At 41.6% G+C, this 576716-nt stretch overlaps 1 protein-coding gene across 3 annotated transcripts; it reads left to right on the top strand.

The window, feature by feature from the left end:
- Nucleotides 1-107609: 107609 nt before the first annotated feature.
- Nucleotides 107610-516018, top strand: ARID1B (AT-rich interaction domain 1B). 3 transcript variants are annotated; one of them, XM_065889252.1, is made up of 22 exons: nucleotides 107610-109391; nucleotides 157437-157631; nucleotides 170059-170069; nucleotides 204115-204138; nucleotides 215219-215222; nucleotides 235610-235738; nucleotides 261252-261362; nucleotides 394806-395049; nucleotides 424562-424651; nucleotides 444290-444469; nucleotides 458618-458945; nucleotides 476115-476260; nucleotides 483053-483162; nucleotides 489542-489751; nucleotides 492921-493125; nucleotides 498401-498539; nucleotides 498798-498970; nucleotides 504690-504840; nucleotides 507529-507625; nucleotides 509026-509809; nucleotides 511655-511785; nucleotides 514282-516018. In XM_065889252.1, the coding sequence occupies exons 1-22, from the start codon at nucleotides 107610-107612 to the stop codon at nucleotides 516016-516018; spliced, it is 6981 nt and encodes a 2326-aa protein (XP_065745324.1). The 3 variants fall into 3 exon arrangements, with proteins under 3 accessions (XP_065745324.1, XP_065745323.1, XP_065745325.1); XM_065889251.1 differs by lacking the exons at nucleotides 170059-170069; nucleotides 204115-204138; nucleotides 215219-215222 and adding an exon at nucleotides 483875-484033; XM_065889253.1 differs by lacking the exons at nucleotides 170059-170069; nucleotides 204115-204138; nucleotides 215219-215222.
- Nucleotides 516019-576716: the final 60698 nt, after the last annotated feature.

The following is a 576716-nucleotide window of genomic DNA, read 5'->3' as shown; positions in this document are numbered from 1 at the left end:
TGCAAATAAAGAGTATAATGGAGTTGGTTGCTTTAAGACTGCTGGAGAACTTAGCAAAAGAAAATGGTAAATTTGGGGACTCTAATTCCAAGTTTTAGGCCTGTGGAAGGGACGACAAAGCTTCTAGGACTGCCCAAAAGGAGCTCTTGTCTCCTGTAGCCAAGATTTCTGCAAAAAACAAACAAAAAAACCCCGAAGTCCAGTCCTAAGAATTGCTGAATGATAAAGAAAACGGAATCCACAAAACTTGCAGGATCTCTTACGTGAAAATCATAAAATCTCTTAATTTTAATTACGTTAAATTTAAAGTTAATTATGTTAAATTTAAATTATGTGTGTGTTACCACAATAAAAATTTTTTGTAAAAAGAACTACTTAATCAAATGGGTCCCTCTTCAAACTGTGATTCTCAAACTTTTTGAATTGGAGGAACCTTTTTAACTTTATGAATTTCACCCCTCATTTTCCTGCCAACACACACATAGAAACACATGATGGTGATTGTACTTTTAGTGTCTTTTGAAGGGGAAAATAAATAGGAAAGGTAATATAAAAAAGAAAAGAAAATACTATCAGGGCATTTATTGGGACCCTGAAAAGTTGAGCCAGTTTCTGCCAAACCTTATTTGTCAGTCGAAGCAGCCCTTCCTTCTTGGAGTTTTCTCTTTCTGAGCTCTTGCTGTGCCTGAGGAGCCTGCGATGGTCTCCACTGAGGCAGTGGCCTCACAGCAGATTGCCCATTCTCCCCAGGACCTACCCATATGCCTTTCATTGCTCCTTGACCAGACTCAAGTCCTGACCAGCCTCCACAGCTATCAGCATTCCTGGGAAATGTGTTTAGGAATGAATCCTACAGGTACTGGATCAGGGTAGAAGGAAACCACTGGATTGGGCCAAATCTGTTAATATGTGTGCACTGAGCAGAGATTCTGGATTCAGTGTATTAATTCAAGCAGCTGGAAATGGCTCTAAAAGTTTGTGTCATTGGTTTCCTGAAACGTAGAAACAAATGCCTGAATGGAGTTGAAATGCCTGAACTAGTAAACTTTAAAAGAAGACATCAGGAGACTACAGGGGATCAGAATTGTAGAGGAGATGTATTTCGTAAGACCTGTTCTCCCACTCCCTAACTGTGCTTGCTGGGAAGGTTCTGGGCCCACCCTTCACCAAGGCTGTGAGAAATGAATTTCTGAGGAACGCCCAGGCAGCCTGGAAGAGCTCTGTGGTGGTCCTCTGCAGGCCAGGAATGACAATGGGAACTGCTGCCATCAAACTACCGAATTCAATGGGGTTAAGGGGTCCCAGGTGACAAAAGGGCCTTAATCACAGAGACAAGATTGGACAGGTTGCCATAATGGGCAAGAGAGCCAAAGCAGTAATCAGAATAGTTGAATCATCAAAATCTTTGGTGTTGACTAACTGATCTTGGTATCCCTGGAACTGAAGTAGATGTATGACCTACTGGATCTCATGACAATTCTGACTTGTATCATCATTTGAGCAGGTTCACCAGCCCAGAGCCCCTTGAATGAGGGTCAGCTGGTTTCCCCTTGAGAAATATCCCAGCTACAGTAGCTCATTATTAACTGATACATCTCCCAAAAGTCTGCCGTGACTCCTAATTGTCAAAATTCTTGACTATGGACTACGGCCCTTAACACCATGGACCACCTATCCTTGACACTTCCAATTCTTGATATCCCTGGCACCATACGTTTCTGCTCCTTAACTCTAACCCAGGTTGTCCTTTCTAGTCTCTAAATATGAGCATCCCTATGTTTCTATCCTGGTCCCTCTTTTCATTTTCCTAAAACACTTACTTCATTAGTTCCAAATATTTGTATCTTCTCTACATAGAGACTCCAAACTTGCCTTTCTGGTCCCAATTTTTTCTTCTGTGCATCACCCCTGCTTTTCAGTTAGCTAAACACCAAACATCTGGATATACCATTGCCACTTCAAAATCATTCCGTATCTGCTATGGACTGAATGTTTTTGTCCCCCCAAAGTTCATGTGTTGAAGTCCTGACCCCCAATGTGGTGATTTTAGGAGGTAGGGCCTCGGGAGGTAATTAGCTCATTTGGGCAGAACCTTCATGAATGGGATTAGTGCCCTTATAACAAGGGCCCCAAAGAGCTCTGCTGCCTTCTTTCCACCATGTGAGGCTACAACAAGGAGCTGGCATTCAGCAGCGGGGAAGGGGGCTTTCACCAGATCCTGACCATGCTGGCACCCTAATCTTGGACTTCCAGATTCCAGAACTGTGAGAATTAAATCTCTGTTGTTTATAAACCACCTAGTCCATGGTATTTTGTTATAGCAGCCCAAAGTGACCAAGGCAATATCATTTTTCCTCCTGTTGCCCTATCAGTAATACCATGATCTTCCCAGTCAGTCAGACTTGGAACATTCCTTCTTCTTCCCTTCGCACATCTAATCAGTGACAAAATACTAGAAGTCTTACTTCAGTCTCAACTTTCTATTACTAGAAACACAACCCAAGCTCAAATCCATGTTATCACTGGAGAAAATATAACAGCCTTCCACTTGCGTTCTCTCTCCCAACCATCCAGCCTACTCTTCTTAATGTATGTGCTGTTTCAGTGTGTGCAGTTTCACTGTTCGAACACCCCCCCATGATTCCTACTTGCCTACAAAATAAAGTGCAAGCTTCAGAATTTAATATTTTTGCCTTTTATTAACAGGCCCTCAGCCTACATTTTTCACATCATGACATTTGCAGGGCTTCTACATAACCAATATTCCAACCAAACACTACCACTCCCTGAATAGGACCTGCACGTTCCCACCTCTACATCTTCATTCACAGCGTTCCCTCTGTCTGCCATGCCTGCCTCATCTCCACCTGTTCACTTATTCCACAGATACTACTGAACATCTCTCACGTGTAAGACCTTGTGCATATCAGGGCATTACACTTCCCTTGTGTTGCTTAGAATCTAGCCTGTTGAAATCCTATGAATCCTACAAGCCTAGTCCATATTGCCACCACCTCCGTCAACTCCTCCTTGGTCTCCTAGCCAGAGGTGACCACCTGACCATTGCACTGTTCACCTCATGCATGGTATTTATCAACGCCAGATGCTAACTATTCATTCCTTATGGCCTTTGTAATTGCTGTTCTTCCTTCCCCTTGTGCTCTTCCCAGACTCCTTATAGTCATATCCTGTACTTCCTTCAGTCTCTGCTTAAATTTCACACCCTCAGAAAGTGTTCTCTAGCCACCCTACCTAAAATATCCTCCCTACTTCAGTTTTCTTTCTTGAAATTATCAGTACTTTAAGAGAGAAAGAGCATGTGTGTGTGTGTGTGTGTGTAATTTGTGTATTGTACATGTATGTCTCCCCCAGTGAGCTGTACGTTCTATAAAAACAGGGATATTGTATCCTACAATTGTCCTTTCAAAACAGCGATTACCTTTCCCTAATCATCCCTCTTAACTTCACAAAGAACACACAACTACAGAATTGTAGTTTATATGTTCTTTGGGCTGGATCAAATTCTTAGATGAGACTTCCTTTTCCCAATAATTATATCCACAATCAGAAAGTGAGACATTCATGAACTTATTCTCTCCTGTCCAGCTCATTACTTTTGTTTTTTTTCCTGGTTATATCTAAAACAACCACTGCCTTCTCCCTAAGCTTAGCAGAGTATAAAGTAAGAACTTGATAAATGTCTCTTGCATGAATCCCCCTCCCCAAGAAACAACCTCTTGTATATCTTCTCCACTGCTCAGTATCCTCCGGGTGGTCTGAAATATTGATGGGGCTAACCACTGACCACAGTTCTCTCTTGGGCAGCTGCCTTCAACGGGGTCTCCCACAGTCCCTACCCACAGCACAGCCAAGGGACCCGGGAGCTGCAAAAGCAGAGAACCCTAGAAGCAGGAACAAAGATGCTCAGCGCCACATCTGCCTAGCTTCAAGTCAGAGCCATCCCTTGGTGTCTCATTAGCTCTGGAAGGAAAAAACATTGGAAAGGGGCCTCTGCCACCTCCTTGGGTTCTCTAGGACCTTTATCCTTTAATTTTGTGTGCCACTTGGAGTCAGTATTTTTTTAACCATCACTGACTGGGTTAGGGGGCTCTGTTGGAGCTTCAATTGTTCTAGGGAGCAGTGATAGCTCGTTCTTCCATGATGCATCTGTCAGAGAACAGTGGATTGGTAGCAAAGGTGTTTTGTCCATTCCTTTTCCCTGGTATGATTGTGAGCACCAGCAGAAAAAGGAAGCCTTGACTTTTTTAATGCAATGGTATGGCCCCTACTGAAAGACCAAACTCAGAAAAGCCCCTCATGCGGAGGAAGAAGCACCCCCAGCCTGACACTATTGGGACACCCGGAGCAGAGCATGTCACGACAATGGGCTCTGCCACTCAGGCTTTCCACGAAACAGCAAAGCCAGGACAGTTCCTTTCCGTGACCCTGCAACGTCAATCATTTTCAACCCCTTTATTCGTGGTTCATCAGAAAGCCCTTTGTTACGTATTTGTGGTCTCCATGGAGTGTGGGTTTCCATGGTACACACCCCTGTAGCCTTCATCACCAGTCTTCATCAGCCAGATAAGTTCCCTCCACTTCTCTAAGATTTGGGTCATATCTATGACTTAATTACCTAACCTCAATTCATTTAATTCACCACAGAATCAGGCCAACTGAAAACTGTCAACCCAGAGAAATTTTCTGCAGCTCCTCTGATGAATTTCTAAAGGGAATAACAGCCTGTCACTTTTAGACAAGTTGCCTGATTTCTTTGGGCCTGTATTCCCTCATGAATAAAATGAGGCAGGTGACTCTGATGCTGGCTGCATATTAGAATCATCTGGGGAACTTGCAAACCAACCATGGGGCCTAGGCCTCTCCTTCCCAGACCAATTAAGTTAGAATCTGCAGGGAGGGATGGAGGCCTAAGCCCCAGTATTTTTTAAAAGCTCCCCAGGGGAGCTTTTAACATGCAGTCAACATTGGGGAACATGCAGTCAACATTGGGGAACAACCACCAGATTGGATGATCCCTCGGAACGCTTCAGCGCCAACCTCACTTCACTCTGCAAGGCCCCATGATGTGCCATGAGCAGCTGTTTGGGTGACTGGGTATGAGAACCACATCTAACACTGGCTCGCTCTGGAGTGAAAGGAAACCACAAGATTACTTACCCATACAGTGATGTCTGATAGTCCAAAGTAAAATGCTCAGTTATGATCAAAACGGCCACAGAGGCTTAACGTGTCCGTGGGGAAGAAGGGCCCTAAGTCTTTAGGATTTTCCCTGGACCTTCATCTCGCCAAGCAATGCCCAGAAGAGACAGTCATGTACCCACCATGTAAGGCAGCCCTGCCTCTCATAGGTCACCTCACACCCTCACTGCAAAGCCACCCTAAGTCCCGCCTCTCCTTATGTGCTCCCTCGCTGGTCTGTCTTATTCACTCATCCAACAAATATCTACTTTGTCCCAACTCACAAATCAGGCACTGTTCTGGGCCCTAGGGATATATTCGTAAAGAGAGTAGACAAGAAATAAAGGAGGGCTGGGTGAGGGTGAGGAGATGTGCCAGGGAAAGCAGGAGGGAGTTAGGGTGAAATAAAAGGTGGTCAGGCTAGGCGTCATTGACAAGGTGAAATCTGCGCAAAAATGTGAAAGATGTAAACTACCCAATCAAAAAATGGGCAGAAGACCTAAATAGACATTTCTCCAAAGAAGATATAGAGACGGCCAATAGGCACATGAAAAGATGCTCAATATTGCTAATTATTAGAGAAATGCAAATCAAACTACAATGAGGTATCACCGCACACCAGTTAGAATGACCATCATTAAAAAGTCTACAAATAACAGATGCTGAGAGGGTGTGGAGAAAAGAGAACCCTTCTACACTGTATGTGGAAATGTAAACTGGTGCAGCCACTATGGAAAACAGTATGGATTTTCCTTAAACACTAAAAATAGAGTTGCTATATGATCCAGCAATCCCACTCCTGGGCATGTATCCAGAGAAAATTCTAATTCAAAAAGAAACATGCACCCCAGTGTTCATAGCAACACTATTTACAATAGCCAAAACGTGGAAGCAATCTCAATGTCCATCAACAGATAAATGGATAAAGATATCATATATATATACACAATGGAATAATAGCCATAAAAAAATAATGCCATTTTCAGCAACATGGATGGACCTAGAGATTATCATATTAATAAGTCAGAGAAAGATAAATCTAATATGATATCACTTATATGTGGAATTTTTTTAATGATACAAATGAACTTATTTACAGAACAGAAATAGAGTCACACACATAGAAAACAAACTTATGGTTACCAAAGGGGACAGTGGGGCATGGTGGGGGGAGAGATAAATTAGTAGTTTGGGATTAACATAGACACAGTACTATATATAAAATAGATAAACAACAAGGACCTACTGTGTAGCACAGGGAACTCTATTCAATATCTGTAATAACCTATGATGGAGAAGAATCTGAAAAGGAATATATATATATAAACTGAATCACTTTGCTATACACCTGAAACTAGCACAACATTGTAAATTAATTATACTTCAATTTTTTAATTGGTTATAAATAAAACTAAAAAAAAAAACCCTCAAAAGATGTCACCTTTCCTCTTGACTCTGTTCTACAGCTCTGTTCCACACAGAATTATATATGGCATCATAATGTGGTTATTCCATATGTTAGTCGTTTCCTCCACTAAATTTTCTGAATTTTCCTTCTCAGGACAGACCATGTAGTAGGCACTGTGGAAAAAAGCAGAGATAAGGTAAAAGGAGTGTCTTCTCTTATTATCTGTAATACAGTCCACTTCTCTCTCATGCACACACCCTAAAGTTTCTCAGTTCCACTTTTAGGTCAAATGGGCTTAAGTGTATAAAATCATAGTATTTTAGAATAGAAAGAGCCCTTACAAATCATCCAATCCAAATCTCCTATTTTACAGGCAATAAGTCTGTGGCCTCAAAGTCAGGGGTTCTCCCAAGTGAGCGAGTGGCAAACATTCCCCCAAAGGTCACACTGCAGCTGAATGAGCTGTCACTGCCACTTAGGAGCACCAGGCAGGCCACCTGTGCCCCTTCAGTGACTACTTAACCTACAGGGCCACTTGGATCCAGGGGCAACACAAATGGTCTCCCATACTCCCCTGTGCTCTCCACAGCATCACAGCTCCCTCCAATTCCCTTTGATTCCAGAAATTTGTCCAAATCAATTTATAGAGCAGAGTTTTTCAATGTGCTGTGTAATGAACCTCCCTGCCCCTTGGCTTCTCTCTCAAAGAAGACGTGGAGTACCAATCACCTTAAATGAGCAGTGAATTTATGATAAAACTGAAACCTTTCATAGTCTTTCCAACCTTCGTTAACCCATGCTCTCTCTGATAAGCACAAAGTCACATACTCCTTCAGTGGTCATTAAAGTTGCAAAATAAACCATGGCTAAACACAAAACAGTAATTTTGTAAATGAGTTTTATATCTTGAAAGATGCTTTAACTTAAAAATCATGTAAATATTAATATGACACTGAATCTGCTTGCCTACTTGTTCCCTAGCTTGTGTAGGAGGAAAGTCAGATTTTTTTTTCATTTTCCAAATATAAAATACCATAGTATTGAGAGTGCTTTTCCAAAACTACATAGAGTCTTACTACTCTGTGTTAACAGGAGACGGCAAAGCTGTACTTTAAACTATGATGACCTAAGAGTTAAATGATGCCAGAAAACATATCAGTTTTTGGAATGAGCACACAGCTTGGAACCAGGCACCATGTTTTTTAATTCAGATAATAGGGTTGCTTGGCAGGAACAGCTTTGCCAAATCTACCTGATTTGACTCTACAATCACAAGCTCTGAAACCTCAACCTAATTCCCAAAATTAGCGAGATCTTAAGATCTGTCCTCAGCATCATCTGTGACCTGAGTGGAATAAAGATGAATGGAAACTGAGGACCATGTGTGTAGCATCAAAAAAGAAAAGGTTTATGTGCCTGTACTCTGCCAGAGGCTTATAATAGAACCTCAGATAATAGCCAAGCAGGGAAATAGGCAGAGGCCTGCAGTTTCATCCCCTGGAGGAAGAAATCATAATATTATCAAGTAGTGAGAAAAATAAAAAATTGAAAATGTTAACCAACAAGAATGTTGGGCTGAACAGCAGACTATTACACTTGGTTGTCCTTTGTATTCAAAGATAATATGCCTGACAGTGATTGTTCTCTGAGTCTTAGAATGTGGCTAAATACCAATGGGAAACTCAAGAGTCTTTTCCATGCTCCATAAATTTTTCCATGATTTGCTGCTGCCTTGTCACTGTTTGTTGCTTTGCCACTGTTTGTCCAAGGGGAAGGAGCTCTTGCCTTCCTGTCCACAGTAGGATGAGGGGCTCATGGCTGTGGTTTAATAGAAGTTGATGCTACAAAGACTAGCTTGGGGAGCAACTCTTGCTGTAGGAGGAACATAACTCCCCACCCCGTCCCCATAACCCAGGAAACAATGGACTATGATAATGATGGTAAAACGGACTGAGTAGAAAGCATGGGCCAAGCATCGAGTCCCACAGCCCTGCCCAAATGAAATGCCTGTGCTTCAGAGAAGAGAGTCACCTCTAGCACAGCTGCCATTTTCAACCACCTATACTAGATTTACATACCTTACCTGATTTAATTCTCACAACAACCATGTCACATGAGGATTATAATCTTCATTTACAAAGGAGACTGAGGTCCAGAACAATTAAGGTATTTGTCAAAGATCAAAAGTTAGGAAGAATTCCAGTTTCCAGTCCAGCATATAAGTAACTTAAAGTCACCACTCTGTTCTGACAATTAAAAAGCTAAAATGAAAAATCAACACCTCTTCTAAGAAATGAGGTTACACAGCAAACTGTTGCCCCCCAAATTGGTGAGACAGACAAGCAAATACCAAGACTCACAACTTACAGCAGCAAACACCCGTGAGCAAAAACCTCCATGAAAACCAGAGCCAGGACAGGAAAATCTGAGCTGTAATTGAGGAAGTGCTGGAAGCTCAGTGTGGACAAATCTCAAAGTTAAAAACTCCAGTAGGACCCAGTCATAAGGGTGAACATTTCTGAATTTTACTTCCAGGAGCTGAACTAGATCCTCGTGATGAATATCAAAGACAAATCCCCTTGTGCTTCCAGCAGCAAGAAGAGAAAGAACCATTTTGAAATACGCCAGAGCATTCTATTCTTAACAAGACCTGCTCTCAGGAGACTCTACTTTACCAGCACCTAAACCACTTGGGGGAAGGGAAATAGCCAACTCCAGCCTCCTATAGACATCCTGTCCCACTTAAGGGGGAATAAAAAAACCTGAGGTGTACTGGAGAAGTTCATGGGCCAGGGACAAAGATTCACCAAAAAACTGAGACCTAATCATAAGACTATAGAATTCTTCTGTCCCCCCCACATTACTAAGTGCCTATTTACCACAGTCCTTTATCCCAGTACATCATGTCCACCTTTCAACAAAAAACTACAGGGCACACTGAAAGGCAAAAGCACAGACTGAAGAGATTGAACAAGCATCAGACCCAGAGTCTGATAAGAATGTTGGAATTATCAGACCAGGAGTTTTTTACAACTGTGATTAATATGCTAAGGGATTAAACATAAAATGTAGACAACATGAAAGGACAGATAGGTAATGTAAGCAGAGAAATGGAAATTCTAAGAAAGAATCAAAAAGAAATGCTAGAGATCAAAACCACTGTAACAGAAATGAAGAATGCCATTGATGGGCTCATTACTGGACTGCATACAGCTGAGCTTGAGGGTATGACAAGAGAAACTGAAAAGCAAAGAGAAAGAAATGAATAAAAACAGAACGGAATATCGAAAAACCATGGGACAACTACAAAAGGTGTAATATATGCATAATGGGAACATCAGAAGGAGAAAGAGAAAGAAACAGAAGCAATATTTGAAGCAATAATGACTGAAAATTTCCCCAAACTAATGTCAGACACCAAAACACAGATCCAAGAATCTCAACGACCCCTAGCAGAAAAAATGGAAACACAAACCCCAAAACAAAAAACCTACACCTAGGGCTTCCCTGGTGGCGCAGTGGTTGAGAGTCCGCCTGCCGATGCAGGAGACACGGGTTTGTGACCCGGTCCGGGAAGATCCCACGTGCCGCAGAGCAGCTGGGCCCGTGAGCCATGGCCGCTGAGCCTGTGCGTCCGGAGCCTGTGCTCTGCAACGGGAGAGGCCACAACAGTGAGAGGCCCGCGTATCGCCAAAAAAAAAAAAAAAAAAAAAACCTTACTCCTAGGTATATCATATTCAAAGTTGGGAAAAATCAAAGAAAAAGAAAAACTTTGAATGAAGCCCAAGGAAGAAAACACCAGAGGAGTAAAGATAAGAATTACATCTGACTTCTCAGAAACGAGGCACGCAAGAAGGAAGTGAAGTGAAATATTTAAAGTGTTAAGAAAAAATCCTACCGCCTAGATTCTATTATCTGTGAATTTTTTCTTTAAAAGTGAAGGAGAAATACTTTCTCAAATAAGAATTGAGGAAATTTGTTGTCAGTAGACCCACCTTGCAAGAAATGTTTTTGAAAGTTTGTCAAAGAGAAGGAAAATGATGTAGGTCAGAAATTCAGATCTATATAAAGAAAGGAAGAGCACTGGAGAATGAATGAGTAAAGGTAAAACAAAAACTTTTTATTATTCGTAATTAATCTGACAAATAACAGTTTGTTCAAAATAATGAACAGTGTGCTAGATTACGTGTGCTTATGAATAAATGAAATGAGTGACAGCAATGATATAAGAGATGGGAGGGAGGATTTAGGAATATTTTGTTATTATGAGGTACTTGGACTACTCATGAAACAGTATAGTGTTATTTGAAAGTGACTTGGATTAGTGGTAACTGTATGTAACAAGCTTTAGAGAAACCACTAAAAAAATTTTTTTATAAAAGAAGTATAATTGCTATGCTTAGAAAGAAGCAAAAATGGGACCATATAAAATGCTCAATTAAAACCACAGAAGACAAAAATTGTGGAAGTCAAATAAAGAAACAAAAGAACAAGGGGAAAAAATAGATGATAGTAACAAATATGGTAGATAAAAAACCAACTATATCAATAATCACTTTAAATGTCAATGGTATGTATACCAATTAAAAGACAGAGATTGTCAGAATGGATCAAAAAACAAGACCCAAATATATCTTGTGTACAAAAAACCCACTTTAAATATAAAGACACATGTAGTATAAAAGTAAATGAATGGGGGCTTCCCTGGTGGCGCAGTGGTTGAGAGTCCGCCTGCCAATGCAGGGGACATGGGTTCGTGCCCCGGTCTGGGAAGATCCCACATGCCGCGGTGCAGCTGGGCCCGTGGGCCATGGCAGCTGAGCCTGCACGTCCGGAGCCTGTGCTCTGTAACAGCAGAGGCGACAGCAGTGAGAGGCCCGTGTACCGCAAAAAAAAAAAAAAAAAAAAAAAAGTAAATGAATGGGGAAAGGTATACCATGCCAACACCAATAAAAAGAAAATAGAAGCTATATTAATTTCAAACAGAGCAGACTTCAGAGCAAGGAAAGTTATCAGGGATAAAGAAGAGCATCACATGCAAATCAAAACTACAATGAGGTATCACCTCACACCAGTCAGAATGGCCATCATCAAAAAGTCTACAAATAATAAATGCTGGAGAGGGTGTGGAGAAAAGGGAACCGTCCTACACTGTTGGTGGGAATGTAAATTGGTGCAGCCACTATGGAAAACAGTATGGAGATTCCTTAAACACTAAAAATAGAGTTGCCATATATGATCCATCAATCCCACTTCTGGGGATATATCCAGAGAAAACACTAATTCGAAAAGAAACATGCACCCCAAAGTTTATAGCAACACTATTTACAATAGCCAAGACATAGAAACAGCCTAAATGTCCATCAACAGATGAATAGATAAAGATGTGATGTATATATATACAATGGAATATTACTCGGCCATAAAAAATAATGAAACATTCACATTTGCAACAACATGGATGAACCTAGAGATGATCATACTAAGTGAAGTAAGTCAGGCAAAGAAAAACAAATATTATATCACTTACATGTGGAATCTAAAAAAAAAAGTCAACGTATTTTCAAAACAGAAACAGACTCACAGATGTAGAAAACCAACTTATAGTTACCAAGGGGAACGGGGAGAAGGAGGGATAAATTAGAAGTATGGGAGTAATAGATACACACCACTATATATAACATAGGATTTACTGTAGAGCACATGGAACTATATTCAAAATCTTGTAATAACCTATAATGGAAAGGAATCTGAAGATGTACACATGAAACTAACACAATATTATAAATCAACTATAGTTAAATAAAGAAATAAAAAGAGCATTACATGATGATAAAGGAGTCAATTTTCCAAGAAGACATAACAATCCTTAATGTGTATGTATCTAACAACAGAGCATCAAAATACGTGAGGCAGGACTTCCTTGGTGGTGCAGTGGTTAAGAACCTGCCTGCCAATACAGGGGACACAGGTTCCAGCCCTGGTCTGGGAAGATCCCACATGCTACGGAGCAACTAAGCCCATGCACCACAACTACTGAGCCTGTGCTCTAGAGCCCACGAGCCACAAATACTGAGCCTGCGTGCCACACTACTGAAGCCTGCGACCCTAGAGCCCATGCTCCACAACAAGAGAAGCCACCACAATGAGAAGCCCACGCACCGTAATGAAGAGTAGCCCCCGCTCACCACAACTAGAGAAAGCCCACGCACGGCAACAAAGACCCAACGCAGCCAAAAATAAATTAAAAATAAAAATAACTTAAAAAAATATATATGTGAGGCAAAAACTGATAGAATTGCAAAGAGAAATAGATGAATTCACTCTTATATCTGGAGACATTACCACCTCTTTATCAGAAATACACCTATCCAGCAGGCAGAAAATAAGGACATAGTTGAACTCCACAGCACCTTCAATCAACTGGGTGTAATTGACACTATCTTAATCATTCAACAGCAGATTGCATGTTCTGCTCAAGCTTACGTGTAACATTTACCAGACAGACCACATACTGGGCCATAAAACACACCCTAGCAAATTTAGAAGAAGGAAAACCATACAGTGTATGCTCTAAGACCACATGCAATTAAACTAGAAGTCAGTTGTTTAAAAGATAGGTGGAAAAATCCAAAATGCATGAAGATTAAGCAACATGACGAAACAACACATGCATCAAAAAAGAAATGTCAAGAGAAATTTTAAAATATTCTGAACTAAGTGAAAATGAAAATATAACATCAAAATGTGTGGGATGCAGTGAAAGCAGAGCTTAGAGGGAAACTTATAGCACTGATTGAACTCATTAGACACTAAGATCTAAAATCAACAATCCAAGACTTCCCTGGTGGTGCAGTGGTTAAGAATCTACCTGCCAATGCAGGGGACACGGGTTTGTGCCCCGGTCCGGGAAGATCCCACATGCTGCGGAGCGGCTGGGCCCATGAGCCATGGCCGCTGAGCCTGCGCGTCCGGAGCCTGTGCTCCGCAACGGGAGAGGCCACAACAGTGAGAGGCCCGCGTACTGCCAAAAAAAAAAAAAAAAAAGCACAACCAAGTGGAATTAATCCGAAGTATGCAGTCAATTGAAAATCAATTAATATAATTCACATCAACTGGCTAAAAAAGAAAAACCACATGATCATATTAATAAATGTAGGAAAAGCACTTGACAAAATCCAACACCTATTTATGAAAAAAACTCTCCATAAGCCAAGAATAGAGGGGAACTTCCTCACCTTGATAAAAATACCTACCAAAAAAAAATATACAGCTAACATCATACTTAATGGTGAGAAAGTCAAAGATTTCCAACAAATACCAAAATAAGGTTAGGATGTCCCCTCTCACCACTGCTTATCAACATCATACTGGAAATACTAGCTAATGCAATGAGGCAAGGAAAGAAATAAAAGGTATACAAACAGAGAATGAAGAATTAAAGCCGACCTTGTTCACAGATGACATGATCATCTATGTAGAAAATCCTAAAGAATCAACAAAAAAATTCCTTGGACTAATAAGCGATTATAGCAGTGTTGCAAAATATAAGGTCAATACACAAAAACCAATCACTTTCGTATATACCAATAATGAACAAGTGAAATTTAAAATTAAAAACATAATACCACTTATATTAGCACCCCTCAAAACTGAAATACTTAGGTATAAGTCTAACAAAATATGTATAAGATTTATATGAGGAAAACTGCAAAAACTGATGAATTAAAGAGGAGCTAAATAAATGGAGAGATATTCATGTTCGTGAGGAAGACCATATTGTCAAGACAGTTCTTCCCAACTTGATCTATAGATTCAAGGCAATCTAGAATCTGGCAGTTTATCTTGTGACAAATTCATTCTAAAATTTATATATAGAGGTAAAAGATCCAAAATAGCCAACACAATATTGAAAGAGAAGAACAAAGTTAAAGGACTGACACTATCTGACTTCAAGACTTACAGTAGTCAAGACTGTGATACTGGCCAAAAAGGAGACAAATAGATTGATGGAACAGAAGGGAGAGTGCAGAAATTAGCCCACATAAATATAGTCAACTAATCTTTGACAAAAAAGCAAAGACAATGCAACAGAGCAAAGATAGTTATTTCAACAAATGGTGCTGGAAAAACTGGGTATCCACCTGCAAAAAAAAAAACGAATCTAGACACAAACTTTACACCCTTCACAAAAGTTAACTCAAAGTGGAGCACAGATCTAAATGTAAAATGAAAAATTATAAAACTATCAGAAGCCAACAGAAGAGAAGACCTTGGGCATGGCAATAATTTTTTGGATGTAACACCGAAGGCAGGATCCAGGAAAGAAATAATTAATAAGCTGAACTTCGTTAAATTAAAAATTTCCACTCTGTAACAGACAATGTCAAGAGAATGAAAAGACAGGCCAAAGTCTGGGAGAAAATGTTTGCAAAAGACACATATGATAGAAGGACTGATTCAAAATAAAGAACTCTTGAAATTCAACAAGAAGAAAATGAACAATCCAATTTAAAAATGGGCAAAAGACCTGAACAGATACCTCACCAAATAAGATATACAGATGCCAAGGAAGGATATGAAAGATGGTCCGCATCATGTGTCATCAGGAAAATGTAAATTAAAACAAAAATGAGATACCACTACACACCTATTAGAATGGCTAAAATCCAAAACACTGACAACACCAAATTCTGGCAAGAATGTAGAGCCCATGTTGGTGGGAATGCAAGATGGTACATTCACTTTGGAAGACAGTTTGTCAGTTTCTAACAAAGCTAAACATAGTCTTACCCTGTCTTCTAATAATAATCTAATAATCATGCTCCTTGCTGTTTACCCAAATGAACTGAACACTTATATTCTCACAAAAACCTACATACAGATAGTTATAGCAGCTTTATACACATTGCCAAAACTTGGAAATAACCAAAATATCCTTTAGTAAGTGAATGGATAAATAAACTGGTACATCTGACAATGGAATATTATTCAGCACTAAAAAGAAATAAGCCATCTAGCTATGAAAAGAAATGCACATTAATAAATTAAGAAACAATCTGAAGAATTTATATAACTGTGTGATTCCAACTATATAACATTCTGGAAAAACAAAACTGTGGAGAGAGTAAAAAGATTAGTGGTTGCCAGAGGAGTGGTAATGGGGAGGAAAGGTTGAACAGGTAGTATGGAACACAAAAGATTTTTAGGGCAGCGAAACTATATCATACTGGTGGATATGTATCATTATTCATTAGTCAAAACCCATAGAATGTAAAATACCAAGAGTGAACCCTAACGTAAACTATGGACTTGGAGTGATAATGGTGTGTCAATATAGGTTCATTGATTGGGTCAAATGTACCACTGTGGTGTGAAGTTTGGATAGTAGGGGAAGCTGTGGATAGTGGGGACAAGGATATATGGGAAATCTCTGTACTTTCCACTCAGTTGTCTTGAAAACCTAAAATAAAGTTTATTAATTTATTTTTTAAAAAAACATTTTTATTGGAGTATAATTGCTTTACAATGCTACGTTAGTTTCTGCTTGTAACAAAGTGAATCAGCTATACATATACATATATCCCCATATCTCCTCCCTCTTGCGTCTCCCTCCCACCCTCCCTATCCCACCCCCCCATCCCACCCCTCTAGGTGGTCACAAAGCACCTAGCTGATCTCCCCGTGCTATGCGGCTGCTTCCCACTAGCTATCTATTTTACATTTGGTAGTATATATTAGTCCATGCCACTCTCTCACTTCATCCCAGCTTACCCTTCCCCCTCCCCATGTCCTCATGTCCATTCTCTACATCTGCATCTTTATTCCTGTCCTGCCCCTAGGTTCTTCATAACCTTTTTAAAGATTCCATATATGTGTGTTAGCATACAGTATTCGTTTTTCTCTTTCTGACTTACTTCACTCTGTATGGCAGATTCTAGGTCCATCCACCTCACTACCAATAACTCAATTTCGTTTCTTTTTGTGGCTGAGTAATATTCCATTGTATATATGTGCCACATCTTCTTTATCCATTCATCTGTCGATGGACACTTAGATTGTTTCCATGTCCTGGCTATTGTAAATAGTGCTGCAGTGAACATTGTGGTACATGACACTTTTTGAATTATGGTTTTCTTAGGGTATATGCCCAGTAGTGGGATTGCTGGGTTCTATTTCTAGTTTTTGAGGAACCTCCGTACTGTTCTCCATAGTGGCTGTATCAATTTACATTCCCACCAACAGTGCAAGAGGGTTCCCTTTTCGCCACACCCTCTCCAGCATTTATTGTTTGTAGAGTTTTTGATGATGGCTGTTCTGACTGGTGTGCGGTAATACCTCATTGTAGTTTTGATTTGCATTTCTCTAATGATTAGTGATGTTGAGCATTCTTTCATGTGTTTGTTGGCAATCTGTATATCTTCTTTGGAGAAATGTCTATTTAGGTCTTCTGCACATTTTTGGGTTGGGTTGTTTGTTTTTTTGATATTGAGCTGCATGAGCTGCTTGTAAATTTTGGAGATTAATCCTCTGTCAGTTGCTTCATTTGCAAATATTTTCTCCCATTTTGAGGGTTGTCTTTTTGTCTTGTTTATGGTTTCCTTTGCTGTGCAAAAGCTTGTAAGTTTCATTACGTCCCGTTTTTTAATTTTTGTTTTTATTTCCATTTCTCTAGGAGGTGGGTCAAAAAGGATCTTGCTGTGATTTATGTCATAGAATGTTCTGCCTATGTTTTCCTCTAAGAGTTATATAGTGTCTGGCCTTACATTTAGGTCTTTAATCCATTTTGAGTTTATTTTTATGTATGGTGTTAAGGAGTGTTCTGATTTCATTGTTTTACATGTAGCTGTCTAGTTTTTCCAGCACCACTTATTGAAGAGGCTGTCTTTTCTCCATTGTATATTCTTGCCTCTTTTATCAAAAATAAGGTGACCATATGTGCGTGGGTTTATCTCTGGGCTTTCTATCCTGTTCATTGATCTATATTTCTGTTTTTGTGCCAGTACCATACTGTCTTGATGACTGTAGCTTTGTAGTACAGTCTGAAGTCAAGGAGCCTGATTCCTCCAGCTCCGTTTTTCTTTCTCAAGATTGCTTTGGCTATTCGGGGTCTTTTGTGTTTCCATACAAATTGTGCAATTTTTTGTTCTAGTTCTGTGAAAAATTTATTAATTTAAAAAATTAATAAGTGCTGGAGCTAGAATTTGATCTCAAGTAAATTTAACTGTAAATGCTTTGCTTAATTTGGCGATGTAACAGGTCTCTAAGATTAAAGTAGCAGTTCCCAAGCAGCTGAATTGGGCCCTGTAACACTCTGTATTTCTTCGGCCCTTTCTTCTTAAGTTTTCCTAGTTTTAACTTTAAACAGCCATGGGAATTTTACTGTCACCCAAGACATACAGTGAGTAGTATACTACTACTACAAGGAAATCCTTTAGTCACACCAATCAGTACTAAATTCTAATTTATCAGTTATATACTGCTATCCAACAAACCAACCCAAAGCCTAGTGGTTCAAAACAACAATTTATTATTCTACATGATTCTGTGGGTTGGCCAGGCAGATCTTCTCCTGCTCTCCTTTATGCCAACTCATACAACCATATTAGTTGATGGACCAGCTGTACTCAGCCAAGATGTCTGAGATAGCTGAGCCTCTCTCATAGTCATTTATGCTGGGCTTATTCATAGCATGGTAGTCTCAGGATTACAAGAGAGCAAAAGTGGAGACTACAAAGCCTCTAGAAGCCTAGGCTCAGAAGGCACTCAGTGTAAATTCTGCCTTATTCTATTGGTCAAATCAAGTCATAAGGCAAGCCCATAGTCAAAGGATGGAGAAATATACTCCACATCTTGATTGAAGGAGTAGCAAAAGGACACAAATACAGGGAAGTGTAGTTCAGTAGGGGCTGTTATTATAACAGTCTACCACATAATATATATTTTTATATATGGAAATATGTGAATATATGCACAAAATGATTTTTTTACATCTGAATTTGAAATCATGATATCTGCATTACTAGTTTATGTGTATAAATGTAGTTGAGTCATAATACTTTATGATAGTCAGCTAGTGAATGGCCTGTAGTATATTTGGCAGAAGTAATGAATTCTTAGTGATTTGAGATTTGCCTAGAGCTCCTGGCTATAAAATGTTTCCTGTGAAGTAAAATGATATTGCTGAGGAATTTCTGTGGAAATTATAGGGTTTATGGACTAGCAAAGTGAGAATTAATGAGGTTCCTCTGTCTTTACTGCAGCTTAAGAACTGGAATTCCTATAAAGAAATTAGTTCTAAGAGTAAAGGCCTTTTTTAAATCATCCTGGCCAAGGTGACATCATATTGAAAGCAAAAAGCTGTAAACGCTTAAATTTTGCTATTATAGAGATTATTTTTATTGCAATATATAATTTTTATCAATTAAATTTTCATATGGATAACTTGGCAATAAAATTATTTATAATCTAAGAGTATGTCTCTAATCTTACTGTGTAATATATTTTTTACAAAGGTTTGAGTTGATGTAAGCTATAGTTTCCTATCTTTATTTCTCAGAGTCAATTTTACTATTTAAATTGACATTTTTATACATTAGAATATAAAGTGTTATTTCTTAGATATTTGTGGGTGAAATAAAATGTTATTTTTACTCTATTCAGAAATGTGTAAAATAAGTGATTATAAAAATACATCGTACTATCAATCATCTTCTTTCATATATTAAGGGAGTTAATAACAAAGTTGTTCTGAGGAATAGTGAATAAGATTGTTTTAGCCGGAGTATACTTAATTTTACATACAGAAGCAAGATCCAATCAAATTAGATGAGATACGATCTCATGACTTAATTTATAGTACTATCCTAATTGTTCAATAGTCTTTATCAGGCTAAAAGATTCGACCCCATGGATGATGACATGAGATACAATGATATAGTCAGTTTCAGAATAAATTACACATACACAGAAAATTAAAAATCTGTGTGCAGAACACTTAAATGTATTAAAAATTTCAGTAATTCATCTTGTAAAATCTTTCTCTATCATCATTTCAAGTCTGACAGCCATTCTGCCAAAAAGCTTAAAATGTAAAGTGATTATATGGGGTACCTAGAGTAGTCAAATTCACAGAGACGAAATAGTTTCCAGAGGAGGGAGGAAAGGGAGAAAAGGGAGTTACTGGAGATGGATGGTGTGATCATTGCCCAGCCATGTGAATGTACTTAATGCCACTGAACTGTACACTTAAAAATGGTTAAAATGGTAAATTTTATGTTATACAGATATTTCACCATAATAAAAAGAAAATGTAAAATGAAGTTAAAATACTATAACTACAAAATAAGTACAAACACCTCAGAATATCTGTAGGTACAAAAGTAAGCAACTAGAATTACAGAATATAATCAACATCAACAAGATATTAAGGTAAAATAATCATAAAAGAAAAAGATCACTTTTCAAAAATGGCAGCTACTACCACTATGTCAGATGAAACTCTTTAAAAGGGTCAGTCACATTCAAGAGAAGCCTTTGCTGAAAGATGTAAGGAAACTGAGTTCACCTAGTCTGAAAAACAGCTCTCGTAGCTTGAAAGGTGAGTACGTGATAACATTCTACATTTATCACTATTTAAATTTTTTTAGTGTCAGGACTAGCTTAAACATTTCTGTGTCTAGGTATCTTTACAGAGCTCAGCGCAAAATTAGTAACCTCCACACAACATTTCAAAGACTTACAATTCCAATCTCCCTTCTTTTTTTAAATTCATTTTATTGAAGTATAGTTGATTTACAATGTTATGTTCATTTCTGCTGTACAGCAAAGTGTCCAATCTCCCTTCTTACTACATTTTCACATGCCCTGGCCTTCACCTGGCTGATCCCCAGACATTTTTCTAGGTCAGACTCTCTGAGGCTTCCCCCTTCCTTCTCCATTCCCTGACTACTGTTCTTGGAGTTTTCATAATCACTCCAGTCTCCCCATCAACATTTATCTGATTACCTGCAGGTCTTTCCAACAAACCTGGAAGCTGTTGGAAGGCTCACCTCTGTATCCCCAGGCCCTAAACAGTGTGTGGCCCACAGTAGGCAGATGATACTTGTTTATTGAATGAATAAATGAGGAAGGAAGAATTGAAGAAGAAAGGAAGGATTGAAGGAAGAATTAAATGGATGGTACACCCTTTTCAAGCTTATGAAAAGGGCCCCATTTCAAGAACCAGCCTTAGCCCCAAGAACACTCATCTTGGGACCCAGCCATCTGATGAGAATGAAGCACAAAAAGCTACCATGGAGATGATGCAAACCAAGCCAGAGATAGCAGCAAGGGATGGGATGCAACTTTGGCCAGCACCTTATGAGATGATATTACACTTTCCAACTTTGCATTTCAGAAAGCAGTTTCCATTCCAGCAGGTTGTTGTTAACTCTTGCATTCAGAATAAAACATCTGAAGGAACTGTGAAGAGCTGTGAAGAGTAGTGGCTGACCTGTTTGCTCCTGAAAAATGTTTTTCACCAGACTCATTATGTGTATGTATACATACGTATATCAACCAGGTCAAAAAAAATTTTTTTTAATTTTTAATCTATTTAAACATTTTATAGTAAGTTAAGAAAAAACACAGAAACATTATAAGTACAAATTAAGTTGTACTTTACTGATTTGTAAGCCTGAATTGACTTCTTGCCCACACCTCTCCTTCCCTCATACCCTTCTTGGGTGGAATTAACTGCAATGGAAGAGAAGCGTCTGGTGACCACTGCAGCCCTGGGAAATGAAGCCCATGGTAGGTGCGGCAAGTTTCAGAGAAAAGGGGGCCATGCCCAAGCTCTGTTCCTTCCACACGAAAGCCATTGCTTATTCAACCAACAGCCAAGGGCACTGACTGTATCACACATGGGAGGGTGTATATTCCCAAGTGAACATTCAGTATTATAAATACTAAAATAAAATAGGACCCCAGATCTGCTCATTTTGGTGCCTCCTAAATTGGAAAATATTTGTCCTCCTGAACTCTTAGCATTTTGAAAATCCCAGGAAAGATAGAACTGCACCAGAAAGAAGCTGAAAGAAAAAAAAAAAAAATCCCTACGAGCAAAGGCCAGCTCAGCTCAAACCCTAGATAGCTTCCCCCCTCCTAAGTGCATGTTATAGAAAATAAACAATATTTTCATTTAACAACAGATGGTTCAACACTCATTGCTATGCCAGGACCTAGCACTGCATAAGTGGCTTCTCCTTCTTGGAAACAGCATCTTCTCTTCCCAATTGGACTCTAAGCCCCCAGAAAGGGCTTACAAAATTCTGTGTCTTTATGTTGCCAGTACCCAGCTTAATAGCCTTGAGGAATAAGGGCTAACATGATATTGTGGGTGGTGAAAAATAACCCAGGGACAGAAGGAAGGGGGCAAGGAAGAGACTGTCAAGCTGCTAGCTTCTTTCATTTATGTTTATTATAACAACAGGCTGATTTAGTACCTACCATAAAATTAAGATATTAATAAAAACTATCATTTGCTCATTTTATACACTTATTTATTATCTCTCATGGTTCTGTGGGTTGACTGGGCTCAGCTGGGTACTCTTTGCTTCAGGTCTTTCATCCAATTACAGTGAGAAAGCAGCTGGGGCTGAAGTAGTCAGAAGGTTCAACAGGACTGGACTTCCAAGATGGCTAATTCACTTGGCGGGCAGTTGAGGTTATCTGTTGTCTGGGAGCTCATTGCTGGGAGCAATTCCATGTTATCAAGCTGAGCACTACAGGTGACCTGGCCTCCACATGCTTCTTGAAGGATACAGCTGGGTTCTGAGAGTGTCCCAGGAAGGAGCATTCCAAGTGACCCAGGTATAGAAGCAGCAAGATTCTTATGATCTAGCCTTGGAAGTCATAGAGTGTCACTTCACCTCAGAGACTACACAAGAGTTTGAATAAAGGAGGCATGGCTCCTGGGTGGGGGCATCTTTGGAGAAGGAAAACATTTATATAAATATGTATATAAATATCTCACAGCGTGCTTTACATATATTATTTCATTCACAAAAGCCCTGATGGGTAGATACAAGCATCCCTCATCTTACAGATGAGGAACTGGAAGCTCAGAGAAGCTAAGTGACTTGTCTGGACTTAACCCAGCAATAATCTTCCTTTTTGAATGGATTTCAGAGCGTGATCAGTGTGGGATCTGCTACTGTTAAGTCTCACTCAGCTCTCTCTACTGGTTCCTAGGTGCGAGGTTTTGTTCTCAGGGACACTGTTGGGAATATGAATGAGAAAGGAGATAAACCCTCTTCCTCAGAGGATTTTATAATCTCGTGGAGCTAGAAATCATTGAGGTAAGAGGAGCTGTTGCTGAACAAAGAAGTCTCAATTTTGACAGATCCTGCTCTATCCAAACTGCTGCAATTAAATATTGGGAATACCCGAGGGAAATTGCCCTGAAAACCCTCCTTGCTCCTTTTTATGTTCTTTAGAGAGACTAAAAGAAAAGGTGAGAACAAGGAAGACAGGGGAAAGGGGCAAAGACTGGAATGCCCAGCCAGTTGAGGAGCCTTCAAGAGACCATGGAAAGGAAGGGTCCACTGCCAGCTGAATTCCCTCACAATAATGAAGGAACTTTGCTTGTTAAATGTGTCTACATTTAAACGCTATTGATTCCTCTCCAAGACGCCATGCAGACAGGGTGTATACTTGTGTTTTTTGTGTTAAAGAGTGGGTTTAAAAGGCCTTTCTCCCTTTCCCACTGTAGTAGGTAAATAGCCATATAACCCTCAACCGTTTTTATCACATTGTTGATCACTTTCTCTACCTACAGGGCAATAATTTTCCACTCTGCAACCCAATCAATATGCTATCTACCACTGTTCACTCCCCACTCTACCCTTCTCTTCACATTCACAGATATCAGAAATTTTTTATATTACAACTTTTTTTAAGTTTCAGACAATTTAAGTCTGTGGTAACTTCCAAAGCTATTTAGTTTCAGCTGAAGAAAGAAAAAAAAAAGTGTATATGCTCTATCTCTCAACTGTTAAAAGCCCAAGAGTTTAGTTTTAAGAACTTGTGTCACAGCACACCTTATTTGTCCCCTTGTGTCTCGCTACTGCAGCCTAGGTGTTTTGTATAATGCATGAGTGAACCCCGCTTAGAAATAGAAATGCATTTTCAGTAAGCATTTATTATGTTGTTCTGCGCATACAGCTTTAAATTTGCCTGCTGCAGCTTGAAGCATTACACAAACTGTTGGTCCGCTGACTGCCTCTCTGGCAGCAGCACACACAGAAAATAGATTGCTAAGGGTTTTTCCCCTCCTCCCCCTCTCCTCTCTCTCTCTTCCTCTTTCTCTCTTTTTTTAAACCAGTCGTGAACATTTTTTAATCTTGTGGCATTTTTAATCAACACGTATTTCCTTCCAGGACCTATGATCCTCTATTGATTCCCATTAAAATGCTTTTCTTTTCTGTGCCCCCTCTGCTGATCGAATTTCAGATCAGCCACAGGATATGCAACTAACCTTCCGGCACTACTGAACCCAACCAAGCGAGGGTGATCAAAAGGCTTGATGCATTCATTAAACATTCCCTTCGCCCGGGCTGGAACTCTAATGGAAGCTATCTCTTTGCCTTGCAATTTTTTCTCCTTTTTGTCTCTCCCCCCACCTCCAAAAAATGTTTTTTGCCTTTGATCGCAGGGGAGGGGGGGGAGAACATGAGAACAAAAGAGACCTATCTTTTTCCCCGGGGCTGACGTCAGTTCGATTTTACTGACAACTATTCGAGCGTGTGTAGCAGTTGGAAGCGGCCCCTTGCCCGCCCCTGCCCCCCACACCTTCCACTTTGGGGAGAAAACAAGACTTTCAGCGGCTCCGGAGACGCGCCCTGAAAATGGCCCGCTCGGGCCCAGCGCTCGATGCCCTCCCGCCCGCTCGGCAAAGGGCATTCGAGGCTTATTTGTGTGGCACGATCTTTACTGGGGCGGAAAACACGCGGCGGGGGAGGAGCGGGAACGGGCGCGGGCCGGGCGGGGAGAGCAGGAATGTTCCCTCCCAGCCGCGGAAGGAGGGTTCGTGCGGGAAACTGCGTCCCCGCCGGCGCGGCCATTCGGGCTCAGGTTATCGGGCGGCTCCCGGCGGCTGCGGGTGGGGCGGCGGCCCGAGGGCCCCGGGCGTGCGGAGCCAGGGCGCAGGGACCCACCACCCCCGCGGGCGCGCGTGCGCGGCGCTGCCCCCACGCCCGGGCCGCCGCGGCCTCGGCGGCGCCAGCTCCCCGCTCGGCTAGCGCGGCGGCGGCGGCCGTGGCGGCGGGCGGCCGGCAAGACCCGGGCCGGAGCCGGCGCGGACGGGATCGGGCGGCGCGGCCGCCGCTGAGGTGGGGGCGGCGCGGGGTGGCAGGAAGAGCCGGAGAAGAGGCGCCGGCTCCCAGGCGCGCGGCGCGAGGAGTCTCTTCTCCGGGATAGCGCACGTGGCCTGCGGGCCGAGGTGCGGGGCGAGCGGGGTCCCGGTCGGTCTCGGAGCAAACACACCCAGCGAGGGCGCAGCCCGTCCTACAGTTGCCAGGAGCCAAAGATCTATAACCGACCCAAACCATTTCTGGAAAAATCATATTTTCCAGGCTTTCGTGGAAGAGCCATTACTTCTATTCAAAATCCGGAGGGGAATGTGCGTCCATTTCAGGGAGAAAAAAAGATGTGGAAAGTACACTGATTCCGGGGAGTATGGGTAATGGGCTTGGACCTGCGCCCGGTGACCACCAACACTGGCCCCTTCGCCTGAGCACACCTGTGACACTGGTTCTTTAAGGTCACGCACCTCAGGCTCTTTCTATCAACAAATTTGGCCGGACCAAAGGCGAATTTGAAAATGGGTCCCTTTCCTCAGGATCTTGACTTTTATTAAGGCAGAACATGCAGCAAATAAAAGGCCACCAGTGCCGGCAGGGCCCTGTTATTCCCGTGGCGCCTCGCACCTACCCCCACTTCTGCATTCACCGCAAGGGGCTGAGACGATGTGTTTACCCATCCACCTCCCCAGGGGCGGAAGACTCCTAGAGTGGATGCCAAGGCTAGTTCTGTGTATCAGCCCCAGCACTCCAGAGCATACCACTGCCGCTGAGTAAATGTTTTCCTGAATAAGTGCATAGTGGAGGTAACGGTAAAGCGCTGCGACGCACAGAGGAAGGAGCAACTAATTTTGACTCAGGACAGGGGCCAGAGAAGGCTTCCTGAAAGAGAGGCGTTTGAGCTGGACTCTGAAGACCAACCACAGATGACAGTAGAGACCATTCCAGGACGAGAGAGCTCCACCAGCACAGGAGGGCCGTGCAGTGGGTGGGGATGTGGTGGATCTGAACGGGGGAACTTGGAGGCATAGAAAAGGGAGCACCACGGCTAGAGCTGGAAAGCGCGGAATGCCTCACTGTAGAGGGAACAGTGGGCATAGACATTTTATTTAAGGAATCTAGACTAGGGACATGCAAATGTAAAATAAAATAAGGAGTATGGATATACAGGAAGGAAGGAGGGAGGGAGAGAGGGAGAAAAAGAAGGAAAGAGGGGGGAGGATGGGAGAAAGATAAGGAAAGCAGTTTATGTGGGCATTTCAGAAAAATTATATGAAAACAAAAAGAAATGCCAAGGAAAACCCCTGGCTTGAGACTCTAGGGGGAAAAAAATTTTTTTTAAATAGCATTTGAGGGGAGTCCCTATGGAAGAGGGAGAGAAAGGTTTTGATTAATGATCTTTGACCATTACAGTGTTTCTCATCAGTGAAGGCATGAATTGGTTAAGAAAAAAAGTGAAAGCTATTAGACATCACTATTCAGAAAGAAATGGAACTGAAAACAAGATAAATGTTTATCATTTGTATTGTAAATCATTAGGGAATTCTAACTAAATTGTGGTACAGTCAATAGAATATTATGCAGCCATTAAAAATGAAGTATATTTATTGGAAAGATGTTCGCAATACATTGTTATGTGAAGAAGCAAATTATAAGTCAGCACCTCTGGAAGGGCATGTCTAAAATGTTAGCAGGGTTCCCTCTAATGTTTGATTATTAGTCATTTTTCACTTTCTTCAAAACTGTAAGCATTGTCTGAATCTTAACAATGAGCAATTATTACCTTTTTAATTAGAAAATAAATACATGATTAACTAAAATTTTAATCTTTTAAAAATGTATATGGCTTTTTTCTGGTGAAACTAAAGTGACATCCATGGTATTGGGAATCCTCATGGATGTCTTTGGAGTCAGGCTGACCTGAATGCTGCACAAGGCGCCTTTTTTTCCCTGTGCCATCTGACTCAAGCTACTTCAAGACTTTTTTGGGCCTTGAACTATGAAGTGAAGATAATATCTCCCTAATAGTGTTGTGGTGAGGACTGAAAGTAATATCTGTAATGCCTGGCGCCCAGGAGGTGCTCAGTGAGTGGAAGCATTCATGAAAGGGTAAAGGGCACAGGCTTAAGAAAATATTTTTCTTCTCAGATGCTCCCTCTGCCCACAAATATTCCTCCTTTCCCTCCCAGATGGTAAGACTGTACTTCCCCGTCTATTTGCAGTTAGGAGTGGCCATGTGACAGACTCTGGCCAACAAAGTGAACAGAAGGAACATGTGTCACCAGTGAGCACTTTGCCATGTTCTCTTCTTCTGTCTGCCATGATAACCAGCAACTCCTAAGGAGGGGCTTCTCTGTCTGCCCCGATTCCAGAGTGAGGAGAAGCAGAGCCTCCCGCCCCTCCATAGACTTGGAGCATGAGTGAGGATAAACCTTTGTTGTTGTCAGCCACTAAGATTTGAGGGCTGTTTGTCACAAAGCCTAGTTTAACTCATGCTGACTGACACAGCCACTGACTTGTTTTGTGACCTTGGGAAAGTTAGTTAACCTCTCTAGGTTTCCATTTCTTTCTCTGTAAAATGTGGATGTTAATATTCCCACACCATAGGTTGATGGAGAGAACAAGTTAATGTGTAAAGCACTTGGCCCCTGTACCTGGCACCTGGAAAGTACACATGAAATGACAGGGGCTCTTGTAATCTCACCAGGAGGGCTTATCATCCCCATCTATGAAATGGGAGCAGGCGTCTATGCTGAGGGGATCAGTTGACGCTTGCATGTTGTCTTTCTACCATTGGATATGCTCTTACTGAAGCCATTCAAATAAAGATATGCATAAATAAGAGATAGAGCCGATGTAGGTAAGAAAACTCACTCAAATATTATTAATAATCTCCTTTCCACCCTTGGAAGAAATGCCAAATGGTAAGTCCTAGTAGAGTCAGCAGCCACATGGCCGCTAAGTCATGCCTCTCCCATGATAGCCAAGAGAGTCCTCTGGGGGTTAGGAACATCGAAAGTTTCCAGTGACTCTGGGTCACAGATAGAGTCACTCATTTGAATGTGATTTAGAGAAATGACTATAAAGATAGTGACGAGCCCCCCACCCCCACCCCCCCAGTTTCTTATCCTCTCAGAGTCTTAAAAACACCATGGTCTCCAGTGCAAGAGAGAAAAAGAGAAAGTTGTGTGTCTGGATTGCTCTGATGCCCTGTGTGCTTCCCAGCTTAGACCAGGGAGTGAGGAGAGCATGTGGCCATAAAAAATACTTGCTTTTCAGAGCAGAGAGAAGCGTTTTCCATTGCTGCACAATCAGGGAGCCTCACGATTCTGACAGAAAATGAACAGTCCTCTGAGGGTTTTGGGGCACGAGGCCAGACACCTCAGAGGATCCAGAAGGAATGTGAAGAGTGGCTCTTCTCCCTGGGGGAGCTCAGCCGGGGGTCCTGTAGCACCTTCCCAGTTTGGAAAGGGATGTAAGCCCCGTGAAATTCTCAGGCAACATACAATGGAGCTTTTATTACCTGGATTTCAGTTACTCAAGGCTAACGTTGAATGAGGCACTCAGAAAACCTCTTCACTTGCTCTAAGAAAGCGTAGTGTGCCACAGTAGAGTAATGAGTAATGAAGAGTCCTGTCTTTCCGTTTGCAGAGTGCTTTATATTAAACCAAGTGGTTCCCCGTACATTTACTCATTCCATCCTCACAATGAAAGGATCAGCCCAACAATAGGGAAATGTTGCCCCTATTGTACCTCTACTTGACCAACTTGAAAAGCACGGTGTCTTTCTGGACTTTAAGTATTCCACCAACATAGAAGGCATGGCAGGAGTGGAGCCAAGGCAGGGAGTTAGTTCTGGGACTGGGCGGCCTACCTGAAAAGATCATTGAGCAGATGGCACAGGTTTAACTATAATACAGGCCTGTGATTTCTATGTCCATCACAACCAGCAAACAGCCGCCTCTCCATTTCCAAAGCCGTTACACTGATCCACTCATTATTGACCACACCCTTGGATTGCTTCCTACCTCCTAGTTCTGCAGACACCCTCCCATCCTCCGTATTGACGCCCAACTAATCTTCCTAAGCATCACTTTCATCATGTCACTCGCTCACGCAAAAGTCTCCACTGCCTAAGTACAAGCTCCTAGACCCATAAGTGCAGGTCCTCTGTAGGCACACCCTACTGAGTTGTTAGTTTAGTCAGAAGTCCATTCCCAAGTTGCTTCCACTCTGGCTAGTATGCCTTCCTTCTCCTTGCCACAAATCAAAATCCTACACACAAGGCCAGCAGATGTCATAACCTCCATGAAAATGTCATCAGCACCTCCGGCTGACAAAAGTTTTTTCACATCCCTGAATTTCAGTAAGCTTTCTACAGTTCAGCACAGTCATCTTCAAAGTAGGTACTCTTACTCCTCTGGGGCTGAGTAAGGCTTTCCAAAGGAGCATGTGGACAAGAATATTTTGAAGGAAAGCAACATACAGATCTTGAATTCAGTATCTGCTCTTTATTAAATATCCCTGCCCCCCTTTTGCAGTGGCCCTCCCCTCACTTTACAAAAGAAAGGTGCCCCTCTCACTCTTCCCAATCTTTCTAGGGTTCATTGCTCTGGAGTTTAACACAGCCCACCCCCCGCCCTGGCACCAAATAAAGGAAAAAATGAAAATGTTGGTGTTAGTGTAAGTGTGGGGGAGGTAAATGGCTCTAGGAACTGTGTACCAGTTTGTTAGCATTGCTGTAACTACCACAAACCAGTGGCATGAACCGCAGAAATGTATTGCCTCGCAGTTCTGGACACTAGAAGTCCAAAATCTAGGTGTGGGCAGGGTTCCTTCCTTCTGAGGGCTGTGAGGGAAGGTTCTGTTGCAGGTCTCTCTACTTGGCTGGTGGATGGCCGGCTTCTCCCAGTGCCTTTACATCCTCCTGCCTCTGTGAGTGTCTGTCTCTGTGTCCAAATTTCCCCTTTTTATAAGGACACCAGTCATAGTGGATTAGGGTCCACTCTAATGACCTCTTCTTAACTGATTATATCTGCCACAACATTATTTCCAAACACGACCACATTTGGAGGTACCAGTGGTTAGGATTTCATATGAACTTTGGTGGGCACACAACTCGACCCATAAGAGACTGGATAACAAATCCCTTGCAAGTCAGTCAGTTTTGCTTTCAAAACTGAGGGAAAAAAATGGTGAAGTCGTCAGGTCATTAGAACTATCATTTGATAATGGATTACCATTGGGGGCAAATAAGTCAGGAGTTTCAAAAATTGAAGGACACTTTTATAACAAAACTCCATTCCCATCTCTTTATTTTTAAGAACATGGGCTTCCCTGGTGGCGCAGTGGTTGAGAGTCCGCCTGCCGACGCAGGGAACGTGGCTTTGTGCCCCGGTCCAGGAAGATCCACATGCCGCAGAGCGGCTGGGCCCGTGAGCCATGGCCGCTGAGCCTGCGCGTCCGGAGCCTGTGCTCCGCAACGGGAGAGGCCACAGCAGTGAGAGCCCCGCGTACTTCCAAAAAAACAAAACCAAACAAGGATTCTTCATCTCTAAAAAATGAAAAATAGAATGGTTGCTAAACACTTTGTTATTCTAACAATGAGTAAAATTTATCCATACTACATAGAATGTTTGAAAAAAGGACAGCATCACCTATCTTATTAAGAAGTGCAAACTTCCAGTAAAACTTTACTTTTCACGTTAGCATTTATCAGAATGTTCTATTCATTTAGGTTGTTTTGATCAATTGTGTAATACTAGTAATTGTAATGATAACTCAATCCAGAAATCACGTAGACCCTATGGTTACAGGAATTTTAAAGTGCATAAATTTTAACTTTTATACAAATGTTTGATAGATAAAAGTATGATAGGATACTCAGTAAAAGATGTTCAATCATAAACATATTACATTAGCATAAAAGTTTGAAGGGGAAGTAGAATGGAAATAAAATTTCAAACATAGAAGGCATGGCAGAAGTGGAGGCAAGACAGGGAGTTATATTTAATTTTTGCTTGCTAAAGACAAGCTTACTTGTGTATTTCTTAAATGGATGATGGTGGATAACAAACTATTACAGGATTTAGATTCCATTTGGATACATTTAAAACAATGATGTAACCATTTTATTCTAAAATGTCAATATTTATGATATGCTACAAATTATATTCTTTGCACCTGTTTAAATTTATGATAAAATTATAAATATCAATTTTTAAATATGTAAAGCAGAGCATAGTTTTCTAAACTATTTTAGGGTCCTTGAGCAAAACCTTTAAAGATTAACTCTTATACAGTGCCAAATTTTGTATCGTTCTTTAGGTGTCTTAGGGAATATTCAGAATGTGGTCTGCTGTAGCTCACTGTTAATCCAGGGAAGTTAACTGAGTTTGGGTCTTAACCTAGTGTTGCCACCATTTCCACCCACAGATGGAATGGTGGGATTGGATGCATGCTGGCAATCTTGGATTCCTTTCTGAGAGAGAGCATGATGGCATGCAAAGTGCATGGTCTTCAACCACAATGAGATACCACTTTACACCCATTAGGATGGCTATTATCAGAGAGAAAGAAAGAAAGAGAGGGAGGGAGGGAGGGAGGAAAAGGAAAGGGAAAGAAAGGAAAGAAAGAAACGAAAGGAAAGTGTTGACGAGGATGTGGAGAAATTAGAAGTCTTGCGCAGTGCTGTTGGGAGTGTAAAATGGTGCAGTCGCTGTGGAAAACAGTATGGCAATTCCTCAGAAAATTAAAAATAGGACTACCGTATGATCTAGCAATTCCACCTCTGGGTATATACCCAAAAGAACTGAAAGCAGGGATTCAAACAGATATTTGTATACCAATGTTCCTAGCATTCTTCACAACACATATGCCTATCAACAGAAGAACAGATAGACAAAATGTAGTAGATACATAGAAAGGAGTGCTTTCAGACTGAAAGAAAAATAAGGAAATTCTGACACATTACAACATGGATGAACTTTGAAGTCATTATGCTATGTAAAATAAGCCAGCCACAAAATGACAAATATTGTGTGATTCCACTCATATGAAGTACTTAGAACAGTCAAATTCACAGAGACAGAAAGTAGAAGGATGGTTTCCAGGGGCTGGAGAGAGAGAAAAATGGGGAGTAATTGTTTAATATTAGTATTTTTATAGTATGTTATTGTTTAATGGGTACAGAGTTTCAGTTTTGCAAGATGGAAGGAGTTCTAGAGATGGATGGTGGTGATGGTTATATAATATTAATTTACTTAATACCACTGAACTGTACACTTAAAAATGGCTAAAATGATCAGTTTTATGTCATGTATATTTTACCACATTTTTAAAAATTATGTTCTTTAGACTCAGAGGACTCTAAGTTCAAATCCAGCATCTTCTAGGTGTGTGACCTTGAACAAGTTTCTTAAACTCCCTGAGTCTCAGAAAGGATATAAAAATGCCTAAGTTGGAGGATTGTTATGAGAATTAAAACTTGAACAGATCTGTAGTGACCCTGAGGTGTGCCACCGAGATCCCCTCTTCAGGACTGAGGTGTCATTGCCCCAGATGCTGGGGTGGTGACTGCTGTGGCCCACAGATGCAAACGTCTTCAAGCATCACCCCCAAAGGGAGCTGCCTCACCCAAAGTTTGTAACCCTTCTCAGGAGACAGCAACTGATGCCCGCTTACAAGGTCTAGCCCTTCACCTCAATCTGGGAACACTCTGGAGGGTCATCCCAACCCCACAGCTTCCAGCAGGATCCAGTGAGGTTTCTGCTGAGTGAACACACGTTCTGCCTCTACCCAGTCCTGCTTCTCTCACCTTCTTACAGTCGTGGGACAGTAAGTCTCCTGCCTGCAGAGCTCCATCTCAGAGTCTGTTTCCAGGTAGGACTCCTCTGCCCAAAATTTCCTGAGAGCTTCCCATGTCCTCAGAATGAAACCTGAAATACATATCGTTTGCCTGTCTCTCCTGCTGCTTCTCCCTCAGCCCATCCCAGCCACGCTGGGCCTCAGGTGTACATGCCACGCTCATCTCTCCCAGGCGCCTGTACACTTGCTGTTCTCCCTGCCTGGGACACCTGTCCTCCTGGCTGGCATAGCTCAGTCCACCCCTCCAGGTGATATCCTCAGAGAGGCCTGCCCTACAATATCCCCTGCATACACCTGAATCCCTCTCTGTTCCTTTACCCTGATTTGCTGTTCTTCATAGCATTTACCGTAATGTGAAATGATATTATATACTCACTTGCTTATAAGCACTAGAAAGTAGGTTCCCCAAAGGCAGAGCCCTCCTCCTCCTTCAGGCCTGAGGTGTTCCCAGCAACCAGAATGCCTGGCACATAACAGGCACTTTGTGGAAAGCATTCATGGGTTAGAGATAATGTACACTGAACGTACCACTCGGCATACCACTCGGCATAGCGCAAGCCTATTATTTTATTATATTTCTTGTCTGTCCAACTCAGACAGTGAATGTCAGATAGGGTCCTTCTTTTGTACACCTTTTTATAGTGCTAGGCACAAAAATCACTCAATAAATAAATTCTTTTTAACGGGACTTGACTTGTTCCAAAGCCAATAGTGAGGGGGAACTGAGATGATTTTTGTCCAAGCTGGCTGGCTGGCTCTACTTCATTTGAATGGCCAGGATTCTAGCACATCATGTCAGCTCTTTATTAAAATTAATTATAATCAGACTCCATCCATCTCTTCCAAGGGAGAGAAGAAAGCAGCTTCCCACAAAAGTCGTCCTGGCCACTCTCGGAGGCAGAGGGTTACTATGAGGCCCTATGTGACATCTCTTCACTCTAATCACCAAATGTCGTAAATATCCAATAATCTTCTAGAAACTACCAAAAAACGAGGTAATAGATATGATCTCTGCCCCCAAATCACTTAAAATCTAAACTTGTCAGAGCAGAAGAGAGAGGCCCTGTTATTTTTCCCAGGTTCCCTATCCAGTCTCAGCAATGTCCCCTCCCCCCTGCTCTCCGCTTCCCTCAAGGTCTGACAGGAACGTACTGCCTGGCATTCCTACCTGTTTGACATCCCATGTTCTTGGCCGCATAATGAGAGTGCATTTTATGGATTATATGACACACAGTGTCTCCTGCTTTACCATATTCAGGGAGCAGCAAATACATATGTACAGTTTAAGTGCCCTGTTTCCTTACTATACAGTTATCATATATCTCTGTACAGTGAAACCAGCCTTCAGAATGCTGTGTAGAAGGTGGTGATAATTCTTGGCTCTTCTCCTTTTTGCAGATGCAAAAAATTCTAAGAAAGGGAAGCCATTCCTCACCACCAGGAGTGCATGTAAAGGAGGGCTGCCTGCCAGCCACGGTATTCGGTATTCGGGAAATTCAATTCACTTGTAATTGAATCCCCAGCGCAACACTCCAAGGTAGGTGGTGTTATCCTCCATTTACAGATGAAGAAAAAGGCTAGACAGATTAAGTAATGTATATTAGGTCACCCAGATGTTAAGTAATAAACCAGGATTTGAACTAAGCTTTCTCTGATTCCGAAGTCTCTTCTAAGACTGTGCTATACCGCCATGCACCCTTGGGCTGTTTACTTACTTCTTTGGGCCCAAGCTTGGTTATCCTCCTTAATAGTTCCCACTCTACCCTGGATACTATTTTTAAAAAACTATAAAAAGTTGCCCAACCGAATTAAAACTATTACAAAGCTACAACAATTATAAAGTTAAAACAGAATAGTAAGCAGAGAAACAGTAGAGTTCAGAAATAAACTTAGGTATACGATAAAGGAAACATTTCAAGTCATTTCAAATGGAAGAAAAATGGATTCTTCTACAAATGGTATTGGGAAACCTGGTTAGCAAAACAATTAGTAGGTGCCGGATAAGTGACCGTTATTTGCACATGGTGCAATTATGACATAACATGTTGTCCAGCTCCCGCATGACTGCTGAGACAAGAGATTAGGGATAACTTTTTGAGTTCTGGACTTTTTAAGTCTCTGGTCTATACAGTACTCTGATCTTCTGAATCCCTCACACAATCTCCCACGACACTTTCAATTTACAGAGTGTTTTCACTACCCTGTTAGTGCAGGGCAGGTGCTATTATTCCCACTTTCTATATAAAAGCACTGAGGCTCGGAGAGGTTAAGTTCACAGCTGGCATGGCATGTGAAACTTAAACACCCGCTTACTGATTCTTTGTGTTACTGTCTTACTATCAGACTCAATACACAGGCTCTCCATCACATTCACACCCACACAATTGAAACAGTGAAAAACAATGTCACTGCATTAACACAATAACTATGTTAATTTCTCTGGATTCCTGATCAGTCTTTGTCCATAATACACACATTTAACATAAGTGCAATCATAGTTTAATTACAAGTTAGTGGCCCATTTTTCCACTTCACATTGTATCCTAATTCGCCAATACTGTTCACAGTTTTGCAGCAAATGACTGATGTACATCTTGACTGTCTCTTACACGCTCCTCTTCTTTAAACCCATCTGTGTAAATCTCCCATTTCTTTTTTAAAATTTATTTATTTTTATTTTTATTTATTTTTGGCTTCTTTGGGTCTTTGTTGCTGCGCGAGAGCTTTCTCTAGTTGTGGTGAGCAGGGGCTACTGTTCGTTGAGGTGCGCAGGCTTCTCATTGCTGTGGCTTCTCTTGTTGTGGAGCACGGGCTCTAGGCGCACAGGCTCAGTAGTTGTGGTTCCCGGGCTCTAGCGCGCAGGCTCAGTAGTTGTGGCGCACGGGCTTAGGCGCTCCGCAGCATGTGGGATCTTCCCGGATCGGGGCTTGAACCTGAGTTCCCTGCATTGGCAGGCGGATTCTTAACCACTGTGCCACCAGGGAAGCCCTAAATCTCCATTTCTAATCCAATTGCTCTTAAATGAATTTCTTTCACAGGAGTGAATGCATGCAGTTGTGTTCCTCAAACAGGCAGCCATTTATCTCCCTTCCCTCAAGGAGAAGTCCTGTGTCTTTTCCCAGTCCATGGGTAACTCTACATGTACAGTGTGTTTGGTTTCAGAGTTTCTCTCCAGGAACTCTTCTTCTGAAGATTCTTGCCTGGGTGTAAGCAGCGGAAGGGGGCGTCAGTTGCCTTCTCGGATTAAGGATTCCCTCCCCACTCCTTTTTTAACCTGTGGCTTCCCAATTTAGCTTCCTCAGGACAGTCATCACTAAAACCATGATTCACCCCCATGGTTTCCTCCCTGGCCGGGGAGAAATTTCAAACTGAACATTTTCATCACCATTATGTATACAGTGTGATTCATGGAGAACAGACTCTGCTTAGAGAATTAAATAAGTCATTGTTTTCAATCATCCGCGGTGGTTGTTTAAAGAGAGACACATCTCCCATACTTACTGTTCTATTCTCCCTATTTCAGGAGATGAAAATGACCTCATGGAAACACACCCTGACCTGACTGGTCTCTGTTTAAAAACAAGTATATAAAGAGAGACATGGAAAAAGAAATATATTTTTTGGTCAGTGCCTGTCCTAAATATTCCATAAGGTCAAGTTCAGTCTACTTAAAATAAGGAGTTATGAGGTCTTAACAAGGCACTACTCAAATAGGCTGTCAACAAACACCTATGGAATGTCTGTGCATGCGTCTGTTAGATCTCAGAAGGACGTACACAGTCTCTGCCCTCAAGAGGTTGATTCTCTACACCCAGTTGTCTGGCAGACACACACACTGACAAAATCTGCCAAAAGAGGGTGATAATAAGAAGAGGGTTGTAATATTTCTGCAAAAGGTTGATTTAGATCAGGGTTATAACTATGAAGTGCTTTTACTTAATTAAAATGTAGATTATTAAGCTACAGAATAATAACAATAATAACTGGGAAAGATGCTATTATGATTTGGTTTTGCTTTCAGACAGCTAATCTCAAAACATTTGTGCAAGAGGAAGAGGAAGATTTTTTTTTTCCCTTAAGAACGTATGCTATCTATCAACAAAGGCAACTATTTTCTTTTTCACCATTAAGGAGCCTTTCCTGGGGTAAGAAGCTCTAATTCCATTCTGGGAGCAAAGAAAGAAAATGTATGATTTAGTACATCCCAGATTGATTGTAACTTTTCATGACTCAGCAAAGATGGGTTAGGAATGTCCAAACATATTTGAATGTTATGCCTTTGTGAGGCATGGGCATTGCCAGTAGTTGAAAGTTATGGTAGCTGTGATTCAACAGGGGAACAGCAACCTCTATCTGAGAAAAATATAATACTATAGTAACAAGCCAAATTGCTGGCATTGTCAGTAGCTGTGATTTCACTTTATTGATTGTCTCCTGTGAAACATGAGGCTCTTTATTTGAATCATTTGTATAGGTGTCATATCAGGTTAATTGCAAAGCAATTGGATTTAATAATAATATAACTGTGTATCCATGTCCATCGATTCCTAGAATCGTGAGATGTGAATTGCACTTGACTGTGAGGTCGTGCGATCCTATGCGATGGGATGAGCCAGTCCCAGGCTGATCATGTAAATTTAAGCTGCCCAGAGTGAGCTTTAACTTACATGCCAGTTTGGATTGTTACTGAAATATTTTATAGTCTGGAACATGATTGGTTATAAATTGGATGCCCTTGAATTGTTTTAAAAAGCATAGCTTTATGTTGAGTTAACAGCATGACGTTAAGATTGGTACCAATGTAAATACAGAGGATGAAGGCTTTCTGTTGGCCACGCTTTCTTGCAAATTTGCACAGTTGCTTAAATTATTTCACTCTTAGTTGGGCTGCTTTATCTTTGTTAGTCCATTGAGTAAGGAATGTAAGGTGGTTCTCAACGTGGACAGAAGTTCCCTGAAAAGCAAGGACACATACCAGATAAATATATCAATGACCAAGTTCATCATTCCATAACAGCTAAAGAAACAACATCATTATATATTTGCATAATTTATATTTATGTTTAAAATTCGTGGATATTTTCCACTTTTTCAGTCAAAGGACATTCGTTTCCAAGAGGGTTGAAACAGGGGAAAAAACAAGTTTTGTGGGAAAATATCACATCCATATGGTGAAGAAAAACTAAAGAAAACATTCAAGACAAATCTAAGGAAAATTTAAGAGGTCTCAGAGACAGAAGGAAAAGGAGGAAGAGAAGAAAGAAGAGAATGAGGAAAGGAAGAGTTATAAAACGAGAAGATGGAGTAGCACAGTAAATACGGGCTGCCACGATAACAGCACTCAATAAAGGTTTTTGAATCAGTGACTCATTTAACCAAATTTTTAAAAAGTTGTGAAGAAAGTTAGTAATGAATCAAAATATATTGCCTAGATTGCTGTCTTTGATGAATCTAAAAAGGAGCAATGGACATTTTTGTTTAGGCCAAACGTTGCTACGTGAATTTATATAAAATATTGTCTTCACCAGTTATATTTATATCATCTATCATTTTAACTAGCACAATTGCCATAACATTTTCTCCATATCATTTGGCTTCACGGTCATTTTGAAGAGATCACTGGGAGAATCACTGACTTCTACAATTCATCCAAACCCAGAATGTAAAATCATTCCCCTAAACCTAAATGCTTCTCATCTCCCTTCTGCTTTGGTTAAGCTGACTTTCTCACCAACTTAAAGACAATTTTTTTTGGGGGGGGGGGGTACCAAATCCAAAAAACTAAATACACTTAATAAGCATATTTATCTAGTAAGATATAAGCTATGTTTATTAGTGCCCCACAGGTTGATCTTTCTATGAGCACAAACCCTACAAGGTGGTTTTTAACCATTTTTCAGAAACATGTTTGAATGTGTTAATGGCTGAGATGCAGGCCCTGTCTAAACGCTAATGAATTATGTGACCATGTGTTCAGAGCTGCTCTGGCCCACAGTTGACAGCTGAATCAACTGAAAGGAACAGCAGTGACAGGAGACAAGAAAAGAAGCTACTTTTATCTTTTACAGATCTTTATTTGGTATGAACATAGTGATAACATTTCAGACTTAGCAGGACTATAGGAACCTGGACAATTTTAAAGGGAGGTGTAAGTGAGATTACACACACTATCAAGAAGAAAACTTCATATTTATGAATAAAGTTAAGTGCGTAGTGTTTTCTAGTGTGATGAGGATAACAGGAATCAGTATCCTTCTGTTATGCCCCACAGTTCCATCTCTTTGGCCCTGTGATTTCACCATGTAGTCGCCAGACACTGGATTTTCTTAATTAAAGCGAGACTCTTGTTAAGTGAAAACAGTAAAATGAAGAGATTCAAGTAAGAATCAACAAAAGAAAAATGACACTAAAACAATGAACCTTGCCTTACTATTCATATTTTTATGTAGCTCCTCATAAACACTCCTATTGTATAAAAAGTACAGCAATTTTCAACGATTAGGATGAATTTTGGACCCAAGACCGAAGAAAAGTTAAAAACGATAAAATGTTCTTCTCATTCTAAGGAGATGCTTCCTCTGAATGGATTCATGTTTTTATATTTCATGTATTTCATAGGCACCTTTCTGTTTGTTCATAAAAATTTTATTCATAGCCTGGAAAGACAAAAAACAAAAAGCAACAACAACAAAACCCTGACAATCCAATCTGCTTTTAGTTCTACCTACTCTGAGTCCCACCCTCCATTTTTCTACCTTATTTCTAGTGCCTTGTCATTATAATAGTGAAGGAAAACAAAAAGCCTACAGTGTTTGAGCAAAACCTCACCAAACTGCTTTGCCCTCCAAAACCTGTGTCCTGTGCCCCAGGGGCAGACACCAGCTGGAAAATGGGGCTGGGGAAGTGGCGCCGGGGAGAGGAGAATGGCAAAATGTAACCTGGCAGCACACTGCTGGGAAATGGTGCTCAGGGTCTCTCTTAGGCTAGAGTTTCTATCTTATAAAAGATTTGAAATTTTTATACTGTCACAGAACAAATAAAACCATGACTATTGTTTCACAATCTATGCAGCCAATTGCACGTACTGATTGCATGTTTCTTGTTCTACCACATTTCCAACAGTTGCAAATGTTTCTTCCCCTGGGACTGTCAGGATGTCATATTGGTTTACTAGGGGGGTGGGGGATAGGGGAGGACCTTAGAGCATGGAGAGATAGCTGTCAATTGGATGATGGAAGATGACGCATACTTGCTGTTCCACCCACCCCCATTCCGTGCTCTGACCAGGCACTGATTCACTTGACTCATCGCTTAGGCATCCTCTATTCCATTTCCATGCACTTGTTCATGCCCACACTGACCATATTTCAAACCCCAAAGTGGGGCACCAGCTCTAGCAATTATGACCATACTTGCAGGACCATGGTCAGGTTTGAAATAAAAACTGTCTCAGAAGATCTAGACCATGACATGGTCATATCCACTGCATTTCTTCCAGTTCATCCATCTATAAAAATCTACCCCATTTATTAGGGGCTCATTTAAGTGCTCCTCATTCAAAAAAACTTTTTTTTAACTATTCTAATGTAATGTGACTCCTTCTGAATTAATAGTTTGTAAAATGTTGCCTTATATTTATTACAATGGTGATTTACATCTATAGAATATATTATAACATAATAACCTCATCCATACTTTTTTAAAACATGTAATATAAGCCATGCATCTGTTATTCTGATAAAAATGTAAAAGAGGGGAGTTTTTTTTTTAAGTATGCTACATGTGGGCTTCCCTGGTGGCACAGGGGTTAAGAATCCACCTGCCAATGCAGGGTACACGGGCTCGAGCCCTGGTCTGGGAAGATCTCACATGCCACGGAGCAACTGAGCCCATGCACCACAACTACTGAGCCTGCGCTCTAGAGCCCACAAGCCACAACTACTGGGCCCGTGTGCCACAACTACTGAAGACCACGTACCTAGAGCCTGTGCTCCGCAGCAAGAGAAGTCACCACAATGAGAAGGCCGCACACTGCAAGGAAGAGTAGCCCCTGCTCACCACAACTAGAGGAAGCTCTCGCACAGCAACAAAGACCCAACGCAGCCAAAAATAAATAATTTTTTTAAAAAAAGTATGCTACATGTATGTTATATATATAATATCATTAGAAAAGGCAATTAACACATAGCTTTCATGTTATGTATAAATGTTAACCATTTTTTAAGCACTATTCAAGCATGGCATGCTATATAGTGTTGGAATTTTTCGTTTTCTAAGGCTGTTTCTGTTTATAAACTACTTTGCCTATTCCCTTGGCCCTCCAAAAGAGACACATTTATAATCAATTTATTTAAGCAATTATAGGTGAAGGCATAGATTGGGGAGGACCTACCTAAAGATCCTCTGTGACAAGTCTTAGAAATCTCAAGCCAAGATAGGAACATTAGTACTGCACCTATTGCCTGTGCCACTCTAGAGGCACAGTTATATTAGCTTATAATTGATGCCTTGTATTTTATTTTCTTGCCTCCTTGTTTACTAACTCTGTGTTTTCTAATAGAACTATGCAACTTTGGAGTTTGGGGATCAAATATCTGCCTCTCTTCCATTACCGCTGCTGTCTAGATTGTCTGTTGACATTTTCTACACCTGGTCATCTGGTGTTTACTTGAACGTATACAATGAACATACCATTCCTAATACTGATACTCACTTTATCAGAAAGGTTATTCTTACAGTGAACTGAAATCTGATTCGTTGCCTCTCACTTCCTTTTTTTATTGAAGTATAGTTGATTTACAATGTTGTGTTAGTTTCAGATGTACAGCAAAGTGATTCAGAGTCTTTTCCATTATAAGTTATTATAAAATATTGACTATAGCTCCCTATGCTATATAGTGGGTCCTTGTTGTTTATCTCTTTTATATATAGTAGTGTGTATATGTTAATCCCAAACTCCTAATTTATCTCTCCCCCAAACCTGCCCCACTATCCCCTTTGGTAACCATAAGTTTGTTTTCTATGTCTGTGACTCTATATCTGTTTTGTAAATGTGTCTCTTTGGGAGAAGGTTCAAAGAATGAAAGTAATGTGGTTAAAGTACAGGCAATGAGGGGTAGGGAAGTAAGAGGTAAAGTTGGAGAGTTCAAACACCACCAGAAGCCTTGGAGGCCTGATAAGTTTTCTCCTCAAAACAATAGGAAGTCACTGAAGAGTGTGGTAAATTGCATTCTTGATCACCAAATATTCTGGCTTCACTTCCTCCAGTGTTTCTCCCCGTGAGAAGATTATGCATCCCTCCATATTGAACTCAGAAGAGACTCTGTGACCTGCTTTGGCCAATGAAGTATGGGCAGCAATGACATGCGTCCCTTCCAGGCAGAAGCTGGAAGCTGAGAAATGTTGAGAAGCTCCAAAACTTAACATCTGGGTGACAAACTTATGCTTATTAAGAAGGGTTAACCAGAGAGGAGGGAAGAGAATCAGGAGGATATGGTGCCTCAGAAGCCAAAAGGAAAGAGTGTTTTTCAAAAAGGAGAGAGTGATGCAGTGTCAAGGCTGCTCAGAACTCAAGAAAGATGAGACCAAGAAATCTCCACTGGGTTGAGCAGCATGAAGGTCACCAGGGGCCTTTGCCACAGCCAGTTGTTACCAAAATGGTGAGGTGCCACACAGTGTCCCTGCTGGCTGTCGCACAAGGACATGAGTGAGGCCAGCATCCCTACAGGAGGGTCAGTCTCTATGTATCAGTCCTGCTGACAGGGTCTCACGAACATTCACTAACACGCTCCCTGTGCTACCCAGTAGTGTGTCCTGCCCCCTTTCTCCACCCTCTGCAGAGGTTAAGAAAAAAGTATAGCTCCAAACCATGATAAAACCATTATTTAACATCATTTTGTGGGTATTTTGGAAAACAGGATTAACTACACACGCCATGATATTCAGTTACAAAATTAAACATACTCTTAAAAAGTTTATTCACATTAATTTAATGTAATTAAAAGAAAATACCAAAACCCACATGCAGTGTTAAAAAACTTTCTGCTGATTAAAAAATACATATGTTCTTTTGAATTAGAGTAGTTTTTCTTTTTTGGCAGGGGGAGGGTGTAGGAGGTAGGGATAAAGAAAGAATCCTCCCTTCTTATTTTCTTTTATTTAAATTTATTTCAATTTATTTTTTATTGAAGTATAGTTAATTTACAGTGTTGTGTTAGTTTCAGGTATGAAGCAAAGCGATTCAGTTATACATATATATCTATTCTTTGTCAGATTCTTTTCCATTATAGGTTATTACAAGGTATTACATACAGTTCCCTATGCTAATCAGTAGGACCCTGTTGATTATCTATTTTATATATATATATAGTAGTGTGTATCTGTTAATCCCAAACTCCTTATTTATCCTTCCCCCCAACCCTCTTCCCCTTTGGTAACCGTTTCTTATTTTTCTTAATTTCTGGTCCAGATTGCTCCTACAAATATTGTGACTACATACTTCTAGCTTATTCATTTATACAATAATCTTTTTTTTTTTTTTGTCTTTTGAACTGTCCCTCAGGCCCGGCCTTTGCTTTTCTCACCCATTTCTGCCACTTCTTGCTTCTATCTTTGCCCATGCCCCTCAATTCATTTTGCATAAGTGCCTACCTGCCAGAATCCTATTCTTAAAATCCCATTTTAATCATTTCTCTGCCATCAGAGAAATGTAAAGTCTCTGAAACTTTACATCACATGAAATGTAAAGTTCTCCACTTAGAACACAATCTGACTACCCCCCCCACCCCAGGTACAAATTCTGCCCCCCTAAGGCTCATCAGAACCAGGGCTCACACTCCTATTTGCCTTTTCACTGTACTTGGGGACCGACTTCCCCTTTGGCTGAAATGCCCTCTGCTAGTCCCTTCACATAACCAGATCTGACCCATCTTTCGAGGCCCTGTAGGAAAAATCTGCAGGTAGAAATTGCTTACCTTCTACAAGAAATTTGGTAGTAAAAAAATGAATTTTATGGAGATTTTACTATGCTCTTTACATGAATTATGTCATGGAGTACTCAGAATAGCCCCTTGAGATAGACAACATCTTGCATATGATGAAAGTAGGGATTAAGTTCATCCGTGGAAAAGCACTTAGCACAGTGTCTCCCCATGATAAGGATTCGGTAAATGCTGACTGTCATTATGCCTGCTAGAGAGATGTAGTAATTCTTCCAGGTCACACAGCAGTAAGTGAAAGCGCTAGAACTCAAGCTCTGGCTTCACAGCCCACTCTTACTTTGACAAGAGCAGCAATACTCTGCACTGCTGCTACCTTGCCAACCTTCTTCCACGGTTACAGTCAACAGTGATTTCTGCTGCCTGAATTCCCTAGCAGTTGGAGTATCTGTACTAGGCTGGTTTGCACTTGATGGCTGTCTTACTTGGACTTTTACTTTTTCTTCAGTATATGTCTTATCTCAAGACATAAAGATGTGTCTTATGTTTACTAGAGTAAAGACTAGTGGTGTGTGGACAAATGTCTACCAATCAGCTCTCAAGGAGGGGAAGGGGCTGATGCATACTATTTGCTGATTTCAGTGGTATAAATACTGCTACGATGGTCGACTTAAAGATGCCAAAGTGAAGTTAACCAAGTCATAAAATTCTTGCAAGTTTAACAATTGGCTCCTGCAAATTGGTGAAAGCTGGCTACGGCATACCACTGGTACAAAGGATTAGATATTGTACTGTATTCTCTTGTTTTGCTTAGTGCCAAGCTTGGTGCTGAGCAAATAGGATGCATGACCGCATATTTGGAGCTTCTGGTTCAAGGCTGCAAATTGCATATAAACATTTACTCGGCCCACTTCCCAAAATCCCATTGAAATGATGATACACAAAAACTAATACTTGCATAATAGTGCTTAAACAAGAAAAGGTGCCAATAGTCAATTAGAAAATTTGACAAATTTATGAAAGACAAGAAAGCAGATGGATTCCTATTGATGGATAAGCCAAAGGAAACCACAAATTGAAACCAGCACCAGTGAGGCTGCTATGGAGATTGGAACCATTCTTCCCAGGAGGACTCTAAGCTCGGCAGTTACGGATAGCTTAAGTAGACAGTGGAGCAAATAATCAGGGCAATTCATTTAAAGGCTAAGGAATACCTGAGTCAGTCTGCCCACTGCCTCTTGTACATATTGTGAGCATTTTGTCCCCAGCTACAGGTCTCAGAATTGCTTTTAAAACCAAGTACAACGTTTCTCTGGGAAGGACCCACCCCCCTCCCCGCCCCACCACTCCACAATGTGGATATTTGAGGCTGAAGAAATAAGAGCAGAGCCTCTGAGATCTCTGACCTTCAAAAAGACTCAGAGGGAAAAACTGGGTATGATAAATAAAAATGTGTTTTAATGGCCAAGCTGTAGAGGAAGGGGAAGGAAATCTCCAAGGGGCACAAATGAAGAGAAACATCAAAGGCAAGGCGTTAAGTACAAGCTGTGCGGCCCACCTCCCTTGCAGCTGGGGGTGACCATGTGATACAGATCCAGCCAACAAGACGTAAGCAGAAGTGGGCTAGGGATTTCAGGGAAAGTTTGGTTTTCCTGATCTGGGAACCATTCCTTTCTCCTTGTTGCTTTCTTCTCCCTTCTCCTACCTGAACTGTGGTCATGAGGCCAGGAGTGGAATAGCCAGCTTGCCACCATAAAACAAGCAGAAGGATAAAAGCTACTCTTTAAGGATGGAGGGGCAGGAAGATAGAAGGAGCTTGAGGAAAAGGACATGGATGACAGTATTGCTTCCCTGCTCTGCCTAATTCCAACCTTCTTATTATGTTAGAAAAATAAAGCCCTTCCGAGTTAGGCCACTATAGTAAAGTTTGGTTGCATCCCTAAATGGTGTCTTGTATGTCTGGGATCTTGGATGGGAGAAAAACACCTTTGAGACATGGAAACCCCAGGCCTGAGCTATGTGTGTGCATGGGAGCTGAATTTATACTACTTGCTTGACTCAGGAATCCCAAATTGAGAAATTAAATTTAAAAATCAAGCCAGGACATCTGAAACCTCTAGAGCCCTAGCAGTAAAAATGTACATTCAGGGCTTCCCTGGTGGCGCAGTGGTTGAGAGTCTGCCTGCCGATGCAGGGGACACGGGTTCATGCCCCGGTCCGGGAGGAACCCACATGCCGCAGAGCGGCAGGGCCTGTGAGCCATGGCCACTGAGCCTGCGCGTCCGGAGCCTGTGCTCCGCAACGGGAGAGGCCACAGCAGTGAGAGGCCCGCGTACTGCAAAAAAAAAAAAAAAAATGTACATTCACTCCATAGGAACACTTTCACATCTCCTGGGAAGGAAAAAAAATTAGATATAAGTTCATAGTCAAAAATTACAAGGTCTATGAAAGAATAAACTACCATGGGTGAGTCAACAAATATAGCAAAGGGAAGAATCAGCATTCAGAGAACTGCATCTAAAAGGACACTCTGAAAGAGACTATGAAATGCCTACAACATGACCAAAGATGTAAATAAAGGCACAGGAACCATAATGAGAAAAAGAAGACAACATGAAAACAGAATAAACAACTCTGAAAAAGAACCAAATTGAGTCTCTATAAATGAAAAACATAGTCACTAAAATTAAAAACTCAATGAAAAGGGTAATGAATAGTTGAGACAAAAATGAAGAAAGAATCCATAAACCAGAAGATAGATTTGAGGAAATTTCTCAGAATGTGGGACAGAAAAACTATGAAATTGTGGCTAAGAGCCGTGAGAAGTTTCAATATATATCAAGTAGACATTCCAGACAGAACAAAGAATAGAGAAAGGGGGGAAGAGATAATATTTAAGAAAATAACACCTGAGAATTTTCTGGAAATAAACTAAAACATAAATGAGTCTTCAGATTTCAGAAGCATGCAAACATCCCAGCAGTATAACTTTTAAAATTCACAATTTGATATACAATACTATGGTGAAACTTCAGAATGTCAATGATGAGGAGAAAAATCTTAAAAGCAACCAAAGCAGATATCCTAAAAACAAAAAGCAAAAAAAAGTCCAATTAGACCATCATCAAAGTTGTCATCAGTCATCATAGATGTCTATGGGAAATAAATGGCATCTTTATGCTGCTAAGAGAAATAATCCTCATCCTAGAATTCTATACCCAGCTAAATTTTTATTTCAGACTGAGAGTGAAACAGACATTTCAAACCAACAAATATTGGGAGTTTACCACTCAATGACTCTTCCTAAAAGATCTACTGTGGGGTTTACTTCAGTAAGATAAACAGCTGAATCCAGAAGGAAGAGGTGGAGAGCAAAACATAAGGATGAATAAAGAATCTGGTAAACACATTGTCAAAATTAAGTAATGATTTACTATAAATAATAAAACTGAGGGCTAATGTGAGAAGACTTTAAAAATAAGGTAATACTAAGATACCAGTCAACAATTACACAAGACATTGTAAAGGAAGATCTGAGTTAAATGGTCATAAAGCCCTGTATGTGTTTGAAGAAGAACAGACATATTGATTAACTTTACATTTGGTTAAGAATTTCTAAGAATAAACAGTAAAGAAATAGAAATACAACTTTTAAACCAAAGAGGACAAAGAAGGAAATTAAAAGAAAAAGAGAACTTGAGATATTGACAATCCAATAAAAGGCAAGAAATGAAGGGGATGGGGGAAAATCCAGAAATACAAAATCTAAATGAATTCTAAATAGAAAATCTAAAAACATAATGCTGAGTGATACATACATTATATGAATATAAATGTATATTTTAAAACATGAATCAATATAAAATATTGCTAACGGACAGATACATGAAGAAAAAATATGAAAACAAGGCTAGGAAAGACAGTCACCAATTTCAGAATAGTGGCTACCTTTGGAGGGGAAGGGAGGAAACTGGGACTGAAAACGGGTACAAAGGCTTAAATATATGTTCACATTTTTTCCCTATACTGTGAAGGAAGGAAGGAGGGAGGGAGGGAGTGGGGAGGAAAAATGATGAGCCATTCAATCCAAGGGTAATTCTACACAAATAAGCAACACATGAAAACTGACCCCTTAACAAATTAAAAAGTAGAGAGAACAGATATAGCATGAATAAATAGGAAATAAAACCTGTGCAGGTTGATTGGATAACAGCTTGTCTTTGGTTACTGGTATTGGCATTAGTGTTCTATCTGCAAAGGTTTCTGGGAGAGAAAATGAATTTAATTTGCAAAAGAAAAGATTGATATTAGAGTGCAGGAAGGATTATGTGACTCTAAGACTGTTTCAACCTTTAATAGATGTTACTATATCCATTTTAGAAAAGTCTTGTTTCCTTAAAATATTTACAAGTAAGAATGATTTGACTTATAAAAATCTCTTTCCGAAGGCAAAATGGTACACTAGATCACTGTTCTCCAACATGTTGATGTGCAAACATCTGGGTAAAAGAACTGCGAATGGTAAAAGCCCTCCTTGGGTTGCTTCCAATTCATAGTCTCAAACTAAGGAAGTTCCTGCACCCACTGCTGTTTGCCACAATTCTGAAGAGGAGAAGAAGAGAGGGACAGGGAAAGGGAAGGGGAAGGGGAGGAGGAGGTGGGGAGATCAGAGGTAAAACTGCATAAACGACTCACCTACTTTTACCTACTTGTTCCCTGTTTCTCACTCGGGCAAAGGGTTGGATGCAAAGAGAACTGGAATAAGCTCCAAATGTGATCACTTTCTACATTTCCTCTTCCTACAATTTTCCAGACAGCTGGCCTCCCTTACCTCAGCCAGAGTGGAGAGAAAGTGGGGTCTAATTACATCTCTTCCAATTCAAGCTGGCCATGGGGACAGTATCAGTGGGAACATTTGTTCATGGGTTTTTATTGTTAAGTTTATGGCAGCTAAAAATACAGGCCCTGCCCTTTTGTCTTTTCTCACAGTGATGGCAAAGATTTTCACCCAGACACCAAGACCACCAGACATGACATCCTGGGTCAGTCCTGCAGACCCTTCACTGCTTCTTGGAGGGTCCCATGAATACTTTGAGGACTACCAGGTGATATAATCTCTGCCACCCCAGCCAGAAGGATGACTCTGAAATGTCATTTCCCCAACAATTCTCTTTTTTTCATTGAGGTATAATTTATATATTATGAAATGCACATATTTTAAATTAATTCTATTAATTTTGATAAAATTATGTTCCCATCCCAATCAAGGTACAGCATTAAATCACTTTTAAAGGAAAATTATTTTCTGGATGAAGCCAATAGCAATGAAACACAATAGCTTCTATTTCCAAATCTTACATTTGCAATTTTAGAAATAGTACCCAAGACTTGAAGATAATGAGATACAGTGTAGTAAATAGTACACTTTACCCCATCTATAAGAATAGTTCGATTTTCCATAGTCATTTAGATAAGAAACAGAAAATGCTATAAATCACTGTAAAGTGATTTGTACTTTAAAGTACAAATCTTAACATTCGTATGCTGAAAAATGATTAATCATACTTTATATTCTTTTCATATTTTATTATACTGCCACATGAATAAGCTGATATACCTTATCTTATTTCCTATCTGGAACAATCTGGATTAACAGTCTAGGCTGAATTCCATGCTAGAAACGAGGATACAGAGCTACAAATGGTTCTCTTTAAGTCAAAGGAAAATAAGAACAAGTACAGGAACACCTTACTCTGGAGTTTCTTTATTTGGGTTTAAACCTCTGTTCACAGGGTTTTTTCAAGTCTTTGAAGCATTATTAAATGATCCTACTATTGATTTTCCGTGCCTCAGTCCTGGTGAAAATGGAGTGACTTGGACCACTAATGACTGAAGTCCACTCATCGTCTGAAGGACAATCACAAAGGCTGGAGCTCATTCCTGCAAGCATCCTCATAACTTAGATTTCAACGCCTGGAAATAGGACAGGTGGGAAATAGGACACAGAATTCAACTCATCTCTCTTACTTAAATATAGCACTGCTGCTATTTCTGTTACTTATCTTGGGAAATTTTATAAGTATTGGTATATTTTGCTATTCAGCATGAAGCTGTATGCCTCATTTCTACCTTTGAGATCCAAATTTCCAAGTAATCACTTTTAGGAAAGCACTCCTCTATTTCCAGCTTCATTCTCCATGGGCCATTTATTTGTGATGCCAAGCCACTGAGTAACTTGAACTTACAGTAAGAATTTGTGATGCCAGTTTCCATCGTAAAAAGAAAAGCTCTTCAGACAAACCAATTTTTAAAAAATGGGTAAAAGAAATGAACAGGGGCTTCCCTGGTGGCGCAGTGGTTGAGAGTCCGCCTGCCAGTGCAGGGGACACGGGTTCGTGCCCCGGTCCGGGAGGATCCCACATGCCACGGAGTGGCTGGGCCCGTGAGCCGTGGTCGCTGGGCCTGCGCGTCCGGAGCCTGTGCTCCACAATGGGAGAGGCCGCAACAGTGAGAGGCCCGCGTACCGCAAAAATAAAAAAAAAAATAAAAAAAAAAAAGAAATGAACAGGCATTTTCACATAAGAGAGGGGAAAACGAATGGTCTCATAAGTTCAACCCTGTAAATAATCAGGAAAATGCAAATTAAAACCACAGTGAGACAACATTTCAACACCCCTTCAGAGCAGCAAAAATCTGTAGTCTGACAATACCAAGTGTTGATGAGGATGTAAAACTACATCCTAAGCACATTATATTTATATTATGTGGATATTATATGACTGTATGTCATGTGACTGTATGTTAGATGATATTAAATAAGTGTTACTTTTCTTAGGTATGGTAATTCTGAAGTATTTGGGAGTGAAATGTCAAGATGTCTACAACTGTAAAATGGTTCAGCATAAAGGATGAGCAGAGAGAAAGCAAGTAGGGGGCAGGCTCTGGGGGCAGAGTCTGTAAGTCTGAATTGTGTCTTGCCCACTTATTGATTGTAGTTTGGGTAATTAATCTCTCTCTACCTCAGCTTAATTATCTGTGAAATGGAAGTAATGGTGGTATATATTCAATAGAGATGTTGTGAGCATTAAATGAGGTAATTCACATAAAGTACTTACAGCGGTCACTGCTTTGTCATAAGCCTTCAATAAATGTTATTACCTCTGTTGGCTCCACTTTGTAGTTGATGTAAGTTGAGACTCAGAAAGGTGATATAACTTGTTCAGTCACATAACTGGCTATTGGTGGTTGGAGCTAAAAGAGCTGGAGCTGTCAGGAAGCTCTCCTACTAGTAAACAGCAACACACACACAGCAGCCCTGTTTACAAGAGCAAATATTTGAGACAATCCAAGTGCCCATCTACTGTAGAATGGATTGCTAAATTGTGTTACATTTCCCTACTAGAACCCTATACAGCCAGGGAAAGGAATAAGACAAATTAACATGAAGAGTATCAAAAAATTGAAATAAGTTAAAAGCTTTTATTTTATCCTTAAAGATTTTAGCTGCTCTAGCAACAAAAGGACTGATTAACCCACTAAAACTACCATGAAGGGCTTCCCCGGTGGTGCAGTGGTTGAGAGTCCGCCTGCCGATGCAGGGGACACGGGTTCGTGCCCCGGTCCTGGAAGATCCCACATGCCACGGAGCAGCTAGGCCCGTGAGCCGTGGCCACTGAGCCTGCACGTCCGGAGGCTGTGCTCCGCAACGGGAGAGGCCACAACAGTGAGAGGCCCACGTACCGCAAAAAAAAAAAAAAAAAAAAAAAACCTACCATGAAGAAAATAAATCAAAAAATGCTTTGGTTTAGAAATACTTTGTACTTCATCACAGCATTTTCTGTAAGAGCAAGAAATTGTTATCTAAATGTTTAACAGGTGAGTAGTTATATAAACCAAAGAATTACTCCTACAGTGAACTAATTTGCAGCCATTCAAGTTGTGTCTTTAAATGAATATTTAGTGATATGGTGGAATGCTCACTATATAATGTTGAATTAAAAAATATAGAATTGCAAAGGGCAGACAGCAGAAGCAAGAAGAACTACAATCCTGCAGCCTGTGGAACAGAAAACACAATCACAGAAAGACAGACAAGATGAAAAGGCAGAGGGCTATGTACCAGATGAAGGAACAAGATAAAACACCAGAAAAACAACTAAATAAAGTGGAGATAGAAAACCTTCCAGAAAAAGAATTCAGAAGAATGACAGTGAAGATGATGCAGGACCTCGGAAAAAGAATGGAAGCAAAGACCGAGAAGATGCAAGAAATGTTTAACAAAGACTTAGAAGAATTAAAGAACAAACACCTAGAAGAATTAAATAAAAACAGAGATGAACAATACAATAACTGAAATGAAAAATACACTAGAAGGAATCAATAGCAGAATAATTGAGGCAGAAAAACGGATAAGTGACCTGGAAGACAGAATGGTGGAATTCACTGCCATGGAACAGAATAAAGAAAAAAAGAATGAAAATAAATGAAGACAGCCTAAGAGACCTCTGGGACAACATTAAATGCAACAACATTCGCATTATAGGGGTCCCAGAAGGAGAAGAGAGAGAGAAAGGGCCCGAGAAAATAATTGAAGAAATTATAGTCAAAAACTTTCCTAACATGGGAAACAAAATAGCCACCCAAATCCAGGAAGCACAGAGAGTCCCAGGCAGGATAAACCCAAGGAGAAACACGCCGAGACACATAGTAATCAAATTGACAAAAATTAAAGACAAAGAAAAATTAATGAAAGCAACAAGGGAAAAACAACAAATAACATACAAGGGAACTCCCATAACATTAACAGCTGATTTCTCAGCAGAAACACTACAAGCCAGAAGGGAGTGGCACGATATATTTAAAGTGATGAAAGGGAAGAACCTACAACCAAGAGTACTCTACCTGGCAAGAATCTCATTCAGATTCGATGGAGAAATCAAAAGCTTTACAGACAAGCCAAAGCTAAGAGAATTCAGCGCCACCAAACCAGCTCTACAACAAATGCTAAAGTAACTCCTCTAAGTGGGAAACACAAGAGAAGAAAAGGACCTACAAAAACAAACCCAAAACAATTAAGAAAATGGTAATAGGAACATACATATCGATAATTACCTTAAATGTGAATGGATTAAATGCTCCAACCAAAAGACACAGGTTCGCTGAATGGATACAAAAACAAGACCCATCTATTTGCTGTCTACAAGAGACCCACTTCAGACCTAGAGACACATACAGACTGAAAGTGAGGGGATGGAAAAAGATATTCCAAGCAAATGGAAATCAAAAGAAAGCTGGAGTAGCAATACTCATATCAGATAAAATAGACTTTAAAATAAAGAATGTTACAAGAGACAAGGAAGGACATTACATAATGATCAAGGGATCAATCCAAGAAGATATAACAATTACAAATACTATATGCACCCAACATAGAAGCACCTCAATACATAAGGCAACTGCTAACAGCTATAAAAGAGAAAATTGACAGTAACACAGTAACAGTGGGGGACTTTAACACCTCACTCACACCAATGGACAGATCATCCAAACAGAAAATTAATAAGGAAACACAAGCTTTAAATGACACAACAGACCAGATAGATTTAATAGATATTTATAGGACATTCCATCCAAAAACAGCAGATTACACTTTCTTCTCAACTGCACATGAAACATTCTCCAGGATAGATCACATCTTGGGTCACAAATCAAGCCTCAGTAAATTTAAGAAAACTGAAATCATATCAGGCATCTTTTCTGACCACAACGCTATGAGATTACAAATCAATTACAGGGAAAAAAACGTAAAGAACACAAACACATGGAGGCTAAACAACACGTTACTAAATAACCAAGAGATCACTGAAGAAATCAAAGAGGAAATCAAAAAACACCTAGAGACAAATGACAATGAAAACAGGACGATCTCAAACCTATGGGATACAGCAAAAGCAGTTCTAAGAGGGAATTTTATAGCAATACAAGCCTACCTCAAGAAAAAAAAATCTCAAACAGTCTAACGTACACCTAAAGGAACTGGAGAAAGAACAACAAACAAACCCAAAGTTAGGAGAATCAAAGAAATCATAAAGATCAGAGCAGAAATAAATGAAATAGAAACAAAGAAAACAATAGCAATGATCAATAAAACTAATTGCTGGGTCTTTGAGAAGATAAACAAAATTGATAAACCAGACTCATCAAGAAAAAGAGGGAGAGGACTCAAATCAATAAAATTAGAAATGAAAAAGGAGATGTTACAACAGACAACGCAGAAATACAAAACATCATAAGAGACTACTACGAGCAACTCTATGCCAATAAATGGACAAACTGGAAGAAATGGACAAACTCTTAGACAGGTATAAGCTTCCAAGACTGAACCAGGAAGAAATAGAAAATATAAACATCAATCACAAGTAATGAAATTGAAACTGTGATTTAAAATCTTCCAGCAAACAAAAGTCCAGGACCAGATGGCTTCACAGGTGAATTCTGTCAAACATTTAGAGAAGTACTAACACCCATCCTTCTCAAACTCTTCCAAAATATTGCAGAGGAAGGAACACTCGCAAACTCATTCTATGAGGCCACCATCACCCTGATACCAAAACCAGACAAAGATACTACAAAAAAAGGAAATTACAGACCAATATCACTGATGAATATAGATGCAAAAATCCTCAGCCAAATAATAGCAAACAGAATCCAATAACACATTAAAAGGGTCGTACACCGTGATCAAGTGGGATTTATCTCAGGGATGCAAGGATTCTTCAATATACGCAAATCGATCAATGTGATACACCATATTCACAAATTGAGGAATAAAAACAATATGGTCATCTCAACAGATGCAGAAAAAGCTTTTGACAAAATTCAACACGCATTTATGATAAATACTCTCCAGAAAGTGGGCATAGAGGGAACCTACCTCAACATAATAAAGGCCATATATGACAAACCCACAGCAAACATCATTCTCAATGGTGAAAAACTGAAAGCACTTCTTCTAAGATCAGGAACAAGACAAGGATGTCCACTCTCACCACTGTTGTTCAACATAGTTTTGGAAGTCCTAGCCATGGCAATCAGAGTAGAAAAAGAAAAAAAAGGAATACGAATTGGAGAAGAAGAAGTAAAACTGTCACTGTTTGCAGATGACATGATACTATACATAGAGAATCCTAAAGATGCTCTAGAAAACTACTAGAGCTAATCAATGAATTCGGTAAAGTTGCAGGATACAAAATTAATGCACAGAAATCTCTTGCATTCCTATACACTAATGATGAAACATCTGAAAGAGAAATTAAGGAAACACTCCCTTTTACCACTGCAACAAAAAGAATAAAATACCTAGGAATAAACCTACGTAGGGAGACAAAAGACCTGTATGCAGAAGACTATAAGACACTGATGACAGAAATTAAAGATGATACAAACAGATGGAGAGATATACCATGTTCTTGGATTGGAAGAATCAATATTGTGAAAATGACTATACTACCCAAAGCAATCTACAGATTCAATGCAATCCCTATCAAATTACCAATGGCATTTTTTATGGAACTAGAACAAAAAAAACCTTAAAATTTGTATGGAGACAAAAAAGACCCCAAATAGTCAAAGCAGTCTTGAGGGAAAAAAACGGAGCTGGAGGAATCAGACTCCCTGACTTCAGACTATACTACAAGCTACAGTAATCAAGACAATGTGGTACTGGCACAAAAACAGAAATACAGAAAAATGGAACAGGATAGAAAGCCCAGAGATAAACTCATGCACCTATGGTCAACTAATCTATGACAAAAGAGGCAAGGATATACAATGGAGAAAAGACAACCTCTTCAATAAGTGGTGCTGGGAAAACTGGACAGCTACATGTAAAAGAATGAAATCAGAACACTCCCTAACACCATACACAAAAAGAAACTCAAAATGGATTAGAGACCTAAACGTAAGGCCAGAAACTATAAAACTCTTAGAGGAAAACACAGGAAAAACACTCTTTGACATAAATCACAGCAAGATCTTTTTTGACACTTCCTAGAGTAATGGAAATAAAAACAAAAATAAACAAATGGGACCTAATGAAACTTAAAACCTTTTGCAAAGCAAAGGAAACACAAACAAGACGAAAAGACAACCCTCAGAATGGGATAAAATATTTGCAAATGAATCAACAGACAAAGGATTAATCTCCAAAATATATAAACAGCTCATGCACCTCAGTATTAAAAAAACAAACAACCCAATCAAGAAATGGGCAGAAGACCTAAATAGACATTTCTCCAAAGAAGACATACAAATGGCCACGAAGCACATGAAAAGCTGCTCAACATCGCTAATTATTACAGAAATGCAAATCAAAGCTACAATGAGGTATCACCTCACACCAGTTAGAATGGGCATCATCAGAAAATCTACAAACAACAAATGCTGGAGAGTGTGTGGAGAAAAGGGAACCCTCTTGCACTGTTGGTGGGAATGTAAATTGATACAGCCACTATGGAGAACAGTATGGAGGTTCCTTAAAAAACTAAAAATAGAATTACCATATGACCCAGCAATCCCACTACTGGGCATATACCCAGAGAAAACCATAATTCAAAAAGACACACGCGGGGTTTCCCTGGTGACGCAGTGGTTGAGAGTCCACCTGCCAGTGCAGGGGACCTGGATTCGTGCCCCAGTCCGGGAGGATCCCGCATGCCACGGAGCGGCTGGGCCCGTGAGCCGTGGTTGCTGAGCCTGCACGTCCAGAGCCTGTGGTCCGCAGCAGGAGAGGCCACAGCAGTGAAAGGCCCACGTACCGCCAAAAAAAAAAAAAAAAAAAAGACACATGCACCCCAATGTTCATTGCAGCAGTATTTACAATAGCCAGGTCATGGAAGCATGCTAAATGCCCATCGACAGATGAATGGATAAAGAAGATGTAGTACATATATACAATGGAATATTACTCAGCCATAAAAAGGAACGAAATTGGGTCATTTGTAGAGACATGGATGGATCTAGAGACTGTCATACAGAGTGAAGTAAGTCAGAAAGAGAAAAACAAATATCATATATTAACGCATATATGTGGAACCTAGAAAAATGGTAAAGATAACCAGTTTTCAGGGCACAAATTGAGGCACAGATGTAGAGAACAAACGTGGACACCAAGGGGGAAAGTGGAGGGGTTGGGGGGATAGGGGTGGTGTGATGAGCTGGGAGATTGGGATTGACATATATACACTAATATGTATAAAGTGGATAACTAATAACCTGCTGTATAAAAATAAAATGAAATAAAATTCATAAAAAGAAAGTTACATTTCACGTGGGTCTTAAAAAATATATATATATGTAGAATCCCAAACATTAAATATAAATATACAATTGACCCTTGAACAACTCTGGGGTTAGAGAGACGACCTGACCATCAACCCCCTGCAGTCAAAAATCCATATAACTTTATAGTTGGCCCTCTGTATCCTCAGTTCCACATCCATGGATTCAACCAACTACAGATTGCCTAGCACTGTAGTATTTATTGAAAAAAATCTGCATATAAGTGGACACATGCAGTTCAAACTCATATTATTCAAGGGTCAAATATATATACATATATATTTGTATGTATATGTATATAATAATGTATATGTATACCATATATTTATATATATTCACATATCACATATAAAAATACATGTATCTCACAGAAGAATAAACCTGGAGGTTTATGCACCAAAATGAAGTTTTTGAAGTTAAAAGTGGGTTTCTTTGGATGGAGAGATGGGAATGGTTTTTCCTTTTTGTTCTCATCTGTAATCTTGATTTTCTTTTATTTCTACAGTGACAATGTAAAAGTGGTGACTCAAGAGAGTAATTAGGCAGCATCTAATAAAGTCACGGACTTTGTCCCTAGAATCCTGAAACATTTCCCCTCCCGGGTGAAATTCTTCACATGTGCACAAGGAGACATATATAAGAAGGTCCATAGCAACATTGTTTACGACAGAGAAAAAGTAGAAACAACGGACATCAATCAGCAGAAGCACAGGTATGTAGACGTGGATATCTAGGCAGCAGTTAAAAGGAAGGAAGCAGGGCTTCCCTGGTGGCGCAGTGGTTGAGAGTCCGCCTGCCGATGCAGGGGACACGGGTTCGTGCCCCGGTCCGGGAAGATCCCACATGCCGCGGAGAGGCTGGGCCCGTGAGCCATGGCCGCTGAGCCTGTGCGTCCGGAGCCTGTGCTCCGCAACGGGAGAGGCCACAACAGTGAGAGGCCCGCGTACCGCAAAAAAAAAAAAAAAAAGGAAGGAAGCAGAGGTATATGTACTCAAGCTGGGTATATCACAAAAATACAATGTGGAGTGCTTATCTGCAAATTGCAGAAATGTAGGTGCAGTATGATACCATTTATATAAAGATTAAGAACATACAAAATCACACACTATATAATGTCTTATTTATGTGTATATACGTTATGTGGCAAAAAAGATTTTTAATGCATGGTTATGATAAATAGTTTATATGAGGAATGTAAGGGTACTGAGATTAAGAAGGGGGACACGTGGTATGAGGGAGCTTCAATTACACCTGAAATGCTTTATCTCTTGGGCTGAGTAGTAGAATACAGATGTTTGTTATATAATTCTCTTTGGGTTTGTTGTATGCCTGAAATGTATAATGAAGTAAAAATTTAAAGTCGAGTGTATCTCTAGAAATGAAATTAATTTCATTTCTGGAAGGTGCAATGGTGGACTTTTGCACTAATTTCTTAAAGTATTTTTACATCTTTATTTTTGGCAAAACCGACATTTCCAATCCAGAATATTTATTTTCCTGCTAAAATAGAAATGGCTTTTAATGAGCATATTTGATTATAATCATTACCCAATTTTGTTCAAAACGCAAACTATCTTCACTAGGGTAAAAATTAAAACATACGACTCCCTCCCTTAAAAATACGTATTTAAAAGAGAGGGTTTAGAGACAGGCATTGAATCTGAAAAAAGTAGTAGTCCTTCGATTCTTTCTGCATATTCTAAAGTTAGGGGGAACTCTATGCTCAGAGTAGACCCTCGGTGTCTAAGCCGGGCTTCCAGCCTTGGCATGGCCGGTGATCCCAATCCTGGCCAATTTCGTCAGGAGGCAGAATTACACATTTGCACATGGTTACACAGTTTCGTCAGCGAGACAGATTTAAACTAGCTTTAAGAGAAGGAAAAGAAAACATTCGGTGCATTCCACGTTTTCCCTTAAGTATACTGTACCTTCCAGTCATGCTGCATTTTGCATTCCTCAGAGCCCCAAAAAGCTATTTAAACTTTGCACATAAATCACTCCATCCCTTGTGAAATATAGCTGTCTCCTGCAAGAGAACTCCGGGGCGACCGGTCCCAAGTGGCTACACCCGGGGGGGGGGGGGGGGGGGGGAGGCGGGGGCGGAGGAGCCCAGCTCAAAGAGAATCAAAGGCAGGTGACTTGAAGGGAGGCGCTGCCTGCCTGGAAGGCTGGAGAGCCTCGGGGAAGTTCTCATTTTTTCTGTTCCGCATCCACCACAGTCTTTGGGTTAAAAGCTCATGTGTTTAAAGCTGGTAAATTCTACCTCCTGACGACACGCTCTCAGCAGTTCCAGCAGGTGGGAAATGGAGGGTTACAAGGGCGGAAAGGTTCATCAAAAGAGAGGACGGAAGAAGCAGAGCCAAGCTGGAAAAGGTGACGACCACCAAAAATTAACAGTGATATAAATGGGGGGAGGAGGGAGTATCTTCCCAGCAAAGAGGCTTTCCTTGTACCAAAGAATCCTCCGCGCGGTGCCTCTAACTCACAGACGCGACTTGATTGACAACAGTTCTGTTTACACACCACACGGCCTCGGGGAGTCGTCGTCCAGCGTTCGCAAGCCGGTGCCTGCGTTCTGTTCTAGATGCTTCCTCTGGAAAGGCCTGCGCGGGGCGAGGCGGAGCGCTGGGAAGGCGGGGCTCTCCCCACCCGGTCCCCACTCGCTGGGGAGGAGGAAAATCGGTTTCCGCGCCAGCCTACCCAGGATCTGGCAGAGGAGGGCCGGGCGGTGCTCGGGACGAGTCTATGAAAACACCGGGCATCTGCCTGGCACATCCCAGGGTCTCCCTCCCAGCGCACCGACTCATTCTGCACTGCTGATGAGGGCCTCTGAGAACAGAGGCAATCTCCGACCCAAACCCTGCCCAAAGCCCGGCTCGGGCGCGCGGACACACACACACACAGACACACGTGCGCGCACACTCACACCCACGCACTCACCTGCGCAAGCGCACTCACACACGCACCCACTGCGCAGGTAGGTATTGCCAATAGGGGCCCCTTCTTTCTATGAAAGGTGCTTCGTAGCCGAATTCAGCGGGAAGGAATCATCCCAAGGCAGCCCTTGCTCCAGGCCCTCCCTAAAGTGCGAGAAGTCGCCTCTAGAAAACCCTGGAAGCTTCGACTTCCCAGGGCGAGGGAGAAAAGTCCACTTCACCTTTAGCTGGCCAAAAATCGTTCCTTCCTTTTTGGGCCTGGCTTCTCCTGTAACTAAAAGGGCTACATCTAACGTGAACTATCACTCAATTGCCTTCTTTTTTTGTGGAATAGTGGGATCTTAGGTTCAGAGTTAAATTCATCCCCTGTCATGACATGGCACCACGCTAGGCACCTGCACGGAAGTCAACTCACCTTGTCCTTATGCAAGGGTATGGGGTTGCTATTAATATCTGTCTAGTAACGTAAGGAAAAAGGGTTTAGTAGGTCGTGCGATTTGTATAAAGTCATACAGACTAGTTCAGACTTGCAGGCCTAGCTTTTTAAACTCCAAGTTTCAATACTACGTAACTTAGAAGTGACTTCATCCTTGACCTATTATTTTTCTCTACAACCATCTCTCACGAGCTATCTTTATTTTCTCCTTTCCTCCTTTTCTCATCCTTGTCTTTCTTCTCCCGTCCCCACCATGGTCACTTTTTTCTAGACTCTGGATGGCTGGAGAGGAGGAGGATTACAGGGCTGTAAGCAGAGGAAATCCTATCCATCAGAAGAGGATGGAGGCAGAGCCGGGGACTTCTGCTCCTGCTGCCAAGTTAATGTGGTACGAGAACCAGCTGGGTCGGGTCTGGACACGCTTTTCTGTTCTGCAGCTCACAGAATTTTTTTTGTGACTTCAACTTCAGAGATCTTTGGTGCCCCTGAAGGCAAGTAGCACACCTGAATCATAAAGCTTCAGATGAGTTGAGTTCAAAGTTTTATTTTCTCCTTTTAAAGCCCTCAATAAATTAGGGCAAAGGTAGTTTGGAATCCACCCTCCTGCCTTGGCGTTCCTCTGGGATTATTAAGGTTGGCTAAGCAATACGCTCTTGAGAAACCAGGTGTAACGAGACCTGGGCGGAGGGATCTGGGGGTTGTTTGTGGAACTTTCTCCTCTTCTGTGGCATATGCCAGAGTCTTTCCGGAGCGATCCTACAAGCTGGCCGCCATCGCTACGTGGTGCAGTCGTGGCGGACACAAGAGAGAGGAAAGGGGTCACTGAATTCTGGGCTGCAGGCTCAGTACATCTCTTCACGCCCTCCACCCCCTTACCTTCTCCCCCATCGTCTTTAGAAGCCTAGTTTGCTAATATTCAAAGAGAAGTAATGCTTCAGAGCTCTGCCACCAACTTGACTCGAGTTCTGAGGGTTAAAATGATATAATACAGTCAAAATGAACATTCTGTACAAATCTAAGTTGATCCTAAAGGAAGCAATTAATTCTCACTGTTCTGTTTCCCTTATCTTTATGTGGAATCATATTTTGTCCTCGCTGTCTAATGTTTTTACATTTCCAGCAAAATAGTTGATTCTAAGGCTCTTTTAAAAATTATAGTGTCGGGGTAGTCAGCAATTCCTGTTTCTTCTCTGAGCATGTATACCTGCAAATCTCCTCCTGCTGCAGCGACTAACGTGCTTTTTGAATCCAAGCCTGCAGAGGTGCCATTTGCTATAATTTTCCAGGTTGTGCTGTTTCCTTAGGGAAAACTCAGAGAGCCTGTGACATGTATGTACGTTGAGACAGGACGGGAACTTAGAACAGCAGAAGGAATGTGGCATAAGGTGGCTCCATTCCAAGCCCCTAGGATGCCCCCTCAATCACGCCAAAATCCTGTTCTGGAAGATCTGCCCCGCTCAAATCCGGTTCCCAACAAAAACAACTGACAAAAGTAGGTGGGAGTGGGAACTGTGGAAGAATCAGCCCCCCATGGAATGAGCTTGCTGATCTTACAAATGCCTTCCTTTCGAACAGAGTGGAACTTAGAAAAACAGAGGCTCTCTTGCAGGAAGAAAACAAAAAGAGAAAATGAACTCCTTATCAAAGATAAAGGAAATCTTTTTCACTCTGCTTTGTACTGTGATCTAAACCTACTGGAAGTCAGACCCAAAAGAGCTACAACCCCAAATTGGCAAGAATATCATGCTGTCAGCTCCATGGGGTTTGAAAAAAGCTGAGAAGTGATTCCATTCCTCAGGGTCCTCCAGGACATTCTCCAGTGATCTTCATGGTGATACCAGCTGCTTCTCTACCTCTGGTTATTTACTAGAGGGTGTTCTGCATGGAGAAAAAGGACCCCTTTCTACTTTATTCCAATGTAGTGGTCATTTGTATAGCCCTTTATCTCCGTGGTCCCCAAAGTATTTTACAGGGGAATCTAAATCTATTATTATGGGGAAAATACAGACTTTTGAGGAACTGAAATGAGAAAACCCTTTGGCTAGAATAACTTTTCCTTTATTTCATACAGGCTCTCAGTAACATAGAACCTATCTATGCAGTAAATAGATTCAAAGTCATAGAGAAAATGACCCAAAGATTATTATTATTTTTTTTTTTTTTTTTTTTTTTGCGGTATGCGGGCCTCTCACTGTTGTGGCCTCTCCCGTTGCGGGGCACAGGCTCCGGACGCGCAGGCCCAGCGGCCATGGCTCACGGGCCCAGCCGCTCCGCGGCATGTGGGATCTTCCCGGTCCGGGGCACGAACCCGCGTCCCCTGCATCGGCAGGCGGACTCTCAACCACTGCGCCACCAGGGAAGCCCCAAGATTATTTTTTTGTTTTTACTCTTTTGTTACATTCTTTGAGTCAATTTAGAAAGTTAACGATTTTCAAAGTGGGGTAGTCTTTTACTTACACATTTACAAATCAACATTGACACATGTCCTTAAATAAAATTAAAAACCAACTACTAATTATTTAAATCATGGTGCAAAAAAGAGCTTGTTATAACCAGCAGACCAAAGGACCATTTATAGAGTAAAAGGTAGATGAATTAGACCGAAGGGGAAGTATGGAGGATTAACCTAAGTTACTGATTGTTCCTTTTCTCAAAATTCTTTTTGGCAAAGATTAAATTATACCAGGGCTTCCCTGGTGGCGCAGTGGTTGAGAGTCCGCCTGCAAAAAAAAAAAAAAAAAAGTTAAATTATACCAAATATCAATAAGTTTTTTTTGTTTGTTTTTATGGCGGTACGCGGGCCTCTCACTGTTGTGGCCTCTCCCGTTGCGGAGCACAGGCCCCGGACGCGCAGGCTCAGCGGCCATGGCTCACGGGCCCAGCCACTCTGTGGCATGTGGGATCTTCCCGGACCAGGGCACGAGCCCGAGTACCCTGCATCGGCAGGCGGACTCTCAACCACTGCACCACCAGGGAAGCCCATCAATCAGTTTTTTGATGATAAGACTATCAAACTTGTTTCATTAAACACTCTGCCTTCTCTTACAACTGTCTAAACAGGCTTTGCCCATTTAGCTCCCTGTCAATCCAGAGTTATGATTATGCTGTAACTTGGGAGATCCCTCATATCAAATATTAATATTTGTATAGTTATTAAAGTATTTGATGACTTGTACAGGGACTCTCAAATTAAATATAACATGTCATTTTTAGTCTTTCCTTAGGAAATTATTTTCTAACCTTTGTCTCTGCTGGAACAGCTTGTAGAATGATTTATACTTTAAGTAGTATATATAATAATGAAACACTTTTAAAAAGTACAGCATTTAAGCAAAATTTTTTACATTACGTAATGCAGTGGTTTTTCAGCTACATTTACCCAAGGACTCTTTGAAAAAAATATATATATATATGTATATATTAAATAGAAGCCAAATAAATAAAACAGATAAAAACAGAGTGTTGAAGTGGAAAGTAACCTTTTAAAATTATATAAAATTTTTAAAAATTAATAAATTACTGCAAAAAATGAAAAAAAAAAAAAAAAAAAAAAAACAGAGTGTTGGGGGGCAGGCACTGGAGAACCAGGTTTTAATAATTTTAACCTTTTCAAGGGCCATAGAAGCACCTTTGAGGAACACTGGAGCTCTAGGGAAGTGCGAACGCCAGTGCAATATAAGTAGACTTATAAAAAAGAAAAAAATAAAGGGCACTGTTGGAGATGACATACCTCTTCCTTGCAGCTGTATGTATGTGTGTCTGTGTCTGTATATGTGTTTGTGAAGTCTCACTCAATTAATATCTGGCTCCTGTATTTATCATTCTTGCTCTCAGGCTGCAACTTTTGTGACATTTTATGATAGTGCAATTGGATTCTGTGTCTATGAGTTTCAAATTCTTACTTTTTTTTTTTTTATCCTAGCAGTACAGAAAAGGTCAGAGGATATGTTAGGGCAAAATATATATGACCTCCATGAAATTATTTAGATAAATATTTCTATTTTATAGAATAACAGTAACATCTCAAGAAATGATTGTCAAATTATGATTAGGACTTTAGAGACTATTTCACCCCAAGATTCTAATTTTTTTTTTTTCAGTTGAGAGGACTGAGGTCCTCGAAGTTGAGAGACCTCACCATGGTTACAGGGGTAAATTCCAGATCCAGACACGATCTTCTTGCCCTTGAGTCACATGGTTTTTTAACTACTCTATGAGCTGCATTATATAAATTAATATGGAACTTTTACAGTTTGAAAATATCAGAATTAACTGTTGACTGAAATCAGTTGAATATTTCTACATTTGTTTAGACTAATCCAGTCTGGTTCACATTCAGTCACAGTCAAGAAACACAGCTTGTGTTAGATCGAAGATCGTGGAAATATCCTTAAGCAACACACGTCTCCTGCAAAAGGATTTCAGGAGGTCGTACAGGGAGACAAAGCATACTAACATACACAAAGCATTCATGCCTTCCTTGGAAAGCAGAGATTGCATAAGCATGTTACGGAGACAGATTAGCAAATCTGAGGCTGAGGGTGGAAGGCTGAAACTTTGGTTTGGAAGAGTCTGGTCCTTTTCCGCCATTGAGAGCTCCTTTCACACCTAACTCCTTGAGCAGGAAGTGGGGAAAGATTGATCCAGAGGCTGACCTTCTCATAAACCCAGAGCGTGAAATTTGGGGCTAGATGAGAAAATCTATGATTTTTGGCCTGTCTTGTGTACGTACTATCAAAATAAGTGAGGTTCGTGTGGTTTTTAATTAGTCTAGGGGTATTTGTGCATATGCCACCTACATTTTCAAATTACATAATTGGACACTTTATTTAGAAGTCACATTTCTTTAAACATGCCATTCTCTGCTTCAGGCTAAGTTGGAATTGTTTAAGTTCCTTTTGAGCTTTCAAGAGAAATAGTAGAGACAGATTTGCTATGAACCAAATAAATACACTAGGTTCCATTCTTGTTTTTTGTCAGCTTTGTTTCTGCCAGTGAATATTAGCTCCTGTAATGTTAGCTATTGTGTGCCTAATTGTATATGCAATTATATTACATGCATTTCAGTATTTATAAGTGCAAATGCTTTAGAGTGAACAACTACCATAGGCTTCAATGGGGCAGCTGGACAAGGGGTCAGGTCTGTAGGTGAGGTTGTTCAGCCAAGTCTATCGAAGGCAATCCATAATGAGTCTCCAGCTGGGGGCTTACTTGTTGTTTAGAATAGTTTGGTAAATGGAAGATTCTTGTCTTTTCAAAAGCATCTGGGGTACTTGAGGCAATGATAATGTTTGTTATCTAGTTTATTCAGATTACATTATCCAGGTCGGCCTTGATTTTTAAATCATATGCTCTATTCAGTATTTAAAGTTTCCTCAGAGCAAAGCTAAAAGGAAAAAGTGCTTGTTGTCTATGATTCAATACTTATGCACCCTCTCTCACAGGATTAGTGTGAAAAGCAAATAAATTTGAAAACTGCAAGGGACGTTGTAAACTGTGAAGAACTATTCACATCTGTTGATATAGATACATATTTGAATTACATCTCAGCACTGAAGTAAAGATAAAAAGTTCAGATGACCACTTCGACCCACTCCTATAAAAACATATGACACTTACTGGGTTTTCCTTTAACAGCTTTACTGAAGTATAATTTACATACCGTAGAACCCACTCACTGTAAGTATACAGCTTACTGAATGTTAGTCAATGGATGCAGTTGTGCAGCCATCACTAGAACACAGTTTTAGAACATTTCCATGACCCCAAAACGTTCCCTCCTGCCCATTAGCAGTTAATCCCTTTTCTAACTCCCAGCCCCAAGAAATCATTGGTGTGCTTACTGTCTCTGTAAATTTGCCTTTTCTGGATATTTTATATAAATGGAGTCATACAAATATAGTCTTTTCCAACTGGCTTCTTTCATTTAGCATATGTTTTTGAGATTCATCCATGTTGTAACATGTATCAGTACTTGGCTCCTTTTTATTGCTGAGTAGAATTCCATTGTATGGATATACCACATTTTATTTATCCATTCATCAGCTGACAGACATTTGGGTTGTTTCAAGTTTGGGGCTATTATGGAAAATACCACTATGAACATTCACATATATACCTTTGGACATATGTTTTCATTTCTCCTGAGTGGATTTATACAAGTGAATTGTTGTATTTCCTGGTAAGTTTGTACTTAACTTGTTAGGAAAATGCCAATCTGTTATCCAAAGTGGCTATATCATTTTATTTTTCCATCAGCAATGTATGGGGGTTTCAGGTTCTCCACATCCTTGTCAGCACTTTATATTGTCTTCTTTTTTATTATAGTCATCCTAGTGGGTGTGTAGTGATATCTCATTGCAGTTTGGATTTGCATTTCCCTAATTACTAATGATGTTGATCATCTTTCTGTGTGCTTATTAGACATTAGTACATCTTCCTTGTTGAAATGTCTATTCAAATCATTTGCCCATTTTTAAAAACTAGGTTGATTGGCTTACTATTGAGTTGGATACCACTTGTTTTGTGACCATTAATTACCACTTCATCTTACACTCTTTTGTGGCTCTTGTATTCTGCTGTCTTCCACTGTTACTAAACTTCTATACTGCTATTTAACTTTTCGTGTGAATGCATTTTTTTTCTCCAAACTTGTTTATTTTTCAATTTTTTTTTTTTTTTTTTTTTTTGCGGTACGCGGGCCTCTCACTGCCGTGGCCTCTCCCGTTGCAGAGCACAGGCTCCAGACGCGCAGGCTCAGCGGCATGTGGGATCCTCCCGGACCGGGGCACGAACCCATGTCCCCCGCATTGGCAGGCGGACTCTCAACCACTGTGCCACCAGAGAAGCCCTTTCAATTTTTTTTTTTTTTTTTTTTAGATGTTGGGGATAGGAGTTTATTAATTTATTTATCTTGGCTGTGTTGGGTCTTCGTTTCTGTGCGAGGGCTTTCTCTAGTTGCGGCAAGCGGGGGCCGCTCTTCATCGCGGTGCGCGGGCCTCTCACTGTCCCGGTCTCTCTTGTTGCGGAGCACAGGCTCCAGACGCGCAGGCTCAGTAGTTGTGGCTCACGGGCCCAGTCGCTCCGCGGCATGCGGGATCCTCCCAGACCAGGGCCCGAACCCGTGTGCCTTGCATCGGCAGGCAGACTCTCAACCACTGCGCCACCAGGGAAGCCCTCAATTTTTAAATTGAGGTGTAATGGACATGTAACATCATTTTAGTTTCAGATGTACAGCATAATGATTCGATATTTGTATATATTGCAAAATGGTCACCACAGTAAGTCTAGTTAACACCTTTTGCCATACATAGTTAGAAAAATCTTTTTTCTTGTGATGAGAACTTTTAAGATTTACTCTTTTAGCAACTTTCAAATATGCACTACAGTATTATTAACTATAGCCACTATACTGTACATTACATCCCCAGGACTTACTTATAAGTGAAAGTTTGTATTTTTTGACCTCCTTCATTTTACCACCTCCCACCCCCAGCCTCTGGCAACCACCAACCTGTTGTTCATATGAACGAGCTTTTTTTTTTTTTTTTAGATTCCACATATAAGTGAGATCATATGGTATTTGTCTTTCTCTGACTTATTTCACTTAGCATAATGCCCTCAAGGTCCATCCATGTTGTCACAAATGTCAAGATTTCCTTTATATGGCTGAATAATATTCTTTTGTATGTATACATACACACTCTCTTTATCTATTCATCCATCAATGGACAGTTTCTCCAAACTTGATTTTTAAACTCTCTCAAGGAGATGAGCACTTTCACCTCCTGTACTTTTTTTTTTTTTCCACAAACCAGGCCTAGCAAAATACTCTGAAAATAATATATCCTTAATAAGTATTTCTAGCATATATGATAAAAAGCTCATCATCTTTATAGAAATAGCATCAGCATATCTGGTATCATAATTTAGTAGTAAGTCGAATTGAATTTTGTTTCATTACTTGTTTTGCACATCAGAGGTTTCAGTTTTAAAACCATTTTTGAAAGGAAGGAGTGCTTCAGAGTATAAACTTAGACAAACAAATTTAATTATCAGAGAAAAATTAAAAGGGATTCTGAGGAAAAATTTTATGGTAATTAATATGTTTAAATAAAATAAACCCAAAATTTTGGGTATTTTTTTCTGCAAATGTCCCTAAGTACCTTAACAAAAGTAGCAAAAACATAATTAATCACAAATAGTCAGTGCTCTCAAGTGTACCCACAAGTAAGTAGAAAGCAACCAAATACCTCAACTATTGCCAGTACTGTGGACCCAAAATAAAAGATTTCAAATTATAAATATAAATTTACTTATGTGTAAGCCTGAATGTAAAACAGAAACAACTTCCCCTATAACTGGTAAATAACAGGGGAAAAAAAAAAACTTTTGAGCCTTGCCTGGAAGGATGCCAAAGATATACACTTGAGAATATTTTAAGGTAATTAGCATTTTTGTCTCTGTGTCAGTAAAAATAGGCTTTTGCCTGCTACTAATTTTCTTTGGGTTAGTGAGACCATTGTATGAATGAAGGGCTGTTAAAGGCCATTTATATTGTGCAAACAGAGGCACAAATTAGAGAGGGCATGTTAATAAGGAAAGGGGGCTTATGAGTGCTCAATTATGAGCCCAGAACCTGTTTCTATTTTAGGGGGATAGAAAACACATCAATCTTGCTTTTAGAATATTTTCAATTAAAATGAACAGCACATGGCACACACTAAGAAGCAGAAAAGGCTGCGGCCGTGTGGATTTTGAATAATTCTTACGTACCATCTTAGTATCAAAACTGAATACATATAATGGGCTGAAATATAATTTGAGATCCCAGAAGACGGAAGTCCTTGAGCTGCATAAGAAATTCTAAAGGAAAAGAAGTATAAAACTGGACCATCTGTTTCACTTTTTCGCATGCAACCTTTAGAGTAGAATATTTGCAGGAGGATGCTGTTTAAAACCTGAATAGGGATGAAATATCGTGCGTACACTCGCGTCGTATCATTAACCTCTCTCCTAAGTATAATCAATAGCGTCTGCAAGCCTAGTTCTGCACGTTAAAAGCAAAGTACAGTGTTAGCTGCACAGAGGTTCACTTCTCCCCACACCAAGACTATAGCGAGTAGGTTACTCTCCGGCCCTACTAAGCGCCTCCTGCCTAATTGGGGTGTGCAGAGGGAGACATCCACTCTGCACAGTCAAGTGTTTGGGGAACCTAATTACAGTTTGTGTATGCAACTATATGCATAAGGGGCGTATCAGTTTTGCCCCTGTTTTAGCCACTACTTACGATTGCCTAATAACATGTTTTTTTATATGTATTTATGAAAACATTTCAAGATGCCCCCAAAGCTACCTTTTCCCCTATATAGAATACCTATTTTGGAATTACAGTTAACAGGTCACCAGGGTTCACACAGTGGTCATGGAGTGGAAAACACTAAATAACACAGCAAAGGGTGACAAGAATGAACGCCTTTGGTCTCAAAGTAGAGAAACCATTACCCCCCAAGGCTATTCAGTAAGTCCAATGCTGAACCTCTGCAAACCATGATTTTATTGGCCTTTCTTTTTCAGGTGGCTCTAGTCCTGTGTCTTGAAACCTTTGTTAACTATTAAGGCTAAAGTGCCGTTTAAAGAAAAAGAAAGGCAAAGAAATGAGCTAAACGAAGCCATGGTGAGTTGTTTGTCAATGTATCCTTTCTTGAGCTCATTGGGGAAGCGGACTTCACGGTGGCGGGATCATAGGCTTTATTTTGAATTTGTCTGTTATAACCTTAAAGCTTTCTTCAAGGGGGAGATACGTAGGGTTCATGCCTGATACACAATGTCTGTTGCTATGGAAAGGTTTGTACTTAATCATATTACAGTGTTCTGTTAGGAGCAGGGAAACTGGGATATCAGTTCATCTCTTTTTAAAAACCTTATGTTTTATGGGATAAAACAAAACAACAAAAACGTGCACAGCATGTACTTCTGACATGAGAGAACAATTTTAAAGGCTTTCTTTACATTGTGTGTATCAAGAAGTTATTCTGCATCCTAAGATCCATAGTAACCTCTTGCTACGGAAGTTAGTAATAAATAATGTTATACATGGCAATTGCTCACAGTATATTATCTAATCTCCTCTGATGTTTCCATCTCTAAATTCATTTCCTTGTGGCATTTCTCATTTCTACCTGAATATCTGCTGTTGGGTCCACAAGACAGCTCTCCTTTTGGCCGGTTATCTAGTGCTCTGTTCTTGGTGAACAGTTTCAACATGGTAAGATTGTACCATGAACACTCACTGTCCGTGAGTCTCCTGTTCAAAATGGAAAGGTGGAGGCGGCTCTAGTATTAAAATCTTGGCTTTTCTAGAAAAAAAGCAACATTGCTTAAGCAATACAAAAATGTTCAGCTTTCACATTTTTCTTTGTATCAAAGATTGCAAAGTATTGTTTCATGTTTTAAAAGTAATATATTGTATGATGCTAACTCCTACACTTGTAGGAAAACATGTTGGTTCAGAGTATGGATTCTAGAGCCAGACTGCTAGGCTGGGCATCCAGGTACGCCATTTGTAGCCTGTGTGATCTCGGGCAGGCTTCTGAACCTCTCTTTGCCTGTTTCCACATCTGTGTCACTGGGTTAATAATAGTATCTATTTCATGGGGTTGAAGATAGTTCTGGTAGAGCACTTAAAATAGTGCCTGGCATGTAGTAAGTATGAAGTAAGTGTTCATTTATTATATTGGTGAATGTCTTCATCATCCCACAATTTTTAATCTCACCTTTTTCCATGAATATGCAACCACTGCCCTTAACTCAGAAGAATTTTAAATGGTAGAATCTGGAGCAGTGTGCTAGGATGTTTGAAAAATATGTAGGGTTGGGGGACTTTCCTGTGTCCCAAAACTAATACTAAGAATATAATTGACAGCTTCCCCATACCCGTAAGGACAACTTTGCCTTTCAGTCTACAATGACTATGATTCCCTCTTTGCCCATTGTCCTGGTGAAAGCTCCTTTTTGGTTCTAGATAATAAAAATTTAAAAACAGTTTTTCTAGAGGTATATGGGTTACATATGTCCTTAAAATTTGTTCACATCACAGCTTTATTAGCAATCTTTATATGTTATTAAATGTGGAAAGGGGTTTAAAATAACTTTGATAATTTAACCCAACGTATGCAAGGCTTTACCACTATTCCAAGTAGAATAAATGTAGACATATAGAAAAAGACAAAGAGCTCATTTTGTGCATATTCAAACTGATGCCTGAGGTTTCAGCCCAGACCTGGAATTCATTGTCAGTACTTGGCATTTATCCACAACCAGCGGAACCACTGTTAGTAGGCCTGTTTTCTTTACTCAGAACATAATTTGGTACTGTCAAGTCAATCTAGCTACAAATGAATGGAATTTTTTTATCTTTAAAGTTTTTTTTTCACATTTCATTTATATACTATCTCTAGTGAGGTCAAATCCCCCTGTAAATATTATCTAATTTATTCTCATAACATGTCTAAGAGATCAGGTTCATTTGTCTTTATTATTAGCATCTGGTTTTAAGAGATTCACATTTACTTTGTTGGGAATCACCAGGAATAAATCTTATGTAGACGCTAATGAAAAATATAATAGGAGATAAATACAGGTATGTCTGCAAACGAAGATATTTTCCCACCTTTGATATCTGTTGACTGAAAGGATAAAAAGTGGATCAACTTACGATGATTAAATAGTAATAAAAAGCAGCATTTAATCTAAATCTCTCCTTCCCATGATTACAGCATGCTAAATATTACTCAATACTAGAGAGTCTGCTGATGAGCTCTGTAAATGTTTTCCAATAAAATTAAATAGATTAGATTCGGAAAGCAAATGTTAATGTTGCTAAGCCTTTAAAAATCTTCTTTTAAAACTTTCCTGAAAAATACAAGTTAAGACTATGTCACAGTGTCATCAGTCCGAGCAGGGTGAACATCATTGTTTCCCCAAGGACAGACTAGGCAGAGGCAACCATCATGTTCAAGAAGTTCTTGTCATCTATGATCCTTTATTGTTAATTCTCTTCATGTATTTTGCCTGCTGCTTTGTTTTGCTTGTCAAGATTTGTTACTGAGACAAGACTAAGATCATCCTACTCTGACAGCCGCAGATTGAGTCAGCGTGACGCACCGTGAGGTAAGTCTAATTGCTGTTAATATTGGAAGGATGAATAATCCTATTAAAAAGAAGAACAGTTATAAAAAAATAAATAAGTGGAGGCAAGTCTAGATTACATGAAAGAAGGACAGCTTGATGAGGGGAAACCCATTAACCTGAAAGGAAACAGTTCTTTGCTTCCAATTTAGCAGTTGTGAACAAGACCACATTCATACTAAATCAAAGTGAAAACAATGTTTCTGATTCATTCATAGACTTAAATGCTAGGTTTCCTTATATGTGGAAAAAGAGACCCTACTGTGATTCTGAGTTGTTAATAGAATATCAAAATGCCACATTAGGTAGGTTTATGGGAAAACCTTCACCTTGTTTCTTAGTTACTAATGAGTTAGAAGAGGTAACTCTCAGGTGGAGAGCGCAGTACTCGAAACCATTGCTTCCCAGACACGAGTGTGCGTTTGCATCGTCTGGGATCTTGATAAAGTGCACATTCTGATTCAGCAGCTCTGTGTCCAAGATGCTACACTGGAGAAGCTCCCAGGAGACTCCCATGGAGCTGATCAGGACCACTCTTGCAGAAGTCAGGCTCCAGAAAACTATTTTAAAAAGAAGTACAGTTTAACTTGCTTTGTCATCATTTCAGGCAATTGAAGGCATTGAGATAACAAGCCCCAAACCACTCGCTTTGTAAATGGAAATGGAGAGAAAGGGCCAATGCAAAGCATCAAGGACTCTTTTAAGGACAATCTGAATTACTGGTAAAGTTGAAGCTATAATGGAACAGTCTGGAAAGGCAGAACGTCTCCTGGTTCCTACTGGAGCTTCATTCGTTGCCTCCTTCAATCCCTCCTTTCCCATGGTCATAGTCATTAGACGGCTACAGGAAATGCAGAAGTATTCCCGCTAAAGTATAGACTTCACTGCTTGAATTCATGATGCCTTACTGAGAGCATTATGCATTTCTTCCTTTCATCCTCCTGCAAACCAAGGTGTTAAGAGAACACCACGAGGGTCTCACATCATGCACATTTCACCCCTGCAGTCTGTGCCGAGGGTATGCAGTTTACTGCTGGTTACGTTCTGGTGAGATCATCTGACACCCCCCAGCTCGAAGTCTAGTGTCGTAGGCTCTTGAAGGCATTAATCTTAATCAAACCTCAAATAGCTGAATAAGAGGGAGAGCACAGAATTACTTTGAATAACTAAGAGTGCATTTGAGTCAGGAGAGCTTTAAATGGGGAAAATGAGTTTCAGAAACTTGACTGCCTGTTAAATACACTTAATTTTGGGTGATCACAAACTTTCATTTATTACTTATCTAGTAAGTATGTAGGGACAGCACAAATCTAAAAAACAGATGGTAGGAAAGCAGATTACAGCTATCTGAACAGTGTGTGCATGTATTAGTCTGCTCAGGCTGTTATAAAAATATACCATAAACAACAGACATTTAGTCTAAGATCAAGGTGCTACCAACTCAGATCCTAGTGTGCAGACAGCTACTAATCCCATCATGAGTACCCCACCCTCATGACTTCATCTAATCTCAATTATCTCCGGAAGGCCTCATCTCCAAATACCGTCACACTAGAATAGAGCTTCAACATATAAGTTTGGTCCACAGCAGTGCATTAAAGGCCAATGAAGATAGTCACTTTGCAATTATAATACAAGCACAAAGATGAAGACTTTTGTTCTTGCTTTTCACCTTATAATTATATATATATTCTTTACAATTGTCTCAAAAACCTTAAGTTTATATGTATATCATACTGATATCAAGTCTGGAACTAAGGTTCCTGATGATAGTTTCATCACAGTATTGAAGCTTATTTGTTCTAAAATTAATTTATTCTCCTACCCGCATAGAACCTTTTAAAAATATAGTTGTGACAAATTTACTGACTACTAACTCACATAATCCTACCCTACAAGGACAAATTTGATACAACTCTATGAGGGCAAATATACTAGCGTGTTAGAAAAAATATCTTACACTTTCTAGTATATGCAATTAGAAAGTGAGCGTGGTGGACAAATGGGACATGAAAAGACTCCCTTCCTAGTACAGATTCATGGAAGTGATGGATAGAATGAAGCAACAAAACTCCCCGGACGTCAGAAATAAACAAGAAACAAAAGCCAAAGCAATAAGTACAAGCTGATGCTACAGGGACCTATGGGGTTTTAGTCCTGGATAAAGACTCTTAGAGATGAGGATGGGACAGGAAATAAGGCCTTAGATTTACTGGGTTGGAAGGCTGAAGCCAGTCCCCTGCAGAAAGTCCAGAGCCTCAGAAAGAGAGCTAGCAAAACATACCACTTGGCCTGTAGAAGGAGCAAGGAAGTTTACTGTTACTGATCCCTAGAGTGAGCACAGGTCAAGGAAGGGACATCTTTTGAAAGAAACTAACAGCAGCCTGGGTCACATATTGAGAGGTCTGAATTTATACTATTTGCATAGAATCCTAGCCCTAAGTCCATTATCTTGGAATGGACTCTCTAAGCCAGTAAATCAACATAAAAATAGGGCCAGAACCTTGAACACCTAGGAATCTGATAGAAGCAAGTGTAAAAGCACTCTGTGAGGTTACATTCACAACCTAGGGTTCACAAACTGTCTTAGTCTGTTCAGGTGCCATAACAAAATACCACAGACTGGGTGGTTTAAATAACAGAATATATATATATATATTTTTTTTTCTCACAGTTCTGGAGGCTGGAAGTCCAAGATCAAGGTGTTGGCAGGTTTGGTTTTTCCTGAGGCCTTTCACCTTGGCTTGCAGACAGCTGCCTTCTTGCTGCATCTTCACATGGCCTTTACTCCATGTATGACATCCTTGGTGTCTCTTCCAATTCCTATAAGGAAACTAGTCATATTGGATTAGGACCCCATCCTTATGACCTTATTTAACGTTAATTAGCTCTTTAAAGGTCCTATGTCCAAATATAGTCCCACTGGGGGTTAGGGCTATAATGTATGCATTTAAGGGTGGGTACAGAATTCATTTCATAACAGAAGCCTCTCTGAAAAACAACTGAACCCACTGGAGATGAATTCACAACAACAACAAAACGTTATAAAGTACACAAGGAATACTACTCTAAAGGAGAGCCATCAGAAGCAAAAATCAAGAGAAGAAGCACCAAAACAACTATAGATGGCAGAACGAAATCAAAGACACTCTAAAATAAATAAAAGAGCAAAGAAATTTTAAAAAAAGAATTGAAAACATCATGAAACAATGATGAAAATAAAGAATAGGCAAATTTGAAATGAAACAAATAGAATGTCTAGAAATGGGAATTATAGTCATTAAAATCTCGCCAGATAAGTTAAACAGCATATTAGACACATCCAAAGAGAAAATTAACCAACTGGAAGATATATTTGAGGAAACCACTTAGAATGAAGTACAGAGAGAAAGAGATGAATGGTTCAGAGATGTGGAAGATAAAATGAGAAGGTCCAATGAAAATGTCTCATGAGACATAGGGAGAGAGTAAGAAATGGTAGACAGGTAACATTCAGAAAGAAAGACAATAAAATTTTCTATAATGGAATGCAAGGGTCTAAAAATGGAAGTACACTGATTCCCAAGGAGGAAAAACAAAAGCAAGTATATATCTGGTTGGAGAAAAATCCAACAATTCTAAAGTTTCCCATGAAGGAAATCTCAATAAACAACAAAAAATTGGTTTCATATAGAACATATTCTCTGATCATAATGCAGTAAAATTAGAAATTAGTAACAAAATAATAGCTGCTAGGAAAATGAAAATGACCATAGTATCAATAAAAAGGGTCTGGATAACACAAACTATATTAAAACATGAATTGAATCTTTTAAACGATTTCATTACCTCAATACATAGAAGAAAACAAGTTTTTAAGGTATTTGGTATATACTTGTGCCTGCTTATTTACAATTCTGGTTTCATGAGCAAGTAATTTTCCTTTGCCTCATGGCTATTCCTGAGACTATTTTGTTAGCCTCTGTTTGACCCTGATATTAGAGGACTATATTTTGTTGGAACTTTACAAAGTACTTTCACATACATCCTATCAGCATCTAATCTCTCCTTCTTGGTGATACAAGTCAGAGATGTATTTGCAACATCCTTAACTAGCACGCAAATCACTTACCAATATGCAAATGAACAAATACTACTGCAGCCAGAAATTTCTTGCCAAGTGATTTTACTTCCTTTCACAGCACATAGAGACCTCATGAAGTATGCCCAGTGAGTAGAGCTTTACAGAGGAAAATTACTGACATTAAGGACTGAGGAGCTTGAAGACAGTACTCTCCCACCAATAGTAAATATTAGATACAAATTATAATAGGTTTGTTGTTTAATCGATCTAATTCAAAATAGCCTTAAAATATTTTATAATGGAGCAGAGACAGTGTAAATAGAAAAACTTATTTTTCATTTAAAACCTGACTATGAAAATTAAATAGACCATTTTTGGAAAAAAAATTTTTGACTGACTTTTAAAACATGACCACTTTGACTTTAGGCTCCCTTAAGACCTAAAATTCTGTTGAAGATTATGTTCATGTAATTTCTTTAATAAATCACCCATAGAGGCCTGCTTTGGGAGGTTCTTGTCTCTGAACGTGTTGCTAGTGAATTTTGATTGCTATTCCAGAGGGGCAGGGCACTGAGTCTTGAGCAACGTTGCACAGGCCCAGTAGCATTCAGAACCCCAGACACAACCAAATGGCAAAGCATTTGACGTAAAATTCTCTCGGTGCTTATTTATTTATTTTTGGTATATGTTACTAAGACGTCTGCTCTCCTTTTCAGCTATGTTGTGCTGACCGTTCACTTTGACATGAACTCTTTCTATTCACTGGCTTCCACATGAAATCCTATCAGTCCAATAGTCTAAAAGATTTACTGAAGATTTGTGGTGGCATAGCGAGGAGTTACATCCCACACTGTGCTCACCTTCACCCCACAACCCCATGACCATGTCCTACCCCATCCCTGACCCTGGGTCCCCAGCCATCAGAAGTCCCGTTTCCTCACACACTCTCCAGCACAGCCTCCACTGGAGCCTCGCTCTTTCCTCCAGGATTTTCTCAATGTAAACTCCTTTGCCACCTGCCCACCCCACCCCACCCCCGCTGCCTAGTAAGCAGGGTAATTCAGTCATCAAGCCCAAGTCCCCTAGCTTATCCAGAACCTAGTAAACTGACAGCTGAGAATTTATCCTCAGAGAGAAATGAGGGATACAACCAACAAGAATTCCGTTACGTATAAACGTAAATGCTTTATTAAACTAGCAGTACTGACATTTTTTCCCCCAAAACACGTTTGTCTTATGAATAAATTAAAATTCAATATAAAGTCATTTTTAAAGAAATGCAATCATCTAACAACAGGCTGGTTATATTTCCACATTATTACTAATATACCATAACTAAAATTTGAGTTTATTTTGGGGTAGACAGACACTTCTGGATTAAAACCACATGGACTCGGCTTTTACAAAGGCTTTTACAAAGTCTATATAGCCCTTGACTCAGACTTCAAATGCTTTTAATTCAGTTCTCATCCAAATTAATCTCAACAGGTGCTCAGTAAATATTGGTTTAATGAATGGAAGGGACTGTAAATACTACAACTTCCAGATTCCTTGGGTCAAAACTCTGCCTGTCTTCTGATATGTCTTCTCTTTTTTCCCTTACTGAGTCAAAAACAAAAACAAAATACGTTAGTCTCCCTTGCCCAAACCAAAAATGAAACAGAAAAAGGAAAAATAAATATTAATAAATTAGAATAAAATAATTAAATGTTATAACAAATATTCTTAAGATAGTAAAAAAATAATCTTTAAATAACCCTTACTTCATCCATATTTAAAAGTAAACTAAAAATGCTCACCTACCAACATATTTTAATTATATCAGATTTTAATTTAGTCACTTCATTACAATGCCTGCAATTTTATAGGCTCTTTAGTACAAGGGGTAATTCATTTCTTAACATTAGTCAGTTGATTAAAAAAATAAACCATTGAGCATCAAAAACAATCTGGAACCTGAAACAATGGTTTGCAAACATAGGTAAATAGTTACTTCCACATAAAATCCTAGAATCATGAGTTCATAGAATTTTAGAGGTTAAACTGTAGAATAATATGATTCTCAGAGATTTAGAAATATTAAAGAATTTCATTTACATAAACCTGCCTTTAGCATTTAGGTTACTTCATCTAGCATCGATGTTCTAATTTTCCAGCGATAACACTTTGAGGAGCATTAGTTAAATCAAGCAGGTTAAAACACTGCTACTGATAAACCATAAGCCCAGTGATCTGAGCTTTAGACAATGATCTTTCTATAAAATTTTGTATGGAATCTAACAGTGATTAACTTTTAGATCAATCCTATTTCCCTCAAAATATATAAAATTTCAGAAGATATGTGAGATAATTTGGGAAAGAGAGTACGGATAAAAAGAAGGAGTTTGAAATATATTCCCCAAAGAGGGAATTGCAATAGAAATGATAAAGAAAAAATTTGGCAAAGTAATTAAGGAGAAAGTTCTGAGCCAGGCTTGAAATCCTCATGAATGTTCTATGCTTTATATTCTTAATTTATTTTATTCTAAAGATGTTATGAAAATGAAGATGGTCATCATTATTCTTTGGCTTTTCATTGTTCTTTCCTAATGTTTTCCTTCTTTCTGAAACATAAATCTATCTTTGAGGTAATGATTATGTATTAAAGTTACATCAAACAACTATCTTAAGATTAAATCAAATAGAAGAATGCATTTTCTTTGGAAAATTGATTAAATCAAGGCTCCCTAGTGAGAGATATAAATAGAAATGATTTTAAATCAAATTCACTCTGGATAAGGCATCTACTGGTAAAATTAGGAATATCCTTTTAAAGCAGAATGTTTATTACACATTCTTGGAAAAACATTTTTAATACATATGACAATGTGTTAATTTCCTTAATATCTAAATATTCTTACATATTAATAAAAAGTAAACAAGTTAACTTTAAAACAATAGATAAACAGTTTGTTTGCAGGGAAAAAACTGATTGATAAACATATACAAAGTTCAAGTTCAGTTATAGTTGAAGAAATGAAAATTTCTAAAATTGAAAAATGAATTTTCTTTTTTCATATTGCCAGGGATGAAAATATTCGTTGTGAGTGTGGGAAACTGCAGTCTCAGATCCATCAGTAGGAGTGTAAATTGATACAAACTTTTTCGAGAGCAATTTGGCAGGATGTGTTAAATTTTAACACATGAGTTTTACTTTTAAATTTAAATAACACATCCTTTGATCTTACAATTCCATTTAGAAATTTACCCTATAGTTTTTTACACAGATGTACAACAATAATCATTGTCATGTTATTTGTAAATAGCCAAAAAAACCCAAAAGAACAAAAAGCTGAAGATCCATCAATAAGGACCTAGTTCTCTTAAAAATTATGGCACATCTGTGCTTGCATGCAGATGTTTAAAGGAAGGAAATAGAGCTATATATGCTACTAGAAAGAAGTCCAAGATAAATTGTTTCATGTAGGAAAAAAAAGGCAAGTTGGAGAACGTATATTGTAATCCCATTTGTCTGAAGTAAATATTTTATGTATATGCTCTGGAAAAAACACTGAGAAGTAGGAGTGTGAAAAGTACTTTTTCTTTGTACGTTATTCTGTACTGTACCATGTCTTCTATTTTCTTTCTTTTTTGTTGTTGTTCTATTTGTGTGCTTGTTTGTTGCCATGAGCATGTATGATTTTTATAAAAACATATAGCTAATGGTGAAAGTCATTTTTACCTATATTAAATATTTTGTTTAATGTCCCTAAATCGGCTGGGAGCCACAATATCTGGATTTTTTCCAAGAACAGGAACAAGATTAAGAATGTTATCAGCCCCTTTTCCTCTTGTCTCCCTCATAGCATCCCTGGTGGAGAGACTCTTCTTTAATTGTTGACTACAGAGAAAAAGGTGCCTCTGAGGCCAGAAGATGCTTAGGGACATGTGCACACCAGGTCGAAGGGGAAAGTGGGCTTTAAAAACAAGAGTTAAATGTGCTTTTGTAAAGAACCTATATTTATGTGTGGCCCTTCTTCACCTCCTTTCATACTGTGTCACTTAGCAGCTATTAATTACAAGTAAGGGAAAGTGGAGAGGAATTAAAGGCACGAAATGAAGCAAATATTTTGAAGCTCTCTTTGGTAGGAGATATTCCAATTCCAAATAACTCTTCCAATTCTAAATAGCAGCACAAGAACCAGGATTGCTTCACCTCGTGTAGACATCAGTTATGTGTGGAGAAAAAAAATAAAATATTCGTGCTACAGGAGAGTGACTTTTGCAGACTGAAAAGCAACTGTGATACACTTACAAATGCTTATTTCAGTGAGACTTTCTGCCATTGGACTCAGTGCACTGGGGGAAAAAAAATGGAAGGAGAGAAATAGGCTGTCCTAATAGCTGTTTTATTTATTTCTCTTATTTTCTCAAATTTTCTTGCAAACTCCTTTGCAGGTAAAAGTTTATTTTAGTAGGCGGTACCTTGGTTGAAGCTGCTTTTCAAAGGAGGAGGATGGATGAATCTGTCCTCTTCCTAATTGCTTTGTGAAGCCTTCCCTTCTCCCTAATCTCACTGTATTTTCTCAAGAAATGAGGCACTTACATATCCCAAGGGGTTAAATGGAGATTTCTGCTGCAGAGGGTAAAGTAGGGAGTTTGCTGCATTAATCATTGAATAACATCAATCAAGCATCCGCTTGGGCAGTTAAATTTCTGTTGAACAAAGTACAGAAGTACCTGGGGAATGTCTCCCTCTTTGTAAATGGTATCATTAGACATCTGTCATGAAGGCCTTGTGAAAATAGATTTTGGGATGCAAACAAAGTCATTTCAATGCTAACACAATTATAGGCACATAATGAAAAATATTCTATAAAAATTACTGAATTAATAAATAAAATTGTAAAATAAATTATTGCACCAATTTCCTAAACAAACTATTAGTTACTTTCTTACTTCAAATTTGTGTGCTCATTGCAGCAAGAAGTATCTTCCTTAAGCACCATTTTGATTTTTCAGACTCATTTTCAGAAACTATAATAGGTCCAAATTTTTGCTCTCCTAAAATCCATTTTGCTGACCCATGTTGAAATGTTTTTTAACAATTAGTTATCTTCTCCCTAATTTCCCTTTTTAAAAATTATTGTATGTTTATATTATCTTTGCTAGCCTAGAACACACGTGAATCTGCCTCGTAATTTGCTTTCTTCAGCCCAAATGCTACTTTCGCCATCTGCAGTGCCTTTCACCCTCTCCTTTACCATTACAGATCAATTCTATTCTGTTCTTATTGCCATTTGTCATTGCAGCCAGATTTGCAGGGTATAAGTACAGAGCAGTGTATTTACAATAATAAAGTTAAGGAGCATTTTATTTCTGTTTTATACAGCTTCGTGTCAACTCAATGCAGTCTTATTTATCTTTAGTGGAATATGAGCACATTGGAGGCAAAGTCTGCTTTCATGACTTTCTTACTCTTATCAAAATGTCTAACATATACGAGAGGCTTTATAGCCTAATGTGAAGCATCTGATAGCATCTCAGAAAAAGGTCATAGTGACTTCATTTGAAAATAAAAGGAAATATCATGTTGATGAGTCAGTAGTAAAAAAAAAGTGTCAAATATTTGCAAATCAATCTAAAACTATAATGAAATTCCAAACAAAGTCCCAGCTGTGGTAGATCTATGGATTTTTTGTTTTGTTTTGTTGGAATACATTTTTTAAAGCATTCTAAAATTCATCATGAGAAATTTTAAAAAATTTATTAGGGAGAATATACCACATCAGTTATTTGCAAATATTTAAAAGCTAGAATGATTAAAGCTATAGCACTGGTAGAGAAATAGATATATAGATCAATAGAACATAACTGAGGGATCAAAATGATCCATGTACATAAGGGGAATTTAGTTTTCCCTGGAGATAATATTTTGTATCAGGGGATAAAGAATGACTTATTCAACAACTGTTGAAATATTTGGTTATCCTCTTGGAAAAGTAAAAAACTTAGATCTCTATCATATAGCAAAATAAGTGCCAGATGGATTAACAGTTTCAAAGTAAGTTTAATAAAAACAAAATAACACATAAAAGTATTAGTGGATATTGTAGGCAAATATTTCTATAATATGTAAGAAGAGAGAACTTTCTGAAAAATGATACCAAAGAGAAAATAAAAAGAGAAATCCTGATAAAGTTTTAAAATCCTGCATAAAAATAACATAACCAATGTGTAAGAGCAATGAACTGTCTGAAAAAAAATTAATGCTAGGTAAGACAAAGAGTTAAATACTCAATATATAAAGAGTCTTTTAAAATCAATATGAAAAAGAATGCCTTAATAGAAAAATGATCAAGGAACTTCAAAAAGCAACATATAAAAGAATAAACACTTCTACTGTATAGCACAGGAAACTATACTCAATATCCTGAGATAAACCATAATGGGAAAGAATATAAAAAAGATATATATATATATATATATATGTATGTGTATATGTATATGTATGTATATATATATATATATATATACAACTGAATCACTATGCTGTACTGCAGAAATTAACACATTTTAAATCAACTATACTTCAATTAAAAAAACACAAATAGCAAACAAATTTTTAAAAATGTTTAACCATCCCAGTAATCAAAAAATGCAATCATATTCTTAGCCTATCTGATTGTCAAAGATTGGCAAGAATGATACCTGCTGTTGGAATGGGTATGGGATAATGGAGCACTTTTATTCACTGCTGGTGGAAGAGTAAAGTTGTACAATCTTATGGAGTGAAATCTGGCAATACATCTCAAAAGACTTTAAAAGGATATATCACATGACTTATACATTCCATTAGAAGTGGGGAAATATATGCATAAAGGAATGCTTACTGCAGCCTATCATTGCAGCAAAATACTTGGGAAAACATGTGTTATTCAGGAAAATCCCAAATAATAATAGTTTAAAGAAGGTAGAAATTTGTTTTCCTGCCATATAAATAAAGTCCTAAGATAAGCAATCTGCAAACAACAGTGACCCAGTTTCCTTCTATCTTGTGTCTACAACCTTTTCTCTATGAGGGTTCTACCTTATGGTCCAGGATAGTTATTTGATCTCCAAGCATCTCATCCATACACATCAGAAGTCATATATGCAGATACACGAGGAAGAAATGAGGGCAGAAAAGACACAGTTCTTCTCTTTAAGGATACTTCCTGGAAGTTGAACATGACACTTCCATTTGGTCACATGGCCACAACAAACTGGAAAGGAAACTGGGAAATACGTTCTTATTCCAAACAACACCTTCCAGCTAAAAACTAGGAGCCTTGTTACTAAGGAAGAAGGGAAGAAGGGATATTAGGAGATAACCTGCAGTCTCTAACACATAACCAAAATGTTGACTCATAAATGGTTCAACAGCAAATAAAGTATGGTACATTGAGACAATGAATTATTTATCTACGTATCTCTTATTGATCTATCTAGTTGCCCTTTCATATATGTTTTCTATCTATGTTGAAGTACCTTTTAGTTTCTAAAATAATAGAATCTTTAAATTGTCTTGTTCGTTTTTTAACTTCTGACTGTATTGCATTGTGATATGTAATGTGCTCTGTATGAAATGAATACTTTGGTATTTGTGTGACTGGATTGTGGTCGCTCTCTGATAATTATCTGTTTTATTTAATTATTGGGAGCAGGATTCTGTATATGTCCATTATACCAAGCTTATTGTGTTGTTCAAGACATTTTATACTTCCTAATTATTTGTGGGCTTTCTATATCAGTTTCTGAGAGATGTGTGTTAAAAATATCCACCATGGGGCTTCCCTGGTGGTGCAGTGGTTGAGAGTCCGCCTGCTGATGCAGGGGATGCGGGTTCGTGTCCCGGTCCGGGAAGATCCCACATGCCGCGGAGCGGCTGGGCCCGTGAGCCATGGCCGCTGAGCCTGCGCGTCCGGACCCTGTGCTCCGCAACGGGAGAGGCCACAACAGTGAGAGGCCCGCGTACCGCAAAAAAACAAAACAAAACAAAAAAACCCACCATGACTGGGGAATTTAACAATTATTTTAGTATATATCACTATGTGTCTTTACATATTTTGGGGCTAGGGTTTTGGGTGCATGCAAGTTCAGGATTATCTTATTTTCTTGGTAATTTTTTTTTTATCATTTAAAGAACGGTCCTTTTTAGCTAATATTATTGCCTTAAAATCTGTTTCATCTAATATTGCTTTTCTACTTTTATTTTAGTCTTTACGTGGACTATTTTTCCCATAATTTTACTTCAGATTTTGAGGTTCATTCTCTTTTATGCTTGCAAAGGGCATACATATAGTATTTGTATTTCAATTCAGATGATTTCTGCTTTTTAACAGGTGAATTTAATATTTACATTTATTAGGATTGCTGATAGTTGGATTTATTTATACATCTCATTTTGTGTTTTCTATTTACCATATCTTTCTTCACTATTTTGGGGTTTTTTCTTTCTATTGGACTGATTGAGTTTGTTCCCTTTTTCCCCCTCCAGTGTTTTGGAAGATATATATTCTATTTCTTTCAGAGGTTATTACCCTTGAATTTTGAATATGTTGCACTTGACTTAAAGACTGAAGTTCATCAATAGCTCTGATCTCTCTTCTGTTATCGTTGTCTAGTTTATTAGTTTCACCTGTTTTTAAAGATCTCTCCAAATTAGCCTTTATTATTAGGGCCATAGGGAATCCCACACATAGCACTTCTCTGGAATTCAGAACCAATATGGAGAAAGAAGGAAGGAGAGAGGCAGGAATAAGAGATGGAAAATCAAAATACAATATTAGCTTTATTTCAGATAAAGCTGATTGGAGAAAGTTATTTAAGGTCTGTGGCCAGATGGGCTTGCTGATACTGTACTTTATTCCTGAATTAGATGGACTGAGGCCCCGATGGCACAGTGAAGCACCAGCAGGTTTCCCTAATAAGGCCGGTCATTCACCACCTGGACACAGGCAGCTTTCCTTCAGTGGGGCAGGCAGTTCTGAAGGAGAGAGAACAACAGGGGCTGAGCCAAGCATCTTGCTTGGGTCTTCCTCCTAAACTCTCCAAACCTGCTTTTGGGGAGGAATGGTTAAGGGAGCAGAGAGAAGTTGAGAGTGTTCTTATACTATTCCTTATGAAGATTGGAGCAGAATTTCTTTTCTATGGATGTATGAGTGGGAAGTAATTGTTCTTGTCAATAGTGTTTTCTATAGTCCCTGCTTAAGGCAGATTTCCCATGAAGCTAATGGTTCCGCTTCAGGGCCCTTAACTTGACAGATGCTCCCGAGGCCCTGATCCCAGGAGATAGCAGCAGCTCCAAGAAAGTTGAAGAAATGAAGTCCTGCTAGCCTGGAGGTTGCCCTGGTGGTGGTCTTGGAGCTGCAGGAGGGGGGCGGGCATTGGGCACCATTCCCGGTGACAACCTACACTCTATGGACCCCATGCAACATCAGCATCTTCCCCCAGGAGAAGAATCTGACTGAGACACTGTTCCACTCTCAGCCTGAGGGCCATGTGACTTGGCTTTGTGGTCACCTTGGCACACGGCACTGCTGAGAACTGCCCTGGCACAGTAGGCGGTGGGAGGGTTGCTGGGCGTGGTGAAACTCAGCCGACTTTGGTCAGCCTGCTGTGACAGTGGGATCAAAGGACTGGACTTATCTGACGACTCTCCGACCACTACTAATGAATGTGAAGCTAAAATAAACTTTTCTAAACTATGACTGATTTTTTTTTTAAAGAACAAATTTTGACCAACTGTGTCAGAAGACTTGTTTATCTTTCTACTTCTTTGTATAGGTGATATTTAAAGGTAATTATCACATTAAGAGGTGAGCAAGGAGTATGCAGCCAAAAAACAGAAACCAAATTTCACTTCCATAGAGGAAATGAAATTATAATAAAAATAATTAAAGATTATATTACATTCCTGGATTTTTTGAGGTTTTGTAACATTTAGCTGCAATTTAAATTTTTATTTTTGTGATTTATATTTTTATTCCAAGGAAATACAAACCTTTGTACCTAATTTTCTATTAATACTTTTTTTTTTTTTTTTTTTTTTTTTTGCGGTACGCGGGCCTCTCACTGTTGTGGCCCCTCCCGTTGCGGAGCACAGGCTCCGGACGCGCAGGCTCAGCGGCCATGGCTCACGGGCCTAGCCGCTCCGTGGCATGTGGGATCCTCCCGGACCGGGGCACGAACCCGTGTCCCCTGCGTCGGCAGGCGGACTCTCAACCACTGTGCCACTAGGGAAGGCCTCTATTAATACTTTGGTATTCTTTTCTTAAAAAGTGTTCCTTGAATTATGGAAACTTTAAGTCCCAGGAAACATGGATCCACCCCTGTTTTTTTTTCAATTTTACAAAAATGTTTGCCAATTTTTTTTCTCCTTGTTTCCCACATCTTTTTTTCTGGATAATTTTCCTTGTTAATCAAGTACATCTTTTAGTAGTTCTTCTAGTGAAGGTCTGTTATGGCCAAACGTTTTGATAAAGTCATTATTTAGCCCTCAGTCATGAATTAAACTTAGCTGGGTAAAGAATTCTATTCAAGATTTTTTTCCCCTTTCAGTACTTAGAGTTGTTATTTCATTTCTGGAGTTTGTCATTGTTGCAGAGAAATGTACTTTTTCCTCTGAGAAAAGACAGTCTGTCTTTTCTCCTTGAGTTTTCTTTCTGTCTTTTGTGCTCTTCAGTGTCACTCTCATCCATCATCTAGGTTTGAATTTGTTTTTATTTAACTTACAAGGGCTAGGGAGTACTGATGTCCTTTTTCAATCCTAGAAATGTATGACTCTTTAGCATTCTATTTTTAAATTGTTTTTAACAAATACTGAGCAGATCCAAAACAATATCTTAAGATATGTGTAAAGTATAAAGAATATGGAAAAAATTTAAAAGAATAAGAGTACAACACTTAGGTGCATACCATCCAATGTGTGAAAAGAACAAAAAGAGCATCACCATTATTCTTCAGTTCCCCTGTGCTCCCTCCCCCTGCCACACCACCTTTCCCCTCTCCCTTCAGAGCCTATTATCCTAAACTTAGTATTTATCATTTCTTTCTTTTCTTTGCAGTTCCACAATGAAAATATATTGTGATGCATGTTTTTAAACATTACATCAAGGGACTGATGCTATATATGTTATTCAATTTGTTTTTTCCACTCAAAATTGTGTTCCTGAGATTCTACTATGTCGTTGAGTATAACTGTAGTTTATTCCTAGTCATTACTGTATATCTCCCATGTTCTATCCATTCTACTGTTAATGGATATTGGCTTGTTTCTAGCTTTTTACTAGTAGGCATAATGCTACTTTAAGCATTTCATAAATGCCTACTGGAAAAGGATAGTTTCTCTAGAGTTTACACCTAGGAGAGGAATTGCTAGGTCATAAAGTATGGGCATCTTCATAAAGCAAAATTGCTTTCCAAAGTGATTGTACTAATTTACACTCCCAACGGTGCTATATAAGAGATTGCCTTGTTCCACATCCCTGCCAATGCATGATAGTTTCAGACTTTCATATTTGCCAATTTTGTGAATATGTAATGGTACTTCATGGTAGAATTAACTTGTATTTTCCTGACTTGTGATGAGACTGAGTGACACTTTATATGTTTATTGGCCATTTATGTTTTCTTTTCCAGAAAAGGCTTGTGTAATTCTTTAGACCCTTTAAAAGTTGCTTTGCCTTTTTTGTATTGATTTGTAATAACTCTTTACATATTCAGGATACTAATACCTTGACAGTTATATATTAGCAACTATTTCCTCCCAGTCTGTGGCTGGTCACTTCATTCTCATTATGGTATCTTTTGATAAACTGATATTATTATTTTTAATGTAGCTAATTTGTCAGTTTTTCCTCTGTGGTTTTCATTTTTATTACTTGCTTAAGAAAATTAGATCATAAAAGTATTCTCCTATATTGAATTCTAAAATTTTTATAGTTTTATATTTCACACGTAGCTCATTAATTCACCAGGAGCTGATTTTTTTATATGATGTGATAAAGGGATGTAAATCCTAATTATCTTATGTATCTTATCAGTGTTTGGGGGTTTTTTGTTTTTGTTTTTTTGTGGTACGCGGGCCTCTCACTGTTGTGGCCTCTCCCGTTGCGGAGCACAGGCTCCGGACGCGCAGGCTCAGCGGCCATGGCTCACGGGCCCAGCCGCTCCGCAGCACGTGGGATCTTCCCGGACCGAGGCACGAACCCGTGTCCCCTGTATTGGCAGGCGGACTCTCAACCACTTCGCCACCAGGGAAGCCCAAGTGTTTGTTTTTATTTGTATATGTTATTATCTCTCATCTTATTTGTTATGCAGAAGATACATTGTGGGATGCAGGAAAATGTTATTCTGAGAGAAATTCATAGCCTTAATACTTAAAATTTAAAAATTAGGTGTCTGTGTTTCCAAATTTGAAAGTCAAGGGAAGTATAACAGAAAAAAAACACAAAGGAAGTGGAATAAAAAACACTATAAAGAGCAGAAACAAATTAAATAACTATCATATAAACAATATCAATTAAACAGAAATCATATTAAGTAACAGAGAGGCGCAACAAAGCCAAAATATTGTTTTTTGAAAAGACTAACAAACTAAGGTGTGACTACTCAAGAAAAAAAGAAAAGGCACAGATAAATGTCATTAGATTCTACAGTGAGATATCACCTCACCTTATGCCTGTCAGAATGGTTATCATCAAAAAGATCACAAATAACAAATATCGGTGAGGTTGTAGAGAAAAGGGAATCCTAATGCATTGTTGGTGGGAATGTAAATGTGTGTAGCCACTACGGAAAACAGTATGGAGGTTCCTCAAAAAAGCTAAAAATAGAACTACCGTATGATCCAGCAATTCCACTCCTGGGTACATATCCAAAGAAAAAGAAAACACTAATTTGAAAAGAGACATGCACCCCAGTATTCATCGCAGCATTATTTACAATAGTAAAGAGTTATGGAAGCAACCTAAGTGTCCATCAATAGATGAATGGATAAAGAAGACACGATATATATATACAATGGACTACTCAGTCATAAAAGAGAATAAAATTCTTCCATTTGCAACAATGTGGATGGACCTAGAGAGTATCATGCTTAGTGAAATAAGTCAGAGAAAGACAAATACTGTATGTTATCACTTACATGTGAAATCTAAAAAATAAAATGAATGTATATAATAAAACAGAAACAGACTCACAGATATAGAGAGCAAGCTAGTGGTTACCAGTGGGGAGAGGGATGGGAGGAGAGGCAAGTTAGGGGTATGACATCAAGCAGTACAAATTATTATGCAGAAAATAGATAAGCAACAAGGATATATCATACAGCACAGAGAAATATAGCCGTTATTTTGTAATTATTTTAAATGGAGTATAATCTATAAAAATATTGAATCTCTATATTGTACACCTGAAAATAATATATTATAAATGAACTGTACTTCATTAAAAATCATTAAATTGATAACATAAATTCAGATGTAACAAATTTAAAAGATAAGGAAATGCTTTTAATTAACTTTATGCTAATAAAATTGAAAATTTAGAAGAAAACATGCAAATTTCCAGGAAAAAATGTATATTAATTTTGCATCTATCTTGCTAAACTCTCTTAGTAATTTTAATAATTTCTGTGTGGATAATTCTGGGTTTTTTACATAAAACAATCATACAACATGTAAATTGTAACAGTATTTTTCTTCTCCCACTATCTCTTTGAATGTCTCTACAACTTTTTCTCTGGAATGCCTCTTAGAAGTATATTGAAACTTCTCATTCTATCTTCCATGTCTCATAACCTCTCTTTATATTTCCATCTTGTTATCTCTGTGTTGCATTATGGGTGATTTATTCAGATCTATTTTTCAGTTGACTATTTTACATGATTATTCATTGAGTTTTTAATTTGAATGAACTAATCTTTTATTTCCAGGAGTCCAATTTTGTTCTGTTTCGAATCTGCTTATTCTCTGCTCATACTGTTCCTTTGTTTCATTATTTCAATTCCTTCTTTTACTTGTTTAATCATTTTAAACATAGCAATGTTTATAGTCCCTTTCAGAGTGTTCAATTTTCTGTGGTTCTTTGGGTACTAATTTTGTTAATTATTGAGACTTTTGATTGATCCTCATTTCCTCATATGGTTTATAATTTTATATTGTGAGCTCATCTTAAGCAGTGATGGTTCTTCTGTGTGAGTCCTACATATCCCAAATTATGGATTTGCCCCCTGTAATGAGGATTTACATTTGGTTCCTGGAGTTTTCGTGGACCAAATTTGTGGGGTTTTTCCCAACTTTTTCATTAATCAGCTGAGAATTCTCATGCTGTAAGACCAGAATAAAATTAGATCCTACACTCAGGTTTGGGGTTTTAATTTCTTAGATGTTTCTTTTTCATTCATACTCACACTTGCATAGTACAAGATTCCTTGCTCTTTTTCCTTGCTGGAGTTCTTTTTAGTGCCATTTTTATGGACTAAGCAACTTTGCAAGAGCCTGTCCTTAATTCAGACTTTTAATTCCAGATATTCATCTTAAGTGGACCCAAGGCCATGTCTCTTGTCTCCATGTGAGGTTTATACTCCAACTCCATTCTCTAGGTGCTGGTTCTATCAGTCCAACCTTACAGCTTGAGCTACTAGAGGATTTTCCTTTCTTCCTTCCTGGCCCAATTATCTACTTTTAGAAACACAATTTATTTATCAGTAATTTATTGTATTGATTATATTTACCCCAAATATCTATGTGTTTATTACAGGAGTGTGTCTGCATCAGTCCCTCAGGTTGCTGAACCAGAAGTAGAAAAAAAGGCTTGATTTATACCCAAATTTACATCGTATTTAAATAAATAGTCTCTGTTGAATGGGATTACAGGTGATTTTGATCTTCTATTAAAGTCTTTTATTGTCTAGACTTTATACAATGACTATGCAATAGTTTTATTAGTTGAAAATATTATTAAATGATTTCAAGTTTGAAAAGAAAGTTTAATGAAAGCTAGATTAGGGTATCATATTACCGTATAGTTCATAAATTATTTTGCTCTTTATGTGAAGCAGGGAGAGAAGTCACACAAAATTCTAAAATTATATTATGTTTGACTTCAGAATACATTACAAATGAAACATCACTATTTCAGGCTAAATGAGGAAAATGAATCTAAGTCTAAAGCCTGAATATTTTTAATGCTTTTTAAATTTATTCAAGTAAATGCAATAAATGGAACAAGAAATGGTGTTATTAGGAAAGGTTCTATGTTTTATAACAAACAAATATTAGTTGTTTTATGCTTTTAAGTAGAAAAATATTTCCCACTCCCATCTCTGCTCCTCAATCCTTGTATTTACTAGTTTCCATTAAAGTCATGTATCCTTGAGGTTGTTGGACTGATAACTTTTTAAATGCCTATAGTTTCAATTTCCTAATGATATTTTTGTATGTTTGTTTCTGGGTATATCTGGGGATGTGGGATGTGTCCCAGGGTGTGAGGGCATGTACGTATGTTTGAGGGAGACTGTTGGGGGTGTCTTTGCCTGATGATTTTTAGTTTCCCTTACTCTTTCAATGAATACACTTACTTTTAACCTTGTCCCTATTCAAGTGATCTCTAATTCTAAGTTATTGAGGCTCAAATAATGTTTTTCTCTAAATTATTTTCCAGTATGTATGTACAGAAATTGTCTTAATTCAAGGGTTTTTAAAAACCTAAATCCTAAAGGAGTGGAAAATATAAAATATCCTCCACAAATAGCTTATCAACACATCACACAGTATAATATCTGAACATTTTGTTCACGGCCCCTGCTTCCTTCAGAAAGCCTTTACAAAGAATTTTATTAAAACAAATTCTGTATAGAACAAAAGATTGCCAGTATAACAAAATGTGTTAGACAGTGTCTCACAACAGACTTTCAATGGAATATAAACCTCTAGATGTTATAGCTTTCCTAAGACCTTAGAAAAATTTTTAAGTTTTCTTAGAGAAGGAAAGAAAAAAGAAGGAAGAGAGGAAGCAAGGAAGGAATGAAGGGGGGGAAGAAGAGAACGATAAAAACCTAATAAAGTTTTACCAAATATAAATATATTTGTTTATAAATGTAGCATTTCCCATTCCAAATTATTGGTGGTCCTGAGCTAGAAGAAGTAAGGAAAAGGGTTCCTATGTTGTGGGTTAGGTGTGCATGGAAGGGCTAACTACGGGAGACTAGAACAGCTAGGCAATGTCTATTGTGACCCATCTGTCAAGTTGGATAGAAACTACAGAACCGAATTCAGCCCAGGAAACTGGGAGAGGTGCAGCAGTTCAGGCTTCCCCTAGGTCGGGAGAGCATGGCCACTGGCCATAGGACTTCCCTAACTAGCTAAACTAGCTGAAGACTCCTCCAGTTTAGAGTCAGACATACCTGTGTCCAATCCCAGATTCTCCCTTTACTGGTTTCATGAGTTTAAGCAAGTTATTTTACTTCACCTTTTTTTTCAGGATCCTTATCCATGTACCTACGTCCTAGGATCTTCATGAAGATCAAAGGAGATGATGCCTGTGGAGCCCTTTGCACCGTGCCCTGTCACACAGCAAGCACTCATTGTCACTGTTTGTACGGTTACTCTAGTACTTCTGGTAAGCAGTAGGTGTCAGGGAGTGTTCAGTAAGGAGGAAGCTGATATTTCTCAATCCAGGCAGTCAGACAGCATCAGATACAGTTGTCGACGGATACCAAGCCCACAGCCATGAGCCAAGAGTGAAGGGATCAGACTTCAGTGCCAAGGGAGGATGGAAGGATAAAACTGCCATAGTGGTAGGAGCAAAGCAGAGCTCCCAGCTCAGGATAGAATAACAGGCAGGATTCAATGGCTGGGACCCAATCCCAGGAAACAAGGATGTGGTTAGCAAAACTGATGGACGAAATGAAGACTGATCTCAGCTACAAAGCACAGCATAGCCCTGGAGGACCAGGATTAAAGGGGAATGGATGTCCAGTCTAAAAGTTCTGTCCATAGCTTTTGAAACCTGCCATACCCCTCACCCCGCCCCAATTAGCTAATGACTGGTCCTTGAGCCAGAGGGGGCTATACCTGCTGGAGAAGATTAATGGAATTTTCTCAGCTTTATTAATTAATTATTTTTTATTGGCTTGCTTTTGTTTATTTGTTTTTATTGGAGTATAGCTGCTTTACAATGTTGTGTTTCTACTGTACAGCAAAGTGAATCAGCTGTACATATACATATATCCCCTCTTTTTTGGATTTCTTTCCCATTTAGGTCACCACATAGCACTTTTTCAGCTTTAGTTTTACTTATTTGTGAACATATACTTATGATTTGGAAGTCAAAACTGTATAGAAAGGTACACACAGGAAGTCTCACTTCCACTGTCTTCTCCATTCCATTCTCTTCCACCCCCTACAGATGACCAACCCCTACAGATAGTTATCCTTTCAGTGTTACTTTTTATAAATATAAACAAATATGGGTACATATTCTTACTCCCCTTGCCTGTTACACAAAAGGCAGCACACTGTATAACCTTGGGGGTTTTTTTGTGGTTTTTTTTTTGTTTTTTGCAGTACGTGGGCCTCTCACTGTTGTGGCCTCTCCCGTTGCAGAGCACAGGTTCCGGACCCGCAGGCTCAGCGGTCATGGCTCATGGGCCCAGCCGCTCCGCGGCATGTGGGATCTTCCCGGACCGGGGCACGAACCCGTGTCCCCTGCATCGGCAGGCGGACTCTCAACCACTGCGCCACCAGGGAAGCCCGACCTTGGGTTTTTTTACTTAACAAAATACCTTGTAGACTTCTCCACTCTGGAAGATGGAAAACTTCGTTCTGTTTTATGGCTGCATAGTACTCCACTGTGTGGATGCACCATAGTTATTTTGAACAAATTTCCTATCATTGCTGAGTACTTGGGTTGTTTCTAATCTTTTGCTGTTAGAAACAACGTCACAAGGCATGATCCTGGCTATATGTTATTTTGTACTTTTACAAGGTATCAGTAGGATAGCTGCTTAGAAGTGCAGTGGCTGCTCAAAGGTAAGTTCATTGGTAATTTTGCTCATTATTACCAAGTCTTTCCAAAAGAACTGTTCCATTTTTCACTAATACTGGCAATACATGAGAATTCCTGTTTCTCCACAGCCTCATCAACATATTATGTTGTCAAACTTTTAGACTGTTGCCAAGCTGGTGGGAAGATTGTAATTTTGGAGTCTAATGAAAGGTGAATTGTACTTTCATAAAAGCCACAGTAAGTAATGGTTTATTATTTGGAGTGGTCCTTCCTCCGTCCTTCTCCTTTTTCCTTTAAATGCCATAGACCCAAATATTTTGTGTTGAGTTATGTGGGCTTAGTTATGTATTCCAAAACCTGAAGTGTTCTGTCTGTGATGAATTAGACTGGCTGGCGTAGGTGAGAAAGATGAAGAATTTAAAATCCTGACTGGGGAATTCCCTGGTAGTCCAGTGGTTGGGACTCCGTGCTTTCACTGCTGAGGGCATGGGTTCAATCCCTGGTCAGGGAACTAAGATCCCGAAAGCTGCACAGCACGGAAAAACAGAACAAAACTCCTGACTGATGTCTGGGTCCTGAACAGCACATGAACTTCTCCCTCCCCTTGGGTCATCCTAGCTGCTGGCCACCCTCCCACCGCTGCACACCAATACAAGCTAGGTCCCCCCAACACTGGGCTGACCTCCCAGCCTTGGCTGAGTGGCATCTCTGCGTGCATTCTCTCACAGCCTGCAGCCCTCTGGCTACCGCCTCACACATACTAGTACCTGTGGCATGTAGGAGGCAGTGGGAAGAATTCTGGAAGCCTTGCATGCAGTACGATTAGCAGACTAAGAACGAGAATAACCTTGAGAGTTGTGACACAGAGGCCTCAGCCAGGGTAACAGGTTTGTGGAGGAGCACGTGTTATTTCCAATACGTTTTATTTTCAGTGAGTGTGGGTCTGGAAAGATACACCTTTTTCTACCTTGTATTTTTCTAATTTGGACTCTAGGCATTAAGAATGGCTTTGAGTAAACTTCTGGAGCAGGCCTAAGGGGTTTTATGGACAAAGGGGACACTCTTGGTGCCCAGGGCTGGAAGAACAGATGCCAACAGAGGGTCCTGGGTGTGCTGGCACACCTGCCTCTCCATCCTGGAGGAGATACTCCCACTTCTGCAAGGCCCCTGCTGCCAAATGCGGGGCCACCTTCACTGGGGAATTTTCATACGGAGGCTGCCAGAAGCCAAATTAACACTCTTCTGAGACTGCGAAACAGATCAATATATTTCCCCCCAAACTCTGGAACATAAAACTATTCAAAACAAAGAAATAAAATCAGATTCTGCCGGAATAATACAAGGCCAAGATTGCACATCATATCATAGCTAGCATCTTATACTGGGACGAAAACAATTAGAAGTTAAACCAAAGTATCTGGAAAAAACATCACTCAGCTATGATTAGCCTAGTTTTAGATCAGTCATGCTAATAATTTTATTTTTTGTAGTACAAAGAAATATCTAGTATCTAATAATTGTAATAATCTTGAGCTCTTTGGAATTATACTGACAAAGATTTTGCAACAGTATATTTTAGTTATAGCACCTTTAAAAAAAAATGCTAAGTCTATAGGTGGCCAAAAAGTCTTTTTTCATGCTAGTTAGAAGTTATATGTATGGTCCTCTCCACGAAAATCTTTTTTCCCCCATGTTCTTCCAGATATCTCCTCCAATACTGCCGACTGAAAATTATTGAAACATCCATGATAGCTGTTCCTCAGTCTTTGACTCTTGTTACACGAAGTGGGGAATTTTTCTTTCATATTGTCCCAAGGCAAAACTCCCCATTTGTTAAGTAGGGACCCTGAGGAGGTCATGCTGTGGGAAGTTCTCCAGCTCCAGGAGAGAATGCTGATGCTGTGTCTTGTTGCAGGAGGGAGGTTGTCTCACTTTCTCTTTCCTGCACCAGCCACCATGAAGTGCATCTGGGTGAGCAGAGTGGCTGGCACTTGTCTTGCCATAATATGATTCTACTGGGTGATCTTTGGAAATTGCTGCCCATATCCTGACATGGGAAGGATTCTGCTTAATTTCCTTAGAATAATGAATTGATTACTAAGGATACATTCTCATGCGTAGGGACTTTGTGACTGTTCAGGAAGTGTCAGAGGAGCTCAGGTATATCAGTCACACTGGTACCATGCTGAGGGAGGAGGTGATGTTGCCCTCTTATCACACTGACAGGTTGCAGAGGTCATTCATTCATTCAACAAACACTAATGGAAGACCAGGTCCTACATTAGGCCCTGGATATTAAAAAAAAATATGGGGTGCCTTCCTGGAGTACTCAGTCTAGGGGTGGAGATGTAAAAATTCACAAAAATTTAAAGTATAATATAATAAGGGCTAAAACAGTGATGTCCACAGCTGGTTTCATAGCTCACAGGTGGCTATTCCACTAGGTGTGTGGGAACTGTGATCAGGAAGACTTCACAATGGGAGTGACATTTGGGCTGAACTTTGGAAGACCAAAGCTCTTGACCAAGCAATGGGAAAGAGAATAGAAAGTAGCAAATGTAAAGGCATAGAGGTGTGAGGGAGTCTGGTGGGGCAAGTGATTAGAAATGTAATCCATCAGGGACAACATCTCAGAGCAGGTGAGCAGTGAGCCAGACTCTGGAGGAAGTGGCTGGACATCCAGAGGAATTAAGTGCACAGAGAGAGGAATCAGCAAAAGTGTATCAGGGCAGAGAGGGTGCCATCTTGGCCAGGGCAGGGCTGTCCCCGGGTCACCGTTCCCTGAGCTTCTCCCTTCCCTCTGGCTTTGATACCAGTGTTCTTCTGTAGTGGAGCTGGTTCACCGTGCTTCATTATCTCCTCCAAAGTAAAAGTGTTCCACATCATCCACTGTCCTCTCTAGCCACAGAATCATGGAATGATCTTTGGCCTGGAAACACACCCCCATTCTGCCTCTCCCCATCAGTGCCCACCTTGATCTGCCAAAGGTCAACCGTGACACAGCAATGACAAATCCTGGGATTCCAGCCTTAGGAAATGCTTGACGATCCGCAAGCCTGAGCTCTTAGGATGGAAAGCAAAACTTCTTCAATATTTAGATATGCTTTCCTTTTCATACTTTCAGCCCATTAATGTGTTACACTGTTTCTGAGGGTAACGGAATTCTCCAGTAAACAGAATTTGTCCCTCTGCCATTTCAGCCTCCCATTCGCCGCAGTCACTCCTCTTCCTCTCACTGTCTCTCTCGTACCCACATCCTGCTTCTCATCCCGTCTTCTGCATCAAAGCAGGCCTTCAGGCATAGATCCGGAGTATATTCACCGTAAGGTGTAAATGACTGATAGAAGCTTAAGGTATTCCTCGTTATAAGCATAGTTGTATTTTGACAGGGCTCAAAGCCTTTAGAGAAAGGAACAAATCCATAAAGATTTAATGGAGAAATTTTAATTAGGCAACAGGAGGAATGTTTGGGGTTGAGTGGAGTATACCTGGTTTTCCTGAAATCACATGCCAGACAGCTATTCTATTTAGAAATTAAAATACATATACACACACATACCCTACTTGCCTGTTTAATTCCAGGTAATACGTTAAATGCTTTACAAATACTCTCTCATTTAATTCTTGCACCCCAAATCCTGCAAAGTAGACATTTAGTGTTTCACATACATTCTCCCGCACAACAAGGTTAGGTGAATTGCCGAACAGCACAGCCCATGAGTGAGGACCTGGGATGGGAATCCAGCTTCTTTCTACGGATCAGGAAGCCCCTCGAGGTAACACTCTTTTCATGTGGTGGGAAGCAGTCTTCCTGCTTGCCTCCTGGGGGTTGCTGAGTTAATGAACATATAGAGCTTTAAAAATCTTTTCCAATAAGTCATCTTAAAAAGCACCCTTAATCATCTTTGTTTTTCTCTGAACTCCCCAGACTTTGTGTATGTCATCCTCATAATGCTGTGCCCCGAATAAAACACAGTGGCCCGTGTTCTATTTTCATTTTTCAGCCTGTGCAGGATATAAAAAATAAACAGCATATGGTGAAAGGTTCATGTGATTAAAAAAAAATAACTTCACTTAAAATAATCCATGGGCTTTTCTACATGGGTTCTTGGTTTGGTTTCAAAAACCACAGGAGTTTTACTATGCTTTAGGAAAGCGTGAATATTTGCATTGTTTCTATTGGGGTCAGTGGAAAACCAATCTCATAGAATCGGCACTAATAATCATGTTGTTTATAAACAAGTGCCACGCTAAACTAGTACAGACCAAGACTGCTGTGATGCGCTCCAGCATTAAACACACTCAAAACAACGCTGTAACTCTCTCTCCAGCTATAAATCTCATGCCAACACAATGCTTCTTTAGCCGACAAGAATAATGAAGTCTTACCTAGAGAATAAGATGGGACATCAGACAAATAGGTAGACCTGACCTTTTAAGAAGAACTTCCTATACCTTGAGGCAAATAAAAAATGAATTGAGGAATCCCGTCTTTATTTTAAAAGTGTAACTACATAAAAAGTCATTGTTGCTTAAACTACATCAGTTCTCAGCACTGAAAGAAGTAACTTGAAAATTCAGGTAAATAATTTTATTGGCACATTTGTGTTCAGCCACAAGGTTCTCTCAGCAATTAAGTGCAGAGCCCACTGTGGGTCCAGGATTGTTCTGAGCATTGTGGAAGATGGAAGAGATCCTGAAGATAGGGACTTTATCCTTCAGGAATTGATGATCCAGCTACAGAGATGTTAGGTCCTTAATAAAATAAAGAAGAGTATCAAACACTTCCCTTGTGCCAGGCACTGTGCTCAGAGATCTGCAGGGATTATTTCATCTAGTAGATACTATTATTTTACACAGGAGGAAATCAAGGCTTAAGAGGTTAACTGAACTCTCAAAGAGTTGTAAGAATTATATGAGAAACCATAATGCACTATATCAGTTCGGTGTAGATTTTGTTTCCTACTGAAAAAAAAAGAAAAGAAAAAAACCCCAAACAAAACAAAGCAAAAAAAAAATTAGAAGCTTAAACAGAGGTTTATTTTTCTCTCTCATAAACCAAGTCCGGAGGTAGACAGTAACTAAACCAGCACCACAGCTCTCCGTCAACACAGGGACACACCTACCTCCAAGGCATCTGGGAAATGTGCAGACATTTTTTTCTTACAAGTGGTCATGTGCCCTGTTAAAAAGTGGGGCTTCTCTTACTACAGGTGAGGAGAACGGATACTAGGTTAGGCAACTTGCATCTCTGCCACATGTTTGCAGAGTGCTGGGCACAGGACAGACACACAAAGGTTAAGTGATAATAATTATAAAACTCAAAGCAGCCCGGAAGTGGCTTGGTTTATTGATTTACAACTATGTCTGCCCGAGGTTTTCCCTTTTCCAGACTCCGGCCCTATCCCTAAATAGGCATGTGAGTGAGAGGAAGGGAGTGCGTGCTGGGTGCTCCAAACGCTGGCTCCTGGGAGCACCAACTCCCAGGCCTGGCCTCTCCATTTCCTCCTCCAGACATTAGAGGTGGTTTGCCCCAACGTTTGCACCTGTGGAAAGGTGGCAGAAAGCCAGGTCATGACACAAAATAAGGACAATGCCCAGGCCTGGGCATTTCCCAACCTGGGCTCCTGCTTTCTTCCCATGCCCACTTTCAGGGACTGCAAATGACAGCTCTGGCCTCTCGCAAATGCAGAAGGAGCAGGGCAGTCACACTGCATTAACTCCAGGGGATAAGCAGCCACACTGGACAGAGATGTTCTTTAGATCAGTGACAACAAGCATGGCATTCCTTGGTGCTGTGCAAACAGGAGCCTCTGGGAAGGGGGCAAATTGTAACTTATGGGTTGAGTGTCAACTCATTTGGTTTATTGGTTTCAAAGAGTTTTCCATGGATCATCTCAATCTCACAGATTCCTAGGTAAGAGAGAAGGCTCTCACGTCGCAAAATATTTGCACCGTGTGGATCTGAGGAGTTTCCTTCAGTTTCTTAAAACTTCTAAGTTGTTTTTAGGTTTAAGATTCTATGACGGACAGAGCTGGCTTATCATAACGGTTGGGATGTGGTACAGAGAAAACTGGGTAGGATCGATGGATAGGGTGAAGTGGACAGGATGGTAGGGATAAAAGCTGGAGTCTCCAGCTGTTTCATCATTGGTTTGGACCAGGAAGGGGGGTATGGAAAAAGAAGTGAAAGGTAGGAACTTGATCCTTCTATTTGCTCACCCCCATATCTAATCTATTACCAAGTTCCATGTTATTTCCTTGCCCTCCCTGCCATGGAGGGCCACTGCAAGCATGCACGATGATTTGTGCAAATTAGAAAAAGACACCCCATCCTCCAGCAGACTCAGTCCTGTGCCAGGACTCAATGGGCAGCAAGTAAGGCTCTGGCTGAACTGCAACCCCCATTCACATCCTTGGTTGGAAGCCCTTGCTCAGTGAAGAATCCGCAGATTCTTAAGTGGTGGACTCAAGTGGTGGACTCTTAAGTGGTGGAATCAGTTCACTTACCTGCATCCCCATGGTCCCTCCTGCCTCCTTCCTGGCTCCATCATCTCTCATCTCTCACGTGGACGATGCTCCGTCATGACAGGTAACTGGGAGAGGGTGTACAGAGGGTCTCAGATTCAGGCTTGGTGTGGTTGCCAAGTAAGGTTATTCATACAAGGACTAAACGAAAAGGTGTTCATCCTATTACTTGTTTTTAGACTTGTGATCGATTTAACAGACCACCCAGCCTGTGGGGCACGGCACTGTAAGTTAATCAAACATAAATGAATCTTAGTTATTCTGTGAAAAACACACTTGTATCACCTTCTATTTTTGAGGCCAAGTATGTTTTAAAGAAACCCGTGAACATTCAAATAGACTCATCTTACGATGCTCTTTTATTATCCCTTAGTATCGCAGAGTACCGGGAGGCTCCCCGCATGAGCGCGCCTGGCCGGGGCCGAGCCGCGGGAGCCTGGACTCCCGGGACCGGCCCCACGCTCACGCCCAGACGCCCTGGCCCCGCCTCTCTTCCCAGCAGCCCGTGGGTCCCGTGACCACCCAGGGCCCCGGCTCGGCCCCCGGCTCGGACGCTGCATCTCCCTCGCGTGGCTCTCGAAGAGCGAGCCCAGCGCGGGGGACCCTCCTCCGCGGCCGCGGCGGCGCTCCTGCCCCTCTCCGCCCCCAGCCCCGCTGGCCTCCTGCTGTCTGCGACGCTCTTTCCCTTCCTTCCCGGGTTCATTTCTCCTCACTTTTCGGTTGTCAGTCCCAGCCACGTTTCCTCCGGGAAGGCTTCTCTCGGGCCCCAGTCTACGTCAGCTTCTTCGTTTATTTCCCTCGTAGAACCCTGGCATCTTTCCTTCCGAGCACGTTATCTCTGTGCAATTTGACACTTATTAGTGGGATCATTTGATTAATGTCGAGCTGGTAGACGGTGCAGGAAGTTCCTTACACCCCCCCCCCCCCCCCCCGCCCCCCTCAGTGTAGTAGCCGCAGAGCCTAGCACAGGGCTGGTGCAGAGTTAGGCAGGGCTCGGCAATGATTTGCTGGATGAATGAATGGGGTTGAGCCAAGAAGCTACCTTCTCAGCAGTTCCTTGTGGGTTATGCTTTGGGAGGGAAACCTATATCTCACATGGTCCCTGAGAAAGCAGGTCACAGCACCACAGAGAGATGTACAGCTTGAGAGGAGACGTCTGAGGGTCAGAGAAGGGGCCAGGTATAGGCCCCTGAATTTTAAGTCCTATAGTAACATAATACAATGTGGAAATTTCCTTTAAGTAAGGGAGAGAAAAAAATATTTATGCTTAACCACTTGGGCATTTCTAGAGGAATGCATTGATAAGCAAATTCCCCAATGAAATTATATCATTTGGTATAACAGCAGCATATCACCAAGCCCTTTGGCCCTTAGAACAATCAGATGACTGTCAGTAATTTGCCCTTAAAGATGCTTACTGATTCCCTTAATGAATTAGGGACAAAGCAATCGAAGATAAGGAGGGTGAAGTAAATATCTCGAATGCACTACATTAATGCACATGAGGTATTGTTTGGAATTTACTGTGCTTGATAAGTAGTTTTATTTTAGAAGGTTATATGTACTATGAAGCAATTAATCACATATGACAAAGACGCAGGCCTTCAGATAGGTCGCTAAAATCTTTCCATAAAATTGAGGTATTAACTCTCCAAATGATTTCCCTTATATTCTTGATTATTACAAAATGACCTCAAATACGTTTACTTCCCAAGTATTTATTTATGAGGAACTAGAGTGGTGTTATCAATAAATGCCTTTATGCAAGTAGCAGGTTATCAGTGACAGAAGCCATATAGATGAGTATATGTCACGATGTAATCACAGGTGCTCAATAAGTGATTCTGACGATGGCAAAATGAGGACAGTCTTGGGAATAAAGTGAAAGAAATGCCATTGAACACACATTTGTCTAAAAGTTATAGAACATTTCTAAACTAGGCTGTCATAAAAAAATTTTATTACACATCATTCAAAATGTGGACAGTCCAGTATAAGATACATAGTACAGTGTTCCAAAATGTATTAAGGAAATAAATGCAATTTATTTCACTACTGTTACTATGTTTCTAGGGACTTTGGAGAGAAACCGTAGTAGCCTAATGGTAAACCTGACTTAGGGTTCTGGAAGTCTAGCTCCAACATTGGTGGGTTCCCAGCATCATGTCAAAGCCGTGCCAGACTGAGTATTAGGGTGAGGTGCCCGGCTGATGGCAGCCAACAGGGCAGACCTGCAGGGAAGGTTGTTAGGTGGGGAAGCCTGAACTTACTTCTTTCCTGGCCTGATCCTCCATGATGTTTCAGGGCAGCCCTAAGTATGTTTTAGGTAATAGTTTATCTCTCCTGTTGAGGACAGGACGAAGGTAATATTTATCTTTTTATTCTCAGGGAATGTCACAAAGTAGATTCTAGATAAGTTTGTTGGAAAAAAAAAAGTGTGGTTTATCCCTATCCCCATCGAGGTTTATTATCCCCACTATAATATTCTTAGTAAATATAGTAGCGCTATTGTTAGTCAGAGTCCCCAGATTTATTTAAATTTTTTCTTGCCTAGATTTTTTTCAAATCCTAATTGTTTTGTGTCCTAAACTTATGGGCCACTATTAAATTTGCATAGTTGTTTCAAGCCAAATGCTACATCCCGTATCTTGCGTTTACTTAGTTATTCACTGCCAACGTCTAAATCAGAGACGTGAAAAGGACAATTGTTTAGTGCTCTTTAAAGTCGCTGACCAAGATTAGTAGGGAAATCCCATTAGCTCCATTCATTGCATTTCTCATAAATCTAAAAGGAAAGCAAGTATCCAAAGCCTTATTCTTTAATAGTTCTTACTTGTAAAACCTTGACAGGGCTTTATTCTAAATTGCTTCCAAATGATGCAAAGAATACTGAGAAATATTATGGGTAGTGAATTGTGATAGTTTCAGTTGTCGAATAAATAACCAGAACACTAAAAGGGGACTAATCTTAAAGCAAACAGGATGATGGGCTATGATGAGGCAAAAAGAACAGAACCGTGGCATTCTTAAACTACCATCTGGCTCAATCCTCTTTAAGTGGGCAAGTTTGAAGAGCCTTTTATTCACTGCCCTAAAACTTATTCAAAGGGAATTGTATTTGAATATTAATTTTTCATATAGTTAAAAAAACCTCACCAAACCCAACCCCATTTTTGTAGCTAAAAAGTAATGTTTAACAAAGTAATGGGTGACCCTCTGGCTAAACATGAAGGCGTGGGGCAACCTTGGCTGCAGGCGTGGAGAGGCCACTCTGCAGCTTTTGGGCCTTCACTTCCTGGGCTCCTTCGTGGCTGGAGTAACTTATTAAAGTTGTCACCATGGTTTGAAATTTAGGCAAGAGGTGTAAAAATAAAAAATTCGTTAGGAAAAGAGTACGTGGTGATTTCTAGTATTTTATTTTACATTAAAAAATACTGTAGAATTGCCATATAGGATAATTGAGGCAACTGACACAGTAGAAACCATAATTTATAGTTCAAGTCGTGCTTTTGTGAAATTGTGAACCTATTTCATCACTTTCTAACAGACCCCTGACAACTGTGATTTCATTTAAGTCCTGGATTTTTAAATGAAACTGTTAAGAGGCTTTTGTTTTCCCGAGAAGGTGTGTCTGAGAAGCCTAAGTTGAATAAATAGGAGCCCACTACCTATCTTCAGCAAGACGCTTTTAAAAAAGGTATTTTAGCATTCTCTGTGGTTTAAGAGACAAAACCAAGTCCTGCTGGCTTTGTGTGTTGTGCTTCTCTTACAGACTGCAGTGCCTTCTGTCTGCTTTAGGGTGTGGCATCTGCCATTGGGGAGGAGAAACTGGCATGTGTCGCCTTTTATAGCAGACTGATTTCATTGTGCTGGGGGCCTCTATTTCATAGCCTCTTGGCTCCAATCTTCTAGTTGACTTGCTGAAGCAAAAGGAATTAAAAGAGATTTCGACCTACATACCTAATTTTTTTTTAAGTTTCATGATTTTTCTATATGAAAAAAAATTTTTTTAAAAGGGCCAGAGGTGAACTTGGTGACTCATTTTCCCTTTTTAGGATTAGTTGTGAAAATAAGCCACAAAATATGGCTACACTTGTACAAACTGACTTTGATGTATTTTATCAGTTTGAAAAAATGCATTTTTATGATTATATGTATATATTTAGTTTGACTATAAATGTTTAAAAGCATACATATGTAATGGATTTTAGAATATATGTATAAACACATATACACAAAACAGACATATTTATATTTACATATGAAAAACTTAAAAAATTCAACTTATGTGGTATAATCATATAATTAGTATTTGAATATACAGAGGGAGAAAATCCAGGACAAAGTGTCAAAGAGGCACACTAACAAAGATGTAATATTCTCTTGGCAAAAACTGATGAATGATTTGGCATGAATTTACCTTACGGTTCTGTTATTCTCTCTTACACATGATGATATAACTCCTGTTTTCCAGTTGTTTGCAATTTGTTGAATGCAAATTTGTGGTTTCTACACTCTGTAATGACCCTTGGGTGTGCACCTGATTCCCCTTCCCCCAGTCACCAGTTTTTCACATCTATCATTTTCTATTTAGTCATGTAACATATTTACACTCGGTCAAGCAAACAAAAATAACCACTGCAGTTGAAATAAACTAAAATAGCCTTTATGGAAAGCTAAAGAATGAGATGATTTTAGAAAGCTACATTCTACCAAAATCATATGTATCATTTCAGCTAGCAGGGCTTCTTGAAAGCTCTGGTTTCAAGTGCTTTCTCTCCATGAAAACTGAGTCCACACTAGTACACTAGTACAACTGAGCTATTGTTCAGGTTAAGAAGTCCTGCTTTTGAAGATATTCAAGATGTTACCAGGTGACAAATTCACAATAATAAAAACATTTAAAGCATCAAAAAGTGATAGAATAATGGATAGTATTTTTTTAAAAAAAACAAAGCGTGAAACGTTTTTGCTCTAGGATTAGATTTGACGGATTTATATCATTACTGATCTTATGTTTATTAAATATAACATGTATTTCTTTTAGTTTTGTTTCACATCACTTAGAAATGAACCCATATCAAGAGGGTTAATTGTGCACATAACCTCTGAAATAGGGGGAAAGGCATCATACAGATTTATGAAGACAAGAGATAAACCTTAGCTATTATGCTGCCAATAGTTAAATTTCCACGTGCAAGCTGTTGGGAGCATAAGGCACCACTCTACATATCTGAGGACGTTCCCTTCAGAGAGAAGACAGACAAGTGCATTGCAGGAAAAATGCTCCTTTGGGACTACTTCGTGTTTTCGTTGATAAGCCTACGTACACACATAAGATGCCTTAAAAAAAAGTTATATCAACGTTATCTTTGGGCAGGTGCAGTCAATAATAAGCATATATTGAGTACCTGCTGTGTACAGGGCACAGCGCTCCGGGAATGTGCTAACCTTCACTTAAACTCTTTCCTAATTTTGCAGTTTGAAGAAGTTGTGGGAAATACGCTGATGGCCCGAAATCAAGGGAGAGAGGCTAACATTCTGAAAAATTACATAACTCTTTGGAGAGGCAGTACTTTTGCACAGATTGCCCAAATATTTTCTTTCTACGCCGGTTCCTCGTAACCTTTGGGGCCAGCGGACAACTTTGTTCCTCAGCCCTTCTCCCTCTTTTGTCTGCTCGTCAGACTCGTTTTCCACCTTTGTATCGGGCCTTTTAGACGTGAAAACAAACACGCGAACGCCCGGTTGGCAAGGAGACGGAGGCACGAGGGGAAAGTGCAGGCTCCAGTTGCCCCACGCCGCCGCCGCGCTCCGGGCGCCTGCGGCGCCTCCCGAGCCCCCGGCCCGGGGCCGCCGGTGCCCGCGAGGGTGCGCCCGGGCGGGCGCAGGGCCCGGCGGGCGGGCGGCGGCGGCGGCGGCGGCGGCCGCGGCCCGGGCCGAGTCCAGTCCGCGTTTTGCGAGTGCGCGCGAGTAATCAGAGAGAAGTGGATAATAGTTGCTCGGGCTCGCTCGGCTCCCTCTCATGCCATGCTGGGCCCGATAGGTTCAGTCAGTCGTGTATTTACCCATATCCGGGTTAGAGAGGAAAAGAGAAAAGTTTCATTTAAACCTGAACTAAAAACTTTCACCATGAAATCACACAGCGAGAACAGGCCCAGACCGTAAGGCGTGACTCCCGGTTCGGCTCCGGTGGGGCCTGTGGAGGGGGAGGGGGCTCGCTCGATTCCCGTCGGGGCGTGTGGATGCGCACAGGAGGGGCTGCTGACTAAAAAGTGGGTTTTATTGTCTCCCCCCCCCCGCCCCCCGCCCGGCCTCGCCACGCCGCGGCGATCATGGCCGCGCGGGCAGCAGCGGCGGCGGCGGCGGCGGCGCGGGCGCGGGCTGGCAGCGGCGAGCGGCGGGCGCCCCCCGGGCCGCGGCCGGCGCCCGGGGCCCGGGACCTAGAGGCGGGGGCGCGCGGCGCGGCGGCGGCGGCGGCGGCACCGGGACCTATGCCGGGGGGCGGCGGCGACGGCAGCGGCCTGAATAACGTGCACCACCACCCCCCGCACCCCCGTCACGAACTGAACATGGCCCATAACGCGAGCGCGGCGGCCGCCGCCGCCAGCGCTAACAGCGCCAAGAGCGGCGGCTCCGAGGCGGCTCTCAAGGAGGGTGGAAGCGCCGCCGCGCTGTCCTCCTCCTCCTCCTCCTCCGCGGCGGCGTCCTCCTCTTCCTCCTCGGCGGGCCCGGGCTCGGCCATGGAGACGGGGCTGCTCCCCAACCACAAACTGAAAACCGTTGGCGAAGCCCCCGCCGCACCGCCCCACCAGCAGCACCACCACCACCACCATGCCCACCACCTGCACCACCATGCCCACCACCTCCACCGCCACCACCACGCACTACAACAGCAGCTAAGCCAGTTCCAGCAGCAGCAGCAGCAGCAGCGGCAGCAGCATCCCATTTCCAACAACAGTCTCAGCGGCGCGGGCAGTGGCACGGCTCAGCCCGGTCCCGACATGGATCAGCCGCAACATGGAGGGGCCAAGGACAGTGCCGGGGGCAGCCAGGCCGAGCCCCCGGGCCAGCCTCTGCTGAGCAAGCCGGGCGACGAGGACGACGCGCCGCCCAAGATGGGGGAGCCGGCGGGCGGCCGCTACGAGCAGCCGGGCCTGGGCGCCCTGGGCGCGCAGCAGCAGCCGGTCGCCGTGCCCGGGGGCGTCGGCGGCGTCGGCGGCGGCGGCGTCGGCGGCGGCGGCGTCGGCGGCCCGGCGGCCGTCTCGGAGTTTAATAATTACTATGGCAGCGCTGCCCCAGCTAGCGGCGGCCCCGGCGGCCGCGCTGGGCCTTGCTTTGATCAACATGGCGGACAACAAAGCCCCGGGATGGGGATGATGCACTCCGCCTCAGCTGCCGCCGGAGCCCCCAACAGCATGGACCCCCTGCAGAACTCCCACGAAGGGTACCCCAACAGCCAGTACAACCATTATCCGGGCTACAGCCGGCCCAGCGCGGGCGGCGGCGGCGGCGGCGGAGGAGGAGGAGGCAGCGGAGGAGGAGGAGGAGGAGGAGGAGGAGCAGGAGCGGGAGCTGTGGCGGCGGCGGCCGCGGCGGCGGCGGCGGCAGCAGCAGCAGGAGGCGGCGGCGGCGGCGGCGGCTATGGGGGCTCGTCCTCGGGGTACGGGGTGCTGAGCTCCCCCCGGCAGCAGGGCGGCGGCATGATGATGGGCCCCGGGGGCGGCGGGGCCGCGAGCCTCAGCAAGGCGGCCGCCGGCGCGGCGGCGGGGGGCTTCCAGCGCTTCGCCGGGCAGAACCAGCACCCGTCGGGGGCCACTCCGACCCTCAACCAGCTGCTCACCTCACCCAGCCCCATGATGAGGAGCTACGGCGGCAGCTACCCGGACTACAGCAGCCCCAGCGCGCCGCCGCCGCCGCCGCCGTCGCAGCCCCAGTCCCAGGCGGCGGCGGCGGGGGCGGCGGCGGGCGGCCAGCAGGCGGCCGCGGGCATGGGCTTGGGCAAGGACATGGGCGCCCAGTACGCCGCTGCCAGCCCGGCCTGGGCGGCCGCGCAACAAAGGAGCCACCCGGCGATGAGCCCCGGCACCCCCGGCCCGACCATGGGCAGATCCCAGGTAACCCCCGCGCCGGCCGGGCCTGCTTCCGCCGCGGCGGCCTCGCCGCGCACCGCGAGCCCTAGTTTCTTTCTTTCCGCGTACTTTTTCTGCGTCTTCTGCTGGGGGAGGCGGGGGCGAGGCGCCCAAAGCCATTTTAACTCACGGCTGCCTCCCTCCGAGGCCGGGCGGCGCACAGGGTCGGACTGCGCGGCGCGGGGGCCGGGGCCTGGGGAGGGGGTCTCTCCGAGGCCCGGGACGCGCGCCGCGATTGCCGGTCGCCGGGCACCCGCCTCGCCACCCCACCCCGGGCGCCGAGCCGCGCGTGCGGGAGTCGGGGCCCGCGCCGCGGGGAAGCCGCGTGGGCGCTGGGGACCGTTCGGGCAGCTCTTTCAACAAAATAGGCGCTCCCAGCCGGTAGGGTCTGGGGGAGGAATATTGACCCCCTCGTCTCGGTTAGCGCCAACAATGAGCGAGAACTGGGAAAAGAATGAGGAACTTTGTCCTCCCTCCGGCCACACTGCGTTGCCTCTTAGCTCACAAGGTGAAGGCAGGAAAAATAGGTTAGCTTTGTGGCAGCCTGGTGCGTGTTTCGTAGTTGTGCCTAGGCATTCGGGGATATTCGATGCGGGCTTTGAGTTTAAGCGTTTAGTAGCAGCAGTCGTACCCACATTTACAACGATGTGGAGCTCAAAAAATCCAAAAATACATCGATCCATTCCTAAGAATAACCGGGAAATCCATTATTTGGCTTGCAGGCTCCTTGAAAGGAGTCACCTTCAACAGATAGGCTGTGTTAAAGGAATACATTCCGGTTGAATTGAACTTATTTTGATCGTGGATTAGGTGTACATTTTATTCAGCGAACCCAGGGAAGTAGCAGACCAGTGCAAATTGATCTTTTTGGATCGGATTTATTTGGATTTTTAATTTCCTGTCACCCAAGTCTTGCGGCGTTGTTGGGAAGTGTCCTGCACTCTTGCTGTTTCTTGCTAGTAGGCTGAGCCTAAAGACTTGACTTGATCTCCTTTGCAAGGTTTGGAATTTGAATTGTGGAGGTAAACTGGCTGTAATAGTCTCCAGACAGCTGCCTCTGAGTTGACATCTAATCTGCCATCTGATTGGCTCCCCTCTCACCATTGGGCATTTAGCACTGCTGATGTAAATAGAAGTGCTGAGCAGTACAGTCACAAAAATTCTTGCCACAAATAATAACTGAGCTCTATTACAAGCAGATGTAAGGTTGAATATTATTTAAAGCTTAAATTATTATACATCATAGTTACTAATAAGAGGATTAAATACATAAAAACATGATGCTGGTGTCCAGGATTGGGCATTTACAAAATTCAGCTCTTTGACAGTCTCAGCAGGGCCATTCACTTCAATTGTAGGGTGAGGATATGGCAATTGAAAAATAATTAAACCAAGAATTTTACTAATTTTTGGATTTGTAAAGCTTTTATAAAAGTACCCTTTATGGATTAAACCATGGAAAAAATTTGAATTATGTCATCACATGTGGTTTAATGTAAAATTAAAATTTATATCATTAAAAATGTCAAGATTCTGATATTCAACAATATCTTTTAGTAGTATTTAATTAGCTTTATAACAAGATTAAATCTATATTTCTAGTAAGTTGTGTTTTAACAGTTCTGATTGTTTTAAGCTGTTGGTGGATGAGGAGTTTTAGTTAGAATTGACATTATGTTTAAGAAAACACGAAGTGAGGAAGCTGTATAATAATTTTTGCAGACAACAGTTAGTTAAAAGGGAAGAAATGGATGTCCTTGCGAAATTTAAAAAATCATTTTACATTTGCTTCTGCTTTGGAAGCAAATGCCCCAGGAATCTTCTTTCTCCCCCTTGATTATTTTGCTAGGTTAGGTAATGTGAACCTTATTTGAACTGCTCACACAATGTTTTAGGGAAACTATATTACATGCAAGTTGTGCTGGGTATGTTTCTTCCAAATAATTTTTCTTTCATAGACATTACAATTTTTTAAACTTTCAGAGCATTAAAATATGTTAGAAAGGAATCATGGCGGTTGTAATATATATTTTTACTCAGCTCATTTATTTTAGGAAGGTGTATTTTAATAATAACCGTATCTTAGATGAGAGACCTGTCAGAGTGAATGCAGTACTGAATTTAACAGATAATCATGTGAATCCCAGGCTGAGGACGTTGGTGTCCACTCCTTTCTAATCTTTAGTTAGTGGAATTTTACTTTTAATAATAATGTGTTTTCCTATTCTTCATAGAAAACTTGGAATTTCAATTTTTATTTTTTTGATTTGTACAGGTAGAAACATAGAAAAACCTTGTGTAAATAAACCCATGTAATTTTTAAAAGATTTGCTTTGTCAACTTCCTTTTAAAGGGACAGTTTAGAATTCACATCTCTGTAAACTAGAAACCAGGATGATAGAGGCAGATGTAGGTCGGTGTTGCTTTACGCTATTTTTTCGTAATGGAACCAATTATTTTAAGTATTTTGTTTTCTTGGAATGAGAGTGAATCCATTATGTGCCCAGTATGACCCTTGGGAATAGCTTTTTTATTTTTGAGGGGGAAGAAAAATGATGGGCATGTGACCTAGATTCACAGATTTCTTTTAGGTACCACCGTTTAACATGTGGAATGTGTCTCTTTTTTATATTTTTTCTTTTTGGAAGGCTGGTATTTAATATTTGTTGTGACAGTTATCCTAAGGAACAGTCGTTTGTCCAGAATATTAAATTACTGCATAACTATAGGTCATGAAGTACTATTAAATTTTCTTGTGGCTTTTAACACATTTAGTTTCATTTTTGATTTTAGGAATGGTTTACATTGGGTGGCAAATGTTTTTGTAATTGAGAACAAAACATGTGCGTATATTGTAACGGGAGGGTCTTTTTAAAAAGTGAAATAAGGCATTTTACGATACAGTTTGTTAGTAGGTTTCTGTGAGATAAAGTATTCAGATAAAGCAATCTCAAAAGAAATACTGAGGTCTGCTCACGTAACTAAGATTTTATGATGTCCACATTTGTGCTGAATTTCATTAATGTTATTTTAAATTTAGTTTTATATAATACAATGTAATTAAAAAAAAGCTTTATCTACCATTAAAAGAAAAGTGATTAGCTGACTTACAAAGCAGGAAATTACAGGCTGGTTCCTGATTACCTTAAAATTTGTATAAGGTACATTATAGCACTTCCCACTTTCCCCGCTCAGTGCAGTGTTACCCTATGTGATATGTTAAATCTTGTAAACAAATATTTGTGGCCTAAATTGATATATTTGCCAAGGTATGACTGGCCAGCTGCTCCATCGTCAGAAGAGGTGGAATTGACAACTGTGTTTCATAGAAAAGGTTTACCATTTAAAAAACAAAGAAAATATAACAAAAATGTCTATAGTTGTCTGATTTTCTGTATTATTTGGAGTGAAATTATGCATAGCTTAAAATTGTTTTCATTGGTGATCTTAATTTCTGTGTACTTTTGGCAATTTGTTGTTTTTTAATGGCAACTACTCTGTAAGACAGCTGTCACTTAAATTTACGTTTATATTAACACAAAATCGATAAGTATATTCCGGGGAGCAACATATGCTTACCTTGCATCTATGAAGAGAAACCCTATTCCCTCGTTTTTCTTTGGTTTTGTTTTTTATCTATATTTAGGAATGAATTTTTGGCAAAGCTTTTTATACTTGTTCCATTTTTCCCATGCCATGTTGTATCAGAAGTATTAGAATTGTGTTGTGGATATGGAAATATTCCAAATCACACTTAGACACTTGTAGTAATGAACAAGCCTCTAAATATCGTTTTCTTTCATTAGAACTAAGAGAGTAACATCTTCACTCTGGTATAAAAACAGTATTAATTCTGGCTTGAGAACCGATTTAAAAAATGTAAGACAAGGTAGAGGAAGTCTCTTAATATAAAACTCACTTGGTAGTTTTATTAGACATAGACACATTTTAAAGAAAACAGGTGTAACAGAATGTGGTTGAATTTTTCAGTTCTATTTCTTATTAATGGACTTTATTACTTTATAATTTGGAGCAGGGTGTATCTAAAACAATGACTTCTGATGTAGTAGGAACTTACTTATTTCCCTAGGATAAATACCAGTGTGACAGGCAAACCAAAAAGATGATCATTTCATTTATTTAACCCTATCCTCTCCTAGGGAGAAAGTAGTTTCGTTTAAAGTTTTTGGGGGTTCTATGAAATTTTGCTACTTATGTTGAAAACTGACTTGGAAATGTAAATTTTGGATGTATTGGCATAGGAAAATATATTAGCTTTTTGCCTAGTGTCCTCAATTGAGAGGTTTTTCTTCCTACTCTCCAGGACACTGATACTGCTCAGTTAATGGATCTGTGTGCTTTGATCCGTATTTGAGGAAAAGGAACTAGAATTTCACTTGTGTCACTTTCATTTTGGGCTGTGTGTAGATGTATAAATTTGAGTCTTATATTTGTGTTTGAAAGAACTCTTGTGTGTTACTTTAAAACAACAGATTTATGGAGGCTCAAAACGAGTATTAAAAAAACTCAAGTTCCATGAATATTTTTGCAATATTTAGATTTTCAAAATGGATATTACAAAAATTTATGACATTTTACAATCTTCTTTATACTTAAGGGCCACATCCACATCCTAGGCCTTGTTGGAATTGAGTAGATTTTGATCATATGCCTTTTCAGAGGTGTCCTTTCTTTATCAGGATATCGGTGCAGATTCTCTGTGGCTATGTAAAGGAGAGTTGCACAGTTGCTGTGTATGCATGCTTGAGGCAGAGGAATCCCAGGTCCTAGTTCCCTGTAGTGTTGGGGGAAACTACCAGGCAAAACTGCTCATCCACCAAGGGTACCTTTATGTAGATGTAGAACTATTACCAGTATTGCTTTTTCCAGTTTGGAGGCTGTTTATGTAAGACTTAAGTGGCCCTTTTTGGTTTAATTCAGTGGTTGAGTGAATTAATTTTGATCTAAAATCTTGGTATATGTTAGTGACTTTTTCTCTTAGAAATCTGATGAAAAGAAAATGACTTAGGTATAATTACCTAAGTATCATTTATTGTCCACTTATTTTGCTTTATGCCATTGGAATGAATGGAATTGTTGATATATGTATATAATAGTTTTAACAATTCACGTTAATTGAATGACTGAGTGAGTTTATCAAAGTAAAATATGTGTTTCTACAGTAAATTTTCAACAAATATGTCCTATTTTCAAAGTCTTTAACTTGGAGTAATTCTAAGAAAACTGTTTCCTTAGATTTACTTAATTGAATAGGAAGGATCCAGTAGCCGGTTTTTTTTAAACCACTTCTGAATGGGTCAATGCCAAGGATATTAGAAGGCTACTGAGTTTGACAGGTGAACTGATGATGAAATTGATTTGTTTCTTGAGTGATATTTATTGCTAGGAAAGAGACGAAAACCTTAAAATCTTAAGCATATCTGATTTACCCATAGACTCTTATTTTTGGTAGATGGCAGGTCTGTCACAGCAAGGCAGTCCTTTTGAATTGAACTAGATTTGGCCTCTTTAACTACATTCTGTAGGATGCACTTCTCAGTGTCTCCTTGGGCCTTGATGAAGGATGAAACTTGAGAATCAGACGAGAAGTCATTCCTTATTAGGTGACTCTGGAAGGGAAGCCATATTTGATGAAATCCAGGAGAAAATTCTAGGCCATGTTTTATTTTCTTCTGTATGGGATGCTAAAAAAGTTATACATGTGTGTATTTTTTGGATTGTGGCAAAATATGCATAACATAAAATTTACCAGTTTAGGTGTAAAGTTCAGTGGCATTAAGTACATTCACATCGTTGTGCACTCCATCCATTTCCAGGACATTTTCATCCTCCCAAATTGAAATAAAAGTTTTTCTTCCCTTTCTTCATGTCAGAATTTAAAATTGTTAGTTATTAACATGTAAGTGAAATAAGCGTATTTTTATAACCATTAATCTTGCCACTTCATAGTTTATGAGTAAATCCTTCCTCAGAGGAACACTAATAGTGTTTTTGGTTTGTTTGTTTTTAGTTCATTACTTCCAATTCTAACTTTAGGTTCATCTTCCCAGGTTTTGTCAATTTGGAAATGTGCATTGTGTAGGTTAGTTGTTTCATTGTCAGTTATGTCATTAACAGCTGAAAAGCAGCTTTTTGAAGGCTTTCTGTTTAAAGGTTTGAGGTACTTTGTTGAGAGAAGTCTGGGACTTTGTTAAATAATAGGATATGGAAATGAACTGTTAGCATGATCATTTTCCCCTTATTTCTCATCTTTTGCATTTTTAGCCTCTTTAAAAAATTATTGGTTTTATCTTTCTACTACGAGCGGAAATCAATTGTAATGATAATTTTTTAAAAAAGGGTATTTTAAGTTTTGGGGCATCTCACCCTCCCAACCTAGAGCAAACAACCAATCCACGTGATGCTGTGTCCTTTTTCATAGTGTTCTGTGTCCCAAATTTATGCTTCCCCCCTCATGTTTTTAATCTGTAGTCCTCTGCAAAACTGCAGAAATTCTTTGCAGGTGGAAAAATTCCAAAATTAAGATGATTGGTCTCTTAATTAAATTTTCGAGGCAGCTGCAAAGGGATACTTCTTGGAATCTGGTTAGTCTTTCCCATGAACAGGCTTTTTGTGTGTAAAATACTGGGATCGTGTTTTAGTTACTATTGATGCTGATATGCAGTCACATCTTTATATGACCAGTTATGTACTTTAACACCAGATTCCATAGAGGGCACAGAGAAAATGAACTGTGATTAAAGAGCTTGTGCCGGGAAGCAACAATTACTTCTTAAGGTGTAAGCATTTACCATTTGTGTGTGCTGTGAGGTGTATGTTAGGTAAATATCTACTACAGACTATCAATTGGCAAATATTTATTGAGCAGCCATTTTCTTAATCAGCTGTGTGCCAGACCCAGACGATAGCCAGGGTGTGGGGATCATTGCTGCTCCTGTATGCAGTTCACGCCAGAGACATCCTGCCAAACACAGCCTGCTCTCCCTGTACCTGGGCTTGGTACTTTTGGCATGGTCGTTGACTTAGAACTGGCTCATTTAAACAAAGTGCAAACAGCAACCATGTGGGTCAGCCGTCTTCTTGGGTAAGGGAGTAGATTTTGGCAAAACAAATAATTGTAGATTGTTGTGATGTGGTTGAGGTGAGCTAATGACTCTTCCGTTGCTACCAATCGCTGGCTTGGTGCCAGAGCACGATAGCGATCTACTACAGAAAATGATCACTAAAAGAAGGGAAATATGATGTCTTTGAAATTTATGTAGAGTGGTTCTTTTTCTTTTTCTCAGTTTTCCACATTATACAGGCTCTTGGGAAAAAAGTTAAAACAGTCTGCTCAGATTTAGGAAGAAACTTAGATTGCTGGAGTATTTTTGGTAACTGTTTAAATAATGTATGCTGGCTGAGGAGTAAATTCAGCTACTGCTTCTGGGTCCTGAAATAAACCTTTCAGAAAGCAAGGCATTGGTGATTAGTGGAGGATGTTCCAGAATCCTTAGTATCTCCTGTTTCTTTTTGTGATGAGTATCTGAGAAATGAAACCACTCACCATACTTCATAGTCTAATTTTGAAATGCTTGGTAATTCTAGAATTTGTCTAGAATTTGGCATATAATTTCTGAAATTTTAAGAAGCAGATTTTAAGATTCAGTGATCATGTATTTATATATACAAGCTGTAAACCCATTTTACTATCCTTTAACGTATCTGCTACCTGTTTGTATTTTTAATAATAAGTTTACTTTACCCAATGAATTATAACTGACCTTGGAAACGGAAATGTAAAACATTACTACTGCTGAGTAAGTATCTTTCTGAAGAAGCAGACAAATTCCTAAGGGAGCCGACATGCTTGTTGTATATTAGTTTATTTCTGTGATTATGAGGATTTATGAGAGAATATGAATATATTGCCAGGTTTCCTGATGTAAGGGAAAGATTGTGGGCTTGGAGTTGGGCAGACCTTTTGATTGATTTGTAGGCTTCGGTGCTCATTTTCTCTGAGATCTGGCAGGGGCTCAGCTTTCTTATCTGTACTGTGGCCTGCTGGGCGGGGTTGTCACTGAGGTCATCTCTGTAAATCCTGTAGCATCCTTACGTGGCACCTCTTCTTTCCCCACCTGTCTGTCCACTGGTGTAGTGAAGTGGGCCTGGGTTCTTGTTCTCTGCCTGGCCCTGCTGCGCTTCAGGGTATGGCTGAGGACAAGTCCCTGCCTCCATCAGATAGTGACCCCTGGTCCCTCCCAGCTGCAGAGTTCTGTGCAGCTTTGAATTTAAAAGAAAACACACTGCTTAATCACTTATGCACCACTGAATATCTTATTAAACTACACTAGGTCCCAGACGCGTTCCGAGAATATCGACTGAGACCTGTGCAGATGTATAGATTTTGTGAATTCCACTGTAATTTCCCTCAGAAATGTAGTTATGTACTGATTGGGACTCTTGTAAACAGTTACATGAATTGGTTTTGGTTTACCAATAGAGCCTATGGGGGACTGATGCCATAGGAACTAAGCCACTGACCCATTCAATATTCCATCCTATATATTAGTAAGTTCTGTTCTCGGGCCAAGACTCATTCCTTTCTTCGGCCTCTTAGACCTTTCCACTTTCATGGTCTGCAAAAACGACTGGCTTTTTAGGGGAAGTATTTTTTGCAAAGGAACAAAGTTTAAAAACTTTAAAAATAGGCTTCTTTGAGCTTCTGGGTGGTAGACTTCGGTCTCTCATTAGTTAAGTAACTTGCTTCTGTATCTGCTTCAACTTCACTGAATATATGGTTCATATTTGGTCCATAGCAAGATTATAATTTACATATCATGGAAATTTAGGTCTGCTCTCAAACCGGCAAAACAGGGAATGTAAAACCTGAGAGTGCCAAGGGCTTGTCTCAAATATGTAGAGAACAGTTTTTCTTTTTTATGCTAAGATTTTTAAAAGTATCAGGGACAAAATTTAATTCTGTTATGAACAAATACTTAGCACCGCTTGGTACTAAGATACAAAGAGTAAATATAACATATCCGTAATTTTCCCTGTTGAATTATCATAGACTCCTGGTGTTTTTACAAAGTGGAAATTAAAATGAATGGCTACATTATTTCTTCTGCAGTTCTATGCAGAAAGACTATATCCATCAAAGTGCATCATCTAACAATCTGAAGAGTAGATGATAATGTATGTAAACTGAAAATTTCCTGATGAGTGTTATACATTTCACTAATTTACGTGGAAGGTCAGTGTACTTGAAGGTTGTTTTTAGGTGCTGTGACATTGATGAGAAAATGATCTTAATTTGGATTTTATTTTGGGTATCATACAGTGATTTTTCTCCTAAAGAAATGACTTTATAATATCAGTATCATGAAGGACTTAAAATTCAGTCCATTTACCTTCACTGTATTGAATAGCCTTCGAAATGCCAGGGCTTTGGGACTATAGGCTTATGTCAGTGTAGCGAGACCTGGGGCATCAGGCAGATGTTTGTGGAGAGCCTACTGTGTGCTTGGCCATTTGTTGGATGAGGGATCCCTTGAGAAGTCTTGCTCTTTGACTGATTGATGGTGCAGAGACTAAGGACAGGTAGGCATGCTGCACGATACAGTGTAAACAGTTCAGGGTGGGACAAGTTTAGATGTTAGAGGGACACCTCACAGAGACCGGGGTGGGGTAGGAGTAGGAAGACTGTGTAGTACAGCAGGTCGAATAAGCTAAGACCTGGCTGAGGAGCAGAAGTTGACCACCTGAAGAGGCTTGGGGATTAAAGCAAGGGCAAAGGCAAGAGCTGAAGGTGTGGAGGTTAGAGAACCTGAAGGCTGGGCATTTACTACCTGTGTGACCCTGGGCAAGTCGCTTCCCCTCTCTGAGGTTTGTAGCTTCCTCATTTCAAAGGGATGGGAAAGAATACTTAACTCATGGAATTCTTGTGAGAAGTAGATTTGGTAAGTACTGGTATACTACCTGGCAAGGAAAGGGATGTGTGATAAGGAATTGAAATTAGTTAGATGTGATTCTGTATTAGTTAATTTAACAAGTTAATTTAACAGCCTATTAGTCTTTCCTCTCAGAACAAATAGGTTAATATTCAAAGCTTATTTCGAATCCAGACAGTGTCAGTTTTTATTGCCCGGTATGTCTTTATCTTGCCAGGTGTTTAGGAAAAGTTATGGAGCAATTTATCACATTTCTAAAATGTCTCCTATGTTTTCCAATTTTTTTTTTAACAGTCATGTTTTTTAACTGGTAAGGAAAAATAAATTCAGAAGATCGATAATTAGAACATTTAATTTCACCACCATCAACAAACATTTAGTGACCTTGGTGTGTAGTGACCTTGGTGTAGTGACCTACAGGGACACGGTATTAGATATAAAGGTATCCAGAGAATATTGGAAAATTGTTAAACATCGTGGTGTTCATTGTTTAGTGTAGAGGAATATTCTTAGATTGCTAAGTGAACATTGGCAATTAAAATAAATATAGACAGTTTGTGGGATATTTTTATTTTACTTACCGCTCCATTTAATTAGAAATATGGATTGAATAACTCTGACCTCATAAGCAATCTAAAATTTGAGTTGAAGGAAATTGGTGGTAGGCAGACAGTTTGCAAGTTGATGAAATGGATCTTTTGCTTCCAATTAATTTTTGCTGTATACTAAACAAGTAGTTTATTATTGTTAACTGCTGAAAGTTTTAAAAATCGTAGTAATGTTTGTAACGATGTTGCTGGGTTTGAAACCCATCCTTTTCCCCACTCTTGGTGCCAACTCCCTTTCACTTCATTTGTCTGGATAGAGACAACTCAGGAAATGCCATGCCACCAGCAGGCAGAGGCGTGCTTCATGAATGGCTTGGTTTCTCCCCTGGTATCCATTATGTGTGGCAAGACTGTCCTTTCTCCTCCATTGAGATGTTTGTCAGAAGTATGAGCACTTTAAAGCAGGAGTGTTTTACTTTTATTCAACCATTCATTAGTGAAAATAGGATGTGAAAAGCAATTTTGTGTTTTGTCTTTTACCATGCATTAAGTTCCTGTAATTTTCCGTATTGCTATATTATTAGAGAAGAGAGAGAGGAGAATGGAGGGAGAAGATGAATTTTATTTAAGGCAGTTATACTCAGATAACTTGAAGGAATGTGCTTTTTTAGTGTAAATACCCTTTTCTTGGTGTTTCACGGTTCTTTGAAAAACTAATGCAAAAAACTTGTAATCAGCTATTAAGATATTTGAGGCAACTGGTTGTCAACATGTTGAAGTTTTATTCTCGGTGGATCTAGAAATTTCATATAAGCGCATTTTGTGAAGAGGGAGATGTGCCAGCCTGGCTAAACTGGTAAAGCTGAAATCTGAATTTGATTTGCATATGTGGTATTTTTTAGGGACTCGCAAAGTTTCGCACATGAAATAAACTAGGTAGTGTGTATGGCATCACGTGATCAAAATATTTTTCCCCTTGCTGCTGCCAGAAGCTATCTATTGCTTTTCAACAATCTTACTTGTTGGGCATCATGCCAAGATGTTTAAGACAACCCCTTACGTGAGCTGTTCCATTCTTAACTTCTTTGACTGAAGTGCCGTGACCTTCACATATGTAGATTAGCCATGTGCTCTGTGAATTGAAACTTGCTGCCTCAGGAAGAAAGGGTTTTTCTTTTTATTCCACTGGGAATTTGACAGCCATTCATCCCTGACCTGGGCAGAGGTAATGCAAGGAAATTGGATTCAAATGGAACGTGGACAGATAACGCAGAGGCAGGCAAGCTTACCTCCTTGTTGAGGATGAAACTATCTGTGGTGTGGATAATGTGTTGATGTGAAGGATCTGTACACGGGCGGGGGCGGGGGGGGGGGGCGGCAGGGGGGCGACGGGGTAGGGAGAGAGAAATCAGTGTAGGAGTTCCGGAACAATGTCCTTTTAAAGTGGGAAAGCGTCATTATGGGCATTTCTAATTAGTTTTGACTCCACTCTTTTTCTCCTAACCTAAATTTTTGAAATCTTTTTCAATTTTTGTTTATTCCTTAATACTACTCGAGAATTAAATAATTTTAATATTGTGGGCAATCACGGGCTTAAATACATTTAATTTAGACGAGTCTTTCAAAAGTAGAAGTCACTAAAAGTTTGGGGAGGTGAATGTATCACCCGTGTCTGGAGGAATCAGCGTGTTTGTCTTTGCGTTACAGAATCTTGAAATGAATTGATAGTCACGGACATAGCTTTACTCATGTGAGAGTCCTTACTCAGTTTTGTAATGATTAGTAAAAGTAATGAACAGTGAATTAGGGGATTTTTATGAGACAAAACGAATGTTTACCTTTGCTCTGTTAGTAAACATACTTGAAATTAAAGTACAATTCAGTCTAAATAATAGTTGTGACACTTGATTAGGTTGCTGTGATAGAGTGTTGAGAAGGAAAGTTCTTACAAGAATCCTGCAACTGAAGTGGCATTCCAGCCAGTTTCTTAGAAGGAGGGGATGATGAGGGCAGTCTGAAATTTATGAGCGCTTTTGTGTGGCTTTCAGAGCCCAGCCTTTCCTGTGTACATTAGGGCTTGTGAAATATTATGGGTCAGAGCATCCGTTACGGGCTCTGTGGGAGGCCTTGTTGGTGCCCAGCTCTCTCTGTGGGGTGCAGAAAAGGACGTCTGTGTGGGGAACATGCTTAATGGATACAGTAGACTAAGAGGGAAGGAAAATTATCCTTGACTTGAGGAAGACTTGTTTCTTTACCATATGAGGATTAACAAAAAAATAGGAAAAAGTACCTGGTCATGAACATGCAGAACATGGGGCCTTTCCTGGATTTCTGGTAACGTAGCAGACGTTAGGAGTGATGGTCCATAGGTGGCAGGACTGATGTCTGACCGACATCTTCACGTGCAGTTGGGAAGATGGAGCAGCAGGTGCACCGCAAAATTACATTAATTCAAGGGTGGAGGTGAGGAGGAATGGCCCGCCCCCGAAGACAGGGTCATTCTGCCATTGGAGGAGGAGCAGGGCAGGCGCGTGACTGAGGTCAGAGCGGCCAAGTGCGAGCGGCCTTCCTGGGGAGCGGCCAGCTGGGTGCAGGCGAGGCAGGGAAACCGGCAAGGTGGTAGTGAGTCGGCAACCAGATCTTGAGTGATTTTTTCCTTTTTTTTTTTTTTGCGGTACGCGGGCCTCTCACTGTTGTGGCCTCTCCCGTTGCGGAGCACAGGCTCCGGACGCGCAGGCTCAGCGGCCGTGGCTCACGGGCCCAGCCGCTCCGTGGCACGAACCCGCATCCCCCTCATCGGCAGGCGGACTCTCAATCGCTGCGCCACCAGGGAAGCCCGATTTCTCCTTTTTTTAAAGGGCGACCTGTGTAAGACTGTAGCGTGGCGACACATGAAGCTCTTACATATAAACTGCTTTCCATTCTCCGCCTCCCGAATAGAGAAGTGCAGATTCAGAGAAAAATCTTTAGAAGAGTCCTAAATAATAGTGAACTACTAAGATCGCTCCTTTTACTGAACACGGACTCCGTGTGCCAGGCCAGGCACACTGCACGGAGTAACTGCAGCCCTCGCAGCAGTCTTGCCAGACAAGTGTCCCTGTTTCCTAGACAAGTAAACTGGTAGAAATAAGAAAGTTCTTCAATACCCAGGTCTGTCTGATGCTCAAGCCTACATCCTCTCCGCTAAAGGAGTGGTTCTCCAACCTGGTTGCCTGTCAGATTCACCCAGGGCGGTGGGCGGGGTCCCCAGGCCCCTCCCCCAGGATTCAGATGCTCAGGCTGTGGAATGGCCTGTATGCCCACCTTTCTGCCACCCACAGAGGTCGTGGACAAGCTAGAGGTAAAGTTTAATTAAATAGACTTCGTGTAACCATTAAGACATGTAGAATTACGTTCTTGTAATTGAGCTTTTGGTGTATTTTAGCCCCATAGTCATACCAGACAAAGGAGAGGAAAGAATCTGCTCCAAGGGCATGAAGGTGGCTATTGGATTTTTCTGATAGTGTCACTGAGCATTAATTTACATCCGCCTGTTGGGGGAAACTGTCCCATGATCTGGGTCACTGCTTTAAGTTGAGTTGTCAGGGGAGGCAAACAGTCTGTTGATGTTTCAAGAGGAGCACAGGTTCTCTTCTGTTTGGGGTTATTATTTGCATGTGGCTGTAACTGAAGTTTCTGGGATGGGGAGGCGATGGACCAGCATGTAGAACAGTGTCTACTAATATGTGCTTAATAAATATTTTCGGATGAGAGAATAGATGAATGTACTGGACAGCATCTCAAGGTCACTTGGTGTCAGGAGTCCAGAAACCTGTAAGTCCAAGAACGTAGAGGAGAGGACAAGTGGCAGTCAGGGACCAGAAGATTGGAGAGAAGGGAGGATACGGGCAACTGGAAGAGAGAATTTCAGAGTGAAAAATCAGCAAAATAAAAGCGAATGTCATTATGTGCCCAGAGCGAACTCCTGTGGTGGTAAAAGTTGTAAGACAAACCCCCAAATTAGCATATCTTACTCAGGGTGTTAATGTACAGTTAAAAGAACAAATGTAAGGCAGAAAAATCCTTTAATTCTTGGTGAGGTCATTTCATGACCTTATAGTCACGATTATTTCCTTTTTTGCTGTTGCCACATGGCGCTTCTGGAGTTGTCAGTGGTGTTGGGAAGATGTGAAGAGCGCTCCATCTCTGGAACTAGTCAAACTCCTCATTTTAATTTGCTGCCTACTTAGCTGAGCAACTTCTAGGCTGGCCGGGGCCAAAGGATGTCGGGATGGGTCCTGAGACCCTTTTAGTCTTTTCTCTTGCTAATTATGTCTAGTGGTAAGGTACAGTACTGGGAAATTTCCCTTTTATGTCCCCACCTATTTTTCTCTTCTAAAATTTGTCAGTTAAACCAAATCTCACAGCTTTGAAAAAGAAATCGATTTGGCCCATAACCTTGTTTTGGACAAGTGATGCAAGTCAAAATTCCACTTAACCAATGCTGCAGAAGTGTTTGAGCGTCAGGAAGGTTCACAGTACGGGCTCTGTTCATGTCTGTTTCCTGGGTTTTGAGCTTGTGTTTTCCTCACCTCCTGCTTGATCCTAAATTTGAGGCTGAGAATATTTACAAATGACCTACCTCCACAGTGCTGTTTGTAGCTTAGAATTAAATGAAGGCTTTCCTGTCTCTTGTTTCCTATTTTCTAACGATATTTGATTTCGTTTTACTCTTTATAATAATACATCACTACTAGAGTAATCATGGATTTACAGTTTTTGAAGTTAATGCTGACTGTACCTAATGCATCTCAAGCAAATGAATTAACAGCCTATTTGTAGGAACCCACAGAAGGAAAAAAAACAAAGCAAAACTGGTAGCCTCTTGTTTAGGCCTGTTGCCATGTGTTACAGGCACGTCCTTTTCTCTAAGACCCGACCTTTAATTTTGTTTGGTTCTTCAAACTTCTGAAGGGATGGGTGCAGCCACATTTTAATCTTGTTTGTTATGATGTAAGGTATGTCTTGCCTAGAAAGCTAACGCCTGTCTACCTGTGCAGGTCCTTTCAGAGAATTTCTGCAGGAATGTTATTCACCTAGTGCTATGGTTTCAACAGTGCAGCCTTAGCATTCTGAAACAGCTGAGAAAGCCCTAAGAAAACACCTGTCAAAATGCTCATGAACTTAACTCTGTCAGAGAAGAATAAAGCCGTTGCGTCCTTTTTCAGGCTTAGATGATAGTTACTTTGTTCCCCGTGGTAACTTTCCTTTTGGCCATATTATAAGTACAAAGTGGAGAAGTTAGTTGAGCAGCTCTGGGGAGCAGGTTCGAAGTGAGGCACCCGTGGAAGCAGACAGGTGAGATGCCATAAGTTCTGCCAAAACACAGGGAGGAAACAAGCTGTGCCGGCTGGTCCCTTGTGACCTTCTGAGGGCATCGGGGGAGAAGCAGGTCAAGCCTTACATGCCTTGCGTCTTTGAGAGCCTCGGACACCTCCTGTCTGCAGGAGAGATGGTGAGTCAGTGATATGGGGACATTTTGAGGGGTACTTTCTGTACCCCAGAAGACCCTGCGAAAGAAGAGTGGGAAGCCAGCGTTGGAGCAGGTGGAAGACCTGTTGATCGCCAGCTAACTGTGCTACCTTATGTGCATACTTGACTCATTCGGCAAATAGCTATTGCTATCTATCTAGATACTGGTATCTAGCACCTACTGTGTGACAATAGTGTTAGGTGCTAGGGATAAAACAGTGAATAAAACCCAGGCCCTGCTTTCATAGGGTCTACCTTCCAGTGAAATTTAATCCTAGAGATGGCGGAACCACGCGTCTACAGGGCGGTGGTAGCTTTTATGGTAGGAAGACCAGCACACAGGGGAATGCAGAAGAATCGAACATTTTCATAGGAATGAGGCTGTGTAAAAATATATATAAAAATCAGTCTGTAAAGGAGCCATCGTGGTTACTTCTGTAGTCTCTTACAAATGCTTGGCACGCATCCCTTGTGTCACGGGGCAGTGATCAGATGTAGCACTTTCACTGTCAGTGGTTGAAATGGCCCAGGGCAGCCCCAGTGCTGTCTTCATTCCCGCCAAGCTGGGAGGAAGAGGTGGTGCAAACCCAGAGTTCTGGATCTGACTCCACAGGGAGAAATCCCATGGGATGGTAACCTTTTGAAGGTGTTCAGTTGCTTTTGAATCATCCTGTATATTTAGTAACAGGCTGTGGTTTTGAACATGTTGGGTTTGAGATGTGTTCCAGACAGCTAAATGGAGATGCTTGTAGGCAGGTAGAAAGTAGGGATCTGGAGTAGAGGAGGGTGATCTGGGCCCAGAATATAAATGTGGGTTCTCAGCATGGGGTGTCAGTTGAGAGTGGGGTTCATGAGATTGCCCTTGGGAGCACGTGTGTGAAGAGAGGGGTGCTAAGGACTTTCACGGGGCATTAGTGTTGAAGGAGTGAAAGGAGCCAGCCAAAGAGTTGTAAAAGGAGGTGGAAGATGTGGGGCAAGCTCCACAGAAGCCACGGAGGACAGAGGTTTCTGGAAGAAAGACCTGCACAGCTGTGGTAAGCACTGAGGAATGGTTAGGTAAGAGTGGGAGTTGGCATCTGGGTCATTTGGTCGTTGGTGGCCTTTGGAAGAGCAGTGAGGAAAGGGGCAAGTAGGAGGCTGAGGAATGAATAGGAAATGAGAGAGAGGCTTCGAGATGGTTGGGAGATGGCTGGGGTTGTTTTGTTTGTTTAAAAATTGGAAAAAGAGTTAACTGGAAGAGAGGTAGAGAAGTCGCATTTGCTCTGCTGCCTTCTTGGTGCCCAGGAGCTGTGCTGGGTGATCCTGAAATGTCAGGTGACCTTTTGCCTCTCGCAGTGGACCGGGCACTGCTCTGCTGGGGACAGGAGGGCTGTCCTCTTCCTTGTATCCCCAGTGCCCGATGTATCCGCACTGGCGGGACTCAATGTTTGCTTACTGAGGGCCACACATGTTGCACAAGGCCTCGGATTTAATCCTTGCAACATGACTACGTGACAGGTTTTGCCATCCTCATTTTATAGATTCTAAGGAAACGTAGGATCAGAGGGGCACGTGTACTTTGACCAAGGGCATCAAGTGTTGGCCCAGGAGTTGAACCTGAGTCAGGTTCACGTGAAGGCCATGCTGCCCTGGTCTTTGTTAAGGGTGGAGGGTATTTCACTAGAGTTGTAGGCTGAAGGGAAGGAGCCACATTTTTATAACGATTATTTACAGGCATTTTCAGAAAACAAGTTTTGTGATATATTGAGCTGCCAGTGTATTTTGGGTGCTTTTGCTACCTTTGGTAAGCCGGACTGTGAACATGAAGTAGTGAGTCAGCTGGTATGATGGAGACATCTTTGATGTGTGGAGAGACCTCTTAAAACAGAGGTGATTGCATTTGAGAAATTAGCTGTGGCTTTGGCAGTCATCTTAGGCTAAGGCAGTGGTCAGAAGGAGTATAAGTTGTTCATCGTTTTCTCGTTTTTCCCTCTGAAAACTTGTGTTTGAGAGCTGGCATTCAGGATTGGCCACTAAAAATTCTGAAACAGTTTGCTCTGTGTGTGTAAGTTATTCTCTGATGTTAAAATTGTTACTGTAAGACAGGTATATGTTTTCTACCACCTACTTGTGACACTGTTCTTTAAATTTCAACTCACATACACATCCCCTTTTGAGTATTACAGATTATAGGTCAGAGTCCCACCTGGTGCCTAAAACCTCAAAGGGAACCTCATTTGTTTTCCCACTGTACTGAAATATTACGTATTGAATAATTAGTAACATATGCTTTGTTGAAGAGTTACTAGGTATCAAGCACTGTGCTAAGAACCATATATGCATTATCTTTGAATTTGGTAGTATTATTGTATACATTTTACAAATGCGTAAATGAAGGCACAATCTAGATCAGCTTAAGGTACATATCTAGGAAGTGGCGGAGGCTCAGCGTGAACCTGTACATCTGTCTCCACTGCCTTCTCAGATCCTGTGCTGTCTGTATTTGTGCTCAGCAGTTACTGGCATGCGTAGATTTAGGTGAGTGACCTGAATTTATATTTTGGAAGCTGTCATTATAGTAGCAATTTTTTTCTTGCTTTTTGCATTCACATCATTTGATATTCTATGAGGATATTGAAAAAGTTGATGAAGAAAGATACCTCCTTTCCATAGATCGGATATTATTTTGTTAGAGAGATAGCGAAAATAGAATCTTCCAAGAAGCCGCACAGTAAGTGGTAGGAGTCCCAGCCACCGGGTAAGACAGGATGAGTTGTGTCCTTGGTGTCCGAGACTGGGACTCTCCCTCCTTTCCCTGTGGCAGACATTTTTCTTATGCGTGTCCCTTCTGCCCCATCAGTAAGGAAGCAGATTTGAACTCAAGTGTATTTCTTTTTTGATGAGAATGTGAAGGGGATCTTTATACTTGGTTTAGCTTTCTTTACCATTCCCCCTTCCAAAAGAGAAAACTCAGCATCAGGTTACATAACATGACTGAAGGACCTTTTTTCCAGCAGACAACCTTTTTAGCATTAAAAGTACTCTCTAGAACTGCGCTGTCCAGTTTTGTAGCCAGTAGCCACATGTGGCTATTAAAATTAGTTAAAATTAAATAAAATTAAAAATTTAGTTCTGCAGCTGGACTAGTCACAATTTAAGTGCTTAAAAGCAAATACAGCACAGCATAGAACATTGCAGAAAGTTTTATTGGCCACTGCTGCTCTAGAGCCTGGTTGCATCTTGTAATTTTTAAAACAATTTAAACATATGTCCACTGTGCACTGCTCTTAGTAAGTACAAAACGTGAGCTATTTGAATTTTGGATGGCTATAAATAGGAAAGGGTCTGTATAATCATTTTCGAAACTCTTTGTCATCAACGGTACAGATGTATTGTGATGATCCAAAATTAGAAGGAATAATGAAAAATCCGATGAAACAATATTATAAGAAAGAATTTCTTTCTCTGCTTTGGAGTGTTCTGCCCAGGCTTCTACCAAGTTTCCTGAGGACCATAGACACAGGGAGGGCATCTGTGTCATCCACTGTTTTTAACAGGAGAGAAGATGTGGCTGCTGTTTGTACCCAAGCATGCGGGAGGCCTTTTAACTTGATTTTGTTTTATATCCACTGCAAATAAATGTAAGACTAGTTAGTGTTTTTTTCTTCTGCAACATTTGAAGGGAAGTGCTTGATTTCTGTCTGTGTCGCAGTTTGAACTTTAACCAGTGGCCTGGTAGTTGGAATAGGTTATGCATTTTGCCGTGGAAAAAAATCAAATTGCTTTCTCAAGGTTGACTGAAATGTTTTAACTCTTCATAGCAAATGAGGCGTGAAACAAATTGTCAAAAGGATGGAGACAAAATTATCGCAGTACCGAGTGTTTAACTGGCTGGTGATGCTCCACTGAAGGTGTGAGCTGGGCAGATAAATGTGTAAACGGCACCTTTCTCTTTTTCTCCTACCCGATTTCTCGCAGCTTGTCTTCACTAAAGGACCTAAATCTGTGTCAGAAAAATCACAGCCCTTCTGGAAGTGTTAGATTAGTGTTGCTAGGAGGAATGATTAAGAAGTACTATAGGCTGTGGATTAGGAGAAATGCACTTCCTGTTTGCAAACATTTGACTTCACATCATCATTAGATGAAGCAAAAATAAGTTTTTAGTGTCTCTGAAAGCTTGATTATGTGTAAAGTATGTCAGTGGTTCTCTATGCCCATATACTTCGCTCTTCATTTGCTGTACTCAGAATAACACCCTTTCTAGGATTTAGGATTTTAGGATTTAGTTGTTTGAATAATAATGCTTGAACGGAAAGATAATGAAGTGTTCAAATCGTGGACTTTTTACTTTTAGAATATCAAGTGTTAATTTAAGGAATGGCTGGAGGTTTAGTTCACTAGGGGGCACTTTATAGTTTTGGCTCTGCTACTTCACTTTTCATTTTGAAGCTCCTCTTTAGGTTCTTAGAATTTATTAAGAGATAGCAAATAGAAGGTTACAGCTCTCCTAGTCTACTGGGGCTTTTAATTTTGAACACAGATCATAGAGTGGCTACAATAGATGTTTCATACAAAGTGAGGGGAGAAGTATTAAATTAAGAGAAAGGTCACGCATTGGCCTTGTTTTTCTGTGGCCAAGTATAAGTTATTTTTATATTTTTAAGTATTTTTAGCATCTTATAAGCAAAGGGTTATATGAATATATGTGTACATACGTGTTCATGAGTACGTGTCTTAGGTATATTTATGTATGTGTGTATGTATTTGATATTGGGTTGGCCCAAAAGTTCGTTCGGTTAAGGAATACGTTGTTCAATAAAGTTCTCGGTGAAAATGAAAAAGGTCTCTCATCTTTTTACTTGAAACCGAATGAACTTTTTGGCCAACCCAGTATAACTACAAATACGGACAACAGTGAAAAGTAAATCCTCTCACACTGGCACAGCTGATGGTACTTTGGCATCTTTCCCTCTGCTTGTTCCTTCTGATGGATGTATATTTGAGCACGACCACTGTTTCCATCCTCTTTTTTACTTACTGCCGTAGTAGTGCATATATGTAAGGGGTATTATCAACTGATTAGGCAGCTTCCAAGCAACCGTGTTTCCTTTTATCAGGCTAACTCCAGCATGCAGAGATGATTGAGTTTTTTTGCGTGTGATTTTGTCCGTTTATTAAGAGTCTTTCAGTGAAGATGTAAGAGCCAGCATTTTATGTATGGAATGTAGTCCACCTTTATAAATTTATGTAATAGAAATGCATGTATATTTCCTGTGGGTTTTCACATATAAAGGAGTAGTAGGTCTTCAAAGATTGTAGTGGATGCAACTTACCTTTTTAAGAGGGAACCAAAATATTTTCCTTTCCCTTCCCTTTGATTGACTTTCATCTTTGAGCTAACTAGCCATCTGTCTGTCTATCTACCTGTTTATCTGTATCTACTGTCATCTGTCATCTTCATCCCTCTGTGTCATATCTGTCTCGTATTTACCTAGACTTATCTTTGCTTTTGTTTTTGCATTTCTTTATGACCTGTCCACCTCCCACATCGAGTGAATTCTCCGGTTGCTTTCACAGCGTGCTCTTTCTTGCTTTCATTTTGTCTTTTTCTTTTTTTTTCCTTTTCCTTTTCTTGATCCAGTTCTTCCTGTCCCTCCTCAGCTCCTCACGTTATAAGCTTCAAATTCCATATACTGCCTTGAGTGGGCATTCATGTAAAATTTTTCCTGTGTCTGTTGTTACTTTTTGCCAGTGTGTATTAAAGATCTGGCCCTTTTTATTTCTTAATGTCCCTGGTTTTTTCCTCCTAAAACTGTAAATTTAAGATTAGGCAATATTACTAATTGCCAATATTTATAAAGAGGCATGCAATTAGAACAAGAGTTTAACAAATGCAAACATCTTGCTAAAGTTCTCTACTCGCTGTCCTTTTGACTGTTTAACCAATAATTGCATATTATGACTGTATTTGTTTGCTTTTGGAACCAACATCCCTCAACTTACCCTGAGTCTGGCTACATCTTAGATGCTTTTTCTGGGGTGTGGTATTGGCTCCTTGGATTTGAATCTGAAGGCAGATTTAGCATAAACACTTGACTCTCTTCTGTCTCTTGCTGGGCAGTATGCTTAGCGAGGAAGGGAGTGGATAGAATAGTCCAGCAAGTAAGGGATTCGGTTTGAGCTCTGCCGCATATTAGGTGATAAAGTACCTGAGTGCTGGGTGGTTAAATGAGGTAGTATACATAAAGCATGTAGAAAGTGTCCTTAAGTGTTCCTTATTACCGTTGCCATTATGGAGGAAGCAGGTGTACACTTAATCGAAGATCGAGCGTTGATTTGCCTGTAGGAATACTCTCTGCTCTTAGGGCTCTTACCAGAAAACTTTTTATCTATCCAGTGGACACCTTTGCATAGAAAAAGTTTTTTTCTATCCACAGGCCACCTTTGGTTTTATTTTCTTTCTTTTCCACACCTGGATGGAAGAATAAAGTAGGAAAAAGAGTTACATACATTTTGCGACTTTGAAACCTTGTGATGTGATTGTTTTCCAGTTGGAAAGCTCATTCCTAATTTATATAATGGCTACTTTTCCTCTATCACATTTACTAAATTAACTTTGATGCTGTACCCCAAAATCTTAACCATAAATCTTTTGTGTCCTTATCAGTAAAATGGGGATTATGTGAACTGCTGTGAGGTCCTTGGTAAATGATAAACGCATGTACAGTGTATCTAAATAAACCTTTAAAGCGTTTTTGGTTTTTTGTTTTTAAAGATTATGGTCTTCAAAAAGCGCTTTTAAGGACTTCCCTGGTGGTGCAGTGGTTGAGAGTCCGCTTGCCAATGCCGGGGACACGGGTTCGTGCCCCGGTCCGGGAGGATCCCACATGCCGCCGAGCGGCCGGGCCTGTGAGCCATGGCCGCTGAGCCTGTGCGTCCGGAGCCTGTGCTCTGCAACGGCAGAGGCCACGGCAGTGAGAGGCCCGCGTACCACAAAAAAAATAAATAAGTAAATAAAAGTGCTTTTAGTTTCTGAAGTTGAGACACTGTGCCTTAGTATGCCACTCAGCTGGTGAACAGGTCCCGTCTATGGCTTTCATGATTTCACCAGAGCTGGCTTAGAGGTGTTCCTGCTCTCCATTTGTCCTTTGTTCTAAAAACACATTTCCCATAAAAATATATTTCACAAGTTTTTCTGCATCACATTTTCAACCAAAGTTTAAATGTGGATTGCTTGATTTTACTTAGTAATAACAACTTTGCGGATCACTTAATTTCCAAAGTGCTTTTCTTAACCTAGTTCTGACAGTAATCTTGTGAGGTTTGGTTAATATCCCTGTTTTATATATGCAGAAGCTGAAGCACAGTGACTTGGTTAAGGACGCACTTGGATCTCAGCTAGATTTTGTGCCCCAAACCTAGCTTTGGCACTGCACACCATCTCCGTGGTGTGTATGGTATCCGTTCGACTTATGGACACACTCAGCGTTTAGAGCAGGGGTGGGCAAACTTTTCCTATAAAGCGCCAGGTAGTAGCTATTTTTGGCTTTATGGGCATGGTCTTTGACTTTCTGCTGAGGTCCCTCTAAAGTAGGCACAGACAGTCTGTGAATGAAGGGGGAGGTTGCGTGTCCATAACAGTATGGACACAGACATTTGAATTCACGTAATTTTACTTGTTGGAAAATATACTTCTTTTGATTTTTTTCCAACTGTTTAAAAATGTAAAAAGCATTCTTAGCGCACTGGTCCTGCAAAAACAGGTGGTGGACCAGATTTGGCCCACGGGCTGTAGTTTGCCAACCTCCGGTTTAGATCATGATAAGGACAGGATACACTTTTCCATTTCAGATTCCATCCAGATCCGTCACCTTCCCCCCAGTTAGCCGTCTTTATTTACACAACTCTCTATTCCCTGGGATTTTGGCTCAGGCAGCAGCGCTTAGCTGGCATGGAGCTGGGAAGATTTTCTGTCTTTCAGATGAGACTGAGGTCTAGAGGGAGTAAAGGGATCACCCAGGGCTGGAAATCCCATTAGCAGTAGAGCCTGCGCGTGTTAAACCAGGGTTCTTGATTCTCCATGCAGCGGTTTATTTTGTTTTATTTTTTACTGGCTGTGATTTAATTGTGTTTCTTCGTGTTCTAGGCAGTCTGTCCATTCCTTAATTTTCCCCTCCAACATTTTGAGTTTTAGTCTGAAGTTTTTTTGTTTTAAATTACTGAAGTGTAGTGCATGAATACATTCTTACGTAGAAGATTCAGACACTGGCAACAAGTACACTGAATATTTAAATTTCCTTTTACTGCTTCTACTTCCCAAAAGTATACACTCGTAAGTTCAATGTATTTTTTCTGATCTATTTTTTCTTTAAAAATACTGCACATGACCATATACAATTATATAAACATAAACATCCACGTATAAATCATACTATACATATTCTTGGACCGGCCTTTTGCCCCATTGAAGCCTCTTTCAGACACATCAGAGCACGTCTGGGTAATTGTGTGTGTGTGTGTGTGTGTGTAGAGGTTCTCTTATTATTGTCTAAGCAGTCACTGAAAAAAACACAGTATCGTTTCTCCTGTGGGCCACTGAGCCGTTTTGGACTGTCGCTGTCTGCTGAGGGAGTTGGCCAGGAGGATTTGCCTGGAAGGACCACGAAGGGTCTTTAGGCAGCAGCCCCGCGTCACTTTCTCTTCTGATACCCTCAGATGCTGTCCTAAGCCTCCTGTGTCGCTGTGTGCTGTCCATAACAAAAGTTTCGTACAAAGAGTGTGTTATCAAAATGCAACCTCTTCATCGCTGTGTTAACCCTTGATGCTTTAACTCTATTGTATTCCAAAGCTGAGTCAGAGGGAGACATTTCAAAGTAATAGAATTTAGTAATTGAAATTTCAAAAGTAATTGAGAGAAGATGAGAGCATTTCCTATTTGGAAGGCATCAGCTGGATTTTTTTCCTTAAGTTATTTTCATTGTATCTAGTTAGCTTCAGAAATAAGAGTGGGGAGAACAGAAAGCAGAACGTGGAGTGGTGTGTACCGTGGATCTTGGAATACCTCGAAGTTCTCATTCCTTTTCAGGTACAATACTAAATAGATATCCTACTCAGATGTAGGTCATAACTTTGTAATTAAAATCTCTAGAAAAAAAAGGGAGCCTTCATTGTGTTCTTGGCAGGCTATCACGTGGTGTTCTTGTGAGTGTGGGCTCTGGCCAAAATTGACTGTGACCCAGAGCAGCCCTGGTGCTGAAGTAAATACTTGTAATTCTCTGTAGTCCCCGTACCACAGATTGCCGTGGAGTCATACCTTTTCCCCTTTCATTCTCTTTCATACTTGATTTTTTTTCAGTTTAGCTGAAATTAAAAAATAACACTGAAGTACGCCAAATCTCCGTAGTTAATGAAAATTGAAAATAAAAACATCTGTGTTGTTTATTAATAAGGATTTATTCATTAGTTGTGCCAATTCTTTATTTGTTGATCTGGTTTTAAAATATAAATGAATATCCCTCTTGTTTTTGCTTGATAAAAGAAACTTGAAAAAAAAATTCAGAGCTACTAAAATCTCTGATTAAAAAAAGTGTGAATGATTTTAATTTCCTTGGACTTCGGGGAGACTAGTTTAAAGTTTGTACACAGAAGTTTGTTTTATCTGTGTGACTCTAATTAAAGTTAATCAAAGTCACATGGCTGAGCAGATCTCTGAACTATTACTTTTTGGAGATTTTTGTTCATTGTATCTGATTTACTCAGTTGATTTGCTGTTATTCTGTTAAAAGTAGAACACCAGTAACCTAATGTAAGAAAGCATTGGCCATCTTATTTTTGGGCTCCTTTACGTTGTTTATTCTGTGCACCAGGCTGGTACATAAAGGCTCAGTGTGTTTTGGCTCCGGACTGCTGAATAGCGTCATGTCATGACTGACCTCCTGACTGTAGAGAAATCAGCACGAGACCCACACTGAGTCTTTTGGTCTTTGCTTCATATGCTTTGTGAAAGATGTGGTCGTTTTGTACGCAAGATGTTATAATGGGGTATTGACATTTTATTGACCCAGAAACCTGGGTATAAATTCAGCTGCCTTTCTTTTTAAAAGGAAATTTTACAGTTGTAAAATTTTAGCCCTATTTTAATTTTGGAATCTAGATGAAACATAATCCCTGGAGTGCTCTTTCACTGTTGCAGTATAATCTTTTCATATGATACCTGATTTAGTTGGAAACAAATTAGTAACTATGCATGCTTAAAGGAAGCAATTTAATAAACAGGATTTTAGAGAAACCTAATCAGAATTGTAAAATGATACTAGCGAATCAATTGCATTATACAGAATTACTGGGTTAGATGCAGCTTTTAGATAAGTGTGGGCAAATCTGAGGCTTCTGTACCACCATTGTCAAGAGCATTTAAAAATTTGCCTCTCACTTAAAAAAAGAGGGAGGAGGAGAACTCCCCTTTCCCCTAAATTTATTGGTTCATTCAAAAATGATTCACAAATAACCATCTCAGATCACTTGGGCTGAGGCCAACCAGACAATACATCTGGCTACAGCTGTGACACGGTCTCTAAAATTAAGTTCAGCGTGCTGGGCAAGACTTGCCGTTTGGAGTTGGGCAGGGTGTATTATGTGGTAAGGTAACATGAAAAAGATAAAGGGATACAATCCTAAACCTGAGGATTTAAGTAATCAGCTGGGAAACCTCTGTGGCTCAAAGCCAAGGAATCAGCTTTAAGAGTGAGGTGAAGACTGGCAGGTGCCACAGGCTCTAACCCAGAGACATTTGGCTAACCTTACATATGAGGTATAGGCAATGAGGAGTAAACAACTCCCATTTTAGATCATTTACGTCCCTTGTCAGCATATATGTATATACTATTAATAGTTGCCATTAGTTTTAACCACTTATTTTTATTATTTTTTTTTTTTTTCTGTACGCAGGCCTCTCACTGCTGTGGCCTCTCCCGCTGCGGAGCACAGGCTCCGGACGCGCAGGCTCAGCGGCCATGGCTCACGGGCCCAGCCGCTTCGCGGCATGTGGGATCTTCCTGGACCAGGGCACGAACCCGTGTCCCCTGCATCGGCAGGCGGACTCTCAACCACTGCGCCACCAGGGAAGCCCTAACCACTTATTTTTAATTCACAATTTTGTCCACATTTTCTTACATTGGTATCACTGCTAGTACTTGTTTTTTGAGTTAGACTTGACGTTGACCTTTCAATTATATTTTAATTGTCTCATTCAGTCTACAGACATATATTGTGCTGGGCTCTGGGCATAAAAATTTAGTACCTACTTGCAAACTATTTTGTTTTATAGATGAGGAAATTGAGGCCTAGAGAAATTGAGTGACTTGCCTCATTTCAGGTCCTCTCGCTGGTGAACGAGAATTGGATTCCTGTTCCAGTTCTGTCTAGATTACAGCGTGAGGGGCGTTTTCTTTTATCTTTGTAAACTCAAAGTTCTCTTAGACTACAGAAGAGACTAGGGCTTCCCTGGTGGTGCCGTTGGTTGAGAGTCTGCCTGCCGGTGCAGGGGACGCGGGTTCGAGCCCTGGTCTGGGAAGATCCCACATGCCATGGAGGAACTGGGCCCGTGAGTCACACCTGCTGAGCCTGCGCGTCTGGAGCCTGTGCTCCGCAACAAGGGAGGCCGCAACAGTGAGAGGCCCGCGCACCGCGATGAAGAGTGGCCCCCGCTCGCCGCGACTAGAGAAAGCCCTCGCGCAGAAACGAAGACCCAACACAGCCAATCAATCAATCAGTAGAAATGCTGTAGAATTATAAAACAAACAAAAAAAAGGAGAGACTTCTAATTCTTTCTGATGATTTCATAACAAACTCAATGGGGAAGTTGATCCTTGAATCCAGGTTTGAAGGATGAGTAGGAGTTTGCCCAGAAATCGGGAAAGTAAAGAGCCCCCAGTAACTTCCGGGACCGTATGTTTTAGGGCTTCCTGCCAGTGAAATCATAGAGCGCCAACACAAATATTTTGAGCAGTAGCAGGTCCTGCCTGGGCGTAGGTTAGGAGCAGCAGTCTGCTTGAACATGGAAGTGAGGAGGAGATATGTGGAAAACATTCCTTTCCCTAAGCTGTGGATTAGTTTTCTTTTTCTGCGTAACAAATTGAATGGCTTAAAACAACACATTGATTATCTCAGAGTTTCTGTGGGTAGGGAGTCCAGGCATGACTTAGCCGTGTCCTCTCTTCAGGGTCTCAGGTAGTCAGCTGGGCTGCATTCTCATCTGGAGGCTTGGCTGGGGAAGGCTCCTTCAGACTGTTGGCAGAATTCATTTCCTCGTGGCTGTGGAATTCAGAGCAGCTTGCTTCCCGGTGCCACCACAGAGAGAGTCTCTGCTCCTGGGAGTCTCTCACTTCTGGGGAGGCCTGGACCTTCTTTTAAAGGGCCCATATGATCATCATGTCAGGCCCATGGGGATATTCTCAATTTGGATTAACTCAAAGTCAACTGATTAGGGATTTTAATTACCTCTGCAAAATCCCTTCACCTTTGCTATAATCTCTGGCCTTGCCCGTACTCCAGAGGACGGGATTGCACAGGAGTATGGATATTGGGGGGGGCAGGAATCCCAGGGAGCCCTCTCAGAATTCAGGTTGTATGCTAAAAATCAATAAAAGTAGCAGTGGTGTGTCTTAGTCTGCAGTACTAAACTACTGTAGAGTGAGTGGCTTAAACAACAGAAATTTATTTCTCACCGTTCTGGAGTTCTGATGTTTAAGATCAAGGTGCCAGCAACATAGGTTCCATTCTGAGGTGTCTTCTCTTTGCTTGTACACCTTGCTGTGTGCTCTCACGACCTCTTTGTGTGTGCCTGGGGACAGAGACAGAATGCCCTGGGCTTTCATCTTGTTATGAGGTCACCAGTTCTGTGAGATTGGGACCTACCCATATGACCTCATTTAACCTTTGTTACCTGCTTAAAGCCCCATCTCCAGATAGTTACACTAGGGGGTTAGAACTTCAGCATAATTTGGGGGGACACAATTCAGGTTAAAAGAGATTTCTATTCACAGTTCTTCCATATCAAGAAATATTAATTGGAGTAGCTTGGAGGGGAATCTAATGGCTGTTCTAGTCTTCTTCCCCAAAGAGCACTGGTCAGACCTGGGGAAATCCTGGCTCCATCATTATTGTAGGGTGATCTTGGGCAAGTTCCCTAATCTAGGAGTTGGTTTTTCGTTAGGATTGGTCATGTTGTTTGTAAAGCACCTAGCACAGTGCTCAGCTCATAGTAGGCACTCATTAAATGGTGGCTGTTATTATCACATTTGTGCCTTGATATTTCTGTATATCTTCTTCATCTTTTATTATCTACCTTAAATGATAAATTTCCCATGAATCCTTCCATTTCTTGCAACTGGAGGTTAGAACCCTCAGCTGAACTCTCATAGGACTTTCTTTTTCTCTGTCTTGTGGCGTTTACACGTGTATTTATACCTTGTATTATTTATATACATCTCTTATCTCTATTATGATGTATGTTTCTTAAAGTCAAGGCCTATCTTACACATCTCCTTATCTTTTATGGTGCCTTACACATTAGTGTTTTTTCAGTTTAAATAATGTTAAATGAATGAGTGGATATGGTCTCTGACTAACTTCTTGCCTCTTTTATCTAAATCTTTGTTTCTTAACCGTTTCTAACTCATGCCTCCTTTTGATAAGCATAAATTTCCTGACACCTCTTCCAGCATTCAGATATATCCTCTCAAAAGACCAAGTCCCTACTCCCTACCTCCCTTGGAAAGACAGCTAGATCTTTCCTGCAAATCTTCAACGATTAATTTTTTTTAATTAATTGATTTATTTATTTATTTTTGGCTGCGTTGGGTCTTCATTTCTGTGCGAGGGCTTTCTCTAGTTGTGGCGAGCGGGGGCCACTCTTCGTTGCGGTGCGCGGGCCTCTCACTGTCGCGGCCTCTCCTGTTGCGGAGCACAGGCTCCAGATGCGCAGGCTCAGTAGTTGTGGCTCACGGGCCCAGTTGCTCCGCGACATGTGGGATCTTCCCAGACGAGGGCTCGAACCCGTGTCCCCTGCATTGGCAGGCAGATTCTCAACCACTGCGCCACCAGGGAAGCCCCAACGATTAATATTATTTTTATCAACTTTACTTTTGCATAGTATGTTATATAGGTAATACTTCCGTCCCCTTCCAAATGGAACATTATAATCCTGAATGTACCTTTTCAACTGCACCTTCCCGTCAGCTTCATTCTTGTTTATGTCGCATTCATCCATTTTCACTTCTGTGAGTTACTGCTCTAAACCGTTTCTGACATACTGTAGAATCCTGTCATAGGTAGTAGTGATGCTAGCATTAAATGTTTAGGTGACGTCTCCACCCTCCTTGCACAGGCTTAAGAGAGTCTCTGTGTCATCCCCCATCTCCCACCCCATTCAGTTCTTCTGTAATGAAGGGTGTTAAACTGGTATGTATTTGAATTTGTGAATCGTATTTTCCAAAACAGTTACATTGTGTGCAACTTGAGGAGTGATTCTAGGCATCCATTATGCTTTCATAATGCCTTTCTTTCCAGAATTAAAGCACATTGTAGACATGACCTTGGCAACACTTGGGGCATCCCTAAGAGCTAAGTAAAAATTAGAGACCGTTGCTCTTACTCTGCCAGGGAGTAAAATGTGGCCGAGAGGTCAAGGAGGGGCCTGCCCTTCTAAGGCCCCCTGCCCCTCCCCTGGTATGTGTGCTGGAAAGACCTTTGCCTTTATGTTCTCCAACCATGAATTTGTTCTTTCAGCCGGCAATGGGGGAGTGGGTACAGTGTGCCAATTAGCTCTCTTTACCAAGCCAGCAAATAAAACACGTCGGTCACAAGATAATAGAGCAAATTTATGAGGTGATCTTCCTTTTGAAAGGATATCTGTGGCTGTACATAGGAATCAAAATTCACTGTACTGAAAGGAAAGTAAATTACCTCTGGTCTCCCGAGGAGGCCTCTTTTAAATTCAAAGTGACCCTTTTAAAGAGGCCTTATTTGGAATTGGATTGCATTGAATGGGGATTGTTTTAAATGAGTCCCCATCTATACTGTGGAAATTATTTTATGCCTTTGAAAACCACTTGATGCCACGCAGTCCACCTTGCTTTTATGGAATGTTGAGGATGGTGGGAGATGTACCTGTGAGCTTGGAGGGTGCACGATTTAGGGTGCTTTTGCAGAATTGGGCATTCTTTCTGAAAAGGAAAGTTAGTGGTAAAGAAAAATAGAATCTTTGGCAGGTTTCATGCTCACATGGGTCCGTTTGAAAATATGACAAAGGTAATGTGGTCTCACTTTTAATGATACTCAGTAACTTAAAAATTCCCTCTTTCCTCCCTTGTTCTGTACTTGTCTTTTCCTTTTCTTTTACAGGGGAAGTATTTTTTAGCCTAATTTTTATTAATTAATTGTGATGACAGGTTTTTAGGTGAAGACCCATCAGTTGCCAATAGACTACTAAATATTAAATAGTGAGCAAGAAATTAGATATAAAAAGTGTGTAACAATACTAGATACTGTTTTTGAAAGACCGATGAATGTATGCTTTTGTGTGTTTTGCATATGCTTAAAATATATTTTGGTATTAGTCATAAACTCCTAAAATTTCTGGTCATGCCTTTTTTGTTTTGTTTTGTTTTTTTTTTTTTTGGTTTTTCCTTTTTTTTTTTTTTTTTTGCGGTACGCGGGCCTCTCACTTCTGTGGCCTCTCCCGTTGCGGAGCACAGGCTCCGGACGCGCAGGCTCAGTGGCCATGGCTCACGGGCCCAGCCGCTCTGCGGCACGTGGGGTCTTCCCGGACCGGGGCATGAACCCGTGTCCCCTGCATCGGCGGGCGGACTCTCAGCCACTGCGCCACCAGGGAAACACCCTGGTCATGCCTTTTTTATTGGAAAGTGTGAGAAAGGCAGAGTATGGGAAATTGAAATGGTGAGCAGTAGACCAGTAGTCTGCCAGACTAATTAGTGCTGCCCTTTATCTGTCTATCTATATCAAGTTACATATTTTATAACATAGGTTAAAATTTAACTCTAGTGGTGAATCTGTGCTTTTACATTCTAGTTATTATTTTAAGATAGTAAAAATCCTTCATGCCCTGAACCCTAGATTTGTATGTTAATTAATTTAGCAGAAGGGTATTGATATAGTGTAATTAGCATGAAACACTTTCAACCATCTTTCAGGCTGAAGGGGGTAATGTAACTTCTTTGCTTTTCCTCCTTTATCCCTTTCTCCCCTCACCCATTTTTAAAATAGCAGTGCTTTTTTCATACTGTCAGAATTTCATGTTGTGACACCCTACTCAGAAGTTATGACAGCAGGGTAATGACAGCAACTACCTCCTGAGAATCAATCAGGCAATTAATCTTGTAAATGAAATGCTGATTATACAAAGCTTCACATGAGAGGCCCAGTGATTAAAATCAATTTAGCAAATTGTTTCAGGTGGGGCTTGATTAATAATTTGCCGTAAATGCTAAGGATATATGACCAGCATACCTTGTTGTTACTCTTACTATCCAGCTATATATAAAAATATCTTGTAGTTGCTCTGACTGCCCGACTGTATATAAATGTCTACAGGTAAGCTAAGCACTGTGTTGTCTCACACTTCCTAGGATGGAAGGCTTGCATGCACACACACACTCACGCACGCTCTTTGGTTGTCTACCTACATAGACCCAGCTAACAACGAACATGGAATGCATTATTACATTTTTTATATCATGCTAGTTTGTGTTTTGCTGTGTCCTACTTAACAAAACGAAACAAAACAAAACAGAAAACTTGCCCAGACAGCTTTGGGTATGACCAAATTAAATAGGTTTTTTTCTGTGTAGGATGCTTTAGACTTTTCTTATGCTGACATATATTATGTATCTTAAAGAGTGGTATGTGCTTTATAGACATCTTTCACTCTTAATTACAGTAACAGCTATAAACATAGTTTGGGAAATGATGTTCTAAGGATGTTAAGAATGGTGACAGTGTAGCCTGGAAATAAAAATGCCTGTTTGGAGCATTATAATCTGAATCCAGGAGAAGTCGCACTTGGAATAGGAGATACAGTTGGACGTCTTTCTCACATTCGTGTACCAAACATTTATTAAGTGCCTGTTACAAGCCAGACTCGGGATCGGGTTTCATAGTTTTTTTTTTTATTGTTTGCGGTCCGCGGGCCTCTCACCGTTGTGGCCTCTCCCGCTGCGGAGCACAGGCTCTGGACGCGCAGGCTCAGCGGCCATGGCTCACGGGCCCAGCCGCTCCGCGGCATGTGGGATCCTCCCGGACCGGGGCATGAACCCGTGTCCCCTGCATCGGCAGGCAGACTCTCAACCACTGCGCCACCAGGGAAGCCCGGGTTTCATGGTTTTTATTACTTGTCATTGACACATCTAGGAAGGCAGTACAATATTATTTAGGAGAGGATAGCTCGGAGAGGTAAGGGTTAAGGTGCACTTGAATTCTTTTATTTTGGTTTTTTATTAATAAAATAACAGCAGCAGTAATTGTCCACCGTGTATAAGTTGGGTCTATGAGGAGAATTAGGATGAGGAAGACACCATTTCTGCCCTTAAGGAGTTTGTTGAGGAGGGAGATATAAGCAAAGAGTTGCCGTTGGTTGTAATAAATGTTGACCGTCTGTTAAGTAGGAGAGTCTCAATAGATGGCGGGAGCCCTGAGAAGGCAGAATGCTTTATCTGATGGCACTTAGTGGAGTTGGAAGAGTTTCTCCAGTTCACAAGGTGGCCACGGCACGTGCGGCGCAAGGGCTTTCCACATGGGGGTGTTCCTTAGTGCACGGGCCCGGAGGTGTGCAAGAGGGCTGTCCAGGTTTAGTGTGGTGAAGACTTGACAGGTGGCAGGTGTGTCACCTTAAGGCGAGTGTTGATTGCTTGGATGTTGAACTTCTCGGGTTTGAATTCTTTAGAGCCCTTTATAGCCCTCTCTCTTTGACCTTCAGGGCAGTTTATTGATAAGATTTCTGGTCAAAGAATGAGACAGAAAGGAGAAATATCCCTAACGGTTCACATTCCTTTTGACATTTTACCCATGACATTGGAAGTTCTGGTGGATGATTCTAGAATTGGAGCATGCTAGTACGGGAAGAGACTTACTGTAAGAGTTCATTTCTCAATCCTTCACTTTACATGTGAGGAGTCATGAGGCTCAGAGGAGTGAAGTTATCCAGTAGTAATCATCTCTGACATTATAATTGAGCACTTACTATGTGCCAGCCACTGTTCTGTGTGTTTTGTATCTACTATGTTATTTAAGGCTTAACAACCATGCTCTGAGGTGGGTACTCCTATTATCCTAACTTTCCAGAGGAGGAAGCTGAAGTTTAGAGAATTTATGAGATCTGCCTAAGGTCACACAGTAAGTGGTGAGCCAGGCGGCCTTAACGCCAGAGTCTGTGTACTTGACCTCGCTCCACTGTACCAAAGCTTCTTAAGGTCCTAAGGCTGGATAGTTGGAGAGTTAGGCTCCCTCTGCAGAGTGAGCACTTAAACTGTTAATTAGTTGGCAGTCTCTGAACCCTGTTTCCTGCAACTGAAACCTTTGTCAACCACAGTTTTGGGATATTTCTCTTTTTTATTTATACTAAGATTTAAAAATCCCAGATATGTTTTCATTTGGGTAGTTGCTTTCCTGATTTTAAACCTGAGAACTTGATGGAGGCACTGCTAGGGGAGCTGGTCTGCTTATACCCTTTGTAGAGAAGAGGCAGGAGCAGGGTGACATGGGAAAAGTGGTGGTTATAAAAGCACTTTTTGAAACTTATAAAAACAAACAAGGAAGGGTTCTGGGTTAAAAGATGGCACATCTCGCATCTTTCAGGGTTGGGTTGAGATCTTTGAAAAAGCCTTGTAAGAAACCTGAGGGGGCAGAAGCCTCATTACATCTTGAGGATTGAGGCTGATGACCTGCAAAGGCGATTTGTGAGAAAGGGTCTCTACCAGAGCAGGGTTTTAACCTGGGGGATCCTTTTTTTTTTTTTTCTTTAGATTAAGTTTTTGTGGAACGGAAGCTTCCTAAGAATTTTTAGAAAAAAGTATTTCAAAGTTTACATTCATTATGTGTTTTGCCAACTTGAGTACTTTTAGGAATACTGCAGCAACCTCTACCCCTTCCCAGCTCCACCTTATCACGCCCACTTCTTTCTTCCATCCGTCGTGCTCTCTCTCCTAGTTTTTTGACGTTTCCTTTGCCCTGTAGTCCTCCCCACACCACCCGCCCCTCAGCCTGCCAGAGACCCCTGACATTGTGCATTCATTGGTGTCTCTTGGTTCTGAGCAGCTGCAGACCTCCCTGCAGACCCCTTGTGAGGGGTAGTGATTATTTTGTTTGGTTTTCAGTTATCCTTTCCTTTTTGCCCCCTCTCCTGTTTTAGCTTTTATTTTGAAGCAATTTCAAATTTATAGGAAAGTTACAAGAATAGTACAGAGAAATCCCATATACCTTTTACTCTTATACATCAAATTTCAACATTTCGCTATTTATTTTATCTGTTAATCTACCCACCTCCCTATCTGCAGTGTATTCTCCCAGAATCATTTCAGAGTAGGTTGCATACATAGTGCCCCTTTACTCCTCAGTGTCTCTGCGCCCTGTGTATTTCCTAGGAACAAGGTTTTTCTTTTATATACCCCAGTGCAATCATCACCGTCCAGATGCTTAACTTTGAAGCAGTGCTTTAACCTACAGTCCATATTTTAATTTTGTCTACTCTCCTATTAGCATCTGTATAGTAATCTTCTTTCCTTTGTTATAGTACCCTGTCTAGGCCTTATATGTTGTGTTTAGCTGCCTTGTCTTTTTCAGTATATAAGATTTGACTATATATGAGTCATGTTACCTTTTTCCTTTTGAATAATCACATTACCGTAAGAGTCAATATATGCTTTCACTTCATTATGGTTCTGATAAAGTAGATCTTACATAGGGCCACGTCTCTGAAAAGCACCAGGGGGCTGTAGCCTGTGTATCTGCACAGCAGGCATTCTTTGTCCAGCGGTAGGTAAGTCAGTTGCTAACATTCATCATATTTTAATGCATTTTCTTTAATGCCAGTTTAAAGTTGTTACTTTACAAAAATTAATAAAATACTTTGAAAGAGGCATGATGGCAACCATGGAGATTGCTGGAGAAATCAGTACCTTGTCTGTCTTTAGGTTCGGCTCTGACATGTCTGGAATTGTTTACCCATGCAAACCACACATCAGATATCTTTAGAATGAATGTCTTTTTCAGGGCAGTATTATCTTCACTTGAAAGATGGGAAAACGAAGGCTTTGGGCACTGGCTAATTCACCCAGCATATTTCACGGCCAGTCAGAAGCAGGAGAGGGATATGAATTCAGGTCTACCCAATGTCAAACTTTATGTATTTCCATTGTACTACAGAGAGCAAATTGGATTCTGATTGCAAAATCTGATAATTCGTAGTGGCTGCGTTCCACTCCACAGGGTGAAAGATTCTGAGGCTTACTGGCCTTTGGGAAAATGAATGCTAGGATTGATAAGCAAATGCCTGTCTTACGCACATTAGTGGAGGAGTAGAGGGTATCCATGCCTCATAGTGATTATTCTGGAGTTATACCTCCATATACTAATGATGATGATAAAATCTATCCCTCTTAAAAGGCTGTCCTGTCGAAACTTGACTATTATCTCTAATTCTCTAACAACTCTATAGTGATAGTGGTAGTATTCTTGGTATGTAGCTGAGTTAACTGAGATGCAGAGAAGTTAAGAGGTGAATTTTTTTTTTTTTTGTGGTATGCGGGCCTCTCACTGTTGTGGCCTCTCCCGTAGCGGAGCACAGGCTCTGGACGCACAGGCTCAGCGGCCATGGCTCACGGGCCCAGCCCCTCTGTGGCATGTGGAATCTTCCCGGACCGGGGCACGAACCCGTGTCCCCTGCATCGGCAGGCGGACTCTCAACCACTGCGCCACCAGGGAAGCCCCAAGAGGTGAATTTTTTTAGCATCACACAGCTTTAAAAGTGGTAGGGTTGAAATTTGACTTATTCTCACAAAAGCTTCCTTTGTTGATTGAAATCTATATTTATATGGGAAATATACCATATTATTTCCATTTCTTAAATAAGAGCCTGCTACTAGGTTGTCAGTAGTGATACATGGATATGAACAATATTGCGTACTTAGAGATATAAATTTTAGAAATTGTCAACACCATGATAATAGTTTTACAGTTGTTTTGGATGGTGAGAATAACAAATCTGAGGAAAACAGAAATATATTCAATTATTTTGATATTCCTTTTAGATCTAATTTACTCTTGAAACAAAAAAAATACGTATACACTTTGATTTGTTCATAAAATTACTCTGTTTGCTAAATTACATTTAAAAGTATAGTTTAGGGCTTCCCTGGTGGCACAGTGGTTGGGAGTTGCCTGCCAATGCAGGCGACACGGGTTCGAGCCCTGGTCCGGGAAGATTCTACATGCCGTGGAGCAACTAAGTCTGTGCGCCATAACTACTGAGCCTGTGAGCCACATCTACTGAAGCCCATGTGCCTAGAGCCCGTGCTCCGCAACAAGAGAAGCCACCGCAATGAGAAGCCCGCGCACCTCAACGAAGAGTAGCCCCCGCTCGCTGCAACTAGAGAAAGCCCGCGCTCAGCAACGAAGACCCAACAGCCCCCCCCCCAAAAAAAAGTGTAGTTTAGTCAGACAGTAATTTACTCATTGAATTGACTTACAAGTTGCTGAGCTTGGGGGATTAGGCAAATAGTAGGTTTTGCCAATTTATAAAAATCAGGTAAAAACCAGGAAACCAAAACAGCCTTATATTCTGTTGTACCTAGACGATAGCTACAAATGGGTTTAATATTTGTCTTCTTCACTTCCTGTTCCTTTTCCTGTGGGACAATCTAGTTAGGGATATTTATCAAGTAGTCACAAATATTCTTATGGACTCTGATGAGTGCTATGAAGGAAAAGCACAGTGGTTTTGGAGAGGATCCTGCCTCAGTCTGGAGCTCAGGGAGGGTTTCTCTGAGGACAGGGCTGTAGCGCTGAGTTCTGCAGGAGAGCAGAGCTCCTTCTTCATGGCGGGAACAGTGTCGTTGAAGGCCCAGTGGTGGGAAAGTGTGTGGATTTCCTAGAGGCCCACAGAGGCCAGTATGGTTGGAGGGGGAGATTTCCTGTTGGCCTCAATGACGTGTCCAGCTGACCAGACCTGGTGAGTGGTTGGCTGTGGTGGAGAGGAGAGAGGGGAGTCAGGAGCACCCCTGGACCCTGTTTTGTACATCTGGATGGGGGTGTCTTTCACTGAGATCACAAACAGAAGGGGAGGATCCTGGGTATCCAGGTAGGAATGTTGGGTGGCAGTTGGAAATAGAACTCTGAAGCTGAGAGAAACCAGCCAAGGGTGACACCTTTGGGGGTCACAGACATGAGGAGGTAATGGAAGCTGTGGCTTATGTGAACTTGGGAAAAGTGAAGCTTTGTCTGCAGTGATGCATGATTCTTTGCCTCTTGTACCCCTTGGCCATCAGAGGCCTACAGTCTGATAGAGCCCTGCTGTTTAACCAGCATTGCGGTGTTGAGGAAGTCATTGCTCTTTCTGTTCAGCAAATGTTAATCATGCCAGGCATTCTACTGAGTGCTAGGTATGCAAAGATGAATAAGGCAAAATGTCCACCTTTAATTAACAGTATGCGGGTGAGACAAGAAAGTAAATGGATTAAATTATTGAGTGATTGTTTGCTCTGACTTCAACTTGCTGATTTGTTGAGAGGAAAAGAAAAAAGATTTAGGAACCTCCCACTGTGTGATAAATCCTGTGGTACCTCATTTAATCAGCCCCCCAGCAACGCCAGAGGTGAACACAACTGTGCTGTATTAAATGTGAGCCTAATTTTACGTAGCTAATAAGTAGTATAGGCAGGATTCACACCCAGGTTTGTCTGAGTCTAAGCCACGTCCCTTTCCGTTGTACCTTTTTGTCTCAAGTTCTAAGTGTTTTTCTAAACTTTGGACTATCTATTTTATATATTAGGAAAGATGGAGGAATTTGAAGTGGGCAGGAGGTTGTCATCCAAAGGTAGATACGGACTTGGGCGTGTGTCATGAGCGTAATGGTGAATCGGAAGAGTGCTGTGGATGAGTGGAGTGGAAAGGATTTTCCTAAGGTTTCTGATGAAGACCTTCTTCCGAGAGCTCTGATGCCTGGATTTGTGTCAGGCCTTATGAATGGCACTAGTAGTTAGCTAAGGCTCTGTCCTCTCCCTTGACCTCTTCAGTATTTTTATCAGTGCCGTGGAGGGAGGTATGAATGAAATGGCATGCTGATTTAATTGGTGGTTGACGTCAAGATAGGAAATGCAGTCAGTATGTTAGATGTCAGGCCAGGATAGTGACCAGAAACAAGCAAAATGAAAATAAGCAGAGATAAAAATTTTTGCCACTTGAGTCAGCTAACCAACTGTATAATAGGAGATGGGGGAGGCAGGGTTCTGTCACAGCTGATGGGACGGATCAAGGGCATGATGAGTCTGTCAAATAATACAGGTACCTGAGGCCAGATTTGTACTAATGTAGGATTTGTACTAATGTAGGAGGAGAAGCAAAGTCCTCCCCATGATATGTTTTGTGTTAAGAGGACTAAGAACTGACATATTTTGCTCAGAAAAGGGAAATAGATATAGCTATCTTCAAATATTCTACGAAAGGATCAAAGTAACAAAACCAATGGGTGTAAATTACAAGGAACAGATTTTTGTTATATAGAAGGAAGAAATTCATAACGTTCATGGTTGCAGACACTTTTAGGGGATTCATACGTACATCTTGTATGGACCAATGAGGTTCTTTTCAGTTCTCAGATTCTGTGTTTCATTGATAAATCCTTTATCAGGGTGCCTTAAGAATTGTGTGATCAAATGATAATGTATTAAAGTGCTTTGGAAATGCATGGTAGATGTTGGTCATTATATGATTATGCAGGTCAGGAGGGTCTTTGGATGGGTTTCTAGAGGATATTATACGAACCTCTGACACTATATGCTAAATTTGAGATGTATATACATCCTGGATGTATTTTTTTTTAAAAAAGAGTGTCCCTAAGAGTTAAGAATCACAGCTTCTGATTGTTACTTTTTATGGGTAGTTGATGGAAGTTAGTTTATATACATAGGTAACAACCTATTAATATTTTATTTCTAATCTTAATAATTCTGAAAAGTAAAAATCCAGTGATATTTTAGATTTTTAGATTAGGGATAAAATTTAAAATGTGGTTAGGAAAAAATACTGTGCCTTCTACTCCTGTTTTGTTTAATGATATATATGTGAAAAACAAACTTCTTTATTTAAAACTGTAAATCAAAACATGTTTATTTCAGAGAAAAACTGCTCAAATAAAAGTTGTCTATAATCCCACCTTTACAAAAAAAAAATTTTTATCATCCCCTTGCCCCCTTCCTTCAGATTTCATTTTGTGGCTCCACAAATATGTATGTTCCCTGTAACTTGCCTTAAGGAAACCAAACGAAAAACAAAAATATTGACAATGGCCCTCTTTCCAAGTCAGTATGTGAGTATTTTGGTTCCTCCCTGCCCCTCCTCTCACGTTGTGAATGGCATCATAGTTAGAGGGCATCAGTAATTTGATGGTTCTTAGAGCCAAGAACAAAACAGCCTTTCCTGCCTTGTCTGATGTCTTAGAATTCCAGTTCTTGATCCTTCCTGTACCGTTGTAGAATGTGGCAAATATTCCTGACTGACCAGAGGAGAACCTACAGTGTATTGATAACCAAAGTTGAAGTTTCAGTGTTTTAGTTCGAGTCTTAATTAAACAGGCACTATTTTGCCATTAATAGAAGTAAAAAAAAAAAAAAAAAAAAAAAGTGGTTTTAGATGCTGGGTTGCATTTTTTTTCTACCTGATTCTCATGATCGTACACAGAGGCGTGATACAGCAGAAGGAAATGTGGACCTGAGTCAGGAGACCTGCACTAGTACTGCAGCCCTGGGCCAGTCCCTGCAGCTCCAAGCCTCCATTACGTCATCTTCGGTAATTGGATTCTGTGGTAGTAGTGACAGTGGTAACTGAGAATCTTGGTATTTTCTGGCTTGAAGGGAATATGAATGAAGTGAGGGGAGAATATTTAGTGCCCCGTGCCTGTTTTTGACTTAAACTGATTTTTTTTTTTGCGGTACGTGGGCCTCTCACTGTTGTGGTCTCTCCCGTTGCGGAGCACAGGCGCCGGACGCGCAGGCTCAGCGGCCACGGCTCACGGGCGCAGCCGCTCCGCGGCATGTGGGATCTTCCCAGACTGGGGCACGAACCCGGGTCGCCTCCATCGGCAGGCGGACTCTCAACCACTGCGCCACCAGGGAAGCCCACTTAAACTGATTTTAATGCCATTAGGAGAAGAACTTGACTACTAATGTTGCATTATATATTATCATTGACTTTACGTGCATCTTCTGCGTGTGTGTACAGAAATTGCTTAGTGAGTTTTACTTTTTATTTTCGAAAACACTTTATGTGATCAGTCCTCATTCCCAGGCAGTTATGAGGCACCATGATCCTCCTAAGTCATTTGTGCTGTATGCTAAGTGAGACATAAAAAAGTACAAAGCATGGACATTGCCATTTTAGTCTCCTTGGGAGTTAAGAAGTAACACATAAAAATGAAAAAAACGGTACATGAGTTAAATATCAATATAAGGCAACCCAGAAGTCGGTTACAGCCTGCATAGGAGAGATTCTAGCAGGTCCCACAGATAGTGTTACTGGGGTGTGGTCCTTGATCCAGGGCTTGAGTGAGCTTGGGTTTAGGCAGGCAAAGAGCAGAGCAGCGGCATCCTCCTGCTTGTGTGTGCTGTGAGTGAGGGTGTGGGTGTAGGTGTAGGTGCGGGGACGGAGGCGGCCGAATGTGGGGCAGCCGTGTCCCGCCCACCCCCATCCCCCAGCAAGCCATGGTAGTGTTCCCAGGATGCCTGGGAAAAAACAGGCATTTTATAGTTATATTTAGACATCATCACAGAAAAGTCAACATAGATTGCCTCGCGATATGACAGCCACTGCTTACAGGTCACTCTGGCTGGCCCTGATCGTTATCAACTGAGTTTTCACACAGCTGTAATTCATGCACATCACTCTTAAACGTTTGACATTGTTTTAGATGTACTTTTCCATGTCCCTGTCCGTTCCACTATGCTGATACATTATGGCTCATTCTCATATTCTATAATCGTTGAATAGTTGGGTTGTTTCAGTTTTCTTCTTTGAACAACTAGTCGCTCTGAGATCCTTTTAGTTCTCACTAATTCAATTTTCATTATAATTATGAGGCAGGTATTTCTCGCATTTAGTGAGTGAGAAAACTAAGAAATAGGCACCAATATTCAGAGTCACACAGTGGTATTAAGTGTTGGGATAAGGGCGTGGACCCTCTCTGAGTCCAAAGTCCATGCTTTCCCCCACAGGACAGACCATGCTTTCTCCCTTCAGTATTAGAAATCGTGTAGCTGCAGACACATTTGGATAAATAGCACCCCTGCCCCATTCGAGAGGGTATTATAGTTGGAACAAGATAATAATTTTTGAAGCTTTTGTTTAAAGCTTCTTGTCATGATGGGCTTCCCTGGCGGCGCAGTGGTTAAGAATCCACCCGCCAGTGCAGGGGACACGGGTTCAATCCCTAGTCTGGGAAGATCCCACATGCCACGGAGCGACTAAGCCCATGCGCCACAACTACTGAGCCTGTGCTCTAGAGCCTGTGAGCCACAGACAGTGAGCCCACGTGCCACAACTGCTGAAGCCCACGCGCCTAGAGCCCGTGCTCTGCAACAAGAGAAGCCACCGCAATGAGAAGCCTGCACACCGCAACGAAGAGTAGCCCCCGCTCGCCACAACTAGAGAAAGCCCGCGTGCAGCAATGAAGACCCAACAGAGCCAAAAAATAAATAAATAAAATAAAAATAATAATAAAAAAAGCTTCTTGTCATATTATCCTTCAGAAAGAGTTTACCACTGCTTTATACATACTAGTTCAAATACTCGTTTACTCACATTGGGTTTTATTATTTTTGTCATTTCATACGTAATGGAATATTACTTCAAAAGTTTTCTTTGGTTGCTGGTAAGACAGAACATTTTCCCAAATAATGATTCAAAAGGGGGGAGAGTTTTTCTTTCCTTGAGCTCTTGTTTAATCCAGATATATAGATATGATTATAGATCAAGAAGATGTGATAGTTCTTCTTTCTGTGGGTTTTTCAATGCCTTTCTTCAATTGGTGGTTTAAGGAATTTGGCTGAAAAAATTGTGAAATATTATATTCATAAAGAAACTACTAATAAGATATCCCCTTAACTTGATATTTAGGAGTGAATACGGTTACGTAGATATCTTTATTATAAATACTTGTGTACGTATACTCTGAAAGAGGGATAATGAGGGAATATCTAAGTATAAAAAGCATCAAGTATAGCTGAAGGATGCTAAAAATATATAGGGACTTGTTCTTTAACTTGGATAATCTTTAAAGGGTAGGTGGATTTCCAGGCCAGCCTCTGAAACCCTATTTAACCTATAATACAGCCTAACTGTGCTGCCTGATATGTCTAGAATCTATATTCAAATACATATTTAAAAAATATACTTCGTATTCCTTCTTATTTAGTAGTCCCAGGGATGGGAAACCTTCTGAGACTTTGGAGGATGTAGGCAGCAGTGGCAGCTTGCCAGAAGGAGATCCAGGAAAGGGTGTATGTGTGTGTGTGTGTGTGTGTGTGTGTGTGTGTGAGAGAGAGAGAGAGAGAGAGAGAGAGAGAGAGAGAGAGAGGGAGAGGGGGAGGGAGAGAGAGTTATAACTCATACATACATAACTACATTTTTTTTTTTTTTTTTTTTTTTTTTTTTGCGGTACACGGGCCTCTCACTGTTGTGGCCTCTCCCCTTGTGGAGCACAGGCTCCGGATGCGCAGGCCCAGCGGCCATGGCTCACGGGCCCAGCTGCTCCATGGCACGTGGGATCTTCCCGGACCGGGGCACGAACCTGCATCCCCTGCATCGGCAGGCGGACTCTCAACCACTGTGCCACCAGGGAACCCCCATAACTACATATTTAAATACATACATATCTAAAAACTTACTTGAATAAGGAAGAGTTACAAGAAAGTCTTATCAAGTAATAAAATTCATTAGAAGCTGAGTAACTAAACATAGACTAGTTATGTTAAGACTTCTTTGAAAATGGGCTGGACACACTGTGACTCTAAAAGCACTTGTCTTATTTTATGGAATTGAAGTCCAAATTGCAGCAGTTGTGGAATGGTAACTAGAAAGGAAAAATGTGCTTGGAATAACATATTTAGAGAAATATTTGAGGACTATTCTTAATGTGGTGGTCTCTGATATAACATAAATGATATGTGAGAATTGAAAATGGTGATACTGTAGAATCAATAGAAGGGTAGATGATAAAAATACAAAGTTGTTTTGGGTTAGATGTGACTATGAGAAGTGAACTGATTTTTGGAAAAGTCTTAGATTTGATCTGGGTTTTGTTTTAAGGAGAGAGTTGTAAAAAGCAGGGGTTGAGATCCTGCAGTGGTACATATTTAGTGTTAAAAATAGCAAGAGTACACAGTGGGATGAATTTGGATTGTGGTTGATTATTTAATAATAGGCCATAAGGAGAGAAGGTTGAAATTAAATAATTTGCACCGTGTAAGTATCTTGTTTTCATATCTGAATCTCACTGAAAGGCATTTGATGCATTTTGAGAGGTAGAGATAATCTGTGTATTTCATGCTTTCGATTTTCAGAAATCTCAGGGTTAAGCTAACATTTTGACATGGGTGCAAATTAACTGAATTTTAAGTAGGGCTGTGAGAGTTTATGGCAGTGATGAGAAAGATATTACAAAACAGCTTCAGTCACTGATAAGATGAATTTGCTGCCCTGTTATCTATAGCATTAAAATATAGACATTCCAGTCATTCTCCCATTTTAAATTTCTGCTTTAATTAAGCCAGTTTGGGTCATGCACTGTTTAAAGTCAAGTAAGCAGACCTTTCCTATGCCCCGGCTAATTCAGATTGAATGTGAAGATAGGGCTGCCTCGGGCCCCATATTGGAAATTTAGCCTGAAATCTGATTTACTCTCTGTGGGCCATTCATTCACTCTGCGGATTCTAGCATCACCAGCTCAGCCTTGATTTTCACACTTTCATAGAAAGTTTTATTTTATCTTTTGAAAGAAAGTGTGGAAAATCATTACATTTTGCTTTTCTTAGGCATAAATTCTAATTTAAATCATTCTGAGAAAACTTAATTCTTAGTTTTCAATTTTAGTTTCATTACATGAGGTCACCATGTATGTTTGTATGTTGATTGTGAAGTCAGCACAGTTTGTGTAACATCAGTATATTGTCTGAGCAATTTCTGTCACAGTAAGTAAACGTTTTTCTTGGCTGGTGAAAGTAGCACAGTTGAAATTACATGAAATTGTGAATTTTGAGCAGAGCTGTTTGGCCTACACATATCTTCATTCAGGTGAGATCAGTTCCTGGCAAATTCCTATGAACCCCTCAGGACTAAGCTCAGGTATTTCTATAGGTGGGCTTTGTGAGAACTCAGACCCACTGGCGTGCTCTCTCCTCACGGCCCCTTCAGGATGTCTGCTGGACTGCACTGTCATCTTTGTTCAGCCTGTTCACCTCTCCAGGACAGCCACCGACACTTGTCCACTTTTTGTTTCCAGTGCCCTGCGTGGTGCACACGGTAGATGCTTAGTAAATGTGTGATGAGTGGGTTACTCAAGTCATTGAAATGAGCGCCAGGGTACCCCTAAGAAGGAGGGAGGGCAGAGACTGCGGGCAGCCTTGGGGGATGTGTAGGACTGGGGCTTCTCTTTTTTTACATCTTTATTGGAGTATAATTGCTTGACTGGGGCTTCTTGTAGCTTTCCCGCCTTGGGTTTGGGGTCTACACTCCTGGCTCCCCCTCACCTCCTATTCATGCCCAGCTCCCGGTCTTCCAAGAGCTGCCCTCACCTCTGCAACGAGACTGCCCTCGCCCAGCTCAGCAGTTACCTCCCAGTCACGAGGCGTAGCCAGAGCTTCAGCCCTCACCTGTTGGACTCCTGGGCTGCAGTTGGCATGTTGCGACACCTGCTCCCTTCTCCATAGCACCGTGCTCTCTACAGCCTCTAACTACATTTTCTGACCATTCTTTTGGCCTAGTTGTGGCCCCCTTTTCCCTTCTACCTATTGTTCTCTTTTCATATATTCTTCCTGGGTAGAGTCCTTGAGTTTTATGTGCTTCATATTAATGAATTCATCTAGTATTTACTGAGGAGTTACTGTGTGCCAGGTGCACTGTTTGACTTGTGTCCTGGAGATATAATGTGAGTGAGTAAAACAGAAATTACCGCCCTCCAGGAGCATGTATTCTCTGTATGCTGACTTCCCTATTTATGATTCTGGGTCAGGCCTTCCTCCCCCAGTTGGAAACTCGTGGTGGCTCTTCCTTCTGGGTATTTTCACCTGGATTTCCTTATAGGAACCTCAGTTTTAATATGCAGAATAGTGAAGGCTCCCGCCCCCTGGGGAGGGTTGATTTGCTTCTACTACTGCATGCTGTCTCACCTGGTGTCTTATCATCTGTTAAGCCACCCTTGACACCTGTCTTCCATCACTCACAAGTCGTGCTGTGTTTCCATTCTCTCACTTGAATCTGGGCTTGCTTTTGCCCAGCGCTGCTGCCAGCCCAGGACCTCAGCTCACCTGCCTCTGTGGCAGCCCACCCTGGCTCCAGGCAGCTGCCAAGAGAGTGGTCCTTGCGGAAGGCGGATCTGACTCTATAGTTCTCTGTTAAAAGCACCCGGTGATTTATCCCCAGGGTACAATCTGAAGCTTTTAAAATGGCACGTAAGGCTCACCCATCTACTGGCTTCTGCCTGCCCCAGCTGCCGCTTGGCTTCTTGGATCTAAACTGCCTATGTTTCCTCACACACGCCAGGCAGCTCAGCTCCCTTGAGCCTGTGCTTTATGCTGTTTCTTCTGCTCCGTGGTACTCTGTGCCCTGGCCCTCCGCACCTTGAACGTGGCTTCTTCCATTGACCCTGCTAATCTTCAAGCCTTCCTGAGAGTCCCCGTGTACTCAGTGTGAACATAGAGTCTGGCACACAGTAGGCATCAGTATATGGTTTTGGAAGGAAGGAAGGAGGGATCTGTAGGCCTTTGTAGCACCACGGTGAGGGACTTCCGCCACCACCGCTTTGCTCCTTTGAAGCACCCAGGGCATGAAAGCGCAGACTGAGGCTCCAGTTCGGCTCTCCTGAATGGCCTTGGCCCTGAGGCCCATGGGCTGACTCACCAAGCCAAAAATAAAACTCAAAGTCTAGTTTTGAACTGGTTATGTTTGGTAAGACGCTTACTTGCATAGAGAAGGTGGCTTGTGACTCATAGTCTGGGTGCTTATTCATGTGCACTAGTGATCTTTGAAAATTTTTACCCTAGACATTCTGTGTTATCTGAAATCTATCCTTTCACTTTCTAATGAACACTCAGATGCATTAATGTTTGATCAGGACTTGCAGGCTCAGGTCTAAAATAAAGTAATTGTTCTAAGAATACTTTGAAGTCAGAAAGGGTTCCTAACCACTGACTGTGCTTTGCCTTTGTTACTAGTAAGCTAAAAGGAGCTGGGTGAGATTAACTCATGCCCGTTTCCTGTACGCATAGTAGAATTTTAGATGAATGCGAAATCTTTCCTTATATTGTTTGCTCCAGATCCCTCTTAATTATTAAAGCCTTGCTAAAAGTAAAAAAAATTAAATGTCTTATATCCACCTAGGTTTGTTTCTTAATGTTTTTCTGGGTTTTATTTGTCAGGTCATCGTTTTCAATATTTTCAAAAGAAAGGATAGTTGCGTTTATAATGTATACGTTAGCATAGCAAACTTTCTGCCTTTGTAATAATGACTTAATAAGCCTACTTCTTCATGTATTTCTTCACAGGGCAGCCCAATGGATCCCATGGTGATGAAGAGACCTCAGCTGTATGGGATGGGCAGTAACCCTCATTCTCAGCCACAGCAGAGCAGCCCTTACCCGGCAGGTTCCTACGGCCCCCCAGGCCCACAGCGGTATCCGATTGGCATTCAAGGTCGGACCCCAGGGGCCATGGGAGGAATGCAGTACCCACAGCAGCAGGTTTGTGCTAGTTTTTACTCCACTTCCCCGCACAGTTGGTCCTAGTTTTGTCTTTTACTGTCTACCGAAGATTAGTTTTGAGAGGGGGCATTTCACTGATTTTTCTCTACTTTTTAAAAAATTTCATAGTTTCTTGAAATAATCACAGGTACAATATCTCTCCCCTCTCTTCTAAAGAAAGAAAAGTGACCTTCTTAGAGCAAAGTGGACAGAATTCCTGTTTGGTAGAAAGCCTGTGTTACCAGCTATATTTGAAAGATTGACTGTGTCCTCATTTTGCAGCAAATTATATAGATCTAAGCCCCAAAGTGAACTTGGCTTTCTAATATTTCTCATGTCAGACAGTGTCAAATTTTGAGCTGTGAATAAACTTCTTAGGGTGAAGTTTTAAGTTATTTAAAGGTCTTTCTCATAAAGATGGCATCAGCTTAAAATTTTTTTAGTCTCCCCAGAAGTTATTTTGCTTTTATTTCTTGACGTATTTCTTCTGTATCTTTTGAAAAAAGATTTCTGTATTTCTTATAAGAGAATTTGATGTGTATCAGTTTTCGTAGGTTTGATGGGTTTTGTGTTTTTACATAAACAAAAAAGAGGTTTTCTTCTTTAAAAAAAAAATATTCTTCTCCTTTTTCTCTAGCATCAAATAGTTGGAGTTACCTTAAATGACCATCTACCTTCTGGCAGTAGTAAGCCTACAGTCTCTTGGATACTGGAGAGTATATCCTTGTCATGTTGCCATGAGGAGACTCAGACTTGTTTTAGGGTATTTCGTTTCTAGGAGCACCAGAAAGGCTGATTTATAAATTCCCGCACCATGCCTTTAACCTGGTGGCGCATCGGGTTGATGCCCTGCTTGTTTTCCTGCCTCCAGATAGGTTATTCCACAGTGTTGCCAAGCAACCCGTTCCAGAGTTTCACAGTACTTCCTCTCAGGAAATTCTTCCCCATGTTTGACCAAAAATCACTGTGGAAAAAAGGTTGGATAGAACTTTTGTTCTCTCTAAAGTGAATGTGGAGAATGATATACTTTATATGCTCCATAGCTGTGTCCTAAAAGTTCACAGATAAATGGCACTTCAGCCCTGTCTTTTTAGAGACTGAAAATTGTCTTTCCTCTTTATTTTAGTTTGTCCTTTGGCGATATTTTTATGTTAAGGCAGTTGTAAGGAAAGATAGAAGCAGCTCAGCCTTTGAATCCCAGCTGTTGGTTCTTTAAATGGCCTTCGTTATTGTCAGAAGTTCTCACCCCTTGTTTATTAAAGATTGGGCACTCAGAATTTTAGCAGTCAGTTGCATACTTAATTGTATTGTACTTTGATTCAACATTACTCCTTTCTTCCAGTAATACTTTGCTGCCTAGAATAAAATTCTTTAGTTGAGGCTGCTAATTATGAGAGGGAGTTAATTTGTAAATGATTGAAAAGTAAGATGACAGTTGTGATTTTTTTTTTCCTCTCTCTTTCTCTCTTCCTTTTATTTTATTTTATTTATTTTTACATTTTAAAGCTAATTTTCCCTTAGTTGAGGGGAAGAAGGCCCAGGCAGCCAGCCGAATAAAGTCCTGATTCTGCTCTACAGCTGATTTCTTTTGGGCTCTGACAGTTCTGTATGATACTCTGGCCACAGGAAGAGAGTAGAGACAGAAGGGCAGTGAGAAATAGCAGGACAGGTGGAGGGAAGTAGATGCCGCCACTCCCTGTTCCTGCACCTTCCTTTCCACCATGTTTTCCTGAAGGGAAATTTGAGAGTCATTTCAAAAGGAGCTGTTCATGGCAAGCTACTCGATGAACCTTTACCTTTTTCTCTGAATGAGTTAAAGTCTTATTCGAAGTTTAAGACGTTGGTTTATTTTGCAATCCCAAAGTGGGAATCTAACAAATGGAGAGGTGTGAAGAATGATTACCTAGGAATATTTTTTTCATTATTTTCTTCCCACATATGTAAGGCTAAAACTAGAGGACATACACAGTTACATAGAATAACCTTAGTTTTCTTAGCTTTTCTGTTTTATTTCATCCTGGTGGATTTACATACTTTCAAAATCCAGTAACTCTCGGATTTATTTGAAGGGACAAATGGATAAAGGTTACCCACCAAGTATTTTAGCAAATTTTTAATTAAGATTTTAGATTAGGTATTTTACTACTAACCCAAAAAAATGCCTAATTCTGATTAAGCACAGATCTTTCTGATAATGAAAGAAAAGTAGGGTATCTGGTAAGAAATGGAATGCCCTGGCTGTCACACTTCCATATTGAGTTAATCATAATCGGACGTTCTAAATAATCTTTATTGCTTTTTTACTTTTTCATTTAGTTATAATATGACCTTGAAGTATTGTTTTTTTGTTTTGAAACCTAAAAGGCTAAAAAGAACTGCCAATGCATTTTTGAATGTGTGTAACATTTTAAAGGGGACACACAGCATAGTACCAAGTTCATGTGATCAGTTAGGTGTAGGCTAATTAATAGCTTTGGAAAGGAAAAAAAATAATGTGGGTTTTGGTAAAGGTTATTAGAACACATTTATTTTTTTAGCTTTAGTCTGTGTCCTTTGGTGAGGAATTTTCGGTGAGTTGCTTTATTTGCGAATTTTGGATAATTATAAACTTGGTCCACAAACAAGGTCCTGGCACAGTGATTGGCTGCCAGTCCTATCCATCTTCTCTTAGTGCTGATGTAATTGGCTAAGCATTGTTGTGGTCATGGCTGGTAATGTTCTTCAGGGAAAAAACTGGAAGATAATGATGACATTGAGTTTTTATTGAGTGGACATCACAACCTAGGCATGACTTTACTTTGGACGGCCTCCAAAGCTTTCTGTGCTTGGTTTGTGAACCTCTAATGAGCTGAATCCAGTTCATTTAATATTGCTCATATATTTCTGCAAAGGATTAAAATGTAGGAATTCAAGTTTGTATGTTGAGTTGCCCACTTACTAGCTGAGTGGTAAGTTGTCTTTGGCTCAGGGGTCACAGTTTGATTCCTGGCTGGCGTTCTACTCCTGTGACAGGAATTTTAAATGAGTATTCTGTTAGAAAGAACCACAGTGCTTATATGAAATTTAACATGCATAGTATCACTGCTTACTTTTTGTCTCGGAGAGTTAGGGGAAACTGGCCACTGAGTGTTGGATTTTAGTATTAACCTGGGGATTCTTGATTTGTACGGTGATAATTTTATTTTTGAACTATACTCATGACTGGGTCTTTGAAGCATGATGTGATAATAGTACAACGTTTTGGTATTTATTAACTGGAACTAGACTTGTGGTCTTTCACTTGCTGATTCTCTCACATCATCAGACAAATACATGGTAAACAGATTAGTTTTGCACCGTGTCCTAAAAACTAGTCTACTTGGGTTTTTATTGAGCTGAGAGGGGAAATGAATTTTCTGTGCCTCTGTGGAGAATGTTCTGCCTCTAGGCTCCTGGAATTCAAACCTGGGGATGGTTAACAGAAAGAAGTACACTGGTTGATTTCATCTAATACGGAGCTACATAGAGGATGTATAATCTTTAAGGTTACTAGAATCTGACTCTGAGTTTTTTAGATTTTGTGTATTTAAACTTAGACACCAATGTATCCTTTGCTTGATCGGGGATGTGGCTGAGCAAATGTTTTATTTCATTTTTCTTGTCCTTTGTGATCATAAATGTATACATAGGCCTATGCTGACTTGCTTTAAAAAAGATTTGTCATATAAAAGAAATAACACCGAGAATAGGTTACAGAAGCGAAGTTATATTTATTTGTGTCAAGCTGATTTCAATTATGTGGTCTGAGATTTTTCTCAAGTTATCAAGTGTTATTGGACTGGTATTTTAACTCTCCATATCTTGTTGCAGATGTTTGTATAACCTGATACCTGTTGGAATTATAAAACCAGGGAAGGAGAAAAAGGGCAAAGTGAGAGATGTATAAGTTCATGAGTGCTTTTGCAATGGGAAAACATGACTTTTTAGTTTTTAAACACATCTGTATTGCGAAGACCTTTACAACAAGAATATGGAATATAATTATTGCTTTGAAAGATATCGTGGCAAAATTAAATAGAACTTGTTATTTTTGTTAAGGTGACCCATCTGAACTTATCACTTTCAATCTAAATAACAACTGAATTAAACACCAAGGTTGTTTTGAAAAAGGCTTTAAAAATGAATAGGTGTTTTAATTTGTGCCTTTATCCTCTACACCCTTTGGATGTGTCTATTTTGCTGTGTGTTTTTTGAGTAGAATATTTATTTCAGAACATAAGCATTTTATTTGGTACCATCTTAACAGCCAAAACACTTCTTCCAATGCACATATTTAATTTGGCAGCAGATGTTTCTGAAAGGAGACAAACATTACAATTGTTTGGCTAAAATAAATGTTTTCTTTGGGGTTATTAAGGAGCCAATGAATTCTAGGATTCCCACCTGTGTTACTTTATATTGTTAATCTATTCTGGAAAAAAATTGCTTTTTAAAATACAGTTAAAATTATGTTTCGATATAGTTTTAACAATGTTTCTGAAAAGTAAGGAAGAATGGAGTGAGAAGGACTGGTTAAAAGAGTTTTTTTTTTTTTTTTTTTTTTTTTTTTTTGCGGTACGCGGGCCTCTCACTGTCGTGGCCTCTCCCATTGCAGAGCACAGGCTCCGGACGCGCAGGCTCAGCGGCCATGGCTCACGGGCCCAGCCGGTCCGCGGCATGTGGGATCTTCCCGGACCGGAGCACGAACCCGTGTCCCCTGCATCGGCAGGCGGACTCTCAACCACTGCGCCACCAGGGAAGCCCTAAAAGAGTTTTTTGACATGAAATGTTTATTTAGACTTACTCTCTGAATCCTAAGTGTGAATTCGATAGTCAGGGCTTAATTTTAGTTTTCTCTAAAACAGAGCTGAGACTTCCTATTTAAGGAGCATAATAGGGTGTGATAGGATGAGAAAGGAAGGCTTGACTTAGTGAAATAAAGGAAGACTTAACATAATGGAGAGGAATGGGTGCCTAGTGTCTGTTTTACCTTCAGAGTCTTAATTTTTTGATAGTTTGTATTCACTCAGAGACATCTACCTGTACTAAATAATATATTAAACATGTATTTTACATGTATATAGATATATACATATATAAACAAACAAATCAATAAGATGAAGGTAAACTTTTTGGCCAGTAAAATAGTGAATGCTTTGAGATTTCTATTGCTGTGTATTCACAGCATTTTTATATATGCATGTTCTGTTCTAAGAGAGTTGGAGCCAAGCTGCTTTGCTTGTATACCTGAAACGTTTGGAGTTTTTTTTAGCGGGTTGCAGACTGTATAAATAATGGCCTTTTGTTGGCCACATTTTGTCTTGATTTCCTCACTTGTTCTTCATCAGTGAATATGAAGGTATATAAGCTTTACACCTAACATTTCTGCTTCCAACTAGATAGCAGATGCTACTGTCTTTGATGCCAGAGTTCCCTGTAGATGGAGTTTTGTACCAAGAAAATATTTTTGAAAAGATCTCTAGATATGGTAATTTTTAGTTGTGCTTTAAAATTTAAATTTCTGGACTATTTAACTGGTTTTATTTACTTCTTATATTGTAGTTGAATTTCAACATATTTTGAAGCATTCAGTGTGACATTCTTAACAGAGGTGTGTTAGAAGAGGTTGAATTTTAGGTTAAATATAAAGTTTTAAATCTTTAGCTTTTTTTCTTAAAAATGAGGTAAGACCAGGTTTTATACTTGAAATTTTAATGAGAAAATGTGAAATGATTTCTCTTGTAGTTTGGAAAACTACTTTTTTAAAAAAATTAATTAATTTTATTTTTGGCTGCATTGGGTCTCCGTTGCTGAGTACGGGCTTTCTCTAGTTGTGGCAAGCGGGGGCTACTCTTTGTTGTGGTGCGCGGGCTTCTCATTGCAGTGGCTTCTCTTGTTGCGGAGCATGGGCTCTAGGCATGTGGGCTTCAGTAGTTGTGGCACACGGGCTTCAGTAGCTGTGGCACGTGGGCTCTAGAGCGCAGGCTCAGTAATTGTGGTGCAGGGACTTACTTGCTCCGTGGCATGTGGGACCTTCCCAGACCAGGGCTCGAACCCGCATCTCCTGCATTGGCAGGCGGATTCTTAACCACTGCGCCACCAGGGAAGTCCTGGAAAGCTACTTTTATATTAGGAAGTTTATACTGGTGTGTGTGTGTGTGTGTGTGTGTGTGTGTGTGTGTGTGTGTATTTATTATTATTATTATTATTTTTTAACCTGGATATTTACATTGCCCTAGAAATTTTAAAGGTTACATACAGTGTATAGTGCCTATTCTCTGCTGGTAGCTTATTCTGTTTTTTCATTTACATATGAGTTCTATGTATTTTACATATCTAGACATTCAACCTAAAATATCTGTTAAGCTTTTCTATTATATTTTTATTTTTGAAATGTAAAACTCAAGTATACGTTTTAGGCAGCGTTATAATCACCTGGATATTTAAATACATTTGGTTTATTTGCTTTCATCAAAGAAACATTTAGTGTGATATTTATGTTAAAATTTAAACAATTCAGTTAAAGCTAACAGTTGATAACAGTAAAATCAACCAACCACATTCCTTCACAGCTCCCTGAAAAGCAAACGGTAAAAACAAAAATACCAGAAGATAAATTGAAAGTTAAACTAAGTGGCTTAGCTTAGGCCAGTGGTTCTCAAACTTCGCAGAAGGTTAGACTCTCCTACAGTGCTTTGACACCTCCCAGATGGATGCCCATATCAATGGCATCTGAATGTAAAAGCTTCCCTCTTTCTGAGCTCCACAGGTGACTCTTCTGTGCAGCTAGGGTTAACAACCAGGTGTCAGAGATAGACACAGAAGCAGCTTCCTGACCTGCAGGTGTACGCCCTGGGTGCTTGCTCTCCAGCCCTCCTCCAGTGAGTCAGAAACCCACCACTGCTTAAAGGGAAGAAATGTGGCCAGAACCAGGAGTTGGGACAGTTCAGTCCTTGTCAGTTAATGCTTAATCTATGTGCAGTACTGGAAAAATCTGTATCTGCTCACCTGCTAAGTGAGTTTGACTGTAAGGTCTCCCAGCTTGGATTTTCCCTTTAAGATAGTAGTAAGTTAATGTCTTTTTATTTTAGTTTTAGAGTTTAGAGTCTTGTCATTTCAAATATAGTCTGGTGAAATTTAAGGGTTAACGCTTGACAAGTTGTATTAGTACAGCTACTAACCCAAATTCTTTAAAATTCTTTCTAAAGGGGAAAGAGATTAGCTCAAAGATTAGCAAATTGTTGTAATCAGTACAATAAATTATCTTCTAACTTTTTTTTCAATACATTTATTTATTTATTTTTGGCTGCGTTGGGTCTTTGTTGCTGAGCGTGGGTTTTCTCTAGTTGCGGCGAGTGGGGGCTACTCTTCATGGTGGTGTGCGGGCTTCTCATTGTGGTGGCTTCTCTTGTTGCAGAGCACGGGCTCTAGGTGCGCGGGCTCAGTAGTTGTGGCACGTGGGCTCGGTGGCTCTAGAGCACAGGCTCAGTAGTTGTGGTGCACGGGCTTAGTTGCCCTGCGGCATGTGAGATCTTCCTGGCCCAGGGCTCGAACCCGTGTCCCCTGCGTTGGCAGGCGATTCTTAACCCCTGGGCCACCAGGGAAGTCCCCTAATTTATTATTTTTAAAGTGAAAATTTTCTCAGAGAACCTCTTCCTTCTGAATACCTGGTGTGTGTTAGATATGTAGAATGTTATTTTTTTTAATATGTAGAAAATCTTAAGTTTGAGGTGCTAACTTTACTTGGAGTCACAAAAAGAATCAAAGAGAGCCAGTAATTACTTACACATTTTACACACTATTACTTTCTAAGTAGTTCTGAAAATAGTGTATACTGTACAACATTGGGATAAACTGTGTACAGTGAATTCTTAATGGAAATAATAAGTTTTAAAAGATTTGTCCTGTGCCGTTACCTCACCTCCTCTTTCACCTCCACAAAGAAGAGTTGGATGGCTTTGCTTTTGTATTTTAAAAACAGGTTTTTTCCTAAGGGTAAAGGAAGTCTCTTCTTTTATATTAGTGGAAGAAAGTTAAATTCTTTCTGGTAAAAAGTTGTTTATGGCAGTTTGATTATTTTTATATGCAACATATCTATTAAGGCCATTTGCCCTTACAGTTTTGAAAATAGCTATAAAAGTTAAAACTGTAGTTGTGAATGGAATTAGGAAAACACGTTAGTAGAGAGGGAGAAGAGAAAGAAGGGTGGAAGCATGAAGGGAAGAGGGGATTACAAGGAGAAAAAGCAGGAAGCCACAGCAGCCTTGCTTTTCTCAGTGGGACTGTGTGGACGCCTCACTACCACTGGGGACCTTGCTCAGTCCAGGTTTCTCTGACCTCAAGAGGAACTCCTTACGTGGAGCCAGGTGCTAGAAAGTTCCTGGAAATTCTGGAGCTGAGACTTGAGTGTGGTTAGTGTGTGTGTATAACATGAACATCCCTTGCCTACTAACAAAGTCCGAAACCCAAGATTAGTAACTGTCTACAGCAGCAGGCATTACGCAGCTTCCCATTTCCTACAAAGAAGTGTGTTTAATCTAGAAAACAGATTGTTCCAAAGATTTAAGCAAATTGGTCTCCCTTTATTGGTATTAAATCATTAAGAGTATACTTTTTTTTTAATTAACTACCAAACAGACCAATGGAATTGGCTCTTCAGGGTTAGTCAAAGACACTGCCTTTGTTCTAGACAACATCAAACATTCAGAAACAAAAAGTAAGATGAATAGCAAAAAAAAAAAAAACCCCAAAAAACAAACAAACTCAGAAAGTACTGGAATAAAAATGCAAAAAATCTATCATTGCTGAGGTAATTAAGTTTTACTTAATGGTCCTGAGACTGAAAAAATCTAGTTCTACCTGGATGGTTGTAGGAGCTGGTCGCAAGGAGGGCTGGGGAGATGTCTGCTGGGAAGGGAACACCAATTTGAGATGTTTCCACAGAAAAGACAGCCAAGCAGGGACGGTTTCCGAACACTAAAAGTAAAAAGTTCCTTTTTAATCAATTATCATCATCATCATTGCTGCCAGAGAGAACTGCGGAAGAGCTGAGGGTTAGAATAATTGTTGGTCTGTGGGCTTCAGAATATTCCTTAAAACAGTCAGCCAAGGGGCTTCCCTGGTGGCGCAGTGGTTGGGAGTCCGCCTGCCGATGCAGGGGACACGGGTTCGTGCCCCGGTCCGGGAAGATCCCACATGCCGCGGAGCGGCTGGGCCCATGAGCCATGGCCGCTGAGCCTGCGCCTCCAGAGCCTGTGCTCCGCAACGGGAGAGGCCGCAACAGTGAGAGGCCCGCGTACTGCAAAACAGTCAGCCAGAAAGGAGACTTCCCTTTCCTTTAGTTACTATGTTACCTTGAAATTTCCAATAAGATTTTGAGATAGCCCAGTAATCTAGGTATCTAGATTATCTAGATATCTGAGTATCTACGCCTAGGTATATAGGCGTTTTACATCTTTGGAGGGTCTTCTCAGTGTTGTGGGCTTCATACAGAAACGACTTTCCTTCTCTACTTCCTACCTGTATGTCCCTTGCCACTTGTCAGGGTCTCAGAGATGAGAGGATCTTATTCCCCGGTAGTTGGCCAAATTCTCATAGTTGGAGAGAAGAGGAGAGACCAGAGTTCCCTTCCAAGTGCACTGGGCTGCCAGAGGGAGAGCTCTCTCCCTTGTCCACTGTTGTCTGCGGCTGAGTTCTCCCCCATTCTTCTTCCTCGTTGACTTAAAAAATAAAGGGTGGAGGGAGTGATAACATGTGACATCACTGGCCCTGTCTTCACGACATCAGGTGTATCACAGCACATGTAGAGAACGTCCCAGAATGACAGTTAAAGGACATTTTACTCCACACATGCAGCACATCGCAAGAGTAATAAAGTACAGAGTGAACAGTGAAGCAGAGGGATCTGGGGGGATTCCAGTTCTGACCACAGCTGCTAAAAGCTGCAGAAATGGGGCAACGAGCAACGTGCAGCGTGTGTAGTTCCAAGTCAGATTCGGCTATGGTCAGTCTAACTGGAAGAATTTAAGTCATCTGAATGCATCCTAGCTGCAAGGGAGGCTCTGAATTTGAGTTCTGAATTCATAACTGGCGGGGGGCAGGGCGGGGTGCTTTTGGTTACTAAATCTTTGTAGAGAACACTTGACGGTTCCTAAGTTTCTCCTGTGTAAAAAAACACCTGCTCCATTTCCTCCTACAGTTTTCCTCACTACATAAATGGCAGCTTTGTGCTTCTGCTTTGCTTGCCCAGGCCCAAACCTCACAGTCATCCTCTCTTTCTCAGCCTTTCAATCTGTTAAATAATCCCATTGCCCCCTTTTTTCAAGATAGATCCCGAAACTGAGTACTTCTCACCACCTTGACAGCTGCCACCCTGTGGCCAGGCCCCCATCTCCCATGTGGATTATCACAGCGGACTCCAGAATGGTCCTTTGAGGGCGTACGTCAGGCCCTGGCCTTGCCTCTGGGAGTCCCCCCTTCACTGAGGGTCCCCGAGCCTCCACTACTGACCCTCACCCCTCAGAATACCATCTCTCTTCCTCTGTGCCTTCGTGTTTGTCCTTCCTGCGCCTCTCAGGCTTTGGCCAGGTCTGTGTGAGTCTTGCTGTCTTATTACTTCTAGCTTTCTGTTCAAAGGAATGTTAACTTGAGGTGCCGTCTCCGACTCGCTGGAGTAGAAGCACACACTCATCCCGCCCGGGCACTCGTCCTTCCTCCGCCGCGCTTACCACCTGCGTGTGCTTGCTCCTGTTCGGGCAGAAGCTCCGGGCAGCAGGCACTTGGTTTTGCCCCGCTGTAGCCCATCATCTAGAGCAGTACGTGACACTTCACGAACATTTTCAAACAAGCGAAGGAAAGAATTTGCAGAATTGTAGCCTCTGGCCAGTGAGATCCGTGGACCCCAGTGCAGAGAGGTCTGAGTGTGGTAGCGGCGCATCTGGCACCTGTGCTCAGCTGCGGGCAGGCTCTTTTCCCGTTGCCTCCTTAGATTCCAGTTGAACTCAGTGACCAGCTCCTTTGCTGACCTGTAGGAAGCCTGCTGACGTCTCTGAGCTGTACTTTTAACCCTGTTTTTAGACCCCTGAGGAGTTTCTGATGCCTGAGCTAGTTATAGCAGCTGGTTTTCTGTCGTCCCTTATTTCAGTGCGTGCAGTGCAGGGCCCTGTATTCCTTCTGGCTGGGACTGACGCCATTGACTGGGCTGGAGACAGCTGCTGCATGACTGCCTGGCCGGTGGTGTCCCTCTGCATTTGCCTGTTTAGTGTAGCGCTCTCAGGAGGGAGAGGAGCTAAGATTCTAGCTCAGAGCTGACTCAGATTTGGTGCCGGTGCGCTGCGAGCTCAGCTCTTCGTCCGAACACCGGCCATCTGACGTTGTTTGCTGTGGACCACCCCTGCCCTCCACCCCCAAACGGTTAGGAGGCCGTTTATAGAAAGACAGTTTTCCGGTAGGGATTTACTGCCGGAGGGTAGAGAATTCCTTCCCAGTGGAGGCAGAGCTCTGTCCTGTGTGGTGGAAGTATGGGGGCTGTGAAATGATGGGGGAACATTTTACATCCATGCTCATACTGGAATTGTGTAAAAGTCAGTGTTTATTTATGGAGAAAACCGTGAAGTTTGACATTTTAGTTCTCCGTAAGTGGAATTGATAAGTTGAGCTCACTATTCTGAGTAGACGTGCTTTATGGGGCCAGAGCACTTCGCAGACGCTTAGCTTTTAGAAAGGGTATATTGCGGACAGAGATTTGGAGCTGTAGCCTTTACACCCACACTGCACTGTAGCTTGTTTCCGGAAGTGGAGGTTGCGGCTACACCTAGGAGTAGAGAAAGGTGATTTAGCCTGAACCTTTAAAAATTACTGCCGTGTGGTTTATTCCCGTTGAGGATGTATGGTAGGTAAGTAATTCTCACTTTCCAGGAAGGACAGGAATTACCAACCCCCTCCTCCCCCCACAGTGTCCTTGTCTTCTTCCTGGGCCCGTTTTCCTAGTACTCTTGAGAGGCGGTCACTAGATGACAAAGTACAGTCGTGGCGCCAGGTATTATACTAATAAGTACTTTTACATTACGCTCATTTAATTCTTGCCACGCGATTTATCTCCATTTTAAATTATTATTAATAATAATAGCTAGCGTTTGTTAGGGCTTATTCTCTGTCAGGCACTGTTTTTCTTGCTTTACGTCGATTAACTCAGTCCTCACGATGGCCTTCTGAGGTATAGGTGTTAGGATCCTCAGTTTACAGATGAGGAAAGTGAGGCGAGAGAGGTTGATCAGGTTGTTCAAATTTACATGCTTACTAAGTGGCAGAGCAAGGACTTCAGATTCTTGGCGCTTTAAGTCTGGGCCCGTGCTAGCACTACATTTTATGATTCTGGTGAAACTGGAACGCTTCTCATCACTGAGACTAGGATTCATTTGAGTTCTTAAATAATAAGACGGATTATAATTAAGGTAGCCTCATTTTGACATTGCATATTAGTTTCATGGAAAGTCCTTTGTGACTTTTACCAAGTTGAAAACCGAATGTTACCATGTCTATCACACTTAGAGTTTTTTTTTTTTGCGATACTCGGGCCTCTCACTGCTGTGGCCTCTCCCGTTGTGGAGCACAGGCTCCGGACGCGCAGGCTCAGCGGCCATGGCTCACGGGCCCAGCCGCTGCCGCGGCATGTGGGATCTTCCCGGACCGGGGCACGAACCCATGTCCCCTGCATCGGCAGGCGGACTCTCAACCACTGCGCCACCAGGGAAGCCCTAGAGTTTTTTTTTTAATTGAGGTGAAATTCACACAACATAGAAATAACCACTTTAAAGTGTACAATTCAGTGACATTTAGTACATTCACAGTATTGCATAACTATCACCTCTGTCTAGTTCCAAAATTTTTTTGTCACCACCAAATGAGACCTCTGTGTCCATTAAGCACTCACTTCCTGGTTCCTCCTCCCCCTAGGTCCCCTCCCCCTGGCAACCACTAATCCGCTTTCTGTCTCTCTAGATTTGCCTATTCTGGACACTTCATATAAATGGAATCATATAATATGGGACCTTTTGTGTCTGGCTGATTTCAGGGTTCACGCCTGTGGTAGCATGTATCAGTGCTTCATTCCTTCTTTTGTTTGAACATTATTCCATTATGTGGATAATACCACATTTTATTTATCCATTTATCTGTTGATGGATGTTGGGTCATTTCCACTTTTTTGCTATTGTGATATGGAAATACATAAAGAAGCTAAGTTCTGAATAAAAACGTAAACATTGTTCATTTCCCCCTTAAACGAGTTTACTGGTTGACTTTTATGTTCATCTCTGACCTCTGCTTTTATAAATAGGGATGTAAAAAACTGCACCTGTCATCACTTTTTCTGATTATTGCCAGTTTTATCTGTTATTATTGCCCCTGATAACATATTTTAGGGCATCTTTTCTTGTTTTTTTTTATTAGTATTCATTACATTGTTTTTAATATTAATGACAAGATGTAAGCCTGGCATTATATGATTATTAAACATTAGTTACATGGAAATCCAGAGTCACACATGAATTAAGTCAGATGATTTCTTTTCAAGGTAAAGATGTAAGGGATGACTTACCTTGTTTTAAGTTGATTACCTTATTCTTATAATTCGAATATGAGTAAGGAAGGTCGCAAATCCTTCGTTGCTAGTGGCTCACCTGCCATTTGGAAACCTGCATTTGAACTTACGTTTTGATTGCTTTGCCGAATATGCACGCTTGAATCATTCCTACAGATAACATATGGTTGCAATATCCAGCAAGTTAATTATAAAAATTAGATTAAAAAGGACACCAGTGTCAGTGTCAGTATTCGCAAATTTTCCCTTGTTGCCATTACTGTTACACTTGGCTTAGTTTGCTTCTGGTGCATGGACCGCAGGGTCAGTCTGATTGGCTGGGCAATGCAGCTGAGCCCAACAGTCTCTTCTTTTTTTTGTTTTATTATTATTTTTTTTTGCGGTACGCGGGCCTCTCACTGTTGTGGCCTCTCCCATTGCAGAGCAAAGGCTCCGGACGCACAGGCTCAGCGGCCATGGCTCACGGGCCCAGCTGCTCCGCGGCATGTGGGATCTTCCTGAACCGGGGCACAAACACGCGTCCCCTGCACCGGCAGGCGGACTCTCAACCACTGTGCCACCAGGGAAGCCCCACAACAGTCTCTTCTTAATGAATTATCATATTCATTCTGAGGGCTCTTTCCTGTTTGTATTTGAAAAAGAGAGCGTACCTTAAAAAATATCACAGCTATTTAATGTTGGTTGGACATCTGGCTACAGATGACCAGTGTTAAAGAGGGTCTGCGGTATGCTCCTCACTCGGTAGAAAGGACTTGCCATCGAGAGGCTCACAGTCTAGTGGAGGAGACATGTAAATGGAAAAGTTAAAAAACAGTTTCCTCGGTGTGTGTACGCAGTTTAAAAAATAGTATTACAAGGCTTCTTGAGAAAAATACCAATTCCTACTCCATCTTTCCTTGCCCGTGAGTTCCATTTCCTGGAGGCAGCCATTTTCAACTCATAATAATTTATTCTGGTACTTAAATCCATTTCTAAATGACATGATTATGTTGCTATTTTTTTTTTCAAATTTAGATTTTATCTATTCTACTATGTAAAAGTTAACTCTTTTTACACTGTCCGGCCTTACAGTTCCTTTTCCCTTTCTCGTCCCGTTAAGGCTAAATCAGCATTCAGTGTTTACATTAATAGGGCTGTATAAAGTAACTGTCTTTAGTTGAGACATGAACTATGAATATATTTCTTTAGTATACAACTTTCCGTTATCTTGGTGTTGGTAATTGCCTCCCTGTTTTACTTTTGAAAAATGTAAATATCACCAATTCGTCTTCATCCTCTGATAGAACTGTACAGGTGGGACCCATCAATTAATCAGCTGTATTCAATGTTTTTCATGTTCTTGGATGCCCACCCTCTGTTGAATAGCTGTTTTATGTTTGGAGAAATGCCCACGTTTAAGAGCTCTGCCTCTACAGTTCAGAACTCAAATTCATAGGCTCCTTTGCAGCTAGGATGCATTCAGATGACTTAAATTCTTTCAGTTAGACTGACCACGGCAGATTTTGATCTGGAATGAAGCGTGTTGCATGTTTCCAGATTTCTGTGGCTTTCAGCAGGCAGTGGTTGAGTCCCCAGTCAGAACTGGAATCCCTCTTCCTCTTTTTCTGCATTCTGAACTCCGTTCCTCTCATGTCTTGCTGCGTATGTGTAGTAAAATTTCCCTTAACCATCATTCTTAGAACTACTTTGGCTTCAAACTCAATTTTCTGAATCCGTGTCTTCATGTATTCCCTCATTTTAGTGGGGTATATTCTCCAGTAGCTCCTTAAGAAGGGTGCAGGAGAGGAAAGTTTCCCTGCATGTCAGAAAGATGTCATTTCTACCATTACACTTGATTAGTTGTTTGGTTGAGTATAGACTTCTAGATTGGAAATAATTTTCCTTCAGAAGTTACTGTTCGATTGTTCTCTAAGCTTCTGTTGAGAAATCCAGTGCCTCATCTTTTTTATGCCACCTATTTTTTTCCTCTCTGGTGACTTTAGAAGCTTTTTATTTCTCTGATTCTAAAATATTGATGAACCTTGCAGGTGGTATTTTTATGTTCATTTTGCTGGGCCAATCCAGCGTGAAACTCTTCAATTCAGGGAATTTTTTGCAAGGGAGGGCTGTCATTTCTTTGATAATTTCCTCATCTTGATTTTTCTCCTCTCTTACTACCTGGAACTATTATTAGTCAGATGTTAGAAATTCTGGACTTGTTTATTGTTTATTTATTTATTTTTGCGGTACGTGGGCCTCTCACTGTTGCGGCCTCTCCCGTTGCGGAGCGGAGGCTCAGCGGCCATGGCTCACGGGCCCAGCCGCTCTGTGGCACGTGGGATCTTCCCGGACCGGGGCACGAACCCGTGTCCCCTCCATCGGCAGGCGGACTCTCAACCACTGCGCCACCAGGGAAGCCCTAATTCTTTATGTTTTAAACCTTTTGTTCTATCCTTTTTTCATCCCTTTGTCTTTTTTATTCTGTTTCCTGGTAGATAGTCTTAGTTTGTTTTCCATCTCTTCTGGTGAATTTTTGGTTTCTGCTTTCATAGTTTCACTTTCCATGAACTTGTTTTTGTCTAAATTGCCTTTTTAAAAATGCCATCTTACTCTTTTTCTGATGGATGCGGTAGTTTATCTCACCGATGATCATCTTAGGATCTTTGTTTTTGGAGATTTGCTCCACAGTGTTCTCTTGAAGGCTTTCTTGGAACGTCTGTTGTAACAGTTTGGTGCACATGGACAGAAAGCTAAAAGCTGATAGAAAGCTCTGTGTACTCCGACAGGCATGCCCACTGCTGGGCCTGGTTAATGAGGAGGGGATCAGACCATTTTGTCTGAGACCCCTCAGATGTTATCTGTGTTCTCCCTTCCCCACAGTTACTCCTCCAGAGAGGAAGTCAGGGCATCTGGAAGCTGAATATGTGTGTGTACGTGTATGTGCATATGTGTGTGTGTGTGTGTGTGTGTGTGTGTGTGTGTGTGTGTTTCCATTTAACGCTCTCTTTTCCAGCCCCTCTCTACTGCCAACCCCTCCAGATGGGAATCCTCTTGACTTCTGACAGGACTGGGGTGGGGATTAGGGAGGGGGGCTCTGAATAACTACTAACACATTTCACCCAGCCCCCTGCCACCCTCTGATTCCTGAGTCTTTGGGGTTCTGAGCTTTAATTAGTTTGCTTCTTATCCTCTCACCTAGAACAAATTAAAACTTTAATTATCACTTGTCTGTCTGCTTTACTCCTTCCAAACATTTTTGACCTCTCTTATCTGCTGTCATCTCATCTTCGGTTTTCTTTGTCCTTGTGGGTTTATAGTTTAAAACAGTTCCTTTACTTTTATTTTAATGGGGTTCTATGAGGGAGTAGAGATAAACATGATAATTTAATCTGACATGTTTACTGGAAATCTCTACAAAAACATCTTTAATAAAGCAGTTTTTTTTCTTACCAATCTGTTGGGAACTCAAGAGGTTTGCACAGTGTGCTACCTGGTAATACCCTAGACTTTCCAGTGGCTCAAGGAATTTGAAGACCCAGAGTCAGCCTATGAATAAATGAACTGAACAGCACAACTGGAGTGTCCTCTGGTTGGCAGGGCGCCTGGCCTGAGGAGGCTGTGTGAGGCGGGGGTGGCCTTTGTTTAGAGTAGCCAGGAAAAGCCTCCTGGAATTCAGGAAGTGGTGCTCAGGGGAAAATGACCTCCCCAGCTGTGTTTAGGAAGGAGCCAAGGGGAGGTCGGAAGTAGGAAGGCCAGTAAGGCTCTCCTACCAGCCCGAGGAGAGATCAGTGCCGTCAGGATAAAAGTTCCCCACTGAAGGGGAACCGGGAGGGAGAGTCTAGTTGAGAGAGGTGATACAACGGGGGGAAAAAAAAAGCTGGAGGTTAATGGCATATGAGAGCAGACATTTTAATGAGATTTAGGTCGAAGATGATCCTAGTGTTTTCAGTTTTAAGGATACACTGAATGTGGCTACATTCTGTGATAAAATTATTTAATGCAAATCTACAAGTAGATAACATTTTTCTGGTTGCCTTTTGCTCTTAAGAGGAAAAAAAAAGGGCAGGTTACATAAAATTTTGTAAGCTTACCTTTAAATAGAAAGGAGTTCCTGACTACAGCTCTGGGCCTGCTGTCCCCCACCTGCACGCACCCTGGGAGCCTCCGGAGGACCCAGTCCATCCAGCAGTCAGAGAGCAGCGGCTGTGCTTCCGGCCACATTTACCTGCCTCCGCCTCGTCCTGTCACCGCACACCTCTGCTTTCAAGGTTGAGAGTAAGAATCATGACAGAGATGTCTGAAAACCTTCAGGTCTCCAAGAAAGAGGAAATGATACTCATTTACGGCAGAAAATTTTTACTAATGTCGATGTTCACATGGAATTTTTAACACTAAAGGCTGAAACTAAAAGAAAGTTCTGATTAATACTTATTTATCCAGAAGATTACAGTAACCATAGTAGCGTCAGCCTTGAGCCCTTCAGCATTCAGCTTCGTGTGACCTTGCTGCATTGGAGTTCTGTCTGAGAGAGCAGCTTCATGGTATCTGTATGTGTGGCCCAGTGCCAAGACCAGTGGGAAACTAAGAACAACAACAGCAAACGGTCAGAGTAATTACAACAAAAGTCAAGATTGTAGTCTTACGTGTCAGGAATAAAAAATAAGAGTCCAGTTTATTTGGCCAGTGTTTGATGTTCACATTGCCGTTTACGTAACTGTACATATGGTCTTTCAAAGTGATTGTGCTTTTTCACAATGAAGTATCTGCCCACTTTTATCAGCTCTCACAAATGTTATCTTTTTATGTCTCCATCACCATTAAAACACTGATTGGTAATCAGAATACTTCAGGAAAAAAATCTGATGTATCGACCACCGTCCTGGCTGGAGGTGGTTGTTATTCTTTCCTGAACATTTTGGTGCACTGGTGTTGGCCTCATCCTCAGGCCCCCTTAAGTTAAAAATACCTGGTGTGTGGTCTTGCCAGCTGGCCAGAGGCCAGGCTTTTTATAGCCTTGTCTGGCCTGGGAATGGAACTTAGCACTAAGGGGAGGTGCTGGAGTGGCCCTGTGGGTAGTGTCTTCTCTGGCTTGGGGGGCCCTGCTGCCACCCTGTCCTAACTCTGTCATCCTAAATAAAATACAAGAGTAATCTGATGCCAATCCCCACTCCTCCGTATCTCTTGGTAAGATGTTTGTTAAACTAACCAAGGAGACAACTTGAAGTAAGTTTTCCCCTTATTTTTGAAGCCTGTTGTACCATCTGCTAGGGAGAAACTTTGCTGCCTAAGTACATATACTCGTACTAATTAATTGAGCACCAGGTTCCTAGCGAAACATGTTTATTAAATGTCAACAACTTGGGGACATTTAGTCTTCATTTTTGGTCTTCTGTGTCCAGAAGCATTTTTCCTGAATTACGTCCAGAATTTCCTTGGGATTATGCATGCTGCTTTTTATTCCAAATCGTTGCTTTGTTTTTTTCTGAAGTTTTCATTGGTTTCCGTGGTTCTTCCCCTTCCTCCCAACAATACCTAGAAAATTATTTTTATCTTCTTTTCCCCCTCCCATCTTTCCTGGGTCCCGTTTCATACACGAAAACCATAGGATTAAAGTAAAAAAATGCCATTCACACTGTTTTGTTACTAAATTTGGTGAAGTGAGGTGTGACGATACAGAATTTTCATTAGAAATAGTTTTCAAGCCATGCACTTCAGTCGGGCATTACCTGTGACCCACTGCTAAGACTTCAGTTAACATTCTGCTATTTCATATTTTTAATTCATAGAACCTTCTGCATTTACATAGTTTGGAAGAGTCAAATTTAAACTCCTCTTTGCGTAAACTCTTACTTTCTTTGTATGCTCTTCTGTCCTGAAGAGCGGACAGTCACATTGATTCTCTCCCTCCTTTCTTACCACTTGATGGAAGGGGGAAAAGAAGAAGACAAATATTTGTGTGGGTGTGGGGAGGGACGAGGTTTTTTGTCTTGTTTTTTTTTTTTTAAAGCTCTTAAGGAGCGTGACTGGTAAGCCAATTGTAACAGTTTGTGTGGACCCCGGGGAAGGGAAACCGTGTCATTGGCCCTGACGCTGATGATTGAAGGACAGTTGTTCACTTTCTCTTGCGGATTAAAAATGCATTAGAGTACTTTTTGACGCTGAGTTTGCTAAAATATCACTGCTGTCTTTTTCTTTTTTTTTTTTTGCGGTACGTGGGCCTCTCGCTGTTGTGGCCTCTCCCGTTGTGGAGCACAGGCTCCAGACGCACAGGCTCAGCGGCCGTGGCTCACGGGCCCAGCCGCTCCGCGGCATGTGGGATCTCTCCGGACCGGGGCACGAACCCGTGTCCCCTGCATCGGCAGGCGGACTCTCAACCACTGCGCCACCAGGGAAGCCCACTGCTGTCTTTTTTGTAATACTCCTGTGGATGTTTTTGTACAAAGTGGCGTCTGTTAGAACTTGAAGTATCCTTGCAGAGCTATTTTTGAACAGGTAGCACAGAACAGGTTTTATTTTAGCACCTACCTAGTTCCTCGACACAGGGCTGCCTATCACTGGGAGAGAATTCTTGCTTGCATGTCTCTGAGTTGAGGGGCAGAGAACTCTGCCAGTTTACATACTCACTGTACATAACTGCCACGTTCCCATTTCGAATCATTTCTTTTTTTGAAAATAGAAAAAAATGGGACACAGTGGTGGAAAACCTTCAGAATGCTGGAACAATTTATGATTAGATTGGAGAGGCTTGTTTTTGCTGGTCAATATGAACTTAGGTATTTTGATTGTGACAGTTTTGGTGATTTTGAACTCCAACATTCTTATTCAGGACTGAATTTTCACCACAAGACACTGCATAAATATTTTTCTTTTGGAGGAACTGTTTCTAAAGTACAAGTGGCTTTTGTAAATTCATATCGTGAATTCTTAATTTTGTAGGATGGGAAATCCATAAAAGCAATCCTATTTTTAATGTCCTTTATATTCATCATTTCAAGAGGTTTAGGAGGCTGAATGAATTAAGACCATCTCCAGTCTTGTTGCTGCATGTGGTATTAGCTTTCAGTAAATGAGGTACATATAGCTGCAAATGGATATGTTTTATTTCCGGGGAAACGACGGACTTCAGGTTTGGGGTGAATGGGGCACTAGTTTTAATTTCCTGACTACAAATTACTTTTGTAGAAGATTAAAACATTTTTTGAAATGCTTACTGCAGAAAATAAATGGCTAAAAATCCTCTGAAACCTCACTTCTCGGAGATCAGTCTGGTATATGTACTTCTATTTTTTTTTTTAATTTTTTAATTTATTTATTTTTGGCTGCGTTGAGTCTTCGTTGCTGTGCACGGGCTTTTCTCTAGTTGCAGCGAGCGGGGGCTATTCTTCATTGAGGTGCGCGGGCTTCTCACTGCGGTGGCTCCTCTTGTTGTGGAGCATGGGCTCTAGGTGCGCGGGCTCGGTAGCGGTGGCTCGCGGGCTCTAGAGCGCAGGCTCAGTCATTCTGGCACATGGGCTTAGTTGCTCCGCGGCACATGGGATGTTCCCGGACCAGGGCTCGAACCCGTGTCCCCTGCATTGGCAGGTGGATTCTTAACCACTGCGCCACCAGGGAAGTCCCTGGTATATGTACTTCTAAATAAAGTTTTAAAATGGTAGAATATTATACATATTCTTCTACCACTTGCTTGCCTTGCCTAATATATCTTAGACATTTTCTACCTGTTTACGTTATCCATATTTAAATAATGCTGCATCGTATTCCTTAGAATAGATATATCTTTATTTAACCAAATTTCTGATTGAGGAATATTTGGGTTGATTCCAATATTTCGCTATGACAAATGATGTTGCAAAGAATGCTATCTTACAGTTGTATGCTTGTGAGATTATTTCTTTAAGATAAATTTCTAGAAGTAAAATTGGAGGGTCAGAGAGCCAGGGTTACTTTTCTTGTAATAGGATAACAGTCAAAACCCAAGAATTCAACTTTGGCTGGTCGTCTCCTTTTTAAAAAAGTATTCTTTTACTATATCATCAAAAATTAGGACTCTAGGTAAACTGCATTTTGAAGGGGAAAGTCTCTCAGGATTAATTTTTGTTTGGAAATGGAATTTTTGTTATTTAACTTTCTCAGATAGTTTTTGATCTGCAGTTCAACAGCCTTTCTTTACAGGAAATGAGTTTTAGAATATTTAAATTTTGCTTGCATTTTATAACAGATGATTCGTAAAGGGATACGTATAGTCTGTTTGGTGTGAACATTGTTTCCTCCTGTTTTATGATCTGCACCAGATACTGTAATGTTAGGAAACTTCTTTGAGCTTATTTGTTGCCTTTGAGTTTTTTTTTTTGATTTTGTAGTCAAAATGATAGCTAAAGTCTAGAAAGTGGATAATGTTTATTGGTCAGTAATTTATTGAACACTGTTCTGTGCAAAGTGTTCAACCAAGTGTGAGAAAGTTTCTGTCCTCAGGCAGGTGGGGATTTGATTGGAGTTACAAGACATAAAAGCCTAAAAGGATGAAAAGTAATGTGAGGCAGAATAGGCTAGATGGAAACACTGTAATAAACCCTTAGGCTAAGCGTATAGCATTTTTAATAATCACAAAGTGGCTCCCCATTGTAATTAGTATAATTCCACAGATAAATACTTAACATACAAGAAGTTTAAGTGATTTTTTTTCTCTCTGAAAATTAAAGCTAGACCTAGTATTTCACAATTCTTCTGTGTAGAAAGAATTGTGTAGTTCAATTACCCCTTAAGGCACGTGACAGATAAGTAGTTTTGCTGGTCGTTGCAACTGTTCTTTCTTTTTTTTTTTTTTTTTTTTTTAAATGATCTGGGGCTGAATAGACATGTTTGAAAGCCACTGACCTGGTTGAAGATGTTAAACTTGCTTATCATCCCTTCTTTGAAGCCACACTGAATTAAAAATTAAAAAAGGAAAATGGTTATTAATTTTTTTTCTGACAGGAGAAATGATAGGTGTCTTCTGTAACATGTCCAGGTAATGTGAAAAATATAAAGACATAACAATTCTGCAGTAATCCTTCCACCCACAGATAACGGGTTAACAAGGCATTGTATGAATCTCTACAGCTCTGCATATTTGTTTAACAAATATTTATTAACAACAGTGGGCACTATTTTGTACACATTCTGTGTGGTCATATAGTTTATTAGCATGTTGGAGTTGGAATGGACAGGCCCTGGTGTTTGAGTTTTCCTGTTACACACGGAAAGAGTCAGTTGCTTTGGGCTCTGTGTTTGCTAGAGCCCCGCAGGTAGGGGCTGTTCCCAGGTCTTCAGAACCGGGAATGGGGATACAGAACTTTTGCCTCTGAGGAGGAGGAGTTGTCCCCTCTTTGTTATTAAGGGTTCAGCTTGTTCTTTGTTATTTTGCAGTTTCTGTTTTCCGGTTTGCTTTTGGCACTCCCATATTTCAATAGTATATATAAGAAATAACAATAAAGAGTCTGTTTTTTAAAAAAGAATATATTTTGGAAGGGATTTTTCTTCTTCTTCTTCTTTTTTTTTCTTTTGCAGTACGCAGGCCTCTCACTGTTGCGGCCTCTCCCGTTGCAGAGCACAGGCTCTGGATGCGCAGGCTCAGCGGCCATGGCTCACGTGCCCAGCCGCTCCGCGGCATGTGGGATCTTCCCGGACCGGGGCACGAACCCACGCCCCCTGCATCGGCAGGCGGACCCCCAACCACTGTGCCACCAGTGAAGCCCCTGGATTTTTCTTCTTTTGACAGTGAATTAGACTCCCTCTGAGGCTCTGGATCTAGGTTATTGCAGGGTTTGCCTTTTCTAAGCTGGAACTGTCCAACTGTTAGGCTGTTTCAGACCTGGCGCATCTCTCACGTTCAAGCTCCAGAGATACTTTATAGCTGTAGGGTGTCAGGAGTGCATTTGAATTGGGCCTGCACAGTGTAACATGAAATTTTGCAAAGACTGCTAAAAATTACTATTTCAGCATTCAAATGACCAAGTACAGTAAACTTCTTACATAGTTAATTTATTTGAATATTTATTGATTGAGTGCTTCATGTAGAATACTAAAATAATGAAAATAACCCCAGCACATGTTCAGAGCTGATCTGGCTTTTTAAGAAAAGTCTGGGCTTGAATATAGCTATCTAAATGATCTTTAGCAAAATTGTCAGTACATGGACCCCTGTGGTCTGGGATCAGCTGCTTATTCTTTAAGGGTGTTACAGAGGTATTGTTATCTTTTAGTATTAGGTCGGTCTAGAAAAGGGACATTTTCAGTTGTACAGATACTTGTTATTTGCGTATTTCCTTTCTAATTGGGGAAAGTTGTATTTCTGCTCTTTATCTCTGGAATAAGCATATAGGGACTTTGAATCAGAATGTTGTGTTTGTTCAGTCCGTAGTAGCTTTCATAAGTTTGTTTCTGTGTTTGTCTCTTTTAACTTAAAAAGAAATTGAGAGCCAGTAATTGGACTTCATTAATATAAAGTTTTCATAAAAATTAGTCTCCTAAGACTGTGACTCTTTTCCACCCAGAAGGATGTAATTTTTCCCTCTCAGAACCAAAAATTTTACCATTAGCAGATGTTTTTCCAAAACTGACCACAAGGAAACTTGTCAAAGACTAACTCAGGATTATACAGAAGATTACACTATGATTTAATTACAACAGTTGACTCTCTGGCTCTATTAATAGCTAATGACTTATATTTTCCTGTGCCTGTGAGCTATGCTTTACTGTGTTATAGAGCTTTCGGATACAATCATTAGTGTACCCAGAGACAAGACTTCTCAGAGATGAGATTCTTCCTTTTCATTTATGATTTAGTTTTTATACTTAATGTTTCTTCCTCCCCATTTAATTGGGGAGCAGAGGAAGAGAAGTTTGCCAAACAGAGTTAGGCTTGAAAACCCAAACCTCCTTATGCCGTTGTGAGCTTGCTGTAAAATGCAGGGGATGCTGTTACAATGCTGATAGGAGGGACAGTGTCCAGAAACTTTTAGTGTTACCTTGAGGAATGCACCATGCACATCATTTGCACATAGGCAATCTGTTTGACAGGTGGAATTACCAGGACCATGGTATAGAGTGGTACTTTATAATCTTATAGAGTTTAAGGACTGGATTAGGAATTAAGAACTTCAGAATTCCAGGCTTAGCTCTGTGCTTTAAGTCCTAATTAACCCACTGGAATTATAGTCCTTAAATCAGCCTGTGTTGTAATGGTGTTGTGAGACTAGATGAAAGTCTATGTGAAAGTGATTTGAAATACTTTGCTATATTCTTTAAGACAGTCTTGTCATTTTAAAATTCAGAGTCCTGAGAGTGTCTAAGGATGACCTTTATTTCTGCCCTGGGCATAATAATGGGCCCTGATGGTAGATCCCTAAGCTGGTCAGTTTGGGGCCCAATCTTCCTTTCCAGGGAGGCCTTGGTTTACCTCCAGGTCACCCTGTGGGTTGAGGTAGGGCACAGCTGGAGCCTGTTGGAAGCCTGCTTCTTTCTTCTTCCACCTGGGCGTTTTGTGGTGGAAGGAATGTCTGACTTCTTGTTACTTCTGATTTGCCAGCACAGTTGTGCTTGTTTTATATTGTGTCACTTTCGTGACACATGGACTCCTTCCTGTTTGCTTTTGAGCTCTCAAGCTCACCCTTAACCTCTGGGAGACGGTTTCTGCATTTGTAAAATGGGTGAGATAATATTAATCTGCCTCCATAGGTTTTTACGGTTAAACGAGGTGATAACTTGTAAAGAATTTACCAGTAGAGCTCACTGAAAAACATTTTTTTTCTTTTTTTGGTGAAAAACGCTGTTATGAATGTTTTCACAAAACATATGGTTCTTCATTGAGTTTTGAATTGTGACGTTAACAGTTTTCTTTTATGAACTAAAGCCAGCTTATAACTAGTACTCTATTCTCCCTCTTTCTTCTTTTCTTTCTTTTTTTTTTCCGGCTAAGGATTGAGCACGATTGCCATAATGAGCTAAAATGAACTCGAAACGGCTGTTTTCTTTGGGTTTGAGTAATTATTGATTTTTATTTGGGGATTTTCCATGGAATTCAGAAAATTAAGAATCCTTACCACCCATACCTGAGGCAGTTTAAGGACCCTTTGAGAGGGTAGGAGGCAGGGGTCGGGGGTGATGGAGCAGCAGAGCGCACTGAAGATCTGAGTGTCTGGTTCATTTGTCCAGGCTTATTAAATAGCCGCTCCAGACCCAAGGCAGGTGTTGGGAGAGATGTCAGAATTGACCAAATTGTCTCAGGATTGAGAAACTCTAGGCTATGCTATTCCCCGTGCTTTAGATCTTACGGATGTAAATGACTGAGGAGTCACCCCCCCGCCCCGATCTGGTTAATGTGGAGTGCTTTCAGACTCTGGAAATCAGCTAATGCACTGCAGTCTGGTTGTTGTGCTGAGTGTGTTGGGCATGGATGAAATATTGAAAGATTTGGGAAGGTTTTATTATATTGAGAGTTCATTTCTTTTGTGAAAATGTTACAACACATTAACTGCTATAATTACCATAAATAATTAAAACAAAAACAGGATCACTAGAATAAATGAACAAAACGTGTTAGGTGGTAACATGGGCTTCTGTTCCTTTCATTGCTTTGTCCTGTTAACTTCCAGTTAACCGCTAGGCAGTTTTTGTCCATTTGGGCCACTTTGATAAGGCTTTTGTGATAAACTACTAGCTCAAGGCGGGAGGGGGTTAGGTGGATGCTTCTCATATTGAACGGAATTCTGTGTTAAAGTTGAAATCCATGCTGTAGGGGCTTCCCTGGTGGTGCAGTGGTTAGGAGTCTGCCTGCCAATGCAGGGGACACGGGTTCGAGCCCTGGTCCTGGAAGATCCCACATGCTGCAGAGCAGCTAAGCCCGTGTGCCACAACTACTAAGTCTGCGCTCTAGAGCCTGCAAGCCATAACTACTGAGCCCACGTGCCACAACTACTGAAGCCTGTGTGCCTAGAGCCCGTGCTCCGCAACAAGAGAAGCCACCGCAGTGAGAAGTCCGTGCACTGCAGCGAAGAGTAGCCCCCGCTCGCCGCAACTAGAGAAAGCTGTGCACAGCAACAAAGACCCAGTGCAGCCAAAAATAATAATAAATAAATAAATTTATATAAAAAAATCCATGCTGTAATAACACTACCAGTGTCAGCTTAATTTAACACGAAGGGATGAATGAATATAGGTCAGAGAGACTGGGAATAATGTTCAATTTTGGAAGAACAAGTTTATAATATTATCTAAGTTGTATTAAGAATTAGCAGTAAGTTTTCAAGTGGAGTGCATGACACTTTAAAAGCAAGTTAATGAGGAAATTGCCCTTTGATTTTCCAAAGCTGGGGATTCAACAGAATTTACACTGAGAGTGAACTTTAGCTACAAAAACATTAATGTATACAAATGCATCCAAGTTTACCTTCTGTAGAATATAGGCTATTTCTTTCTTTTCTTTTTTTTTTTTTTTTTTGCGGTACACGGGCCTCTCACTGTTGTGGTCTCTCCCATTGCGGAGCACAGGCTCCGGACGTGCAGGCTCAGCGACCATGGCTCACGGGCCCAGCCGCTCTGCGGCATGTGGGATCTTCCCGGACCGGGACACATACCCGTGTCCCCTGCATCGGCAGACGGACTCTCAACCACTGCGCCACCAGGGAAGCCCTAGGCTATTTCTTTTGTGGAAGTGTATGTTAAAATAGAAGCATGAGATTGTAGCACGTAAAGTATAACACACCTGTAGCTTCACTTCTGTGTTTCATTTGTCCTGGTTTAACTGGTATTTATTTCACAAATGAATAATCATTTGATCGAGCTACGAGTTTACGTTTATTTTTAGTTTCTCTGTTTTGACAGATATCACATATTTTAGGCAGTGTTTCTGATAAAAGTTGTAAAATAATCTTTTATAATTCTATTAAGATGAAATATTAATAATCAAGCCAAGCAATAAGTTAGCTATATGAAAACTGATGAAAACAATGAAGCTTTAAGTTCATCAAAACAGTTCATTATTTTGAATGGAGCCCTAAATCTGGGGTGTGTGGGTGTGTGTGTATTGTTTAAAATACCACAGTTAGAGATGGGAGTATGTAATCCACTGATTTATATCAGAGAAATTAAAATTGACTCTATAATATAGGAAGTAGCTGACTGCTCTCTTATTCATGGGATCCTTAGAGTTGCCGTAGTACTCCTATGAAAAAGAGTTGTTGAAAATACCAGTATGAAAGTAAAGACTATAGTGGTTTGTTCTCTGTTATCAAATTCATAAGGAAAAATTTTGGTTATGTAACCTGCTGTTTTCATGTACTGTGATTATAACCGTGTTCATGTAAACTGGTGGCCAGTAGTGGATAAGATAGTGGGTTCAGGAGTCATTCTGCACCTCAGTTTCCTTGTAGGGTTGTTATGAGGATTAAACATGTTCATATATTTTTGAGTTCTTAGAACAGTGTTCGGCATAGGGTAAACACTCAGTATGTGTTAACCTAATGTTAACCCAAATGAACTTTCTGTAGATACCATATGGAAAGATGTGTGTATGCTTAAACAAATCCATTCATATTCAGTTGACCCTTGAACAATACGGATTTGAAATCCCAGGTCCACGTACATTCAGATGTTTTTCACTAAATACGTACTATGGTACTGCACGCTTCACGGTTGGTTGAACCCTTGGATGCAGAGCTGCGGATTCAGAGGACTGACTGTAAGTTACACATGGAGTTTTGATGCGCCAATCCTCGTGTTGCTCAAAGGTCACCTGTATCTGAATGCATAGAACCATATATACATGTGTACATGATGATCTTATAACCTACACTTTTCAGGACACATTGAATGATGTTAATATAAACACTTTACATCCCCCAGTATATGCCATATGCTGTTTCTATCATTTTATCAATACATAACTCATTAAACTTCACAGCAATTCTATGAGGTATATACTATCTCATTTTACAGATGACGAAACTGAGGCACGGAGAGATTAATAAGTAACTTTCCCCGTACTTGTAGTGAAGAAGCTGGAATTCATTCCGGTCAGCGCTACTCTAGACTCTTAACCACTAAGCCATGCTGCCCCCTCAGCATCACACACTGGGTTTTGTGTGTAGATTGGATTCTTATATTTGGCTCACTCTCTTATAGCCATAGGTGTGTGTGTGTATGTGTGTGTGTACACACACACATCATAGCCCATATGTACATATATATGCACACACACATATCTATATCATAGCTCATTTGTTGCATTGTATATATATATATGTGTGTGTGTGTATTCTCACACACGAAAATAAATGTCAGCTCCTCAAAATGCTTAGGTCTAGTAAACCCCACTGCTTAAAAATACACTGCTTTGCTTAAATGTAAAATGTATCAATCATTTTGTGGAAACTATGGCATAAAATGTGAAGGGAAGATGCTTGGGGGAAAAGCTAGAAAAATGATTGATGCAGTATCTAAACTGAGCAGTTGAGAGACTGAAGTACTGGTGATGTAAGGTTAGGATGGCGTCTCTGACTTCACTAGTTCATTCCAAGGCTGTAATGACCCAGAAAGGCCTGTGGTTGAATTTACGGGTGTCCTGTGGTGACAGCTGTGATTGAGGGAAACTTACATTTCCCACTATGGAAAAGTATTACGACAACTAGAACATCAACTTAGTAAGGTTCCTACAGCTTGTTAAGTGCTTTTAAACCAGTAATCTCACTTGAACCTCATAATAGCCTTGTTAAGTAGTACCTGGAGTATTACTATTCCCCAGATGAGGAAATGGAGGTTTAGGTTAAGTAACATTCCCAAGGTTATACAGTTTTGAAGTGTCAAAAGGTGAACCTAGGGGGCTTCCCTGGTGGCGCAGTGGTTGGGAGTCCGCCTGCCGATGCAGGGGACACGGGTTCGTGCCTCGGTCCGGGGGGATCCCACATGCCGCGGAGCGGCTGGGCCGGTGGGCCATGGCCGCTGGACCTGCGCGTCCGGGGCCTGTGCTCAGCAACAGGAGAGGCCACAACAGTGAGAGGCCCGCGTACCGCAAAAAAAAAGGTGAACCTAGGTTTTCTGAAGACAAAAGTATGTTGTTTTCCTGCCACCCACATTTTGGAGAATGTCAGAACCCTGTCCTCCCCATGTAGAGGCAGTTTGTAGGCCCTCTGAAGCTTAAATACCAGGCATAAGCCACTTGAAATTAAAGGACAGGTGGCCCAGTGGATAGAAGGAGAGGCCCTGGTGTGGCCATGGCCTGGGTCCAGATTTCTGGTGTAGGGCTCCGCCAGGCTCTCCTGCTCGCGAGCGCTGTTACTTATTTGCGTCCCTGGGCTTAGTGTTAGGGAGGGCTTTTTTCTGAAATTTCTGTTTAACTGGAAATTGAAGGTGGTGCTGGAGATGAGCGAGGGGCTAAAGAGCCATGACCAAGGTGCTGGTCGCCTGTTCTGGAACTGCTTTCATTTTCCTTTTTCTTTTTTAATTTGGCTTGAAGAGGAAAAGAGGAAAATAGCTTTCTAATCCTTAATCATTACTGTAGTCAGTTTTGCATTTGAAATATAAATGAATCAACAATGTCTAGTTTATTCCTTCTCTGTTATCCTTTAAACTTTTGGCCGTAAACCTGATGTGATTATGTGCTGGAGATCAGTACTGCTATTGATGCCATTGGCATTGCCACCCATTGCCTGATTTATTTTGGCCGTAATGGGATTCAGAGCAGGGAAGCGCTCTCCTTCCCTTAAGAGTTAGTATTCTTTGGTGACTTAAATAATATTTAGATTTTAGTTTTTCGGTTGTTTTTTCTTAAACATTCCAGTGTTTAACTGGCATGTTGTAGTACAAATGTGAAAAGGAAACTGTTGAAAATGTATTTTATAATTTATACACCAGCGTTTTATATGGAGCCATGCGTATGGCAGCTTTTCTGTTTGTGTTAACTGGGACTAAAGCTTTTCTAGATTAAAAACTGTAGGTTGCAAAACATGTGGTTTTTTCCATGTGCAGTTATTTCTTTATCGCTGAGTCGTCCTTCCAAGCCTGGTCTAAATGTACTTGAAAATTACCATCTGCTCCCTGCAGTTTGGAGAGGGCACAGAAAGACTAAGGTGGAAAGCCGTCACTTCTAATATTTTCATTCAAACTTTCGCACCCTTCTTGTCTAGTTGTGTAATTGCATGCAGCAGGAGTTGTTGTTTCAACCGTTTGGTGCTATTCTGCCTTTTAAAGGGTTGGGGGGGGGCACAGGGAAAGACTGTGCTTTTAACACAGTACTGATGCAGATTTGAGAATCTGATAAACCGTAAAAGGACTGAGAATTTAACCTCTGCTCATCGAGTTAGTGGCTAAGTGGATTGCATAAGTGAGATGAATGTGAATAAAAACACTTATACTTATGGATATATTTTCTTATGCAGAATTTGCTTTCTTACCAATTTTTAATGCTATATTCTCAAATTTCATTTTCTAAAGTTGGTATAGCATAGATTTAATGACTTAATAGTTCTTTATAATCTTATTTAATGCTCAGAGTTTATTGTAGATAATATTGGAAGGATTTTAGATTGCTTGCATAATTTATTTTTTAATGTCCCTTTTCTTAATCTTAAAAATTGATCGATTTTGGTTTTGATTGGGATGAACAGCCACAGTAGGATTTGGAAGTGAAACATGGCGGAAGCCTGTTAGTGTAAATTGCCAATAATTTCTAATAGTCAGGAACCAGAAGACCATTAAAAAAATGGGATTTATGCCAATAAAGAGGTAGTAAGATAAAATGATCGTATTATTGTAGTCCAGAGCTGTAAATTTTGCTCTTCCTGCAAGTTAATTATCTAACATCTATACCAAGATGAAGACAATAGTTTTACTCTTTCATTTACTTGGGAATTATTGTAAGGGAAAAAAAGAATTTCAGTTGGCAAAATGATAGTTTTAACTTCCATTTAATGGAGTCTTCAGTCACTCCCACAAAACATATTTAGTTAAGATGTCAATAACTGATTTTTGAGGAACAGCATTCTGTATTTCTCATAATTAGAATAGAGAACTTAAAACAGAAATCCTCTTTTTTTTCCCCTGCTATTTTGTTTCTAGACTGTGACAGTCTGAGTCTTTTTAGAAAAAAGCCTTGGCACCCCCTTTGTGCCAAGGTAATTTGCCTTTTGTGCAACCAACATTTTATAATTTCTCTAATGTAACAAAAACTTGGTTTTGAAAAAGATATACATTCTAGGCCCTTAGAGAACACTTGAAGAACCATAGAGCAGGTATGTCAACAACCTCATATAGTGTGGTAATTAGTATCATAAAGGTTTATAAAAAGAGCTGTGGGAATCAGAGGTGAGGGAGATATTGATTCTGTGAAAGCTAGAGTGGGAAGGCTTTACAAGAAAGGAAGGTAACATTTGAAGCAGGTTTAATGAGAATAACAGAAGTGTGTGTGTGTATGTGTTTCATATTCTTGACAGTGGAAATGTTTTATAATCCTAAACTTGATTGGTATGTTGATGGAGAGTAATCTGATTCTCACAGGGCTAAAGATGTTGGAGAATGTGACAGAAGTTTGGATTGGGAAAGTAGATTAGAGAAAGGCTGTGAATATGAGTGGTATTATACACCATTCCAAGGAATTTGAACTTTACCATGTCTAAGTAGGAGAGCTTTTCTCTTTTTGTAGGAAGTTTTACCTGGGGAGTAACTATAAATCTGTGTCTAGATAGGTGATTGCTGGTGGTGTGGAGGGTAGACTGAACAGGGAGCCTGGAAGAAGGGTGAATGATAAGGAAGTTACCCTACTTAGGGCTTGAGGGGTAGGGGCTGCCTAAGATGTATTTAATAGGTCGAACACATGGATCTTAGTAACTGAGTATCAGGTAAGGCAAGGGAAAGGTTCCCCAGTGTGTAGCTTGGGCGCCCATGTAGGTGTCAGTTTAGAGATAAAGGAATCCAGGAGGAGGAGCAGATCTGAGGGAAGATATCAACTTTGGTTTTATGAAAGGAGTGTGCAGGAAACAGAAGTGTTCAGTGGGCATTTGGAAATATGGGTCAGGGGGTTGTGGATGTTGAAGAAATTTGAGGTTCCATTCTAAAGTTAATGTTTGGCTCAGTGCTTCTGAGCCCTGGCATTCCTTTAGAATCAAGTGGGGAATTTTAACAAGTGTCCATGGTGAATACTTCCCCAGAGAGTTTATTTTACTTGATCTGGAGTGGGTCCTAGACTCTGTGTAACCTGGGTTGAGAATTGCAATGGTAGGTCCATTGTAGAAACCGTAAGAAAGGAGGTGCATTGCCAAAGGAATAGAAGAAGGAAGGGGACTGAGGACAAACCAAGGGGAAAACAAGCACTTCAGAGGTGAGTGGCAAAAGAGGAGACCGAAGGTACAGTACAGAAGACAAAGTGGTGAGAGGAGTATCAGTGTTATGAAAGAGATGGGTATCTGTTACAGAGTAGTACAGAGTGGCCAGCAATACCACATGCTGCAGAAGGGTCAAGAAGAAACAAGGATTATGAAGCGGCTAGGGATTTTTTCCTGTGATTTAGTAAAAGCTAAATTGCGGTGGTTTGAGGAGTGAATGAAGAAAGGGGCAGTGAATGTAGACTGTTCTTTGAGTTGGCATCTTTTGTTTTGTAAGACTGATGAGTGCTTCTGCATTATTGCAGGCCCACTCTGTGTCTACCTGGGTGCTGGACCCTGGCAGGGTGAAGTTGTGACTAAATTACTTCCCAACCTTGATGAGCTTGTAGTCTTGTAAGGTGATGATTTTAATCAGATCATCAGCCAAGTTTTATAAGATGAATAAGAGTCATTAAAAAAAAAAGAAAGGTGGGACTTGTGTCTCAGGCAGAAAGAATAGCATACGGGTGGGTGGGAAGTGGTGTGTGGTGCCAGCCAGTCTTGCTTGCTATAGGGACCTTTGCTTAGTTGCTTGTGGGTAGCTTGCTTGGGATGATACTGGAGGGGTGCTGGGTCATGGAGAACTCTTAATGCCAAGTTGGGAAGCTTGACTTGATCCTGTAAAGCAATATGGAGACTTTCTAGTTCCAAGGAGGAGGAGGGGGTGGCCCTTTGAAGTTAGCGTTTTAGGTAGGCCATTTTCTGCCTGCTGCTTGGTAGGGAAGAGGGATTTAAAGGAAAAAAACCTGGAGACTGGAATGATCTGTTCTGAGTTTTGCCACACAAAGACCAAAATAAAGTAGGACCCCAGTGGATTAGTATAGTGGTGGTAAGGATAAAAAGGAAAGGCGTGGGACTGAGTGTTTTTGTCTCCCCATAATTCATATGTTGAAAACACTGTGATGTTATTAGGAGGTGGGACCTTTGGGAGGTGATTAGGTCATGAGGGCAGAGCCCTCACGAATGGGGTTAGTGCCCTTATAAAAAAAGACCCCAGAAGGGCAGAGTCAAGATGGCCATGTGGGAAGACACCGAGTTAGCATCTCCCCACAACGAGGGTACCTGCCAGCCACTGGTAGGGGACACTGACGCCCAAGGAGGCAGGAGGAACCCCCAAGTGAACCGCCACCCCACGCAGCTTGTGGGATCTTGGTTCACGAGCTGGGGGTCAGGCCGAAGCTCCTGTGGTGGGAGCTCCAAGTCTGAACCACTGGACTAAGAGAGAACCTCAGACGCCAGGGAATATTCATCGGAGTGAGGTCTCACAGAGGTCCTCATCTCTACCCAGCAGCCTACAAACTCCAGCGTTGGAAGCCTGAGGCCAAACAACCAGTAAGACAGAAACACAATCCCACTCATAAAAAGAAAAAAAAAAATTGAGACAGCAAAAAATTATGTCACAGATGAAGGAGAAAGGTAAAAGCCTATAAGACCAAATAAATGAAGAGGAAATAGGCAATCTACCTGAAAAAGAATTCAGAGTAATGATAGTAAAGATGATGCAGAATCTTGGGAATAGAATGGAGGCACGGAGTGAGAAAATACAAAAAATGTTTAACAAAGATCTAGAAGAACTAAAGAACAAACAAACAGAGATGAACAACACAATAACTGAAATGAAAAATACACTAGAAGGAATCAATAACAGAATAACTGAGGCAGAAGAACGAATAAGTGAGCTGGAAGACAAAATGGTGGAAATAACTGCTGAGGAGGAGAATAAAGAAAAAAGAATGAAAACAATTGAAGACAATCTCAGAGACCTCTGGGACAACACTAAACGCACCAACATTCGAATTATAGGGGTCCCAGAAGGAAAAGAGAAAAAGAAAGGGTCTGAGAAAATATTTGAAGAGATTATAGTCAAAAACTTGCCTAATATGGGAAAGGAAATAGTCACCCAAGTCAAGGAAGCACAGAGAGTCGCATACAGGATAAACCCTAGGAAAAACACACCAAGACACATATTAATCAAATTAACAAAAAAGAAATTCAAAGAAAAAATATTAAAAGCAGCAAGGGAAAAACAAAAAATAACATACAAGGGAATCCCCCATAAGGTTATCAGCTGATTTTTCAACAGAAACTCTGCAGGTCAGAAGGGAGTGGCAGGATATACTTGAAGTGATGAAAGAGAAAAACCTACAACCAAGATTACTCTTCCCAGCAAGGATCTCCTTCATATTTGATGGAGAAATCAAAAGCTTTTCAGACAGGCAAAAGCTAAGAGAATTCAGTACCACCAAACCAGCTTTACAACAAATGCTAAAGAAACTTCTCTGGGCGGGAAGCACAAGAAAAGAAAAAGACCCACGAAAACAAGCCCTCAAACCATTAAGAAAATGGTAATAGGAACATACATATTGATAATAACCTTGAATGTAAATGGATTAAATGCCCCAACCAAAAGACACAGACTGGCTGAATGGATAAAAAAACAAGACCCATATATATGCTGTCTACAAGAGACCCACGTCAGACCTAGGGACACATACAGACTGAAAGTGGAGGGGTGGAAAAAGATATTCCTTGCAAATGGAAATCAAAAGAAAGCTGGAGTAGCAATACTTGTATCAGATAAAATAGACTTTGAAATAAAGACTGTTACAAGAGATAAGGAGGGACAGACACTGCATAACGATCAAAGGATCAACCCAAGAGGAAGATATAACAATTATAAATGTTTATGCACCCAACATAGGAGCACCTCAATACATAAGGTCATGAAAGGAGAAATCAACAGTAACACAATCATAGTAGGGGACTTTAACACCCCACTTACACCAATGGACAGGACATCCAAACAGAAAATAAATAAGGAAACACAAGCTTTAAATGACACAATAGACCCAATAGATAGATTTAATTCATATTTGTAGAACATTCCACCCCAAAGTGGTAGAATATACTTCTCGAGTACACATGGAACATCCTCCAGGATAGATCACATCTTGGGTCACAAATCAAGCCTCAGTAAATTTAAGAAAGTTGAAATCATATCAAGCATCTCTTCTGACCACAGCACTATGAGATTGGAAATCAGTTACAGGAAAAGAATGTAAAAAACACAAGTATATGGAGGCTAAACAGTGCACTACTAAATAACCAAGAGATCACTGAAGAAATCAAAGTAGAAATTAAAAAATACATAGAAACAACTGAAGTGAAAACACGAAGACCGAAAACCTATGGGATGCAGCAAAAGCAGTTCTGAGAGGGAAGTTTATAGCAATTCAGTCTCACCTCAAGAAACAAGAAAAATCTCAAATAAACAATCTAACACTACACTTAAAACAACTAGAGAAAGAAGAACAAAGAAAACCCAAAGTCAGTAGAAGGAAAGAAATCATAAAGATCAGGGCAGAAATAAATGAAATAGAAAGGAAGAAAACAATAGCAAAGATCAATAAAACTAAAAGCTGGTTCTTTGAGAAGATAAACAAAATAGATAAACCCTTAACCAGACTCATCAAGAAAAAAAGGGAGAGGTCACAAATCAATAAAATTAGAAATGAAAAAGGAGAAATCACAACTGACATTGCAGAAATACAAAGGATTGTAAGAGAGTACTACAAACAACTATATGCCAATAAAATGGACAACCACGAAGAAATGGACAAATTCTTGGAAAAGTACAATTTCCCAAGACTGAACCAGGAAGAATTAGAAAATATAAACAGACCTATCACAAGTAATGAAATTGAAGCTGTAATTAAAAATCTTCCAACAAACAAAAGTCCAGGACCAGATGGCTTCACAGGTGAATTCTATCAAACATTTAGAGGAGAGCTAACACTGATCCTTCTCAAACTCTTCCAAAAAATTGCAGAGGGAGAAACACTCCCAAATTCATTCTACGAAGCCACTATCACCCTGATACCAAAACCAGAAAAAGATATCACAAAAAAAGAAAATTATGGACCTATATCACTGATGAACATAGATGCAAAAATCCTGAACAAAATACTAGCAAACAGAATCCAAAAGCACATTAAAAGGATCATACACCATGATCAAGTGGTATTTATCCCAGGGATGTAAGGATTCTTCAATATATGCAAATCAATCAGTGTGATACACCACACTAACAAATTAAGGAATAAGAACCATATGATCATCTCAACAGATGCAGAAAAAACTTTTGACAAAATTCAACACTGATTTATCATAAAAACACTCCAGATAAGGGTCATAGAGGGAACCTACCTCAACATAATAAAGGCCATATACGACAAACCCACAGCCAACATCATGCTCAGTGGTGAAAAACTGAAAGCATTTCCTCTAAGATCAGGAACAAGACAAGGAGGTCCACTCTCACCACTACTACTCATCATAGTTTTGGAAGTCCTAGCCATGGCAATCAGAGAAGAAAAAGAAATAAAAGTAGTACAAGTTGGAAAAGAAGTAAAACTGTCACTGTTTGCAGATGACATGATACTATACATAGAGAATCCTAATGTGCCACCGGAAAACTACTAGAGCTAATTAAGAAATTCGGTAAGGTTGCAGGATACAGAATTAATGCACAGAAATCTCTGGCATTCCTATACACTAATGATGAAAAATCTGAAAGGGAAATTAAGGTAACAGTCCCATTTACCATTGCAAAAAAAGAATAAAAATACCTAGGAATAAACCTGCCTAAGGAGGCAAAAGACTTTTACTCAGAAAACTATAAAACACTGATGAAAGAAATCAAAGGTGACATAAACAGATGGAGAAATATACCATGTTCTTGGATTGGAAGAATCAATATTGTGAAAATGACCATACTACCCAAATCAATCTACACATTCAATGCAATCCCTATCAAACTACCAATGGCATTCTTCACAGCATTAGAACAAAAATTTTACAATTCGTATGAAAACGCAAAAGACCCCGAATAGCCAAAGCAATCTTGAGAAAGAAAAATGGAGCTGGAGGAATCAGGCTACCCAACTTCAAACTATACCACAAAGCTACAGTAGTCGGGACAGTATAGTACTGGCGCAAAAACAGAAATATAGACCAGTGGAACAGGATAGAAAGCCCAGAGATAAACTCACACACATATGGTCACCTAATTTACCACAAAGGAGGCAAGAGCATACAGTGGAGAAAAGACAGCGTCTTCAATAAGTGGTGCTGGGAAAACTGGACAGCTGCATTTAAAAGAATGAAATTAGAACACTCTCTAACACCATATGTAAAAATAAACTCCAAATGGATTAAAGACCTAAATGTAAGACCAGACACTATAAAACTCTTAGAGCAAAACATGGGAGAAACACTCTTTGACATAAACTACAGCAAGATCTTTTTGACCCACCTCCTAGGGTAACGGAAATAAAAGCCAAAATAAACAGATGGGACCAGCAAAGGAAACCGTAAACCAGACAAAAAGACAACCCTCAGAATGGGAGAAAACATTTGCAAATGAAACAAGACAAAGGATTAATCTCCAAAATATACAAATAGCTTATGCAGCTCAATATCAAAAAAAACAAACAATCCAGTTAAAAAATGGGCAGAAGACCGAAATAGACATTTCATGAGGGAAGACATACAGATGGCCAAGAGGCACATGAAAAGATGCTCAACATCACTAATCATTAGAGAAATGCAAATCAAAACTACAGTGAGGTACCACCTCACACCAGTCAGAATGGCCACTATCAAAAAATCTGGAAACAATAAATGCTGGCAAGGGTGTGGTGAAAAGGGAAGCCTCCAGCACTGTTGGTGGGAATGTAAATTGATACAGCCACTATGGAGAGCAGTATGGAGATTCCTTAAAAAACTAAAAATAGAACTACCGTATGACCCTGCAGTCCCACTACTGGGCATATACCCTGAGAAAACCACAATTCAAAAAGAGTCATGTACCAAAATGTTCATTGCAGCACTATTTGCAATACCCAGGACATGGAACCAAATTAAATGTCCATCGACATATGAATGGATAAAGAAGATGTGGCACATATATACAATGGAATATTACTCAGCCATAAAAAGCAACGAAATTGAGTTATTTGTAGTGAGGTGGATGGACCTAGAGTCTGTCATACAGAGTGAAGTAAGTCAGAAAGAGAAAAACAAATACCGTATGGCAACACATACACATGGAATCAAAAAAAAAAAAAACGTTCTGAAAAACGTAGGGGCAGGACAGGAATAAAGATGCAGACATAGAGAATGGAGTTGACACGGGGATGGGGAAGGGTAAGCTGGGACGAAGTGAGAGAGTGGCATGGACATATATACGCTACCAAATGTAAAATAGCTAGTGGGAAGCAGCCACATAGCACAGGGAGATCAGCTCGGTGCTTTGTGATGACCTAGAGGGGTGGGATAGGGAGGGTGGGAGGGAGGCTCAAGAGGGAGGGGATATGGGGACATGTGTATGCATATGGCTGATTCAGTTTGTTGTACAACAGAAACTAACACAGTATTGTGAAGCAATTATACTCCAATAAAGATCTAGTAAAAAAAAAAAAAAAAAAAAAGACCCCAGAGAGCTCCTTTTTCCTTTTTACCACGCGAGAACACAGCGAAAATATGGTTGTCTATGAACCAGGAAGTGGGCTCTCACCAGATATCAAATCTACCGGTGCTTTGGCTTGACTGTGAGAAATAACTTACTGTTGTTTATAAGCCACCTGGTTTATGGTATTACTGTTATAGCTTGAAGAGGTTAAGACAGAAATCTATATGGAAGGTAAACTAGGTAGGGCATGGAGATTGATTATATTGAGGTACAAAGGTGTAGGATGGGAGAGGAGGAGTGTTGGATGATCCAGATTCCCTGGTTTGAGTGGAAGAGAAGATTTTGGGACCATTAACCCAGAGCCTGAATACAGAAGGAGAGTCAAGTTTTGAGAAGGTGGGTGATGAGTCTGATTTTGGATATATTGAGTTTGGGGTGATTGTGTTCATTGTATATAGTGAGGATAGTAGAGAGATTATATTGGATTTCTTTTTTCCTTTAAGAATCTTAAATGTATTCATTCCACTTTCATAAACTTTCCTCTGAAATATATTTTACAGATGGGAAAGTTGAAGCAATTAAAATATTAAGTGACTTAACCAAAAGTATAAAATAGGAAGTGGAACCTAGGTTTATGAATACCCCAGTTTTGTGATATAATTACATATAGTAATTACCAAAAATGTGTTTTAAATTGTTAATGGATAAGTGAATCATTTTGACCTCGTGATTCTGCACACAGCCCCTGAGCGTTTTGGTTGCTCACTGAACCTCTCTGAGCCCTGGGCTCCTCATCTGCAGAACTGGATGCGTATGGGGCGTGAAGACGGGAGAAGAGATTCTGTGACCTCTTAGATCCTTTCAAGCTCAAACATTCTGTGTTTCTAGACTTTCATTGCCATCATCTTCAATTTTTCTTTGAAGTAACTAAAATAATAGTGTTCCACCCCAACAGATGATTTATTTTCTATCTTCTTTTTCTTCAAGTAGAGAGTGGAAAAATTATGTCTGTAGAACACAGTAGTCTAGAAATGTCTTGTGAGAACTAGTTCCATATTTTCTTAAAATTAATCTTTTCCCTCATAGCAAAGCCTCATGTACTTTAAAGTAATTGAAAGGGCTGCAGGGTATACTGGGAATTGTAGTTTTCCACTTCTTTGTGTTCTGAAGGTTAATAATCTTGCAGCCCTCTGAGGGAGATAAGGAGAGGACGCTCTCTGACAAATTGTTATCTTGTCTTTCAGAAGTGTGCTCTGAGCAGTGAGTGTACCCTCAACGCCTCCCCTGGGCTTTTAGCTTAATTCTAAGTAATGGTAATATAGAAAGGATGGCTTTTAAATTTGTTTGGCGTATGATACTGTACATCTTTTCCACTGGTGTCTTTAATCTTTTAGCCTAGTTTTTTAAAAGTTTTTATTTGTATCAGGGTTACAGATGTAAATGGTTTACAAAGTCAGTGGTTCTACAATATTTGCCATCAAAAGCAGTAGTAGCTGCCCTCATTCCCCCATTTCCCTTCCCCAGAGGCAGCTACTTTGAGCTCTGCTAGCTGATTCTTCCAGGATGCCTCCGTATTTTTGAATAATGTACTTGAATTACTACTTTCAGTTTTAAGATTTATCTGTTGATTTCTCCTGCAAGATGACCTTTTAATTCCCTTTTCTTACCATGTCCTCACCACAAGCATGAATCCTTCATATCAGCTCATCCTGCCAGTATGGTTGTGTTATGATTTTGATTTGATCACTGTTCTGTTTACGTTATTGAGACTGGGGAAACTGTTCAGAAATGAGCTGTGTAGTAAACTACTATTTTCCTTTTCTACACAGTTCTTTGTTTTTCTTAGAGTTAATAATCGATTTTTCTTTAATTTTCTACATGTACTTATCACTCCATTTAAAAGTTTTTATCAGTAACAATTGTCCATTTTTGTTGTAAGATGTTCAGATCCAACAGGTATATTATCAATTTTATCTTCTAGAGATATCTCTGCTAGAACCTCTACCTTATACCAATCTCTCAGGGTACCCTCTGTGTCTAATGCACACTTGTTATCCAGGGTCTCCCTTTACTGTCATCATGGAGTTTCCCTCCACCTCTTTGGATCTTTGGCTTCCTAGATTCTGTATCTTTTTCATTTTGGTGAAGCCCGTCCTCCAGCAGCTTTCTCGAGATGTTTCAGGGAAGTAAAATTTAAGATCTTGCATTCTGAAAACGTCTTCATTTTACCCTCATACATGACTTAAAGATTGACTGAGAATAGAATTCTGGAAATCATTCTCCTTCAGAATTTTGAAACAGTTGCTCACCTGTCATTTAGCTCCCAGTGCTGTGGTTCTGAAGTCTGAAGCCATTCTTCTTGCTTCCTGATTCTCTGTAGATACTCTCTCCACGCCCTAATGTCTGTGGGGCCTTCTTTTCCCCCAGTGTCCTTAAGTTTCATCTGGGTCCCTTTTTATTCCACTGCCCTGTGCATTCCTTTCAGTCATGGAAAGTTGAATTACTTCTTTGATCTCCCTTCCCTCCTTTTTACTCTTCTCCCTTTCTAGAACTTTTTTCATCTGATATTGGACTTATTGGACTTCTTATTTTCTTATCTTTCCTACTATTTTCTATATCATTTTCTTTTTGTTACCATTTCTGGAAGAGTTCTTCATTCCTTTGTATTTTTAATTTCTAAGGCTCTTTCTAGTCCTCTGAGTCCCTCCCTTCCTCCCTCCCTTTTTCCTCCTGTTTCCCATTTCTTCCTTTTCATTTCCTAATTCATTTTTGTTTTGTTTTAATAGAATTCTGTTTTTGTTTCATGGTGTTTTCTTTCATCTCTTTGAGATATTAATGATTGTACTCTGTTTTGCAGCATTTCATTGTCTTCTAGTTCTTTTTTTTTTTTTGCTTGTTTTGGTCTCTAGTTCATGTTGAAGGTTTTCCTCAGCTATCAGTAATCCTTGGTTGTCTGAATGCCTTGGCAGGGCTTGCTGACCATCAGTTCTACTGTGGGGCACCTGGTAGGCTGTTGAGGGGAATTTGGGATACCCCTTCTCCTACCCCAGTACATAGTTAGATCTTTCCTATTGGTCTGGCCTCAGATTTACCAAGGGAAGGGTACTGTTTGGCAGGGTTGTATGAGGGTATCTCAACGTTCAGTAGATATTGCTGTAGTACTGCTCCAACAATGGTTCTGGAACCACTCTTTGTCCTCTTCTGGGAGTACTCTGGGCTTCTGTTAGGTTGAGGGAAGTGCTGTGCTTATTCGGAGAGGTGCTGCTTCTTAGTCAACTTTTAACTATTCCTCCTTGTTTTAGGCACCGTCTTACTCCCCCTCTTGCCCTGCCCCCGTCCCCCCCCCAGCACACCACCCCTTTGCTCTCAGAGGTATCTGGTACCACCAGTTTCTGAGTCTTGTGAAGATTCTGCCTTGTCGACTGTGTTGGCTCAGTTAGTTACTACTTGTCCATCTGTTTTTGCATTCACAGTTTTGTTGCTGTTCCTATTCTTGTGAGTTTGTTTTATAAAAACAAACGAACAAAAAAACAAATGAAAAGCAAACTGTACTGTTGATTTTGTTTTTAGGAGAGGATGACACTAGATGTTAGCATTGAATCTGCCATGTTTATCCAGAATCTCTCTGTAGGTTATAAATATGTACATTTAATTTGTAGGTCTGACCCAAGTGTGCTACTTTATAAATATCTTTGTAATTTATGTGAATATGTACATAACTGTGGGTTACAGTCTGTCCAGTACATAAACAGAATTGTCATAGACATTAAAATGTAATTAACAGCTACAAGAACTGTCTACACTCTGTGATCTCTTGTGAGTGGTTTATACTATTTGCAAGTTAAATGCAGTTGATTTTGCAAGCATCATGGAAGTCACTTCATTTAAATGTGGTTTCGTGCATTTTATTTTCTGTACAGACATCTGAAAATGACTTGTGACCATGGTCTTCCCCTGTACATGAATAGCCCATTCAGTGTGGCCTGGCACAGTGCTCACTTGCTATAATGATATTTGTTTCTGATGTACCTGGGTGCTACCATTGTATCATTATAACATTAGGATAAATATTTAGGATCTAAACATAATATGACGAAGAATTGACTTTAGAGAGCAGAAATGCTGCAAAGCTTTAAGACAAAGCAAAGCAAAATAATAAATATTCACACACCAAACCATTCAGGACTGTAAATGATGTCTTTAGAAATAGAATCTAGAGAAAACTTTTAATTTCACTTTTTAAATATGGTATTTTCTGTTTTATCAGTGTGAAATTGAAAGGTTTTTGAAGAGGAATTCAGCAAAATCATTATAAAAGAGATGACAGACTGGTGAAGACTAGTGATTATTGGAATATCAAATTTTACTCAGGGTATCTAATTTTAACTGGTTTAACTGGTTGAGGGAGAGACATATGATGGTTTATAAAACTTTTCTGATTTAAACAATAAATTTAGCCTTTTCTCCTTGAATGCATTAAATTATCTATGTTATCAATTGAGATTTTTAATTTCATTTTAATTGATGTACTTTGTATATACTGTGTATGTATTTTTTTCAAGAAGAATTTGAAGATTTGGAAATCCATATTCAAATTTGTTTCAGAGTGGCCAAATTCTCAGATTTCATAATTTTAGCTTTTTTTCTGAATGATAATTCTTACAAAGACAAGAGACTGGAAAAAAATCTTTGCGTTTTTCTTATAGGTCATCTTCTTCCTTTGGTATAATTCATTCATCTTCCATTGCTTCAGCATCTGGCTATAAAAAGTGAATAATAGTATTTATTTGAAATTTGTACTACATTTTTGGACGAAAAATCTCTATTATTAGAAGATAAACATTGAGGAGCACAACTGTCCTATAAATATTAATGAAATTTTATACTCAAATTAATTTTTAAGCTGTTACTCTGCACGAATTTGATTTATCTGAAAATAGAAAATTAAAGAAGGAAAGTGATGTATATTAACTACTCCAAGGGGTTGGGGCATATAAAGATCTAATTTTATGCTATTTTTCTTTGCATTAATTTAGTAGGCTTGCAGGCATGCCAAGAGTCAGATAATATGTGAAGAGATGGATTTGTCTAGAGTGAACTATAAAGTGAATTTCTTTGTATTAAATTATATGTGCCCATTGAAATTCTTTAAAAAAAAAAAGTGATGCATTCCTATGGGGGAAAATTGGTTCTGAGAACTAGTAGGAAACTCATACTTAAGAACTTTAGACATCTGTTAAAAATGCATATTTAAATATCTTTTCCAATATTCATTGTACAAGATAGAGCAGTTGATAATTATAGATATTACTGATTTCCCTGGTGAATGTTCCCTACACAGCAGGGACCAAGGGGAGTGGGACAGCGGCGGAGGGCAGCCAGTCTGGTTGTTGTCTGCTTTTTCGTCTTCTTGCTGGTCCGGTTGGGTCAGGACTCTGCTTCTCCTGTCATTCCTACTTGCTTTCTTCATTCCAGACAGTTCTAGCTCTGTAACATCATGGATTACAGTGTCTGAAGAAGTTGAAAAGCCAGTGGCTGAAATGCCTACTCATGGCCTTGCCTTGTAAGTGGAGATGACCATCCTGCATTCTGTTGGGTGATAATGGGAGAGGCTGGAGAGGGCTGCCGGTTTCACTGGGAATTTCAGTAAATCTCCCTTCTTTCTCCCAACTACATGCATTTATCATAGGATAGCAAGTCCCCATTCTGAGCCCCACTCCTGGCTTGCGTTAAGAGACAGGACTGTGGCAGGGAGTTCCAGCTGGCATTCTGATGGTTGTTTATAGCTAGACCCTGCCTGACCCTGAACGCAGTGCATCCAGCCTGGTGCCAGAGGCCAAGGACATCTGGAAACGTCCTAACTTCAGGGCTTATGATAACGTGGAGTAAACATATTTGCCATTAAACAAATTATCTAGGTTAAATTTCATTCATTGTCTTTTATATATCGGTAGTTTAAAAGGTTTCTTGTGCTTTAGTGGCTACGTATTGAAGAGCTTGCTTTGAACTAAATCCTGTCAAAGACTGTGTGGTAACAGTTATTACGATGGGAAAAGTGTGGATTCCGTGTTTTGCCGGGAAAAAGAGAAGTACTTTTCAAGCAGTACTTAAAATGGTAGCGTATATCTTCATAAACTGGGAAAAGAGCTGCTAAGGATATTATATTTGAACATTTTACATATGTTTAAATGTTTCAAAAAATTGTGTCACATTGGACTCTAGACCCAGAGTTAGAATATTTTACTAAACCTCACTTTCTTGTGACAGTATTTAGTGATGATTCTCTATTCAAAAATTCCCTAATAACATCTCACAAACAACCGTAATAAGTCTGAACCTGTTTTATATTTGTGATTTTCATTCTTGTTTTGTGATACCTAGGACCTTTGGGTTTCCTAGCATTATATCTGAAAGGGCTTTAGTGCTTATCTCATTAAGTTTTGTAACTCTAATTTAAGTGGTTTTTTTCACTTGTCATTAATCTGGAAAAAGGAAAGACACCCGTTGATGGAGAGGTATAAGCAGATTTGAAACGAAGCCCGCTTTCATAGTTTCTTCTGTATTGTGCAGTCTTTGTTTCTTATAAATACCCATATAAACTATAGTCTGTGGTGTAGAAGAGTGAAACTTCTGGAGAGCAGGGCTTAGTCACCTCCTGTGTTTATCAGCACCTAGCTGGTGTAGTGCCCGACATGTAGGAGATGATAAATGTTTGTTAAGTGAAGCTGTAACAGAATGTCAAGGGAACCCCCTGAATGGTCTTGCTTACTTATGTAATGGACAGTCTAAAAAATGGTCCTCGATAGACTAGAAATCAAATTTCTTGCATAATCCTCTTGAACACTGTATATCGTGTAGTGGAGAAGGCCTGATAGAGATGGGGAACTAAGATTTTCTTGGAGTGGGTAAGTTGCTCAAGGTCACCTGATTACGGGACAGAGCCACCGTTAGAGTCCTGCTCTGACTGACTCCAGCCACACTGTTGTCCGTAACTACTTTATCCTACTTTTGTGAATTTGTAAGTGCTGTGTGGAAGGACGTATTCTGGTTTGAGAGTATCTTTTTCTTCTTACATGCTCTCTCTGTAGGGAGAGCCAGCATGTCTGCAGTCTTCCCTCTGTGGCGTGAGGTTATGGGAGCCTCACCACGGGGGTGTAGTGTCCTATGTATGACGATGCCAGTACCTTCCAGGGCCACTTGAGACTGACTGGACTCAGTAGGGGTTACAGGAGCAGTCACTTCTTTTTTCCACTCTTGAGGAATCACTGTGTGCTTTTTTTCTGATGGCTTCTTGGTGTTTGAATGGTTTATGTATTCTTGAAGGCTTAAGTTTTTCTGTTTTTATTCATGTTTTTAGATTTGAAAAAATAACGAAGGAATAAATGCTTATATAATATGGTATCAAGACATATATGATACCAGAGTGCTGTATTAGGGGGAGGGTGGAGTGGAGTCTGTGGAATAAAATAAACCTGGATTTAAGCAACAGGTGCGTGATCTAGAGCAAGCTGCTTAAATAGTCAATGCCCTCCTTATTAAAAGAGAGTTGTAATTACTAAATGAGATTTTGTGTGAAAAAGCCGGTAGTCTCGGACCCAGCACTAAGGGCCTAAGAAACGTTCCTTCCTCCATTTCATCCTTTCTTGGAGTCATAGCTGATCTGATTAACACATCATTTCTTAGTCTGTCTTGTTTCATGGCTTGATAAACACTCCTTGATCATTTTCATTCAGCAAGATAGAGCCTTCTCAGAGACTGGTAAGGGGAAATAGGTATTTAGGAAATAACAAGACCACTGAATGCTTCCTCCCTGTGACAGTCTCACTGTTGATGTTCCATGAACCTGCTGCTGTGGTTGTCCTTACACATTCTCTTGTTTCTCGGCTCTTTGTTTTTCTACATGCTGTTTCTTTTTTTTTTTTTTTTTTGTGGTACGCAGGCCTCTCACTGTTGTGGCCTCTCCTGTTGCGGAGCACAGGCTCCGGACACGCAGGCTCAGCGGCCATGGCTCACCGGCCCAGCCGCTCCGCGGCATGTGGGATCTTCCCGGACCAGGGCACGAACCCGCGTCCCCTACATCGGCAGGTGGACTCTCAACCACTGCGCCGCCAGGGAAGCCCTTACATGCTGTGTCTTGACTGGAGCTCCCACCCATCTACCCAGTTATACTGTGTGATGGGTGGTCCCTTCTGCTCCAAGACTTCTCTGCTCAGTGAAGCCTTTACTTTCCCTTCTTCTGCCACTCTTTCCATGACTGCAGCCTGAGCTCCAGTGTGGCCATGTTCACAGTTGGCAGTTAGTGTTTCTTTTTTTTCCTCCTCCCTCTGTGGTACTTTATTTCCCACCCCCAACTTTATTGAGGAATAATTGACACATAGAATTGTATTTATCAAAAGTGTTCAGTATGATGGTTTGGTATACATATACGTTGTGGAATAATTACCAAGATCAAAATAATTAACACATTCATCACTCTCACATAGTTAGCTTTTTTTTTTTCCGTGAGGACATTTAAGATCTATTCTCAGCAGCTTTCAACTCTACAAAACCATATTATTAACTGTAGTCACCATACTGAACATTAGCTCCTCAGAATTCTTTCTTATAACTGAAAGTGTGTACACTTTGTATATTTCCTCATTTCTCCCTACCCTAACCCCTGGCAATCACCATTCTCTTCTGTTTCTGTGAAGTTGGCTTTTTTTGTTTTTTCTTTTTTTTAAGGTTCCACATAAGTGATACCATATAGTATTTGTCTTTGTCTTCCAGGTTCATCCATGTTGTCACAAATGGCAGGATTTCCTACTTTTTAATGGCTGAATAATATTCCTCTCTCTGTGTGTGATTTTCTTTATCCATTCATTCATGAAAGGACATTTAGGCTGTTTCCGTATCTCGGCTATTGTGAATAAAGCTTCAGTGGACGTGGGGGTGCAGATCCTCTTCAAGATCCTGATTTCATTTTCTTCAGATGTGTACCCAGCAGAGGAATTGCTGGATTATATGGTAGTTCTCTTCTTAACTTTTTGAGGAAAACTCCATACCGTTTTCCATAATGGCTGTACTAATTTACATTCCCGCCAGCAGTTACCAGGGTTCCCTTTTCTCAATATCCTTGCCAACATTTGATATCTTTTTTTTTTCTTCAAATAATAGCCATCCTAACAATTGTGAGGTGATATTGTGGTTTTGATTTGCATTTCCCTGATGATTGGTGATGTTGAGCACCTTTTTACCTACTTATTGGCCATTTGTATGTCTTCTTTGGGAAAATGCCTATTCAGGTCCTTTGCACCTTTTAAAAATTGGATTATTTGCTTTTTTGCTGTTGAGTTGAATGAGGCCTTTACATATTTTGGATATTAACCCCTTATCAAATATATGGTTTGCAAATATTTTCTCTAATTTTGTAGGTTGCCTTTCAAATTTATTGTTTTATTTTGCTTTTTTGCTCTGCAGAAGCCATTTAGTTTGATGGAGTCTCACTTATTTATTTTTGACTTTGTTGCCTTTGCTTTTGGTGTCTTAGCCAAGAACCAGTGTCAAGAAGCTTTTCCCCCTTTGTTTTCTTCAACGAGTTTCATGGTATCAGGTTTTACATTTAAGTCTTTAATCCATTTTGAGTTAATTTTTGTGTTTGTTATAAGGTATGGGTTCACTTTCATCTTTTGCACATGGATATCCAGTTTGGCCAACACCATTTACTGAAGAAACTATCCTTTACCCATTGTGTGTTCTTGACATTCTTGTCAAAAATTACTTGACTGTATATGCATGGGTTTATTTCTGGGCTCTATATTCTATTCCGCTGGTCTATGTGCCTGTTTTTATGGCAATACCATGCTGTTTTGATTACTACAGCTTTGCAGCATAGTTTGAAATCAGGAAATATGATGCTCCCAGCTTCGTTTCTCTTTCTCAAGATTGCTTTGGCTGTTTGAGGTGTTTTGTGGTTGCATACAAAGTTTAGGGTATTTTTTTCTATTTCTGTGGAAAACGCCATTGAAATTTTGTTTCCGTCTAACTGCATCAGAAGCCAGGGTGCATGGCTTTTCTTGTTTTTGTTCCTGACACCTCACACAATGCCTTACAAATAGGAGGGCTTCAGGGAAAGTGTTTGACTAAATGGGGCCAGGGCACAAATTTTGGTATTCATGTAAAATTAACTTGTAGATTAATGATTAGAAAATTCTGGTTTAGGCCACTTGTATAAAATTTTCTATCACTATAATTGTGTAATGGTTCAACTCACATACTGATATATAAGTTCAAGGTAAGTAGTTTCTTTTCTCTTAGAAAACATCCTTCTTGTGAAGAAATTATACTTTGAGGGGAAGGTAACTAATACTAGTCTATTTTTACTGCTTTAAACGTAAATTTAGGCATGTATATTTTTGTGACCTTTGGTGTAAAATTTAGAGACTGATTTTTGAAAGGGGAAAACAGTATTTCCCAGGGTAGGTGAAAATACGAATATATGTCATTGAAGATCCAGAACCATTTATTTGAAATCTATAAACCATCTGCTTTGGTAGAGTCTGTGTCTTTACAGTTGGTTCGTGGGTTAGAGCTATAATATACAATGCAAATTATTTAGCAGATGAACTGGAATCTTGTACAGTGCTTTTACGGTAATACTTCAAGCACTTTGAGGATTTTTCTTTCTTTAAAAATAAATTTATTTATTTATTTATTTAATTTATTTTGGCTCTGTTGGGTCTTCGTTGCTGCACGGGCTTTCTCTAGTTGCAGCGAGCGGGGGCTACTCTTCGTTGCAGTGCGCCGGCTTCTCATTGCGGTGGCTTCTCTTGTTGTGGAACACGGGCTCTAGGCACGTGGGCTTCAGTAGTTGTGGCTTGTGGGCTCTAGAGCCCAGGCTCAGTAGTTGTGGCACACGGGCTTAGTTGCTCCCTGGCATGTGGGATCTTCCCGGCCCAGGGCTTGAACCTGAGTCCCCTGCATTGGCAGGCGGATTCTTAACCACTGTGCCACCAGGGAAGCCCGAGGATTTTTCTTAATTTAGATGTGTTTGCCTGATGTATCCTGAAGGATAAGCCTGGTTTTCCATCCTCTTGTCTCTGTACAGCCCCTTTGTTGATAGTCTTAGGCCTCAGTTAGCTTCAGCTATCCCCTTGAGGCCATGACTCACCTACTCCCATCTCCAGGCTTGCCTTTTCAACTGCCTGCTAAGAAGTTGCCCAAGTCTCCTCAGAAACAGCTATTCCTCCCCCTGTTTATCTATTTCTCTAACAAAACCATGGTATTCTCAGTCCCATGGGGGTGATACCAAAGAGTCATATTTCATTTTGCCCTGGATTCTTATATTGGTTAACTTCTCAAGTTGAGTTCATTTTAATGTATTACAGTAGGAGCCCTGGCCCCAGGTATTCTAGATTTCTAGTCTGGCTTATTTATTTATTAGGTGTGTGATGTTCAAATCACTCACCTAGGTAGCCTTGCTCTCCTTATCTATAAAGTAAGGATGATGCCCTCTACCTCATCAGGTTGTTGAGAGAGTGAAGCGACATGGCCCAGGGCCTAGCATATAGGTCCAGTGACCAGCATATAGTAGACCTTCAGATTGGAATTCCATCTCCCACTCCTGTCACTTGTTAGATAATTCTTTGAGAGTTATTCCACGCACAGGAACTCTCTGTGCTAGCCCATCCCTTCATCTTCTTCCATCCTTGTCTCTCTTTCCCCTTCTTACACATACCCTGCCTTCTTAAATATGCCCCACACTTTATTTATTTATTTATTTGTTTGGCTGCACTGGGTCTTAGTTGTGGCCCGTGGGATGTTTAGTTGCAGCATGCAGGATCTAGTTTCCTGACCAGGGATTGAACCTCGGCCCCCTGCATTGGGAGCCTTAACCACTGGACCAACAGGGAAGTCCCTGCCCCATACCTTTTATTGTGCCATTAGTATTATTTTTTAATTTCTTTCTTTATTTTTTACACAGCAGGTTCTTTTTAGTGTATACATGTCAATCCCAATCTCCCAGTTCATCCCACGCCCCACCCACCCTGTTTTCCCCCCTTGGTGTCCATACGTTTGTTCTCTACATCTGTGTCTCCATTTCTGCCTTGCAGACCGGTTCATCTGTACCATTTTTCTAGATTCCACATATATGCGTTAATATACGATATTTGTCTTTCTCTTTCTGACTTACTTTACTCTGTATGACAGTCTCTAGGTCCATCCACATCTCTACAAATGACCCAATTTCGTTCCTTTTTATGGCTGAGTAATATTCCACTGTGTATATGTACCACATCTTTTTTCATCCATTCATCTGTCGATGGGCATTTAATAGAGCTGCAGTGAACATTGGGGTGCATGTGTCTTTCTGAATTATGGTTTTCTCAGGGTATATGCCCAGTAGTGGGATTGTTGGGTCCTATGGTAATTCTATTTTTAGTTTTTTAAGGAACCTCCATATTGTTCTCCATAGTGGCTGTATCAATTTACATTCCTACCAGCAGTGCAAGAGGGTTCCCTTTTCTCCACACCATCTCCAGCATTTGTTGTTTGTAGATTTTCTGAGGAAGTTCATTTTAACCGGTGTGAGGTGATACCTCATTGTAGTTTTGATTTGCATTTCTTTAATAATTAGTGATGTTGAGCAGCTTTTCGTGTGCCCCTTGGCCATCTGTATGTCCTCTTTGGAGAAATGTCTATTTAGGTCTTCTGCCCATTTCTTGCTTGGGTTGTTTGTTTTTTTAATATTGAGCTGCATGAGCTGTTTATATATTTTGGAGATTAATCCTTTGTCTGTTGATTCATTTGTGTATATTTTCTCCCATTCTGAGGGTCTTTTTGTCTTGTTTATAGTTTCCTTTGCTGTGCAAAAGCTTTTGAGTTTCATTAAGTCCCATTTGTTTATTTTTGTTTTTATTTCCATTACTCTAGGAGGTGGGTCAAAAAAGATCTTGCTGTGATTTATGTCAGTGTTCTTCCTATGTTTTCCGCTAAGAGTTTTGTAGTGTCTGGCCTTACATTTAGGTCTTTAATCCATTTTGAGTTTCTTTTTGTGTATGGTGTTAGGGAGTGTTCTAATTTCATTCTTTCAACTGTAACTGTCCAGTTTTCCCAGCACCACTTATTGAAGAGGTTGTCTTTTCTCCATTGTATATCCTTGCCTCTTTTGTTATAGATTAGTTGACCATAGGTGCATGAGTTTATCTCTGGGCTTTCTATCCTGTTCCATTTTTTTGTATTTTCTGTTTTTGTGCCAGTACCATATTGTCTTGATTACTGTAGCTTTGTAGTGTAGTCTGAAGTCAGGGAGCCTGATTCCTCCAACTCCGTTTTTCTTTCTCAAGATTGCTGTAGCTATTCAGGGTCTTTTGTGTCTCCATACACATTTAAAATTTTTTTGGTTCTAGTTCTGTAAAAAATGCCATTGGTAATTTGGTAGGGATTGCATTGAATCTGTAGATTGTTTTGGGTAGTATGGTCATTTTCACAATATTGTTTCTTCCAATCCAAGAACATGGTATATCCCTCCATCTGTTTGTGTCATCTTTGATTTCTTTCATTAGTGTCTTATAGTTTTCTGAGTACAGGTCTTTTACCTCCTTTGGCAGGTTTATTCCTAGGTATTTTATTCTTTGTGTTGCATTGCTGAATGGGATTGTTTCCTTAATTTCTCTTTCTGATCTTTCGTTGTCAGTGTATAGGAATGCAAGAGATTTCTGTGCATTAATTTTGTATCCTGCAACTTAACCAAATTCATTGATTAACTCTAGTAGTTTTCTGGTGGCATCTTCAGGATTCTCTGTATAATATCATGCTATCTGCAAACAGTGACAGTTTTACTTCTTCTTTTCCAATTTGTATTCCTCTCTTATTTCTTTTCTGATTGCCGTGGCTAGGACTTCCAAAACTATGTTGAATAATAGTGGTGACAGTGGACATCCTTGTCTTGTTCTTGATCTTAGAGGAGATGCTTTCAGTTTTTCACCATTGAGAATGATGTTTGCTGTGGGTTTGTTGTATATGGCCTTTATTATGTTGAGGTAGGTTCTCTCTGTGCCCACTTTCTGGAGAGTTTTTTTTATCATAAATGGGTGTTGAATTTTGTCAAAAGCTTTTCTGCATCTATTGAGATGATCATATGGTTTTTATTCTTCAGTTTGTTAATATGGTGTATCACATTGATTGATTTGCGTATATTGAAGAATCCTTGCATCCCTGGGATAAATCCCACTTGATCATGGTGTATGATTCTTTTGTTGGATTTTGTTTGCTAGTGTTTTGTTGAGGATTATTGCATCTATATTCATCAGTGATATTGGTCTGTAATTTTCTTTTTTTGTAGTACGTTTTTCTGGTTTTGGTATCAGGGTGATGGTGGCCTCATAGAATGAGTTTGGGAGTGTTCTTTCCTCTGCAGTTTTTGGGAAGAGTTTGAGAAGGATGGGTGTTAGCTTTTGTCTAAATGTTTGATAGAATTCACCTGTGAAGCCATCTGGTCCTGGACTTTTGCTTGTTGGAAGATTTTTAATCGGAGTTTCAATTTCATTACGTGTGAGTGGTCTGTTCATATTTTCTACTTCTTCCTGGTTCAGTTTTGGAAAGTTATACCTTTCTAAGAATTTGTCCATTTCTTCCAGGTTGTCCATTTTATTGGCATATAGTTGCCTGTAGTAGTCTCTTATGCTTTGTATTTCTGCAGTGTCTGTTGTAACTTCTCCTTTTTCATTTCTCATTTTATTGATTTGAGTCCTCTCCCTCTTTTTCTTGATGAGTCTGGCTAAAGGTTTATCAATTTTGTTTATGTTCTCAAAGAGCCAGCTTTTAGTTTTATTGATCTTTGCTATTGTTTCCTTTGTTTCTATTTCATTTACTTCTGCTCTGATCTTTATGATTTCTTTCCTTCTACTAACTTTGGGTTTTGTTTGTTCTTCTTTCTCTAGTTCCTTTACATGTAAGGTTAGATTGATTATTTGAAATTTTTCTTGTTTCTTGAGGTAGGATTGAATTGCTGTAAACTTCCCTCTTAGAACTGCTTTCGCTGCATCTCATAGGTTTTGGATCATCACGTTTTCGTTGTCTGTGCCATTATTTTTGATTTGGAAGTCCTGATTTCTTTACCTCTTTATCTCTGTCTGCTGAACCTTGGGCCATTCCTCAAAGTTCAGTTCCATTCTCCTTTGTGGAGCATGTCTTTGTTTCCAGAATATGCCGTAAGTGTGCTTCATCATGGTCATAGATACTGAATCTTGACGTACAGTACTTTGAGTACTGGTCCTTTCTCCTTTGGTTCCTTAAGAGCAGGAGCCACATCTTGACTTAATTGCTGTGGCGTAACGTATAATAGGCTGCGTGTAGTAACCGGTCAATTAAATATTTGAATTTAATTGACATATAATATTTTATTTTACCTGCTAAAATTGACCGTGTACTTTGAAAGACCATCTTTAAATTACCTATTTGAGTGTATAAGCATTTATTCATTGTTACTGTTCCCTCATTCCATCATTGCGTTGACATTAAGTACCATTGCGCTTCAGTATGTCATGTAGCAGAAAACGCATTATGTAGAAGGAAAGAATTCTTTAGTCTTTTAGGAAATGATTGTGAGTATGTATGTACTGCATGATCAGATTTCAGAACTCTAGAAATTGTTAATTGAGTGCCATAAACTTTCTTCATATCTGTGTCCATCTTTCAGTCTAGTGACATCTATACTTTATTCCCTAGGAAAGTATAGAACCATTTGCCATTTCTTCAAAATTAATTGTGTTTATAATTCTCCATGATAAAAGCTGAGCAAAGTGATAAAGAGATGTATGACCATTCAGAGCTATATTCTGGATTAATGTTTTTGTTATTTCTATTTCATACCCTGCATTTTAGTGTGAGAATAATGGAACCTTTAAAATTATTATAGTTTTTCTCCTGCCAGCTTCTCCTCACAAAGTAGAGATGCCAGACTTTGCCCAAATTTTAACAGTATCATGCTTTTGCCAGGAAGCTATTGTTTAAAATGATTTCCTTAGGGGGAAAAAAAAATCACGAAGAATGCTGTACTTATTGAGAATGTTTTCTTTTTCTTAGTAGAAGAAGGGCTTACTGCCACGTTTTGTTGTTGTTTAATATTGTAGAGGTTTTACTGCAGCTCTGTTGGTGATTACAAGAGTGCTACATTTTGGCTAACAAATAGAGTAAATGTGATGAAAATCCCCTATTTTGTGTGTTTCTCCGAATAACATGTTTATATAACATGCTAAATACTTCTGTTGAAAAAATTGCTTTTCTGAAAGGAGGTTGCAGATCCTTTTTAGATTTTTGGTGTTACTGAAGTGTATCATTGACTATTCCGAATTATATGGATATTTAAAAGACATCCTTAAAATTTTTATTTGCACACACTATCCTTTTTGAAGTCAGGGCTCTGAAAAACTTGAGAATTGTTACCTCTGGATAATAATGTTGATTTTCTTATTGTACCTACGGGCCACTGAATGGAGTTATTTAAAGGGTGTATATTTTTTTGGAGTAGGTAGCACTCATGTGACCATGCAGACAAATCACATGCACAAACTGGTACATTTGTGTTTCTGTTTATAAAATGACATTGTGGTGGCGGTCTGACTCTGAACCGAGGCCCTCCTAGCCTCACGCTTCTGTGGACTTCATGCTGAGTCCTAGGAGCCTTCCCTTTGTGGTCTCTGGCCTGCCTCGTATCCTCCAGACCCAGCCACATCTAGCTGTTTCATGTAGCTTCTGGTGTTCCATGTTGGTCCAGTGACTCTACCCTGGACTATGGGCTCCTCAGTTTGAGGCTCTGATTTCTGATTGCCGGGTGGGCATCTCCACCTGGATGTATCCCTGGAAACTCCGTGCTGAGTATCCCATTGGCTTGTCTTTTCGAGTCCATTTGTCCCATAAAATCATGGTACAGCTCATTCATTTAAGTCATCCCTCTAGAAGTCATGCTTGATGTTCCTCCCTCACACCCCACATCCAGCTGATCACTAATTCCTGCAAATTACGTCAGACCTTTTCTGTTCTCTCTGTTCGTGGCCTTCTTCACAGTAATCTCTGAAGTTGAGTTCTTTACCATCACCGGTGTGGGCGGTTGCTCTTGCCTGTCACCCAGCGTCTTTGCCAGTTGTCTCTCTTCTGCTTCTAGGTCATTCTCACTTTGAGGTCCCGGGACCCCTGAGTGTTCACAGATGGACTTCAGAAGGCTGTGGGTTCTTTGAAATTCATTATTAAGATTTCTGTGTATGTGTGTAGGTGCAGTTTCTGGTCATCATATTCTCAAAGGATCTATGAATCCGGAATGGTTAAGAACAGTTTTTGTGTAGTTAGTTCTTCATGTGGCATCTTCACAGTCATCTCGCTCATATAAAATGTAAATCTGATAAGTTGCTCTCCTGCTTACGGTTCTTTAGTGAAATCCTGTTTTATGTAAAATCCAAACTTGTTAGCCTAATGGCATGGCCCTTCTGAACTTTCCCACCTTATCTTCTACCAGCCTTCCCTCCTCTGTCTGTGCATCAGTCTACTGAAGTATTTGCAGTTTGAGTATATACCATGCTTTGTTTCCCACTATTCCTTCTGTCCGAGATTACCCATTCCACCTTCCCCCTTCCCTGTTTGCTTTAGGTGTCACTTTCTCTGTGAGTGAAGTCTTCCTTGCTCACTGGCCCCCAGCTACATTTAGGCAACTTCTGTTTCAATTAAAACTTCTTTCTGTATATTAAAATTATTGGTTTATATTGAACATGTCCACTACTGAACTTGTGATCTTCATGTCGTACCTTAGAACTTTCTGCCTCTGAAATCTCATTACGTGTGACTTGTGAACCTTCTCACATAACCATATTTATTTTTGACTTTTGATTAGTTAGCTAAGATCTTACGAAGGACTTGGTTCTTTTCTTGTTCTTGACTTAGGCGACTGCCCCTCATCATGTGTATCATGACAGCTGTGTATCATGTAGTGTCTCCTCTTTTCGCTCTGCTGTGCTGCATACTTGGAAGTTCTCCTTTACCTTCTCTACCTACCTTTTCTACCATTTCCGAAATTGCTTCTGTCAGCCAGAATTCTTGGTTGTTAGCAGTGAAAACCAAGTTTGGCATATCCACGCAGAAAAGGAAGTATCGACAGGCTAGTGGGAAGCTGCAGAATTGCCAGGAAGGATGAAGAACTGGGCCAGCAAGAAGGGAAAGCACATGGGCCACCACGCTGTGAGGACAATGCCAAGGCCAGGTCATGAGGACAGAAAAGGCACCCACAGTCACTTAGTAGACGGCAGCACAGCCTGTCCTCCACCGGCACCCCCGTTGGTATCTTGGAAACATGCACCTGTGACACACACCTGAAATTGAGTATTGCTGTCCTTCTTTGTGTTCCTAGCTATTGAGTCAAAGAGCAGAGCATGTGCATCTGATTGGCTGATCCTGGGTCACATGCCAATACCCTAGTTGCCAGTGAGTTTGGTAAAGCAAGTGTGGCATTTTCAGCCTATTAGGAGGCAGAGTCTATCTCTACAATCCTGACTAATTACAGCGTCTGTTTTTTTCCCACACCACTAAGCAATTCTCAGATACCCGTTGGGTGTCGTACAGTTTAACTCAATTCTGACGCTGTCTACCTGGAAGTAGCATTAGATCCCACAGATTAAGGGCTCAGTCCTACAATACAGCCCCCAGTCCCCACTTCCGATGGCAGTCAAAAATCCAGGTCGTCATCTGTGCTTTAATTGGCTGGCTGTAGATCCAGAAGTTCCACCAGCCCTTTCCTCGGGTTCCATTAATTTGCTAGCGCAGCTCACAGAACTCAGAGAAGCGTTTCACGTACCAGATTACTGGTTTGTTATAAAAAGATGTAACTCAGGAATAGCCGGATGGAAGAGATGAGTAGGGCAAGGGCGGGAGCTTCCCTGCTCTCTGAGTGCACCACTCTCCCAGCACTTCCGCGTGTTCAGCCACCTGGAAGCTCTCTGCACCTGCCCTTTTGAGTTGTAGGGAGGCTTCATTAATTACATAAGCACGATTGATTACATCTTTGCCCCCTGGCGATTGATTCAACCTCCAAACACTGTCCCCTCCCCAGAAATCAAGGGCTAGGACTGAAAGGTTCGACCCTCTAATCACTTGGTTGGTCCTCCTGGCAACCAGCCCCCATCCTTAGGTGAGTTTTGAAAGTGTCATTAACATAACAAAAGGCACCTTTTAGGCTCTCAACATTTAGGAAATTCCAAGGGATTTTGGAGCTCAGTGCCTGAAATGGGGACAAAGACCAAATATGTATTTCTCACTCTAAATCACCACATCACAGCCTCCTATCACACTCAGTGAGGAATTACCCAAATACCAGAAGTGTTCCTAGCCTGGGCAACCAAATGGACGGACAGATGTTTACCACTCGGGCTAGATGTACATCGAGGAGTTTTTATTTGTGCATACGTGTTATTATCTTGTGACTGTTCACAGAGTGGCTGACCATTTGGGAAGTTTTCATGTCAGCATCTCATTCAGTGAGGTGGGGGGAGTGTTGTAGTACTATCACATAAGGAACCTGGTGGGCAAAGAAGTAATGCAGTCTGACAAAGGATACGCAGCCGTTCAGGGCAGAACTGGAGCTTGACCTTGCGCTTCTGACTTCAGAGTCCGCGCAGCCTGTTCCCAGTGCACCAGCCTGCAAGACACAGTGCCCTGGTACAGTGCCGAGAGGGGCTCAGGAAGGTGTGTTCACACAGGCACGCTCACACGGAGCCTCTTCCGAGGACAGCAGTGCGCGCTAATCTGGTTCTGCGAGGGCCAATTTAGCGTTCTGTATCCTCGTTCTGTCTGCTTGTGTTGTTCAGTGTTGTAACATCTCTCTGGTTGACTGAAGCCATATGTCATCCAAATGGAACCTGGACTTTGGCATTGGCCTGGCAAACCCTTGGCTGTGGAGTACAGCAGTAGAAATTATGAACACGGTATCTGTTCCTTAGACCAGTGGAATTTACAGGCACTTCTGTGGCTGTGCCCCACACCTGTGCACTCTGCCAGATGAGAGTACAGCAGGTTAAGCCTTCACACTCTTTTTCCTCTCTGTGAATTGTGTATCTGCTCCCCTTTTGTGGATTGTTGCAGAAGCCAGGTGGATGAGCACTTTAAAGGATTATAACATTGGCAAATATATTTGGGGAATGACTACCTCAAAACAAGTAGTATGAGAAGTGTTCAAGTTGATTTTTTTTCATATCATATTAAATACTTCTGCTTACATCATATTAAACACTTCTTAAATTCTTAAGAATTTTAAGAATCTTAGGTAATTTTTCTGTTATAGGGACAGAGGGTTTGTATCTTACTGTTTCTTATAAAGTAGGACATTGATTCTTGCTGTGAGTTAAGATATTAACTTGACACACGCATGTATACGCATGCGAGGTGGAGGGTATATATGTTAAGCTTAACGTTCCTGTGTTTTAGACTAGGGAATCTCTCATATCTTGCAGGAAAAGCTGAGTCAACTCTTTCACAATGATGGGAGGAAAACAAAGCAAAAACAGCAACAACAAAAATCTCAAACCCTCTCTGCATCAGTAGCTGGCAAAGTATCACCAGAGTGGAAGAACCCTTCCAACATTGGAAGGTCCCCCTTGGTGTATTTGAGGCGCGAGGTGGGGGCCAGGTGGTAAGAGAGTGCAGGTTATTGTCGCCAAGGGGAGAGGAGGCTGCGAGGGCAAGTCTGGGAATTAGAAGAAGTATATTTTCTGGGGAGGGGGACATCATAAAGTGAAGAATAACCCTATCATTAGTCAGGAGAGTCAGAGGGAAAGAGTGATGTGATTGGAGAGAGAAGGGAGGGGGTAGAAACTGGACTGCTGGTAATGAAGGATAATGGGAGAAAACCAGGGAGAATGTCGTATGATTGTGTTAGAAACTTACTCCAGAGCCTTTGCAGGGGAGTTGATAAGTTGGTGTAGTGTTTAAATTGTCAAACATAATGCTTTATAGAGAATAAGAAAATTTTGTAATTATTTAATAAATATCTTGTGTAAAATTTGCATAAGAAAAAATACTGATGGCTTTTGGCGGATGGTAGTTACTAAGCTTTTATTATTTTAGAAAATACTTGTAAATTTTGTTCAGGAAACATATTTTACTTTGACAACAGTTTGTGTGGTTGTTTTCTCATATTTCTAATGTAGAGAAAAAGGCCAAAGAGAAGAATTTGGAAGCTTGATAGATACAGGAGGTCTTGTTGGCTTGGTAGAGGTTAGAAGGGATTTAAAATGCAGGAGCCCGTGTGTCTGTGCAGTTGCCCTGGGCCTGCCGGACTTTCCACAGCTCTGCCAGGTGACTAACTTGTAACTGGGCCCAAGTGAGCCACCCCTAACGCCCAACTGCTCCCCTCTCGCCTCCCTCCCAACCCTCACCTTGGCTGTGAGGTCTGGAACAGCCTCTCTGTGGGCCCTCCTGTGACTGCCGCAGGCCGATTTCAGTTATTTAGTACCAGGGTAACCCTGTAGTTGTTTACGTGGACCCAGATTGAGGTCTGATATATGGTATTTGAAAATTTGGATGTATCAGATTTGAAATTCATGATATGCCAAAAGGAATTGGAAGAAATTAGATAATTTTTAGTAGTTTTATTTTTCAAATAAACAAATATGTATGTATATAGGTAGTGTCACCTGTACCGTATTCGGGTGCATTCTCTTACTGTGTGCACATGTGATACATTGTCTTCAGCTCTGTATCACTCACTTTTCAGGGAGTCTGAGGATTGCATGGGTTTGTGGACCTCAGTATTTATTTGACTACTTTCATCACCCATTATTGGAATTTTAGTCTAAGTAGTACCCATTGGGGCATGCTCAGTGTTTGTTCATGTTGATTAAAGGGGAACAATTACAGCCATAATTTCCAAATGGTAGGTATTCTTTAAAAATTATTGCACGGTTTTGGAATGCAATATTTGATTTCAGAGAGCAGAAAGTTTACCTCCTTACCAATGGCTTATTTGGGTTACCATGAAAAAGATGTGTTCTTGGCCAGTAATGTAAGGAGGCGTCCTAAAGGTGTCTGTGACAAGGCGGAAAGCCTTAATGGGCTTAAAATTTTTCCAAGGACAATTCGCAATTGATATTTGAGAGTTAACTGTAAGTCATTATCTTGGGTGGTAACTCATAAGTTTATGTTTTAAAATGAAATGTACTAATTTATTACAGAGTCAGCCATTCATACAGCCAGTGTTGGTGTTTTTTTTTTTTTTTTTTTTTGGTTTGTTTGTTTCTTTGTTTAAGGATCTGCAGTGTGCATAATGTGGCCTGGGCATTAATCAAAATTCTTCTCTATCATTACCTCACACTGCACTGAACTGTTTATTCCTCATACCCTTAATGTGTTCCTGTCTTCCCCACCTGGGTTTCTGTTACTCAACAGGGATTCCTCTTTTTTCTCTTCTCTGCCAGTCGAGAGTCAAGTCTTCCCTCCAGGCCTAGGGCCAGTACTTCTGGTCTGAGCAGCATTTCCTAACGCTCTAGGACTCATTTCCGCAACTCTTCAAGTGGAATTTACCTGCTTCCTTCTCTCCTGTCCTTCTGTTACTGCTCAAAATCTCCCTGTTTATTCTGAACTGTAAACATGTATTACCTCTCTTTTCTGCTTGTAAGCTGCTGTGTGCAGGGGTTTTGTCTTATTCGTATTTATGTCTTCTATAGAGACTAGGATGATTCTTTTGGTACTTTATTGTGTAATAAAATGTTGAATCAGTACATGTGATATAATGGAATGTATAGAGAAGTTCAAAATCCATTTGTGAAAACAAAGCACAGATACCGACTTCAAGGGAGCCTTGCCATATCTTTCTCTTTCAACACTGCAGTCTGTTTGAATCAGGAGACCAGCCATCTATCACTGATTCTGTCACCAATTGGCCACATACTCTTAGAACCTTCACAGAGAAGGTTCTCTGTGAAAGGAGACTAACTCTACCCTTTCTCATAGAACTATCACAGAGTTAAACGAGATCATCTGTGTGAAAGAAGTTTAAAAGCGCTCGGTACCTATGAAGTATTGATATTGTCATGAATTGGGGGGGTGGTTAGCTGATAACAATGAACAGTTTTTATGATGACATCTTTCTGGTAGTTCCTGTAGTCAGTCATTTGGAGAAAAGAATCAGAGCTGATTACTCTTATACCCTAATGTGTGGTAGAGGGGATTTCATATTGAGGTCTCGGGGTAGAGAACAAAGTAAGGTTATGATAAAAGAGTACCAGGGAAACTTGACAAGAGGGAGAGTTCCATAGCTTAATTTCTGTATTTTCTAAAGGTGCAAACTCGATACAACTGCCTTCAGTTTCTTTTGTTTTCCAGTGTTGGTTGTTCAGGGAACATTTGTGAGACACCTTCAGGCTCCCTGTTCTTGTAGCGTCTTACCCAGTGCCTCTCTACCTATAATAGTCTTTCTTGTGAACATTCACTTTTTCCATTATATGTTAACTTTCCTTATTCTTCTTAGGAGCATTACTGCAAATTTCAGGTAGTCATAGTCATAATTTTTTTAAAATTTTATTTTATTTTTAATTAATTTACTTTTGTCTGTGTTGGGTCTTCATTGCTGCACGCGGGCTTTCTCTAGTTGCGGCGAGCAGGGGCTACTCTTCGTTGCAGTGCACGGGCTTCTCATTGCGGTGGCTTCTCTTGTTGCGGAGCAGGGGCTCTAGGCGTGTGGGCTTCAGTAGTTGTGGCTCGTGGGCTCAGTGGTTGTGGCACTCGGGCTCTAGAGTGCAGGCTCAGTAGTTGTGGCTCGTGGGCTGTAGAGCGCAGGCTCAGTAGTTGTGGCTGTCGGGCTTAGTTGCTCCATGGCATGTGGGATCTTCCCAGACCAGGGCTCGAACCTGTGTCCCCTGCACTGGCAGGCGGATTCTTAACCACTGCGCTACCAGGGAAGTCCCATGGTTACAATTTTTTTCCAGATATTTCTCCCAGAGAGATTATTTGCCTGAATATTCATGTAAACCTGACAAAACACTTATTGCTAGGGAGCCTCAATTGCCCCAGGGACACAGTGGTCAGGATTTCCACAGTTAAGGTCCTCCCTGCCCTCCCCACCCCTAGACAAATATATTGCCTTCTCCCTATGAGGTTTCACGTTTCTTCTTTTGGGATCTATGTGGAAAATCAAAAGAAGTCATAGCCCTTTCTCTTTACTCTTTATATTTAAAAATTTACTCATTTTCTTTTCTTCGCCTCCTCCAGAATTCAATCCATTCCATGCTTTTGATCTCATTTCTTTCCTCCAGCGGTAATACGTTTGATATGTACCATCTCTGGCACTGGCCTGTTGTTCAACATGGCACGCCCTCATTCTCCAGATTCTCTGCTCAGCCTCCTGTCTCTCCTTCACCCATTCTTGCTGTGACTCCTGAATCCTTCCAGGAGCTGCTGTCTCCTCCTCTCTGAGCAGTAGGCGCCATGGGTGGCTTGCTACCCCGCGCTGTTGGAGTTTGCCTTCTCTCTCTTTGCTGGTTGTCTCCTATTGAACTGCTCCACCTGTTCAGCCTACTCAAATCAAATCAGCAGTGGTTTTGTTCTCTGGCAGTGGCACTGAGTATCGATGGCAGCTGCAGGTCAGGGGAAAGGAACTTTAGGAACCAATATCCATGGACCCTGATTGATTCTGATACAATATCACTTGGAACAGCTTTCCCTGAGATGCTCTGAAAGAAATCATCCTTGAGTGCAGTGTTTTTTAAACTATTCTTTGTAATCTGTTAGTGGGAGCATGAAAGCAGTGTATTAAGCTGCAACCAGAAATTTTTAAAAAGGGAATTTGAATATAAACAAAATATGAATGCATCACATGTAGTAAGGATGTCATGTGTGTTCAAGGTTGTGATATAAAACGTAATTCTTCTTTTGATTTGGAATCAAAACATTGGAAAGCCGTTGCTCCGCTTACCCTTCAGTATTTTTAGCTCCTTTGATTCCTCACCCCTTTTCTTTCTAATGGAAATTTAAGATTTTTTTTTTCTTAATAGTTGAGATAAAGTAGAATTAGAATATGGCCTATTTGCAGGACAACTTGATGGAAAATTGAAAGCACAGTTACTTGATTTACCAGTTGCAGGACAGGTCACTTACCCTCCACATCAGCTCCATGTCAGGGCGTGGCCAGCTAAGCAGCCTGTGTCCCAGCAGAAGCCCCCTGAAGAAGCCTGCAGTGAAGGCGCACCACCTGGAGGCTGTCCTGCAGATGGAGAGGTTCATTCAGGAGGGTTAGAACCTGCTCAGGGTGGCACGCCCAGACCCTAACAATTGATTTGTCTGGGACGTATGGGGTAATCATAGTCTGCTAAGGGGGTGGCAGGGATTTCTAGATTTATTAGGCTCCCACCAGTCTGGGGAGTGGAGGATATTGGAAAGAGATTTTAGGAAACACCAAATGGCTAGATACTAGTGTTGTTACTTCTTTTCTCTGGCAGTAAGAAATAGCTATAGGTTTTAAGTGATTGTGATGATTATTGAATGTAATATCTCTGGTTAGAAAATGACCATTCTTCACTAGTTCCTCATACCTGGTCTTGATTCGGGGAGACTCCGTGACCTCAGTGTTACCTTGCTACTCTAATGGACTTCCACTGGTCTTGTAAGCAACGTTCTTGAAAGGAAACTAAATATGTCAAATGAATAGTTGGAAATCATCCCCCTCCCCCAATAATATGTGTAACGCATCTTTTAAATTTAAAGGAGTTATTAAAATGAAAATTATTTTGGTATACTGTTTGAAGTGTGGCTTTTTCCTTCTAAAGGTAATGAAGAAATTGTTTTTTTGTAGTTAAAGTAGGATTAGAATATGGTCTAATGAGAAACATTTTGACCCTGTTATCTTTATTTGCCATTGGATTGGAGGACTGTATCTTAGGACAATTATTTTGTACCCCTTCATGTTTTAGCAAAATAGTTAAATGACTTTTGTATTATCCCAAAGTCTACTGACTTCCCCGCAGAGGTGCTTAGAATGGACAGTCTGAGAACACATCTGTGTTCAAGTATAGTTTTGTGGGGGATAATTGTAATTTTGATTATTTGTTGTGTTTCAAAATGAATGGGTTATAGAATGTCTAATTTTAATGATTTAAAATAAATTATTAAATATAAATAGAAGAGACGGTAGAGAAAGAAGTGAAACATTTAATTTGTTGATAATTCTACATTAGGTAAAGCTTCCTCTGTCCACCCCCAAGTGTCTTTCTGTTAATGATTTTAAAATATCAACATCCTATATTTTTTCCTGACCAGTCTTTTGGGACTGTTTGGCACGTGTGTTCCATCTGATGAAATAAAAAGACATTGCAGATCTCAAGGGAAATAATTAAATGATTTTCTCTTCTTATATAAACATTTGCTTTGAAATATATTTATACTTCAAGGGCTTTGATATTTTTATCTAAAGCATCATTTCCTCATACTGTCTCAACCTCAAAATGAAACTCCTCTTTAAACTATTACCCGATATCACAAGTTTATCATATAGGTTAAATTTATGTGCCAAGTGACTAACAATGAAGGGCCTCCCGCCCTCCTCTCTTTTGCCTTGAGTATATGATATCTGTGTTGGTAGAAATTTTATATCCTAATCCTTTCTAATTTCAGTGTTTAAAACTTAAAAGAATGTGTGTCCATTTCTCATTTGTAGCCATTGTGTTTTTACTCACCGAGCTCCCTTTTTTCAACCCCTTCCCACTCCAGCTGCTTCCCTTAGGTTCTTTGGGCTCCCCAGTACTCTTGTCTGTTCTTAGACTGCTCTCTGCTAGAACAGAGCAGAGTGTCCAGAGTGTCCTTTGCTCTTCCTGTCCCAGCCTGAGTGTCTTCCATGCTTAGCTTAACATGCTACTCCCCAGTCCTTCCATCCAATGACTGAGCACCCTGGGAGAGTGGAATGAGCCCTGGGTGGGGAGGGGGTGTGCGCAGAGAGTTGAATTCCGATTGAGACTCCAGCTGGGTGAAATCGTGCAGGTTTCCTAACCCTTGACCCTACCTTCTTGATCTTAATAAGGACAGGGTTGAACCAGTGATCTCTGAAATCTCTACCAGTTCTAACAGCGCATGATAAAATAATTTACAATAAAGTGTAATTAGGCTTAGCCTTCTGAGGATGGGGGAATGAGTGTGTATTTTCAGTTTAAAACAATAGCTTATTGATCCAAATATGTGATTTTGTGTGTTGCATGTATTTTTGAGCATTTCCACCCGGCCCCCCAACTCAGACTATGATCCAGGGAATAAAATGCAAGGAGTCAGTTTTTCAGCCACTCATGTGCATATATATATTTCCTTTAGTCTTACCTTTGCAGGTTGGGTTCAGGAGCGATATCACTGATTTGTGAGAGAGGGTGGGTTAGTGGTAGGAACACCTCCCAGTGCAAAAGGACTCCTTTATTTTCACTCATTATTTGTTATGAGTTCATTCTGAAAGGGCAAAAAATAAAATGACCAGCTAATTATGGTAATTTGAAGGCTGTTGTGTCCCTGGGTAGCAAAGGACAAAGCCTGCAGCTGTCTCCCCACCCTCCGAGCCAGTGTCAGTGCCTCTACTCAGAGGGGATGCCGGTAAAGGTCCCCATACTGGTTCGTCCCCTGGGACTGTCTATTCTTAGATTCTTCAGTCTACTGAATTCTCAAAGTCTCAGAGGAAGCCAGGTTTGGGTTTTGGCCGTGTTACATGGAGAAGTCTGACCCTTTTGCATTACCATCGCTATTACTTTTCTTCATTCGTACGGTTTTCACCATATACATTATTTACATTTAGGGGTGGATAGATAAATGAGTACAAGTTTCTCCTTTAAAAGGTATCTTATAGAACACTTAGACTGTACATTTTTAAAAGATCACATTTTTGAAATATCCATTTTTGAGGGGCTTGGTGGTTTCTTTACTCACATTTTTATAAACTCAGTTACTAAAATCATTCCCTCCCTCCCTCTCTCTTTTTTTTGTGAGCAGGAGAGAGAGGATATAGAAGCAACTAGCCCCCTTACCCTCCATGGATGAACTTTAGACTCTTGGAAAAGTGTAATCACATAGTTCCCCGCTTTGACTCTTCAATTAAAAAAAGAAACAACTTCAGAACTGCATTAACAAATCTCACACACACACTCACGCGCGTGCGCGCGCACACACACGGAGTTTTTAACTGCATGGTATAAAATCCCCAAGGTAGAAAGACCCTGCTGTGAACGGTCTCTCTCCTCATGTCCCCCCACCATCAAGTTCCCCTCCATAGAAGATACCAGTTGCTTGTCTCTCCATTGGCTGGTTTAAAATTCTAGTCTGATTCTGGTAAATCCCTGTTTTCTCTGTTTTCCCCCACTCCATAGTTATCTGCAGTAGAACAGTCTTTTCAATCTAGCGTTCACAGCACATGTTCCAGTCATGCGGTTACAGAGTTGACCCTGCAGCCTCAGCAAAGGTTATCTCTTCAAAATTCTCTGAAACGCCCTTTCGGCACATCCATTTTGGCAGCTGGGTTTATGTGGGAGAGTTGGCAACGCTCTTGGCCTCTCTTTCTGTGCTTTATGAAATCTGGCCAGAAGGGCAGCTAGGCAAGAAGTTCCCATCAGTTGCACTGCTGAGTATTTTCCATTTTCTACCTGTAGTAAACAACAGTGTTCTTACCACGTGTGAGTAGACCAAGTGGGTGGTTTTTGAAAACATGAACGTACTGTAGCCTCACACTTAAAGTCCTATTAGAAAACTGCTGTTCTAATATGTGTGTGAGGTACTGTTGTACTGTTTTGACTTTTGATTTTGTAATCTTTTTATATATATTTTTAAAAATTGAAACAACTCAAAGATTATATTCACCAGTTACAACTACCTGTTGCAGTTTGGCCAGTAATATAACAAGAAAGATGGAAGCTCCAAGTTGCTTTTCAGTGAGATGTATTCATTACATACAACATCACGTGCCTGGTTTCTTGGTAAAGTGCTTTCTTGAATGGAGACAACTGAGTCCCTGTGAGGCAGCTCAGGCCTTTTCTTCCTCCCTCCCTCCCTCCCTCCCTCCCTCCCTCCCTCCCTCCCTCCCTCCCTCCCTCCCTCTTTCCTTCCTTCCTTTTTAAAAAATGTTTTTATTTTTAAGTCACTTTTTCTAAGAAAATGTTGCTTCTGTAGCAGAGTTGACCTATTTATTTCTATAGATGGCCGTCAGAGCCCTTCTTTTCTTTCTGTACATACCGTGAGCTCCACAGAAGTAGGGCTTCATGCAAACCATGTTGATGCATTTCCATAGTTATGATTCTCTAATTGAAAAATGACTGCGTGTGTTTGGTATGGAAAATACTTTTTTTTCATTTTGTTTTAAATGTAAATACTAGTAACCTAGATGTCAAAGCTTCTGCGTTAGAAATGAGCAAGGCTCCTTTTACTGTGAAGTTTTTTTCCTGCTTGTATTATTATATTAGTAAGGCTCGCAGACTCATAGGTGAGTTGTTCTCCCCATGATGATTTATGAAAGATTTTAGACCACTTGCTGTGGTATGCTGGTTCTGGTTGCTTCAAGAACAGGTAGTAAGAATTCATCTTTTACTCTTAGGTAGTAGACCCCTCACCCATTCATATACATTGGAAATATACTCTTTTTCTAGCTAAAATTTTTAGAATGAGATTTATCATCATGTACATTGCATGCATACTTTCTTTCCGAAGCTGCAGGGTTTTTTCTTGTTATGCTTCTCTTTTGTCAAAGAAGTGTACTGTAGACCTCATAGATCTGTGATACCAAATGCCTTCGATGGATCCTTGGGAAGAAAGTGTTTTAAAGTGCATAATTAGGGCACTTGAGCATAAAACTACAATTATACACTTGTGTGTTAATTTTGTGTACAGTAAGACTTGCGTTCAACACTGGTTGTAAATGAGAGGAAGCGTTTTACTGCCAGTGAATGCCTGCATTTTATGAATACTTAAACAAAATCTTCTCTAATTGGGTGACCTGGAAAAAAAGGTGAAAACATCTGCAGTTAAGAGGTAGAGGAGAATACAAAATGTGTACTAGAGGTTTCTTTTTAAAAGTAAGTAGAAAAGTGATTTCACTCTTGTGTACAGCCATGGTTGCTGTGCCTTTGGAATCACTTACGCTATTTTAGTTGCTATGCCACAATAAAGACCAACAGTGGATGCAGTTTAGATAAGGCAGTGAAAATAATCAAGGGACTGAGGGGGGCAGAAAGCAGTTGACAAGGAATCTCTGATCTGGTACAATAAAGGCTTTGGCTGGCATTGATTGACCATGCATTTGTTAATCAAGTTCCATGTACTAGCATTAGGGGGCACTCCTTGAAGTTTGGAGTTAATTTTATGGAAACTAAAGGATGTACCACTTTACAAAATGGATAGTAATGTTCCAGAACTTGTTACCCTCGAGAGACTAATGTTCCAGAACTTGTTACCCTCAAGAGACTAGAAATATAAATTAATTTAAGAAGGGTATAAATAAATTTGTGGGTAATAGAATGACAGTGATTATGAAGAGGAAATAAAGGCTGTTCAGGACATATCGCCGGCTTTTGGAAATTGAGGTCATGAAAGGCACTACCATTTAGTTCCCACAGCCACGTAGCGTATTCACTCCTGCAGAAATTGGTCTGACATAGTATTCGCTTAAGCTGTGATTTGCTAAATATAGAGCAGTTGGACTTAGAATAAGCAGTGAAATTTTGTAGGCAATTAATAATTATAAAGAAATCCAAGAGAGATTATATATATATTATTTTCACTGTTTATGATCTTATAAACGTAAAGTGTGTTACCTGATAAGGAAGTTTTAGAAAGCAAAATTTGTCATGAGAAAAAATTTATTGCTGATGACAAATGAGAACTTTTTAATTTAGTTTCACAAATCAAAAAGTAAAGCTATTTTCTGATACGAATTAAAAAAAAATTTTAAACTAAGGGAGTGGGCTAAAGTAGCCCAGATATGTTGGTTATTTTTCCGTCTGTTAAACAGCAGCAGTGTTCATGGCCCGGAAGTTATCTGTTAGGTACAAGGGCATAGACAAAAATGGAAGTGGGCTTTATAGCAACGAGAACTGAGTAACTAGCTTGTTTGTGTGGTTGGTCATCAAGCCTGTTCTGGAGTTTAGACACTGCTTGACCCTTGACTTCTTTGCTGACTCCTCCAAGCCCACGTTGTCTTTTTTCTGTTACTCAAGGGAAGCTGGACAAAATTTGAAGGAACTTATGGCTTTACTATACAGTGCATATAATAAGCACTCAGTATACATTCGTTGATTGTTTCTCAGTTTTCAAGCATGAAGGAGTAATTTCAGGAAGTTACAGAGTATTTTTTCCCCCCTTAGACACACTTAAGGACAAGATTTATTTCTCTTTTTAAAATAAGAAAGTGAATTTAAAAAGCACCTAAATTGTTTAAAAGTCTCAGTTGGGAACTTAGCTTAAGGGACTATAGATTGTGGAGCATTTGTAGGATTTTGACCGTGTAAACTTTATTTATTACTTTCTAACACATTATTTTTGACTGGACATGTTGACATAATAAAATTTCCTCCTGCAGTTGGTTCAGCCACACATAGACTTAGCATCTGAATTCCTTGCTGTGGGGAATTTTCAGTCTGTCTCTTATGCATGAAAAATAGCATTTACTCTGTAAAATCAGAAGCCAGCAGAATATGCCACAGTAGTGACTAAAATGTAGCTGTTGTGAACTCATTTTTCCTATGCTTTTTGCCTTCCTTTTCTTGTAGAATTTATATGGAAGGACTCACATTTATGATGAAAAACAAACAAATAAAAATTAAGAAGCTTTCTGCTGTTAAATATAAATTGTTATACTTTTTGATAATTCTTAGAAAGACAGCAATAATTAATCCAAAATAAATTGCATTTAGTTTTAGATTCATGAAAAACTCAGAGTTGGTTTAAGAAATGATACATAACATTTGATGTATATTCTTCTGGGCTATTAATTCTTTACTCACCACACATACACAGATTTTCATATTAAAAAAATATATATATGGTTTTGTAACCTGCTACACCTTAAGTCCCACCTCAAAAATCCAGGGACAGACTTTCTTGCTATTCAATACATATTATCTACAATTAGAATCATTCATTTTAATGACTCTGTGATATTTTATTGAATAAAATATCATTACCCTCCCCTTTTAAACCAGTCTCTATGGAGGCACATTTAACCATTTAGGCTGCTTCCCTGTTTTTGAGTGGGGGTGGTATCAGGGGCGTGCAGTGACCTCCTTGCTACACATATCTTCGCACACTTGTTTTATATTTTTCCTTAAGGTAAATTCCCAAAAGCAGAATTCTGGGTTGAAGGGATATTGTTCCTATACGTATTGTGACTTGCGTTAAACGTTTGAATTTACATACTCATTATGATTGTTTCAGTATTAATTGCTGTGTAATATTTTGGAATTATGTAAATTGAAAGTATGAAAACTCCCTGTTAAGCTCCTAGAAACGGTTACTATTTTATTGTCAAATAGGAAACTTACATCTAGGTTTAAGTAAGGCCGGAATGGTTTGACATAAATACATCAGAAAAAACGTGAGGTCAAAAGTTTAGATACCTTCTTCGTTATTAAGTGTATATACATACTTTTAAAGTTATAATATACATACAATGAAATGCTCAGACCTTAAGTGTACAGTTCGATGAGTTTTGACAAATAAGGTACACCTATGAACCAACCATCCCAGTTAAGATACAGAATATTTTCATCACGCCAGAAGTTTCCTCACCCCTCTTTCTCACCAGCCCCCATATCCCACAAGCACTGTTTTGATTACTATCACTATAAATTAGTTTTGCTATAAAGTTTGTTTTTGAACTTCATATAAACAGATTATACAGTTCGTTGAATGTGTGTTGTATTCGTTTAATATAGTTCTAGAGGGAAGTGTAGATACCAAACCAAACTGTTAGAGCAAAAGGATCTGAAGCCGATACGAAAATTATATACTAGAGTAAGAACAACAGGTCTTTCAAAAGAAGGAAGTTGGACCCTTACCTTACACTATGTGCAAAAATTAACTCAAAATGTGTCAGACCTAAAAACATAAGAGCTAAATCTCTAAAGCTCTTAGAAGAAAACCTAGGGGAAAGCTTCATGACGTTAAATTTGGCGGTGATTTATTGGACATGGAAACCAAATGCGCAGACAACAAAAGAAAAGATAGATAAATTGGAGTATATCAAAATTTAAAACTTTTGTGCATCAAAGGACACTATCACGAGAACAAAAAGGCCACCCACAAAAGAGGAGAAAATATTTGCAAATCATATATCATATAAGGGATTAATACACAGAATATATAAAGCATTCCTACAACTCAACAACAAAAACCTAACAACCCAATCAAAAAATGGGCAAAAGACTTTAATACATTTTTCCAAGTAAGATAAACAAATGACTGTTAAGCATGCAAAAGATGCTCAAATCACTAATCATTAGGGAAATGAAAATCAAACCCACTTCACACCCATTAGGATGGCTATTACAAAAACAAACAGAAAATAGCAGGTGTTGTCAAGGATGTGGAGAAATTAGAACCCTTGTGCACAGCTGGCAGGAATTAAAAAATGGTATTGCTGCTGTGAAAAACAGTATGGCGGTTTCTCAAAAAATTAAACATAGAACTACCGTATGATCCAGCAGTTCCACTTATGGGCTGGGTATATTTCCAAAAGAAGTGAAAGAAAAGGCTTGAGCAGGTATTTGTATGCCTGTTTTCGTAGCAGTATTATTCACAATAACCAAAAGGTAGAAACAACCCACCCATTGCCCACGATGGGACAAAATATTGTATATACTTAAAATGGAAATATTTTCAGCCTTAGAAAGGAATGAAATTCTGATTCATGCTGGAACATGGATGAACCTTGAAGGCATTAGGCTAAGTGAAGTAAGCCCGACTCAAAAGGAATAACCATATTCATGGGGACAGAAAGCAGAATAGTCGTTCCCAGGGGCTGGGGTGGGGGATAGAAATGGGGAGTTACTGTTTAATGGAAATAGAATTTCGTTTTGGGATGGTGAGGTTCTGAAGATGGATAGTTGTGATGGTCACACAACAATGTGAATCTACTTAATGCCACTAAACTGTACACTTTATGGTTAGAATTCCACGTATGACTCTAGCAAAATCTATTTTTCCCATTTACTTACTGTGTTGGAATTAGATTGCTTCCTCTTTCTGGCTCTTGTAAATAGTATTGGATGGAATATCCTTCCTGGGACACATGTGAGTGTTTCATGGGTATGTATTCACAGGGGAATTGCTGGGTCATAGGGCAGTACACCTTGAAACTTAGTGGAGAAACTGCTTTCTCAAAACTTCTTTAGATAGGAAAAGGATGAGAATATAAACCTGATCATTTCTTCATTGTTGAAGTATGAGCAAAGAGTTCAAGGTAAAGTAAAATGAAAAGTGGGGCCTGGAATTCTGCACATTTAACATGACACAGAGATTTGAAAGTTAATACTCATGTCCTTTATCAGAGTAGTTTCGTAAAATAAATACTTAAAGTAAATGAATCATTTTTAGCTATACTTTCCCTCTCCGATAATGTTTGAAAGCATTCACATTTCTTTGAAAATTGGAATAAAACATTTTGTTACTGTGTGTGCTTATGTTCCACTTGAAGATCCTCTTTATTTAGAAATGAGAGAAATTTCTGTTTTTCTTATTTTTACATAACAGATAGAAAATCCCTGATCTTAGACATTTTCTGGAGATTTCCATTTGGTTTAGTTTAGTGATAAATGTCCAGCGCATTGGCTGGGCAGTAATGACCTCTAGGGTTAGCCGGTAATAGCCGAGGGTCCTCTGCTGCTGTCAATGTGAGGTTTGAGGTTTTTGTCTATTGGATGAAGCTGAATCAAAGACTTGGATGGTATAAGTCATTTCAGTTTTATAATGTGTTCCATCATTAAAGTTTTATATAATATATGTGCTGCCGAAGCGAGCACTAAAGTTTTATATAATAATAACTTGATTTAATAATCCGTTGAACAACATTCATTATTCATCCAACAAACATTTCAGTGGCAGGCCCCCTTCCAGGAGGCATACCATGGGTGTAGGAGTGTGTAGTCTAGTGATGAGGACAAACGGTAAACACATAATTAAAGGGGTAACTGACGAAATCTAATAATCTCCCCTGTGGTAAAATCAAATCAGAAGTGGCATGAAAATGATGGTGGGTTAGGCCGGTTAGGGGACGGGTGGTATCTGAGACAGAAGTGCTTTGTTTCCTCAATTCTCAGCCCTTGGTTCCTGAAACTCAGTAACTCTTGGTTAAATTTCAACAGTTTGGTAACTGTTGAACAGTTGAATTCAACAGTTTGGTAATCTTATTTATCCTGAATATGGTTAAGAACTGAGAGATAAACAAAAGGACTCTTAGTAGCCAAAATTGATTTCGCAAAACTTGAGACGATAAAAGCTTATATGCTTCCCTCATGACTTAGTCCTTTGGGTCTTCATAACAGTGTGGTGGGTTTCTCAGTCCTCAGCAGATGCTGTGAAAGATGGGAGATCTGAGTGAGGAGCGGTGTGGCTGAAGGCCTTGATGGCGTGTGAGAAGCCGGCAGTGCGAGACCACAGTTTCTCTGGGGTTTGTGCAGACAACTTCTGGCAGTAGGCTCTGGGGCATTACATGTATTATGGCTCCACCCTTCCATTTATGTTTCTTAATAATGATTGTTTGGTTTAAGATGTCGGAAAATCATATAATAGAACTTTGAAAGCCCTACATCTAAATTGATTAAAGCAAAAACATTATTGACCATTAAAGAATGGACATTAGTTCCTGACAGCTGAGGTGTATTATATTTAGAAATTGCTTTTTAAAGATAACAGTTAACAATGTTTTAGAGGTAGCACTACAACTTAGTTTAGTAAGTAATAATTATTGTGTAGAATTCCAAATAGGATGATAATATTGCTGGTTATAATATTAATAGGAATTAATAGAGGAGGTAGCCCCATTTTGCAGACGGAGATGTAAGGCATATCATTATGTGATTGATCATATTCACACAACTGAGGCACAGGAGGGCTTGGATTTAGTTTTCATACGTTTCTAGTACAGAGATTCTTTAGGTAGACTAGAACTTAGTAATCTCTGTTTTGTCGTGGCTCCCACGTAAGGACAATAAGCCAAATGCAGTTGATTGGCTCTAGGCCCTATCAGTTATCCCAGGGTCTCAGAAGGTTCGTTAGCCAGTTAGTTAGTACCAAATAATTAGACCATGTATATTTAAAAGGATAGCAAGTAGGTTTTTAATTGTGGAAGACAGTGATGAAATGTCCCAAGCAGATGCTTTTGATGGTTCCCCCTCTGACGTTTGCTCTGTTCTGCAGATTGTTGCTATGGATCCATTGAAGGTTTGCGTACACTTCCACCCATCCTACCTGCCTCCCCTGCATCCAGCTTGCTTCCCCACTTTTCGGAGTTGGAATAGATAGTAAAAGAATCTAGTAAGTTCATGGCTTCTCTAGTGTTAGGAGACTCCTGCAATATGTCCTCTTGTTGTCTTGCTTAGAAAATAGAACCCCCCCACACACACTCCCATATTGTGCGTAAGGGTTTCTGTAAACCAGAAAGTCAACATATTAAAGTGCAATTCACAGGGGAGTTGCTGGCTGTGTTGACTGAGCTTTACAGTCATTTTAACACTGGCAAAGTGTTACCCTAACTGCTTCAAATCAAACTGCAAAGATGCTTGTGTGAAATGCAGTATTAGATATCAAATCAAACATATGGGTGTTGAACGGAAGGGTATGTGTTGTGGTAGTATATGGTATTCTAGCATGTGGAGTTGTATTTTATGGAAATTCTTTGGCTTGGCTTATGTCAGGGACATACATTCATTATGAGATATCAAGCTGTAAAATAAATAAAAGCAAAGAATTCAACTGTGCTGTTGAATGGTTTTCAATACAAACTTGTCTGTTCTACTAACTTGGGGTCTGCGAAATGAGAGGCATTTGTAAGCCATTGTGGCCAAATGTTTTGTCAGCGTTGCTAGCAGCTCGAAAATAATCTAGATCGGGTCAAAAGGAATATGAACTTTAGCTTTCTGCATTTTTTCCCTTTTACTTCATTGAATATGTTGCCAATTACTGTGCTAATTGGTCTTAGAGGCAGAGTGTTTAATATTTTCCTTCTCACTCTCTTCTTTTCCTCATTCAGTATTCTATAGTCAATTTGTTTTTTAAGTGTATATCTGGGACTGATGACTGAATTCTTAAGTATGTGTGCTTATGGGGATCATGTTCTTGCAGTTCTCAAATGGACCCTATTGTGGTGTTAACAGTGACTTCACCATTCTCATTCCAGGAGTGCTTTTTGCCGTCCTGATATCTTGTTTTTCTTTTCCTCTCCTGTTCTTTCTCTCAATCAGGGAAAAAAAAAATGTCAATAGATTTCTCATTTGAAAGAACATCAGAAAATATCATCAGTGGTGTATTTACTGAATGAGGAAGGACTTTTGTTTGAACAATGATTTCAAGATTTTTTAGGCTCATGTAAATTAGAAATGGAGAAGACTGATTTTAGGTCATTCTGTCTGTAACTCGGGTATTTGCAGCACAATACGCTTTGCTTTATATCAGTAACCGTTTTATCAACTAGGAAAATACTGTCCTTATATAGCTATGAATATCTTTCCATCAAGAACTCATATTGATAGTTACATTGTTTGATATACATAGTATTGTTTTCTAAATGGGTTTCATTTTATTATAAAGCAGTGTTGTTTCTTTTTAGCCAAAATAGTATTGGGTAACGGAATTGCTGCTGGAACTGGTATCTGCTAAAATGTAATTGAGGCATTCTGACCTTAGTTGAAACAAACATGTCCCCAAACCACAAGCATCCTACAAAGTATTAGTGAGCTTGGACTGGAGTTCATTTTCATCTGAGTGTTGCATGAGAATGGATTAGCATAATGCTGCTTTGACTTTCTAGCAGAAACAATTTTTTTTTTTTTTTTTTGGTGTTACGCGGGCCTCTCACTGTTGTGGCCTCTCCCATTGTGGAGCACAGGCTCCGGACGCGCAGGCTCAGCGGCCATGGCTCACGGGCCCAGCCGTTCCGCGGCACGTGGGATCTTCCCGGACTGGGGCACGAACCCACGTCCCCTGCATCGGCAGGCGGACTCTCAACCACTGCGCCACCAGGGAAGCCCTAGCAGAAACAATTTTTTGACGTCAGTATTAGGAACTCCCCCCGACCCTGCCACTGGATGTTTGTGAAATTATCAATTTTTGATGTCTGATAATTTAACTCTGCTTCAAAAAATACTTTTTCTTTTGTCTTCATTGATAGTATGTGAGTAGAAAGCAGTATGCCAATTTATCTAACGGGGAGAACATTACAAATATCGAAATCAGTTGCTTAGCAAAGAACGCACTTCCTGTTGCTGAATTGAAACCATATTTGATTTCGCTGAATGGCACGTCTTGACTTTCTCACTTGCCCCGCTTGACTTCGTGACAGGTGCCGCCTCAGTATGGCCAGCCAGGTGTGAGCGGTTACTGCCAGCAGGGCCAGCAGCCTTACTACAGCCAGCAGCCGCAGGCGCAGTATCTGCCGTCCCAGCCCCAGCAGAGGTACCAGCCGCAGCAGGTGAGCACAGTCCTGGTCCCCAGGCCTCTGTTCTGAGATGTCTTCCCGGCCCATTGAAAACATTTCTGTTCTCAGTGGGAAAAATTGAAGTTTTGAGAAAATGCAGAACTATAACCTAAACTCTTTGTTTACGAATGGATGTTTGAGATTGAAGGGTGGGAAGAAGAATGACTAGTTTAATAGCTTCTTACATTACTGGTTAGTGACAGCAGAAAATGTCAGTCATTTCATGTTCTTTGTCATCTGTGTTCTGAATCTTTCCAGAAAGTACTCTGTCACTCCGTTGAGGCTTATTCCGGAAAATGGTTTTATTGATCATTTAATCTATCTAGTTGGCACACATACATGGTGTTTTTATGTTGAGCCTTCTTTTGATTTGTTCTTGTTTTAATGGTACGTGCTACTGGGTCAAAACATTGTTGCCTTTGGCAGTGTTATTCTTCCTAAACTAGCTTATAGACAGATAGTCGCTTCAATTACAATATATTAAAATACTAAAGGGAATCATGTACTTTTAAGTGTGTTAAACACTTTCTAGTTTAAATCAGCCTCATTAAATACTCCTAGGTTATTGGGCTGTGCATGTCAGCTTACATGATTTGTAGAAAAATGGTACATATGCATTTGGTACAGTGATTAAGTTTCATCTTGTTTTAGAGATTGTCGCTGAGTGATATTAAAAGGTATCGTGAGCTCAGGACCTGTACTCTGAATTCAAATAGAGCTTTCATAGCACTTTCCGTCATAAGCGTCAAAATGTAACTTTGCGTTTTATATTTTCCTCTCTCCTTTCATTTTTGTGGGTTGGGGGTGGTGAAGAGAGGGGCAGACAGTGACATTGACTATTCAGTTTTTAAAGCGCTACTTACACAGCTTGGAGAGGTTGTAGATGCTAAGCAACATATATAAATATATGAAGCTTAATTTTAATAAATTCAGCCGATTTCTTAAGTATTTTCTTGGGTTCTTTGGAGTCTTTTCCCATGTGACTTTTATTTGAGTTCCAAAAAGAGTTTATGACTTCAAAGAAAACATGTTAAAACAACAGCTGAGATTGAAGATCTGTAGAATCTTGTTTTTTGCATATATGTTTTCAAAATTTTGGTTTTATATAAAGCAATTTATAGAGGTAGGAATGTACATTGTTTCAAAGTTATTCAGTCTGGTCTTTTATTAAAATGTGGGAAAATTAAATAACCTTTCAATACCGTTTCTTTTTAAGTGAGAGAGACTGGTGTCTGGGTTTATGATATATAAAGTTACAGGCTTTTCCTGGGCTTTCAGAGCCTTATTGAGCTTCTCTGTAGACAGAATGTTTTGTCATGTCATCAGAGTTTAAGGAGGACTCAATAGAGAGATTATATTACTCATTTTCCTTCAGTGAGCTAAAATGAATCTCTGATTGTAAAACCAATTTGATTAAGGATTCTGAGTGCCTGTCATTTCCTTCAAGACCAAGTTCAAAATTTACTTCCTTTATGAAGCATTCACTGATGACTTCTTCCACATGGCAATTAGTTATTTAATATCCTTCATATTTAAATATTTAAAGCATACTACGGGTCAAATCTTATTTTAATGAATACTATTTTAATGTGCTTAGTTTAGGCCTCTTTTATGCTTTGAACGATACTGCTGTTATTTTATTGACTTGAATACAATAAATTATATGTCAGGAAATACTATATAAAAATGATTCCTTAATGTAAATACTGTCATTTTTTGGGGTATATTCTGAGGAAAAACAAATATTTCTCAAAGTATATTGGAAATTTTTTCTTGTTTTCATACTCCCTAACTATATAGAATGTCTAAATATTTTTTAAGTTTAAGTTTCAGTAAACTCTTCTGGGACAAAGAAATGGAAATCAGAGACATTTAGGTAGCTTGAGACATTTAGGTAGTCTAATCAGAGGGTCTGGTTTGACAGGAACAGTTTTACTTTTTAGGGAATTTGATGTTCAGATAGATTTGGAAAGTTTATCTAGGAAATGAGATCTAGCATTTTAGATATAGTTAGCACCTCCAAAACCAGAATAATCCCCCCAAATCTATCCCAAAACAAAGTAAAAATAACCACTAGAATATTTTCAAAATCAAGCCAAATTTTAATAAGAATTTAGAATGCTGAATTCACATGCATTTAAAAAACAAAGGAGCTCAACTGTATTTAATGTAAGAAGCCAGTGTTTCGTAACAGACAGAACATTCCTTCCTGTAGACTTTCCTTTTGTTCCCAGATATAGCATACACAGTCTGTTGATTTTTGTATTAGGAGATAATCAGCAAGTATGACTTTGTGTCTTTTGTTAATGTGGTTGATACAAAAGGTAATTTTAGGGTTCCATTAAGATACCTCACTTTGTGTCTTTAACATTTTTTAATGTGTAATGTTTTGGATAATCAATACATTCATATGGTTCAAAAATTAACAAGTACAAGGAAAGGGTACAGATTCCAGTCTCCACCATAGTTCCTCTTGCCTAGCTCACCACCCTCCTCACCCTTTGCTAGATAACCACTTCATTAGTTTATTGTATGTTTCTTTATATAAAGAAGCAAAATACCGTATTTTAATTGTTAGCTCTATTTTTACACAAATGTTGGTACACTGTAACATACTGTAAACATTCTTCTGTTCTTTGTCATTCCCCCTTCCCTACCCACTTAAATATATTTTCTGTGGTTCTTTCCAAAGGAGTACATAAAGCAATCCTCCATTCTTTTTTATAGCTTCATTCCATTTTATGGACATATCATAATGTACTTAACCAGTTCTCTTTTGATGGGCATTTAGATTATTTTTAGTTATTTGCAATTCAAACAATGCCATGATGCTCTGTATATGTGTCATTTCACAAATGTCCAAGTGTATCTGTAGGATAAATTCCTGGCTGTATCAGTGGGTATATGCAGTTGTAATTCTGGTAAATATTGCTAGATTGTTCCTCTTAGGGGTTGTGCCAGTTTATACTCCCACCATCGATGTGTGAGAGTACCTACCATGTGCCAGTAGCATGGTTTTAAGAAGCTTCTGGCTTTTTACCAATCTGATAATGTAGTTTTAATTTACATTTTTCTTGTTATGAGTGATTTTGAACATTTTATATATGTAAAAATGTTTACATTTCCTTTATTCCTGGACTGTCAGTTCATACCTTTTTATCTTGAATTTTTCTATTCAGTTGTTTGTCTCTTAAAAATTGATTTATATAATAAAAACTAGGTATATTAGGGAGACTAGACCTCTGTCCGTGATATGAATTACTCACTTCCGCATCTTATCATTTGTCTTTTGACATTAATTGTGGTACATTTTTTTTGTCATGCAGAAGGGTTTTTTGAATTTAAAAAAATGTGTATGTAGTCAGAATTAGCAGTGTTTTCTTTTATGATATCTGGATTTTATTTTTAGTGAGATTATGAACCTTCCATACTCTGAAGTTACAAAGGAACTGTCCCCTGTTATTTTGTAGTATTTTCATAGAGTAATTTCTACATTTCACTTATCCTAATCTATGGAGAGAGGTGTGATCCAACATAATTTTTTTTCTCTAGATGACCACTTGGTTAAGTAACTTTTCTTGTATTAGGTCTCGCCAGAGAACTAGCCTATTGGTTAGGATGAAGATATTTTATTTTAAGGAATTGACTCAGACAGTTATGGAAGCTGGAAAGTCCAAAATCTAGCGTGGACCAGCAGGCTGAGACCCAGGAGAGCTGATGGTAAAGATGAAGCCTGAAGGCAGTCTGCTGGAGAACTCCCTCTTGCTTGGGGGGCTGGTCTTTTTGTTCTATTTAGGCCTTCAACTGATTGGATGAGGCCCACCCACATTATGGAGGGTAATCTGCTTTACTCAAGGTCACTGATTTGCTAATTTCATCCCCAAATACTCTCCAACTTGACACATAAAATTAACCATTACTGTTATCTTTCCTTTTAAACTTTTAAAATTTTCCTTTATGTACAGTGTTTGAGGTTATTCTGGGACTTTTATTCTTTTCCATTGGTCCTTCTGTTAGTGCGCCAGTACTGTACTGTTTTTATCATGTTTTAATATCTGGTAGGGTTAGTACATCTTCATTACTCTTTTCAGAGCTCTCTTGGCAATTTGTGTTTGCTTATTTTTCATATAAACTTTTCATTTTTTACTGTGCTTTTTCCTAAGAATTTTGTCTTTTTTGTTGTTATTATAATGGGATTTTTTTTCATTGTACCTTTTTTGTTTTATGTGAAATAGGTGATACTTATAAAATAATGAGTTAAAAAAAGTACCTCATTTGAGCAATTAGCAACACACGTAATAGAACGAGCTGGGTTTACCTGGCTTGGGTTACTAGGGGCCAGGGAGAACACGCCCCTTGGAGCCTCACGGAAGGTGTGGGGTTGGGAGGTTTATAGGGTAGGGGTTGGGATGTGTGCTGGTTGGTTCTAAGAGGTATCAGGGGAGTGAGGGTCAGTCTGGACTGGCTACTTCAAAGCAGCTGTGAGCATTTGGTGGTTAGGTGTCTTAATTTTGAGCCATGAGGCAGGACTTAAGTGTGTCCGGGCTTTGTCATTGGTAAAGAAGCACCAGTCGCTTAGAGAAAGACAGTGTTAGTAAGAAGAGGCAGATGTTTATAGTCATTTTTGTTGTCAAAAAGTGGCCTTGTCCAAATCTGCTTTCAGCACTGCTTATGTGCTATGGGTGGTGCTCCGGTCTGCTTGTTCTCAGGGCTGATTTTCCTTTTCTGCTCACATTCCTACCCCACTGTCCCTCCTCTTCCTGAATGACTTCTCTCTCCATTTCTTCATTTGTTTAGATAGTTTTAAATTTCTTTTATAATATTCTTCAAAAAGAACTGTCGTACTTTTTGGTTAGAATTATTCCTATATACGTTATATTTTTCTTGGTATTGTAAACATAGATTTTATATTTTTATTATATTACATTTTCTCATTGTTTCAGGTATATATAAATATAATGAACGTGGTATATTAAATTTTATTGTACATTGACCCTTTTAAATTCTTGTGAATTCTACTAACTCTAATCATTTATAGATTCTCTTATGTTTTCCAAATTTTATTTTTTTAATTGCTTAAAAAAAAAAAACACTCCCATCTCCCCTTCTTTTGTCCTTCCTCAGACAGCTTCTTCAATGCATTTGAAAGGACTGTCTGTTTTTGTATTATCTCCGATCTAAAAGAAGGCTTTCAGCATTTCATCATTAAATATAATGTTTACTCTCTTTTTCTTTTCTTTTCTTTGTAGCTGCCCATTGTTGGATAAGGAAGTTCCCTTCTTTTTCTAGGTTGCTAAGAATTTATCATGAATGGATGCTGAATTTTATCTTATGTGTTTTTTGTGTGTGTTTTGGGATGATCACTTTGTTTTCCCTCTTATAATCTGTTATTGGGGTATATTACATTTTTTTAAGTATTATGCCAAACACGCATTCTAGAATAAACCTAGCCTTGTGACATATTTTTTGCACATCACTGAATTCAGTCGGCTGACATTTATTTAGGTTTCTTGAATCACTGTTCATAAAAGGGATTGGACTGTAATTATCCTCGTGCGGTTTTGTTATCTGTATTACGAAGTTTTGCAGAATGAGTTAGACACTAGTCTCGCCCCCTCTCCCCGCCCCCCCACCTTTTTAAAAATTTTTGGCCACACTGCTGCGTGACTTGCGGGATCTCAGTTTCCCTACCAGGGATTGAACCCAGACCATGGCAGTGAAAGCCCAGAATCCTAACCACTAGGCCACCAGGGAGCTCCCAAACTAGTCCCTTTTTTTTTTTTTTTTTTTTTTTTTTTTTTTGCGGTACGCAGGCCTTTCACTGTTGTGGCCTCTCCCGTTATGGAGCGCAGGCTCAGCGGCCGTGGCTCACGGGCCCAGCCATGCCGTGGCACGTGGGATCTTCCTGGACCAGGGCACGAACCCGTGTCCCCTGCATCGGCAGGTGGACTCTCAACCACTGCGCCACCAGGGAAGCCCCCTTTTTAAACTTACTGGAAGACTTTAAAGTCTGGAATTACCTGCTTTTGGAGTGTTTGGTAGAAGCATCTGTAAAGTCATAAAGGATTGTGTAGCCCTTGATGTTTTAACTTTTGTCCCATTCCTGATTTTTGATCTTATTTCTTTTGTGAATATAGGCATATCAAGTTATCGAATTCTTCTTGAGTCAGCTTTTTACTTATATATATTCCTATATATGTATTCATTTCATCAAGGCTTTCAAGTTTATTAACCTGAAGTTCATAATAGTCTTTATTTCTTTAATTTTTATAACATCCAGAGTTAAGCATTTTAATTAATAATGTTATTCCTTCTTTTATTAATCTTGATTAATCTTGCCAGTGGTTTGTCTTTCCAAAACAAGTTTGGTCACTGTCCTCCTTATTACATGTTCTTTTTTATAAGTTTCAATTCTGTTCTTACTTTGATTATATCTTGCTTTTTGTCTGATAAAGCCAAATAAATATGACTAAAAAATTTCCTCCTAAGTACTACTTTGGCTAAATCTCTCAAATGTTTTTTTTTTTTTTTTTTTCTGGTACGCGGGCCCCTCACTGTTGCGGCCTCTCCCGTTGCGGAGCACAGGCTCCGGACGCGCAGGCTCAGCGGCCATGGCTCACGGGCCCAGCCGCTCCGCGGCATGTGGGATCTTCCCGGACCGGGGCACGAACCCGTGTCCCCTGCATCGGCTGGTGGACTCTCAACCACTGTGCCACCAGGGAAGCCCAAATCTCTCAAATTTTGATGTGCATTATTTTTGTTCTCTTTTAGTTCTAAGAATTTTCTGACTTCCCTTCATTCATCTTTTTAAATAGTTTTATTGAGGCTTGGGTTTGTGTCCTGTCCCCTCAGAAGGATTGTTGTATGCTTTTGCCAGTTGCTTGTGGGCACTAGTCATCAGGAATCATATTTCATGTTTTAGTTTGTAAAGTTTTATTGCTTAGAAAGTTCTTAATAGGCTGACAAACAGGATGATAGAATGCGCATTCACATGCCACCATAAGTTCTTTACATTTGCTAACCTAGCCATATTCGGATATCCCCAGTTGTCATCAGAATGCCTTATTTATAGTTCATACAAGGTTACTACATTGATTTGGTCCTTAAGTCTTTTTATCTGGAACAGTTCTTTTTTACCCCACCCCCATTCATGCCTTTGGCATGTTGAAAAAACTGAGTCAGTTGTCCTATGAAATGGCCTTGTCTGATTGTTTTCCCTTGATGTGGCTTAATTTGTTCATCTAGCCCCTCTGTTTCTTGTAAATTGCAAGTTAGATCCAAAGGCTTGAAGTTAAACATTTTCGTCTGTGATTGTGTTTAGGTCACTGCTTCTGTTTAGTGGAGGGGTCTGTGACCCTCCCTTTGAGTGAAGAAGCCTCCAAATGGTTGCAGCCCCAGGCCGTCTGGTGACTATCAGCTGTCTTCCAGCTGAGGCTGTAGAGACATTGTGATGAGGATAGGCTCTCCCTTTTGTACTCTGTCCGAATTCCTCACCCACAGAATCTGTGAGCATAATACATGCTGGTGGCTTTAGGCCACTAAGTTTGGGGTGGCTTGTTACACGTCCTTACTGACTAACATGGTTTGTATACTTCATAGGTGATGAAGTGAGGGTGTTACATCAGGATGTTAACATCCTAATATTTCGTTGTCCTACCACAACTGGTATTAAGATTGATCAGTGGGTTCAGGTCATATGGCCTCTGGGACCATTTTAAATGGAATTCTCTTCTTGAGGTTTTATAGAGCGCACCATGAAGTGTTAATTTTGACCAGAAACTCTGGTGATGGTTAGCCTGTGGTTGCTAATTCTCAAAGGAGTCATTTCTTAACTCCTCCTACCTCTCAGTATCAAGTTCAAGACAGGTATTTTTCCCTTCTCTTTAGTGAGTTTTCATGCTCTTAAATGATGGATGTAGCCCTTTTTAGTCCCTAAGTTATTTGAGAGGTATTGTCTCATATTTTACTCCCTTTTGGGGGGCCCTAGATTCCTCCTTTCCCCTGTTCCCTGTATAGTCATCAAATGGAAAGTTAAAACCCAAAACAGAAGTCAGTTTCTATTGCTCTCTTACTTTCCATGTTCTTGGTTTACTTTCTGTGTTCTTCGTTTCAGTCACATTCATGCCAAGTTTGTGATCCATTTAAAAAGGCATGTTATCAAGTATTTTAGATATTTCAATTATAGGTACTTAGAGTATCCAATCTGCCATACTCCTGGAACTGGTACTGTCTTCTATTTTCTGGTTGTTTATTTGATATCTTGTATACAGTTTAAAACCATATAAACATGTAATATAATAATTTAGAACATACAGACAGTACATTCCTATTTTATAATGAAACTTTTTAAAAATAAATTTATTTGCTTATATTTTTGGCTGTGTTGGGTCTTCATTGCTGCGTGCGGGCTTTCTCTCGTCGCGGCGAGAGGGGGCTACTCTTCGTTGCAGTGTGTGGGCTTCTCATTGCAGTGGCTTCTCTTTGTTGTGGAGCACGGGCTCTAGGCATGCAGGCTTCAGTAGCTGTGGCACGCGGGCTCAGTAGTTGTGGCTCATGGTCTCTATAACACCGGCTCAGTAGTTGTGGCGCATTGGCTTAGTTGCTCTGCGGCATGTGGGCTCTTCCCGGACCAGGACTCAAACCTGTGTCTCCTTCATTGGCAGGCTGATTCTTAACCACGGCGCCACCAGGGAAGTCCCTATAATAAAACTTTTCTACTGCCTCCTTTATTCTTTTGAAATAAATTCATAGGTAATATGTTACCTATACAAAATTCATAGATACTGTATGTTACTACACAAAATTTTTAAACAGTTCTCAATAATGCACTAACTGTACATGGAAAAGTGAAAAGAAAGTGGTGTATAATAAAATATTGTGTGTTTAACTAAATAAATGCTCTGGCATGACTACATTGAAGGTTTGTGAAATGAAAGCTTGCGTGTATATGTGGGATCAGTGTGGGCCTGACAGCTACACAATGAGGCTGGTGCAGGAGTGTGGTATCAGCCTCTCAGATGTCTTAGGCAGGGTTGTCAGTGGAGATGTCATCTTTTAAGATGATGAGCAGCTCTTGGTCAGAGTCCGACCAAAACAAAATATAATCTTCCATCAGTATATATGGTAGTTTTATTCCTAGAAAATTCAGTATATCAATAAAGTTGTTTTAACAATAGTTTGTTCTTATATGCAGAATGGAGTTGGGTTCTAGGCTTAGACAAATAGTTAGCTTTTTGTTTGTTTTTAAATCTAAATGAATGCTGGGACTTGTGAAATGAATGTGTGATGTGGTATGATGATCTGTTGGATCAATCTCTTGTACATCATAGGACAATCTAGCATTCCTACCTTACACCCTTAAATTTCATTGCATTTCCTTATCCTTGTGACAACTAACCGCCCCCTTGAAATCTTATCAATATGAATAACTTAGGCTTCCTTATTTTTTTCTGAGATAAAGTTCATACATAATGAGTTACCTATATACAAAGTTTCAAACATCAGTACAATGCCATAAATGTAATGGAAAGGACAGAAAGTTTATAATAAAACATTGCTCAGATGTGTCTACATTAGAAGACTTGTGAAATAGTCAGAGGCTTGCATCTATGTGTGTAATAACAATGAACTCCACTGGTACGAATGAGAGTGATAGAGTTATATTGTATGAACAGCTCAAAATTGTGAACAGGGTTTGAATCCATGCAATTTATTACCATATAACAGCATTATATACAATGAAAATATTGAACATTTTAAATAACATGCTCACAGAATTGTTTAACAGAAAAAGTAAGGTACCCCAAAGTGTGGAGATATCCTAAGTTTGCAAATAAAGTGTACACACACACACATACAGAGTAAAAATCAGTAAGTAATAGTAGGCCTGGTTTATTCTTCCTATTGTAGTCCAAGAGATGAACTAATACAACAGGGACATGAACTGTCCAGTCACCAAACATTTTGTTTACTCAGCATGCTGACATTTCCTGCTTTTAAAAGGTGTTAATTTTAAAATTCTTTTAAAATTTAATTCTTGTTTTAAAAAAAAAGCTATTTGAAGAGGTTGCTTCCATTTGGAAGCATTTTTGTATCCTAGTTTACCTGCTCAAACTCCTTCACCTGAGATTTAATAATTCGGTACAGTAGAGAAAACCTCCCTTAATGCCGTAAGTTTTCATGGTTTTATTTTTTGTTTCAAAGTTTCCGTTTTGTCATTCTTGGGTCATAAAGTATTATAGGTAGGTTTGTTTCCTGGTTCACTGTAACGAGAGCAAACTCTCGTTACCTTCCTCTCTCCTCCTTGTACCTATAGACTCGTCGTCTTTTTCCTTTTGCCTCTCAACTCCTGTCCTACTTCAGTTCCACTCTCGTGAGATGCTGGAGAAGAGATCATGTTTCTCCTGTGGCACACGTTTCTCCCAGACCTTCTACCCACTGCTCCTAACGGAAGCAGCTGCTAGGTGTCCAGGGCAGTGTTCCAAGAATCGAGTAACCTGAAGGGAGTTGCCTGGTATGGAAACCAGACGGTCCGTCAATACCCTTTCCTTTGACATTGGTCTTGTGCTGATTTAGCTTCCTTTCCAGGACTGTGACAGTCGGCAGCCTTGCAGAACACTGTTTTCATGGCTTTAAACTACACTGTTGTTTCCATAGCTAGAAAAAAATCTTTCTTTCCTTAGAGAAAATTTGTAGGAGGTAACTCCATTCAAGTAAGTCTCAGTTTAAAGAGGATATATCAGGGTCTTAAAACGCAACAGCAATAACAAAACTCTAGTTTAAAGCAGTGAGAGTATTTCAAACTTTGCCTTTTTAGGTATAGTTTTTTTCCAGCCGATAGAATTATCTCAGATTCTTGAGAGAAATACTGGGTATTATGAATGTGTATACTTCTCAAGGTACAACTTTTATCTTTTTAATATATTTTTTTAACCTCAGGCTTATTGGAAAAGTTGCAGAAGACAGGAAAAGCAAAACATAAACTGTTTATTGAATCCCTTTGTGCTTGGGAATGTTCTCTATGCTGGGAATCCAGTGATTAATAAGACATTGTATCTGAAGTGAGGGAATTCCCAGCTGAATAGAAGGGTCAACATGGGCAGATGACAGACAGTACAGTAGGAGAGGTGTGTTTTAGAGCTATGACTAGATACTAGTAAAAGTGTCCCAGAGGAGGTCTTGAAGAATGAGTAAGAGTTTGCTGGTGAGAGAAAAAATGATCTTGGGGTAGGACTAACTCTTTGTTAGTGAGAACAGAGGTAATGCCCAATCCTGAATGATACTGAACTAGACTCTTAAGTTTGGTTCAGTAGTCAAGGTCATTTAGAAGGAACATATTAATTATGCTTGGAACTGGTGAATTTCATTGCTTTTCCTCAGTGATTAAGAATGAAGTAAAAGGTTATTTTTCAATAATTTTTTTAAAGCAGAAAATAGTTCTAGCTCAGAAGTTCACTTGTAACAGTGGATCATCTCAGTAGTTAAGCCAATTGGAAGTCTAAGTCTGCTCACATGTGCGTCGGTAGAAACGAGTGTTTAAATTATATTTTCTAAAATACCACTTTATTTGGGCATCTTTGTGGACAGAATTTTTCAAAAGGAGATGCAGTAAACAAAGTATTTGGAAAATGGGCATCATTTTGAAAAAAAGGTGATAGCATTGGAAATGAGGGTAAAATACTTCAGAATTAATAACTTGCCACTGAAGTCTGTGAAGGAGTTCAGATGTTACATTAAGTGTATTGACGGTGATGCATTGTGGCACAGACATTTCTTTATTGTTAATTATTTATTCTAATCTTTGTTTCTTATTATTTATATAACAGGATGTTAATTTATAAGCCACTTGTATTCTGCAGCTTTGGGAGGAAATTAGGCATAGAAGGCCTGTGTTACATTACTGAAGCACTCATATCGTTTGCTTTATAAGATTTTGTTGTCAGAGCAAAGACAAGGACATTTATAGCTTGCTGCCATTAATTGCCCAGCATTTAGATATTAACACAGGAGTCTGTTAATTAACTTGATAATAAAAACTTTTGGGATGTCAGTTGATAAAGGTATTCTTTGTTTTAAAGGAGATTGCTAGTAAAGCCTGGGGTTTCCTTTGCATTTGACTCTCTTTCCTTCTTGCTGACCAGGCTCGCAATTGTCCTAGGCTTTGAACCAGGGCTGGGGATTTCCTTTTATGTTTAAAGAGCTTGTGAGCATCTGAGGAGAAAACTTTTGAGTTGCTTTCAGGTCGGAGCAAGGCCCACTCCTAGACTGATTTCTGCTTGTTCGCTTGGGTAACCAACCGCATAACTGCTTCTCGACTCAGGTTGGAGACGTTCCTGGGAGCTCACGTGGTGCTCAGGGCCTGCTTGGCAAGGCTCTTGGCTGGGGGGGGAGAGTAGGGGTCAGAGGTTAGGAGGACAGGAATGAGAAAGTGGCAACTTTTCCCCTCTCTCCTACTTTTTTGTCCCATGGGAGACAGAGCAGTACATTAAAAATGTAGCACTAATTTTGAATATACTATAGATGTAACTTGCTGCCATAAAAGTTTCAGTTTATGTAGAATGGTCAATTCCGTGTGTGTATTCGTGTGTGTGTTTTGTTTTGGTTCTTGTTATTCCTGAAAGCTTCTTAAATAAGCAAATAGGAAAAACTACTGGAGAACGAAGAAAAACTTTTTGATAATGTTAAAATTTGCTATGAATGTTTTGTTTTTAATTGCTATAAAAATCAGGGTGGTCCTATGCAACCATGCTTGCCTGGGTCTTTGCTTTTATTTTATTAAAAGTGGAGAAAAGGAAGAGAAAATTCTCACATCTTGCACAGATTGTTTCCAGTAATAAAGCATTTTTGGCTCTCTGATGGAAAACTTTCAATAGTTACTCTTTTTATGTTTTGGATTGTACCTGGGACTCTAACTGCATTGGACTATAATTTGATAATGCTATCCATATTCATGTTCAGAATATTTTTAAAATAATTTTCTTCCTTTCAAGTACCAGAATTAAAGGAAAACAAAGCCAGGAAGTGAGGAATTATATAGCAATAACCATATTTTCAGTACTTAATTGACTTTTGGAAAGGTGATGGAAGCTCCCTCCTGAGAAGAGGAAAGCCCCAGGCAGGCCTGGGATGCGTGTGCAGCCTGGCCCCGGGTTAGGCTGTGCTCCGACCTGTCCCACAGGCTGCTCGTCAGAGCATCAGGCTCCCTTAGAAATGTGCAGAAGATCAAATCAGCTGGCTGTGACTGTCTGCCGTGGTGATAGAAGAGGAAAACCTTACATTGTTTAAGATACGTTTTATGAAAAGCTGAAGAAAAATCTCAAACACGAGAGCAGGGTTTGGTCTAAAAATCATTTAAGCTCCACACCATTCCCTGTTTCTAACGTAGCTGTAGTAGTGAGTGAGCTTTTTAAAGTTCTTTTCCTCACTTTTTTCTTTCCCCTCTCCCCCATCTCCGTCTCCGTCTCCAGTAGAGATGGAGCCATGGGATTGAACTGGATGCCCGGACACTTGGGTACACTCGGGACTTGTTCTCTAGCTCTTTATCCTAGTTGCCCAGACTCGGCGAGCAGGTGGGGGAGGAAGCCCCTCCTCTGTAGATGGGGATATCGCGAGGAACTGGCACTCACACCTGATGTGGTTCTCTTCATACCCCTTCAACTTTCTCTCTCCTCTGACGCCCCATTGGGACTGAGGGATGAAGTTGAGGATAGAATAGGTTATGCAGTTAGAAGCATCATCGAGGCTCATTATATTTGTTCATACAATTCTCTTTGTTTGATATTTAAATCCTGACACTAGGGAGATTGAGGAATTTTTATTTTTCCTGGATTGTTTTTTGCTACTCTCAGCTGTCTTCATTTGTCTTTAAATGCTCATTTCAATTTGTTGAAGTATAGAAAATAAAGTAAAACATAACTTACATATATAACAGTAAAATTCTTCCTTCATCAATTTCTTTGATTTTTAAAAGTTCTTAGGGTAACAAGCTCTATGTATATGTATTCCAGAAGATGATTCTCTGCAGATGTTTGAAACATAGGGTTACTTTTAGAACTGCATTGCTAGTGTGGGCAGTGACCACCTTTTTACCTGGAAGGATAGCAGAACTAGCTCCAGTCCACTGACTGATTTTCCTTAGAGTGCTAGACTTTGGGGAGAGGAGTGGATGCATATCTCTTTGCATTATTTAGCCTTGGGAGGTGAAGGAAAGATAGAGCTCGGAGTAGGGTAAGGCGGAGCCGTTGGATATGTGTACACCTGTGGTTTCCTAAAAAGAAAAAAAGGGACTGTCTGCGTCACAGTCACCTGGAGTGTTTGCTCAAGTAAGTTCTCTTACTCCAAAACTGTTTGGGGGGAGGGGTGGGGAGTAGCTGGGGATCTGCTTTGAACTCCTGCGGGCAATTCTGATGCCTTCCAAAGTTTGAGAGCCATGGAGAGCAGAAACACTAACCAGAGCTTTCCAATCTTGTACTCTAGCATGGCAGATGGATGTTACCTCCTATATTATGTTAACAGTGACCCTCAGAGGTCCTACAGCAAGTTATGCCTGAATGTGGTGGGACTTGGTTTTGATCCCAACTCTGTTTTATTTTATTTTATTGTTTTTGAAGTATAGTTGGATTACAGTGTGTTAATTACTGCTGTGCAGCAGTGACTCAGTTATACACGCTCTTTTTCATATTCTTTTCCATTATGGCTCATCACAGGAGGTTGAATATAGTTCCCTAGGGTTTACTGTCTTCTTTATTGTTGTTTACAGTGGAGATGCATTTTGTTTCAGAGATAGGCTGAAATTCAGGTCTTAAGGCCAGTGTTACGGGCCTTTGCAATTGTTCACCCAGGGTTTTTCCAATTTTGGTGAGCACTAGAATCTCCTGGAAGGCCTGTTAAAACACACTGTTGAACTGTACACCCAGAGTTTCTGACTCTGTAGTTTGGACTTTGGGCGAGTTTCTCAACCTCTGTGCCTCAGTTTCTTCATCTGAAAATAGTACTTATTTCGTGGAGTTGATGTCGAGACCATAAGCGTTTATTCAGTGAGTGAAGTACTCTCAGGGGTGCCTGGGGAAGAGTAAATGTTACGTAACTGTTAGCTGCTGCTGTCAGCAGCATCGTGGTCACAGGAGGAAGTTCCAGTGGTTCAGTGAAAATTTTGATTCTTCTTCTTAAATGTGGTTTTAGATAATGTAAATAACAACAGCTGACATTTATTGAACATTTAAATGTGTCAAGCCCAGTGCTCATTGCTTAGTCCCCCCTTTAATCATTAATATAACTTTCGCAGATAAGTTCCTGTTACCTTGTTTTTATGGATGAGGAAATTCTTTAAGTGATAAGTTACAGAGCTGGGTTTTCTTTTTGCTCTGTGTATTATTATTATTATTAATTACATACACGATTTTTCCCTATAAAAAGTACAGCTGAACATTTACTGTGGCTCATTTGCTTTGTGAGTTTAATAAAATTAATTAATCTATTAAAAATCTTAATTACTTTAGTCCTTAGCTCTTGAGTATCTTCATATTTCTCTTTAGTATTTTAGGAGAAGTGAAATTCAGGTAACCATGTAGCTTCCCTTCTCACTCTGGACCCCTTGTTAGTTTGGGAAGAAGTTCTTGCAAAGACCAAAATAAAATAAAGGATTTTCTTAAGTCTTGAATGCCAGAGTAGTGGCCTCCAGGGTCCTAACTTGATTAACGTAGGAGAGGCAGCTGCTCTTGCTGGCTCCTCTCTCTAATCTCCAGTCCTCTCATGGTTTCTCTTTAGTGCAGGCGTAGGGGCAGCTGCAGCCTCAGGTATACTGGTAAGTCCTGTGTCATAGTGACATTCTTGTTGATGGCAGGCTACAGTGGTAGCGAGGGATCTATTATCAATATTAATGAGACTCATCAGAAAGAAAATAACAAAGTAGTTTGGATAAGCCTGTTCTTTTTCTAGAATGGTTCTTTTTTAATGGAAATAATTATTCCTTTCAGTTAATAGAAAATTAACAATATGCTGAATCTAGCCTGTGGACTCAGCAGTATATCTAGTGTATTACAGATAATAAGGCTTTAATATAAGCTTAGAGTCTGCCTGTGGAACCAGTAGCAGTAAAAAAAAAAACCCATATGAGCTTTGGTCCTGTGATTTTTTGAATCTGATGTGAAAGATTTTTGGAGCAAGGGTGAAGGAAGATGCAGGGGAAAGTATTGATATGGACTTAGAATTAAAGTGACTTACCATTATCCTAAAAGGTAGCAGTCGTGATATATAAGAAACCCCATTCAGCCCCTGTTCTTGAAGTACCATGTGCCTGAGCTGCAGAGGCACTGGGAGGGAAGGAGGCACTGTCCCCTGAGCCTTCTCAGCGCCGCTCAATCTGATATCGTTTCCAGAGCAGGAAACAACTCAGGAAAATTTGTTCAGGGTTGCACAGCTAGTGAATAGTCCAGAAGTTGGAATTTGAGCTTGGGTTGGTTTGACTCAAGTGTTTGTGGTCTCTGGCGAGATCTGTGGCTGGAAAAGGCATTTCGGAGTCAGTGAAATTGGACACTGGGCCTTTAAGAGGCTGAGCCAAAGTAAGTGTAAGAGTGTCAGATTTAGGCAAGGAGGGCATCTTGATCAGGGGATGAGGTCCAGAAAGGGTCAGAGTCAATATAAGGAGGTTTTACCTGGGGATCTAGGGGAAAATGAAACTGGGAAGGTTAATTTGGTTAAGATTATGGAGGGATTTTTTTTAATGCTTTTAAGGATTTATTTTTATTTATTAATTTTTTAAAATTTTATTTATTTTTGGCTGCGTTGGGTCTTCATTGCTGCACGTGGGCTTTCTCTAGTTGCGGCGAGCGGGGGCTACTCTTTGTTGCGGTGCATGGTCTTCTTATTGCGGTGGCTTCTCTTGTCGCGGAGCATGGGCTCTAGGCACGCGGACTTCAGGAGTTGTGGTATAGGGGCTCAATAGTTGTGGCTCGCGGGCTCCAGAGCACAGGCTCGGTAGTTGTGGAGCAACAGCTTAGTTCCTGCGCCAGGAAGTTCCCAGACCAGGGCTCGAACCCGTGTCCCCTGCATTGGCAGGCCGATTCTTAACCACTGCGCCACCAGCGAAGTCCGATTTTTTTTTTTTTTTCTTAAGACAGTTAAGTGTTAGGATTAAATAATACAGCAAACATGTTAAAGATAAAATGGGGGGAGGTTAAGAAACTGTGAAAGAGTAAATGGTCAACGCATAGTGGGCTATCTTGGGAGATTGAGGATTGCAGGCAAGGGACCAATTCAGAAGTTTTGTGGTCTTGCAGGTGTAAGCCGGAGTCAGTACCACAGCCTCAGTCCCAGTTCTGGATTCCTGAATTCGTCTTTCATACCATTAACTCCATTTTACTTTAAATGGACATTTTCAAACAATGAACAGAAGTAGACAAAAATATAAGGAGCCCCACACACCCATCACTCAGCCTTCAGCGATTATATGGCCAGTGTTGTTGTGTGTACATTTGCTCTTCCTTCACCCCCCCAATCCCCGCCCTCAATATTATTTTGAAGTAAATCCCAGCTATTGTATCATTTAATCTGTCAATATTTCAGTATATAGCTGTAAAAAATAAAGGGCTTAAAAAGAGAAACACAAACATAATACAGTTATCACATTTAAAGAATATTTTTTCATACCAATTATCCAGTGTTCAAATTTCCAGTAGTTTCATAAATGGATTAAATGTTTCTGTTTAATTTACATTGTGGGGTAGTTTGAGTCAAGGTCCAGATAAAATCCACTCTCATAATTGGTTGATACCTTTTCATCTCTATAGTTTTCCTCTTTCTTCATCTCTTCATCTCTCCCTCTCTCCTTTCCTTTTTGCTGTTACAACTTACTTGTTGAAGAAACTAGGTCATTTTTCTAGTAGGTTCCCACAGTTTGAGATTTGCTGATTGATTTGCTATGGTTTAATGTATTCCTCAGCCCTTTTTTTTTTTTTTTTTTTTTTTTTTTTTTTATGCGTTACGCGGGCCTCTCACTGACGTGGCCTCTCCCGTTGCGGAGCACAGGCTCCGGACGCGCAGGCTCAGCGGCCATGGCTCACGGGCCCAGCCGCTCCGCGGCATGTGGGATCTTCCCACACCGGGGCACGAACCCGTGTCCCCTGCATCGGCAGGCGGACTCTCAACCACTGCGCCACCAGGGAAGCCCCTCAGCCCTTTTTAATTTCCTACAAATTGGTAGTTAGATATACAGGCTTTATCAAACTCATTATCAGATTTTTTTTTTTTTTCCTGCAAGAATATCTCATTGCTGTTCTGATCATTAGGAGGTAAAGGATGTCTTGATTTTTCTCGTTTTTGATGACACCACTGATGATCACGATAGTCTTTTCCCTGCCTCTTAATTTCCAGTTTTTTTTGTTTGTTTTTTTACTACATTCTTTTATAGTCATCTTTTTGCCGTAAGACTGCCAGTAACAAACAGCAAAATGTGTTTTGTAGCATATTGCTACCAGGCAGTGTAGCTGTTAACATGATAAATATTCTTGGACGTGAGCCCAAGTTTTGTTCAGTTTTATGTTTGTCCTCATACATTTATTTTGTATTGCTGTGTCTAATTCTAAGTGTAAGCTCTTGGAAGGCATTCAGTCAGTAATGCACCAGGCTTTTGAGTACCTGTCGGTGCTCAGCGCTGGGAACCCAAGAGGAAGTAAGAGTCCAGTTCAGGAGATACACACACAAATAGTTTAAGAATTTATAATGCTGTATTTTAAGAATACATCTGAAGTTGTGAGGTAGTTGTTTGGGGGAATGGAGGAGTTAATTTCTAACAGGATCTTGAAGACAGCGATGCTTCGCAGACACAGAAGGAAGGGCACCCACCTGGACTGAGAGAGTTGCACGTGCAGGCAGGTGGCCCTGTGGAAGCCTCTGAGCAGTCAAGTGCGTGAAGCTGAGGACTTGCAGTGGGCCCGGGGGAAGGCCAAGATGAAGCTGGGGTGGCAACTGGAGGTTGTTTGATGAGCTTTTCTGTGCCGGAGCAAGGACTGTGGGCCTCATTCTGTAGGCACCACGGAGGAGGCCTTACCAGGCAGTAGCGCACCATGGCCATTTGTGTTTTAGCAAGTCTGCTCTGGTGGCGTGGCGGGCAAGAGGCTGTAGTGTAAAGGAGCTGACAGCTGCAGGGAAGATGAAGGGGGTGGACTTGACAGTGATTTTAGGTCTGGTCATGTGTCAGGTCTATATGGATGGTGAGAGAGGTAAGGGGTGTGGAATGGCTCTGAGAAGTCCATGTGGATGGTGATGCCCTTGACCAGGTGGCCCTTGAAGGAAGAGGATCAGATTTGAGGAGGACAGTTAAGAGAGTCATTTCTTGACATACAGGGGACTCCTTGAGTACAAGGGACTCCTTCATAATGCAGTTAAGATATATGGGACTTGAAGTAGAGAGATTCGGGAATCATCACCATCCAGGAGTCTGCGTGGAGTCCTTGGAGGGAAAGAGAGGAACCAGCAGAGGATCTGAGGAGGCAAGATGGGTCTCTTTATCTCGTTTTCCATCAGCCTGTGGACCTTAAACGACTATTTGATGATAACGAGTCGTAGGTAGAGTGGCCTTGTATTCAGATTTGTGGGAGTTTGAATACTTTTTAATTCATAATATTATACTTGAATGTTTTGGAAGTATCCCACATACAAAATACTTAAGGTTCGTAATTTTTGAAAAGGGAATTTAGGAGAATAGGTGGAAGCTAGGATAATACCTTAAAATGTTAAAATTACATCAAATCCTTATGATGGTGCTTAGCGCTGACAGTTGTCCGTAGAGTACGGTTAGGGTGGAAATGAAGATTTGTCCATCACGTAGAGACGCTCGCAATGTGCTCAGACACTAGCTATGCAAATTGCTTAAGATTTTGTCTCCTCGTGGTAAAAAACAAGGTGATAGATAATAGGGACCATCTCCTGGGGTTATTATAAAGGTGGAGTGTGCACAGCACCTGTCACGGAGCCCTGCCTGCAGTGTCAGCTGTCCTAGATCGTACTCTTTCCATTAGGGCGTTCCTGAGGAGGCAGGGGGGTGATTTGGTCCATTCTCGAAGTGGATACTTTATAGGTTTATATTGTTTTCTTTTTGGAAAGGATATTTTAAATTTATGTATCTACAAACTAAAATAGGTCAGTAGCACGGGAAGTTTCATGGGCAGAGTGATGAGTTCATGTGACTGGCAGCCCTGTGTGGCCAGCAGGCATTTTCTCTGTGGAGTTGATTGCACCCTCCTCTCCACTACAGTGTCTTACATGCCAGGACCCTATCTGTTTCCCATTAGGGTTTGGGATTGATGATAGGAGTCTCCAAAGCAGGAAGAGAGAAGGAGCGAGAAATTATTCTGACCTAGATATTGTGAGATGCTATGAGGCTACTCAGATCCTCGTCACCTCACTTTAGATTATTGGAGTAGTAATAAGTACCTTCATCATTCTCTTTCTGGTACATCTGTACTTCATGTGATTATTGGAAAAACCTTTCTTAAATAACATGAGAATCATCACATTCCAGATCTAGAAGCCATAGTGGCTCCCTGTTGCCTTTGTTTCAGATCTGAAGCTCTCTCTGCAGGACTCTAAAGACAACCAGTGTTTGCTAGCTTCTTGGCTTAGCCTCCCCAACCTCTTAGTACCACAACTGTTTGTTTGTCTAAATTGTTTTCTTCTGTTACTATCTACCAGTCCTCCCACCTCTCCCCTGGTCTGAGTTTGCTGCCTTTTGTACTGTGGTTGGGCATACCCTGATGCTAAGGTAAACATCTTTAGCCAGGTGATAGACTGTGAGTGTTAATTGACACTCCTTTTGCTGAGAGCACTTTGCCAGCCTCCATCAAAATTTTAAACGTACCAACCCTTTGGCAGAAGTTCCCCTTGTGGAGAGTAACGCTACAGAAGTATTTCAGCTGAAGATGTATGCACAAGGATGTCTATTATAGTGCTGTATGAAGTAGGGAGAGCCTGGGAACAACCTAAATGTCTATCAGTGGGGGACTGGTTAAATAAGTCACAGAACTGACTAATACAATACTGCATAGCAAAAAACAAGAGAATAACGTAGATGTTTAGGTGCAGGTATAGAAGGGGATAGATAATGTATTGTTAAGGGACCACAGAATAAATTGTGTATAGCAAATACGCTCCAGTTGTTTTTAAAGGAAAAAGGATTTAAATTCACATTTATACTTGGTTGTGCATTGAATGATTGTGGAAAGATAAATAACCTATTAGCAGTAAGCTTTGTGGAGGGGATCCTGGGAAGTAGGAGACAGTCTTTCTTTTCATTGTTTATCTCTTTGTATCTTTTGAACTCATACCATGGGAATATTTTTCCTTTTCAATTTTTTTTTTTCTTTTTGCGGTAAGCGGGCCTCTCACTGCTGTGGCCTCTCCCGTTGCGGAGCACAGGCTCCGGACGCGCAGGCTCAGCGGCCATGGCTCACGGGCCCAGCCGCTCCGCGGCATGTGGGATCTTCCCGGACCCGGGCACGAACCCGCGTCCCCTGCATCGGCAGGCGGACTCTCAAACCACTGTGCCACCAGGGAAGCCCCTCAAATATTTTATGTGTCCTTGATGTTACTTACTCACTTGTTTATTTATTTTGGCTGCGTTGGGTCTTTGTTGCTGCGCGTGGGCTTTCTCTAGTTGAGGCGAGCGGGGGCTACTCTTTGTTGTGGTGCGCGGGCTTCTCATTGCGGTGGCTTCTCTTGTTGCGGAGCACGGGCTCTAGAGTGCAGGCTCAGTAGTTGTGGCGCACGGGCTTACTTGTTCTGCCACATGTGGCATCTTCCTGGACCAGGGCTCGAACCCATGTCCCCTGCATTGGCAGGCGGAGTCTTAACCACTGTGCCACCAGGGAAGCCCTGTCCTTGACATTTTATTCTACATTTTCTTCATAGTCCCATGTTGCCATTAGTACTTAATTCATTTCATTATAAAAGAAAACAGAAGTACTCCTGCTCTTGGCCTCTACACTAGAGCCAGGACATAGTTTTGATCTTATCCTTCCTCACAATAGCACAGTATAACTAGTGTTTCCTTCCTGGTCATCCTTTACACCGTAAGATGTTAAGCACCCAGTGAAGGGACTGGTCCATACAAGGTGTTCAGTAAATGTTTAGACATTTTAAAAAATAAGTTTATTTATTTATATTTATTTTTGGCTGCGTTGGGTCTTCGTTGCTGTGTGCAGGCTTTCTCTAGTTGCCGCGAGTGGGGGCTACTCTTTGTTGTGGTGTGCGGGCTTCTCATTGCGGTGGCTTCTCTTGTTGCGGAGCACGGGCTCTAGGCACGCGGGCTTCAGTAGTTGTGGCACACGGGCTCAGTAGTTGTGGCTCGTGGGCTCAGTAGTTGTGACTTGCAGGCTCTAGAGCGCAGGCTCAGTACATGTGGCTCACGGACTCAGTAGCTGTGGCACGCGGACTTAGTTGCTCCGCGGCATGTGCGATCTTCCCGGACCAGGGATCAAACCGGTGTACCCTGCATTGGCAGGCGGATTCTTAACCACTGTGCCACCAGGGAAGTCCCTAGGCATTTGTTAAAAGTAACATCTAAGTGAAAACTTCTGAAACAAATGTGTACATGCCCCTATCTCAAGCTCTTTTCACACTTTTTTTGTTTTGTGAGTCAGTCTCTGTTTTACCTTTGATCTATAGCATAAAGATGGTTAAAACCAGAATCAGTCAGTGGTGAAAAGCTTGTGAGTGAGATGAAGAAAAATAATACTGATAAAGGACTCTGAAAGGATAAACCACACTTCCCTTGTGTGGCTCCTTTACGTTGTAGCATTATCACAGTGTGATGCTCTCTTAAATAGTCACACCTGGGTATTTGTCACAGTGACAATCTGTGTGTGTGAACTAGTGTGCAAACTTTTGAATATCAGAGACTGCAGTGATGTGTTAAACATGAAGGCTGTGCTTAGTTGTTGTTTATAAAATATGGTGTTGAACGTATTTCTTATTTTCTAATAGACATTGGCCTCTTCTTGTCTGTTAAATTACTTATTCCTACTTACTTTTCCTGAGATGAAAATAAGTATCTACCAGAAAATAAGTATAGCTCTGAAGGGGAAAAACCTCAGGTTTGTTATGATATATAACTTTTATATCTTTATTACAGCTGCCAAATGTAGCCTTTATCGTCCCAGTGTAAGTTATATGTAGATGATGGTTGTTTTAGGTTAAAACCTGGTACCTTTGCTGGATGTTCTCTCAGTTAAATTAATCCTTATGTTCAAACATAAATTGAAGCAGAACAAGTTCCATTTTCAGTGATTCTCACTAAATTTTGTTTTGGTTTTATTTCCAGCTGTATTTAATAACGGAAAGCCTCTTGTGGTTAAGAATAGTGTTTGAGATTTTGGTGGAATCTAATTATTTAAAAATTTTAAGCCTTAAAAAATGAAATGTAAAGTCGTAGTAAAATTTCCTGATGGCTTTCATAGTCTGTTCGTTCAGTGTTGCTTATTTTAGAGGGGACAGTATCCACATTAAAATGTGTATTTACTGTAGTTGTAACGGTCTTTTTCAGCTCGTTTAAAAATCAGTTCATTTAGCCACAAAGAGAAAACAAAAGGAAATGTAAAAGGCTTGTAAGCATAGGGCATAGGAGCCTGTTCCTGTTTCTTAACAGTTTACTAAAACAAGTGTCTAAGCACTGCCCGTAAACCTTGTGTGCACATGTGTGTGTTTGAGGCACAGGTGGGGATCTGCTAGTTTGTTTGCCCATTGCATGGCTGTTCTGCTCCTTCGTGGGGGTTTTTTTGTAACAGGGTGAAGGTCCCTGAACGGAGGCCTTGTTCCTGGCTTGATTTTGAAGTCCTCGCTGTTAATCTAAAGGAACTTGCAGGACATGCAACTGGAAGTCTGTGTGACAAGTGAAAGTCTGGGATCCAGAGCAAGTAGTGTGTGTGTGTGTGTGTGTGTGTGTGTGTGTGTGTGTGTGTGAGAGAGAGAGAGAGAGAGAGAGAGATTTTGCTGCCCCCCCCCCCCCCCCCACCAGTCTAATTGTTAACCTCTGCCAGCAGCCAGACTGAGGAGCTGCCCTTTTAAATATCCTTGGGCTGCCTGTGCTCGGAGACCTCACTAAATGTTATCAGGTAGAAACCTGGACAACTGAGTGTAATTCTCTTACTAAAGTATAGTACTGACTGGGCATTCTGCACTGCTGTTAGAGGTTAGATATCTTGCTTGGTCGTTTGGGGGGTTTATATAAAAGGAAGAAGAGTTGCTTGGGAAATGCTGGATTGTTGGCATGCTCTTTGCTTCAGAGCCTGTTTAAAGGCAGGTTGCACCAACACTTGGCTAGTTAAGTCTAGTTTGTACAGCTTGTGTACTTTCAGTACCAGCTATTGGTCCAAAGTTTCTTGGCTTAAGAAGCTGTGTCATTTTAAGTGTATACTGTATGAGAAAGGGGTGGGGCAGCAGAAGCTTTTTATAGGGTTTCAACTCATTAACATTAATTTTTAAAGTAATATTTTGAGAATTTAACAGGGGAAGTAGAACTTGTATATTGTGTTTCTTTAATTCTAACACATACTTAAACTGACAGGGAAGAAGGAGAGAATTTTATTTTTAAGTGATATTTTCCATTCTTTTTTTTTCTTCCCAATCAGAAACTGGTTCTTCAACTTTCAGTGCCAATTAAGACATGCTATAATAAGCATTTTACACTCTGTCCTGCTGTTTGACTTCGGGTGTAAATGGGGGTAGAATGTTTAGTAACTGAGCATGCATAGTTAAACAGCTAGAGATCTGACATACAGTAAGTTTGGTGTGGTATTTGGTTTCTATTTCAGCATAATACTGAAACCGTGCAGAATTCCTCCTGGAAAAGTGTTCAACAGGATGCCAGAAAGGCCATGTTACTGATAAGTTTCTCTACTTCAGTAGGTTTTTTTAGTGTGTTTTTTTCCCCACTGCCGTTTTATTCTTTATTGTGGTTCTTTGGTAACTGTGCCACGTGAACATGAAATTCTATACGTGAGTGTTTACTGGTTTTGTAGAAACCCCAGGATACTGTCAGCTTAATAACTGTGTTGTTTTGTGGGTTGCTGAGAGGGCATATTAAAAGTCAGTTGATAATAAAGTTTTCATTAATTATTTCACATTTTCAAGGTAATATTAAAGACGGTTCAACCAAAATCAGAATTAAACAATAACATGAGCTTTTGGTTTGCTATGGTTTAAGAGAGTTTGGTTATAGCTGGCTTTCTTTCCCTTCTATTACTGACTGTCACCTTCCCGCAGAACTCAAATATGGTCTTTAGGTTGCGTAATAAATTTAATTGTTAATTATATGTATTTTTGCTCTTGATGATTCACTGCCTTTTTGTATTTTATTTTTGCTTTTGAGAAAGTGTTACAGAAATGATAATTATAACATAGATGTCTGCTTAAATGTAAGATGAGTTGATACTTTGTGATAAGCCTTTGCTTCATCTTGATTACCAAAGAAGCTTGTAACTCACTGAGATATATCTTTATATTTGTGTTTGTTTAGGATATGTCTCAGGAAGGCTATGGAACTAGGTCTCAACCTCCTCTGGCTCCTGGAAAACCCAACCATGAAGACTTGAACTTAATACAACAAGAAAGACCATCAAGTTTACCAGTAAGACTATTAATGTACTGATTTGAAAATTCAGTGAGTTACAGATTTCTAAAAAGAGCATTGGTTTTTGTTTATTCTACTTTATATTGAGACTTGGGGGAGAAGCTTATGGATTTCAGGTATATTTGTGATTTATTAATTTTTATTTTACAGTTTCCTTCTCAAAGGAGCTGTGTAGTTCTGAATAAGTCTATTTCATTTGTAGGTGTCTCCGAGTCCAGTGTTGTAGGTATCTCTAAGTCCAGTTGGAAGCTTATATTTGGCTGATAGGTTTTGTGGCAGAAAGGTGTTTCTTTTGTACAGTTGTGCTTTGCATAGCCTGTTGCTTTCTGGTAGTGATTCAGAACAGAGGTATCTATATAGGAGTTATATGTAAAGGAAATTCCCATTTGGCAAAGAATGAGATAAAGCATCCAGTGGTAGTTTGAATTTCTTCTGGGACTTCATGTAACGAGAAGTCACACAATCTTTTTTCACCCATAAGAAAGTATTTTAGTTTAAAATTGGAAAATACAGCTTATAAGTATTTCCATTAGCAAATTATTGGGTATATATTGACTAGAGTAGTAGCTAAATTATAGGTTACATGTTAATGCCCTTAAGTAGTTCACCTGTGCTTAATTTTCTTTTTTTTATCCCCCCATGGGCAACCTCATTTAAATGAGATATTCCTTAAAAATTCAAAGAATATATTTGTGCAAACAAATTTTTATATATATTTTCTTGTTAAAATATTTTGATGTGAAGACATTGTTATTGCTTAATCTCTATTAAGAAGTCATATTTAAGACAGGAACTCAGACTAGCCGTGATTTTAATTTGAATCTTAAACATGTTTACATTAAGTAAGATTTATTATGTTCCTTCTAAACATTTGAGAGCCAGCATTTGTAAAGAATGTTATACGTGACATTTGGCACATACCATACCCCTTTTTAAGTTATATGTAGCCGTAGAGTAGAAGGTAAGTGATGGCTACAGGATGTGTAATATCTTTGAATCTGATGCACATGTATTTGAAACCCTAATTTTTACAGCTTTTATTTCCATGGAGGGAAGTGGGTAAAATTTACTGTGGTCGTTTTTTAGTCACATTGGAATATTTATTATCTAGTTATTTGGTTTTTGAAGGAATGAAAAAGGTAATGGACTCTTGTGTTCTAAGCTGTAAGCTTTTTTATTCAGCAGATAATTCAGAGCTTGGTGAGCATGGGGTGTGTGTGTGTGTGTGTGTGTGTGTGTGCGTGTGTGTGTGTGCGTGCGTGCGCGCACACCTGCATCCGCAAGTGCACGTGAATGCTGTTGATAAATGCAACATTTGCTGAACATTTGGAAATTGGCTTGTGGTTTTAGGAAATTTAAATTGACTCATGGGAAGGTGAGCAGTGGTTGACAGTGAATTCTACTTTTTTACCACAGGATTTTTAGTGTTTTAGATAAGCCCAACTTTTTAGGTTTGTCGTTGGCTGGTGATGTGTACTGTTTTACAGGTTGGAGAATTTGTTAAAGATTGATACCGATTTTCTACGTAGCTATAAGAATAGTTTGCAGCGTACTGCTTTCTTCATGTCCATTTGAACTTCTGTGTCACCTACTAGGCTATGCTTCTTTTCATTGCTCTGCTTTGGAATCAGTGGTTGACTTTCAGCTAACTGTACAGCATAACTGGGGGAGAATGAAGTGTGGTAGTCCCAGAAAACTGAAGAGTTCTGCTTTGGGATGGTACAAAGTTGATTACTGGAAAAGGAGCTCAGAGTATTTTAGGAAGTGAACCAATATATTCTTCAACAGTTTAAGTCTTTTGGATGGTTCTATTTGTATACATATAATGGCTAACTTTATTCTTTAATGTTTATCTTCCTTCCTTCCCTAGGGGATTTAAGATTGTTCATAATATAAATTTTCTTACGAAGCTATTAAAAAAAGAAACGCCCTAATTGGTGGTTTCTTTTTGTTTTTGTAACTCACAGATAAATAGCATGCTGATTTTAATTTTGATTTGAATTTGAATTTCAAACATGTGTACATTAAGTGAGATTTATTATGTTACTTCTAAACATTTGAGAACCGGCATTTGTAAAGAATGTTATACATGACATTTGGCGCATACCATACCCATATACTCAGTAACATTTCAATAATCTTTTTTTAGAGAGGAAAGTTTCCAGGTTTTATGCTGAGTACATAGAAGCATCAGTTACTGAATAAAGGACAAATTGTAGATTGGTTGGTTGTACCTAACTAAACCTCCTGCCCCCAATCTGTTAAGATGAAAATTGGCTTTATTTAAATGAATTTTGGTGTTCCACTTTCCTTTCAACAGGTTTTGTTTGTGTAGAAAGTTTTTCTATATAGAATTTAGAAATATATTTTTATTGATATAGACACTGCATCAATATGTTATATAAAACAAAGGTAATTACAGTTTTGGGGAGAGATTTGTTGGTATTCTATATGGCTCTAATATGTATTTTTACTCTTAACTTGGATAAATTGATTCTATAAGTACCATTAAACTGTATTTGTTATCACGTCTGAATTTATTAGGTCTTTTGTAGATTTCTGCTGTGTTTTTTCCTTTTCAAGTGTTAGTGATGCAAATTTTGTCTTTTTACTTAAGGTTAAAGGCCATCCATCATATTTGTAATCTCTCGTTTTGTAATTTTGAACCAAGGAAACTGTGGGTCTTATCTGTATGTTTAAAAATATGTGGTAAAAGTGATTCTAATGTATAATCAAATCTTTATCCATTATGTATGTGACTATAAGAAGGAAGCTTCTTAAGTAGTTGTTTCTTAAATTTTTGCTTAAGTTGAGTTAGATTGATAGAGTTTGTAATGTTTTTCTGCATGTGGGGTATTTTCTGTAGTGTGTTTTTGTTATACAGTTAACTTTCCATTACAAGAAATCAAGGCATTTTCTTACGCTAGATCTAGAATTTGCTTCTCTCAGCAAGTTGTCCTCTCACCATTGTTTAAATTGGTATTTGTCTGTATTTGCATTTCATTAAGTTCTTGGTGATCTTCAGTCGCTAATGCAGTTGTGTTTTCCATCTGACCGAGTTCTTCAGCTCATCCACACGAAGCCAATGACTGATAACTTAATATTTGTCGTCTTGTTGTCTTGGTGCCGTGACCAGTAATATTTGCTTTTCACTTAATGCACTCAGACCTAAGCTCCGAACAAATCTTCCTTAATAATGTCTACTGCTTTCTATACCTCTTAATCATATAGCCTTCTCCCTGTTAAGGTTCATTAGCTTACATATCACTGGTGTTACCATTACTAACAAATTTTAACATATAGCATGTGACATAAAAATTAGCTTGAAGAACTGACTCTGTCTCCTTGGAATATTATCACTTAAAATCTGAGCACATTCTATAGTTTTTTTCTACCTCTAATATTGATACGAAGTGAAGCCATCATTAAGTAAAATATACAGTGGAAGGTCTAAACAAATGCTATAGCTTATCAACTCCTTTATTTTATAAACATTGAGTATATCTCAATTTACACTCTGACCCCCAAACTGTGATTTAATACATTTTTTGTTGAGTCCTTTTTTAACTTTTTCATCTCTTATGGCATTTACTAGTCATCCTTTTATTGCAGTTACTTTTATAATTGTCTTGCCTCTCCCTCTCACCCTCAACAGACTAGAATCTTTTCACAGTATTTATTATGTTTTATTCAGTAAGTATTTTCCTAATAGAATATATGTAAGAATTTTTCAGTACATTCTTCCCCTAGTTGCAGAATTTTCTTTTAATTGCTTACAGGATCTTTTCCAAGGTATTGAATTGACATCAGGAGAGCCTATGTTCTCCATATGCTACTGATACTAAAGGATTATATGAATGTGGTATCTGTATTGGCAGGGTGGTTTTATTCTTAAAACTATTTTCTTTTATTATAAAATGACATTTGAGTTTTACTTTGGTAACCTTAACCTTCAAGAGAAGAAAAAGTGGGCACTTTTGTATAATTAATCTAAAAGTAGTGTGAAACATTCTTTTCTTAGTAATGTATATTTTTTAAGAAAAATATTTATTTATTTATTTAGGCTGCGCTGGGTCTTAGTTGTGGCACGCAGGCTCTTCGCTGTGGCATGCGGGATCTTTTAGTTGCGACATGCATGCTCATAGTTGTGGCATGCGTGCGGGATCTAGTTTCGCAACCAGGGGTCGAACCTGGGCCCCCTGTATTGGGAGCACAGAGTCTTATGCGCTGGAACACCATAATGTATATTTTTAATTGTAAAAGTGAATAAATTGACAAACAGTAATCATGATTTCAGTGAATACAGTAAATACATGTTTATACTATTATTCTAAAGCATCTGCAGACACAGTTTACCATTTGCATAACTTTGAAACTGAAGGTACAGGCACACTTTGATAACTTGGAGAAGTGTTAAATGGAGCGTACAACATTCCGTTTCTTTCCTAGGATTTACCGTAACTTCCTTGTTCTAAGCAAATCGTGCTTTCTCCTCCAGGGATCTGAAGAGTTGCTGATACTCCTCAGTTTAGAAATAACTTATTTGTTTTTTTCTTCAGAGAGACCTGCCACCGGTTTGTATTTCAGATAGCAGATCCGTTATTCTGTTTACCTGAGATACAGAGTATGATCAGTCATATTCTAAAGGCCTTTGCGAAGGCCCATCAGGTCATTGAAAACCTCTTTCTGACCCTTTCTTTCTTAAATAGGAAGCATTTAAAAAGGTTGACATGAAAAGGGTTTGATCTGTCCAAGTTTAGTAAAAACCCTAAATGTCCTGTGGAACAGTGCTTATGGCACTTTGGTTGAGCTTGCAATTAGAAGGAAGTATTGAGGTTTAGATAAAACGTATTCTTTTTCCCCTTTGTGAAAGGAAGGAGGTGGTATATGCTGGTTGTTCTTTGAAATAGAGGGTGTTAAACAGGATATTGGAAGCCTGAAAGAGAATGGTTGAAAAACTGTTATTACCAAGAATATTCTTTGGGAGTTAGGTATTAGCAACAGAGCATGCAATGATTTCCCTTTATTGAAAAAGAATACTTCTGTGTGTGTGTTTGTTTTATAAATCTTTAATGACGCATGTTGGGTTAGGGGTAAATGGTCATGTACTTTGGAAGCATGTATGAAAGATGATATGTTAATAGGGACATTTTAAGTGTGTGGATTTGATAATAGAGTTCCTATGAACAATTAGCAACTATTGGAAAAGCTAGGCGGAGCAGTTTTTGACTGGGTTTTGCCTTTACCAAGTTCTCAATCCATCTAAGAATACAAATTGTTAAGACGATCTTAACCTGTTCGTTGTCAGGTTTTTGCAAAAGTTAAAATCTACCAGGTAAGAATTAGATGTTTGGCTGCTGAATGAACTTTTTCCAAACTTTTTTCAATTTTTATCTTGAGCTTGAATTAAGTGGTTGTCATGAAAAGGTTAAGAGTGTAACTGTCTTCTGTTGAGAGATCGTTCTCAAATCGTTTTGAACATTTAAAAAATTCTAAGTTAGTAAAAAGAGAAATTTAAACTGTTGTCCCTCTTCTCTCAGTGTTCAAGCAGTGATAATCCCCGTGTGCTGCTGAAGACATCAGCTGTCTGTTAATCAGTGTTTCCTAAATGTTGTCAGGGTATGTTGAGTCTTGAAGTCATGGAAGTCTTAAAAAGTGGGCACCTGGTGAATGGAGCAGGAGGTTCTCTGAAGGGTGTGTCTTGTCAGCGAGAGCATCTGCAGACGCAGTTAACCATTTGCATAACTTTGAAACTGAAGGTACAGACACATTTTGATATCTTGGAGAAGTGTTAAATGGAGCGTACAACATTCCGTTTCTTACCTAGGATTTACCATAATTTGCAAATGTAATTTTAGTCTCTGGTCTATCCTATATGGAGACGACAGTTCTTTTTGGATTCAGTTTGAGAGAAATATGAAAAGACCTTACTTGAAAGTCCTAATTTAGGGAAAGTGATAGTGACTCTGACAGATGTTTATTTTCCCACATGGATTATTTCTTTAAGATGTGATATTCTGTAATTTTATCCCCCAGAGTATTTTTGTGATATTTTGAAATATAGGGGAAATACTCGAACCTTGAGCAAGGTAAGAAGTCGTAGGAAGTGGGAAGGTATGTTTCTGTCTCTTTCAAAACCATCTTCCACTGAAATATTTGTTCTGTAAATGGATGTTCAATAAAACCTTACCAGTTTGGATTTCTTCCAGGTTACAGCAGGCTAAATATATGGAAATCTTGAATAAATTAATATTTAAAAAGAACTATAGTTTGTTTTTAAATAACTCGAATGTTTGTGTGCAAAGTGTTTCTAATTTGAGATCTTTCAGTCCTCTTGAAATAGGTGGATAATTCTTAATTCATTATAGCTGAGGTATTTGCTTAGTGGTGATGCATTATTTTCAGAAATTCATTGAATTTTTAAAAACACATTTGAACTAAGCACCTCCTGTAGACCTTTGTACATAATATCCTGAAGCTTTCCATTTAAAATATGGGGGAAATGAATTTTAACCCATTTTATGGGACTGTCAATTCCAAAAAAAAAATAATGAAGGAGTACTGTAAAAAATAGACACTAGACAAAATTGGAGATGAAGAGAGGCTGAAACATAACTGATTTTCAGGATATTGGTTTTGATAATAGAAGGATAACTATGATCTGTAGTTGATAAATGAGGCTCATTAAGTAAGCGATGATAAATGCAGATATTCCTGGCTAATAGGAAAGTCAGCATACAAATTTTGCTGTAACAAATGGGAGACTGGAAGGTTTTGACCAACCTTTCGGCTCTTCAGATGACCTGTGAGAGGCCATGGAGCCTCCTCTGTGGCCTCACAGACTGGGGTGCACGTAACTGTCAGGTCTGAATGCAAATAGCCGCAGAACCATACCTGGACATAAGCCTCTTTTACCAGAGGGCCGTCTCTGAGCACAAGGGGGTGAGCAGCAGTGTTGGGCTTTAGTACAAACCACAAAGAGCCGTGTGTGTGAGGGATTCTCACGTGTGGGCATGGGGGCTCCAGTAGGACAGTTAGCAGCAGCGTAGCTCCTTCGAGTTTTAATTTTAATTTTTTATGCTAGAACGAAAAAACGAGTGATGTTCAAGAGGTACCTTTTCATATTTTAACCTGCCGTTTCAGTTTCCACAGATGGCAGTTCTTGGCATGTTGAGCCAGAAAGCCGCCTCCTTTTCTTCCTGGTGCTTCTCCTGTTCACTGGCATCTAGAAGGGGTAGCGGGCTTCCTCCAGATTATACAGGCATGGCCACTGTAAGACGTTGAGTTGAATGCATTTTACTTTACATTATCCACGTTAGCTGGGAAGTAAATTTTAGTTTGCAGATTTCCACTTTGTATGTAACTGAAGGCACATATCTGTAGCATGTAACAAGAGATACATAACCAACAGGAGCTCAGAGTAGCATTTGTGGACTGGTTAATTGCTTTTATTTTTCTTTTGAACGGGAAGGAACTATTTTGAATATTAACTGTCAGTTTAGGAGAGGAAATAAATACATGTAGAGAAGGTTCTTACCTGAGAGCAAAACTTTCTATTTTTCCTTCACAATGTAAAATTTTAGAGGTGTCTCTCTCTTTCTCATCTTTTTTCTTTGCCTTTGGTAAATTGTAAAATAACTGAATGGTCTCGTTTTCCTTTGTTTGGGTCAAGAAATTTTAGCTGAAAATTGTTACTGTGTGAAAGAAGATTATTGACTCAACAAGCCTTCAATTTTCCGTGAATAACACTCCCACCCCCTAGCTTCAGGAACATGCCGTGCATGCATTCTATTTTAAAATACAGACTGTAATTTAAAACAGGCGGTTTGATGCCCCACTGAACTTTGTTTAAGCCTGGAATAAAAGAGGGGAAAAAAGCTTTAAGCCACAAAAAAGTGACTAAGCTTTCTCAACCACTTTTCTTCATAATGCATTCTATTCAAAAAAAAAAAGTTTCCAGGTACTATTGTTGTCTCTTCCCATACGACCTGCATTTTTATCCACTGTTAGATTGTGGTGTGTGCGTTTTTCCCCTTTATTTCATCACCGGGCTGTCGTTGACTTTTTAAAATGTTCAGAGTAGTGTTCGTTTGCAGTGGGATCTGCGTGCTGTGTGCCTCTGTGCATGTTGTCCCCATTCAGCGTGTGTGAGAACATTAATTCTAAAATTACACCCATAGTTTTTAGTATTCATTTATTGATAGCTAATTTTCTAGAGTTCTCTTGTTTTAAATAGTACCTGATTATTAGACTGGACTGATAGAAATAGTTAACTGTAACATCTTTTACTATCAGATCATTATAAAAATGATTCATTAGAAGCATTTTATATCACTTGCCTTTTTTCCCCCCTTCTCACAGAAATGAAGGTGAACGGCTTATAATGACTTGTATGGAAGGAATGATGACTTTGTTTTGATAAAATGATATGTATTGACCTGGAGACCTGTTGTAATGATGATGCTGTATGGCAGAGGCAGGATTAAGTCTCAGCCAGGGTTCTGGTCTTGAGCGATTCATGTCACTTCTCAGGACGTGTGTGTCCTTGTCTGAAAAATGAACGTTAGGGCATGTTCCGACTCCTAGATTTTACGTTAAAGGCTTTGTTTGTTAGTATATAAGAAAAGCACTGACAAAATGAACTCTTTGCTTTCAGTGAGATGTTGAATGAGAGAAGTGCAGCCATCTTGAAATCTTCAGTAACAGCTTGTGTATACCCTTGGTGGCCCCTCTCCCATATTCTTAGGAGCCATTTGCCTTTGAACGTATTTAAGGATTTGGGGTTGCCTAGTTGAGCGCCTAGCCTTATTCTTTAGGTCATGCGGGAGCCGTGGGCTTTCTTGTGGACTCCGTCTCCAACATCTCAGGGATTGCAGAGGTTCCCCTCTCTCCCCATGGGATCAGTTTGGGAGTCTGATGTATGGGGAAGCCTGGGGAGAAGAAAAGTCCATGTGAGAAGTTGAAAAGTACATATTCCAGGTAACTTTTATAGCCTCCTGCTAAAGTGGGGGGTAGAAAAGACAAATAAGGAAGCTGCAGGACAATGAAATCTTGGCTTTGTAACGCACAGTCTAATGCCTTTTCCTACTGCACCAGCGGGAACCCAGCAGGGACAGTTTTCTGAACCAAGATGATCAGGTGTGAGTGGATTTTAATTTTATGCTGGTGGAAGGAAGGTCCTGATGGCCTACACCTGAGGTCTCTATTTACTTCTGACCCTCCAGGTTTACATTTGTATATTGTAAAGTAAGTGCATAATAACTCTTTGCTTTTTAAACTGAAATATACCACCAGTGGAAATATTAGCAACCCAGGGACATAAAAACCACCATTTCTTTTTACCCAAACCAGTTTTAATGCCCCTTGCATTTCTATAGTTTGTTTCTGTGTGCCTTTTAAGTCTTTGGAGCTCGCTGTGTTGATCTGGGTAGAATGCTATGTGACAAGTCTTACTTTTACTTGTTATTTTACTTCTCTTTCTTTCTTTCTTTTTTTTTAATATTTATTTGGCTGCACTGGATCTTAGTTTTGGCACTCGGGATCTTCATTGTGGTGTGCGGGATCCTTAGTTGCGGCATGCACGATCCAGCTCCCTGACCAGGGATGGAACCCAGGCCCCCTGCGTTGGGAGTGGGGAGTCTCAACCGCTGGACCTCCAGGGAAGTCCCTACTTCTCTTTCTATCAAAGCACAAAATGGTGTTCATTGAGGCGGTGGCATAGACTATACCTGATCCACAGGTAAATGTCTTCTCTCAAAGTAGGCTAGAATGAGTGAACCTGGAGGCCATTGAGTGACAGGACAGTACAGCATTATCCTGCCCCCATCTGAAACCTGCCCTGATACTGATACTCTTTGTTCTTTTTCAAAATTTTCTAATGTAAGTAGGGATCTTCATTAGTCTTTATTTTCCCCCTGGGTTTGGGTGGTTGCGTGCAGTGAGCCACTTAGTACCTTCTGACACTAAAAATATGTAGCTGGTCTTTTGTAAGTATCTGTATCTGGAGAAAATTTGGCTTCAAAATAATAATATATTTATTATATATATAAAATAATTTATTTGGTACCATTATAAAATGTCGTGTTTTATATAAATAAAATTTTCAGTTGTTACTAGAAACTGCTAGTAAAAGAAGAATAAATATGCCCAGAGTACGATTTTTAGTGAATATCCTAGGTAGAGCACATGAACTTTAAAGACAGGACTTCCTGACATCTGTTTTGCCTGCTCAAAGCCACATCCCACCCCATTCTTCTATTTTTGAACGTCTGGGACTTTTAGGTTACCAAGACAAGTGAATTGTACCATGCCTTTTAGTTATGAAAAGCGTTCATTTTTCAAAATGCCTTTATTACTGCTGGAGACAGGGAGACAAGTTTAGAGCTATTGTATTATCTCAATAATGAGGTTGAGTCAGATTATTAAAAAGTGATAGCAGTGAGAACACAGAGGGAGAAAGTTGTGGAAATAAAGGGAGGGATGAATGGTAGATGCTTTTAAGTTTTTAAACTAAATGACCAGGAGGTATGGTGGTGTTGGTGACAAACACAGGGAAATGGTGGTGGGGAGTTGGTTTGCGGAGAAAAGAATACCCAGAGATTTTATGAGATTAAAAGGCAAGTCCTGAATAACTGTGCTGGAATTCTAAAACTCCTAAAAGGAAGCAATTCATCTTTGCTACCAAAGCCTTATTTTTTGTATAGTTCTTTACATGGGTTAAAATACTGTCATAAATAGGAATTGATGTTAAAAGAATGATTGCATTGGCTATAACTTTACATTTCATTTAAATTCTTGGAGATGATTTGAAGAATATCATAGCAGAGTTTGTATAAACAACTCAGCAGATCATTCCAGAGAGTTTCTAACTCTAATTGGAATAAGACAAGAGTACAGTCTCAAGAAATAGAAGAAACTTTATTATTTTTTTTTTCAATTGGCATTCGTGGCTGGTCTCATCATCTTTGCTTTTAAGGTAGTGCAGTAAGTTTATATCCTAAAATGTTCCTTTCTTTGGGTAGGGACGGGTTACTTTATATTGTGTTGTTTGGTTTACTTTTGAATGATTTAGACTTTGTTCTTGTTGCACCAATTCGTTTTGGAGGAACATTCCTTAGTTATCTCATAATTTCTTCTTTTCTGAAACTTATTTTGAGTATATGGGTTTGTGAGCCTAGTATACAAATGTATGTCTTGTGTGTGTGTGTTGTTTTTTTTTTCCTTCTTTTAGGGTGACTGTGGGAGGGGGCAGGGAATCTAGTTTTAACATGCTGTTTTTGAAAGATGTTCTATTTTAGAAATGGTTTACCCCTTTAAGCACCATGAATTTCTGTGATACATTTGAATCCCAGCAGAGGAAATGGGACCTCAGGGAGATAACTGTGCACTCTGAAGGGATACTCTCTTGTTTGTTTGTTTGTTTGTTTGTTTGTTTTTAAATCAAGCCCCTCCCCACTTTTTTCTTCCATTTTTAAAGCGTAGTCATTTCACTTCCTACATGCAGAGCAAAAGTTTAATATAAATGAGTTCTTAAAATGTTTGTATTTTTGGGCTTCCCTGGTGGCGCAGTGGTTGAGAGTCCACCTGCCGATGCAGGGGACGCGGGTTCGTGCCCCGGTCCGGGAGGATCCCACATGCCGCGGAGCGGCTGGGCCCGGTGAGCCATGGCCGCTGAGCCTGCGCGTCCGGAGCCTGTGCTCCACAACGGGAGAGCCCACAACAGTGAGAGGCCCGCGTACCACAAAAAAAAACAAGTGTGTATTTTTACGTATTTAATTTGATTCAGATTTTTAAAAATTCTGTTTCCCAGATGTGAAAATAGAGACTCAAAAATGGCAGGAAACTTGCCTCAAAGTTCGACAGCAGTGGAGTTACAGTGAGTCTGTAGCTCATTCCATTGTAGCAGCTGTCTGCATATACCTGTTCCTGCGTACACCTCAGTGTCCTTGTAAACTTTGGTTGTTAAACCTAAAGTCCTTCTTTTTTTAAAAAATAAAACCGTTCTACCAATTTTGATTAAAATCATGAGTGTCCTTGAATAAATATGAATGTGTGCAAATTTCCCCAAGTGTTCACTACATTTAGGCTTTTCTGAGCTAGCATGCCTAAATGTTGATATCCACTATAAAGGCACAAGATTTCGCTTTATACAGAAAATTTCAATTGCATTTAACAATCATTTATTGATTACCTCCTTTGTTTAAAATTTTATATTAGCTGTAATGAAATAAAAATAAAAATTTAATTATTTCACTAGCTTATTAGTGTTTGTTCTTTCCTATAACAATTCAGCAATAAGAGATCAACAAGAAAACAGGTCTGTGTTCAGGATGCCTGTTATTTAAAATATTTTAACATATTATCTCATTTTACCTTCAGAGAACCATCTATAGAATCTGCAGAATTCATACTTTCAGTATGTGTTATTTCAAGGAAATGATTTGTCATTTTCTGGAAGTCTTAAATATTTGAAAGTATAAGAGCAGTGATGGCTATATCAAAATTATATTCACCTTTTATACAAGACATTCAAGTGGCTTTTAATCACATATTATCAGCGCTAGTGGTTTTAGAAAAAGGAGAACACTGTTTGCCAGCACTTTTGTGATCACTTGGCTTGATAGAGTAACGATCACGCTGGCTTTCTTGAGTGGCTTCATGAGGAATTTTATTATTTTTACTACTTTTTTCCTGACTTAATTTGCACTTTCTATTTTTATAGGGATGAAGACAAAATAATAAAGTTCTAGTCATCTTTGACTAGACTTTGGCCCTGTTTTGAGATATCAGATTTTGAAAAGTGTACCTAATTATGCATGTTATTATGGTTGACACAGCACGTTCACACTTGCCATCAATTCAGTGTGACTGCCTGGTACTTCCCTTGACCCCTCTGCATCACCAGAGATATAACACATATAAAACCTCTTGTGTAGTACTTGTGACCTGTGTAGGTGCTCAATAAATGTCAACTTCTTAGCCTTTGTTTGCCCTCCTTCTGCTTTGAAATTGCATCTCGCACATCTTTAGTGCATGACTGCGGGTAATTTTTGGTTTAAGTACTGCAGACTGAATTATTGGGGGAGGGCTAGGATGGGGATGAAGAGACAAAATCCTCTAGGGTTCATCTCATGGCTAACTACTAAGGAAAAATTACAGATGAATAGTTTAGACAATTGAAATATATTGATAATTCAAAAATGTAATGGTGGTCACTGGTTTTATATGGGTTTTTTTTAGTTAACTATAACAATGTAGTTAACTAAACAGCTGCAGTGATTGGAGTTTACTTTTTCCTTGCTCCTTCCAGCTTGTGTACTATCAGTGAGAAATAAAATCACCTAAAAGAAGAGAGAGAAAAGAAAAAGAAGGCATAAGCAAAGGCATGGGTAGAAATCTACTTTGCTAGCAGTGAAGTCTGCTTTTTAGAACTCCTTAGATTTCACAAAGGATTTTCAGATTTCTGAGAGAACTGTGTGAACCCTAGTAGTCATCCAGGAAAAACCAGGTGTGACTGATGACACATCTTTAGTGCGTGACTGCAGGCAAAATAACAAGATATCCTTTTAAGTCAAATACATACACACACCGTATCTATCTATCTATCTAGACATGCCTAAATAATTATATCGATGTAGGAAATAATACCTTTTTGAATTCTGCCTTTTTTCATCTCAACTGATTTCAGTGATGTTAAATAAATATATGTTGTTGTGAGTCAGGTGGTATTTTGTAGGGGAGAAACACCCGGTTTTTTAGTGTTGCTCTTTTAGACAGTTGTATTAATTGATGTTTAAAGTATATATCCTAAATAGGGCACTTCTGCAAGTGGTTAATTCATAAGTCAACTATATTTAGCCAGCAATGGAAGCTAGTGAAAAGGTACCTGGACAAATCATAGAGGAAATGAATATGACTTTACAGTTGTAAATAGATTTGATTTTTTCCAACATTTTATTGACTATCTTGTCATATCCTTTGTGTATTATACTGACCATCGCCAGTTTTACTTCTGACTTTACCTATAAACATTACAAACATAGTTTCTTATTAAAATATATAAAGTTTAATGTAATTAATACATTTTTTGGCCTTGGACTGAATGTTTTTATACTGTGGCATTCCGATATAAAATATGACCCAGATACTGTATAACTTAATGGCCAAATTTAAGAATATGGATTTTTTTCATCTATAAAAGTGTTTAAAAAAAGAGCTTGGATGTCTTTCAACATGTGTCCCTATGAATTATAAATAAATTTGTTTACTTTTAAATATACCAATGGCCACTTTTAACTCAGAGAGTCCTGTTGTGACAGAAGGTTTTCATTTCCTATGATATTTTTATATAGAATTTATAACCTGGCTGCTTCTAAAAAGGGTTTGAGCTGACCTACTGTAAAACATTTGTATAAACTGAGACTACTCAAAGCAGAATACAAAGTTTTTAAAAATGTTTTTAAAAGGTAGACACAAGCAAACGATGATAATGCAGTACCAGAAATAATGATTAAATTTAAGGCTGCGTTCCTTACTATCAAGATTGGAGGGAGAAATGAGGTTATGTAATTATTAAATAATGCAAAAAACATTTATTAAAGAAGGAATATCACTTTTCCCCTATTATTTTGTAAAAGGAAATATTCTATAAAGGAACATATACTCCTGAGAAAATAATGAATAATGATGCCAAAATATGGGTTTTCTGGGTTTTTATAATGTTAAGTTTTTTCATGTTACTTGGGATGATTATCCAGGGCCTAAATTAGGCATCCTGTTACACAAATGAATGATTGGCTATTTTTTTCTATAACTTGCTCAAATGTCACAATTATAAATTCAGCAATTTTGTCCAAATGAGTAGCTTATTGAACCATTTTCATTTCGCAGTAATTTTTAAAAGTAATTATTTTGTAAGCATATTATATATTGTAGGATGAAAGCCATTTAGTAAAGCAAATAGTTGAGTTGTAAAGAGAGTATATTTTATCAATTTATTATTTTGTTTTGAGGAATAAATGACATTTTGTTTTGTAATTTGGCGTTTTCCTGTTGTTTGTTTTTATGGGAGAAGATTGCTAATCTTTGGGTTATAAGATTTGGACTTAAGGTTAATTGGTGAGATTGATGATGGCTTAAATTTTACAATACAAACATTACAATAAATGACTTAATAATTATAGCCACTCCAATTTATCTCTTGTGGCAAAATTTATACGATTTGTTTTTCTTGTACCTCTTGGCTTGAGTACATTATAAAATTGGAGATGTGTTTTTCAGGAGAAAAAGGATAAATCCATAATCTGTCTAGTTCCTTCAGAGTGTTAGTGGGGAGGAACGCTAAAGCTGGCGTGATATATCTATATATCCCACCCCGAGCTCTCAGGACTAGCCATGGAAAAAACTTAGACTTCAGCTATATTTTGGTGGTTGTACCTTATGCTTTAGAGAGAGTGGGTGTGGGCCAGTGACCCAATAGGGGGTAAGGATCTTGACACCAGCCGTGATTTGAGTCCACAGTTATCTTTCCCTTTTGGCCATTCATCAGCCTTTTCAGGGAAGGGGAAACAGGGTGTGTCCTTCAGATCTGTTGAAAAGGGGCAGCTGTGTTGCGCTCCTGTTGTTGGTAGGGAATGGGGCTTTTCTGAGCCCTAAACCATACAACAGAATTTAACAAAAAGAAAATTTAACATATATTTATTCTTATAAAACAACAGTAGCATTATAATATAACTACCTCTGTTCATCTGTTGGCCAGTCTAGTCATTTACAACTTCCTTCAAGTAAAAGCAAGTCCTACTAGTTTGGTAGTTCCTCCTTGTAGAGAATCTTCAAAGACTTTTAACTCCAGCGTTTGGTATTTCATTACCTGTAGGAAAATTACTCGCTCAGGATTTTGTGGCTCTCTCAACTGTAAGGGCTTGTGCTTTTAAAAACTGTTCGGCTGCAAAATCATGAAACAACACTGCATGTCAGCTTTATTTATGGTATTTTTCTTTTTACGACACAAAACCCTGTAAATTGGCAAATTGTTTTTCAGGATTTTCCCTTCAGAGGGCTTAAAAAAATATCCTGAGTATGCTGGGATTAGATTGGGTGGCTGGAAAAAAGCTCCAAGAGTTAGGGTAGCTGTTCTCCAGTAGCTGAAGTGCACAAATCAGTTTTGCTCCCTTAGCTGGCTGCTTGTGCTTAAAACAATTTTTGACAAATGCTGGAGTTTCACAAACGTAGGAGTAGCAGTTATGGAGGTGGTTTTGCAAGTCCCTTGGAACAGCCATGCACATCTTCAGTCACTCTTAATTTGAATGAGAAAGGGGATGGTAGAAGCTATTTTTATTTTCTCATGGGAGCAAGAGAAAAGGAAGGCAGAAGTCTGTACCATGTAATTTTAAAAAAGAAAAAAACCAAATTCCATTGAGATTCTTTCTTGTTTACTTTTTGTTTTACTCTTGCTATCTCCCAGTGTGTTTGACTAATGTAAGTCTTCCCCCGGGAATATGAGAATATATGGTACAGTCCGCCTCATAACCTTCCTGGATATTTTTATAATTTATCATCAGCTGACACCGCCTGGGTAGAATATTCTTACCACTCCCTCTGGCTGCTGGAAGTCTGAAATTACATCTTTGTCTTTGAAGTCAGGCATACTGTTAGCGTTGCTATGGCGACAGGGTGGGTAATGGCGTCCACAGACAGGAGATTGGTATTTAGCGTTTAAATGCTGCTGTACACAAGGCCTTGATTTTTAGAGTGGTTACTGAACTATCCCCTTTTAGTAAATGTTTAAAAATTACATTTTTACATGGTCTTACTAGATTAATAGTCATGGTTTATTTCATTTTAACTGCAAGGATAAAAGCATTATTCCATTAAATGGGTAGCTTTTTTTCTCTTTTGGTTTATGCATTATTAACACAGGCTTTCCTGTTTTGCTTGTAACATTTTTATAGGCTTTTTCAAACATGCAGTCAGATTTGCTCTGTTGCTTCTTTATTTTTTGGACTTAACCCATTGTGGGACTGACCTTGCAAGATTTCAGAGGAGACAAAGTTCTAAGAAGGAACTAAGCTTTTAAAATATTAAAAATGAACGACATATTTTTTTAAACTCTGAATATGACAGTGATAATTGGTCAGTCTTTTCCTGTGAATTGCAGCAGTAACTTTATTTTTAAATGTTTCTTTTGTTTCAGGTTTCTGTTTAGTCCCTCTCTTATACCCTCACATAGGGATATTAAAGGAGAGACTCTTCACAGTTGTGGGGAACTGTAGGACATTTTGTAAAGGTTTTAGTGAATGTAACTTTTGAAGTTTTAATAGGTAATATTCTCTCGCTTATTAAATGTGTTTGGTCTGAAGCCAGCTACTTATAGTTACATATGATTTGTTGATTCTTGATTATTTTGTCTTTAGAATAATGGCGAATCTTAAAAGTTCATATAATATATATATATGTCCCTCCCTATCTGATATATGAATTGCTTCTAAAATATAATTTTGAATGCCTTTTGCAGTGGAACTTACCACTCCATAAAGTATTTTATTTCTGGTCATTTAAGTTGTTAGGAAATTCTTCCTTCTATTAACTTGAAATGTTTTCTTGGATTTGTATTCTACTTCTGGGTTCTTAGATCGAAATCTGTCTTCTATATCATGGCTATTCAAATATTTGAAGATAGTTTTTACTTTACCTGAGTTTTCACGAGACTAACTAGTTGCTTTAAGTATTTCACCAGTTACGTGGTTTCAGGTCCCTCTACTACCATGTTCTTAACTCTTTGATAAACTTCATTTTTGTGTAAGCACCTTCAAATACGAATCCACAACTAAACTGAATCCTCCAAAGTTATGGCCGGTATAGCCCCAGCCTGCCACCCGCTCTATTCTGGACTGTCATGATATTAGGGGGCCAGGTTTTATAACAGCTGCATCCCATTCTGGCACTCTGGTGTGAAGGACCTCTAAGGCATATGTCTCATCTATCCTGTACCTGAACCCAAGTACAGTTTTCACATTTACCCTTTCTGAATGTGGTCTTGTTTGGGTCCATTGTTCAAGCCTGCTAATGTGTGTTTGGATCCTGTTATCATCCATTGTATTTAGTGTAATTCCTACTTTTTTTTTTGTCACCTGTAAATTTTATCTCATGACAGCTCTTAATATAAAAAGTTAAATAGACCAAATGCAGAACTTTCTGACATTCTGGTTTTGCCATTCATCCAAGTATAATAAATCTGGAGCTGCTCTATGTTCTAGGTCATACTCTACATGTTAACCACAATACTATCCTAAGAGACTTGGTCAGTGGCTGGGTGGGTATCCAGAACAATTAGGACTCTTCTCCTATTACGTATGCTCTAGGACTATTTTTCAAAATTATTGTGGATTATACATGACTTTTACAATGAAATAATACATATAAAAGCTTTATAATATTGAAAGTTATACATAATTTGCTATTGAGATAATTTTATTTTCATCAAACCTAAGTTTTCTGTATGAGAGAAGAAAATCTATCTATACTTCGTAAACCAGTTAATATTGCTGCATCCGATTATATGCATTGGCTTCTTCTCTGTATCCAGGAGGAATATTCAAGATGAACATGAAGAAAAGGTAGAACAACCTGTGTTCATCCCCAGAAGGGCCTAGAAACAGAGCCCTGAATGTCATGCGTCCAAGGCAGAAGATAGGCCCCCCTGGTCTTGGGATCTTAGAAATGAAGCCGTCCCATTTGAGGGGCCTAAGATTTCAGGTAATGAGACACAGAAGCCATGGCCTATCCCGTCGAGATGGTAACTGGAAAGAGCAGGTAGCGGATGCAAGGGCCTCCTCTGCTTCTTCCATATTTCTTCATATTCAACTGTGTATCTGACACATGCCTCATGCTTTACGTTTCATCAACAGCTGTCCAGGACCGAGGAGGTTCTGGGTACTAGGGAAGTTAAAACTGGTGTAGTCTTTTCCAAACATCCAAAACCTTGGGGAAGACATGCACTGAGAGCCTGGTATTGGGGAAGAGACCAGGGCACCCACTTCTGTAGTACATAGGGCTTTGCCTCCTTGCTCACCACTGCCTGTGCAAGGGGAGAGGGAAGGGTGAGCCTAGTGGGTGATTAACAGAAAAGACATTGTTTTTTGAATGTGTCCCAGGCCCTTTCATGTACTCGTGGAGGCTAGGTACACAGTTTCTGCGTAGACTTGTAATAAGCCATCTGCTCCCTCCCCAGCTCACACCCACACCTTCTGTCTCTGCCGGAGCCAGTGCTCAAATTCTGGAGATAGGCACCTGGGAGGCAGAACGCTTACAAATGAAAAGTCTGACAGTAAGCTTCATAGGCTGGAAAACACAAGTTGCTCCAGACCAGTGCTGGTTCACTGGTGGGAAGTGATCCTCTGGAGGTGGTCTCTAGGGACAGCATCTGTCCTTCATCGTTCAGTAGGCACTACGTGACTGGTGACCATTTAAGCTTCTCTAACTGACTGGCAGTTTGGGCTTGAATCTGGGGTGAGGGATGGGCAGATTGTCACTCCACTGAACCTCTTGATGAGATTTTCATTAAATGAATCTCCCCCAAAAGGAAAAGTATGAGTGCGTTTTGGGTCTGAATATTGCCCTCTTTACAGCATTTGTAGCAGAAAGTTATAAGAACTTTTAGGTATTCTAGATCAGCACTGTCCAGTCGAACTTTCTGCAGTGTTGGAAGTATTCCGTATCTGTGCTGTCCAGTAGGTTAGCCACTAGGCATATGTTGCTATGCAGCATTTGAAATACGGCTAGTGTGAGTAATTGAATTTTAAATTTTAATTACATTTAAATAACCACACGTGGCTAATAGCTACCATATTAGGCAGGGCAGTTTTAGATTATGGATGCTGTGTAGTCATGTTTTTACTACAAAGTGGATTTTGATGAAAATAACTGTGCTTATTTACATTAAGCCTTTCACGTTCTTGGCGTATAAATCATTGATGTGCAGTGCATTCCGAACTAGCATGTAAACTTAACTCATTCATACGTGTGTATAGGAGATCACAGGTACAAATATATTTTAGATGTACAGTTTATCTGTTGCATGGTTTTGGCATATAGGTTGAAAATCAAGATTTCAGGAGTAAGGACAGTCGCACATTAGTGAATGAATGCTGTGCACTTGAGTACCGTTTCAGAAGTCAGAAAGCTGAAGTGCCTGCCTGTCTTTCGACTTGCCTGTTTCTCTGAGTTTTCAATTATCTATATTTACTGGAAATAGTTATTACAGAGGTGGTTACATTAAGGATGTTTTCTGGGTACCCCCTCCTCCCTCCCACATACACACCAGTATCAAGGTTAGCTTCGGCTGTGAGGAGTCTGGGCCCCTGGGCACAGACTTCAGGTCGAGCAGTGGTGTGACCCACGGGGAGCAGAGCATATCACGTGGAGTTCCAGGATTCTGGGTGCCTGCACGCACCATTGTGCAGGTCTAAGCTGGGATGTGGAGTGTAAAATATCTTAAGGCCTATCACTTGGCATCTTTCTCATAACTTGGATGTCATGTGTGACAAATAGGTTAGGGTTGAGCCTGTGGTGTTGTAAATAATTTCCCTTGAATGTGTACAGATAGTGTCTACTGCTTCTTAGGATTGTCTACCTTCTGTTTCATTGCAAAGGGCAATGAGGTGTTTTCTTCCATGAGTCTCGGATAATTTTATATATTTAGAGCATGAGAGTAGGTGACAACTTCAGGGCAGGACAGGAAATTTTCAGACTCTTGACTTTTTAAATCTGACTTCCTCATGTGCCAGGTGATGACGGAGTTGACGATGCCAGTGAAACCTGGATGCTGAGCCCATATCACAGCCACTTCCAAGTCCCCCAAACAACTGGATTTTTTTATTCTGTTAGAGAATTTGTGTGTAACAATGCCTTCGCCTTAGATTTAAAAGCAGCTACTTCCTTCACTTTTTAAGTGGTCTGCATGTTGAGAACTTTCATAAGGACTGTATTTCACATTCAAAATAATGTAGTTGAGTAGTTTGAATAATATGTTCCAGGATTTCCAATTCACTTGTCACCGCCTTCAGAATTCAACTTTTGCTTGTTGTCTACATTCATTTCACTAAACACTGCATTTTAACGGTCATGGCACTGCCAGTGTGGTGTGTCTTTTTCCTGATATCAAAGGGTTAAATACCGACTTGTTTTTTTTTCATTTCATTTTTTTTCATCATCACCCTGTTATCTGACACCTGGGAGCATCTTTTTATTTTTAAACTGTTTACCTCCCCCCACCCTCCTCCAAGAGGAGGAAAACACTAGGAATGAATAATAATAATTTCTCAATATTTGTTTGATTCTGTGGCGTACTGTACACTTTAGCATCAAAAGTCGATGGATGGATTATTATTGCTAGTTGTTCTTACTCATTCAGTCTATAAACCTAATTTGTCTTATTTATGATGGGAGAAGGGGAATTTATGAATTCATTTTACTAAGCAATTCTTGAGTCTTTGTAGTATGCCATTATGATGGATACATTCCTGTTTTGAAGAAAAATGAAGAAATACAGAGTCCCTGAGATTATGACGCACCTTTAGGCAAGCATGTTTTGTTGTGATATACGTGCATTTACCCATCTTGTTGTGGGGTATTTAAATGTTCTCCAGATGTCTTCAGTATTTCTTTTGAATAATCAGTATTTTTTTTATTACAGTTTGGATTTCTCTTTCCTGTTTTGACAAATAATAGTTCTCTCTCCCCCCCTCCCTGCCTTTTGGAAAAGTCAGTAATCTGGGTAATTTCTATTAAGGAAGCTCTCTTAAAACCAAGGAGTGATTGCAGTCCAGTTAATGAAGCAAAGCACGAAAGAAGATGAGGACAGGAGCCATAGGGAGTTAGTTCACTAATGAAGCAAAGTACTTTGAAGGGTAAGGAAATATAAAGAAGCCCCCTTGCCTTTCTTCCAGCCTGGTTGTTATCTGGAATTTTTACTTAGATAAAATCATGAACTACTTATATGTGCCTCAAACTAAACACAAAACCCCAAACACAGTTTAATTATCAAATTTTTGTTAATAAGATTATGGGAAGGTTATTAAACAAGTCTGTGAGACTTGCATAGGAAAGATGCTCTGCAAAAATGGAATTCTTTCTTCTATTAATAAGAATTCTTGGCTTGTATTCTTTTTTTTTTTTTTTTGCGGTACGCGGGCCTCTCACTGTTGTGGCCTCTCCCGTTGCGGAGCACAGGCTCCGGACGCGCAGGCTCAGCGGCCATGGCTCACGGGCGCAGCCGCTCCGCGGCACGTGGGATCCTCCCGGACCGGGGCACGAACCCCATGTCCCCTGCATCTGCAGGCGGACTCTCAACCACTGCGCCACCAGGGGAGCCCGGCTTGTGTTCTTTTTTAATGGTTGAGTGTAATATTCTGCTTTTTTAGTCTAGTCTGTGAAGGGTGAAAGCAAGAAAGTGACCATTACTTCACTCTGCTGGAAAGGTTTTACCTAATTTGAGTTGTTGTTACAGTGTGTAGGGTTTCATTCTTAAAACCTCTTCAAAGGGTGGATGTATATTGTCTTATTATCAAGACATTTTCACTAAAATTTTAGCAATTTACTGAAATTTTACAAGAAGTCTTTCAAAAGAAACTGTAACAGTTGTAGAGTTGTTGACTACATTGAGTCAGTCCTTTTAAATATATCATCAGTTTTAAAAATATGGATCCTTCCTCACATTCCCCTAGTAAATAAATAATATTTAAAGCTTTAGATTTCTCCTGCTGTAGTTTTCTTTGTATATAGTTTAGTTGGGTGAAATCGGTAAGAACACTGCTCAAAGTGAGAAGTGATTCAACGGGTATCTATGAGGCATTTGGCTATTAAGGTTTTGTTTCTGCTGAGAAAGCAAGGTATGAGTTTAGAATGGGGTGGGGAGAGTGTGAATAATGCTTTCTGCTTGTGATAGCTCTTTGTTGATCTAAAGAGAGCTAGGTCGCTCTAGTCGGTAGAAGAGCATTTTGTTTTCTCAAATCAGGATGGAAACAGTCTGCCTTTTGAGTGAGTTGGAATTGCATTGACTTCCTTGCCCCCACCCGCGTCCTCCTTTAATCCGTTACTGGCACGTGAGAAGTCTGCACACCACGCCTCTTTCTCTGGTTTGCTCTGTAGCTGCCCATGTTTCCCGGTTAAATTTTCCTTCAGAATTGTCTTTGAAGATCATCCACTTCTTGATTTAACAGAGAACACTATGTTCATCTTAAACTACCGTTGAGATTTTTTTAAAAGCAGTGTTTCATTTAACTTTACAATTCCTAAATTTCTTTACTTAACAATAAAACAGTAATCTTTTGTTTTCTGATGAGGAGTTGGGCCTTCTACATGTGTGATATGGCATCTGTTTGTATGACCGAGGTCCGTTATTGACTCGCTGTAAGTTCCCTTGTGCATGGATATAATGGAATTATTGTTCTTAAAATAATTTATCCTAATTTATAGTAAACAAAAATTTTCATTTGGTAATTATATTCAGTCAGCAAGAAATAATATGCATAAACCTTGTTTTATTGACAAAATGTTGCCCTTAAAAGTACTATTTTTGTTTATGAGCAATTGTGTTTCGTTTGTGTGGGTTTGGTGTCCATTCCTTTGAGTCGGTGCCCATAGGGCAGTTATTGACTAAAGCCTTAAAAATTAGAGCAACAATTTCACTTCTAGTCTTTGCATTTATTTTTATGTACTTCCAGGGCAGAGAACCCCAAATTACTCTCGGGGGAAAAAAAAAAAAAAAGCCTGGTAAACTAGGATAGCATTTGGATTTAGCAAAGTTACAGGGTTTTAGAATTATAGGCACACAACACTTTCCTGTATTTTTTAAGGCTTGAATTTAGAGAGGTGATTCTGTTCAGTGAAAAAGCAGAATTATTCCCTGAGCATTTTATGAAAAAGCACCAGGAAGTCTAGAGAGCAGACCTCACTGTGTTTTCTTGTATGTAGTATGGGGTGCCACTCCGAAAAACCATTGCAAAATGGGCCACGTTTTTACTTTGTTAAAGAGGAACAAGGAGTTGTAAAGTGGAACATTGATTTCTAAATTTGAAGTTTTCTGTGTTCTCACAGGAAAGGTAAGAAATCGCCCTCCTAGAAGTCACAGAAAGAAGCCCCAAGCCCCTCAGCTCTTGCAGAGATGTCTTGGTCTCTAAGAGAGAACAGAGCCCAGCGCAGGAGGCGTGTGGACCTGTGCACGCTCCGTGGCTGGGCACCCCCTGCCTTGGGGCGGCTTCATCGAAACCAAGAACTTTTTACGTTCAGTCAACTTTCTTTCACTGTCAGATTTCAAGCCAAACCACATTTTGAAAACGTGATGCTATTCCATACAACATACAGAGTGAAATGAAAGAAGTGACCAGTAAGGACCTTTGGGAGGTGGTGAACGCTGACTTAGAAAACTGTGACTTTGGCTCTTCCATGTGGAGCTGAGGTGACTTCTTCGCGCGGCATCAGGCCCAGCCCTTCAGATGCTTGCTGGCTGTTGCCAGGTGGCAAGTACTGCACCTCCGAGCCTGTGTCCTCATCTGGGGTAATGGGTTTGGAGCCGTTCCAGGAGCACATGTGCCGGGCCCTTCGCCTGCCGCCGCTCCCTATCTCAGGGTCACCATTGGAGCGGCCTCTTGATAGAAGCCTGGTGATCAGCAGTGTTACTGGGAATACTTGAAATTAGGCGTGAAGGGCAAGGTCACTGTATGCATAGCGCTTATCTCCCGTTGAATGTGAAATCCATACACAGGTAATACTCGCTGGTTGTTTGTTGAACTAGAAATAAATGGGCACGCGAGGCTAAAGAACAGCTCCCTGTCTGATCTTACGTGGCTGAGGTTTTGTTTACTGAGGAATACATTTTTGAAAAGAAAATTTATTTTATTTCTATATATTCCAAAATGAAGTAAGAAACATCATGTGGGGGGAGCAGCCTGCCAGTTTTTTTCCTTATAAAAAATAAGTCAACTGTTTTTACTAAAAGGAATGGATATACTGACTTACTTCCTAGAGTAATTTTATACACACACACACACACACACACACACACACACACACACACACACATATACTCTTTTCAAAATACTACAAAAGGGTAAATGACAATTCAGCAGTAAATGCAAATTTCCTTTCCCCCACTTAATTAAACAGTTCTTTCTAACATTTCAAAATAAAACCAGGGAAAAATGCACCTCATTGTTTCTTAATTTTGTTTTTATTTTTAGAAGGTAGTGTTTCAGAAATCTGTGCCTGTGTCAGTTTCTTTAGTTTATAGTTGGCATAACTTATTTTGATAGGTTCTGTTTGTCTTAGTGTGTTTAAAAATCACTCTTTGTTTTACTTACAGTTTATTTAACTGTGTTAAATTCTTGCATGAAAAAAGGAATGTAGAGTTAGATTAGAAAATAAGATAGAAGCCTACAGCTCAGTGATGAAAGTTTTCTTTGTTTAAAAATAGCTTTACTCGTTATTTTAATGATGTAGGTGATATATATATTTATTATAAAGTTGAGATTGCTATTTTCTATATCTTAGATTTTTTTTCTCTGTGTACATTCATGGTAATTAATTTCTTTTAGAAAAACAGGGTCCTATCATCTATGTACTGTCTTATAACCTGCTTAGAAAACTTAACATAATTTCTTGTCAAATATAGTTGTGTACCATCATTTTAAATGATTGCATAGCATCCATATGGAATGATGAGTGAGCGCATTTAAGAAAATATGAAGCCTACTTCCCATACACTAATAATGAAAAATCTGAAAGTGAAATTAAGAAAACACTCCCATTTACCATTGCAACAAAAAGAATAAAATATCTAGGAATAAACCTACCTAAGGAGACAAAAGACATGTATGCAGAAAATTATAAGACACTGATGAAAGAAATTAAAGATGATACAGATAGATGGAGAGATATGCCATGTTCTTGGATTGGAAGAACCGACATTGTGAAAATGACTCTACTACCCAAAGCAATCTACAGATTCAGTGCAATCCCTATCAAACTACCACTGTCATTTTTCACAGAACTAGAACAAAAAACTTCACAATTTGTATGGAAACACAAAAGACCCCGAATAGCCAAAGCCATCTTGAGAAAGAAAAACAGAGCTGGAGGAATCAGGCTCCTGGATTTCAGATTATACCACAAAGCTACAGTCATCAAGACAGTATGGTACTGGCACAAAAACAGAAATATAGATCAGTGGAACAGGATAGAAAGCCCAGAGATAAACCCACACACATATGGTCACCTTATCTTTGATAAAGGAGGCAAGAATATACAGTGGAGAAAAGACAGCCTCTTCAATAAGTGGTGCTGTGAAAACTGGACAGCTATATGTAAAAGAATGAAATTAGAACACTCCCAAACACCATACACAAAAATAAATTCAAAATCGATTAAAGACCTAAATGTAAGGCCAGGCACTATCAAACTCTTAGAGAAAAACATAGGCAGAACACTCTATGACATAAATCACAGCAAGATCATTTTTGACCCACCTCCTAGAGAGATGGAAATAAAAACAAAAATAAACAAATGGGACCTAATGAAACTGAAAAGCTTTTGCACAGCAAAAGAAACCATAAACAAGACAAAAAGACAACCCTCAGAATGGGAGAAAATACTTGCAAACGAAGCAACTGACAAAGGATTAATCTCCAGAATATACGAGCAGCTCATGCAGCTCAATACCAAAAAAACAAACAACCCAATCCACAAATGGGCAGAAGACCTAAATAAACATTTCTCCAAAGAAGATATACAGATTGCCACCAAACACATGAAAGAATGCTCAACATCATTAATCATTAGAGAAATGCAAATCAAAATTACAGTGAGATATCATCTCACACCGGTCAGAATGGCCATCATCAAAAAATCTACAAACAAGAAATGCTGGAGAGGCTGTGGAGAAAAGGGAACCCTCTTGCACTGTTGGTGGGAATGTAAATTGATACAGCCACTATGGAGAACAGTACGGAGGTTCCTTAAAAAACTACAAATAGAACTACCATATGACCCAGCAATCCCACTGCTGGGCATATACCCTGAGAAAACCATAATTCAAAAAGAGTCACGTACCACAATGTCCATTGCAGCACTATTAACAATAGCCAGGTCATGGAAGCAACCCAAGTGCCCATCGACAGATGAATGGGTAAAGAAGATGTGGCACGTATATACAATGGAATATTACTCAGCCATAAAAAGAAACGAAATTGAGTTATTTGTAGTGAGGTGGATGGACCTAGAGTCTGTCATACGGAGTGAAGTAAGTCAGAAAGAGAAAAACAAATACCATATGCTAACACATATATATGGAATCAAAATTTTAAAAAGTCATGAAGAACCTAGGGGCAAGACGGGAATAAAGACACAGAACTACTAGAGAATGGACTTGAGAATACGAGGAGGGGGAAGGGTAAGCTGGGACAAAGCGAGAGAGTGGCATGGACATATATGCACTACCAAACGTAAAATAGATAGCTAGTGGGAAGCAGCCGCATAGCACAGGGAGATAGATCAGCTTGGTGCTTTGTGACCACCTAGAGGGGTGGGATAGGGAGGGTGGGAAGGAGGGAGACGCAAGAGGGAAGAGATACGGGGTCATATGTATATGTATAACTGATTCACTTTGTTATAAAGCAGAAACTAACACACTATTGTAAAGCAGTTATACTCCAATAAAGATGTTTAAAAAAATATGAAGCCTAAATATACTGTATAATTAAGCACTGCATATTTGAGTTGTCTTCCTTGTTATATTGATCTTTAGTGTTTAAAATGATACTTAGACTCTTTAAAAAATGCAGGGCTTCCCTGGTGGCGCAGTGGTTGAGAGTCCGCCTGCCGATGCAGGGGACACGGGTTCGTGACCCGGTCCGGGAAGACCCCACATGCCGCGGAGTGGCTGGGCCCGTGAGCCATGGCCGCTGAGCCTGCGCGTCCGGAGCCTGTGCCCCGCAACGGGAGAGGCCACAACAGTGAGAGGCCCGCGTACCGCACAGAAGTGCTGAGCGGGGGCTTCCCTGGTTGCGCAGTGGTTGAGAATCTGCCTGCCAATGCAGGGGACACGGGTTCGAGCCCTGGTCTGGGAAGATCCCACATGCCGCGGAGCAACTGGGCCCATGAGCCACAATTACTGAGCCTGCGCGTCTGGAGCCTGTGCTCCGCAACAAGAGAGGCCGCGACAGTGAGAGGCCCGTGCACCGTGATGAAGAGTGGCCCCCGCTTGCCACAACTAGAGAAAGCCCTCGCACAGAAACGAAGACCCAGCACAGCCATAAATAAATAAATAAAGCAAACTGTCAACAAGTAAAAATAAAGAAACACTTAAAAAAAAACATTCTGAGCGGTATTTACTAACAGCGATCAGATGCTACTTTAAATTACATCAAGACCATGGAAGAGTTTGTTGTATAAACAAACAGAATTCCTCAAAACAGACTTTTCCTTTCGACATATTTATTTGAGATTCTCCTTGTTTACAGGAATTGTATCATGTTTATTTTGAAAAGAGAGAAATTTAATGTGCTTATGAGGGTAAGAGTCTGAGAGGGATGACAGATAATCTATAGCATGAACTACGCATGACGTAAGTCTGGGTTCTGAGACAGTTTTCTGTTCCCTCTGTCTTCAGAATAAACCGGTGCTTGCCAAGTGGGGAAAGAAGCTCTCGTTGATAACACTTGAATGAGAACTTCTTGCATACCACGTTTTTGTTGCCATTTCAGAATCTCTTCTGTCTTGGGGAGGAGTCATAGCCATTCTGCATTCTGACTTACTGTTGTGGGAACCCTGTGTCCCATTGTCTCCCTCCCTCCCTTGCCTTGGGCCCAGCTGTGTGCCTTGCTACCACATCTTGTACCCTTTGGCCCCTCAGGGCTAGGAGCTGTCAAGGCTCCCTGTGACATCAGTAGTATGCGACTTGCACGGATGTACTGCATATGCTGAATCGGCTGTTTTTTTGTTTTTGTTTTTGTTTTTTGGTCCCTTCCCAATGAGAAAAGCAGGCGCTAAGTCTCATTTTGAGAATTTATTTCTATCTGTTGGGGACACTTTAGAGACCACTCTGCTTATTTGACTAATAACCAAATGGAAGCTAATAGTCTGTTTTGACCATTGAAGCTTAAAATCCTACTAATTTCTTCCCCTGACAAAAAAAAATCTCTTCATGCTTTTATGCTGAGACTGCAGACTGGCTCATTTGATACTTTGTGTAGGGAAAATTAGGATAGGATTATTTATGTGATTTATGGTTTTAAATTCTTTTTTGATAGTGTAATCGTATATGTATACTCAGGTCATAGAAGGTTGTGTGTATGTGTTTGTTTCTGTGCTTGTAAAAACTGTAAATTTGGAGTTAATGATATTGCAGGAAAGAAGATACGTTTTTAAACAGTTTAACTTCAATTGAAGTATGATTCTCTTATTTGAAAAGGTTTATTTTTCATATTTTAGGAAAACTTACTAAGGTTTATGTGGTCTGTAAATGTTTTGTTTCAGATATTTGGAATCATTCTTTAATTCTTTTTTATTTTAGCTTGTAGGAATTGAAAAATATACGAACAATCAAAATATTAACATGGATGAGGTGCTAAATAGTAATAAGCACCAGAGGACATAAGAATGTATTAATCTCAAAGCTGCGTGGTGATTTTTGTGTTGTGAAAGGTTAGCTTTTAAATTGCAATACTTAATTACTTTTCAAATGAATATTTCATTGCAGTTATTTTGTCATTGAATATACATCTACATACGTATTCTATTCCCCATGTGGTAGACATTGGTTAGCAGCAGTTTGAAATTCAGTTATCCACCACCCCCCCGCCTTTTTTTTTCCATGGAGCAGCTGTGATTGAGTTTCTTATTTTAAAAAAAAAAAATTATGGTTCAAAGTAATAAAATTCAGCAGTGCTTTCACACGTTGAATGTGAGTATATGGTTTATTTTCTAAATTTTATCTAGGCTTGTCCCTGTTAAGAATATGACACCCATCGGTGTTTTCCACCTTCACACAGGCACTCCTGTTCATCTCGATGAGGCTATCTTTCTTACTCAGTCTCACTTCTACTTTATCTTAGCCGTGTGCAAAGTGTTTGTCATTTAAGAAAAATTACTGTTGATTATTCCCTGTTTTTCTAGGAATAAGCTAAATTTGCACTTCTATTCATGAATATATATTAATAGTTGTAGAAAGCTTAGAATACTTACATTAAGTTTAAAAACTTAGTGGTTTCAATGTAGGCAAAAAGCTTTGTTATATAAATATGGATAACTTTATAGCTTGCTAATTATCTTTGGGGGGAATTTGTGAACAGTAAAAAAAAAATGTTTTGTTGTTAGCTTGATTATCCAGAAGTCATATTTAAATGTACATTTGGGATTTGTTGAGATTATGCAAAAATTCAGTAATCTTTACTAAAGTCTGAGAATTTTCAGATTAGACTTACGTAATTTCGTCTTTAAGATGTAGGTGGTATATAGCTTTTGTGTTTTAATTACTGAGATGTATTCTTTGTATATTTACATGCTTTGTTTTTATTTTATTTACTGCTTGCTGATGCAGTACTAGCAGAACTAGATGGTACCTCTGATTGGCCTCAGCAGAGAGACCACAACTTCTCATAGTATCTGAGATATTTAGGGTATGCTGCCCATTTTCTGTCCAGTAAATGGAATGAGTCTCCATTTGTATATACTGTTAATATTCAACAAGGTAGACCTACAGCCAAACAAATTGTAGTTAACCATTTCTTGCTTAACTGGAAATTCATGTTAAGACTTTAGAGTGGGCAAATAATACTTTGTTATTTATTGGTATTTTGCTGTCCACAATACACCAAGACTCTAAAATCCTGTTAGTCTTCTTATTTTGATAGTGTAAATGCTTAGCAGGAGTAGTTTCAACTTGTGGAAAAAGTTGTTAGAGCACAAATATAGGTAACTTTTAATAGCCTCTTTTTCTAGCTCTTTTAATAACTTAGTCCATTTCCTTTTTCTCTGTATTTGCTCTTTGTTAATGGTGATGATGTTGTCCTGCTACTTTTAAATTGCCTTGATTAGAGATTTTATCTCAACCATCATTAGAGATATATAAACCTATTATTTTGCGGGACTTTGAAAGGGTCATAGTATTCTTCTTTTTTTTAAAATTAATTAATTAATTTTTGGCTGCATTAGGTCTTCGATGCTGTGTGCAGGCTTTCTCTAGTTGCGGCAAGCGGGGGCTGCTCTCCATTGAGGTGCACGGGCTCTAGGCGCACAGGCTTCAGTAATTGTGACACGTGGGCTTAGTAGTTGTGGCTCGCTGGCTCTAGAGCCACAGGCTTAGTAGTTGTGGAGCACGGACTTAGTTGCTCTGTGGCATGTGGGATCTTCCCGGACCAGGGCTCGGACCCGTGTCCCCTGCATTGGCAGGCGGATTCTTAACCACTGCGCCACCAGGGAAGCCCAGGGTCATAGTATTCTTGCTGTTTTTCAAAATATATCTTACATTTGAACATTTGAAGATAAGCATTACTGAATACAAATTAGTTTCATACATACATATGTACATGTATATACGCATACACTTTTTAGATAAAAACAGTCACAGTATTAAGACAAGAGTCACCATAGGAAATATCATTAAATAGGTATGAAAAAGTCATGAAGATAAGTCAGCTGTCATCAGTGAGGTTAATGATTAATTTGGAAAAATGGAATTTTTCTTTTTCTTCCTCTTGATGCTTCCCTCTTTTGATTGGTTTTCACTGCTCTCTGAATGATGAATAAGAAAAAGAAAGAGAGAGGAGGAGAGAAAGAATGTGTATATTTGTGCAGTTGGTGCATACAATTTGTTTTAATGCTTTAAAATATAGTAATATTAATTTACCTTATGTATTCCATTTGAAGTAAAAATTTCTAATCTGCCAGTATGGGTTAAAGCATATGTTGTATTTGTTATTATTATCATAGTGAAAATCTAAATTTTAGACTTTTCTGAATGTATTTTAATATTATTTGAATTGATCAGTGAGTTGAAATTATCTTTTCTTATAACATCAACTTACAATTGTATCTGAAACATAAATATTGTATGAACCTCGTTTTGGGGGACTTGCGGTTATTTTGACAGTGATGGAGGTAAGATTCAAAAAGAACTTTGATTCATTTAATGGGGAGCTCAGTTACTAAATTTATTTTTCAGTTAAGTAAATCTTTGCAGCAGATATATGCAGAATTCAGATGCGTCTAGATTTTTGCACACTGAATTTGTTTCCTCTTCATTATGTCCTAGGAAAGGATTGTCCTTTCTTTCACCTTAGGTCACCAGTGACCTTTCCCAGTCCCTGTCTGTTCATGCTCTTTGCCCGCTGGGTCAGAGTGCGGGACTGCCCGTGTGCCACAGAGCCCATCTTTCCCGTGTTGTTAACTAGACGCCCTTAAACACCATATCTGGATGTTGTCCATAACCTGGAAATGATTCTGTTAAACTGTTGATATTGGTAATGCTGCCTGGTAGCCAGTATTTTAATTTTAGTTATTGCGTATTATAAGTTGAAACAAATATTTGAATATTTTGCCCATTTTGCCCTTACAGTACAAACATTTTACAAAAATGAGGGTAAAATGGGAGATTGAGAATGAATATTAGTGATGAGAAATGTGTCTAAAAAATATAATACAAAGATGTGAAACATGTGGAGAGGATAAATGTAGAGAATATTTTGTCCTAACTGATTATTCATTGCCCCTTAGCAAACAAGCAAATCCTCCTTGGAGATTATGTTTTAGAAGGAAAAGTATAAATTAATCATCTCTTCTCTTCTCCCACGTCATTTTCATGCTTATCCTCATCTTCATCACCATGACTCTGTCTGGTGTAGAAGCCCCACTGGCATTACCTTTGCTCTTGGGTTTTGAACATGTTTTTAGAAATCTCCTGTGTGAGTGTAGGATTACCTCTAATCTCAAAATTCTTGTCACCTCCAGTGGTTATAAGAATAGAGTCTGCCGCGCTTAGTTGGATCTGCATTTGAATCTCACTGCTACCACTTCTGGCCCTGTGATCCGAACAATTTCTTTGACTTTTCACCTGTTTGTTTTGCTGAAAATGGGAATAAAAGTTCTTTTTCACAAGGTTATTGTCAGGGTTACTTAAGATCATGTAAGTACAGCACCTCAGTAAGTGGTGGCTCATTTTTGTTGTTAATGGTTAATTCTGGCTTGAGGCTCTTTGCTGCCTGCTTGGAGTGAAGGAAGGGGAACAGATCTCTTAAAACTTGTGAGTAGAACCCGGACACACAGAGCAGGGCTCTCAGCCTGCATCCAGCTGACTTTTGCTCCAGAGGGAAGCACTGTTGTAAAGAATGGTTAGCTTCTGGTAACACTGGTTCTGTTTGTGAGTTGAAATTTTTCTCGGGCGAGAAATTTAACTTCAGTTCAGTGTGCTTCTGGAATGCATTCCAGGTTCCAAACAACTTGACTTAGAGATGAACTTTAGTGTAACTTATTTGTAAATTATTTCAATAACGGTCACCAAGTAAAAACATACCCTGCTATTAATATCTCAGTTGATTTTATTTGTGTTTGTGTGTGCGTGTGTCAACAAAATTATCCAGAAAATATTCAAGATGAATGTAAATCTCTATTCAAAATAAGTTTGTTGGTCTAGGCTAAAACTGTATCCCGTTCCAGCCCAAGGGTGGGTGGTGGTTAGATTTGTACTGTTTATGTCTTGCTCAAGCTGCCTGCCTGTCATATGTTGGACCTGGTTCTCTCTCAGCCTTGTGTTGACCATCCTACCTATTCCTGGATCTCTAGCGGAGAAAGATAATTTTGCCCCAGTGTGTGTCTTGTGTGGAAGTGTAGATGGTTGATTTTCTCTGGGTGCTGACTTTTCTCTCTGCTGCTAGTTTCCTTAGCTGGGGAAGCTCTGATGCTAGTCATACATATAAACGACAGACTGCTGTGTCCGCATTCATCCTCATGTATCCTAAAATTCACTGTGGATGACATTTATAGAAATTTATTTCTAATTAAGAATTATCACAGAGTAAAAACAGAAATTTGGGGGGGATTTTTGGGCTTAGGATTCAAATAGTTTGAATTCAGACATTCCTGTTTTTGCTTCTACTTGCCTGTGATCTTGAAAAAATTACGACTTCTCTGAAATTGCAATGTCTTCGGTAAAATGAGCCTCCTATCCTTATTGATAGTAGATTACATGAGCTGCCTAATGTAAAGAGCTAACAAATTCCTTCCTACATACAGTAGGACTTAGTTTATTCCCATGTCATTTAGCCTCAAGCTCCTTATCTTTATTTTTTTTATTGATTAAAAAAAATTTTTTTAACATCTTTATTGGAGTATAATTGCTTTACAATGGTGTTAGTTTCTGCTTTATAACAAAATGAATCAGCTATACATATACATATGTTCCCATATCTCTTCCCTCTTGCTCTCCTTCCCTCCCACACTCCCTATCCCACCCCTCTAGGTGGTCACAAAGCACCGAGCTGATCTTCCTGTGCTATGCGGCTGCTTCCCACTAGCTATCTACCTTACGTTTGGTAGTGTATATATGTCCATGCCACTCTCTCACTTTGTCCCAGCTTACCCTTTCCCCTCCTCATATCCTCAAGTCCATTCTCTAGTAAGTCTGTATCTTTGTTCCCATCTTACCCCTAGGTTCTTCATGACCTTTTTTTTTCTTCTTCTTAGATTCCATATATATGTGTTAGTATACGGTATTTGTTTTACTCTTTCTGACTTACTTCATTCTGTATGACAGACTCTAGGTCCATCCACCTCACTACAAATAACTCAATTTCGTTTCTTTTTATAACTGAGTAATATTCCATTGTATATATGTGCCACATCTTCTTTATCCATTCATCTGTCGATGGACACTTAGGTTGCTTCCATGTCCTGGCTATTGTAAATAGTGCTGCAGTGAACATTTTGGTACATGACTATTTTTGAATTATGGTTTTCTCAGGGTATATGCCCAGTAGTGGGATTGCTGGGTCGTATGGTAGTTCTATTTTTAGTTTTTTAAGGAACCTCCATACTGTTCTCCATAGTGGCTGTATCAATTTACATTCCCACCAACAGTGCAAGAGGGTTCCCTTTTCTCCACACCCTCTCCAGCATTTATTGTTTCTAGATTTTTTTTTTTTTGCGGTACGCGGGCCTCTCACTGTTGTGGCCTCTCCCGTTACGGAGCACAGGCTCCGGATGCACAGGCTCAGCGGCCATGGCTCACGGACCTAGCTGCTCCACGGCATGTGGGATCTTCCCGGACCGGGGCACGAACCCGTGTCCCCTGCATCGGCAGGCAGACTCTCAACCACTGCGCCACCAGGGAAGCCCTCTAGATATTTTGATGATGGCCATTCTGACCGGTGTGAGATTATATCTCATTGTGGTTTTGATTTGCATTTCTCTCATGATTAATGATGTTGAGCATTCTTTCATGTGTTTGTTGGAAGCTCCTTATCTTTAAAACGGGAATAATAACATGTAGCACAAATTAACACAGAGTTAATTGAGAAAAGGGGGTGTGTATTCATAGAAAATTTCTGGATGAGATATATCAATCAGTAAACAGTGGAAGAGCTTGGGAATGTGTTAGTTTCCTATTACCATGTAATAAATTACCGCTAATTTAGAGGCTTAAAACAATGCCTTTTATTATGTCATGGTTTCCGTGGGTCAGCAATCTGGGCACCGCGTAGCCAAGTCCTCTGCTCAGGGTGTCAGTTGGGGCCAGGGTATCATCTGAGGTGTGGGGTTCTCTTCCAGGCTCATGTGGTTGTTGGCAGAATTTATTTCCTGCAGCTGTAGAACTTAGGGCAGCTTGCTTCTTCAAGGCCAGCTGGAGGGAGTCGCTGACCCTATTAAAAGGGCTCTCCTGATTAGGTCAGGCCCACCCAAGATAATCCCCCTTTTGATTAACTCAAAGTCAATCAGTTAGTGACCTTAATTTCATCTGCAAAGTCCCTGACCTTTGCCATATAATGTAACTTAATCATGGGTTTAACATCCCAACATATTCACAGGCCCTTGCTGTGCTCATGGGGAGAGGATTATACAGGCTATGTATATCAGGGGCCAGGCATCTTGGGAGCCATCTGAGAATTCTGCCTACCACAGAGTGGGAATGGATTGGGAAAGATTTACACTCCTTAGTTCGTAGAGCTCTGAACTTTAAAAATTTTTAAATAGTAACAATTCAAAAGCCCAAGACAATTTTTTAAAGTTCACTTGACAGGAGAGTGCCTCCAGAACTTCTAAGTAAAAATTACGAAATTGAAATTCTAGAAGGAGTTTTAGCTCATATCTATGAAGTCAACAATAGCAGGTCTCAAATTTTATTGAGCACTTAACAGTCTCTGAGGGACTGACCACCAGAAATAAGAAGTTAACGGTCCAGGGGAGCCCGGTGGTTTGCTCAGTGTCACAGCACCAGTGAGTGAGGGCTGGCAGTGAGCTGCCCATTCCACCTGGTGCCTCACCTTTGTCTCTCTGAGTATAAAATTATACAAATCTACATGACTAAGAATTTTTCCTTAGTAACCAGTGGAAGATGAACATGTAGTAAGCAGGTGAACCTAAACTTGAGTACTGTAGTTTGAAATCAGTCCCCTAAGCGGAGAGGCTTACCCACTGTTTGTTAAAATAGGCTGTCTCTGCCACATCTTTTTCAGGTAGACCCTTGCTCTCTCCTTAGTAATCCTTTAGGACTCAGGTGAGCAATTGAATTATAGCAGTCTCTTCGTGTTCAACTGGATCTACCCAGAGGAACCTATAGAAATCAGACATGGAATTGGCTGTGGTTCAGAGATACTTCTCTTTAAAACAGTCTTCTATCAAAGCACCCACCAAAGAGGTTATCCTAGGAATTCTGGTAAAAATAATTCTGTTTAAAAGACACTTCAAACTTACAGGAGTTTTTCGGTATTTTGATTGTTTTGAAGGAAATAAATAGAAAAATCATGGAAATAAGTCATAGTTTATGTGGTTGGCATCTCCTCGTATTGCATTGTTGTAGTCTCACATTATATTATATAAGTGAGACGTGCCAGTCTGAGGTGTGCTGTATAGCACAGTAGCCTTTGGGTACATGTGGCTGTTGAGCGCTTGAAGTGCGGCTGATACAATTGAGGAGCTGAATTTGAAATTTTATTTAATTTTAATGAATTTAAAGTTAAATAGTTGCCTGTGGTTAGTGGTTGTCATAATGACAGCACAGAATATAGAACGTTTCTTTTGTCATAGCAAGTTCATTTGAGCAGTGCTGGTGTAAGTGAATGTAGTTTATGAGTTCATGTAATAAAGAGCCAACTAAATGAGTTTTAATATCCATTCTGGTTCTCAAATTCTGTGCTTTATTGTTTTCTATAAATTACTTTAAAATGCATTTTATTAGGATATGTAGGTTTATTTTATTAGTGAGTGTCTAAGTTGCTCATCTTCCTGCATATGTATTTTTACTTTTATGCAGTGAAACCAATTTTTATGTTGTTTTAAAAGGAACTTAGTTTTTTTAAGCATCACAGAATTCCCACTGTTAAATAAAGAAGCTAGAGGCACATGAAATTCATAAAGAATATTCCGTTTAGTTTATATTTTTAACTCTCCAAAACCATGCGTTGAATGAGCCTGCCCCCTGCCCCCATGAACACATTTATTTTTGATTCAGTTTGATTTACTAACTTATCTCAATAGCTATAACATCAGATTTATTTAAAAATTCCTTCATAACCATTTAGTGACAATTCTTTACTCTGATTATGAATAGATAACAGGAAAATATTGAGATGTGTATTTGTGGTTATAATGAAAACATGTGTTGTGGTCTGTGTCTTTTTGTTTTATTTCCAACTCCCGAACTTCTTGGCCATTCTGGTTATTTTTTACATGGCTTAAACAGAGGTTTTCTGTGTATCTCAAAAGTTTTCCTTATGGAACGTTTTTCTACAACATTTTGCTCGATTAATTTAGATGTGATTTCCCAAAGGGCACCTAACTTAAAAAAATTATTTTATTCATTCAGGGATTGACAATGCCCAGGTTTTAGGAGAACAAAAAAACCCCAGAGAGTGTGGGGAGGAGTGAAGTAAAAACTGTAGTTTTGAATTTCGAGTTTTCACTGTGGGTATATTTCAAAGCTATCTATGTACATTTCACTTTTAATACTCTGGATAAAGATGTGCAATCTAAACAAGTTCAGATTGACTACAGCTCAGGGTTTTAAAGCATGTAAACTCTTTGGGGAGCTTTAGTTGTATAAACCTTGTAATAGCAAAGCCACATGAGTCCTGCAATCATTATTCATACTTCTTAGTTTCTCACAAGGGAAGCATTATCGACTCTTCTTTCTGCAGAGCATACCTCATTTTAAAACACAGTGAATTATGGTTATCAAGTAGTGTTGCATAGTAAATACTCTTGTTTGGTTAATGGACATGAAAGGCTAATTGTGTGGAGATAGAGAGCCAAGTGTTGCAATTCTGCCTAAGATTGGAGAGGGTAAAGGTTAAATTGTTCCTTGAAAACGTAAAAACGCAGAACAGAAAACAACCCTCAGTACTGTTCTCTGCCATCTTCACACAAGACATATTATGTCAATGAAATTCAGATAACTAAAAAGCCAAGTGAAAGCAGGTATAAAAATCTCCTATCTTTTAGTTTACCTTTTGTTAGATATTGGCAGGTTTGTTACAACTCAGTGGGTAGCATCACCCGGAACGTAGAATGTATTGGCTGTGTTTTGTTGTGTTGTTTTATCTGTAGCGTCAGCGTTTCAAATATACATTTTTACTTATCACAGCCTATCTTCAGCATTTATTATACCACTTCACAGGTAGCGTAAGAACCTTACAGCAATGTACTGTTTTCTCTCCTTGGGCCTTTTTGCTATTATTATCACAGGTTTAATTAACCACTTATACATTTTATTTACCCACCTTTTGATGGATATTTGGGTTGTTTCACTCTTTGGTTACTATGAATACTTCTGCCAGGAACAGTCATGTGTTGAGTCTTTCTGTAGACATCGTAATGTTTTCATTTCTCTTGAGTAGTTACCTACTAGTGGAATTTTGCTAGGACATGTGGTAAATTTCTGTTTAACAATTTAAGAAAGTGCTAAGCTGCTTTCCACAGTGTCTGTACCATTTTACATTCCTGCCAGCGATGTGCCTCCCCACATCCTCACCAATGTTTATCTTCTTTCTCTTCTTTGTTAGCCATTCTTGTGGATGTGACTGGGGTTTTAATTTGCATTTCCCTAATAGCTAGTGATACTGAACATCTCTTCATGTGGCATTCACCATTTGTATACCTTCTTTAGGGGAAATGTCTATTCAAATCTTTTGTCCCTTTTTTTTTGGCGGTACACGGGCCTGTCACTGTTGTGGCCTCTCCCGTTGTGGAACAGAGGCTCCGGACGCGCAGGCTCAGCGGCCGTGGCTCACGGGCCCAGCTGCTCCGCGGCATGTGGGATCTTCCCGGACTGGGGCACGAACCCATGTCCCCTGCATCGGCAGGCGGACTCTCAACCACTGCGCCACCAGGGAAGCCCCTTTTGTCCATTTTTAAATTGAATTATTTTCTCTTCTTCTTATTGAGTTTTTAAGTGTTCTTTATATATCCTGGCTACAAGTTCTTTATCAGATATAATTGGCAGATATTTTCTCACAGTCTGTGGCTTATCTTTTCACTTTCTCAAAGGTATCTTTTGAAGGCTCACTCCCCCAAAGCCTTTACTGAAGCCTCACTCCCCCAAGCCTTTACTGAAGTTCAGTTTATCATTTCTAAAACCACATCCGATTTTTCTGTGAAGTGTATGATTGCTTCATTTTTGAAAGATATTTTCACTGAATATAGAATTTTAGTTTGACCGTATTTTTCTTTCAGTACTTTAAACATATTGCTCCGTTGTCTTCTGGTTTTCTGTTTCTGACAAGAAGTCTGTCTTCTTGTCCTTTGCGTAATGTGTTATGTGCACCCACCCCCCTTAAAATTATCACTGGTTTTAGGCAGTTTGATCATTATATGCCTGTAGTCATATGTATAGCTGTGTGGCTGTAGTTTTCTTTGTCTTTTCCTTGGAGTTCATTGACTGTTTTGGATCTGTGTATTTACAGATCATCAAATTTGGAAAATTTTCAGCCATTTTTTCCTTCAAAACTGATATTGAGGGAATATTATTTCTTCCATAAATTTTGTTATTGCCTTTGAGTTTTACTGTGTAAACATGTGCTAGACATCATTTTAGTGTTGTTTTGAAAGAAACATGGAAGTCCCAGTATGTGGTACAGAATCCATTTCTTCACCATGAAAAATCTTCGTTCTTCTGCAGTACAAATTATTAAAGACTGTCGTGTGTCGTTATGTAAAAAGTTATTTTCACTGTGCTACTTTATTAGATGGATCTTTACTTAAAAACCTGTTTAGTTCCGTGGTAGGAGTATCTTCATTAATATAATCCAAAAAATTTAATTTGAGAGTTTTGTTAGTTTAAAAAAGAACTGTTTCCTTTGGAGAATCATAAGTTCTACCTTGCAGTAGGATATATTTAAATGTGATAATATTACTTTTTCCAGCTACATATCTTTTTCCAGGGTTCCTTATTATAGCAGAATCAAACTGTTATTCTGTTTGTTCCAAATCTCTTTCCATTTTTTATCCAGATGGCAGCTGACTCAAGTGTACATGATAGTACATTTACATTTTTGAGTTAAAAGTAACAAACCTGTTTTTTTGTTTGTTTTGTTTTGTTGGTGTTTTTTGGTTTGGTTTTGTTTTTAGCTGTTGAATTGCTTGATGAATGAAAGAAGATTTAAATGTCTTTGGTGCTTATGTCTCAGTTTGTAAAATGAATAATCCTGAAAGTACTAGTAGTGTTGATAATGCCTACCTGATTGTGATTTAAGAATTTTACTTTCTGTCATTAGTTTGCGTATTTTTCTGCTTACAGTATCATTGAAAATTCTCAATTTACAGAGATCTCACCTTTGCAAAGATAAGTATATAGTATATCATGTTATAATAAAGTACCTATCTAAAGTAACTGCTGAAATGCCTAGTTGGAAACTTTTACCCTTTCTAGGTCAAGTTCCCATGTTTCCCTTATACAGAATAAGGCAAACGGACTCGGCCGTAAGCTCTCCATATCCTGCCATGGGGAGAAATTACCCACCCCAGTGACAGGTACGGGAGGCTGGGAGGACAGGACGCTGCTGCTCATTTTCTTTGCTGCTGAGGGTATTAGAAATTACTACTTGCTCTACCTGAATTTGCACTTGGTAATGGTCCAGGAACATTAGAGATTTGCATGAAATACACACATGAATTATTTTTAGTCAATTCGTTCTTCCTTTTAAATGCTGAATGCAATGTGGCCTTCCTTTCTTTTTTTTTTAAAACCACCCAATTTAAAAGACTCTAAAGAAAGTATCTTTAAAAGTTTAGTATTTCTCATTAAACAATCATCAAAATTTCTAATAAGGCTTAGATCCATAATTATAGTGTTATAATTTGATTAGTATATCTGGAAAAGAATTGAGCTCCTTTCTGTGTGCCAGGCAGTGTGCTGCCTATTGGGGATACGGAGTTGAACTTCATGGTGGCTTCCCCTGAGGCGGGTGTCTGGTCGAGTGGCAGAGGCACTCCGTGAAGCGGTGCCGTGGGATGAACTCTGTGTTGTCAGCTGAGGCCCTGTAGGAGACCCAGGGAGGGTTACTCTGCAGCCGCAGGAAGACCTTTCAGACTGTGGAGAGGGTCTGTCCTGTGCAGCAGTGTGGAGACTGTACATCGCGGAGGGGGCAGTCGTTTTCCATGTGCCAGGAGCTGAGATTTTAGCTTGAAGCATCGAAGAGCCTTCGACATACAAAGTAGTGCATAGATCTTGGTGGATGTTTTTGGAGATAACCCCTTTCCATCATTTTCATTCACTGCAAGAAACAATTTCATGGTAAATCTACTCAGTATTTATTTTGATACTTACATTTTGGTATAGATCTCTGTCATCCTGGCAGTTGTGTGAAACCACTGTTCTTTTTTTTTTTTAATACATTTATTTATTTGTTTGTTTTTATTTTTGGCTGCACTGGGTCTTCGTTGCAGCGCGTGGGCTTTCTCTAGTTGCGGTGCGCGGGCTACCCTTCGTTGCGGTGCGCGGGCTTCTCATTGCGGTGGTTTTTCTTGTTGCGGAGCACGGGCTCTAGGTGCTTGGGCTTCAGTAGTTGTGGCTCGTGGGCTCTAGGTGCGTGGGCTTCAGTAGCTGTGGCACACGGGCTTAGTTGCTCCGCGGCATGTGGGATCTTCCCAGACCAGGGCTCGAACCTGTGAACCCTGCATTAGCGGGCGGATTCTTAACCACTGTGCCACCAGGGAAGCCCCACTGTTCTTGTTTAATTCATGACTTGGCTAGAAAAACAAAAGGTGTCTAATTTCTTGAGACTTCTAGCAAGCATCCTCCCTTATCTACTTCTGTGTGTGATGCCAGAGCTGTCCCGACTGTGAGAAGGCACCGCGAGTCTCTTTTCTCTAAGACTGCCCACACACTCACATTAGCTGTGGATGCACAGGGCAGATGAGGTTTGGTTTGGTTTTATTGAGGGGTGGTAGTAAAGCAGGGAATGGGAAGTAATTAATGGCCTACTTAACTGAAATTGGGAAATGGAGAGTGTCTGCCTTTCTTCATGTCTAGTGTATAGAATCAAACATGGGAAAACAAAAATGGCTTAAAGGCACATATGTCCCTTTTTAAGTTTTCAAAACTAGATAAAATTTAGAAAAGTGTAATTCATCGGTGATACAAAAAAATCAAACGAAACTGTCTTTTTAATATAAAATATTGATATGTCTATATATCCTTAAATGCGCATTCGTACAATCGTTAATGTATGTTATTTTTTAAATTCGGTATTTTTTGATGACCTTGGCGTAGATGAGGATTATAGCTTGCTTTACACCCTCTCTTTCCCACTCTTCACCATCCTCCCAATGTAATTACATCTCAACTTTTGGTTAAGCCTATATTACTATTTTCATTATTGTATCATTTAAAGTATTGTTCATATTAATGTACGTAGTATACAGTACTATAATTACACTTCTTTTCTTGGGTAACTTTTAGTTTTGTCTGGAGTTAAAATTTGCCTCATTTTTTTCTCATGGTTGGTTTTCTTTGAACATCCAACTAGCTCTTCCCACACCTTTCACCAGCTCAGCAATAAGACAGTTTTTCATCCTGTCATTACCTATCAGATACTTGTTTTCAACGCTATTTTTTTCCTCTTAAGAGACATACTTTCTGAATTGCCAGAGTCTCCTATCCCAATTTGGAGTGGTGGTTATTTTTAGGTGTATACAGCTGTATCCTGGGGTGTCCCTTCATTGTTTCTCTGGCTCTTAGCCTCTTATTTATGGATCTTCTGTTTCCTAAATCACGTATTTGATCGTGCACAGTCTTCAGTAGCTTCATGAGAAAGTGTGCTTGGGAGATAAATTTTTTGACCTTGTATTTTTAAGATACCTTCAGTATACGCTCACATTTAAATAGCTTGGCTAGGCTAGACAGAATAATCTATGATGGAAATAATTTTCTCTAAGAATTAAAAACATAAAACCTTCTAACTTCTGACATTCTTGCCTTCAGACATCTCGTGTCGCTGTTGAGAAATTAGATGCCGTTTTGCTGAGTGGTCCTTTCTTAGTATGTGACCTACTCCCCCATCCCTTCTAGGAGCTGTTAGGATTTTTCACCCATGTTCTAAAATAATGAAGTGGGTTTCTTTGGATTTCTGTTGTTGCTGTTGTTCTTCAGCAACACAGTTGTTGAATTGTGTGCTGGGCACTAAGTTTATACTAGTCTTCATTTCTGGGCAATTACGAGATTTATTTGATAATTTCTCTCTCTCCCTTTATCTACTCTAATTCTGAAACTCCTGTTGGTTGGATTTGGAAACTGGATTGATCTTTTCTTCCCTCTACTAATTTTTCCATTCCTTTATTATTTTCTAAGAGATAATGTTGACTTTATCTTACAACCTGATTATTATTTTATTTTTCTTTTTATATTTTTTATTTCAAAGTGTTTATACTCTGTTGCTTTTTAATAGCATCCTTTATTTGTTTCATGCAATAAATGCAATATCTTTTTTTCCCTTTGAAACAGAATGTTATTTGAAAAAATGTTTCTTCTATTTCTTGCATCGTCTCTGTTTCTTCTGAGTTATTCTTTTTACTTTTTATAATCTCTCTTATGCCAGAGGCTTTGCTCAAGAGTGTTCTTATACGAGTGTGAAATACTGAACTACTGTTGGGAAGCTCTCCACGTGAGCTGGACTTGTGGACTGGCAGGCGTTTCTTTAGGGCCATCATGTTATCAGCCAGCTTTCTCACTGGGGACTTCGTCAGGTTGATGTCTGAAAATCTTTTTCTCTGGAGTTCGTAGTTTATTTTTTTCTGGAGGAGGTACCTGTAGTCTTCTGCTTGGAGAGATGGTGAGTGATGTCTACGCTTGGCTGCTGACATCCTGGAGCTGGATTAGGGAAGGGGGTTTCAGGTCTCAGTGCTCAGTACTTATCTCATTACAGCCTGTTGCCATCTCCTGGGCTGTCTCCTCCCTGGGAGCCCTGAACATTTCTGGTTCCATGTCTACAGAGAATCCCCCTTATCTAATAGGGATGGTAGTGGTCTGATGCTTTGGATTTGTAGACTTTCATTTAATTCCTTTGATTTTAGGCTGGAGATCCCCAGCTCTTGAGTTTTCCAGGTTATGCAGGCTATCTTGGTTTGTTCCTTATTGATACCCTATGTCTTGTGCCCCTCAGACGTTTAGGATTGGCCTTCCTTCTCTCTGAGTTGTTTCTCATCCTTCCATTTCCTTTTACATCTGCATATATTGTTAGTAATATTGCTTCGGTTAACAGATAACCTCAAAACCTCATTGTATGAAAGCAATCATTTGATGATCTCTCCCTGTTTCTTTGGGTCAGGAATTCAGGAAAGGTGAGGTTTTGGCCAGCCATCTCTCACATGGTTGCAGACAAGACGTTGGCTGGAGTTGGGAGGAGGGCGCAGAGCAGCTCGCAATTGGCTGGTCATCTCTTCACGATGTATCAGAGCAAAAGCTTAGAGACAGAAAACAGTGTAGCACGGCTGTGCTGCCGCGGTAGTGCGGCCTAGCTCCAGAAATAGGAGTAAGCCATGGGAGATGGACCCATTAGCTGAATAATCATTGGAACTAATTCTCTTTTCAGCTTTCCCTTGGGTCTTTTCAAATTTCTACTTAAATCTTTTCTCAAAATACAATTTTCAGATCCTTATTTTTGTCCCACGAGGCTCTTATTCTGCTGTTTTAAAGGAACCTGAACATGACTGTGGAAGAAAAGGACACTCTGGATACATGAGAAATGCGCCAAAGCAGTTATTTTCCAAATTGGGATTTGGATCTCCTTGGACCTGTTTGGTGTCTGCTGGCATTTTAGGAATTTTCGAGGGGTGTGTCATAATGATGTGATGTTACTGGAAAGTAAAGTGAAGAAAAGCAGCTCTCTCTGAATGCTTTGGAGAAGGTTCCAGGGAGGGAAGCCGTGGGTGGTGCAGGTGCTAGGTGGAAGCTGCTGTGTGGCTGCATCTCCAGCACAGATCTGGAAAGAAATCAGAAGATTACGCTCAGCTAAACAGAGTGTATTTCAGAAACTGTTTTTGCGAGTAAAGACCTTCATTTCCAGATAAACACGGTAGATTATTGTTAAACACTGCTTTATTTTTTAAAAAGTTCTTATGGAGAGAAAGCTTCGGTGTATTTTAAACATTTTGAGATGCTTTCAGGCTGTGGCTCTTAAGGGCAGCCCATGACATATTTTATTGGTTAGCAGACTTTGAAAGAAAAAAGAGTAAAGAGTAGTGAGAATATTGTGTTCTGTAAAAATTACTAAAATGATTTTAAATCGATAGTAGTCTTTGGATTGTCCCTTTCTAAAATCAATGTAATAATATCCCCAGCTTTGAGAAACTTAGCTGGCAAAGTCTTATTTAGTGTTTGTGTATAGAGCGTAAAGAAAGGTTTTTAATTCAGAGTAAATGTTCACGTTCAAAAGACAGTACATGAATCTGGAAGAAGGAAATCTTTGAATTGTAAGGCTGTCTGCTCATATTTAATTGGCCCGTGTTTAAACATGGGTTGCAACGGATCATTTGCTATTTAACGGGCATTAACGACCTCAGCTAACTCCTGTTTTTATATTACATGGGCTGTTTATTTTTTGTTAATTTACTTTAGTATTCAGCTTCCTATAGACAAAAGTTTTTCTTTTTATAAGTATAAAAAACTACTGTGTCTTGAATCTTTCTCTCTTTATTAAAACTTTTATACAGATGCTGGGTTTAATTGCATATGCTTTTTATATAGTCCGAGAACCATATGGATAATAAAGCTTAAACATCTGCACATTGTTGCAAAACTTAATTCTGCAAGAAAACTCACACCGAAGTGTCATGATACCGTCCAGATCATCTTTAGAAAGTCGATTGTGCCCTGCCTTTCACCTCGCATCAGCCTGCGGGAGCTGATAGACTCACTGCAGCAAAGCCAAAACAGAACCTTTACAACTTTCATTTTGAGAGGAGATGTTCCATTGTACGAGGTAATTTTCACTAGTATTCTTACCTCCTTCTATTTTTCTGTCAATTTTTATCAATTTCTACCAGATTTCCTTTGCTTGGAAGGCTTTTGTCTTTTTAAAAATTAATTAATTAATTAACTTATTTTTGGCTTCATTGGGTCTTCATTGCTGCACGCAGGCTTTCTCTAGTTGAGGCGAGCGGGGGCAACTCTTCGTTGCGATGCGCGGGCTTCTCATGGCGGTGGCTTCTCTTGTTGCAGAGCACGGGCTCCAGTAGTTGTGGTGCCTTGCGGGCTCCAGTAGTTGTGGCTCGCGGGCTCTAGAGCGCAGGCTCAGTAGTTGTGGCACACGGCCTTAGCTGCTCCATGTTGTGTGGGATCTTCCCGGACCAGGGCTCGAACCTGTGTCCCCTGCATTGGCAGGTGAACTCCCAACCACTGTGCCACCAGGGAAGCCCGGAAGGCTTTTGTCTTTGATCTGTCAAGATTCACACTAGTGAGGGAGGAGAGCAGGGAGGCTCTCAGCCCTTCATTTCAGAGTTACTTAATTCCCGTTTGAATTACTCGTCTACCCTCAGGTGATGATTTCAGGGTGGATTTTGTTAGCCACCCTCACCTTCCTCTCATCCCCTTAGCTAGTTAAGTGAGCAGCACCTCTCAAACAAGTTCATGACTAATGTTTATTAAAGAGAGAATTTTGTTTCAATTCTAATTTCTGTTTAGTAAAAAGATTTTAAGTTTCCAAGTTTGGTTGACTAATGATTTCTAAGCATTATTCAAAGTATAGACCTTCTGCCGACTAAACATTACAGACAAGTTAGCCAGGACTGACGGTTAGACTCTTAGGTTTGAATCTGGCTCTGCCACTCACTTGTGCAAATTGTCTGATTTCTTTATGCTTTAGTTTCCTCGCCTGTCAAATGGGACAATAATACGTTCGTCTTCGCCTAAGATTAACATGTAATGCAATTAGAACACTGCCTGGCACATAGCAGTTACTCAGTAATTAACTAGCTGTTGCTATTACTATTATTATTAAAGACCCATAGGTCCTTTTACACAGACTATAGTCAACTTTTCTTAAAAGCTAGTGCTACCATTTTTTTAAGGAAACAACTCTTAGCATAACAGTAGTAAAAGTGATTAAACAGGGCTTCCCTGGTGGCGCAGTGGTTGGGGGTCCACCTGCCCATGCGGGGAACGCGGGTTCGTGCCCCGGTCCGGGAAGATCCCACATGCCGCGGAGCGGTTGGGCCCGTGAGCCATGGCCTCTGAGCCTGCACGTCCGGAGCCTGTGCTCCGCGACGGGAGAGGCCACGGCAGTGAGAGGCCCGCGTACCACAAAAAAAAAAAAAAAGTGATTAAACAAGATCAAAACACAAGACTCCTCGCTTTCACTGCTGCGGGCCCGGATTCAATCCCTGGTCAGGGTACAAAGATCCCACAAGCAGCATGGTACAACCAAACCCCGTCCCCCAAAATAAAATAAAGCCCCACAAACTGTCTACTCATTATAAGTAATTTATAAAACACTAGAAAATATAAAAGCGGTAGTGGATACTTGGCTTTCTTCCATTCCAGAGAGAGAGTTAATTACAGCTAATGTTTTTATCTATTTCCTGAATGTTAAACTTCAGTGACTACAAGTTGTTGGAAGCTCTCATAGCTGTACTACACAAAGCCAGTGCATAAATTGAAGAACTTCTAAATTTTTACTGCTAGTGGATTGTCATTTAGTAAGGAATGTTGGGTCACACACATTTGGGTTTTAATCCCAGTTGGCCCACTTGATGGCTGTGTGACTATGGCCAACTTACTTAACATCTGTGTCTAAACATCTCTAAACCTACGTTACCTTGTCTGTAAAATGGAGATGGTGACCCATTCACAGGGCTGCTCTGAGGAGTCGGTGAGATCATGTTTGCCATTCGCTTATTAACGTGCACACAGATAAGACGCTCAGTCAGGGAGGTGGTGGTCGTAGCTGCAGATGTAATAGTATTTCTTGTTATTTCGCATATGTTGAGAACCTTCTCTGCTGCTGCCGTGTGGGGTGGTGATAAGAAATAGTGATCTAATATTTAATCAGAGACATCTAAGCTTGTAGTTTATCCCTTTAGTGTAATTCTTGCCAATTAATTTGGTTTTTAACTTTACAGTGAGTAATGTAAAATTTCTTACACAAATAGCATTTACTTAACTTTGATTCAGTGAGCCCTTAAGGAGCATGTGCTGTCTTGCCAGGCACTGGGCTTACCGTCCTGGGAGTGCAAACGTGAACAGGATGTGGCTTTGGTCCTTCAAGAACTTAAGAGTCTGGTGAATCGTAGAGTCAGTGAACTGGATAGAGAGCCAAGGAGGATTTCCATAAATTTTTCTTTTATTTTATGTTTTTGCTCTATTGTGCTTAATAATTAGGTGTCATAAATGGCTTTTCGTGGCTAATAATGTTTCATAGTCAAGATGATTAATAATTACAACTGTACTGGTAACAATAAGTAACGTTGATTGAGGGCTAACTTGTGAGCCGGGCACTTTTGCAAGCGTTTTACAAGTATTAACTAATTTAATTTTCACAGCACTCCTACGAGGACTCTTATTTGTCCTGTTTTACCTTCATGCTCTCAGGAGCAGTAACTTGGCCATGATTGCACAGCTGACATAAATGGCAGGGTTAGAATTGGAACCCTGACGGTGAGGCCCCACAGACCCTACTGTGCTGGCCTGTAGTGATATTCATTAGAAAATGGGGTCCATCTATATATTAATCGAGGATTGCTGACAATATTGCACCAATTTAGAATTGGAAATCTATATTTCGTGTATCCATCTTGAATTTCAGAAACTTAAAGGACATTTTCGTGAACACAGTGTCAGGATATTGACTTTCAATTTACTTTAATTAAGAATAATTGGAACTTAATGTGTTCATCAACATAAAAAGTAATTACTCTAAATGTCCTGATTCCCACTCCCACAAACATTTTTGGTACTTCAAAACTTCTATTGAAATTGGATGCAGTAACTGAATTTTTTTGGTAAAAAGTTCAGTTGGATGCAAACTAATTTGCATCCAACTGAAATTGGATGCAAAAACTTGTAAAAATTGCTCTTTATTTTTACCTTAATTTGCTCCTCATGTATATGTTTGTTCAAGTATAGGTTTTTAAATTCTTAACATTGAAAATTGTCCAAACACGGGTAACAAAATTGTAATCCTAACAAAACAGTATCTTAAGAATAGTCAACAAAGTTACAAAGATACATCTCTTGTTCTGAACAATAACATAGTTGCTTAATTTTAATTTTTTTCACAACAGAAGTATTTCATATGTAGTGTTTAGTATGGGATGTAATATTTTAACATATAATAATAACTATACAAGATAACATATAAATGTTAATTGCACTAAGCTTTACATTTTAGCTTTGGGTTTATGATTTTCAGAGGTAAATAGTTACAGATATAGACACAAGTGTGCTTGTGTGTGTTTGTGCAGGACTTCATTTGGGAAACCCATTTGGTATAGTGGCAGCTCCTGTTGCCCCTTTCTAAGTTTGCAGGTTCAAGGGAAAAATATCTGACTAAACAAAAATGTTATCTATTAACATCTCATCATGTTTTAAATGCTCCTTCCAACTTGTTCAAAATCATTGAAAGATCATAGTCATAATTATAAAAAATGAAAATCCAATGACTTTCGTTTCATTTTCACAGCCATAGAATATAGAATATGGTTAGTTTGTTTTCAGCTATTCTCCAGCTATGTTCTAAATATGTTTTCCATTTTGGTGTGTGCCTCTTTGTGCTTCCTCTGTTTGTTTTCCGTATCAGAAAACGAGCCCAGTGAACAGAAGGACAGAAGGCCAGCACCAGGGCCTTGCCTTCTGGAGCGGGAGGTTTTCAGCGTGGGCTCCCATCTGTTGGGCCTGTTCACTGATAAAGCTTGCAGGAGCTGTCCTGGCTCCCCAGACGTGTCCTGTTCTGCTCACAGGCCACTGGGCCTTGGAGAGTCGGCTCAGCTGTAGAGAAGCCCCATTAGGCTTCTAGGCACCACAGTGATGCAGTGGCACGAAGGTTGGCAAGCAGGCATGGGACTTGAGTGAGCCACCAGCTACAGAAAGGATTGTGGGAGCAGCGACGCAGTGTCTTTCTTCTGGGGGCCAAGTTTATGTTTTGGATTTAAAAAGAAAACTAACCATGATTAAGAAAACAGTATTCAGTGAACTAAAAGACACACCTTATTAATAGGTCTAAAATTCAAATGCCTCCTGTAGAGGATTGAGATTTACTCAGTGGTGGGTATTCTAACTGTTACAAGAGATAAGGGAAATTTCTTTTTATCAGATTTTTAGCAGAAGTATTCTGTTAGACACACAGTGTAGTGACTCTAGCGCACAAGCATTTCCTATTTTGTGAGATGTTTGTGTTACTCCATTTTATATTAGTTTGTTGATAGGCATGTTGCTTGGATATAAAATATTTTAGACCTTTAAGGTCTTAATATTATATTTTTAAAAATTCTCTAAAATATTTTTTCTTCCAAGTGGCCATCAGGAAGTTGTATATCTAATGACAGTACCAAGGCTGCTTTTGTACAACTGTCTTAACTTACAAAATTTTCTGAGTGCGGTAGAAATAATACTTGTTCTGTTGACAAGCACTGATTGGAACCATTGCTGTTTCATAAAGGGTAGAAACAAAAAGTGTTGTTTTTTTTTTTTGAAACAGTCTAGTGACTTCTCATGATTAACTTTTGAATTTCTGTTGATAAACATATGGACAATACATTCTAAAATTTATAAAAATCAAATGCAAATTTTGAAAGTTATCTCTTTGTTAAATATTTCCTGTACCAAATCATTACTGAATAGCTAATGTTATTATTGAATGACACTTATTCAAATTATAAAATCAATATTTATTGAATGTCCCAGGCTGACAAAAGGCCACTGTACCATGATAACAAAGATAACGAAGGAACGTGAAGTTTGTTGTGTAGAAAAAGAGATACACATTTCCACTTTGGGGAAATTTTTGTTCATGGATTTCTGTGTTTGCTTTTTCCAGAAGTATTATTTGATAATATTTGACACAGTGACAGTGGAAGTAGTGACTTATTTTTTTCCTTTATGAGTCATTCGACTTAAGGGATTGAACGGCTCGTGTGTTTAAAGTAACGTCAATACCGGCACTCTGCTCATCATGTATGTTGGTCCACGTTCTCTTTTATAGCTATTTATTTATTTATTTATGGCTTCGTTGCTGCATGCAGGCTTTCTCTAGTTGCGGCGAGCGGGCTTCTCATTGCAGTGGCTTCTCTTGTTGCGGAGCATGGGCTCTAGGCACGCAGGCTTCAGTAGTTGTGGCACACGGGCTCAGTAGTTGTGGCTCGCGGGCTCTAGAGCACAGGCTCAGTAGTTGTGGCGCACGGGCTTAGTTGCTCTGCGGCATGTGGGATCCTCCTGGACCAGGGCTCAAACCCATGTACCCTGCATTGGCAGGTGGATTCTTAACCACGTTCTCTTTTAATAACAGATCTGACTTACACATAGGTGATAGGTGGGCTTAATGCAGAATGCTCCAGTGGCTTTTATACATGTGATAATAGCAGTTTGACTCCAAAGAATGCCATTTGATTGCGAGGTACATTTATTGATTTACTCCCTCCAAAGGAGGAAATGATATTTAAACAAACACACAAACAAAAATATATTAATAAAATGCTTTTCCCAAGTAAAAACTCACACTCATACTTGGATAATCAGAAACAGCTTTTGTTGTTGTTGTCCTTTAAAATTGTTTAGAGTCATTAAGTAAAGATAGCTACATGCCTGTTATTTCTAACAACTACTGTCATTGTTAGCTATTTGGGGTCACCTTACATGCTCTCTCATCCTCAAACCAGTCCGTCATACTTCAGTGAAGTTTAGTGACCTGACCAAGACCATACAGCTGTTGAGAGACAGAAAATTGCTTCCAGGATTTGTCCTCCACCGTTTCCTCTTGTTACAAGACATTGCTACCCTCTCCTCTCTGTGCCCTGGATTTCTCTCTCCCTGTCTCTGTCTCTGTGTCTCCTTGGTGGGGTTCTTTACCCTGAGCACCAAGCCCCCACCTGGCCAGCCGTGTGTGGGTGAACCAAGCGGCAGAGAAGTCAGGGCACGCGGGCTTTTCAGTGAGTGCTCTCTGAGGCACCCCTCTGCTGTGCAGGATGGTGAACAGGAGGTCGCTGAACTTCTCAGTTGAGTCGCTCTCCAAAGAGAGCCCAGGAAGTACCAGAGGAGGTGGCTGTACCCTGTTCTCCTGGGCTTGGGGCTTCTAAGTGTGCACCCGTTGTCTACTGAGGTAGTAGGAAGCCAGTGCCTCCCAGGATGGGCTGAGATGTTTCTGTTTTTGTTTCTGTTTTTTTTGTGGTACACTGGCCTCTCACTGCTGTGGCCTCTCCCGTTGTGGAGCACAGGCTCCGGACGCGCAGGCTCAGCGGCCATGACTCACGGGCCCAGCCGCTCCGCGGCACGTGGGATCTTCCCGGACCGGGGCACGAACCCGTGTCCCCTGCATCGGCAGGCGGACTCTCAACCACTGTGCCACCAGGGAAGCCCTGGACTGAGATGTTTTACAAAAAAGTTCCTGAAAAATTAATTTCATTTTCCTTTCTCCTTTAATTTTTTCTTACCACAAAGAACTCTGGGTGCACCTAAGGTACAAAAAGGGCCAAGAAAAAGGAAGAGATTGTAAATAGCTAACCTAAATCCTATCCTGCCAATGGATTTAGGAACCAGCTGATGAGGTGCTTTACAGACAGAGATTGTCTTAAATTAAGCAGCAGAGCTTTGGTAACTCTTCGCACAGGCTGCATTACAAGGGTTAAGTATTTGTTGCTAAGTAGTATGTGGTCCTGTAGTGTGGTGCGTCTGCCTTGTGCTGAGCCTAGGGCACTGTGCTAGGAACTGAACAACTTGGGAGTCCCCTTTATAACCTTTCTGAACCTCAGTTTTCACTTTTGTGGCTAGTGCATAGTTCTTGTGAAAATGTGCTTAATGACAGAGTGCTGGAGGATGAAATTATAGTTAATGCTGCACTAGCCACTATTAAGCTGTCGCCAGATTAGCTGGACAACCTGCTTGCAGTCTAGTAATGTGTTACCGTGTCATGGATGTGTAAGTAGAGTTGCCAGATAAAACACAGGACAAATTTGAATTTCAGATAAGCAATGAATAATTTTTTAGCGTAAGTAGGTACTATATATTGCGTGGGACACATTTACACAGAACATACTATTACGTCTGGCAATCCCGTACGGAAGAAGAATTCACTCTGGTAATGAGAAGAGGCCTCTCCATGAGTTCAGCTGCTGAAAACCTCTGGACCACACATCAGTTGGGATTCTTCGTTTTAAGCTCCCCTGCATCTTTAAGCCTTTCAAAAGTCAGGACTAAATCCTTTAACCCTGCATCAAACTCAAGTACTGCGTGAATAATAGGAATACCTTCTATCCACAGAAATCTTAATTTACATTAATTTTGTCCAGAAGCTTGGTTGATGGTGAGTAGTCTAACCAGAATCTGGATGCCATTACTGTTCTCTGCTAGTGGTACAAAACCCACGAGGAACATCTGCACGGCCGAGCCGTAACCCAGGTACAGATTTCCTTTTCCTGCGGTGAGAAGTGTCCTGATGACGTTCTGGGACAACCAGAAGGGGCTGAGTGTTCTAAGAATTCCCCAAAGCCTCAGAAGGGTGATCTTACAAACCCATCACCAACAACCCACCACCTTCATGGTACCTGGTTAGAGACAGGATGATAAAATGAAAGAATGCTGAACTTTAGGAGCCAACGCCCAAGCCTTCACCGTCAGAGCTGGACTTAATTTTTTATTTCTCTGGCCCTCAGTTTGTTCACTATAAAATGGGGTAGTATCTGCCCTCCAAGGATTGTTTGGGGAGTCAAAGTAATGATAAATCAAAATAAAGTATTGAAAGTGTTTTATAAGTTGTAGTGTGTTTTACAGATAGAGGGTATTAAGGCTATGAGTTTTTTAGCAACTGTGAATTTTAAGCCTTAGCAGTGCTTCATATTGAATTAGTTTTTTTCCTGCATGATTGTTAATAAATTTTGTGAATTGGAATTGTGGTTTCACAGTGGCTTCCTGGTGTGTGTGTGTGTGTGTGTGTGTGTGTGTGTGTTTAATCCACACTTCTACTTGAAGTGGCCATGTTAGTATATAACCCTGATAATTTATTATAATGACTTAAAAATCACAGTGAAAATATGGTGGCATGTGATGCTGGGGGCAGAAAGCAATGTGTCCTTAATAGAGAGCATGCAACATGGTAACGCTGGCCCAGCAGACATGGTCATTAGCATTACTTAAGGGAGATAAATTTTCAATAATCTCAGTCTCCAGGGAATTTTTAAAAATTAATTAATTAATTTATGGCTGAGTTGGGTCTTTGTTGTTGCACGCAGGCTTTCTCTAATTGCGGCGAGCGGGGGCTACTCTTTGTTGTGGTGCGCGGGCTTCTCGTTGCGGTGGCTTCTCTTGTTGTGGGGCACGGGCTCTAGGCGTGCAGGCTTCAGTAGTTGTGGTATGCGGGCTCTAGAGCGCAGGCTCAGTAGTTGTGGTGCACGGGCTTAGCTGCTCCGTGGCATGTGGGATCTTCCCGGACCAGGGCTCGAACCCGTGTCCCCTGCCTTGGCAGGAGGACTCTAAACCACTGCACCACCAGGGAAGCCCCCAGGGAATTATTTTTGAATCTGTTGTTTTCACAAGCACATGTGAATTGTTGTGTGCTGTGGGAAACGTGAAAATAGGTGTAAAATTGATGTTCTTAAGAGATGTGATTTACTATGTATATTATACCAGTCATTTATATAAACATGATTTTTTTCCCTTTTTGACAAAATTTAGGGGTTGAATTTGACATACACCTCAAAATCGTAGAGGTTTATGTTTGTATTACAGCTTCCTCTAATGTTCTGTGTTAAGAATCCTACAATCTGTCTTACAGCACTTTAATCTATTTCCTGTTCTGTATACGTCTGGGGATTGTAATGATACATTTGGCATGCCTTTTGCTTTATTATGAAGATACAGCTCTTTATTGTTGTCATTGTCACTAACTCTTACCTTTGTATAGCCCTTTGTATAGCATTTAGAAGTTTTGCCTTGTTATCTGATTAAATATTCACAATTACCAAGGGGTAAATATGGCAAGCATTTTTATCCTTATTCTATGTAAGAGGTAACGGATGTAGAAAATATTTTATTACAAAGTTCAGATGGTAATTGGAAGAGCTGAGATTTAAACACATGTATTTTAACTTCTTTTTTTACTGTTATTTTCAATGTACCAACTACTCCCACAAGAACCTCTTCCCCATCATTTCTAGAAATTTACATTTAAGTTTACATTAGCATAAAGGAATGCATTTTAATATCTAAAGATTCTCTTATTGAAAATTGATATGAAGTTATTTGATTCTAAATATATTATTTCTGAAAGATTTAGAAGACTGAAATTATACAAAATAAACTGTAAGCCTAAAAACATCATTATCCCAGGAAATCATTTATCTGAAAATGAATAAATTTTCAGGTTTATTCATTTTATTTATTTAAATGAGTAAAGTCACCATAATTTTAGTATAATGGGTGTGAATAAATTCATATATGGGAAAACATTCGGGGGTATATTCCTACTTTTTTAGTCTAATGCTTAAAGCAGCCATGTCATCTTGGAAGTTGTTACTTTGGTAATCCTGTTGGTCTCAAAACAGAGAGAGTGTGGATTATAGGTCCATTGTAGTGTGATTGTTACAACTCTTCTTCTCGCTGTGGACAGAAAGCTCTGAATGTGCTTGTGATGTGAGCGTGTAGTTTACTGGACGTAGCTTTTCTCTTTTGACTCCCTCTCCCTGTTTTTTTCTCTTTTGAAAGAAGGTAGGAAAAGTTCAGAGAGGTTGAGGGAGTTTGGAATGTAGGGGTGCAGAGCTGTCCAGCCCCAGAGTCAGTACTTATACCCAGTTTCCCCTCATCCTGAGCATAGTGGGTTGCTTTCCCGTTCTCAGTTGTTGAGTCAGAAAACATGGTAGAAGCAACACTGCATGTGAAAATTCGGTCTGTGTAACACTAAGGTAAAAAAGTAACCACTGCGTTTTCTCTGGTTCTGTGATAAAATGGTTAACTCCAAGCCATATTTAGTCTGCTTGGAAAAGAGAAAAAAGACATTCTTTTCCTTCAACTGTGATTGCCTGTGGCTCTTCAGAGGTTTCTGTGTGCTCTCAGCAGGCTTTGAGTGTTGTGAGAATATGTTCTGAGTTATTCAACAGAGCTGTCGGAAGAAATTTGGCGTGGGAGAAGGAAAAATGTTTATATGTCCGGTCTTCGGTGATGCCCTCAACCTCGTGTGGCACATCCACAATGTTCCTGGGCCAGCAACTTCCAACCCAGGAGGCCCCAGAGGTAGCACAGAGGCCCCAAAGTATGAAGTTGTGTGGAGACCAAATGCATAGTGAACTCTGTGTTTACATGTACCGTGTGCTGTTCGGATGTAGGAAGCTGCTGTCTTCATCAGTGCATTAGGGTTGCCATAAGGAGCTTCATTTTATCCGTTTACCCTTGGGACATGTAATCAGGTAAAGCCCAGCCATGCGACCAACTAGTTGTGTGACCTTGGAGAGGATTTTTGATTTCTCTAAGTTATAATTTCCTCATCTATAAAGTAAAAGTAACCATACCTGTCTAATAGTGCTTTTGTATCAGAGGAGCCCATGTCTGAGCCTGGCCACCAAGAGCCCAGTAGTTTTTGTTACACTGTGATTCTCATCGCTGTCATCACCATCATTCTTGGCTCAGTTACGAATACTACAGAGTTGCTCCCTTGTGGAGGTGCAGAACGCTGTTACTCTGTCTTTTGTTTCTGCCACTGGTTTCACACGCTGATGCTGGAAAGCAAAACGCCGGAGGAAGCACACAGGCACCAGGACATCTGGTGGTGATGTTCGTGTGTTGGGTGCTGTGTTGTCTGAGGTTGTGAGCGTACAGGTGCCCCTGAACCACATCAGAGGCCCATCTCTTCAGCAAATGTTTATGACCTGCTTTTCAGTGCGGTGCTAGGAGCAGAGTCAGGCAAAGACCAGCGCAGTTGCTGCTCTCAGGGAGCCTGTTTTAGTGGAAGATGGTGATCAGTAAACAAATAGATGTACAGAAAATGGCAGAGGGTGATGACTGCTGTGCATAGAATTAGATGTGACCACGTGAAAGTGAGTGAGCAGGTGGCTGAGTTACGTTGCGCGGTCGGGGAAGACCTCTCAGAGGGGATAAGCCTTTAAGCTAAAAGTCCAAAGGACAAGGAGCTAGCCGTGCAAAGATCTGAAGTGACAGCATTCCAGGAAGAGGGAGTAAGTAGCTAAGGAGAAGGCGGTGACACTGGAATGGGTGGGACATAACTGGAGACAAGTCATAGGGGAACGGAGGGAGAGGCAGAGCCAGAATCATGTGCTTTAACTAGTTCTTACAGTCGGAGTCTGAGATTTTCTATATTATGTTGCTGAATAGGACTCCAGAAAAGTCACTGTGAACCAGAACGTTCGGCTGCTTTGCCCCTGAAAACTTTTCTTAGTTATCACACGGAGATATGTTTGTGTCTCTTTGTGATGGGGATATGAGTATATTAAAGTGCATGAAAAATGTCCCAAGGTACTGTGAACCAAATACACATTGAAAGTATAGCTCAACGTCATACTTTAGAGTAGTAAAATAATTTCAGAATTTTTGTCCTCATTTTGCTTTTGTGTATGATTATTTTCTTGGTATTTAGCACTCTATATAGATACGGAATGATGGTCTTAAGTTTTCCCACCATTGTAAACATATTGGGGAGAAGGGTGATCTCTCCAGTAATTATGTTGGATTTGCACTCTTTCCAAACACCTATGTTTAGTAAGGCATGCCCAGGCTAGGGATGAGTGGTACGGCACCATTCCATGGCATTTTAAATTAGCAAGAACACGTTTTTATAGCTCTCTTTATAGTCCTTCATAACTTAGTACACATTTAATTTCTAAGGGTATTTTCTTAATGCCATATAATAAGGAAACAGACTATAGGGGGTTAAAAGCTTGGCTGAGCACCTACTATATTCTAGGTTATTTTAAAAAGATCTCATTGCAGCAGCCTAGCAAAGCAGGTTGAAATTACCTCCTTTTTCAGGTAAAGAAGCTGCTGCTCAGAGGCTTAGGGCCCTGTTCATACATCTCACAGTAGCAGAGCCAGGATTTGAAATCAGAGTTCAGGGTCCCTCCCAGTCTACATGGATAAATGATAGGTGCTCCAGGTTTCATGTGAACCATGTTTTAACCAGCTGCAGATGGCTATGAGGTTCTGGATTATTTTGCACATTAAAAAAAATTTTTTTTGTAAAGCACTTATACTCCAATAAAGATGGTAAAAAAAATTTTTTTTTTTTTATTTTGCACATTTATCTGAGGTAGCTTATGCTTCTCTAGAAAGAACAGGTCTTCTTTCTGGTGTTGAGTAGCCTAAGAGACTGACCATGAGAACCAGCTACCTTATGATCCCTGTTTTAAGTTTTTGAAGGTTATTGAAATTTGTATTCTTGAGTATTTAACAATTTAATAATCTTGAGTATTAAAGCCAGGAAGCCTTGTTTGATATTTTATGCAGTACTACATCTAAAGTATATTTGGATTTTTATTTAGATTGACAAACAAACAGGGAAGGTGGAAGTATTTGTATTTCTGGGTCTATGAGCACCTAAATGCTAGCTGTGAACAGGACACTGCTACTGTCCTTGGCCGGTTGACTCATCATTACATTAGCACCTCTATTCTAAGAAGGTGGATCCTGCAAAAGGTAGGGACAATTGGGTGAGATGACACTGGCTCCCAGGGTCCCTCTTGAATTCCTCCTGAAGGGAGAGGAGGTTTGGCGCCAGGTAGCAGTACACCTTACCAACAGAGACCTGTCTCCTGGAGTGTCTGAGGATGGGAAGGGTGTCTCTAAGTATTTACGGGGGGTTCACATGAATGAAACTGTGTCCATAGAATTCCTGCTCTGCTGTATATCAGCTGTGATGGTACAGCAGAAATGTTAGCTTTTATTTATAGCTAGAACTTAGAAAAGCTCCATTTTAGTTTCCTGACTGCCAAGTCAGAATGAGAAATAGATTTCATAATTGTGATACACTTAATACCTTGGGGCAACTGTTTAACTTTGAAAAGTTAGATGTGTAACTTTTTGAAATTTTAGTATTTTATGTTCCTTTTGAAGATCTCTATACTTCTATTTTTGAAGGAAACTTCAGCCAAAGGCATCTTTACATTCTTTATTCCTTCTACTTAAAAAAAATTGTTCAGAGGCTTCTCCTTTAACCTTAGATTCTGAAACCTCCTAATCTCTAGGAGGGCTAAAAAATTCCATACGTTAAGTTTATTATACAAAGTTGGCACTTGTAATGAACAAATCTTTGCATTTATAAGAAGGATACACATGTACTCTATTAATCCACCATATTGCTATCTAACCAGAAGCATTTACTGGCTCCTCATTCTTGATACTTTTTTTTTTTTTTTTTGTGGAACACGGGCCTCTCACTGCTGTGGCCTCTCCCGTTGCGGAGCACAGGGTCCGGACGCGCAGGCTCAGTGGCCATGGCTCACGGGCCCAGCCGCTCCGCGGCATGTGGGATCTTCCCGGACCGCGGCACGAACCCGTGTCCCCTGCATCGACAGGCGGACTCTCAACCACTGCACCACCAGGGAAGCCCTTGATACTTTCTATGGTTGTGCTAAATTTGTCTTCTGGAAATACTTTGAAAAATATTAAACTCATTTGTTAGAATTGTGAAATAGTTGTTGGAATATTTTAATCTGGTCTGCGTGAAAATGTTCATTTGATCATTCATCTAGTCCACCTGCTACAAGTAGAGAAAACAGTAATGAACAGGAAACAAGTCTGTTACTGTATAATTTAGTGGGGCAGAACAATTTGCAGGTAAAATGCAAATTGATAAAATGTTGCATTAGGAAGAAACATGGGATTACCTAGAAACAGGGTGTTAATCTTTTATTAATCAGAGAAGGCATGTATGTAAACGAAGAACTGAAGGACGAGTAGCCAAGCACCAGAATGAGAAGAGGATTCTAGCAAGAGGGAGCAGCTGAGACCAGGTACGTGGGAGTCTGGGATGATCTAGGAATTCCAAGTAGTACAGTGTCCACTGGGGAAAGAAGCTAGGAAGTGGAAGCCTGGTACTAAATGTCAAGGCTGGGGAGATAAACTAGGACAACCCCACAAGGGGCTTTTAAATTCATGTTAGTTTAGCCTTGATCCAGAGAGCAATGGGAAACTGTTGACAAGGGATTTTATCTTAATCTGGGACATAACCTGAGTACACTTGAATTTCTGACCGCAGTTAGAGCATGGATTAGAGGGACTGTCTGTGTATGGCCATCATGGCCTTGCAGGTCACGCAGCATTGAATTTTAGGGAGCGTAATGTTGCGGTCCCATCCTCTGTTTTTAGTGCACAACCCAGGCGATGTTACACAACAGCGCTGGAGAAGTTGTAGACATTCGGAATGGAGACTCTGGTGGTCTGGGTTTAGGCAGTGACCTTGGAGTTGAAGAAAAACAGAATTAGGGGTTCTTGAGGAAGAAGAGCCACAGGTCTTAGAATGGATTGGCTGTAAAGGCGAAGGAGGGGGACAAGTTAGGAAGATACCTAGTTTTCAGACTTGGCTTATCTGAGTGGATAAGGGAAGGAGCACATCCATTTATTGTTTCTACCCCTTTTCACAAAGGAATCGACCATCCTGCAGTAAATAACCTTGCAGCTTCTTTGGCTCTCTGCCTTTTATAGTCCAAATTCATCTAAGGGCTGTTGATCGACATTTGGGCACATCCCATGATGGTCTTCATTGAAATGTCTCAAGCTTGGAAAACTAAATATATACCACCCCTCCAAAAAGAGCTTAAAGTGCTGTATTGTTCTGTCAACTATATGTTTGCAAAGTGTTTATTAGTTGTGATAATTTTACAGCTCCTAGAATGTTAGGTGAAGCCATTTTGTTTCTCTTGTGAGCAAATATTAGAAACAGAGATCTAAGTGATAAAATACTCCAATTTTGCTTGACTTCATGAAATGTAATTTCTTGACATAAAGTCTCAAAGGAACACTGAGACCAAGTAAGGATTTTGTCATTTTAAAACATAAGTTGTAATTTAAAAGTTAAAAATTGTTTCTTTTATAAACCCACAGATGATAGTTACCTTAAATTTAGAAATGTATTCAGAATAGTTGTAAAGATGAATTTGGCTTTGTGCACTAAGCACCTTTGTATTAATGTTAGAATAATTCTGTGTGGTTGAGTTAGGAGCAATCTTTGAGAAGGCACACAGTTTTGTACTATATTGCATACTAATTTTGTTAATCTTCATCGGTGGATACTAAAAAGAATCTAATTGTTTCTCAGAATAGGAAAGAAATATCTTTAGAACAGTAACATTTCTCCTTACCTATTTTTCCTGTATATTTTTAAAATTCAGGGTCATTTTTGACACAAGATTCATTTTCACCAAAAATGGCATTTGAAAAGTCTTGATTCTCAAGGAAGTCCCCTTTACCAGCTTCCAAGAAGAATCAATAATTAGTTAATTTAACCATAAAGATGAAATCCCAACACCCTACGTTTTATGAGCAGATGACTTTAACATAATGTATTTTGAGTTCATAGACTAACAAAATAATTTCAAATATTTTAAATTGCTTTTTAAAAGTGTGGCCAGCATTTCAACCTTTTCCCCAATTCTCTCTCCTGTGCTACTTCTTAACTCTGAGAATTGAGCTCTGGGCTTGTTTTTACGTCTCTAGCTTTAACTTTGTTTCTTATGCCATGGATCTAAGTGTTATAGCTACACTGCTACTTTAGGAGGCTTTATTTACTGAGGTTTCGCCTCTCTGGTCCTCCTGTCTCCCCTTCCTTTTCCTTCTTCTATTCTCCCTTCCCCTCGTGCCCTCCCCCACCACCCCTGCCCCACCCAAAAAGATCCAAACAAAAGAGAGTCCTTTGCCCTTGGTATTCTATAGAAAGTTCACAGATACATTGTGTTACTATTATAGAAATTCATAGCACATATTAGCTCAAAAAAGGTTCTTACTTCAAAGACCTGATTTGAAGACCATTTGGAACCATCTCTGCGCTCTACCATTGATATGCAGTTTTACACCATCACTTCATTAATGTTATGTCAGAAACTCAGTGTATTGTAAGCCATTTTATTAAAACAAATGCTGGTGGGGAGAGTAGCTCCACGTAATGTGGCTGATGTGGAATATTGTCTAATAGTCTCTTCTCCACCCATACCCCACCTCTACCCCCTGGCATTAAAGCTGTCACTCTGAACAGAAAAAAATATATTTAAGGAATTGTAGCATAAGGTCAAATTTACGTTATTTTATAAAAATACTACTGTGGTATAGAGGTAGTATGTCATTGGAAAGAAGTACCAGTTTCAGTTCTGATTAAGCAGTCCTTTGGATATGACTAGGAGAGCATTCTTAGAAACTAAGCTCGTTACCAACAAATACACAGTTTTTATTTATTTCAGTTATTAATTGTTAAGAAATGTCTTCAAGTTTTTGGTTTTTTTTAAACATTGGGAAGATATCAACAAGAAGTGTGTAATCAGGGCTTCCCTGGTGGTGCAGTGGTTGAGAGTCCGCCTGCCAATGCAGGGGACACGGGTTCCTGCCCCGGTCCGGGAAGATCCCACATGCTGCGGAGCGGCTGGGCCCGTGAGCCATGGCCGCTGAGCCTGCGCGTCCGGAGCCTGTGCTCCGTAACGGGAGAGGCCACAACAGTGAGAGGCCCGCGTACCACAAAAAAAAAAAATGAAAAATATTTTAATTTGTTCAAAATTCTCCGAGCAGCTAGACTAAAGAGGAGCCTGCGCTGTTATCTCTTCCATGAAGAGCCTTTTAAAGCACACAGCCGCAGTTTCTAGATGGAATGTTTTTATTTCAGAAAATGGAAAAGAGATGTTAATATGCGTGTTATCGAAGAATTTGTGTTTTATTAAAAGTGAATTTAAATGCATCAGTACCAAAAAGTTTATTTATTGTCTTTCTCTATTGCCCTGTCTTGATCGATAGCTCTGTTGCATATTTCAAAGGGTATTGTTATTCCTCAGAATTTATGAAAATAAGGAATCCACAGATCCAGGAAGCACAGTGTATTTCCAAGTTGAAATAAGAAATATATGCCTGTCTGAACTGTAGAACACCAAAGACATAGAGAATGCCTTACAAGCAGCTGGAGAAAATTCTATAAAGAAATAGAATGGTAGCAAATTTCTGTAGTTCTGTGGAATCCAGAAGAAGTAGGAAAATGTCTACAAACTGTGAATTTAGCTAAGTTATTTTAAGTACTATTCAAGAATTGCGATAAAAATGAAAATATTCAGAGATAGACAACAACTGAGGGAGTTTATCCCTGAACTGAGTTTATCACAGTTCCTCTAAGGGACTTCTGTAGGATGTAATTCAAAAGAAAGAAAAATCGTCCCAGAAGGAATGCCTGAGACGCAAGATGGAATAATAAACAGAAGGCACAAATATAGAGCCGAATAATGATTGTCTAATTTATGGAATTAAAAGTAAAAGAACTGAAATGTTATTCAACAAGAGAATGTAAGCTGGAAAGAGGGAGATGGCAACTACAGTCCTTTTACTCTCCAGAGCGTAAAGAGATTGTGTGTAGTTAACTATGTGGTAAAATGTTGAGGGAAACCACTGAAAGAATAAAGAGAGTGAAAAATATTACAAAACAGTGCACTGGGGTGGGGGTGGGGAAGATGGGGTCCTACTAGCCTGATAGTAATCTTACAAAAACAAAATAAACCGTTTTCAGCTAGAGCGACTTAGGGCTTTTAAAAAGATCATTAGCCTTACTCCCGATTATGCAAATCTATAAACAATGCAGTCATATTTTAATCTTAAATTTGTTTACAGTATTGATCAGTTTAGGAAACCCATCCAAGCTCATTCCAGAGAGACTGACGTTACTGAGGCTTTACTATTCTATATGAGATGTAATTATGAGTCCTAAAGGGATTGCTGACGTTCATGGGATTGCTAGGTGCTTAGCTTATGAAATGAGTATTTTAGATGAAAATAGGCATGCAGGTAGCTTATACGTTATGTCAGTGTTCAGTAATTGTGACTGCAGACGCCACTTACGTCTTTCTGTTTATTCTGTCTCCTACTTTGAAAATCTAATAATTGCTCTCATTTATTGAGCACCATTTTGGTCTGGGCATCTTGCTACTTGTTTTACTTATTTATCATTTGTAGTCCTTATGGTAGCTCTGCAAAGACAGGTATTATTTTATCCATTTCAGACATTAGAGACTAGATGTTGCAAGCAGTTACCCTGACCAGGGCTCCACAGCTGACCAGCGGCAGAGGCAGAATCCAAAGCCAAGTTGGCTTCACTTTAAAGTCTTGATACTCTTTATACAGCAGGTCCCCCTAACTCTTCATGTGCTTTTAAATAAATGAATAGCAGTACTGCTTTCAGATTGTTGTTTTTGTTAACCTGTGGATTGTCTCTCTTTCTGAGAGGCAGTTGTTCTGTTAAAAAGAACAATAGGGGAAGACTGTACGGAGAGATGTTTTGAGTGCCCTCATGTATGCTGTGGTAGAGCCAGATTCCTAGATCTTGCATTTTATGGCAGAACAACCAAAGAGCTTTGCCCCAGAGACTTAGAAGCCCTGGCTAGCAGAACTCGTAGGAGTTATATTTCCCTGCCATGGAGAAATGTGACCCAGGTGTCTTTCAGTCACCATCACTTGTGTTCAGACCTGAAGCATTCGTGAGATGCACTTTTACTTCTGATCCTCTAAGCTGTACCGTCAGTGCCCACATGAGATGCCACTGATTGGTTTCCCATCTAGGGGACAAAAATATTGGGTCTCTATAGCCACTGTGTTGCTTTGTTTGAAGGAGGATACTGTTCATCAGGATACTGATTCTCAAAGAGCTAGAATTTGGGGTGAAGGGAAGGCAGTGGCATCTGAAACATCAAAAATTCCGGTAACCCGAACCTACGAAATCTGAGGACGCTGTAGTGTAAGATCCCCACAGCCTTATTAGACCCGTGGTTGCCCTTGGAGCCACACTCACACTCAGAATGAACTGCTTTCTGTGCCCACTTGCTTCTCTTCACGGCTTTGCGTACAAGTGCAAAGGTTTAATTTTGTAAAAGTTCCAAGTAATCATAGGTCTGGTGATACCACATTGGTATGAAAAAAAGAATACAAGACATCTCATAAATACATGGGCTTCCCTGGTGGCGCAGTGGTTGAGAGTCCGCCTGCAGATGCAGGGGACACGGGTTCGTGCCCCGGTCCGGGAAGATCCCACATGCCGCGGAGTGGCTGGGCCCGTGAGCCATGGCCGCTGAGCCTGTGCGTCCGGAGCCTGTGCTCCGCAACGGGAGAGGCCACAACAGTGAGAGGCCCACGTACCGCAAAAAAAAAACAAAAAACAAAAAGACAAATAAATATCTTTATCTTTGGCAGTGATTCTCAAACCTTAGTTGAAAATTAAAATGACCTGGAAGCTTTAAAAACTCATCAAACCCAGGTCACCCTCCAGTCAGTTAACAGTGGAATCACTGGAAATGAGATCCAGACATCAGTAAAGTATATCGTGTAACTTTTAAAGGCTCCTATAAATCCATGGCTCCTAAAAATCCAATTTTTAACACTTTTAGTTAAATTCATTAATTGAACAACCCTTGCTGTTTTTCTCATATTTAACTTATGCTCATTGTGTTACAATTTATCTTTATTTCTTCTTGTTTGTGTGTTCTATGGAGTAAGAAATAATACATTAATATATTTGAAAGAGACAAAGTATTTCATTCTAAGAAGTGAAAGCTGTGAGAGATGCAGGGTTTCAAGTTATTCTGTAGAAAGCAGGTTCTAGGGGAAAGGGTCGTAAGCTAAGGTGGGCTGGAAAGAGGCTAGTTAATTTAGTTTAGAGTTAGCCTCCAGAAAAATGCGTCCAGAGGTAAACTTTTCAAGAAGTAAGCTTTCAAGAATGTGGGGCATTCCACGTTGGGTAGTGGTGTGTACCAGCACCACCTGACAGAGGTTTTCCTTGTCAGCAGCTCCCGGTCATTTCTTGATTCCCAGAGGGAGTTGGTCCAGGTTGAAAAACTCTAGACAGGCAGCTATGGGAATACGGGAGTGGCATAATGAAGTAGATTAGAAGGGCTCCACTTTCAGCAGACAAGCGGAATAGAAATCAGGAACAAAGTCACTTACATAGAGAATACAGGCTAGGGATGCCACCTACATTTTGGTGATAGAAAGGTGTTTGGGAGGCTAAGGGCAACCTGTATGGACAAGCTGCTGACACACAACTGGCCTTGGTGGTCATTGGTTGACTCTAACCTAAAGATTCTTCAGTTTGTAGCTGGCTCTCACCAAATATCGAGGCATTATTGGAATGGTATAGTACAGTTGAGTACAAAGAGCGCTGACAGGGTTAAGAGACCTGGGTTTTAGTCTGATTTTCTCAAACGACTATGTTTGTGGCCTTAGACAAGTCATTTAACCTGTTGGGCTTCCACTTTGCCTCATCTATGAAATAAATATTCGCTTAGTATCCAGTATTTCTTTCAGATCTGCGAATATCCCTGCAAACTTCCAACGAACGCAATGAATGTGCTCAGGTGATGTGTACGGTAGAAAGATTGTGTTTTCAAATAGGGTATGAAGTTTTTGAGCTAGTCAGCTCATGGGTCTGACATTGCCTACAGCACACTATTCCTTGTAGAGGCAGCCAGTGCCTCCAGAGCTTGGTCTCAGCTTAAGTTACGTGTCTTCTGAGATGATCCCAGGCACTAGCAACTCTAGTCCCTAATATTTAGATTCCATACTTTCTGCAGTATATTGACTCAGCATTATTCATTTCGTAAGAATGATGGCAGAAAAAGAATTCAATATCAGAACTATTGCACCCTGAATTGAGGTCTCAGTTGAGCCTAATGATAGAAAATAAATGCTAGGAGTACTATTACTGCTTTATATCTGCTTCATTTGGTTGGGCCAAAGGTATTTACCGGATCATGTAACTAACACTGAAGACAGGATCCGTCATGAGCCAAGAACTGCAGTGTGTGTTTTGCTCAAAGTGAGCTTGGTGTCCAACACTCACATTAAATACCATGTGAAGTTTTTGGGTGAGAGTGAATCGAAGGTTGAGGGGCACTTGCATACAATCTCATGAACTTATTTTCTTCTGTGCTTCCTGGGGACTGATTGCACCGTAGCAAAATTAGATGTCAGCGCAAAGGCAACTCAGAGGCATACCTGAACAGAGTAGAAGTGACAGGCGAAAATCAGTTAAAGGAGCCAGCCACATGGGTATATGGCCAGCACCGTAGGAATCTTATACTCAACACCTTGCTTGAGAGCAGTGCTTTGACTTTGTGCATTGCTGACACACCTACAGAAAACCCATGGGCATCATGATATTTTTGATGATACTGAATATTTGCTGGGTGTTTTGGTTTGTTTTTGAAGGCTACTTTCTTTTGGGGTCATTCCTCCAAGGATGAGACTTAGTAAAAAACAACTTTGTTTTTTTCACTACTGAATCCAAAGGAGACCAGATCTTACAAGCTGTTGAGAGAACGTGTGACTAAGCCTTGGCCAGTCATAAGCTCCTGCTTGATTAAACCACACAGAAGTTGAGAGTCCAGCAATATTGGAAGCGTTGTGTGTCCATTATTGTAAATGCTGGTGGTGGCGTTCTGGGCAAATAATTTCTGTTGACCTGTCTCCCTCATTTCTTACCTCTTTTCCAATCCTGGTCCTCCACAATCAATTCTGTTAACTATCCTAACATTATTTCGTGAAATTCCCTCCTGGGATAAATTGGATAAACTCAGTTTCATTTCTTTTTAAGAAGTTTGATTAGTATAGTTAGTAAACTAGCTACTGTATAAGTTTTAAACTAAGGGGAGGTATGCTATGAATCACTGGTAACTTGGGTCCTGCTAGATTAAGTGATAAGTGGTGGTCTTTCTATACTTACGTGGATTAAAATTTACTTGTAATTGCATTGTTACGGAGTATAAGCTTTTTTTTTTTTTTTTTTGTCTTACCAGTTACAGCTGCTGGGCTTTATAGATGTAAAACTTCATATGAGAGCTTCTAGATTTCTAACAATACAGCGTGGGATGATGTTATCAACTCCATTGAAATAAACAGCTTTTTGATAGAAGGGTGATCACCTAGCTTTTAGTTAAATATGAACCTTTAGGTGGTATCACAAGCGTAACCGTTAAGTCTCCTTTGTAAACTAAAGGGTGATAAACCAAATGTTTATTTCATTTATTTTTATTCATTAGAATTTATCAGTTACCTTCTGGCTAACCTGACTGAGATACAGGACCGGGGAAGAAGAGGTGACATTTGATATCAAGTACCTCTTATATATCCGGCATATTTCACACAGTGCTTGCTTCATACATGGGAGGCACTTAGAAAATGTTTGTTGAATTAAGTTTGAACTGTGCCCTGAAGAATAAAGAGCTGGTGAGAGCCTGGATTAAATAGAAAGATGACAGTATGATTTCCAATTGGAACAGTCTCAGGAGACACGGATGAATTCCAAAGTTTTGAGCTCAGGCAAAGTGGTAGTCATTTGTCATCGAACAAAGAAAATACAGAAGTTGGTTTGAGATCAGTGGTATGATAAGAGAAAATTAGTTTAGCTTTTGACTGTCTAAATTCAAGGTTTTTGAGTGACATTCTCACAAGACTGTTCCGTGTGCAGGTGGAGAGGTCTGGTCAGTCCTGGAGCTCAAGTAGAAAAAATGAAGATTTAGGATTCATCACAATGTTTGATATTGGAAGCCATCGGAGTGAGTGAGATTGCTCAGGGAAAGTGATAAGAATGTCTGTGATAGATGTATGAGGAAGAGAGTATTTTCAAATTGACATTTCTGGAGCTGATTAGATTTATTTTAAAAGGGACCCACCCTTGATAGAACCAAGCACCTCAACAGCCTCTTTCTAATGGAAGCATTAGGTTCTCTGGGTTTAGAATTTAGCAAGTGCTGACTATCTAACATTGCATTTGCTGTCATTCTGTCTTCCCTTCACTCCTTTCATCCCTGGCATGATAGTAAAATTGTAGGAAATGCCCTACTGTCCTTATTGTGCCAGTCACAGCATAACCCCCGTCCTACCACTACATACGTCCCACCCCTCAGAAAGAAAGGCAGATTACGATAGGATTCCTGCATCTTCATTGCCCTTAAACACAGCAAAAATGATCTCAGACTGATCCAAGCCTCTTGATAGAGCTGTAAGAGACATTCGCTGGAGACTTCTCACAGATGGAAACACTTTTCCAGTTTGGTATAGGGAAGGGTCACTAGAAATGGTTTCTTCATTTCGGTCTCTCATAAGACATTTGACTAATTTATATACTCGAGCACTTGGCTGCTGTTTTTACATTATTAGAAACATTTCAGTGTTAATCTTTATAGATCCTCCTTGAATGTTTTGTCCTGTGTTTCCATATCAGTAAAGGAATCACTGATACGCTTTATGCAGTGATGTCTTTAGTTTAAAAAAAGAAGTCCGCCTCAGTATAAATTTAAACTACATCATCCAATCCCAAATAGTTTTGTTGTTATTTTTCCAAGATAATTAGACCTATCCAGTATGGCTCTTGAGCCCTTGAACTGGGGCTAGTCCAAAATGATATGTGCCGCAACTGTAAATTATGCATCAGGTTTTGAAGACAGTATAAAAAAGGTAAAATATCTCACGTATTTTTATATTGAGCACATGTTGAAATGATAATATTTTGGATTTATTGAGTCAGACAAAATATATTATTAAATTACTTTCACCATTTTTCTCTTCTTAATGTGGCTCCTCAAAAACTTTAAATTACGTATGTGGTTGCATTATATTTCTACTGGACAGTGTGACTCTAGACTAATCTACACCAAATACAACCTCCACCCCACCCCACCCCTGCGCATACCCCAGAGGAATTGCTCCGGCTTGTGGATTTGTTAGTGATTGATTGCTCTTGTTTCTACTGTCACTGCCCAGTGTGGAAGCCTATGGTAGTCTAGCAACAATTCTGGTGATTTTTAAAACCACGTTTGTTGATTACAGAGAATTTTGCAAAGGGCAAATTGGGGAAATAATTTACATTTATTGAGCTACTGAAAAATAATTCTTGCAACCAGAAAAACCGTCTATTGGGGACCACAGAAGTTGTTTTTTGTTTGTTTGGGCTGTAATTTCTATAATATTGGATTTTATAAAGTATGTTTTTACTTTCTTTTTTGTTCCAAAAGGGCTTTAGTCAATTTTATAGAGTAAGTAATTGGTTAGCACCATTTTAGGAATCCATCAGTAGAAAGATGGTATTTATTTTAGGAATTTCTCATGCTAGCCGAAACTCCAGTAAAATAAAAATTTCCTCTAGGTGATTGCTTCTTACTCCTTTTTTGGTCTCTCTCCTGAAACCAGACCTCATTCATCTGGAGACAAAGCTCTATCAATCTGACAGAGGACAATCCATAGGTAAAGAGCACCTCACCTTCTCAGATTATGCTATGAAACTGAAGTAAACTGAAAGTAAACATAGCCCCAGCTCCTTCTGTGTGGTGCAAATGTCTATAGCCTAAACTTGTAAAATGGAAACTTCCTTTTTTTAGTAGGGAAAAAATGGTCAAAAATAAGCTGTAAATTTAAAAAATGACCCCTTTTTATGTTGGTAAAGAAAACTGTCTACTTCCTGGACATACTTACCCCAATATAGTTATTTAATGATTGCCTGTCTGCGTATGAGAAAGAGAACCTTCAGGTCTCAACCTTACTCCTGTTTACTAATCTGAGGATTTGTATAGCTAGAGTATGAGAATGTCTGATTTCTAGCTTTTATCTCTCTTTTTAAGTTTTTGCTTAATTTAGTTATCTAAATGTGTGTAGCACACTTCCTAGGAGTTTTACAGGTAGCACACTTTTTAGGGGTTTTATGGGTAGTAGAACATACATAGGTACACAATGGATGGACCTTGCCTTCAGAGATCTAGAGGAAAATAGACTTGTATGATTACGTATAAAATTATATAAATCCAATCCAGTACCGTACGAAGTGCAGTAATTCTTATGAAGGGGATCAATAAGGTCTTATTGGAAGAAAGCATGGCGATTTCAAAAGGGCAAAATTATAGGGAAGGTAAAGGGTTCAGTATGAATACAGGCCTGGAAAAAAAAAATATGGTAGGTTCAGCACGCAAGTTACCAAAGGTGATTAAAGGAACGAGTACAGGGAGATGAAACCGAATGGCAGATAAGAAACAGACTACCCAGGGCCCTTATCCCAAGGTAAGGAGTCTAGACCCAATTCTCTTGATATCCTGAAGGGTTTTGAGCAGAGTGACATAACTCAAATCTGTTTGCTGAAGACAACACTGGGGCACTGTGCAAGGTGATGGGTGGGAAAGAGCCTGGTGTCAAGGAAACCAGTTTCACAGTATTCTAGGTTTTAAAGGGAGAGATGAGGCACTCAACTAAGGCAGTGCTAACAGGAATAGAGGCTAGGATGGATTTGAAAATCCGGTTGTGGGGAGTGATTGGATGATGATCAAAGCGAACTTTTAGTCAGGTGCTCTTTAATTCTCATAACAGCTATCTGCTGTCATTATTATACTCACTTTACACAGGAGGAAGCTGAGGCACAGAGATGCTGAGAAACATGCCTAAGGATACAAAGCCAGTGCTTGGAGGAATTAAAATCAGTCCCGGGTAGTCTTGCCTGAGCCCAAACTCTTAATTTCTATTTCTCCCTGGTTGTGGAGGAAAAAGCAACTCTGAAGTCCTAACATTTCTAGCCTATGGCTGTTATACTTCCATCAGCGGAGGGAGGAACTTGTCTTTTACATGTTGGTGCCCATGAAGGTTCTCTTTAGGCTGCTCTGTTCTCATCTTATTCTGCATGCTTTTCTATATATAATAAGCTCAGTCATCTGCTCCCATGAACTCAGCTATCATCCAATTGCCCATGACTTCAAGTTCTTTAGTCTTCAGTGCAGGTACCCTGACCTGTACTTCCTGCTGCCAGCTGGCTGGCTCTCTCCTCCCGGGGTGTACCACAAGCATGTGAAAATAAACAGCGCCAAACCAGACTCATTAGTTGCTAGTTAATGACATAGCCTTGCTATCATTCAGCCCAGCAAGTTGAAAACTGGGGTGTCATGTTGACTACCGTCACACATAACCATCATATCTCATTAGAACTCTCTGAAAATCTCATTATGTCCCTTTAAGCATTTTTTTCCTGCCTTTTTCTTCTGATGTGCGTGCAGGCAAGCAGAAATACGTATATGCATAAATACCTTCCTACCTACCAACCAACTGACATAATTTGGAAAACTAAAAAGCAGCCAAAGACCAAAAAGTAGCTGTGAAAGGGGGGACAGGAGGAGAGAGAAATTTCAGGAAGAAGGGAATAGTGCATGTATAACTAAGGAAATGTCAACTATTTATGGTTTTAAAAAACCTTGAAATAAAATTGAAAACCATTTAGCAAAGTATGTTTTAGGAAAATGAATAATATTCAGAAAATAAATGGAATGAATATAAATGTTTTGAACATTCCCTCTCTGATGAGAAATTTACCTAAAATGGGTTCGAATAGTTCTCTGTATTCTTGTCTTTTATCCTTGTAGATAGCAGTGTTTTATATGTTACTCTTTTACACCCTGCTAAAAGTTCAGCACTTCATAAGGGATATAATTTAAAGTTAAAAAATGAAACGTTCATGGGCACATCTTTTTTATTGGTAAAATGTTGTTATAACCATGTAATTGTAAATTGAGACCTAAAAAATATGGAATCCAAAATAAATTTAATGAGCATCATCTTTTTTTTATTACCCCAAACTTTAAAATTTGAATAAGGGCTTATAAGTGCTTTAAGTCTTAGCTATGTGCCACCATGCGTGTTTTTCTGTTACTGTTTCTAGGTAGGGTTAAATGAGAAATGGTTTCATATAAACAACAATGAAATCTAATTTTAGCCATTTCTCTTACTCAAATTGAAATTCATAATCCTACACAGTAGGGATTTAAAACTCTATTTAAACAGTTTCCTCAAAATTAATCTTGTTCCTCTAATTTTGTTTTTTTTTCCTCAAACCATTGTTACCTCCCGCCACATAACTCTTGTTTATAGCTCAAGAATTTTCTTCCCACTAATGGTATGTGAGTTTATGCTGTATATATTTTCCTTTAATGATCTACGTGATTCCTTTATTTTCTTCCAAAAAGAAATAATATGGCATTTGTGGCTATAAATTATACATAACCTTAATGAGTGACAGAATGCTGCTTACTTGCAGAATTTGATAATTAAATCACATATACAATCGGAAAACTAAAACTTTAAACATTGGCCCTCAAAGGCAGGGATGTTACGGCTGATGTTTCAGACGCGGCGACCACTGGCAACCGCTGAGCGGGAGCCGCTTCCTGCGGGAGCCGCTTCCTGCGCGGCCCTTGCTCGAGCCCGCTCCCTCCGCGGCGCTCCCGCCTCCGGCCCTAGCGTGCCTCCGCCTGCTGCTCCTCCTGCCTTGCCTGTCGGCTTCAGAGTTCATCATTCAGCACTCTGATAATCTACCTCTTTTTATTCATTGCCAGAGACTGGCTTTGGAGAATATCAGATACTTGAAGCAGCGAGAACCCCTTTCTAGCCACTAGCCCCAATATTACTGTTTTCATTTTTCTATGCATTAAAAATTAACAACTCTGCGTTTGTTTCTTTCGCTTTCATAACCAAGATACGTTGAACAGTTGACACATCAAGAGGTTTGCTTCGGCCATCAATTAGGGGAAAAAAAAAAAAAACAGACAAACGTTTAGGAAGAAAGTAAAAAGGAATCCGAAAGGGTGACGAGGTGGGGGCGGGGGAGATGAGTGATTTAAGCCAGTTCAGAAATTCCCTTGGTGCCTGGAGCCCCAGGAACCCCGAGTCTCCGCTCCGAGGCGCTGCGGCGGAGCCGGTGAGGGAGCGGGCAGGGCGGCTGGGGCGATGGGGCGAGGTTGTGCAACAAAGCTCTCGGAGGCGAGCTCCCAGCAGGCACCGCGCCCCGCCCACCACTCCAGGTTTCCCGGCAGGCAGCCTTCGCCCCGCCCTCCCCGCCACCCCTCCCCCGCACGTAGCCTGTGAGCCTGTGTGTTGGGCGGGGGCGGGGGCGGAGTGGGGGGTGTCTTCCAGTTTGACTAGCCAGGGCCCCTGCCTCTGTGGCCATGTTGCCCGGGACTGCACGGCCCCGGGTACTTTCTTGGGGGACGCTGGGAGGGGGAGCCTGTGGCGCCTCCTGTGGAGCTTTCTGCAAGCCGGAAAATGGCACCTAGGCAGGAGGTGCCTAGTGCCCTGTCCAACGTAGTTCTGTAAAGTTTCTGCTGACACAGCTTAACATTTAAACGAAACGCACCGGCCGGACTGACGCAGGCAGAAGAGCGTTTTTTCTGTGCCAGTTCTATACACAGTTCCATACGAAATTGCTTCCTTTGCTCCCTAACCTCCTCTTCCTCCTCCAGTTCGGCTTGCCAAAATCGGTGTGATTTAATTTTTCCCCTACTCTGGCGCGTCTCTCTTCACTCTTTTCCCTCCCCCGCCCCAAAAGGAACACCACCACCCAACTTCCAGGACTGGATGAGTTGCAGCTCGTTTTGCATGATTGAAACGAGTGTCTGATGGTGGAAAAGCACTGAAGGCGCTGAGGAGGAAGGTCCGAGCACTGCCCAGGCCTCTAAACGCAGGGTGGGGCCGGTGTTCAAAACCCACTTGACAAAAACAGGGCGGGGCTGGCAGGCGAGGGGCGGGGTCAGAGCTCGGAGCCCAGGCTGCCGAACGTTGGGCGGGGCCCGTGCCGGAGGACAGCCGCGGGGTGGAGCCTGAAGCCCAGGCCTATGAGAACTCAGCTGGGCCGGCGGGTGAGGGGCGGGGCGGCCGCCGCCGTTGGCTGCTCCGCTGCTGCCCGGAGTCGAGCTGACCCAGGCTGGGGCTGCTTAGACTGCGCTTGGTTTCCATTTGTGTAATAACGGCTATTTGGGGCCAAGTACATGCTCGTCCACCTTCTTTGGCGGGAAAACCAACTCAGCATTTATTTAAAACCCGGGAGAGGGGTGGGGGAGGGATGGACTGGGAGTTTGGGGTTAGTGGATGCAGCCTATTATGTATAGAATGGATAAGCAACAAGGTCCTGCTGTAGAGCGCAAGGAACTGTATTCAATATTCTGAGATAAACCATAATGGAAAACTATATAAAAAAGAATATGTGTGTAACTGAGTCACTTTGCTGTATAGCAGAAATTAACACAACTTTGTAAATCAAATATACGTCAATAAAATAATTTTTTTTAAAGCTGAGGAAACATGTATAGAATAGATAATAAAAACCTGCTGTATAAAAAATAAATAAATAAAATAAAATTCAAAACAGAAAAGAAAAAGCTGAGAAGACTCTGAGCTTGTAAAGTTTTATCTCCTGCCTGTGTTTTCCTGCTCGTAGGCTTTTTGGAATATTCCCTTTCTGCTGTTTAGCCTTTCTCTGTTGTGAAGACTTAGGGATCATTCAGTGTTCTCATTGGTCACCTTCTCTAGGAGTCTTAAGTAGAATGTTGCAATTTAGACATCTTTGACGTTTTCAAGTAAGCTAAACGACACATAAAGCTATAGTACAATAGATTAAGATATGCATTTAATACAACTAGTAGTAATCAACTGTGGCCAATTGGTTTTAGAATTTTTTATTCTACTCCATGAACTATGTAATTTCTAAAGTTTATTTACTTTGATACTGTTTACATAAATAGCTTACTATGTGGTATGTTTCTTCTGTCATATTCAAGTCAGCTTAATCTTGGAATTCTGGAAACTTGATGATCTATTATGGGAATGTCGTTTTGAGTTAATTTATCAATACTGATGTAGAGGCAGAATCTCGGAAATGTGTCGTGAAGAATATAAGAGAAATGGCCTTGAATAGGAGTTCTGAATATTAACATCCTTCTGTTTGCTTTTATGGGTTATAATGTTATTATGTTTATTGTGGCAGACGAATATGCCCAATATTTTCACTTGTGATGTGTATACAAACGAGAGATTTTGTAGAAAATAATAGATTCTAGCAGGGACGTTCCTAACCTTGATCATAGTTGCTTGCGTAGGACACTTGCCAGTTCCCTTTTAAATTAAGTCAAATCAAATATCATTTGAGTGTTTTGTTAAAAGGGGAGGGTCATGTACCAGCTTATGGTATTGTACACCTCTTCACATTTTAGTGAGTATGAAGAGCAAATGCAGTGTTAGCATAAGCCTTCATTGGTGATCATCAGTGGGCCAAGATAGCAGCTCTTTTTAGATTTTGAGCTACCGTCTTGTGTAATAGTGGTTAAGTTGTTTCTGGTAAGTGAGTTTTGGGTTGACAAGCTTTTTAACTCTCTAGCTTTCTGAGTACTGAATTAATGGAAAGGCTTAATTTTCTGTGTATCTCAGAAATGATATATAATTGCAAAAGAAAACAAACTTTTCACAGAAGTTGATGGAATTTGAGAAAAGTATAACATAAATTGAATAAAAAACAATTTCACTTCTTTCACATCCTCCCAGCACCATATTCCATGATTACATGAATACCCCCAATCCCATTGGTGAAAAGAAATCTGAAATTATAGGTACATCAAACTTTATTTAGGAGTCAGTATTCTCTTGTTGATCATAAAGTCTTAGATTCAGAAACCCTATCCCAAATAAGTGTCAGCACAAAAGACATACCTATTTGAATAGTCATTTATGCCCACTGTCTCCAAGAGCCGTTTCTGTTTGCTCCAAGCATTTGCCAGGTTTACAGCAAATTGTGAAATTATACTTTGCCTACCTAATAGTCCTAGTGACTATGCGATTCCTACACTCCCCCAGGTTTTTCAGAGGGAGTCTTGAAGTAAATAATAGATTTCAGGAGATTTCAATCAAATGTCTGATTTGGGGCTTCCCTGGTGGCGCAGTGGTTGAGAGTCCGCCTGCCAATGCTGGGGATGCGGGTTCGTGCCCTGGTCTGGGAGGATCCCACATGCCGCGCGGAGCGGCTGGGCCGGTGAGCCATGGCAGCTGAGCCTGCGTGTCGGGAGCCTGTGCTCCGTCGCGGAAGAGGCCACAGCAGTGAGTCTGATTTGACTAATCTTGCAATTAGGTAATAGATAAGGCTAAGATATACACCTATGAACATGCATACACCTGCATCTATATATGTTAACAGGCTTTAGCTATCTCAGAGGTTATTTTTACTTTTGGCTTTTACCCATTCCCCCATTTTGTAAAATAAGTGAATTTGTATTAATTATAATTGGTAACAACTCTCCCTTTTAAAAAGTAAAATAAAATATGGCATTGAGCTCACATTTTGTATGAGTAGGTTTATCTCCCTGTGCAGAGTTGTGACTGAGCTTGAGAGCTTCTTTCTGGAAGAAAAATTTGTCTTACAGCATTTTACTTCAACAGTACTAAACCACTGCTTTGTGGAACCTTGGTTCTGTAGCCCTTCCACCATGAGCGTGATGATAATGTAGTGTAACTGTTTCAGCACCTGAGGCAGCTTTCATTCCAAACACTGTTTTTCTTCCTGTTAATAAAATCAAGATTTGAATCAAGGCTTTTCTTCCTGTGCTTAATATCAGTAGCTGGGATTTCCCATGTCTAGACCAGAGTTTCTAACCTTGGTACCATTGACAGTTTGGGGCCTGATAAGTCATTGTTGTAAAAAGGCTACTCTGTGCTTTGTAGTACCCACAAGATACCAGGAGCAAACCCCAGCCTAACCCCCAACTGTGATGACTAAAATTGTCACTAGACATTGTCATACATCCCCTGACCTATTGGAGGGGGGGAGGGGCACAAAATTTTTCCTGGTTGAGAATCACTGGTCTAGACAAAAATTAAATCCATTGGAGATCCTTGGCCAAAATTGTTTATAAATTCTTGGTGAAACATGACATGAATGTTACTGCCAAGTAACTAGTTTTTTTAAATTTTATTTTAAGTTTGGTTGTACATTTTTAATTTCAGAAAACTCATTTTTGCTTAAAAAGCTGTAAAGAGGGACTTCCCTGGTGGCGCAGTGGTTAAGAATCTGCCTGCCAATGCAGGGGACGCGGGTTCGATTCCTGGTCCGGGGAGATCCCACATGCCGCGGAGCAACTAAGCCCGTGCGCCACAACTACTGAGCCTGCGCTCTAGAGCCCGCGAGCCACAACTACTGAGCCCGCACGCCTAGAGCCCATGCTCCGCAACAAGGGAAGCCACCGCAATGAGAAGCCCGCTCACCTCAACAAAGAATAGCCCCCGCTCGCTGCAACTAGAGAAAGCCCATGGGCAGCAACGAAGACCCCATGTAGCCAAAAATAAATTAAAAAAAAAAAAAAAAAAGGTGTAAAGACTTTGTATGAACAGAACTGAGTCTACTTAATATAACAGTGTTGAAAGGGCCTACTGAGAGTAAATATTTCATACATTAAAAACCAGGTTTTTCAACCTTGAGACTGTGTTTCAAGCTTTTTGCTACTTTTTTTTTTTTTTTTTTTTGCGGTACATGGGCCTCTCACTGTTGTGGCCTCTCCCGTTGCAGAGCACAGGCTCCGGACGCACAGGCTCAGCGGCCATGGCTCACTCCGCGGCATGTGGGATCTAGCCACTCCGCGGCATGTGGGATCTTCCCGGACTGGGGCACGAACCACTGCGCCACCAGGGAAGCCCAAGCTTTTTGCTACTTTATATGTAGAAAATAGTTTCACTTTCATGGTATAAGCTCAGTAACTCTGAATTTTCTCATACATCTCTTAGAGTTATTATGGCTGGATTACCAAATACATGTAAATATGTGGTCCTTTAACAGGTTTTTTTTTTAAGATTTGAATTTTAAAAACAACTTCAAAATTTCTGAGCTATAGCTTATGAAGAGGTAACTGTCATACTTCATATCTGAAGGTTGTATTGTATTTCTTGTCTGAACTTGTACATACTAATTTAACTTTAGTGTTGGCTGTAGTTTTGATTTTTAAGTTGATTTTGCTGGTTTTCATGTTGAAATTCAATTTTATGTGCAATTTTATGCGTATTAAATATCAAAGATTTTCATTAGACACGATCCCTTTTTAGTTTCAAAAAAGACCCTAAAGTTGTTTTCTACCTTACCAAAAAATTTCAGAAACCTCAAATCCCCCCTCCCGGAAGAAAAATCTAGCAATTCCCAAATCATTCAGAAATCTCTAGAAATTATCGTCTGAAAATTTCAGTCCTATGATCTAGAACACGTTATCAAAAAAGAAAAAAGGCGCACTCTACAATAAAAATCAAAGGCATTTTGAGGATGACAAACTGGAATATTGTTTTACTTTAGCTCTTGTCTGTGTATTTGGAAATGATAATATTCGCTGAGTACCGTGGATTACTGTTTTGTGAAATGCAAAACCCAATGATATGCGAAGAATAGTATTCCAGTAGAACCTTAGAACCTTTTTAATAGAACTTTCCCATCACCCCGTTTCCTTTGCCCCTTTGTAGTCAGCTCCTCCCTCCACACCCAGCTCCTAGCAACCACTGATCTGTTGTCTTTCCTGACAGTTTTGCCTTTTCTGGAATGTCTTAGAAATAGAATCATACAGTCAGTAGCCTTTTGAGTCTGGCTTTAGCTTCTTTTACTTAGCACAATACATTTGAGATGCATTCGTGTTGTTGCTTATATCAGTAATCAATTCCTTTTTCATTGGTGAGTAGTTTTCCGCTGTATGGATGTAGTCCATTGTTTTGTGTCTCCGTTCACCAATTGATAGACATTTGGATTGTTTGCAGTTTTTGACAATTTTGAGTAAAACCTCTATAAACATTTTCAAACAGGTTTTCAGGTGAACATGTTTTCGTTTCTCTTGAGTAAATACATAGAAGTGAGATGTCTGGATCATGTGGTAAGGCTACTTTTATTTTATTATCTTGTCACAGTAGATTACTTGAAAAAAATCAGTTCTCGTGTTCGAATCCCATGTTTTTAAACAAATTACTCATATTTTCTTTTGCCATATGGTACTGCTGTCTGTGGTGGAACCAGAGGGTTCCTCCTTGATAATTTACTCTTCAGGGAAGCGCTGTAATCATCCATCAGCACTGTTTCAGAAAGTGACTATTATTTCATGTCAAGGTGTGCCCCTTGACACGAAGTAGCGACGTGAGTGTCACTAACAAGTGTGGTGCCTTCCTTCTCCTTTGGGTCAGTCTTTGTTCCGAAGAGGTGCCTTTTCAGGTTTCTGTTAGTTGTTTCCAGTCTCACCTGAGCCTCATGTGTCCCCAGGCATCCAGCTCTTCAGTGAGCAGATGAAGGTTTGTAATTATCTCCCTGACACTTTTCTGTACTGAAATGCCCATGTCCTGAATTACCAGTATTTTTCGATTGTTCACAACTAGAGATTCTTTAGAGACAAGGCCTGTATGGCCCTTTATTATAGAAGATTAATATTGAACAATTTTGAACTCAAAAAGGTTTTAAAATAAACTCAGTAGCAAAGCTTTTTCACACAACTAATACCCATTTTTGAAGGCTTCCTCTTTTCCTTGTACAGTGTTTTTTAGACAACATGCTTATTTTGGAGAGAGGAAGACTGGGCAGACTGGAATAGTGGTGTGCTATCAGTTAGTTGCCTTGAAAACTTGAAGACTTTAATATATTTACATTAGGTGGAGCATGTTTTAAAATCTTGTTAGATCTACAGCTGTGTCAAATTGTGGTTTATAAACATGTATTCATATTTTCATTGTGTTACAGTCCTCAACACATTCATTCATACCTACTCATTTATTTGTTCAACAATTATTTATTGGGCTCCTACTCCATGTCAGGCACTTTTCTAGGTAAGAAACACACAACAGTGAATGACACTTGCAAGGTCCCTACTCTTGTGAAGTTTACATTTTAGTAAAGGGATAAATAAGCAAATTTCAGGTGTTAATACCAACAAGGTAGAGGGGCTCTTTGAGGAGGCGACCTTTAAACTGAGGTGTGAGTGATTTGAAGGGACCAGTAAATAGAAAGAGCTGGTAGCAGAGTGTTCCAGGAGGAGAGGACAGCAAGTGCAAAGGCTATGAGGTAAGAGAGGGCCATGTGATGCTTCATTCTGACAGTCTGGCCCAGGTGTTTTTCCTGGTTTCTGCGGGGCTCATTCTCCCGTCTTCAGTTAGCTATACTGATCTGCTAAATGGCTCCGCTTCTTGAAGTTGACGGGCTCTTGGCTAGGATGATGTGGTAACGGAACCATACGTCTCTTATCCTCCAGCAGACTAGTATGGCCTTGTTCACATGGTGGCTGGTTGACTTTCAAGAGTATGGTGAAAAGGGTGCATTGCCTCTTGAGTCTTAGACTCGGAGGTGGTACCCTGTGCTTTCTCTTGCTGCATTCTGCTGATCCAGGCAAATCCCATGTCCAGCCCAGGTTAAAGGGTTAGAGAAACAGACTCCAAGTGCAGAGTGGGGCTATTTTTGCATACTCTTCTATACTCAAGGTCTGTCTTCCCTGAGCCATATCATGAGTTTGTGATTGCTTTGTGAATCTTAAGTGAAGGTATCCTCACCCAGTTAGAGAACATAATTAGAAAGAGGAGTGTGACCACAATGCGCACAACCTTTGTTTTAAATTTAACAGCCCAGGTTATGAAGATACAGCTAGCATTCTAGTACAGAAGGTGATGTGAGCATAACACTTGCAGTGAAAAGGGTAATTATAACATATCCATTGTTTGTCTTGAAATTGTATTACACTATATTAAGTATAACAGAAATGGTGTTTGGTGTATAGATAATAATTAATACTTATTAATATTTATCCATTCCCTATATAGGTACAAGTTTTTAGTTAATTTTAAATACATTCAGAGAATGGATGTTCTACTCAGAGCACTTAACAGTAGAAGGCATCACTGTGTGTTCTATTACCAGCTAACCAAACACCTAGCAGTTTCTGCAAGCTGTGTCCTTGAGCTGTCATGTGGCCTGTACATGCTGAGAAGAAGAATGAGGAGAATAATAAGTAAGAGAAGAATGCTGCCAGGGTTTTACATGTTTTTTTTTAAGTGTTCATTTTTTAAATGGATTACAAAAAAGTAAATAATAATGATAGTAGTGGTAATAATAAACAATAGTAATATTAAAAAGACGAAACAAGTTCCTTGCTTGCTAAAATGAAAACTTTGCAACCCAAGGTGAGCTGTCTGTGTGCTTATGTGAGAGGGAGAGGGAGAGGAAGAGAGGTGGGGGACGGAGAGCTTTTCTTCCTACAGTCTACATTTCATAAATCCTGTGACATGGTTTTGGAGAACAATTTATTTATTAACGTCTGCTTCTCCTTAATGTATAGTAGGTAAAAGTATGCATAATCGTTGTAGTTGGTGTATTGGTCTTTTCGGACCAACCAAAAAAGAGACACCGCAATCTTTGTAAGTAGAATAGTATCTTTATCCCTTGAACATCAATCTAGGCAAAAATCATTTTTTCTAAAGTCATTGAATTCTTAGTAATTTACTTGTGGACAAATATTGTGATTGCAGATTCCATCAGATTCTTCTCCTCCTCTCACTCCCATCTGCCTTTGGGTTGAACACCTCACAGATAATTTTGCTTTTCCCATCCCTACCTGGAATTGGAGGCAAACTTGATATCATTTTAATGTTTTATTATGGTGAAGGTATGGTATGTATGATCACTAGAGAAAATAATGGATCATTTTGCATCACAGTTATTCAAATGGAAAATTAAAACTGCGTGTCCTCCTCCCCTTATTATTTCAAAATAAATTATAGATGGATCAAATATTTAAATGTAAAAAATAAAAAGTGAAACGTACTAAAAGAAAACATGAATTAATATTATAAAATCCAGGAGTGGGCAAGACAATTTCCAGCGTGGCACATATTCTAGAAGGCATGGAGGGAACAAATGGATAGATTTGATTATTTATGATGTCAACTTCCTGTTTTTAATCCAACTTTAAAATTTTAACATGTCAAAAGCATTTCCCTAATTTATAAAATGTTTCTTGAAAAGTTGAGTTTTTCATGGTTATGCAATGGTCAATCATATATAATACTTTGTTTAACCATTCCCTATTTTTATACTTTTTTCTAATTTGTCATCATTTCAAATAATGATGTAGTATTCACACTTAATGTATAAACACTTGATCACAAATCAGATCACAAAGATTTCTCTAGCAAATAGATTGCTGGGTAAATGGGTATGAATATGTTTGAGGCTATTGATATATAATGGAAAACTGTTTTCTGGGAGGGCTGTTCTTATTTACATACCCATCACAAGTGTTGAGGGGTCTGGTTGTACACACAAGCGCTGACTACTATACTTTTAAGCTTTGCCAACTTGAAAGATAAGACTTTTACTTACATTTCTATGATTATTATTGACATTGAACAATTTATAATGTTATCATTGGCTTATTTTGTTAACTAATTACTTTTAATTGAACAAAAAAAACACATGCGTTGGTGAAAAAATCCTTACATTGTGAGACAAAATACAATGAAAAATAAGTCTCTCCCTTGAGGCAATCACTGATGTATTTCTTACATATCTTTACAAAATAGTCTAAGTGTATCAATCATATTAATCGACTCCCACTTTTATTTTTAACACAGATGTTCGCTTACTATGTACACTATTCTGATTCTTTTCACTTCATGTGATACCGTAGAAATGTTTCCTTATCTACACAGATAGACACACCTCCTTTTTAACAGTATTATAATATTCTACTGCTTAGCTGTATGAGAACTTATTAAACACCCCCTTGTTGATGGACATTTGGTTGGTGGTGGTTTTCAGCTTTTTAGTGTTGCAAACAACTCTAGTAAACAACTTTGTAAATCTTTATTTTTGCACTTGAATATCAGTGGAATTGTTGGGTTTACACCTAATCACATGCATATACATTTTGGTGGATACTGCCAAATTGCATTTTATTCCAATATATGTTCTTATCAGTGCAAGGCCATGATTTGAGTGATTTCCCACATCTTTGTCGATATTATAATTATCTAAGTTTTTAATCTTTGGTAATCCATGGTGAGAAAAATAGAATAATGTTGGAAGTTTTGACTTGCATTCTTTTAATTATGAGTAAGAATCTGTGCACGTAATTATAAATCATCATTATTTGTTACTTTATTTCTTTTTGTGACAGTGTGATCCCGATTTTAGAATCTTTATTAAAATGGGACATAGTTTTGTCAATTTTTTTTTACATATATGTTTTTATTCTTTTTCAAATTCTTTTCCCATTTAGGTTATTACAGAATACTGAGCAGAGTTCCCTGTGCTATATAGTAGGTCCTTGTTGGTTATCTGTTTTAAATATAGCAGTGTGTACATGAAAATGCTGCTGGATATTTGTGTTTTCTGCTTTAGAGATGAAAGTAAAAAAGGCTTTGAAAGTGATTCAAGAAAGGAGAAGGTACAACCACTGTTACTTCCAAATTGATGAATTCACATTTTCCCAATTTTCTTAATAGAATGATTGGAAATTAAAGTGTTTTATTTTAATTTTGGCAGGGGGAGGGCTTGTTAGGGTAATTGGGAGAGAGAGAAGCCAATTGAAGGTTTTTTGCTTGATTAGAATGAAAGAACTGTGAATGGTGTAGCTGCTTCTGAACTTGGCGGATTGAATTTCCACAGTGTTTTTAGAAATTCTCTACAAATGGAATCCTTTTAGGCATGTGAAGTGTTGATTGTAGCATCATTTGAAAGAAGCATGGTTTGACGGTAAGGGCTGGACTTATCCGGGACTTAGGAAGTCTCTGCTTTGTTAGCCCACACAAATCCCTTCACACCTTATACCTCAGGACCCCTTGACAGGTTCTGTCTCCCAGTGATGTCAGGTATGCTTCTCATCAGTATATTCAGAGTCATCTTTGGCATTTGTTACAGCATCTGTGTGGAGAAGGAGAACATTGGGTATCATGTTCTAATTTTAATTTAGATAAACCTGTGACCTTTTTTCTGGATGATTTTATAATACTGCCAGTTTTAAATCTCCCTAAACTGAAGATTGAAAAGAAAAATGACACCATGAGTAATCTCGTCTATTCATTTCTGGATTGAATTTATTTTTTAAATGAATGTTTAAATACATTGTACCCAATTAATAATAATTTAGTGAAACTCACCACTTTTTATCTCATACAGTACTGAGCACATGTCTTACATGTAGTAAATATCCAGAAAGTCTTTGTTAATGAGTCAAGTAAATGCAGACTATCAGCACTTTATCCTCCCACTACATTATTAAATCTTTACACTTAGAATGTACTGATTTTTTCCAGTTGTAAATTCTTGTTTTAACTTAAAATTGAGACTACATCATAGTAGTCTCAATTTGCTGATGATGGTTGTGTAATAACTAAAATCCCATCAGATAAGCACAAATCTACTTCTAGCTTATTTATAGGAATTATAGATGTTGGGCTTATGAAATAGAAAATACTTATCCTCCTTCTGTTTTCAAAAGATTCAAATTTATGATAAAAGAACAAAAAAGCTTAGCTGATTTCTGTTGCTAGTTAAGTTTAATGACTACCACCTGAAAATCATGTGTGACAGTTGAAATACTCCCTTACTCCCACTAGAGGGGGATTCCTTCCAACTTAGGTAAAAATGCTATTAGATACAACATGAAAACCTCTGTGTGACATTGATCTTTCTTTTTTATTAAATTGAAGTTAATCTCATGTTTTAAAAATCAGCTGTCCTTCTGTAGGTATTGCAATTAAAATCTTACAGGAATAGAAATTATAAAGGATACTGAACTAGAGTGCACATGTATTTAAACCATAGTGCTTTTGAACAAACCATAAATTTTTAAAAGTTGCTTTAATTAAACTGGTTAATACTTGGGAATTTCAAAACATCACTTTGAGCCCTCCTGGAGATAAAATCTAGGGTAGAAGATGAGGCTGACCTTTTGAGATCCACCTCTTTACTCCAATCCCCAAAGTCTGTCTTCCTCTCTGTCTGCGGACATACCACATGGAGAGTTCCTAAATTTCACTTGAAAGTTTTGGTTTGCTATCATCTCAAGTTGTCCAATATATTAAAGCCATATCTTTAAATAGATTTCTATTTGCCATTGAATTTTCTTACTACTTTGACTTTTCGTACTGTGTGAAGCAAATACAGAACTCACTCTGGAGATGATCTTTGCAGATTTAAACATACAATATGTTCTAAAAACAATTCTATACATATTAAAATATCATATCAAGGGTGAATGTACCTAACACTGAGGTATGCAGATATGAAGTATGTGTATAATTCAAGAGTAAATGTCATATTGTGTTTATAGTAGCTAAGATTTGGTGAATTTGTTGCTTGTGCTTTTCCTTAACTAAAGTTTCCAATGTCGATTAGAAGTTCTAATGTAAAAATATTTGAGGCTAGTAACCTAGTGTTGTGAAAGGCAGGACTTAGGAAATTCAAACATATGTAAATTGCAAATAACTGAGTTCTTTTTTTTTTTTTCCTTAAAAACTATAAGAAGATCTTGTTTCTAAGTCTAACAATTAGCTTTGGAAATCTAAGTGTAAACACAAATGCTGTCAGTGAATCTTATCATGATCTTGTGCTGTAGTTATCCAACATTTCAGCCTTTAGCCTAAAATCACATTTGGTATCAGCAACGTACGGTTTTCATCAAAACTAGGCTGCTCGTCTTCTCAATATCATTCATGCGTTTCTCTTGCTTCGTGCACCAGCCTCTGTCAGGTACCGGGTGGTGGGTGAGCGTCACTTTCAGTAGAGCAGTTGGAGAGTACAATTTGTTTCCTCATTTCTTCTGTGACCCCTTTGCTTTCATACTGGATGACAGTCTTATTGCAGTGATCTTCCTTTCTGTATTTTCTCCCCCCCAAGGGAAAAATCCAGTGTTTTTTTATAGCAAGATACATTGGATAGCCTGTATGTTTTCTACTTAAGTGTCTACCACAAATGCCTGATTTTAAGGTGTTTAAAACTAACAGTGAGAGAATTCCCTGGTGGTCCAGTGATTGGGACTTTGCCTTCCAATGCAGGGGGTGCAGGTTCGATCCCTGGTCAGGGAGCTGGGTTCCCGCATGCCTAGAAGCCAAGAAGCCAAGATGTGGAGCAGAGGCAATATTGTAACAAATTCAATGGAGACTTAGAAAATGGTCCACATTAAAAAAAAACAAAAACAAAAAACCCCACTAACAGTGAAGCCAGGTAGTCTGATATTACTGCCCCACCTCCACTGTCTTCCCCAGACACTTAAAAAATATTCCTATTTGTTCTGTTGCTTTCTTTCCGTGCTCTTTTCCATCATATACTGGTACTTTGTAGTAGTCAAACTTAAACGCTTTATACACCAGACTGAATAATTAGGTTTAAAAAACAGTAATTATCAATACACGTCTTGTTCCACACAGCTTTTAAGATTCATGTTAATGAGCTCTGTCTTCTAATGCATAAGACTGACAGGCAATTTTGAAGTTTTGCCATCATTTCACAACTTGTTGCTTAGACTCTGCCTGCCTCTTCCTGAGTATTGCTTTCAGGAAGTCTTGCTCTGCAGCATTCCCGAGATTCAGGACTACCCACTCTGATGTGAACGAGACAAGAAATTACTAGCAGCTTTACAAACATGATGAAATTGCTTTATGGAGCATAACTTTCCCCTCACCGACAGTAAAAGTTCAAAAAGTATACGCGACATCTTGTGATCTAAGTGAGAAGCGTGATTCTCCTGACTTCCCAGATCATTTTGAGGAACTTCTACCACCACTTCAACATGATAGCAAATATATTAATTTGATAGGTGCTCACCCTGTTATAAAACTGGAAGCCAGGGCAGTGACCTGGATTTATACCCACTCATGAAGAGACTCACCGATCTCTCTTTCTTGACACCTGACATAAGTTGAACGCCAGCTTTCTCAAAATTCTCAGTTCTGAGCCATGCCTGTGCTCTGGTGTCTGCGGTTAGACTCAAAGAAGGCTTTTGGTAGTGCCTAAATTATTTTTTTCCTTATGATTTCAGGTTGAAGTCTTGACCTCGGAGGATACTGCCTTTGGACTCAAGGTGTGTAGTCTGATGTAGCTTGTTGTGTAGGTTTCATCAGCTCCCCTAAGTGGATTGGAAGGCTCAACAGAGAGGACTTGTGTTTTTTTAATCAAACGGAGAGGTCTTGAAATCTTCCAAAGTTTCAGATTTCCCTGTTATTGGGATTAAGATCAGATTATGGTAGTATTTTCTTTTCCTTCTTTCTTTGTCGTGGAGAATATGAGAAATAGTATAGGAGACCAAGAGTTGTATTTAGTAGTAAATGACTTTTAAATTTGAGTTAGCCATGGAATAGAATTTACTGAAATTCCCACGCCCCAGGTTGGGGGCTGTGAAATTCAACCACTGAATGGTATCAGAATGCTGTGTTTAGTTCATAATTCTAACTTCATTCATTTCTTTCTTATCCCTGCTTCAAATATTTATTGGACCCTTATGTTCCAATCACAACTAGATTAAATCTCAGCTCCTGCCCTTGAGCTACTCAGTCAGTTTGTAGGTACAGGCCTATAGACAGGTAAATTATCCTGTGGTGTGGTTGTCCCCATGCTGAGTTATGCCAAGGATGTGGAGTGTGGTGGAGTTGAGTGGGAAGGCATTCTCGGAGGTTGATCCCTGGGCAGAGCTTGAGGGCTTGGCTTGTATTTAGGCAAGAGAGGACAGGAGAGATGAGAGCTGTTTTCAGGTCAGAGGAGATCCATGAAAAAACTCAGAGGGAACTAAAAGTAGTTAAATTCTGCCTCTGTGGCAAGCTCTAGGGTTGAAAAGGTTAAAGGTTTGAATGCGTAGCTATTACAAGATTTAAAGTCAAGTAGTGGTTAGATTTGCAACCTAGGTAGATGATTTGGGCCACTTTGTGGAGGATGGGTTTGCCAGAGACCAGTGAAGGGTTTGACTAGGTCAGGTGAAAAGATGATGTGGGCCAGAGTTGGCATAGTGGAAGAGGAAAGAGATCCTTAAGAAGTAAGTCTGCAGGACCTGAAGATCACAGATACGCAGGGTAAGGAAGGCAGAGGAGCTGAGGGTGAGATCAAGGAATAGATTGGCTGCCCTGAAATATAGAGCACAGACGGAGGAGTCACAGATTTTTAGAATCGTAGTCTTCCAGACCTGTAGTTCTTTTTATTAGATTTACTTGCCTTGTGTACATATTTGCTAGTAATTCTTAAACCACGTAACTAAACTGGTGAGAAGTACTTACTAGGGGAGCCTGACTTTCCTCTCATATAGCTGTATAGAAGGACAGCCTAGGTGCCCTCAATTACTTTGAAAATCACAAGTTTCGGAGGGTAGTTGGTGAAAACTTGAGAGCGTAAGGTACGGGTACTCTTACCTGACTCCTGCTTTCCCTTCTAGATGCTTGGCATTTTGTTAGTACAGTCAGACTAGCTGTGCTGCAAGTACAGGTGGAATGACGTTGTAATACTACCGGAATCAAAACTGTTTAGAGGTTACAAGCTTAGCAAGGTATTACATTATAAATAAATATAAATTAAAAGTAAAAAGACATCAACACTTTGTAAATATTTGGTAAACTAACTCAAGTTTTATATCCTTAGTTTGTTTTTTTTTGCCTCTATATCTACCAAAAATTACTAAAAGAAAACTAATTACAAATAGAGCTAATTCGGTATTTGCAGTATTTAACATATGGTCGTCTTCTGCATTTTTCATTGTTTATTAAATACCCAGCATGCATGCAGAATATTCACTGCATATTTAATAAACCTGTAGGGTCAGTTCTTGTGAACTCATCTCCACAATCCTTCATGCTTATACTGAGTATGCAGCAGGATTGTGGAAGGTTATTGTACCAGCAGCTCTCATGGCTTGCCCCACTGTGTAAAGGCTTTGCATTTGTTTTATGGCTAAACTAGCAGATTGCTTTTGTAGCCTTAAATTCAACTTGTGGGAACACAATTTGAAATTTTTTCCCCATGATTGAATGATTTTTAAAGAATTAGATGCTTTTCACTTTTGCATATCTACTCAAAAGTGTTCATACATGTAACTATTATCTGTAAGTCAGCAAATATATTTTTATCTTGTTTCTTAAAAGGTCTAGGTATTCAGTATTGGTCAGGTTTTTGAACACTTATTCGCAATTGATCTTTTTTCCTGTTTCTATATACACTGGAAAAATAACTGAAATCTGACTCACTGGTAACACATTAATGGCATCGTCTTGGTGGATGTGGCGTGTGTGTCTATATCCCATATACGTCTCTGATCCTTTTAGTGATTTTTAATGTGCCTTTGATCTTTCTTTACTTTTTCTTTAGGACACTGTCTAATTACTCGTTTCTTGTATGCTTCGTTTTCTCCCAAGTCGAACTAAAATCTACAAACTTAATATTTACTTAATGTCTATAAGCATGAATTAGTCAGTCTCAGTGGAAAATGACTTAACTGTGTTGGGACCCAGAGGTGCAAACGACCTATTTCTGTTTATGAGTGTGGTGAAACTATAACCCAGGAATACAATTTTGCAGTCATTCAGAACTGTCATGCCTATTGTGGCTGTTTTAACATTAATTTTTTAAAGCTAATCTAATAGGAAGGAGGTATCTGCGCTCTTTCTTCTTCTCCACAAATCTTAATTTTGCACGAATCCTGATTCATTGTTTTATTAGGCTTATCTCAGTCAAAGGTAACTTAGAATTTGAACATTTCAACTGATTTCTAGTGGTTCTGAGTTGTGTAACTTTGGCGGTTGTTTCTATACAGGTCTAGTAAGATGCTTAATTAATTTAAAATTATGTATACTTCTCACAAACAAGAATTTCAGTGAATAGAAGAGGTGTTTGAAAATTTTTAAATGAGCAAAGATATTTGGAAAGGAAAGTTCTGCAAACTATAAACTGCTGATCTTGACGTCAGCTGTGCTCAGGACTTGAATATATTAAAAAGTTTATAATTCTATAGAATAATAAATCAGGAATCTCCGAGGCAGCCAACATGGGTTGGTTCTTTTTACAAGAGAAGTACGCCTTCTGTGTCGTTAATATACTAGGTAAAACTGGTAGTGATAATGAGACGATAAATCAGCTAAGCAAATATATATATAATTATATTGTTAAACATAGAAAAAGGCTAAAAATTTGACTTTGTTGCTTATGAGTTCTACTAAGAAATTTATAGTAGGGAAGTAAAAGAGAAATGAATGAAATATCTCTGGGTTGTTAAAAAAGAAAAACTATGTAAACATAACTTTTCCATAAATTTCTTAAGAGATCTTAATCAAAATCGAAATAAATCACTTAAAAATTTCATGACCACAAATCTTTTGCCCTCTCATTTATTGTATATAGCTAAGTCAACAGTTATAAAGAAGCAAGATTTATTTCACTATTAATTTAAATATCTTTGCTAATCTTAGTTCTGCAGTTACACTCATTGAATTCATTCTGTCATTCTAATGCATTTCATTTAAACAAATACCTGTGGAATAAACATACATGTTTATTTATGTGCTGGGAATGCAGTGGTAAGAATAATAAACCCTTGCTTCTGTGGACCTTAACATCCTTTTTTTTTTTTTAATTTACTCATTTATTTTTTGGGGGGCAGCGTTGGGTCTTCATTGCTGCGCATAGGCTTTCTCTAGTTGCGGCGAGTGGGGACTACTCTTGGTTGAGTTGTGTGGGCTTCTCGTTGTGGTGTCTTCTCTTGTTGCCAAGCACAGGCTCCAAGCGCGCGGTCAGGCTTCAGTAGTTGTGGCTCGCGGGCTCTAGAGCACAAACTCAGTAGTTGTGGCACACGGGCTCAGTAGTTGTGGCTCACGGGCTCTAGAGCACAAGTTCAGTAGTTGTAGCACGTAGGCTCAGTAGTCATGTCTCGCGGGCTCTAGAGCACAGGCTCAGTAGTTGTGGCACACGGGCTTAGTTTGCTCCGCAGCATGTGGGATCTTCCTGGACCAGGGCTGGAACCCGTGTCCCCTGTATTGGCAGCAGGCGGATTCTTAACCACTGTGCCACCAGGGAAGTCCCAGACCTTATATTCTTGACACAACTTTTGGAATGATCTTATTCCAGGCAGAAATTCTAGAAGAGATGCAAATTTATATTCTCCTTTTGTATATAATTGTTTGCTACTCTATGGTATAATTGCTTTAATTGAATCTAATTGTTGTATTCTACAAAATGGAATAGAATTCCAGTTTGACTTATAAAACTTATAAATGACAAAAGGATTAGTCATCTGTAAACAAAATTTCAAAATAAAAGTGAAATTTATTTTGTCTTTTTAAAAATAAGGTACTTTTACTTGTGGACAGTTGTCTAGGTGGAGGATCATATTTGGCAGTGACTTCAGTTACCTTTGGACTTATTCCTTTATTTTGACATCTGGTCATTATAAAAATCATCTGTGTTTTCCTCCTTTCCTCCTTCATATAAAAGTAAAAGTTATGTTGCAGTCTAACTGCTTGTCATAACTGCTTGTCATAAGGTCTAAGAGGGAAATAGAACACAAAATTGGTAGCGCATCTCTGAATGGGCTCCCTTTACTAAATAACCAAAAAAGTGACCTTGGGGAAAAGTGGGAGGAGGCTCACTTGCTGTTTTTTTTTTTCGGATCAGTTCATCTTACAGGAGTCAAGCCTAGTCAGTTCTCACTGCATATTCTGGTCATCTAGAACTGTGCTGTGTAATAATGGTAGTTACTACCATGTGTGGCTATTTAAATTTACATTAATTCAAATTAAATTTAAAATTTATTCCTTCAATTGCGCTAGCTAGCTACATTTCAATAGCTACATGTTGTTAGCAGCTACCATATTGGCATAGTGCATGTACCTGAAGTGCATTTCCAACTTGAAAGAAAGTTCTGTTGGCCAGAGCTGGTCTAGAAAATAAAAGCCAAGTATTCATAAGACACAGACATTGTAACATAATACATTTCACAATTAGAATAGAAATTTTTTTAATTGATAAAAAATCCTGAGGATTAGAGCAGATTAGTAGAGAACAGAAGGAATTTGCTCTTTTGGTAAAGTAGCATAAAGCAGAGGGGATGTTCTGTTCAGTAAAAAATATATATAAAAAATATAATAAAGTTGGCATTTCCCATTGGATTTTGAGAGTAGTTTTAAACTGGGTCATGAAGTTAGGCATCCTTCTGGTTCTGACTGTTGTAATGCGTCATTAATTCATTGATTTACCTGGGGTTATGCCTGGGGGCTAGGAGTATAGTATTTCAGATTTAGAATGTTTAGCTTCACGTAATAAGAGATTCTACCTGTTCAGATATCCTTTCTTTATTAATGTAACCACATGAAAGCATACATTAATATGTTTGTGTTTGTTTTTTTTTTCTTCTTGTGAAGCCATGTTAACTTCGGTTCTTCTAAACTCTTTCCATCTTCTTACCAGGATGTGTTTTCTAGTGAATTTACTTGGCTGACTCTCTAAGAGGGGTGTGAATATAAGTTAGGTGTAAAAGTATATTTAGGGTAACAATGTCGTTGAAATGAAACCAGCAAACATTTTCTTTTTGAAGTTCATAATCATATCAACTCATATTACTTTTCATAATATAAAGGATTTATTTTTGCATTTACAATTTTTTATTTAATGAAAATCTACTAGAAATCCTTAGAGGAATAAGGGACCAAGCTTATTCTTTACTGTTTCATCCATTGAATATAAGTTAAAATGAGAATATATATATATTGGTAAAGCAAAAGAATTTTCTGTTTCTCTGTAGAAGAAAGACTGGAGAAAGAAAAACAAAATCCATAGCAATTCTCAAGTCTGGATTTGGGAACCCATGTTGAGTCCTTCCCTTCTTTTGTTAGAGAATTTCCCAGCCTCTCAGTCTGCCACCTGCTGGTGGTTCAAACACTTACATGTTTGATTTTTAAATAAATCTGCTTTTTTCTTCTTTAGGAAAGATTTGGGGGAAATGTTCTATTTATACTCACCTGAAATATTTTGGTACAGTTTTACTTGTCATGTTTAATTACATTTTTAAAAGCTATTTTAGCTTCTTTTTCAGTTCTGTCTTTAGAGGATTATGTAAATATAAAATTTAGAAAAGACAGAACATTATGAAGGCCAAAGCATATACCACTAAGAGATAGAGACAGACTTATAAAGGTCTTGAGGTCTTGCGTGCCATGAAAGGGGTTACTTGACAGTTATTGCGGGGGGCAGGAGGGTCTTCCCTAATTTCTGAATTTGGATGAAATATGGAACAGCAGCCCTTCTCTGCTCTTTTGTAATTAAGACTACTTAAGTGGAAGTGAGCAGACCTAGAGTTTACTTTAAGTCATAGTATAAGATTGGAAAATTGATTCCTTGCTCTCACTAAGGTTCTTTTCAGCCCTAAAGTGCCACAGGTCTTCTGTATTCATTAGGTCAAACCTTCAGTTCTGTGCTCATTTATTCTTCTTCTGATTTCTCCCTGCGAGTGCTCACTAGTTTAAGCTATTCTCATTGTGTTGGGGGAAATATAAATATTTTTTGTCCATAAACAAACATTCCCAATGAAATAAAGCCAGGCAAAGATTTAAAAAAGAGAAACAAAGCAGAGGAATTTTATTTTCTGCCATCTTCAATCTCCTGTCCTAACTTCCTTTGGAGCCTCCTTGACTAATTCTAGAGCCTTAGATTCATGGGTCAGTTATTTGTGCATCATTTTCTCAAAGAGGAAAAGTACTCCAAAATATTCATCTCAATTTACTTTCACAATGACTAAGGCTGAGGGAGGTAACGGGACTGATTTTAAGCCCTATTTAATGACAAAGTAGGAAAAAAAATTCAAGTTTCTGCCTCCCAGGCCAGTGCCCTTTATACAGAATTACAGCAATGCTTATTTTTAGTCTTCCCAGTACTGGAGCTGTAGATTAGATTGAATCTTACAGTATTGACATTTTTACAGCTTAAATTGCCAACAGTGTTGGCAATTTCATGTGACTCAATCCAGTGTATTAGGGCTCTCCTATATCATTTTAGATCTGCGTTCAGTAGTGAAAACACTGTTTTTCTTTAAAAAGCTGTTTACCCCAATTGCAGTGTGTATGTGCATACTCGTTGAAATATCAGGTGATCACAGATGTTTGTGGAATTTAATTGGCATGAAAGGACTCTAAGCCACACAGCCCAATGAAGAATGTGTGATGTTTCCAGAATAGGCTCTGACAGTATATAAAAAATCAGAAATATTCATCATGACCACGTGGGTTCTTAGTGTGGTAGGAGCTCCATTTCTTCTAGACCAAATGCTCTGTCAGGTGATGGTAGAGGGCAGACTCTTTGGATGGACTTCCTGACTGTATGGCGTGGGTCGCTAGATCTACTAAGTATATTTGTACAAAAATGTTTGCCCTGATGGTGGTGAATAAAGGAATGTGAGTGGAGGCTAGCAGAATTCATTTCTGCTTTTGTCAGACTTACATTGGTTTTTAAGAAAAGATGGTGGGAATTAAGCACGGCCTCAGGTTCTGCGTATCTCAGAAGTGATCTTTTTAAGGGAGGGAAGAGTTGTGCTTGAATGCAAGCTTATTTACTTGCATATTCTGGCATTTGACTGACTCTGTTTTTCTGCTGGGACATTATTTTGGCACTCTTATTTGAGGACTTAATTTCTAGTAATAATCAAAATGTGCATATATTCTCCTTACCCCCACCCTGAAACACCTGTTCATTGGGATGTGTACAAATAATTAGAGACGTGTCTCTGGGCTTGCCTAGAAAATTCCTTAGCATAGAGTTACTGTGACCATATTAATAATCATCAAGCTGCTTAAGATTTTGTTGGGAAGAAGCAAAGAAGTTATTCTAGGGGAGATGGGGGATGATTTTGATTGCATGTGTTTTAAGTTCTCTCCTATGCCAAATTTTAAAGCCAGTTTTGTTTCTTCAGATGGTGAAAATCCTCCTCCTCCCTTAAATCTGGCTTTTACCCAAGCCATGTCAATTTTTGCAAGTCAGTTGAGAATGTCAAAGTGACTGGTGTTGAAAGAGCCAATATGTTGGAAGCTGTTTAAAGCCAAGTAGAACATTTATATGAATTAAAGAATATATTAAGATATGATTTTTAAAAATCAGATTTGAAAAAAAAAACCTGTTGAATTAATACTTGCATACCAGATGTATCACTGATCCATACTTGTAACAGATATTCCCCAATAAGCAATAAAATTACCATTTTACAACTGAAGTAATCTATCCTGTGGGTACATTTGCAAAGATATGCCAACGAAAATACATGCAGAGTTCTTGAAGTAATAATGCAAATAAAACATTTCGTATTATAATTTTAAAGCAACAGGATTAGGAAACAAAAAGTCTGGGAGACTATTTGTTGTGTCTAAATTCTCCTTTTACTCTGGTCTTTTGACAGTTGGCTTTTTGATATTGTAAAATTGCCTTCGTGTCTTTGTGTGTGCCGAAGGACTGAATTATCTGACAGAGTTGTGGTTGAAAATCGTACAAATTCTAAATAATAAAAGTAATAAGTATATCTTGTTTGCTTCATTGCAATAATTGCCTATTTTCGTACTTTCCTGAATTCTGCTGGTGTCGTGGCTACCATTGAATCACAAAGTAGAGGGTTTTGCCATGTATAATTTATTCATTTGTGCACAGCCAAAGCATCCGTGCAGTGTGCAGTGATTGTGTGGCCCTGTGTGCCAGGTCACTGAGACTTGCTGCTGAGATTCACTGCCCACTTTGCCCAGCAAGTGGGCACTGGCCTCCAGATGAAAGGGGAAGCCTTCTCTCCAGGCCAGAGCGTACCTCAGGTGTGGATTTCCTTTGGTCTTAGATGGAAATGTGAAAAGGAGTGATGAAGGTGAGGAAGGGAAAAGTACAAGAAATAGTGGGTCTCATGCTCTATGTGATCAAGATAGAGTAAATTAAATCCTACAGAAAATTTCATTTACTTCTAGCTACACATTGCAATTTAAGGCGCTCAGTTGGCTGCTTCCTGAGAAGCTACGTACATTTTTATAAGAAATTCCACTTAACTTCCCTCCACTCTTCCCAAATTAAATTTTCATTTCAGGATGACTTTTTTGTGTCTCACTGAAGTGGGGGAGAGGAGGTGAAGAATGGAGTAGCAAATGAATACACGTTATTTAAAATGAGAATTCAGGACTTCCCTGGTGGCACAGTGGATAAGAATCCGCCTGCCAATGCAGGGGACACAGGTTCGAGCCCTGGTCCGCGAAGATCCCACATGCCACGGAACAACTAAGCCCATGTGCCACGACTACTGAGCCTGTGCACCTAGAGCCTGTGCTCCGCAGCAAGAGAAGCTACCGCAGTGAGAAGCCCATGCACCGCAATGAAGAGTAGTCCCCGATCGCTGCAACTAGAGAAAGCTCACGCACAGCAACGAAGACCCAACGCAGCCAATAAGTAAATAAATAAAATAAAATGAGAATTGGGTATAGGCCTAGATTCGATATTACACATTAAATATCATGGTAAAATCAATAAGCTTATAAAAAGTATTCAAACAAATTTCCTGAATTTGTCAGAATTTTAAAATATGTGTGTTTATTTATTGTATCTTAAATTTGTGATTATGTTCTTCTAAGTTTCTCACATTATATTCCTATTTTTGTCTCATTTAATTTTTAATCCCCTTCTCAAGATGTAAGCATAGTTTCTTTATTCGTGGTAATGTGTTAACCTGTATTTAATATTGTCATAGTTTTTAAAAAGTTGTTATATACAATTGCAGTATAAGAATAACAACAGATATTCAATTAAAAAGTATTTCCTGTGACAAATGAGTATTTTGGAAAGAAGCTGGGAAATCCTGATTTTTAGGATGAAGAAGATAATCTTCACCATGTAGACATTTGAAGGGCTTCAATTTTGAAAGTAAATAAAAAATTTACAAAAAATTTAATATTTTGTTTTACCTTATATGAGTCATGAAGTAGAACTAATGACATCATTCATGAAATGACTGTTTTTTGATTGACAGTAGAATTTTTCATTTTGTGCTATTTAATAGTATGTGCAAACATCTGGAATCACAAGTATTATAAAGACATGCAGGTGCATGTTGTAAATAGTTCCCGCTTGTGCACATGTATGTGTACATTCTTTTCTTTTACATAGAATGTATGGGGAAGTTGACCTCCCTAAAGGATAGGTTTGAAAAGGAAGGAAATGGAGATCTGCCAGGCTTGTTGGCTAGAGTCATGGACAAGAGCAAGGCCTGTCTGAACTGCCACTCAGTTTTTATTCTGCGAGTTTGCAGGGTTGGTGATTAGAGTGGCTTTCGCCCAATTATGCTGTGATTACTCTGCTGCATTGTAATTGACTGGGGAGATATGCTAATACCTGTCATTTGGGATGATAAGAGATGAGCGGGGGACGCAATGCATTATTTAGCTGGCTGCGTGATAGATGAGGGATGCGCAGAGCGCTTTAATTGCTGAGAAGAGAGGTTAAGCTGAACGAACGGATGAATTAGAAATGAGTTTTTTTATGGCTTGTGGAAAAGTGAAATAAAGGAAAATGTGCCTTAAACTAAAGCAGCAGATAGAAGTGAGCACAACGAAACTAGATCCAGGCATCTTGCTTTATCAATTTAAATATTCACGAAAAATGTTTAGAGTTCAGTAAATAATAATTGGAAGGAGAATATACACTAGATTCTCATATTAAGCAAAAAAAAAAATTGTTAAAGGAATTGTTTTTGTTTGTGATTTGTAACCTCTTAAATTCATACTGTATGTTAGATTATACTGAAATGTAATATGCAACTATTCTGAATTGCATGCTTTGTGTCTTTTGAATGTTAGCTTAGAGGTATCTAGATTTCTTGTGCCTGTGTATCTTTCAGTAAATGCAGGCAGAGGAAGGCAAGAAAAAAAAAAGAATGTTTATATATATATCAGGAAAATGTAATGATATAATTGGTGAGGGAGAGTGTATAGTTAATTCTTAAGTGACAGGATTGAAGGCAGCCAGTGGTACAGTTTTTACATGCCGCACACTTAGGTATTATTGGTATTTTTATGGCAAATAAATTCATGAAAGTGTGGTATTTTCCCTTTCGTATTGTTTCCTTTTGTCACACCCATGTCTAATCTTGTATCTGTATTTCACAAAAGTATTTTAAAATACTCCATTGTAATCTGCATGGTCATTATACGATTTGATGTTAGCGTTTTGCGTTATTTTATTTTTGTGCGTTTAATAAGTAGGTAATTATTTTAAGAATGCAGTCAGGCTAGCAGTTTGTGGAAACGGACTGTTAGAAGCTGAAGGCTAAGGCCTTGCCCACATTGTCGGCTTTCAGGCACATTCTACTGTACCAGATAATGATGTAGGAGAGTGTTGTTGTCCCCAGCTGTCCTATTTTGTCTTGTAGATGAAGCAATGAGAATACAGGTTGAATCGCAGAAGTTGTGTTTTTTGTAAAATGAAGAAAATGACCCTTATATATTGTTGAATTATCTCCAGACCGTCCAGCTTCTCAGAGCCCGTGTGACTCGGCTAATAGAGCAGAATTTATCAGGGAATAGCTTTCAACCAGGTTATTGAATGGTAATGGATCTGTCTAGAACAAAGCATGCCTGTTGGAATGGATGTCAGCTGTAGAGAGATGCTACACTCTGCTACTCCAGTAAGTTTTGTTGGAGCTTATGGCTTTCCCCCAGTGTAATTGACACCTCTTTTGCACATTCCTTCTGAAACTCAGTGAAGTTTCCTTATGGATGTTTTTAATCAGTGTCCTTGGAATTCCCAAGTAGACTCTTGTAACTACCTAACTCTTTCAGACAGATATAATATTTAAGGGCTGCTTCTATAGAACATCTTGTAAGGCTAAGTGGAAGTTATAAAGGAAAAGATGCAGTTAGCATCAAAGAACTTAAAATCAAATGGACAAAGGTAGGACAAACACAGCAACTTATGAACAAACAACAGTAGTGAAGCACAGTTTTTACAAGCTTTAGTTACACTAATTTAAAATTGCATGTTTTAGTTAATATCACCTTTAGCTGACTCCGTAATGAAGGATGACAGCAGCACTTTGGAGATGTGGTGTCTTGGGTTTTTTTCTTGTCAATGGTATAAAAAGTAGTATACAAACCTATTTAATTTTGTATGTCTTTTTAAAAACATTACTAGCAGTTTAGTATTTTTCCTTCCTGGTAGGCAGTTATTCAATCCTGAGACATTGTGCCTGAATCTTGACTATAATTATCATCACTTGAATGTGAAAATGATTCTTTCAACGTCCTCAGTTTGAAAGGTTTTGCTTTGTTTAATGTGGTCAGAAAAAACCAAATCATGTTTGTGGCTTTTGTTGTTGCTGTTTACTTGATGTAAAGTGTCTCACTGTAAATTTGTTGATAGCACGAAATTGTTCTTTTTTACACAGTTGGATGTCTGGGAACTGTGATGTCACCATTCTTTACCTTAGATTTAAGTTCTTCCCCTTGGAAATGCTCTATCTTGAAACAGAATTGTAACATGAGACAACATAAAGCTTTCTTAAATTTCCTTAGCATCCTTTAATACACTTACTGCCCAATAGAAGGTTGTTTTGGTTTTTTTTTTTTTGCGGTACGCGGGCCTCTCACCGCTGCGGCCTCTCCCGCTGCGGAGCGCAGGCTCAGCGGCCATGGCTCACGGGCCCAGCCGCTCCGCGGCATGTGGGATCTTCCCGGACCGGGGCACGAACCCGCATCCCCTGCCTTGGCAGGCGGACTCTCAACCACTGTGCCACCAGGGAAGCCCGTTTTTGTTTTTTTTTTTAATGGTGATGAGTTATAATTTTTTTTTAAGTAATGTGGTTATATTATTTTATAAAATTTAAAATATGATTATAAAATTATTGCCACAGGGGACATTATTATATAGTTCATTTCTCTCATGTTATAAAGGTAGCAAGTGAAGCTCATGCAAGGACAACAGACCCACTAGACCTAGTATCTCCTTGCTCCTAATCTGGGGCTCTTTCTTTTATACCTGTGGAATTGGTTCCTGCCTAATGAGCAAGTATGTGGAAAATAGTTGTACACACTGAGCTGTGCAAGGGAAAAGAACCACCACATAAGCCGACTTACTAGACGTTACCAGTTCAGGTATGGGTGCTCAAGTTGGTTAAAACAAATCATTGAAAAATGATACATACGTTATACATTTTATTTTAACACAAAATGTATTTATATGTACCTCCCTCTGCATCCATCTTACATCTTACAGCTGTCTCAGCCATACCTAATTCTACAGCTATTTTTTAGCAGTTTGTTCAGCTTTAGTAGAGTAGGATTTTTCCAACTCCCTTCTTTTCACATTCGTCCATTACTTGATTCCATTTTTCATTAAGTTTCACAATTAGAGGAGCGTGTAACATAAGTATGCTTATAGGAGGAAGCACAGGTAACTGCTGGGAAGCAGGCCCCTCAGCTGCCATGAGTAGGGAAGCAGGAGGGCCTTCTAGAGAGTAGCGTCCTCCTCTCTGACGTGGAGCAGATGTCAGGAGGCAGTGAAGCCTTTGTTAGTGTACCCAGCGAGTATGTCAAGTTTCCGCTGTGTGAACCTGCAGGCCGTACACTGCTTCCCCTTTGCTGTCTTTTTTACAACTCCTACAACTCATTTCCTTAAGAAGTAACAAGTAATTACTTTTCCTTCTGCATCCAGCCAGGTGCTCGATAATGTGCCACTAGAAAAGATAGAGGTCATTAATCAATTTACTAGAGAATAATTGTGAGTTTACCTATCTTATTTTATGGTTTTGATTTTTTTTCTTGCCAGTAAGGTAGTGGTTTTTTGTTTCTGTCTTTGTCGTGTAAATTCACCTGCAGAACTTGCGCAAAGTACCCTTGAGAATAAATGTTCAAAATTTTTGCTTTAAAAAGAAAATATAAATGTGAATAATTACCTTAAGTTTCAAGCCTTTAGTGCTCAATGTAATATCTCCTTGCAATTTTTTGTCTTCCTTAGATTTATTATACTACTCTTGATGAGGATAGAAAACTAACCTTTAAAAAAGGCAAAATTCAAAAATTCTTACATGTGCCCTCTGGTTAGATTAGAAAGGAAAGGAAAATTGCTAACGTATTCCTTTTCTACTGCTGAGTAACAAATTACCACAGAATTAGCAGTTTAAGACAACCACACCCATTAACTTATCTCACAGTTTTCATGGGTCAGCAGTCCAGTTCTGGGGTCCTCTGCTCGGGGTCTCACAAGGTGGAGGTTGAGGTATTGTTGGGGCTGAGGTCTCATCTGAGGTACAGGTCCTCCTCCAGGCCCACTGGTTGTTGACAGAATTCACTTCCTTGTGGCTCTAGTTCTGAGGTCCCCGGTTTCTTGCTGGACATCAGTCATGAGCCGTTTCCCCATCACATGGCCCTCTCCGCAACATTTTACTGGCAGGAGAGTTGCTTCAAATCTCTCCCACCTCTCTTAAGGTAAGGGGTCACCTGATTAAGTCAGGCCCACTGAGGGTAATCTTCTTTAGTAATTCAGAGTCAACTGCTTAGGGACCTTAGTTACATCTGCAAAATCCCTTCTGCCCTATAAAGTAACATAGTCACTGGAGTGTTATTTTTCACATTCACAGTCTCACTTGCACTCCAAGGGAAGAGATTATTGCAGAGTACGTACACTAGGGGCTAGGAATCTTGGGGGCCGTCCTAGAATTCTGCCTGCCACAGGTACCTGATTCACGTACGCTGTCAGATTTTAGGGATGAAAAGGTTTTGTCTGCATGTACTCAAAGTATCCTTACCTTGAATTTCAAAAAATGCAGTTCTGAGGAAGTGAAAGTGGGGTATAATAGAACATATTTGACTGACAACATTGAAAATAAATGATAAGCACCTTTAACAGAGTGATCCATCATAACAGCAGTTTTATTTCTCGTATTGTTAGCTCCTGAGGCTTTGCTCTACAGCCAGATAAGTAATTTCTTACTCTGGACTCTTACTCTGTTCAGTTGGTGTACTTCTGGGGCAGGTGGAGAACGCTCTGCATTGCTGTTTCCAGTGCTTCTGTCGCAAGGTTTTGATTATTTCAGCTTCTTCTTCCAGTGAACATGTTTGGTTCTGAGCTTCGGGATCTTCACAGGTGTGCCAGTTACAGAAAACCAAGGCTGGTGATTCTGGTTAGTTTTATAGACTTGCAATGCTAAGAAAAAAATTCTCTTGCTATTAAAAAAAATATTTTGGGGGCTTCCCTGGTGGCCCAGTGGTTGAGAGTCCGCCTGCCCATGCAGGGGACATGGGTTCGTGCCCGGGTCCGGGAAGATCCCACATGCCGCGGAGCGGCTGGGCCCGTGAGCCAATGGCCGCTGAGCCTGAGCGTCCGGAGACTGTGCTCCGCAACGGGAGAGGCCACAACAGTGAGAGGCCCGCGTACCGCAAAAAACAAAACGAAGCAAAACATTTTGACATTCAAATTTGACTAATCATTTTTGGAGTATATAAGGAGAAACTTGGCTTATGAAAATCAAGTTTTATTTTAATTTTTAAAGAATTATTGTATTTTTTCCTACAAATTCTGTGGATCAGCCCCAGATATAATGTATAAAAAAATACAGACCACCTTTTTTCTTTTTAAAAAAATTCCATCTTACTTATCCTCTTAAAATTATATACCCACATAAAGATATTTTGAATTTATCTTTGGCCATACGCGCCTCCTTTCAGAATTACTTTAGAGAAAAGTAGTATATTTTAAATAGGAATTCTTTTCATTTGATTAGAGTCCTTTTGATAGTGGAATTTCCTTGAGCCAGAAATTTGAACTGGCAGATGTGAAGCAAATCTAATGATGTTTCAACATTACTTTAAAGTTACTTTGAAAATGTAACAAATACTTTAGTTTTAAAAAGTAACAAATATTCACTGCACTTAATTCTAGAATCAAAAGTTTAGAAGGATTAATTTTAGATGGGGTTGATGATGCCAACAACATACTCCATACCTAGAATAGGATTATTTTCTAATATTACAGAGAAATTACTAATGTTGGTGTAAAAATTACTAATTTTGCTTCTTTTACAGAACTTTTTGAATTTTAGTGAAGTATTTTATGGATTCATACCTTTCTGGGAATATGCGTGGCCACAAGATGAGTTATACAGCACTTAAGAAAAGCAGTGACGTAGCATGACAAGACAGGTACTACTTAAAGATAAGCTCAAGTGGCGAAACCATTGTTCCATGTATTCCCAGGGATCCCTGTACACCGGCCCCTTTACAGCCCCTCCAGTAGGGTTAGGGAGTTAAGATACACTTGATGCCTCCCTGAATGACACCAAGCTTTTCTCTAAAGTTTTGTCAACAACTTTTCCTTGGACTACTTTATGCTGATCCCTGTGCTAGGCTGTTCATTTCCCACCACTCTGAAGGCCACCCATTTTGATGGCATGATATTTAACAGGAGCAGGCCTTGTGATCAGAGAGGAGAAGCTGTGGCACATGGATTCTTGTCTCATTACCTCTTTGTTGGGCATCCAGGATGTGAGAGTTGGTTCCAACCTTCATTGACTCTCCCGAGCAGTTGGAGAAATGGGGTGGTAAAGCACATGACAAGTGCTAACTGGTTTTGACACGACAGGGCTCCGTGAATGGGAAAGTACAGTGTGATTGAGGATGCTATGGCCTTGAAGGACATTTGACTTGGTGCCATTGGGGAAGCATCACAGACAGGCAGGAATGAATAGACAGATTTGGCTGGGGCTAATGACTTTTGTAGGAGAGAAGTTGGAGGGCGTTGAGTATCTTGCCTAGATGTTTCATCATGTTTCAGCATAATGAGATAACCAAACGTGCTACAGCTTGGAAATGGGGTTTTGGGTTTTAAAAAAAAAAAAAAAAGAGAGAGAGAGAGGTTCATTTGTCAACAGTATCTCTTGGTATAAGAAAGACCGGATTTGGAGAAGATGTATTGATTAATTTTATATCTTTAGCTTTTCAGAATCAAATAAGAAAATATGAAAGAGCTTGGAAAATAGTAAATTGCTGTATAAATGAAAGTTTTACATTATCATTTATAGCAGCTTGTTATATAATACATTTACGTGGTGTCAGGAATAAAAGAAACTAGTAAAATGACTCCATTAGCTAGAAAATGGTTTGGATAGAATAATCAGCCCAGCTAAGTCATTGCTTTTTAAAGAAATAGTTTGGGATACATATTTGTTCTTTTACTTCCTAAAACCTTCATCACATAGTGAATCTGTTTGCAAATGTTCAGTCGTGTACTGTAAAATGTGAGATTTGTTGAAGATAGAGTCTGATTAATGTAATGGAAATTAGTCAATTGATAAGTGAAATAAATCTTTATTCTTGAATTTTACAAAAAGTTTTACGTGATTAGAGTATTGGCAGGCTCTGAGGCTCATTTACTCAACGTTTATGAATTGCTTTCAGTGGACCGGGCCCTGTGGAGAGCCTGGGTGGGGTATATACTGAAGAGCAAGATACAAGTGTCCGTTGGTTTCCTTCCACCCCAACTGCTGCCTGGCTGGAAGTGGTGGCCTTGAAATCTGCTTCCTATCTTGGAAAGATTTTATGAGAGCGAGCAACCTCTTTCGAGTATTAGTGATTCTGAATTTGACTACCTATTTCCAAATTCACACAATGCTTTGTAGGAGTTTAAATGAGATATAATGCATTTGGTTTTAGGGAGAACAGTGAGGGGAGAAATTTATTTCAGTGCTTGTTGCTTAATCAACATCTACACTGCCACTTCACATCAGCGTCTGTCCTTTCCAAGTGAATTAGGTCTTGTGGGCAGCACGTCAAGACGATGTGCATTATTCCTGGCAGGGCACTTGAATTTCTAATTACCAGATTCCTGACTTAATTGCAATTACCTGGACACCCAGGCAGGGTGAACTTTTGGAAAAGAATGTAATTAGTGAAACAGGAACTTTGCTGCCAACTCCTTGTCTAGATACTAACACTAAACAGAACACTGATAAGTTCACATCTGTAAAGACAACCCATCAGTTGATGAAAACAGTTCTTAAAGTAAATTATGTATAGTACATCTCAGCTTTGGATTCAGAAACAAATGTGATGTTAAAGCAGAGAATATTCAATTTTTGCTTTATATTAGTGTAGAGTATGCACGTGTATGTATATCTTTTAAGATTGGGTAAGTAAGCATCTGGAGGAAAAGAATTATTTACCGAATGCTCTATTTCTATAAGAACACAGGCGTTACATACTTTGATTAATAAATGTAAAACCCCAAGGTCTGTGGTCATTGGAAGAAAAAAATCATTTTCCAATATTTAGTGGCTTCAATAGTAATTTTTCTTAATACTTCTCATTAAAAACAAATTTGCACACACAAAAGTTTCAACCTGGTTACAAACACAGATTTAACTTTGTTTTAAAAGCACTTTATTATCTTTAAAGCAAAATCTGAAATATTTATTTCTTCCATTTCTCTCATTTTCTCATCACTTTCAGTGGCCCCAACATGCTGCCTTAGCACAGATTCACAATCTTGAGTTGGTAATAAATATCTACTTACTGCTTATTGTACGCATTTTTGATTCAGTCCTTAACCCCCTGCTAATTTGCTCTTCTCGGCTTCTCTGAGCTATGTCCTTCCTTTCCATCTCAACAAATCCCTTGTCCACACCAAGGTTAATTTTGTCCATCTATGGTTAGTTAACTCATAAATGATCTTTCACAGCTTCTTCCCCATGGAGCTGCTGGTCTTTTTCATTCTTAGCCTTCTTGAACAGTGTTACAGGGGGGAGCACCCCTGCCCCTGTGCTGTGGCAGCCTCTGGACAGCAGAGGGGTGGGGGCTGCGTCTCTCCTCCCACGGCTCTTTACTCAGGCTGTTCCCCAGCTGAGATCATCGTATTTATTTTTACCATAGTTTAATTCCTTCTAATTATTTAACAATATTAAGAACATCTCCTATTTTGTATCTTTTTGCATACATTTTATCATTTTTATTTTTGCAGCAGTAAATTAAGAGCATAGACTCCGGAGCCTGGCTGCATTTGAATTTACATTGTTAGCTCTTTGAATAATAAGAATATATAATAGTAAAATGTTAAATGGGAATTATAATAGCAAATACCTCAAAAGATTGAGTGAATTAGTCACGAAAGGCACTTGCAGTACTGCCTGGCACATATAAGCGCTGTGTGTTTGCTGCTGCTATTATCTGAGTCTCACGTCAACCCTGCAAGGGAGCTGTGGCAGGTCTCCGTTTCGTAGTGAATAACGGGACAGCGCTAAGGGGTTAAGTCACCTGCTTAACATCACACAGCTGGTGGTGGACCTGGGCACTGGGCTCATGTATTTTATCTCCTAGTTATTATGACTTTTTCCATCCATCTATTGAGGGTTTCCAGATTAAAAAAAAAAAAAAAGTACAGATCACACAGTTGAATGGATAAAATTTTAGTGTAAGTATGTCCCAAATATTGCAGGGTACCTACTTAATACTAACAAATTATTTGTTGTTTATCTGAAATACAAATTTAACTTGGTTTCTGTATCTTATCTGGTGGTCCTAATTCATCCAGAGTGTCAACTCTGTGCCAGTCCTTAAATGATAGTCTAGAAATTTAAAGGATAGTTGATTAAACCCTTTCTGTACTTTTTCATAACATATAAAATTTGTATTTGGTTTTCACACAGTCCAGTTAAGGACAATTAAATTGAAGTGTCTATGCTATAGTCTTCCCAAGCCAGCATCGTGTTGTAGGTGGAAGAATATTTTTATGAGAGAGACACCATAGTAAATGTTTCCAGCAGCTAATAAACACTGAGCTTGCAGTGGGGAGAGAAAGACAGTAAATATGAAAGGAGCTAAAGATAGTCCCTGTTTACTGTCATTTTCTGGAGAGATCCAAAGGTTTGACAAAGCAGTCGTGATAAGCTGAATCTCCTTTTCCAAATACATCACTACAGCGTTAGATGGTTGCTTTTGCTTTCCATTGCTCTTGTGCTTAACCTCCATTTCTGTTTTCCCTTCTGCTAATGGTTGTGAATTACTGTAGACATGCATTTGGTTTTAAAGCTTTTAAAACTTCTCATAAAAAGTATGTGAAGTGAGGGTACGGTAAGAAATTGGTAACAGTGGTCTGGTCAGGACTCTCTCATCCTGTTCCTTCTGTGATGTTTGTGGTTTTATACAAAGCATCTGTTAATCTGATAATGTTTTAAAATACATTTTAAAGAAATAAGTCTCATTTCAGAAGGAGAGTGGATGGGACCAACCAGACCATTGTTGCTCTAGGGTTTGAAGGATATAGAGAATTTTCCGTATGGCGGCTCTTCCTTTTTTCAATCTTAACAGATTACACTCAAACGCTCCAAGACAGAATATCTACCATTTACTGAACAGCAAGTAAATACGAGATGCTCTGAAAAGTACTTTACGTGTACTTCTTCTTTTAATACAGTACCTTAAGAGGCAGGTGGTATAATGCCACTTTTACAAATGAAGAAATAGGCTCAGAGGTTAGGTAGCTGATACCGGCGGACATGTAATAAAAGGCCAGTACTTTTTCCATGCCACCAAGATGCTTATCTTCAGGGCCGTTTTGTTCTCTGTCGATTTTTTTAGATGATTGGTCTATACAAACTGGATTGAATTCTGTATTACTACTGTGAGAGTTGAGTCTGTGAAACAACAATATATTAACTTATCAGATGTTAGTGAGTTAAAATAAAATGTGTACAAAATGTAAAACCTTCATTAAATGTACTTCTAATAAGTCAGATCTCCTAACTTATAATGATTGTTTATGTATGGAATTAAGGCTCGTGGGTAGGCCTAACAATCTATTCCTTGTAGAACTTTCAAATGACCAGGGTGTTAACCAGAGAACTGTAGTTCTTCATGATTCATCACAGGGTGACATTACTTTAGCAAATGTGCTTAAGTCCAGGTCTGATTCTCTATTCTGCAAGGCTCAGAAAGCAGTTTTATCAGGAGGTTACCAAGAGATGGTTGAACTGTCTCTCTGGAGAAGACACTGACCACCCTAGTTGGCAAGGCAGTGGTCTACCTGGTGGCAGATCTACACAGAAAGATGTCACTTTGTGAGTATGGCATCAGAATGTGGGATGGTTAAATAATTTGAAGGTTTTGTAGTATCAGACTAGGTTAGCCAGATACATCCTTTTCCACAATAGGCATTCCATGCTGTTTTCCGTGCTTCATTATTACATAATAATCTTCGTTATCTGTTGGTCTGGATTCCTTCTCCCATTGTCAGCTTTTTCTTGTAGAACCTCTGTGATTTTTCTTTTTCTGTGCTTCTACTGCTTGTCAGCCTCTCATTGGATCAGTGAAGTTTCTTTTGAGTTAGATCAGTTTAACTTGTCTGATTAAAGGAAGGTATCTCTAAGCCTAGACGTTTACCTTTCTCTCTAAGGTAACTTTATATATATATATATGCTCAACAGTATTAACTGTTCTTGTATTTATAACACTGTGAATCTAAAGCCCATTTCTTAAGAAAGCTTGCTTAGCAGTGTCCATTTGTAATACTAAAGAGCAAAATAAAACATTTAGAGTCTGTATTGTTTTTCTAATGATGTAGAAATGTTCTTTGTAGCATTTCTTCTGTGTTTTGAATATATTGTTGTTCGCAGTGGAGACTTTTGTCTTAATTTTTACTCTTCCAGACCTCTCATTCGTGAGTCCTTGTAACCCAATCCAAAGTTAGTCAAGTAGAAAATGTTCAATGCTGGCTGGAATCATAGCAGAGTCTTCCAGATGCTTCCTTAGCTACTGTTGGCCTGAAGAGGGTCATGCTCCACTGTCCCTACATCCTCACCTGACTAGTCCCAATGAAACGTACTTGAGAGATATGACCCTGGCATAATCCAGCCTCTGAGGTCAAGTCTCTGCCTTTTGAGTGCAATCCCCGATCTTTCTTTAGAACCTTGTCTTTCTCTTCTTCCCTCTCCTATTCTTCCTCTTTTATCTTGAGGTCTCACTCTCCTTCTCTCTCCCACCCCACCCCCTGCTTTTTTGGTGTCTTCTCCCTTTCCTTCCTGTTCTGTACAAATAAACATTAGAAGGAATTACATGTCTTTTTTTTTTTTTTATTGAGAACTGAATTCAATCCTGAATAAGTACTCTATCATCAAGTCCAACTACAGCTTTTGCACCAACTTTAACATATTCTCTACTGACTGAGGAAGTTTGTTTAAACTAACAAAGAAATTGTTATTTGCAAGTAGTTCTGTTTACATATGTGGAAAGTATAAAGTAGTGTTTAAGCAGAAAGATTATTGAAGCAGGATTTTGTCATATTTGGGGAAATTTACGTCTCTGAGTCACTATCTAATCCATTGTAAGCATGCTAGTTAAAGTCATGAGCAGTATAAGTTAAAAGAAGTTCAAATTAATTAAAACTTAAAGGAAAATCTCAGACAAGTGGACAGTGCTCTCAAATATACTACTACTAAAGGCAATAAAGATAAAACAGTTCTTTTAAGGTAGAACTGCTTTGGCTTTGGGTGTTACTGATTCTGTACCTTAATTGGGATGTATCCTTCCATACCTATATACCTGTGAATTGGTTAATGTAAATTGTGGTGATTTTTGGTTTATACTTTCATTTAAATTCAAAAACCGTCTTTAATTGATGAAATGTGTCTTTATGGTGCAGTTATTTCCAAATACTTCGAGCGCTGCTTGTGTCAATCCTTGACTTGTGGGCATGTTGGTCTTTGACCCAGAACTGGTAAATGAACCCTGCAGGGAAGTCATTAGAAAAGTGGAACAATTGTGGTGATGGGGTCAGGGGTCAAACCATTACCTACCCATCGGAACTTCCATTTAAATTGGACTCTTGCTTTCCTGATACCAGATCATATATTCAGGGAGAATACTGAAAAGAGAGCTCAGCACATGTCAGTGCTGACCTATCAGGATGAGACAGGACTCCAGAGATGGATGGTTTGGGTTTGTTTTGGTTTGTTGCTTTTTTTCTCCTGTGTCATGACAAATGACTGCGTGGTTGTTGTCTAGAAGTCAGTTTTTTCGATGTAAATATAAGTACAAGGAAGTACAAAATTACAGCTGTGCAGCTTGATGTGTTTCCTAAGTGAACGCACGCGTACAATCGATACCCCGTGCAAAAAAACCCGCCAGAACCCTGGAAATGCTCTTCCATCCCTCAGCACCCACCAAGGCGGACCCCTGTCTGAATGAAAGTCGGTGATATCTCAGAGTCTGTGGCGCTAATGGTAATCCATTCTTTACTTAGTTTCACTACAGAAACTGATCTTATTTCTCCACTTTAAAATGTTAAAAGTTTTGTGTGAAGAAAACACAAACCTTATTCAAGGAGTTTATATCAACATCCGTTTTTACTTTTTCATATGACTATTAAAGGAAATTTTAGAAATGATGGGTGTCATGGAAGAGAGTATTCTTTCCTTTGCACTGAAAAATCAGTAGTTCAACAGTTACCCTGTAAGAATGTCAGAGAAAAGGGAAATTATAGTTCAACTCGTTTCAGTTTTATTTTTACTATTCTTCCTTATATATTTTCTTGTATATATACATTTTCTGAGGACTATAGATAATATCAGAATTTTAAATTGTCCCCTGACAAATAATGCATATTAGTTTTAAAATAGCTTCTATTAAATATCTAAATGAAGAAAGTCTTAATTCTAACGACATTTTTAGGCCAGAAGACCATCCTGTTTGCATGATGTTATTATGGTCTTTAACAGGTAGCTTATGTCTGGATTCAGGGTCATCTTTTATTCCAAAAAATGAATCACATTTAGTCCACTTGTTAGAACACTGGTGGTGGTGTTTTGCCACTCCCTTAGTCCAGTAGAGGGTCCGGGAGCTAATTGCAGCGGGGAAGATTTTCATTTTCCATCAAAGCAAAACTAAGAGGTTTTTGCTGGGAGAGGGAGAAGATGCACTTGGATTGTTAAAGGATTTTCATCCTAGAAACACTGCTAAGAGTACGTTTATTCTTCTACCCTGGCTTTTGTCTTTTCCTTTGTTTGACATCGTAATAGGAATAACCAGGAGGAGGAACGAGGAGAGAAACATGGAAACGTGGGCATACCTTGGGCTTTCAAGTCAGAGAGCTGGGCTGGACTCATGGCCCAGGCAGCTCACCCTCGGAGCCTGTTTCCTCGTGTGTAAAATGCAGTTGGTTGTCCCCGCCTAATTTGACTGCTGTCAGGATTAAATGACAAAAGGGTTTGGATAAAAATATATGATAAAAATAGCTGTAGTTTATCACATTCCCATTATATGCCAAGCACTATTCTGTGTGCTTTCTTTTGTATCATTATAACCATAAATTTAACACTTTTACCAGTTTATCAGCGAAGAAATTGAGGCCTCAATTTGAGAGTCTAAGTAATATGCGTAAGGCTGAATGACTAGTAATTAGAGATAAGAAGTGAACCAGGGTCAGACCACAAGTCCCAAGCTCCTAACTGCTGGTTCTTCCCGGCTCGTCTTTTACCAGATAAGTCGTGGCCGTCTGTGGTGCCAGCAAGGTCGCCATGGTGGTGCACCTAGCACTCACTTCTGGAGGGAAATAATTGGGTTGAAGTCGGGCTGATGCACTTTGCTAAGACAGAGTCTCCCTGCTCCCCTGAGCCCTGAGAAAGGGCTACAGTTTTCTTCCACTAAGGCACCATGGTTCCGTGGGGCTGCATCTGCCCAGAAGGCTACTTTTTATTTTTTTCCTTCTCACAAAGGTGCTTCGTGTCCAAATGTATATGTAGAGTTTGCCGCGCTGTTTAGCCTACCAATTTAAGGTGAAAATCTTAAACAGTATTTGTGATTAGCCGGGTCTGCCCAAAGCTTTCTCTGCTTCTTTTGCCTTATTTTGCACATGTAGTCGTCGTCGTTCTATTCATTCACTCATCCAGGAACTACTTCAACGCTTACTATGCGTATTATACTGTGCTTTATATTCTCCTGCCCTTTGTTACTTTCTCCCATTTTCTTTTGGTCTCTCCTTCGCCCTGTTCTTCCTGTCCTTCTGTTCTGCTAGATGTAATCGTGTATCACATGGGGCCAGCTTTTCCAAAAGTTCACTTAATTACACTGTTCTCAGGAATTTAAATTCCGTTTGCACTGTACCCCACACGTTTAAGACCTAAAACAATTATAGATACTTCAGAACTCAGAACTCTATAAAATATTTACCATATCAGATTGCAGTGGGGATCCATTGCAGGTTGAGAACTGTGCTAGATCACAGATGGTATACTTCATGGATTATGATTTCACAAAACAGTCTGTCTTCACAGTTTGCTTCTCTTCTGTTTCACTCTTGTGAATCCTGTGGGTGTAGTCGCCAGACAGAATGAAAAAATCGGATGCTTTATCAGTTTCAGTGATTAAAATACATTTACCTTCTTACTGTTTGGATCCCCTCTGAATGTAGTCATGAGTTCCTTTGCTGTGTTGGAGGCGGGCATCCTGCCCAGGTCAGGTCGCAAGGTAAGAGGATGTGTATATTCTCTCTGTGGCCATGGGAGGCTCTTGCCCTCTGAAGTGCCACTTTATAGCCTCTTGGTTTATGGGCCTGTGCGTGTCAGCGTGATTCACCCACAAGGAGATGGAGTGAACGAGAAATTAGAGAACGAGAGAAAACATTCTGTGAGGCTCACCAAAGGGTACAAATTAGAAAATGAAAGATTTGTTTTAAATCACCAAAGGATCTGTTCACCTGTCCTACTGTTGTACATCCTGGGACATCTCTGCTACATGGTTTTGCATGTTGTTCTTCCTTTTATCACTGACAAAGTCATATCCTTATCACTAAGTGAAACAAGAGATTTTGAGATAGAGGCAGGTACCTAGATACATAGCGTGAAATAATAACTTAGAAAATACACTTAAGTAGATGTACGCACTCTCGTGAGCAGTAACGCGTGCGCGCGCACACATTCTGTCCTTTGAAATCTTGAGTGATGTTAACAATGTCAGCCGTAATGTTTTAACGAAGATACCTAGAAACCTGCATTCTAATGTAGTCTGTGTCTATAGGACCTGTGCATAGTTTTGATATAAATAATTTAGCCTCTCTGGACCTCAGTTGCACATTTCAAAAACGCAGGATAGGAGTAAATGTTTACTGTGGCTTTGTTTAGTTCTGAAAATCCTGTGCAAGGGAAAATCTTCCAAGGGAGTCAAACTTCGCTCTCCCCACGTTTTATTATTTAATAACACATTTGTACCTGAAATACTGGGTATGAGCCCTAACAACTCTTAAGAATTGGTGAAGTCTAGTTTGGTTAATACTAGCATGAGTTAGCTCTTGAAGTCTAAAAATAGGTCCTTTTATTTTTTTATGTACTATTCATGTCCTAAGTGTGTCAGATTTGGGACCCTTGTTTTAACTATTTATTAGTTGACAGAATATTCAGTAGTAAGTTCCTGAGAACTCTTTATGGCCTAATATTGTCAACCATGGGCTACGTGGTTATAAAGCTACTAATCGAAAAATGTAATATGACGTTTGCAGTCCACTGCAAGTTTAACACCACAGATTTCTTATACAGGCTACAGTTAATGTAGTAACTTAGCTGCTTCAGAAATATTCTCTAGAAAAGCCCACCTTTCCCCACCAATGTAAAGTAAGGCCTGCTTTAGTTTCTTACCACTGTTGGACATTTAAACTACTCTTTTCAGCATTTATTCATGTTCCTTGTACCAGTGATGTTATGCTAGTCAAGGGCAATCCTCTGTGAATGCTGAGAACATAGACCAATTGCCAGTATCTAAAGCAAACATGGAGAAATTTCTCTGTGAAGAATTCAACATCAGCTTGACACTAATAATCCTGAGTGGTAGGTAATGAGAGGCTGCAAGCCAGTGAAAAGTCATTCTGCAAACATACCTTTCTTTATAACACACCCGCACTTAATAGCCGAGTTTCTATAACTAAGTAACTGCACAAGTTGGTATTCCAGCATCCTAGCCTCTGAGAACAACTTTCTACTCTTGGAAACTTTCATTATTCTCTTAAAGGGGGTGATGTGGGACACTTAGAATTTTTAAAATTTACAATTACATAAAAACTTCACAAATTATAAAACTGAACAGCTGGGGAAAATGTTCATTTTTTTGATAGAGGATGACAGGTCAGTTGGTGCCTTATTTATTTTTGTATACACATTGTGCTTAGAGATATGCTGTTTTGGGGCTTCCTTGGTGGCACAGTGGTTAAGAATCCGCCTGCCAATGCAGGGGACACGTGTTCGAGCCCTGGTCCGGGAAGATTCCACATGCCGCGGAGCAATTAAGCCCGTGTGCCACAACTACTGAGCCCAAGTGCTGCAACTACTGAAGCCCGCACACCTAGAGCCCGTGCTCCACAGCAAGGCAAGCCGCCGCAATGAGAAGCCCGCACACTGCAACAAAGAGTAGCCCCCGCTCGCCGCAACCAGAGAAAGCTCTCGTGCAGCAACAAAGACCCGATGCAGCCAAAAATAAATAAAAAGAAAAAAAAGATATGCTGTTTTGCTCTTCTTAAGAAAAAAAGACTAGAAGGAAATATGGCAAAATATTAGAATTTGGTTAGCTCTAAATAGTGGCACTACTGAGGATTTTTATTTTCTATTTAGTTTTCTGATATATTTCTCCTTTGTTTATATTACTTAAAGATACTTATTTTTCCTTTTAAACAAAATAAATGACACCATGAAATATGTTGTTGTTGCTGAAGAAAAATATGTCTTCGTTTTGACTTAGTAAATGGAATCAAGTTTATCAGGTTTTTTTCTCTGTTGAATTAATATGTGTATTGGGATAATTGGAAGTTTGTTCTCAGCCCTTCTTAGAATACAAGGACTTAAAATTAAGAAAGAATTGAGGTTTGCATCTCACGTTTTAAAATATTACAAAACTAAATCTTCTGTTCTATTAAGAGGCATTGATAAGAGCTCTTAAGATGTAGATTTGCCTTATGCAAAAGGTAATGTTTATCTTTAGAGACCCAATAATACATTCCTATTTTTTAATTGCTAAAAATCAACATCTCTGTCATTAGTAGATTTGTACCTTCTTTTTTTGTTACTAGTTAAAAATCCTCAGTAAAATAAAGTTAATACTAAATGTCACTTCATAATTGCAGTAATGATCACACAGCTGTGCTTCCCTCAGTTTATAACACATGTCAGCATCAGTTTAGGAGCTCAGCTTCACTTCCTGCCCAGATAGAATTCTGCAGACTGTTATTGTGGTGAGAAAGCAGAGCATCCTGTTGGTCACTGCTGGGCTGCGAAGGCCAGGACTGAAGGTGCTCCAGCTTTCGGAAATGCCAGGCTAAGCTCTGCCGTTGGCCGTGCTTCTGTCCTTTCTATATTTATTTACTTGCTTACTTCTTTTCTTACTCACTTTTCAAGTATTTTTCTTTGCTGGATTAAGAACCATTTTATTTATGAGTATCTGAATTTTCAAGGAGGAACTCTTACACTTAAATGAACCTGTAAGAAGCCCACAGAAAAGCAAGTGCCTGCAGCGCTAATAATGAGAACTGACAAGGCAATCCTGCTGGGTTTATTTATGACCTTCTGCCTTTGTTAGCTCTTGTGAGAAATTCCTTTCTAACCATAACAATATTGTTGGAGTTTGGCACTGTACAGAGAAATCCTACCGAGCCCCGAGGCCCACAAACTGGCACTCATTCAGCTCATAACAGATTGCTATGCTTGTTGTAGTTTTACATTTTTCCTTCACTCCTCTTTTATTTAATTCATAAGTAGTTTTCACCAATCTTTATATACATGCTTTAAAAATATATTGCTTTTATCCTCAGAGCCAAAATCCATCTCTTCCTTAATACGATGTCTTATCTACTTAGCAGTGTTGAAGAAAATTCAGAAGAGAACAGCATACAGAAAGGCAAGAAGAGACAGGTATATTCAACACTAGGACAAATCATAGAAGGTCATATCACATTCTACAAACTGGTGGACCATTGTGGCACTCCTAAACAGTCACATGTGGTTACTCATTCTAGAAGTTACAGTGAGCTCAGTAGAACAGATTTACCTCCGGTTATAATTTTATACTTCGCTTATTATTTAAACTCCATTTTGATACTTTTAAGTGTTTAGGTTGCTTGCTTTCTTTTACAATTTCCAAATGAAATAGATTTAAAAGCATCAGTTCACAAAGAGAATTGTGTTTACAATTGTAGTTTTCTTTGGAAGTAAAAGGAAATCAATAATTTTGAACATGTAACTCTTACAGCGAGACCTTTGACGGCAGTGTTCTGTATGGAGTTATTTAGACCATAGAAGACAGAGAAACCTGAAGCAGTGGTATTCAGTGTTTCCTATTAACAGGTCCTACTTCTTCAGTGTTGCCAACAATGACAGATTGACGGTTGTATTAGATTCCGTCTAAAATATTGATAGACATGTGACTTCTGTTTCTTCTAAGACTCCTTGGGTTCAAGATGCCAGCTTCTGTGGGGAACCAGCTCTGTGAAACCCATTTAACTAAAAGTGCCTGTGTCTGTGTCTGTTGAGTGTTCATCGCTTTTAGCGGTTGCGTTGTCAGGCTGGGGCCTGCTGTATCATAAGGCCATACTATTAAAACCAATATTTATATTTTTGCTTTATTCCGTTTGCCTAAAATTTGATTTTTAAAGTTTTCCTCCGCCATCCTACTCAAGTATGTACATGAAGTATGTACATGTATGTACATGCTAATGAAGGCCACGAGGAAAATTTTATTAAAATACCTTAGCCTGAAAGAATGTGAAAAGTATGCATGTGAGCATAATTTGTATTTGTCCAACTTTCTCTCGTTATTTCATTACTGTATACTTTTGCATTGTTTTAACATCTATTCTGAAAATACTAATATGATTTAATGCTACTACTATGCAGCTGTTTCCCATCTTTTAAATGGACTTTTGTTAAAGACTGTTGAAATCTGTAGGTTTGCCTTTTGTTTTATTTCTTTCACAAAAAACTTCAGCATTTATTAAAATAACTGCTCGAGTACAAGGAAGAAAGAGAAAATCCTCCCAGATCCAATCACATAAAATAACCACTGTTAAAATTTTGTTGAGCATCAAGGGTTAAAAATGTATATGTTCGTGAAATATTTTCTACTGTTTTACATAAATTAGATACTAGTAGTTGTTTTTCTGCTGTTACTACTGATTTTCACTCAATAAAAATTACATTACTTAAAATATATATTTCTAATAATTAGTATGGAGTTTTAGATAGCCCACTAGTAAATTTATATTTAAGTGGTTCCTAGTTTTTTGCCATTTTAACGTGTAGTTTTCTAGATGTGAACAAGAAATAATTGCTTTAAATTTATCTGGATACTATGTGACATAATAAAAATCAAACTCATGATGGCTAATATTTATTAAATGGATTCTTGATTAAACTCATTTAGTTCTTTCCGCCTCTTTGAGTCAGATCCATTTTATAGGTGAAGAAACTGAGGCTTTGGGATATTAATTCACTTGCCGAATTCACACCACTAAGAACTGATGGCGCAGATTTGAACCAAGACTTCACAACCTGGGCTGATTACCTTTTCCAATCAGTGCCCTCCTTCTTGTGCAGTGTTTATAATTGGTGACACTACATTTTATAGAAATGCCAAAGGCTGTTTTACTTAGTTATGTTAACAATTAATATTATACTATTTTCCTAACACACATTATATTATCTGTTAAGTATTTGTTAAAGAACAGAAGGATACCTTCATGCCACTGCTGTTTACTCATCCATCTTAAGTGAGATATTTTTCTAGAAGTCATTTGTAAATTCTTTATTCTGTATTCAAAATGCATTTTACATTATAAACAGGGCTTTTTAAAAAACATACATATTTGAAATGTGTGTATGGTTATATGTGTACATATGCATTTATATACATAGCAACTATTTATTGAACATTTACTATATGCTTAATACTTATTTTTCATAATTATATTTAATCTTCACCATGGCATTATTAATATTTCCCCCCTATTTTAGATGGTGGATCTGAGGTTCAGTGAAATTAAGTAACTTACCCAGGATTAGGTGAAGAAACGATGGAGCCGGGACTTGATTTCAAACTGCTCTTACTCCAGAATTTATGCTTTTAACCGCTACACTATTACTGTGTACCTACATTACAGTAAATATTTAATGAGCACTTATCTGGCGCCAGGCAGCATGCTTAGTGCTTTATGCAGAGCATTTACCTCATTTAACCCCACCCAGCACTGTGAGGTCATTACTTCTGTTGTCCCTGTACTGCGTGCGGATGAGAGGTGGCGGCTGATGGGACTCAGTCGCTTGCCTGAGTCCTCTGAGTCAGTGAGAGAGCAGCTAGCGTTGGGGGCAGCTTTGTGGTTCCAGAGCCCGATTCCTTGCAAGCTCCCACCCCCAATACAATACAAATATTCAAGAGAAAACTAACATCTAATAAACGCATTTTAAAAGTAAGTCATTAGAGGAGGGGAATAAGATGTAGAGATTCAGAAGGAGGCTTCATAGCACTTTCCAGGGATTTTTAGGTTGATGAAGAGTTTAAGTCCAATTTTATTTCAAAACTTATGATTTACTGGGATAAAGAGCAATTCAGCAATGTGATGGGCTTGCGAGTCAGGTTATTTGGGTGTCTCCCTTGTTCAAAGGTTTTAGAAGGCTAAGGAAATGTGAATTTTACCCTTCTGCCTTTCAGAATCCTGTATCTTAATTTGTTTATGCCGTCTCTGAGACCACTTAAAGTGGTCATCAGAGAAAACTCTATTCTTCTTGTTGGCCTGGGAACATGCTCCGAGCAACAGGATAATTAACCTGTACCTGTGAGGTACAGTACCTCATACCCTTGCCTAGCATGCAAATGGCTCTGTTGGGAGGTAGTGTGGTTGAGTGTGAAACATGCTGGACTTCAAGACCTAACTCAGGCCCTTCTTTACTGATACTATGATCCCCATCATCGTTGTTATTATTGGTATTAGAAGTTTCTGTCTGAAACCCTGAATAGGTTTATAACCAGCACCTTTCAAGAAGTAGTTTTGAAGTAATATATTATAAAATGGTTATATGCTCTTAGGAAGATTTGTTATGTAAAACTGTCCTTTAGAGCTAGCACTTGAGGTGTTGAGTGACCAGCTGCCCCTGTACAAAGTTGAAAACAACCTCTCATCTGAGTGAGTCTGTAAATCATAACTGAAAATGAGAAAAATGCATGTTTTTAAGTTTGACTTTGGGGGGAGTGTTGCATGTATTGAATTTCACTTTAAAATATAAAAATAGCCTTTACACAGCATTTCCATCTGTAATCTAGTCAGGCTAATCATGTAAAAAAGAAATTCTGGATTCTCTACTTTTTTCTAAAACATTCAGGCATCTTAAAAATGATTCCAATGGAAATATAAAAACACTTTCTGTTATTGAAGCTATTAGGCTCTTTCCATGTTTAACAAGATAATTTTTTTTTTTTTTTTGCGCGGTACGCGGGCCTCTCACTGCTGTGGTCTCTCCCGTTGCGGAGCACAGGCTCCGGACGCGCAGGCTCAGCGGCCGTGGCTCACGGGCCCAGCCGCTCCGCGGCACGTGGGATCCTCCCAGACCAGGGCACGAACCCATGTCCCCTGCATCGGCAGGTGGACTCTCAACCACTGCACTACCAGGGAAGACCTATCTTATGTTTTAAAAGTGATATTCTTCACAATTTCCATATCATTTGCTTTATTCATTATATTGAGTGATTGAGATAATAAACATTATAATCCCCATTTTACAACTGAATAAAAGTTTAGATTGTCTTGTTCATAGCTGATCAGTGGTGGCACCATGCTGTAACTCCTCTTACAGCCAGCACTCTTTCTTCTACAGCATAATGGTCTCTCTGTGGTAATACTTTTGCATTTGTGATTCTTAAATAGTGAGTCATGATGGGTGTTTTTCTTAACCACTTTCCAGTACTCAAATATCTGTTATAACTTCATTGATAGGATTATTGTTCAAAACCTGTGTTCATAAACAGTGCAGGCCGTCTTTGTCTTACTCATTAAAGAGCTTATGAATGATGGAGCGGACACCTGAAAAACAAAAACAAAACAAAAAAACCTACCTCTTCTACACATAATTCCCCTTCTCTTTGGTTGCTACTGTCTGGGTTTCCGTTTTTTTTAACCGGATTCCTAACTCTTGCTCAACTTGGTTCTCCTAGAGCCTGCAGAGCCTTCACTGGTACCCCCTGGGATCAGGAAACATGGGGAAGGCACATTTTCCTGCCTCTTCTTCACTCTTCAGCCACTTCCTTCCGGTAACACTGTTGTCTTGCACTGTATCCCCAGTGACACACGGTTCGGGCTCTCTAACCCACTGCCTCTCCCTTATGGTTAATAATGATAATAGCTTACACTTACCGGAGATCCTGCTGGGCTAATTCTTTTACGTATAACTTCTCATTTAATTCTCACAACAACTCTTTTTGACAGATACTAGTATTTCCCCCATTTTACAGATGAGGAGAGTGAGGCACAGAAAGGTTAAGTATGTTGCCCACGGTCCGGGTCAGTGTCGAAGCCGAAGTTTGAATGTAAGGGGTCCTACTCCAGAGTTTGCATTGTAGCAGATGCTAACAATTCATTAAAACTCAACACGGGAAGTTCTGTAGTTGATAAATACGATGTGGGATAATAGAGGAAGGAGCTGTGTAGCTCATTCTGGTGCTGTAGATGTCGGGGGAGACTTTACCAGGATAGTAACGGACGGCTCTTGGAGGGAAGTGGGGCTTAATTGAGTGGACAGTGCAGAGGTTTGTTTCGTTCTCCCCTCTAATCCGTAGACAATGCTACTCCCACTCTCGTTACCTCTTCTGAGCTTTGCTTAACTGCTGCTGCTCTAGACTTTGAATTTCCACTACCAGGTTAACAGTCTACTACTTTCTTTTTGTTCCATCTCTTCTGTATTAGTTCAGTATTGCTACGTTGAGATTTTTGGTCAGTTTTCTATCAGTATTGTTTGTGAGCTTCCTATTAACATTTTTGTTTGTTTGTTTTTGCGGTACGCGGGCCTCTCACTGCTGTGGCCTCTCCCGTTGCGGAGCACAGGCTCCGGACACGCAGGCTCAGCGGCCATGGCTCACGGGCCCAGCCGCTCCGCGGATGTGGGATCTTCCCGGACCGGGGCACGAACTCGTGTCTCCTGAATCGGAGGGCGGACTCTCCACCACTGCGCCACCAGGGAAGCCCCCTATTAACATTTTTAGTTCTAGCTCATTCAGTTTCATTGCTGTATGGTATCCCATTTTCTGAATATATCTCTTGATTTTATATTGCTGGAAAATCAGATTGTCTCCATTTTTTTTTTTTACTATTACAATACTGAAACAATGCTACTGTGCTTGTATATATATGCACGTGCCAGTGTATAAACCTAGGAGTGGACATTCTGGGTCATAAGATAGATGCATCTTTAGCTTTACAAGATGCTTACGAATTGTTGTCCGATGTGATTATACTAAGTTATATGCTTCTAGCTGTGTCTGGAAAAGCAAAGAGTGCATATTTTTCTCTCTCCCATATTTTATGCTCATGAAATCTCGATTGGAGGTACTACTACCATTTAGTGTTGATAAGAGTATCACCTAATCATCATAAAGAAACTTAAGTTGCACCAAAAAAATGTATGAGACAATTGTCTTGACCATGTAAAAATGAATGGAGACAGGACATCTCCTCCTACATAAGAATTCCAGATAATAAATGTAAAAGGAATGAAGGAAATAGAAAATCAACACTATTAGAACACTAGAGTAGTGCTGCAGGCAAGATCGACTGATAAATACTAAAATTAGGCAAAACTTGAAGGTGAAACAGATACGTGCATAGTTGCAAATATATCCCTGCAAATATGTACTAATTACTGTGTGGTTTTAACAGACATGCACTAATTCTTTGATAAGCCTCCTCCAAGAGGTGGGACTTAATTGCCCTCCCTTGGGTGTGGCTGGGTTCAGTGACTCCCTCCTCATGAACAGAGTGTGGAAAGGGCAAAAGAGCAACTTGACAGTGGAGGGACCTGGCACACAGCACCTTAACCAGGTGATCCAAGTCAACATCACCTGTACTAAGTCGTGTTGATATCATACCCCTATATGTTGCTTTGCGAAGGAGGTTTCACTTCTGTGGTGTTCTTCCCCAAAATCTATAACCCCAGCCTAACGATGAGAAAGCATTAAACAGACGCAAATTGAAGGACATTCTACAAAATACCTCAGGAGCGCTCTTCAAATGTGTCGTGGTTGTGAAAAACAAGGAAAGATTTGAGAAATTGTCACAGACTGGAGGAGACTAAGGAGACAAGGTGAATAAATGTGACATGTATCCTGGATTGGGTCCTGGAACAGAAGACAGACATTCCTGGCAAGGCTGGTAAAATGCAAATTAAGTCTGTGTTTCATTAATAGTATTGTACCGATGTCAAGTTCATGGTTTTGATAAACATGCCATGGTTGCTATGTAAAATGTTAACGTTAAGGGAAACTGAGTGAAAGAACAGTCAGTACTGTCTTTGCCACTTTGGGGTAAGTCTAAAGTCACTTCAAAACAAAAGGTTTTAAAAATCCAGTGAAGGATGTAGAAGTATGTATGTTCATAGGGCTCAACGTGACTGCAGAAAATGTCAAAAAATGAAGTTTTAGGGCTTCCCTGGTGGTGCAGTGGTTGAGAGTCCGCCTGCTGATGCAGGGGACACGGGTTCGTGCCCCACTCCGGGAAGATCCCACATGCCGCAGAGCGGCTGGGCCCGTGAGCCATGGCCGCTGAGCCTGTGTGCCCGAAGCCTGTGCTCCGCAACGGGAGAGGCCACGGCAGTGAGAGGCCCGCGTACCGCAAAAAAGAAAAGAAAAAACAAAACCGAAGTTTTAGTATTATTCTATGACAGAACTTCCCTTTATTCCATGTAGACTCGGTACAATTTGTGAGATTTTTTTTGTTTGTTTTTGTTTTTTTAAGTTGCTAATTTATTTGCAGTTCCTATACGTCTTACTATTTTAAAGTATTTCATTGCTATATACTGAAGAAATAGATGTCTCCTGAGGGTTCATGCCTTTTTGTTTTTAAGTTTTATTTTCAGAATTTCTATGTGCTAAGCATTGACTTCTAGGTAAACAATAGTCGGTTTTTTTTGTTTTTTACCATGAGAGATGCAAAAAAGTTGGTGTTGATTGCTTTTCTGCCATAAAAATTTATGATGTACTTTTAGCAATAAGACCTCATATCAGTAGACAAACTCTAAATCTTACATATTTACGGATCTTGTTAGTTTGTCCATTTGCTTTCAAAGCACGTGGGTCATTCATACTTAGAGTTTCATACCTGGCATTGATATTTGTAAAGCACCAACCCATAAACCCACATCCCTGCCCCTACATGTCATGAGCGGATTTTCCTCCTTTGTAACTAAATGTCTTCAGAGTCACCGATTTGGAATAGAATATATAGTTAAAGAACATAATCTGTTAAATTATGTTACTCATAATTAGTTTTTAGACACTGTTGTGCTGTTTTAAGGGTAAAGGCTATTACCCTTCAGTTCATTTTATCCGTTAATTCTTACATATAAATGAAAGGAATAGGATGACTGTAGACTCGTGAAATTATTGCAGTTAGAAAGCACGCTAATATTTAACCTGGACTGTAGTTATTGAGGCACTTTTTGTTTTTGTTCATTTACTTGTTAAATGTTATATAGTGCTAAAAATATATAGATTTTTTTTTTTAAGTTTTACAAATTTATTTTTGAATGGTACCTGTCATTTTAATCACATTTAAAGCATTCTTTGTTCATAAACATTTGAAAACAAGGGTTTGTTTTTTTTTTGGCTTAAAACGTTTAACAATTCTCATTTGGCACCCACTGTATTTTTTTTGTCTGTTTGATAATATTAAAACTCACCTTTCAGACCTCTGTTGGCCCCCTAGTTCCTAAAACTGTAAGCCCATATTCCTTGGCGTGGGCATATGAAGTCATTCACAACTGCCTCTTCAGCCTCGTCCTCTCTCGCTCTGCTTTTCCAGCCTCTCTGATCTCCTCACCCTTCCCAAGGGGCATGGCCTCCCTTAGTGTTTTTTGCCTTCACACATTGTTCTCTCTGCCCTCCATTTGTCCACAGGGCACACCTTCACTTCTAGTCTGGACCTGTGTCAGACAGCAGCCCCTGGGCAGATGTACGCTGGCTGAAGACGTACCATTCTTTATTCCACACTTGTTAGTTCGCTTTTTCTTAGAATTTCTGTTTAGCTGTTTGTCTCTTTTCATTGAGACTCCATGAAAGGAGGACATTTAAGTGTACAAGATCAACCTATACAGGCCAACTTAAACATGAAATGTCATCCACATGTAAAAACTGTCTTCCACAGTTTTTTCCCCTACTGCCTCCCACCTACCCACCCCGCAGCTCCATCTGCTAACCTTAGAGAGGGCATGCCTGCCTAAGGGTAAGACTCAGTACAAATCTCTCTCCCCAAATTATTCAGTATTCTCACTTTATTATATAGTTCTATTTTCCCCCAGTAGTCTGTCATTTGTATTAATTAGTATATTCTTTAAGATGCCATTGCCCTTAGAATAACAAAGGGCCAGCACTTATTCATATGTGAGTCTTTTTTAGTGTTTTCAGCACTGATTTGGGCCTTGACTTGAGGTCGGGAAGGGTCCTGGCTATTTTGGACAATGAAATCAGTTAAAAAACATTTTGCCTGGTAGGAGCAATGGACTGGAGCTCACAAGGCGCCGTAGTCTCCTCCTGAAAGAAAATGTACATAATATCTCTGCTGTGGAGAATGGTAGTCACAGTTGTTATGGCTAAACATCAAATCATCATGATCATGAATGTCATCATCATCGCCTGAAAGGGTAGCCTAGGATCGTAACCAAGAGGACAGTGTTAATCCCAAATTCCATACAACCGAAAGATGACTGTAAGATTAGTTTTCTTACCAAATTATTTTTAAGTTTAAGACTGCCCATACTGTGGTTACGGGTCTCTGTGTTGTTATTCCTGGTCTACATAATGTCCGCTGTTAATAGTGGAAGAGCAGAGACTCTTCCTGGGCAGAGTTCAAAAACAGAATAATTTAGGATCCCCCTGAGGCCTGTGCATTGGAGAAAAATTCCCTTACATGATGCATATTTCATACTTACATTGTTCACCACTTCTAAATTTAGAATGGCAGCACATCTCATATCAGGGGTTTCTAACCCAAGGACTTTTGAGGATAGCTTTTATTTTAGGTGTGAATTTTTTTAAAATCAAAGGAGATATAACCATTATAAAAATTTTTGCTTATGACAGTATGCTTAACTCTGAGGCCTGCTTTTGTAAAGTATCACATTAGCTGATTATCCTTATATATGTCCCTTTAAAATGAGAGTTACCCGTAATGGAATCTTTGCTTGAGAAAGAATACAAATGAATCAGGTGAAAGTAATTTCCCCCAAAAATGGTTCTTGGCTACCTCCCTTAAAATGAATTCTGACTCATTAATTTTCCTTGTGTTATCCCTGGCTTTGGATATGAATTTGTCATTTGTTGAGCTTGTGACTCTTTATAAATTAAGATCAAATATTTTTTTTCCAGTTGACCTTCTACATATTAAGGCTAAGGATTGCATATATTGTCACATATAATGAAGAGATAAATATTTGTTATTGGACATGTTTAAGAAGAAAGGGAGATATATATAACTTTGTAAGAAGATGCTTTGCAGACCTAAAAATTAGTGCTTGGAAGGATTTTCTTTGTGGATTCTGCCTTTCTGTGCCTTTGCATTTTTTAATTCATTTAGACAGGAAGTCTAAGCTTTTAACTCATTTGCTGTCTAGACAAATGAAAGCAGCAGGGACTTTGGTGGGCGTCTTTGAAATACACTGTTACATGGGTTTGTGCCGAAAAGAAGCCTACAAACATCATAGAAATTAAACAGTCGCTGTGAGGTTTTTCCTTTTGTGTATATATGTCAGTCAAATTATTGGCTCAATTCTAATATCAACTTCAAGGTGTATTTGTATCCCATGTCTGAAATGATAGTTCTAAAATAAGGTTGGAGGGTATGAAGTGATTTTACAGTGTGTTTCCAAAGAGCTAGCATCTAATGAGGCTGGATGCTTGGCCTCCAGGATGCTAATTGGAAACAGAGGGCCGAGAATTCATTGTTAAATTTTAATAGCGATCTCAGTCGTTTTCACTAGAGCATTTATGGTAAATATTCAGAAATGTGTGCACGTGCTGGCTTACTTTGTACAGTATTTGCAGCTGTATTTTACTGTAGAGCTTATAAATTCAGTGACATTGACCAGTGACCAGTCAAATGCTCCTCTCTAACACCAGACCTGGCACGAGGAGTCACTGCCCTTAAGAAAGTTAGGGTCTAGTTGGAGAGAGAAAAAGAAAAACCGCATGCTAGGATTTGATATTCAGTATTCTAAAAAGGAGAAGAGACACTGTTTCTGCTTTTGAAGATCATGAGAGACTTTTTGAAAGACCATCGAGCTGCCATTTTAACCTGTGCTTCAAGCCCATGGGAAGTCACAATGAGAAATCATTAACTGTATCGTATAAAAATCCTTAAACAAGAGACCTGAACTCGTCTCATTGATTGAAATATCTTCTCTGTTTCTAATTCAGTGTTTATCCTCATCCTCTCTTGGGGCACTTCTGAGCGAGAGATGCCCAGTGTGTGTGACGCTTTGCAGTTTTCTACCAGTGACTGATCTAATACCGTCAACTAATTGTATTGAGAACCATAGCTGAGAGTATTTTGGAGTTGATTCGCTTTTTTAAAAAAGCCACTTATTTAATGAAACAAGGGAGTAAAATTTTCTAACTTATTCCCAGTTCAAGACAGTAAGACATCACCAGCATTGACTGAATTTATCCTTTAGTAAACTAACTTATCAGATAACTTGATTACCATCAAAACCAAAGATGTCTCTAGAGGTAGTAAGTCATAATATATGAACATCAAGTATTTTTAGGGAGGCTCATATATAGTATGCAGACATATTTATACTTAATGTTGTATGTCTATTTTATATATTTGCAGATCTCTAAAAATTCCTCCTGTGCTCCTTCCTGGCATGTTCTTATATACGTTCCTCTGTCACTGCCCTCCCCCACCCTATCCCATCATGTCAATGAGGAACATATTTGTGCTCTATGTTAATTCAAAAGTGTTTCTCTTGTCGGAGTCTGATAGGATTGTTATTGCTCCCCGGTGGCGTTTCGTTCTAAGCACAGTGAAATCTCTTGTACTTGTCACTTGGGTTAGAATGAAAATTTTACATGGGCGGAGGGTGGAAGGATGATGGTTACAGAGGGGAAAGTCTTTGCAGGGAACTTGCATTTAAATTAAATTGTGAAGTAAAACAAGCTTTTCCAAAAAGCGGCATTGATTTTCTAAATATAAACTAACCACTGATAGTAGGGGTTGTATTATTTTGGGTGTGCCTGAAAGTATTCGGCATTCTGAGTGATGTCAGATATTGAAAACCCAACTTGATTGCAAGATTTTGCCAAATCAAATTGTCATGGCAAAATATTGAATTTACTATGCATGAGCCCATGAAGTCATTGCCTTAGCAGTCATTCCATCAATAAAGAGGAAGGATGTAAGGAATGCTGTGGGGCAGGGGGACTCCAGCCCCTTAAAAGAGTCCTCCCTGCAATTACCTTACCTGCCAGCTTTCCAGCAAGATAAATGGAAGCACTGTAGCTTGAAGGTGGCTTGGTTAGAATGAGATGCAGTAAGGTCTCTCTGTTCTTCACAGGCATCATAGATCTGATAGTACTTACAAAAGAAGAATAGAGTTGGTGCCCGGCTGACTAAATTGTCCTCTAGAGGGGTATTCGTTACAGAGCTTCTTTGTTAACTAGGCTGAATGTTTAAACCACTGTTGAACTTCTTTTATTAACGTTTTAAGATAGCTATACATATGGATACCCTAAGTATCTGCAGGGCGGGAATATTTCTCTATAATTTACATATAAAAGTTACGTGTGTGTATAACAGTAATATAGAAATTATATCTTTTTATTACTCTTCTGTTACACTGAGGTGTAGTCAGCACTGAAATTCTGATGACTTGTGAACACTAAGAAAGCCACCATTTTTATATTTTTCTCTTGATATTTCTTCGATCAGCTTGTTGAACAACAGAAATGTTTTTCATGCCTTTGCAGTTTGAATGAAGCTCTCTTAACACCCATCCGTGTCACTTTTTCAACCATGACATGGAATTTTAAGGGAAGACAGGAAGGAATTTATAGGTAGTGCAGAGAATTTTAAAATTTTCAAAGTAACAGTTTGTTTTTTTATGAAGAAAGATTTGCATAAAATTATTTAACTTCAAATAGTGATTTCTTTAAAAACTGAATCTATGTTGTCTTTTCTGTTGAATTCTGTATTGTAGTATAATAGAAGATAAAGATTTTATATCTAGTTATCCACCAATTTTTTTTCTTTAAAGAAATCATGAAAAGCATATTTCCTCCCAACTGATTCTTATGTGATAGACCCTTATTTATGCATGATATACATTTGTTAGGTATTAGAGAGTATATCTGTACACGGAGCCCACCACCCATTCTTAACCAGGGGCTGATACCGTTAAAGAGGAAAATTCTATGTGGCTCCCACTCAGGTTTTCCAGGCGGGTGTAGATGTGGAGTCGGTCCCTGTTCTTGGTGAAGCTTGTATAATTCCTGACACACAGGTCACCATGCATTTCAGCTGAGACCTGTCCTTCTTTTGTTTCCCCCAAGGAAGAGGCAAAGACATTAGAGGCTATACTAGATACCACAGGTCGGCACACTTTTTCTGTAAGGGCCGGATAGTAAATCGTTTTAGGCTTTGAGGGCTACCATCTCTGTCAAGGTCTCCATTGTGGCCCAAAAGGAGCCATAGACAATACATAAAAGGAATGGCTGTGACTGTGTTCCGGTAAGATGTTATATACACCGAAATTTGAATTTCAAATATTTTTAATATATCACAAAATATTACTTATTTATTTATTTAGTGGTACGAGGGCCTCTCACCGTTGTGGCCTCTCCCATTGCGGAGCACAGGCTCCGGATGCGCAGGCTCAGTGGCCATGGCTCACGGGCCCAGCCGCTCCGCGGCATGTGGAATCCTCCCGGACTGGGGCACGAACCCGTGTCCCCTGCATCGGCAGGCGGACTCTCAACCACTGCGCCACCAGGGAAGCCCCACAAAATATTACTCTTGATTTTTTTTCAGTCATTTTAAAATGTTTGGCTTACAGGTGGAGCCGGAATAGGTAGGGTCTGATTTTAGCCCTCAGGCCATAGCTTGCCTTGTCCTGGAGCCCACAGGTGTGTCCCTTCGCACTTCTGTGAATTGGTTATATCAGGTTAGGAAGGGAATGCTTTAGGGGCAGGTACTTTAAGAATTACCCAGGACCCAGCCACTCTTCTAGACACCCCCGCCCTCCCTGGCTCTGAGACGGTGGGGGTGGGGTGGGCGGCAGATGTCAGGCAACTCAGCATTCAGCCTGGGGTGGGAGGGATGGGTGGAATCCTGTCCTGTTGTCCCTTTCGGCATTCAGCACCTCTGCACGTGTGCGTGTACACACATCTGTTAGCTTAAGTTTTGTTTCCAGGAACTCAGATAATTGCCTTGATTGCTGAAGTGTGAATACTTTCTACATTGTATGTAGCATACTACTTGCTTAATAATCTTCCTCTGTTTCTACCTGGCTTCACAAAAAAATTCTGAAAGTCTGAATCGAACTATTGTTGAACCCAGTAATCAAGCTGAATACAATGTTTTACCAGCTGAACATGTGCAAAATCATGCATCTCGTGTGCCCTAAGTAGAGATGTTTATATATTTTTTCTCTGAATTCTGAAAATGTGGTTCAGTTTGCCCCATTTTATTTTGGAGATGATACTTTTTCCAGGAGGTGATATTTTCAATCACCCGCTACTATTACTGTTTCTTACTTATAAGCTCAGTTATATGACATTGAAGATTACTCTGTTTTACTTAAATGTTATTCTTCTTAGCATAAGAAATTTTTGTTTTTCTGTAACATTCATTTTTTTGTGAGATTTTCATCAGCTCTTCTTTAGAACGTGTTTTTTAATCATTGGCAATTTTGCTGTTAATAAAAGCGAAGTTAATTATATAACAGATGGTTAACAGATAAACTTTCCAGGAGCCTAGGATCCTGATTCTGAGTTTGCTCTGTGACATTTTGGGGTACCCTGAAGAGCTCTAACCAGCTCTGCTTTACCTGGCCCCCTTTGTACTTCCTGGTCTAGATTCATTCTTCAAATCCTAAGCATCTTCCTCCACCAGTTTCCAAAGCCCTAGTTTTAGCAGTCCCAGTAGTAAGCAGTGAGGTAAAATTAAACATTAATAAAATTACATGAGTGGAAGATGTCAATTAGTGTTGAATATGCTTTGCAGACAGTAGCATAACCTGGTATTTCTGATCCCATTCTGCAGTATTTAGTCCTAGATTATCAAGACAGATATGTTTTATCCTGCCTCTCAGTCTTTAGGGCTTATTCAGCACCTAGCTCCGGGTCTCACCTGGGTTTGCAGACTTAGTGATCTGGGAGCCCAGCCATTGCGGCAGGCCTGCACTGACGTACTGACTCCTGCTGGTGGGTGCCATGGCACATGCCCTAGTGCCACAGCCATGAGGAAGACAGAGTAAAGACTCTGTCCTCTCACTCTGATGAGAGTGTGGAAGACAGTTTCCTCCTTCCTCTTCTCTCAACCTCCCTTCATAATCTCTAGCAGATGTCGCCTGTCCTCAGTGGTGTAACTAGTAACAATAACCTTGACTCTCTGATCTTTGGTTTCTGTGTCTGTCAAATGAGGATTTTAGTAACTGCCTAGAGGTTGTTATGATAAAATTACAGGACCTTAAAGATTGTTTAGCTTAAAACTGTATAAAAAGTAAGTTATAACATTAGGACTCATTTCTGCCAACATAACTTCAAAGGGATTTATTGTCACAATATGAGATAAAAATACACATCACTCTTTTACTATAAGAGCACTTTTGCAATTACCTAAAATGTAAGAATTTCTCACCACAAGGTTTGGTTACAATTTTGACTATTACGTTAGAAGATCATAGTTTGAAATTCAGACAGTCCTCCAATGTTGATTTCTAAATAGGAGGATCCAAAGCCTATAGTTTTCAGCTTACTGAAGTAATCATTTACGAATCAGGCATTCCATTCGGATGGTACATCACCGCATAAAGGGCTTTTCCTGTGACTCTTTGACAGGTTTGTTGGACTAGATGCTGACAGCTTAAAGGAAAGCTATAGGATAGTTTAATGAAAGGGAGGTACAACTTTACTCACTTTTTAGCGATAGATCAGATCCTATGGGTTCAACTTACTCAACTTACTCTTGTCATTAAAGTCTTCTAATAACAAGTGGCCATGCTCTGAATTTTGGGCGTTATCTAGAAAAACTTTGAAGGGGGCATTGTTATGATTTTCAAATAGTATTTTGAACAGGTATTGGTCCAAATATGTGTTATTCTATAAATGCATGCTATTTCTTTCTTTCTTAGGACCTGTCTGGCTCCATTGATGACCTCCCCACGGGAACGGAAGCAACTTTGAGCTCAGCAGTCAGTGCATCCGGGTCCACGAGCAGCCAAGGGGATCAGAGCAACCCAGCTCAGTCACCTTTCTCTCCACACGCATCTCCCCATCTCTCCAGCATCCCTGGGGGCCCATCGCCTTCTCCTGTCGGCTCTCCTGTAGGAAGCAACCAGTCACGATCTGGCCCAATTTCTCCTGCAAGTATTCCAGGTACTCATTTCTAAATGATTATTATTTTACTCTGTAGTAAATACAGACCTAGTGTTCATCAATAACAACATGCATACCGTTATTTTTTTTACTATTTAAAAACCTAATGATGGGACCACATATTAGGAGCATAGCTATGAATTATCACCAAAGTATACAAGCATCCCAGTTCCTAAATATACTTGACTAATGACTGTAAACACCTAATTAATAAAATCAGCAATTACTTTGATATTTTCAGTTTGCACATTTTCCTTAACTTATGCCAGAAAATTATTCTCTTAGCATATGTTTTGTGATGATTCTGTTAAATAAGCTCCTCTGTTGATAAGTGCCACGAAAGTGAGATTATTGGTCGTACTAGCCTTAGTTTTTAGGGTTCTATTTAATTTATACCATGGCAGTTATTTTCTAAAATATTTTTAGTGTTTATACTTCTTGTCTTAATTTGCCAGCACACATTCAAGGCCTTGTTATTTATACAAATTCTTGCCTTCTAATTTTTATATAAGAAGTGCATGTTCCAATTAACCTCTTGCATTCAGCTATTTCAGTAGTCATACTACTTCTGTATCTTTTGCTTCCTTTATTATGTGCTTAGGGTTATGTATTTGTTTACTTATTTGTCAGTTGCCTCATCCTATCCCAGCTGTCTTTCTTATATCAAACATCATTCATTCAAACCCACCAAGCAACTAGCTTTCCTTTATCTGCAAAGTAGGTGTAATTTTTTTTCTGTGTAAATTTTGCTAGCGTGATGCAGGTGGCTGCTAGAAAAGTACTTTTTACTAATCTATCAGAATGGATATTGAATTGCTGATAAATTTCCTGATAGTTTGTTCTATTATCTTAAAAACATGGGTGGCAGTTTTAACCCTTTTTACTATTTTGCTCCTTTTATATTTTAAATACATGTTGTATGTGTATAAACATATGTATGAACATATGAAAAATGCTAATAATGAAACGTAACTCAAATGAGTACTCATGACTCACGATCCAATTTAAGAATTGGAGTATTGCCAGTGTTGTTTCTACCTGTGTGTTCCTTCCTTTTCTTCAGCCCTATAACTCTCCCCAGCCTCAGATATTCTCTGAATGTATTTTAAATCATTCTTTTTGGATTATTTGGAGTTTTTAAAGAATTTTATTACGAACATTCATAGAGTACGTATTGTTAGTTTTATTTAGTTTTGAGCTTTATAGAAATGTATCATATTAAAGTGACTATATAATTTATCAACCAAGCTGAGACACCTTTGAGCTTTTAAGGGTTGCTATTAATAATTGAAGTAGAACAGGTATAAACCAGGAAGATTCTGGGCAAATCATGAAGTATGGTCACCCCAGTAATACAATATGTGGCCTTCTCCACTTAGCTTTTTTGACTAAATGTTATGTGCCTAGGATCCGTATTTTAAACTACCTATAATTTTGATACATTTTATTGATGACATCTTGATGTTACCTTTCTTTCAAAAATATTTGTCCTCATAATGATTGTAATAAAACCTGGATTTACCTGCTTTTAATATTTTTAAAGCTATGACTACTATGTATTTCAGAATTCCTTAGGCAATTTTTGGTATTGAGATGGTTTTTGAGGTATCACCTACCTAAACACTGGAAAGTTCTATGTAAAATACTAAGTTTGTCAAAGAGCCCACTCCATTTTTCTGAATTGCATCCAAAGGACTTTTCTTAATAACTTAAATGAAAACTTTTCTGAGGCATCAAGATATTTTAGTTTTCCATTTAAAATTCCTAGCATGGGTAGTTCACCATCTGATGATTTTCGTACATATACTTATCATTCCAGATGGGGATTTTGAAACTTTTATTTCACTGTTTGGATTTTGGTGCTGTATAGAACACACAAAACCCAACAAAAGAGCTCAATTTGGGTACGTGATGTCACATTAGAGGTAGATGTAACTGGTCTAAGAGTCTGGTACTTAGTTGTGTTTTGCACAGGGTAAGGTTGGTCAGTGAATTACGATTCTGCTGACCTCTATTAGCCCTGTCACAAATGAGGCCTGTCCTTCACAGTACCTTCAGGGGAGGACCTGAATGTGATTTTTCTCTGCTGACTTCCTGGGGAAGTGAGTTTTTAATAGAAAGCTTTCAGCTTTCTTGGAAATGATGTTTAAGGCTAATAGTTTGTTTTGTAAACGTGTGTCAGAAATTCTGACTGCCCAGGGCCAGGGCCTACGTTTCATTTCATCATATTGCAGCCTATATTACCCTACACGATGCTTGATAAAACTATTCAGTGAAATTTAGTACAGGGATAAAATTACATAGTAAAAATTCCACTTGTGTTCAGAGGCACGCTATTCAGATAAATCCAGAATTATCTTTGCTGACTGTAAAGCTGTAGAGTAATAGAGTTATATAAAACGTGGCAAATAGAACATTTCTTTAATGTCAGTGTTACTCTAAGGGGAATAAACTCTTAGAAAATCTGGTGAGCAGTTTTGGCATTTATTCACCTTTCTCCCAGGTGTGGAATGACAAATAACATTTGAGCTGGATGGACTTTCCTAAACATCTGATCCCACCTCGTCGTTTTATTGCCACTTACCAGCTGTGTAACCTTGGACAAGCCTCTAAGCCTCCTTATGCCTCAGTTTCTGCATCTGTAAAGATAATAACCACATCTCATAGGATTACTGTAAAGATTAAATGCGTTAATACATAGAAAGCAGGCACATGGTAAGCATTCAGTGCACGGTAACGATCGTTGTGATTTCGGTTATTGTTATTATTCACACTGAGATGCAGAGACTTGTCCATGATCATTACTGTCCGGAACAGCACAGGTGGTTTTGGCTACAGGTCTTCTGATTGTTAATCCAGTAGTGTTCTTGTGCCATTCAGAAGACACATATATAGAGTTTCCAGTGATGATTTGCTGTGTGTACTGAGGTTATTCGATAGGACCGCTAGAACTAGCCATGGAAGCGCAATGTATTTTCGCAAAGTTGAAACCATTTTTCTCCTGACCTGAAAAAAACAGATAGGTCAGCGGTCGCTCTTCTGGGAGGCTGGGTCTGAGAAGGTTAAGAAGGGACAGAAGACAAGCGTTGAGACCCCTGCTTCGCTCAGATCGTAGGCAGGTAGACTTCTGCGTGAGGCGATAGGCAGGCAGTGTAGCATAAAATTTACCAATAGCTGCAGTTCAGAATCCTGGGTTATTTCTCACACTTTCTGCATGTATTGAGGCGACATGAGTCCCACCCGCTCCGTGTTCCCAGCCAGGGCTGCCACATGCACTTGAGCAGATTGCTCACTGGACCAGGGATATGGGCCGGGGGAGTAAATGGCAGTGAAGTGCCGGCTGCTCTCCTGGGGGAAGGGGCACCCTTTGTAATTCATACAGCGGAGCCGCAGAGCTGTCAGCACTCTTGTCCTGGACCTCTTGGTAGTCATCCTCGTGGCTTGAGTACAGATACCACCTGTTTCTCTACTCTGTTCCCCAGCTAAGCTCAGGGACACTCAAACATACATTTTTGGTAGACGCTTATCAAACATTTTATGTGGTGTTATTTTACGGGGATTTGTTAAAAATCATGCAGGTTTTATTGAAAAACATTTTGGTCTTCTCTTTCCCTCCGTTTAGCCTATATGCCCTTCTTTTAAAAAGTTCTTTTAAATACATTTTTGTGAACTTTGTCATAAATAATGAAACCACACTTTAGAGACGATCGTAGCGTTGATTATTTGGGGGGTTGTTATTTAACTAAATGCAGACACCCTTCCTTAGAGAATAAAGGAGCCCTTAGGCTGATTGAGTAGTCTCACCTCCTCCTTTTCCCATCTCTAGCCCTTATGTTAAATTTCGTCGGTCTGTACCTTAGAGTCTGAGATCATTTCCGATCTACCTACGTTTGCTTCTGAGTCTGAACCAATGAAATACAAATGTCCGGTAAAGATTACATGGTTTCTCACCCAGGGCATGATACTCAGACTGCTTTTTTGGGGGAACATCTGTTTGGAATTTCCCTTTATTTTTCTGTCTGTAGCCTTTTGCTTTCTTTTCTCCCCCTTCCTTCCTCTCATTCCCAGCACTGACTTGTTTTTCCTGCCCTTACTTCTCTCCCATTAACTCCTGTTATATCTTGCTAGTGCCTCTCCATGCGTCACACAGATTGGCTGGTTCGCTCATTGTCTCTCCAGCAAGGCGCTGTTAAAATGAGCAGCTGTTGTGTAGCTGACAGCTGGGGTGAGGCAAAGCCAAAATGTTGTGCGGCCTCTTCCTGGTGTTGCTTTCCCAGGGTTTTTTGAAAAAGTGCAACCGTCTTTCTCCATCTCTACTCTGGTAAATAAAATTGACAGCTAATGAGAAGTATCCCAGAGGTAGATGGACAAAAGCCCACTAAAGCATCCCAAACGGCTGAATCTGTTTCTTGCCTGTTAAACCTTTTCTCCACCCACTGCAAATTTGCCCTCCTATCATGCTGCCTCACAAACATTGTGCGTGCCATGGGAACAACTACTGTGATACACCGGCACATCAGCCCTGGTACATCCCTCCCTAACTCAGTGGGGCTTTTCCTTCCTGCGTTCTTTTGAAAAGCAGGATGGAGATTTTCTGTGGTAAGTAGCCACATGGATTCTCTCCCTTTGTTTGCACATTACTGGGCTCCAGCATTGCAGCTGTCTATGGTTAGAAGGGAAAGGATTCAGCCTGGTTGTTTAATCTAAACAAGCATTTGAGAACAGAAATGTCTACGTTGTACGTTCAGTGCCATTGTACATTTTCCGGGTTTTTACTTAATGTTTCATTTCCCTCTCCTCTTGATATATTTATATTTAGAAACAGAAATGAAATATCCCCATCTTTCTAATTGTTAGTGGGTATGTATGTACACATTTAAATAAAGCAAATCTCACGTAGGGCACAGTTGATTCCGAAATGTATGATATTAAACATTTTGTTTCCCTTCTAATAAACGATCCCATTGCATTGCTTCCTGGGTTACAGCCGAGAGTTATTGACCTTGATTTAAGGAGAATAAACTATTGGGTCTTGAATGTATTGTGTAGGTCTTACACTGGGCCTGATTCGTCCTAACACATAGTGGAGGCTGACACAGCACAATGGCAGAATGCATTGCTGTTGCCAAAAGATTTAGTGGATGTTAATTTCACTTGTCTTGCCTCCAGAACCAACCACTGCAGTTTACTAACAAAGCAAAAATGTAAATAAGCTGAACGGTTTTTATTTTTATTTTATTGGCCGAAGGCTTTTGTCAGCTTTTTCCTCCACGTGCTCTAAGCAGCAACAGTGTTTAAATATTCAGAAAGGTGAACATCCGGTGGGGGATGCTGATAGGCAGGCGGATATTAACTGTTCATAGCCTAATAAACAGTTTTGTTTATAAAAACTTTAAATGTTCAGACTGTTGCGGTTAGTCCATCGGTTTTATTATCAAAGATCTAAGTAAGGATAGAACCTGTAAATTCCTGAATAGATTTTTCCCCACTCTGTTTTTTAGCATTTGGCATTTGTGCCAAGTCCAGTTTTAGGCGGAGCTAAGTCACTTTCATCTGACAGCCGAAGGGCTATTGATTATTGTAGACTAGGACCCCAGATAGAAAATTAGGTGTTCCCAGTAGTGTCGTGATGAGGAGACATTTCTTTCCAACCATTCTTTTTCTGGCATAGTATTAGGTGTTTATTATGAGAAGACCAATCAAAGTCAACATTTTCCTAGCTGTCATAGACAGAAATAAAATAAAGTTTCATCAAATATGGGAGTAAAACTCCCTCCTTTTAAGTTTTACGTGCTTTGCTGTTGGAGGTGTCTCACCTCCCCCCGCCTTGCGCCTCCCCAGATTGACTGCTGGCCAAAGGAGAGCACGAGGCCGTGGGTCAGGGTGTTCTAAGAGCTGAGAGATGTAAAGGAAGAAGAAGGGCAAGGGGAGAGTGGTCTTTCATCAGTCTTTTAAGAGCTGCCCTCCTTGCTCCAGTCTTTTTCCATTCATGCCTCCCGCCCCCGGAAGCTCTCCTTTCCCTCCCTCTCCAGCCAGCTGGAGCCTCCCCCATGAGCATCTCTGCCCATGTGCCTCCCCAGGTGGAGCTGCTCTGTCCCTCTTTACTTACATAGACTCATACCTGGCAAATAAGTTGCTGTCCTTTGAAAAGGACCACAGGTTTTGAGAGCCTGCAGAAATGGCTTTGCCAGAGATAGCCCTTCCACTTTCATAAAGCACCAGTTACTTTATGGTTAAGCCTGATTCTCTGAAGCTTTATCATGTCAGTTCCCAGATGGTGAGCGATGCATCCAGCGTGCCAACTAACCATAATGAATTTGTGCCCCTCAGGAAAATCTTAGACACTAAAAGAATGAATTCCAAAAAAGGTAGCACATATTAGATTAAATATGGAAAATAACTCTTCGGACAGCGTTGTGGTTTATTTAGAGTTCTCCTGTATAAGTGCTCACCTGGTTTACCCTCTGCTTTGAAAGTGAGAGCTAAGTAGATTTCTGTAGGAGCTGGTATAGCTGCAGATACAAACAGGAAGATATTCTGGTCAAAAAAGCTAATTTTCTTGCTTAATTTGACATTCAGACAAGCAAATTCTGGAAGGATGCTATAATGGGAAAGAGAAAAATGAATCGCAGTTAGGAGTTAGTCATAGGCTGGAGTGAACAGGAAGGATTTTAGTGAGAGGAAATGATAGTTCCTGGTCTAATTTGTCAAGATTAGTACCTAAAAAATGAACACCGGAGGGTGTAAATCAGTGTCTCTCTCTTTTTTAATCCATTCCCCTGGGATTTTTAGAACTCTTAGGGCTCAAGCCCAACCCATCCTAAATAAGTAAAATTTTCACTTTTTAATTTATCCTGGCTTAATAAAACTCAGGGTCAAATTATGAGCTAATTTCTATATGTAAGGGGTTCTAAACCAGTTTCCTTTCATGATAGCAGTAGAATCTCTAAAATTTTTTATTGAAAGTCTGCAGAGTCACCCTACCTGGTAATCTTATTTTGAAACATCTATCAAGTGTTCTTTTTTGGCTTCACTCGAAGTAGAAATCCTGCAACAGCTTGTTGCAAGGAAGATGCATGCTGCTTATTGGCAGGCTGTGCAGGAAAAAAAAAAATTCTTAAACACAAAATGCCATTGATACATTCGTGGTTTTAATCTGTGGCAGCCCAGAAAACATTGATTCAGCACTTCTACAAACCAAAGAGAACTTCAGCCAGTATTTTTTTTCCCTTACAAAGTAAAATATTTGTGTGTTGTACAAAGCAGTAATTTCAGATCCTTTCCAAATGATGCTGAGCAATACTTAAAAAAAGCAACAATATATTTTGTCTTTTAGAGAGATGCCATTGCAGCTCTCTGTGGCTTGGTTACTGGTTATTAGAGCCTCCCCCTTTAAGATACTAATTTAAAATTCAGCCAGGATCCTGGCTGTACCTTGGTCTCCTGCTGTTTCTAAAGGGCAGGTTCCCCACTGCTGACCTGCAGCCAGACCCTTGCATTTGCAGCAGCTGCTCCAGGATTCTTAGCTACCCTGCCCTTTAGAGGTCCCTCCTGACCCAAGGCAGGTATCCTGATAAACTGGGGAATGAGTATGGCTCCTTCTTTTCCAAAAGTAGAAATCGTTCCAGTTCTTCCATCCCAACAAATTTCAAAGTAAGCCTTTTATCCTCCTCTCACATTCAGAAATGAGAGCACGGGGATTTTCTCAAAATACATAGTCCCACTTGGTTTTGCTCCCCCTCTTAGTTAAAATTAAGTCAGGCAGTTCAATTTAAACTCTCCTCTCATTTTCCATTCCCTTTCTTTGATCTTCTGCATATGAAAATGTAGGAAAGCCTGTGTCATCAAGGTCATATTTTGTGCCTCATCCTGCTCTGTAAGATCCGCAGTAACGAATGTGCTGACGTGCTGGATCCAGCAGTCCACTCCCACTTCTCCACGATTTCTTTTTTTACGTTATTCACTGAAGAAGCACTTCAGACACCTTGTTTACTGTTTGTTTTCATTTCTTGAGCTAAATGGACTGTCACTGTTCTCGACTTGTGCTTAACTAAGTATTGTTTTTTTTTTTTTTTGCGCTACACGGGCCTCTCACTGCTGTGGCCTCTCCCGTTGCGGAGCACAGGCTCCGGACGTGCGGGCTCAGCGGCCATGGCTCACGGGCCCAGCCGCTCCGTGGCATGTGGGATCTTCCCGGACCGGGGCACGAACCCGTGTCCCCTGCATCGGCAGGCGGACTCTCAACCACTGCGCCACCAGGGAAGCCCTGTTGCTTCTTGAACCAGCATTGCGCTGCCGCTGTTGGAACGCTATTGGCATCGAACTGCTGTATTTTCTGTCTTCACTGGGAATGAGGAATCGGAAGGAACGGGCACAAAAGCTTTTAGGGACTAATTTTAGCCTAGAAGTAAAAGTTTCAAAAGTCATTTAGCTACATTTTGGAAAACGGTGATAAAGCAAATAGTTCTCACAGTCAAGATGTTCGTAAAGTTGATTCCACAAACTTTTGATGTGTTACTGTATTTTCTAAAGGGAAGAAATAGTAGTTGTGAAAGGAACAAAACCACTTTACAAGGAGTGTCATGCTTGTTTACCTATTTTCTGATAATCCTGGAGCCAGGATTATTATGATGTGTTGATTGATTATAGCCGTTATGTCTCCTGCTAATCAGTTTCATCACTTATTCTCAGCTCACACACTTGCGCCTTTGATTTCTCTTCCATAACAGGGTGATACAGGTTGGTATTGACTAATGAAGAACAGAATTGGTTTCGGCAAGAGACAAACAGAATGCTGACACCAATCCTAAAGTGCATTAATCTTTAATAATCCACATCTGCTTGTTTATAAATGATATAACCAGGGATTGTTAATGTTGATACTCTCCCTTCCAAACAGAAAGTGACATAGGAGTCTGTACTTGGAAACTACAGTAAATGTGTATAGCTGAATGCCAAGAATGTGGCCGTGCCGAGGATGCCAAATGGATTAATTCATCGAATTTTTTTTTTTTTTCAAGTAGCATGTTGCGCTTTCACTACTGGGTAATCAGGTGATCTCCTGAGGAAAGCCCATTAGCCCAGCTGCTCATTTTCTTCTTTCATTCATTAATTCAGCAAAGTGCTGAATGCATCCTATGTTGTGGGCATGTTTCTAGAACTGGAGAAAATACACTGAATATAAATGACAAAGGGACCTGTCCTCATGAAACTTAAGTTCTAATGAGAAAGACAGGAAATACACAAAACAGTATTGGGTTGGCCAAAAGGTTCGTTCGTTTTTTTCTGTAAGATGGCTGTAGTAGCACTCAATTGTCTTTAACTTCATTCGAAGCAGTTTTGTTAGATTGTATGTGACAGCTGTCATATCAGCGTGAATTTAAAAAAAGACTTATCAAAATGGGTGAATTTTTGTGTAGGCATTTTAATATTGAAGTTGGAAGAAAAAAGCAACATTTTGGGCATATTATGCTTTATTATTTCAAGAAAGGTAAAAATGCAACTGAAACGCAAAAAAAGATTTGTGCAGTGTATGGAGAAGATGCTGTGACTGATCAAACATGTCAAAAGCGGTTTGCAAAGTGTCGTGCTGGAGATTTCTCGCTGGACGATGCTCCACTGTCGGGTAGACAAGTTGAAGTTGATAGCGATCAAATTGAGACATCAATTGAGAACAATCAACGCTATACCACGCAGGAGATAGCCGACATACTCAAAATATACAAATGAAGCGTTGAAAACCATTTGCACTAGCTTAGTTATGTTCATTGCTTTGATGTTTGGGTTAAGCGTAAGTTAAGCAAAAAAAAAAAAAACCTCTTGACTGTATTTCAGCATGCGATTCTCTGCTTAAATGTAATGAAAACATTCCTTTTTTTTTTTTTTTGACTTGAAACGTCACCCATTTATTATCTCACAGATCTGTAGGTTGTAAGTCTGGCAATGTGTGGTTGGATTCTCCGCTGAGGGTCTTACAACATCAAAGTGTTGACAGGGCTGTGTAGCTTTCCAGAAGCTCTGGGGAAGAATCTGCTTCTAAGTTCACTAAGGTTGTCAGAATTCAGTTTCTTGTGGTTGTAGGACTGAGGTCCCTGTTTCCTTGACACGTGGCCCCAGCCATCTGCTGGCCAGCAACATTAAATCGTTCTCACTCTTCAGATTTCTCTGATTTTCCCTCTGCCTTGCTCTTCAGCTTTTAAGGGCTCATGTGACTACACTTTGTCTATGCAGAAATTCAGGATAATCTGCCTATTTTAAGATCTGTTGATTGTTAACCTAATTTAGGAACTGCACAGTTCCCTTCGTCACGTAAGGTAGTGTATTCACAATCATCCTGGGGATTTAGGCATGGGGTTTTTTGTCGGAGGTTGGGACACAATTCTCTCTGGCATAGGGTCTTACAAAGAGCAAAGGATATCGTAATGAAAACGTTCCGTTTTTAAAACAAATTGTGACAGGCGATGAAAAGTGGATACTGTACAATAATGTGGAACAGAAGAGATCGTGGGGGCAGGTGACGTGAACCACCACCAACCACACCAAAGGCCAGTCTTCATCCAGAGAAGTTGATGTTGTGTATATGGTGGGATTGGAAGGGAGTCCTCTATTATGAGCTCCTTCCGGAAAACCGAACGTTTAATTCCAACAAGTACTGCTCCCAGTTAGACCAACTGAAAGCAGCACGTGATGAAAAGCGTCCAGAATTAGTCAACAGAAGATGCATAATCTTCCATCAGGATAACGCAAGACCACATGTTTCTGTGATGACCAGACAACAACTGTTACAGCTTGGCTGGGAAGTTCTGATTCCTCCGCCACATTCACCAGACGTTGTACCTACAGATTTCCATTTATTTCGGTCTTTACAAAATTCTCTTAATAGAAAAAATTTCCATACCCTGGAAGACTGTAAAAGGCACCTGGAAGAGTTCTTTGCTCAAAAAGATAAAAAGTTTGGGGAAGATGGAATTGTGAAGTTGCCTGAAGAGTGGCAGAAGGTAGTGGAACGAAACAGTGAATACTTTGTTCAGTACAGTTCTTGGTGAAAATGAAAAATGTGTCCTTCATTTTTACTTAAAAACCGAAGGCACTTTTTGGCCAATCCAATATATAGCTTATTGTTAGGGGGGAAAATCAGATTGCTTCTTTAGATGACAATAATTAGGGAATGTATCTCTAAGAAATTAATATTTGAGGGCTTCCCTGGTGGCACAGTGGTTAAGAATCCACCTGCCAATGCAAGGGACATGTTTTCAAGCCCTGATCAGGGAAGATCCCACATGCCACGGAGTAACTAAGCCCGTGTGCCACAGCTACTGAGCCTGCACTCTAGAGCCTGTGAGCCACAACTACTGAAGCCCTTGTGCCTAGAGCCCGTGCTCCACAACAAGAGAAGCCACCGCAATGAAGAGTAGCCCCTGCTCCCGCAACTAGAGAAAGCCTGTGCGCAGCAACGAAGATCCACGGCAGCCAAAAATAAATAATTTTTTAAAAAAAGAAATTAATATTCGAACAAGAGGCTCAGTGAATGAAGGTGAAAAGCAAGCCATGTGAATATCTGGGAGTGAGGTATCCAGGCAGAGCAAAGAGCAAGTACAGAGGCCCTGAGTCAGTAATGTGTTTGGTGTGCTGGGCAGGGGACACAGAAAGGTGGGCAGTTAGATTAGAGAGTGACCCAGGACCGGCTTATGTCGGGCTTTGTAGGTTATGATTGGAATTTAGGAATTTAAGTGTGATGGTAGAGAAGGCAGAGAGGATGGCGTGATCCATTGCAGGCTGTAAAAGGATCATTGTGGCTGCTGAGTGACCTGTAGAGGGGACGGGTAGAAGCCGCTAGACTGGTTAGGAGACCACTGCAGTAGCCTAGGGGAAGCTTGGTCGTGGCTGGATGTGTGGGTAGCAGTAGCGGGGGCAGAAGGATTTTGGCCCAAGAGATTGGTAAATGGTGGTTCTGTATGGTGGAAGACAAAGGAAGGAACAGGTGTTTGTAGGGGGAATCTAGAGTTTGATTTTGAAGATGTTACATTTGACACGCCTGTTAGGCATCCGAAGGGAGATTTTGAATAGGCAGCTGGTTATACGAAGACTCTGGATTCAGAGTAGAGATCTAGGCTGGAGAAAACAGTTTGTGAGTCATTAGAATTCTAGATGAGATCACCTAGGACACCTGGCCTACATCACAGTCACCTGGAAGGCTTGTGTAAGCACAGATGACCGGACCCCACGCCGAGTTTCTGAGTCAGTAGGTTTGGGGTGGACCTGGAGAATTGGCGTTTCCAACACGTTCCTAACTGAAGCTGAAGTTGCAGTCTGGGAACTGCTGACCTGGGGAATGAGTAAAGGTCAGTGGTTCTCAACTCTGGCTATACAGGACATCCTGGGAGAGGCTGGTGGTAGGCCAGACCCCAGAGATGCCAACTTAATTGTTCTAACTGGAATACTCCATGTACTTTTTTTAAAGCTCTCCAGGTGATTATTACGTGCAGCCAAGGTTTGAGAAATACCGAGAGAAGAATTCTGAGGACTGAATCCTAGGGCACTCCGAAATGTAGAGACCATGAATAGGAAAAGGAACAGCCAGTGGCAGAACTGGAAAATAGGGAGAGTGTGGTGCTCTAGAAGCAATGCAAAGAAAGAGTTTCTGGAATGTGGAAGAGACCAACTGTGTCCATTACAGCCTAACACTTCCCTTGAAGTGTTCCAAAGGCATGTTTTAAAAGGAAGCTAGTATTCCCAGTTATGATCATGTATGTATTGGTCATAGAAAAGCTTAGGGATAAATAGCTCATTTTTTGAGGGCTGCATATTGCTTTTTTTTCTTTCTTTCTGTAACTAGGGTCTGATTCAGTTGAAATTGTAATGTCATGGGAAAAAATTATTGTGATAAAATAATTGTTATATTCTCAGGCCTAATTCCGTTAGTAATAGAATCCCTTATTTTCACAGTTGTTCTCCTAATTCTGTTTCACACAAAATCCAAGAATCATGTCATTTAAATTCTACTTGAAAAAAAGGCAAGGGCTTCCCTGGTGGCGCAGTGGTTGAGAGTCCGCCTGCCGATGCAGGGGACACGGGTTTGTGCCCCGGTCCGGGAGGATCCCACATGCCGCATAGCGGCTAGGCCCCGTGAGCCACGGCCGCTGAGCCTGCGCGTCCGGAGTCTGTGCTCCGCAACGGGAGAGGCCCGCGTATTGTAAAAAAAAAAAAAAAAAAAAGGCGAAACATGTATTTTTAGAGAGCTGAACCCGAGTGCATACTTTTTTTATGTTGCATCATTGCTTTTTACTGGAAGTGGACAGAGGGAACTAGGTTAGTCCCTGTTTCAATTCTACTAAGAGTGATTTTGTGTCAGATCTTTGTTCCTAGAATTGAATTCCTTTTGCCTGGAATATCCATCCTGCCCCTTACCAGCTGGCAAACTCCTACTTATCCTTCAAGACCCAACTTCATTGTCTTTCCCTTTGCAAAGTCCTACCTATCCCTCCATGCCAAAGAGAGTCCTACTGTCTGTCCTACTGTCTAGGGTCCTCCAAATAGCCCCGGAGCCTCTTGAGGGCAGTGATCATTGCTTCCTTTTTATCCTCCATGCCAAGAACAGTGCCTGACAAGTAAGAGGCACTCCAAAAATGTTGGCCAAATCAAAGAGCTCACAGTTGTCTTGGAATAAACAGGAATTCAAGAAAAGAAAGTACTAAAATTTATAACTTATATAACCTTTCCTCCTATACGCTGGGAACCATCTTTCTGCATCTGTGTTTCACAGTTTATGGGATCATTCTATTTCCCTCCCTCTGGAAAGAGATTCCACTATGATAAGATTATTCTACTTTCTTTCCCCTCAAAAACAGAACATGAATTAGTGGTCCCAAGATTTGTCAGTTTAAACCAGACCTCTACATATGTAGACCCTGCCTGATTCTAATCCATCATACACAGAAATTGTGTCACATAAGTATTGTAGCAAATTTCTGGGATTGTCTGATATCCAGTTTTATTCATTATCTCATTGTTTTTAATAAATATCTATTATTAATAACTAACCGTATCTTCCAAGAAAATGGCCAATTAGATTGGCTACAGGGAGAGTTTTGTCATTACCCAGATAATATTCCCGTTTCCCAAGTAGCCATTATCAGCATTGGCTGGATAAACATGGAGTTTGAAATACTAGCTAGTGACTAGAATTTGGCCTTCAGCAACACATGAGTAATAGGCTCCAGATATTTGAAAGTGACAAGTAGAAGAAGATAAAAAAAAAATGTCTAGGGTTTCCCTGGTGGCGCAGTGATTGGGAGTCCACCTGCCGATGCAGGGGACACACGGATTCGTGCCCCGGTCCGGGAGGATCCCACGTGCCGCGGAGCGGCTGGGCCCATGAGCCATGGCCGCTGAGCCTGCACGTCCGGAGCCTGTGCTCCGCAACGGGAGAGGCCACAGCAATGAGAGGCCCGCGTTCGCAAAAAAAAAAAAAAAAAAAAAAAAAAGTCTATTCGTGAAAAAGATACATTTCCAAAGCATATCTGAACATTTACTTAAAATCTTAAATAAAAGAAAGATTAAAAAGTACATGAGGAGGACTTCCCTGGTGGTGCAGTGGTTAAGAATCCGCCTGCCAATGCAGGGGACACGGGTTCGAGCCCTGCTCCGGGAAGATCCCACATGCCGTGGAGCAGCTAACTCCGTGCACCACAGCTGCTGAAGCCCGCGCGCCTAGAGCCCGTGCTCCGCAGCAAGAGAAGCCCACGCACCACAGAAGAGTAGGCCCTGCTCGCCACAACTAGAGAAAGCCCGCGCACAGCAACGAAGACCCATCGCAGCCAAAAATAAGTAAATTAATAACATTTTAAAAATACGTGAGGATATGATCCAGAACGTCTTCCTTTGTCTCTGTGTTGCCACAGTCGATGGACATCCTGCCCTCTCAGAATGGCCCCTGTATCAGGCTCTGCGTGACCTGGGCTTGCCCACGAGGCCCCTTTGCAGTCACCTCTAGGGTGTTGCTTTGCCGGCAGCCCTGGCCATCCTTTGTTCCTAAGAGGCGTAGCCCTGAGCACATCACTGCTGCCTCCCCCACTTGGCTACCCCTAGGACCTTTAAATTAAAATAATAAAGTAGTGTAAAGTGTTGGCTGTGCCTCTTAGAACCGGTCCCAACCTTTTTGGCACCAGGGGCCGGTTTCATGGAAGACAGTTCTTCCACAGACGGGGGCGGGGGTGGGGGGGGTGGGGGATGGTTCAGGTGGTAATGCGAGCGGGGCCCCCTCCCTGCAGGGCGTAAGGACACTCCTCTGTGGGTCTCTATGGTAGCTGCACAACAGCTCCGCGCTGGTGAGCATCCGTGTGTGGTACTTTCCACAGCTACTTATGTTTACACTTGAGAGGTGTCCTGACTTGTTGGGACCCAGGATGAGAAATTTGTGACAAGAGGGGATGGAGGCAAGTGAAACTGTTATTTAAGGAAAGCAAGTGCCTTGGCTTTAAAAAGGCTTGTGTCTATCAGGCAGTATAGAGCAGCGATCAAGTAGGAGAAGAGGGAGCAGGCAGGCGCCTCATCTAATCTTTCTCCTGGGGGCCCAGGTGGACAAATTGGCAACCCTGTTCACAGCTTTTTTTCCCTCTCCCCTTTGTACCGTAAGAACTGCTAATCGGATCCATGCTGCTGCAACTGTGGTTAGTTATTAACGAAATAAAAGCAGATTTCTTCAAAAGAACGGGTGGGGGAAACGACTATACAAAATTGCCAGGTTGTTAGAATCTTAAATGCACAGCAGTCAGTTTTTTCCCTTATTCTGAATTATACGATGAATACAAGTCTTTCATCCGTCACTATACCCATTTCTTCAGAAGGCAGCCAAATAGTAAGCTTCTCAAACAGAAAAGGAGTCTTAGAAAGAGGAAAAATATTGAGGAGGCATAAGAATGGGTCAGAGTAGGGGGAAATTCAGTTTGGTTTTTATTAACCCCTCCCCTGCCTCGTACCTTACGTCAAAGCAGGGATTAGAACCGATGTGGCTGGTAGCCATCCTGCATTTTATGTCTGGTGTTCCGCATGATTCAGAAGCTGCCTGTTTCTTACAGGTGACAGAGTGCTATGGATCTAGACTTCCTGGTGGAGGACAGACCAGCTGTGTTATATCTGAACACAAATCTACTTCTCTTTCCTCCAAGATTTTTCTGTACCCAGAGACTTTTGGATTGTGTACCTTAGCTCCAGAGCTGTTGTGGAGGACGTATATTTATGAGGGTGCTTGAACACAGACACTGAGCAGATTTTCAGTATGGGCGTTTATATATTTTCGTGCATTTCTGACGTTCATAAGGGATACCTCCTGAGATCCTCAAGTTTCCCAAAGATGGAAGTGGCTCCCGCTTTCAACCAAATCACATCTTTGGTCATATTACCTATTTCCTATACACGTCTTCACACTGAAAGTTAACTAAAGTTGATAAACTTTCTCTAAGGTTTTGTCTTTCATTTGGTGGCTTTTTTTCTTGTCTCGCAAAAGAACGGTTGTTGACTCACGTCACCGGAGTTGGTAGGGGAGTAAGGAAGGTCTGAACTGAACAGCGCTGGGAACGGGGAGCAGCCGGATTAAGCCACATTGCTCGGGCCCTCGCCAGCTGTAGGACAGGACTGAGAGTCACGCCGCCGTAAAATCAGGCACCACACCTCTCCCACCCCTTCTAGGTCTCTTAGGAACAGTCCAGACTAAGAATGGTATATTTTAAGGCTGCAAATCTCCTCCTGTAGCTAAGTGTTTTAGGGCTCTGGTTTATCTTGAATCAAAGATTTTAGAGATCCAAAGAGCAGAGTTTAGAAGTCTGTTCTGCCTTGTGTTCCCTGACTTGTCGTGCACCTTGTGAGAGAGTGAGTTTCTTGCCTCAAGTTCTCTGGAGAAAAGTGTCTACCCAAAAGGACTTTAATGAGTGTCAGGTAATGAGACTATCCGACTGGCTTCCGTGTGAAAAGACGTTAGGTAACTTTAGTACTTACTAACAGAGGGCAAATGGGAAAATTCTGGTTTGAATCCAGTCGGCTAGGTGAGATAATAATGTCTTATAACAAGTTTACAAAATAAAAACAAGCAAACAAACAAAAACCCCAAAGAGTTTTTACTACAGCCCTGTAAAGGCGTAATTCTTACGTAGAATGCATCATATTTGCTTTGTTTTTCACTTGTCAGCTACTCTAAGTTGGACTTCAGCAGTAAGGTTAACAGGAAGACTCATAGCCCTCAGACTACAGTGGGGGAAATAGTTGGAAACGTGATCCAGCTGGGGTTTGTTTGCTTAGAGTGAAGATATGGCTCTCATAAGGGTTCGGTCATGTTCGGGGCATCTTGGGAATTTCCTCATTACCTTAATGCCTTAGAAGTATACAAGTTGCGTATGCCTTTGCAGTACTAATTTATATTTTTAGGACCCAGTGACACATCAACAGTTTGCAGTATCTTGGGTAAGGACTGATGAAAATCTAACCCTGTTTTGAATGAACTTTTGAGCCATAAGACATAGAAAGGTTTGTCATCCAAGGTTCACGCTAACTCTTTGAAGTTGGGGGACCAGGTTGCTGTGGTTCTCTGCTTCCATTTGGAGGGTACAGGTAGGTGAAAACGTTACTTTCTGGTTTATACTGCTGTAATCTGAGATTGAGTTGGTTCACAGTAAAGAATTGTGTTGACAGCCTGTTCACAGCTGCCTTCCCACCTTCCAGTACCCTGATACAGCACCTCCTGATAAGAGCGAGATCCTATTTAAAACACACCAAACAATAGTAAGTGCTGTGAGTCCACAGTCAAGCCCTTCAGCAAACTCTTCACTCTAAGCTACACCCTGAGCAGATTCCATATTTTTTTTTCATTTGTTTTGTGTTTTGTGGTCCGCGGGCCTCTCACTGTTGTGGCCTCTCCCGCTGCGGAGCACAGGCTCCGGACGCACAGGCTCAGCGGCCATGGCTCACGGGCCCAGCCGCTCCGCGGCATGTGGGAGCTTCCCGGACCAGGGCACGAACCCGCGTCCCCTGCATCGGCAGGCGGACTCTCAACCACTGCACCACCAGAGAAGCCCCAGATTCCATATTTTTAATGTCTGCTTTGGAGCACACTGGAGTTGATGGCAGTCAGCTGGCTTTGTGAATCTGAGTAAGAAAGATTTTTTTCCCTTTATTGAAGCAAATGAAATAGAAGACACTGGCAGAGCGATGCTATACTCAAAATTTGTGGATTTTCTAACTTATCTAAATAAATGCCTAAGACTAGGACATTCGATGAATTTATGGATTATTGAAAACTCATTTTTCACTCACACCATTGCTCTTAGGCATTATGCAGGTATTTAAGTTTACTAAAGAAATGACCAGTGAAATCCTTGCTGCTTGCATTGCAGAGCTGCACTATCTAATCACACTCTGGTTTGGATACTGTCTTAGATAAGATGTTCAGTGATTTCCATAGATATGGAGCCCACCGTGCAATCCACCATTGCCATCTCTTAACAAAATCATGTTTGTCTTTTACCATGGCAGAAGAGAAGATCCTAACCAGTACTTTGTGTTTTAGAAATGAAAGGAATGGCTTCTACTGTGGAAAGAAGTTACAGTGTTCTTACCAGGGACTGGCAGAATATAAGAAATATATCATCCAGGGCTTCCCTGGTGGCGCAGTGGTTAAGAATCTGCCTGCCAACGCAGGGGACACGAGTTCAAGCCCTGGTCCGGGAAGATCCCACATGCCGCGGAGCAACTAAGCCCATGTGCCACAACTACTGAGCCCGCATGCCACAACTACTGAAGCCCACATGCCTAGAGCCCGTGCTCGGCAACAGGAGAAGCCACCGCAATGAGAAGCCCACGCACCACAACGAAGGGTAGCCCTTGCTCGCCGCAACTAGAGAAAGCCCGCGCACAGCATCGAAGACCCAATGCAGCAGAAAATAAAAATAAATAAGAATTAGAAAAAAGAAGAAAAGAAATATATCATACAGAAAACCTGTAAAGTCAGACTGTGGGAGAGAGTCTCATGTTCTGCTTGAGAGAGAGCTGACTTCCATAACATGAAGAAAGTGTGAGGATATATTAGAAAAAAGCAACCCAGTGTCTTAGTTTGCGATGCGCAGAACTGAGTAATAGAGGGAAGTGCACAATGAAAGTTGGTCAGGGCTGTGATGTATTGGTGTATGCAGTGTAGCAGTAGTTTCTACAATGTGTTGTTTTTTATTTTTAAGCTCCTCACTAAAGTTAGTGACACCACCAAGAATTCTTGAAGAGCAGAAGAATAATTCAGTTGCTAATTGCTAAAAACTATGTAATATATATTGATTTCTGTAGCAGCATTCCAGGGAAAGAACTTAGTCATAGTAGAATTGTTCGCAAAGTGACTGGAAACAGTCCTCGTTTCTTCTCAATATCCGACAATGGCCACAGCTGCCCTACATATTCTAACAAGCCTGTCTTACCCTTGTTAATTTCAAGAAATTTATGAATAGGATCCAAGACTTTGTCACTGAACACCTCATGATCCCCACATACCCTAAAGACCCTTACTGAGGAGGATTGGCCAACAAAATCCTTCAGGTTTCTATGATTCAATGTGTCGTTTCATGTTAATTTTAAGACGCCAATCCTCTTGAACTACTAATGGAGGACTATCATTTAGGACATTGCCTTATATATGGGAAGTACAGAGTGGTTTTTTATGTCATTTTTTACATTCAAGTAAAACCATCTCCAATTTATATAAGAACTTGATAAGACAAATAAATATGCATTCCAGATGTTGCTCTGTCTTTATCCACTTTTGCCCAATGTCAGCTAATGTAGTAAAATTGGAGGGGGAGAATGGATTCCTGGGAGTAAATTTGAGATCAACTAGTGCCTGTCATTAAAACTCCAGATTTGCCATGTTGATTAGTTATATCACTATTCCATCTTGGATAACTAAATCCATCTTAGGTTGGTTGATTTTTTTTTTTTTTTTTTTTTTTTTTAGCTGCAACAGTGAGAAGGGAAGAAATGCTTTTTCTCCAGCCAGTACAACTTTTGAAAAATAGGATTTCTGGGTATTTCTTTGTCTGTTAGTATTATTTAGAGATAGCACAATGTTACTTTTAAAAGGGTGAATGATTTGTTTGCTAGAGGCTGTTGTAGTTCAGAGTTAGCGTGTTTGTTCTTACTGTTTCTATAGTTGTATGCTGTAGTAATTTAGAAAGGAATTAACCAAGGGAAATTTTAGAGTAAGTAAATGATTAATGTAGAAATCCTACTCATCTCATGTTTATTCTCTGCTACCCCAACACAACAGTGGTGGAGTATAACTTAAACATGATTACATCTGATCAGTAGTTCTGATTTGTTTATTGGTTTTGGTCTGGCCAAAAGAAGTTGGAAGAATAAAACTACAAGGAACCACTTCTCTAAAAATATATCTGCTAAATGTACTTGCCATTTAAGTCTTAGACCTGCATTTGCATTAAGTGCTGGGGAATCCAGTGCATCCTATACTAGATCTAATTTGAAGAGGACATAAATCAAATTCTGTTACTGACATTTATTTATGGAGGCCTCTTTACTAGGTATGGAGAGTGTACCAGCTTTTTAAGTCATTGCTGTTGTTAATAAATACCATTCGATATTTACTGACTTTTTGAGCAGGTGTTCCTGAATGTTTTTTTAATGATATTACTGTTTAGAATAGGGGTCAGCAACTACCACCTTTGGGCCAAATCCAGCTCGCCACCTGTTTTTGTATGTAAAGATTTATTTATGCTCCTCTGTTTATATGTTGTCTATGGCTGCTTTTGTACTACAACAGCTGAGTTGCATAGTTGAGACAGAGAACATATAGCCTGCAAAACCTAGAATTTATACTATCTGGCAATCTACAGGAAAAAGTTTGCCTATTCCTGATCTAGAATAATAAGATAAAACTACATGATTACTGAGAGCTTATAAAGATCTAATTAACTGTTAGTCTGCACTTGGTTTCTGGAGTAATCAACCACACATTTATTTATTCAACAAATATTTATTGTTTTTGTTTTTGTGTTTGCGGTACATGGGCCTCTCACTGTCGCGGCCTCTCCCATCACGGAGCACAGGCTCTGGACGCGCAGGCTCAGCGGCCATGGCTCACGGGCCCAGCCGCTCCGCGGCATGTGGGATCCTCCCGGACCGGGGCACGAGCCCGTGTCCCCTGCATCGGCAGGTGGGCTCTCAACCACTGCGCCACCAGGGAAGCCCAACAAATATTTATTGAATGCTTACTATATGTCTGGTTCAGGGGATATAGTAGGGAAAGAATAGAATTCTCCATACTCGTGGAATTTACATTCTGTTGAGATGAGACAAACAATACAGAGAAGTAAAATAAGAACTATGGGGATTGTCAAGACTGCGTTGCCTGTAAGAAACAGAACTTAGCACTTGTGAGTACTGACTGCCCCCACCATCTTGGTCTATGAAGTATATGAACCTGTAATATATTCATGTCTCATTCCATCCACTGTAAGTTACACATTACTAGATGTGTGCTAATTTACCAAAATTATACATACTAGCCTGTTCTCCCAATTTGTTACATACTAAAATGGTAATGTTTTGTTCATAAAATTGTTTAATTGATGATTATCTTGATTCAGTTCTTAAAAGCTATTTTTAATTAGAATAATTTCCCTCAAACCCTATCCTAGTGTTAAAACTCTAAGGAAAATATTAGCAAAGAAAATACAGTAGTACATTAGGAGAATAATGCCCCACGACTAAATGAGATTTATTCCAGGAATGCAAGATTGGTTCAATATTAACAACTCCATTAATATGATATGCTGTATAAACAAATGTAAAGAAAAATATTGTTTCCTTTAATAAAATTCAATACCCAATCATGATAAAAAACACTCAAGGAAATAGCAATTGAAGGACACTTTCTCAACATGGTAAAATGCACATGCCTTAGTTTTAAAGCCAATATCTTTTGTAGTGAGGGGAATCATTAGAGACATTTCCACTAAGATAGAAACAAGGCAACGATGACCACTGTCTCCACAGCTATTCAGCAGTGTTCTAGAGACATTAGCCAGTGCAGTTAGACAAGAGAACTCAAAGGCATAAGAATGAGCATAGAAGAAGTAAAACTGTCCTCTATACAGATGATACAATAGTAAACCTAGAAAACCCCAGAGAATCAATGATAAATTAACTCAAACTATTAAAGAATTCAGTGCAGTAGCAGGATATAAAGTTAACATACAAAAAGCAGTAGCCTATACACAAGCAATAAACAGAAGACCTACTGGTAGGAAAAAAAAAATCCTATTTGTAATAGCAACAAAGAAGGTGAAATGCACAGGAATAAATTTAACATAAAATGTGCTGCAAAACTTCTTTGTACCTGAAAGAAACTAAAGAAGACTTGAACAAATGAAAGCCATCTCCTGTTGTCGGATACGATGAACCCGACAGTCATCAGTTCTCCTTCTGTTAATTTATAATATTGGTGTAGTCCCAGTAAACATATCAACAAGTTATTTTATATAGTTAGATAGGTTGATACTAAACTTCAGATGGAAAAACAAACATGCTAAAAAAACATTGAAAAAGGAAAAGCAGGGATGGGAGTTGGGGGAGGACCAGCCTCACTAGACATTAAAACATGCTGTAAGAGTAGACTTTAAAAGGTTCTCATCACAAAAGATAAAATTAGATCCATATCTCTTACCACTCAAACAAAAAAGTTCCCAGTATATTAAGATGAAAACACGTGTACGTGAAAAAAACTGAGTTCCTCTTTAACTTTGGCACAGAGAAAAGCTTTCTCACTATGACTTAGAACCCAAAGACAATAAAAATAAAAATGGATGAGGCACTTCCCTCGTGGCACAATGGTTAAGAATCCGCCTGCCAATGCAGGGGACACGGGTTCGAGCCCTGGTCCGGGAAGATCCCACATGCCGCGGAGCAGCTAAGCCCGTGAGTTACAACTGCTGAGCCCACGTGCCTAGAGCCCGTGCTCCACAACAAGAGAAGCCGCTGCAATGAGAAGCCCGCGCCCTGCAACGAAGAGTAGCCCCTGCTTGCCACAACTAGCGAAAGCCCACATGCAGCAACGAAGACTCAGTGCAGCCAAAGATAAATAAATTAATTTTAAAAAAAAGAGGAGGGACATAAATTATTTAAAAAAAAAAGGATGACTTTGATTACCTTTTTAAAAATCCCATTATAAAATATACCATAAACAAAAGACAGCTGGCAGACTCGAAGACAATATTCACAACTTATACCACAGACAAAGGGCTAGCATCCCTGATATATAAAGAACTATTAAAAATTTCAGGACAAAGGACTAAAAACCCAGGTAGAAAAATGGGGGAACGACAGGAACAACAGATTCACAAAATATAAAAATAGCCCCCAAACATGAAAAAGTGGTCAAACTCAGAATTAGAGAAATGCAGATTCAAAAATCTCAGATACCATTTCTCACATAAAGACTGGCAAACATTTTTTAAATGACAGCATATTGTTAGCGAAGTTACGGAGAGACAGGCCCTTCAGACATTGCTGGTGAGAATGTAAGTCTTTTTGTACATAGGTACATGTCTTTTTATATAACTGACTCTTCGAACCATAGAAATATTTCACAGACCAACAAATAGCAAAACAAAGCGTCATGGAGGGAAATTTGAAAATACAGAACCTCCTGACCCAGCGATCCCTCTACAAGGAATTTACCCTAAAGATAGGCCTCCAACAGTACAGAATTGCATATGCAAAAGATTGGAAACAACCTAAATGCCTATACATAGGAAAGTGGTTGAGTAAACTATGGAACACTCACAAAAAGGAGAGCTATGTACCTATTTTTTAAATAAGGAAAATGCTATAAATTGATAGGAAGTACTCTCAGGACTTGCTGTTAAGTGAAAAAGCAAAGCTTGAAAGATAACCTAGGATATGCAACTTTTCACGTAAGGGAGAAGATAATATAAGGGAATATACAGCTATCTTCTCATTTATGCAAAAAAAATATGTGAAAGATAAAGATAAACCAAAAACTAAAGGGATTGGTTATTTATAGAGGGCAGATGGGAAAAGGGGTAGGAAGAAGGAGAAATGGGAAGAAGGTAGCAGGGACGAGGAGGGAGTGACTCCTGGGCATATGTCTTTTTGCGTAGCTCTGACTCTTAGAACCATAAAAGTATTTCACATACCCCCCTAAATTTGAAAACGGTTAAAACCAATCAGTATGCGAAGCGAACTCAAAATGAAATATAAGCCCTAACAAATGACTCGGTGTTTTTCATAAGGATATAGTCTAGTAATTCTGAAATTACTTTGTGTGTAGAACAGAATTGAACAGTGTGTAAATTGATTTAGATAATGAGGGCTGCTTTTCTTAACGTTGGAGAAAGAACTTATAAATAAGGACAGGGAGAAGGGTAAAATGTACCTTCTAGTTTTGGATTGGAGTTAGAGGTATTTGCATAAACTGATGATTACATACACACACAAATAAATACTAAGATACAGAGTATACATGTATGCATTAGTGTACATACACATTTCCTACCTCTGTTCACTGAGAGGGCCTAGAAGCAATAAGTCCCCGGGAATAACGCGCAGACCCAATGCCCAGATCTTAGCCTCTGAACACCATCCTCCAATAAAAGAGATGAGCCTGGAAGATCTTGTGATTCCAAAAATAAGGATTTGAAAAAAATAAAATAAGAATTTGGAACAATTTGAGCAACAAAATAATGGCAAGTTTGGATTTTAATCCACAAGTGTGTGAGTTTTCTGTTCTGTATGACGAATTATCACAAATTTTGCAGCTTAAAACAGCACGCATTTATTATCTCACATTTTCTCTAGCCAGGAGTCCAGTCACAGCCTCTCAGGGTCACAAGGCTGTAGTCAGAGTGTTGGATGGTCTCGTTTTCATCTGGAGGCTCACCTAGGGAATAGTCTGCTTCCAATCTCATTCAGATTGTTAGAAGAATTCATTTCCAGTGGTTGTAGAAGTGAGGCCCTCAGGTTCCAGAGGCTGCCTGTGCTTGCCATGTGGCTCAGTTCACATCATAGAAGCTTACTTCTTCAAGGCCATCAGGAGCCTCCTTCAGCTCAGAGAAGCCCTAAGTCCTCTTTTAACATCAGGCCTACACAGGGTTATCTCCCTTTTGATTTTTTCAAAGTCAACCGGTTAGGGACTTTAATTACATCTGTAAAATCGCTTTAACTTTGCCATATAAAATAATTTTAGGAATGATAGCCCATCGCTTTTGTTATATTCTTTGGCTAGAAGCCAAGTCACAGGTTCTGCCCTCAGTGAAGAGGTGGAGATTACAGAAGAGTGTGACTCATTGGAAGTCATTCTGTAGTGTGTCTACCACACTGAGTCTGGATACAAACAGTCTAATAAATTCATAAACAAGTAGAGAAGAAGAGATAGTTCTTCCTTGTAATAGATTCCCATTAACAAATGTGGAAGGAAAGAGGGAAATAAAGAATCACTGTTAGCAAACACCACTGTAATAAATGTTGCAGACAAGATTCTCTAATGGATGCTAAAACTAGTGGATGCAGGTTTGAGGAGACACAGGATTTGCATAGTCTCAAATACCTCCTAAGATACTTATCAATTACCAAGGGCAGAATAGTAACTTTTTATTGGAGCTTGGTGGACAACAGCTTTGCCTAGTAATCAAGGTAAAGGTTACCACAATGAAACATCAATGTCATGAACCCCTTGGTAGAATGAACTGGGGAGGGCGTGACACTTTTGTGGTACCAAAGTGCGCTACCTAGTTTCAATCATGACACAGTAACAGACTAAGCCAAATTGAAGGACATTCTACAGAATGACTGGTCAGTACTCTTCAAAAGCATCAAGGTCATAAAATATAAGGAAAGACTGATTAGACTAAAGGAGACTAGGGAGAAATAACAACTAAATGCGATATGAGACCCTAGAATGGAAAAAGAGACGTTAAGTGGAAAAATTGGTGAAATTCAAATATCTTTAATTAGTAATCTTGTACCATCTTGTTCCTCTTGATAATTATATAAAGGTTCTATAAGATATGAACACAGGGGAGGTGGATTAAGGAATAGAAGGCAGCTCCTTGTATAGCTTTATAACTTTTCTCTGAGTCTAAAATTCATTAAACATAGAGCTTTTTTGTAAAAAATTATAGTATAGACTTGTGCTTACAGTATTAAGCCAGCAAAAGTAGAAATGCAGGCGACTTATTGATGTTTCATTTCTTAGTTTGTTGCACCAAAATTTAGGACAATATTGTGTACACAGTCACTGAAGAATGAATACATCAGTGTGAAGTGGTGGAATTTATTCTATCTCACAGGATAGTTGTTTTCCAGTTTTTCCCCCCCATTGTGCTTACATCGTTATAGACACAGACTAAGGGGAAAATGGGGCTTTCTTTATTTTTTTATTTTTTTGCGGTACACGGGCCTCTCGCTGATGTGGTCTCTCCCGTTGCGGAGCACAGGCTCCGGACGCCCAGGCTCAGCAGCCGTGGATCACAGGCCCAGCCGCTCCGCGGCACGTGGGATCTTCCCGGATCGGGGCACGAACCCGTGTCCCCCGCATTGGCAGGTGGACTCTCAACCACTGCGCCACCAGGGAAGCCCGGGGCTTTCTTTAAAAACTCAGTTTTAATGTTAAAGCCTTCTTGTGAATTTGGTTTATTTACTATATATGGCAACATTCTCTTTTAAAATAATCACCAAGAGGTTTTACTTACGTCGAACACGTATCATAAAAATCCATGGTTTTGGAGGTGTTCAGTCAATTCAGTTGGTTCAAAGGGCTCTAAATTTTCTTCTTTATATGGGCAGTGGACAGAAATGAGTCTTCTATATTATGTTTCTCAGACACGTTTTCTGATTCGTCATCTGCTCTGACGGTGCTTATACCTGTGCTAATGGTGGATGAAGTTATTTCTTAGTAACTATGCAGCTACTGATGGAAAGATAGGGGTTGAAAGCAAATGGAGAATTTTAAACAGTTTGGGCAAGTCTGGCTTTACCATGAAAAGGCTCTCGTTTGTTTCTTTAAAGGGTGGATTTAGTAAATGAGTAGATAGCTCATTGCTTTAGAGATATCTCTCTCAGAATCGCACCAGACAACCAGTAGTGCTGCTTGGATATGGAAGTATTTTATGAATTCATGAGAGTTCGTACAGCCTTTTTTATTTTTACTTGAAATATTGTACATAAGAGCGGCGCCTGGGGCGTGCATAGTGTAAGTAGTGGTGTCCAGTATTAACGTAGAGTTACTGTTTGTTTTTACTGTCATGAGTCTATGAATCCAGTCTGTCATGCAGAAACAATCATTATAATGTAAGCGCTTACTGTCTTACTGCAGCTGATTCCCCAGTGACATTTTAGAAAGTCAGTATTTGGCTGCAGAGCGCTTTAAGTTTCTAAATGGACTGGAGCTTGGGGGCCTTAGGGTATTTCATAGGAACCACGTGACCCTGAGTGGACATACAGCAACTTTTGTGTATCTGTAGCCAAGCTGATGGCAGTGTTTACCCTTGAAGTTGTTTTCACCCAAAATGTGTTTTTTTACTTTATATTTAATTATTTGGTACTAATACTAATTTATTACAGATGTCTAAGAGTAAATGATGAATGGGTAAACAAATTCTTTGCTGTTTGTCTAGGTCTTTTATCATCTAGTTGTGGCTCTAACTCCTACTGGTTTCGCAGCACATTTTTCAGTGTCTATAAATTCAGCTCTTGATTTTCACTTTATCTGAGAATGAAAGTGGCAGTTGTACCCGGCAGCATTCAAGTACATTCATAAGTTTTACATTCTTTTCTAAAAGTGAGAAACTAAACTCCCAAAAACAGTTTGAGAATTTTTTATAGTTGTATTTTAACAACTCTTTATACCTATTATCTAGATAGAAAATCATCCTCCTGCCTCTCTGGCTGTCACAGATACAGCTGTTATTAGAGTCAGTTAATGAGGGGTGGTCCTCAGAGACCATTCTCTTCCTGGTCTGTACTCAGGCTGCCTGGCCTAATAGATACGCCATCAGGTAAAAACACAAGAAGGGGTTTTTTTGTGTGTGTAAAACACCAGGCTCTGCACCACGACCTTTGCTGAGGTGAATTGGTGGTAATCTTCAGTACATTAATTTCCCTCTCTATTCAATAACTGTGATTCCTCTTAGCAATATACAGAACTATGCAAGAAGTGGGTCCTATGGTGTCAGAGCAGTTCACCTGATCTAGCATGATCACAGACTGACATGCCAGAGGGCTATGTAGGGATATATGTATGCAGGTATATATGGATATGTATGTATATGTGTGTGTGTCTGTGTCTGTGTGTTTGTGTATTTCTGTCTTTCCAATTTATTTTAGCAAAGGGGGAGGTTAGAAGATAAAAATAGCATGGTCCTCATATGCTTTGTGTATCTGTAGCCATGTTGATGGCAGTGTTTACCCTTCAAGCTGTCACCCAGAATGTAGGTGTTTTTTACTTTACAGTTATTTATTTGGTACTAATAGTAATTTACTACAGGTGTCCAAGAGTTAATGAACGGTTAAACAGTGCTTTGAGGATTATGCTAAATTCAACTGCCATTTTTATTCTATAGTACTTTTAGCCTCAGAAATGTATCTAAACTTCTGAGGCAGAAAGTGAGTTGAGATTGTCAGGTGGCTCTGATGATTCTTAAATTTCAAAATCCTGTCTCTAGCCTTCACATGATTCACTGTCTCTCTTTAATTAATAAAATAGTAAATATCCTTTGCTTTAATTCATATTCTCAGATTAAGGACCATTCAATAACAAAGATTTATTAAATATTTGTTATGCTAATGGAGGGATTAAAGGAGTAAAAGACATGATTCCTGGCTCAAGGAGCTTACATTATAATTTGAAAAGACAAACAGCAAAAATTAAATCAATGGAAATCAAATAGATGGTAAATATTGCTTTATTAGCAATAAAGATCAAAAGAGATACAGAATAACATTTCTTCTTTAGTGATACTGTACACTATATTTTATAGTAGTGTTTTTGAATTGAGATTTTCCTCTAAGTTTTTGTTAAATCTCTGAAGTCACTTGATATTACTATATTGAATAAATATTACCAATGAAAAGTTGTTGGCCACTATTCACGCCTTCCCACTTAGAGACTAGTCTAGACTCAGGAGGATGAGGTTAATTCATCAGTCTTGGATTTTGTTAAATGCATTGTCGAAGTGTGTGTCAGGAGATTTCAGCTACAGATTGACTTGTCTGTGAATTTGGGGACTCATACAGTAAGAAACTGAACTTTCCAGGAGGTAATTCGATAAATATGTTTATGCCTGTTTCCTCATTGTTTTACCAAAAATGTGTAAAAATATCACTCTTGGAGCTATATAATTTTCTTCTGTGAACATGAAGATTAAATTTAACCGTGTCTTGGTTTTGCACAATTGCAATGTTAATGCAGAGGGTTCTCTATCCCCACTTCCCCTACTGTGTTTTACAGGCAGTCAGATGCCTCCTCAGCCACCTGGGAGCCAGTCAGAATCCAGTTCTCATCCTGCCTTGAGCCAGTCACCAATGCCACAGGAAAGAGGTTGGTCTTCAATTCATATCTTACATACCTTTGTGTTTTGAGTATATAAGGCTTATATGAATTTGCTTACCTATGCACCTCCTGATAAATAATTTTTAAAAGGATATTATGTTTCCTTATCAGATGAAAGTAATAAATAAGAACCTACATGTAACAATAAATATTGAAAAGAAGGATGCTTTCTTGCAGATTGGGTGGTTTTACCAAAGTGCGGCTCAAGACCCAAAGAATATATATGTCCACATAGAACCATGAAGTATACTTCATACATGACTATAGTCTGATATTTGATCTAGCTGTGTAAAAATGACTGTTAATGATTCGATTTGGATATTGGTCCTAATGAGGTAAAAAAGTATTGTTGAGTATGTGTGTCTGTTTAGCTGGTTGGATTAGTTTACTTGTCCCATGATATTTAACAGTAAAATTTTAAACACATAGTAAGACCCTGTACTGTAGGATTATAGGATCTTAGAACTGGAGCTGACCTGAAAGATTACAGAGTCTGTTCACCTCAATTTGTGGATAAAGAACATGAGGACCGCAGAGGTTCTGTATGACCTTCCCATCCTCAGAAGTGCGTTAGTGCCAGAGCCAGAGAAAAGAATGTGAGCTACTCCTGAAGCCCTTGGACAATCAGGTTGTCCCACATCTGCAAACTCTCTGACCTTTCACTCAGTTCTGCGTGTTGACCCCCACGTTATTGCCTTGATTGAAGCCTTAGGCCTCCCTTTGTTTGCTTCTGTCTTCTCTCTCCCCTTCAGAAGTAAAGCTACTTTTGTTAATGGTGGAGGTGGTGATTTTAATCCAGATTAGCGTAGACTGGGCCTTAGAAGCCTGCCGCACCGTCTAGTGCTTTGCTAAATCGCTTCCCACTGCCTGTGGGTCAAGGCTCACCTGCCCCACCCCATGGAGACGCCACTTTCCTTCACTCCCCTTCCTCTTTCACACCCGCCCAGAAGACAGGAGTTGCTGGCTTGGTAGCTGATACTTAAAGGCTCCTGACCCCTGATGTTTATAATTATTACTGTATGGGTTGTAAAGACGATGATTTGTTCCTAATTAGAATTATAAGTATAAAGTTTCAGTTATTTTACATATTAAAAACTCAGCAATGTGTTATTTAGAAAGTAATACCAGTGAAAAGATGAATTAGCCTTATCTATCTATCATTCGCGTTAAAATGAATGTTCAGTGAGAATAAAATGAAATTTTAATTTCTAATACCTTTACATATTTAACTTTTTTATTATAATTTAATGTATAATTAATACTTTAATTCCCTTATCAAAATACTGCAATATGTCTTAATAATGGAATAGTTCATGGTTTTTAAACTTTGGGGTACACAAGAATCACCTGGAGAACTTGTCACACTAGATTGCTAGGCCACACCCGCAGGTTTCTGATTCAGTAGGTCTGAGGTGTGGAGCGCTCACAGTCTGCATTTCTGACAAGTTCCCAGGTATTGCTGATGCTGCTGATCTGAGGACCATACTTGGGCAGCCCCTGCCTTATAACGATGCTGTAATATGTTTTAATAGTTGTGTGATGTGTGTATTTGTTTCTGTAAACTTTCCACTGTGGCCTCCTGTAAGTCAGTCTTGCATCTCACATCCTCTCTATCAACTGCTTGTTCTGTGTTAACTCCTCATATGGCTCTGGTTGTCTAGAAGACATTACAGACGTTCATGGAGAGAGCACTAAAGCCAAGCCAGGGGGAATTCTCCCCAAACTCCTTTTCTTGGCCGTGGGTTGTACCTACCTTGTGTGGCTCGGTCAAGGAAGTGAAGAAAAAAGGATAAAAGAAATTATCCTACACTGAAAGCCCACTCAGGCCAGACCCAGGGCTAAAATGAAGATTTTTGTTATTTCATCTTCACCATATCCCTGAAACATCATTCCTACTGCGAGGATTCTGCTAATTTTGCAGGGATCAAAAGATAAGAGATACCTTATTTGGAAGCCCTACAGTTCTAACCTTTACTGCTAAGAACTAAAAAAGAGAACCCCCCCCCCACATCCTCCAGTGTCTTTCCAACCCCTTCCTCCTGATAAATGTTTAAGGAATTTTAAAATGTAGAAAACCAGGTATGAAGGACGAGATGACAAGAAATGTAGTTAAATCAAGCTTTTAACTTCATACATTTGCAAGGCAAAATTGAGGATGTTCCTCTGGTGTCACTGTATGGAAACCACTATGTTGATATGTTTGGGGTTTTTCTCCCCCCTCTTATGTATAGTGCGGTTTTGGTAACTAGTAGTGGATACATAACAATCTGGCTAATATAATGACCATTTCCTTCAAATAGCAAAAATGAGTTTTATGATTTGCTAAATCTGAATTGATTTTTATGAACGTATTCCTCAAACTTCCCCTGAGACTGTGCTGTCTGCACCATGTGCATCCCTTGTGCGCCTTTTGTTGGTTGGACAACCCCTGAGAAGGAAAACTTATTTAAAAATGACTGTTGGATGATACTTTGCCACGCGTGAGTTAAATTTCCTCTACAATTGGATAGCAAGTACTTTTTTTAAAAATGGCTTTGTTATTTGTTAAAATCTAGGAAGAAACGTTAGTTCCTACCTAATGACACTTGATCAGATATTTTAATGGCAAATGACACATTTTAATGATTTGATACGATAATGAAAACCTTTTCCTTGTTTTACCATCATTTGGTATGTACCAACAGTATATATAGTGCAAAATAAATCTAAGAAAACCGTTGCTAGAAAATTCCCCAGTGTTGATTCCCATGTATTGAAAAGTAATTTAACTTCATTTATACCTTTACAGTCTGTATATCTGCCCCCTCCCCTTATTTAAGGAAGTAATGAAAGAAGCAGAGAGGAAAAAAAATACATTGGTGAGTTAGCATCTTATTTTAAAAAATGTATTCTTTCTCAGAAACCATGGACCTTGATAGACAAGACAAGAACATAGCTTCTGTACTGCTGAGTGCTAAAATAACCAAGTTAAACACTTCCTTTTACACTTACTTTGTTTTAACAAGTAAGATTATAAGAGAGTAAGAGTCCACAATTATACACATTTTCTTTAATGTACCCACAGGAGATAGATTTTCTTTAATGGCAGAGAATCTGGAAACACACTTGCCCAGAGACAACTGCACAGAACAGGAGATGCAGCCTGCTTTCCTTGGGCGGTGCAGTTTTCTGGGTCGTCTCCAAAGTCCTCGTGGGGGACGGCAGTGCTGACAAACTGCCCTGGAGCTAGGTTCCTGCAGGCCCAAGAAGCTGATCTCTTGCTCTGCTGTCATTCCTTTGTGTTTTGGTCTTTGTATGCCCATTCAGGAAGAACATTTATTAATAAACTACATACCCTGTTTAGGAGAAGTTTGCAAATCGGAGGCTGTCCTGGGGTCTGAAGAGCACTGACAACAGCAAGGCCATGCCGTCTCCCCGAGGTTGAGCGCAGAGTCCGTGCCCTGTCCAGATCCCAGGCCCTGCAGTGCCCATCCCCCTCTTCAGCTCAATACCCTCTTCACCTGGTGGTTCTGGTGTCGAGTGTGTCAAAGGACATCAGTCACAAATTCATTTCCCCACATTGTACGTAGGTGAAAATAACTGAGTTTCTGTAGTTTTCCCCACCTATGAAGGTATATGTGGATAGGGCCTTCATAAGTTACAGAAGGGAGGGAGACACTTGGGATGTTTACTGGCCGCTTTATTCTTCTGTAGTATTGTCACTACATTTCATGTACTTTCCACTATAAAACTTGATTTAGTACTCTCCTGTTTGCATATTATGTGGTGCTTCTTACTAACTGAATAAAGAAAATTAGTTCAGATTCTTTGGTTTTAACTGCTTCATTACTGATATAAATTTGGGGTTGCTTTTTTTTTAAACGTCAGTTTAGTATTCTGTAACACATTTGCCATTGGTTTTTATTTTAAACCACATCTTTTCTCTGTAGACCTCGTATAACAACATACAGAATTGCTATTAAAGCATCTCACGCAGAAAATCGAATACAGTACTGTGAATTATATGAACTAAGGCAATGGAGGAACAGTTAGGATAACGCTAAAATACTGAAATACGTTTTACAAGAAAATTGTAGCTAATATGTTTAGATTAGCTTTATCCTTCTTATTCTTTAGCATATATATCTTAAAATTTGAAAAGAGCAATAGGAAATGGCTTATTAGTGGGTTGTCCTGTTTTCCAAGAGGACTTGGAGGGAGTGTGGAATAATTATCTGAGTAAATAAATAAGCATAATTATTATTAACATCAAAATGATCACATTTTTAACCCCTGTAAAATGTTAAGCTTCATGAAACTAGCAAATGCCCTTCTAGTTTATTGGATTAGCAATTAGGTGAAAATGTTTCAAGAAGGCTTGTTTATTTGGACAGATGTAGAGAGGTTCGGAATTAATTTTTTGAAAAGCTTTTAATTGAATTCCCTTTTAATTTTCACAGTGGTGTCTAGTTAAATATTCATTTTAATGCTAGTGGTTTTCTGAAGGTCTGAACTAGATCTGGATTCTCAAAATCAACATAGGTTATTTAACCCTTTTCATCTAGTGTGCCAGCAGGGACTTCCTTGGTGTAATCCCATAGTATTTGAACAATTAGAAGGTAGTAATGAGGATTTAATTAGTCCTTGAGATATGCTGAAAGCAGAGCCACTAAGAACTTTCCCTTTTGGACATGGATTGCAAGCAGAACTGATGCTGCTCCCAGACTGTGATGTGCTAGAAAATGTATTCTATCACTGGAGGCACTTTGGCACCATTCCGTGACCGTCAGATCTGTACGGAGGGCATCCTGGGTGAAATCTTCCAGAATTACTGAGTTCCCCAACCCCCGGCCTTTATTCTTGTCCAGCCACGTGACAACCTTTTCTTCCTCTCAACTGTTTAAACAGAGTAGTAGTCAAAGTATACAGGCTTCCTGGAGCTAATTGAGAATCAACTGTTACTGTATCAGTGGTGCCCAAATTAGACAAGCTAGACAAGTTGTGTATTTACTCTATAGTTGCAGGACAAGGAAAAAATAACAAAATTTTGCAGTTTCACATATCTCAGGTATTTAATCCAGCCACACTTAGTCCTTGACAGCTGTACGTCAAGTGAATCACAAAATTCTCATCTTTGGAATCTGATATTCACAGTGATATTTATCAGTAGCTCCAGTTTGATAAATACAAACAGTGCCATTATCCAGAAAAAGTGTGTAGCAGATGGGGTGAGCTCAGGCATTTAGATGTTCTTTTTGTGTGCTACCATGAGAAGGTGAATCAGAATCTGTGTGCTTCAAAAGTATAAGGTTTCAGACTTACATATTTTATGTAGATTGATTGAATAGAATATGTCTTCATTATTCTTGTATATTTTTATTCCGTTATTAATCCCAAATGTTAACCGCCTTGGCATAATTTTATTCCCTCTTTAATGAGGTATGTTAGCTTCTTTTCAGCATCTGAATAGAATTCCTTATTAAATTTCTAGGCACATTCTATTTGCTGAGGGCAAGTCTGTCTCTTCCTTTTTAATGCCAAGGGCAAGAAAGAGATCTCTTAAAATAAATCCAGTGTCTTACTGTAGCTTAGACTGAACTCTCGAGGGCCAGAACTGAATCTCGTTTATGCTCTGCATCCCTGTGTCTACAGCAGCACCTCCTATATAATAGATGTTCAGCAAAGATTGAGCTGGACAACAGAAAGTAATTCAGCCTTCACAGCCATTCAGAAGTGTCAAATCTTTTCAGAGCACAGGACAACCAAAGAACAAAATATTTCTCGTTCTGAAATTAAGAAAGCTTACCATATTGATATGTCTTCTTTCAGTTTTCCCATTTGCTGTAGCATAGGGCGTTTCTCTCTCTTGCACCAGATTAAAGCTACCACTTCTGTCTTCCATTCTTCCCAGGCATATTTCTACAACCATGCAGACCCGATGTCAGTCTGAGCTGGGGTGCTCGCACCTGGAGCCTTGCACTAAGTGAATTGTCCAGGGGCCAGCCATGCTCTTTATAACCCAGGAATATTTAGATGGAAATAACTAAAACTTTGGGAAAAAATTTTAATGCTACTAGCTTATTTCCTAGTGATATCTACACCAAAAACCAGTTTTGAAATTTTTAAAATTATTTTTGATCATCTTAATTGACCTAACTCAATTGTTGAGAACAGATTAGCCAGTAAGTATAGAAATGAAGGAGACCACCGAGATAATTGTTCAGGACTTGGAAGTAAGATTTTTTTTTTTCTGTTTCTGCAAACTACAGAAATTATTTTGTTGCTCTTTCTATGAGATTCTCAGTTTCAAGTATGACAGTCAGTCTGCAGATGCTGAGATGTCTCACAGGGTAGGTATACTGCTTGTCCGAAAATGATCTCCTAATCTACCTTTCTAATTGTTCTTGCATATAAAGGTGTTCTTATCATTTATATCATGAGCATACTAAATATAAAAAGGTGCTGCCTTTCAGGACAAGGGTATTGGCAAAGAGAAAATAGATCTTTCCTCAAGCATTGTCGAGTAAACACAGTAGATCAACGTGTTAAGGCATTAATGATAGTCTGCCCCCACCCCCAGATGCAATTAATTTAGCCTCTGCTCTTAATTGAGGATCCTTTTTTATAATCAGTGACAGATGAAAATAAACTCAAATGGGAGGTACTATACAAGAGAGAATATCTACAAAGCTGTTTCTAATTTCTTCAGCCCCAGAACTCTACCTCTGGGCTGGATTGTGGACCAAGCCGAACTAGTCAGTAATGAAGGGAATAACAGTCTAGGAATTGTATTAGGGTTAGTGTTGAATTCCTATTAAGTCTACTATCCAGAGATCTGTTCACCAAAGAGCTCGGAAAACAAGTATCACGTACAATAAAAGTCGATTTATATTCATTGAAGAATCATCCGTCTCAATTTTAGAATATTGTAAAAGAAGCAAAGTTTTGTTACTTTTGTATGTGCAGTAATTTTTTTTAATTGCCAGTTAAAGCTTGCTTTTAATAGTTAACACTCATTTGTAATTGGCTCATTATTCTTCAGTGAAAGTATTTGAGAACATCTGGATCTTAGGTAAATTCAGTACTGTGTATTGCGTGCACTTATTTCTAAGAACATGTTTTCTCCTGTGCTTTTTGGGTCTGTGACCTCAGTGAAACACTGCTGTCTGCCTCGTTTCTCAAGCCGGAAAGCTAGAAGGCATCCTTGATGTCTTTTCCTCTCCCATCTGCCCTACACTAGTCATCCCATTCTGCGACCCCCACCCCTGGGTTGTTTCTCACAGGTCCCCCTTTCTTGGCTTTCACTGTCACGACCCCTGCCCAGGCCACCGGGGCATCAGCACCACTCTTCCTGTCTCAGCTTTGCTCCCGTCCATTCCACTTCCATGCTGCGTCCAGAATGATCTTTCCAGAAGACTGGTGAGATCATGTCATTCCCTTCATAAAAGCCTTGAAGAGCTTGCCGTTGCCTTCGGAGAAAGGCTTTACTGATGCACTTGGTTACCACTAGGCCCCTTCTCATCCCTTTCAGCCTCCCTTTCTGGTCTCACTCCCATCACACCACTGCCTCACAGTCTCCGGCTACACTGAGTCCCTTCTGGGATCTTCACGTAAGCTCCTCTCCGACCCTTTTGCCACCCACCCACTCCTCAACCCCCACCCCACCCCATCCCTTGCCCATCTTTACTCACCCTTCATGTCCTCCGAACAGCCTGGCACCTGTTAGGTCCCTGAGTCCAGTCCGCGCTTACTGAGAGAACAAAGAACAAAGGCCTGCCCCACAGGCCGGGCACCGTCCCACCCAGGCAGGCGGTACTCAGGACCCCTTGCTGGGGTTACCAGTGGAGTTCTCTCCCAGCGAGAGCTCTGTGAGGACCATGTGGCCTTGTTCAGTGTCAGAGCTCCAGTGCCTCTTACAGTACATTCTTTTCCTCATCTTAATCTTTAGGCAGTTTGGAACCAAAAAATTTGCGTTTAGGTGCAGACTTACCACTAACTGGTTTTGTGACCTTGGACAGTTAATTAAATCTCTGCTTCCTCATTTGTAAAATGGGGATCAGAGCATCCCGTGGATATGTTGTATGGATCAAATGCAACCTCGTATCCAAAAGTTACGTATTGCAAAGCACTGTGCAAATATTGATAATAAGCCTTAGCATCAGGCACAGATGACTCAGGTGAGACCTGGGTTGAAAGCCTTAAAAGGTGGTTTCTTTGCTTCTTCCAGCACATAGTGACACACACAGTTGGCTTTGCCCTCAGCACTGAAGCGGACTTTTGCAGCTAAAACTCCAAAGAATTGTACGAGGGAAGGCCGGGTATTTTGCCCCCATCTACCATCTGGGTAATTAGTCTGATCCCTCCCCTGACTCTCATTTTCCTGATGATGGATGATGTCAGTAGCCGAGAGGGCTTTGTGGGCGTGGATGGGGAGAACTTAGATGCTGTCGTCTGTGCCTCCGAATATAGGGCGCTGTAGTGGCAGGGAAGGAAGAGGGAGCGATTCTGCCAGTTAACCTGAGAGCACAGCTGGGAGAACACTGGGGGGCCCGGGTTACAGCCTTGAATGGGTCGTTAGTTTCTGTCTTCCTCAGAGCAGTTCATGTTGTGAAGGGAAGCAGGCAGGCGAATAAACACCGAAGATATTAAAATGTAACAAGAATATTCTTTAAAATCTATTTTTCTCTCCAAATGGGAATCTGACACCTATTTGTGATGAGAAATCACTCTGTGTTTATAGTCGGAGGCTCCCTGCTAAGGTGGTACAGCGTGTGACCATTATTTCACACATGTGGAGAAACATCTTTTATTGAACTGCCTTGAAGAAACAAGGCAGTTATTCTGTGAATTTTTAACAGATGCCAACATGACAATAAATTGTCCACGTGCCAAAGGAAAAACGCGCCTGGCTTTTTGGTGGCTTATGGGACCCTGGGTGTTTTGTGGATGTCCTGACGGCGCTGGAGCTCTGCCAGCCGAAGAGGCACCTCTGACGAAGGAATCACATTTGCGTGTAGTTGGTACTGCGCCTGATTGCTCTCTTGCAGTAGCCTGAGCACTCTGGCTCTTCCTGTGCTGTGCTCTCTTCCATGGGTGGCATGAACCATGATTTGGGCCTTGTGCCTAACGTTGCTTTTTCTAACAGGATTTAAGGTCTCCAGTGATTACGTTGCAGAGTTTGTTGTCTTGCACCAAGAGGGAAAGGATATACAGCTGGAGGCTCAGGTCCCTGTTAAAATGCCTTCCAGTTTAATTTTCTGAAATTCCCTGTGTTTGCTCCATTGTTTATTTGACTTTCTTTCTAAATCAGTTTGGTAACAGCCTTCAACTTAGGGATGCATTTTCATTGGATGGTCCTTTAACCCATCAGTGACTCTTGTGGAGTTGTGATAACCTGTCATTGCTTATTTGGATTCATGGAGCTTTCCTCTGTATTTTTCTATGTAGCATCTCCTCCAGATAGGCCTTAAGGCCTGCGTATAATTTCATTCTATTTTTGAGAATTTTTAAAGTACTTCTAAAGATAAGCTGTATCTCTGTCTTTCCAGTGAAGAGTTTTTCTTCATCCATACTGCATAAAAGCATTCTGTATTCATTTCATCCCTTATATGGAAAATGTGATTTGTTTATAAGGACTACATAAATCAGTTGCTTGAAAAAATCTTTTTGATCTGCTAAGGTTTAGATAGTCACAGTGGGTTTTTCTTTTCTCTAAGAATTTTCTTTTTTTCAAATAAGAGAATCATATAGCATTTTTAAAAATATTAAGTGGAAAAATACCCACTTAATAAACCACAAATAGTATGGTGTTGAAGAAAATATTTAAAAGGTCTTGAAAACTCACTTATCTGATAATAACATAGATAGACATTTTAGAAATGCCAGTTCTCTGTTAGGCCAGTTTTCTAAGATTTCAAAATAGCAATGTGTTTCCTTAAAAACACATTAAGAAAAAGAAGAGCATCTTTGGCTTAATTAGTCTTTAATACTGGCCTCTGTATAAAGATTGAAGTAGCATTTTCCCTAGACTTAACATGACTTACACTGCCATGCAATCTTTAGAATAGATTGTTTGTCTAGGAATTTTCCATTGATTAATAATATAAATATTCGTAGGGGAATGACCCTAATGAAAACCATTCTCAACCTGCAGACTGAATAACTCCAGATGAGGTCCTGCCTTCAGCTATTGGATACATGGAAAATGGCATTCAGAAAATTATCAAACCGTGGGGACTTCGCTGGTGGTCCAGTGGTTAAGACTCCGTGCTTCCAGTGTAGGGAGCGCGGGTTTGATCCCTGGTCAGGGAACTAGGATCCCACATGCTGTGTGGCATAGCCAGAAAGTTAAAAAAAAAATTATCAAGTTGTAATTAAATATCTAAGTGAACCCATGTGCCTTTGCAATAAACTTTAGGACAAGTTGTAAATCTCTTACTAGGTGGTGGAAACGAGCCTGGCCAAGATGGGGCCTGTCTCACATGAGCTCCAGAGCTCCTTGACAAGCCCCCAGCAGAAGAGCAGTACGCCCTGATGCTTGGGCGAGGTCTCGGGGGTTTTCCTTTATAACCAGAAAGAGAAAAGTCTTATTTCAGACTCTGGTCTCCCTTCAAACGCCACAAAAAACCCTAATGGATTGGTTCATCCTTGCATAAATGTTTATCAAACTAGTGATTATCATACGTGCTCGTGATCCAGCAACAAACAGAAATCAAGATCCTTGCTCTTTATATCGAGTCTATTCAGGCACTTGATAGGACTCGTATCTGTTTCTGTGTATCTGTCTACCTTTCTTCTCTTCCTTCTCCCTGCTCCTTCTGCTCCCCAGTCCCACTCTCCCTCTCTTAATAGGCAAACTCCAGGGACTCTGCAGGACTGGGAAGGATGTACACTGAGTCTTACACCGCTCAGAGCTAAGCAGTACTAGAGTTGTTGGTTAAGTGGCCTGAAACTGACAAGCTTCAGTCCTCTGAGCCCAGTAACACGGGCAGCCAGTTATTTCTGGAACTAGCTGTCAGGGAAAGGACGCTGGTTTCTGGATAGTCCGCTGAGTGGGGAACGCTACCCATCAGCTGTAACTGGCACTGGTGGAGGAGGTGCAGAGCTGGCAGGCCAGCACAGTGACACAGAGCTGTGTGCTACCTGGGGAAAGGCACCAAGCCATTTGCCAGGAGGCCACAGGGTGTGGCATTTATCACTCGGTGAATTCAGCACGGTCCAGGGATGTGCGGCACTTCCTGACTTAGCCGCAGTGAATGGTTTGAAGGGGAGCCTGGCAAGGGAGGCTAGTTTGAAAACTTGGAGTCATTCAGCTGGGAAATAAATGGTGGATTGTATTAAAAATAATATGAATAATAATACCTGTCACTTATTGAGCCTCTGCTCTGTGTGCAGGCACTGAGTTGTACGCTTTCCATAACGTTTTCTCATTTACTCTTACGAGGTGGGCTCCGTTGTCATCCACCTTTCTCAGAGAAGGAAACTGAGGCTTCGCTGTTAACTAACTTGCCTGAAGTCACCTAACCATAAGTGGTGAAGCTAAAATTTGAATTTGCAGTGACCGTGGAGACGGACAGAGCGAATGCACGTGGCAGATATTTAGGTGATAGAAATAACAGTGCTTCTGGGCCATTAGCTGTCAGTGGTTCTTTTTTTGAGGGAAGGGGGATCTCTCCCCTTATTTTCTTTTTATTTTTTTAATTTATTTATTTTATTTATTTACTTTTGGCTGCATTGGGTCTTCATTGCTGCCCGCAGGCTTTGTCTAGTTGCGGCGAGCGGGGGCTACTGTTCATTGTGGTGCGCGGGCTTCTCATTGCGGTGGCTTCTCTTGTGGAGCACGGGCTCTAGGCACGCGGGCTCAGCAGTTTTGGCTCACAGGCTTAGTTGCTCCGCGGCATGTGGGATCTTCCCGAACCAGGGCTCGAATCCGTGTCCCCGGCATTGACAGGCGGATTCTTAACCACTGTGCCACCAGGGAAGCCCTCAGTTGTTCTTTTTTTGAATAGCTGTCCTCCTTTCCCCAGAAATGATTACTTGAATATACTCACTCTGAAACAAGGAGCCAGACCATCACAGTTATTAAGCTGTTTTCCCAAAGTAACAGTAAATGGGTTCTGAATGAAGATGTTTTCTTATTCATTAAAAACCTGTACTATTTGGTTCCAGTTCTCTGCCAGTCACCTTGCATGGTCCTGAGGAGTCAGATACGAAGAGAGTGTGTTGTTTAAAGCCTCAGTGCTCACAATCTGGGGGGAGATAGTCACCCCAGCAAATGATGGCAGTGTGACAACTTCTCTGTCTCAGCTAACATACAGCATATGAAAGTGTCTGCTTTTCTGGAAGGCCAGGGAATGCCATGGAAGCAGCAGGAGACAGAGCCAGGAAGGATAGGAGCACGTCAGTGTCGTGGAGGCAGACGGCCCTCTGGGCACACTGTGAACCAGTGTTCGGTAGAGGACACAATCTAGCATTCTGTTCCCAAACTGCGCCGCTCAGTCGTGCGTTTTTTCAGTGAAGAAAATACGTAGAATATCAGAGAACATTGCACATAATCAGGGTAGAAATTGTTTCGTGATGAGTACAGTGTGTGTGTGAATACTGAATGTGAATATATAAACACGTGCATGCTCGCATACACACATTGAATCATGGTATACGATATATTTCTTTACTATGGATTGTGGTTAAAAAAAAAAGTTTGAAAGTGGTTTCAGCGAATTAACCTCTGTGAGCCTCAGTGTCTTCATAGTTGTTTTGAAGTTTAAAAGGACAAGTAATTAATGAACAAAGCCATTAGCACATAATATCTGCTCATTAAATGTCAACTGTTGTTCTTAGATCAGTGAATAGCCCATTACCAGGAACATGAGAGGTAGTCAATAAATAATTGTTAAGTGAGTGAATGTGTGAATATTTACAGGTCGAAAGCAACCTGGTGCCTGCAGGGAGGTAAAAGTGGGAGTGATCGAATCAGAGTGGGGTGATGACCGTGTAGCCATGATGGGGAAATAGGTCAGGTCACGTTTTGAAGAGACTTGATGATTGCTGGGCTGATAAGTTTGGCTTCATTCTGTTAAACAATCAAGAGTCATTGACTAGTTTTTTTGAACAGACACTGTTGAACATCCCTGGAGAGATGAGAAAGGTCAGAATTCAGAGCATAAAGCGGAGGCCCTGCCTTGGATGCAAGGAAGAGATTTCCTTCTGAAAGTAGGAAAGTCCATAAAGACGGGACATGGATGTCAGTGTCCGTAGGTGAGAGGGCAGGCCGTTGTAGAGGGGTGATGCTGCCTTTTCCTGTGGTTTCTTTACATTTAGCAGCAGAATTAGGGGAAGCCTTCAAGAAAGGGATTGTAAATGCTAAACTAACCATTCACAAGACCTGACCAAACAAAAGGGTGCCTGCCCAGTGACCACTAGGATTCAGCTGAAGGCAGGAACTTTGGCTTCCAAGAATACACGTTGTGGCATCCACTTCACCAGTCAGACATAGTCTTAGTCTTATTCGGATCTAGTTTGATTTACCTGCATCCTAACTTCAGCTAAGGTCTCGGCTTAAATAGGACTTCTTTGGGGAAACTTCACTGTCCCTAGTCTAAGTTGGGTCCTCCTCTTATACCCTCAGAGTTCCTGTACTTCTGTTTTTTTATACTCATACTTAACTTTTAGTTGTTTATTAGATGGCCGTCTCTGCCACTAGGATGTGAGGTCCACGAGGGCAGACACTGTTTTGCTCATGGTTTACATCCTCAGCACCGAGGATGCTGCCTGGAATCTCGTTCGGTTGCTCTGTGACTTTAGTTTATCATTTTTCCCTGTTGATAGGTTTTCTTTTCTTTCTTTCTCTTTTTTTTTTTTTTAAGATTTTCGTTTTTTGATGTGGACCATTTTTTTAAGTCTTTATTGAATTTGTTACAATATTGCTTCTGTTTTATATTTTGGTTTTTTGGCCACGAGGCATGTGGGATCTTAGCTTCTCAACCAGGGATCGAACCTGCACCCCTTGCATTAGAAGGCGAAGTCTTAACCACTGGACTACCAGGGAAGTCCCCAGGTTTTATTTTCTACTCAACTAAATGGTAATTCTTCAAGGACAAGGATCATATCTTTTACTTTTTTTTTTTTAATGCTCTCTTATTCTTACCACAGCTCCATGAATGCCAGAGTAAAATTAGGGCATGCTGATAGAAGATTTGTGTATCATTATTGTGGATTGAGTTACCAGTATGATAGCTTAGATCAGAACTCACACAGTGAATGAAGAGCTTGTAGCATCACTAAAAAGGCAATAGTAATGCCTTTGTATAGCATTTTCATGGTGTTTTTCAGTTTAGAAAAGCACAGTCACATACATTTTTCTTATTTGACTCTCAGAATGATCTTGGAAGCCAGGACAGGAAGTGCATTCACTGTTTCATACAAGAGAACCCGTGAGTCCACACAGTGGATGGTGGAGGCAGCCTCTAACCCACATGTGATTTCAGACAGATGGTGTGTGCGTGTGTGTGTGTGTGTGTGTGTCCTATTACTACATTACCTTCTCTCTCAGAATAGAGCTTGCGCCTCTTCATCTGGAGTTTGGTTGTACAAGTGTTCGTGATTGCATACACATGTAATGAAGGACTCAAAAATAGTAAATCCATTTATATAAGCCTTCTATGCATTTATTTTATGGATGAAGTGTACAAATCATTTTCATATAGTTTCTAAGATTTTTTTTCAGTAAGTTCTTTTATATAATGTAAATAATAATTATCTAAATTAGTACTTTTTTCCAAAGTTTGAATTTTCCATGTTAGATTATTTACCTAGGGCATATAACTCCATAATACATCTAGAAATTCAACATACTTTTATAATATATGGGAAATTCACTTTATACTTTCTAAATTTTCCTTACTAGATAGTTAGGTTTTCTAAACTCAGATGGTTTATAACTAGAAAAATTTCACAACTTTAAGAAAAAGAAAAAAACAGCTTCATTCTCTCAGCTGTCAGTTTTTCTGTTCATAAACGGTGTTACAAGCTGCCATTTTATAATAACTTTCTGAAGGAAGCAAAATACAATCAAATATGTCACCATAAATAGAAAATTATTGTTTGAACCTTGATATTTGGAAACAGTTTAGCGTTTATTTCATTCAAAATTAAGGTTAAAATAAAACAAAATGAAGAATATCCCACAAATAAATATACATGCAAATTTTAGACCTGAATTAGATTTTTCACACAAAAAAAGTTTAAGCCAGAATCATAGAGAACTAGAGATAGAAGTGCCGCTACAAATATCGTATGTCTTCCCTCTCACCATTTAACAGGCGAGGAAACTGAGGGCCAAGAGGCTAGGTTAATTGCTGCATTCTGCACGGCAAATGTGGAAGGCCCACGACTGACATCCTAGTCAGTTCCCTTGCTGTCACAGCATGCTGCCTCTCTTGCTTTCCTTTTTTGAATATATAATGATAGTAATAGCTAGTGATTAGTGAAAGTTCACTGTGTGCCAGGCACTACTATAAATTTTTTTACGTGTATCATCTCATTTAATCCCCGCAGCAACCCTATGAGGTAGATACAGTTGTCCCTATTATATAGATGAGGAAACAAAGAACGCACATGTAGGTCTCTATCTTTAGGATGAAAAGTAGAAATACTTCTTTTTTCATTAACTTCTGTCTTCTAATTTTTCATTAGTTTGTTTAGACGATGATGATATTCAATAACCTCTTAAAAATATGGTTATATCCATAACGGAAGCCTTTTTAGTAGGATTATTGCTGGCATTTCATTGTGATTATATATTATGTATCACTTTACCTACCTCCTAACTGGTCTCCTAACTTTTAGCCTTACTCTCCTTCAGTCCTTTCTTCTTGCTGCATATTATGGCAGAATTAGCTTTTGAGAATGCAAGTCAGATCATATGGCTTTCCTGCTAAGACTGTGTATGGCCTTTGCCAGTGTTAATCACACTGAAGGACCAGATTTTCATAGGATTGCAGGTGCAAGAGTTTTGGTGAACTGTACAGCTGTTTGGTAATAACAGCTGAATCTGCAAGATGAAATGCTCCCCTAGTCAAGACGCAGAGGGGCCAACAGAAAAATGGGCAAATGATATAAATAGTTGTAGAAAAGGAGTCAAAACTGCTGTAAAACAAAATGTTCAGCCTTACTCATGATAAAAGGAATACACAATCTAACACAATCCAATTATAAAATATCCCTGAAAGGTTACATTAAAAAACCATTTGTCTTTGACCAGGGGAACTCAGTGGTAGGAGATGGGGTATATTTTTTTTAAGCTTTTGGAATTTGTAGACAGTTACACAAGTACTGGAGTACTGTGGATCCCACATATTTAAATAAAAAAACAAATGTAGAAATAAAAACCAGCTTGTTCGTTGCTAGTTGGAAACTACACCTGAATACGTGGGGTATTCAGGAGTTAAAAGATACTCGTGGCAGTTTATAAACCAGAAAGTTATCACCATACTGTCTTCCTTTTGTGTATACATTTCAGATTATAGAACATCTTCGTGTGCGGTCTCAGTTGTTCTTGCAGCAACCTCACCTGCATTTGAAGGTGAGGAAACTGAGCCTCAGATAAATTATGATTCACCTAAGGTCACAGAGCTAGTTTTGATCAGTTCACACACTACAGTATATTTATTTACCTCTCTGTCTACTCTACCAGATTCTGAGCTAGCGACACAAACAAAGCTATAATGTAGGCCTTCTGTTCCCAGTTGACTGCCTTTCGATGCTTGTAGTTCAGAAAAGAGTCAGTGAAATTATGTCACCTCCTTTCATTGTCTTGGGGAATACATGGAAGGGATGAGTCTCACCAAAAATATAAAACAAGGTTTCAGAAACCTCTTGTAAGTGGTGCCATTGCAAAAGCATACAGAGAAAAAAGTGGCTTTCCAATTTTAATTTCTGTGGAAGGAGGTGGATTCCATACTCCACAGAACCTTGTTGTTGGAATTTGATGTTGCTACGCATTCCATTTGGGTTAGCTTTAACATTCTACCTCTTTATGAGCCTTTTGACAAACTTGATTTCCTGCAAAATTCCAGTGATGGGTGAGACAGTTCAAGTGGATCGTGGCATATATATACATATTTTTAAGGATTGAATAAAGAGTCAGAAATAAATAACTTGCCCAGATAAGAATTCTTCTTAGAAGTCATTTGAACAAACCTTAAGTTAATAGTAAGTGTTCAAGAGGCAGCAGTAACTTAAGGATGTGCTGTGTTACCAGCAGTTCTAAATCCTTCAGCGTGGACACTTTCTCGGTTGAAATGAAATTTAATGCTAAAAAACGGACATGTATTATTTTCCTTAACTAATGAAGAAGAAAGCAGCCATTCCCGAAAGAAAGAAAGGAAGAAAAACGTATACAATCTGTATGGAATTTAAACACTTTTTTTTATTAAACAGGACTCTATATGAAACTCTTGAGAATTTTATAGTCAGGCTTAGATAAATATTTCATGTTACATCTTAAGATGCAATCATTTATAGTAATTTTAGCACTCTGATTTCTGTTTGTTTTCAGATTTGAAAAAGCAAACATTTTCTATGATGATTTATATCTGGGAGCCGCCAATTGAGCCCAATTTCACATGACTTTATCTTTATAAATAAATGAAATAGGATAATAAGGAAGAGCTCTACTTACTTGTATTTTATGTCTATCTCTTTAGACAGAAGCAGTGTTAGAAGATCTCTTCTTTTTCTTACTGAAATGTAAACCATGGCCTTTGTAAATGCCCTACTCTGTTTAACCCCCTAAGTTTAAGCTGACCTTGGAGGCGGGCATCATCTTCCCCTCTGGCTGCCTCAGGAGACTTTCTCAAGCCACGGTTCTCAGTTCTCCTCTGGAGTAGGTGGAAACCTGCCCCCTCTCTGCACTCACCCTGTACTAAAGCCTTCAGCTGACACCCGTGAACTCTCAGCAACTCGAACTCCTGGGTTCTGGGAGGTTTTTTTTCAAACTGCCCTTTGTTAGTTTTCTGGTTTGATGATTTATCTTTTTCTTAGATATCTGTCTTGATTTGGGGTATTCTTTGTCTAAATGCGTATTCACAGTTCATTCTATGTACTTGCTTATGTTTGGCTGAACTACTGATGATGGCGATGTACCTTGACTTTATAAAAAGTCCTGCACAACTGAGAGGGGTATTTTCTTTATCCATTTGTCCAGCTACCTGCTAAGTACCTACTGTGCTGTGCTCAGCACTCTGAGTACGGGAGGAGTTTAATACTCATTCTTTCAGCACATAGTTTTTGATACCTACTACGTGCCAGACGCCCTGCTGGGCACTGAGAATGCAGCAGAGAGCACATACGTGATCCTTGCCTTCATGGGGCTTATGTTTTAGTGGGGAGGAGAGAGTTTAAGTGAGTCAGAAATAAAGTAAGATGATCACATGTCATGAAAAGCACGTGAGGAGAAAGGGTGGCGCCGCCAGGGCAGTCAGGGAAGGTGGACCTGGAGGACAGGAAGGAGCCGGCAGTAGGACGCTCTCGGAAGAGGCAACGGGAGAGAGTAGGCTCTATCAAGGGAAAGAGCTTGATGTTATCTGAAGCATGAGAAGGTTAGTGGACTTCAGGGTACTGAGGTGGAGAGAAAACTGTAGGAAGTGGGGTTAAAGTGAGAAAGGCAACCCCAGACCACAAAGGAGCCCACAGACCGTAGTCAGATGGGGGCATTTTGTTCCAGGTCTAATGAGAAGCCTGGTGGCAGGATGGTTATACAGAGAAGATACGCTCTCTGATTTCCTTTTTTATTCCTGAAAAGTCATTCTGGCGGCTTTGTGAAAGTGAACCAAAAGGCACAAAAACGGGGCAGGGCTGAGAGGGGTGAGCCAGACCATGACCATGTCTGGTTGTGGGAGAGAAGATGGTAGCTGGGCGGCTTGGCTTTTGTAGATGAGGAAATGGAGAAGAGGAGTGACCCAAGATACATTTCGGAAGTAGAGGCAACAGACGTGCCAATGCATCCATCACACCGTAGGACATCAGGGCGGGAGGAAGGAATCGTGGGTGGCACACTGGAAGGAAGTCAGGGTCTGTTTGGAAAGCAGAGGACACTTCAGACCCTCCACTTGTGTGCAGTTCCCCCTGAGGGGGGTAGTATGAATCAGGTGGTAAGTCGGCAGGACTATAGGAGTCACGGTGAACAATTGTGGCCCCAGGAGATCAGAGGGAAGAAAAACGGTTATGCGCAGGGGAGAGCTGGGTGCTGGCCTGGGCTTGAGAGAGGGGTGGGATGTTTGAGTGAGCGGGGACACGTGGCCCAGAGATCGGGGAGTGAGCCGAGGCTCTGAGGGGCGTGCGCATGTCCCGCCAGGCAAGAATGGAGGTTAGGAGAGGTCAAGGTTATTGGCCTGTTCACCCTCTTCTCCTCTTCCCTAGTTCATGTCCACAGTCCATTGGGTTCCCAGGAACTCTAGTGAGAGCTCAGAGTGAGGACTAGGGTAAGCCCCCTGGGCCCTCTCACGTCCTCCACACTGGGTTTGAGATGCCTTTAGGTGTTCTTTAGGGGAATCCCACAGCACCAGTCTTCTCCCATCTACCTTTGACACAATTCCATGTTCACTTTTGTCACCTGCATTTATATATTTCCATTTATTTCTCACTTAGGTTTTATGGCAGGCACACAAAGAAACCCTCAGATGTCTCAATATGGACCTCAACAGACAGGACCATCCATGTCGCCTCATCCTTCTCCTGGAGGCCAGATGCATCCTGGAATCAGTAGCTTTCAGCAGAGTAACTCAAGTGGGACTTACGGTCCACAGATGAGCCAGTATGGACCACAAGGTAAAAAAGTTTCTCCAAAATGCACTGCAGTAGGTTGTAGAAATTTTGTTAATATGTTAGTCCTTCAAGACCTTAACATTATAAACATCTCTTTAAGATCCAGTTATTTGTTACCTGACAGATTTGTGAGGTTAATGCAAACCCACAGTCCTTCAGTTGCCCGTAGTGATGGGAAGAATAATTATAGCAACTATTCATTAAGCATTCATGCATCAGACACTGCGGTAAGTGCCCTTCATACGTGTGCTGTTAATAATGAAGGAGTAAAGCCTGTTTCTGCAGCGTAGCTCTAAATGCTTGTCCTCAAAAAGTTGCTGATTTAAAACCTAGGTTTCATCATGTTGTATTCTAACTTTGTCCCCTCCCTCTCTGTAATTATGTTTGTAACAATATTCTCACTACTCAGAAGGATTTCATGTGTCTCCAGATGAAATCTCTCATCTCTCTTCATCTAATCTGTCTCCAAAGTGCTCTATCAGGTAAATAATGGTTCTGATTTTCACAGTCATTACCAGTTTTACTCTTAGAAGGCAGGACAAAGCCTGAAACGGACATGTCTTTCAAAAAGGAAAGAGTAGAAAAATAAGTGGAACTTGCCCCAAATACACCATTTTCATTCTGCCTTCCTGGACATTGGCGTCTGTTTTGTCTTACACATGCAGAATCCTTTTATCAGGGTTTTTAACCTGATATATATATATATTTTTTTCCTAAGTCACTTTTGGCAGTAAGGCATTTGAAATTAGCACCTTCTTTATATTTTGTTTCTTTAAATTAGACATTAATGGATAATTTAGAGAGAATGAGCTAACCTGGCACAATTCCCAGAGCTTCCTCCTTTCTGAAAATACCGGAATATTCTGAGTGAAGACAAGGCCCGGTAGGAAACTGTAGTAAAATGTTCGCTACCTCCACAACGAAGTCGGATCCCCTGACTTAATAAAGCCTTAATATTTCTGAGAGCTTTTCTGTCCGTCTGGAAAACGTGCTGCGTTGAGGACCTTTGAGCTTCTCTGGCCATCAAATAAGTGCCTGGCAGGCCGGACGATTCTTTGAGGAGGCCAGGCACCTTCTCGGCTTCTTACCAGGTGTTTCTCAGAAAAGCGTTCCTTGCTTCACGGTTTGAAAAGTCCTGTTTTCTGAAGATCTCTTTCGGGAGGATTTTAAACACCTTCAATACTATCAGTGCAGCACCATCGCCTTGCCCTATGCTGCTCTGTCATTTTACATTCCAGCTATTTCTGTTGTCAGGAAAGTGATATTAAAACACCCAAAACAAAATTTTTCCATGGCCCCTTCCTGCCTCTGTCCATGTGCACGTAGTCGGAGTGGATACAGACGTGGGTTTTGCTTGATTCCCTTCACACCGTGTCATAAATGGAGTTCCGTGTTGTGAATTCCAGTAAGCTCTAGGAATTTAAGGTCCCAGTTGACAGTGTCTTCCCGGTTCCTCATCAGCCATGGGTAGTTGTGACATGTGGTAGTTTGTTGCGGAGCTAAGGCAGGACGTGTCACTCAGCTGTGAAAGCGCCTACTTGCCCACTGCACCTTCAAAACTGGGGGGCCTTCAGCTATCAGGAAAGGAAGAAAACTTCAGTGAAGGTTGGAAAGGCAGTTGATAAGTTGTGATACGCACAGAAAATATGGACTTTTGTTCAGAATGTAACTGGAGAATCCTGGAGGTCAGGACCTTATCCTCAGAATTAGGGGTGGCTGGAGGCCTGGGATTTAACCACTACCACTCACTAGGGCTTCCTGTAATCTTCAAAACTGGTTTCTCTACTCTTAAATAATTCACTCTTGAAGTCTCGTCCTCTGCTGCTCTCAAATAAGGGGAAAGTGGAGCCTTGGACTATCTGATGAGTCTTTTGTGAACGGCTGTGAAAACACTTATGCTTTAGGAGTTAGGTAATAACACAAAAGGTAATTTCTATAGAATGGATTTATTTTCTGAAAAAAAAAACCACCTCCGTTTTTTGGAATCGTTGAATGTGAAGATTCTTCTTTTCTAATTTATTTGGCTGCGTTGGGTCTTAGTTGCAGCACACAGGACCTGCGTTGTGGCGCGCACGGGCTCTTCGTTGCACCGCACAGGCTTCTCTCTAGTTGTGGCGTGTGGGCTCTAGAGCACGGGCTCAGTAGTTGCAGCGTGCTGGCTTAGTTGCCCCGCGGCACGTGGGATCTTAGTTCCCCAACCAGGGATCGAACCCACCGCCCCTGCTTTAGGGAGGTGGATTCTTAACCAGAGGACGGACCACCAGGGAAGTCCCAAGATTCTTGATTTAGGAAAACTGCACCTGTGAGGGTTCTCACCCAAACTTGTGTGCCCTTGGAAAGTTGCTTACTCTCTGGGATTTACTTTTCCTATAGAAAATGGGAAAATTAGACGGTGTTACCTTGGAAGTTGCTTCTACTTCTCATATTCTGAGTCTAAATTTTGCTTCAACTCCAGGGCCTTTTATGTTAACACGGCCCACTGGATCCACTGCGTAACATTTTGGTTATGTAGACAAGAAGGTTTTTGTTTGGGGTTTTTTTTTAAGGCGTAAATGCTGAGTTTAGGTTGACATTAGAGATAATTGAAAATAAGGCCGATAATTTCCATACACAGCACTTTCTAACTTTGAAAAAAAGTGCCTGCACATCTGTGCTCTCGGCAATGTTCTCCTTCCGAGAGGCATCTCTAGCACGTTCTAGCACATTCCACCTTGAGGCGTGTCCCCTCCTGGGTTCCTCGACTGGCTCCCAGTGCTGTGGGCTGCCAGTCAGTGTCCCAGTGCTCTGTGTGCAGATCAGAATTGTTTGCGTTCCTCCTTGCATTATCCTCTCCTCGGCAAACACTGAATGGCAGGAAATTACGCTTGTGACCTGTATCACTCAGTTCAGTAAATGTTCTTACCTTTACATTTCTCTTGGTTGATCATTTTAAACAGAGACCCGAATGAAGTACTTTTTCTCTCTCTCTCTTAATTAACTACTCAAATTATTAGTAAAATATTCAGCTTACATCTTTGCGTTACACGTTTTGATGTCTGGAAAGAATGGCTTGTGCAGCGACCCACAGGGTCATCAGTCCACATCTTCTATGTCTGGTACTAGCTAGATGGCTTTCTTCTGGGCTGGTTTCGTTTTTAAGAGATCTCAGGGGAAAATAGTTTACAGTCTCTTTTTGCTATAACCTTTTTGCTGTCAGGAGCAGCTTCTTCAAAAGTATTAGTAACAACCAGCAACGTTTATTAAACGCTACTGGGTCCTGGTCTCGGTGTTTTTCATATATTAACCCATTTAATCCTCACAACATGCTGTGTTATAGGTACTGTTATTACTCCACTTGACAGAGCAAGAGACTGAGGCGTGCACCACATACACACCTTTGCCCCGGGCACACGGTGGGACGCCAGGATTCAAATTCAGACATACTTTCCCATTTTTATTAATTAACAGGAAGCCCTTGACGTTATCCCATTTTGCAAAGGAGCAGGTTAAGTAATTTACGCACAGTCCCACAGCTATTAAGGGCAGAGCCAGGGTTCACACGGAGGGAGACTTCAGAGGCCACTCACAGAGCCACTGGTGCATCGCTTCCCAGGCCTGAGATGTACTCCTTCAGTGAGCCGAGAGAGAAGGAGGCGAAAGGCAAAACCACTGGCCTTCAAGGAGCAAAGGAACATTTGGGGAATGCAGGCGTGGAAATACATCAGAAATACTAGAGATTAAGGGAAAACATAACTATTAAAAAGAAATTTTTAGAAGTGTATATGATACTGTAAAATCTGAATTATTAAACGTACTAACGGGGCTTCCCCCTTCGGCTAGCGTTTCTCCCTGCGCCGCGTTTTCTCGACGCTGCTATTTTGAGCTCCTCCGCCGGGCTGGGTGACAAAGGCGCCGCCGCCGGCATTTTCTACCCGCGACTCGGCCACCCGGCCGGCCCTCTCGGCACCCACGGAATCCCCGAGGCCCCAAAGCACCTCCGGAAAGGATGCGCCGAAGAGCGGCGGCTTTCCTCGCCCCGAAGTGCGTTGGCTCCTCGACGGTCTCCCAACAGCTGCTAGGCCATCATCGAGGCTGCGATGCCCCCTCCCATACAAAAGGCGACCTTGAGCGCCGGTAACAGGAAACACCCAGTCAGTTTCGGGCAAATATCAAAATACCCTAATGGGATGAAGCCAATCTAAATGTGTAAAAGTGTTTAATTGCAGTATACTTGATGAAATAGTACTTTCCTACCTTCAAGCAGGCACGTGTAAAGTAACTACCCTTACAAACAGTTTGCAGTAGAAAGGGCCATAGAGACTTGCTCTAATAAATAGAAAGCAATTATGTAATTGACATGTTAATTATTAATAAATGCCTTTGTATGGGAAAAAGGGAGCGGAAATCAATTTCATCTTCACAGCCTTTCTATTTCCTAAGGACAGACACTGTCTTGTTCGTGTGTTCTCTAGAACAGTGTCTGTCACAGACTGTCCACAAGTATTTTTGGCATGTTTGTCACTAATTGCAAAAAGTGAGGGTCTAGCCTTAGTTTTGCAAGGAATTAGGAGTATTACCTTGGGCAACTAACGGGGATTCTGAGCCTAGATTCCCCTCCACCTATCACTCCCTTGTATGTTAGTGTCTGGGCCACCCCTTACAGCCACACACGTTGTACACTGACTCAGCCTTGGTTTTATGCCTTAATTTGTATAGTGTGTCTTAGGAAGCAGGGAACTTCTGAGTAGGTGAGTCTGAAGCACGTTTTATTCCTAAATTACTTGGTCAAAGAGGCTTTTCAGAAGGGTTTAACGTGTTTTGCTCTAAAATAAATAAGATGCCATCGGAACTCTTCCTTCTCCTTCATTCATTAAAATGTTTCTCACAGATTCAGCAAAGGCAGACTTCAGACGATACCTAGTTGAAATGAATGCAGTTCCAAAATGGTGAATCGTGCATTAACAGTCTTACAGCTGTTCCAGTTCAGAGGAGCAACATATAAATGTTACCAGCTGGCAGCCCACTGGCTGCTTGGAGAGTGCCTTACAGGCCCCATGGCAACCTTGGTGTCACCATGACCCAAGACTTCAGTCTCTGCTCTTACTCTCAAATTAAACTAGATTCAGCCTCTCTGCTACAGAAGTGAGATGTGTCTGCCACGTGGATTCATGTTTTCTCCCCGGACAGTGCTGCAAACTGGAGATCTTGTTCTTTGGCTTTTTCCAAAGGCTGGTTTGGTTTCACTCATTTTTTTTCCTTAAAACAGTTTGTAATATACTTGATATGTTCACTGCTTCCTGTTACCTTTATTTTATGGTTCAATGGACATTGCTAGACAAAAGTATTAAATCCATATTCTATACGGCTTTGTTAAAAAATTCTAAATCTTTATCTTGCCCACAGTAGCAAAAACAGATTGTAGTAGATCATTTTACAGCAGAAGGTGGTTAATGCCATGTTCTTTTGATGCTCAAATTTAGCCTTCAAGTTAAAAGGTTTAAGCATGAATTTTTCTTAGCAGACTGATAATCATCGTGATTTTATCAAAACCTGGGAATTAGGGAAGAAGTAAGGAAAACAAAGTACCAATCAACTTTAAGAAAGAAAAAGAAAAAACATAAAGCAACACTGATTTTGACTAGTGTGAAGCTAATTATTTTACGTTGCTTATTGAAATCAACAGCACAGGGCTTCCCTGGTTGGTGCAGTGGTTGAGCGTCCGTCTGCTGATGCAGGGGACATGGGTTCGTGCCCCGGTCCGGGAGGATCCCACGTGCCGCGGAGCGGCTGGGCCCGTGAGCCATGGCCGCTGAATCTGCGTGTCCAGAGCCTGTGTTCCACAACGGGAGAGGCCACAGCAGTGAGAGGCCCGCGTACCGCAAAAATAAAATAAAATAAACTTCAATATGTAACTCAAAAAAAAAAAAAAAAAAAAAAAATCAACAGCACACAGAGTGCCAGCATCCCCTCCCCTCACTGAATGACTAAGCACCTCGCGGGGCGTGGTCATCCGGTGGACTTGTACCACAGGCCTGGATCACGACAATTGTGGATGGCAGTGTAGAAACGCAGGATGTGGACGTGCAGCTTTACTTTACATCTTAGCAAGGTGCCTTTTCCTGAGGCTCACAGCTCTGCCATTTTTTTCAAAGGTTTCTTTGAAAAGAAATGACCGGTTTTCAAATCTTTAAGAGTTGGTACCACGGGTCCTTTCAGAAGGCTTCCTGCACCCGCCGTCAGGTGAAGCAGATCAGAGCTCTCCCTCCAGGGGGCGCCGTTCCCATGCAGTCTGTGGGTGTGCGCAGGGCACAGCGGCTCTGAGCCTAGGGAGGACGCAGGTGCTCAGGCACCTGTGACGACAGTGACTGAGAATCCTTCGTTCCTTACCGTAGGGATTTTACTGTTTTATGCCAAATTTGGCTATTGAATTAAGATAATACAATTTTACATTTTTTAGGTGAGTACTTACTTTTTCTTATACTTTGAGAAATAAATTTAATATCTGTGCATCTTGAAAGTAAAATCAGGCATATGATGCAATATATAATAAAAAGAATTTCACTGATTGAAAAGTTATCTTACATTAATATTGGAACAGTTTCTTTCTATTCCTTGACAGATTCTAACCATTGTCAGTGTCCAGCAATAGTTACTGTTAATATTTTTTTCCTCACAGCAATCACACGAGATAGAGAATCTCGTATCACGCCCTTTTTGCAGAAGGGGAAACTGAGCATTGTGTGTGAAATGTCTGCGTGTGTGTGGCCTTTCTGAAGGCCACACACACGCAGACATTTATGCCCCTGCTCCTTGAGGGCCTGTGCTCTCAAGACTCACTGCTCTGAAGTTAGATAGTGGCATCGGACTTACCATATGTCCCCCAAGCCTGTGTGTGACGTCAGCCTTGGCTGCGGTGGTTTCTCCAAAGATGCGCTTCTACACAGAGGCAGCCAGCACGCACACAGCTCCCTTCCCCGCGTGGCTCTCCTCTGTCACTGGCTCAGGGACCTGCCCTCTCCACTCTGTGTAAGTTCTCCCTGCTTTGTTCTCCTTCAGAGCGCTTGACACCACACGACATGCTCTAGATTTGTTTATTAGCCTGTCTCCTGCCACCAGAATGTAAGCTCTTTGCCTTTGCTCATTGCTGAATCCCCATCTGTTAGCACAGAGCTGGCATATTAGAGGCTCTTAAGAACTGTTTCCTAAATGGATGAAGACAGAGTGTTCCAGAGACACTGGTATACCTTCTTGACCCTGCGTTGATGGTTGATGGGTATTGGGTTGACTACTCAATGCTTAAGAATTATCTTTGGGAGATGGCGCTAAGGATCATGGTTGTCTGTTTTGTTTGTTTGTTTGTTTGTTTTGCGGTATGCGGTCCTCTCACTGTTGTGGCCTCTCCCGTTGTGGAGCACAGGCTCCGACGCGCAGGCTCAGCGGCCATGGCTCACGGGCCCAGCCGCTCCGTGGCATGTGGGATCTTCCCGGACCGGGGCACGAACCCGTGTCCCCTGCATCGACAGGCGGACTCCCAACCACTGTGCCACCAGGGAAGCCCATGGTTGTCTGTTTTTCTCTGTGCTTTTATATTTTCTATATTGTGCTTGCATCACTGTATAATTAAATTTTTAAAGGAGTTAAACTTTGTAACATATATGGGAAAAAACACCAAAAGTAACATATGTGGGAAGAAAACTACCAAAACTACCCAAAAAACTACCCAAACTACTGAAGTCATACTGTAAGGTAATAGGTCTTTTCTCCTCTTTTACAAGCTTTATGTAATATTTTTACATTTTGAAGACTTTTTAAAATGCATGTTGACCTAGGAAAAATATGGTGTCATATATCAGTTCAAAAGATAAATTATCGCTATTCCCACAACTAGTAGGATTTAACGCAACTTGGGGTAAGTTCACTTTCATTTTGAATCTGCCTTTGTGGTCTTCTTTACTCAGTCAGTTTCTCTCCTAAAGCAGTGGCTGAAAGTACAGCACTGTGAGATCATTCTGAGAGAAAGGTAGCGTGGGAAGAAGGTTTTTTAAATGTAACTTTTTTTTGCACAGCAAGGATCTTACATCCATGAAAAATACTCTCAAAATCATTTGTCATTAGAGGAATGAAAAGTAAAGCCACAACAGTATCCGCTACACACCTACTGGAATGGCTCATATTTTTAAAAAATTGGCAACATCCAGGATGTACGGTAGAGCAATTAGAACTCTCATCTGTATTGTAGTGGATTTTCTGACAAAGTTAAAAACGCACTTATCATACAACCTAGCGCTCTCATCCCTAGAGTTTACCGAGAGAGATGAAACATATATCCACTCAGAGACCTGTGTGCAAATGTCAACAGCTTTATTCGTGATTGCCAGACACTGGAAACAGCCCGAACGTTCACAGAATAGAATACTACTCAGCAACGAAAGGGAACAGACTACTGAGGATGTACAGCATTATGGATGAATTTGGAGAGCATGGTGCTGAGTGGAAGGAGCCAGACACAGTACGCTGTGACTCTATTTATGTGACATCCTGGGGAAGGCAAAACTGTAGGAAGAGAAATCAGATCAGCGGTTGCCAGGGGTGGGGATGAGATTGACCACAAAATGGCAGCTTTTTGTCATGATAGAAATATCCCCTGTCTCAACTGTGCTGGTGGTTATAGGGCACATATGGTTGCTAATGCATATAAATCCTACCTTAATACACATGACTTAATATTATATAGTAGATGGCTATGTGAAGTGATGATTACTGGTCAAATTTAGCCCTAATTCACAAATATGTGTATCATAGTATATAGCTAATTGTCCATTTATTTTTTTTCCCGCTCAGGGTCAGCTGTCTATTCTATGATTTGTGCACCCTTTTACCCTCCACAGCAAAGGGGAATAATACAGGACTTTGCGTGTAGTAGGTGTTCATAAGTAATTGTTGTATGGTTGAAACTGAGAAGTAAAATAAACGGAAGCATTTAATGATTCAATAAAAGCAGTAAGCTTGGAATATTCATTGTAACTAGCAAATCTGAAAATTTAGAGTCAGGTACAGAATTATTTGTGATCCTCTAAAATAATGCTGGTGACTTGAATAGAGTCTATCTCCGGCTTCCTCTGTCTGGTGCTTGAATACCACTCCTGGTGGGTTGAAATCTGAATTCATTTGGTGACCAATTTTCCAAAGCTGGTGTGCCAAGATGAACCCACTTGAAAACTGTGGGCTCTCGTACTTGGCTGCAAGACCCGTCCAGCTGAGGTGGGCTGGCCCAGCATCTGTAGCCTTCATTGTGCTTAATGCTGGAACCATCTGCTTTCTGTCAGAGCTAGTGCCAACAAATTACTAATCTATTAGAGAAACATGGAAATAAGATTGCGCTTCTCATTCCTGGCTTTTCCTCTCATATTTTGCTTGGCTTCCATATTTGGTTTTTGTTTATTTTGGGGAGAAAGATATGTTATCGAGTAGGCAAAGTGGGGGGATGTGTGAATCATTTTTCACTCCTTCCACACGTTTTCAAAAGATGACGGAGAAAAAATCATATTCATGCTTATCGATAATAATCGTATTATTGTTGATGATCACGGTGATAGCTATCATTTCTTAGGTAGTTCTATGCTTGGCACTGAGCTCGTCCCTTTCTACCTATTCCCTGTTATTCTTGTTACTTTACCTGGCAAAACTGATGTTCTGAGAGGTTAAGTAACTCGTCCAAGGTCATGCCCCTAGGAAGTGTCAGACCAGTATTCAAACCCAGTTTCTAGAGCCTACGCTTTATCCGTTGCTGCCTCTTAAGCCATTTAAAGCCTTTAGAAACCATTTTTATCCAGGCATGTGAGTTTAATGAGGAAAGTCTTGAAAGTTTCAAGGAGAAGAAAAGGGGACTTTGTATTTCTTCTACCAAATAGAGGCCTCTATAATTAGAACATATTCCCTTGACATGTGCTTTTGAGTGCCAGTTCGTGAAATCAGCCTAACTGATTGAGGAAAAATAAGATTGGGGGCCCAGCACTCAATGGGCCTTTCTAAGGACAAGTGCACGCGTGCGTGTATGGGTGTGCATGGTGGTTGTGCTCTGACGCATACTCCACCCGATTACAGAATGCTTCCTGCTGTGCAGTGAAGACCAGCTGCTGAATTGAGCAAAGGGATTGAAGCCCAGCTCTTGTCTTCTTAGTGCATAAAATGAATGAAAAAGCTAGAAGTCAAGTAGAGGGTTACTGAACATCTCAGTTGTCTCTTTGTGTTCATTAAAATACAGCCCCTGACTGCCAGTTAAACCCAAGGTGCAGGAACCCAGAGTGACAGTGTTTCTCTGTTCCAAGTATGAACGGCATTCTACTTCAACTCTAAGCAGAATTCCACAGAATCAGGGACCTTACTCTCATATGCACTGTGGGCATAGTCTGCAACAACCAGGTGAATGCTTGTTTTGTAAGACCAGATGAAGGTGTCATTTCATTTCCTTCAAAAGCAAAGGGTACGTATGTTTTCACTGAATAAAGTTTCTTACCAAATGAGTCGCTTATCAGGTGTTGAGGGGGGTGGAAACTAGCCGCAGAGCAATAGCAAGAATATGTGAATTGACATCATTTGTGTTCAAAGTGTAAATGAGTTTGTTTCTTTTTAATAAAAGCAAGAGCCAGAAAGGCACCGCTGGATCTCACTGATGTTATCAGATAATCTGGAAGTGAAGGGCTGTGAGGTCAGTGGGATGGGTGGTGGTGGGGGGGGAGTCTCCAACCTGCTGCAGAGAAGAGTTTCGAGGACTGTGCTCTGAGAAGGCGTGGGAAGAGGCAGGACACAGCATCCTGCCCATTGTTCTGCGTCCCTCCCAACCAGGATGAGCATAAGGGGCCCTTTCCGCGGAGACAGTGTGATGGGAAAACCGACGGGGACCTTCTGTGTGGTCCCGTGGGACGGGAGATTCAGAGCAACCTCCGAACTTTTTATAAAGAACTTTGATAAACAGTGAACGGTCACCTTTTACTTGAAAACAGTATCAGTTTGATTACATCTGCAAAGGCAGAGTATCTTCATGCAAAGGCAGTTTAAATTTGAGGTGCTGGCATAAAAGACTAACTCACGATGCAATTCGGAGGCACCTGAGGTAATGTATGTTGAACCTCTCCTGTCCCTTCCTTCCCTTCCCTTTTGTTCTCCTATCCATTCCACCTCCTCGGACGGCCAGTGCCTCGCTCAGTTGTTCCTCTCCAGCCTTTCTTTGGCTTCCAGGGATATTCAGGGGAAAGTAGCTGCTGGCTGTAACAAGTCACTTTCTGTGTTGCTGGAGCATTTTCTTAAGAAGCTTGTCCCAAGACCGGTCTGTGGCGGGGCTCAGCAGATTAGGGCCACTCTGGCCGGCCGTTTGTGTTTGTAACGCAGGGGCTCCCGTTTGTGTGTGTGTTGCTTCCAGCCACGTCAGGGCTGCAGTGGCAGTTTAGCTTTTGTTTGGTTGGTTGGTTTTTTGCGGTACGTGGGCCTCTCACTGCTGCGGCCTCTCCCGTTGCGGAGCACAGGCTCCGGACGCGCAGGCTCAGCGGCCATGGCTCACGGGCCCAGCCGCTCCGTGGCATGTGGGATCTTCCCGGACCGGGGCACGAACCCGTGTCCCCTGCATCGGCAGGCGGACTCTCAACCACTGTGCCACCAGGGAAGCCCGGCAGTTTAGTTTTGACAGACACCATCTAGCCCACAAAACCTAAAGTATTTAGTCTCCAGCCCTTTACAGAAAGTGTGCCCAGCCCGTGGTCTGTGTGAACAGTGACCTTCACACCGTCTCCAGTGAGTAATACACTTCATAGACAGCCACGTAAGAGAGCTCACGTGAGGCACCTAACAGAGCAAATACCGGTCAGTGCTGAATAGTCTGGGCTTCTTGCAGATTTGTAGGTGGTCTGCACTTGAGAAAACCTGCTTTCACGACTGTGATGATAATGTGATGTAAGTGTGGTTTTCCTTAAGTATTTGAGAGGCCAGTCAGGGGTGTGGCTAGTGGACAGCCCGGGTGCAGACTGTGGCTCTGAGGCATTTTAGCCACGTGGCCTTGGGACAGGCCACGCAACATCCCGCGCCTCAGGCTCCTCCCTGAAGTGAGGGTGATAATGACCGGGACCTCTTAGGCTCGATGTAAGCGTTGAAGGAGGTGATGCAAAGGACTCGAAACTGAGCTTAGCCCACAGTAAACATCAGTTGCTGGCTTTTATTGTTACTAATCCAACCCAATTTCTGCTGGAAAACCCGGAGAAGCTCCTTCTCACATTCAGAATAGGTCCCGGGCTTGGAAGCCTGGTATATGGGGGCCTCTTCCCTCTGTCCCCTTCTCGCGGCCCCATGAAGCTCAGCAGTGACTTGCTCTTGAGTTCGCCCCTTCGCTGTCTGTGCCGTCGTCCACGGCCTCTTCCATAGGCGGAGGCTCCCTCTGCCCTCTTCTGCCTTAATCACCATCCGACAGTAACCCCTTAGCATTTTTGCACTCAACGTTTGAGATACTTTACATGTTACGTCATTTAATCCTAACAGCAACTCTTCAAGTAGACAATATGGAAGAGGCTTATCTCTGTTTTACAGAGAAGAGAATGAAACAAAGAAAGATTAAAACGACTTAGCTATAAGGTCACATGGTCAGTATATATAGGGAGTCTTCCCTCAGCCCCAGTTCTCCCAGATCCCAAAGCCTGCCCCACACAGACGCCTGCGTTGCGACCCAAGGTGGTTTTTCAAAACCTTTCACTCAACGCCCGACCATGGACAACCCCCCGTATCCCCACCCGACACAGACTTGTTCTTCTTTCTCTTACGCTTTTCACAGTGCGTTATCTTTTTGTTTTTGTATTTTTTCTCATCTACCCCTGCTACTCCACCTTACACACACACACACACACACACACACACACACTTAGGTTGTGAGCTTCTCGAGTACAGGAATTGCATTGTATTTAACTTTACATTCCCTGTGCCTAGAACAGTTATGTTATATAGATGAGGAGATTCTTCCAGAAAGTAGTAAGGACAGGTGGAGAAACACTAATCCATATTCTACAGACACTTATCCTTTTGCATATATTTCGTTTCAACAGTCACTTATTGGGAGGCAGCATATTTTATTGGTTAATTACATGGGTTCCATAATCATTCTGCTTGAGCTTGAATCCTAACCTACTAGCTGTTGACTTTCTTCATTTGTAAGTGGAGTCATGGTCGTATTTACATTTCATATAATTATTGGAGAAAAGAATGAAGTCATGGATGCAAAGCACTTAGCCCAATGTCTCACACATAGTATGGTTGAGCAATTATTATTATTGAAGTGGCATTATATATGCCTTCAATTTACTTGAATGTAGTTCATGTGCACTCAGTCCAAAGAAAAGGTGTGAAGGAGAGAGAAAACAAAACTACTGCACTAGTCCAGGCCATTCTACTCCGTAAGCACGTGCCCCGTGTGAGCAGAGATGGGAGGTGAGACTCTGGACGCTTATCTCAGTCTGGGACCCTGCCTGCTTCCCATAGTGCCACCATCTCGCTGGGCTGAGTGCCATGCCAGTGCTTGAAACTTATTTCATGAGACGTGGCATCAAGTGCAAACCAGCCACTTTATCTGGTGCTCAAACAAAAGAAGTCTTCCAGACACCAGAGAAAAGCCAACGGTGCTGGATTAATGTCGCATTTCCACATGACACCTCCTGTGGAGTTTTGAAGGGTGATTTTGACCACATGTGCATGTTTTCTTACACCTTCTGAACGCTTTATCGTAACTGTCCAGTGTGGTCGCGATGTAGTGGTGCAGTCTCAGATTGGTGTTCACCTGTGGACTGGGGGCTGAAATGCTTACTTCAGTTGAATTTTGGTAAGAGTACGAGGTGCTGGATGAGCTAAAGCACCACTCAGCGCTAGCATCCCGTGTCCATTCACAGATGGTTTCAGTGATCAGCCTGGGTCTCCCTCCGTGTTACAGTGGTCCTGTGTGGCTCTTTGCCTTTGGAATGTGCAGAGAGCGCGTATTTTGACTGCCAACCTCATCAGCACCAATAGGGGAAAGGGTTAATGAGGAAAATGACTAATATTCTGTGTTGATGACACTGTTGGACACAAAGTGTTTCCAGTGAATGTTTTCACAAGTTCAAATATTAAGTAAAAGGCTTTAATTTGTGTTTGATTTTTGTTTAGGTAACTACTCCAGACCCCCAACATATAGTGGGGTGCCCAGTGCAAGCTACAGCAGCCCAGGGCCCGGCATGGGCATCAATGCCAACAGCCAGATGCATGGACAAGGGCCAAGCCAGCCGTGTGGTGCTATGCCCCTGGGACGAATGCCATCAGCTGGGATGCAGAACAGACCCTTTCCTGGAAATATGAGCAGCATGACCCCTAGTTCTCCTGGCATGTCTCAGCAGGGAGGGCCAGGAATGGGGCCACCAATGCCAACCGTGAACCGTAAGGCACAGGAGGCAGCTGCCGCAGTGATGCAGGCCGCTGCGAGCTCGGCACAAAGCAGGTATGCCGTCGGGCGGGCGGTCTGTGTGTGGATGTGTGCACACATGCGGAGCCCAGAGCTGCATCATCCCCGGCTCACACGGGGGTGGAGAGCAGCAGAGGGTCCCTTGGCTTGGCCATTCCTTTTGTGTTAAATATATTCTGTACCCTAAAGGTCAAGAGAAGTAAACAATAGATTGTGTTGTATGAGACATGGAAGAAGGAATCACTGGTGGGCAAGTCAGCTGTGGGAGGTTATTTGAAACAGCTGTGAATAGTCACTGCACCAAGCAACCTAGAGCCAGTGGCACGGCGAGTGTCTTTGTGGTTCCACTTAACACAGTGAGGTTTAGGCGGGAAAGTCTAGAGCCTAAAAACTGGCTAAAATCTAAAACATTCAAAAAGAACTTCTCCCTTTTTTTTTTTTAACCTCACCATAAAAGTCTTTATTAAAATAGAAACTTTGTATGTGTACATATGTGTATTGTGTGTGTTTGTCTAAATGTATATGTGTGAGATTTATTACGTCACGTTCTTATGTTGTATTTTATTTTTCTGGGCATAGCTCTCTGTCCAAACCAAAAGGTGGTTAATAAAACAAGGATTATATTTCTGAAACTTTAAGTTGATAGAGCAAAGGCTCTAGCCTCTACTACTTACTTGTTTTTAATCCTGAATTTTAAAATTAATTCTTGAAGTAAATACTTGACCTGTATGAAAATAACTGAATTAAAAATTTAGGAGGCAAAGTGAATATGTTTTAAAAGATTCACATGTAAAAATGTTTGACTTATGTTTAACATATGTCAAGGTATGTTTTAAAACAAAGGACACTGACAGATATGTGTGAACATACGGTATCTTCAGAAGAAAAGAGAGAAGATTCTGAGTTTGTCAAAGGGAAATAAGAGCTTTTGTGTGTGTGTGTGTGTGTGTGTGTGTGTGTGTGTGTGTGTGTTTAAATGTATCCCTTTGTTGCTTTTCCTCTGAAGTTGCTATTCGGGAATGTTAGGGACCCTTCCAGTCTCACTGTTTGCTCCACATAATAAAATGAAAGTCAGTCATATTCTCTCTCCCCCTCTCTCCCTCTCCCTCCGCCCCACCCCCCACCCTCTCCTCCGCGTTACAATTACTTAGGATCTTCTGAACCCCAGCGCTATACCTCTGAACTGAACCTATGCAGGCTGTAGAGAGAATGTTTTAATAAACCTGTCCGTGAGGACTGGTTTGGCTGGTCCAGTTGAAGCTTTAATTTAGGTTTAAATGAATTGTCCATTGTCACAACTCAAAAAGCACAAGTTATTTCCTTTTTAAGGAGAAAGTACTTGTTGATTGCATTTGACATGAAGCCTTGGGTAGTGATCTGGGAAGAAGATAACTGTAGAGATTAAGGCATAATTGTTTGATTAAAAAGCCTTGCTGTGCTCCCTTTCTGAATCAGTTTATATATAATTTTATATAAGTTACTGTATAAGTATACATCCATGCATTTTCATTTTCTATTCCTAATCGGTAGACCATTCCAAAGCCTCACCTTCACATTCCACCCATCAGAGCTCTCCAGGAGTTTGAATGGAGACTGTTTATTTTTTGGCTTTTACCCAAGTCAGAGCTATGCTTCAGAACTGTAAAACTGAGATTGGATCTGAGAATCTTACTTCTCTCTCTCCTTTGCCCTGTCCCCCACCCTTTTTTTGAAGGATTGTTCTCCAGCTCCACTGCCAGGTAGCTGCATGGTACAGAGTATTTTATGCCACATTCTGTAACCTCCACACCTATGTGTGGAAATAACATAATGGACAGGGGGATTCCTACTTGTCTACAGAACAAATCCAAAGAAGTTGTTCTTCTGTTCTACTTTAGGCCACCATACATTAGGTCGTCTGCTTATCCCAGCCAGTCTGGGGCTGGCGGACGCCCCATGTTTTCTTCCCAGCACCCCAACTATGGCAACTCTCAGGCTCCCATGATGAACCAGCCTGACCAGTACGGGTAGGTAGCAACATGCCCTGACTTGCTGCGGGTCCTGGGCATTTTTTTAAACTGTTAATGAACATGCCATCTGGCTGCGAAAGGAACACCCAAAGTAAGAGAGTGAAAGACCTAATAGGAAATCCATCTCAGAGGGGGCTGTCTTTTGTTTATTTTTGTTTGTTTTGGGTTTTTTGTTTGTTTTGTTCTGTTTCGTTTTTCATTCTCACCAGCAGTACTGTGGTAGTTTGGTGGAGACCTGCATGCCGTCCCCCAGATCCTGTCTTTGCATGGCTTCGGCATGGCTTCTTTCCTTCGTGCCTGAGAGGGAAACAAAAACTTTTATCTACGTAAAAGTAATGAAGTCACCTACTCCGGCGTCATGTCCCCCACTGTTGTCGTTGTGTCGTCTAGGACTTGTGTAGCACTGTTATCATGACTGTGTTATTGTCATTCCTGCCACTACAGGGACCTGCTTCCACACTCGCCCTGAATTCAGAGTGCGGTGGCCCCATGGAGCCCCACTGCAGGAGGCAGGGCTTAGGTTCTTAATAGGACTTGCGAGGGGCCTCGTGCCATCATCACTGAGCAGACATCTGCACCAACGATTTCTATTATTTCCTTCTCCCAAGGAGGTTTAGAATATTAAAGTCACCAGGAGAATACAACCAAATAATGCAACACAGAATTTTTTTTTCTAAACACAGTGTTGCCATATTATTATCAATTTCGACACAGGAATTACATACAGCAACAAAAAGTATCTCTCTTCTTTCCTACTACAAAACTATAATATCAGGCTGTCACTGTCTTTAGGTTAGTAAATACTCTTAAAGTATATTATTATTTTTACCGGTATCGTTTAGCATATAGTAATAATAAGATTATCTCATGTAGACTGAAGAGTGTTAAGGGGTTAGTTTCAGCAGAAAGATACGACAGTTTTGTAAAATAAAACTGGAAACAACCAACCAGCTTTGTTTAAAGACTAAACTTACGGAAGTGTGTTTTCACTACTTGTTATGAATGCATGACACAGAGGGCTTTTTTATAGCTTTATATTCAATATACATTTATTTAGGCAACAAGAGCAAATGATAATTTTGCAATTGAGAGTTCTAAATCCTGTAAACATGGCCCTAAATGTGGACCAACAAATAAAGAATTCTGTAAACATAATCCTAAAAGTGAACTAAGCATAGAATGAGGTAAACATACTTATTTTGGAGAAATCGTCTTTCCTCTTTTTTTCCTTTCTTGTGCTATTCTCAAGGTCACTTCATGAGTTAGTAGGAAGATAACAGTGGGGGGAGAAAAGCATTTATCATCAGCTGCTAATCCATAGGATCTGTCCTTTACCCACTCAGGAGTCCTATTTAGACCCACAAAGCTAGTTTGGCTGTGCCTTGCCAAGCCACATTAAGCAGCTGTGTAAAATGAATTTAAATGGCATGCACCAGAGTAAAATGTCTTTCACTGGGGCAGAAAATCAATGTTAGCTAACCAGCATGGGAAGATCAAATCTGCATTTCAGCCAGCAGCATCCAGAGAGCTTCCTTAGAATACAACACCTCCTCCTTAATTAAAACTAAGAAAAAGGAAGATGTTGGAGGGATTCTTTGTAAATCATATGAAGCACAGTTGGCAAAGGCTCATCTTTGCAGCCCCATCTGTGTTAGCTCTGAATTTTGCCGTTTGCGTTTACACTATTCTTTCTAAAAAAGAAAGAAAAAGTTTTATTTCTATTTTAAATCTTCCTTCCTTTGCACTTTGCAATATACATAACCTCTTGTGCCCCCCTTTTTTTTTTTTAAAGTAGAAGCTTGAATGTGAGAAAACATGTAGAGTACACGTTTCAGTGCTATGGGTTAGGAAATTTGATTTTCAACATGTTTTTGCTTTATCCTTAACAGCTCATTGCAGCAGACTTGTGTTTTTGCTTTTGTTCTTGTTTTCTTTCCCCACTGATAGCTCTGTCAGGGTAAAGTTAGGTTGGCAACTTGAAAAGCCAGTCCACTAAATGGCAGACTGTCAGGAAGAAGTGGCTCAAGCCTTTCAGAAACACAATATTCACAGAGTTGGTTATAATGACTTCTTTCTCAAGTCAGAATCCCAAAGGGCCTAGAGCCTAAGAAAGAATCTGCAAAAGACAAATTAGTGATGAAGGGAGGGAGCGAGAGTGTGTGTGTGTGTGTGTGTGTGTGTGTGTGTGCGCGCGCGCAATTAGAGACAGAAAGCTAACTGCAGAAATGAAGGATTATGGCAATTATGCTTCAGGCTTTTTCAGCTAGTTGGATGTAAAATAATATAGAGAAAAAACACACAGATTAAACTTGTTAGAAGCTGTTTTACTAATTCCTTTTTGAAGAGTGACATTGTGAGAGTAAAGCTGCTGCAGTGAATACGTTCAGGGACATATGGATGAATTGTTTTTTCTTTGTCACCTTTTGAGTAAAGGACTCCCTCATTTTGATTTTCAGACAATTTACAATAGAATGTGATGAATCGTACTGTTCCGGTACTAGATTAGCTGAGTAATACTATACAATAATTTGAAGTTAGCAATTTATATGTAATATCTGTCCAGGACCTCCCCCCATACACATTTGATATACTTTTTTACTCAGAAGGTACCTTTCTGTGTTCAGTTTTAAAGCATTTCTAGATGATGTTCTGTTCTTTTGAAGTAACGAGAAACAGAGAGTGGGAAATACTAGTTGTCTTACTAAAAGCCTAGTCGGGGCTGGCGGATGACGTTCATCGTCAGTCCAATTCTGCAGCGTCATGTCGGAGGGACTCTGAGACACTGTCCAAGTACAGACGAGCCAAGGTTGGCCAGAAGTTTAGGAAGGACTTTGGCCTACTGCTTCTGAAGAAGCATTTCCATGAATCCCAGGCTATAACATAATCCTTCATATTTTTTGAATGATTGACCTCTATGCTTCACACACACACGTAAAATAAATTTCCCACGGTCATTTAGTGTGTTTTGCATTCATTCTTTCATTCTAGGTGGCACCCACCTGGTACCGTCCGACAGTTGACATCTCTGCCCAATATAGCTGATCTGTGGATTTGGATATTTCAGCGTTATCCAGAGGTTTTTTTTTTTTCTTGGAAATGAGCTCCCAGGGTGATACATGACTTCAGTGAACTTACGGAAGGCCTGGCAAGCCTAGACCTTTAAGCCATGGTAGATTTTGATTCCTTGAAGTCAGCCATCCCCAGCACCTCCTACATCTCAACTTTAATCAAGCCTTCGGTGACTTGAGATGGTTTGTGTCAAAGTCCTGGCACAGATCTTTAGGATAATATTTTCACCAGGATAGGTTCCAAGAGGATATAGAATTTCAGTTGTACAATAACAGAATTTTAGAGCTGGAAAGATTTTAGATGGCATCCAGTCTGTACCCCTCAATTTTATGATGAAGGAAACCAAGATCTACAAAGTTACCTGCCATGGGTTACTTAGTTACAGGCGGGGCAAAGTCGACCCCAGGGCCCTGTCTCCTAGGCCTGTGGCTCTTCCTTCTACTTAGTGCTGTCTCTGTAGATTTTCTTTTTAAAAAAATCTCTTAATTTTACTTCTCCCTCACGTCTAAAGGCAAATCTATTGATACTAGTAGAAAGCAAATATTAATCAGTATCTTATTGGAGATCCTATTTCTTGCATCGAAGTCTGAATTGTTTTTCTTTAGCTCAGCCTTTGTTGTATCTGAAAGGAAGGGAGCGCTTTGCTGTTTCCACTCAGACTACCTGCACATCGTGAGTAGTTTGTTTCTGGAACCACACACCTTATGAAGTGAAGTGACAGTTTACTTGATGGCACACAGTTGGGTTTGAATTTCTGTCCTTTTCACCCTTCGATTGCCCACCAATGGCGCTTTAACATGTTGCATTCTTGAGACTGGAGTGTAGCTGTTAAAATAAGGATTCTGAGTCGTGCAAGAGTAGAAACAGAAGTCGGCATTTTTACCCAGATAAATGCATACACCTACGTGATGCTGATACAAGCAATATCTGTCATCCTCTTCTGTCCCTTTAAAGACTCCCCATTGAACCAACTTAATATCAGACAGAGAAAGACTCTCAGACTTCTTAGTTTTTTTAAAAAAAAAAAAAAAAAAAGAACAAAAACGAGTCAACTTGGAAAGTCTCATTTCTCCTGCTGAGGAGGGAATTTTTATACTGAATATCACAGCCCTGCATCTGGAGACTTCCATCTTAATTCTTAAGTCATACCAAAAGCTAGGATAACTGAAATCAGCTTTTAAATATTTTTGTTTTTAGTAAAGTAGGAGATTAGGGATTTTAATTAATATTATTTTCCAATCTTAGCCACTCTTTAACAGACTGAATAAATTTCATGAAGTCTTAACCATAAGGTAGCTTGATCGGTAGCAGTCTAACTAGTGGTGTTGACGTGGCTGAATGTTTTGTGAGAGTCTGAGCAGTGCTTCCTCTGCTTGGGAACAGCTAGCTGCACGTACAGACCCTGGTGGATTGGGCCTACGTAGACGCTTATACCTGTGTCTTATATGCACCATCGTCGTCTTCCCCGCCCCCGCCCCCCAGCTTCCAGCAACTCTTCTTTAGTGGGGGGGGCGGGGGGGGTATTCATAATTCATTTCACCTGTTGCTATTTGCCAGCAAGGCACTTTCTCTCTGTTTTTTTCCTCTGAAGCCGGTATGACTCAGTCTGCTGATGGGCTAGGAGGCACTGATGTGGAAACACAGTAATGGAGATAGTGCATTAACACATCAAAGAGAAGGGGCGAAAACGCATGTGTGTGCAACCTCAGTTATAGTGGGTCCATGGGCTTAAAGAGCTGTGAGTGATCTGTGTTAACTAAGAATTCAGCCCTTTGGATTTTGGACAATTAGGTATTAAAATAATAGCTATGATTTGAGAAGTCATGTTATTGAAAGACAAAGCGAAACGATTTCAAAGGCTTAAATAGAGTTTTAATTTTTACAATTAAATGTTAGCCTTTGTTTTAACCTCTAAACACTATGCTTTAATTTTTAGCTCCTTCTTTGCCTTCAGAAATTAGAATTGGAATGCATATTGCTGTGTTGGTATTTCAAGATTCTGATTTCAGTCAGACCTTTCAGAGTTCCAGAACTATTAGAGCAGCCATAAAGTACATTTATGAGTCTTCAAGTCAAAAAGTCGTAAAACACTAATTTTTAAAACACCAAGAGAGATTTTTTTTTTAAAGTTTAATGAGATCCAAGGAATCGAAGTATGAAATGTACAGCAAACCTTTAATGGACTCGAGTCTCTGAAGTTCCTTAAACCACTGGTTGTTATCTAGAGAGATTTTTAAATATACACACACACCCTCACCCCAGCCTCACGCCAGGTGAGGCTCGTGAGCCTGTATCTTTTATAAACCTGCTGGGTGATCCTGGGGTAGAAGACCAGCACAAATCTGGGGATTGCATTAGGGATTCCTGCTGCTCAGGTGCACTAGTGAAAAACACAGAGGGAAGAGGCAGGAAAGCCCAAGCTCGGAGAGCCCGTGCTTTGTACCTGATAGACGCTGACGGAAGAAAATACTGGACTAGAGCTGAGGACGCTGGATAGAATTAGAAGGAACTGATGTTTAAACAGACCTGACACCGTGACTCAGGCTTTGGCGATCTTTTGTCTCACTTTCTACCTCCGAGCATCCTCTCAGATATCAGTATCTTCCTGATACTCTGAGATATTCCAAGTTCCCCTCCATTCCTAGAACTGCCTTCTTAATTCAGAATGTCTTCTATCCACGTCCCAGTCTGCACCTCTCACAGCTGGGTGCTGTCCTTACGTCTAAGGGAGCTCTCAATGATGTGTGTATTGGGTTGGGGCTCGGATTAACCGGGCCAGTCCTCCATCAGTGGAGTGTGTGCCCAGGTTTACTCATCCAGGCCACTTGTCTTCCTTTCTAACCTCATGGGCCCACTAACATCTCTTCCCCCACATACCACATGTTCACACCGGACAAACTGGGAATATCACATCTAGAATCAGCATTACAGTCCACCCGTCACTGGAAAAAAGTCAGCAACACAGCCCAGCCAATCCCAGCTGCTCGGAGTTGTTAAAGGTAGGAGTGCTGAGATCACATTTGTCTCAGGTAGTACCATTGGCCTCAGCACCAACCTGCAAGGCTTTCAGGTTGAAACCAGGAAGTGTCAAGTTGTTCTCAGTCTGAAATCTCATAACCTCAGCAGGGTTTGGGGCCGAAGGCAACAAGAAGAGTTTGTAAGCGATGAAGAGGCGGTGATCCGGGTCTTGGTCTATCCCAGTCTGTGGTTGGGGAGGTGTCATGGGTGACCGAGTGAAGATCATAGGTGGGGGGCTGCATTGTCCGACTGCCCAGAGGGCCTCTTAGCTGGTAGCGTTAAGCCTGTGGCAGCAACTCCCTGAGGCTCTTCTAATCTTGACCTTCATTCTTATTTTGAACTCCATTTCCATCACGTAGATTAAAAAGCAAAACCAAACCACAAGGTTTCGTCCCTTGCTTTAAAAGTTAACTCTTACTGGATTGCCTTTGATTGTTAAATACCTACCGGTACGAACTTGCCGGGTCCTGCCGCTCCAGCTTCTCGGGCCAGAGCACCTGGCGTGGACGTAAAGAACTATAGTTCTGCTCAGCTATCAGGCCTTTCTTACAACATTTTTTACCCTAATTTTGAACGGTGTTTTGCTGAAATAAATTAAGTAACTTTGTGGCCCAAGGCCACCTTTAGCTCAGAAAATCTGTAAGAATTTTAGGAGGATTTTTTTCATAAGTTGGAAATAACCATATTGATATATTTCCTGGCACTGCGGCCCTGGACAAGTGCATTCCTCGTTAGAGGGTCTGACAGAATGTTGCTGTGGTAAAGTGTATGAGATACGGATCTCAGGACCCAAATTCCATTTTATTTTTTTAGCCGACAGCCTGGTCCATTAAGGTACAAGAAGTCTGAATGCATGTGAGACCTGTGCCCTCTCAGTTGTCCCCTCCTAAAGCAGCACTGGGGTCAGCTCGTTGCTACCTGCTACCTGGCTCCTCGGTAGCTGCCACGCCCATTTGCTGCCTGCGTCCCAAGCGTCCAGACCTCCAAGGAGACCCACCCCCGTGTCAGTTCGCTCTCCCTTAACGGCTTGTACCCAGGAAGGGAGTGTCCTGGTGCAAAGGTGGGAACTCCTATCGCAGAGAAGGAATAGCCTTCTTTGTAAATCATTCGAGGTCTTAATGGCATTATGATCTCAAGATAAACTTTCTTAAAGATCTTTAATATAATGCAGTTAGAAAGGGGCACTTTTTTCTTTCTAAGGGGGACATCAGAGGCAACTAGTTTCTCTTTCACAAGGTTCAACAGATCTCATTTTTACCAGACAAGGGAACTGTGCCAGTTACGTCTTGTTAGAGGCCAGTCAGAAGCCACGAGTGCCAGCACCCACCCACCAAAGTGCCAGGCTCACCTCTTGCAGGGAAAGGACAGGTTTGGGGCCCGGTGTTGGCCCTGTGGCTTTCCTAACGCCCTGCCCTTGAAGGAAGTGCTGATGTCAAAACCTCTGAATGTAGCATCTTCAAAAGGGAGTTTTTTAGTTCATTTTCATAGGATTGCCAGTAAACAGTTCGTAAGAACAGAACAATGGGTTTAACAAACCAAAATCAACTTTGAGGTGAAGAGAACATCCTTAGTTAGCAATTACCAAAATTCAAGGAGCCAGATAGTTTTTGCACTTTCTTCACTCTCCGACAAGGAAGTGTCTCGCTTCAGAAGCCTAGAGCTCTATTTGTTCTCCTGTGCTTTGAGAGAGAAGGTGAAGATCAGTCAGCTGCTTTAGGAACAACTAAAACGGGTTACCTGCACTGAAGCGAAAAGGAGGTACTGAATCTTGAAATTGCACGACAGGTGCCATTTTAGAGTGAGTGCCAGGAGCAGAGCTGGGAGCAGGTTGGAGCCCTTTGAGGAGTCTGCAGGAAATAGTTAACAGAAAGGGAAACGAGGTTTCTGATGTTACAGGGTTTCAGGAAATTCAGCGTGGAATATGCAGGATTCCTCCGTGCTTGGCGGAAACAGCTTCACTGAGATGCAGGGGTGAAAATACAGCTCTCTGGAGAAAGGTGGAGACAACCAGAGTGCTTTAGGCGCAGAGAGGCCCAGTGGGCAGCGCCACGTTATATAGGCCCATGGCAGAGACACGCGTGGGAGAAGCTATGCTCTGAAGAGTCATCTGCAAATATACACTCACTAAAGACGGTTCTGGAGGATTTGCTAAGAAAGTCATTACTCCCTCCCCTCTATTGAAAGGGACTTTTTCATAGAGACGTTGAATGTTATTACATTCCTCTTTGTCCATGCTTAAAGGAAGAAAGAAAAAAAAACTTAAACGTATCAATTACCAAAGGGCTTGGGGAGTTATTAATTTATAGCTGGGAAGTGACTGATAATTGTTGTTCTAGCTAATTTGTTGCTGTCGTCATACCCACTTCAGCTCTCCTTAAGGGAACAGGCTGCCTCGAAAAGAGGTGATGTTCACACAGGGAGGATCTTAGAAAACAGACCAAGAAGTACTGTAAAGGGCGTTCCTGCCTAAGGAGGAAGGCTGACGGAAAGGACCCGCCCTCCGCTTCCCAGACTTGGGTCTCCAGCCGCCTCCGCGACGTGGCCTCCTGGCCGCTCAGACCCCACGTGTCCAGAGCGCAGCTCACGTCTCTTGCTGGTCTTTCCGCGCAGCAGCGGCCCCGTACCTGCCCCTTGTGCAGCCGGGCAGCCAGGGGACGTCGGGCCACCTTTTCTTACCCCACCATGTCTGACTCATCACCGAGTGCTGCCGGTCTACCTCGGAGGGAGCGCTCAGCCACCGAGTGCTGCCGGTCTACCTCGGAGGGAGCGCTCAGCTCCCCGTCACTCCCACCCCGGTTCCGCGCACCACCTTCTCTCATCTGGACTCGCGTGACAGCCACACACCTGTTGCCCTGCGTTCGTCCTTCCTGCCTCTGCTGTGTCCTCCCCGCCGCCCCCCAGCCAGAGGACCATGCCTTTGAAATGCACATCCTTTTCTGCCATTTCTCCTGCTTAAACCCCTAGTCTCTGCCAGCTCCTCTTAGGGGACAGGCGAAACCCCAGGGAACCGTCAGCCTCATGTGACCTGGGCCCCGCCCTCTCCCTCTCATCTCTTGAAATCTCTCCTCTCCTCTTCTCTCCTCCTCACCTGATTGAGTCCCTTTCCATCCCTCAGATCTCACCTGAGGAGGGGGTTCAGAGGGGCCAGCATCCCTTCCTCAGGGAACGTGCTCTGACCTCCTCATTATAAGCACCCCCAGTGCGTGCACCTCTCCTTTATCCGCACGGCGTGGTTGCAGTTGGACACTCCCTGCTCTGGTTACTTGACTCGTGTTTGCTTTTGTCTGGGCCTGCCGGTGGGCTCCTTCCTCCCCTTCCCCTCCCACACCCATCAGGCACACATGTCTGTAACTGTCAGCTACACAGAAGGTATTTCTGACTAATTTTGTTGTTATAGCACGCCTTCCTGAGTGAAAGGGGTGCAACAGTTTTTTAAAAAGTAGTGTGTGGGCTGTGCATCTTTCTAGGAATCTACAGATTTTTAAGTCATTGGCACTTGGATTTGTTCTTTGTCTTTGGTTTAAGGATATAAGTGTCACTTTACCTTCACAGGGTTGATTTCTAGCCAAAGCAACTGGCTTGTTGAGATTATAACATTATTTCCCCACTAGAACGGCAGTTGCATTTGCTGTCACAGGTGTACTGATGGATTAGCCACACCGAAAATGGGCTGCAGTTCGGACAGCTTTCACTTCTGTTTTGATTGTGTTGTTTTGGGGGCAAAGCTAGTGATTTTCATTCTTCAGATATTAGATTTTAAATGATCTTGACTGAATGTCCCTCTTGGTACTGCTTTGGAAGAGCTGCTGTGTAACTCAGGTTGAAAGTCTGTTTCACCAATGATCTGGACACGTACGTGCAAATTATTTGTTTATAAACCCGATTATTTGTGTTTATTAAGATAGAGCATCCTCTGTAATGTTGTGTATACGATTGGAGCTCTCCGAGGTTGAACTGCTGGAATCGGGCTTTTCAAAGTTTCAAGCTCCTGGTTCTGATAACTACTGGGCTGAAGTGGGAAAGTACCCCAAGTTTTAGTGTTAGTCTCATTTATTTTGTCAGTAAGCAGTCTTTTCTGGCTTCATAACTTAAACTACATCCATAGTGACAGTCCGTATAGAGAAAGATACATATGTTTGGCAGTCATGCCGTTGTCCAATAAAGCATGCACTGCTTTATCTTCCTTTTGAGCATAATTCAATAATGATATTTTCAGTGCTAGGATTCTTCAGAGTGCAGCTTCTCTCCGTGTGTCTTTGCCACTAGACTTTATATAAAGTGGCTTCACTCACCTGGTGTCTATTTCCAGAGCGTTTCTTCTGTCTGTCCCTACCCTCCTCCAAAGAGCTGTATCAGAAATCCATTCGTTTTCAAAATAAACATTTCACACTTTCCAGTCTATCCCTATTGAGAAAAAGTAGTGGTGATTGCTAAAACAATATGGCCTAAATATTCTTTTAAAGCACGAAAATCATATACAGACTTTATTTTACTTTAAATTTTATCGTAGGTGACTTAAAAACACGATATTTAGAAATGTGTGGTTACTCTGTATTGGATTTCATACTGACATTTTTACCTGCTAAATTCAGACTGTGGTGGGAAGCTGTATTCTCCTTTCTGTTTTCACGGTGAACCATTGGAAATGGTCACTTTAAAATTGGTATTTGCTTCTGGGTTTTTTTTCCCCCAAAGCCAGCCCTTTATTGGCAGATTAATGTGTAATGTTTGAGAAATCTCCAAAGTGAATAAAAGGACGAACTATGAGAAACCACTTGTTTGTGTGTAGACCGAGGAGTGCTAGAGGGAAGGGCGCCTGCCAGCTCCACTTCTGAATCATTCTCGTTGGAATAACCTGCTTTTTGTCATGGAATGACAGATCTTAAACACTTAGGTCTAGTCCCAACTGAAGACCAATTCAAGTGCCTCTGGTTCCTCTGCAAGTCCGCACGTTTACATAGCAACCGCCTACGTCACACCTCGGCACTCCTGAGCCGGGGGAGTCCTGCCGGGCTGTGCCCGGGCCCCCTGGCCCCCGGCCAGCGCAGGGCCGCGTGGTAGTAAGCGCCTTGTGATCTGTGGCACCGCCCAACACGGTCGGTTCCACGGGGCATAGTTCAGTAGCTGCCTCAGCAGCATGACAGCAACAAACCGTTATTTTCCAATGTTTGTCCCCCCTCCCCCCAGACATTATTGGGCATTCATTGCCACAGCCATTGCGGGTTAGGAATCCGTGCCATCAGGAGAGCGGTCATTCGTAACAAAAACCATCCGAGCCCATAGACCCGCTAGAAACAACATCCCAGCAGTTCACAGACCCAAAGATCGAGGTAGGGCACTTTGCTCTTCCAGGTACAACTTACGTTGTACGTCTTGGTAGGGTTTTACGTTGCAAATATTTCCCTCATGTCAGTTTGTATTTTTGCCTGTTTTTGTTTTGTCGCTCTTGTTTCCTTTTGAAAGCAGGAAACTAGTGACTTGTTTCTTTGCTCTCCTAATTCCATTTGGAGCATTCCAAATGTTGCTGTGGTCAGAAAGAGAGCTGGTCGTCGGCGAGCGCTGCCTCTGGAAAGGGACCAGCATCCTCTCAGGCGGCTGTGGTCCTGGTAATGGTAGAGTCGCCCCAACCGAATCGGCTTTGTGTTGTGAGCCCTGGAAGTGCTCTTCTGTCAGCGACACCGCAGTGAGCTGGAGCGCTCGGCCTAGTCAGAGAGGCAACCATCTGATGTGTCCTTCCAAAAAAACAAATCGTCTCGATTTCCAAAATTCAACAGAGGGCATTGAAAGCTCTTTTTTAGTATCAAGCCCATTTTGCTTGTTCAAAATTACCAATAGTCTTGGCAGTCATTTCCAAAGCAGTAATGAATAGGATTTCTTCTGTGATGATGACAGACTGGCTCTCTCCCCCATTTAGACAGGTGGCCAAGTGCTATGCTCGTGGCCGCACATGCCCTGCTCTCCTGGGAAGGCCCGTTTCCCTCTCAGCTCCTTCCTTGCTTGGATACTACCCAAGAGGCCCGTAGTACCCAGGATAAACTCCCTCCTCAAGGCCGGTGTCCAGGGGGCTGGTCTGTCCACTTCCACTACCTCTCACTGTGTGAGCCCTCCAGGAAGCCCAGAGGAAAGCACCGCTGTGATTTGTCACTTTCTACACCAAAAGAGGAGTATGGTAGACAAAAGGAAGGTGTCTCATCGAGAGTTAGCGTTGTTACAGGGCCCTTAGAGAGGAAGTATACAGCATACTGGGCTGAAAGCAGGCTTGGGGACTTCTCTTTCTGCCACTTACTGTGTGTCTTCAGGCAAGTTATTTAGTCTCTCTGATCCTTATTTTCTTTCTCTGTGAACATAATGCCACCTCCCTTCCTCCAGGAACTTAAAAAATTAAATGTGTAAAGTACCTAGAAATCATGCCACGCATATTTGTAAGTACTTGATAAGTTATTGATGTTATTATCATTATCAGTTCCTCCATGTTCAGATGTAAAAACTGAGGCTAAGAGAGCCAAAGTGACTTTCCCCCTGGATCCCAGTGACAGTGGAAGGTGTCACTAGTGACAGAGTCAAGAGCCCTGGCTTTCCAACCAGACTCTTGAAACCATAGGCATAGTTTAATTGAGGACCGTTGTAACCAGCAACTGACATCCACCACATGGACCTTTAAATCTTTAACTTTTTGTTATTTTAAGTATATTTTTTAAAACCTCCGTTATGTGCACTTTCACCGTCTTACGGTGATTCAGGATGAACTGTGCAGACTTGGGGGAGAAATAGTAGATTAGAGTTGGGCCTTTGAGGTTACTTAATGGAACCATCTGCCTGATGGATTTTATACTCGGATTCTCTTTTTCCGCCTTAGTTATAAACAAGTGTGCTTAAGGAACTGTTCGTTTCATACACACGTTAGTTTCACCACGTGTGAAACTGAATTTGGTGGAAGTTTGAAAAGGGGGCCATCTTTCAAAATGCCTATTCACAATGATAATGTTCTCCATCAATTCATTCATTTAACAAAGACTTTTCAGTAGCTGTGATGTGCTCATTTGTACTTCTCAGGAGGCATATACACCTATAAGAGCCAAAACATGAACATAAATTATTTTAATATATAAAGGAAAATGCAGAAGCTATAAAGCTATAAAAAGCTATATAGGCACAGAGTCTGGAGAAGGCAGAGCTTCCAGGTCGGAGAATAAGGGCGGCCTTCTTGGAGGAGGCTGCCCCTAAAACTGGATCTTGAAGGACAGGTCAAAGCAATCACTGACTTGGAAGTAGTCTCCACAAAGCACAGCCTGTTCCTAAGTTAAGGATGCTCTTCATGTGATTTATCAGCTAAGGAAATTAAGAGGACAGTCCCAACAGGTGCTACTTGTTCTCCTTTGAAACAGTGACACGAATGCTAAATCGTCTTTTTGAATGAAACTCCTCAGAAGAGAACCTAAGATAGTGAAGTCAGTGCCAACAGTCTACATTGCTGATATTTAAGACCCTAACCATATAGGGGTATGTTCATAGCTGCTGGGCAGCGTGTTATAAGTATTTGATGACGAGGGGTTAATCGGAAGCCATTGGGTGATCTTGGGCTCACCCTAATGAACTGCCGTCTAGTCCCACCAGCATTAGTTATTCGAAGCAGGGGTAGGTGAGCTGCGGTTCAGGGCAGAAGTAAGACTCCCCCCCTCCTAGAGCTTCACTCACAATAGTAGCCTCTCAGACTTCTGGAACATTCTTTCCAAACCATCATAAGTGTTAGTTTGTACAGAACTTCTCTGAATGGTTGGTAAAATATGTAAAAGAAAGAAAAGACCACTCAGATCTTTGGTACTTTGAATTTTCAGATAGACCATGTTGGAACTTCTTCTACCAAGCAGAAAGTTAAATCCACTGAAAATAGCTACACAAAAAGAATAGTATTTTTTTAATGACTTATGTTAATTTCTCAAAGGATCTCTTAAAATTTTTTTTTTTGTACTATTATGCATTAAGAGCCACCGAATGACAGTTTAATGGAGGTGGAGGGGTTGTAATTACAATTAGTTTGGAACAGATAAACAACGTGTCTGGGGATTTTTACCTCTCCTATCAGCTCTACTCCTAAGAGTAAACGTTAGTCGCCAAAAGTTTGATAAGTTTTTAAATGTATACTATTTACATAAGAAAAGCTTGACGACAACAGTGGAGTCTTTTCAGGATTTTGCCACATTGCCATCATCTTTGTTTTTGCATTGTAATTTTCCTGGGACAATTAAACCTCTTCTCCCCACCTTTCCCTGTCTCATTCCAGCCGTTAGAGACATGACATTATGTGACAGTTGTCTCCTTCAGATCAAAGAATACCCTTTTCCTCTTTGCAAGAGTGAAGAGAAGTTTGTCTTTCCCAGAGCAGAGCGTAGGCACAAAACTAACAAAACTAAGTCACCAGAAAAATGAGTCTGCACGGCAGTGGGGGAGGGGTGCCTGGGAGCCAACTGGGACACGTACAGCCAGTCTAAAAGCTCCCCTTCCCTTCTGTCACAGGAGACGTCCTGCAAAAGAAGTGGAAGTCTGATGTTTACTGTGTAATTTTAATATAGGGAAATTGATGTGTTTTTAACAGTACCTAATCGCAGAATGCTGAAGGGAGCTTTGGAAATGCTTTCTCCAGGATTCATTATATCAGAAAAGTTAGGTCAAAGAAAAAAGTTTTTAAACAACATTTTCACACTGCCCATTCGTTTTTTTGTTTCTCGACTTTTGGCTTTCGATGCAGGGATATTAAGTAGTGTTAACAAAGAGTCAGATCTTTTTAAATGTTAGAAATTAATTTTGCTTGCTTTTGTAATTCCTGTTCCTATTTCAAGTTCCCCCTTTCCTGCTTATACTCCTCTATATAAATTATAACCTGGAACACCAGACATGATTATCTGTGGAACTTACATTGTTTGGAATTTTTACATAGTATATTAAATAATTACTTAGCAGTAGAGTTCAGCCTCTTGGTCCAGGAAATAAATTACTTTAAGGGAGCAACCCCTTGCATAAATGACTGCCATTATGAGAAATGACTGCTGGGGTAAACTGCTGCTGCCGTGCGTGGTCCGGATACGTATGCGTGTGCTTTCTCTTCGTATAGGCAAGGCGGCTTTCCCGGCGTGAATCAGAGCGGACTCATGGCTTCCAGCTCTCCCTACAGCCAGCCCATGAGCAACAGCTCTGGGCTGATGAACACCCAGGCGCCCCCCTACAGCATGACGCCCAATATGGTGAACAGCTCCACAGGTAACCTTGGCAGCTCTGTGCTTCTGAGGGCTGTCCTCCCCCTTCCCTCTTCTCCTCTTAGGCTGGTACCAGTGACAGTATAAAAGCAACTCAAGCAGTCGGATCATTGGGTGAAAAGGGGGAAAATACTACTTCTCTGCTGCTCGGATACTTGCTCCATCTATTAAGACTTGAGGATTACATTACACTTTATGTAAATTGTTTTTATTCATTCTGTGTTTGTGTAATATGTGGACATATTTCAAGTGTCATTGGAGATTGCTTGCAAAGTATATACACTAAGCTCTTTTTGTCTTTGGGCATTATTAGGAGTCTTGGAAGATTCCGTGACAAAGTCTATCTCCATTTGATAGTGGTCGAGATAAACATTTAAAATTCATGTTTCAGAGGAAATGATTGAAGGGCCGGACAAGGGGGTGTTTGAAACAGTTTTTTTTTCATTTAGGAAAACTCACCTTTAAATTTACACATGAAAATAGTTGTTTACTGTCGCTGTTGAGAAATTATACATTTTTAAATGAATTGTTTTAAATTTTTCATGATGTTTAACTTTTTCAGCACACTTTATGATCTCAACAATTGCATTCTTACCAAATCCCATCTGATCAGTGGAGTAAGAGTGTGCTGTCGGTTTGTGGAAATAACAAAAATGTCTAAGACTCTGCAAATGCTCCACGTTCTTAGGCCCCCAAGGTCCCGAACCACCCTTTACAAGCCCCCTATCTAGTGATGCTGAGCACTGCTCTTCACATGAGAAAACGATGCCGTATCTCACCTGACCTGTTAACTTTTTCTGGCACCGACGTTTTGGGTAGGATTCCCTCCTTTAGTTACTACAGAGCTTTGCATAGCCAGCTGTGCGTCCAGCAGTGCTTTATGATGTGTTAGAAAAACACTGTGGAGTCAGAGGCTGGGCTCCCTCTTATTACCTTTTTTCATTTCCTCTGCCTTTCGCCGCCTTTCTGACCTCTCCATCTTTGAAAGACGCCCCAGGAGCTGTTGTTTCTTTGTCAGGAACGACAGTCAGCTAGAGGCTGGGCTTGCATCCCATCTGAGCTTCTAGGGTTGTTGGTTTCTAGGGTCTAATTTAATAGTGCCATTTCCTGATTACTTCTCCTTAAAAGTTTATGGAAGAGGAAAAAATAGATAGTACTGGTGAAAATGAAGCTTTTTAAATAAATAAATCCAACAGCCCTTCCTGATGTTAAGCAGGTGTTCATCCCAGCAGGTGCATGTTTTTGTTTTTTTTAATTTATTTATTTTGTTTATTTTTGGCTGCATTGGGTCTTTGTTGCTGCGGGCAGGCTTCTCCAGCTGCTGCGAGCAGGGGCCACTCCCATCTGCGGCGCACGGGCTTCTCACTGCAGCGTCCCCCCCATCCCAACCCTGTTGCGGAGCATGGGCTCCAGGCACGCGGGCCTCAGCAGTTGTGGCACACGGGCCCAGCAGTTGTGGCTCACGGGCTCAGCAGTTGTGGCTCACGGGCTCAGCAGTTGTAGCTCGCGGGCTCTAGAATGCAGGCTCAGCAGCTGGGGCGCACAGGCTTAGTTGCTCTGTAGCACGCGGGATCCTCCCAGACCAGGGCTCGAACCCGCGTCCCCGGCATTGGCAGATGGACTCCCAACCATTGCGCCACCAGGGAAGCCCCGAGGTGCATGTTTTTACATTTGAAATGAAAGATAAAAAGCTTGCATTACTAGCAAGAAGCTTCCCCTTCCCTTCCCAGCACTGTCCGAGGTAATGGTGTATTGGGGTTATGACATGATGTGTTTTGTCTGACTTGCTGAAATAAAATTACTTCAGAGCATTGAAACTACACAATAAATTTTCACCCACTATTAGCAATACTCATTTTTCCCTTTTTTCCTTTGGACCCCAGAACCACAAACAATAGCCAACAACAAATAGATGCCCTGCCTAAGAAGATGTATGTATTCCCGAGGAATAACCAGTTTAATGGAGATGCACAGAGAGCGTTTCTTTTTATTATCATTATTCAGATAACTCAGCTGTTTGTTACTTCATACAGAGGAAATGTTCAGGGGAAGGCCGTCTATCCTCACCGTCTTTTGTATGGGCTACTAGTAGTATATATATTTTTTTAATTGCATTGTGCATTTTGAAGTATTGAATTTTTAATAATTTACCAAATTTTCCTCTGCCCATTTATGTGATTTGATTCCAGTTTTATTAAGTCAAACGCTACCTGACAGAAAGTAATCATCCAGCATCTCCAAGGAATATTGATGATTTAGCATTTACTGTGTCTCTCTCTGGATAGATACATGTGAATCTGCTATAACTGTGTTACAATCTCTGAGGGAAACAGGAATGACAAAGGAACCCAGACTGTTACAGTGTGACTCCTGATAGGAGTTTTGGTCTGAAGGCATACACTTGACTTTTCTAGAGATGGGCCAGAAATGGCTTGGATCATCACCACCTCAGATTACTCGGTTTGGGCTCATGGAGATAAATTCCCAATGACAACAGCAAAGCGTTTTCTCCAACAAAGGACACTTTTGGAGAAAGTGCAGATAACACAAATGATGGCCAGTGGGGTTTTATGAACCTCAGTTAGCAGCTTTGTGCAGCCGGCATTCCAGCATCCCCTTTGCTGAGTTCAGACGGTTGTGCTGTAGGCAGTGTGCAGGGCCAAAAACGGTCCTCCTGTGTAGTGACAAATTGTTACAAGCCTCAGTGAGCAAGTAATTATTTAAATGGAGTCAGTGTGACTGTGAAGGTGGCACCTCTTTCTTCACTTCAGATGTGGGGAGAAGTGGGATGGTGAGCAGTGGGGATTGTTTCCCTCTAAAGAAGCTTTTTAAAAATATGTAGTTAGACTAAAAGACTAGAATTATGTATTACTACGGGAAAAATTATAAATTATGTATAACCTTGTTAAATATACCCTTATATAATACTTGTGTTGTTACATTGTACTTAGTTATGTTTCATTTTATAATATCCATTAGTCGTATAATTATCTGAATGTAAACTGTCGCCTTCAAGAAGAAATCTAAATGCTAGAAAACATATCTACTGTCTGTGATTCTAAGTTTGCCTCACCAGAAGTCACTGTACAAAGTATAGGGCATTTCCATCTGAATAACTTACAAATGGTAAATGAGCAGCCACATGGCACTGTGGCCATGCACTGTCCCCTTGGAGGTATGTCAGCATAGGGAAATTTCGGGGGATTCTTTCAAGGCCTTGCTGCTCCAGCCAGAGACAAGTGTTTCTCCTGAGCTTTTCTCATACCCTTTGTATGTGTTAAGAGTATTCTTTATATATTTGCCACATATAAAAATAGTCATGACTATCTACAAATGTATACACGTAGGTAGACCCTTTGTGTTTTCAAAAACAAGGAATAAGATATTTTACGGAGTATGGTATGTTATTTACCATGAACAGAAAAGATCTGTTTGTGTGTTTCTGGTCCTGTTTTACCATCTTCTGGGAATGATTTTGCAGCCTGGCAGGGAGACTAAGGAAAGGAAGCTGGGAGAGTAGGAATGGATGTTTAAGGCCCGTTTTACTTGCACCATATGTTCTTTATGTTCTTTTTGAATATATTAAATCCAGGTGGAATAACTGCCTTAGGACCTTGACCTGCACTTACTCCAAGAAGTCATTCTAGCTCTTAAATTCCAATGGTAAAGCCAGAGGCTACTAGTCGAAATGTATTTGCAGTACTCACACAGCACTTTCTGCAGTCAGAAAGTTCTCTCCTGCCCCTTTTTATGTCTGAACTTTACATGCTGGATTACTGATGTCAAGAGGAGGAAGAACAGTGACTTGATTTAACAAATTTAACAAATCCTTATAATATTGGTGGTCTTTCTCTTCTGGGAAAGAAGAAAAAAATAGTGCCCCTGGAGTAACAGTGCCCTGGAAAGCATATGGCTCTCTGCAGTATTCATTGAGAATTCTGGTAAGAAGTCAAAAATAAGCATTTTAACAAAATGAATAGTAAAAGCCACAGTAAGGAAAGACCTTATGATCCATCTAGTAAAATAAAACTTACATCGTAAGTAAAGCTATTACCCTATATTCTATACTTATTTATCTCTCAAAATAATATAGCATTGTAATTTTAAAATTTTATTTGTTTATTTTTGGCTGCGTTGGGTCTTCGTTGCTGCGCGCGGGCTTTCTCTAGTTGCAGCGAGCAGGGGCTACTCTTCATTGCGGTGCGCGGGCTTCTCATTGCGGTGGCTTCTCTTGTCGTGGAGCACGGGCTCTAGGCGCGCGGGCTTCAGTAGTTGTGGTGCACGGGCTCATAGTTGTCGTGCACGGGCTCTAGAGCACAGGCTCAGTAGCTGTGGCACACGGGCTTAGTCGCTCCGCAGCATGTGGGATCTTCCCGGACCAGGGCTCCAACCCGTGTCCCCTGCTTTGGCAGGCGGATTCTTAACCACTGCGCCACCAGGGAAGTCCCAGCAATGTAATTTTCGAAATATGTTTGCATCCCCCGAATGCCCATTTTAAAATATATGATAGGAAATGAAGAAGTTTGGGGAATTTCAAACCAATATACATGCTTATATTCATCTAAATGTGATTTTTAAATCACTGTAAATTGTCATTAATTATCATAATACAATATCGGCCTAGTTCTTTATGCTAAAAAACCCGCCTTTTATGTACATTAACACATTTCATGCATGAAGAAGGAATTAGAAAGAAATTACTATTTTTCAAAAGTAATATTCAGGCATAATCTATTATAAATGCTACCAAACTATCTGTTACAACCTTAGGAGGAGCAGGGCTTAAGCCGTGTGCCCATGGCTTTGCCAGTTTCTCTGAAATTGTGTGGCTGTCGTCCCTTTGAACCCACTCTGGGAATACCTAGCAAGGACATGTGAGCTTTCATAAAGAAGCCCCTCTTTCCACACTCATCCTGCTTTCTTTCCCCATCTCTTCTTCTACAAAGGGGGTTTCTTAATGTATAGATTTATTGGTTCCTATCTCGCTAGACGCAAGGGGTAAAACTGCACGAAAGCAATCCGCTACTTTGCACGAGGCTGTCTTCTTGGTGTAATATCTCTCAGCTGCTTTTTTGAGGTTTCACACGTTCACAAAAATAACAGCATTTTTAGCTGATCCCAATAGATTTTTCTCTGCAGCTGCATCACTTGAAAAAGCTTTTTGTTCCAGTTCTTAAAGTCTAAGTATTGAAAGTAATTTGGAAAAAAAAAAGGAAAAGAAAAACATCCCAATTATGATTTGTGTGTGTGGTGATGACTTCAAGGGCTGACTGAGCTGCAAATGGGCTTTGAAAAACAAGCCAACGTGCCCATGGAAAATACAGGCATTTCAGAGCGCATCATTGAGTGTGCTGATGTAAACTCACAGGCACGTGCCTGGGTAGGCTTTTTTGGCAGGACCTCTGGTCTCAACCTGCAGTGATGCTAACGATATTAGCAAATTAGCACCACAAAGCTTGCCAGCTAATTCGCCAGAGCCCTGCTCACTCTCTCACTGCTGTAATTAAAACTAATTATTTTCTAAAACATAGTAATACATGAATATGTGCAATAATCATTTTGTAGTGGGCAATCTGTGGAGCCTTTTTTTAAAGCTTTTTTTTTCCCCCCACATCATGCTGCATGTGCACTGCCGTGGTTAGGCCCGCGCGTTGATTTGCAGAATGTAAAATGGGTCCTGTTCATAAAGCCTCAAGGTTTATTTTATTTTGAAATGGGAATGTTTTTGGTTTTTCACTCATTTCCAAGGCTCGTGATTCTCTCCCCTCTCCCTTTTCTCCTTCCACCTCTCCTCACTCTGCCTCCTCACACAGCTGTGTGGTGTGACACTCACAGCCCAGTGCTGTGCAGATGGTTTGCACGGTGGGGTTCTGTAGAAATTCAGCTGTTATTCCCCGGATATCTGCACTGATTCCCTACTGTAGCCTTGTTCTTCCTTTAAAAGGAAATCTAAATCCATATTTTTGACTTGAAAATATCTAGTAGTGTTGGCAATAAATGCGTGTAAATCCGTTGTTCTTTGGTGAACCTTTCATTCTAAAGCCTAAATGAACTTGATTGAATTTCTGAGCCAGGAGCTAAGGAAATGAGTTTTGCCTGGGATCGTAGGGTTGACTTGAGCTGGTGTGGGTGTCTAACCTGGGCATTTGAGCTGAGGCTGAGGACTGATCCATGTGTGCACTGCACCAGAATGAAAGGAAACCAGCCCCATTGCAAAATAATTAGAAATCCTCTCCTTCAAAAATTACTTTTGATTATTGTTTTTGAAGTCATCTGTTACAACCACCTTCCGTTATTGTAGCCTATGCCATATGTAATAGATGCGATTTTCAAATGAAACAATATAAAGTGGTAAATGATTTAAGACTATGGATTATGTGAATTTAAGAAGTTAAGAAAGCAATAAATCCTCTGGTCCACCAGTGAAAATAGACATATCCAGCATTTGAATCCCCCATGAGCAATTTAGACATTGGGCATATTTCTACTTGCACCTACTCTATTAAAGCTGTAATAATTTTGAAAAAATAATATTGATAAACGTTGACTTTCAGTGGCTTAGGTCTTGAGTAAATGATTGCTTTTTTTCCCCCTAAGATAAAAAAGGATTGCCAGAATGTCATGCTACTTAGATTTCAGAAATGAGTATCCTCTGAGTTACAGTTTCTTTTTCCTTTTTTCTTTCCTTCCTTGGAGGGAAATTCGGGTGCCCCATCACTCAGTAGCTTGTGTTAGCGGCAGCACAGCCTGACACATCATGTATAATCCCAAACTCTTTTCTCCTGTTTTCGATTAGCATCTATGGGTCTTGCAGATATGATGTCTCCTGGTGAATCCAAACTGCCCCTGCCTCTCAAAGCAGATGGTAAAGAAGAAGGCACTGCACAGCCGGAGAGCAAGTCGAAGGTATTCCTCTCTCCTCTGCACGCGGTGTGGGGTCTGCTCGCTGCAGCTGCCGTGTGGCTCTCTCACTTTTTTTCATTTGGTCTCTTCTCTTCCGCATGCCTCCATCTTGTGCGAAACGTTTGCAGTCTTCTTTCCCCGCCCCCCTCATGGTGTGGATCTGAAAGTTACTAGTTCTTATGGCATTTAACTCGTGGCTGGGGGAGAGGGGTGGAGGGACAGGACCCACCCAGAGAAATGCTTCGGGGGTGGGGAGAAGGAAGGGATCTTGCCTGGTTGGTACTTGAAGCCATTTTCTCTGCCTTCAGTTTGTAGCTTCCTGTTTTGGCCGCCTTAGCAACAACAACATACTTAATATTTTGCTTTCCTACCTTATTTGATAAATAAGGTGAACAGCTTTTTTTTTTTTTTCCTTTCTTTCTTTCATAAGGGGTAACCCATGCTTAGCATTCCATGTAAGCTTGAAGTAAGCATGGTGGCTCAGTGGTCTTATCCAGCATCCAGCAAACTTACCAAGTTATACTAATTAAGAATGTTGTTTTAATACTTTTATATGTGTGTGGTTTTGTGTGTTTGTTTGTACATGTCTTTATATATATATATATCTATTATATATAAAAATTAGTCTGTTAAACTGGATGTGCTTTTTGTTATTTTAAATAAAGTTTGCCCTACCTTTGTCTTTTTTTTTTTTTTTTTTATTCCTCTACCACAGGATAGCTACAGCTCTCAGGGTATTTCTCAGCCCCCAACCCCCGGCAACCTGCCAGTCCCTTCCCCAATGTCCCCCAGCTCTGCTAGCATCTCCTCATTTCATGGAGATGAAAGTGATAGCATTAGCAGCCCAGGCTGGCCAAAGACTCCATCAAGCCCTGTAAGTGGCTCTGGTTTTTTGTTTTTTTTTGTTTTTTTGGGGTTTTTTGATAATTAATTCTATTTTAATGCTTGCTTATTTATTTGTTTTATAAGACTTTTTCTTCATAATTTATCCATGAAAGGGTTTTCTTTATAGTAGTAACAAAATGAGTAAAGTTTATATGCATCATACATAAGTTGATTGCTGGTAATGGAACCACTGATATAAAGAAGCGTCTCTATACGAAGCATGTGATTGTGTTACTGGGTCCAAACTCCTTCACGCAATGACTTTGTTTAAATGTCTAATCCATTGTGCGCTTATAGAAGATCTTTAAAATGAGTTAACTGTCCATTTACATGGGAACTAATAGCAGCCATGGAGTATATGATAAGTTTGGCCTTTGGCCTAAATCTTTCATCGGCTATTGTGTCTGAAACATCTTATTTCAAAACTGCCTATCTTGAAAATATAAATATTACACTCTGGGCACAGTTTAGCATATCATCAGCCAGGCCTTGTTTCAATCTGCTTGTCAGAAATTAACAGAAAAGTTGTAGAAATGTTAGTGCATGTGAATATTTGGAATGCTACTCTTAGATTAATGTGTGCCTACATTAGAATCAGTTGAGATAGAAAAATTATATCCTGCACAAGCCTGCTCATAATCTTGATATTAAGTGTTGATTTCATACGATATTTTAAAAAACAAAAATGGAAATGTGCATATAAGGGAATTTTTTTAGCCTTAATATTCTTCTGTCTGTAGAGCTAGGCCTTTATTTTCCTACTAAAGAAATTAATTCTGTGCCATTAAAAAAGAAGAAGAATGGCACTGTCGTAACCTTTATTTTACATTCGTATAAGGAATCAAAAGATCTTTAAAAAAAAAAAAATCTTAACATGCAATTACTTGCCAAGCAGGCTTAATTAATGCGCTAATTTTTGCAAGACAATGTATTGAAGAGCACAGCTCAGGAAAAGCAAGTTGGAGGGAAGAAGACCCTGACTGCAGAATCTGGCAATCTAGTCAAAACCCCAAAAGGAGGCTGCTATTAATTATCCATTCGCTGGTTTAAGCAGATAGAGCTGAAGGTTTGAAGACTTGGTAGTTCCAGTAAATGTTTGTAAAATTCATGTGGAGCTCTAGTATAACCAGCATTTTCCTTTTCAGAGGAAGAGAGGGCAATATTCGCTGTTACCTCCTTTGTAGACATATGTTTCGCTTTTTCAACCACCGAGATGAAATGAAAAATGCTTCTAATATGGATTAAGCAGAACTAATGGAAGAGAGAGTGCAGCTCCTTAATTCTGATATCTTTGTGTTATTTGCTTTGAGTCTCAGAAGGCAGCCAACACTGGGGGGCGGGGGGGGGGGGCGGTCCCATGATCTACTCTGGTGTTTTGTTTTAATCACAGAAAAAGTGTTTTTGAATCAGTGATAACTATCAAGTTAACAGGTAGAACCCCAGCTATAACTTTTCAAAAACATTTGTTTATTGGCTCAGAGGGGAAGATTTCAGAGGTTGAAAATATCTTTAAAACCTTAAGATAATAATTAAGAATAATAACTTATTAAAGACTACTAATAGACCGTATTATAGGTTTAAAATTTCCATCTTGCTGATTTCTGAATTATAAAGAATGATTGAGATATTTATTTTAAGTTACTAGTCACATTATCTCTATCCAATAAGTCCTGTAGGAAACTATTATCAAAACCCTCCTTTCTACTTAAATATGAGAAAAAAGAAAACTGAATTGTTGATTTCATTAATATTTCTACATACATTATCTCTCCCTGTACCATAGCCATTTTTTGGTTTAAGAATTTACAAGCAAACTTCTGGCTCCAGTCTTAGAACAAGGGAACAGCAGAAGATGTGGTTTGAGGTAGTGGGAGGTGTTAGAGATTGCTCTGTGTTGAAAAAACAGCACCACCCTCTAATGAGATGTTCATTCAAGAAAGGAACTAAAGGAGCTTGTTATGCAGGACCTAAACTTATCTCTGCTATCAAATCACTGCAGATATATATTGGAGAGTATTTAACTTCTCTTTCTGAGATACAACTTTAATTTGTACTTAAAATTGCTCCTAACAGTGTTTCTAATAAAGCCTATCTAATGGCAGGCCTGAAATGGACTAAATAACAGAGATGTTCTATGCTTTGACAGTGTGCCATGGACCAGCGCTGTTTTGTTACAAAACATTCTAAAATAAAAATAAACATTTGCACATACACATGCATATACACATATTACCAGGCATATGGTAAAGACTGCTGAAATGTAAATCTGCTTCGAAGACTTGAGGAAAAGTGTACTTATAGACTTAATTAAGTTATATGCGAGGAAAACATTTGTGGCACCACAGTAATGTCTTGCTGTAATGTTTCAGCTATCTCCATTTCTTTTTCTTGCCTCCACGACTGTTTCATGCAGTAGGATACAATTTTTACAACACCAGAGCAGTATGAGGTGGTGCTAGTGGCCCGAAAAAGTTAACCAGCGTTCTTCGGGGCTAGTTTTCTTGCCCATTGTTCAATGGGTAGAGTGTGAATGACGTTTATTCAAAGGTCACATCATAATTAATGTCTCTGAACAAAAAAAAGTATGTTTTGAGCCTGATCAGGGATAAAGTGTATAGTCTTTATTTCCTAGGGCTTTTGTTTCTCTTAATGTCCTTTTTCTCTGTTTGGGCACCCAAATACTAACTTTGGGAATGGGCCAGTGTACAGCCCAGGAGGCTGGGAATGGAGATGGTACTTGCCCACCAGTCCCTTCTCAGCTCTCAGTCTTATTAGATTGTGTGTCCACATTCACTTAGCACTTCACTCACCGAAAACCTGTTTATAGAATATTTTAATCGGCTGTTAATTCTTACTTGGATGGTGCTAGACTTTTCAGACCTTTCCTGCCCATTTGAGTATTCACTCAGCAAATCATGTACTGAGTACCTTCAGTGTGCTGTCACTGTTGGTGATTCAAGATCAACCCAGTTCCTGCCTTGTGGGACTTAAAGTCTAGTCAGGAGAGTGGAGGGCAGACAGCTAATCCCACGCAAAACATAGGCCTCTGTGCACTGTGAGGCCAGGTGCCACCAAGGACAATAAAGCTTGCGATGGAGATTCAGACCAGGGAGCCGGCATCGGGGGAGGCCTCTTCTAGGACCTAACATAAAACTGAGGCTTGACCATTCTCTTTGCACACAGATGCATTTTTTTACATTATGGCACCATAAAATGCATTTTTGAAGATATAAAAACTATGAAAAGTAAAACAATTCTATTAAAAACTGTTATCTTCATTAAGGTTTTCTAATTTTATGAGAACAAATTGAGATATGTAGAAGTTAATTAAACTTAAGTTCACTTAAAGAAAGGTAAGAAAAGTTAAAATGTGGATAGTCAAACTAAGTAAATCATTACTTTAGGCCGGTTTCAGGTGACGAGAATCCCCTTCTTTCATAGATAGGAACAAACACTTCACAGTCTCACTGCTTGGGCCACGATTAACTTTCTCCTGGAGCCCTTCCACGGTTTGGGTTTAGAGAGGACCTGGCCGGGAACAGCAGCTGGATCTTTTTACTCGGGATGTTGGCGGAGCACCTAGAGTGACTGTAAACTGAAACGACTGATTTTATATCTCTTCTTTTTAAATGGAATCTCAGGCTTTTCCTCTCAGTTCTTCACAGATGAAATGCAAGGGGGAGGTTCATGGTGGTGGTTTTAATTGATTTTAGGTGATAATGGTTTTTTCCTCTGGTTCTTCTTTCAAATTTTTATTTTTTTAAAAAAAGGTTGGGTCCATTGTTTTCAGTGTACCTCCCGATAAAGACAAAGTTTCAAAACTATGATTTGGAAACCTCTGTTCATAACTACCTCATTAATGATGACGAAGTTTCTGAAACGTTCCCAGTATGAGAACGCAGTGTAAAATGTGTTAGAACAGTTTCTTTTCCGAGTCAGATATTCCTTGGGTGTGAGAATATGGTAAATAAATTTTAAAAGCTTATTTGGTTATGGAGTATGTTCCATGATCTGGTATGTACATGAGTTTATAGACATATATAGGAACATGTATACATACTTTAAGTTCTTATCTAAAGTAACTTTCTTTAGCTTCAGCATCAAATTCTAAAAGATCACATTATTTTTTTTATCCTACCACTCTACTTTCTTTATTTACATCAACTGTATTACCCAGTTTTATATATTTTATGTAAAGATTTTATGCTTCAATAATTCTAAAGCTGAAGGCTTAAAATTTTAGCCAGAACAGCTTGAGAAAATTACATGTTAATTGGAGGGACCTCTGCCACTCACCAGCGTGATTAGTTTCATTCTCAAGCATCCTTTCTCAGGCCCTACCACCACCACTGCCCCCATTTCAGCAGTATGTTTAAAATATCTTGAGCTAAATATAGTGGGAAAGAGTTAAGAAAAACTCCATCTAAAATAAGAGCTATACACTGCAAATGACAACCTAGTAAATAAACATGACTAAATGAAGTATATTATTATTCCAAGGAAATCTTTGTCAAGACTTTACAAGTGGTTTTGCACGATGATCCCGGAGTTGCAGATATTACAAGTGCACAAATAGCGTTACAAATACAGAGACATAAAAGAAAGGAAAAATACACAGTTGGGCTCTTTATGAAACAGCAACTTTTGACATTTTAGAATCAAATACATAGTTAGAAAAATAAAAGACCAAGAATCAGAGCATCAGTATAAACCAAGTGGGCACATGAAAGTAGACGTGTGTATTTATCCATAGATATGCTGGGAGTATGAAATAGCACATGTCTTTGTGATTAACACGTGGCTGCTAAAGAAATGTATTAAACTATCTAAACAGCCCCTTGACCTTGGCAGAGAAGCTCAAGGAATCTTTAGTCGGGAAAGCAGGTGGTTACGAGCGAACGCCAGAGCTTCAGCTGGTCACTAGTCTACAAAGAGCCCACACACCACTGGGTCCTGTGACGTGTGACCTACCTTATATTTTTCAGCAAGTACCACGTGTTTGCTCTTCCTCCATATGATTTAGTTTTAATGAAGACACACGTCGGCCATCCACATTTTGACAAGGAAATGTAGGAGTCCATGTAGTTTTCTAGGGCTCTGTAACATTACGTGTGAAATGTTAAATTCACTGTGATCGTTCAATGAGCTAGCACCCTTTTGTTTTTAAACATGACGCGAGGCGTCATCGGAATCTTGCCTTCTGGGATTCAACGCTTATATCGATAAAGTAAAAGAAAGTTTTTGTTCCTTTTTGTTTTTCAAGTATATAAAAGGGGGAGTTTGGGCCCTTTATTTAAAGTCAAAGTAAATTCTTAATTAAGACAATGTATACTTTGTGCCTGAACTAGTAGCCTTCATTCCTAATTGTTGTGTGATAGCAGTAGTTTTAAAATTTCTTCTCTTCTTGTATTTGGTAGCTCATTACTTTTTTCTCACCTTCTTCCCTTTCCCTCTGCCCACCCATGCCCCATCTCCAAATGCTCCTTCTGGACTCTAGAAGTCCAGCTCATCCACCACCACTGGCGAAAAGATCACAAAGGTGTATGAATTGGGGAATGAGCCAGAGAGAAAGCTGTGGGTAGACCGATACCTCACCTTCATGGAGGAGAGAGGCTCCCCGGTCTCAAGTCTGCCTGCGGTGGGCAAGAAGCCCTTGGACCTGTTCCGACTCTATGTCTGCGTTAAAGAGATTGGAGGTTTGGCACAGGTGAGAATGAATGAATGAATGAGGAGATGCTATAGATAAGCTCTTACAGCAGCTTTCTTTGAATATACAGACTCGAATTTTTTTCTCGCAAAGAAAAAGCCAAGCCCCTGGGAAGGTCACCTTTACTGGGATCCGTGTTCGTGTGCTGCAGGGGGAGAGTGCCGGGGCCAGGGACCTGGATCCGCTGCATACTTGCAGAGTGACCTCAGTCATTTATATGGATCTCAGTCCTCATCTGTAAGATGAGACATTTGGGCTAGATTTTGCTTTCGGGTCCCTGACAACTCCAGAATTCTACTGAATCTGTCAGAATTTCATAGTAAATAAAAATGTTTTGCAAATGACTAAGTTGTCTAGGTTAGATATAAATCAAAAATTCACTGTTTCCCTCTATCCAGAGCAATTTAGCAAGAAAACTAAGTCATCCTTCTAAGACCACGTCCACTATCACTGGGCGACAAGAAGAGCGGTGCTGCCCCTTTCTCACAGGGCTGGGACTGGCATGGGCAGAAGTGGCGCCCGGAGCGCGGAACTCCAGGAGGCACTCGTTTTGGGGTTCTGCAGATGCCTCCCCTGCAATTCCCCTTTCAGTTTTGTACCCTAGAGGCCACACTTTCCTCACCAGTCTCAGCCCAGTTTTTAGCATTGGGTCTGGTTTGTGTATCCATGTCCCGAAGTAGAATGGGGGCAAGTGTCCTAAGGGGTGAGTGCCCACTGCGTCCTGGGCACTGTGCTTTTTCTTGTCACTTTTTTTCTCAATACCCGTGAAATGCAAGGTCATCAGCCCTGAAGAAGAGATGTAACAAGATGAAGTACAGTTGTCCCTTGGGATCCATGGGGGATTGGTTCCAGGACCCCGACGAATACCAAAATCCTCAGCGCTCGAGTCCCTTATTTATATAACCTACACACAACCTCCCGTATACTTTAAATCATCTCTAGATTACTTACAATATCCAATAAAATGTAATGCTGCCTAAATATTTGCTGGTACAAATGCAAGTTTTGATTTTTGGAACTTTCTGGAATTTTTTTTTTTTTTGATACTTTGAATCTGAAGTTGGCTGAATTCACAAATGCATCACCCAGGGACACGGAAGGCCGACTGTACAGTGTTGTGGCCCAGGGATTCTCAGGCTAGGTGGTGAGGCCAGGTCTGTCTGGTTGCAAAACGCAAGCCCTTATTTCTGCCCGTAGTTCTCAGACCTCGCTGTTCATTAGCATCACCTGGGAGAATTTAAAACCTGTCAATACCTGGGCTCCCACCCAGGTCAATGAAAGTAGCTGCTCGGGCCTCAGGTGGTGCGGGGCCTCGCTATCCAAAGGCAGGTCATGTAATCCACAGGTATCACCGAGGGCCCACCCTGGTCTCGGTGCCACACAGCTCTTGGGGATGCAGGAGAGGCCTTTGTTCTCAGCCCTCCCTGAGGTGCCTCCTCCCACCCGAGACCTGAGGCCTACAACTGAAGCAATCAGAGCTTGACTCCAGACTGCCTGATCAGATGGTAAATCATAGGATGCAGACCAGGTGTGAGTGGTGGTCAGCGAAGGGAGAGGTCAGGATACACACCTCTCTCTTGCGCTTAAACCCTCTGACCTTTCCCCTCTGTACCTGGACACCCCTGACCTTTCCCCTCTGAGCATAGACCCCCCCAACCTTTCCTCTCTAGACACCCCTGACATTTCTCCTATGGGCATAGACTCCCCTGACCATTCTTTCTTTACACCTAGACCCCCTGACAGATTTTTTTAGAATCCCCAGGACGCTAAACAATCGGGTGTCACCCATCGCAGCAGCGTAGGGATTGTCTGGACACCTCACTCTGTCAGTAGTGTGTATTCCCATGTTGGGTCTGTGAGCAGGACTCTGCGGGCTTAGCTAATGAAGCTGCTTGAACGTAGCAGTGATTCACGGTGGTGATGAGCTCCTTGGCAGCATTGTTGCTCACACCCTGTCTCGCGCTCTACCTGGTGGCCATCAGGTGTGGTTGGAATAGGTGCTGCAGCCACAGGTAGATCAGCTCATTCAGGGTATATCAGGCAGCGCTCTGCTTACTGTTTGGGAAGCAATTGCAAGCCTGCTTGTTGCAGCCTGGTGTTAAGTAACAAAAATGGCATTAAGCATTCCCAGGAGTATTCCGTGGTTTACCATGCACCATTTAGTACCAAGTAAATGGACATAAAGAGCTTTGTGAGAAAGTTTGAATCCAAAAATTGAACATTTCATTAAAACTCACTGTCCCCTTAACCTATGCTACTTAAGGAAACGTCTAAAGGCAAAATATTCCCCAAGTATTTGCAGGCCTTCACGTGTCCTTCGTGTTTCAGTGTCATGTAACTGTGTTCCCATGTGGGAATCAAAAGGTTAAAGCAATTCCTCAAATCCTTTTGTAACATTTGAGGATTTCCTTCCTTTTTTCTCTTCTCTTTTTGCAGCTGTGTTCCCTCCATCCGAAGTGTGACTGGGAACCCTGGGTAGTCCTGTGCACCCCTTCCCAAGCCCACAGGTGCTACCATGTCAGCGACCTGGTGCCTCCACAGCTCAGACAGGGCTGATGGCTTCGGCCGGGCTTTTAAGTTGGGGTCATTTGGTTGGGGCCTTATTCACCCAACACCACAAGAAAGCCTCGTGAGAGGCTGGGCGCGGACCAAAATTATAGGCTCATCTTTCCGGAAGCTTGCGGCTGTTGGAAGAAGATATTGTTTTTCATATTAAGGCTCAAACACTTAACTTGCAAAATAGTTCTGTTATTGCTTCTTATGTTAGTTTTTTAGACACCCTTCTTTTTTTTTTTTTTTTTTTTTTTTAAAGATAAGAGGCGGTATGGGGATGAGTGTGAGTGAGAGTGTACATTTGCTCAGAGATAAATTGCTGGGCCCGGACAGCACCAGCTCTGGAAGAGTGTGAGGCATTAGAAGATGCACCAGGCAGAAGAATCTCCACGAGCAATGCTTTTTATGTAGCTATCAGCAGGTTCCTTAATGGTTTTATAACTGTAAATGCTGTCTATGCACTACTGAGTGGGAATAACGGGCATTAGTTAAAAGAGGCAAGTGAAGAACAAAAAAAGTAAAATAGGACATTAAGTGCTTTTCTTTTGTCTCCTGGCTTTAAACAAGCCACTTTGCTGCAAACCAATGATCCTGCCTTTTTTTTTTTTTTTGCCAGGTTAATAAAAACAAGAAGTGGCGTGAGCTGGCAACCAACCTAAATGTTGGCACTTCAAGCAGTGCAGCGAGCTCCCTGAAAAAGCAGTATATTCAGTACCTGTTTGCCTTTGAGTGCAAGACTGAGCGAGGGGAGGAGCCCCCGCCGGAAGTCTTCAGCACGGGAGACACCAAGAAGCAGCCCAAGCTCCAGCCGCCCTCTCCTGGTAAGTGGTGGTGCTGCAGCTGTAGCGGCGGGCGAGCCGGGGACCCCGCCCCCGTGGAGCCCCTCCCAGGCTCTAAGAAGGCCGCTCAGAGTAAAGCAAGCAGAGCAAACTGGGATCTTAGAGAGCCAGGGGTGTTCTCTTCTGCCTTGTCTATTTAATTAGACCCCGTTGGCAGTGCTTAAGGGGAGAAAGAATAAAATTTGGCGTATCGTCATTTCTGGTCAGCACTTTGAAGACACGGTTCTTTTGCTTTACCTTTTTCAGTCAAAGTAGACTTTGGAATTCTGAGTTTTATACCTTTATTCCTTATACAATTATTTTAAAATATTCCATCTAACCGTCAAAATAAGTCTCCCCAGTAACCTGTGCTGATACTGGAAACGCCGCTCTGCAGATTTAACAGTCAGCTTCTACCAGCTCTGCCTCTGTCAGAGACACTCCGATTTGTACGTTGACAAAATGGAATTTGGACTTAGTTTTTAATGTTCCCTGCCAAGCAAGTTTCTGCTTGTAGGGAATTCAGCAAACTGTCATGATAAAGGTCTATATGGCCCTATTTCTGAGAAAGAGTAGTCCAGTTAACTTTGACCCCAAGGTCAGGAATCTTAAAATACCGCTTAGGAATAATGGTGATTCACTTAAATTCTCATAAGCAGAATCATATTGATGATACCTGCCTTCTCTCCTATCTCTTCACTCGGCTGTTGGAGACCCTGCCGTTCTTCCAGCTCTCCCGCTAGCTTTTGTTCTGCCTGTTAGTGTTTCAAATCTGATATTACTGAATCATTATATTCTGATAAATACGATATTAGAGATGGGAAGAAACTTGCCTCATCCTTCGTTCTGGGTGGTGACCTCACTCAAGTTAAATTTGATCATTCTGTTGTCTGTTCCTGGCCGTGTCCAAGCCCTGGGGTGGTCCACACTTAGTCACACTGTCCTGCACACAAGATGGGGCTGACGGTACCTGCCGCTTCCCCCAGCAGAGGCTGCTCTGCAGTCAAGTGATCATAGCTCATTGCCAGTACTTCTTGAGCGCCGACAGTGTGCCGGACGCTCTCCTAAGTGCTTTATCATTTAATCTGCACGTTAGCCCTGTGATAAAGGTACTGTTCTAAAATCCCCGAGGAAACTGAGGCACATAAAATCTAAACAGACTGATAATACACTCATTTGTATGAAATAGATGACTAATAAGAACTTGCTGTATAAAAAAATAAAATTCAAAAATTCGATAAATAAATAGTCTAAGCAGACTGGCCCATTATTGCTAGTGAGTGGAAGAACCGGGCCTTGATCTCAGACATCCGGCTCTAGCATTAGAGAGGCAGAGGCACCTACTGCACCTGTGTTTAAAGGAGCACTGTAATAGGTAAACTGTTTACACACAGGACGTGGTATCTGTGAGCCAAAGAAAGGAGTTGTTTCTCCTTTAATTATTCCCTCTAGCTGATATCTGGATGGCGATGCCAATATCTAAGGCCACTTAGAGATGTCAAATAAATACTTTTTAGGCCCAAGGTGCCCTTGTACTGAGCATACCTAGATATAGATCTGTTGGTTCTAAATACAAATAGAGAAGTCCTCCTCTCTAACCCCACCCTTAAAGATGCACAGCCTTTGCCAGTTATGGTGTACTTTAAAAACTGTGAAATCTAATTTCGAAAATCTCACAACATTAACAGGCTGCCTAGGAACAGCTCTGAAACTATTTTTCCAAAATAAAAACCCGGTGGGGTGTAGGGACCAAAGTGGCAATGTCTGCACAGATCTAAAAGTATATTTTATCTGCCAGGAAAGAACTCGTGTCACTGAATGGTCTGCACTTCTGTATGGAGAATAGCTCTCCCAGTGTGATCAGCTTCGGTACAAGAAATCCTGCTGAGGTATAGATGGTTCAGAAAGTACAGGGCCTGTTCTCTGAACAGTCAGCTCTTTCCTTCCCCCCCCCCTTTTTTTTTAAACTACCGTTTTTATGGCAACATTATCGCTTTAACTGCACAAAGGAGCTTGGATTGCAGATGTACTTCTGAGAATACGTTCTTCTTCGTGGTCCAGATGGAGCCCAAGTCCTGTGAAACAGGAGGCAGGGGAGGAAAGCTTCCTGAGTTTAGCCATTCAGCCAGTGCAAGGCCTGGAAGGCATCGTGCAGGGTGCACGGGGCCAGTCTGCTTGGCTCACGTGTTCTGCACACCGCTCAGCAAGAGGGACGGGCACACGGACTGGGCAGTAGGGCAGTGAGTCACATCAGCCTCTCAGCCAAAGACCGGGCATCTCCTCCGGCATCTGTGCACCGTGGCCTCTTTGATTCCAGATCTATCATTAAGGAAAATGCCTCTGAAACATTTTTATTGTCAGAGAAGGGAAACAAATTATTCCCAGGTATTTGCCATGTCAGGGCCTCATATACTACAAAATTTTTTTAACTAATTTTCAACCAACGTTTGTGTTCTTTGAAGTCGGTTTTTCCCATAAGATCATAACTGTAGTTTATTTCTTACCAGTACATCCAGGCAAACAACTAAAAGATTCCTAAGAAACCTTCTAGACGGTTTTCTTCAAATGGTCATTCTGAACCAACTTAAATCCTAAATGCTAATGACTTAGCATTCTAAGTCATCCCTCTGTATTCTAGTTTTGATTTGATGCAGCTGATACTGATCTGAAATTCAATCCTGTCAGCCCCTGAGAGGTGTCACCCCTTAGCCCTGGGGGCTGCGCCAGGATCTTCATTGTTGAGTGGCTGTGTGGTCTCTCATGCCAGAGATCCAGGTTGTGTCTTCTGGGGACTAGAGTAAGTCAGCCAAAGGAAGGCTGCTGAATGCAGCCTGAGCAAGGACTGGGGGTGTGGTTGCATCTCTGAGGTGCCGGCGGGGCTCTTGTTATAACAGACTGTAAAAGTTTGTGGAGATCTAATGAACAGTCACAGGAATCGCCTCCCCAGGTGGCCTGGGCCCGCTTGTAAGCTAGAGTCGGGGAGGGGCGGGGAGGGGACCCGCCTGGGAGGAGTGCGGGGAGGTGGCAGGAAGCTCCACTTTCAGTTAGTAAGTCTGTAACCCAAAACCCATCCATCTTTGCTGGCAGGTGGCTGACTGCATTTCTATTATTAGCTGACGGGTGATGTCACAGAACTTGTCATGGATTGTCATGGATCCAACTAGGGAATCCTCAGTGGGAAGATAAATGAGAAAGGGGCTCGGGTTATAAACAGAGGTGCCCTCTGGGTGACCTCTGGTCGCTCTAGACCTGGGACATATCAGCTATTGCTCTTCTCCCCACCCTACTTCCCGTAACCCCAGCCAGAGCTGGGGCACCGGGTTCATGCTGTGTAAATTATCTTCCCAGCTAGGAGTCTGGCTGTACAGTCTCAAGTGTGTGGATGCACTTAACCTTCAGTAACCTTTGCATTGTTTACTCTCGAGTATACATCTGTAACTTCTGGCACAAGGTAGGGATATCCTGGAGAGCCAGCCTCCTGGCTGCCTTCTTTTTTTTTTCTTTTTTTTTTTTTCTTTCCTAAAAGGAAAGGAAAACACACTGGCAAGAGGGGAGAATTTTTCCTGTTTTTTTTTTTCCTTATTAGCTGTAAATGTGAATACTTGTAAATAAGGGTCATTCTGAGATCACAGCCTTGTGAGCCATGTTCCACGGAAGATGTACAGACTGCTGTACAATCTGCTTCTTGATTTAAGAAACCAGTTATTCCTCCTGCCAGCTCTACGGTGCAGTCATATGTGTAGGATTATCCTTATACGTTTGTAAAAGACTCTACTTTTTTCTTTTATTATATCTCCTTTTTAAATATGCATTTCCAGGGTTTTACCAAAATTTGGTTTGTAAGCATGAGTTGGTAAGTTTTTATTTTAAGGTATCTATACCTAAGAACATACCTACTTTTGAAGTTAGTCTTCCTGGCACCTGTGAGAACGTCCCTGAGTCACTCCAGCCCTGGGCACCCAGGGGAGATATTACGGAACAAGCTCCCCGTTGGCTAGCGTAGTCGTCAGTGTTCATTCTCGACACGGCCAGGACCCAGGACCGGGCAGACCTGGCCTCGCTAGCCAAGTCTGGGCTCAGCTGAGGCTTTCTGAGGAGAAGCAACAGGCTCATTGCTGTTTCTTACGCCTTTGTAGCACACTCCGTAGTCTCCAGTGATTTGTTCAACTCCGTTTCCTCTAAAGCGTGGGTGGTGGTAGCTGTGGTGAGCCTTTGGAACTTCATAGGAGAGGAGCTATGGATAGTAATATACGCAATATTATTGTTTACAAGCAGCCATTAATTCTGTTTGTTAGGGTTACCGTTCTGAAAGTAGTCGATGTAAACTGTATGGGGGCAGGAACTCTTGTCTTTTTCCGTCTTTGGCGCTGCATCCAGCTGTAGAAAACAGCCTACAATATAGCAAGCGCTTTATTCATTCAATCAGTAGTTGTTTAATTAATAAGTGAAACCAGTATCTGTTGAACGTCTAACATGCTAAAGACTGTGATCAATGATAAAGCAAGAGCCCTTAAAATACTATGTTTTCAGGTGGGGTTAATTATTTGCAAGAATCCCACTTAAGTTTTTAAAAGATCTGCTCAGTTCTGAGCTCTGTTATTATAATGTAATTATAGTTAAAGCCAAGTCTTGTAACTCTGATACTGACGTTAAAGAACTCCAAACCAATACGACTTGTGTTCTGTAAATAACAAATATGATTTCATAGCTCTAAAGATGACTGTTAATGACAGCATAGACATATCCAGACATTGAGAAGGCGTTGAAACGATATAAAGCTCTGTATTAATTTGTATCATTGCTTTACAACGTAAACACTTCTCATTGCCTAAGACCCAGATAATTTTTCTAATAGTCCATCAAATTGATATACCAAACTTTTCATCCCATTTTTCCTTATTCTCAGATATTCAGATTATCTCCATTATAAACAACACTGAAATAAACATTTTTCTGCCGAAAGCCTTCTTTATATTAGATCATTTTCTTGGGATAAAGCAATTACCCAGTCAAAAAGTATAAATATATTTTATGGCTCACATCTGAAGTGTGTTGCCAAATAGTTTACCAAAAAAAAGCTTTTACTAATTTTCGCTGTAAACCATGTAAGAGCAGTTAATTTTGCTACATTGTTACCAGCAGTGGATATTGTTACTACCTCTACATAAGGTGATGTCTTATTTTCTTTCCTTTTTTTTTTTTCAATAACTATCAAGGATGAGCTTACTTGATAACCTCTAGATTTTCCCCCATTTTCTCTTGGTACTACTACTATCAGCTAACTCAGGATCCTTGCAAGGTCCACAGACTCCCCAGTCAACTGGCAGTAATTCCATGGCAGAGGTTCCAGGTGACCTGAAGCCACCTACTCCGGCCTCCACCCCTCATGGACAGATTACCCCAATGCAAGGTGCAAGGTATGTTGAAACATCTCGGTGGGCCATACAAAATCAGATTTGTCTATTTTCATTTTTCTGGAGCAAAGTTTTTATAGAGAGAGGCAATGGTGTTCTCTAGTGAGTTTTGTAAATGTTAACTACCACTAGTTTTATTCCTATGATTTACTTTGGATGGTTTTTGCAGGTACAGATTTCAAGGTTGGCTTATTTTCTCAGTAAGTGTTTGGAGGTGACTAATGCTCTGTCGTTAAGCTTTCGTGTCTCTCGTCTTATCAGAAGCAGTACAGTCAGTGTGCACGACCCATTCTCAGACGCGAGTGATTCATCTTTCCCAAAACGCAACTCCATGACTCCGAGCGCCCCATACCAGCAGGGCATGAGCGTGCCAGAAGTGATGGGCAGGATGCCCTACGAGCCCAACAAGGACCCCTTTGGAGGAATGAGAAAAGGTAAATGCCGAGGGGCCTCTGTGCAGAGTGGGTCCAGAGGGTGTTCTTCTGTCTGCCATCCCATGACTGATTCACTGATCCATTCGAGACGTATTTGAGTCCCAGCTCCCCAGCCTACTAAATTTCTGGCCTTGGGCACAGTACTTAGCATCTCTGTACATCTGTTTCCTCATCTAGAAATGGGGATAATAATGGGCCACAAGGATTAGTTGAGTTAATGCACATAAACACAGCCCTTAGAAGAGTGACTGGTATGTACTGTAAGCAGACGTGCTCCCAGCGCAGCCTGGAATTGGAAATGTCATGGTCGTCATGGCATGACCTGGGCATGGGGCTGAGTGCCAGGTAGAATGCTGGTAAGCCAGACGGTCTACAAACAAGAAACAAAAAGTAAGTTAAACTACATATATATGATTAAGGATGGTGGTTGATGGAAGGAAGGAAACAAACAGGCAAGAAAGGACACAAAGAGCAATGACGTTGGGTGCAGGTCATGGAAGGAGGGGCATCTCCTAAGGAGGGTGGCGGGGAGGAGAGGGCTCAGAGGAGCTGTCAGTTATCTGCTGAGACCTGGGGAGCGGGAGTGAGTCGGGGAGGAGCCAGGAGTTGGGGAGGCCGAGGCAGGAGCGGGGCTGGTGTGTTTGAGGAGGTGCAAGGCTCCTGGGGCACAGAGAGCAGGGGGCAAGCTGAGCACGTCGAGGCCAACGGGGCAGAGGCTTTGTGCCTTCCTAGGCATGTTGATGAGTTTGGGGTTTTATGCAGGAAGTGAGGTGACTGGGTTTTTTGTTAAAAATAAATAAGTAAATAACTGGATATTTATGGACAGCATATTGGAGAGAGGTGAGGGTGGAGATGGGGAGACCACTGTCATAATCCAGGGAGAGGTGATGGGTTGGAGTCAGACCCCAGCAGGGAGCTTGAGAAGTGGAACCACCCGGTATATATGTTGGGGGGTAGAAACAACAGGATGTGCTGATGGACTGAACGTGGGGAGAAGAACCAAGTGATGGTGACTGAGAGGGTGAAGATGTTACCACCTGAGTGTGGGCAGTTGGGAAAGAGAGGGAAATCAGGTTGGCTGTTACTACCTGTGGTGTGGACATCTGGAAAATGAACAAGCTAGAGAAGGAAATCCCGAGTTGACTTGTGGATAAGTCAGGGCGATAAGTTGTGGAGTGTATGTCTGGAGCTGGGCAGAGCGTTGGAATTAGGTATCATCTTGGAGAACTAAGCAGAGAAGTGGTATCGACAGCTGTAGGATGGACGAGGTCACCGAGAGTTCTCACTGACATTAGCAAACACCCAGGGTGGGTTTCTCCTTCGTGGGTATCAGCCCCCAGCACTCCCGTAGGCCCGAGACTGTAGCCATCTAAGCCCGTTTTAGCTCCTCCAGTGGCATCCACGTGCCAAGTGTTGTTGGCACTCTTCCAGATGCAGTTGAGTCCTGTGAAATTGAGGCACGATATGAATATTTTTAAAAGCGTACAGAAAAATGGTGAATAATATTTTTATGGAAGTACTTATTCTGGGATCCCTTAAATAATAGTACTTTTGCTGTATTTAGATGTTTGGGGTACATGAATTTCTTGATACTGTCTTGAGTAGAGAGAAACATAAAGCCCGAAGCCTTGGCTTTCACAGGTATTACAGAGCAATGCAAAATAAAAATGAATAATCTCAAATTTTTAGATGTTGGGCATATTACCATTTAATTAACAAATGAGATTGTATTTCATATGTATTTCAGATATCTGTTATACAGAGCGAGATAATCTATAATTTTTCCTTTCAAAAGGTTTACGAGCTGCTTATTCCAAGTAAAGATTTTGCAGAACATGCAGTAAATCCATAAGCTCAGAAATTCGAAAGCTTTGTGAGTGTTGGCGTTAGCTGTCTTCCTTAGTGGTATGAGACACTAGAAGGAACATGTTGTTAGTGCTGTTGGTGGATGTATAACATTTTTAGACTCTGAAAATATGACAATAACATAGAAAAAATAGTTAAGTTTTGGAATCTGGTTTCAAAAGTTATTGTGAAGTATTCCAGTATCCTACCCATATGCTATGTCAGACAGCAAGAGTTCTATTTCTTTTGTTTCCGTACGCCGCTAATTGTTTTATAATGAAAATAAACATGGGAGTGGGGGGTGACTGGATTACCTGGCTAGATACTAGGTAGCTCTACAATGTGTCTTCATCAACTGTGTGAGTGGTACGGTGGTTCAGCGGGAAGCTCTGCCTCGCATTTCCCCAGTCTATTTCAGCTCACCTGCTACCTTACGGTACTGGTATATTTAGTATCAAATTAAAGCAGATAAGCAGAAAACCCACAGGAAACATATTTTCTTACAGCCCTACCCCCTGTATAATAAAGTTTTCCATTCCTCGGTTCACCGTACCGTGGCGGCGGGCTTGGTGGCGCTCTGATTTTTTGTTGAATGACCAACATCAGTGGCTATCACGCTTCCTGTCGTTGGTGTCGGTATTGTCGCTCCTGCTGCCGACCTGTAGTGTGGTGGTGGAGTAGATGAAAGAGCCCGGTCTAAGACTCAGCAGCCCTGAGTAGCCTCGGCCCCGCCTGTCCACTTGCCTGCCTTCCCCACCTACTCACTTAATTCATCACTGATTGAGGGATTGATTGATTAACTGCTTGTAAGTGAACAGCAAGTGAATATTTATATATTGTTTAACTTAACCGTGTTTTTATTTTTATTTTTATTTGGCTGCGTCGGGTCTTCGTTGCTGCATGCGGGCTTTCTCTAGTTGCGGAGAGAGGCCAGCGGGGGCTGCTCTTCGTTGTGGTGCGCGAGCTTCTCACTGCGGTGGCTTCTTTTTTTTTTTTTTTTTTTTTTTTCTTTATGCGTTACGCGGGCCTCTCACTGTCGCGGCCTCTCCCGTTGCGGAGGACAGGCTCCGGACGCGCAGGCTCAGCGGCCATGGCTCACGGGCCCAGCCGCTCCGCGGCATGTGGGATCCTCCCAGACCGGGGCACGAACCCATGTCCCCTGCATCGGCAGGCGGACTCTCAACCACTGCGCCACCAGGGAAGCCCCTGCGGTGGCTTCTTTTGTTGCAGAGCATGGGCTGTAGGTGCGTGGGCTTCAGTAGTTGTGGCTCGCGGGCTCAGTAGTTGTGGCTCGTGGGCTCAGTAGTTGTGGCTCGTGGGCTCTGGAGCACAGGCTCAGTAGTCGTGGCGCACGGGCTTAGTCGCTCCGCGGCATGTGGGATCTTCCCCGACCAGGGCTCGAACCCGTATCCCCTGCCTTGACAGGCAGATTCTTAACCACTGCGCCACCAGGGAAGCCCAAACAGCGTATGTTGAATATATATTAGCATCTACGCATACGGTCCTACTTATTCTTTTTAATGCTCTAGCAGTGGATGGTTTGTTTCATAATATTTTGCTATTATAAATAATGATGCAGTGATTATTGAAGTACGGCTGTTTTTTCACACTTGTAAGAGTGTTTCTGTGAAATAGATTCCTAGAAGGAGAATAACCGCATCAAAGGATAAGAATTCTTTTTTCATGTACTGAGTATCTTCTACTATGGTAACAAACTATCCCCAAACTTAGTAGCTTTAGCAACAACACTTGATTCTGTCTCACAGCCTGTGATGGGCGGGGTGGCCCTGGGCTCCACACGTGCTCAGCTGGGGCTCTGAGGGGCCGCTGTCCACTGAAGCCTGACGGAGAGCTCTGCTGAGCTGGGGTGTCATTTGAATGGCTGTGTCACCTGGAGGCTCTGCTGGGAGCTCCTGGAGCTGTTGGCGGGGGCCTGCTCCGTGGGGCCTTTCCACGGGGCCTCTCCGTGGAGCTCCTTGGGCGCCTCGTGACATGGTAGACGGGTTCCAGAAGGAGCACTCCAAGAGCGCAGCGTCACTTGCAGCCGCTCCCAGGTCTCTGATGCATCGCATTTGCCGGTGCCCCGCCTCCTAGTGGGTGGGGCTTCACAAGCTATGAACGGAACGCCCAGAGGCGTGCTGCTTTGGGGGGGGCCACCAAAATACACCCTCTCATAGCAGGTATTGGCGAGTTATACCAATTTAATACTCTTAACGTGAGCATGTGGGTCCTCCCATACTAAGCACGATTATTGTCAGTGGTTTGAATATTTGCCAATCAGATTGGGAGAGGGGGAAAGCCTCACAGTTGTTTTAACTTGGATTTCCTCAATTATAAATGAGATCATACATCTTTTCATATATTGAGCGGCCATTTATTTGTCTTTTCCTGTGAATGTCCATCGACGTGTTCACCCATTTTTTAATTTGATTGTCTTTTTTCTTATTAATTTTTAAGAACTCTTTATGTTAGGGAATTAAGTTATTTAGCTTTAGTTATCTCCCTTATTTCTGTCTGTCTGTTTTTACATCTGTAAAATGGAAAGTAACCTCAAAACTGGTTCTACTGCAGGTTGATTTAAGATCTTGTAAGATATAAAGTATGTGAAAGCACCTTACAAAGCAAAACACATTCTACCAGTGTCAGGCTTCATTATTTGCACCTCTCTACCAGCCAAACAAATTTTATCAGCTCACAAAATTTTAATCGGCTTTTATCCCATGGAACATAAAAGTAACCTTCAGGTGGTGGTAGTACTGTATATCAATTAAGATTCGCATTAAAATGTTTAATTTGCCTACAGGCTAGTTTCTGGGCCTGACCCAATTCAATTTCCTTCAGGCTCTGAGCTAATGCTAGTTTGCATATTTGACCTAATTGACACTCTACCCCTTGTTAGAAATAGTTGTGTTTCATCCCTCCTTGAGCTGTTCTTAGCTCCCTGGTGATTTTCTTCATCCTGATTTTAGAGTGAGTCAGCGCATGGGTGGTTATGTTAAGGTTTTCACTTTTTTTTTTTTTTTTTTCCTAAAAGGGAAGGGAAGTAACTCTCTCTATATATTTCATCTCTTCCTTACAATCATTCCATGAGATGATATTCCCAGCCACATTTTATAGACAAGGAATTAAACTTAGAAGTTCTGCAGCTTACCCAAATAAGTATGGATCTGGGCCTGTGTTTGCTTCCTGTATTACTGCATAACACAAACTTGTGGCTTAAAACAACATACACGTATGCCCTCGCAGTTTCTATGGGTTCTCAGCTCACAGCAGAAATCAAGCTGTCAGCCGGGACTCCGTTTCTTCTGAGCTTGTCCAGGTTGTTGGTGGAATTTGTTTCCTCGCAGTTGTCGGACTGAGGTCCTGTTTTCTTATTGACGGTCATCTGGGGCCTTCTCTGCTCCTGGAGGCTTCCGTCGTTCCTAACACATGGGCCTCTCAGGCCAGCGGGGGAGAGTGTCTCTGACTTGCTCGTCTCTCACCTCTAGATGCTGATTTAAAGGACCCACGTAGGTGCTCTCCCTTTTGGTTAGCTCAGCCAGCTGATTAGTGACTTTAATTACATCTGTGAAATCCCTTTTGCCCTGTGATGTAGCATAATCCTGGGAGTGACATCCTATCACATTCGTAGGTTCTACCCACACTCAGAGGGAGAGACTCATACAAGGTGTGTACGGGGGTGGGGAAGGGGGACCTCAGGGTCCATCTTAGAATCCTGCCCCAACAGGGCCCATCTTGACTCCAGACCTTATGCTCTTTCATCGGTATTGTTGTCTGTCATAGTACAGATAATAGCAATGACTAGAAAGGGATGTTTGGGCCCTTTGGCTTTTGAAAGTGCTTAATTTTTCGTCTGTTACTGAAAATATTGCAGTGCCTGGAAGTAGTGAGCCGTTTATGACGCAAGGACAGATGCCCGCCAGCAGCATGCAGGACATGTATAACCAGAGTCCATCTGGAGCGATGTCCAGTCTGGGCATGGGGCAGCGGCAGCAGTTCCCCTATGGAGCCAGTTACGATCGAAGGTGAGTGTTTCCTAAGATGAAGATGAGGTGACTCGCTAGAAACGGCCCTCCTCACACACACACTTCTGAGCCCGGGCAGCCGATGGAGTTTCAAAGGATTGCGCGCGTCAGATGGCTGCCTTCAGTCGACGACTGTAACAGGACTGGGGAGAAGGACCTTGTCCCCAGGCCACCAAGTACAGCTGTATTTTTATTAGCGAGTGCCCAAAAGCACAAATTAGAAACATGCTGGGGCTGGGCCAGCCAGGGCAAGAATCTCCTCTCTCAGGATGCAAGAGCCAGGGCTGTCACCACACCGAGACCGCCGCCTCGAGCCTCCACACCTGGCTCCTCCTGTGACCTCAGCGCCAGCCTGTCTCCCGGAGGCCGAGGTCCGGGCAGTGGTGCCACAGTGGGCTGCCAGCAGGCTCAGTGGCAGTGGTTCTTGGTAAGGTCTTCCAGGTGTTGTTTTTTCAGTTGTTTCCGCTGTGAACATTTTGAACAGGGAGGGAATACTTTGTTCCTTAATAAACATCTCTGAGAAAAGCCAGGGTAGCTTTTTTATTTTTTATTTTTTTCAGGACAGCATCTTGATATTAAAATGGCAAGTAAGGTTGCACTACTGGCCCAGATTATTTTAATAAGATAGAAGGAAAGTCATTGAAATGTCTCTGAGAGGAAGCTGCCTCCTAAAATAGTGGCTTAGGGTGGACTTCTTTGTGTGAAGAAGGCTCCTTGGTCCTTAACCACGGAAGCCCCTTCCCTTGGTTGGCATGTTCGTTACCTCCCTAACGGAGAAGTGCTCAGAAACAAAGGCTTCAATTTAACATTTTGAAAGAAAACCAGCGGAGGTGCAGTAGAAGGCTCCTTTTCTAACTGTCGCTGCGCGGGCAGTTCTCAGGACAGGCAATGGTTTCCATCGTTTCCTTGGAATCCCATGTGGCGAGGCCTCCGTCCACACTGCTCCCCTTTCCTCAGTACACATGCTGTAGGTTAGGTAGTGAGGTGTCCCTGGTTTAACACAAAGGAAAAAAGGTTTGAAAAATCACTGTTTTACCAAATAAGGTTTCTTTCTAGCATTCTCTATGAGCCTGGTTCTTGAGTTACACAGCCTCACATGCTCAGAGCCATGTGGTACTTTCTAATAGTGACTCAGGAATCTCGACTTCTTATTCTGACCTCCTAGTGAAGGTTTATTTGTGAAATCTGCCTTAGTCAGTTACCATTGTGTGATGTCTAGTGTACTGGATCAGGGTTTTACTAAGGTTTGGCTTGTTTTTGAGGGTCCAGGAAAAGCTTTTGGTGAGGGTAGGGGATGAGGGGTAGGCTGATGGGATTAAACGGAGAACAGTCATCCTGGGACATATATTCTTAAAGGAACCCAAGCAAATATGCTTTTCTGTTTCTTCTAGAATGCTTTCTGGAATAGTGCATGGCCTAGGTTTAATAGTCATTTTGGCTCTACCACATTAGGATTTACCTCATTGAGTTTTCTCTTCTGAAAAGTGTTACTTGTTCAGCTGAAATTTTATCCATGTCAATTATATTTTTTTCCTCCTAACTGTAAGCCACCTTCTAGATATCCATGTCATTAGCAAAAACTTCCCATGTATCTGTTTTACATGTGATATTGTAAAAGTTCGTTTATTTTCCTTCTTATTCTCACTCCTTGACCGGTTCAGGAGTATGTTCAGTCCAAGTATTCTCTTTCTTACAAGATTCATTATACTAACTACACCAGCTTAGTTTTTAAGTTTTCGATTCATTGCTCTTCTAAGCACGCTGTTTTTATGGTATTTATAATTTCTCAATATGAAATTATTACTCAGTCCCATTTTAAGATTTAATAGAAGTACTTAAATCATCCCTCTTATTCTTTTTTGTAGCCTTTTAGGGTCATAGGACTTTGAAATTTTGAGTAGTTTTGTCTATACTTAGTATCATTTGGATTGATTTTGAAGTATCCCTTTAAAAACTTGCACATTTTATATTCATGATGAGAAAGTAAGGCATATAAACATTTTCCACCATTATATGCCAATGTTCTGGTACTCCTAGAAATACTGCTTTGATTCTTTGGTTCTCCTGTTTTGTTTTTTTTTTTTAGATTTATTTATTTATTTATTTATGGCTGTGTTGGGTCTTCGTTTCTGTGCGAGGGCTTTCTCTAGTTGCGTCGAGCAGGAGCCACTCTTCATCGCGGTGCGCGGGCCTCTCACTGTCGCGGCCTCTATTGTTGCGGAGCACAGGCTCCAGATGCGCAGGCTCAGCGGCTGTGGCTCACGGGCCTAGTTGCTCCGTGGCATGTGGGATCCTCCCAGACCAGGGCTCGAACCCGTGTCCCCTGCATTGGCAGGCGGACTCTCAACCACTGCGCCACCATGCAAGCCCCTCCTGTTCTTTCTTGCCCTCGTTAATACCTCACATCAGCCTGTGCCATGCCCTCCCCGTCCCTCAGTGGATGGGCGGGGCCTCTCTTCAGAGGCGGAGGGTGGCGCCGTCCAGCGGGGCTCCTCCCACCCACCGGCCAGGGATTGGCAGCGTCCCCAGAGTGGGTGCTGCCACCCCTTCTGCTGGGAGCTGAACTGCTGCTGCAGCTCCCAGCGCCTGTCGGGAGGGTGCAGTGGGGTTTCCAGAAATGGACTCTTCCTTCCTCCCTTGGCCTGAGGTCCATGGTAAGTAAAGTTCTCTTTGAATGCCTCATTCTAGGCATGAACCTTACGGGCAACAGTACCCAGGCCAAGGCCCTCCCTCAGGACAGCCAGCATATGGAGGACACCAGCCGGGCCTGTATCCACAGCAGACGGTGAGTTGGCAAGCGGCACGCATCTCTGTGCTTTCTGTTTAAAATTCAAACTCGTACTACTTCTGGACAGTTTTAGGAAGTATAACAAAAATGACATATAACAATCAGGTTATGTTTGTTTTTGCTAAAAAATATTCCTAAGATTTTGAAATCAACAAATTAGAAATAGCTCTTGAAAATATAACATGTCGTAGGAAGTTAAGGACATTTCATCCTTGTAAATAATAAGCCCAAGTTCAAGTATGGTTTAGACATATGTGTGTTCATTTTAGCACAGAAATTTGTCGATATGTTTTAAAGAGGATATGTAGGGAAAACAACTTAAAATATTACATACTAATAGTGAAAGTTGATTTGTTTTTAAGAGTAAGATATTAATGACCGCATATTTTCACTTTATAGGATAGGTGTTAGGTTCATGCTGTTTACACAGCGCTGCAGCTCAGAGATGGTGGTGAAGTGTGTGAGGTAACCTTGCAGTTATCACGACCAATGCAGAGGATTGCACAACATGCTATGGCTTTTCAGACGCAGGAATTTACTGTTTCTAAACAACTTTTCAGGTCTAAGACCTCTTGTAAAATAGAAGGGATCTTAAACATTTATTTAATTTTATTGGAGCATGTTTCTACAGTGAATTGTATTATCAAACCAACCGATCTTAAACAGTTTTCAAGTAAAGTGAAAGAACGCTAATTAACATATGAGCATCTCCCTCCCTCCCTCTCATCAGGAGCTTCCCACCCTGATCAAGTGCTGGAACCCCCAGCATCCCTGGGGAGGAGAGTTAGGAGCAGGGCTGCACCAGCCCGTCCTCAGAGGCTTTCGTGGAGAATGTGACCCAGACAAGCTGGAAGTCGGGACGGGGCCATGGAATGTCAGGTGTCAGGGGGCACAGGTCCAGTGTGAAGAGCCAGGTTCTGTGTGGAAGTTTTTCTGTAAAGTTAGGCCCAAGGAATCTGTTTAACCCAGGACCCCTTCGGGCTGGCCCTCAAAGGGCTCAGTCCCTTCCGATGAGGTCTCTCTCTACCTACGGAAGTCACCCTAGTGCATCCCCAAGCCCCTGTTCAGCACTGCCTCTGTGGGGGTCACCAAAACCATACACTCCCCAAATTGCAGCCCTGGAAAATAACCAGGCGAGAAGGCTTCCCCCCCCACCCCCCCGCAGAAAATTTGAAGCACATGAAAACAAACCGCGGAAGCTCCTTCAGAGTACGTGACATGGTTTATGCAATACTGAATCTAGTGCGTAAATTGTTAGTCTGTAGATGTTGTGGGAGCTTCCCATATTCATTTTGAAATGAACATTCCACCAGGTAATAACTGTTTTGCATAATTTAAGTGTGTGATTATACCTGTAAAAGCACATCAGTATGATTTGTCTTTGTGTGAATTTTCAGAATTACAAGCGCCATATGGATGGCATGTATGGGCCTCCAGCCAAACGCCACGAGGGAGACATGTACAACATGCAGTACGGCAACCAGCAGCAAGAGATGTATAACCAGTACGGAAGTTCCTACTCCGGACCCGACAGGAGGCCCATCCAGGGACAGTACCCGTACCCCTACACCAGAGAGAGGATGCAAGGCCCGGGGCAGATACAGGCTCACGGGATCCCACCTCAGATGATGGGCGGCCCAATGCAGTCGTCTTCCAGCGAAGGGCCTCAGCAGAGTATGTGGGCGACACGCAACGATATGCCTTATCCCTACCAGAGCAGGCAAGGCCCCGGCGGCCCTGCACAGACACCTCCTTACCCAGGCATGAACCGCACGGACGACATGATGGTACCTGATCAAAGGATAAACCACGAGAGCCAGTGGCCTTCTCACGTCAGCCAGCGTCAGCCTTACATGTCCTCTTCAGCCTCCATGCAGCCCATCACGCGCCCGCCTCAGTCATCCTACCAGACGCCACCGTCGCTGCCAAATCATATCTCCAGGGCGCCCAGCCCCGCCTCCTTCCAGCGCTCCCTGGAGAGCCGCATGTCTCCCAGCAAGTCTCCCTTCCTCCCCTCCATGAAGATGCAGAAGGTCATGCCCACCGTCCCCACGGCCCAGGTCACGGGGCCGGCCCCCCAGCCGCCCCCAGTCAGAAGGGAGATTACCTTTCCTCCTGGCTCTGTGGAAGCATCACAGCCCGTCTTGAAACAAAGGCGGAAGATTACCTCAAAAGATATTGGTGAGTACTCCCAAGGCTCTGCTCCTGAAATGAATTCCTGTTGTGATCTAGAACTTTAACTTTAGGTTGGATGTAGTTGCTTAATCTCAAAGGGATGCCCTTCTGTGACTGCAAACCATCAGGACGTGTTTTTGTGCAGGAGCTACAGTTGGAAGCCGCTCATATGAGTTAAGCAGTAGTGCCAGAGAAGAGCGAGAGTTAAAATGGCATTTTTACGTGTGAGTGTCATTTGTGTGAGAGGGCAGAGCTCCATGTGAGAGACCAGGGATTCCTCAGTGACTGTGGACTGTGTTTTGGGCTTAAAGATTTGATCTTAACCTAACACTTAGTCTCTGCCATGTGTGCCTAATAGAACAGCTGCCAGGCTGATGAAACACTAGGGCGGCCTGAGAAGACTTGACGGCGGGTCACTCTGTAATTTTGGCAACAACATGCAGTGAGTTTCCCCAGGAGCTAAACAGAAAACTGACGGTGCTATGTAGATAGATGCATGATGTGCAGTATGGAACTTCACGTGACGTGATACATAGAATTGTTGTAACCCGTGCAGCACTGCTGATAGCGGCCGAGGAACTCTTTCCGTTGAACGCTGATGTCACTTATTCATCCTATTCGGAGCGTTCTGAATACTAAATAGAGATTCGGAGTATCTGGGAGTACCCAGAGTTTTTCTGCATTATTTTTGAAGTACTTTTTAACACAGCAAAGGAAATAATAGGGTTCAGTTGTATAAAAATTTTTTTCCAAAAATCTCAGAATCACTTGGCTTGAAATCATTTGCAGTGATTAGAAAATTAAAGCCATTAAGGATGTTTTCAATCACTGGACATTAAGGATGTATATGGGGGGTGGGGAGTAAGGAGTTCTACATAGAAAGGGTACTGGAGACGAGAGAGAGATAGACCCTGAGCACCATGTTACGTATGGAAATATATATGTAGAAATATACGCATGTGTTTGTGTGTTTATGTGTGTGTGTATAGATGTTTAAATAAATATATATATTTAAATTTTAAAAAAATTTCTTAGCCCATGTTATACCAACCTAGGGAAACTTATGTTCCTTATTTTAAAATGAAAGCTTGCCCTTTCTACTGCAAAAGTATTATGTGCCTATGTTAGAAAATTTGAAAACTAGATGGAATTAAAATAAAGGTGGAAACCCACGACCCCACACAGAAGCTTGCTGGTGGCGTCTGGGCTGGCTGCTGCTGTGGGGGTTCCGACTGCTGGGACCACGTGCTGCCGCCGGTCTCCTGAGATGTGGCTTCCCTTGAAATTTCAGGCACATGATGGGCCTCTCCTCCCAGCCCCATCTTTTGACAGATCTTACAGATCTTTTCCTCTTTATCGCTCCGGCTCAAGCCAACCTCCTGAAAAACCTGAACCGTCGAAGTGCTAATACGTAGCAGCACGTTGTGTGCGCAGGAGCTCAGACAGAAGACAGCACGGGAGAGTGAAGGCTTTGTATCTGAGAAGGGGCTGCTTGGGAATTAAATTCTGCTTATATTCTGCGTATTCACCAGCCTTCGGAAGACGCCACCTTGAGACATTTGTGAACGGAGCAAAAGAAGACGTACAGAAAGGCTCATTCATGCTTACTCACTCCCACCTCTGTTTAACCTGCGAAGCAAAAAGCTCTTCAACCACAGAAGTTTCTTAGTGCGGCTGTCACCTCCACCTGAGAATCTGAAATGGCCACGTTTAACTGTCCCTCAGAACATTTGTCTAAAAACAGTGTTTAACTTAACACTCTGCTTCCTTTTCTTATTCTTTTGTTATTTTCTATTCTTTCATGCGTAGATTAGTATTAATCATATCCTTGCTTTTTTCCCCCGTTTTTAGTTACTCCTGAGGCCTGGCGTGTGATGATGTCCCTGAAGTCAGGTCTTCTGGCTGAAAGTACTTGGGCTTTGGACACTATTAATATTCTTCTATATGATGACAGCACTGTCGCTACTTTCAATCTCTCCCAGGTAAGCCAGCACCAATCCAACTGAGGACCAGATTAGAATAAAGTGAAGTACTGCATAATTCTTAAGCTAATGCCTCAGGTAATTAGCACTCACCAGCTAACATTTTTTTATCATTGCAGCTGTTATGAACCAACATCAATCAATGTGTAGCTGTCTGAGAATTTTGTCTGGAATAATGATTTATTTCAGTCTTCAGTATAAATACACACATACCTATATTTCTCATAAGAAAATAGTGACCTTGTGTGCACATGTGTGTATGTATATGGAATAGACAATAGTGGTAAAATTAAATTGTTGTTTAGAACGAATATTAGCAGGCCAATGGGAATCAATCCAAATGTAACATAAAGTTATGGCTGTAGTCAGTGTTGGATGAGACATTACCATACAGTAGATAGCAGTGAGACATTACCCTATTTTCCAGGGGGACCTAACATCTTTCTTTTATTAAAAAGAAATGTAAAATTTAAAAAGAATTTTTATATTACAGAAAATGTATAGTATCGGGTTGGCCAGAAAGTTCGTTTGGGTTTTGTCTGTTATGGAAACCCGAACGAACTTTTTGGCCAAACCAATATTACAGAGAAGTCGAGAAAACAGTTTAAGAAACCCCCTTGTGCCCATCATTCTGCTGCAATAGTAATGAGGTCATGGCCAAACTTGTTTCTTGGTCCATTCCCTCCCTTCTCTGCCTCCCTCAAGGCTATTTTGAAGCAGTCATTTACAAGCCTACTACTTTAAAAAAAAAAAAAAAAAAAAACCCTCCTTTGTTCTGTTCTAGTCTTCAAGTAGCTTCCAGCATAATAGCTAGGAGAGAGCAAGGGAGCAGAGGATTAGGAAAAAGGCCCAAGAGTCAGCGGGACTACAGACTTTTTAAGAAATATTTAGAAACAAAAATCAGAAAAGGTTATTTTCCCTTCTGTGTATGAACAACTCTGCTTTTGCCGAAAAAAGCCAAAACATCTAATTGCATTGCTTCTCCTGAACTAGGACCAGAATCTTCCACTTCCTCTTTCTTCTCTCATTTAAGTCCTCATTAGAGCCCTGAAAGGCAATTCTTCAGCTGATAGCAAGTATATTAATAAGGTTATAAACATGGCATGAAATCCATTTTAACAGAAAATAAGTATTAATATATACTACCTTTGCTAGAGGAATAACTTTTCATCCTTACGCTGGGTGAACTAACTGCTCTTGAGCACACTTTTTCATAACCAGAATTGTGTCAGCAATTTTCCCTCTTCCCTTGCCCTGGGAAGAAACTAAGCTTTAAGTTGGGGGCGGGGTGGGAGGGGGGCAACATCCAAACCTCCACCTGAAAAATTGTGCCTTCATCCCCTAAAGGCAAGTACTGTCTGGTTGGTCCTTGGGTTTCCTCTTACTTTTTTTTTTTTTTTTGCGGTACGCGGGCCTCTCACTGTTGCGGCCTCTCCCGTTGCGGACGGAGCACAGGCTCCGGACGCGCAGGCTCAGCGGCCATGGCTCACTGGCCCAGGCGCTCCGCGGCATGTGGGATCTTCCCGGACCGGGGCACGAACCCGTGTCCCCTGCATCGGCAGGTGGACTCTTAACCACTGCGCCATCAGGGAAGCCCTCCTCTTACTTCTTAATAATTGTTTCAAACCCACTTTCAGGAAACTTACAGCAGGATATGAAATTATGGTTGATTTCCATAACATCTGTCATTAAGAAATCCTTGTTCACTTACTTACCCTTTATCATTCCTAAATGCAGCAGCATGGGGTTGAGGGAGGGGATCAGGCCAGTTGCTAACCATGGAGTATGTTGGTTTTCTTGATATAAACATTTGCTTAAAGGAAACAAAGATGGTTCTCATAGTGGCTTTTGTCTTTCAGCTGGAGTTGTGAATAGCTAAAATACAAAAGTGCATTCTGTGAAACATTCTCATTCATTTATCAGGGACTAAATTGATTTGTGTTTATGAGCTACTACATTGCTGAAATTATCTTCTCCCCCAAATATATGGAGAATGTAAACTAGAATAACCTATGGCACCTAAGACAAAAATAGCCATAAAATCCTAGAATAATAACCATAAAAATCCAGGCAAGCAAAGTTTTAGATAAACAAGAAGACAGACTCAGTTTGGGTAAATGAGTCTAGAAAATCCACGTTCCCACTCTTCTAGTCATGATTGCATTGTGTCTAAATCAGAAACAAAGGTACAGAACAGCAGAGCACTCCCTCACTGACAATATCAGAAATGTGAAAATAACAAGTAAGTTTTCATGTTGATACTGTAAGAGGGTAAACAGCAAATAAGAAAGGTGGTAAATGTTGGTTTGATCAATAATGAAAAATTCAGGAAGGTAGTTCTAGCTGACATATGGTTTCTCTTTCCTGGCCTAGCCAAATAGGAATCAAAACATGAAAATAATCATAGCAAATGCATTGCTAGCTCTCAGGATTTTCACCCACTCAGTCGCGCCTGAGGTTATGACGTGGTACCTCTTCTCTTTCTCGTCTCTCTAGTTGTCCGGATTTCTCGAACTTTTAGTAGAGTACTTTAGGAAATGCCTGATTGACATTTTCGGGATTCTTATGGAATATGAAGTGGGAGACCCCAGCCAAAAAGCACTTGATCACAGTGTGGTAAAGAGAGATGACAGCCAGTCCTTGGCCGACGATTCTGGGAAAGAGGAAGAAGATGCCGAATGTATGGATGAGGAGGAGGATGAGGAGGAAGACGAGGAGGAAGACGAGGAGGAAGACGGTGGGAAGGCAGAGACTGAGGACAGGAGCAGCACGGCCTTGGCCTCCCCCGATGCCACCGCGGATCCAAAGGAGAAGCCCAGGCAAGCCAGTAAGTTCGACAAGCTGCCAATAAAGATAGTCAAAAAGAACAACCTGTTTGTCGTCGACCGGTCTGACAAGCTGGGTCGTGTTCAGGAGTTCAGCAGTGGACTTCTGCACTGGCAGCTCGGTGGTGGGGACACCACCGAGCACATCCAGACTCACTTTGAGAGCAAGATGGAAATTCCTCCTCGCAGGCGTCCACCTCCCCCTTTAAGCGCCACAGGTAGAAAGAAAGAGCAAGAAGGCAAAGGGGATCCTGAAGAGCAGCAAGAGAAGAGCATCATTGCAACCATTGATGACGTCCTGTCTGCTCGGCCAGGGGCTCTTCCTGAAGACGCAAACCCTGGTACCCAAACCGAAAGCAGTAAGTTTCCCTTTGGAATCCATCAAGCCAAAAGTCACCGCAATATCAAGCTGCTGGAGGACGAGCCGAGGAGCCGGGACGAGGCTCCGCTCTGCACCGTCGCGCACTGGCAGGACTCGCTGGCTAAGCGCTGCATCTGCGTGTCGAATATTGTCCGGAGCTTGTCTTTTGTGCCTGGGAATGACGCTGAAATGTCCAAACATCCAGGCTTGGTGCTGATCCTGGGGAAGCTGATTCTTCTTCACCACGAGCATCCCGAGAGAAAACGAGCGCCGCAGACCTATGAGAAGGAGGAAGACGAGGACAAAGGGGTGGCCTGCAGCAAAGATGAGTGGTGGTGGGACTGCCTCGAGGTCTTAAGGGATAACACGTTGGTCACCTTGGCCAACATTTCTGGGCAGCTAGACTTGTCTGCTTACACGGAAAGCATCTGCTTGCCAATATTGGATGGCTTGCTGCACTGGATGGTGTGCCCGTCAGCAGAGGCACAAGACCCCTTTCCCACTGTGGGACCCAACTCTGTCCTGTCGCCTCAGAGACTTGTGCTGGAGACGCTCTGTAAACTCAGCATCCAGGACAACAATGTGGACCTGATCTTGGCTACGCCTCCATTTAGTCGTCAGGAGAAATTCTATGCCACGTTAGTTAGGTACGTTGGGGATCGCAAAAACCCAGTCTGTCGAGAAATGTCCATGGCGCTTTTATCGAACCTTGCCCAAGGGGACGCGCTGGCTGCAAGGGCAATAGCTGTGCAGAAAGGAAGCATCGGGAACTTGATAAGCTTCCTAGAGGATGGGGTCACGATGGCCCAGTATCAGCAGAGCCAGCATAACCTCATGCACATGCAGCCCCCGCCTCTAGAGCCCCCTAGCGTGGACATGATGTGCAGGGCGGCCAAGGCTCTGCTGGCCATGGCCAGAGTGGACGAGAACCGCTCAGAGTTCCTTCTGCACGAGGGTCGATTGCTGGATATCTCGATATCAGCCGTCCTGAACTCTCTGGTTGCGTCTGTCATCTGTGATGTACTGTTTCAGATTGGGCAGTTATGACATCAGTGAGAAGGCAGCATGTGTGAGTGAAGACTAGAGGCTCCCGTATAACTGGCTGTTTTCTGTTCTTGTTTCTCCAGTGTAGGAAGATGGAAAGAAAATCTTTGCTCCTCTGCCCCATCCACTATTTACCAATTGGGAATTAAAGAGATAATTAATTCGAACAGTTATGAAATTAATATTTGCCATCTGTGTGTATAAGTACATCCTTTTGGGTTTTATTTTTATTTTGTTGTGTTTTTTTTTTTAACCAAAGTTGCTGTCTAGTGCATTCAAAGGTCACTTTTTGTTTTTCACCGGTTTTCTTTTTAATGTGCTTTTCCATGTCTTACTGCATTTTTTGGGAAGCGAATTGACTTTAAAGAAAAAAGTTAGGGTAAAAGATGCTAAGATGGGAAAAATTTCACCACACTGAGGCAAAAAGGTGAAAAATTATCAATTTCCTAGCTGTGTTATTCTTCAAATAATGAAAAAATAAAAACTGCATCCCATCGCCCAAAGCTCTGTGCAAGAGAAACTTCTAGAGATGTAGGTATAGGGGCTCACGGAGGTGTGTCAGTCAGCAGTCAAAGTATGAAATGATACTGGTTTCTCCACAGGAAAATGGTTACGTTAGGCTAGGAGCAAAAACAATGTTTCTTTAAGTTAAGATTGAAAACACATACCTGACAGAAATTGCTTCCTCACCACTACCGTCATGTCTGCTGTCTGTTGTTTGACCTTCCACATGACAGTTCTTCACAATTCCTTTAATCATTTTTTAAATATTTTTTTTACTGCCTATGGGCTGTGATGTATATAGAAGTTGTACATTAAACATACCCTCATTTTTTCTTTTCTTTTTCTTTTCTTTTTTTTTTTTTTTTTTTTTTTTTTTTTAGTACAGAGTTTTTAGTTTCTTTTTCATGATGTGGTAACTACGAAGTGATGGTAGATTTAAATAATTTTTTATTTTTATTTTATATATTTTTTCATTAGGGCCATATCTCCAAAAAAAAAAAAGAAAAAATACAAAAAACAAACAAAAAAAACAAAAAAAAGAGGGTAATGTACAAGTTTCTGTATGTATAAAGTCATGCTCTATTTCGGGAGAGCAGCTGATCACAATTTGCTTCATGAATCAAGGTGTGGAAATGGTTGCATATGGATTGATTTAGACAATGGTTACCAGTACAGACAAAAAGAAAAAAATACAACTAAAAGGAAGAAACACAACTTCAAAGATTTTTCAGTGAAGAGAATCCACATTTGTATTTCAAGATAATGTAGTTTAAAAAAAAAGAAAAAAACTTGATGTAAATTCCTCCTTTTCCTCTGGCTTAATGAATATCATTTATTCAGTATAAAATCTTTATATGTTCCACATGTTAAGAATAAATGTACATTAAATCTTGTTAAGCACTGTGATGGGTGTTCTTGAATACTGTTCTAGTTTCCTTAAAGTGGTTTCATAGTAACCAAGTAACAAGAAATAGGGGGAAAACAGCCGTGTACTAACATAGCCCCTCATTAAGAAACCCTGAGGTCGGGAGGGACCTTTAAGGGTTACCTACTTGAGAGTGGGGAGCAACAGTTTGATTTTCTCGAAGTATTTAGCTAATTAGTCTTTGTTTGAAGCGATCAATTCTAACAACATTGAGGTATGAGAATTTTCAGTGTGCATGGGAGGTGGCTGCCGGCCCTTGAGGTGAGATCCCAGGAGCTCACTGGCCTGCCAGGTTAACACCCTGCCTTTTTCTATCCCCATCTTAATTTCGATCAGAGTTCAATCTATTCCATGTTTCTCTTGTGTGCCTCAAAGTTATTTTGCATTAGTTTACTCCACCGTGTATGATATTTATATTGTGCCATGTTAAAAAGAATATGTTATATTGTATGTGGTGTACATAGTGCAAAGTGATTATTTCTATTTCAGGGCATATTAATATCTTCATATTCCTTCCTACCCGGTGCACAGCAGCTTTTTAATACCTGTCACTTCTAATTTAAACTTTTTCTTCCTGGGTCGTTGACTGCTATCATGTAACAATCAATTTCTTTGAAACGGCTGCAGAGTTCAGCTGTTAGTGGACACCCTTCTGACTCTACCTCTTCGCACCACCTTACAATCTCAGCAGACTCAGAAATTCCAAGTCCATTCGCCAGACCTGTTACCCGGGCGCACATTACTCACGATAATACATGGAAGCGTTAGACGAGAGCGCTCAGTTATCATCAGAGTGTGAAACAGGACTCCAGTGTTACAAGAAAACATTTTTTCTGCAAGCGTTCGCATCATCTGGCAACTCCCACATTACTTAGTCTTCTTATATCATAAGGCAGCCAAATATATGTTGAATTTAAAACCCATTTATAATTCTACTTTAAATACATCTGCTTGCTAAGAACAGATTCTAGTGCTCCAGCCTTCAAATATGGAGATTTGTAAGAGGGAATTCAATATTATTCTAATTTCTCTCTTACAGAGTATGAATAAAAGGTATACACAGACTTTGAAGTTTGTCAATCAAAAGAGTAAAATCATTACAAAAGACTGTTGTTGTCATGGTTGTTATCGATACCTAGAGTCTGAGCAACAAGATTTTACATACGATACACAGCATAATCTCTATAATAATCCAGGAAGACTTTAGCATCCTTTCTACATTTTCACCCCAGAATGAAGACTACAGAAGCCCATGAAGAACTTACAACCTGCCTGAGATCATCTTGCCTACAAACTGAGTTATTGCTTTGTCCTAAAAATGAGTTGGTTTTTTTTTTTCCTATGAGGCTTTTCAGAAATTTACAGGATGCCCATACTTTAAATGTGTACCAAAAAAAAAAAAAAAAAGATTAAAATAAAGGTGCAAAGAAAGTTTAGTATTTTGGAATGGTGCTATAAAGTTGAATCTGTTGGTATTTGAGTGAATTCTTCAATGTCACATAAGATATTACTGGGTGGCATGTGTGCAGAAATAACTATTCAAATGTTTTGTTTGAGATTGAGAATGATATAGAATCAGGTTTTATTGGTGAATGTGGCCTATTCAAAAACTAGTTAGGCAGTTTTTGTAAAGTTATAATGGAGAACGATTCTTTTAAGGGGGTACGAGCAGTTTGGTGATAAAGAATGTAAGCTATTAACTACCTCTTTTACGAAAAAAAAATGGCTTTAGCCCTGAAATCATCCATTTAAAACCTGCTGGAAATATTTCATTTTTTATCAAACACCATGTACAGATTCCCATATCTGTTCACCTGCAAGGAAGCAAAGAAAGTATTATAAATGAGCCAAAGTGACAATTCAAACAGCCCATTTTCTTGCTGAGTTTTGTTTCACTTCCTTATCTGGGGAGCTGAGCGCAGCTGCCTGATATGCCCGCACTCTGCCATCCCGTCAGCTCTCTTGGAGAACCTCAGAGTCAAATGAGCTATTAAAAATGCCAATACATGGTGATAGTATATAGCCTGCTAAGATGTCACGTTATTCAGCAGAAATGCACTGACCACATGCTGCGTGCCAAGCTCTGTTGTTCTAGGTGCTGAAGGGTCATTCACGAGCCAAGACCCTGATTCAGTTATGTTCTGGTCGTTCTTGTCAGACAATTACAGAAATAAACTCATCTTCCAAATACAGCTTTTATGCATTGAGAACACTGAGTACATTTTGTTGACTAAGAAGTGAAGTGAGGATCTAGCTGTGGGAATTGGGGTCTGGTATAAGAAGAGTTCTGGACTAAAATCAGAACTCAGTCAGCTCTCAGCTGGGGCCTGACCCACATGCTTGTGAGCTCTAGAAAACGCAGTGGGACAGCCGGTCTCTGAGGCCCCTTCCAGCCCTACAGTGTGACTCTAAAGCGTCTGGTTCCCTTCCTGATTCTCTGCACACGAGGGTGCTTGTACGTTCCCAAGTGGAGGGGAAAAAGCCAGAGTCAGTAGCCTGGCACCCAGCGATCCCAGCTTACGTGATCAGCCCTTGGAAGTTCAGGAATTGACTAAAACTATACAAGAAGACCTTATTTAAGGGCTCTTTTGTTCTTAAGTTCCACAAACCGCCACACGCGCCCACGCGCATCTCCAGTCACCGTGTTTCATGCTTCTATCGGCTGATTTCCAGCCGTACGTTTGTTTTATGATGATCCAAGTCGTGCAGTCCCCTCAAATGCCAAAGTCAAGTTCATTCACTTGGGATTTAAATATATGAAACCCTGAGGGGAAGGTGGGGGAAGAACATCCAATGTGTCCCAAAGTATGAGACTCATTTTTCTTCCTGAATCTGATTTCAAGGACTTTTTCAAGTTTTACCCCAGCTTTTTTTCTAAAGTATATTCTAAGAAGCAGAGGAGATCTAAAAAAAAAAAAACCACTCCTCACATGTTCCCCTCTTGGGCATCTATAATCCATAGTATCACATTAAAGACTGAGAAATCCTACGAAAAAGAAATCTGTTTACCCCAAGTACTCAACATTTCCTGACTTAACCAACCGTGGACATTTTTTTTTTTTTAATCCATATACACGTGCTGCAGAGCTCTGGGAAATCACTGCGTCAGCCGAGGATCATGCTTGACTTCTAAACATCCATGTTCCTTGCTTATCCTCAGTGTATTCTTATTTCTTAAACTGAAACTGAGATGTCCTCACTGAAGGAGATGTCACGGAATCTTCTCTTGCTTCTCCGTGACCTTCAGCAAGGTACTTAGATTCTTTGAAACTCACTTCCTCACCTGTAATGTGGGTGTAACACCCACCTCAAGATTGGTGAGGATTAAATTAGATAATTGTATGAAGGTCTTGTAACCTAAGCGATTACCGTATATTAATCCCAAGCATACATAAACACTTTCCGTTTGGTGAGTGCCTGAAAGCGTATTTCACATAATTTAAAAATCTGGTCTAAGAATCGTTCCATTTTCATAGTCACACAGTTTGTGTGACTTGTTTGTTTTTGGTTTTCTGGTAAAAGCCATAAAAGCTTAGCCTATTGATTGGCTGTGTTTAGTGCCAAGGGTGATTCTGCATAGTTTCTCTACCGAATGTCAGTTTTGGCTGTCAGATATCCAGAGGCGGCAGGAGACCTCACCTTTCATTCCGCAGGCCTGGGGGAAGAAGCACATCTCTGGGATACAGTGCAGTCGTGCAGTAAACTTGTCCTGTCCTGTCCTTCTAAAAAAAAAAAAGAGAAGTGGCTCATAACATATTTCAGGGGTCAGATATCACAGGTGGCCGATCACAGTGTTTTCTTTGCTATTCTTTTTCATCTGATGTGCACAGCAGAGAGTTTCCCTAGAGAAAAAGGACTGCAGTCTTCACACTTAGCTGGAGATGGGCCATGTATCTGTGGGATATAGAAGTGGAATTAAGGATGTTCTTCATTTCCGTGTAAGCTTAAGGTCAGGTAAATAAATGAAGCCTGAGCTTTGATCTTCTGCATAAATTTGGTATTTAGCTGGCCCTGGATCTGTATGTTCAACAAACTAGATTTTCCCAAAGACTTACGGAACCTAAACTTGGATTCAGCTCCTTGAAGATATCCTTGTCCAAACAAAAGCGATTCCTTCAGGCAAGAACCAGCAGCATTTATAACACTGCTTACTGGTAAGTGGTAATTACTTCACATTTGGATGTTTTTTGCACTTGAAAGAATTTCATAGCTATTAGTTGTTCCTTATAGAAGCCTTAGTATAGAACATTATAACATCCATTCTCGCAGAACAGAGTCAGAGGCTGACACACAAAGTAGTTGGAACAAAACCGTTCCAAGAAAGTATATTTGCCTCAAGAATGTTTTCAGCTTTATGCCACATCCAGAGGAGACACGGACTTTTAAAACAGAAGCCATGAAGTATGTTAGCCACAGATTGAAGCAGGGGGATGGGGGTGTCTTTTGTAAAGTCTCATGACCAAGACACAATGTCATATGCTCACTTTACATCTGTGCCTCTGTTCAAGGGAACACAGTCTAAATTCAAACCCAGATCAGCAACTTCTGGGCAACGCTCTGTCCTTGTATGACAGGTCCTTTCAACAGCGTCTCTCTGCTGTCATCTTCATAGTCCTCAAGAGCTTCATCTGTATGTTTTGTGTTGAGATACAAACATAATTATCACCCACTCCCTGGTGTAAGCTACCCATGTCACAGGTCTCAGTCCTCCACGCCTGCCTTGGGCCTCCCTTCTCACCTCCAAGGTTTCCTGTTAGAAACTCAGGATTACGTCCCTACTGGACACAAGATACTCTGCCAAGGACAGATTCCCAAGACATGTCAGATTTTCAAATACATCATAACACTTGGAATGTAAATTTCCTCAAAAGTACTGTTGGGCCCATGGGCTTTTCATAGATGACACTTTATGAGAAATTAGAATGAACCAAACCCCAGGTGGCTTTAAATCGAAATCCACAGTCATCCAGGGAATGGGCCTGTCCAGTAGGGACTGGCACAACATTGAGCTTTGTGGTTTCTTAGGTTGGCTGGGGGGCTGTTGGAGTTTTCTACCAATCAGTGACCTTTTTGGTGCCCCTGCCAGACAACATTGAGGGTTTTAATTTCATAATATTTTTTTCTTTCCTGTCTGACTTTTCAGTCACCCGTTGTGACTCAAAAGAGGACACCTGAGGAATGAAAAGTGACAAGGGACATATGGGGAGGACACCAGCTGCTTATGTTTGGATCATAGCTTTAAAAATGCTGGTCTAATACAAGCAGTTATTTGTTCCCAAGGGGAGGAAAAATGACATGACATCTGCACATTTAAGATGAATACACTTTTAGCATGATAAAAAGTTTACCCATAAGTGCAATGCTTGTTTTGTTGGTTCAGTGTATTTTTCACCAAATGGTGTGAACATATGGCCAGTACTTCTCTTGGCCATAAGATCGGAAGGGAGAAGACTCCTGATGGCGAGGAGCCATGGTGATTTATCGAGATGAGTTTCAACTCCAAAGGGGAGCTTGGAGTGAAGGCCTCTCTCAGCCAGCTCTTGATGTGCAATCCCCTCTGCCCACATTTAACATTTGATGTCTGCTTTGGTGGGTAACAGATCGGAATGCATCTGGAAAAAGAAGGGTTTTGTTAATTAGTGGAATTGCATCTTGGTGGGCCTTGTTTTTGGAAATTAAATTCGATATTAGTTTGGGGGCTCAGAGTACTGAGCAATCAAAGCTTGATACAAACTGGCATCTGCCACGCACCCAGAATCTGTCTTTAAGGGCTGACGTTAAATAGTGAGATTCCTCAGTGCCTGTAGATCGTTTTCGAGTTCTCGCGCTTGTCCAGGGAATTGAACTTTCGTTTTTGGAGAACACTCCCAAAGCCTCCTGCCTGGCTTCCTTTATGGAGGTGGAGGTGAGAAGTCTGTTTACTCTGTTCTCAAAAGCATATAGGAAACCGAGCTTTGGTGCAGCCCTGCCAGGGGATTTCACAGGGCTCCCATCATCCTCGGGAGAGGCCTGCCTTCCCAGCTCAGCTGCTGACGAGCTCCACACGCCCTCCAGCCCTCCTCACCTCCAGGACGGAGGGCTTCTGACCCTCCCACCCTGCAAGGGCACGGGGGTGGACACAACCCAGCCCAGTACTTGCCAGCGGGGAGACAGAGCCAGCCATGTGCTGCCTCAGGCCCGGCGGGTCTTCCCAAAGAGCAGGGTTCCTTGTGTTCTGCCGCAGCCCGGTCTGAATTTGCCTACCTCCATGCCTCTGCCATTCCCTTCAGCATAACGTAGTGGGCAAAGCCTGAGCCGGCCATCTAGCACATGTTAGGCATTTAATAATCATAGCGCTTTCTCATTGCATCACGTGCCTAAAGGGGGCCACAAGTTAGCAAGAACCATTCAGTGTGATGTGTGTTGCAGAGTCATGGGCAGAGGATACGGCGGAAGAACACAGCCGGGCTTGGAGCCAGCAACCTGAGGCGGCTTCCTGTAGGAAACTGCCTGAGTTGGAGCAGGGCTAAGAAAAGGTTCTTTTCCAGGCAGAGGGCTCATCATATAGGAAAGGGTCATGAAAGATCCCTGGGCATTCTGGGACCTAAAAGAAATCCAAAATTGTTCAACTGCAGGTTTTGAAGAGACCTGAGGGAGAGGAGGGGTGGGAGTGCCGAGGATGAGACTGGAGAGGTAAGCGAGTACAGGACCACGAGAGCCCTGCATCCCCCTGAGACAGCTGGCCTTAATGGGCTGCGGAAAGACTTAAAACTCGCGAACAGTGTAATGAGAGCCTCAGCTTAGAATCTGAGACCGGTGGGTGAAAACCATGAGGGGTTTTGCAGTATTCCAGCAAGGAGTGCTGAGGGCTGGGTGAGAGCAGCTCCAGGAAACTAATGCAGGGGCTTCTTGAGTTTGTGGTGCTTATGGAGCATGCTAGGGTGGCTAGTTAGTGGGCAGTGGCACATGAGGTCTGGAAGCCAGCGCCTGAGTAGAGGCTGGAGTGAAGGCGTGTGGGTGTCATCTGCATAGAAGGGGAGAGTGTGCTGACTGGGAAGACGTGAGGGCCGGGCTCAGGATTCAGAACGAGAGCGTTGAAGGGAGAAACTGGGGAGGAAGAGGAGAAGCCCGGGAGAGGCAGAATCCCGAGGCGGAGGACATCAGGAGGGCGATGTGAGAGCCAAGGGCAGAGTCCCGGCTGCAGACCACCCGCCAATAGGAGATGCTCTGTGTCCACGCGCTCCGGCGAGGGGAAGGTCACCGGCATGGGGAGGGTGTTTCGCCGTCCAGCAGGGGGATGTGCTGCACCCCTTCAGACCTCCCCCAGCCTCCCAAGGCTGGGCCCGGGCCCCTGTTTAAGATGCTCCTCAGAAGACTGGTGAGGGCACAGCTCGTCACTGTCGACCAGGGAAGTCCTGCCTGACCAGCAGTCGGGCCTCGTGGCGGGCAGGCAGAAATAATTCTACTCCGCTCTGCGCAAACGCTCAGATCAAGGAAACCAACTGGCCAATCAGCAGTGTTCTCGCCGTGGGAGGTGGCCTCTGACGTCTGCGTCCCGCGTAGTGGAGCCCACGTGGGGGCCGCACGCGCTCCGGAGCGCCGCCCGCTCCGCACGGTCTCCGGCCCAGCGGCGGTGGAAACCGGACCCCGCAGGCTCTGGCACATCGGTCTTGAGTCAGGGGATAGATCTAGAAGCTGGGCCACTTAAGCCGGATCCACTGTGGCCTGCGTCCTGGGGTCTGGGAGTGCCCTCAGGCTGCCGCGACGACGGCCGGGGTCCGAGGCAAGCGAGGAGGCGACACACGGCGCTCCCCCGCCACGGCCCGCCTTCTCCCGCCGGCCCTGATCCTCGCCAAGTCCCCAGCCCCGGCCACCAGCGCCTCAGGACCAGCCTTTCGAAGTCACCGGAACATTCCGAGGTAAGCGCCTAGGTTTACAGCCCCTGCTTCCTCCGCGTGCGGCGCCCCAGAACGGCCTGCGGACGCTGCTCAGCGGGCCCGGCCCGGTGCACTGCCTGGCGTCCCCCGCCAGGGCCCCGGGAGAGCCCCGCGCCGCTGGCTCGGCCCAGCGAGCGTTCACTTCCGCGCCGGAAGCCCCGCGACGGCAGGAGACTGGGCCGCCCTTCGCGTCTCTCCCCGCGGGTCTCCTCCCAGCCCGCGAAGGCCTCCCCTTACTCGGGCTGCTCGCCTCCTGCCCCTCCTGGCTTCGGGACCTGCAGCCCCGCCACTGCCTTACCGCGTGGGCGCCATCCTGCCCTCCTTCCCTGGCTGCTCGCTCCGCTGTGAATCTCAGCTTCTCGTCCCTTCTTCCCTCTGGGTTGTTTTGTTATTTTCCTACCTTTTCGTTGGGATATTTACCTTTATTTCTGTTTGATTTTGAAGGACACATTCAAGTTATCCATTTTCTCGCGGGAGTATTCCTTCAGCCCTGACGGCTGCATGGTGAGGATTCTTTTCCTCCCTCCGCCGCGGATGCTCTGGGGCGATGGGAGCTCTCTTTTCGGTTGAAAGTGGTTTCATTTTGACCCCCCTGTTCTTCTCTTTGCTAGTGATCTTTCGTTTTCTTGCATTACTGTCGGGGACTATGGCTTATGTAAATTTCTATATCGGAGCATTTTTCTTCTATTAGTTCTTCTTCTCTACTCCATTATTTCCTTCTGGAAAACCTGTTGTGCGATCTCCCCAACAGATACTCTGTGATCTTCCTTTTTATCTTCCTTGTTATTCGTCGTTTTCACCTCTTTATATTTTCTTCTGAGGGCTCAGAGAATTTCTCGAGGTATTAGTTTGGCTTTCTGTAACATCCAGTACACTGTTCACTGCTTCTGTGGAGCTAAGAAACAATGAGTAATGTTTTACTTCTACAAACAGTATAAACATTTCAGATGGTTCTCTTTTCATAGATGAAATTTCCTCCCTAGTATCTTTTTTTTTTTTTTTTTTCCTGAGGTACGCGGGCCTCTCACTGTTGTGGCCTCTCCCGTTGCGGAGCACAGGCTCCGGACGCGCAGGCTCAGCGGCCATGGGTCACGGGCCTAGCCGCTCCGCGGCATGTGGGATCTTCCCGCACCGGGGCACGATCCCACGTCCCCTGCCTGCATCGGCAGGCGGACTCTCAACCACTGCGCCACCAGGGAAAAGCCCTCCCTAGTGTCTTTGAGAATATAAAGTTTTCTTTTTTCTGGGAGAAGATCAGTTTCACAGGAAAATGCTTGTTCACATAAGCCCCCTTATTGCAGGTTTCTGAATCTTTTTATAAGTTCAACTATTTTTCTCCATAATTTATTGGATTTGAGGTGGATTTTGTTAGAAACTGTATTAAAAGATTTCAGTCTCACACAAAGGAGTAAAGAGGAAACTTTTATGTTTTCTGTAATTGAATTTTGTTTCACTGGAGGCTCCGTGAGCCATAAAGGAGAGGGTTGAAGCCATGTTGGAAAGAACACAGCCATAAAAGTCTGCTGTGCTCCGAAGTGCGGCACTCAGGGTGCTTCTGGAGGCCGTTCGCGGACATTGGCCTTTTGCCAGTAAATTCAGGGCTTGTCCTGCCACCCTACACTAGGGTGGGGGGTAGGGGGTACAGCCATAGAGGTGGCTGGGCAGTGTGGTAATGTGTGTCTGGGTGCCTGGGTGTGTCTGCACGTGTGTCTGTGTGTATTGGCCGGAGTGCTGCAACCTTTCTCTTAACTGCTGCCGCTACCTCCATGAGAGGCCCTTATAGAAATATCCCCATTTTACTAATCATAGTGTCCCTTGCAGATTGGCCCTGGGGATGGATGCCAACTCGGGGCTCTCCACCAACGTTTCCTAGAGCCTTTCCATCGGCCCCCGTGCCCAGCCGTGGCCAGTTCCTGGGAAACTAGTGGTTCCACTCCAACAGCCTCAGGTAGAAAATTATGTCCCGGCTCTTATTTTTCCCTTTTGGAATTTGTGGGAGCTAACTTCTGTGACCTGACATGGCCAGGTTTTTATTAAGAAATAATAATATTTCTGTTTCTCAGTAATTACAGATTTACAGGAAGTTGCACAAACAGTACAGAGAGGTCCCCTGTACCCTTCACCAGTTTCCCCAGTGGTTACATCTTAGATAACCATATTCAGTATCAAAACCAGGAACTTGACATTGGTACAATGTGTGTGTATATGCCATACTTTTGAATATTCAAAGGTAACAAAAATATCCGTTTCACCCCGGGGTGCCTCCCCCTTAGTCAGTCCCCAGCGCCCTGAGTCACTGCGGGCGCTGGGCCTCTGAACCCTCCCCGGGCTCGAGGTTGCCTCCTGTGTCACTAGGTGGTGAGCCTGAAAGCCGGCCCGGCTTTCTGTCCTCACGGCTCTTTACCTTCGCTTCACCACACATGCTCACACTCCAGGGCCAGGCTTGGTGTTTGGAGCCCCCAGCCAGCGCAGGGCACCAGCCCTCACTCCTCCCTCACAGTGGCCCCCCAACGGTCCTCCCTCACAAATGACCTCGGTCCATTAGAGGTGTTTAGTAATAGGAAACCTAAGCGGTCCTGGCTTTCCTCCAGCTCTCCCAGGCCTCTCCTGAGCCCCCGGGGCCCCACTTTCTCATCCTCCCCTCAGTGAACGCCGGATACTGAGTGTGCCCACGGCCGCCCAGCACCACACTGGCACCTGTCTCCAGACCTGAGTCCCAGGGGCGGGAGCTGAGAGTCATTCCACACAAGGCCTGGTCCCTGGGGATCAAAGGTAAGCTCTCAGAGGAAACAGGAAGGTCCTCCAAGGAAATCCTGCAAAAGGAGTATAGTTAAGAGAGTGGGACGACCCCAGTTCGTAGCTGTATGTTTTCTCATGAGCTTATTGTTTGTTTATTGAGTTTACTGTTACAGAGGGAAAAAAGCAACATTTCCTCTTTCTTAAAAGGTGTCCTGTGGCCATTGGTAAGCTGGGGTTTCCCTGGCTTTCCGCAGAACAAAGAGCCCTCCTTCCAGTGCCTGGAAGTAAGGAGGATCTGTCTTCTCGAGAAGGACCAATCTCTGGGCCCAGCCCGAGGATGTGGTGGCCACTATGGCCAGGCCCTGCTCAGAGACGGGAGGGCACAAATGCAGACGTGTCACCAGGGGAGGACATCGTGGAGGGCGTTGATGATGCAACGAGGTTTCTTTTGAGAGGGATGGTCTGAGTGACCACAGGTAATGAACAGCTCCAAGCCTTCCCAAGGAGACCCCTCTGAATAGCACTCACTGCTACGTGGAGAGTCTCATCAGCATTCCCTGACTCGTGAGTCTGCAGTAACCCAAAGGAACCAGAAATGTTAATAATACCAGTAGCAGGAAAACCTCAGTAATGAACCTGGAACTGGAAAGTCTGCCCCAGCACTGGAGAGGGTAGAGATGGGACACCTAACCCTTGGGTACTCTTGCCACCGTTCCGTGCTTCCCCCACCAGGCCATCGATGCTTCCAGCAACCCTGGGAGGGAGCTATGGGCCCAGCCAGGGCCCTTGGTTGCCAGTGGCAGAAACCGACATGGGCTAATTCAAGCAGAGATGCGATTCATTAGAAGGCTATCAAGTGGCTCACAGAATCAACAGAAAGAAAACCAGGCTCAGCGAAAGGGCAGAGACCACAGGAGGGTGACAGCTGAGAACACACCAGCCATGCCCCTGGACGAGTGCCCACTCAGACCTTCCTGCCGGAATCGTGCCCAGGCAGTGGAGGGACACTGGCAAGGGGACGGGCTGTGCTGTGGCAGAGTGGACTGTGAAAGCTGTGTGCCCCTCCGTGTGGCCCTCTGCCCACGGGGCTCTCATGGTTCGGCGGATGGGGAGGGACACACTGTGCTCCAGGTGAAGTGTGGCCAGAAGGAGTTCTTTCTCTGCCGACGAGTCAGGCAGCTCCTCGGGTTAACAAGGCTTCTGCGGGCGCGGGTGCTTCACTGGGAGGGCGGCGTGGGTGGTAGTGGGGGCTCTCGGGCGCTCCCGGATGGGGCTCAGGACTCGAGGTGGGTGCAGAGTGCGTGGATGACAGAACAAATGGGGCCCCCTAATAAGGGGGAGAAAGCAAGTTATTTGGGGAAGACTCAGAGAATCCTAGAGAGTAGAATTCTGACGGCGGGTGAAGACGTGGTCCAGAGGACTCGTGGGGACAGACAGGTGTCGGAGTGTCGTGCGTATGAGGGTGTTCTTGACAAAGTGAAGCAAGCAGGCAGTCGTTAGAGCGCGGCGACGGGCCCGTCACTTGCGTTCCCTGACAGCTTTGACGGCTTCTAATCATCCTGCCCCTGCAGTTACCCCTCGGGAGCAAGCTGGTCCTCCAGCCGAGCCTTCCCAGCCCGCAGACTAAGTGAGGAAATGAGAGCCACGATGTTCAACGTGCCTCTAAGACTCATCAGAGCAACTAGAAGTTTCCAGAATCGCCTGGAGGAGAGAAGGCCAGCCAGGTGAGGACGGGGACGGAGGTGCCGAGGGTGCAGTGTGTGGTGGCTGTGAGGGACGAGGAAGCAAGGGCAGCGATCCCGGCCGCAAGGGTGGGGGAGGCGGGGAAAGGCCCTCCCACGGGCGTCCCGGGAGGGGCCCGCTGCTCAGCAGCCACCCGGGGGCTTGGCTATTCAAGTTAAAGGCCAGAGCAGCGTCCCATCGGGGCCTGCAGCTGGCTGAGTCTGGGGAGGCCTTGGGATTTCCAGGCCCCATCACAGCGTTCGCAAGGCCTCTCACCCCCGCCGCCCAAGGGGAGCAGCCCTTTTGGGGGGTGGGGGCCTCCGTGGGAGCTGGGCTGGGTGGGTGAGGGGGCGGGTGGCCCTGGCCTTCAGCCCTTGTGCCGTCGAAGGGTTAGGACTCGTGCACTTCCTCCCACTGCAGAACAGGGACCGATAAAATCTCACGTATGAAATCAAAGCAAACAGGAACCTGTTTTTAAAAGACGCGAAAAAGAGAGAGAGCTCAGAGGAGAGGCCAGAGCCCTGCGCACTGGGACATATGGCACTTGTCAATCAAATGCAGAGCGACCTTCAGAGAGCCGGCAGAAGGCAGCCCCGTGCCGGCCGCCCTGTGTGCGCCGCCGGCGCCTCTGTCCCGCAGGCCCCGCAGACGCTCCCATCCGGGGACGAATTAGCCTTCCAGAGGGCAGTCAAGGGCCCTCTGCTGGAACTTGGTTAGCAACTGAGCCCTTAGGTGGCTTCACGTGGACGCCGCTAGACGTGGCCAAAAGCCGGGGAGGCGGGGCTCCCCTCGGGGGCGGGCAGGCTGCCTCTTCCTCCCAGGCGGCTTTCCTCCCCTTCCCGCTGCCCTTTCTCTCTGACAGCACCCCTCAGGCTTCGCCACGTAGTCCAGGTGTGCGTTTGTGTCAGTGACCGCATCCGGAAGGGGGGCCAGGGCGGGGACAGTCCCCTCACTGTGAACTTCAGGGCCTGGTGGCGCCTGGCAGGGAGCGCGTGCAGCTCCAGCGGGCGGTGGCCCAGGTTTTGTCCCCGCGGGACTAACCGGGAGGAGTTCCTTTGAGGAACATGCTTCTCATAGGGCAGACGGGTTTCTCGCTGCCTGTTTTTAACGTGGTTTACATTTAGGAAGAATTTGGTCCCTGAATGTTCCTTCTCTAACTCTTCTCGGTGTGGTCTTCCTCCACCTGCCGGGGGTCTGCACCACTTGGAGTCATGTGGAAGCGCCAACCCCTGCCGCTTCTTTACCTCAAACGCGCCTGGTCTGCACCTGTCCTCGGACCGGTGCCACCTGCCCTACCGCTCGGAGAGAGGTGGCCCCGGTTGGCCTGGGGCTGTGTAACGCCATCGCAGGGCTCCCGGGTCCTCTGTGCTGCCGCCTTTGCCCCATGTCCCCATCCAGTGCCCCGTGAGCCCATCCTCCGCCCTTGCTCCCGGCTCAGGGCTCCTGCCCGGTTTTTCCACCTAGACTCGTGGGGAGGCCCTGGGAACTGGGAGCTGGCCCTTCGGTGTCAGGAAGGGAGGGCGAGTCTTACCCAGCAGGGGGAGGAGGAAACCAAGTGGAAAGTACTTCCCACCCGGTTCTCCCTCGTCTGAATCTGGGGCAGGGAATTGGGATGTTGGAAAAGTGAAACTCTAGATAGTCCCAGGAACAAGAAGGTGTGGAAACAAGGCAGAGGCACCAGGTACCAGAAACCACCCGAATGAACGAAAATCCATTTAGGGTCTATTCATTACTTGAACCAGGTACAAACAGGCCTGCAGGCTGCCCTTGACCTTGAACACCGTTGTCTTATTCTGCAGTGTCTGCCGACAGGCTGAACTCCTGGGTGCAGGACCCAGAGCCACTGCGTGGGTGCTGGGCACGGTGGGGCTCCGGGCGTGAAGGACAGCCTTGACTGAGCCCCTGACCCCGCAGCTACTGGTAATGGGGTGCAGCAGCGTTAGCACATAACCTCACAAATACTGCTTTCCGTCACTCCCTGCAGCCTCCCTTCCATAATCCAGTCTTCCTTCCGTGCCCTTTTCTTAAAATAAGAGGTTAAAGAATGTGTCCATTGTAGAAATTTTGAAAAGTATGGGAGCATAGAGATAAAAATTTCAAATAAAAATTACCTCTAATTCTGGCACTCAGAAATATCTACTTGAATAAAGTGTTGAATTTTATAAGCAAATTTTAAAATTTATTATATCATGAGCCTTTTCATGTCAGTAATTTTTCTAAAATTTGAATCTTAGTGGCTGCCTAGGGCTCCATTTATTTCACCAGTCCCCTGTTGTTGGACATTTATGTCTTTTTCCAAATTTTCACCACCATAAAAAATGCTGCAATGAACATCCTAGAAGATAAATCTTTTTGACTATCTCTAATTAATTAAGATAAATTCCTAGAATAAATTCCTGTAAAAACAATGTATCAAGTGGGATAATGCTATTTAAAGCTATTTGGACACATCACCAAGGTACACTCCCGGGAAATCACATCTTTGAAAATCCCAATGGACATGTACAAAGGGTCCAGTTCCTTGAACCTAGCCAGCACTATCTTTTTTCCCCCAAAATTTGATAGACAAAAAAGACCTTTTATTGTTTTGTTTTCATTTCTTTGTCAACAAGATTGAATATTTTAAAATATGTTCTTAACTCACTTATATTTTGTCTTTTGGAAAATTTCTGTTTGTATTCTTTGTCAATTTCTCCACAAGATTATTAATCTTTTATAATATTGTTTCTGACTTCAGTCTCCTTATCTGCAAAAAGAATCACTTGGACCAAATGACCTCTTGACCCCAAGGTCATTTCAAAGAGCTCAAATCTTCCTCTTTGCTGTCACCCTCCCCTCATCAGCAGCCTGCCCAGGTCTCTAAACCTATTAGCATAGCTCCAGGAAAACTTGAATTTCAAATGTCTGCCTGGGTTGAGTTTCACAGTTGAATAATCAAGTCAGGTGGGCTAATCAGACCCACAGGTGTGAGTGGGAGCCAGTCCCTGCCTGAGGAAAGGACCAGGCTGAGGTCTCTGCCTTTCACACCAGCTGGGTGTGGGCAGTTCTAACTTGTGCAGAAATGCCTAATGGGGGCCAACCTCCCCCACTTACTGGTTGAGGAAATGATGATATATCCATGCAAGGGACTTAGATGTAAATTTTGTGACATGGAAGAATTTATTTTTAAATAAGAAAAGTAGATTGCAGAAGAATGAAAGCCCTTCCATACGTGCTCACGTGCACACACAGAGAACGGGATCGGGAAGCATGTTCTGCGGGGTGTTAACAATTTCCATCACTAGGAGGTGGGGCTACCAGCTTTGTTTTCTTTTCTTTTGCGGTACGCGGGCCTCTCACTGCCGTGGCCTCTCCCGTCGCGGAGCACAGGCTCCGGACGCGCAGGCCCAGCGGCCATGGCCCACGGACCCAGCCGCTCCGCGGCACGCGGGATCCCCCGGACCGGGGCACGAACCCGCGTCCCCTGCATCGGCAGGTGGACTCCCAACCACTGCGCCACCAGGGACGCCCCGGGGCTACCAGTTTTTACTTGGTTCTTTGAATTTGTACTTTGCGACACAAATGTGGATATCGCTCAGGGAGCAAGGCCACTCCTCTCTCTCTCTTTTCCTTTCACACGTTGCCTAAAGTGGACACTGAGGCAGCTGCCCACTGAAGTCACGTCCCCAGGGCCAGTGTGTCATCAGCTTCAGGCGGCTCTGGGTGGAACCTCATTACACTGTCTGCCAGGTCCTGTCAGGCCTTGTCGGGCCCGGAAAGCTGGCACGCAGAGGCCCCACTCCCATACGTGGGCTGGGCTTTCTTCAGGAAGAATGTTCTCCCACTGGCCTTTTGTGGCTCTCTGGGCCTGGAGCCACTGCCCCCTGAAGTAGGGGGTCCCCGGGGGCATGGGAGCAGAATTGAGTGCCCTGCTCTTCAGCCCGCACTCCCGGGCCAGCAGGAAAACATGGTCCGGGAATTTACCACTGACCTGCCTGGCATACTCTCCCCACCCCCTCGCACACGCGTGTGCACATGTATGCTTCTCTAGGCAGACTCAGGCAACCTCTCGGGCCTGGGGTCTCTCGCTGGCTCTCGCAGGCTGGTTTCCCAAGGACCTAAAACAGCTGTTTTGTTGTGACAGGTGAAGTCAAAGCTGCAGCTGGGTCGAGGAGGGAGCGCTGCTGGTGAAAGAGAAAAATCTAGGCAGTCCTGCAATGCTGTCCATCCTTCTGCATGCCCAGAAGTGGAGTGGACTGGCAGACATCCATTAGCTTTAGGCTGCCTTCAGCGGAAGACGTGGGGATCGAGCACCTTTGTACGTATGCGAGTCAGGGCTGACAAGTGCAAGTCTGCTCAGGGCTGGCCGCTGCTGGCTGGTGGCCACTGCCCTGCGGCCTCGGTTCCCAGACAAGCCTCCTTAATGCAGGACCTGGGGTGGGATGCCTCAGCTCAGGTTCAGGGTCACAGCAGACAAAATGCCCCTTCCAGACACCAAGAGGCAGCTCCCCAAATTCAGAGTGTGGGAAGAGAGCTGCAGGCCAGGGCTGGGGGAGCAGGGAGAGCTCGGGCCTCCAGGGAAGAGAGTGACGGGTAATTTTACAAACATATCACTGTCAAGGTTCAGAACTGTTAACACCTGGGATTCTTGTGATGGCTCAGAGAAAGCCCCCCCCCTTTTTTTAAGCCCTTTTAAATAATTATTTAAATTTAAGAAAACCCAGTTTTCCAGTTCCACGTGGATAAATTGCAAGGGGCGGGTGTTGGAGTCAGAAAGACCTTGAGCAAATTAAACTTTCAGTGTTTAAACACACCTCCAGTGTGCTTGTTTGTGAATGGGAACTCTCATATGGGTCTCAGATTAAATGGGGTGATGTTTGTGGGTCCTTTGCTCAGTGCCTGGAATGGCAAGAGCTCAGTAAACAGTCACTCTCTCCTTCTGTTGCCTGGGAATCAGAACCGGGAAAAACCCAGGGGGGCCGAGTGTCAAGGTCAGGTGGACAGGGCGGGACTGTGCACCTGCCAGGGCAGCCCTGGGCGGTGACAGAGAGTGGAGATCAGCTCCTGGTCTAGCGGGAGTGTGTTCGATGAGAGATAGGGCAGTTAGTCAAATAATGGTAATCATGACAAAATTAGAGACTAACAGGCAAAGTGGTCTGGGAGTCCAAGGAAGGAGAGTCAGTCATTTATTATTTATGCATGTATGATGTATGCATTACATATTACATACATATATGCCTGGAATACGATAGGTGATAGGCAGACAGACAGATGAAAGATGTCTGTTGTGAACCAGGAGCTGTGTTCGTAGTGTGAACAAAGCAACTTAGATACTCTGCCCTCAGGGCCGCTCAGCAAAGTGGGGGAGACAATGAACAGGGAGGTAAGTGAAAAAACAATTACACATGGGAGCCCATACTGTAAAGGGAAGATACTGAGGTGACACAACAGAGGATAAACAGGAGCTTCCCATGTCGGTGTATCAGAGAGGGCTTCTCTGAGGAGGTGACATAGTCAAGCCCAGAGGGCACCGTGGGACAAGTGGGGAGCAGCCCCAAGCGTGTGGAAAGCAGTTCACCAGTCAGAGACCACAGGGCAAGAGCTGGCCAGGGGCCTGAGAAGAGCGTCATCCCCCTCAGGAACCTGCAAGCCTTGGGGGGTCCAGACAAAAGTCTTAGGGCAAAGGGGTCAGAGGTCTGCACCAGGGAATGCTCACTCGTTCGCTGTTTTTATCTGTAGCTGCTTTTTCATCCAGGGCCACTGCAAGAGCAGTTACATGGTACCGCGTTTGCCCCACGTCACCACCAGGAGGGTGCTGCCGCCATGCCCTTCAGAGCTGGAGCCCCCCAGGCGGCTGGGCCAGGAGATGCCACCGTCCGGAAGATGTCGCTCAGACGCCACCTGACAAGGATCTCCTCCTTGTCCTCCTTCCCTTAACTCCGCCTACCCTTCGGCTTCACAGCTGCTGACCTCCTGGTACGCAACCCCCTCCTTCCCCCATGCGCCTCTGCTTTGGGTACGTGGCCAGTTATCTGCAGCCCTCGAGTCTTCGTTAGGGAACTTTACACATATTCAACTCTCTGGCTCTCGTTGAAAATCCGTCCCTACAACCCTTTTTTCCTGCCTCCCTGGGCCTACTGCCCATTTGTCTGGTCTCCACGGCGAAGGGCACCTCTAATGGATGCGCAGTTCCTATGAGGTCAGACCCGGGCCTCTTGTCACCTCCCTGCCTGCACACACCCCCTATCTCACTGGCAGCCGCCTCTTCCCCCAAATCACCCACATACATTGATGGTCTAGTTTCATCTTCTAAAATTCCTTTCCCTCCTATTCTCTTGTTTTCTGCCCAGTTTTAAGATGGCTTACTAGAACCTTTCCTGATCTGCTCTGGACCCTGGTCTCTTGACAGTGGGCATTGGGGATTAAGGATGGCCAGGGGTGTGGCTGCACTGTGCAGGGGATGCGGGTGTGATGGAGGGCGAGGCTGCTCTCTGCACCATCAGGAAGGGCATGGGCTGCGGGGGCGGCTTAGCCGGCTTGGAATCTCCAAGCAGCCACTTGTTAGGTGTGTTCAGTAAACAATTCCGAAGCACCTACTGTGATCCAGGTCCTGGGAGTACATTCTTGGATCATATAGTCTCTGTCTTCTTGTAGCCTTTGGGCTGGTGGGAATAGGGTCACCACATTTAGCAATAAATATACAAAATGGCCAGTTAAATTTGAGTTTCAGACAAATGATGAATTTCTCGTTAGTGTAAAATTCAATATTTGTTGCTTATCTGAAATTGAAATTTAACTGGACATCCCGTATTTTATCTGACAACCCTGAGTGAGATGGAAAGAAAACAAATAAGTAAATACAGAAATAATGTAATTCCAGGATTCTGGTGGATAACTGGGAAGAAAAAGCCAGTGCTCTGTGAGAGCATCCCAAGGGGCCAACTGGATGGTGAGAGATGGGCTCCAGGAGTTTGGCAGCCTGGGAAGGAGCCTCTATTTGCAAAGCCCAGGGGTGAGCATTCCAAGGCAGATGGAATAGCAAATGCAAAGGCCCTGAGGTGGGAAAGAGTTTGACATGATCCTCTGTCAACAGGCCAGTGTGACTGGATGGAGGGGCTGGTAGGCAGGTGTGTACGACTTGATGACATGATCGACCGGGCCACACTGAGTAAGGTACTCGACAAATTATGAGTTGTTAATAATTACGACTTTTAAAGTCAGTCACATATGAATTCCAAACATCGTGTGGAATACTCTTTCAGTCACCTAACTGCCAGACTTAACTTTCTGTAAAGAGGCCATTTTAGTGCATATGTGCTGAATGCCATCCAGCCGGGCATAATATCTTTGCCTTACCTTTAAAAGTTCTCTTAGAAAGTTAAGCTGCAGAATATTTTCTGAAACCCCTTTTTCCATCATAAGACATTAGAAAGTCAACCAGGACACTCCCCCCCCGCCCCGCCACCAGTGACACTAGGGAAGTTGTAAATCACAGGTGTCAGTCAGCAGAGACACGGGGCTTCTGCTGGCCCCTTTGTACTCCCCTGACAGCCCACATCTGGTGTGTGACTTGGGGCTTGTCACTTGACCTCTCCGAGAACTGCTCATCTGTGAAACAGGAATAAGGATAACACCTTGACGCAGAGGGTCATCGTGAGGGTCCAGGAAATAATGTCAGTCAGTTTGTAAGGCATTGAAGGCCACAAGAGAAGCGTGGCCTGACTGCTGTTTGTACCATAGTCGTCCCAGTTATCACCTCCCTCACCTAAAAGAGAAGGAAAGGCAGTCGGAGTTAAATCACATGCCCAAGGATTCCAGGCAGTCCAGAAAAGTCATGTTCCTGCTTCATTTTTCTGTGCAGGTTACTTTCAGCCTGCCGAGGCGGGGAGAGATGATTGAACAAACTGCTTGTGAGCACTGAGGTAAGATGTAGTGCAGGGACGCGTGTCTAGAATGTAGCTTAACCTCTGAAGGTTCAGTGTCAGTGGACAGTGCTGACCCTCCTCGCATGCAACCATGATTGAAGGCCACAGCAGAAGCCTTCTCCTTTAGCTGCTAAGCCAGGTTTATGTCACGAAATCCCACCAACAGTAGGGACTGGAGGTCTCTGTCTCAGGCAGAACCTGCTCTCGGTGGGACGCGGTGGTCAGGGGCCCCGGGGCTGGCCTCAGATCTTAACTCCATGACCCATTGGCCCTGTGAGGCTCGGTTTTCTCCTCTACCACTTGGGGCTGGGGCGGTGCCGTCTACGTCACAGGGAGGTGGCGTGGGTTCAGCGCGATGGCATGTGGCTAACATGCTTGGCACAGCGCCTGGAACCTGGAAACATTCAGCAAAAGCCAAGGGCAAAGCCAGCGCCACCTTCAAGGTCGCCCAGGTTGTTGGGGGAGGCGCCATGCACAATATCACCATTGCTGAGCGTGAGTGTGTGCTCGTGTGTGCAGATGGCCTGGGCCACAATCGGGGCAGGTCCCAGAGGTCCGCAGATCCTTTCCTGCCCCGTTGCTGACGCCTGGAAGGCAGCGCCAGCTGCCCGTCCCCTCTGTTTGGGCTCTGACCCTGCACTGAGCTCTGTCTTCAGCCCTGTGAGTCTCGGTGTGAGCATCACATCAGGTGCCTGAATATGGGCTGGGCCTCCGGAGGGGGTGAGGGCCGGGGGCACTGCTGGCTTCTGGTTGCCGCGAGGTGCGGCCACTTCCCAGGGAGCTGAGCCACACGGGAGGAGAGCAAAACCTTTTATTTTTACTGCACCTCAAAAGAAAACTTCACATTTGAAATTAACAGCACGTCCGCTGCCAGCACTTGTGGTTACTACCTATAACATAAATCTCTTCTAGAGATGTGTGAGAACAGCACACACAATGAAATATCAACATGAAACTTGATTTAAAGTAGCTTTTCATTAATATAACAAATGAAGTGTACCAAAATTTGAAAGTATATCCCTTTGGGCTTAATTAAAACACTGAACAGAATACATGTATATGTATGTTTTAAACGAAGACATTCAGCGGCCAGAATCCGCTACAAAAATTAATTCATATCGAAAAGTGCACTGTGCTTGCGTGGTCGTTACTAACATAGCCCATCCTCTTCCCTGAGATGTCTCCGATTTAACACCTGCGTGAGGTGTCGGGGGAGTTTTGCTTTAAAAATATCACCCCCTACACAGCGGCGCGCCTCACGGGGCTGCCTTTTGGTCAGAGAGTTTTCTGTGCGCCTTGGAAGGCTTCCGAGAACTGGATGTCCTCTGACTGAGGAGAATGCCCTTGGCCTACGGTCCGTGGCCTCTGCCTGGGAGGGCGGGGCTGGAGCTGGGAAGCAGCGGGCTCCCTCTAAACGGAGAGGAGCGCCGACTGGAGGGGCCTGGACCGCCCATGGTGGCGTCCAGGTATAGGAACCTGGGGGCGGCTAGGGGATGGTGGGGAGACGGGGGTGAGGAGAGTGGCCGTGTGGCTGAGCACTGTGGTCCCACCCCTGGATTGAGGGCGGGGAGTAGATGCGGCATTTGCCGTGACCCTCACCTCCACCCTTTGAGGTCAGTGAACTCAGGGGTGCCCTGGAAACCCAGCAGGGGCCCCAAAGAGTCTGTACTCCGAGGCCGGGGTAAGAAAGGGGGGGTGGGGAGGGCAGTGACTCCCTGGTGACGATTTTGTTCAGGGGCAAAAGATGCCTCAGAGGCCAGGCTGCCTGACCGACCGAGAGACCTCTCATCCATCCACGTGTCCCCTCAGCCATCTGAGACCAGGTCTTGCTACCAGGCCATGGAGCCGGACTTCTTAACACGACCCTCTGGAACAGGATGGGCCTCTATACTTGCAGGGAAATACCTCCCGGCCCAGTGAGGCCTCGAGGGGCGACAGAGCCCGAGTGGCGAGTGAAGTGTGTGTGTGTGTGTGTGTGGACACACGTGCTGTGTGTAGTGTGAGGATGCAGCCTTGGAAAGATGGACTCTGCAAACAGGGACCATGTCTGTGCTGGCCAGCTGGTGACCTAGAGCTGCCATGGGGGCCAAGTGGTTAACCCCTCTGTTCCTTACCTGTACGTGGAGACACCAGTAGTACTCTCCCCACAGGATCCGTGTGAGGATTGAATTCAGTACTTCACGTGAAGCGTTGTTCCTCAGAGCAGTAAGCGTTTCATGATGGTTCATTATTCTTATTGTTCTGTAAGTCACGGGCTCCTATTTCAGTCCCTGGGGACCGTTAGGAAGTGAAGGCCACTAATAACTGAGATTTGTATAGCGCTTTATAACTTACACGTGACTTTCACAGACCTTATCTCCTCTAAACGTGTGATGATGTAGGCAAGGTGCTGGGTTGTTATTCCTCCCTTCTCGGAGGAAACAGGCTCAAAGGGTCTGGACTTGCCCTGCATCACACAGCCTCTAAAGGGTGGGACGCAAGTTCTGGTCTGAGTTTCAGCCTTTGAACCATTTGGCCCTCCACCCTGGGGCTGGAAGAGGAGCTCCCATGGGGAACCTCAGAAAGCTCTACAGAACTTGCAGAACTTCACAGGCTGGGGAAGAAGAAAGTGAGCCAGGTGGGGCGGCCACTGATGGCAGAGTGAGCCCAGCCAGGACCGTCCCCTCCAAACACTTGGACCAGGTCAAGAACAGGCTCTACTTCCATGCGGTGGTGACTGCATCTCCCTGGTGATGGGAGGACCCAAGGCCCCAGGTCAAACCTCTCCCTTTCTGGGTGATTTATCAGAAGGCTGGTGGCTGCTACCAAAATCTCTGTATTTAACTGGAAGCGTATTAACAGGCACGTGGTAAAGAGTTCTGGGCCATGGGAATCCTTAGATCTCAAGTTGTCATACGTGGCCTTTTGTGTTGGAAGTTGCTGTCATTTCCCACAAACACAAGCCTAGGGGAAAGTACAGTGCCGACCAGACCTTTTTCCCAGGCTGGCTCTAGGAAGAGGCCTTGCCGTGCGTAGTGGGCAGTGTTTATGTACCGGGTGGGGCTGTTGCTGGTCGTGACGCTAACACAAATGGTCTCCACAAACAGGCGAGCGAGCTCTCCTCTCTGCCGGCGATCATCCGGCCTTTGGTTCAGCAACAGTGAGTAACACCCTGTTGCTCCATGAGCACAATCTCCAAGGAATCAAGGTTCAGAGATGGGGGTCACATGGGGCTGGTGGTGGAGGGGTTGGGAAACCTGCCCGTTTGAGGAGATGTTGAGGAGAGGTCAAGGTGGAAAAGGTTGGTTGGGCCTCTTCTGTTGTGAGAGGCAGCGGCCTGATCCCAGCCTTCAAAGGCTAAGGGGACACGGGCATGTGTCGCACGAGAGGAGCTAGAGTTTGTTCTGGTGTGTGCACAGGAAGTCCTCCTCAGCCCTGGGGAGGGCACTTCAGAAGCTCTTTGCTCCTCAAGAAATGGTGGAGACAGGAAATGGAACTGGACGCCAAGGGCTCTTGGGCAGACTTAAGAACCGAGAAGAGAGGAGGTTTTTGAAGGGCAGGGGACTAAAAGGGATGTGCTGGCTTCCAAACCACTGAGACAAAGGTCAGGTGGCCTGGTGAGCCGCCCAGCAGGGAACTCCAGACCGCTGGCCGGCTCCCAGCCTGGGGTGCGCTTGCTGCCCCTTGCCTTCACATCTGCTGTTCCCTTGTCCGGAACACCCTTCCTCTCACTCCTGGCCTTTGAGACTCAGCCTGCATTGAACATCATGTGGACTTGAGTGATACTTCAAGGAGAGAATTGGCAGGGTTTGGATCAGACTGGATTTGTGTTGAAAAGAGCAAGGGAGGGGAAGGTGTCAACCTGGGTCACATGTATTTGACGCTGGAGTAGTTGGGGGTTGAGGCTATTGGAAGTAGTGGGGAAACTGGAGGGGGGTTGGTCTGTGAAGGCAGAGAGGCTCTCCTTCCTTTCGGATAGGAGAAGTTCCCCTGTGAGTGAGACAGTCATGGAAGACCACCTGGAGCCCCCCAGAGAGGGCTCTGTGAGGACTCAGGCCTGGGTGTGGTGACCTGGAAGTAACTCAGGTTGCTGGTGGCAGGCCTGGGACGGAGGGGGAAACACACAGGATGGGGAAATCAGGTTGAGGGTGGGTGTGGGACGCAAAAGCAGGCCAGGTGGGCAGGGATCAGGCCCCTCTCGCCTGGCAATTTTAACCTGGTCACATCAACCTTGGCTTTCTTCTCTGCTCTGGAAGGGAACCCAAAGGCCCAGCATTTAAAATCTTAGGCAGCCGCTCAAATAGAACAATTAAAAAGAAAAAAGCATTCCTGGGCACTTGGAATTTGCTAGCTGATGGTTTGGGGTGGAGTCCAGGAGCAGAGCTGGGATGCACAGAACCAAGCCAGACAGGCAGCTTCGGGGAGGGTGCTGCGCTGCCCCCGCCTTCGGTTACCAGAAGCAAATAGGATTCTGCCGAGAACTGAGGCCAAAGACGGTTATGTGTCCCTGGGCTGCTGCCCCCCTCTGCCTTCGGCCCAGTCCACACTGCGGGCCGCACGGCGTCCTCAGATCGTCTCTAACCTGGAGTCCTGGCTTCCCTGGGGTGGGGGTGGGGGTTACAGGCCGGTCCTGAGCAGGACAGAAAGTGGGAGAGAAGTAAAACGCCCCTGTTTAGAGGTACAATAAGCACTGGGAAGCGAAGGGGGCTTCCCAGGGCCAGAGAGGAGGGGGAGGCGGAAGGCGGAGCGTCAGGAGCGCGGAGGCCCTTGGGAGGCACTGGTGCCTCCTCCCACTGTGGCGGAATGGGGGTGAGGGTGGGGCGCCTCGGCGGCGTGCGGGGTCCAGAGGGGAGAGGGCAGGGGGCCGGGATGCGGGCGGGGGTCCCTGAGGGGGCTGGGCACATCCTCGGAGCGCATTTACCCTGCCCCTGCGGTCGGCGGGGTTGGGACGACAGATGCACGTCGCGGCCCCATCCCAGTGCCCCCTTGCAGGCCTGGGGCCGGTCCATTGCCGCAGGGCGGCAGCGGCCCGCGGTCCAGGACGCGCCTCCGAGTCGCCTGCGGGCAAGGCGGCGGCGCAGGGAGAAACACACCACGGGCCCACGGGCTCGGCCCCGCGAGGTCGCCTCCCCTGGGGCCCACCCACGACTCAAGACGGCTGCCCCCAAACTGAAGCGTGGGATGGTTCCACCGCCCTAAATCACGCAAACTTAGCGGTGCAGGGCCTGCTTTCCCGCAGCCGCGCCTCCGGAGCGCGGGGCGGACCGCGGGCACCTCCCGCCAAGGTCAACAACGGGTGTCCCCGCGCCCGCCCTTCCTCCTCCCGAGCGGTCAGCTCTGTAGGGACCTGGTCGGGGCGGCAGCGGAAGGCGGGCACGGAGCCTGGTGGGAGCCCAGGCACCACCTGTGCCGGAGTCAGGGCTGGGGGGGCGGGGGGGGGCGCCGCTGCCCACGCGCAGATTCCAGGCCGCCCGGGCCAACCTTTCGGCGCCTCAGGGCGAGCGACCCAGGAAACCGCGTTATAGACCAGCCTTGGGCGTGAAATTCGGCGGCCGCTGTTCCGCACACTCGTGCACTCTCCCGGGCGCTTTGGTGGCGTTAGAAAAGGCGCCCCCTGCGAGGCGCGCCCCCCGCCCCCCCGGGGTGGCCTGCGTCCGCGCATGCGGGGTTCGTCGAGCCCTGGGCGCCGCCTCCGCGCGCTGCCGGCGGAGTAAAGACGACGGGGTCCCGAGGGGGCGCTTGGCAGGCCGGTGCGGAGGGGCGCGCAAAGGTGTGAGCGGTCCTTGTCGGGGGCGTGCGGTCCTAGTTGGAAGTGGATGTTAAAGATGAGAGATTCGGTTTTGTAAAGTGAAATGTCACGGATTTAGAGTTTCGAACCCACTCCTAGCCTTTGGTACTTGACTGTCTCTATCCTTGGCAGTGTGTGAGTCCCATATTTCAAAGAAAGAACTTTAAAGTTTCATAAAGCTCCAAAGATTTCAAATAGCTTTATTGAAAGCACTTTGATGGTTTAAATGCAAACACATGAATTACGTATCTCTTAAATTACACAGGGTTTTAAATCTAAGGGAACATGTCTCTGGCAAGATGGATTGGGGTTTTGTCTTGTGTGGGTATTTCTTTTTTTTTAAGCGTATGTAACGTGTATTCAGGTTGTTGGTGGGAAGAGAAGAGAAAGGAGGCATCAGGTGAAGGAAGCTGAGACTTCCTGCCTTCCTGCCACCTGGCCCCCCAGTGGCTCTCAGAGCAGAGAAGTGACACACCCACTGGGCCCTTCGTGTTCCTCCTAGGCAAGGGCAGTGACGTGGCCATATAAGGCTCCTGAAGGGCCACAGGTGAGCTCCTCCAGTGAAAGTCTTGATCTCATCATGCCTTCTCCACCCAGATCAGTGGTGAATGAATGATACAAAGAACACATGTAGCTATCACATCTCCACTCTTGCTACACCTGCAGCTTGCCCACGACCTAAACTGATTCATCTTTTCAATTTCCCCAGGTCAGACCTTCAGGATACCAGCATCAACCAGATGCTCTAACCTGGGAAGAGAGACAGTTTGATATGGGGCGAGTCAGGCCACATGGGCTTGACTTGCTGCTCTGACACTTATTATTTGGGTGACCTCTTTAATCTTCAGTGCCCTCATCTGGAAAAATGGGGTCATAGTGGTCCCTGAGTCACTGGGTTGTTGTGAGGATTAATCTAGATATATGAAAAGCCCTTAGCAAAGGCCTGGCCCACAGGCACCTTTAAGAACAAATGGTGGGAAATCCTTGGCGGTCCAGTGGTTAGGACTTGGCACTTTCACTGCCAAGGGTGCGGGTTTGCTCCCAGGTCGGGGAACTACAACCCCACAAGCCACACAGCACGGCCAAAACAAAAAGAATAAATGGTGATAGTGGTGATGGTGCCGCTGGTGATGGTACTGATGGAACGTATGGGGATAATGATGGTACTGATAGTGGTGATGGCAGACGTCCCTCAAGCTCTCTGTTAGCAATTGGGTCTCAGTGTTATCACCCAGCTCTTCTGGTGTCTGTGCCTGTTGTCTGTGCCATGAGCTTCGGTGCATAGCCCGTCTCATCTCATCATCCTATACTGTTGGTCGATCCCCAGGGCAGGCGTCCTGTTCCTCACTCGTGGTCACAGCCCAGTGGGCAGGAGCCGACCCTCACCCAGCCAGCTATGGCAGCTGGTGGTCTTGCAGGGTAGAGGAATAAACACCATCCCCCCCAACCCCAAGAGCATCCCTTCCAGGGGCCTAAGAGGTCCACCTGCTGATGAAGTGGATATGCAGAGAGGCAGGCTCTCCCACCCTGCTTGGGCACAGTGGACTTTGCTGGAGAGTTTCTAGAGCTGCCCAGGAGTCCCTGAACAGCCTTGGCCTTGGGCATGAGCAAGGGATGGAAGAAAAGATAAAAAGATAAACTACTTCTCAGAACAATAAACGTGGGGATGAGATTTCTCTAGAAGACAGGGGTTTTAGAAGACAGATTAAGGGGTCATGGTTCTTCTGGAGAGGCAGAAAATACTGGTGAGCAGGCTCTGGGGATGGGCCAGGTCCACCCAGACAACTTCCAATGACCAGTGCTTCCCTGGAGCCCTTTGCACAGAAAGAAAAGTCCCATTGAGCACACTTCACCCCCTGCCCCAGGAGTTCTCAGTGCCTCTCACCCACCCCTGACTTGACAAGATGCTAGTTCCTTACCTACTTGGTTTGGGAACTTGCTCCGTATTTGCTCGTTCATCTGGTTCCTGTGCCCCAGTTCAGCTGGGACTGTACGGCTCTGGAGGGCAGGATGCCGGACTTGCTTCCTCAAATGTCTCACAAAGCCCTTAGTAGACAGCAGATGCCATATTTGGCATCACCCATGAATCTAGCACCATGCTTTGCTCATCCTGGGTGTTGGTTAATGTCTACTGAACGACAGGCATTGACAGAGGTGAGGGTGCATGTCATCTTCTCCAGGCAGGCACCATCCTTGTCCTTCCCAACGCAGATGGCTCCAAATGCCATGTGCTCAGGGCCATAGTCATGTCCAGCTGGGACCACTGGCAGCTAAGCTACTACATGAGGTGCCTCTGGAGGTGAGTCACCTGGCCACTCCCAGCGCGCACCTCACATTTTAAACCCAGCCTGAGAGCTCCTGGGGGACTTGCCTCCCCCCGCTCACTAGGAAACACTTTGTGATGTTAGATGTTAAACCATCAGTATTATCAGATTTTTAAAAAACGAATTCCTCATGCAGTCAGTTTTCATTCCAAATGCAGAAATGCTTCAAATCTCAAAACTCTCCACATCAGGATGTCCCGTGAAAAGTGCTAACTCTGGATTTTACCCTGTGTTTCATCGTGGACTTGAGGGCTCTGGGGGTGGGGATCGAGCCAGCAATCCCAACACAGCTCGACCATTGTCCTAATCTCTCTCTATTATGAAAATGGATGGCAAGATGGGGATTACTGCGCCCATAAATCAGCGTTGTGTTCTGGATAATCTAATACATTTTTCAAGTGTTGTTCTCGCTGTCTGGCATGCGCGGAACTGCTCAGTTGGCACAAAGTTTGCAATCAATCTCTCCTGCCTGCTCCCCACCCGCCCTCGCCACCTCCTCCGAACCTTCCTGATATTTTATACATAAACCAGTTTGGATTCACAGGGCATTCCAGCTAGTAAATGCTCTGAAGATTCATCTTTATGGACTAGCAGCCCAGCCTTGTAGCGTCCCAGCTTCTCAAGATGAAAAGGAATTTTATTTGGTGTGTTCATGCTACGCGGGAAGTGGATGCTGGCGGCTTGCTAGGTTCTGTTATTACCGCGCGTGCTCTTCTCCAGGGAGGAGAGACAAGGCCAGAGAGCTGGCCTTATGGGTGGGGACCTCAGAAAAATGAGCCTCCCCCGTTCCCCCTCTTGTTCCAAGGCCCTCCCAGCAGTGTGAGCCCTTCAAGCCTCCCCAAGACCCAAGGGAGTGGGGATGGGGAGTTTACAGTGACCAAGCTCAGGTCTCAGCGGGTCACATTGCATCCCTCTGCCGCGGGAAGAGGGACCAGGGATCAAATAGATTGACAGCTTTTGGGGGAGGGGCACGGCCCCACCAAAGGAAATGAAAATAGTTGCCGTTTCATTTGCTTTAAAGTGCAGCCCTCGTAATAAACGTGCAGGGCAAATGTGCTGAGCAGACACCTCGGCCGTCATCAATACGCGGGGGCTGTTTATTGCCTCATAAACTTGGAAGCAAGTGATACTGTCTCTTAAATCAATGGCTGTGCGGACAGCCTTGGTGCTCCAGGAGAACAGGACATCCAGGCTGCGCCGGCACTTAAATTCATGGCTGGAACTGTGACTGAAAGGTGCTGAGTCACTGCCTGAGGAATTAGGAGCCGGTGCAGAGGGTGAGGAGCCTCCTTAGTGCGCATCTGTGTCAGGACGATGGGCGAGAGCGCCTGGGATGCTGCGGGGCCTCCCTACCTGTGAGCTGAGCTACCCGGGACCCGCCGGGGTGTGGAAGGAGGAGGGGGGGTCTGTCTACAGACTCTGGGTCCTTGAGGGTGCTCTGGGTCCCTCTGCTTCGGATCCCCAGCACCTTGCATCAGGCCCATTCAGGGTAAAAGCTGGAGGAAAAGGGCAGGAGGGAAGGAGGCCAGGCAGCCAGGTTTCAAAAGGTGGTCATGCAAGTGTTTATGGGGGTGGATTCTGCAGTGGAGGGAATTCCACATGCCGGGGTGGGATGGGGTAAAGACACCTGCCATTGAGAAGGCTGCAGTGTTCATACAGGAGGAGCCCAGTTGAGAGACATCCATCAGGCCATTCATTAATGAAGGGCCGGGGCAGGAGGGCACTTGGAAGCTAGCCCAGGCTGCTCCCCAGGCTCCTGTAGTGTGCTGAGTGGTGGACCCCAAAAGATACGTCCATGCCCTGATCTCTGGAACCTGTGAATATGACTTTTATTTGGAAAAAGGGTCTTTGCAGATGCAGTTAAGGATGTTGAAATGAGATCATTCTGAATTATCTGGGTGGGCCCTAATTCCCAACAAGTGTCCTTATAAGAGGGAGGCAGAGGGAGATTTGAGACAGAAGAAGGAGGGCACAGAGGAGAGGAGGAGGCCCTGTGACCACAGAGGCAGAGAGTGGCCTGATGTGGCTATAAGCCAAGCAACACCTAGGGTTGCCAGCAGCCTCCACAGTGAGGAGACAGGCATGGAACAGATTCTGCCCCGCCCCACCGGCGGCCCCCAACCTTGACTCCATCCAGACTCTGGCCTCCAAACCAGAAGAGAATACATTTCTGTTGTCTTAAGCCACCAGGGTTGTGGAAATTAGTAGCAGCAACCACAGAGACTAATATGCTTCTCTTCCCCAAACTTGGGCTCAGAAAAGTAGGTGCTCACCATTGGGCCTTCTAGCAACTGCTCCTACATTCTGGAGATAACTGATTCCGGCCGGAAGTGCTCAAACTGGTGGGGACAGCCCAGCCCGGCAGAACACTGGAAGAACTCAGCATCCCTGCTTTCCTTCTCTTGGCCTCAGCAAGTGCCCTTAGAATAGAACCCTTCGAAGCGCAGGTGGCTTTGTACACCTCAATTTGTTAACCTGCTCACGCGCTCCACGACTCCTGCCGGGTAAAAGTATCAATTAAAGCAGCAGTTGCCACTGGAATTTCACTGAGGTCACATTCGGGCTTGGGGACGTGTAACAGGAACCTGTGATCCGGGCGTGTGGTTTCCATCCGGCAGCTTACGTCGCCCTTCCTGGACCGCAGCCACCTCAAGCTCAATGCTGATTCTCGGCTCCCCGCCCAGGTAGTGTGTCTTGATGTTTCTCTCGTTTCCTGCAAGCGCCCACCACCCCGTCCCCTGAAGAGTGGGCAGCACCCAAGCCTGTGTAGTCGTGATTCAGTCATCCTGCACGTTAGTGAGCTCGCTGCCCAACCGACACGGCGAAAGTTTATATGGAGGCAGATTCCCTCTGATAAATTAAAGAAGGTGCCATGGGGGAAAATCTGGTCTTCTTTCCAGAGCCTCATATGACCTAGATAATTCTGAGTGTGGTTCAAGGTCAAGCTCACTGCCTTAAAGAATCAGAGACCCCAGATGGTGCACACCCAGAGTCCTTCCTCTCAAAACGGGCTCACAGGAGACAAGGGCTCCAGAATGACAGTTTTTTAAGCTACAGTGAGAAATAGGCTCAACTGTGTGAAATTACCAATATTCGAATGCTTTCTACGTAGAAGAGTGGCAATTACATGTGGTTTAACAGTAACATTACTGCACGGATCTGGAATACTCAGGTCCATGTGGCCACGGTTGTCCCCTGCAGGTCCCATATGTGGGAAACCCAATTATAATCAAAGAGGTACTTGGTGAGCGATGAACTGGAGCAAGGATTCTGGGGCTGGATGGTGAGAAACAAAAACGCAGGCCCTGGCAGCTGTCAGCTGGGAGCTGGCCTGGCCCTCGTAGCTCGGCCATGGTGTTCTTTTGTTGAACAAACACAATTTCACTGAACACCAACATCGAACAAGGTCATTCTGTGACCAGGATGGAGAGAAAACAAGGCCACTCCATATTCATGTTTGAACACAGACAAAAAAAATAAGCACACTGTTTAAACCACCAACGGCATGTTCCTCCCTCCCACCTGGCATGTGACGGCCATTTCTCTACCAATTACAGTCTTATGTAAAATGTGATGCCCAGTCATACCCAGTTTCAACGTTCTGGTTTCCAATCCAGAGCGACTGCCCCGAACATCATCTAACACAAGCCCAAATCCTAACGTAGATTCCCCCCCAGCCCCTCTCACTCAGATTCTTCGAGGTTCTCCATGGTAAGCCGTCTCCCTTATGGCAACGAGTACCAAGAAACCCAGCTTTGTTCAACTACCCATATGTTCCTGGTGTGTTTTGCTAGTGGGCAGTGCTAACAGCATCAGGCTCTGCCAGCCCATCCTGGCACCTCCGCACTGAGGCAGGCTCACTGCTCTACCGTCACCATCATCACCCCGACCATTACCCCACCGTGGTAATCAAGTCCACCGTTACCTCAACAGTACCCACCACTCCTCTGCTAAGTGATTTGGATACATTTACTGTTTTATCCTTCAACGCAGTGGGAAAAGTACAGTTATCTACATTTTCCCAAACAAAGCTACGACAGTTCAGAGAGGTTAAGTAACTGGCTCAAGATCACATAGCTAGTAAATGGCAAAGAAGGGGTTTGAAACCCCAGTCGCCATGTACGCTCTACTGCTTCCTACCTAGCAGAGTGCCCCAGGGCTTGGCCCAGAGGTACCCTGCCGCCTCCCCCTCCAGTCTTCCCTTTGCTTGAACATGAGCTGCCGCAGCTGCTTCTGTGACTGTCCCGTGCAACCCTGGCTGACCCGCATCCGGCTTGTAAACTGTTGTGTTTCTTGAAGGTGGCTTTGCACGTGTTTGCTCTGGTCTTATGTGTGGATTTCATAATTTAACTTTTACAGGAAGGTTTTATTTCCTTCATATCCAAGTTCTTGAGTCTCTCTCCCTGTTGTCTCCATGTGCCAAATGCAGTGAACACGTAGTCTTTCCGGAGCCAAGAATAGAAACTGAGGTTTATGAGTTTCAATCTATTACTGTAAGCTCCCCGTATCTTTTATTTCATGGCCATGTTTTTCTCCATAAATGGCATCTTTTTAAAGATGCATAGCTATTGGGCTAAGAGGCCCAATTCAAAGTTTTAAATTCAGATGACTCAGGCTATCTGAAAACATACTAAGCATCTGAACTACGGTTGGAAAATACGCTTTTTACATGCTTGAATAAGTCCAAAACAGCTTAAAGGATTTTCTTCAATTTAAAAAAAAGAATTCACTTCTGGACTGATGAAAAAACTATGATCAATTTCTACACAAAAGCAATGCCCTAAGAGAGAATAGCATGTGTGGCTGTGAAAACCAGAGGCTTTGAAGCATATGCAGCCCAGCCTACAAGCAAAGCTTCTTCGGGCTTGTAATGTATACATCAAGGGTATTTTCCAGGGAACCTGGCTCAGGTGGGTTTAGGGGTGTTCGAAGTCTGAGATTTCTTCAGGTGTGTGTGTGTGTGTGTGTGTGTGTGTGTGTGTGTGTGTGTATGAAACAACCACCTGGTACAAAGATTAGAAACTGTAATTGGGCTGGCCATAAAATATTTTGAATTATTTTTGATGTTATCAAATGTGAAAGGGGGACTTCTTCAGTGAGGAAGAGTGGAATGGCCGCTTGACACCATTCACGGGAATTGCAGCGACCCCCCCAGATGCTACAGAGACTTTCTCCTCTTCTTTCCTGTAAGGCTGTACTGTGATCTAGAAGCAGCTTCTAAAAGTCCTCAGAAGACACATCTCGTGTAGTGGTGGCTACTCCCTCACTGGGCTCCTGGGTGCCTAGCACTTGGAGCTGTGAGCACGGAGGTCTGGTATTTCCTGACTGTAGCCCTCGGCCAGGATCTTCCCTCTGCTGTTCCCAGCTCTGGGGCCAGGCACCTGAGAGTGGGCCTCACAAGGCTCCCAGACCTGCTTTCCAGGCCCGGGTCCCCTCCAGGCTCACACACGGGAGGGATCACTCTGCCTACCTTAACCGGACACCAAGAGAGACCATGCCATTTTCTGTCTTCCTTCCTTCCTTTCTTTCTTTCTGTGTTCTTTGTTGCTTCTCGCGGGCTTTCTCTAGTTGCGGTGAGCAGGGGCTACTCTTTGTTGCAGTGTGCGGGCTTCTCATTGCGGTGGCTTCTCTTGTTGCAGAACATGGGCTCTAGGCGCATGGGCTTCCGTAGTTGTGGCTCACAGGCTCTAGAGCGCAGGCTCAGTAGTTGTGGAGCATGGACTTAGTTGCTCCGCGGCACATGGGATCTTCCCGGACCAGGGCTCGAACCCATGTCCCCCGCGTTGGCAGGCGGATTCTTAACCACTGTGCCACCAGGGAAGTCCGCCATTGTTTTTCTTGAGAAAAACCTTCAAACTAGGTCAAGGATCCCCTCATGGGGTGAGTACTCGACTACTTTTCTCTTTCCTCAATGCATCATTTTGAAGGGAAAACAAAATTTAAGGCTCCGTAGAACCCTTGTCTCATCTACTTTGCTCATAGACAGTCACCCTCCCCAGCAGAAACAAAAACACAAAAACAAACGGGAAACAACGAACAGTGCCATCTTCCCAGAGACCTTGGGCAGCTGCCCCCTGGGAGAAGAGATGCGCTTTTCACCCGCGCCCAGGAGGTTGTTTTGTTGTTTTAGTTTTAATATCTCACAACGGTGATTCCAGCCAGTAACCAAAGCATTGAAAGGCTCCTGTCTCCTCACCTCCTGCTCAGCCCTGTGGTGTGTGGGGGATGCTTGCCACCCCCGATTTAAAGTGGCAGATCCTCGGCAGGGTCTGTTCTGTCCATGAAACAGCAGACCCTCCAAGCAGAGAGTGTGGGCTGGCCGCTCCACTCAGCCGCTTGGTCCCCGCGCCCTGCACCCACCCGCACTCACCCGTACCCCCCACCCAAGACCGTCTGATCCGGTAGGGGGAGCCCACGCGGAATCTGCTCCCCAGGCCCGCACAGCTCGTGGGGCGCCTCTCCGCAGGCACAGGCACGTCGCGGGGCCGGGGCGGATCAGTGCATCTGCAGCCGCGTCAGAAATACATTGAGTTTTGTTACAGCAACAAGGCCCATCCAATTAAAAATCATCACCCGCGTGTTCCAAGTCTTCATTCTTGCCAAGTGTATTTGCCGCTGGCAGAAAACAATGCCGTTTGTTAAACGTGGCCTCGTTTCCACCACTGATCAGAGTTTTGAAGCACCCCCCAATGCTGGAAGGCGTGAGGTTTCCCGAGGTGATAGTAATAAACACTTGAGCCTTGAGGGGGCTGGGGCCAGGGCCCCTTTCCTTGTCTGCAGCTGGAGTTGTCACTGTGTTTTAAGTTTCTGTCTAGGGTTAGTGACACTGGCCAACCTGCTGAAGAGGGTGGGAGGAGAGAGGATGATTCTGCGCTTGTAATTCCTGCCTGGGAAGTAGTATTTATGAACTGTCAGCTGGATGGGGAGTGGGGGGAAGACAAGGCAGCCATGTGAAATTACAGAGCAAACCGTACACACGTACTTCTTAGCATCACATAAACAGAATGCACGAAAGACAAATAGGACAGAGGCAGGACACATACCTGCCCAAGGAGGCCTGTGTATATATGTACGTCAAGAGGTCAGTCCCTTGGTGGAAGCAGTAATAGATTGGAATAGACAGGCACTGATATCAGACGAAGCTGGGTTTCAATCCTGGCTCTGCCTCTTTCCAGCTGTGTGACTTTAGGCAAGTTACCTAATCTCTCTGAAGGCCATCATCTCTATGATCTGGCGAATAATACCTTCCTTTAGAGAGTGAATAAAACTGTCACACATAAACCTTCTATAAGAGTACCTGGCGAATAGCAATCGATGGACAAAATTTTAATTATACTTTGTAGTTTTCTGCAACTTTCAACGATCTTCCTAATGTCTATTTGTACAAGTCTGGAAGTGTCTCAAGAGTTTATATTTAACTTTTTCCTTTTCTGGTTCAGGGTAGCAAAGAAAGAAGTTAAATTATGCACAGAAAAAGATTCACTGACAAATCCCACTTTTCTTCCTAGAGATACTCCTTCTGTTTCCAAACTTCCCAAGGTTTCCTTTTTAACCCAAATTTCTGTACAGTGACCCAGTGAGATGCCGGTTGTCCGTGGAGTGTCTTCCTCTCCATTCTTGCTGTTGTGGCGTTTCTTTTTGTGTGGTCTTTATGGCATTGCTACTAAGTGAGTGGGAGCTGGGGTGATGCAGGGGTTAAGCCGTGGGCTGGGGAATTGACCCATCTGCCTGGAACCTTTCACATTAACTCACTTTTTAAAAAAGATTTATTCATTTTATATATTTTTGGCCACGTCGGGTCTTAGTTGCAGCACACGGGATCTTTGTTGAGGCATGTGGGATCTTTCTCTGCGGCGTGCGGGCTTCTCTCTAGTTGCAGCATGTGGGTTTTCTCTTCTCTAGTTGTGGCGTGCAGGCTCCAGGGCGTGTGGGCTCTGTAGTTGTGGCTCACGGGGTCCAGAGCACGTGGACTCTGTAGTTTGTGGAACGTGGGCTCTCTTGTTGAGGCCTTTGAGCTCAGTAGTTATGGTGTGCAGGCTTAGTTGCCCCGCAGCATGTGGGATCTTAGTTCCCTGACCAGGGATCAAACCCATGTCCCCTGCGTTGTAAGGCAGATTCTTCACCACTGGACCACCAGAGAAGTCGCAACACTAACTCATTTTGTGATCCAGGTTCTCCAGGTCTCAGTACACTTGTCTGTTAAATGGAGATTAGAAGAATGGTCCCTTCCTCCCGGGACTGTTGACCCAGGACACTGAGCTTTAGGTTCCTGACATCAAATTAACCATTATTTTGCAATTTTGCACTCTTCTGAAATAACTTTTTCTAGAAAGTAACCAAATTATTTCTGACTCAGATTTGATATCTCATTGCTGTCTGCATCCTTGCCAGAATGTGGTATGGTCAGTCTTTTTAATATAGCCATTCTAATAGGGATGTAGTGGTATCTCGCAGTGGTTTTAATTTGCATTTCCCTAGTAATGAAGTTTTTGAGTATCTTTCATGTGATGATTTGCCATTTGTGTGTCTTCTTTGGCATTATCTGACAATTTGGCAAATTATCTGTTCAAATCTTCTATCTAGTTTTTAGTTGTGTTATTTTCTTTTTTTATTGAGTTTTGAGAGTTTTCAAAAATTTTTTCTTGGTACAAGGCCTTTATCAAGTAGGTATTTTGCAAATATTTTCTCCCAGTCTATGGCATGTCTTTTCATTCTCTTAGCGTCATCTGTTGAAGAGATGAAATTTTTAATCTTGATAAAGTCTATATTGTAAATCAACTATGTTCCAATAAAAATTAAAATAATAATAAATAAAATTCAGCCATGACCTAAAAAAATATCTTCATAAAGTCCAATTTATCACCTTTATGTGTTTGGTGTTGTAGCTAAGAAATCTTTGCCTAAACCTAGGTCACAAAAATTTTTCCTATGTTGTCTTCCGGAAGTGTTATAGCTTTAGGCTTTAAATTGAGGTCCATGATCCATTTTGAATTAATTTTTGTATGTGGTGTGAGATTTGGTTAGAGGTTCATTTTTTGGACTATGAATGTCTATTTGTTCCAGCATAATCAGTGAAAAGATTATCCTTTCCCCATTAAATTGCCTTTGCACCTTTGCTGAAAATTAATTGGCCATCTATGTATGCATCTATTCTGGAGAGAGTCTTGATTTTCATTGTATAATGCTGTACTGAAATTCTCTGCTTCCGGCCTTCAGCCCCTGAAACTCTTCCCCATGATACCCAGACAGGCCCCTCTCCCTCCCCATGGACACCGCTGGCTGTTGGGTCCCCAGCACAACCAGCATGGACTGCTTTTCTACATTCCTGAAGCTCCTTAAGCCTTGTCCTAGGGGGGCTTGGCTACAGATGAACTCACAGATCTCCCAGAGGTGGCTGGTCCCCAAACCATGTTTTCCAAGAAGCCTCTTATACAAAAGCACACTCCCAACTCTGGACCATAGATCCAGATGCCCAAGAGACTCTGAAACCCTGGCCAAGCTGGAGAACCCAGAGCTCCCTCACTTCCCCCCACCTGCACCCCAGTACCCCACCTCCCATTCTCACCTCCCCTTAACTCCAGTCAGGCTGGAGAACCTTCGAGAGAAAGATCAATTAGAAGATCCCATCTGTTTTTTGAAAACACGGAAGGTTAGCCCTTCCGGCAGCCATCTTGGCTGCCTCTCCTCCTCCAGCTGCCTGCGGAGGGCCGCACAGAGAGAAGGGAACATCAGAAGAATCTCTCGCTTATTTTCCCAGCAGTTAGGAGTTAGATGAATCCAGAACTGGCTCTACACTTGGCAAAGCACCTGGACACAATAGTATGCTAATGAAACGATTAAATGTCTCCACAGCGGAGCCCCATTTCATTTACTTAACTTTTATTGACCTCTGATGAATGTCTGCCAAAATTCTAGCACAGCATGGAAAGGCACAAGCGAAGTGTCTGCCAGCAGGCAGCGTTTAACCTGACCTTGTAGTTTCCTCCTTCTTCCCCAAGCCGGAGAACCCACAGCCATCATCTCCTCTCTTTAAGGCACACCCCCTGTAGATATCTTAATTGGTACTGAACTGGAAAACTAACAATAAAAATGTTTCCTTTTTCAAATAAAACTGGTCTTGGCTAGGAAGAAATGCAGGGGGCTGTGTTCCTTCCTCAACGTTTCCACCTCTAGCTTAAGGATGAGGTGCTACTGGCTTTAGGACATTCAACTGACAGAAAACCATGTGGTTTGTATCTAGGACAAAACACAGGGCCAGAGAGTGCTACCAAGGTGTTCCACAAAAAAATATTTTTAAAGGGGGGAGGTTTTTTTTAAATTTTTTTATAAATTTATTTATTTAAATTTTGTTTGTCTGCGTTGGGTCTGCTGCTGCTCGTGGGCTTTCTCTAGTTGCGGCGAGCAGGGGCTGCTCTTCATTGCAGGGCGTGGGCTTCTCATTGCGGTGGCTTCTCTTGTTGAGGAGCACGGGCTCTAGGCGAGTGGGCTCAGTAGTTGTGGCTCGTGGGCTCAGTAGTTGTGGCTCGTGGACTCTAGAGCACAGGCTCTGTAGTTGTGGTGCACGGGCTTAGTTGCATGTTGGATCTTCCCGGACCAGGGCTCGAACCATGTTCCCTGCATTAGCAGGTGGATTCTTAACCACTGTGCCACCAGGGAAGCCCCCAAAGGGGGCAGTTTTAATGATAAAATTCATTTGAGAAACCTGTCTACTTTATCCCTCCTGTAAGATTCAACAACACACTTCATCACGTTAAAGGCTCTGGAGAGTCCTAGTGCAGCAGATTCACTTGCTGAGCGAAATCCACCTGCAATTTCCCCAAACTTACTTAAGCTAAGAACGCCTTTTTTTTTTGCAAACCTAATAATACCTGTTAACACCAGGGAACTCGGTTGGGAAATGATGTTCCCAAAACTTCCGTAAGATATTCCCACGAAAGCAATGTCTGTTGTTCAGTTCTATTCAACTAACCTCTTAGAATGAGTGAGTGGTGACATAATGAGGAATCGGGGGTTTTCCCGGGCTCCCTGACATTTCCAGCTTGGGGTGTAGAAGGAAACAATGAGGTTTCCAGGCACACGGGGCGGGGTGGGGGCAGAAGCCCCAACCAGAGCTTTGCGATTAGCCAGGTGATTAATTAAGACTGCTCGGGAACCCCCTAGGTCAGAAGTCCACCTCCCTGAATTAGCACAGTAAGTTGCTATCTAGCACATCCGTTTTTTTCCTTGCTTCTCATGCCAGTTTTCCGAAGAAATTCATTTTTTCCAACACTTCCAATCTGTCTCTTAGGAGGCATCAGCTACGAAACAATGGAATCGCTACAACAACAGTGGCTTCCTCCCTTAGTTTAGAGCCTTCTCTGCCACTAACGTGCAAAGAGATTAAGCGCCGACCGAGCTCTCCCGCGGTCAGGAGACGCGCAAAGCCCTGAGTCAGCAGCTCGGCCGTCACCCTCCCCTCACCCTCTCTGCACAGCGCCCTGTGCTGTCATCTGGAGCACGTGTGCTCATTCTAATTCTTTATGCCTTGTTATTGTGTCAATTTCTTAATCTATTTATGCTGACTTTATTTTTAGTGCGCCTGTTGTGACGGCAGACCCTGAAATTGGTTGTTTCTTGAAAATGGCCGTTACCAAACGTACTGCAGACCCCGAATAAAATAATGTAAGCCCCAGGCACTTCCTGGGCGTCCACAGCAGCTGTCTCCTTTTAGAGCTGCGTATCAATTTCCCCCTCACACAGGCTTGCCCGGGAAAGGCGGAAAGCAACGCAGTCTAAGATTTAGATGAGCATCTCTGGGTCTCGCTGAGAATGCTCATTTCTTCTCCTTTTGGAGAATTTCTTCGAACATTAATAAATTCCCTCCCCTCTTGCTATTTTTTGTTGGCAAACTATTAAAAAATGCAAATGATCCAGAAACCAATTAATTTTTAGAAGGTTGCAGCTGTTTTGCTGTATTCACAAGACATGGTGGGCATATTTAGGGTGTGTGTCTGCGAACGCACACCCACATGTGGAAGGCACTGCCCATCACAGACGCGTCACATCTCCAGGCATGAGCCGTCACTCCACCGTGTCCACGCAAGCAGATCACTTTCGAAATGCTTTCCACTTCAGAAGCATCGCAGACAGAGGCAAGAAGGCGATAAAATGAAGTTTCAACTTCTCAGGACGAGGAAATGCCCTGTGGGGAGGCAGGTGCCTGCACCGTTGTTCTTCCGCAGGCTGTGTGCTTCTGGCCACCATCCAGGCGAGGGCCCGATGTCCTGAGCCCTGGGGACTTAACGCACTACAGCTGCAGGCCCCACTGGTGGAATTTGGTTAGGTTTAGAGCTCATAATCGCAGGCATCAAAGTCTTTCTTTTCTGGTGGTTCTCAACCTGTCACAACAGTATTCCTGCAAGAGGACGTGGTAGGTTTTTCTTCCACCTTCCATTATACGTGCCCCGTGCTCTTCATGGCCCACCCAACAGCCATTCTCCTTCCCCATTTTTCCCTGCCGGGAGCCGCTGGGTTTGGTTGAGGAGAGGGATGGGGGTCCAGTAACACCAACCTCACAAGGTACACTGCAGCTCAAAGCGAATCACCGCAGCGCCACAACTGCTGCAGGACTGGGCACGCGACCCAGTTGTGGCCAGTGAGGCACAGGGCAAGTCTGCTGACGGGGCCCCTGGCAAAGACTTTTTTTTTTTTCCCAGTAAAAAAGACAACGTCAGTTAAGGAAAAAGTCTTTTTGTACCTTCTTCTTTTCTGCCCCAAAGAATGCTTTTGTGTGCTCTTGTGTTGCTTGTGGCTTGGCAGTATCCCGTGACCGTAAGTGGCAGGACTAGGGTGGACAGCCCAGTGCTGAGGGTCGTGGAGGGGCGCCTAGGAAGCCGTCCAGCACCTGCACCCACACCCATCTCGGACCTGCCGACCTCCAGACTTCCAGCCGTGGGAGATAGTCACCTCTCTTTATTCTTAGCTGCTGTTTGTCAGGTATTTTGTTACTTGTGGTCAGAAGCATTCCTGACTGATGCAAGGCTCTCTGGGTTGGAAGAGACCTTACAGTCGCGTCGTCTAGAATCACTGCTCTAGGCCGCTTGGACCCCTGCTCTGTCATTTCCACAAACTGATCTTCCAAACTGTGCTTCGATGATCAGAGGAGGAGTAGTTGCTTCATTCTGGAGCCCCCAGGCTGCCACGGAGCACGTCCACTGGAAAGTCTTCCTGATGTGAGGAGAACATTCAGTTTGCTAGCGTGTGAGCTGGGGACCTGGGGCTAGGGCTGAGCCCAGCTGTGAAGGGCAGGGGCAGACAGGGGAAGGCTGCAGGAGATGCTGAGGGGGAAGCTGCTGAGGTATGCCCTCCTCCCCCAGCTTTGCTCCCTCCTGTGAGCCTGTGAGTTACCCTTGAGGGTTATTTTTTAAACAGTTTTATTGAGATATGATTCATATACCATAACAATTCACCCATGTAAAGTGTACAATCCAAAATGTATTCACAGATATGTGCAACCAATCACCAGAATCAATTTTAGATAATTTTCATCACCCAGAATGAAACCCTGTACCCTTTAGTTATTGCTCCTCTACTCACCATCTCCCCTCCCTCCCCCAGTCCCAAGCAACCACTAATCTTTCTGTCTATAGATTTCCCTCTTCTGGACATTTCATAAAATTGAATGGTTTAATACATGCTCTTTTGTGACCGGCTTCTTTCACTTCGCGTAATGTTTTCAAAGTTCATCCACACTGTTTCAGCACTCATTTCTTTTTATGGCCAAGAAATACTCCACTGTGTGGCTATACAGTCAATTCTTGTTATTTTTGCTGGTTGCTTTCTATAAAGTCACCATGAACATTGAACTAGCAAATACCGCACAATTGCTCCTGGGCAAATACGGGGTTGGGTTTCTGTGAGCCTCTGGCCACAACATTTTCATCAGTGAATCACTACATCACCTCCTTTTGTGGTATTTCTGTTTGAAGACACCTTATCTGATATATATTGTTGACTCATTAACATTGAGCTCATGGCCAACGGCACAATAATTCAAATCTGAAAGAGCCCGGGGGGTGGGGGTGGGGGTGGGGGGGGTGGAGTGTTGCCTGAGAGGACTCCTAGGACAGACACACTTGTGTCTGCCCAGCGACAGGCTTCCTGGGGCGGGGGTGGGCTGGGCTGGGCTTTCAGTGCCGAACCCCAGCAGTCCGGGATGGCTGTTCACCCTTCCCATCTCCCTAGAGCTTCTGCTCACCCACAGGCCCTGCTTCTGCCCATTAGAGTGACGCAAAACAAAGACGATCCTCGTCCCTGTCACACGAAGACCCTTCCAACACTTGAAGACGCGCCTTGGACCCTCCCAAATCCTCTCAGGCTCAACGTCCTCGGTTTCGTGGACCTTCCTCGCGTCGCGCTGTGTGGCAGAGGCCGTCGGCTGATCACAGAGCAGGTTTCTTCTGGCCTAACGACCAGACTGCACTTCCCAGCCTCTTTGGCAGGTAGGTGTGGCCACGGGGGTTCTAGAATGTGAGCCGAAGGCATGTGGCCACCTCCAGACCTGGTCCCCACACACCTCGCCCTCCGGGTCCCCACCCTCTTTCAGCATCACCACTGGAGGGGGCTGACCCCCTCGCAGGAACACAGTGCCCATGTTTGTTAGTACCTGCAATCGTTTCCTTTATTTGATTGGGGTCTATCTTTCCCACTTGAATGTAACCTTCCTGAGAACAGGGGAACCCTCTCCCCTGGGGGCCTGGCACCCACATGAGTGAGTGAGTGAATCCGGTTCTTACCTGTGCCTCTTTGTGGCCCACGCCCCCGTCTAGTGACAGTGGCAGCACCCCGAACCCAGGCCTAAAACTCACTGGGAAACCCAGTGGGGACAGAAGGGAGAGGCCTGAACCCACCCCCAGAAAGCCTAGGAGGTCACAGAAGGGTGACAGCTTTTCTTTTTCCTCTGTATCACCTCAGTATTTGTCAGGTCCTGGCCTCCTGCCAGAAATAACAAGATGAAAAAGTCCATCTATCAGTTCCTTTTAGTCCACGTTTCTCCGAGTTTCCTTAATTGATGATGATTTATTTTCTATAATAATCTCATTAATTTCTTTTTTGAAAAAGTATCTTCTGTGTTTATCAGCAAAATGCCAGGAGCAGGTAAACACCGTTAGAGAGAGCCGCTCAGGCCTGGGCCAGCTGCTGTGTAACTGGACTGGGATACGGAGGTGCTACTTGGGTTGAAAGCCTGAGCCTCCTTGTAGCACCAAGTTCTTTCTGGAAAGAAGTTCTCCTTCTGTGGAGGGGAGTGGGGAGCTCAGGGGTGGCCCCGAGCAGCCAGGGTTCTACCCAGTGCGTCACAGAATTACCATCACCCCCAACACGGTCATCGTCGTCTCTGCATTTACCAAGTGCCTGCTCTATACCAGGTCCTCTAGTACAGCGGTCCCCAACCTTTTTGGCACCGGGGACTGGTTTCGTGGAAGACAGTTTCTCCACAGATGGTGGGGGATGGGGAGATGGTTTCGGGATGATTCAAGCGCATTGCATTTATTGTGTGCTTTGTTTCTATTGTTATTACATTGTAATCTAAAATGAAATAATTATACAAAGTAATTGATCTATTATGGTCTCTGTGCAGTCAGACCTCTCTGCTAAGGATAATCTGTATTTGCAGCCGCTCCCCAGCGCCAGCATCACCACCTCAGATCATCAGCCGTTAGATTCTCATAAGGACCACACGACCTAGATCCCTCCTGCCCACGGTTCACAGCAGGGTTCGCGCTCCTGTGAGAATCTAACGCGGTGCTGATCTGACAGGGGGCGGAGCTCGGGTGGTGACACGAGTGACGGGGAGCGGCTGTGAATACAGAGGAAGCTTCGCTTGCTGGTTCGCTTGTCGCTCACCTCCTGCTGTGCGGCCCGGTTCCTAACAGGCCACGGACTGGTACCGTCCATGGCCCAGGGGTTGGGGACCCCTGCTCTAGTAGGTGCCTTACCCACAAGGTCTTCTAGAAGTATCGCTCTGAGGCCAAAACACCTTCGTCAAAGATGTGGCAAACCAGCACAAGTTATGAAAATACAGGTGCAAACAGAGCGCATGTGACCCTCACCCCCATGCACATAGCCAACAACCAAGAACTTCAGTGACATGTGCTAAGATTTAGCTGGGGCAATGTCTGCACCTGACCGGGAGTTGCTGCTCTAGGCCGGGTGTGGCTGGGAGCCTCAGCTTCTCCCTTCAGAGCCTGGGGTCAGCCGGATGCCTCTACTCCAGGTGTGCATGCCGGGCCCAGGCTCAAGGGGCAGCAGCTGCTCCAGGGAAGCTTTTTCTCACAGTCATGGCAAAAGTGCAAGAAATCAAGTGGGAACGGACAGGGTCTCCTAGGAACCATCACGTCACTGTCCCCAGGTGCCCACAGCTGAAGCGAGCCACATGGGCGCCTAGAGCCAAAGAGGCAGGGGTGCCTAGCTCATTGTCACGTCATCGAGGACACCTGGCGGTTTGTGACACAGTGAGTGTGGCAATGTACCTGACACGCCTTCCCCTCCCTTCCACACGGTGGAAGCCCCCGAACTCCCGCTCCTCTGCTGTGAAGGCAGGTCAGGGTGAGGGCTTTTGCGGGGGCGGGTAGGCAGGCAGCTGTGTGGAGCAGCCCTGTCTACTAAGGGCTCAATTTCTGTTTCTGTCACCTGCCAGCTTTGTGACCTTGGACAAGCCACTTAACCTCTTCAAGCTTCAGTGCCAAGTATGTAAAGTCCGGATAATAACAGTCCTGGAGAAGAAGATAAGGACAGCGTGTGGACCCCCAGCCCACAGCCTGACGCAGGGCAGGGCTCAGGAGATGGCAGCCTCTCCCTAAGTGGTGGGGGCATCTGGGTGGAAGAGGAAACAGCTGTGATGCTCCCTAAAGAGCTGCTCTCTACAGAAGGTCAAGCAAAGAGCATGCGAGTGAGGAAGGAGGGAAATGCCCCGGTGAGACGAGGCACAACCCGAACAGGACTTGATTCCTGGAAACGCCCGGGTGTTTTCAGCATTTGTGTAGGGAATCCGGATGCTTCCAGAAGAGGGAACAGAAGAGCAGGACGGAAGCTGGCGGAGTCGGTGAGGCAATGTGTTACTTCACGCCGGGCGTTTGAAGGTGGGGTGGCACCAGGTCTGTCCCGTGGGGTCTCTGCATCCCCCCCAGCTGCACATCCAATCACAGTCTCCGGAGGACGGGGTTCTCTCTCAGGGTCTCTGCATTGGGAGCCAGGAAACCGGCCCAGACTGGATCACGTGCCCACTCCTAACCAATCACTGCCACGGAGATCAGCTTGGCCTTGGGCCAGTCAGGGTGTGGCCCGGCGCTGGCGGAGGGGTCCGTCCCGAGTAGTTTGTGTCGGCGGCCAGAGGGGCGCCCCGGGCCCACGGGGACTGCAGGCCCGACAGGAGTCGTTCAAAAGGATCCAGAACTGAAGATGCCTCCCTTTCACTGGATCCGTGTGGAGCCCAGCCCCGGGCGCGGGTGAGAGTGTGGGCGGGGGGCACGGGGAGGGGGTTCAGGCGGCGGGTACCCTGCTGGGGGCCGGGACTCGGTGGAGGGCGGTCTTGGGACCCTGAGTTCCCATGCTGGCTGTATCGCGAGGCGTCCAGCGTGCACCCCTGGAAGCGCGGCAGAGCTGGGAACTCAGGTGTTTTGCGCCTCCACACACCGGTTCTAACGTCAGCTTTAGAAAGGAGGCGCGCGGGAGAGCTGGGTTTCCTTGACACCATCTTCCTGGGGCCGGAGGGCGAGGGGAAGTTCTGCACGTGCGGCTGCCGGCCCCGCGGGTTCAAGTCACAGCTCCTGGGGCCGTGCTTGCGATTGGGTTTCCAGCTCCTAGGGTAGTTTTCAGGATGTGAAGGCGGAAATCGGGAGGGAGACGGAGGGCCCCAATACCCCGATCCCAGAGCTACGGCCCCCCGTCCCCAGTGGGCATTGTCCGGTGTGTGGGGCGGGGCGCGGAGGTTGGTGATGGAGAGGTTGGGCATCAGAGGTGGAGGCCAAGAAGGGCGGACCCTAGACCGCGCGGCTCCAGTGGCCCAGCTGACGCCAAAATCCTGGTGGTTTGGGGCTTCCCTGGTGGCACAGTAGTTGAGAGTCCGCCTGCTGGTGCAGGGGACACGGGTTCGTGCCCCGGTCCGAGAGGATCCCACATGCCGCGGAGCGGCTGGGCCCGTGAGCCATGGCCGCTGAGCCTGCGCCTCCGGAGCCTGTCCTCCGCAACGGGAGAGGTCACAGCAGTGAGAGGCCCGCGTACCGCAAACAAACAAACAAACAACAAAATGAATGAACAAACCAAACCAAACAAAAACAAACACAGAGACAGAGAGAACAGAGTGGTAGTTAGCAGAAGGGAAGTGGGGGAGGGCAAAAGAGGTAAAGAGTATGGTGATGAATGGAAACGAAATTTCTGTTGCTGGGTATGCTGTAGGGTATAAGAAGTAGGAATATAATGCACACTTGATACTTAAATAAAGTTTTTTGAATTAAAAAGGGGACACAAGCGTTTTGTTTCTGAAAACATTTTTGAAGCACTGGAACAGAACAGTGTGTGCACGGGCAAACACACACACACAGGCAACTGACAAGACGTGGCAGACACACTGACAAGTGCAGCAAGCTTCTTATGAAAATGGAGGGGACCCCGTCTCCCATCAGACACAACCTTGTAACCTATGGAATCCCTTCCTTCATCCTGTGGCATCTGAGTCCCTTCTGGTTTTACTCCCTGCCCCCCGAGGCCGTGGCCCTTCCTTTACTCTGGATAGCTCAGCGAAAAAGAGGTTCAGAGAAAGAACCTCTGGTACGAGGCGCAACATGGAACGTTGTCTTTAGGGTTTGGTGTTCCAGTTGGTCCTAAATTGAGCCACCCATAACACATGAGATTATACCCCAGGACTGGTTTAGTGATGAAAACATTATTCATTTGGCAACAAGCAATTGAGTGTTATTTTTTGTCTTGACCCAGACAGATCTTCTAGCCTGATAAGTGGTATTTTACATTTGAAGCAATTATCGCTGTAATTACAGAGATGGCTGCCATTAGAAAGGTGGTATTCTAGGAAGAGTGTCAGAGGCTCCTGGACACTTTGTTCCAGAATCCACAGTTGTAAGCCAAATTGGATTTTTAAAAATTAATTCATTTATTATTTATTTTTGGCCGTGTTGGGTCTTCATTGCTGCACGCGGGCTTTCTCTAGTTGTGGCGAGCAAGGGCCACTCTTCGTTGCAGTGCACGGGCTTCTCATTGCAGTGGCTTCTCTTGTGAAGCATGGGCTCTAGGCGCTCGGGCTTCAGTAGTTGTGGCACATGGGCTCAGTAGTTGTGGCTCATGGGATCTAGAGCACAGGCTCAGTAGTTGTAGCGCACGGGCTTAGTTGCTCCACGGCATGTGGGATCTTCCTGGACCGTGGCTCGAACCCGTGTCTCCTGCATTGGCAGGCGCATTCTTAACCACTGCGCCACCAGGGAGGTCCCAAATTGGAATTTTTAATGAGTCCCCTTGCCTCTCTGTTTGCTTTTTGGAAGTAACATCATATCAACTTTGGCTATCATTTCCTGGTTTGGCTGGAGTCTTCAGAAAACTGGCTTTTATAGTATTTAAGGCTAACTTACTGATTGCTTTGGTGCTTTTGAATCGTTGGCTTAAAGAATGTAGTGGGAAAAAATCACAGTCACCAATCACAGGAGCAAAAAGTGTAACTTTATCTTTTCTACAATTAAACTTCATTTTTATCCTGAATCCCATTTCTGTCTAATGGCGGAAAACCTAATTTAGGTAAATTACAGGTTAACTGTGGACAGTTTCATGATCTAGCAGCCATTTTGTGCTCCAGATCAGTTAAACCAGTTGGTAGATTGCAAGAGTGGCCCAATCCCTCCCCCGCCCCGTCAGGAGTGCCCACCCACTCTGACTCTGGCCTTGAATGTGTGACTTGCTTTGACCAATGGGATCTTAGCAAATGAGAAGCAATTAGAGGCTCCGAAAGCACTTGCATTGATTAGACTTTGTTGATCTTTTCCTCTGCCATTAATACTAGGAATGCCTACCTTAGTTTGCTGACCCAGGAGAAGAATGAGACTCTTGGAGCAGAGCTGGCTCACCCCAGGTGTGACCTAGGCCATCCTAGATCCGTCGGGCACCGCTACTGCAGGCGTGTGAGAGGCACATTTCAGGTGAGCTGTACCCCACGGGCTCCTGAGATGTACACCACCCAGGCTTGTGGTGGTTTGTTATGTAGCATTTTAGTGGTAGTAAATGAATGACCACATGAGGTGGCAGTACCTAGGGGAAGTGTCTGCCCTGCTTGCACTAGCATTTGGGGAGGTATGACGTCTTCCTCTCATGTTTCACTGTCGACATCCGTTCCTAATGAGATTCTCTGGCCAGAACTGTCCGTTATCGGTGTCCAGCAAGGTAGCCACAGTTCCACGTGGCCTCAGGCTCGCATTGGTCATGGCAATGCCCGTGGCCTTGCCTTCCAGGGCACCGGGAGGGTTGCCGACCTCCACCGCCTCCCTGGGGCTGAGAGAGACTCAGGACCATCAACCAGCCTCTCTTCCGCTGCTCCAGGAAAACACCTCGACTCTCCTGGCCCAGTCCTCGGTGGCGTGGGTTCTGTTTGTGCGCCGGGCGGCCCTCCCAGAGCTCCGGACAGTTAGGAGGCCCGAGCCCTCTGTCCTCGGATTCCAAAGTCCTGTCTTAGTGACCTGGTGCCGGCCCCCCACTCCCCTTGAGAGGGGTCTGCGTCTCCTCAAGCCTGTCTCGTGTCCCTGTTGTCCTCCCTGCCCCGTCTCCCTGGACATCAGTCCCCTTCTAAGGGCGTCCCCGCACCCGAGCCCCTTCCCCCGCAGCCTGAGCCGTCTTCACGTGGCGTGTGGTCCTCTGACTCGCAGTGCGGTGTTTATGGCAACGCCTCCGACTGGATCCCTTGAGCGCTTAGTCTTTTGACGGCTGAATGCCCGGCACTTGCCTTCAAGACAGTTATCTCTGTGATGGGATTCAAGAAACGATTTTTATCTGAAAAGCCAAGAACTTGACCCCTCTGCCCCCCAGTGTCTCTGGGTTCTTTCCATTTTCTGGGCATGGCGTGCTGATGAGCGCGTTGGAACAGGCTGGTAACTTGACTCAACAAGGAAATATGTGTGAAAGAAACCAGGGTTTATCCTGTCGCAAGGATATGATTAAATTGACAGTCTTTTCTTGACTTGAGGTGATTGGCCAGTGAGAGTTTGGGGCAAAGTTGATGAAGAGTTTGTGTGGGGAGCGAGGGGAGGTCGTGTGAGCGGGGGCCAGCGGGGTGCTGATTCCCGTCCCAGGGCCGATGCTGCCCTCGGGCCTCGGCATGAGTCACTTAGCTTCTCACAGCCTCAGCTTCGTCCTCTGGAGCACGGGGTTGGACCAGGTGATCGTTTCGTTCTCTTCCAGCTTGGAAGTCCCGTGATGCTAGGATTCACGCCAAGCCACAACCAAGAAGCCAGGTTTCTGACCTTGCTGAACTGACCCCCTGTCCTTCTTTAAACTGGCAGCTTTCTCTTCAGTTTCAAAGTCTGATCATTTCTGTAATTATTGTGCAGTAGTTTGACACCGGACCTTGGGTGACAACTGGACCCCATGTAAACATCAGAGGGTAACAGGAAAAAGATCATGGGCTTTGAAGTTAGACCAACCCAGGGTTTACCTTAGGAGGTGTTTAACTGAAAATAACTAATAAAGTCCTGACGGACCATGGCTTCGACCATCTGGACGTTTGCTGCTGACTCAACAGGAGTCTGGAGGTAGGAGGTCCTAAGATTGGTTGGACAGCCCAGCCGTGTCATCCGGGCCCTGGGCACGTGCCAGGCTTCCATTGCATCTTCAGCTGGTTGGCTTTATCCTTATTGCCTCATGGATCTGAAAAGGCTGCCACAGGCAGACACTTTACCCTCCCACAACATGTCCACCAGCAGGAAGGAGAGGCAGAGGATGCCAAGGGGACCTGTCCTTGAACTCTTCTCTCCTTTCTATCAGGGAGAAAATCTTTGCCAGAAGTTTCTGTTCCCGCTGCTTTCTCTCCCATCTCATTGGCCAGAAGGGGTCCCAGGCTCACCACATACTAACAGTGGCAAAGGAGGACAGGAGCCTTGGGGCCGGCCAGTTTCCATAAAAATCAGGTGCCATTAGCACAGAAAAGGGGGCGTTAGCTCATAGGATCTGCCCCCACCCCCAGTTTTAAATTTGGGCTCCATTTAATTGTCTGTGTGAGCCTGAACGAATCACTCAGCTTCTCTGAGCCCCGTTTTTAGCATCTGAAAATTAGGGAGAAGCCTACTGACTGCACAGGCTGTGGGAGGGACTGAGTCAGACAACGTGGGGAATGGCCCCAGAACAACTGACCGTCCCCTGCACGGGCCAGGCACTCGAGCAGTGGTAACCTTGCCCTTCCCGGCAGCGCTCTGGATGACAGCCGGTGAGGGCAGCTTTGCTGAGCTGTCGATTCCCAGCTCCCAATTGCGATGAACTCCATTTCCAGGACGAGACACGCACGAGCATTGCCGGAGCCAACGCGTTTGGCTCCAGTGTTTACTGCCGTGACACCTGCTGCTCGAACGGGCTCTGTGCTGTTTTGTACATGTTAGTTTTGGACAGTGGCTGCACATTTTGTCTTCGGATTTCTTAGTGGGGAGATGTAGCATCTGGCAGCATGGCCTCCGACCGCGAGGCGTCTCGAGCAAGCACTGTCGCCGGCTGTGAGCTGGGATCGGACTTCTGTGGAGGGAGGGAAGGGCATCTGTTCAGAGAGGTGTGGCCACCCCGGGGGAGGCCCCATCGTCCACATTCCCACAGGGCTGGCTAATGGGCCTCTCCAAACGCAAACATGAGGCAGAACTCCAGGGCTTCTGTCCCCTCGCTGCATACAGCCGGCCCATCAGCCCTCCCTAAAGCCCGCCGTCTTCCCACCATCTCCTTTTGTACAGCCCCAGGCCAGGCCGGCCTCCTGGGTTCCCCACGCAGCACCAAGTGGTGCTTCAAAGACAGACCCCACGCAGATCCCCCCAGGCCTGGGCCCTTCCTGTAGCCTCCATCACAGGTACAGACCGTCCCCGACTTGTGGTGGTTGGACTTAAGATTTTTCAAGTTTATGATGGTGTGAAAGTGATACACACGCGGTAGAAACTGTACTTTGAACTTTGAATTTGGATCTCTTCCCAGGTTAGGGATGTGCGGGACCATCTCTCTCGTGATGCTGGGCGGCGCCAGCAGTCCCGCGATCACAAGGGTCAACAGCCAATACACCTGCGACCACTCTGTACCCGGACACTTTGTTTTTCACTTTCAGTACAGTATTCAGAAAATCACAAGAGATGCAACACTTTATTGTAAGACAGGCTTTGTGCTAGACGATTTTGCCCCAGTGTAGGCTAATGTAGGTGTTCTGAGCACGTTTAGGGTGGGTGAGGCTGAGCTATGATGTCCGGTAGGTTTGGTGTATTACATGCATTTCAGCCTTTACAGTATTTTCAATTTACAATGAGTTTATCAGATGTGACCCCATCATAAGTCGAGGAAGACCTGTAGAATAAAATCCAGCTCTTTCCTCGGCCCAAGGCCTCATGATCCGGCCCCGTCCACCTCTCAGCCCCTTCCTCACACAGGGCGGGCTTCACAGGCACCACATCTGCCGTCCCGCCGGTCCCATGCTTCCTTCTTCCTCTGCTGTCGCCGTCTGAAATCCTGAATAATTTGTGAACGAGGACCCGCGTTTTCATTTTGCACTGGGCCCTGCAGATTGTGTCCTGTCCTCACATCCTCCTGCTGTTGGCCACACTCCAGCTCTCCTGGTCCCTGGAACACCCAGGCTGCTTCTCCTCTGGGGCCTTGGCCGTTTCCCCCGCTCTTTGCAGGGCCCCTGCCTTTTCAGCGGGCGGCCTCAGAGGGGACTCCCGCCCACACTCCCCCCCCCCCCCGCCTGCCCAATATCCACCCACCGCTACACTCCAGGCTCACCCTGTCCCTGTCACACCAGGGTCCTCACACTTCAGACAGCGCCCAGCACAGAGCGAGTACTCGATACACAGGTGCTGTGTGAGTGAAGGACATAGAGCAGCTGTCAGTTCCAGAACTTAGGCTCTGTTTCTGGCCTGAAGGTAGTAACTGTGGGAGTTAAAAAGTGTTGCTCACAGAAAGAGTTAAGTGCTCTGTGACTCTGATTTGGGACGGGGGTCAGCTGAAGGAGAGAGAGGGAGTGCGGCCGCCCCTTCGGTGGGGCCAGCACTGGCTTCTATAGAGACGCGATTAACTGAATATTCTGAACACTCAGTGAAGAGCTCTGATGACTTAATAAAATTAGGAGCTGAAGTAAAGGACAGCGCCCGGAAGAAGAGCGCCTTACACACACACACACATCTACACACCTACCCATACACACATCTACACACACACCTACACATATACACATACACCCACATACATGCCCCACACGCCTATACACATATGCATACACATACACCCATACACACACACCTATATATTCACAGACACACATACACCTACACATATACACCCATACACATACACACACCCATATACAAATATGCACACCCCTATATATATACATACACCCCTACACTCACATACACACACACACCTACACGTATACATATATATACACACACCCACGTGTACATATACATACACACACACATGCACATGTACACACCTACGCACACACACATATGCACATACATACACACAGTCTAAGGCAGCGTCCCTCTCTGTTGGGCAGCTGGGAGATGGACTCAGCCCCAGATTCAGATGGGCTCCCAGGGCAGTGGCGGGCAGGCCTGGACGTGGTGTGCACTCTTCCCCAGACCCCAGGCTCTGGACTGAGAGGGAGGAAGCCGGCTCCAGATGGCCAGGACTCCCCGCTTGCTCCAGGTGGCGCCTGGAGATCCTGGATGAGCTGCACTGCCCGTCTCAGTGCCCCGGTCTCTTCTAGAAAAGGTCTGGAGCAGATTGTAGATGTGAGGACCAAAAATTACTGTCTCCTCTGAGGAGGCCTATTGCCGGCCCCGCGCAAGCTGACCTGCGAGTGAGCCAGGGCAGCGTTACTCTTCAGCCCGTCGCCCGTCCTCAGGCTGCTGCGAGGATTAAGTGAGGTGACGCAGTGAACTGCCAAGTAGGCTGGAAAACGCAGTCCTGGCGTGAGGTGGGCGCTCCGTAAATTTGCATCGGTCCTGGTTGTGAACGACAGAATGCACCCAACTAGTTTAGGGCGAAAGGGAACTATTGGTGTGGATTAGGTGTGAACACACAGAAGCATGGAGTGGCCGGAGAAACAGAGCAAGGCTGATCTTCCAGGATCAGTGCCTCAGATCACGCCACGCCCTGACGTGGGGAGCACCGCTCTCTCCACTGATGGCCCTCCTGCCCTGGGAGCTGGACCTGGTAGCCCCCCGACCCCGCGGACATCACCTGAGACCAGGTGCATTTGCCTCCCAAGCGCCAGCCAAACGGAACCCATCCCCGCCCTCCGAGCCTGTTCCCACACACCACTCACCTCTGAACTGAGGCCTCGCACGGCCCTGTCTGATTGATGGATCCTGCATCCCAGCTGCAAGGGGAGCTGGGAACTGAGTCCTGACTTGTGTGGAGCAGTCAGGACTCGCAGCATGGGATTTCCTCAACGTAGAAGGTTAGTTGGAAGACGAGGGGTAGCTGCAGATGGGACAGCTGTACACAGCAGGGAGCCCTGGCACAGGAATGAACGAATGAGTGAGTAAATAAATGGAAGCCTCGGAAAACTCCTCACCTAAGCCAAGGCCTTGGTTTCTCCGTGCAAGGCCCGTCTGGCATCAGTCGTTGTGATGGTGGTAACCTGGTGCTCCGCAGGGAGAGAGAGTGGCTGGCTGTGGGTGCAGATTATGGGGCGTGTGTGAAACCAGGGACAGCTGCAGCTGGACAGTCTGTGGACCTTGAGGTCTGGGGTGGGGTCATCCAAGACAGAAGTCCAGTTCCAGGGCATCTAACAGCCCCACATCGAACCCCAGTCTAATTATACCAGTGGTGCAACTTGCCCAATGGTCTGTTAGGCCAGTGCCTAACTGCTGCCCAGGGGAAGGAATAGTAAATGATCGTTGTTGTAATTTGCGTTGTGCCTGGCGCTGAACCAAGTGCTTGAAGTCTTTTTTTTTTTTTTTTTTTTTTGCGGTATGCGGGCCTCTCACCGTTGTGGCCTCTCCCGTTGCGAAGCACAGGCTCCGGACGCGCAGGCTCAGCGGCCATGGCTCACGGGCCCAGCCGCTCCGTGGCACGTGGGATCTTCCCGGACCGGGGCACAAACCCGTGTCCCCTGCATCGGCAGGCAGACTCTCAACCACTGCGCCACCAGGGAAGCCCTTGATTATTTTAAAAATCATTTTTCTGGGTCTTTTAAAGATATATATGAAATTTTTATGTTTGCTTTCTCTACCCTACTGCAATTCTTTTCTAAAAACAAGTCCGAGTGGCAATGAACAGACGAACACACAAGTCTGCAGCACTTTACACCCTGAGCTCCTGTCGTGAGCTCACCAAGTTCACTAGGCAAGCTGGGGTTTGGGTTGACCGAGAATAGTCTTCAACCCAGGCTTTTTTTTTTTTTTTTTTTTTTCAGAACCTGCAGTTTTGGTTGTGCCCTCTCTCTGGACACCTGCCCTATGGTTAAAGGGGCCTTGCACTTTCTATGTCAAGCCTCTGGGCCTCTGGGCTGTTGAGTGAGAAGCCCTCCAAGGAGCTCTCTGCACAGTGTCTGCAGTTTCGCAGACATGTGGGGGGTTCATGCTCTTCCTCAGACAGTCTGGCTGCAAGGAGCCCTGCCTCCTCCCAATGCCTGGGGGGGGGACTTCTGGGCTCCCTAGCGGTACCCCAACCTCTGGAGGACAACTGTTTCCCCTACAAACCGAGGCTTGTCATGCTGGACTTGAGAACGATTCACTGGCCGTCGCGGCCTGTATCTGGTGGCATATGTGGCTGGGTTGGGAGTGAGTCTGTGGGAATTCACGTCACGGCTTGTAAAGAGACAGCTCCATGTGGTGGCGCAGGGCCTGGGACCTGGGTCCCGGCTGCCTGGGGCCGAGTCTGGGCTCTTCCTGCACTAGCTGGGTGGCTGACTTGGCCTCTCTTCCTCAACATCCTCACCTGCGGGACAGTAATAAACCTCCCTCGCGGGGTTACTATATTTAGAGATAAAAGACTTCAAGTGGAGCCCGTGAGCCGCTGAGCCTGCGCGTCCGGAGCCTGTGCTCCGCAACGGGAGAGGCCGCAGCGGTGAGAGGCCCTCGTACCGCAAAAAAAAAAAAAATCAAGACAAGGATAAAATTAGAACGCGAATGGGCAAGCCGGGGGCCTGCTTAAGGACCGCAGTGGATCCGCAGATGCCGCCCCGAGATTCCTGAGGGTGGAGTGGGAAGAGGCACCGACCTGCCTCCTGACGGCCACGTGCTTTGCAGGCTCCCTGCTTCCTTCCGCCCTCCGTCTTTCCTGGTCAGGAGTCCTGATTCCTGTCTGCCCTCCCGGGGAGCCTCCCTCCTGCTCTCTCCCTTCCTGCCCTCGATTCCTCGCCCTTCTCTGGGTTTATTTACAGCCGCCTTCTCTTTCTGAAGCTGCCGGAGCTGCACAAATAGGCCGGGCGCCTCGGCCCCAGCCGCGTTTGGAGGCCAGGGTGGAAAGGAGGTCTGCGCCTCCAGCCAGCCCGCGTGGGACGGGGCGGAGTGCTGGCCACTCCCCCAGAGCTCAGGGACTGCTCTGACCTCCCTCGTCACTCCTGGCTCGTTTATAATCAGCTCTTCCGTTCTTTTAACCCGAAGCCCTCTCAGAATCACAGTAATTGCCTATGACTGCAGCTGGGTGGTTCATTTATTCTTTCTAATTTGGAGGATCCAAATGGTTTAACCCCCGTTTTTATTTTAAAAGCTTTAGGGGTTTTGTAAACTTTGGAGGCACTAAAGCCGAAGTGGCCAGACACATGCACACACAAGTCCAAGCACACGCACCATGGGGCACGCCACGGCACCTGCAGGGCAGACTTTTTGAGTGAGGAGTCGGGGAGGCAGGTAATATGATCTGAGAGACTGGTATGTAAGCGGCACCACCCACACCTACCCTGCCAAGGACACCAGCATCACCTCCACCTCCATCAACAGCACCGCCATTACCACCACTTCCATCACTACCACCAGCAAAACTAATACCCCCTCACTACCACCATCTTCACCTCCATTTCCACCACTATCACCACCACCCCTCACCCAGGTGCCTAAAATTCCACCGTCGCAGCTTTATTTCTTTGGCTTAATCATTTGCTTTCTTCAGCCATTCTCTTTGAATTACATTAGTGTGAAATAGTGAGGCTCAGACCTGCTTTTCTCAATGACTGAATGTCCCCAGGAGTATGAGCCAGATGCCAAGAGGAGGTCTCTCAGAATAGGAGGGCTGGAAGATGAGTGTGCGTGTGTGTGCGTGTGTGCGTGTGTGCGTGCACGCATAAGCATGTCTTACCAGTTAAAAGTTTGAAAAAAGAAAACGGCTACTGATGTCTCTGCAACAATGTCAGGGCTCATTGTTTACGTTTCGATCTTAACAGAGCAAATCCTAAGTTTCCATCTTAGGGAGCAGATTATAAAAAACTGATTTATCCTGAAGATAAGTGGTTCTCAAACCTTACCAAGCAAGAGAATCACCCAGAGGGCTTGTTCAGACGTAGACTCTGAGTCTCCCAGTCAGCAGGCCTGGGGCGCGGCTCTGTGAGCTGCATTTCGCACAGGTTCCCAGCGATACCGCGGCTGCTGCAGTTCTGCAACCACGCTTGAGAATCAGTCCAGTAGGTGAAAACACACCCACGCCTGTTACGGCACGCGCGCGCACACACACACACACACACACACACACCCCTCACAAACACAAACTTGCAGAATGCATCAGCCCTTTCTATGTAGATATTCCTGTCCTATGTAGAGCTTGAAGAATGTGAATAAAAATAAAATACCGTGGAGAGCTAAAGACATATTAAGGTCACCCAACCAGCTGAGAGAAGTACTGTTATAATACGATTGGCCCAGAGATGTGGATGCGGGAACTTACATAGAAAATATGAAGTCTTGAGGTAAAAGTAACATAACTTACCCTAGGTTGGGGGCGGCCGACACAGCAATTGAAGAACAGCTGGCACAGGGAGGCTAAAGGTGGCTGAGCTGACCCCGGAGCAGCGAGGGCCTGAGAGGAGTTCCTGCTCCAGCAAAGAGGGGCCGTGAGGAGTGGGGCGCTCCAGGAGCAGCCAGGGAGCAGCGCTACAATATGCCTGTGGCCTGCGCCTGTTTCCGGACTCAACAAATGCCCCCAGGAAGGAGGCCGCCCGCTGAGGCCATGGGAGGCGAGGCCCCAAGTCAGAAGCCTCTTGCCCACCAGCACCGGCGGAGCCCCCTGAGATTCTGGCAGCCTCGTCTACAAAATGCCGATAATCAGCTGCGTTCGGCAGGATGGTTGTGAGGGTTAAATGAGATTCTACGTGCTCACGTGCTCTGTATGCGTAAAATGCTCTCACCACTAAAAGACAAAAATGCAGATGCTATATCCAACTCAAGGGAAGAAGAGACGGCTTAAAGTTTTTTTTTTTTTTTTTTTTTTTTTTTATGCGTTACGCGGGCCTCTCACTGCTGTGGCCTCTCCCGCTGCGGAGGACAGGCTCCGGACGCGCAGGCTCAGCGGCCATGGCTCACGGGCCCAGCCGCTCCGCGGCACGTGGGATCTTCCCAGACCGGGGCACGAACCCGCGTCCCCTGCATCGGCAGGCGGACTCCCAACCACTGCGCCACCAGGGAAGCCCACGGCTTAAAGTTTTAAGTAATGTTTGTTCACTTGTGTCAGACCTGAGACTCGTTTTTTAAAAAGGAGTGAACAGATGAATTTGGAAAAAGAAGGTGTTGGGAGGGCTGGGGTCAGGGGTGAAACACCAGCCGCCACCCCAGGCCGAGTCATCTCCCGTCCCGCCTCTTGATGTCTGGAATGCCGCCTTCTCCTATGTTGTTAGTAGGAAGGATTCTCCATTTTCCAGAGTCTCTGCTAAAAATGCAAATATCCCTGGGAGTGGCACCCTTGAAGCTCTTAAACCCCCAGGCAGCAGCTCCCAGGTCTGCTCCCTCCTGGCGCTGGGACGGCTGGTGAACCTCGCCCCTGGACCACAGGGAATATATGAAGCTGTTATTTCAATTCTCCGAACATCCAAGGAGGAAGAAGAAGCCAGAAAATACAGGCCTCAAATTGACCAAGTTTCGGAACCTCAACATTCAGGTGGAAAGGAAGCCCATTTGAAGCCAATCCTAAGGCTTCTAGACACAAAATATGGGCTTGTTCCCAAGAAGCCATTCAAGGATCTCATGATTTCTTGCAACAGCTCCTCCCCTGCCCCACCACACCCTGACATTAACGTCGGTCTTGGGGTGTGGGTCAGAGGGCGTGTGTCCCGAGGGCTCTCTAACTCTGCTGCAGTTGGACACTCCTGGGGAACGTTTGAAAGTCTCAGTGCCCAGACGCCCCCCAAACCAGTTAAATCAGGATCTCTGGGGCGTGACCTGGGCATCAGCATTTTCCAAACGCCCTGGGTGATTCTGTTGAGCACTGAAGTTTGAGAGCCAGCGGCCTGGTCTGGTTTAGGGTGGGAGGAACCTGGGTGGATGTCCTTCTCCCCCTGTTGGCTTTGTGGCTTCAGGTAAATCACCTGGAGTCTGAGAGCCTCAAGAGTGCTCACCTGTGAGGTGGGGTGACTCTTCCGTCACAGGCTCGTGAGTGGTGCAGAGGTGCGTGAAAGAGCCCCAGGCACAGCTGGTGCCTGACACAGGGAGATGCTGCTCTTTGTAAGTGCAGAAACTGGGGCGCGAGGCTTTG

Source organism: Phocoena phocoena, chromosome 12, assembly GCF_963924675.1.
Source record: "Phocoena phocoena chromosome 12, mPhoPho1.1, whole genome shotgun sequence".
NCBI lineage: Eukaryota > Metazoa > Chordata > Mammalia > Artiodactyla > Phocoenidae > Phocoena > Phocoena phocoena.
Note: the sequence above shows the minus strand (reverse complement) of the source record. Positions and strands in the feature narration are given on the sequence as shown.

Bases quoted from the DNA above. Each gene is read 5' to 3' on its own strand.
- ARID1B (XM_065889251.1), top strand. From the start codon at position 107,610: ATGGCCGCGCGGGCAGCAGCGGCGGCGGCGGCGGCGGCGCGGGCGCGG. The intron at 458,946-476,114 runs GTATGCCGTCGG...CTCTTCGTATAG, and splicing joins GCGAGCTCGGCACAAAGCAG to GCAAGGCGGCTTTCCCGGCG. The intron at 476,261-483,052 runs GTAACCTTGGCA...GTTTTCGATTAG, and splicing joins TATGGTGAACAGCTCCACAG to CATCTATGGGTCTTGCAGAT.